Source organism: Phalacrocorax carbo, chromosome 3 (genome assembly GCF_963921805.1).
Source record: "Phalacrocorax carbo chromosome 3, bPhaCar2.1, whole genome shotgun sequence".
NCBI classification, from domain to species: domain Eukaryota; kingdom Metazoa; phylum Chordata; class Aves; order Suliformes; family Phalacrocoracidae; genus Phalacrocorax; species Phalacrocorax carbo.
In genome coordinates, this window is record NC_087515.1 from 5,550,279 (window position 1) to 6,075,097 (window position 524,819).

The following is a 524,819-nucleotide window of genomic DNA, read 5'->3' on the forward strand; positions in this document are numbered from 1 at the left end:
TGCCTAATGTCTTATGAAGTGCTGTCTTACAGCCAGTTGAAACAGGCCACTGTTGAAATAATGAAGACATAGTAACATGAGATAATGCCTCTGTGCATACTCCTAAATCTGTCCTGAGCAGTGAGGAAGATCCATCTTTCCTCATGCAAACTGTGGCTCACTCTGGTTAAGTAAGTGCTAAATATAGCAACGCACCTTTAGCTCTGCTGTCTCTGTCTAGCTCCTCGACCACAGTTGCTTTCACTGCATGCAACGTGGCAACCCAGGTGCTGACCTGCTTTGCACAGCGGTGAAGAAAAGGTGGGAGGCAGCACCCTTTTCTGCACAGGCCACTCCTGAGGAAGTCAAACACAGTTGCCGGCCTCGCTCACAAGTGTGGCACACGGCATCCCACTCAGGGCAGGGCAGTGCAAGAACCTTGTAAGCAGAGTGTCTCCCCAAGACAGGACGACAGGGGTCTGATCCCATCTGTGATGGGAAGCTTCTTGGAAACTGTCTAATACTGGGTTCATGAGCAAGCAGGTACATGTCATGTTTAAGGCACAGTGCACCTTCCCCCCTGTTCCTCAGCAAGCTGCCTCAGCTCTCCCACTGCCTCTTGGCAGCCCTGTAGTGCAAGGATGCAGCAGCAGCATCGCAGCAGTGTTGTAAGGCACTTCATACTGGAAGCAGTGCTGCTACAAGCAGGATGGGTGCTGAAGAAAAGCGGTGATCACTGGAGGGGGGTGGTGGCAGCAGTAAATCAAGTACTCCATCACAGACGATGGCCCTGAAGCAGGTTTCCAGGGGACTAGCAGCGGTCCTTTGGGAAGGAGTGTAGAGGAAGACAAAAGCCTTCTTGCAGAATGGCTTAGTGAACCCCAACATGGGAGACATTAATTTCTGCACTCTGTCCCTGGCTGTGTTGACCAGTCAGAGTCTTCAGTTTTCAGACCAAAAGGTAAAAACACGTTTGCCTTCCCCTGTAATCTGGAAGTGATGACCTAGCTGGGATTGCTTCTCTTTAAATATCACTGCTGTCTTACTTATCCCAGCCCAGGTCCCTGTGAAACTACGATCAGAGCTCCCGTCACCTCCAATCGGAACAGGATCAAGCCCAGGACGCAGATAACTTTTGAATCTCCAATGGCACCCAAAAGCAACTTTTTGTTGACATAGCATGGTATTCTTTAAAATGGCTACACGTATGTTTTCCCTGAAGTCAAACCCCAAGAGACCTGTGACCAACAGACATTACCCATGAGCTGCCTGTGCTCTGCTATTGGGTTCCAATGCACTGGCAGGGGAGGAGAGCTCTCTTTATGAAACTATTTAAAAGTAAAGAATACTATAAAAAGAAACTGCAGTCAGCTTTGCCCTCTGTAGAAACCAGAACTTCTGTTCCACCCCGTTCATAAATTGTATTACCAGCATTATTACTTATTATAATAATATTTTAATGTTTTCTTGGATTTACCTTCACAATTATTCTATGAGGAGTTGAAACATGTTCTCCCTACTTTACAAACGGAAATAGTAACAGAAGATAAGTAAGGGACACATCCAAGGTGACAGGAAACCTTTGACACAGCCAAGAACGGAACGCAGCTCTCCAGTGCCTTGCTCTGCTTCCCCCCTCTCCTAGGCTGCAGGGTCAGGACCCAGCAGGGGCTGTGCAAAGGGCAGTGCTGGGCAGAGAAGCTGCAGTAGCACAGCAAGCCACTGTGCTCTACCCAGCTACGTTTCCTGTGGGTCTCAGCAGCAGACTAGCTCTGGGCTGGTGGGTTGGTTGGTTTGGTTGTTGTTTTGGTTTTTTTTTGTTTTTGTTTTTGTTTTTGTTTTTTAAAGTTATATTTTTCTCAGTACCTAAAATAGTTTCTTGGGTAGTTCTATCATAGTGCAGCTGCATATGCCGACCTCCTGCAACTCTCTGCCAGCCTCACACCTGGATGCTCTGGACACTGGAAGATCAGCCAGCACTGAGGAACCTCAAGGTTGTGTAAAAACAACATCTGCTGCCTCTCTAACAGTGTCTAAATGTTACACCTGACTGACGGCAGCTTTCATTACTATAAGATCCCACCCAGAATGATTTGGAAAGTCAAAGAGCAGCAACAGAAGAAAGTTGTTCTAGAGGACAGGATCTACTGGTGAAAAATCTGACAAGACTATAAGAAAATCAAAGCGGGAAGAGAGAAATAAGAATGGGGAAAGAAGAGAATAAAGTGTACTGGGTGAGCCTGAAACAAGTTTACATAAGCCTTGATGGTGATACTCTTATTCATACTTAATGGTATGTTAGCACATGTGGGGTAAATTATTACTGACTCGAGGGCATCAAAATCAGATCCATCAGGCTCTAGAAGTGAGGAAGCTACTGTCTGGAAACATCCTCTAAAATTATCAAGTCAGTGAAACTGTTTTAGCATGGGGAAACAGGTCAATCTACTTTGAATTTGTTACACAGATGATGCTTTGAAATGGCCACAGCTGATGCTTTTGATATGCTTTAGAAGCAATGCTTGAATTGAGAAAGAAAAGGGACTGCACACTAAACGTATTCCAAAAGAGAGAGCACACCCAAATTTAGCTTCAGCTTTTCTTTTTCAGTCATCTGGCAGCAATGGGAAGCTATGGTGGGTACAATCATCTCATGTAGTGTAAGCTGTCCAAAAAAGAAAAAGAAAAGTTGAGAAAAAAGCTAGGCACTGTATTTTGTCTCTAACATATTCTGAGGCAAGGCAGCAGATGACACTGATATCTGGACATCTGCTATGTTGCACCTGATGGTTCATTCAGGTAAAAAAAAAGTTCAATGAACTCTCAAAAAAGCTGAGCCAAACCCTTTAGCAAGTCCAATTATGCACCTTTGAATTTCTGAGATGAACATTGACTCTTTTGCCAGGAGGGTGTAAGGAGTGGGGAAGGAAGTGAATATGTTACATTCTCTTAAATAAACCACACAACTGGCACTGTGGAAAGAGTAAGACATATTAAAAAAAAAAAAAAGTGGATGCCAGCTTATCAAAACTTGTCATTTCAGCATCTCTCAGCGTGAAGGAATGTATTTTCCTGCAAAAGAGATATATACTAGGACTACTAATTTATCCTTTTATTATGCTACCTTATGTAGGTTCATAAACTGCAGTCTACCCAGGATCTTTTAAAAAAAATGTATTAGTAGCAGTGAATGAGCATAGATGTGTTTGTGTTTGTATGCGTGTGTGTTGTCAACTGTTTGATTTGAAAATTTCAAGAGGAGAGATCAACTAATTAATACAGAACCATTTTCAAACTAGTGGAATTGGAGTTCCAAAGGACAGCTCAGATGAGAGGATGTTAAGAGACTTTCGCTGGAGTGCCTGTCACAGCAGAGGAGTGAGCACAAGGCCTCCTCTCCCACATCGCCGTTAAGGCATCATTCATCTATTCTCCCTGACCACACATGCAGGAGGCTGCCAACCCAGCCAGCAGCACTGTCAGCCCTCTGCTTCTCAAAGGAAGCCACAAAAGCGATGTCGAGACTGAAGTTGGCACCAGGAGAAAATCAGACAACCCCAGTCCGCCAGACAAGATAGCAGGACATGGGGAAGATTGGAAAGCATTGCTAAAACGGTTGGGAATGCTCAAAGTGAAGAAACCGGATAATTATTGAAATAAGACCTGATTGTCCTGTCACGCTGGTTTTACGATAGCAGAACTCTGCTGACTATGGAAGAGTTGCTTCTGATTCAGACTGAACTAAGCACTTCGTGAGCATCGTGATGAGCATCATGAGAAGGTCTGAGCTTGCTGTTGATCCTGGTACACCTCTGTGTATCTGAGTCATGAACTGGCGTGAGACTGGGGACGTGAGAATCCTTGAATCTTCCTCACCCACACTTCTGACTAGGCAAACCAAGCCTGTACTCAAGTACTCTGCCAGGGGATCGGTTAAGCTCTTTCTGAGAATACTTGTGATTGAAGTACACTTTATTCCCTGCAATGCCAAGGCCATGGCCAGTGAATTCTTTCATCTGGCTCTTCCCTCTTAGTGCCTCGCTTGTACCAACACCAGTGTTGGGCAAGCACTTGCAAGTGACCCAGCAGATCATACTTTCAGCTGAGGCACTTTTCAGCTCCATCTGTTCTCCCACCTGATTCATCATGTTAATGTCACCACAAAAGAGGCAGCAGCAGGCACAGGTGGTCAGTAAGGGTTAGGAGGGGGAACATGACCCCATGGCAGTACAAATGGTCGCACAAGTTTATATCAGCTTTTGAAAGAAGTTCTGTCGTTATAGTTTTACTCATGTCCTGGAGACACTGACAAATTCTGCCCTGTTTGGAAGGCTCACATTAAGGGCATTTCTTCTGCTGCCTCCAGCACACCTGCTTGTACTGAGCAGCAATAATATCTACTCTTACATATGGCCGTGCCATTTTAGTGGTGAAAGTGCCAATGAATGTCATGACAGTCTTTCAATTTCTCCCTCCTGGTTCTGGTTGATGGATCATAAATTCAAAGAACTAGTCAGCCAGAAAGTGCCACTGACAAACTCTATACCTACTGCAACAATCTGAACTGATTCTTGTATTTTAAAGAGGAATTTCCTCCAAGAATTTAATATGAACTATTCTAGTCCTCTGTCTCTCTATCAACACCATCACATTAAATAACACCTATAACAAATGCAGCTTCAGTGAAAATTAGCACACATTGAATGTGTCACATATAAAGACGACTGCAATTTTCATTCTGGCTTTAAAAAGCCAGAAATCCTACGGTTTGTTTGTTTTTGCTTTGCAGGCACATCCTGAGGCGAATAACTCAACCAAAGGATTTCCAAGAGCCATCTCTTATCTAGAGGACATGAAATGGAAGTGTTAATAGCACCAATATATAGGTGTCAGTGTCACTGCAATAATTGCACTACAAGTCAGAGGCTGACACCTTCATAAAAGAAAGTGTCAAAACAGTAGAAATCCAGGCTATGAGATTTTCTTCACTTACAAAAACAGGCCTCGAATGAGTATTCAAACGGTCAAGTGAAATTTGCTACTATATTTAGGATGACAATTAAAACTGACCTCTTTTCACTAAAAAAAATGCACGGAATTGTCATGTCAGCATCATCAGGAGAGGAACCAAAGGAGTAAGTGCAGTAGGCTTATCTACCCCAGGTGACAAGCACTCACGGTCCATGAGCCACCTGTTCCCATGGAGTTAAGGCTCTTTCTCACTATGGAACAAAGACATTTCCAATGTTTCAGGTGAAGAAACCTGGAGATCAGCACTTTTTGTAAAAAAAAAAAGTATCAGCAGTTGCAAAAGCAGAAACATTTGCAAATCTATGCAAAATGCAATCTTATCAAAATGGGATTTGTAACTCTAAAGAGTGGGTTTTTGGTTGTTTTTTTTTTCTTTCTTAATCTGCGTTGTTCTTATTTCCTCTGACAGAATTGACCAGAAGGCTTCAGACTTCAGGAATGCTCACCTGAACATCTGAAGATAAGTGAATGCAAATAAAAGAAAAACAAAAATGAAAATTTATTTGAAATGTTTTGATTTTGATAAAGCAGCAAAAGTCAACAGGTTTAGGATGAATATACTTCTATCTGCCCTCATTAAGTCTTTCACTAAGAACTTATAGTTTATTTTGTGTCACAACAAAGAAATTAATTACCCTCAACCTAGAATAAGTCAGTAGAAATTAGGATCTCAGCCCAATCTGAAGTCAAAGGACTATTGTTAGCAATATGGCTAAGTATGTGTGATTTTCTGATCTTCTCAAGGCAAAACAGACATGATGAACCATGGCAGATTATTCGTCTGATCATTTCCCCTAACCTTTGATGCAAGCATTGACTTCTGTCAATGGAAGTCCTTTGCTTTCAGCTCTTTGGTCTCTGCAAATCGGAATTGATAAATAATGGTAATTTCCTCCAATGTAGGGAAATAAATCATGGGGCAGATGGGATGATCAGACATGATCAAGAGATAAAAGTAGAAAAAAACCTGGACATGTTTTTACTCTCTGCAAACACAGCTGCTGAGAATAAAGAAGGGAGCTTTTCCTGCTCACTGGGGTGGCAAGCTGCAATGGCATCGCAACAACAGAGTACAAACCCAGGGAGCACTTTGTAGGGCCAAGATTTGTGTCTGCTCTGGCAACTATTATTCCCACAGACTTGCCAGTAGATGCCATCCTGAGGCAAGCAGCTTTTTTAGCAGTTGACAATACAGGCAGAGGGAGTAAGAAGGGGAGGTGAGCAACTTGCGAGAATAAGGAAAAAGAGGGAAATAAGTGGGGAAGGTGGGAGACAAGGGTTGAACGGAGACCCAGTTGCTGCTTGGAACAGTGAGTATAATGAAATCAGGGATCCTGGCCATCACTTCTAACATCCACATGGGCATGCCCCAGGCCTGTCTTCGTTTCTTCCCCCTTGCTCGCTGCCAGGTGAATAAGAGACCCTTTCTTCACTGCCTTTTGTTTCACTCTTGGTTCCTTGAGTTATGAAGGCCGAAGACAGATAACAGTTACAAACCCAAGCCCATCCTTAGTGTAAAAGCACTGACTTGAGGTGTGCCAGCATGAAGCTGGTTTTGCCTTCAGAGCACTTTTCAAAAACTCTTTGCATCCAGGCAACCACCTGCAGAGTCTGTTTGCGCTACAAAAACTCCAGTGCATTTGCAGAGCCCCTGAGTTAAGTCACTGACGCAAACCATTAGTGTGCTAGCCCATGTACGCCACCTCCCAGAAACACCAGCAAACGTATAAACTAAGTGTGTGAGGGGGGTTGCGTTCCTGGTCAGTTAGGTGATGACTTTTTTTCATATATGTCCCTGCTCGGGAAAACAGACACCCCTCACTCCATTACAGTGCACTGTACTTGAAGAGTGCCTATGAAAAATGTCTTTTATTTAAGAGTCTAGAGGACATTGGGCTCTTTCAAAAATTAAGGGAATCCTGTTGCAGGCTAATTCAGTCAGATTGGAACCCATAAGACATCAGCTTTCGTTCAAAACTCACCTGTGCAATTAAAGAAATCAGTGCCAAGAACTTTGATTAGTGCGGAAATGTGGGAGCAGCAGAAGCATAGTACATTTTGCAGGCAGCAAAGGCCATTTTGGCCTCTGCAGTGTGGAACAGATTGGAGCTTCATGTGAAGGTGACACCTTCAAAAGCAGCAAATGGAGAACTGCAAGTGTAACTCCTCACTCCCCAGACCCAGCTCTGTTACTGCACTGGTGAAGTAGGTTTGACTTCTGGTTGTATTTCTAAAATGAGAAGTTGCTCTTACATTTGAATATATATTAGAAAAGAAAGCTATGAATGGAAAAAACTCCCTAACGTGCCCCCACACTGAAAATGGCCATTACATTAGCTTCCAAGGATGTAATTAAGTTTCAGCTCAGTCTGTCTTATAGCCAAAAATTCAGTCCTGATGTTTATTTGAATTTAACCTTTTTTCCCAGCTCTGAATATTGCACTGTGTAATTCTGCAGATAAAAAAAAAATGCTGTAAGCACTAGGTTCGCTTGTTGCTTTCTGCATCTCAGCCAATGCACAATTTCAGCAGGATTTATTAGGTGTAAGTAAGTTAACCCTCTGTCCTCACTCCTGTACGACAGAGCGGAGCTCTTACTCCCACCAGTCACAGAGACACTGAACAACTTCTCCAAGATCAGAAGGATCACCTGAGGCCGAGGCAAGAGTTATCTTGTCTCTCCTGGATCTCATCCCAGTGTTTTAACCACAGAACTTTGTTACCCCAGTAAACAATCAGTGAGGCAGCAAAGTATGGAGGGAGGACACTAAGTCAGTCTCCCAGATGGTGCTGTACAGGTACCTCACAGCCAAAGGAGAACAACAGGGATGACTGAATGGGCTACAGATTCTTTTATCCAGTGTCACAGCCCCAGACCAATAAACTCAATGTATATTTAGTGCCTCATGCCTATATGTCGCTTTGCCCTCAATAAACCGGTAGCGTCAATCCAATACAAAGTAGATAAGTGGTCAAGATGCAGAAGTTACTATCACAACTGGTGCTCGCTGGCACTGCTGAATGACTGCTGAAGAGGCTGAGGCGTGTGGATAATGCAAAGTGTTAATCACAAACAACGTGCCAGGATGGAGTGTGGAAGCTTGCACCTATGCGGCCGGTGTCACAGCTTTCTGTGCATAAGTGAGAGATTATAGTATCACAGACTGAGAAGCACAAGCACAAAATTCACCCTAGCAGGAAAAGGAAAATTGAAGTATTAAAAGCAACAAACCGAACAAGGCAAAACAAAGCCAGTGAGTGACAAAGCTAGTGAATTTCCCAAGACAACTGCATGCAGTGGTAGCCAGGCACTAGCAATGCAAAAAAAGTATTCATTTCTTGAAAATAATTTGCAAGCAAACAAATGTTCTTTGACCTACAGAGTGCTACTGCCAAGATCTCTGCATACAATATATCCAACTGATTTGCACAAAGGTGAAGAGTCAGCATTTTGTCTTCCTCTAACTAGACTGTCCCAAACCTGAGCACAAATCTTGTGACCTCCAGCTTCAACAACTTTTCCCTCTGAGAAGCATGCTTTGGTTTCTCATGCCCATATTATTCTACAGTCTCTTCCCTTCCTTCTTTCTAAGCTATGGTCTTCTTCAAATCATGTAGAAGAGGCATCATCTATAGTAGAAAAATCTTTAGCTGTCTCATTCATTCCAAACCATTACTATCCAAATGGATAGTAATAGTTAAATCAGTATAGACCCATTGACCTCAGAAAAGTTATGACTCTCATACCAGTTGAAATGCAGTCCTGTGTTTTGAGACAGTATCAAATACAATTTCCAAATCAACATGGCATTTAACATTTCCTACCTCGGTTCAAATATTTGACCTACTCTGTTGTGGCTTGAAGGGTTGCAGAAGTTCAATGTTTATTGTGATTTTAACATAGCAATGCCCAAAGGCCTCTACTAGAATCAGGATCCTGTTCTCTGTAGTGCTTTTACATCTACAAGAAAAGGAAATGGGAAAAGCTTACAATCAAATTGAGTAGGCAACACCATCAGGCTTGTTCTAATGAGGGAACTGGGAAGCGTACCAACAATTCATGTTAAGTTTGAAACACCATTCCAGTTGGTAAAATGGAAAAGAGTAGGAAAATCTGCCAGCTCTTTTAAGGAATCATATGCGCTTACCCAAAAAGCAGAACTTGAGACTCCAACTCAACTTACTGAGCAGGAAACTCCTGTGTAAAAAAGATAAATTAAAATCTTCCCTCTCTCCAGCATTGTCCATTCAGTTTCTTACAAAGAATGCCCTAGCAAAATAATTGTAGCTGCGGATAGAAAGTGTTACTGGTGTAAAATACAAGGACCTTTTAAAAGGCAAGTATTTAGATGGGAAAGAGACACGGGAACTGTGCCTAAGATCTGCCAGCTGCCCCTGGAATGGCCAAGGTGCCCACTGATCTGCAGGCCAATACAACAGCAACAAATCCAACACTCCCTCTTTTTAAAGGTGTAGGCTAGCAGGTGCAGACAAGAATCAAGACATTTTTGCACAAAAAGGTAACTATTTTTCAGGTATTTTTCCCTGATCCTAGTAGCATCAAATACCTCTGTAGTCCATCCTCACCAGGCAATAAAGCAAGCAGCTAATTTTCCTCTACTCAATTTTGCATGTCTGTGTAGCTTGATTTATATACGGGGAAAACAACAAGACCATTAAGGATGAAAATAATTGAACACAAGGGCAACGAGGAGGAATGATGTAAACTCACCTGATAGAGCGATTTTTCTCTCCTTACAATCCTTACCTCTCGCATGAGATTTATGAGCTTGAGGAAATCATAAAACTAAGTGTGCAGAGACAGGCTATTGGAAGGAAGAGGACTAAGACTTAGATCTTTCTTTTAGCCTTTGCACCCAAAGGGCACAGAAAAAATGATCCTATGTGTTATTTTTATTTTTCAAAGGGATTTGCATTATTGCCTAATTCATCCTCATTACCAGCCTCAGAGAAAATACTAACGTTGTAATGTGGTTACAACAAAGGCTTTGGACAATTGGTTCCAACAGTTTCTCCATAACGGTAGATAAAACGACCACCTACTTATTTCCTGCAACAATTTAAAAACACTCTACCTATGGATGCAATATTTTATCCATGTGAGGGTTTCATAGGTTTGGGGTCTGAGCACTCTGTTCCATGGGCTGCTTAAAGGTGGATAAGTCATGTCTAAATCAATGAGATATCAGTTCACCAGGTCATTTAAGTATATGCCTAGCTTAAGTTATGCACCTGATTCAAACTGGGGCCTCCTGAAAGTGTTTTTCCACGTCATCTGAAGGCTAGAGAAAATTCAGCAGAAGGATTAGAAAAATTGTAGGAAAGTATTTCATAGCAGATGAACATTGCTACCTGACTCAGTTGCAGGGATATAGAGGGGTCCTGGGACATGAGCTGCAGGTTCACATCAGGTGAAATTCACCTCCCTTGACTAGATGATTGCGGTGTAGACTTTCACCTCAACTATCCTTCAGAGTCTCTCTGTAGTCAGTGGAGAAACAAGCTCTTGTAAGTGCAGCTGTGATCAGTCTCATCCTAAGACAGACGGTAGGACAGGGAAAATCAATCATGGCCTCTTTTTCTCCACTTCTTATGAAGGAGGTTATCCCAAGGGCAGGCATCTATACTGCAGTTGTCTAACATGAAGTGAGATTAGATCCCCTTCTTCTCCCCAGGAGGAAACTCCTATGCAAGGCCTGGAATCACATCTGTATTTTCCTTGAACTAGTTTCAGATCCTGCTTTTGCCTCGAGTCATCCATCTTACACAGGATCCATCCTGCTGATCCTATGCTGTTAAAGATCCCAAATGCAAGCCTGACATTGGCACTGTGTACTTGCCCACTCTTTCTTTTGTGACAGTGGTGCAACTAACTGCAGCAGCTGGAGACCAGATGTGTCCTCAGTGTTCAGCCAGGAATTCTGTGGCTGCAAGAAAACTTAATAAAATATTTAGAAGCAAAATGACAGTCAAAGCCAGTGAAGTGCAGCATCACTTCTATGGCTCTAGACTTTTCAGTACCATAAGCACAGTTCTGTCAATTAATAAATTAACAAATAAATGGCCAACTGATTCCTCTGTGTGAATTACTCCTCCTACTCAAATTCAAAGCATTTATAGAAGTGTCTATTGTATCTTGAGTACATCTTATCCTGGAAATTCAAATTGCTCAATTCAGTCAAACAGCATACCTTTCTTCTGAGATATGATTCATTTCCCAGGTGACGTAACACTTAGTCTAGAGCTGAATGGAAACTAGAACCCAGCCTTTGGGGGATTTAGTGCTACATACAAAATACGCATTTCTCAGCCTGGAAGCTAAAACTCTGGCTGTTCAAAGATTTCTACAGATTCTTAACAGTATAGAATCATAGAATCATAGAATTGTTTAGATTGCAAAAGACCTTTAAGATCACGAAGTCCAACCCTTAACCTGGTGCTGCCAAGTCCACCACTAAACCATGTCTCTAAGTGCCACATCCAGACATCTTTTAAATACCCCCAGGGATGGAGAGTCAACCACCTCTCTGGGCAGCCTGTGCCAATGCCTGACCACTCTTTCAGTAAAGAATTTTTTCCTAATATCCAGTCTAAACCTCCCCAACACAACTTGACGCCATTTCCTTTCATCCTATCGCTTGTTACTAGGGTGAAGACTCCGGCCCCCACCTCACTACAGCCCCTTTCAGGCAGCTGCAGAGAGCGATAGGGTCTCCCCTCAGCCTCCCCTTCTCCAGGCTAAACCCCCCCAGCCCCCTCAGCCGCCCCCCAGCACACTTGTGCTCCAGACCCTGCCCCAGCCCCGCTGCCCTTCTCTGGACACGCTCCAGCCCCTCCAGGCCCTTCTTATCCCGAGGGGCCCAAACCTGAGCCCAGCATTCGAGGTGGGGCCTCCCCAGGGCTGAGCACAGGGGCCCCATCCCTGCCCGGCTCCTGCTGGCCACACCAGTGCTGACACAAGCCCGGGGGCTGGTGGCCTCCTTGGCCACCTGGGCACTGCTGGCTCATGCCCAGCCGGCTGTCAGCCCCCACCCCCAGGGCCTTCTCCGCCGGGCACTTCCCAGCCCCTCTGCCCCAGGCCTGGAGCGTTGCCTGGGGTTGGTGTGACCCAAGCGCAGGACCAGGCACTTGGCCTTGTTAAACCTCATACAATTGGCCTTGGCCCATTGATCCAGCCTGTCCAGGTCCCTCTGCAGAGCCTTCCAACACTGAACCCTGGGAACCCCACTCGTGACCAGCCACCAACTGGATTTAACTCTGTTCACCACAACCCTCTGGACTCGGCCGTCCAGCCAGGTTTTACCCAAAGAAGAGCACACCTGTCCAAGCCATCAGCAGCCAGTTTCTCCAGGAGGATGCTGTGGGAAACTGTGTCAAAGGCTTTACTAAAGTCCAGGTAGACAACATCCACAGCCTTTCCCTCATCCATGAGGCACATCACCTTGTCATAGAAGGAGATCAGGTTAGTCAAGCAGGACCTGCCTTTCATGCTGACTGGGCCTGATCACTTGGTTATCCTGTACGTGCCGTGTGATGGCACTCTAGATGATCTGCTCCATAACCTTCCCTGGCACCAAGGTCAGGCTGACAGGCCTGTAGTTCCCAAGATCCTCCTTCTGGCCCTTCTTGCATATGGGCATCACAGCCGTCAGCCTCCAGTCAACTGGGACCTCCCCAGTTAGTCAGGACTGCTGATAAATGATGGAAAGCAGCTTGGTGAGCACTTCCACCAGTTCCTTGAGTACTCTTGGATGGATCACACCTGGCCCCATAGATTTGCGTGTGTTTAGGTGGTGTAGCAGGTTGCTAACCATTTCCCCTTGGGTTATGGGGGCTCCATTCTGCTCCCTGTCCCTGTCTTCCAGCTCAGGGGCTGGGTGCCTGGAGAACAACTGGTCTTACTATTAAAGACTGAGGCAAAGAAGGCATTAAGTACCTCAGCCTTTTCCTCATCCTTTGTCACTATGTTTTCTCCCATATCTAATAAAGGCTGGAGATTCTACTTAGCCCTCCTTTTGTTGTTAATGAATTCATAGAATTATTTTTTATTGTCTTTTATGGCAGTAGCCAGATTAAGTTCTAGCTGGGCTTTGGGCTTTCTAATTTTTTCTCTGCATAACCTCACAACACCTTTGTAGTCCTCCGAAGTTGCCTGCTCCTTCTTCCAAAGGTCATAAACTCTTCATTTTTTCCTGAGTTTCCTGCTGGGCATCTGTCTCCAGAGATGTCAATAGGATTGTGCACAGTGCCTGATGTTAATTGTGGGTACAAATCTTGTCAGATCAGGGCTTAGACACTCAGTCCTGCAAGGTTCTGGGCATTCTGGCCCCAATCTATCAATCAGAAGAATTATTCATGTCATCCACTCTTTTCACTGAAGTAATAAAGATCCAATAAATACTATAAAAAAATCTGTGATTTGAGGTATAGAATGATTTTCTGTGTAGTCAAACAGTAGCTTAGAGCTCATCCTTTAGATGGTAAGATTTTCCTTCTACAGAATTAAAACTGAATGGTATGAAACTCAGGTGAATAAATGAGATGAGTTGCTAGCAAAATGGACCATGTACGATGATATTTCTTTCCCAGAAGAAAGTACTCGGCATGGGGATTGCATCAGAAGTGTGTATTTCGAAAAGCACACTCTGGTATTCTTTCTGTATTCACTGAAATTACCATTTTATTCAGTACTCCGATAAGTGTTTTGTGCCACGGCTAAACCAAGTTTGTCAAAGTGAAGGCACGTATATTACAGACAGCTTAATTTTTCTCCTGCCTTGGCAGGTGTATCAACTTGCATCCTGCCAATTTTAGCATAACTCAGCAGCTTCATCATGTGTGAAGTACATGATAATACACAGGTGCACAACTATATGGATGCTGGTTGTGTTTTAAAAAACAGGAAGGTCAAATGCGGTCATGGGAATTTCCTTTAAGCCTATGTAAGGCATCAGCCATATGCAGTCTTCTGTGACAATTTTATGCTATATCAGATTTTTTCCCATGTGTAAAAAAGCCCACGGAGAACAGGAAACATCATGTTCTTTTTGTGCTGAGTGCGATGTTACTAGCAATTCGCTGAATTAAGGCTGATTTGTCAGTTGTGTCTAATTTGAACAGTTATTCCCATGTTCTAAATCTGGGGTTGGCACTTCCTGCAAACTCTAAGTATCCTCAGTTCCCCTCTGCATCCTTAGAACTATCAAGAGTGGGATTCACCAGCCCTTAAGGCATCTGTCAACACACATTTACAACTGAGCTGAGCTAAGCTAGGTCCTCTTCATAGGCTTTGGAGAGAAATCAATAGTTTTAGGGAATGAGTCATCTAATCAGTTTTGGACACATAAAAGGAAAACACTTCTTCTTTGGCTTTAAAGAGAAGTTAAGGTTACTAACTCAAGAGATACCTATTCAGAGTAGCTCTTTCCTAGCATCATTTATGAACTACCTCTATCACTCTCTCATGTCCCAGCACAAGTTGAGATTGATTCCCTGGAAGATGGAGTTTACTATCCAAAAGACACATGTAGAGTGATGTAGATTCAAAGACAATGAGCATCCAATTTATATGACCAATGGCAAGCAAGGCTATATTCAGCCAAGGTAACAAAGAACAGGCTAAAAAAGAAGTCAGAAAAGTCTTTCTTTTTACTGCCTCCTATTTCTCCTTCTCCTATTTTCAAGATCCCTCAACAGGACTTTCAGGCCCTGCTTCTTTACCTTCTGAGAAAGCTGAAGGTTGCATAAGGTTCAGATGTGCCTTTGCCAAATAATCCTCAGCCTCAGCAAGAAATGGCAGCCAGAAAATGGCACCGAGCTTGCAGAGCACAGAAATGTTCAGGTGACACCAGAGATCAAAGGCAGCACAGGAATGTGATAGTGTCTCTGCCTCCATCGCTAAGAGCAAGGCAAAATTATCTCCCCATGCGCATAGCTGACCTGCATTTAACAACTGTGCTCCTGAATGAAAGTGAGTTTCCAAACTGAATGTTCTTCTAGGCTTTTGCCAGTAGTTAACTTTTCAATTTCTCCTTTTTAACAAGGAGAATCTAAGAAATTTTATGCATAAGACCATTCTGGAAGAAATACTTAAAGGCAACAAAAGGTTTACTCTAGGATCCCAGTGTTGGTTGTGGAACTAATGAAACAGACACTGATTCTTTATATAAATATGCAATGATGCAACCGTCCCGCTAGGTCAAGTACCATCCAGAGCCAATGCCAAAGGCAATCAGGCCAGATACACTGTAAATGGATTTCACAGAAAGAAAAAGAAGAGGTAAGTCTTGAAAACAGTTAACCAACTAAACAGCCCAGATGCTGTGTGATGGAGACTGACCTCAGAAGATACTCGCTTCTCAAGCCACGGGGAGATCTGACAGGTAATGAGAAAAAAGAGGTCTACTAGGCAATAAAAGAGTTACTGCACATTTGATATTTCATTTAAAATATCTTCCAGCAATGACCTCTTTCCCCTTTCAATGAAGAAACCCATGGATAGACTGGCCCCAAAGAGCCAGATGCTGTGCAAAAAAATTCAGTTTCCTCTACCAAAAGATATGGATGCATTTCCCACTTGCATTTGAATTAATTTCCCTGGGTATTTACAGATGAAACACCAGGCACAGCAACTATTTTTGCAGTTTTTGTTTCCTAAGGTCATTCTTTAAAAGCCGTCTTTCTTTTCCTCCACATTTATCATCATTTGCCTGTGGGGAATCTGAGAGCAAGGCATGTACGTCTGTATATACTGTAAGTGTGGCTAGCCCTTCTGCTGTAGCGAGTGAGCAATAAGAAAAGGAAAATAAATAAATAAAAATAACCTGAAAACATCCTACTTATCAAGCCAGCAAGGACTTTCAGACAGGGACAAACACGCTACTTGTTTGCACAAATCCGTACCTGAAGGAGTGCTGCCAGCGTATTGTGGCTTTATTCCAGACTTACATCACCGTAAAATGAGAGTGAATTCTGATGCCCAAAAAAAGTTGCACAAAAGTGAAACAAGCCTGTAATGTGCTGAATTGATAGAGTACTGCACTTCAGAGGCATTGTACCACAGCATATCAATAGTAATCAGCCATCAGCAGGGAATATTCATCAGCTTAAAGCTTTTAAGGCCTTGAACTGGATGGCTCACTGGTGTACGTTGCCACAGCTCCATTTAGTTCAGTGAAATTGTACTGACTTGCGCCACTTTGCAGGTCTAGCCTCTTCTCTTTTTATTGCTGATTCTTAAATCAAGGTAGTGAAAGCAGCCAAATTGCTATGGGCAAGCAGGTTCTATATTCGTCACTGTTTTCTGGATACGGTTTTCAATAGCTTTTCAAACCTCCTAGCAGTTTGGTGGGCAAGGTTCAGTGTGTCATCCTCCTCAGAACAAGCTTCCTCTAGACATTGCGGTAATTTCCATTACATATTAGCACAAAGCTCTGGGTGTAGAGACGTGGCCCTTTATCATACCCCAGAGAAGGCAAACATGCGCAGGTACCAGCACTCAGTCTCCAAACCACTGTCTGCCAGGGTCTTTGGACACAGATCACTTCTGGATCAGACACCACAGCACATTAAACTATGCTGAATCCTGCCGTTACAGGACAAATTTTGCCCTCCCATACACCACAGTAACTAAACAGAATACAATGAGAAAGGCAGGCACCCCTCAGACAAGCATCTTTGCTCTCTCAGTTTAGCTCAATCCACAGCCTTCCCAACTACAAAAGGTACCTGAAAATTAACAACAGCCAAAGCGCTGGTCATTGAAAGTCAGGAGAAAGTAAAGACATAAAGATATTCCTCAGTATACATTAAAGCAGACATTACTGCTACAGATTACGTAAGGAACAAATCCCCCACCCCGAATTCTTCCCCAAGAGCAGCTTGCAAGCTACGGGAAGCCAGTGAAGCTTTTGACTGAGACCCAGAAATAGGTTTTTGATTTATGCCTGTCACTGAGAAAATCCGACGACTGATGATGGGTCTGCAGGTAACTCCTTCAGGGTTATATCAGGACTCAGTAGAGGCCCCAGGGGCTGGTGAGAGATATCTGGGGTTAAGAACAACAAGCTGCTTCCAGGGATGTCCCATTGCTGGGCCTGGCACCTTCAGGGCAACACCTGTTTATCACAGAATCGTGGAATGTCCTGAGTTGGATGGAACCCACAAGGATCACCAAGTCCAACTCCCATCCCTGCACAGGCCAACCCCAAATTCACACCATGTGTCTGAGGGCGTTGTCCAAGTGCTTCTTGAATAGCGTCAGGCTTGGTGCCGTGATGCCTCCCTGGGGAGCCTGTTCCAGGGCTCCACCACCCCTGGGGGAACAACCTTTTCCTAATATCCAACCTAAATGTGACCAGATGTAAAAGTACAGCTTTCGAGATTAATTTTGTAGCATGGCTCTCAGGTTGCCATTTCACCCATGAGGTGGCTTTGCATGAACACAGCTTTGGAAGCCCCTACCCTGGAATTATTTCCACTGGGACAGTGTGTTAGAGTAGTTATTCAGAGTCCACTGGAGTCACACAAGTCCTGCTTTGACATCAGCAGCCTGGTATTTTCATCGTAAGTGAAAACGTCAGGCAAGCTAAGGCAGCCTAGCGACAGAGTCATATCAATGCTGACTCAAGAGCAACCATGGGATTCCTGTTTCTGAGTCAGTGGTGGCTGGACATATTGCACTGGTAATGGGCTTCTTATCTGAGGATGAGCTGCCATCCTGTTGCAGCAGCCTAGTGACTCATCCTGAGAGTATCTCCACTACTATTTGTCTAGCAGGGAATGCTGATAGTGGGGGGAAAACGGCCTTGTTCCAAAGGAGTGAAGTAATGGTACGATAGTAATAATAATTTACTTCTGCAAAGTACCTCTTATTGTGAAGAATCACTCAACAGATTGTATATGTGTATATGTGGGGATCAATCAGTCCCCTCTGCAGGGGACATGGCAACCACTCTGCATCAGCAATGCTGCACAAAAGCATTTTAGAGGAGAAATGAAGAACAGCTTCTCCAAATGAGCATACAGAAAGAGGATACTGTGCAGGGAAAAAGACCCAAGACATATTTATTAATATTTATCTCTTCAAACACAAGGCTCTCTTATCCTCTGCTTTCTAATGTCAGGGCAGTGCCAGGGCAAGGCTTTGCGTGCACTTTAAAAAAACACCCAGGCGAAGAGAAAAATCCAAGGCAATACATGCATATTAGAGAGGTGGAAGCCCAGCAGCCTACCCACACTATTGCATTCAGTCTCACCCCTATGGGCCCCCTATTCTCTGCACCCACAGAACCCACCACAAAGCCTTGCCTTGAGAAAGCATGAAGGCATCATTTCCCCCCTGCTCAGAGGACCCAGTTAGATGGGATCAGCAATCGAAGGGGGAACCCCATGTGTGAAAATGTGCCCGTCACCCATGCAAGAGCAGCCACCACCCCTGCCTCACATGCTTCCCCCGCTGCTCAGCAGTGCTGGGTTTCACACAGCCATAAAGAGGTGTGTCTTCAGCTCACTGAGATGGGGCAGCTCCCCCGAATTTAGCGATTTTGTCTGAGGTTAGGCCAGCTGAGGATATCACCTCTCAGCTTGCGCCCACCACCAAGGGAGGAGCCCAGGCAGGCAAGAGCCTCCTCACCCCAAGCAGTGGCCGCGCAGCCTCTGCCCTGCCCAGCGCAGCCAGCAGCGCTGTTCAGCTGGGGCTGCGGGCACCTGGGTCCTCCTGCGCCCCCCCATAAGGTGCCCAGGCTCCTACACCCTTGCTAAACCATACTTCAGTTTTAGGGCTGCTGTGAAAAGGGGTGAGCCCACCTTTCTTCCCATGTCGCCAAACACCCTGCTTCCTCCTCTGTTCTGACATTAGTGGTCATCTGGCTGCAGGGTGATCAAGGGAAATGGCAGAGCCAGCTCAGAAAAATAAAATAAAATAAAATAAAATAAAATAAAATAAAATAAAATAAAATAAAATAAAATAAAATAAAATAAAATAAAATAAAATAAAATAAAATAAAATATAAAATAAAATAAAAGTTGTCAACACTCTCAGTTCCCTGACCAAACTCAGAGCACAGGAGTGCTTATGCTGACACAGCACAGCCTCCAGCACCTGCCCTAGTCCCACCCTCCCCTTTCAGCAGATGAGTGAATCCACAACCCTTGGTCCAATTCTTATTCACACCTGAGGCACCTGTGAGGATGCCATAAGTGGGTGCAAGTCGCCACTAGATAGTGTTAGAGTGCCTCAAAGGAGGGTTATTTCATATCTTCATGGCAAGCTGCTATTATCTTTCTTTTTTTCACAATAATCCTACAGGAAAGCACAGTAAGGTTCAAGTAACTGCGCTTATTAACTCTGTGCGAGGTGTTACGTGAACACTTTGCAGTGCTAGCAGTTTTCTCAACCACAGTAGGGCCAGGAAAAAAGTCACATACAATTGAAAAGAAAGTCGGCCTATTCCTGTCCATTACAAGTAGGCTTTAGTATAAGAATTACTGCAGTTAATGTACGTAAGCAACCGAGAACAAAGGAAATAATCCAGTAGGTTTTTCAAGACAATGCCAACCAAGCAAACAATAGACATACCCAGTGTGGGGATTCAAAGGCAACCAACAGTGACTTAACTGGTCTCCCATCAAAGTCTATGGGGGTTTTGCTATTTATTTCCAATATAGCTACTGTTTGCATAGGCTGGAACTTAAGAGTGGTGAGGAGGTCTCTCCTCCACCTTCAGTTTTACAGACCGCCTCTTCCTGTTCGTAACTGCGGAGTCCTTTTTTCATGTCAGCTCCAGAACTTTTTTTCTATAGAAAAGTCCTAAATATTCAACCCTATTGAATTTTCTCTTGGTGCGGTTTGGAAGCTGGAAGTGAAGCAGGAAAACTAGTATCAAAGATTCAGAAAAAAACCAGCAAACATTGCAGAGTCCCTCTGCAGCAAACCACATCTACCACCTGATACATGGTTTTTTGAGTGTTGCAAGAAATTTTAATCTGGGAAGATATGAGGTAGATTCAAGGAGTGTCTGCCTTGTTGGGCAGAAAGAGTAGGTAAGAGCCTAGACTGTGATGCTGTTGTAGTCCGGGAACCATTGAGATCAAAATCCTATCAGATTACTGGTGTAATTTAATTAAGTGCTCAGACATACACACACTCACATTTATGTATATGGGGCATCACATCCCCAAACCTCCCGTGAAAACATATTAGATATTTGTATTACAGTAATGGCTAAACACTGTCAGCGGTGGTATTTTTTAATTTGTTCCCTGCTGTTAGGAATGCCGTGTTAGATGGCACATGAGGCAATCCCCCCACTACAACTTAGGGCAAGGACAAGATGCCTTAGAAGGACAAAAAGAGCAAATGAACAACACCTGGGTATTGTATTTTGCCACCCCTCTGTTCGCACAGTGCAGCTCACCACCCGCCCGGCAGATATTTTTCATATGTTAGTTATTTAGAATATGTCAACAAACGTACTTTTATGTATAAATGTTAATTACGCCAATGTAAGGGAAATCAAGATGATACTAACGATCCTCTCTGCACCCCGCTTTGATTTTGTTTTCCTTTGATTCATTGAGTTGGCCTCACTGTGAGTTGCAGGGTGGCTGAAGTTTAAAAGCCCACATGATGGATCTCTCAGGCTGAACTACCCAGCAGCCTTTGTAGCAAAGGTCACATCTTAAGCCATTCCCTTGCTCATAATCACATCAGAGTCAATAAACATTTATATCTGAATACCAAATGTAGCAGTGCTGGTGGTTTAGATTAAGGAGGAAGGAATACAGGTCAGGCAAAGAGATGGCTCTACTGGTTTTCTCTGTCACGATATCTTTGAGCAATACGACTAGCATCTCTCACCACCTGTCCCACCACCTGAGAATGCCCCACCTACCTCTGGCGAATAGCCTGCCTGGATTCTCTTATAAAAAATATGATTACTCTTTCGGTACTTCTGCGGAACCTTGAACTGTGATCTGTTTTGGTCTTTCAAGGTGAGACCTGATCTTTTCAGTCATGAATTTGCAAAGCCAACAAAACAATTCAGACATGTTCATGAGGGTGTTTCCGATGTCACCAGGACAGATCATAAATTTTGCTGCTTCTGCCAAAAAACAGGAGATAAGCTCTAGGCTAAATTGCGAACTCAGCTTAGTCAGCTCAAGGCTGAGCCTGAATGCTTCTAACACCCCCGCGCATATGTTGAAGTACTCGTAGTTAGCCTCTGGCTTTAGAAATTGGCATTTAAGTAGATAGAGTTCGTGCTCCTCTGGGTCTCAAATAAATTTTACTGAGTGGAAAATAAAGTATGTAAATTATTAGTCCCAAGATTTGGGTAATTATAGAGGGCTAGTCAATTTAGATCAACAATTGCCACAACAGAGTGCTGCAGTATGCCTTCGGCATCTTGCTGGACCACTCGGCGCTTAACGACAGTGAGATTCAAGGTGTGCTGCCGAAGAGCCAGCCCTCCCGAGTGACGGCTGGAGCTTGTGAACTGCCTTCCATGATTTTTCTGCCAGTGCTGTGTGCAGGTTGCTTGAAATCTCACCTTTGTGGGAAATTGGGGAAAACGAGGGACTCGTGACTGACTGAGCATTCGCAGACTAAATTTTGTCTGAAGCAATGGCTTCTTTTAAGTGGTTTCAGATCATCTGGTCAGAGCAATCACTGGAGGGATGGGTACATGGTGCCAAAATAATAACAGTTTAGGAAACGTTTTCAGTATATTTCAGCAAATTTGGAATACCCTTCTGTGTGCCTCTCCTTTGAGCAACTGGTGATGTAGACAGTTTTAGAAGACAAAAGTAGAGAAAATAGAATAAGCTGAGTTTAAAATCCCAACATGATGCAGCATCTGTGTGTGAGCTGGGTGCACCAGGCCTAAAGCAAATGCTGTGAAGCCACAGCCAAATTCTTCACTGTCATGGACCTTGCAGAGATATTCACGCCAAGGAAAAAACTGCAAAAAATACTTTCCAGCTTTGTAACATCATACAGGATCCCTTTGGTGCTGGTAGAAATAAAAATAAAATGCAGAGTAGTAGTAACCCAGGCCAGTAGCAGTGATGGACGTTCACCTGAACTCCAGACATAGCTCACCTTAACCCCACATCTCTGCTATTAATTGCTGTTTACTCACATGAGAGTCTATTCACCCTGAAGCCTGGGAAGCTTTGGGAACAAGGACCAGTCCTTGCTCTCCCACGCTGGCAAAGACACCAATGACAGCCGAAGGTAGGTCTTCAGCTGCCTTGAAAATTCATACCTCCTGAGGATTTGCACCTGTCCCCTCCCATTACTGGTGTTTTTTTGTTTGTTATGCTCTTGAGAAAGTTTTACCCATCAGCACCATGCAGCTTGGTTAAGCAATTCTATCCCCATGAAGCAGATGCTTTGGACACCATGGAAATTCAATGGTTTATGCTATGTTAGTAACTGGGGGGAAAAGAAAGAGAAAGAGAGGGAAAGAAAGAGAAATTAGAGCTCCCTAATTGATTCACAAACCAAAAGAATCAAGAACACTTTGGATTATTTATTCAGTGTTAACGATTTATCCAGCCCTAATTACAGCCGCTAGAACATTTTCTTAGCTGCAATATTAATTATACTTCTTTCATGGCTGCTATTTATATGAGCAGAAGATGAAATATGCAATTAGGTGATCAGATGCTACAGCGGTATCACTGATAATTTTTTTCACAATACGTATCATTATCCTCTTAAAACAGTGCTAAAGGTTGGGCGTAATTGTTGCCCATCATTTACCACGGAGTACAGCGAGTTTCAGGAGAGCCCTGACAGAACCAGCGAGCAGGTCCAAGGCACCCCCTGTCCCACAAGCAAGCCCAGATCACCCAAAACAAAGGCACATGTGTGTAGAAAGGTTCCTCTGTTTGCAAAGGCTTGAGTATCAATTACAAACACAAAAAGAAACAGAGAAGCTACGGGAGAAGGCTGCCAAGAAACACCAGATCAGTCAGGACAACACTAGGCACATGGTCCTGAGAAAAAATAAAACAAAGAGAATTCTGCACCTTCGTGCTGAGCGGAAAGGGGCTCAACGCCACAGGCGAGGACACCGACCAGCTGGAATCCCCGAGCTGTCAGAAAAACAAGACTCTGGCTCAATAAAGAAGACATTAAAAGAAACCCTTGATTCCACCACCATTTTCTCCAGCTATGGAAATAATCTATCATGACACTTTATATTTAGCTGAACGCTGGTGTCAAAAAGGATAAAAACAGGAAGAGCGCTAATATCTTGGTCTTTTATACTGCTCTTCGTATGCTGCTTTTCATAGGAGGTAACACGTTATTTCCATTTTGTAGGTAGTAAAGCTGAAGCACAAAAGAAAATAAAAATATGCTGAAGCATTGCTGTACAACACAACAGAAGAAATAATATTTCCATTATAGAAGCTCCTACAAAATCTATTAAAGCAATAAATTCTTAAAATTACTTTTTATGGCATGTTAAATAAGAAAAAAAAAAAAACAAAACAGGAAGAAGGCAGATACAGCATATTTAATTCCTTAGAATCTTGGAGTAAATTATCCACATGAAAAGATCCACATTAAACTTTGACAGCACATATACTGGCATTACCTCTGCTTATTTTACATCTCATATGTTTTGTTCCCATAAAGATCTTCCCCTGAAAAGAACAGAGGAGACCTATGCCAGGGCTTCAGTTTTCATACTTGCAAGTTTGAGAAGCAGGGGTTTGCAAACTATTTTTTAACCCCATTCTTTCAGCAAAAGTCTATTTTGGTCAGTTTTGTGAGCCTGGCTTCTAAGGTTAGTTGACTGCTCTTTCTGTGTGGAAAATGAGAGCACTGCCACGGATTCAAGGATTTCCTTTTAGAAAGAGAAGTATAAATATAAGGGGATTATCACGTTTACTATTTAAAGTCCCGGCAGCCTGCAGGATTTATTTTTATGAGTCCTGTTAATTGTCACAGTTATAGGAAACAGTAACTTTAACTAACAGAAAGGAAGTTGGTTTGCTTGCATTTTGCTCTAACAGAGAGAACAAAGCCAAGCCAGACTTCTAGGTTTTGCAAGTGTGCGCAATTTTGAAGGCCTGAAAAGACAGCGTATGTTTGCAGAAAGTAAAACAATTTGGTCTGTGATTTACTGCTCTGGAGGGGCAGCTGTGAGGCTGGATCTCCAACCAGAGAGAGGGCACCCGGCGCTTGCCTGCTTGCAAGAAAGACTGTTTCATGGAGTAACCGCGAGCAGCCAGACTGCTGGTAGGAACATGCTGAGCCTACCACGCTCTGGCAGGACGCAATTATTACCCTAGTATTAGTTAAAAAACGTTTGGTGGCTAAATGTTTCTTTAAAGCTGCTCCAGAAGTGAAACTTCAAAGGGAATGCATTGATCTGGGCCAAGTTACCAGTAAGTGAAAGCTTAAATAAATAATTTCCACCGCTTTGTGTTTACATGAGCTGTTCCATCCCATTAATGCCAAATTGTTTTTGTGAGGCAAAGTTGTTTACATTTAACCTGAATATTTTGACTTTCTATTTTAAATACTAAAGCATTATGTTTAATAATTGATCTTAAACTATTGCAACACGACCAGAATGTGACGATTAAATATTTTCAAATGAATTTTAAGCAGGAATTTCCTTTTCAATACTTTTAAAACCTTGATTGCTATTCAGAATATCAATTTTCAGATACTTGGATTTCTATTTTCTAACCAGTTTTTGCTGGTCAAAGCGCTCCATGGTTTTAGTTTGACCTAATTTTCACTGTTTCTTTGTCCATTCAATAAATAATATCTCTTCCTGCAGCTCATTCAGAGTTCTTTGCTGGAAGTATATTTCTGTAGGGAGTTCTTTATTTATGGTCATGACACATTTTCTTCCAAAATTTAACTTATTGAAATCCTTTGGTTTCCTTAGCTGACCCGGGCTTGCCAGGGAGAAATATGTAGCTTAATATATTTGAGGCACTAAGAGCCCTCACGCAGCTGATGAAGCAGGAGCACTGGCTAAGGTTAATGGGGAGAAGCAATCCCCATAGAACATGCTCGGTGTGGTACCACGGAAATTGGAACGCTTTCGCTGAGCGAAGAAGACATTTTTCCTTGAACACTGCCTCCTTCAAAGCAAACTAAACTCCAGTCCCGCTCCTCAGAGCCGTGCACTGCTTTCTAAGGCTGAGACAGATGATGGATGGCCCACATTGTTTGAAGACAAAGCTGTTTATAAATATCGCAGCCTACAACAAAGGGCCTGATCTCACTTATACCAATTTTAGCCCAGCTTTACATTAACTTATGTGAAAGAAGATCTGTAACATATAAACTCTGGAGAGTAAAGTTTCTTCCAGAAATGTGATCTACTTCCTGTATTTAAAAGATATTTGTGCTCCCTCCCTAGCAGGCTGGAGTCTGCAGGGATAGTTTTTTTCATGAGGAAAGACTGATTTATGATGTTCTGTTCCTGTTGCTACGTAGTCGGTTCCCTCTGCATTTAGAAGGTCTTTACCTTTTTACCTTCACCAGCAGGACTTATCAGCAAATGCGTACAGAAAAAGGGGATCGCTGGGATGAGGCTGTCACCTGATGACATCTGGGCAGACAAGATGTTGTGCAAATTTCCGTATCTCATAACACAGACTGTGAACCATATCACTTAAAAGACCAGGTATATAGATAAAATATCCCCTACCCTTATTTTAATGAATGTAAGTAATTAAGATATCTTCCAAACTCCTTACCCTACACCCTTGCAGCCCATTGCCTGCTTGCCCTCCTTTCCTGCTTGCTGTGAAATACCCATAGATTCTCAAACACGTACCACTCAAGCTGATGGAGCCATATGTCTGAAAACCAGTGATGAAGGCAAGCTGGAAGATTAGAGAAATGCCACAGTAGGTCATCCAGAAGAATCAGCTCTGGAGGGGAAAGCAGAGTCCATTAATAACAGACTTGTTTCTTTCCACTTCAGAGCTCTCAAGGTGCAAAGCTTCAGATGTGCAAGACTCGACAGGCCTGTAGCACTTACAATTAGGGTGTGTAGACAGGGGCATTTGGCACCAATGAGACGGTTTGTGGAGAAAATTTCAGTCATGTGAAAGAGGGAGCATTAGACACTTTCACAGGCAGAAATCGGAGGGAGACGACAGGTGAACAAGGGCCAGGGCACTTGTAGCCAGGTCAGTGAGAAGCCCAGAGTTTAGGCAGTGGGAGTGGAGTGACTTGGTGATCAAATACCCAGAGAAGAAAGAGAAGAAATGCAGCTGTAAGGAACGTTGCAGGGGAGAGGCAGTGCAGTTGGAAGAGGGGTCAGAATTGCTGAGCCAAAATACAAGAATCCTCAGGATGCAGAGGAGAGTCAGTGAAGCCAAAGCTGAAAACCAGAAGCTCCACTGTGGCCAGATTTACCAAAGTAGGGAAATCTGGTGAATTTCAAGCCAAAGCAAGGGCTCAGCTCCTCCACGGGCGAGTCTCTGCGGGGCTGCCTACGGGATGTGAAGGGCCCATGGCCAGCTTGACTGCTGCACCCACTCCCAGGGAAGCAGCTCTGGTGCTCCACGAGAGGCAAGCGAGCAGGGACGATGTCCGATTAGCACAGGCCTGATGGGTCTGGTTTCTCCGGTCTGAAACTCTCTCTTGGTAAGTTAGTGTTCAACATTTGCTGATTAAAAAATTAAAAAAGAGGTGAAAGGTTCACACCTCAGACATAAGCAATATAATATTAATCAGCTTCCAACCTGAAATACATTGTAGGACTCACGATGCTTAGGAAAAACTCACCAATACAATCTCTGTAATTAAAAAGAAACGAGAACACTCATTCAAAACAAACAAACTCTTTGAAACTGAAATTGCTTTCTTATTTGTGAATTATTTTCCCCTTCAGCTCATGTTCTTTTTTCAGTCTTCCTTACTTCAGTGTGACAAGAACTTGAATTTTGGTGGGGTGGTTTTTTTCACTTTTATATTCTCGCCAGGGCTCAATTTTGACACCACCTTCCACAGTAAGTTCCTTTTGGCTTTGCTGGTCTACAAGAAGCAGTAAAGTTTATTTTACAAAGGAAATCTAGTTTGATCCTGATCTTTCCTTCATTAATATTATCAAAACATGGCTTCATCTAAGTCAGCTGTATAAAACCAGTGAAACAGAGTGGGAGGAAATAAAATCTCCACATTTCCACCACTGTTTGTTCAATAAACCCTGGAGAGACTGAGTAGCTATTTTCTCAATCATTTCTACTTTAGCAAAGAGTTCCTAGCCACCCTCCTAAAGCCTACCACTATATCTGTTTCCTTTTATAAACTACTCTATATTAAGGATTAAACCCCACCTCTTGAATTGTTTTGGAGCATAGACTTGACTCGTCGTATCTGCTCAAGAACGCTTACTTTAACACGTCTTGAACACGCTGGTAGAAATACGTCCTGTGTCAGGGAAAACAAATTGCAAAAGGCTAGCTATTGATTTTACCCTTGCAATGAGTTAACATAACATGCATGGTAACTGTATATACAAAAGGACTTCCTACAGAAATGTGGATTTATTTTACTACAGGAGGAAAATAAGTGAGCATATTACAGCAGTCAACGTGAGAAACATAGACTAACAGTGTGCTTGGCACTGGAGTCACACTGATGTAAAGCTGGCTCACTTCTGATTTACATTAGTGCAAACTCAAACCAGCTGTGACTTTTTGGTTAATGTGACAGTAAAGCTCACTAGTCACTGGTTTGAAATGTTTCCCCCAAGGCAACTGTGACAGTGATGACTTCAGGAAGGCTGTTATCATTATGGCTGTGCCACTTACTGTCCACAGAACAAAATAAGCTTCAGAAACCTGAAGTGTTCATTAAACGAGTGCAACGTGGAACTGGAAAAAATAACACTGTATGAAGAAAATAACATGGAATAAAAGGACTTGCACCTTTATACAACTCTTTTCTGCAAATAACGCAGGTGTAAGACAGTATAAAATCAGACCTCTCCATTAGTCTATGTAAATAACAGTTTTCTAAATCGCCTTTATACTTGTTTCTCACTGGTGAATCACTTCCTGTGTTCTTGCCACATACTCCTCAGTAACGATGACGTGAACTACTGCTGTAAATGACAGAAGAAAAAATATTTCCTTTCTTTTGACAGAGAAGTTGAAGTCCTCATGGAAAAGGAAGAGCTCTGACCATTCAGCACCTGCAGCTATGGTAACCTGCCAGCATGATCATCTACTAAAGTACAGAACTGTGGTAAACTTCCTTTGCAGTCTTCCCAAATCAAATAGATTTTCAGCATAGAACAACAGGTACCTAAAACTCTGCAAAGTGAGGTGAGATTGCAGTGATGAGCAAAATCAGAGCTGTATGTCACACGCAATCACGCACCCTGGCCAGTCTTCCGGAAGACAAGCAGACATTTCATCTCTCAAGAGGGCAAAAGTAATGAAAGGACTTAATCCATTTGTTCTGTTCTCAAAAGCAGGGTCCAATTCTAGCATAATATCACAAGAAGCATCTGTTTCATGTTGGCAATCAATCATTCATCAGCATTTAAGCCACCATAAATTCATCAACCTGGAACGCACCTGAGGGAAATCTTAGGACTGGAAGAGCAGGAATGTTGCCAGTCCAGACGAAGACACAATGACAGCTCTAGGTAGGGAAGGTCCAGAGCCCCAGTGTCGGGCCCCCTCCTTTTAAACATGTGCTGCCAGCCCTCATCTAAATCACAGATGCACTAAGGCCACGCACATCCATACCGTGCAAAAATCTAAGACCCCTTGCCTGACCAATATATCCAAGGAGAAAATGACCTCCTCAGGGCCCATCCAGCCTGAACGACTCTATGACCGCATGGCATCAGTTTTTGCCACTTCCCAATGCTACCTATTGCAGCGGGTTAAGCAAACCTGAGAACAAGGTGCAGCCCACTGCCCACGGGCAACGCAAGGCAGCTCTGGCAGGGCGAGCGTCTGTCGCTGCCCACCAACCCCAGAGGCCTCTAACCAGAGCAGCCAGCACTGCCCTCAGCACCAGGGTGTGGTAGGCTGGCTTAACTTGAGCCTTTACTTCTGCTGATATGAGGAAGACGTCCATACGCTGGAGAGGAAAAGCAGCAAAGACACTGGCATCGCAGCACTTGCTGTCTTTAATAAGCACTGAGGAAAGCAGGATGGCTGGGCTGTTGCTGCCTCTGTGAAAACTAGGTTTAATGTCAGGTATCTAAAGCAGCCTATATATTACCTTACTGGGGATAACATCAGGTACTGCCACCTGGCACTGCTGGCCTTAACTCACAGCGATCAGACTGATTACTTTACTTACTCCAGGAATGTACCACCACTCCTGCTCCAATATATGTCCTACGATACCTCCCTTTACAGTGACAGTTCCCATGAATGCATTGCTAAAATGAAACTGTATGTGTGCGTACCAACAACCAAGGAGGTAATGATGTAAATTCATTAAAAATACTTAGGTTACCCAAATTTCTGGTTTCTTACAATCGCAAACTGAGCTAGGAGTGACTCTCACCTTCCTCTGCTTCACCTTCTCCATCCAGCAACCACCAGAGCAGCCTGGCCCACAAGCACCACCCAAGCACACTTAAGGGTGCAGCACGGTGCTGAACTGGAAGTCTCTCCCAGCAGATTATACATTGACACATTGGTGAATGCTTTTAGAGACATCCTACTTATCATCTCCGCTCATCACAATTAATTTTTATAGGAAGCCAAATATGGTGTTACAGAACAAAAGTCGTGAAAGGTCTTGTTTTACTTCTTCCTCTGCCCCAGAAAACCTAATGTTTCCCCATATATTTATCATTCTCAAGCATTTGGTGCGCTCAGCACATTTGATTTAGAATTCATATGTATAAAAATTCACTGAAATCCCATTTGCATTTACTCTATTTTAATACAGAAAAAGATTACTGATATTATGCAGGATGGCAAATCTTAAAAAGAGCATTCCACGGCTGCTACATTGCCATTTGTTTGGCTCAGGCAGCGAGCTTTGGATTATTTCTATTGGGGTGAGATGTAAAGTATATGGGACATCTAGCACCATTGGAGACCTCCTAGGATATCCAAGCCACATCTGACACAGGAATGCTGGGAGGTCATTGCCTGCTGGAGAGGGAGGTAGGAGCATCTCAAATAATGCTAGATGCCTGCAAATTGCTGAATTGTTTCCCAACTCTTGTTTCTTCCTGTGAAGAAAAGCAGGCAGTTTCCTAGCTTAAACAGTCTCTGCCAACTATCCCAGGAGACTCTATCCAACCCCTCTCTCCCTCTGCTTCATTTTAAAGTCAATTTTTCGCTAGGGACAGATGAACTTTTCCTTAGGTGCTAAGTTCATTTGTGTGTTCAAAATCCTGGAAATCCCTCAGTCCATATACTTTAGCTCTGAGCTGCCACTGAGGGCTTCACCTTCAGAAGCAAATTAAAAATCGTAACAACCTCAGACAGATAACTCATTATAAATGTACCTTCTTAGATTTATGGATGCATGTGCAAGAGCTCGGATGGGTCTTGGATGCCTCTGTGTAAAACAGGCCAGGCCATTTAGAAATCAGACATTTGCATTTATGGGTGTCCCAGTATATTGAGTAGTAGCCTCATATATCCAGCTAGCTTTACAATAAAAAGCAAAGCTCTGTTGAAGCTGAAGGCAAATGTTTTACTTTAATAAGGTAATAAGTTCCTGGACCTGAATCTCACTCATTCAGAGTTATTAACATTTCTCAGGCTAAGGGTATGTCATTAAGAGTATAACAATGTCAATGAAACAACGCATAACAAGTAACAAACCCATTTCAGTGAAGCATTTATAATGACGGATTGTTACCCATTTTAAAATACTTGTCATACTTCCTTATGTCTGGAGTTAGGAGATGTCTTCACAGGCTCCTTGACTGATTTAACAAAACACAGACCTTCACCTCTGTGATAGCTGCCTTGAGTCTCTGCACAGATAGGGGAGCGAATGGGCACTTGCAGGGCACAACGCTCACATCCCGATATGGGTGCCTGGAAAGGGCAAACGAACTGAGCCATAAAAGGGCCTATTTCTTCCCTGAACAATAACAGTTGCGCAGGGTGATCGGCTCAGCTGGCGGACGCTGGAGACTTTCACGTTCAGCAAGAAGGGTCCCATGGGGAGTGCCTGTCGCTTTCATTTCGGTAATGGCCCCAGGCGCTGTGACAGATTGAATGGGAAGGTATGCAACCAGAAGGCCAAAGGCTTGGCCTAGATTATCTGAGACACGTTAAAGAAGCACATTCCACTTTTTGCACACATTTTCTTCTTTTTGAAAAGCAAAAACTGAGCATTACTGTTTTTTAATGTGGGTCCTTCCCCATTACCCTCAACAAGGCCGAGAAGGACAGCTGAGGGTGAGCAGTAACACTGAAATACAGGAGGGCATGATCTGCTTTCTCTATCCAGTAGGCAAGGCTGGGATGTTTGTAAACAGAAAAACAACTTTGATTTATGCTGTTCAGGAAAAATGTCTTTGTCTTTATAACTGGAAATGCAGCTCTTCGTAAAGTCAAAATTTCTGTGGGTAAAAGTAATTTTTCACTTTTTCATTAGGACACAGAAGTGAAATGCCTTTGAATCATGTCAGCCTGAACAGAAACCTCTCAGATGAATTTGTGGTGTGTCAGTTCAGCGCTAAGCTGCGTCCACATGAATTGCTGCAGTGCTACACACGAGACTTCAGCACAACATAAGCTTTCCCAGTAGGACAGTTTCTCATGCTGCCCCTTCGGCTGAAACATTACACCTAGACGGGCAGTGCATGACTGTGCTGTGGCCAAACAGGTTCAGTCCAATCAAGGCACTCAACCTGGAGAGAAAAATCGAAAGCAGAGGTGCTGGAAGGACAAGTCCCAAAAGACTCAGAATCTCAGTCTTCTGGAGTCATTAAAGGTGAAAAAAAAAAAGAAAAAAGAAAAAAGGAAGATTAAAAGAAGCATTTCATTTCAGTTAAACAAGCACTATAAGTAAATGTGAGACTGCAAAGTTTGCGACTTCCCCAACCTGTCTCAACTTTTCATTCCAAGTCATGAGGAAGAAAAATTAAAAGTGTCAGACTTTTCCACAGGATGGAAATCCTGGTCTTATTCCATCTACAGGAATGACCTCAGGTTTTCTTCATTTATGACGGATGTGGGCAGGAAGTGAAAAAACAGGATTTTTCTCTCTCAACGTTAGTATTTCAATTTATCAATGATTCAGGAAGAACAGTCTCTACTGATATACACTCAGAGGCAGCTTTTTCAAAACAAAAATAGCCAGCTTTTTTTTTTTTTTAGAAAAATTATACTTAGCAGAAAATAAAAGATAGAAATCCTGCAGTATGTATAGCTAGGGGCTATAATTATAGTTCATCTCTTTTCAAGATAAATTAAATCCATGATTAACAATGCTTTTCCTAAGAACCAAAATGGTATTTAGACCATCCTATGCCTCAAACCTCTTTCTTATCTTGTTACATTTCTAAAGATGAGATTCTTTCACATGTGAAAGATTCCTTGAAGGACAGGTGTTTATAATGGGAGTGACAATGAGAAGTTGATGATTTTCACGTTAATTTAACAAATAATGTGAAATCATTTAACAGTAACTGCCTTTAATTATAAGACAAGAACATAATTTTCCTCTGCTTTTGAAACAGAACGAGCAGAGCTGTTTAGACTGATGCTTCAGGCAATCTCACACATTCGCTGATCACCTTAACATTTTGTATACGGGTGGTATGCACATTTACTTGCACTACATGCCCAAGGGTCAAAGTTGGTGTAGGCTGCATGATTAGAGTTATCAAATATTTATGCGGATGTATAACTCTGCTGGATATGCTTTAAGTGCTCCAATGCAAGAAATAAAATATGTGTGTGGAGGAAAACAATCTGTACAATACAAAGGCTATCCACGCGCAAGAGTTGCTAGGAACTTCGTTCAAATAGTACTACCCACCTTCTGCTTTTTTCATCCCAGGCTGCCTGAAAAATGGTGTTACTGAATAAAATGAAACTAGCAGATCCTAGATTTCTGCCTCACTCAATTCACTCCTTTCTAAATATCTATATTCTTAAGTGTGATGGCAATACTTTTCTTCTACTTCCTACTGTTGTAACTTGATACAGTGATGGCACATATGGAGATAAACTATTTAAGAATGTGCTGCCTTGATCATAGGTAACTTCATATGTCTTGCCAAAAGGCAATGGGCTTCCCCCCCGCCCCCCGCCCTGGGATGCAGTCAGCCATAGCTAGTTTCAGATAATTTACGAAACAATTTTATAGTCTCAGGATCCCAAATTAAGGTGTAACGAGGTGGAGGAGATCTACGTGCTATCACAGCATCTCATGATAAGTAACCCGCAAAGGAGCGTTAGATAAAATGGTCAGATGTGTGCTTTATATGCCTTGTTTCTGGGACCTATCCCCAGCTCTGCATGTCAGGAAAAAAGCAATTGGCACACTACTTGTAAAAATGAGGGAGTTCCTGTGTTAGTGACTGAGGACTCCAGCTATCCCTGGGAGCGTGGAGCAGCTTATTCAATGGCAAGAATTATTGCCTGGCTAATGGACTCTCAAGGGGCACCTCATCATACAGTGACTTTCAGCCTGCGATCTGCAGACCTGGGGCATGCAAAGTGTCTTCCCAAGGTGATCAGGAGGAGAGGACAAGGAAAAGAAGACTATTAATGTAAGAAAGAGGCTTACATACCTCAGAACCTCTACTGGAGGATGTGTCTGGCCCACCAAACAAAATTAAAAAGCCCTCAGCCTGCTCTAAGTCAGTGTGTAGAACAGCTCGGTCTTATACAGGATTTCCCCCAACAGAGGTAGAAAACCCTGATATTTAATGACAGTTGTTTCTACCACATTCTCTGGAATAACATTGATCTCCTCTTTTAGACGGCATACCATTTGTTTTCCTGTTGTCTTGCTGCTGTCTTCATTTCAGAATTAACTGTGCAAATTAACTCTTTGTCACAAGAAGGGATGGATGTTTCATTTTGGTGTCTAGCTGTGAAGGTCAGATTTCTTATCTAAGTGAGAGTCCCAGATCCTTCTGACTTTGCACAGCTTAGTTTGTGATCGGTAGGTCAGTAGGCAGACTTCTTCATGACTACTGTCTTCCACAATCTCGATCATTACCCATACCCACTCTATTTTGTAAAATGCACAGTGACTAAACACTAGACTGTCTTTGAAAAACCCTCATACCCTCACCAACTGAATACATTTTCTGGGCTCTTTGCATACATGATTGAGTTCTGCCTGCCACCCATACTCCCCTTGAGTTTTCACTGACTTGTTTTTGCAGTCAATGCCCACCTAGCTGTCTGCAAGCAAAATGGACGTGCCAGGAAGCACAAACAAAAGTCTAAGGACACAGTCACTCTGGTAGTTACCACTCCTGAGGAGCTGTGCTTGAGGGGGCCCCCTGTACCCCACAGAGCAGGGTAGTTGGTGTGACCAGGTCAGAGGAGTAAAGCTCTGCTTGGGACTTCTCACAGCCACAGCTGGGTGGAGCAGGGGACTGGTAAGGGATAGAAACCTTTTTCCGCATCGCATCTATTTCCCTTCTCTCTCACAGAGAGCAGAATGGGACTTATTATCTCTGATAATTAACAAACCCAAGGGACCACCGCTGAACAAGCACCATGACCAGCTCTGGTGTAACCCGATTGTAATTGCTTCCGCTTGGGCCTGCACTGAAATTGGCTCCCGCGTATCATTATGGGACCAGTGCCTGAGAGGCAGAACTGAAAGCACTGCACTTATCTTTTGGAAGAATCAACACTTGACAAAGTATCCTGAAATGTGTTTCCCTGCCAGAAGTTATACAGCACCAGGTTGAACTGAAAATTCCTGTTGCTATGGTTGCCACTTGCTCTAAATCTCTTTACTACTCCTTGTTGAACAGCAGCAAAGGAGAATAAAAACATATACAACACTTGTAATTGCCTGGTGCATATTTTAACGTTTCTCTTTGGTGGCTGCTTTAAATTATGCAGTAATATTGCTGGCAGGTTTCTCCAGTCCCTCTTCCCTAAGAGGATACATTTTACAGTGCTGAAATTGGACACTGGGTGTAAGAATCACACATTTGAGTATTTTTTTTCAGCAGCAGATGTGTCGCATGTAATGTATTGCAACTCAAGCTGTACAAATTAAGTGGCATTTGCATTCATTAAGCATACATGAAATCTAATTCCATTAGGTCCAACAGCATTAAGGTCTGTCTGTTCCTGCTGATGTTACAGCTTAAGGACGTTATATCTTCTGGCTAGATTCTGTTTCAGAACCCAATAAAGCCAGGAATTACATCCTGGCTTGACGCCTTTGCAAATCCAGCTCAGCAAACATACAACATGAAAGCTGTAGATGTAAATTATTTATATTCATTATTGTCCAAAATATTAATTTACCAAAAAAGGTTTAACAGATTAAGCAAACTACAGGCACCGTGCCCGCAGCAGAACCAATTTAAAAGACAACAATGTGATTTGCTGAAGTCAAACCTCACTTCTAATCTTCCCGCTTTGTTACAGATACGATACAGAAGAACTGTTAATGTTTCATCAAGGCTCTTTAAAGAATCAAAAGCTTACAGCTACATTTCAGTCAGTTTCCCAGAAATGTTAATCTGCACAATCCCCCAGGAAAATCAGGGACACTTTACTTTTTGAATTTCAATGTTTTTAGCTGATGTAGAAATTAAGTAAAGAAAAGGAAGGCAAAATGTGAAAAAATTTGAATCGCAGCTTTTATAATTTATTCTGCTGAAAGGATAGTTCGGGTGCAGTATTACAACTACAAGCCCAAATGCAGCAAATAAACCAATGTGGACAAATCACTTTGGTGTGCATGCGTTTTCACAGAAGACGTCATGACCAAGAACACAAGTCCGCCCTCCTTACTACTCCAAAATCAAATCTATCAATTAAGCAGCATGAACTGAATTTTTACTGGCATTTTCTGTAAGATGAATCCAGGTGCCAGTGTAAGTTTTCATCCACAGTCCTTAATTTCCAACTATCAAATTAACAAGGGTTCATGAAGTAAAAGTGCTTATCTTCCAAAGTCTTTGATTTCTTCTCTGATTGTTAATGGCATCATCACGCTAGTCCTCCTGTTGGAAGTACCAGCAAAACGTATGTTTCTAATGAGCTGAACAACAAATCTATTTCCATGGAGATGCAAGAAACAGAAAGGATTTAATTAATTATGTATAAATGATGCCTTATTTTCCTATAAGTAACTTCCCAGTGGTCTGAGATGTTATTTTTCATCAATCAAAGTTCTCGGCGCTATCTACAACATAATTTCAATGGCATAAGTATCCATCACAGGCAAGAGAAGATTATTTTTGCTTTTTCAAGGACTCTTTATGCAAAAGCTTATCTTTGTTTCACTTTAAATGTGCTAAGTGTATATATTTTATTTATATATGTAAATGAAATATAAATGAAAATATAAAATTAAACTAAACTCATGGCAGCTTTACTTCCATTTCCAAAACATTCTGTCATCTCATAAAAAGGTCCCTCAAACTACCAAGATAGCCTTCGAAACTCTTCAGATCTAAGCTAAGTTACCCATAACTTTCTCCATAGCCAATGGAGAGAGATAAGAACTCTCAGAAAACAGTTAATCTCATCTTAAAATAGGTGGCTTAGATAAGAGAGCTGAGCCATTTTGGAGGTCACTGTTCCCTCTAGGAAAGCCCGCACTGGACAACTTAAATCACTTACTCTTAGAAAGCTCAACTTAACTGAGATCTCACTTGGTATGTACTTTAACTGGAATCCACTTTGAGAGCACAGTCTCAGCAGTATGTTTCCTATTAATTTATTGCAACATCGTGGGAAGAAGCTAAGAAGCTGTACATCTCTTTATTTATGAGTCAACATAAGCCATTTCATCTATAACAAAAAAGCACGCAAGGGATGACTTAGCAATAAATGGTCCGGGCTGCCTTGTATCCAACAGAGGAAAAGCCATAATGAAATGTCCCAGTCATATTTAGGAAGAAATTAAATAATTTTTTTTTTTTAAGAAGTTGATAAAAAGTGATACTTCATTTTCTGTTTTCTAGTTGTCATACTTTTGCATTGGCGTCTACCTGGAACTTGACAGACCACAAATATGTACCTATTTCTATGACACTTAAAGCTGGAGAAATACAGAAGCCTATGATCAGAGGCCCCGGTTGCTTTGCACTGCAGAAGTGATACAAAACACGCAGAAAATGCCCTTCAGGGGAAGCTGACTTTTCTCCTGTCTACAGCTTCTCTGCAGTGTCGATCTGCATCTGCTGATCCTAGCCTTTCCACCACAATAGTCTGCGCCGGACCTATGTAAAAACATTCACCTCGAGGCAGCACGGACCCTGGGCTGGGAAACATTTCGGGCCAGGGAGGTGGTGGAGGGGAGGGAGATTTTTCACGGTCCGACATAGGAAACTGCCCTTCATTACAGAGCGTACATACCTTCCTTCTTCCCTCTCAGGCCCAGCACAGAGCTCCTGTCTGTAACGAGAGAAGCATGTTTTATGTAAGTCACTTCCCAGCGGAGTCACTCATTATTAATGTAGGCAGATCTAAAGAGAGAAACCCATGGCATTTAGCAGCAAGAACCGTTAATGAAAATGTCATTAAAGAAGTCAATCTGCAAGCTATGAAATGGCCTCTCTACCTTTTTCTTTTTTTTTCCTGTCTTTCACACCTCTGCATCTCTGGGTACATTTCCCTCATCTCAATCTTTTTTGGCACCAAGTCACAGCTTTATCTGGAGGGAGGCAGGGAGACAATGGTTTCTGGCAAACTGGTTGAGACGAGGCACTGTTTTAACTATTTATTTGTGGAAACGTGTCAGAAATACATTAGGTAGGTATGGGACTAAATGGCAAGGCTGAGGAAGCAGAGACTCCAATGACTGGCTGTAGGTTAGGCAATTGCCGGCAGTGCTGATCTGGCAGGTGCAATGTAGCCCTTTCCTACACATTTGGTAGAGTTGATGACCAAGCATCTTCCTGCTTAGATCTTCCAAGTTCTTCATACCTGTCACTCATGTTGTTCACTGGAGTATCTTTCTGGCACATCTGTGTTTTGGGGATCTACTTAGCTGGTTCAAAAATCCTAATTCAACAATTCTGCTAGAATTTGCCCTATTCCTTCGGACCATTTATATCTCAGTATAATGAACTATATTAACTGGAAGCAACTCTCTGATAAACTGACTTAAACTGGCAATGAACATCCCTTTTTTCTCTATTTCCCTGTGACTTCCTGTTTCCGTCCTTGAATGTTGAGGGCTTTCCTTTGGAAAAAGTAGCTATTGGTATCAGGGAGAGGTCACCTGGTCTGGGTACACATGTGCTGGCTCACGTTATTAAGTTATAAGGGGATTAGAAACCTTTCTCCTTAATTCTGATGGCTTTCGGGATCTGTACTGTATGCATGTGTTTAAATTAAGCCCCCCAAAATTCACAGATAAAGCCATTGTCTTTTATTAAAACAGCTACTGTATTAATAAAAATACCCAAGATTTTAGGCACACAGAAGGTGATGAAAGCATGTGTCCAAAAGTCTGTCCGTTTTTTTCTAACAACTTTATTGGTCTATTAAAAAATACTACTACTCTACTCAGCAACCTTATCTTCTTTGTGACCTGACAGAATTATAGCTATAACAGCCTGAAGTCCATCATAGAAGGGTTAAGGTTGGAAGGGACCTCTGGACGTCACCTCACCCACCCCCCCTGCTCAAGCAGGACCACCTAGAGCCCGTTGTCCCAGACTGTGTCCAAATGCCTTTTGAGTATCTCCAAGGACGGAGACTCCACAACCTCCCTGGGCAACCTGTGCCAGTGCTTGGTCACCCTCACACTAAAAAAGTGTTTCCTGATGTTCAGACAAAACCTCCTGTTTAAATATACTGTTTGAACTGTACACCAGCCCTCATCTGTGCTCAGTACACACCATCTTAGCTTGTCAGTACTTTCCTTTTCCCATCAGCTTGGAAATGGGTTCAGGCTTTTACACTGCAGTGTAAAACCCACCGGTGGTAAAAGGGAAAATTACGGGTCTATTTTTTCTCAGCAAAAAGTGGCAATTCAACACATTGTGGCAAAAGAAGGCAAAAAAAAAGAAGCATCATTTCCCCATTCTGCAAAGAACAGAGGTGCTGAGAGACTGCCACCAGCAGAAGTCTGTCCCCCCTTCCCCTGTTACTGTACTTGGCAAGAGGAAGGAAAGAGTACCGAAAATGTTCACACCAGGCAGTAATAGACAGCCAGCGATGGGCGGGGAAAAGCAAAGAAAAGCTGTTTCCCTATGGAGCGTTGAGAAAGAAATGGAAGTCCAACAGACAGACAGAACGTAGCCAGCATTTCAGAAACTGCTCCTTTTGCCTTTGAAACTTGCACCCCAGTTTGGCAGCTGGCACCGGGGCGGGCCGCTAGCATGTCCTGGCTGCCGCAGGATGCCCGTGGGACAGCCGGCAGTGCTGTGCGATAGCCCGCAGTGATTTGCTGTGGATCATCCCTGTATCCAACTGCTATTCATTGTGCAGGACACATATAACGTTATGCCTTGGTGGATGTACTTCACTGTCATGCCTGATCAAAAGTGTTGCCTTGGAGTGATCTTAGCTTGAGAGAACCCTGAGCAGTTCTGTAAGTAAAAAGTCACCCCAAGCTGACACTTGAGAGGAACAACATTAAAGTCTACTCATCTCTCTTGTGTCCCTGGCTACTTCAGAAGCTTATAAACAAAGCCCTGCTCTGCTAGCTGGTAATCGGAGAGTAAAAGGACCCTTATGCCCTTGTTCATGATTTATCAGTGCTTCCTAAATAGAAAATGAACTAAAAATGCTGACGCTAGTCATGAACACCGGAGTTTTAAGGAAAGATAGTTAAGTAAAAGATTTATTTTAAGGATATTTAAGTTAAGATAAAAATATGTAAGCTAGCGAGCTCATTCTTTCTCAAACCCAGGGGGAAATCAACGGCATAGAGACAACACTTCGGGCCTGATCTCAAGGCACAAAACAGATTAGTAACACACAGAACAGTCATATACCCATGCACACATGCCGGCAGTCCCCCCGAGCAATGCAAGCTGCAGTCCCCCAAGCATTCTCCCTCATCTCCAGGGAAATGCCTCCTCTGTGCATGGAGGTGTGGAGCAGAGATGCTTGAGCTGGGGGAGCCTGGGCTGGCTCCAGAGCCAGCAGAAGCACAGCCAGTGCAGGGCAAGACAGCATCTGTGCTAAAGTGCCTGGCTGACGCAAGCCAGGTGCGCATCTCCCATAGGCAGGGCTGTGGTGCATCTCTGCACCACACTGCTACTGTTCAGCGCAGAGGCGGTCTCAGTGTGGAGGGAAGGAAATGCTCTCCCCTTGAATCCGAATCCACTGCACGCAAAGAGCAGACAGTCCTTTTGAAATATCCTTCAGTCAGTGCTTACAGCGTCATGCCAGGACCGTGCTTTCTTGCTCCTGGATCTAGTCTGCCTACAGCATCCTCACTATTCTCCCTAAACTGATTTTCTCCCCATTAGTACAGTACCCACAAACAAACAGATTAAATTCTTTTTCTGCTTTTGTCTTCTTCTTGCTAGGCTTTTTCATAAAAGTAAGGCTCAAGTGTTGTCCTGTAGCCCTCGTAAGCTCTGTGTCCTGCTGAAATCAGCAACATACATCCCAAATGATGGGCTGCAGTCAGCAGCCACGAATGGGTTAAGTGAGTCTCTTGGGTAAAATAAAAAATGCCACTTCTCTGTTAGTAGCTGAGATAGGACTTGTCTTGGGCAAAAGCACTTGGGATGGGACTGCCAGTGTTATTTATCTCAGTCTGACAAACAGCTGAAGGGAAGAATTTGTTAAAGATTCATCAACCTTTCTCATTTGTTTAAGAGCTGAGAAATCCCACGCAGCAGCCCTCTGAGCAGACCTCTTCTGAAAGCGGGGGAGAGTCCCCGGGTGAGAAAACAAGCAGGGCAGCTTGCTTAGGAGCAAGAAGAGTTACACTTTACAGATAATATCCATCAGAAAGAAGCAAAGCAGGCCACCTCTCCTTTCCCAACCAGGTCAGCAGGCACATCCCAGGTCTGGGCTACACCGGAGGTCACGACAGGCACTGGAATGGCCTCTCTACTTTTCCATTTAATGCATTTTTAATCTGCCTACGGGGATCCCAGTAACGCCACCAAATTTATCCTTTGTCGTCAGCCAGCCCCAAGCCCTTCTGTGGCACCAAGAACTTTAACAGATATCTTTTAATCTGTTCTACTAAAAATGAGAGAAAGTAGCTGTTTTCTCTCATTTTTCAACCACATGAAAGCGTAAATTTTTCATGCTTTGGAAATTCTCCTTCTTTTTACTGCAGAGTGCACCAGGGTCTCGTGTCCCAAAGTCCTCTGAAGAGCTAAGATATCAAAGATGCATATCAGAGACTACCAAGCCATGTAAAATGGACAACCCTGAAAAAAACTCAAATGTCTTTGGAAACCTACCAAAAGACTTTGCAATCCAAAATACAGTAACTCGTTTAATTTTTCTGAGCTGTTTGAAAGATCTAATGGTGCCAGACACTTAGAGATAGCTCACTAAGTTCTTCAATGGAATGTTTTTTTTTATCAGAAAGTAGCAAGTGGCTGAAACAAGTGTTTTGCAGGGAGACATAGCAGCATTGCCAGAACTTTTGTCAGGACATATTTCTCTTCTCTAGGGTGTGATTTATGGTCAAAACCCAAGAGAGGCTTAGAAACGACAATAGCCTAAAGCCCTGGGCTCTCACAGACCTGAACTTAGGACCCCTCTGTACTAGGCAGGTACTATAAATCACCAAGCTATTAACTACCTACCAAAGTCAGCCTCTCACTTTCACAGGTTGGCACTGCTCCATTTTGCATAAATAAATGAAGATTGTGAAGGAGATCCCTGATATTTCTGTGGTCAGAGCACTTTTCTGGAATGTGGGAGGCCAGCAAAGTTGAATCTTTTTCACCTAATGTGAATTGATTAATGAACTGTTGGCTATGCTAAGTGAGGATCTTGCTTTCTTTCTGAATTGTTTTCAAAAAAAATAGAAGAAACTTGGCTTCAGCCCTATACGAAACAGAAAAGGGTTTGTTGTTTTTTAAACCTCAAAGTGTACAACTAGAAAAATCATCTCTCACCCAGCTGTTAGAGATGACTCATCTCTGTAAGATGGCCGTAATTTTCTTTTGGGACACTCAATAGTTTCCAGGTGAGCAGCCGTGCAGCACATGGCATGGCCTGAACTGTAGGGGCTTCTAAAGCAATGCTGGATTCAATGAGGCTCCTTGGAGTTCGGGAGCAGAGATCCAGGCTTAACATAGACTTAGAGGGAAAGAGCTGGAGGAGCTGAGAAGCTGCATGGTTTACACTTCGCCTGTCTCTTTACCAGGGCTCTGCTGCTTCATGCTCAGAGGGGTTCAGGACTCATGAATGAGATTTTTGTTTTAAACCAGCCTGCTTCAGGTATGGGCAATGAAATGAAACATTTGTTGCAGAGTTTTGCACTTTGGGTGGATCTAGGTCCCATTTTAGCCTTAAATCAACCTTGGGATAAAACAGTTCATTCCAGTCTAGTGCCCCTGCTTTCACCTTACCACAGGTTAACTGGGGGCCATCATACAACCAGTTATTGTGTCATGTAACCAGCAATAAAACTACCTGTCTGGATCACTGCACACTTATACATCAACAATAGGACATGATTTAGGAGTCCTTAGTCCTGCTGCTTCAGATATGAAACTGCAGTGAAGCATAGCCATCATGTCAGAAGCTGCTCTTGGCTCCGGGGTTTGGGCAGTGGAGTTTACCCAGGAGATTTCAGCTTCACCTACACAAAACAGCTTTTTCTGAGTTGTGCCATTACAAATACAGTGTGCATATATACATATGTGCACATCCCAGCTAACTGAGGCGGGAACAACTGCCTGCAGCCTGGAATTTTTACCTTTGAGCACCCCAGGATGGCTCAAAGGACAGGCAAAAGAAGCGGGCTACCTCCTGCGGCCCTTGGGCAACAGGGTATTTGCACAGTCCAATTTGCTGTGTTTTCCCATGTGAGCAGAGCTAGAGGACTGTACAGCATTAAACTTCTCACAGCTTTTCCCAGAGTACCTGAAATCTCCTCCTTCTCCTCAAGCCCAGGCAAACCTTCCTCCCCAGGCCCTGAGCAAGGTACCTCTGAAATGGTCAGGTCTCAGGTCCCACCAGCTCCAGGAGGGAAACATATCACTTCTCTTACAGCTGCTCAGCAGGCATAAGAGCATATCATGCCTGGAAGTATATTGTCACTCTTGTCTCTTCACTCTTTCACCCCCATTTCCTCACGCAGCCACAGGAAAAAAAAAACCCAGTAACTTTATTAAAAGTACCTGCTTCACCTTTAGCAGGAGTATTTCTACTGAGAAAATATTCCCTTTGCAGGTTAAAAGTCAGCTGCACAATTCTTTAGGATAGGATAAAGCTGAGTCCCCAAGCAAAAATGTACCTGGGTGTCTAGGGATCTCCTGAAAACCTCCAGCTCATCAAAGCACTGAAATAGGTAGAGAGCTGAGAGAAAACATGATGAAAGCAGCTGCTGATCTACCTTTTCCAGCCCCAAGGAAGAGCATGTAGCTGCCCTAGCATTCCTCCAGCAATTACTTATCCTTTTCTGGAAGACTTCAGATGCTGAAGGCCCACCATCCCTTTGAAAAGCCAGTTAAAGTTGTTCTTCCCCTTTCACTCCTTCAAAACAACAGTTTTAGACTGGCTCTTACAAACATGAAATATGACTTTTCTTCTGAAAACTTCCTGTGAACATGCAATAACTCTGAAGACCTGGGAGTTGGGCAGAAATCCTCTGGGATGTAAATGGTGTTGCCTTCATTTCAGGTGTGCTGGCTGCCCTCTGAAACATACTGAGAGTAAACATGAAATAATACAACTATGCTTATCTGCACATACTATTCAGCTTGTGGCCATCGTCACAGCAGGTAATGCTCTCACATCCCATTTGAAGAAAGAGGTAAATATTTACCTTAAAATAAGAATATCAAGCACCTATAATTTTTCCATTGTGACAGACTATGTATTTGTGCATATGCGTATGGCAGACAGTGCTGGAAGATTTTAAACACTAAACTGTCGCATCCAGAGATTGGTAAATTAAATAATCATTCATTAGTTACCATAGAGATGCAGATGCAATCACACTGAACAAAGAAGGAGCGGGGTGGGGGAAGAAAACTGTACAAATGCTGACAGGAGCAAGGCCCTGCATTGATTTTTGTTAATATATTTTTATTTATTAAAATCCCTTGACTGCAAGACCTTGTTCCATATTCATTAGTGTTTCACCTGCCTGAAAAGGGAAATGGCAGATACTCTCATACAGCCTCAAAGAACCAAATCCTGAGCTGGAGCAAATTGGTATAGCTCGATTGACTTCGGCAGAGAGCAGCCAGCTTACAGCAGCTGGGGATCTGGCAAAAAAAAAAAAAAAAAGAGCATCTAATTCTCTTTAGCTTCTACAGCAACTGAATACTACTGCGTTCTCTGCTACTTTACAACTTCTTACAGCAATGCTCTCCAGTAAACAAGCACAGACAGGGAGGAGCTGGTTTTCCCAAAGCCAGCTGGCGGGTTTAGCCATATAACTGTCATTAATTTCAATGGCAGCCATATAGCTCAGTTTTCTAGTCAGCCTTGAGAATCTCATCAATAATCCCTTTGCTGCTGATAAGAAAAACAGCATGGGCTTAAGAGTAGTGCTCATCAGGCAGGGTTTAAGCAGAGCTGGATGTGCTGTCTCGCCCAGGCCCATCAGTCCTCCTGCTCACAGGTAGTGCTGCACCCAGCTGCGTCACCCAGACCCCTGCAGCACCCAGGCACTAAAGAGTCGCATCTGTCTGTAGGGGGCTAAATGAGAGAGTGAGAGAGGGGAAGGACTCTGCCCTCCTTTGGGTCACTGGCAAACATCCCCATGGTCAACTGCCTGATGATAATGCTAAGCGACTGGCCTGCTGAAAGGCCAATTAAAACTTCTTAATTTATTTATGCACATGTATTTGGATAGAAGAGAGTGTGCTGATAGATAGAAACTGTGCTGAGACTAATGCCAAGGTCTGGGCTAGAGGACAGGGTCTTCCCCAAACCAGGGCAAACTGCCTGAGCCCTGATCCCTGCCATAAGCCTCCTCATCGCAGCTGGTGGCAGCAGGCAGATGAGCGCCTGGCCGGCTACCCCGCACAGCAAACCAGCACCAAAGGGGCAGTTTGCACTGAAACACCAACACTAGCACCTGACATGGTTGCAGGTCTCTTTTTTTACTCCACCACCACTTATTTGCTGGTGATAAACTATGACAAAGGAATGGGGCAGACAACTGGGACAGTAACAGCCTGGATGCAGCAAACACAAGAAAGACACCAGCGCGTGTGAGTCAGACGTGGAGTGGCCTCAGAACAAATCACTGCCACAGCCCAAGTTTGTTGCTCTTTGGGCTTCCGACACGTGTCCAAAGCCAGCATAAATCTCCCAAAAGCTGTGACTAGAGTCAGCTTTTGGCTACTGGTTCTCAAAAAGTCCATGTAGAATGGGTGACCTATTGTGACCCTTTTTAGGAAGTTAAATATATCTCCCGTATATCAGCAATATTACATAGATGCTCCAAGAAAAATCATTAACATCGGAGAGGCAGAGGTGAAGGTAGGAAATGGGACAGCATTGTGCCCAGAGGTCTGCCTGCAGTCCATCTTCACAGCACCTGAATGTTTCTGTCCAAAATGACCATCAGTGATTACTACAGGAGTTACCACTACCCATTAGGGACAACATAGCACTTTGCATGAATGAAGCTGGGCCGCATTGCCCAGACTGCGAGATCAGGCACTCTCCAGAATGTACCAAGCAGGAAGCCAGGCTGAGATCCCTTCTCCCAGCTCCAGATCAGTGCTGTAGGAAAGAAAGGCCACAGAGGCATAAAGGAAGCCCCAAAATATCCAGTGGCTACTCCTACTGCAAGTAGCCCAGTCATCCCCCAGCAGGCGCCTGCAGGCCAGCCCCAAGCCAGAGATGCAGTGCGAGACTCTGTGCAATTCAGTGGAGGCTGCTGGAGCACGGCTGATGAAAGGATGCTATTTTCTGCAGTGTAGGCTAGGTGCTGGGAGCAAAGCAGCCTTGCAGCACTTCGGAGAGTGATTCCATCCCTTTTCTTACACAATTAGCTAAAGACATCTGCTCAGTAATGTCTTAAATCCCTCAGCAACACACATGTTTTGTTTAAAGGGCCAGTGTTCTCTGGTCCTTTAGATGTTTAGATCTTATTAAATCTACTTAGAAATCTTGGATACAGTAACTAATAGCCATCTTTACACAGAAACCTTCTTGATGATCATCCCACTGGAAATGACCAACCTGTTTTATCGGGAGGTAAAAGAACCGGTATTAAGCTTTCTCCTACTTCAGTGAAAAAAAAACCAAACCACCTCATTGCTATATTGTGAGCTGTGAGAGGAAAAAAGCTTATGTTTACAAATCATATTTTGTGTTACATTTTAGCTGATTGTAAAGACTCTCTATATACAGTCCAAGTCCTGTAAGCAGACTTCTGTGCAGAAAAGAACAGTCTGAGGTTGCTCGTCTGGGTTTTTTTATTACTATTACATGTGTAAGTGGCTAATAGTCTCAAAACAACCTCTTTGCATTCACAGCACTCTGAAAAGCACACAACCTTGAAAACATGGCTCGTCTCCTCTCTTGCTTCCACAGGTGCGAGCTGGGAGTAATGCTGCTGAATACAAGAGAAAAGAAGCATCTCCTGCGTGCTCCTGCGGCTGCTCTGCCCAAACTGCCCTGCGGACACCACCGCTCCCGGGGGATGTGGCCTTTTACCAGGACTCACACCTCCGGCAGAAAATCCTCCTCCCCCCGCAGCAATCAGGCGGCAGCAAATGAAACGGCTCCCCATTCCCCTTTGCAGCAAAGCAAGCGCCTCTCTGCAGCCAGGGTCCGTCCACAGGACTTTATGTTCTCCTCAGGCATCAGTAAAGCTTGGGCTGTGAACACTCTTCCCCGTATGAGACCAGTCCCACGCTCTTACCCTGTGAAGCCGTATAATGGAACCTCATATGGGGAGCACGTTGACATTGTTAAGGTTAATGATCTAACAACAGAAAGCACATTTACAGGCAAACGGATGATAATAATTGCTCGAGCGAACAATACGAGCAACATATTGCAAATTGGCCTTCGGTGTGCTTTAGCAGCGTTGTTGTTGTCATCCTATTTTCACAACGGGTAGTACGCTATCTCTGATCCTGGGGGGTGTGATACTTTCCACAGAGACTCTCTGTACATGACTGTTGACCACAGGTAAGACAAACATGCGCCCTGTAGCTTACTGTATACCCTCAGGCACCGTCGGGTGCCCCTCCTGCGGCTTTGTGGCATTCAGAGAAGGGGGTGATGCAGTTTCAGCATCGCGTGTGTCTTGCCTTTGGCTTCCCAGCCAAACAATCAACTACCGATTGCAGGTGTTTGGCAGCAAGAGGCCTTCAGTGTGAACCCAGTGAGGCATTAACTGCTTTAGCACCATGACTGCGGGGGCGTAGAAAAGGGACTAAATCAAGAGATTCCCCTCCCCATCCGAAACCCAAGGGGGGGCTGCTTCTTGATTTCTTTACTTGTTAGTCCTGTTTCTGGATCTTTTCAGTAGCGGTCACGACTTCTTAATGGTTTCATGTGATGAAAGCCTTTGACAAGAGCATGTGTCACAGAAAACACAGTGGTGAGCCATGGCTTTCATATATATGTTAACCAGCCTTTACAGCATTACAGGGCCCGGGTGACAAGAGTAATTCAGTTAAGTTGCAGCAAAGTACATGGTTTCTGTGCTATACATCAGAAGACGGAGGAGCGTGGGACTGAAAGGCGAACAGCCAGAGAGCAGCAGCTCCACGGCGTCCCACAGCACACAGTTAATATGGAAATGCCGCTGTGCGAAGCACGTGGGACACGCTCTGCTGGGGACAGCGCTGCTGGGACCGCTGCATCGGGAAAGCATGCTGTGAAGAAAAGCCTTTCCAGCCAGACAAGTGTTTATGCACAACTTAATGCTGAAGTGAGAATTCGGGACAGCTTGAAGCATTGAAGAATATCACGTTTCTGCTGCAGATAGCCAGATTTGCCCACAAGCAAAATTCACTCAGAGAGATACACAAAATGAATTTGCTTTTCCCTCTGATAATGTCGTCCCTTCACATATAAGAGGAATTTCTGGAAAATCTGCCTTTGAATGAAACTCATGCCTCTAAACGTCTTGGGAGCTTTTTTTGAAAATCTAACTTTAAAAGTCCTGGTTTCCACCAAAATAACAGTTATTTAGAAAATTACAATAGAGGCAGCATTTGCCCACATTTGCAGTCCCTAAGGAGAGCTACTGAATAAATGCAAGTATTCTGCTTTGCTGTTTTTTTTTTTTTAATTCAGTATATTCTACAGAGGCTTAAAAAGTATCATCTACTATAACACAGAATCTTGACATGAGCAGAACAGAATAATACGAAACCAAACATTTCTGAGGTTAACTCAGAGCCATTTATTGTATTTCTATTTCTAGGCTTCAATTAGAGTAACATAATTTGTAAAAAGCTGAACAGGTAATCAGATTGCAATCAACAAATCTTCTTAAAAAAAAGAGACAGAGAGAGAAAAGATTTAAACAACAAGCTTTACAGATAGGAGGATAAAAGTAAATTCACTTCTACAGCCCCATGGGAAAATCTAGATGTAATCAATTCAGGGTAAAATTTAATTAAAAGACAGAGCAATGGGATGGGGGACAAAATTCAGGTATATAGGAAATCTTTGAGAAATACTCCTCTGAGAACACAGTGCAATCATTGTTATTCTGCTCATACAGTTGAGTCGTATCAGTAACCAATCCATATACATGCATCATCCGACTTACGGGGAAAAAAATAGATTCACTTTCTCCCCTGCCCAAGTAACTCCCAGCTTAGAGGGGTTAAAAGACCATAACAACTGCTTCATAGCATTCCAAATATTCCTGTGCCTATCCCCAAAATAGTAACCGATCTATCAGTTCTCCTTTATCTAAATCTTAATTTCCCATTGGCCTGCCACATAATTTTGGCTGAAAATGAATTAGAAATTAAGCATAATAATAATAATAATAATAATTACGGGGGGGGAGGGGAGGGGAGATAAGGGACACTCAGATTTTCTTTAACTAAAAAACAGTATTGAGCTCCCCGAGAATGAAATTTATTCACTAGGCACATAATTCATTATTAAAGACAACCTTGTAACTCATAAGCAACATTAAGTTAGTGTACACTACAGATAGCAAATTATGTAAAACTGCATCAACTATCATATACTTATTATAATCAAAAGATTATACAGTTCCCTTAGAAAACACTTGGGAAATGCTAGCCACTGAAAGACGGTGTGAAGAAAAGACACGTAACAGAAATGGAAAAGCGTCTGATGTAGCTCAGCAAGTGTTCCACTCGTCTCTTCTCCCAAGTAACAAGCAATAGAACAAGAGGAAACGGCCCCAGGTAGCGCCAGGGGAGGTTTAGACTGGATATTAGGAAAAATTTCTTCACTGAAAGGGCTGTCAAGCATTGGCACAGGCTGCCCAGGGAAGTGGTTGAGTCACCATCCCTGGAGATATTTAGAAGACATCTGGATGTGTCGCTTAGGGACGTGGTTTAGTGGTGGACTTGGCAGTGTTAGCTTTACGGTTGGACTTGATGATCTTAAAGGTCTTTTGCAACCTAAATGATTCTATGATTTGATTTGAAAAGCATGCAAAAATCAAGCATAAAATGCCAAGGGATAAATTGATTAAATCCTTCATTGCAAACTGCAGATTATATACTGCATTTCATCTATTAGACTTTTTTTCTGCCCAGGCACTGCAGCGCACGATGGGCCAGATCCTCAGCCAGTGGCAGTTGTTACCAACCTGTGACTCAGGTCAGGTACCCACACACCAGAGGAGTGCTGAGAGCGGACCCAACAACACCACATAAACAGCTCAGCACCAAGGGTGTGCAAACAGAAACAAAAGGCACCTGGTAGGTGGGTCAGGTACCTTCAGCAACCTGGAAAGAGCACTCAGCACTTTTGCAGCCACACTACAAGTCCAGACAAAGGCCAAGGGAAAAAATTTACCGTTTCAAACTTCCACCTGAGTAGAGAATATTTTGTCAGGATAGTAAATAGGTATTTCGGTACTTGCAGTAGTGAGAATATGCAGGAAGATTTTCACAAGGTTGGTCAGTTCTGCCAACTGTGTGAGGCTGCTCATGGTGTGCTACTCCCTGGAGACTCTTCCAGTGCAGAAACAAGTACAGCCAGTGGTCCCAGGCTGCTCCGCGGTGAACTCTTGTGGTCACTGCCCAAAATATAAATAGCTCCTATCCATCACTACCACTCCCTGTAGGCTTCTAACTCCTCAGTGTATGACTTCCCATATCTTTCCCTGGTATATCTGTGCCTTTTCAGAGGCCTCCAGGTCACACTGTAGCACGCAGCTGCAGGAGGAGGGAATTTGTGGGTGAAAACTACCCCTGTCCACATAAGACCTATTTTCCAGATAAATATAGGGTTGTCTAAAGAGTAACCACCAAGATTTTCAGGTAAACTACAAACCAAAACAGGAACCCAACCCTAATTTCAAAACAGCTTTACTGCTGCACGCCTGTGACTCCTGCACACGTACTGGAGTTCTGCACCTGTATGTTTAGAACTGGCCTGTGCCCTCATGGTGCGAGGACAGGGAGCTCAGTGATGGGCTATAGGGAAACCTTGAGGCTAGGCAGTGAGAAAAACACTGTCAGGAGGAGGCAGTAAAAGTGAAAAACAAGGAGAAATGTATCTCCCTAAACTCCCAGTGAGTTTCATGCTGTCCCCCTAACACTAGGAGGCAAAATGTTTCAGGCAGAAATGTAGTTGTCCAAGTTGACGGTATCCCTTCAAAACTCTGTTCTGATGATAATCAAGAGCCTCCTGTTTGCATTGTCTTGGCAGTGGTTTCCAACTTTCAGAAGGAAAATGAGAGAATCTGCAGAAGAGAGATTAAAAAGCCTCTCATTGATAGATGCAAGGAAGACATTGTTCCGTTTTGTTTAAATGGCCTTTATAAAATGCTCATTGCCTATCAAGTGACAAATTAAGTATGGGTAGGGAAAACCAGCAGGCAGCGCTGCACTCAGTTTGACTGAGGGTGGGGAAATGTGCTGGCTTGTACCACCAAATGCAGAAAGTGCCCGATCCACGGGAAGCTGTCCCAAATGCAAGACAATTTTAAAATTAAATTTAAAATTTAAATTTCCACATGAAAGGATGACACTGGTAAGAACAAATCCTGTTCCTCTCTCAGTCCCACTTTCTCTGAGTAAATGTGCACGCTAAAGGGCTTTTACTTCAGCTGAAACAGTGTATCACATTAATGTGCTTTTTTAAACTTCTGTTCTAACTGCTAGGAAAGCAAAAGTGAAAAACAAGTTAAAAGCACTCAAAAAGAAATGAAAGGCAAAAACCCTAACAGCCAATAAGGGTTCTAATACAAAGCAGAAGAAATACATATATAATGTAGATGTATACGATATTTGCTGGATGCTAGCTGGAATTCTGGATATGCTGGGTGAGCCACAGTCAGGTTTTGCTTAAAATCACATTACGGTTCAGTGTGCCAGGGGTTAAACTGTGTGTTACAGAAACCTCCTAGGATTTTAGGCCTAAATAGCAAAAATTCATGACACCAGCTATTTGTAAGAAATTTCGCCAGCATGGCAAAAAGTTCAGCTGAATAAAAAGTCCAGGTGTATGCTCTGTGTGTGCTGGATAAGCACTGCGTATTGCCCAAACCGAGATGTGTTTTGAAAGTTCACTCCCAAAGACAACACTAGGGACGGTATTTTTTCCAACCTAAAAAATCCCTCTATTGATTTTCTTTCCTTTAAAGAAATCACATGCCTACCACATTTCAAATGAAACCCTCCATCCTGCAAAAGCACTTGTTTTTCTGCTGTTGCTTCTCCCTGGGTCTCTGTAGGGGTGCAGCTACACTCTTGAAATGTGTATACAGCAGGCCAGCATGCCGCTCACCCGGTGTGTACTTCAAGTCCCTGCAGGCAGGCAGGCTGGGCTTACTGCTAACAGCAACTGCAGAATAAGAGATTCAGAAGCGCTAATGGAAGCCCTGCTGAAGACACTGAAGAATTTTTCGGACACTATAAGAAGCAAGCTGTAAGCAGGTTTATAATTACACATCACGGTTCACACATTAAGCCCTACCTAAACTTCTGGCCTTCCTCTCCTTCTCTTCACCCCCAAATCCTCCTATTTGTTGTTTTCCTTTCTCTCTTTTCTTCTTCTACACAAACCGTGCTCTTGGCCTTTTGCGTAGGTTTACAAGATCTACTCCTGACCTACTTTTCTATTGTTACTCCTGCAGCTCTCATCAAGAAACTTGGCAGAACCAAAAGGCTTAGTAGCAAGGCAGCGAGGTCCTCTAATGAGCTACATCAGTGAGCAAACCTTCCCCAGCCTCACCCTGCCCTTGTTTCAGTTTCTTTGTCATTCAGGTCAGGAGCAAGCTCTCAAAGGAAGAAGCCTGATCTCCCTCATGGAGCAAAGCCTCCGGAACCAGGCTCTTGAATTTAACCAGAATAGCAGGCCATGAAGGACCCTAGGAGCAAACAAGGACATTTGGAACTTTTAGGGAAGAAACCAAACTCACTTGTCCTACTTGGAGACTTCCAGCTTTGAGCAGAAATGCCTGACTTGGCGTACCACTCTCAGAAGATGGTAACATGACAAAACCTAACAGTAAATGCAAAGATACAAATACAGCCAAGGACAAGAAAAAAGGACAACATGGTTAACTTGGGTATCACACTTGTCCAAAGAGGTAACAAAGAAAGTGACAGTGAAAATGCGTAGTTTTGAGTTTCCTCCTGCTCATTTACTTTTTGTGTCTGACAGAACTGTGTTGCGTTTCACTCTTTCATCTCTCAGCTGTTCTCCATCCCTGCAAGATAACCCATACACCAGGTGCCCATGTGCGCATACGGCTCTGCCGCGGCTCTGACCCCAGCACAGAAAGGCACCCCGTCAGTCAGCCGGCAAGGCTTGCAGCATGGTTTATATGTTTCACCCTTGCTGAAAAGGTCCTTTACAAAGCTCTGCTGACCTCTACCATTCCTAACTAATAAAGGGAAAAAAAAACCCTAAGAAACTGAAAGGAATTTTAACAGGAGAAGTCAGTGCATGCTCTTTTTTTACAGGGTGTTATAGTAGAAATGGAAACCTTTTGCAACTGAAAAAGCAGCTAGACATGGAGCATAACCAACACCAACACTTCTCACATTGGGGAAACTTCAGTTCCAGATCTGGAGCTTTACATTATCTCTAGCCTTCACACATCCTGTTACGGCACCAGGGCTCCAGACAGCGCAACCACTGGCACAATATAAAGGAAAGTTTTTGGTTTTCTGGGCAAAGTTGATGTTTCCGGCTTCCCTAGTATTCTTGCTAGGTTGCAACTATAAGTGCTGTTCAAGAAGAGAACCCCTTCATTACGTACAGTACAGCATCAAGCTTCAAGCAAGTGCAGAACATGTGAAAGTGGCCAGAATTACTGCTGTAGAAGCTCAAGTAGTTTTTCCACAGTATGAGCAGACTCACTGACACCATGAGCTGCACTTGGTCCCAGATCATACTAATATGTATCTCGACCCTGACACAAAGGGAGTACCTCTCAGGGACGCATAGATTTTTTTGGCCAGAAGGGTCTATTATGATAATTTAGCTTGGTTTCCTGAACAGCACTGGCAATGTCCATTCGTTTAGTAGCCCCTTTCAAGAATACCATCAGAGGAACCCATTAATTTTGTTTGTGACGGCAGTGATCATTTGCAGAATGCCACCTCTCGCCTGCTAACGGCTTCAAAACAGCAGACCCCCTTCTCTGGGGCCAAGAACAGCCTTTGGACGCCAGCAATAGTTAGGGAGCCACGTGTGAACCCGCGAATGATGGCTGAAACTCTCTGTACGTAGTTACTCATTCCCTGTGTGATCCAATGTGTTAGTGACAGAAAATCACAATCAGCTATTTTCTCTTAGCTGGCTTTAAGTACCCGCAAACTGTGATTTCCTGTTCTAGAAAGAACACATATTCATGCAGCTATGAAGCTGATAGCCTCACTTATTTAAGCTGATACTGTCTGCTTTTTGCCTGTGTGATTTCAGAGGAGTTTCCAACATACTTTACTACATCTATGCAAATACCTTGCCACAAATTATATTGATAATATATATCCTCCAGCTTGCAGATCAGATAAGATCTCAGCACATTGTTTAAAGATCTGCCTTTTATACAATCAGAGACTGTGCCAAACAGCAGTACATTACAAAGCAAAGCCTTTGTTTATAAAAGAAAAAAGTAACCCCCCACTGGAGATCATCTTGTGGTGTACACAGGAAATTATAGGAGTAAAATTAGACCACTATAGTTTAATAATTAAGGTTACACTCCCAGGACTGTCATTTTTCTTGAATGATATACTTTTTCCTGACCCCCTTAATCTTTTTCACAGGGATTTAAAATAGAGTATTTTACTTCATGTTGGATCAGTTGAGGGTGTAAACATGGTCACTGACAGACACAAGGTTCATCAGTGTGCCTCCGGGTATCAGCATCCATCCGCTGTCTGTGTTTGTTCACATGCTCAGGGTTGAACTAATCACCAGATTTGGAATGGGGAAGCGACCCTCTTCCAGATTAGCTCATCAGAGACTTCTGGGTTTTGTTTGTCTTCCTCTGCAACAGAGTGCATGGTCCGGAAGCATTTGCAAATGTCACCCAGCAAATCTCCTGCTAGCTAGGAGGACTTAGAAATGCCCTTGATCTCTCCTGTTCACCTCCTGTGGCACAATTTTTGTGGCATTTGGTCTTCTAGCACAGACTTGGAGTTTGTTGTGAGAAGCCTAGAAACAGAGCATCCCAGGGTGAGATGAGCTACCGTGCACAGGACTGTGCACATGCAGCATGCCTTTCTGCAATTTGAGAGGCACTGACTCGCTGACTCAGGTGATGCCCTTCAGTTCTCTATCTTTAGTTCACCTGTGTGGCCGATCCCTCACTCTGGGATGACTGCCATGGAGGGAGCTCTGCAGGTATTGGGGATGCATCTTGCCTACATATCTCCACATGTACATGACTGAGCTCTTGGCTCTAGGTTCATTTAGAGTGTGAGGAGTCAAAGAGGGGTTCATCATCTCTATTCGTCTCTATGTTCAGTCTGTATTTGGTCAGACGAGTTCCACCTGCAATAACGATACCATTTCAGGCTCCAGCTTTAACCCCCTGTGTCAACGTAAACAATGTGCTGGACCTTGCTTTACGCTCTCGTTGTGAAAAAGACTCTTAAAATTAGTGTAAGAAAAATAAAGCAACTGACTGCTCTGTTTGCCTGCCAACCTTACCAAAGATTGAAGTGTGGAGATCAAGGTCACTCCACTCAATCGTAGATATTTAACCAAGACAGCTAAACAAGCCTTGGCTCCTATACAATCAACAGACAAAAGGAGGCTCCTCAGAGAGGCAGTCAGTTAATCTGAAGACCTGACAGCTCTGGAATAGCCTCTCTCCCTCCCTGCAGCAGAGGGCAAATGTGACTAGGTTGACCCTGCTAAGCAGGATGAATGCAGGCCTTAGAGATGAACAAACTGGGAAGACATACAAATGAGAGGAGTAGAGACTGAAATGAAAGCTGCTGCAAATTCGACACCAGTTTTGTGCAGCATGTGTTTCTCACACACAGATTTGAGGTGCAGGGGTTGCATTTTCCCCACCCCTTGCTGAGAAGTGCGCACAGCCGTCCCCTCCTGGCGTGGGCTGCCTCACCACAGCCAGATACTCACACACCATTCCGGGCTGCGGCACCATGTTCTTGGTGCACTCAGGAGAATTAGCCTTTTTCCTGTTTAGGATCAGCCTACAAAAGCACAGCTGAGTTTTCAGAAAGTATTTTACCCCCTGCCTGCTTGCAATGATACAGATAGCTTCCAACAGAAGTGAGAAAGTATTGGGGCGAAGGAATCCTCCTCTGAGAATTTCCAGTGTTGAGGCCTTCATGAAAGATGTCATTAGAAAGAAATGAATGAATGCATTTGTCAGCCTCTGGGAGGTTTCAGAGTGGCTTCTATTTTTATCTCTTTCTATCCCTTGAAGGAACTGAGAACTAATATTTGCAATGCTTGACTGAGGATATTAATGTTTCAAAAAGCTGCCATTCCTTCCAGGGCAGGAAATAGAGTAACCTGTTTGGTTTTTTTTCACTGGTTTGTCTCTTGAAATGAAATTTCTTCAACTGTGTTTCCAGTAAGATGTGCCTGCAGGACCATCCAAACCTTCTCCTCCTGTCTATTTATCCAGTATCGAACCTTAACAAATCTGAACGATGTGTGACCAGCTAATACATGACCAAAATGCACTTCTTTTACTTTTCGTGCAGTATTTTTGCTATGCTATGAGCTATTGTCTAGTCTGGACTTAGAGGCAGCCCAAGACACCACAGGTTCACGTAAAATCATGATATGTGTTTACTGAAGATAAAATGCTGAGAGGAAGAAAAAGAAAAAAATGAAAAAGATGTTTTCAGAACAGAATAATCTTATGGCTAACTGTTATAGTGGTACCAAACTCTGTGAGTGTAATGATTTGCCTGCCTGGAGCAGAAATATTTCTACTTAGAGTTAGTAGAGTGGTAAATCATTAGTTCAGTTACCGGTATATTCATGCCTCGTACAAGCGCCTGCAAATATGAGAAGGCTTTTTGAAAAATCATCACCCGCTACTGCAAGACTAGATGAGACTTGTCTAAAAGACTGTTGATGTTGCATTTGATGAAGCCGAAGGGTCACTGCTGAGCACACACTATTACCTTGCCAGGGGCTAGGTCTATTGTCAGAGCAGCGTTTCTGGCCTCCATTGGCCTGAACAGCACACTATCAGCAGAGGAAATTGAGACTGGAGATGCCATCAAAATGAGATGACAAAGAGCTCACTGCGTAAGGTTATATTAAGGACCCTTCCCTTATGGATCAAAGTTTCATATATATTTTCATTCGTTACATTTCAAATCTCACTCTTCACGACATGAAACCATTACCAGCCTAGTCACATGCTCACTGTCTCAGGACGAAGTGTGGGGAAGAGGACGAGACACTGGAAGCTTTGAGTGCCCTGCCACAGAAACAGGGTAGGCTTGCATTTTTTCTGAACTCTTTCTTCATGATTATTTCCTCTGCAAAATTGAAATAAGCAATTTAAAGGCAAACTTGAATTAGCATATTGAGGACAGCTTATTATTTATGAGATGGAAATCAGGATCTTGGATGACTGAACTCATTAAAGACCATTTGGAATAGTTCCCATCTATTTCTTCCACGGTACCCACACAACAAATAATTCACACAGTAATTAATGCCACGTCTTCCCAAACAATACATGCTTCCGACAGGAACTGTTCAAATAGGAAATGCACGGAACTGCACTGAAATAGCAATAAGCTTAAAATACATACCAGCAAACCCAGGAAACCTTGTGTGAGGGCTTCAGGCGCTTTAGCTGAACTTACTGGGCCAAAGACATCCCTGAATTGGCTCAGAGAAGGTCAGTGGAGTTAGGCAAGGGGGGAGTTTGGCCAGCCAGGCCTCTGCACTGGCACAGTTCTTGTCTGACCTTGTGTCAGGGGCTTACAACAGACAGCGCCCTGTCTTTCTGCCCACGCAGACTACACGGTGTAGCACAAGAGAAACAAGCCTGTTTTCCTCCCTAGCTGTAGCCCACAGGGCTATTTGAACAGCAGTGGATTAAATACATTTCCAGCATTGCAACTACCTGTGAAAAGTTGCTACAGGCATAGCTATGCTCTGCAACAGAGCGCAGCCCTGGGATCCCCCGGATGCGGCCAGCCGAGGAACCGGCAGCAGGACAGCTGTGTCAGCAGAGTGCCGTGCCTGGACTAGCCCTCTCAAGAGCTGGAGAGATAATTAGCTCAGGCAGGCTGCCACATTTTCAGCGCCTAAGAGCACTGCATGGCAACACGGCAAGCTACGCAGATGCACCAGCCTCTCAGAGCGTCTCCCCTTGTGCTGCAGTGCCCACTCCTGAAACATAGGAAGGAGCTGGTCAAGTCTTGCAATAAGTAATTGCTCACTTCCAGCTGCTCTTCACTGCTTGTGAAGGGCCAGTAGACTTACCACTGGGCTGTGGTGCTGCATTTCAGGGGCAAGCAAAACAGTCCTGATGATAGCCACTCACCATCACGCCCTAGGGCAGGGGCCTGGGGGGCTGGCAGGGATGCTGTCTGCTCTGTGCATCCCAGAGATTTGTTCCCTTCCAGGGGTTACTTATCCACTCAGCATCTCTGCGAAACACTGGTCATGTCTTATGAGAGGAATTCAGGCACAGAGAAATTAGATCTTCCCAAGGAAACCTATGGCAAAAGAGAGCGTTGAAGCTAGATCTCCAGATTCCCACATTTATCATCCGAAAACATAGCTTATTCTTTCCTTCTAATCAATTAAGCAACCTAACAGGCAATGATTTTGCCATGTCCATACATTTAAGTTTCACATCACAGCTACCATCATGGTAAATAAGAGTCAGCAAGTTGCAGACATTAGCAGGACACCAGTGGGAAGTACTCCATACTTGCCGCCTGGCAGAGTACAAGTAAGGACAGAAACTTGAAGGGATGAAGTGTGCAGGAGGGACATTGCTGTTGAGATCCCTGGAACGAAGCTGTTAGCCGAGAAAAGGACCTCATCTTTGGAGTGGAAATCCAACTGCCAGGCAAGTCAGGGACAAATGTTCATTAGAGAGCCATTTCTCCCGCAGTCCACCTTACTGAACCATGAGATTGCCACGTCTCCTTGGAAAACAAGAAGGGACGTGAAAAATACAGGGTTAGTTGGTTTCTCATTTTGCAGCCTCCACAAGCAACTTCATTCCTCCTGTTCACTAAGCGGGGTGGAATATTTCTGCCCCCTTCCTACCATGCACAGGCACTTGAGTATCACTCAGCTTCATGTACGACCAGTGAGGAGGATCTGGTCCAGCTCTGCCACTCTGCATAACAACATCCCTGGCTCTTGTTGCTTTGCTCTCTCTAAAGAAGAGCTCTCAAAGCAATCAAATTGATTTTAATTTGTTTTTAAAGGGAAAAAGAGAAACGGCTTAGAGGTTGCAAATGTGCAGTGAACAAAACAGCTGTACTGTAAACCTCTGAAAAAACATACTTTACAATGGTAATTACAACAGATTAAACAATGAGTGTCATCAGTGCGATGGTACAACACAAACAGTACTAACTGTTTCCTACTCAAATATTTGCAGACGTCTCCAATTTTTTATTTTAATGAAATTTCATCTAACTATTGACTTGCCTTTAAGAACCACCCTGAGGCTCACAAGCGCTTTCACCATCAGAAGCTCTGTCAGATATCTGAACTAAAATTTGCCCACAATGGTTCCCAGCTTGAACCAGAGGAACGTAGCTTTTTAGGAGGTGGCGAGTCTGAAAAATCCCTGCCTACAGAGAGAATGCTAAACCCTGAGAGGGGCTGAGGACCTATCCTGCTCTACAGTTACAACAGGAATTGTAAGGACCCCCACACCTTGAAGAAAAGTTTTGGTACAGATTTTCTCCACTTCTCAAACATATGCACTCAGCTGGGCTGCTGTGTGATTAAGCTGTCCTCCTTGGACGGCTAAGCACCTGGAATCCTGTCGTCATTCACTACATATGTGCATGACAAGTATGGGCTGCACCCATGAAGCCAAAGAAAATAAATCTATCCCTTTGAGAACTTTCTGAAAGCTTCCCAGCTATTGGATGGGGAGTAACACAATTTAAACAATGATACATTAATTAATGCTAAATGACAGCATGCAAACCCATAGGGTTTCCATTAATACCGAATGAGCTCATGATGGTTTATATCAAATAACAAAAAAGACTGATGATAAAGCCTCCATGTGCTAATGACACCCAGTCATTTAAGGAAATTGGCTTTGCCTGTTGCTAGGCTCTATGCAAAGAATATTCAATGGGCTGAATCCTGAGGTTGACCTTTCACTATTGTTTTGTTTTAAGCAAAAATGTCTATTGGCTTTAATAAGAACTTTTTTTAAATAAAGGAAATCACCTCACATGTGACCCTTATGGATATGTCTTACTGTCATGCTCAATATAGTTGTCTAGGCTCCTGTATTTGTGACATCCTGCTTCCTGTTGGCTCTCACAGTGTGATTCTCTCTCAACTAATTGCTAGATTTTCCCATGTTTCCTTTAAGTGTCTGCTTGAACCAAGTTTCCCCAGATCCAAGAAAGACGATGAGGACTGCTCAGTACAGAAGGAGAAGTTGTGTTTTGCTGCAGTTCCATTAATCCTTGAAGGAATTTGGAATCAGAAGGCAGGCTGCCATGGGTTGTATTTCCATGCTGGCTGTGAAAGCCACGGATTCACACATATCTTAAAGGCCAACCATTCCCCCCCACCCCAAGGTAATGAGAAAACAATCCTGTGTGCCACCCCTGCTGACTTTGCAGAAGTAACACTGCCATAAGCCTTAACTGTCACCACTCTGAGAAAGCAAAACACTAAGGACACCAATGAAATCTTTAAAAAGAGAGGAAATAGACCGGTGTTTGCCAAATGGAGAAGGGCCACACGACTTGGCAAATAATGTTGATTTTAACACTCCCAAAGTCTGATAAACATAGTAGAGAATGAAAATAAACGTGAGAGCTATCATACTAAGTAAGAGGAGTTAACAAACATCTTTAGGGTAGCAACGCAGGGGAGATATTTTGGAGCTGTATGTCTCAATAGATTCTGTACCAGCTGCCCTGACCACCCAACTGATGGGGCACTTTGCGGACAGGAGGGCACACGCCGAGAAGTGGGGAGAAACCGCGGTATCCTTCATTTTGTTGGATATCAAAATGCCTGTGCCAATAATTCCATTGCAACTGTTCCCAGGCTGCTCCATACACCACTAGATCTGGGTCAGCACGAAACTGAGGATCATGAAGTAGAATCTGGACACAGGAAACAGCAAAGCTCCCGGCAAAACTCTGCACAATACAACGAAACATATGCAAAAAGGAATTTCTGAATAGATTTAACATTCTCATTTGAATTCATTCCTTTTCAAAACCTTTTCTAGATTCTTCAAGAGAGAAACCTAAATATATAGCAAAAACCTCAAATGCTTTGCTCATGCATTGTAAAATTTTTCATTTTTTCTGAACTGAAGAAGAGAGTTCATGAAAAACAAGTTATCGAAGGCTGCCATCCTTAATGCTGAATTTCTTCCTTTCTTTGACCTTTCACAAGTGGCTGACAACAGACAACTGAGAAAAGACTAAATAAGTCTTCTCTGGGTGGCATTTTAAGCTGGAGTATTTTAAGAACTACTATTACGTTGCAGCTGAATATTCCAGCAGACTGCCTGACCCCCTTCTGAGTCAGAGTGCCACCAGGCTACATATTTGCACAAATTCCAAGCATCGCCCTGCAGATTCTGCACAGAGAAGAGCAATTTTATATCCAAGTGAACAATGGCTCTTCACACCAGCATTTGATCTGTAAAAAATAGAATCTTTAGAACACCACCAGGACAGGTAGATTTAATTGTAGACCTAACAAAATCCATGTTTTCTGAAGATCTTTTTTTTAACAGTCATACTTCTCCATCCATAAACAGGGACACACCTGTATAGAGAGCTCTCTTTGTGTAGAGAGACCAATAAATCTGCAATTTTATAGAAATTAAGGGCAAAATAAGGCATTTCAGAACCTTCAAAAGAAAGATTTGAGCCAAAGTTGCTAAGTTGTTGCTAATGATACCAATTGCCTGGGTTGGCATTTTTGAGACAGAATGTTAGTACTTCAAACATACAAATAAGGTTAGTGAAAGACTTCCCTGAATCAGCAAAATTCCTCAGTCTTCCAGACTGTTAGAAAAAAAGAGAAGCACTGAATTTTAGTTCTAAGAAAGGAGGACTGAAGAGATTGCACTGAGAAGAACCAGAGCTATTTTAAAAAGATTACCGAATGTAACTAATGTAGATCTTAAAGAACCTGCTGTCTTCGGGGCAGTAGCAGGGAATGAAACTTGGCTCCATATCCCTGCCTCTCTGAGGCATGCCTGTTTTCTAAATCACTCCTGTGACATGCAATCTGAAGAAGTGTTATCACAAGTCTCCTTAAAATGGTGGTTGGTAGAAACTGGGGCTGTTGGAAAGAAAAAGGTCTTTTTTCCTAACTTGCAACTCAACAACAAAAATGCTGCTTTCTGTTTGTGTTGAAGAGAAATATGCTCTTGTGACCAGAGGATTGACTTAACAAAACTCACCAACAGCAACAAAATTAAAAATCAATGCCCCTTTCTATTTAAATAATTGTTTTGTCACTAACTCGCTGACTGATCTTACACAGCTTATTAACATCTATCATTTCCACAAGTATTCAGTAATTTTTATATTGTCTGTGCAGAATGAAATACAGGAATAGGGCTGATTTTCAGAGACATGAAACTGAAAATTCCACTTTCATATGAAACCGTCGGGAGGGCAGAGGCTCAGCATCTTAAAACAAGGCTTTGGTTCCTCTCTAATTTAGCAGTTACCACACACAAAGATGGGTCTCTTGCTTACAGAGGTTGGAAGTGTCAAAATTAAGAGGTTAGGAATCTTGGATTAAACATCATAGTCACAGTATTTGCATCTGTAAAATGGGCAAAATGCCTATCCATCGTCTTCCCAAGGGATCCCGAGAGCAACTATTTGATCACTGTTAAATATGACTGTTCCTTCCAGTATATCAGGGCATCTTTTGTCATTCTTCCTTTATGGAGAATGATAACTAAACTGTCAGGCCCTTGTGGGATGGGAATGGGCTGGAGGAAAAGGAAACACAAGGCAAGCAGATGACTGATGGCAGGAGATGAATGTGGCAGCAAAATGGACTGGCCGTTTGTTTTGTTTGCCACAATGCTAGTACAATGGCAACACCCGAACACCAGCAGCCTTGACAGCAGAGGACTTGTAGCTCTCAGCCTCATGTGCTTAAAATAGAGGCAGTGGAAAAACTGAGAACAATTTAATTATTTACTTCTTAAGCCTTGGTCACAATTCAGAGGTCAAACTCCTTAACTCTATTCTCAGACATAACAGCTAATGAAAGGTGTCCATTAAATAATCATGACCAAGGGACCTGACCAACAGTAAAGGGCTGGGTTCTTTAACCCTTTCCCGCTGCTTTCCGCCTTTCTAAAAAGTGATTGTGATTTGGCAGAAGGAGGAAAGGGGCAAAAAAAGGAGGGAATAAAATGAACAAGAAGGGATTGCTCTTTCTTTTAGTTACTTTCCTGGTGGTAAACGGTGAGGGCGTAATTTAACTTTGACCAAACACCATTGATTTAGGATAATTGTTTTAAAGTCAACTTACTAATTGAGCAAAACATTTTTCTCCCCAGCTCGGCAAGTATTTGCTGTGCCTGTGGCAAGGATACTCTGGTGTAAGGGAAGGGCGATCAGAGAGGGAAGGGCACCCTGTTTGCCAGGCAGGAGGCAAGGAGTGAAATTCTCCACACGGGTGCCCTCCGCAACTCCCAGTTTACCTGCAGGCAGGAGAGAAAACAGGGATTTATTGAGGCATGTCCAAGGCACTCAGGCATTACAGAGATGGAGACATTAAATATGAAGAGGTGACATTTACAGCTGATTAGAAAAACCTAATTATTGTAGAACCACAGATTTTAAAATCTCAGCTATGTATGGGCCCTCAACTGTGGAGAGACCCTTCAGCACGCAGCCCTTGGCACGGACCTCAATGTTTCTCTTGGGCTGGGAAGAGGCAGGAAGGAGTTTAACGTCCCTCGGGGCCTCCACCAGCGCTCCCGCTGCATGATGGAGCGCAGGGAGCCATCCCGCCCCTGCTCCTGCGGCTCTTGCTCGTGTTCCACAGGGGGGAAAACACCACCAGGGCCCGCCGGAGCGACTACAGCTCCCAGCGCGCTTTGCAAAGGCGCCTTGCTGGGGGCAACCGCGGTGGTCGGGGGGAACGGCTGGTCCCTTTCCGACGGTGAGCGGGGAGCAGCCGGAGCGGGCGGCGCTCCTCTCGCGAGAGCGGGCGGCCGCGCCTCGCACCCCCGCACCCCCGCCTCGCGCGACGCGGGGCGGCGGCCGCCATGGCGGCGGCGGCGGCGGGGGGCGCGGAGGGACTCTTCGCGCTGGAGCTGCTGGTGGAGGCGGTGCGGGTGGCGGTGGCGGCGCCGGGCCCCGCGCTGCGCCCGGCCGTGGCGCTGCGCCTCCTCGACTTCCCCACCCTCCTGCTGCACCCCGCCGCCGCCGGGCCGCCCCTGCGGCCGGGCCGGGCCTTCCCCTTCGGCCGCGGCAAGCGCTGCATCTTCCGCTGGCGCCGGGGCTCGCTCTGCGCCGCGCTCCGCCGCCGGCCGCTCCGCGCCCTGCTCCTGGGGCTGCCCGCCGGCCTCGCCCCGGGGACCCCCCGCCTTCTCGGCAGCTGCGGCGTCTCCCTGGCCTCCGTCGCCGCCGAGCTGCTGCAGCGGCCCGGGGCGCCTGCCTCCTGCGGCCGCCGCGGCCGCTTCCCGCTGCGGGACTCCGCGGGCCGCCCCGTCGGGGAGCTGCTCCTGGCCTACCGCCTCACCTGCCTGGAGGCCGGTGAGGAGCCGCGCCCCGCCAGCCCCGGCGCCGCCGCCTCCCCTGAGCGGGGGAGAGAGGACGAGGAAGGCGAGAAGGAGGAGGAGGGCGAGGAGCTAGAGGGCAACATCTTTTGCCCTCCCGTGCTGTATTACAGCCGCGAGCCTGCTGAGCCTCGTCTGCCGCCAGCAGCCATGCCTGCAGGGAAATGGGAGCACGTCGAGGCCTGGAGACCGCAGGAGCAAGACAAGGGCCAGAGCCCCCCACGTCCCAGTGCCGGGCCCTCACTGCTGCACCCCACCAGCCCTCAGCAGCTCCCCAGCACCCTGGGGCAGCTGCCACTCCTCAGTGCCTTGCTGGCAGAGCTGTCGGTGCTCACCCGCAGCGCTACCCCTGCTGCTGTCCATGACCATCTGGCCTGGCTCTACAAGGCCCCGGGGGGTGGTGGCATGGTCTCACGGCCCCCCAGCCCCAGCCGCTCCTCTGCCCCCAAGCCTGCAGAGGCGCCTGTGGGGCCAGGTGGGAGCAGTGGAGCTGCCAGCCCTCGAGTCAAGCAAGGCTGGAAAGAGGCCACCTCACCAGGGTCTTCTAGGGCTGGGAGAAGACCTAAGAAAGCTGTACCCCAGGGGGAGACAGGCTCTGAAAAGAACTGCAAAACTAAGGAAGACAGACCTCCCAGAAGGAAACTGTTGTACGGGCTGACAAATACACTGAGGCTACGGCTGCAGCAGACCAATCCTGATAAGCTGATCATTCATGAAAGGAGAGAGCAGTACAGAAAAAAGCAAATGGAGATGCTGAAGAAGAGAAGTCCATTATCCAAAAGAAAGCTGCTCAGAAGTGCTGGAGAACAGGATGTGGTTTCCTATAGGCACTGTAGCAAGGGCAACAGTTCAAAGCAGAATCAGTTCGATAAAACTGTTGGGACTTCATTACAAACCAGTGCTGTCACAGAGTGTGTTTCCATGACAGGAGATGTGTCCCCTGACCTGCCGAAACAGTTTATTCCAAGTCTCTTGAAGAATGATGAAATTGCAAGCAAGGAACGTCCATGCAAAGTAACTACAGTCCCCTTAAGGGAGGAAACTGTATTAATATCTGCTCACAACAAAAAGCATGTGAAGGCCCAAATCGCAGCAGCTTTCCCATCAGATGCTAATGCAAGGGGAAGCAATGAGGAAGCAATACACCTAACCCACCATAAAACCGCGGAGCATGATGATGCGTCTGTTGTAAGTGATCATAAACCCAGCCCCAGCGGGAGTGTTGAAAACAACTCTGAATTCATATACTCAGATGACTTCGTTGCTAGTCCTGAGAACACGGTTTATTCAGAAGATTTCACCAGTGCTGAGTGTATGGGCAGAGACTCAGAAGCTCTTGACAGCAGTCCTGAAGCTCTGTGGCTTGAAAGCCCAAAGCGAGGTTGGTCAGATACAGAGCCGGAATCCAGCAGGTCCAGAATTTCAAAGACAAGTCAAAGAGCTGAAAGTACGTCAGATCTTCTGCCAGTTCCTTCAGTTTCATCTCCAGTCCAGTCTTTGAAGATAAACCGTGACTTAAAAACCAGCAAGAGAACTAGTGGTGAATCTGTTGATTCACTTAGTGATGCCTCCATTGGAGCAAGGTTATTGGATGAAGAGCAGGAAGCCCAACAGATCAGTAAGGAAGAGAACAGGGGTGAACAGCATATTAAACAAGTATCTACACTGAGAAGCAAACAAAATAGCTCTGATGCCGATCTGAATACTGGAAAGGGGCAGACCTCTTCAGGAAAAAGCCACTCAGTAACTCAAGTTAGCTCTTACTTGTCATCTAACGTGTCTGATCTTGACCTTAGTATCCTGGAAAACAGTATGTCAGACAAAGAGGATGATTTTCTGGGAAGACTACGTGTTCCTAATCAATACAAAGACATCAGTGAACTTGCAATAAGCAAACTTCCAGGATACACAGTGTAATTTCAGGTTTTCACTGTGTGGAATAAGATACGATATTTAAACTTTACAAAGCCTGTTACATTTAGCTGCAATATATAAAAGTTAATTTAAGACTTTATCATGCACATTTAATACATTGGTGAATTTACTTACAAGGTTTTTAAAATAAACTATTTGAATCTCTAACGAATGGCTCTTAAGTGGTACCTACAGCGTGACTTCAGTGTCAGCATCTCAGTGCAAAAGTAAGCCAAACAGCACAAGAAACGTAACATTGTCAACAGCAGAAATGAAGACAGAAGCACCAAATGCAGTCAATACGCACAATACTTGTCTGGGGTAGAAGTAATAACACACTACAGAAACACCCAAGTACAAAATACATTCCTAAGTGAACATTAATTTTTCACCCCTCATGAAGATAGTTCCATGCTTCATTTTTATTACCAGTAGTTACTTAAAACCTGCAGTCACAGCCAGTAACAGTGCCGACTTTTATCAGCTAATCTGTATCATGATGTATTTGTTTCGCTGTTCTATCACTAAATACCAGACCAGAACTAGATGAGCCCTTTTAGAGTTTCTTAGTCTGAAGTTTCTCATTTAAGTCAGATTTTCACAATTTGTTATAAAATCAGAGTTACTGGTGACAGTAAATCTATATAATCTGGGAGAGCTTTGAGAGGTTGATGGAAGTTACTTGACCTTGAAGACTAAGGGTGTGCGAAGAGTAGGGAAGAGTGCAGTAGATTTTCAACACTTCACAACTCCCTGATTGAATTCCCTGACACTAGGGAAAGTGGAGGGTCAGCACCCACGGTCCAGAAACTCGGAACAAACGAGCATATTGCATCGTGATTTAAGGATTAGAGATAATGAAGAATTTGCCACGTCCCCTTTTCTGTTCCGTTGGTTGAACTACTGTCCGATGTTTGCTTGGGATTTCTGGTTTGGTTTTTATGATTTCCAGTTTGATCACTGAACTTAGCATTTTTTCTTTTGTTTAACTACTGAGGTTTTTTAGAGTCCATATCCCCGCTGCAAATTTCAGAGACATTCTTTGACTTGAATCTGAAGAGAGCTCAGAATTCCTGCCTTAGTTTTTAGGTCTCTCTTGTTCCCCCTTTCCACTCTCTTTGAGCGGTTCATCTCTTTTGCCAGCTTTATGTTCCTATCTCATCATTTAAGACATTCATCCTCAGGGTTCATTGACAGACTTACCAACTCCCTTTTTAATTTACAGTCTGACTTCTTTCCCTGACTTTTTAATTTCTCACTGTAGTTCTCCATGTACTTAATGCAAGAGCCTGTGCTTACAAACATCTTGGAGGGATTTTTTTTATTTCCGTCCTACTATGTGTTCATTTTGTAGGCATGACAGTACCTCTTCTATTTAAAGTACTAACATCTGTGAGGATTATTCAAGTATCTGGTGTTGACTTCTGAGAACACCACTACTACTATTTTTAATCTGAAGGTAAGTGGTTGAAATTACCCATTTATCAAAGGAATCTCTGGCCAAAGCAACTCTTAAATGTTTTATAGGGTGCCTCCGTTTCATCAACTTGAATTTCAGACCAAAATATTTTTTTTCTTTTTTCTTCTAATGCCGTGGACTTCTTTGCTACACATGGATTCAGACTGTTATTTATACATGGCAGTAATTCTGATTTTATTGACGGAATAAGATCTTGGGCCAGTTCTCATGGGTAGAACTGCATTAAAATACAATGCTGCCCAACTATTTTTACTGTGAGGCTATTTAAATGAGTTGCTAACACTAAGAGTCCACGATTTGAAGATCATTACTTAAGAAAAGTTTATTTTTAAAATAAAAGTTTATTTTCAACCCCAAACAGGTTAAACTCAAGTGCAAATTCCCAGTCCTTTTTCTATCCCCTGTCCCATCTTCACTTCTCAATTTCCAGAAGCAAATAGGGTAGGAACAATATTTCTTCTGTTTAACAATGAAACTAATCTCTTTTCAGCTAATTTTATTTGGGATAGTATTTCCAATGTTTATTGTGTAATAGCATTTATAATCTTATCAGGAGAATGATGATAATGACAGACAATGCATACTAGGAAGACAATGGGAGACACTACCCAAGAACAGAACGGTAGCATCATGCTTACATGTTTTAGTTTGGTTTTGTCATTTCAAATATAGACTAAGGTAGTTATTGCATGGAGAACTTAAGAGATAGTTTCTACCCTCTGGGATAACAATCTTTTTAGATGTTATCTATGTTGTTGTGAGAGTAAATAAATTTTTACTTAATATTCCAAGGGCAGCTCCCAGACAACAAATGGGAAAGAATTTCGTGGAACTGATTTATCATTGAAAACTCATAAACCAATATATTGGCAAGATGTACCTGCTAGTGACAAGAAGACTATGTCAACCCAACAGAGCAAAACAGAGGTATTTACTGTCAGTATAAAATATGAAAAAAAAAAAGCAACAAATTCCCTTTGGTACAAATCCTATAATACTCTACACTGAACTACATTATACTAGCTAGCCAATTTTGTCATTATAACTTGCATACTTTACTCCTGTGATCGAGTTGTTAACGTCAGAGGTTTAGTGAGAGATTTCTCACTTTAATAAAAGTATTACGCCAATTTTTCATAAAAGCATCATTTCTAAATTGTAAGGGCTAAATTGCATGGATTGTGTTTGTGCAGGGGACATGGCAATACGCTGGGAGAAGCAAATAATAGTAGCATGTCCCCTGCAGTTCTTGAACAGCCTTCCCAAAAGTGGCATAGGTATTTCAGAATATGTGCCTGTTTTTCAGATACCCCATAAGCATCGCAAGTAGAACTGTAGTGGCAGAGCTGGGGTGTCCTAGTGAAATAGCAGAGGTGTCAGTACTCTCTCTGGTAGCTCTGCACTACTTTTCTGATTCAGTCCTAAAAAAGCCAATGCACTGGAAAACTACTTTCCCAGAAAGATCACAACTAAAACTGTTCCCTAAGGACTGCTTCACACACTAGAAAAAGAGCTAAATGAAGAATCAAATCTTGTCCCACTACACATGAAAACCCTGATTTGAAAACTCAGCTTTTTGGGCAGGAATAGCTGATTTTTCCACATGCATTCAATCCATGGTTCTTCGTCAGAGTTCTTGGAGAGATTATTAATTAGGCATTACAATGTGGGCCCTTATCCATGAGGAGACTGATATAAAACCAAAAGGGTTTCTTACAGTCAGTCCCCCACCCATCTGCTTGTAAGAGTTTTCAGTTGTTACTGAAGGTAGAGCAATCCCCATAAACACGGGGTCTCTGTTACAGGTGTGTTACATGCTTGACAGAGGGAACAGCTAATCACTATGCAAAGTGTTCCAATCTAAAATATTTACTAAAAGCTCCCTATTTCCTAATTTCCTGTAGCCCTCAGAGATTTCATATATAATCATATTTTGACTGAACTTGCTGTAGTTGTCATCTTGATCTCATTGACTCATTAACTCTAAGAACTTCCTTGCTCCACGCTATTAAGCAGTAACTACAGTTACTTCAAGTTTTACACTGTTGTTAGTTACACTTTAAATGTTACTACAGTGAAATTAAAATGTGGGAAGTAATTACCTAAATTTATTATAGATCCTCACTAAATAAAGCCAGCTAGCTTCTTACTTTTGACTTGTTACTTTAGCAACTGATCTTTGATTTAAATTTGTATGATATTCTAGAAAGAAAGTAGACGGGTGTTCAAAACCATAGTTTTATTGCTTAAGATAAGGGTAGTTAAATCAGCTCAAATAAAATAGAACTTAATGTTTCACCACAAGTCCCAAACCAAGAAATAAACTCTTAGATATACACATTAATTATTTTCAGAATTTATGACCCTAAAACAAGTTTGCTATGACTGTCTTTTAAACGGTTATCTCTGCATTTATTACAATTATACAAATTATACAAATTATACAAATATAAATTACCATTTATTACAATAAATTTAGATAGCCAGCACTGTGTAACTGATGGTGCGATGGGAAGCGCAGGACACCAGATACTGACAGTCTGGCTCACCTCTTCTACTGTAACATTTTCCTGCTGTTAGGTAATTCTGATCAGTCTTATTACTTAGTCAGTGGCTGGGAACTTTTTTAAGTAGTCCCAGCCTGGCATATCTCCTCCATTTTTTATTCCTCAGCTCTCAGCCCTCTGATTAGATGACACAGATTCTTTTCTGTTTATGATTTCTCTGATGATAATTCCTACCACCTATTTTACAATTTGTAATCCCTTCATCATTTTGGAAGTCCTTCTCCTCAGTTTTCTGAAATTACGCCCAGCCTTGGTAACTGTGCGATTGAATTTTTTGACTGAGTTACTCATTCTTAGTACTTTCATTTTTCTAGGTCCCATTATTTTTATGATGCCTGCTATTGTAATCATCTTGTTTCTCTTTGTGTAAGTGCAGCTCAGAGTTAAATGCTAGTCATTATTTGGAAATCTTTGGGCCTTTGCTTTCCTTTTCTCAGCGTTTGACACCAGCATCTACTTTACTGCTTGCTCAGCTTTTGATTGGCTACAAAGAAGTCAAATCATTGAATCTTACATTTACATCCTTAAAAGGTTTTGTTGACTTTTACATGCAGGATATTCACCAGCTCCTGTGAAATGTAACACTGCTCATTCAGAACTGCAGAATGACCATCCAGGACTGTGAACATTGGCCCGTGGTTACCAGACATCAGGTTTCTCTACCTCTCCCAAACCCTGCCTGCAATCCTTTTCTGAGGTTTTGATTTCCAAAGTAACCTTCCTTTTTAGATGATTGAGGCCATCTCTGTGAGAACTGATGCTGGCTTTAATTTAGCATGCATTTAGAGCTAATGGCAATTGCATGTGCTATAGCTAATGTTTGCTACCAGCTAGCTGCTTGCATTTTCCATCCTCCCTTTTAGTCAGTATACTGTTTAATTTTAATTTCAGGTTTTTTTCACATTCAGATTCTTCCCCCATTTTAAATTCCTTGTATGTATGCAGTTGTGTTATGCTGAAGTCACTCAGACGAGCTGCAGCTTCACTGCCTTTTTCGTTTGACATTGACATTCACCTGTATTAAACCATTTTTGTTTTGGTTTGGCTTTTACGATTTCGCTTGTCTAAATTTTATATGACAATTGTAATGTAAACCTCTCCTGACTTTATGGAATTGCTTGCATTTTCCCAGGAGGGTAGCCAGTGTTCTCTATTGGTTTCTAGAGGATGAATCTGAATGTCTCATGCTGGAGAAAACAGTATTAATCTTCAGTTCTACAGAGACCTCTGCAAGTGATTCACTTTCCAGTTGTTTAAAATAGCATGGCTTGGTAGAGGAAATGTTTAAATAACATCTGAGATACACATTACTCCTAACTAAATTAACATTTAAAGATTGATTCAGTTACCATTAAAATAAAAATGTAACAACAGACCAAAACCTAAAAGGTTAAGTAAAAAAAATTCAGATGTCTCTTATATATATTTATTCTAATCATAGACATTTTTCAAACGTTTTGGGTGATAGCCTAGTAGATTTCCTTCATACATTGCAGTATCTGAGATGATCAGGTAAGAATTTGGTGCTCTACATATCCATTAACAGAAGGTACCAGGTTTTCAAAAGAAGGTATTTACATGGTCAAATCCCCTGAAATTCCATGGGAATTAGTCACCTCAAAAAAAAAGGTCGCAGCATGGAAACCCATGCAGAGGGCTTTAACAGTATTATCTCTGTGAATCCAAAAATGTTTTTGAAAGAAGGTAAGTCATGTTTCAAGAAATATTTTCAGAGCCATTTGGAAAGTTCGATGGTATCATGATTGAAAGAAACTCCCTTGGTGTCAAGGAAATTCCAGCGCTTTTTCTCTTGTCTTTAACTGTTGGCACATTCAGTATTTTTCCTGTCCCTTATGCTTACGTACTAAAAGTACATAACCTTTGACTCTCCCCTAAATTTCAATGCCACCATGCAGTCCTGCCTGTTATTCCCCACAGTATCTCCAGACCCTTATTTCAGGGACACCCCACCGCCAAATCCCAGTTGCTCCTTTCGCCTTGATGCCTTGCCTGTTCCAGCTTCTCCTCACCACATACTTCATGCCCATACTTTCATTCAAAAAAATCCCCAAACACCTCTCAGGCACCTTCACTGGCTTGTTCTTATCTTTGGTACCAAACTGAAGCTCTGCCCATTGTCTGCTGGGTTCTGCATGGCTTATCCCCTTCCTGCTTCCATGCTCCTTAGTCTCCTACTCTTTCCCATTTCTATGTAACTCTAACTTCTTCCATTCTCAAAAAAAAATTTAAAAAAAATCTGGAAATTGCTGTACGTCTGTGTTTCCTTACTTCATCTCAGTCCTCCTCTTTCTGCTAGTGGGTACCTGTATTGCTTAGAGTTCTTGTCCACAGGAACCTGCCAGACACGGAATTTAGGACAGAAACTACTAGATTATGGTCTGACCTCTACATTGCTCTCCGTAACATTTCATCTGCTCACTCATGGCTGCTGGTGTCAACACTGGGATACGACTGTGCTAATGATACAAAAATTAATGGCATATGTAGTGAAGGAAACTCTTCAGGAAACATAGTCAAACCTTGCTAACCTGAATACAATATAAGGGGAGCTCTGTTATACCATGGGATGCGGTTTCAATTTTCTTATTCATAACTAACAAGACTTAGCAAACGAACTACTGCATGTAAGAAAGTCTGGTTTCTGATTCATAGCCATAATTCATAGCCCTTGTTGTGCTCTTCTGAAACACAATTAACAGCCTTTTGCTTGTTGCAGGTCTCTCATCTCCTACTGCTCCTGTGATGCTGCTTTACAGCCCTCCAAGGATTGTGCAGTTTTCTTTGTAAAGTGGAATAGATGCATAGGGTTTTTTCAAAACAAGCATCTAACCAGTTGTTCAGGGTCCTTCAACAGAAAGGCAAAGACCCCAGAAACCAAGGTACTTCAGTACATTCCCTATATACCCATTTTAATAACAAAATAATGGAGCAGATTCACGGTTATCAAAACCTTTTATCAACAGGAAATTTGGTTCATTTTCAGTGACAGCAGCAGATTCACTAACCTACTGCTTCCATGATATTCATCACTGTTACAACACCACTTTTCAATTGCATCCTTTTTCCAGATTTTTAGCTGTTGATTAAATTCTGTCAAATTGCACACATGAGTGTGAATTTAGTTCAAGCTGATACAGTCAAGGGCTGCATCAAGGAAAGCACTAATAGCAGTAGAGTCCTAACTGAAATTTGCTTTCTTTTTTTCTGAAACCTTGTATCAGTACAGGAGTCAGCCAAAGAAGTGTCCCTTGTCTCTGCCGGCATCACATTTATATGTCCAGAACAGTGAGTCACGGACAATCTTAGAGAAGTTCGATGAAAAGTTGGGGGCTAAGTTCCAGATGTTCCTCTGAAACTATTTGCTTCTTTTGAAGCCTTAAAATGGAAGTGAAATTCTGCTTCCCCAGCCTCTATGAGATTTCTAACAAACCAAAGGGAAGCCAAAACCTAATTTTCTGGAAAGTGCCCCTGACTTCTTAAACACACACCAAACCTAGGCACAGGAAAGCTATTCAAGGAATGTTTACAGAAACCATTTGAGAAATATTTTGATATATTTTCCCATTCCACTTAACATCCCAAAGAATCTGAGAACAGCTTCCTTCACTGTATTTATTACTTCTGCTTCTGATCTCACTAGGAAGAACTGAGAAGATATGCATTTTGTTTTGGTTTGAGTTTAGCAATAGTGTAGATCCCAGCAGTCCTGCTTTTACTGGAGCCATCTCACACAGGTCTGCCAACAGTTCCGCAACCGGAGTAAATACCAAAGTTATGGATCAGACGTACAGCTTAAAGCAGAATAAAGCTGTACTGATGCAATACTAACAACAGGAGTTTGCTCCCTGCACTCCAGGTCAAAGAAAGTATGTCTTTCTGGGACACTCTCACAGGCGTTGCATTTTGACCTGTGGGACATTAAATTGAAGACAGACAAGAATGGGAAGGAGGGAGTAAGTTTAGGGACAGGTCCCTCTTGGAGGAACCCTAGCTTATTTCCACCTCCCCTGGCTAACTTAAGCATTGCAACTGGTCTCTCAATTACCTTTGTGATGCACCAGGAAGAGTTTGCCTTTTAAGACACTCTGGATAAAAATTACGTATATATCAGAAATGACATCTTGGGTTGGACTCTTTAAGATGAGTAATAGCCCATCCCTGCACAAAACATCACAAACTGCTGATCTTTTCTCTTTATTTTCAGTTTGGGAATTGTTCTGGACAACTTGGTTAAAAACACATCCACACAGAAACACACACACCACCGAACACCCTTTGCCACTCCAATTAAAGACAACACACTAAAGCAAAAGCAACGGAAGCAGCAAAGAGGAAAGCCCTGCCACTTGAAGTTTAGAAATTGCTATAAAGCCACCAGTGGTGACAGGGATTACTTGTTCTCTCTTTTTTCATCATCTTCCTGACAGCTGTTGGGGAACATCAACAAGACTTTTAGGCACATCTGGAGGGTAAGTGCAAAAATGTCTCTTGATGCAGATGAGTTGCTCAAATGCATCACCTAGGAAACCTCCCATCCCCAGTCCTGCAACTGGTCCGGAAATCCCTCAGGCACCATATTATGTATTATTACACTCTTTTTTCCAAAAGCTGTCTTTGTGATTGACCTCAGTTCCTATGTCTAAGTAGGCACCTGGTTCTGCCATTCAGTATTGCGCTTGTTACTCACAAAAAGACCTAAATAGTTATGTCCATTTCTGCGAGAAAGATCCCTCTTGCCATTTACTCAGAGCAGGCCAGATTCCTGCTCTTCCAAGAATCCTCTGTAGCAGCTGTACCTCCTACTGCTTCATTATGCCATACAGTTGCAGAACAAGCTACAAGGGAAAGGCCAGGCTACCAGTTCTTCATGTGCATGGCCAAAAGGGAAAAAACCTCCAAGGACACAGGCAGGCAGGGAAGCAGCGTCCAACCCATGCTTGCAGATTTAATGGCTTCCAATCCTGAAGGCATTTGCCTCAGGTTGTTACTTACATTGCACATACTGATATGCTGAGAGAGTGTGACTTGAATTACCTCCCTGATTGGATCACAGCTTTTACAATCTCAGAAATTCTGATTTTCTAATAGGTACCTGCTAGTTTATTGTGGTTAAAAAGCTGCCAGGGTCTTATTGATGATTTAGAAAACAAAACAACAAAACCCCCCCAACTTTAAGAATTCCCTGTGGAAATTTGTTACTTTACGCTATTTAGTAAATACTGAAGCAATTATTTTTACGTTATTTAAACAATAAGATATGCATATTAAAATTTTGCAAAGTACATGTAGCAATCGTCCCGCTAAGAGCACAGACAACGTCTGCTGCTATCCAGCACAGAATATGTGGGCATAACAGTTAAGGACCATCTGGTGACCTGGCACTTGCTCATACAGGAATGAAATTTCAATTAAGTTTTATTATCAGAAAGTGTAAGTGACAGCTCCCACTTGAAACCCCAGAGCCTGTAAACTGTCCAAATAAAGAGAAGGATGTCACCCAGCTAATGGGTTGGATCACACTGCTTGATTACATACTTTGTAAGTGATGTGCTCCCGTCCCATGTTCTTGGGCACAAATTGCTCATGTGGTTGGATTTTTAAGAAGAACTGGCCATATGGCAGGTAAATTGGGAACTACACTACAGTTTACTGAGAACAGGGCAGTACAATAGATGAGTCAATCATTCCCCAGGTTTGACAAGCCAGGATTGCATCTTGTGCAAGATAAAAAGAAAAGCCCAACTGAAAAACTATTCTAACAATAAGGCTAGCACTGCAACTGTGTTTGTGTTTACCTGGAACTGTGAAAAGAACCTCAGAAGTGGGATAAAACTTCTCTCCTACCCCAACGTTCAACTTACTATCAGACAGTGATTCAGGTGGTGCGCTTCAGGGTCCCAGAAGAAAACCAGCCCATCAACAAATTTCAAAAGAGAGAGATTATTAATGGGGTAGCAAGGGCAGACTCACAGTCTTTTAGCTATGAAATATATTCCCATACCAGATGAAAAAGCCCTAGATTTCCTGTCCTCTCTCAGCCATTGATAACTATTATTGCTATCATTGTTTTCTTTAATATTTAGTATATAACACTAAGAGTCTGTCCAAAAAATATCAGTCACCTCACCCAAAAATGCTTCATCTTTTCTACATTACAGCTGAATTATAGTTCTAGTTCCATTAAAGAAATCGACTCTGCAGCTACTGAACCGTGAAAGTTATTACAGATCTCAATTTTGTAGTCAAGAAACCAATTTGTGATACAATCACAGCACCTGGAGAAGGTCTGTTCTGCTTCAACCAATCCCCAGTTGTCTAACCCAGAATCAAAATTTACAAATAAGAAAATTAAATCCAGATTGTGATCCACTGTACTTGGAGTTCATTCAGGAACAATTCCATAGACCCCCACTGCTGAAGACAGTTATAGTCTCAATCTCTGGTGAATTTCTCCAGTGCACATTTCACAAATATTCAGATACACTTGACTTTGCAACATTAACCATTAACCTTAAAGTATCCATCAGATTCAGAAGGAAAGTAAAGGATTTCTAGACATTAATTTTAAAGTTTCAGCAATTTTCCTCTTTTAGCAAAGGTGACTGCACAGACAGAAATCACTGCCGTTCTCCACACAACCAAAACAACACAGCCTTTAGATTATTAAGCTTCGTTGCACAAGTATAATATTGGTTATTGTTTTTATTTGTGCTTTTTGGGCACTTCATATTAAGCGTATTAGGTAATTTTTCACTCATGAAGTTATTTCTCACAGGCCCTATGTTTAGTAAGGCAGCAAGCTTTGTTCAAACAGAAACTATTCTCAGTGTTGAAAAACCCAACCATAAATTGACTCTACTCCCAAATTCAAGCAAACATCAGTAGCGCAATCCTGTTTGTAGAGTAAGTTCTGCTTGAAAACTAAATGGCCAAAGTGCTCCCAAGGGCAGCATTTGGTATTTCAGCCAGTGGAATCATCTGGGGAGACTCCTGTAAATTTAATGAATTCCCCAGTAGTCAATCCATCATAGTCAGTAATATGCTGGCAATACCGCTACTGATAAGGTTGCCAATACGTTATAAGCCCTCATTTATTGCCTTAAATTTTAACTCAATAAATTCTGCATGTGAACTCTTCTCAGGTGGTGATACTTTGTGCTAATGCAATCATAGGTGAGCCGTTTGGGAGCATAACAAGACTGAACTCAGTACACTTCGCAGGACGTCACTGGGAGGGCAAGATATTTCATGCCCCAGCTTCTGTTCTTTATCTCTTACCTCCCTAATACTTGTGCCTCTAAACTAGAACATAATTAGATCTACCCCTTCTGGGCTTCATTTTATGGATTAGAGAAAAGCACAGGGGAGAGGTCTGAGTGAAAACTCAGGCTCCCTATGTATTCAGCTAGCTTTTAGACATGAATATGGAAGTGCTGAATTAAGCAGCGACACACAGAACTACAGACAATAGCACTTGAAGGACTCAAGACTTCATCTAACCCATCCCCTTGCCCTTAGGCAAAAATAAACTTGTAACTACATCATTCCTGACAGATTTTTGTCTAGCTCATTTTTTAAAAATGCCAGTAAGAAAGATTATGCATCTTCCCCAGGCAACATGTTGCAGTGCTTAATTATCCTGAATGTTAGAAGTTTTTCCCAGTGTCAAACCTCATGTGTCCCCTGATACAATAATTTAAGTCCATTATTTCCCATCTTATACACTACAGACAAAGAGAACCAATTATTCCCTTCCTCACTAAGGAAGCCTGTGTGCTTAAGACTTGCCTTTCCTCTTGGCTTTTCTCTGGACTAAGCAACCACAGCTCTTTCAGCCTTCCCTCGCAGGCCACTGGTCATTCTTGTTGCTTTCCAATTACAGCCGTACACATCTTCCTTGGGATACAGCACCCTGAGCTATACAGTCAGACCAGCGGAAGTTTCCCTAGGACCTAGTAGATAGAAAGAACTACCTCACACACCTTTCAGTCTCTCTGTTTACTATTATCTGCAAATGTAATACATATCCTTCCTCTTCCATCAGTTAGCTGTTAATGAAAATATTGAGTATACCCAGAGTCATAACGGACCCTTAAGATGCCTCACGACTACTTATTCCACTTTGGCAGTGACTCATGGAGAACGATGCACTGAGAACACAAAACTAACCACATGAGAAATTTCAAACCCAGAGCATGTTCCCCAGCTTATCTGCAGGAATGTCAGAGCATCCTAATGTCAGGACTTTTGACATCTATTGATTCTCCCCTATCCAAACAGCCTGTTACATGGTTGTAGAAAAAAATAGATTAGTCTGATATAATTTTCTCTTGACAAACCCATGCTGGCTATTACTCATTTCCTTGTAAACTTCCAAGCACTTACAGGATGTTTATGTGATTATTTGTTACAGCATTTTTCCTCTTGGATTTCAAATGGAAAACAGTCAGGCAACATGCAGGTAATCAGTAGTAAGGACAGTCTGTCCAGAAAAACAGATTATGAGTAAGGGAACACAACATACCTCAGTAGCTTATGCCTATAACCAACCAAAACGCTAACAAATCAAAGTTGAAGAGCCAAAAAAAAAAAAGGCTTTCAAGTGAGACTAAAGAAATCCTGTATATTCCCTCCTCATCTTTCCTCACTGTTAAGGTAGACCCACCAGAACACACAGAAACTTAATAATGTTAGCATTAAACCATAGCAGTATGATCAGACTCATTTACATCCCAGAACAACTTTGCCTTAACAGGATGACTTAACTGTTACAAAACTACACTAACAAGACAAGCAGTTCAAGATGCTCTAAGGAGAAGCAACTCTTTACATGAGTCAGAACAGAAGCTGTATTTCCACTAAGTAGAAACTGCATTTCTATGTAGGCTGGAAATTACTTACAGTACAGATTTCTCACCATCAGTGCTTAGGAAGAAGTTTCCTTCCAGGTGTAATCGGAAGAGGATTGTCACCATCTGTGAAGCATGAGGCACTGGCTCTTGCTGGTGACAAGAGAACTCAAATCAGAAGGAAATTCAGATGCTTATGGGGACATAGTACTTGGGCTATGTCAAAAATAATAAACTAAGCAGGGCCAGAGCGCAGACCTACGCCCTGGTAAATGAACCACCATGCTGTTTTAACAGCCTGCACATCACCAGCTGAGCTTTAGTTGCACCCAGCAGACCCGTTCCACATGCGCAGGCTTGGTTTGGGGAACAGCGTGGGCTGGGGGCAGTTCCCAGGAAACACACCAGACAAGACTGCCCTGGTCTAGAAGAAAAAGTGTGTGATGATATTGAAATGATCATGACTCTGCCACTTGATGATGGGCTGGAAGATAGATCTTGGCCTCCTGTATTTACTACTCTACATGTAGCCTTGGAGACCATCCTGGAAAAAGAAAAGGTTTCCCAGAGTGGTGTAAAGAACCTTACTGAGAATCTGTGACAAGCTCAGAGCATGTCTCTACCCAGTCCCTCAGTGCCATCCCAATGTTGTATTTTTGGCTTAACCTGGAAAGCAGCTTGCTCTCTGGCTCACCACATCAAGAGGCCAGGCTAGGCATCCAGTGGTTCATATGGAGAGGGAAGGGAAAGGACCCAAATCCCTGCAAGCCTTGCCCCTGGATCCTAGTGCATGCCTGGTAGAGGAGCATAGCTGCCTTTTTTCCCCATCCAAGAACAGCATATCCCTCTTCAGCTTATGGCAGATCCCAGACTGCAGTCCAGGAGAGATAGGTATAAGCCCCTTTTCCCTAAGTGTTGTGGTTTAACCCCAGGCAGCAGCTAAGCCCCACACAGCCAATTGCTCACTCCCCCGGTAGGATGGGGGAGAGAATCAGAAGGGTAAAAGTGAGAAAACTCATGGGCTGAGATAAGAATAATTTAATAGGTAAAGCAAAGGCCATGTGCGCAAGCAAAGCAAACCAAGGAATTCATTCACGCCTTCCCGTGGGCAGGCAGGTGCTCAGCCAGCTCAGCCCCAGGAAAGCAGGGCTCCATCACGGGTGATGGTTATTTGGGAAGACAAATGCCATCACTCAGAACGTGTGTGTCTCCCCCCCTTCCTTCTTCTTCCCCAGCTTTACATGCTGAGTATGACGCCGTATGGTGTGGGACATCCCTGGGGTCAGCAGGGGTCAGCTGTCCCAGCTGTGTCCCCTCCCAACCCCTTGTGCCCCCCAGCCGCTTGCTGGTGGGGTGGGGGGAGAGGCAGGAAAGGCCTTGGCTCTGTGTAAGCCCTGCTCAGCAGTAACTAAAGCATCCCTGGGTTATCAACACTGTTTTCAGCACAAATCCAAAACACAGCCACATACAAGCTACCACGAAGAAAATGAACTCTATCCCAGCCAAAACCAGCACACTCAGGAAGAGCAAAATGTCGAAGTGATCTTTTCCCCTGAATGACAGGGCCCCTCCAAATCCAGGCCTTCATGGTAGAGAGTCTTGAAGGTAGTTGGAAGGGCAGGTATATTGCAGATCTTCAGATAAACTTCAAAAATAAAGCAGAAGCTAAAGCCAAAATGTGCTTTCCTGCCTCCATGTCCCACTGTCTCCAATCTTTACCTCCTCCCTTGGACCTGAGATCTCCAGAACTTCTCTTCACTCAACCCAGTAGAACCAATTTACTTAATCATTGCTTTAAACCTCCCTCCACTATTTCCTTCCACTTCTGTATCACTTGATTACATTTCACCTTCCTACCAACATTTAAGCATTCTCTTTTCAAATTTGTACAAGCTCCTTCTGAATTTTCACAGCTGGGCCAGATTATATTTCCCCCAAATAAAAAGCTGCAGCATCCTTTCCTCCCCTAATTTTCAATACTGTTTGGATTGAAGCCTGCACCAAGTCACACACTTCACACAAAAGGCAGAAGCTTTGCAAAACTTTTTGAGTTTTCCATTAATTCATTTTGACCATTCAGTCAGCACTTTCAAACCTGGAAAATCTTTTTGAAAGAAAATGTATTTTCCATTTATTGTTATCTGACAAACTACTGTGTATTGAGTACCAGAATGAATAAAGCTGAGTGACAGACAAGTTGATCAAAGTTAAGCTTCATGATTCAGCAAACACCAGTGGAATCTATAAAATCTAAAAGAAGATTCTTTGGAGTGCAAGGAGAGAGTATTTCAAGAAATATTTTTTAAATAATCCCAAATTTAAACAATAATATTGTTAAGAAGAGCATATGGCATATCACAGATGGATGAACATTTGCATGAGATAGATCAGTAAAGGAAGAGAGAAACAGAGCTGGTGAATAGCTTTAAAAGTTATGAACATTAAAACCAGCGGCAGAATTTGCAAACCCAGAACAGAGCTACAGCATGCCCTCCTTCATTGCTTATGCGAGACGCCAGGTTTAGTGTGCTTAATAAATCATTCTGAACCTTGTATTCATACTGATATTTTGAAAAGATCTATCAACAGATACTTCTTTAACTTCTATATTTAGAATTAATTTTACTTTAACCAGTCAAACTGTATCCTCTAAATGCACAATTAAACATGTAACTATCAGAGTAGGAACTGCTATTCTTGATTTTAAATTTGCCCCACAACTGCATTAGTCCATTCCTATTTCACAAGGGAAGAAGATGGTACCACCCATAAGTGTACTTTGCAAGTTCTGATTCGGTTTGATTTCACTGTTCATGGATAATCATTAGATGTGATGCAAGAGCTTAATATGCTTTTTCTTAGCGCTTTCCCTATAGAAAGCTATACCACAGCTACGGGGGTAGCACAGAGTATGTTTGTGTGTTGTGCTCTTTTTTTGCATGATATGAAATTAACTTTTGACTCTAAACTTGGTTTCTGCTCTCGAAAGGATTAAAAGAGCCAAATATGGAGTGCATTTACTTGGGTGGTTTGGGATTTCAGTTACAATTGCTTTAAGCATGGATATAGGGTTTTTCATACAGTTCCTGATACATTATTCAGCCTTGAATATATTATCAAAAAGGTGAATTCGTAGCTTGTAAACAAAAGAGAAAAATTTCTTTACTAAGTCAGATTTCCCAAGAGCTTGGACCGGAGCCTTCTTGGCAACGGCAAGAGCTTTGCATTCTGTGTTACTCTCCCTTAGGCAAAAGAGATGAGTTGTGTGCTTTTACAGTGTAGAGATATATTCATTTGATGTCAGTTTTTAGCTGGAACCTATCAGATTTAACAATGGAGGCGACTTTGAATTCCAGGAGCAAATCCTTACTTAGGGCAAGCAAGAAGGGAGAGAGGTGCAGATCTCAGCGTAACAGATTGGCAACAACATGGAGAATCTGTCATCTTACTAAATACATTTAATAAGCATATTTTTTGAGTCAGCTATTCTTAGATTAATTTTCTTTGGACGCACCACATTTTAAGGTGTCAGCCCTCAGAGCATAACAATTCAAGAGTAAGAAGTTCTAAATTATGGAACAGATCTCCCTTCAACAGAGAGCAAACTGGAGAATTTATCACAGAGCCAGAGCACAATAAAGCCCTGTCTTTCAAAGGTAAGCTGAAAAGACCTTTCTGTTGGGAACTAGCCATTTAGTTAGATAATAATATGCCAAGTTTTAAAAGCCGTTTTATCTAGGACTTTACAGAGTGGCTGTAGTGGGTATAACTAAAGGTCCAGTACAAAAGTATAAGAAAAGGACTCATGTACAGTAGCCCTTCCTCACTATACTCCCAGCCTTTGCCAGATGCATTGTCCCAGCGATGCATGCTTGACAACATGCTGGTGATCCCTGCAGCGCTAAAATAATCATTTCAGCCAGCTGCATCCCAGACACCCTTACTCTATCCTTTTATCCTGTGGGAAAGCACACATGGGGCTCTTCCAGATCCTTCTGACTTCCATTACTTTCCACAGGCCTGTGGTAGAAGCATAGCCCTTCTTCCAGAGGAGAGATGGGAAAAGCAAAGGGTGATTCATGACACACACCTTAGTTACAATTTTAGAAATCACATCAGGCTAACTAGATTTGTAGCACTGGAGATACTTTTAGGCTGACCTGATGGTCAAGATGCCCCGTATCAACTAAGAAGGATTATAAATTTAAATCAGGTTCTTTTATGTGATAGTTATTGTTCTTAGCACTCTACACATACCATTAGTCAGTCTTTATTTCCAGTGCCACTGCAGTGAACTCTGGGGCTGGAGACCACCATACGGAGGAATTCTGGATGAACACAAAGATAGGTTGGGAGCCTGCAAGTAGCATCTCTTTCTGCACTTTCGGCTGATCAAAATTGCACCTTGTTGGTCTCTGGGGTGCCAAAAGCACTGGGCACAGAGCTACTGTTATTTTATAAAAGACTGATGCTTTTCTTAGGTCCCTGCACTGGCACTGGCAATGAGCTACAAGGCCAAAAGGACAGTTGTTCTCCACAAGCTCCGCCAAACAAGAGGAGCTCTTTTATATGGATGAGCCAAGCAAATGAAGAGCTGGTGTTGCTGACAGCATGCTGGAAGAGCTCTAGTTTTAGAATGGCTGCTGGTAACAGGAAGGCTCCCTGATCAGGTATCTCCATCCCTAGGATCCCACAATGCCCCAACCTACTGTGAAGTTGTGAAAAGCTGTGGAACGCTGCAAGACTAACTGAAGGGGAAAACAGATCACTAGGCCTTTAAAATGTCTTCACTTTTCTCTGTCATTTAGCACTGGTTGTACAAATAGGCAGAATATATAGTTTTACCAGGCTCTTTCAGCCCCCTTGAGAGTCCTTCAGGCATAAAAGGGAAGACGTTTATTTTTCCCTTAGATACTTCAGACTTCAGAAACAATACAGGTTATTCATCAGTGTCAAGTTTTGAGCTTCTTCCTCTTCACAATAGATTTTCAAATAATAAACATTTATTGACCTAGAAATTCTGACTTTTTGTAGGCTTTTTCACTCATGGCAACAAAATTAAATACTGCAATTTCATCTGGATATTCTCCACCCTCAAATACCCATCCTCCTTTAAAAATGCTATGGGTAACAGCAGTAATAATACAAAAGTAGTCCCCAAAATAATCCAAACCTTGTGTAACCTGCAACAAATCAAGGCAGAGGAGTTATTGTGGGAAAGGAATTAGACCATGAGGGGCCAAGAACAGGGTGATGGCATAAACTTCCCTTGGGTAAATGCCCCACACAGTTACTGGGTCACAAGGGTTTCATTCTTGTTGATAAATTGTATCCAGAAAAACACAGCTTCATGGAGAATGTAGTCATCCAGGTGAGCAGAGAAGGCAGAAACTAGACACTTTAACAACTTCTTTTCAAACCCAACCCAGCTGAGTAGCCGTGAGAGATCAGCTCCAGCCTAACTCCCTTAAGTCTCCTCCAGTTCCCTCAGTACATAGAAATAAATAGCCTAAGACCTACAGAAACATCCACTAACCCTCCACTCCAGTGGCCCACCGCTTTGCCTTCACTTAAAGCAGTGACTTCTTCCCTGGGCTCTGACTGTCACCACAGGGACAAGCCAGGACATGGGCCTAGCTCAACAGGGCCACAGCGGGCTGGAGACCAGCACTGCAGCAACATCACTAGAGTAGGGACTGATAGCCCCAAGGGCTGAAATAGGCCCTGGGCAGGGTGGTCCCGGGTAGGGCTTACCAGGGCCATTAAAGCTTGTGGGTGCCTCTAGGGCCATGACACTCTTCCAAATACCTTTATCCAGTACAATATAAATCTTACCACTGCAGATGCAGCAAGTGCTGTATTCAGACCCAGACTTTGGTGTATATCTTCCAAAGACCCACTGCCTTTCAAGATGAGATTGCCTAAGGGGTCTCAGGGCTGTATCCCCATCCACACAGCTCTCCCCACCACGAGATACCCTCAGCCATGTGATGGGGAGAAGCTGCAGATCCTTCTGCCCCATCCAAACCCAGCTGTGGCTGCAATCACTCCTGGCCTTTCCTTGCCCTCTCCGGAGAGCACCACCGGTGCACAAGTCCCCCTTCACTCCTCCCCTGTAGCCCAGGCTGGGGTTTGATATGGCACACCAACCACAGGCACTGCTCAGAGACACGTCTGCAATGTAAATGTACAACAGTGCTGACCCTTGTAATACCTGTCTGCAGATCAACCCTCTCTTCTTCATCACAACAGCATTTGGCATACTTTATTAAGCACTTATTTTTTCCATAGCTTCCCACAAACCCAAGCAGGGGAACAGCAGTGACAGTAGCCATTTGCCATCTAATGGCACCGGGGGGTTTCCTGCAAATACAGTTCACCTAAATGCCATCTGCTCTCCCACACGGTCAGGAATGTTTTTCTTGGGTAAGGAGTTATCCTGGATCTAGTTTATGTAACCCTCTGAGGCATGTTAAGCCCAAAGCCTAATTGTTTCTGAGATGAAGACATACTGTTTGGACAGTCAGGGTCTAAAATTATGTGTTCTTAAATCTAGTTGTGGTTAATTACCAAAAAAGAAGTAAAAAAATTTCTTTTCTCCTGCCTTCGCCTCTCTCTGAACTCCCCCAGTTTGTTTGTGCTAGCTCTCTTGTTTATAGCCAATGTGCGTCTCACACTGGCTTGTCCCAAGATGCATTAATAATTTCAAAGCACTCTGTTCTCCTGTGTATTCCTCACCCTTGCTAGAAGAGCGTTATTAATCACCTAACAATCCCATACGTCTCCAAACTGAAGAGCCTGTCACCCCCTCCAGAAGCATCTTCCCAAAGCCTCACGACTGAGCCTGCCTGCTCTCCCTGCACCCTCCTCCGCTGACCCCAGAGTGTGTACAAATTGTGCTGACTTTTAAAAAGAAATGACTGCAGGTGCCTAGCTCTTTGTTTATTCTGGCAAGGCTGAAAATAGCAACCGCTAACAAATATTTTGCCCTTCACAAGGCTTCTCACAGAGATGCAGCTGTTATCTCATCTAGTAAAAGTGCCAGCCCTAAGGGGAAAACACTTAATTAGGTTAGGATAAGCTTCAAAAAGGTGACTATCTAAAATTAATACCCATAATGCTGTGTAGGCTCAGATCCTTAAACCAAATCCTCACTTGTGCGGTGGGGAACAATTATTTCAAGCTTTTTGTTTCCCATACTTGTCTCTCATGGATTGATGGCTCTGTTTAATTATCAAAAGCAGCATGTAAGAGGAAAAAGTATGGCTCTGTCGAGGTGGACAGACCCCCAGGACATAATGTTAAGCTTCTGGGGAATACATCACCCTCTGGATTCCTGCACTTACAAACCTGCCAAGGCAAAGGCATGCACGGAGAGTCCACTGCAGGTTTTACAGTGAGACCAACATGTTATGAGGAACTTTGGGATTTTTGTTTGCACCCTGTGAAAATCCACACAACAAATGGTGGAACCTCAGACACCTTTTCCCTGGTAAACTTTAGCACCCTAACATGAGACGCTTCCTGTAATCAGGGATACAGTAGTTAGTGCTAAATTTACAAGGAACAATTATTAATACACATTCCAAAATATATTGGGCTTTGGACAAATAGCCTCCAAAGTGAGATAAGAAATGTTATATTCTGAGCCTCTACCATCCTTACCAAAAGGAAAAGTTGTTCAAGCACATTGCCATTTTCATTAAATAGCAATTAAAATAATACTAATACAGAACACAGTTTGTTTTGCAAATTAACCCACATACGAGAGCCTCACCAAGGAATTTCTATCTCCCAGTCCACTGAAACAGTGTCTACAGGAAAAGCTCCAACAGAGGGACTAAGCAAGAGGTCATACCAGAACTTTTATAATGGCTTAGTCTGAAAGATCACGAAGTTCCAGGTACAATCCATTAATCCATTTTGCAACACCCCATCATCCCTTTTTCTAGATATTCAGTAAGAGAGACATAAATCATGGGCCTTCTGGCTTCTTTTTTTCTGGTCTGAAGGCTTGAAAGCTTGCCTCAAAAGTTTATGAGGACAACCAGGGCGGTCTGTCAAGACTCTTTCCCTGCTCATGTATATGAAACTATTTTTAAAATTATGGGGTACTACAGTCTGGTTAAGAGGCAAAAGGGATTAAGCCTGATTTAAAACACTTGAGGCTAAACAATGTTTGATATTTAAACAGAAATACCTTCCTGGGATTTCATATGGGGCATGTCAGTTATATCTGTAGTTTCACATAAGCACATAGGCACACACTCAATAACTTACTGCAGCTAAAAATAAATAAGCCAAGTCCTTGCATCAGTCCTTGAAAAAGCAGATGTAAAGACTATATAACCAAGAAGTTCTGGGTTGGTAAGATATTATTTTTAAGTTTTGACTATTAATGCATAGGCAGAGAGAAGGTTAGAGAGCCAAGAACCTGCATCAAATAAGAAAAGACACCTCAACCATTCAGCTCTCAGTTCTGACTGTCATCCTGTTTTCCTTGCAGACTTCTGTTTCTCAGGCAAATGCTTATTGTAATAAAGATAGAAATATTCCCTTGCCACTGCCTCACGCAGAGTAAGGAAATAAAAGAAATTGCCTTCTTTTCTCTGGATAGATTCCAGCCTCTGTACGTTTTGATAGTTAAAACAACAATAAACATTCAGATCCATCAATAAAATGAATCATTAAAATCCCACAGCTCCTCCTCTCTCACTGGGAGAAGAAAATCAGCCTGAAAATAGGTATTGTTATGGAAGATCTCAGGGTAAGTATAGCAGCTTCTCATCCAGAGAACTTTTTTTGTACATGCCCTGGGCCATGGCTCTGCTTTTTCCACAGAAAGCATGCAATAGAAAATGCGTGGACAAGCAGTCAGGTTCTAGGGCCAGGTATTACAGAAGGGTAATGTGCATCACAACTATCCCTTTTGTAACACTACAGCTCAGTCATCAACAAGGAGGGCTGGAAGAAGCTGTGGCTCAGAGCTCCCTCAGGCCAAAAGCAACACCCGTGGGTTGCTCTACAAACTTAGCTTATGCTGGATGATAGCTCATGGACAGGAGCTGTCTAGCCCAGTTTCTATTGCTGTTGCAGATACCAACCCACAGGTGTTTCAGTGGCTCCAGCTTATTCTCTTTATTTCATTTCACAATGCTGTGATTTATGCCTGGATGGTGCCCAGAGTTCCCACTTGTAAGGCAGCACAAAATAACACGCAAGGGCTGTTTCAGGGGTACTGACTGGGCTGGCTGCCAGGCACATTGAACCTACCCTAACAGTTCTGTTTAAGAGCAACAGCAAAGCTCCAAGCACGGTCCATGCTGCACACACAAGGGGAAATAACCCCACTGCTTCATGAAACTCATTCAGCTGCAAAGGCTTCTGTGCCCAAGGACAGACAGGTGCTGATGTTGTAACTCCTCAGAGAGCTAGGCAGGACACATCTGTTTCAGTTTTCAAGGATATACCTTGAAGAAGTCACCATGTCACAGAATTTGAGAAATTCAATAACAAATAGTAAGTCACAAACACTTATATTTACTTCTGCCAAGGGGGCGGGGTGGAAAATAAGGAAAGGCAGAGCCTTAAAATGTTATGCAAAAAAGTAATCACTGCTAGATCTTGTCTGTAAAATATACATCACTGAGGTCAACTGACAGCCTCAATCACAAACCTTACTGAGCCATTTCCCAAAGCCATATCAAGTTTCAGACTTCACAGTGAGACCAGCTGAACTTTGCCTGATTTCCAGTTTTTTGGCACAGCTATTGGATAGCTTTAGTGATCAGATGCCAAAAATTTATTCTTTCAAGATAAAAGGTAACATGGATCATAATCACTCACGTTGTGAAAGTACAGAAGTGGCTGGAGTTATACTGGGAAGCAGCCTGACCCACCATCTTCCGGCCTTAAATTAATTACATGAGGAAATTTACTATTTTTACAGGTCATTAAATACCAGTGTAATTGCTGCACTGTTTCATTTCTAGAACATGAATTCTAATTAATAGCATTGCAGTAAGTTAATTTAATATGGTAATAGCTTCAGAATAGCTTAATTGTTGTCATTATAGAGCACCTGCAGATGTTCAGCCAATCAGCTCATTCATTATCTGACCATTCTCATGTATCCATACATAGAGAAAACTTTGCATGCGGGAAGGGTAATGAAATGCTTCCAGCTTTTCTACTGGAAAAAGCTTTGCCTTTTCTAAGGGCAAAAGGTCTAAGGGGAAGGAGGTGATTGTAGCTATATAGGAGAAGTCTTTTGACATCACTGACGTTTTAGGAAATGGCACTATCTCTCAGTGTTGGTAACCAGACTGTGCTGTCCTGAACTGCCTTCCACCTGCATGGCTATTGTAATTGTTTAAATTCAGCCTCATGTTGCAAATGCCCACAAGCTCTGTCTAAGTCAACACTGGGCCATTTCTACATCATTTCAAGTAAATTCTCATGTGGGCATGATTGGGAATAGCCAAATGGCACTATTCTTGCTCCACTTCACAGTGCTAATCTAGATGAAAAAACCCACATTGTTTCTAGAGACCTAAAAGAAGGGGGAAAATCGACAAATATACTTTATAATTTCAATCCCTCTCACCAAGAAACCCTTTTTTTTAAGGTGTTACAGCAGTGTCAGAGTATTTGAACTGCAATTTTGGCCTGCAATTTTTTCCAGTCTTTGCCTTCCTAAAGACTGGTGTTTTCTTTATGACTTGTATACCTCCAAGTGTACCCTTGGAGCTTAAAAAAGACAATAAAAATAAAGGATGTAAGTTTCATGGAAGAAAAATACTATTTCCAACATGAAGGTAAGGAAACAGAGGCAAACAGAGTGAAGTAACTTTCCACAGTCACTTTAGTTAAGAAATAACATATGTAACAACCTGGAATCAAAGCAAAATTGAGGTGGGTCTGGAGCTCATCTCGTCCAACACCCCACTCCCTGCAGGGACACCTTCAAAGTGATAGCAGGTTGCTTAGGGCCTTGTCCAGTCAAACTGTGTATACCTCCAAGGACGGAGACCCTCCACCCTCCTGGGCAATATGTCTCCATGCTGCATCCCTCTGGCTGAGACATTTTTGTCCCCTGCTGAGCTGGTGTTTGTCTTGCTGCAGTGTGCGACCGATACCACTGCACGCCTGTCACTGTGCGCCTCTGGGAAGAGCCTGGCTCACTCTCCCTAGCCTTCCTAGCTGGAGGCAGCAATCTGATCTCCCTGGGTTTTCTCCAGGCTGAACAGTCCAAGTCCCTCCATCTCACCATGCACTGAAATTGCTTCCATTCAGAAGCGAGTGTGCTTTTATTCTTGGCTAGAGCTATACAGATTTGCCTGTCCTTGTTTCCACGTCAGGGCTGGTAGCTTTTCAGGACTGGCATGCAAGAATCTGCTTTGCTTTCCTAAATTAGAGACTCTGTGTGCTGGTAGGAAGCCAGCAGGAGATGCTTCCTCTTCAGTGGGTAAGACAGTGCCAATCAGCCTACAAGTAGTACTGGGCCTCTGTGTGAACGAGTGGCTCCTGGCAACTGTAGGTCCTGAGGCTCCTCTCGTTCCCAAATACTGTCCTACCCAAAATGCTTCAGGCCCCAACTCTTTCTCTGCTTGGAAATCTGCCTGCAGTTAGTGCTGCATGAGCTGTCTCAGTCATAATGACTCAAATAGATGTAACCTTACTTCCAAAGCATGCTGCAGTTATGTAAAGCATGAAAGGACTGTTCATCTCTTTATGAAAGGCAATGGGAGTTCTTTATAATTTATTCAGGTTCTTACTCTGCAAGTTAAAAATTACAGCCTTTATAGAGGCTCTACCCTGACAGCCTTTAAAAAAGAAAGAGGACAGGTGACCTTTGTGGCATGCACTGTAAGTTTCTGTAGTACAGGAAACATTATAGCATCATTTTGGGGAGAGAAGAGACAAATTTCTGGCAAAGGAGCAAGAATGAGTAGAAGAAGCTGAATTTCCCTTGAAACCTTCTCCCTTCAGTAGCAGACATCTGATTTTGCTCTTAGATTTGTTCAAATACAGTAAAGTAACAGCAGAATTCTGCAAAGGATAGACCCTTAATTCACAGCTAGGTAAATGTGCCCTTTATTCTGCTTCAGTACAGATCATCCTTATCTATATATTTGACATCCAGGTTCACTAAGTCCAGGGATCATTGTGCAGCAGAACTATAAAAGAACATTCATTTTGATTTAGTTTTGTAATTAATCTGAGGTCCCTGGATCTAATTCAAGGCCATCTCAGTCTCTAAGCTTTTAGAAGAGTTGTTCCTATTTTATACCAGCATGTGTTAAAGAAAATATTGGCCTCTTTTCCTGGAGCTGGACTTGTGCAATGCTTACATGTAAAAACAATCCCATTGAGACCCCCATAGCTGCTTTGATTGCAAAAAGCTACATGTTCCTATCTACTACACAGCAAGGAAAGGAGCAAAGGGCTCTGCGAACTGGAAGAAGGGACAAGACAAAAGCACAGATGACGTGGGAGAGAGCTTTGCCCCATATTCCTGGTGAGTTTGCAGAATCTCTTCCACATTAACATTGAAAAGTTTGATATCTGCAAGGTTCAAAGGAGCCAGCGAGCAGTCCATGGAAAGGGCATAACTCTTAGTGACCAGCACATTTTTCAGGCAAAGTTAATGCTGCTTGCAGCAATGTTAGCAGCACCTCAGTGCAGCTCCAATTGCCCATTGCAGCACACAGCAGCAGCAAAGCAGCTCTGGCAGGAGGGATTTTTAGGGGTAGGGCTACCATTTCTTGGGGTAGTGAGCAACAGCGAACTAGCACTGCTGCCATGATGGAAATACTGCCCCACTAAGTCTAGCTAGAACAGTTCCCTCAAGCGAAGGAGAGCCTGTGCCAGGCTACATGGCTGTGGGGAGGTGAAGGTGAAGTCTCCTGAGCAGCCACAGTGCACACTGCATACCCCAACCTTTCACTTCTTGCTGCAGGGAAATCTCAGATTTGCAGTGTGCACAGGCTATTTGCAGAAGGCTCTCCCTATGTCTCGTGCTATCACAAACCTCTTCCCTGCCCAGGAAGGTGCTTTGGGTTTATGTCAGTTTGCAGAACATTTCAGATAGTTTCTCCTTTCCACCAAAGGTAGAGAGGTAGGAGGCATTTCACCAAGATGAGCAGGAATTAGCACAGAAGCAGAGAAATGACTCCTCACATGGTCATGGGTGCTAAAGTCTGACCAGCTCTTGGCTGACAACTAGGAAAAAATGAGAGATGTGCTTTCTTTATCCTCTTTTGCTCTCAGGAAAGATCTTGAAAGATCTAACTTCAGTGAGACTGGGAAATTGAAGAAAAGAGACACGAGAGGTAGAAAAAAGATGACCCCAAACTGACTGTTCACTCTCTCTTCTGTGATTCATTCCAACTCACCCACCTGACCTGCAGACAACCCCTTCCAAGGGGGGGAAAGAATCCTTTTAAGGGACATTTTTCTCTGAATAGAGAATGCACAGTCATCTACAGTCTCCTCCCTCACTGTGTGAGAGACTGCAGTCCAGAGTGGAAACAGGAGGCCTGTCATGGCATGTTAGCATACAAACAAGAAAAGCAGTAAGAACAAAATGGTGAAGCTTTGTGTGAAAGAAATCAGACACTTGGACACTTTTGCGCCAACACACAGCAGTGACAGTCCTCTGCAATCGCCCTGTTTGACACCAGTCCTTAGGTGTGGTACGTCCTGTGTACATTCACTGCTAGCCATGGAAGGTGCCAGGCTGACAGCCAGACAGACGTATCTCCACTGCAGTGGCCTTTGGGGAGGTGGCTGGAGCTGGAAGGAAACGCATGGAAGTGGAACTGCTTCTCCTTTTATGCCACAAAAAAACCAAAACAGGAGGTGTTTCCCTTCCTCTCCCTTTCCTGGATCTGGGAGGAGAGAAAGGTAAATAAAAACCGGTTCAAAAGGATAACAAATTTTCAGCTCCAGTGAATTACCACTATGATAAATGTCACTTTTTAATTAATGATGCATCTCAGAGAAACTACTAAGTGTGCAAATTACTTTCTGTAAGCACACATTAGTGCATGCTAGAAAGTAGAGAATAATGTAACCAGTCTTCCTTAAATTTAGAAGTTTTGTATATAGAAAACCTTGCAATACTCTGAGCGTACACATGCAAGCTATAACGTTTATGGTACCATAATGTACTTTGTTCCATCTTAATGCAGTTCTGTAACAGTCAGCAAAGAGTCTATTCAGACATCTTCCCAGTTACAAATTTTCCAAAGGAAATTCGTTTTCCAGGGTAATTTAAAAAATATATTCTATTCCAAGCTGTTAGAGGACTTTTTTCTTTGAACTGATTTCACTCTCTGTTCTCCAGCAGGCAGCCCACTTGCAAAGAGTATTTCCAAGACTCGTTATTCACATGTAAGACCCCAGCAGCACTGCAGAACCCACCACTGAGGATGTGTGATACTGAATCCGTTCCCCAGCAGACTGACCCAACATCCATAAATGTGTCATTAAAAGCTAGCTCTTTCCATCCCCCATCTAGCAGTCTGCACATAGAGGGAACATTAATCTTGAAAATCTCCATTTTATTCTCTGGGAATATTTGAGCAATTCCAATTTGCAGCAACACTTAAGTAACTATGGGAAGATGTGAACATAGCTGAAGAAATCGCTCAAGTGCTAAGACTATTTTTTTCTCATCCTGCAGCCAATTCCCAGACCCTTTTAGCTGATGAAAAAACAGTTGTCCCTTGGGATTTTGAATTACACCACATGCCACAGATTCAGCTAAAAATGCCTTAGCTGCTGGACTACAATATCATATAAAGCACATGCCAATTCCCTGAACTGCTGCTCAACCCCTAGACAGGCCATTTCTTTTTCTGACCATCATAACTGACTGTGGGTAGCGAGTGATTCAAGTGGAGAGTAGCAAACACTGCATCATGGCAGCAAGAAAAGCTAAATCTGTTCATCCCATGGCTGAATTTGTGCCTTTCTGCTATCAGCCAAGGGTGACAGATGAAACATTGTGTTAACCTGATGTAATTAAAAGATAGACCTGAGGGGAGACAGTACAAGCGACAGCTGTCAAAACATAGTTCAGGCACAATATTTAAGCATCTCTTATCAGTGTTTACTCATTCAAAGGTTGTACTAATAGAGAAGAGCTTGTGTACAGCTGCACATGCATGTCTGTACTTGGGACGACAAGCAGCCCTCACAGGCTTCTCAGGGAGCTGTGCAACACTTTGGTGCTGGTTTTTAACACACCAGCTCAGTACTTCGTATCTAAGCCTACCTCTAGACAGTTACACATCACAGAAGTGGACACCAGAGATACCTTGTTTGGTGGTCCTGTTTCTCCATCCCAATGATTCCCAATGGGCATAACTCAGCAGAAATTGTCCCTTTGGGTATCTTCAGCTTAGGCAATTTCAGGCTTGACAGTGCTGCCTTTGTAGTTAAATACAAGTACTACAGCTGAAGAGTTTGGCTAGATTTTACTCTCTGTAGCAGGGATGGTCAGGGAAGCTGCTGCCCTGTCTTACAATGGTAGCTTGGCTGATTTCTTGGCAGCCTTCAATTGGCAGGATTCACCCAGTTTCTTCAAGCACAGTTTCTTGAGGAGTACCCCAGGATTCAATCCAAATTGAAAATGAGTCTTCCACACTTCAATCTGAAGAGGCAAATTCTAGTTTCTGAGCCATTTGCCTGGGTCTAGTCACAGGGAACGCTTCCAGGTACCCTATACAGCCTGGTACAGGGAAGCTATACGTGATCCACTTGCAAACTGCACGTAGCTCAGCAACCATGGGTATGCCGTTCCTGTTACAGTACTGCTCTGTCACAGAAATGCCAAAGGTCATCCTTAGATGGATGAAGCTAAATGTCATACTAAGCTATATAAATAGATTAAAAGAAATTTATAAAACTTCTACTCCATGAAGTGCTGGTAAAGGCACAGTCTGGATTACTGCATCCAGTTTTGGTAGCCTTCAAGGAAGAGACTTGGGGAAAGCGTGCAGCAGGGTATGATCAAAGGGGTGGGAGAGATTTAATCTGGAAAAGATTCCCCCCTGCCTTAGAGGGGAAACTGTAAGCTTCATGTACACAAAATGCTACTGCAAAGCAAGGAACTGACTTCCCAATGCCTGTTGCAATATGACAGAATTAATGGCTTCGATTGCACAAGGGAGATGCAAATTTGACATTAGAAAAGCTTTCTAGTGGGAAGGTTAGCTTAGCACTCAAAGACTGCCTGGGGAGGTTGTGGAGTCTCCCTCAGTGGAGGTTTTTAAGAAGAGATTAGACAATGATCTGGTCAGAAGAGTTAGGGGGACTGGATTCAAGGAGCTCTCATAGTCTCTTCCAATCCTATTTTTACAGTCCTAGAAAAGACTTTTTTTGGTTTGGTTTAGCTGCAGCTGTCTGTTTCAGACTCCTGCTGGCAGGGATGACATTCGAGAAAAGTGATGGGTAAAACACCTCGAGGTGGATGTTTCTACATTCGGTTTGCATACTACCGTAATCACTGAAACTCCCCAAACTTTAATGCATTAACCCAACAAAACAGTGCTTTTTTGTTTCAAAACCTGTGACTCTGTAGTGGAAGAGGGGATGGATGTTGTTAGGCAAAATGTTAGGCTCTTAATCCTGGAAGTTCCTAAGTGGTTTCCCTTTGATTCTGTGATCCCAATAAGGTTTAGACACACACACACACACACACACACACACACACACAAGTATGAAGGAATTCATGATATGCTTGTATAGCACGAAAAGTTCGTCTGAGCATACAGCACTCATGATTTTCTTCATGAAGATCTCAGTTCCATAAGCCTCGCTCATGCAGGCAATCCACTTAAAGCCAAAGGTACAGAACCCACGAAGGAAACAGCACATCTCATCAGAACAGGAGTCAGGACTATGAGATTTGAGAGGCCAAGGCACCACTTCATGCCAGTAAACTACTACTCATGCATGACATCCTTGTAACTACTGGCAGCTGGAAAAAGGAAGATGTTATCTGGAATGAAAATGAGATATTAGGCAAAATTTATTTTCCTGCTGCCAATGAAAACACCAACACAGGAGGCCAGATTTTAAAAGAGAACATGTGTCAATATGCGGATATGCATGTGTTATCTTTTAACACTGGGTGTTCCCCGCTGCTGTATGTAATTTAAAGATCTGTTGCCATCAATAACTCATGTATCCAGTCCTGCTTGCACTGCATTGTTACATCTTACTGTTCCTATTTTCAAGAACAGTTTAACATTTTGATACTTTTTTTTTTTTTTAAGGGAAGCTCCTGCTGTACTTTTTCCCTAATGTTTTATTTTCTTCTGAACTTTTGACCTAACTAACTATAAAAAGATTTTAGGTAATCATACTCAATGCAGGTATCAAGACAAAGTCTCATCTGAACCTTCCTCCTCATACCTTTCCCACATCTCTTCCCCTAGGCTTTACATTGGATTTCAGGATTTAAATTTTTGTACAAAACAATACAAAGCGAGTCACTTTTTGGAAGCTCTTCCTGCAGTGGTGTAGGAGTGTTAGTGGCAGTGTGATGTGCCTTCACAAAGCACGGACCAGGGGAATCTGTGCTCTACAATACCCGTTTGCCCATGCAGCGCACATTTCAGTACACACTACATGCTGAGCAAATGATCCTCTGGTCTTAAAGCATAATTCCCACTTATAGCTGTGGGCATTAAACGAAATTAGCAGGCGGCAATTTGAAGGCAAACAAGATATTCTTGATGACAGAATACATGGTTAAGCTGCAAAACATCTTAGGACAAGAATACATGTAAAATGTATACATGTTCAAACAGGGGCAAATTTATAATGAAAAATCTGTTAAGGGCTCTGGAACTAAGATACTGCCACTGTGTTAGGGACTCCTGAGCCAAAAATCCCTGGATCTTGGGAGAGTATTCTGGGAAGGCATGGTGTCATGGTTTTAGCTGGGATAAAGTTAATTTTCTTCACTCTAGCTGCTATAGTGCTGTGCTTTGAAATTAGCATGGAAAAAAAAAAAACCCCGTTGAGATAACACACAGATGTTTAGGCTGTTGCTGGGTAGCGCTTATACTAGTCAAGGACATGTCTAGCCTCCCATGCTCTGATGGGGGCACAAGAAGCTGGGAGGGGATGGGGCACAGCTAAGAGAGCGGATTCAAACTGACCAAAGGGATATTCCATATCATGTAACGTCATGCCCAGTGTGTTACCTGGGAGGGGCTGGCCGGGGGAGGGGGGAAGCAATCGCGGCTCGGGGACGGGCAGCGTCGGTCGGCGGGTGGTGAGCAGTTGTATCATTTGTGTTTCCGTGTTTTTTTTCTCCTGTTTTCCCTTTCCCTTCCTTTTCCCTTTTTATTATATTAACATTATTGTCATTATTATCATAATCATTTATCATTATCATTTTATTGTAATCATTAAACTGTGCTTATCTCAACCCACAAGTTCTTTTGCTTGTCCGATTCTCTTCCCCATCCCACAGGGGTGGGGGGGGAGTGAGCGAGCGGCTGCGTGGTGTTCAGTTGCCAGCTGAGGCTGAACCACGACAGTCAGGTACCAAGCACAGGACCTACTCTTTGCTGAGAGCACAGCCTCTCACGTCCTTGCAGCACAGAGCCACATCTTGCTCGGAGATGCCCATAGTGCAGCCAGCCAGCCTCAAGGGCTCCATCTGGCATGGAGGGTCCTGAAGCGGTAGGGACACCAGGATGCTGCATCGCAGGACAGGAGGTATCTTGGCAGTGGATGCTGCCCAGGAAAGGTACACAGCAGTCAAAGGCATGCTCCCAGCTGCAGCCTAGCACATGTCCCCACCTTATCATATAATCCAGTGTGACCATTCTGGACCCCTGTGGTCCAGAATCTGTGCCTCAGTTTCTCCTGAAATTAATGCAGACACAAATAATTAGTGATATCACCTTCCAGCGTGATATACTTTCAAAGAGACCCAGAAAACAAACAAAAAACCCTGGTCACAGCAACTGCCCTGTTGCTAACCCAAAGCTGAGGCTGTTGAAATCTGTGGTCCTGGGTATTTTGCCCTGGTTCTAGAAATGCTGTGATTCCTACTGATACCAACCATATCCCTTCACTCAATGTCATGCGCAGACCAAGCATGGTGGGTTGAAAGAACCAAGAGAAGAAAGTCTCCACTAAGGAAATCAGCAAACTATTGCTTCAGCAAGCTGCAACAGGTCTGCCTCACTCAATGCAACTCCAGACAGATGATGGGTCTCTCCAGACCTCTTTAAATAACACTGCAGGGAAATTTTTAGTCCTCTCAGTTAGGCAGCTGCCTACCCTACTGGTGCTTTCTTTTCTCCCCTGCCTTCTCCTCTCTTACAAAATGAGCACTGTGGAACAAAAAATGGAGCCAAAGCAAACATCAACTTAGACCAACAGTTTGACAGAGGGGAGTTGGAAGTGAGGCTCCCAAATTCACAAGCAAACACCTACCAGATTTTCAAAAGCACTGTTGGGATGACTGATGCCTCAGCCTGTAAACAAGGAAAGTCACGCACCATACGAGTTCCAAGCCCAGCCCTGAGATGAGGAACCTGGTCCCCATCGCTGGGCCTACTCTGTGTCACTTACTTGGGAGATCAGCAGCGGGCAGCCGCCTCAGCATCTGACGGCTCTTACTAAAGAATATATATGAGTTCCAAATTGTTACCTCCAGAGATGAAAGTCAGTGAGAACAGTTAATGTAAGACTCTGTTCCAAAGTCCATGACGTAAGTTGCTAGTCACTAGTCATATTATCCTGACACTAATTCTTACATTCTTATATTATTCTGATTCTTACACTGATGACTAGTCACTAGTTGTATTACTCTGGGGATACTGTGTCAGACTGTGTTCAAGCACAGAGCCCTGAGCCCTAGTCAAAGTACGCTATTTGGGAAAGCCAATTTGAATCCATTTTCTAAAGAACAAACTCCTATTTGTGCATATTTGCCAAAACAGACTTAAAATGAATTCCCAAGCCTTTGCAGACTTCACACAATTCATCAATTTCTCATGATCAGTCTGGGGAGGCGCAGAGGAAGGCTCATGGTACTTTCATGTTTTCTCATTAAAAAACACCCATTGTTACATTAATAAGACAAGAGCATCTCAGCAGGACATACAGCTATGTGACATTTCAAGGCTTTTGAAGAAAATGCACAGAAAGGAAGTGAACCCCAGCAGCTACAGCCAGCTAGAAAACAAGTAAATGAGCTTTTGGTGCAGAGAACAAAGAGGTAAGGAGCCAGGAATAGATAAAGAAAGTGGTGATATGACAGAAAAGGGAAGATCATTCTCCGTGGGAGCCTCAACAGACTTGAAAGAATGAAAGACTTCAGAGGTCAAACTGTCCTGATGTGTCCAGCTCACTTAGGCTAGGATAAAAGACACCAAAAAACCACTGTCCCACTCCTTCCAGTGTATCACACCCTGTACTGAGTCCCATTCTGAAAGGGCTGAACAAACTGGCTACTTTTACTGAGCATATTTATTACACGCTGTTTATTTTTTAAGTTTTCCCTGCGGGGTAGCCTGCAGAGTAGGACAAAGATACAGGGTACCTGTCTCATGATAGGACTCTAGGAACCAGTTCTCCTGGATTTAGTTACAAGCCAACACATCTCATATTTTTTTTGCAGACATGCCTCTCTATTTGGGCCCATCCATCTTCATGTGATTACCCTTCCTGTCTTTCAGACAATCTGAGACCATGCAAACCATGCCTTCATGGCTATCAGCAGTAATCCCCCCCTTTGATGCTACTGCCATGTTGATCAGCACTTCTCCACTGGGAGCAGAGCTAAGCCCCACCAGACTGAGGAAGTGCAAAGCATCCGCAAATACTGGCTACAAGTCTAAACACTGACCCCCCTGCTCTGGAGCATGAGCAGCTGCTGGGAGCAAAAGCAAATAAATGCATGCGTTTCAGAAATAATTACTAGTAGTGAAAATTGTTTTTAAAAAGGAGAGTTTTTTCCTAACTTCAAGATTGCCTTTCCATGAGAGCCATAGTTTGAGAGATACAAGTTTAGTGTGTACCTGGCCTACCGCATTCCCTACCACACTGAACCTGTTTCACCTTTATTAGAAGAGTATCTCCCTTTAGCGGGAGGAAAGCATAAGCCTTTTATGTACTCGCTTCAATAGTTTTCACTTATTCCTGTGTGCTTGACAGCCATCCTTCCAAGCAGCCTTCATCCTTTGTTAACATACTGAGTATATTAATCCCATCTTACAGTTTGCTGAACTCTCCCTCTATCCCTTCACTTTGACCAAGCAATCCAACTTCCACAGTCAAAAGTAGAGAAACATCTTAACATCTTATATTTTCCATCATATGTCCTCAGGCCTTTTAGATATATTTGCATATTTTTTGGCATATAACCTTTTGGGGGAGTTCCCATAAAACACACCATATTCTTGCTTTTTTAAAAACTGTGGGTTTGGGTTTTTTTCCACAGAGAAGGAATAAAATACTCTAACAGAGGTGCCACAAAGCATAACTAAATCTTCCAATTTATTGTACTGTTATGGAAATTTTCAGTCAGCAAGCCAGACCGCATCTGTTTTAGCTGCCTTAGAAATACTGAAGTTTATACATTTCCAAAACATTTTCCTCCTGATCTAAAAATATCCATATTTAGTCTCTGACAAAGGACAGGGTATTTTACTTTCATGACGTGGTCAAATGGCCTTCATTTTTAAAAAAAAAAGTTAAAAAAATGCTTCAGTTAATGTTAAAATGTTAAAAAATGCTTCAGTGCTATAATCTTATAAAACATACCTCAATAAACACACTTCAAGATGTGTGGATCATTTTTTTCATATGAAGGAAATCAGAAACTGAAGTTGCTTGAACCCACCATAAAAACAAAAAATAATTAAAGACACTGCATCTGTAAAAGGTAAAAATACAGAACTTCTAATTAAAAGATCTGTTTTTCCCCTTGAAGAAAATCCCTACATAATTTAGGGACTTTTGACCTTTTAGGGTTGTTTGATTTTCATAAAAATCGATCATTTTCATTTATCAAAATTTTTTCATGAGGAAAATAAGCAATTCCCTAACCAGTTCTTCAAAGCATCTTGGATTATCTATCCATATTTGTCACATACAAGAAAAGAATAAAAAATATCCCACAGGTGGCTTCTTCCAAATGACTCTAATATTAGTAGGCAGATGCAAATGATTAATATATGAGTTGATATTTATTGTCATTTCAAGGTGATTAGGAATGTGTGTGTGAAGTAATGGAACTTACTAGCCTTAAGGAACCGGTTGGCACACCCAGCCCAAAGCACAGCACTCACGTCCAAACCCCCAAGACAACTACTAGAAAAAAGTTCCATGAATGGGAGGCATTCTGAAATAGTATTCCTATATCAAAATTAAGTTGGAGGAAAATAAATACTGGCTTTTATTCCTGTATGACATTAAGAAACAGAGGGGATTTTTAATACTAAATGCTTCAGGTTGACTCTTTGGTATTAAATTGCAAATAAACTTTCAGTGAGAAGTCCCACAAATCCAGTATTATATTTGCAACAGAACTGCCGACAGTCGTCGGAGTAACAGTTTACAGTATGTTAGGCTGGTAGACCAGAACTACAGATAATAAAGTAAGCATAGTTCCAGCACAACTATAATCTGTAAAAAGAATTGTTTAGGTAATATCTGAGCTCGGTTTTTTTCAGGTGCACAATCAGAAAATTCTATTTCCTGAACCAACTCTTAAAGAAGTATCCACATTTTTCTTCCCCAAAGGTATGCTAATAAGAAGTTATTATTAGTAACATTCTTCTTAATTCTTATTAATAAGAATCGTATTATTAATAAGATTCTGATTTGCTGGTTTGTCATCAGAAACTGTCTATAGTTACCAAATGTGCCACTGGTTTTGATGAGTAATCAAACAAAAAAGTTCAGTGAATTATTTTCTTTCCATTAAAGAAATTAATTTCTTGGTGGTTTAAGGAAGGTGGCAGTCCATTCTTACTCAACGGGTACAATATGGACAGCCTCCACACCTCTGGTTAATGGCGATAACCCTGGGAAGTCCTTCTACTCCTAAGCAGAGAGACTGAATGAAGAAATTGCCAACGAGGGTGCCAGGCTGCGGAGGAACTTCTGGTATTTTGGACATTTGAGCTAACATTTCCGAATTGTTTCCCATCTAGCACTAAATGGCATTATTTGGGTAATAAATTGGAATCCAAACTACGCCTATTGTCCTTCCCGTGGTTTGAGCCGTTTTAACGTCCCCCTTCAGATACTGAAGCCATTGCGTCCTGCAAGAAACCACACCAAATACCCATTATTCAAATACCCTTGATTTATACGTGTGGCAATTTGAAATGGCTGCAGAACAAGTCCAGAGCAGAGATACAATGAAGCTGGTTAAAAACACTGTACAATACCACACAACCTGCTCTAGAGAGCAGCACCTCTGGGAGGAGCTCCATTACATTGATGCTACAAGCTGAAATAGGAGTATGGTGCTGTCTCAGAGAGATAGCCCATCAAACAGCAAGAAGAAAAATTGGGCCCAAAAATATACTGGTCTCAACCGCTGTGTGCTGAGAGTACTGCCTCCCACTAAACCGCACTCTTCTGAGGAATCTTTTACGGTTATTTCCCTATCTTTGTTCTTGGTTTTATTTTTTAACTGTTGACACATAGGAAGCTTGCCCTATCCACTGCCAGTTTCAAGAGCCATCGAGTTTACATTTTCAGTCAGGCTTTCTATGTGTATCTGTCTGCTCTCCACACATCTTTTCAAAACCTTGGACAATTTAAACAAGATTTGAGAGATGCCGATAAACAAAACAAAACAGGCCACTGGGTAAGGGAAGAAGACCACCAACAGCGTGATGACTGAGGGAAAGGAGGACGGACAATCTCACATATTAATGGACACTAAGGAAGACACATGGGAAAGTGAGACATTCCTAGTGCTCCAACCATGGGAAAGTCTTAACTGCTGCAACTGCAGTTGAATCACAAGAAACAAATCCAAGGGGCTCCTTGTGGAACCCGACCTCAGTTCATGGTTGCTGGATTGTCACTGTGCCAATGATAACACTTAGCAGGGGCTTCCACATAAACACTCCGCTGGGTTTCCTGATCTCTGCTTGAAGTGCGGAGACAACCTGCCAGTAGGACCAGCAGAAAGGGAGGACACAAGGTTATGCTGTTATCCCAGCCTCCCCGATTCTGTGCTCTTCCCCTCCCTCCTCCTCATGCTATTCCCTGGGAGTCTTTGGGAGGGTCTGTGCTGCCTAAGTTTTAAACTGTACAAAGTTCCTTTTCCTCCCAGGTGTGTCGTTCCACAGTTGCACTACTGCTTATGTAAATGGATGTGGAATATTTTTGAAGTAAATATTCATATTAAATACTAAATATTAAGTATCTGGTCAGTCAAACTCCTTGCAGGTGAAGATTTTAGTACATAGCAATGGGTGTTGCTGAAGCAGTTCTCTGCTGTCCTATTGAGCTCACCAGTCTGTCAAGGTGGCAAACCCCTGTTAATGAGGGGACCCAGAATGGAAAATTGGAGTGCCCCATCAAAGCAGAGGAACAGAGGAGCACCTCCACATCCTCTCAGTATGTGAGATGACATATCAAAACATCAGATGTGCCCTGTAGTCCCAAAATGAACAGAAATGCTTTTCTTCATTCTCAGAACCTCCATTAAAGGAAATTACTGCAATTGTTTCAATATAAACAAGCACTTCCACGGGCAGCAGAGCTAATCAAACCTATTTTACTATGAGCTGTGTGTTTTGTGGTTGGATTTGCTGATATTGAATAGGACGGCAGAGCTGCTTATATAATCATTTGCCATTAGGGCATTACACTCTTTTTCTCCTCTGTACTCCCTGGTGTCTAAACTGGCACAAATCTGTACTGCAGTTTTTTTTCCTTGTGGAGACACTAATAAGGGCTCTCTCTCCCCTCCTCCTTGGCTTCCTCCTGAAGCTTGTAGGATTATAAATGCCCTCCTGCCAATCTGCTTGAACCTACTGGTCCATCTCAAAAGTTGCTCACTTTGAGGCAGGCGGGCATGATCCCAAAAACCTTCTTGACTTAAAAAAAAAGCTGTAAGAAGACAAGACAGCTGTGTTCATTTTTGCAGCTTCGTTGAGACGTAGAAGATGCTTTTGCACCTCTTTGCACTGCACTAGGGGAGATGTAAAAAAATCCCACGGAGTTCCCTCCACTGAAATTTCTCCTGAATGAAGAGGAAGGGAGGAAGGATACGATAAAGGTACACAGCACCAGAAACAATTTCAAAATTCATTCTGAGAAGACAGCATGACACAGCATTCGTGTTCCCGGATGAGAAAATGCACTGTAGTTCTTTCTACAGCCACACCGTCAGTGGGATCTGTGGTTGTGTTTTGCGGCTGCTGAGATCGCAAGAAGCCAGAACTGGCAAACCAGCTCACAAAGTCAAAAAACAGAACACCCTTCCCCACCACCCCTGCCCCCAAACCGCTAGACTTTTATAGCAGGATTGAATTGTTATTTTTCAATTAACTGAACAGGACTTGCAATTTCTGTCATTTGTCTGACTTTTTTCCTTGCTATCTGCAGGCACCTATCTTTGCTTTTACTTAAACAGTTCCTTCCCCAGCTGAAGGAGTAGGAAAAATTTCTTTGTCGTCTACATTACCCTATTCTTCAAAAGCTTGCTAGCCTAATAAAAATCGAACCCTAAATAGCCAGTATTGAACTGATTGGCAGAAGGTCTCTATAGTACGATACACTAAATCATTATGTACTGTGTGACAGATGCCCCAGAATTGCGGAAAACTTCTGAAGTATTGTATGAACTTTCTGACAGCTGTATGTATAGCCAAGGACCTTTTGTCTACAGAGCTAGAAAAGCAAGTTAAAAATCCACTTCCTTCACAGACGTAAAACAGTGAGAACCACTTAATGTAAATCCTCTGTACCAAAATAGGGAAGATCTTTTGAAGTCTTTTGAAGTTTCACAGCCTTACCTCATAAGAAAAGTGTGGAAAATTTTGACTAGATTCATAGGCCTCTGTCGATAACACCTACTGGTCTGAGGACAGTCAGTCTCTATTAGCAGGAATGAACTCAGAACCAAGCAGAGCCGCCGGTGCGCACTGCCCTGTGGTGCTGGCCTTTGAAGAGCCCTGGTGAAAGGCAGGACACTTACTGTTAAGCTATAGATGCTTAAAAGAACAGGGGATTACTCCTAAACGTTTCTGTTCTGAAGAGCTAATGATTTGGTTTATGAGTCCTGACAGGTCATGAGCAATACTGTTGCTTTAACTTGGGGTTTCTATGACAAAATCAGACCTCTCAGGGCAGTCAGGGCTCATGCCCACAACGCACGCTGGGAGCAGAGGGCAGAGGTGCTGGCGAGGGAGCAGAGACCTCACATGCTCTGTACCCAGATGCAGTGCAAGCATGTCAGCAGTGCAAGATACCTTTCTGCACCTTAGAGCCTTGCTGCAATACATAGATTGTGCTGGTTCTCCCCTCCAGAGCTATAATCTGCACGTGGACAAGCACAGAGCAGATAATACCAACTCAGGTCATTTATAGCTTTGTCACCTCCATGCCATACTCCATTGAAATTGTAAAGATGCGTCCTCTGAGAATGGCAGATGGGCTCAGCCTGGGATTGCACAGTGCGGGGAGAACAGCAGGACTATCCAGCAAGGGAGACATCCTCCTTAGGTTGTAAATGGGTCCACTGGGAAGTCACAGATGCAGGTAACTTAGAGACTGCAACATATATCACTACACCCATGAAGGTGAGTGGATGATTTCCTCCTCTCCTGCATGATTGCTTCAGTCTTGAAATATGATTAAAATGTGAACTGAACACAACGCTGAATGGGACTGATGAAAAAGAAAGGCAAGAGTATCTCTGAGACCCTTTCTCTCTTTTTTTTACTGCACCACTCTTATGTGTGATTCTGGGAAGCCTGGGGAAGCTACCTTACACAGCTTTGAGAACTAATGCATTTCCCTGTGTAGGGGACTTTACCTCAAACAATTTCCCCCAAGCCAAACTGGCTGAAAAAACCACTGGTTTTACAACACTTAAACAAACAAAAACCTTGCTGTGATGAACCACCAGCAAGTTAGTCCAGAAGCCACAATATTAGAAGATTTATGCTACTATAGTCACTCATAAAAGTGGGAGAGATTACTCTGACAGGGAGTGGAGTGGTTAGCTAAAATTACAGCTAATAAAATAATTCCCTTCACAGATATTCTTCTGTGAGATGGAAGAGATGCAACTAAACCCGCTACAATAATGGATGCTTTGCTATGTTTAAATGACCAGTTCAGCCAAGGTCAGGTTCAGACTGCTTCTGGATCCTACCAGAACTGTTTCTGTGCACAGTGAATTGATGGGGGGTTTTCTTGTGGATGGCATTGCATCAGCACAGCAGGCAGGACTGAAGGAGATGTGCAGAAACTACAAGTAAAATAAAGGGGGAGTGTGGTGTATGGAGAAAACTGTAGGCACTATGAGACATATTCCCTCTTGCAAAATTAAACAGGATTTTGAATTTCCTGGAGCTCCCTCTCACACCATTGAGATATGAGACAGGTCACTCCTATCAAACGCAAGCCTACCTCTGGGAAGGTCACCACAGGATATATTGTACTTTCGCAGCAGTACAATCCCATGCAGGTAACAAAGGTATCATAGAGCAGAATGTGTCTCTCAGACATCCATCTCTTTTGGGATGAAAGGTGATTTCATTATTTCCATTGCAAATTATGTGTGCTGAAGTAACTGCAGCGCTTGCCTTCAGTTTGTTATAGCCAGGGTTGAAAGAAATATACCTTTACATGAAACAGAAGTGGATAGAAAGCTACAGTTACAGAAGATGGAGTTGAACCACCTCTCCTGAATTAGCAGCATCTCATCCTTCCGTAGTTGTACATACAGTTCAAGAAGTTTGGATGCAATTTCCCATTCTGTCACACCAAAAGCACCATGGCAGCATTCAGTGGAATTTACAGGACTCTCCACTAGGGCTAAGTGGTGTAACAGTGCAGGGAATTGCTCTCACATGGTCAAAAACATGCTGAAAAACAGTAGCAAGAACAGAGTGATCTGCCAGGTCTCCCTTGAGGACATAGGTGATCAGAATGAGCAGAGACCACGCTGAAAAAACTAGTGCTGCCTGAGAGAAAAACCACAATGAGGGAGAGCGCTTCCATTCCTGCCAACACACGTTCCAGCGATCTGCAATTTTAAAGGTGGTTTGTACTTTCAGTAAAACTGAACCTTGGAACTTTCTGCAGACCAGGACTCTACACCAACTACAAGTAAGTTTAAAACAGAAAACACTCATTTAGCCAGAGCAGACAGCCTCACCCAGCAATTTCCAAGTCACTTTAATAAGCTGCAGTTAAAACTAATTGTATGGAGAAGTGCACAATCAGATTTAAGGTCTTGGAAGTGATAGAAAATCCATCATTACTGCTATGTCCCAGGCGCTAATTACCATCCCATTAGAATATTTGGCACTCTATTTCCAATATGAGTAGGTCCAATTCCCCTATTAGAGCTCATTAAAACTGCCCTACTATAAATCTTCCTGTGTGTATTAAGAGTGATGAAGTCACCTCAAGTCACCTGAATGGATGAATTTGACAGCTTACCTTTTATTCTGGGAGACTTAACTGGTTTTCTGCACCACTGTTCTCTCGTCTCTCCCTTACTAAGTATATTAACACCAGCACAGGACAAGGAAGCCCTGAAACAGGCGCACTAATGCTGCATAATGGCAAAACGTGCTTCTCCATCCCTGCTCTGGATTCCCTCTGCTACACTGCCAAGGGCTGTGCTAGCTACACAGCCTCAGCGTAAAACCAGGAGCACATGTTCAGCCAATTACCCCTCAATCCCTGGCCCTTCCCCATCCTTTCTGAAGTTTCCTTTCTCAAAACACAGCCCCCACTGTGTAAATGGGATCTACATATTTTTGCTTCTGAAACATGCAGCCTTTCATTTGTCATGCATAAATGCACCTAGTTCATAATGTAATATCAGCTGCTCTTCTTAAATGACCTACCTTGCTCATTTTTTTCGTTCCACCAGTTTTCATCATCTGCAAACTTCCATGCAATGGTATGGTTGATTTTTATTTATGTTACAGACAAAAAGTAATCCTCTCAATGAAGCATTAATACTTTCTTAGCCTCAAATAACTCCAAGCAAGACTTGTGCCTTTCCTGTACAAAAGATGGCCAGCAACACAAAGGAAATCAGTGTTTCCATTGACACAGACACGCCACAGATCCACTAAGATATCAAACACAGTACAAAAGGCTGTTCCTCCATTCACCCCTTGTAACTTGTTGGAATTTTTTTTTTTTAAAGAAACAGCTCTAGCCTCACAGTTCTTCCTTTGACTGAGGACACTGGCAAAAGTGATATTTGATGGCTACAACCTGCAATAGGCACACAAAATTCATAGTTGATTTTAATTATAAGAAGGTTACGGTTTGGAGCTATGCATTGTCTGGTATTCACTAGGACCATAAGATATGTAGGAAAGAGGTAAGGGGAGAAAAATGGCTATCATTATCCTTGTTATGGTCTGTGTCCTGAAACAAATGTCTGTAAGTATACACTTTTCAAAATCACATGAACTTATAAAAAAGAGGATTGTTACTATTTCTGTGGCGGTCTTGTTGTTGGGTTTTGTTTGTTTATTTGTTTTAACGTACACTTAGCAAATCCTTGTGGCAGAAAGTTCTGCAAGAAAGTAAAAGTTGGTCTTCTAGAATCTCTGTATTCTTATGATAGGAAAATACAAACAGGTGTATAGAATTTATTGCGTGCCTGCCATTATTTTAAGTATATCTTGCCACCAGTTCCCTTTTTCAAAGTATGTTCCATGACATATGAAGAAGACTGGAGGAGAGGATTGAAATAGACTGATTATCCTTAACAAAGTTTCATTGCTTTGCATTCCCCTCAATTTGAATGTTTCAAGCAGATTATTTTTTCTAAAGTCTGTTTTTCTCCAGATAATTGTTTCCTTTGCCTGCCTCTTAAGTAATTCTTCTCCAGTGTCAAGGACAACACTCTCTTTTCTAGCAGTTCTAGACATTTTGTTAGCAACTCGGCCACTCTGTTCTCAGGTCCCTTCAGAATTGGACCAATACTGTAGTTCATGGTGACACATCGCTTTCCAGTTTTCCTGTGCACTCCAGTATGTGTTCTTGTTCAACGTATACATGCTCTGGTGCAAGTTCAATGCAGAACAAGAGGCAGCACAACAGTTCAGACATCCCCTCCTGCATGACCCTAAGTGCCCGTTGGGTCAGACTGGTAATGGCAAAGAGAGATGGAAGTTGGGATACAATCTTGTAGGTCCTCTGTCTGCCTAAATCTGCCCCTCCATCTCACAGGACAAAATATACAGAAGACAGGTTCTTCCAATTCTGCATGAATAAAAACAGGGAATAGAAGTGCATATTCTGCCATCCTGCCAGAACACAGTGATCCAAACTTTCTGCTCAGTTTTTCTCTGGAGGCCACATTCTGTTTCTTATTTTTGGCTTTAGTGAGGCTGTAAAGTGCATAGCCTATTACCAGGCATACGAGAAGGATGCAGTTTTTAATCTGACTCTGTGCAAAAGGAAGAAAAATTACATGAATGCAAGCATTTAAGTGTTTTTATAGACCAGAACCCCTGAAGACCTACCCCAGGAACAGAAACAAAGCTGAAAAGGAAATCTGACACCAAAAATGGTTTGCGTGGTTGTCTTCATTTCAGAGTTTATCACTGCAAAGACAGAGTAGTCAAAGAAACCAACTTTTCACACACCGCAATTATTCTGGGATTCCACATACATCCAGTGCACCATAAACTGTAATTGTGGAATAAATGATAAGTCATGGCTTTGTTGATTTCTAAGCACAGGAAGTTCTCTCCACCTGTACCTTCTCCCTTGCCTTGCTCCTGCTGTTGGCTGGGAGATGTAGCAGAGAAGCAACCAAACACAAGAAGCATCAGAGGAATAAGAAGTCAGAAGGCAGGGGCTCCTACAAGATAATCAGTGCATCATACCTGCTAGAGACTAAGATCAGAGTATTAAAAAAAAAAACCCAAAACCATAGTTTTGAAGTGGTAAGTAGTTCAGGAAAAGATATTTCGTGGAGATGGAAAACCATTTGGAACATCTTCCTCCCAGGGGTTTTATTGCATGTGTTTGGATTCAGCATCTTACTGAGAACCCTTCATGGTAAGAAGTCAATACCTACAACAAACAGTAAGATACATCTAAAACTTCAGATACAAAATTAAAGATTTCACTTTCCAGTAAGGGAAAACAGAGCAATCCAGTAAGTTTTTACAGTGCAAGGGGTGAAAGGCTGTTTACATGAAGTGGCATTGAGCTTATGCACTATTTTTAACCTCTTTAATTGTTTAAGTATGTGCAATACTTAAGGATTATCCTGACAAAACAGCAAAAGCCTCCATAACACCTACAGATTTATCTTTAATTCTTCTTGATGTTCATAAATCTAAATTGAATAATGAGCATTGTTCACCACTCTGTCATCTGTGCTGGATTCAGTCCAATTTATATGTCATTGTGAATTACTGACATACTGTAACACTAATTTTCTGTGTATGATAAACACAACATGTCATTTGCTGACTCATTCCCCAAAATCAATTAATCTTCTTAAATGCTGCCTGCTTTGAAGAAAAAGTGACAGGAAAGAGAATGTACGCCATGATGAGGTTATTCGAGTATTAATGCCACCATTATGAAAAAATGTGGTCAAAATATATTGTCTAATGCACACATCTGCATGAAAGTGGACATGCAGCTATGAAACTTGACAGGCTAGAGACATCATCACAAGGTTAAAAAATTCTAGAAATTCAGGGAAATCATCTAGAATCTGCATTGCTGGCTCAGTCCTGACCTGCAGGCCACAGACTCAATATACACTGAATGTCTTGGCTGAAATAAACCTTTTCATTAGAAAAGGAATTTTCCTAATACTGACTTCAATAACCAAGAAAGGTTTAAAGGAACTTCTTATCCCAAGAGGAAGAAGGAACTGAATTTAATGCCTCTTCAGTGAGGAGAGACAAATGGAAGAGTGGCCTACAGACAGGACTACGGGCCTTGCATGCAGTTTGTTCACTGTTTTGAGGATCAGCACCTCCATTGTTAACACTAGGAAGTGGGGTAGATGTAAGAGGATGCAAGATCTATAGGCTGAGGATTGCTAAGAATATGATGTAGGGAGAGCACCGATGTTGTTTCCATTTTATTTCACTCGATTGTATGATATGACTATTTGTGTTCTTTCCCTTCAACATTCATTTTCCACTGCAGTAAAACCCTCCAGCATTCTGAACTGTAATACTCCTAAGTAGATGACTATATTCAGCAAATTATGAAAGTTTTCTCCCACTGACAAGATAATCCTCACCAAATCAAATTGTCCTTATGCATTCCACTAGCCAACTTACATGTCGCATTTAAGTCAGACTTCTTAAGGGGAACAGAAACCTTTCAATCTATCAACATTTCCATCATGCATCACCATAGCAAAGCAATTTGAGCCACACACTGCAAACGAGAGTTAAATGAATTTAGGAATTTACTTAAACTGGTGAAGAATGTTTTTTTAACTGTAAACAGACATCTGTTTTGATACTGACAACCACCCATTAGCCCTGGTGTTTGCCAACATAGTGCAGCAGATGTTATTTTCTTCTTGTATATTTTCATAAGATGCGGTCATTGTTTAAGCTACATTCTAACAAGGACTCAGAATTAAATGGAGCTAGTTAAATTAAAAATGGAATGTTACTCTCCAATGTGAATTAATCACAATGACACATTGAAGTGAGAAGAAATAATTCATGTTCTGCAAATAGCTGCAAAATGGTTGTAATGTTAACATTTGGCTGATCTTTTTGCACAAGTGGAAATAAGAATATACTGGAAAAGCTTGTTATTATGTCTCTGAGCATTCTTTTATAACATAGATGTGTATATAAATAATGTATATTTGACAGAAGCACATATATACATGCACATATAAGCACAGTCAGGTATTTAAATTCTGGATTTTTGTCCAAGCCAATGTATTTAGTGGGAAAGGACAAAATAACTTGAATAAACAGGAAATCTCTATCTTCTCTCAGTCTCTCTGAACTGAAATGCAGCCCAGTGTGTTAAAGAAACCTCCCAAACTTCCCATTTCTCTTCTGATACAAAAAATTATGAGATGTAATGAAGAAAGCTGTCCTCACACCATTTCAGTTTAACAGCAAAGGATGGTAAACCCATGTAAGGTATCTCCCTAGATTTGAGTGGTTCGTATATATATCTGGTAACAATCTGAAGTGTTGGATGCTCATTTGGACTGAATTTTAAACCCCTGAAGGCTCATCCATCACTAGCTTACAGTCTGCAGGAACAAGAACACTATTTACTCTATATTTTGTTTTACTTATCTTTCTTTTTTTTCCGGCTTTACTACTTGTGAAAGGTCCAAAATTACTGTAACTGAGAATAGACTGGATAAAAAGACGCTCTCTTTATCACCATAAAAACTGCCCTACCCTGTCCTCTCAATAAAACTTAAGTCTAAAACTTAAAACCAGCTGCCAGATTCTAACTACCAAGTCTTTCATCATAGTGCATTTAATAGAAACTTTATGGCCCAGTTTGAAACTCCCTGTTCAGCATTCAAAGAACACAGAATATGGAAAGAATTCTACAGCTAAGGACAAGACAAAGCTTGTAGGTCAATGTAGCTTCTTTTATTAGACTGACAGGTATAGCTTTTTGAAAACCTTGAATAAGCTTTTGGACATGCAATCCCTTCTTGGGGTATGAAATACATAACAGAAGTAGCCTACTTAAGAACTATATAACAACAGAGAAAACAGAGAACTTTGACAGTTATGACAAAACACACCAAGACCATTGAAGACACTAAATTTTGCTATTCGAAACTGAGACTACACAAGATAAAGGCAGCAGCCAAGTTAAACATGACATCTCTTTCCTAAGAGATCATAGAGACACTCCTATTAGCCCTACAGTTAAAAAGCACATCACTAAAAGCCAGTTCATGTCCCAGGCTGTGCGACGATGCTATTCTGTTACCATCTGTAAAACTGTTGTATCAACTTTCTACCTGTTCCATCAGAGCAGGCTCACACCAATTACATTAATCTGTGTAAATCACTTATAGGACATCAAAGCAAAGAACTATAAAGTACAAAGGATTGTATAATGAATAACACTTGAAAGAAAAGCAGAAAGAATATGCTAAGCCCAAAATATCCACAATTATCCATCAGGTTTTGCCTCCAGCTAGAGTTCTGAACAAAACTTTGGAAGAGAACAGTGGAAGCAGAAATCATGGATGACGTAACAGGAATGGACCTGAAGACCATCTAATTTATTGAGATCAGTGGGTCTTGCTGAAACTACAAGATCTGAGCAAGTGCAGGTGAGTAGGGGAGAGAGCACAATTCTGGCCTAAAAAGCCCCTTCCCTCCCAAGGTCAGCAAGCATATCAGGCTATTTGGAGGATGCAGGGGCTCACACTTGCAAGGACAGGGGCAGCAACAAGCCTGCTGTCTCTCACACTGACAAGATGTAACTGCAATCACCCAGAGCTTCCAGCCCTTGAGGCAGGCAGCTTGAGTCTGAGGTAAAGCCCATCTTTTGTTTTGAATCCAGTTACCAGGAAGGAATGAGTTTCCAGCAGCTCTAGTTATGAGGCAGGAAGCAGCAAAAAAATAGCAATAAAAATAAAATAGAAAAAGAAGAGGGCAATAGGAGTCAAGAGACAATGCAACAAGTTAGTAGAAGGACAACATGCAGGATATATATGTATGTGTCTCTGTGCCTGTGCAGTACTAGCGCTTCCCATAAGACTTAGCTGTATGCCAGAACTTGGCTTACTGTTGGTCATGATAATGTGAGACATCAGTGACTGGTATTCTCAGAGGACATCTAGTATCACTGTCCACCAGGCACGATGCCTAAATATAATTCCATCCCTTGAGGAATTATATGCCAAACTTAAGAAGTAAAGTACTTTAAAGAGTAGTAAATTCTTTGCATGCAGCTTTGATTGATACAGGTTTTATAACAGCTAATAGCACCTACTGTAAAGGCTCTGGGACCAGCTTGTGCTGAATAACGGTTAGCTGCAGAAGCCATGATTCTCAGCTTATTCTCTTTAAATAAAACCCCAAAATATTAGGTTTAAAGAAGAGCAGGAAAAGCAGTGAAGAACTAGCACTACCAGCAAGGAAAGAGTGTCAGAAGTATATTTAAGACTCTCCAAGCAGCATTCAGGTTTTTATAACAGTCTTGATAATGATCTTACACTTACAGAGCATCTTTCATCCAGAAGGATTAATTTCTGGGCTGTAAGCATACCATGGGAATAACTGTCCTCCCTTCTGCCAACTTACACAGTGAAATGCTGTTTACACCTCTGGAGGAAAATGTGCTATGCGAATTGCTACATCGCAGCAAAAATGGATTAGGACAGGCAGTGCCAAGTGCTACAACAGTCAAATACAAAACATAGTAGGGAATTTGAAAGAAACAGAACAAACCCATGTTCTGGTAAGGACACTGAGATTAACAGAGAAACTTCCAAAATGTATCAAGGTATTAGTCATTGAACTTTTGCTTCTAAATCTCCATTGGATCTTTTGATCTCACTTAGATTCTCCCAATGTATACGCATGCAGGCTGTTCTCTAAAACATTAGCAACCAGCCAGCTGAGCCTGACAGAGCCATTTCCAAAACTTAAAAAGTTATGTTACATATAATATGTGGTAATTACTGGCTTTTTAATTGTACCCAATGTAAAACAAGAAGGATTTTAAATCAAATAACATGAACAAAAAGCATTTATAGAACAAGATTTGTATTTTAAATGCATTAGGATAATTCTTACTAGGTCCAACTACCCTCTTTAATTTGTTTCTTAGTCCACCATCCTTACTTACATAAGCTGTTTTCTCTCATAAAGGTGGAAAAGGACTGCCTGTCGGGGTGATGGGAGCAAACTCAGGACTCCTGCAAAAGAAGAAAGATAACATGAAAGTGGTATTGACTGCATATTGTAATTAAGGCTGGGGTAAATTTGCACTTGTCAGGGTGCAGTGAGGCTTTGTCGGAATGGATATATGCTGAGGCCAGGGCCCTGACAGAGGCAGACTGAACCCCTCACTTTGTCACAGGGCAACCAGTTTCATGGTTGGATAAGGAGGAGGTAAAAAGCCCAAACCCAGTCTGAGCTCCTTTCACTCAGTGTCCAAGAGGGGAAAGTGTTCCACTTTTACTCAACAAGGGAGAAGCAAAGCCATAACAAAGCTTTTCTGGCCTTGGGTCCAAGCAACCCAAGGCTATATCCTTCCAACCAACCAACCAACCAACCTACCTACCTATAAACGCCCTGCCCTCAGGTTAGGAACTCAGCACAAGAGCACAGAAAGAACCGTTCTTGCTATTCTTTCAGCACAACACTAGTCTACAGTAGAGTCCAGGTAAATAATATAACCATTGATGTTTTCATTTAAGAGCATGGGTCAGGAGACTTAGAACTCAGGGAAAAGAACATCTTCCTGAGCCTTAACTGTTCCCCCTGCTCCCACATTTTCTTCCTTTCATGGTTTCCCAAATTAAAAAAGGACTTTTGTCACATCATCTCCCATTAATCTAATGTCTAAAGTCTAAATAAAAACGAGTCTAAACATTAGCTTAACAGTGTACCCTGGCAGCCAAGAGGGCCAGCTGAGTCCTGGGGTGCATCAAGCACTGCATTGCAGCCGGGCGAGGGAGGGGATTGCCCTGCTCTGCTCTGTGCTGGTATGGCCTCACCACGTGTGCTGTGTGCAGGTTTGGGTGCCACAGTACATTAAGGGTATAAAGTTACTGGAGAGTGTCCAGAGGAGGGCCAGAAAAGGTTCTTTCCCCAGAACGTGGTGGAGCACTGGAACAGGCTCCCCAGGGAGGCATCACGGCACCAAGCCTGACGCTATTCAAGAAGCACTTGGACAACGCCCTCAGACACATGGTGTGAATTTGGGGTTGTCCTGTGCAGGGACAGGAGTTGGACTCGATGATCCTTGTGGGTTCCGTCCAACTCAGGACATTCTATGATTCTATGAAGTCAGAGCAGTCAGGTCTCCTTTTGACACAGGTGTTACTTTCAAAATGTACTTTCCAACAATTAAACTTAATTCCAGGTTAACACAGATTTAGATTTCTCCCCCTATGGAATGGGAATGGGGGAAAGTTTCCTAGTGCAAAAGCAGGTATTTCAAATGAAATCGGATGGAAGGAGCTTTCCAGCACCCCTAGGAACAGGCCATGATATTGCTGGTCCATGGCCCTGTGATGACAACTGATGGTGGCAAGACTGAATATATACCTAAGTGCTTGCAGGGTGATGGCCAATCTCTGACACAAGGTCATAAGGCAGGGATGCATCCTTTATTAAATGTTAAATGTATTGCCTTGGTATGATATTTCTACCCTCTTGGTGTTGATCCACTTGCTTTGCTCATAAAGGATTTTCACTTGAAAAACACCTAAACTACAAATGGATCCAAATATCAGTCATGCAGACACAGCACGTATTACGAACAAGTAAATAACAAGCTTTTCTTCTGGGAAGCAAACAAATCTTCAGTTCCTGGCAAGGAGGCAAACCACTGTTCCTAGCAACCAAGACTTCAGAACAACAATCTAAACTGATGAATCAGAATTTGTAATAACGGAAACAGAATTATACACAGCCCTCTACAAGGATTTATAGGAGAAATTAAACATAACTACATTACCAGTAAAATGACAAATGCAGCTAAGCCAGAAAACACATGATAAAAAATAGTAACTAAAGCAAATGGTAACCATGAAGATGGTTTTATAATTTAAAAAATGAATTTCATCCATCTGATTGCTCAAATGACTTTTTTTTTTCCCCAGTAATATTGAGCTGAATTGGGTATTCAGCAATTTCAATACCATTAACTGCTAATGCTGAAATAGGGTTTTGTTTTTCACATCAGGCAAGAAATGACTGACAGCCATGCCAGAGTTTGTATAGATTTTAGCACAGGAGAGACTGTTTGTTTACCCTCTGTGACTTTCCTCATTGTGCTGGGCAAAACCACAGGTGGCACTAAGACAAATTTATTTAGTAGGTGGAATTTCTTTCCTTTGTTCTTTTCTTGATAGAAAAAGAAGGAATAGAAAAGTAATTACCAGTGACTGAATTTTCTTGGGAAATGTGTTTGTTCTTATAACAAGAGGAGGGATACAGGATCTCCCTTAAACTAAGGAGAGGGGGAAGGTGTAACAAGAGAAATGTATGGGCATTTCTCCGATATTGACACAAATGTAAGCACACATATTATCAAATTAGTAGAACAGCATCCAGTTTCTTTAATTAAACAAAGATATAACAAGATTCACTGGTTGAAAACCAAAGCTAGAAAAATCTGAACAGGAAGAAAAATGCAAATTTTAAGTGAAGGTGATTAACTACTGGAATATTTTATTGAAATGTGTTGGTAGATTCCTCAGCACCCCACTTGGATAGCTTTCTAAAAAGATAAGCCCTCAAACAACCATGATGGATCAGGCTTCACACAGAATAAGTGGGTAATATTTCATGACATCTGTTTTAACACAGATACGAGTAGATGTGCATAATGGCCTCTGCTGACCCTGAATGATCAAAAGCTTTAACCCAAGTGGAATATACAAAAGAACAAGAAAACAATTTATGGATCTTTCTGCCAACTTCATTTATGCTGATTAGTATCTTACTAGATAATAATAATAAAATCTAACTGAAATCATTTCAAGATATCACTAGTGAGAGTAAGGTTGGAAAAATTGGAAACTTCCTGTTTTATGGAAATTAGATTTTGTAGTTATGCTGTCTCTATACTTCTTCAGACTTAATAACTTTTGAAACTAATAACTAATTTAAAAAACAAATAGGACACTAAGTGTCTAAGAAATTAAATTCTTGAAGCCAAGGGGCCAGGTGTATAATTTGCTTTTCCTTATTGCCAGCAAGAATCAACCTATTCACATACCCATGTCTGGAGACTTACTACAAGAAAGTAGTGCCTGGCCCTGGCAAGAAACCGGTCATATTCCACAGATCTCCTGAATTTTGCTGGAGCACATGGAAATAGATAATCTGAATGATAAAGTCCATTTGGGTTTCCAAAAGGCCTTTGAAAAGGCCACTTGCCTACAGTTTTTGAAGAGCCAAACTGCCATGGAATAATCTTATTATGGATAAATAATTGCATAAAATACAAGAAAGAAAACGTAGGGGTAAATGGGCATTTTTCACAGTGACAAAGTTTATCACCACATGTCCATCTAGATCGGCACTAGGGGCTATTTTTTTCACCTTCATCACAAATTATATAGAGAAAAGTGGACAGTAAAGTGACAAGGCTTGCTGCTGATGCTAAATTATTCATGATGTAAGAAAACAAAAGCTGAATGGCAAGAGTTACAGAAGTACTTCACTATACAGAATGGCTAGCAATAAAATGACAGATGTGGGGGAAAACAATCCACTTCATTGTAAATATGCAGAGTCACAGCAAACTAGACTTGGTATAGTTTTGCAAGCAAACCTGAATGACAGACAGTGAAGAATTGTACTACCTGCAGTCCAGTGGGGCAGGACATTGGATCCTTTTGCCCATCCCAGCAAGAGGTGGGATAAACTGAAATGCTTTGTGAGGGCAGGAAAAAAGCTTGTCTGCTCACCTCATCTGTTTGGTGCTGAGTAAAGGCTTGTCTCCATGCACACAAAGGAGCACAGAGGCACGGTGGCAGGCAGGGGAACCCAAATAACCTCATCAGAAGCATCTGCCTCAGCTTCTCTAGAGCCATCACACCCCTCAAGGTGAGTCTGTGGAAAACCTCTCCAGAACACCTTCTAGACAGAGGGAGATTACTGCCTGCAGAGGTATGGGACTCACTCTGGGATGTAAGGGAAGAGCATTCTGGGATTGTACCAGACTTATGGGGTGTTCAGGGGATGAAACAATGGTGGGGAAAAGGTGGGATCAATGTGATTTGGGAGGAACAAGCATGCAAAAACAGAGGGATAAAAGGGGCTGGTTGTATGTAAATAGGTTGCTAGTCATCACTCTTATCCGTCCATGCCCTGCACCTGATCACCTGTGTCTGTCCCATCTTCTTACTAAGCTCCATTTTCAAGTATTTTCTTGGGTGAGGGGACCCTCTATTCTGTGTGCCATTGTGTGTCTAAGGTCTAAGTATCAGCAACTGGAGCCAGACCACAGGTCACAGGAGCAACTGGAGAGACTGGAGGGAGCGAGGGGTCTAAGAGCCAGCAATTGGAGGAGGTACTGTAAGTCATAAGGGCCACCATGTCAAGGGTGCAAGCAATAGGAAAGACTGGAGCATATGGGAGTCTAACTGCCAGCAACTGAACTGGGGCCATGTAGTGGTCACAGTGACCTGTGTGCCTGGCGTGCCAGCAACCTGAGAGATCAGAGTGCATGCATGTTTTTTGAGTGCACATGTCAGTGCGTGATCGTTAACTGAAGCTGGATTATCATGCAAGTAGGACAAAGAGACTTGGGAACGGGTTATCAAAACAGCCACAAGTCTGGGTCAGATACTGGAAAGACAAGAGGGACTGAAAGTTGGCTACTGGAGGAATTCGGTAGTCCAAGCCAGCTCCTGGAGAGACTGTGAAATCTGGGGGTCAGCTGAGAGACTCGTTTGCATTTATGTGTCTGTGCACAATGCAACTGGAGACAAAGAGGATCTGGGGCCAGCTACTGGATAGACTGAATGTCTACAGCCAGTTCCTGGAGGATCCATAACATGTCTGTCCATGCACACATGAGTGTGTGTGTGTGTGTGTGTGTGTGTGTACACAAGTAACAGCAAGTAACAGCAAGCCTCAGGGGCTTGTACACCCAGCTGCCAGCAACTGGGGAGAGTAGGAAATCCAGGAGCCAGCTATTAGATAGACTCAGTGTCTAAGGCCAGCTTCTGGATGGATCCATATTGAACGTATGTGTGTATATACACATAAGTATCTATATTTTCTATTAAAGGGCTTTCACCCTGATCAGCCAGAGAGGGGAACAGGATTAATCCATTGCTACTGTTTATGCTGTGTTTTCTGTTGGTGTTGATCTGCATCACCAATCATTTGTGTATGTATATATGTACACTGTGTGTGTGTGGGGTGTCTATTGGGAACACGTGCCGTGCTCAGCCTCATTTCTGGTTGAACGGGGGAACATGGAGCAGGAGCAGCCTTTTGTCCCTCAAGCTACCACATTCAGCAACCCCTAACAGCCTACACGGTCACTCCATATTTGCCGCCTTCTGCGTGGATGCCAAAGAGACATGAAGGCCTCCCTGGAACATCTTTAACTTGTCCACCTGTATACTGCAGGGCTTACCACTGCATCCCTTAAGCAGAAGAGCAGTTAATCAAAAGAAGAGCATCTCTGAGGAAAATAAATCTGATAACTACATTCTTCTAAATACATGTATATATACAGCTTGTTGAACTGGCTTAGCTTTTCTTTGTATTCTCTTAACTATTCATGCCTGTTAACTTTGGATATTTTTTTTTACTGCATTTAAGGAGATTAGGCCCCAGTGGGAGATAAATTGCTTCACTTCCCTGGGATTTTTGTATTCACTTCATCCTATGGTTTCTCTGATTGAACTGTCTTACAGGAATTACTGCTTGATGCTCCTGTTCCAGTATAGCAGCTTGTACTAAGCACTCTGCCAACTGTCACTCAAAGTAGTATAGAAATTCACTTATGTTCCTGCCTATGTACACCAACAATCACAAGAATGACATTTTCTTGACAAAATTGTTACACCTTAAAAAACAGCAATTGAAAAATTTAGCAATACGATCAAATTTATTCTCTATTGCCATGAAGTTCTTCCTCAATTGCGGTTATTCCATTGACATCTAGCACACAGAATTCAGTTGAAATTTGAGGTTTACAGGTGAGTATCTGTGTCTAAAATAACAGATTAACATAGTAAAACTATTTTTATCATCCCATAACAAACCAAGATGGATTTTTTAGAGTGAATACTTCTCACTATTTCTACTAAAAAATATAAGAATACCATACAAAATGTCATGCAGTTGCAAGGACACTATTTTGTTTTTGAAGAAGTAGGAGGTGGGAGTGTACTGAAAAGAGCAAAAAAGCAAGTTGTTTCATTGAGAATGGAAACAATGAAACCTGGTTTCCTATGGATTTATGCTATGGATTGAGCTCTATGTGGCTTCTCTCCTGCCTGATAAGGATTCTGTTTATGCTGCATAATTCCTCTTTAATTAAAGACCATTAAAAGGGTCTTCCTCTTATATCCAGACATGCGTGTTTAAAAAATGTGTAGCAACTGATTAGACGTTTTACTTTTTCCTCCCTGCCAAACTGGCTGCAATTGCCCAGGAGGTTCAACGTGCTATGCTGGTAGAGACAGAGGACTACATTCTTTGAAGGTTGGTTGGTCTCTGTTTACAACAGTAAATTAAATTTCACAAATATTTTCCAACTTCCATAGAGAGAGTATTTGTAACATTTGATATAATTTATTTCTCATCTCTCTATTTTCAGGAAATACTTTCCAGAATTTCTTCTGTTCTGGGGAACACAACCATTGATGGAACACAAAGGATTTCTACTGCATGAACCATACACAAAAGATCCATAGATAAATCACTGATAGAGGGAGTACCGCAGTTTTCATCTAGAGGAGGCCCTGCATGTAGCTAATGGCTTCTCTCTCTGGGAAGTTTAAGATTAAAGACTGGTAGGCTGTAGATGCTCAATTCTCAGACACCTGCTGACGCCATGATTACTCCACAGGCAAAACAAAGTCAAGTCAGAAATACCATCACTAATATCATTAGATGGCCAGTGGGATACAGCTAGGCCCACTATCTGTGAGCAGGAGCATTCTCTGCCAGTGAGAACAAGGACAAAATAAGGAACTTTCTAAAACTAAATCGCTTAAAAAACAAAGTGTACTTCCCTATCCTGACATAAACAAAATGCTATACAAACTTGAGGTACCATAAATAAAACAGACAAGTTCTACTGGAGAGCAAGAAAAGGGTTTCAACCTAACCATTCTCTCTCCTATGAGGGGCAAAAAACCCCAAACCTAACACCAGATACACCAAGGGCTAAAACTGAAGTAATGTGCTGAGCCTTCCCTGAGGCAGAGTGCTGAAATCTAAACTACTGCCCACTTGAGGGTGCCGGTCAGAGATGGTAGATTACACTCTAATTCCTTCCATTTTATACTCTAGGGAATACCATAAATATCATAAATGACCTCTTTTCTTAGCCACTGGTCTGGAAACTTGCAATTAATTAATTTTACCCCATTCAGCATAAAGGTCTAGGACTTTATCCAAGGTTTTTTTTTAGTGAACATCCAGCAATAAATGCAGGCTTCCCCAGGATTAGCTAACAGTTTGTAACAATGAATGGCAGGTCCTTCCAAGGTCTCCATAGGTCACTCAGAATCACAACCTGCCCCTGGTATTCCAGAGCGGGGTCTTTTCCAGGCACTGGATTTTTGTAAATATTTATTTCCTGACCTTGCCCAACAAGCATGAGCTGAATTTAACTGACCCTCACCTAGCAAAAACAGTCTAGGTAGTTGGACAGGAAAATATTTTAAGCTGGCAACCTTTTAGGAATAAATGACTACTAATTAAGCTACCCATATTGGAAGAGGAAAATCTGGGGTTTTCTCTCCTGATCCTAAAAGGAGTAAAACTCCTGTTGTCTGTTTTCTTTTAGAGTGACCTACACTGCTAGGGTATGTGCTGTTTCTACTTATTGCAGCTAACCATCTTCAGCCAAGAATGCAAAAATCTCATGCTCAGGAGAGCACACAGGCTGACTCCAAAGACTACTGGTTACAGCATATAGCTACAGAGAAGACAACTTGCATGCTGCAGCTCATGCTTCTTGAACAACCTGCAGGTTCTATGCAGTCACTAGATTATAGATTAAATATATCAAAGGAAACAAACCTAAAAGGTAAATCTCTGAGGAAATATACATAAAACTTGCAATTCATTTAGCAAACATAAGATCCTCTTAACAGCAAAACTCTACAAAAGCACAACTGGCACAATTATGTCTTAGTTTTGGTGCATTTAAATTACTTCAACCTAGACAGATCATCCAGGAGAGAACATTTTATGGTACAAATTACAACGGGGATCAAAGTGGAATGCTAACTAATTTAAGCCTTCATGCTGCAACTGCTTTACTAATACATTTGTTTGCAAGACCAAGGTCTTAGTCACACAGTGAAATAACTGTCAGAGTCCTGCATCTGAAAACAGCATGAAACCGGTAGGCTATGGTACCAGAAATCAAGGGTTCTGTCAAACAGTAGTCATAGCCCTAAAATTCTCCACATGCACTTCTGAAAATGAAAAGTTGATTTATAAAACCTAGCAAAACTCCATGTCAAACAAAACAACATGGTGTGGGTCTCTTTATGTGGCCTGCCTGGGCGACCAGCCAAGAGACTGAAATAGTTTAATATTATATAGAAAACCTACCTGTAAAATCAATCACAGTAAGCTCTGCGCAGGAAGTTCAGGGCAAGGGTGAAGTAACTAGTTATAAAGTGTTGTTCTTGTGTTAATAGTCTAGTAAATATGCAGTTCTTCTCTGTGGTTCTTTCTTTAGATTAAAGATGCCTGACAAACACCCACAGGAAGCCGTTAAGTTAACATCACAATTTCATTGCTCCTGAAAAAAAAACAAAACAAAGTACTGGAATGTAAACTATGAAAATGCAGTTTTCGTTTTAGATGACATGGAAAGCTGTCTTTGTTACCTCTCTACCCTCCTACCCTCCAGGAGTGCTGCCAAAGCTGCCAAGTTTTTTAATTATTTAAGCATGAAACATGTTCCACACTGCTCATGTGAAATGAGGGGAAAAAGTCACTATGCAGTGTGATAAATTAAAAAAATATATATAAATTAACTAAATGTAGTCATCGGTGAAAACAAAGAATAGGCACACAAGAATTCAGAGTTATGATCTTGTCCTGGTTTCAGCTGGGATAGAGTTAAATTTCTTCGTAGTAGCTAGTATGAGACTATGTTTTGGATTTTTGCTGGAAACAGCGGTGATAATGTGGAGATGTTTTAGTTGTTGCTAAGTAGCACTTACACTGGTCAAGGACTTTTTCGGCTCCCCATGCTCTGCCAGGGGCACAAGAAGCTGCGAGGGGACACAGCCAGGGCAGCTGACCCCAACTGACCCCAGGGATGTCCCACACCATATGACATCATTCTCAGTATATAAAGCTGGGGAAGAAGGAGGGCTCCCCAGATTTTACATAAAACAGAAGCGTTCTGATCATATGCAATATATCCAGTGAAATGACCGTATGTAATATATCCAGTGACTGTACAATGCTTCTGAGGGTGGAACCTAGATCTTCTCTCCTCTACGTTAACATCTTAACTGTACTCTGTCTGGCCCAATCAGCTTGAATTTGTGCCATGCCTCAGCCATAACAGGAAAAGCCTGTGAATTTAGTTATAAAGGTACTTTCCTGGTAAATAGACAATATGGATTTCAGCTCCCTTAAACTGAGGCTGCAGCTGAAGAGGATACATGTTTCCTACCACCTGACTAAATGGCAGCCTATTACATAAAGCAGAAGTTTTTCACCTGCAATTACAGAGCAGCTATAAAAGGTTCTGGTTTATAAATGCCATCTAAAGAGAAATACTCCTCTACCACCCTGAAACATTGCTCCAGATTTAGGGATAGGGAGTGTTCCTAAGCATCTTCCCCACATTTCCTACTGGCAAGCTACACTAGTTCTGATCACTTCTGCAAGACAACTTCCTTACCCTCCATACTGTCTTGGGATCCTAGGCACCAGCTCTGGAGCTGCATGCCACCGGAGGGACCAAACACATTATTTCTTAACTCCACCTTTTAACATCTCTTTGTTGCAATTTCTCCTTCTGAAAGTGGTGATCATAATCTCTACCTCACAGGAGTGCAGACCCTTAACTGGAGTGTAACTGGAGACTGAAAGAGAGGTTTGCTTTCCTCAGAAGCCAGAAGCACAGTGGTACAAGGAATTCTTATTATGCAGTGAAACAGCTGACTGTGTCCCTCACACTTTCAGATGACCCACTGTTGTAGAACAGGCCCTGCTCCTAGCTGACCTGAAAGAACCGCATATTTAAAGATGCAGAGTCACTAAATAGAGGGCTGCTCTTCATCCTGCCAAGACTAGAAAACAATACAAGGAAGAGTGGCCATGTGTGATGTACACATCAGAAACATTTTGTTCAATTTATGGAAATACCTGTCCATTGTAATGTACACTCTACCTGCTGATCTACACATTTCATCTGTCTGAAAAGGATACTCATTATCTTTGTGAAAATGATGAATAACCTTTAAATCCTTGGGAAATTACTGCAAATGAAAGCCAGACAAAGATGTGCTGAACCTGAAGAGCACCATTCTAGCTGAAGCAAGCAATAACCAGGACGTATCCCTGTCATAGCTCAGTATTTCTGGGTAAACATTTTGGTGCTTACGGCCAGGTGGGGATCCATACGCCTCGGTGGCAGGGCATCGCCTCAGCCTGTGCACGACAGCCCTCTGCACGAAAATCCTTTCCCCTGCTCTCTTACAGCTTTCCAACACCCTACTCTAAATAAGGAGGTCACAGGCATAAGGCGCGTTGGGATGCAGACAGATGTCTGTCAGCATCTTTGTTAAACCTGCCAAAGCTTTTCATTTGTGACCCAATTCGTGCAGATTTGTAACAACCCCCTAGCTGTATATTAACTCCCCAGTTACATTTGCTGTCTGCATCGAGGTATCAGACAACCCGCTTGTCTTTTAATTGGCTGTTTGCCGCATCCCGGAGCATGTTGTTTACTGAAACGGGTAAAAAGCTCTAGGGAAAGCTTTCTTAACATATTCAGAAATTAAACGGGTCAAGCTGACTGGAAAAAGAAAATGCTGACCCACATTTAGGAAATAATGTCTTTTTTCCCCTCTCCCCTAACCTTAAATAGCGTCCATCTTCTGGGGAATACCAGGGCAGCGGCCCGGCCCTGGGCCGCGCCTCCGGGGCCGCCACAGGGCGGGGAGGGCCCGTCCCTCGGCTCCCGCCGCGGCTCCCGCCCTCGGGGCGGGCAGACCCCGGCCCGCCGCCGGGCACCCCCGGCCCGCCACGGCTTATGGAGCAATCCCTGCCCGGGGGCTGCCACGGGAGAGGCCGGGCTCCCCTCAGCAGCTGCCAAGGCTGGCGCGCCAACCCCCGCCAGGGACCGGCCGATGAAAATGGCGCGTCGCCGCTGTGATTCAAGGCCACCAGAACCTCCATGTCAGGCGCCTCCCGGGGCGCTGCTATGAGGGGCGGGGGGGGGGCGGGGCGGCAGAGCTCACGCCGCTTTACCGCGGCTCCCTGCGAAGCGAAGCACCGCGCCGAAGTCAGCACAACCCCAGGCCCAGCCGGCGGAGGCGGTGCGGGGCCGGGCCAGGGGCGGAGCGAGGGGGCGATGCGCCGCGGCGCTCCTCCCGCCAGCGGGGCCGCGTCGGGTGGGGGAGAAGGCGGAGCGCGGCCTGCGGCCCCTCGCCATGTCCAAGCACGTTTTTCTCACGGGACCCCCAGGTAACGGGGGCAGGATGAGCCCAGGGAGCGGGGCGAGGGGAGGCGGCGCGTCCGCTGGGGCCGCCTCGGGCCCTGGCCTGGCCTGGCCTTAAGGGGCCGCGCTGAGGGCCAGGGGAAGGCACCGGCTGGCGGGCCCCAGCACCGGCCCAGGGCGTGAGGGAGCCCCGGGAGCGCCTCCTGCTGCAGCCGGGCCCGGCAGCTGCCTGCGGGGTAACCCCGGCTGCCGGACGGCGGCTGCTCCCCGACCCGGGTGTCGCCTGTCGAGGTCGGAGCTGCTGCGTTCATTAATTTGTTCCTAATGGAAGTCCGGTTTAGGTCTCCGTCCAGTCCCATCTCACGTATGCTTCCAGACGCTGCTGCTCTGTTCCTGGCTCCTGCCCTGCAGTTCAATGTTGGGGAGGAAAGAACCTCGTGGACAACTAATCCTGCTTCAGCTAAACTGCAGCCATTAATAATTTCTGAGTACTCATCTTTCCTGTAACTTAACTGTAGCGATTTAGCACTTCCAGCCTAAGTAATGTTCGGTTATAGGTAATAATTGGTATCCCAGATGGGCAGGCCTTGGTTGAAGTGGTGGAGTAGTTTATCATGGAAGGGGAATCTGATTATCGTGGACGTAGAGTGGTTTAGAGTATGAGGGTCGAACTATAAGGCTGTTAAATAAACCGGTTATGATTGCTAATCTTTCTTATGTGGTCTGGAAGTAAAGCAGTGGACCTAATTCTCGTTATTGTGAACCTTTTGCAGATACATGTCTTGTTCGGAATGAATTTAAAATGCTATTGCTAGGCTGAGATAGCAATACCTTCCATTGACTTCATTCTGTCTTTCGATCCACTGAATAAAGGCAGCCCTTTGGGGGAGGCAGAGGTTAGGCCTGCTTAGGCCTTGTCTCTGTTTATTTAACTGATATTGAGTGTACTGTTTTGATTAGCTAAATGTATACCTTTAAGCTTTCTTAAACTTAGTTTGAGTCATTTGAGCTTTCTGGCAATTCACTGAATGAAGGTAACCAAATTAGAGATAGCAAATCTGCTTAGCCAAATTAGTATAAATTCACTTGTAGAGATGGTAGATATTGATGGTGCCACACTTGTCATTTTACTGTTCTTCAAATGCCCGGAATCCCTTTGGCTTCAATTTTGAAAAGTTTGCTTAATAGTTTGACCAGGTGCCCTTGAAGCCACAGAGTATTTTGCCATTGATTTTTCACAGAATCACAGGTTGGAAGGGACCTCAGGGATCATCTAGTCTAACCTTTCTATTGTCCAGCCTTTCCTTGACTGTTAAGAAAGTAGTTCCTAAATCTTCTTAAAATCTGAGGGAAGAATTTGTTATGTGCACATTGAAAATATTTCTGTTGGCATCTTTAGGCGCCTCACATTCGGTCTATATTCCTTGTCTCCAGGAATTTAAAGGTTTGTTCTGCAGGATATCTTCTATCTTCTGATTTTTTTTACCACAATGATTAAAAATGAAGTGATAACACTAAATTTTGTGAGAGGCAATAAAGTTGAGTTTAAAAGGAGATTGTCAAGGGATGTACTTGTACAATGGCAAAGGAGAAGAAATAGCTCCTTTGTGGGAACTAAGAGGATGTCTGGGACACGGCCAACATTCACATTGTAGAAAGTACATCAGACACTGCTAGGAGACATCAGGTGGCGAGGTTTTCAAGGATCTGTCTTAGGGTAAGAAAATGGATTATAGGACCACAGGATAATTCATGTGAGAAGGGACTTCAGGAGCTATAAAGGTGGGTCAGCTATGAGGCCAGACCAGGTCGGTCAAGGCTTTATCTAGTCAGGTCTTGAGAACCTCAGAGGATGTCAAGACTGTATAGGCTCTCTGGGCAACCTGTTCCAGGGCTTGCTTGTCCTCATGGTAAAAAAGCTTTTCCCTGTACTTAGTCAAAACCTCTTTTGCTCCAATTACCATAAGAAGCATTTTTCTATTGGTGGAGATACTTTTTGCCAGGTACAACCTGATATCTCAGGGGCATGGCGTGCTTCTAATTTCTAGGATATCAATAGAAGTAGTGTGCCAGTTAGGCTCATGGTACTAGCAGCCAGTTTTGACCTTATGATCTAACGGGGACAAACTCAGCTCTGTTCTTAAACAGTAGTGAACAGCAGTGGTAGAAAGGGAGATTCATCAGTCTTCCAGCTAGCTTGGGTATCAGTTGTGTAACAGTATGGCTCTCGTGTATTCACCTGCCTTGGGGCAAGCTTTGTGGCCTGCCTGTGCATTGTCTAAGCTATCAAGTTCACTGGTAGCCTGGGATGTTTTTACCATTCTGTTGTGATTTCACTGTAGACATACTTCTTAAAGGCTAATGAAACATTACAGTGTCAGTACAAGATGAACTTTAAAAGTTGTTTCTGTTCTTTATTTTCCTACCATTTATAAAAAAAAAATATTTGCAAACTTAAAAAGTAATCAGTGTTCCTGCTGAACTGAATCATTACTGTGGTGTTTGCAAATGGGCTTTTAGTGAAGAAGAAGATTAATCCTGTGTGCTTTTTGTTCCCTCTTTATTTTTAGGGGTTGGAAAGACTACTTTGATCCAGAAAGTCACTCAAGCTCTAAAATCCTCAGGCATTCCCATTGATGGATTTTACACAGAGGAAGTTAGAGAAGGTGGCAGGAGAACAGGATTTGATGTTGTCACATTGTCTGGAAAACGAGGACCTTTATCTAGAGTCAGGTACTGAGGTCTTAATAACTGTGGGTGGCTTATTGTTTCATGCTTTGCTCCAGTCTGTCAGCATGTTAAATGCTCCTCCAGAAGGTAATTTCCAGCATACGTATGGCTTTCGTGGTCAGGTTCTTTGTTCAGTTCTTGTGTCCTGGCTGATACCTGTATTGTGTATGTGGACAGTGCGTCTATTGCATAGTGAAATATTGAAAATGTGGGAGGGAAAGGTGTTCTCTCTTGTTGCCTATTTTACACTAGATAGAGAGGAAGCGCTGCTGAGCTTTTTATTGTGAGGCCGAGTCTCTTTGGGATACAGTAAGTAGCTTATTGCAGGCAGGGAGGAAGATTTTTTTCTTTCCACCAGCTAATTTGTGGAGTCAGAAGTGGGAAACTGCATATAACATTATTTTAAAGAGCAACTGGCTGGCCCAGAAAAACCCACACGTGAATTTTTAAGAGGAGGGTTTCAGAGCCCCACTAAGAGGGAGGCCTCTGAAGTACAGAGGGGCTGACAGTCTTTCCTGATTCACTAGGCTTAGCTTTTCACGCTTTGTGCCAAACTTAGTCTAGGTCCAGGTGTGATGTTAGCACCTCATTCAGACATAGTTGATCTAAACAATTTGTACACTGCTAATAAAGGAGGTTTACCTAGGATAGTGTGATGCAGCACATGCAAACTGAGTATTTTTCCAAGATTGTTCAAGAGTTTTGCAGCCCCTACTGAAATTTGGGCTACCGCTGCAATGCTGTTGGTAGTGTCACATAACCAAATTCAAAGATCTGAACTGCAGGCATGTATTTTGATTTCAGTGTAAATATACCTGCTGGCTTTTAGATCCCATTGTCCTTCTATACACTGTTCAAATTTGAGCTTACGTAGTTGTGAAGATAGCTTACGGTATATTTATTACCTGAAAGCATGCTATCTGCAATATGACTTAATGGATGGTTTACAGAGTCTCTTTCCTTTTCTTAGAAGAATTAAGGGAATTTGACTTATTAGGATAACTTCTCATAAATCTACTTGAAATGACTGCAGTGAATTCTCACTAAACTAATTTCTTAAAAGAAGTTGTGTATTTCTTTTTCAAATTCAGCTCTGATTCTTCTACTTCAAGACGTGAATATCGGGTTGGACAGTATGTTGTAGACCTTGTTTCATTTGAGCAGTTGGTTCTACCTATGCTGAGAAATGTGAGTATTCTATGAAACCTGCTGAAAAATGGATGCTTTGTGATAATCAGTGTTATTGGAAGGCCCTTCTAGAGCACTAGTTTTTTATATTAATAAATGGCCTGTTTCTTGGGTATTGCTGATCCTGATTGACTTCAGGATCCGGCAGCTGGAGGGGCAAATCTGGCTTGTTCTCTTGTGCTTATTACGGTGTTGGAGAGATAGCTATCCCCTCTCACTCTTGATCTGACATCATCCTGTGAGCAGGACCTCCTTGGCTTGAGAAGTAGCCGATAGGAAGCTTCTTCCTATGCCACTGTCTGGCATATTGGAAAGCAAAATGTGTGAGTGGCTTACCACACAGAACTGGGTGGGGTCAGTGGGCCCAAGAAAAAGGCTTTTGCTGCTGCTCTTCTCCTTGACAACCTTTTCTCCTTTTCCTCTTGCTCTGATTCCTATCTTTTTCCAGTAGAAGCATTTGTTTCTTGAATCCAGTGGTTATTTTTGATTACCACTGTATAAGTACCTGCAGACTGGTAGGTTTTAACTGATAATAGCAGCCTGGTATTTTGGGATTTAGCCTGCGGCACAAGGAGTCCTCTGACTGTGACAAGACTTTCCAGAGAGTCTTTTTCCTATTCTTTTCCTAACGTTCTGTTACTGCCTTTTTCCTTCTCCTTCTTCTGTCTCAGTCCAACCTTTCCCCTCTCCAAAATTAAACAAGAACTGATCGGATTTTGGCAATAACATTTCACAAACAGTGTGCAGCAGCTGCTGAACTGTGCTACTAAAAAAATCCTATTGTGATTTTTCTACGCTGCCAAGCTCAAGGGGCCAAGGAAGAAGGGACTTCTTAACTTAGAAAGAACAAAAAAACCAAAGAGGTGCAAGGAGCAAAAATGGGATTGAGGATCTGATTCTTGTTTTTCTCAAATAACTTTAAAGGCTGAGGGTAGGAAAGCAAGGACATTGGGGGCAAGGGAGAAAGGAAATATGAATAAAATGGGACAATTTTTAAATGTTTAATTTCACTGTAACTTGATTTACTATGTTAGTAAATCGAAAGATAGTTTAATAAAAAAGGCTGTACTCAGAATGCTTTTACTGCTGCATTAATGTGAAGTCCAGGAGAGATCTTGCTAGAAGGGTGTTAGCAGTGTTGAATTTTTCTGGTTGGTATATAGCTTTCTGCAAGTACAGAGAATGAAGAGAAGAAGCAAAGGGGCCGGCAGGGTCGGACAGTGCCTGACCCTGTTCTCACTGAAAGCGCTGTTAATCAGTTTTGTGGGAATGTGGTCATGCATGTAGGTGGCACAAAAGGGAGAGGAGGAGAGTGAGGAAGATCGTAGAACTGAAAAAGAAGAGGCAAATGAAGAATGAGGACAGAAGAGTCATGGGTATAGTCTGGTTTGATCAGATAACAGCACAGAGTGGGCATGTTCCCATTTAGCCTTGAGGACTTCAGCTTCAGTTCTTAAGGCTTACATCTCATTCAGTGCAGTGAGAACAGGAGTAGGTCCTACCATGGATGATCTCTCTGGTTCTAGAAGCTTTACCAGGCAGGACTAAGGATTTTTTCAAAGCAGAATGCTGTTTCTCAGTGCGTGACCTCATGACTAGTATTGGCATTTTTAACTCACTGATCTATGAAAGGATTTTAGGTAAAACAGCTACTCAGCAGGGATTTAGCTTGAAAAGATTTTAGGAAGCATGTTATACAGTTCTTCCACTTTCCCAGAAGCAAATACTTTGCCTTCACAAGGGAACACATTTCAATTGTTCTCCTTTTTTTTTTTTTTTTTTTTTGTTCTGTATAATATGGCTGGTATTGGTATATATTCATGCCTCTACAGTGATGTTTTGACTTGAGTTGATTTACTCTTCACCTCTATAAATATTGGAGTACAGTTCTCAGTTACTTTTACCAAGAGAGAATAGGCAGTGCGCTTCCTTTTCTGTTGAATAGTTCCTCTGCTTTCCGAGTTGTCTTTCCCTCAGTGGCAATCGCCCTTGTTCTGTCCTAGACTCCCCTGCTGCTCACGCCACTGTGCAGCATGGTACTGTTGGCATGGTATTCACTGCATGAAAAAAGGAAACAAACGTCAAATGTGGTTAATCATTCGTATGGTGCTTATCCTACGACCCAGGGGGATGGCTGGGACTATAGAGTAAGCTGTATCTTGACAAAGAAATGGAAAATGAGTGCTCTGATGTGAGAGAGGCTTGGAAACGGCTTGGTTGTTATCCAGACAGCTTTGAAGAAATCTACTTCTGAGGGAATCGCTGGTTTTGACCCAGCTACAAAAGGAGAAACTTCCAAATCTAGATATAATGCAAGTCTGTATTTCAATACTTGTGTGCATATTGATCTATTTTAAATGCATAATTTGATGATAGAGTGAAGTTTTGGAAAATTGGTGCCCCTCAGATTGATTGAGAGCTGTCAGTAGGGAAAGTGCAGTTCTTAATTGTCAAATAGCGTGTATGGGACCACTGTGAGAATTCTGCTTTGAAGGAAAACCAATATGGGTATTTCCTGTTGTAGTTGGTATTTATGCTGTACATATATTTTCATCTTTCCAAAACTCTGTGCTGAAACAGAAACGATTGATTTATAAGTGTGTCAGTTACCAGCAGCAGCTTTGACTCTTCCACTTTCCCCAATATTACAATTGAATTGGTTTCTTTTGGAGGTATTTCTTTTATTAGCATAGAAACTATTTCGGTTGTTTGGTCTAAGTTCTGCGTTGTTTACAGTCTCTTGATGCACTTTTCCACAGGCAAACCATGGTGGTGATGCAGAGAAAAAACTTTGTGTCATAGATGAGGTCGGTAAAATGGAACTCTTCAGCCAGGCTTTTATTCAAGCTGTTCGTCAAACGCTGGCTGGCTCAGGGACGGTGGTGCTTGGAACTATTCCCGTACCTAAGGGAAAGCCACTGGCTCTTGTTGAAGAAATAAGAAGTAGGAAAGATGTTAAAGTGTTCAATGTGAGTAATATTTAATATCCTTAAAAAGCCTTCTGTTCTAGGTTGCTGGTTTGTATTTGGCTCTGTTTAAAAACTAATTGTTACTACCAATTGATAGCTGTGGGTAGCTTGGATGAAATAAGCTTTTTAGTTCCCATTTTATTCTTAATGGGCAGGTGTTCACCTTATTAAAAAAAACATCACATGGTACTTACTGTAGCAGTCTCACACAGCTGGCTTTGCTTGTGAGGGGCTGTAGAAGTAATGATACATTTGTTTTAAAAGGTTTTCTTGCTGTAGTGTTATTGCCGTACAAGTATTCATTATTCCTAAGAGTTAAAGCTTTTAAAGTACAGTCAGATTTTTATTTCTTTTTTCCAGACTGGCTTGCAGAAATATTACCAGTAATCATATTCAAGAGAAAAAAACAAATTTTAAGGCAGCAGGGGAATTTGTAGAAAACAATTTCTAGAAGGAAGACACTTGTAAACGAAGCGTACTTTTTCTGGAGTCAGTGAACCAATTTTGGAATTCATTATGTTATTTTTACAGACATAATTTTCAGAATATTAGGGCCTCAAAGTGCATTTCTGATCAGCTACAGGGAGGTTCTCGAAAATTTACCGCAACAAAACATAGCCTGTTCACAGGAATACATGCTTGAGGTTTCCTTAACATCTGTAATTGTCCTGGATGCTTCACAAAAACAAGCTAAATGCAGGCCCCACTCCTTTGATTTATTTTTCTGCTCAGTGTGTACTATTCATAGTAGAGAATAAAGGTATATATACAAAACTGAACTGGCATCTCTGTAATTATAAATTCAGTAAGTGGGACTTAAACACATCCTGGCTTACTAACAGGGGTACCATGTTGTAGAGCAGTATACTGTTGCAGCCTGTTCTTTATCAGATGCACACAGCACAGTGAGAATGCTTACTTTGTTTTCATCCAAGTGAATTAGGAAGGAGAAAACACTCTCTCAACAACTTTATACTGAATGATCTTAATTACTGCAGAGCAAGCAAAGCCTCCAGCTTCTTTTTTCCCCTTCAAAGTGAGATTAATAAAACTGCAGTGCTTGGAAAAGTTCCTCAGCTTTCTTTTGCTTGGTGGTACCATCACCATCTTCAATTTCTGTTTTTTAAATTAAATGCCTGTTTAGTTAAGTGCTAAAGCAAACTTAGGCACACAGACGAGAGAAGATTCCTCTCATCACGTAGGAATCTTTTCCTATGAAAGGAATCTGTCCTTTCATAGATAAAACCCAGGTTTCCGACTGACATGCTGATGTGTGTTAGTTGTCAGGCTACTGAACAGGGATGCACGTGGATGTGAATTTTATATGACTTGCTTTACAGTGGTAGGGCTGGGGAAGAAGAAATGGAGAATGCCTCACTGAAAGTAACAGTCGTTCAGTACTTGGGCTGCATTTGGTCCTCTCAGGGTAGGAAACGGAGTGCTAGAAAACAGCATTTGGCTTTTCAGGGAAGCTTTTTGAGGCTTCTGCTGTTTCTTTTTAGCAGGTGAAGGCATGTGCCACTCAGCCCTGGGTATCAGTCTGCCAATACAACTTTCCCTTAAGTACTGGCTACAACCAGCAAGTGTCTTCCTGTAAATTTCAATGGAGCAATGTTTCCTCTAGCTAAAAAAAAAACCAACAAACTTCACTCAAAGAATAAGCCATCCTGTTTATGCTGCTGAGATTAGGACATGCAGGTTTCTTTGAACAGAGCTCTCTGGTGAATCCGTTAGCCAAAAGCATGGGTGTGAAATGTCTGACAGACTCTGGTAGTTCCCAGGTGGCAGAGACCTGCTACGCTGAAGTCTTGTGCAGGAGAGCATCTGACTTGCTTGCTCCAGTGACACAGTACATGCTCCTTCCCAGCTAGTTAAGATGTGTGCATGAGCAGGAGCAGAACCTGCCCATGGGGCGTCAGTGGTGTTACTAGCTGAAGTAAATACTGGATCACCAGCTCTGTTCTTCAGGGGCTGTGGCATGGGGAGAACCTGGAGTGCCCAAATAGCTCATGGTAGGTAATTTCTTACTAACTTTTATGGTGCCTGGAAGTGTGCAGAAGTAGGTGGCTACCTTCCAAAAACGTTCTGCCTGCTCTGCCACTTAATATGGAGTTAGGCTGCATTCAAGTAATTCGGTAGAGTTTTCTCATCCTTTTCTTAGTGTCACAAGGACAGTTCTGATGTTTGGCACGAAGCACATAGAGACAACTCTTCGGGGTTTTACAGTCCCTTCTGTCTTGAAAGCATATTCAGTTGGTGTAAATGGGCTCAGATGCCCTAAAAGCAGTTGAGGATTTTCTCCCAAATGTTTAATTTATTATGTTCAGAGCACTTAACGATAGGAGCTCTGATATTTAACACATTTCTTTCCATTGTTGCCCAATTCCATTTTGCTGGGAACTGAACTTTCCCGTGAAAACTACAGAGGCTCTTTTTGCACTGCCCGGGTCTGTGTAGTTCTGCAGACATGGTGTCATAAATAGCATCAGATTATCATTAGCAGCTGGCACATACTGATTTTCTTCCATTTTCCCATCTATTAATTTTGCTTCCATGAAACTCATTAGTGAAGTTTGGTTGCATATGCCTTTTAAGAAAGAAAATAAATAGCTAAATGGATCAGAAGAAAAGGTTCCCTTTGAACACACTGTACAAGAGGAGTTTCCTTGACAGTGCTTTAACAGTTCGGCGAAGAAAGCTTTGTCCTCTGCTCTTGCCTGCTTTGAGTCTAGGAGGTAGTTTCCTCCAAATTACTGAAATGCTTAGTATAAGCAGCATCTACAGTTATTTTCAACTCCCTGTCTAAAAATCTACCCATCTGTTTGTAGATTCAGTACAGATACTGGGAGATTTGTTTTCTCTGGGAAAGCTGCCTGCACAGAATGTCTCCAGATCTTAAGAGGAGACTTATATCTCTCAAGCAGCCTTTGTAAAACACTTGTGAAAATTTCCCAGCACTTGGCACTTTCTCTCTGCTGCTCTCACTGGACCTCTGGCATGTAGGTATGGCAAAGGGACAGATAAAATGTAGTATTGTTTTTTTGTTGGCTGCGAGACAGTGAGAAGAGCTATTAAATGTTCAGGACGTCCTTTGAAAGTCAGGATGTCAGAACGCTTGCTGGGAGATTTAGAGTTTGGCTGATCTATGCTCTGTGCCTTGTTTACCTTGAGGTCTCTCAATAGCCTTGCTGAAGAGCAGTTCCATTCTTTGTTGTCTTGCTTTTTTTGTTATTGTGGGGTTTTCTGTTTATCTTATTATTGGCTTGGAATGATACTCAATAAAAAGAGCAACATTTTCAGGCAGGTCTTCCCTTCGTTCCCACCCCCTTGTTTTTTTAATGTCACTTTTTCATCATTCCCATGTTGATCTGCTCTCTTGATTTCAAGTGGCATAAGTGAGATCACCATCTCTAGGTTCTATGGAGTTGGTGTCCAGCATTTGGATAGGATGTCTGTGACTGTAAATAGCAGTAGGCTCCTAGGGCCAAATTCTCCAGGTAGGGCTGTCACCTATTTAAAAACAAACAAACAAACAAACAAAAACCCAGCAAAACAACAAATCCATAAAACAAACCCCAAACTTTCTCCTGTTCAGTAACAGCTGTAGTACTGGAGGGGATGCAAACCCATGTGCTCAGATCTTAAATGAAGCTACAGGGAATGCAGTGAAGCCTTGCTGGTAGAGAGTTTTAAAGTTTTATGCCATGCATAGTGTGGTGTCTCTCCTTCCTTCACAAACAGCATTTCTCAAACTTTGTTAAATATTTGAACGCACTTACTTTTTACTTGCTTACTTACTTACAAAAGCTCATCTGCCTTTGTCTGATTTCTTTCTGCCCTCCCTGTAGGGATCTGAACAGTGGGGAAAATTTCTTAGGCTTTTTAAAATTAGGCTTTTGCTGGCATTCCACAAGTGCTTGTTAACCCTTTCACTACCCCAGCCATATCCCCAGGATTTGGTTGATTTGAATGCAGGACCCGGTCTATCAAAAAGGGGTGATTTACACCCCACCCCACCCCCAGACACCCCCACACCCACCCCTGCCCGCTCTGTGCTCTGTTGTTGCTGCACCTGGGAGCTAAGCTGACTAGCAAGTGCTAGCATTTCCTTGGCAGTTGACGGTTAACTGCACGTGCTGCAGTGCAGATGGGCCTGGCAGAAGATGGCACACTGGGGTATATGGATTTTCACATGTACTGGTCTTACAGTTCACATTTCCATGGACTGCTCAGCCAAAGGCGTATCTCAGTGTGCTACAAAAGCCCCCCCCCCCCCCCCCCCCAACTTTCTCAGGTAGTCTTTATTTCTTTTTCAAGGTGTTTCTATCCTGCAATGCTAAGGTTTCTGAGAATACAGAGTCATGCTGCTAAGCCTGTTCTAATTTTTTTCATTGCAGATGTTTTTGACTAGGTCTGTCATCCTAAGAAATACAACCCTTTCAAGTACTGAAGGCATAAGAGCTACACTTTATAGTAGGAAAATTATATTTGGCAATTAAAACGGATTTCTAGTAATGACAAAAGTACGTGCTGGTTCTTCAAGTGATTCTTGTTAGTTATTCAAGCCCTGAATAATACTGCAAAATACCATGGGTAATTAAATAAAAAAGATCACTGAATATTCAATTACATATGCAGGTTTGTGGGTTTAGCTTATTGTGTTCTCAGTGGCAGAAGGTGGCAGGTGTTTAACACTCAACATTCCTCCACTGAGAAAGAAATAAATTTGAATTTCTGCTTTGTTTGTTTTTGAAGTAAACACTGATATAGAGGTTATTCACCAAATTACATCGGTTTTAATTTCTCTTTCTCTAGGTTAGTAAGGAAAACAGAAACAGCATTTTGCAAGACATCTTGGCAGCTGTGGAATCCTGCAGAAGATGAAGAGCTTTTCTTGCCTGTAAACTCTAAAGCTTTTACTTTAACAAAACATTACAACATTTTGCAGATGTTTTTGAGTCTGTCCTTCCTGCTTTAGTCCCTGGAGGCTTTACGGGAGCCTTCAGGGTAAGCAAGGTAAAGCTGGTAATACTCTAAAATGTGAAAAACGAGATAGGAGGATTCTTGTTTATTCAGTTCACAAGCCGATCCATTCAAAATATTGAACAGATGTGTAGTTAACATCAAGTTCTAATCTGGGTATTTGGAAGTTAGGTGGTCTGACTCTGATCCTAGTTACACCACGTAAAAGCATTTAACTGTCAAATCTGTTTGAGATCTCAGTCTTGCAGAGTGTGGTGTGGACTCCTCTACCTAGAGAGCAACTCAGTATCTGGAACTGAGCCCTGGTGTAACAGACAGAGCCCTGCCCAAAATGTAGGTGTGCCCTGCCTGGGTTGTGTAGAAATATCTTTGCTGTCGGTGACCCAGCTGGGTGTGTCCAGGGGTGATTCAACATGGGTGCTGACGATTTATAAGGCAGAGGGATTAAGCAGGTGCTCTCTCCCTACCCCCAGACATCCCTCTCTCCAGCTGCAGTATAAGAAGGGTTATCTAGAATTTCAAGGAAATTTCCTGTAGCCCCAGCTGACATTTACAGAATTCCAGTTCAGGAGCAAAAATAACCAATTCTACCCTCTCATAAGTGGCCCAGACAGTAGTTTATAAGATGGCTGCATTTTGGGTTTATTTTCAAGTTTCTAATGGCAATCCTGCCTCGTACCCCCTTAAAAAAAAATGTATATATAAAAATCTTCAAGTCCAATGAAGTTCAGTCAAATCTTGACTTGTGTTCTTCATGCAGACTTTATTAAGTCAGGATCGACTTAATGCTGCATTTGTCTATCTGGGTTTTACAACCGTTTATGTTTATTGATACTTTTTGTTTGGTTGTGTTTTTTTCCTTACTCAATTCTGTACATGCCTAATGCTTAATGGTGAAATAAAAGTGTGGGAGAGTATTAGACAGTGTGTTTCCCTATGAGATGTACAAACGTGTTCAGGGGAAGTGCTACCACTTAATCAGTTTTGCATGTTGTGAAAACAGAATTCCCTCCCAGATGCACCCTTGTTAATTGTACAATTTATAAGTCATCTCTGGCTGTAAAAAGTTGTTAAGAATACGGTCATTTCCTAACTTTTCTGTTCAACAACTGTTAAAATGATCAAGCTATTTAACAGCATTTTCAAGTATCATTGTAGTTATTTATTTCTGAAAAACTGGCACCCAAAGCTGTAGGGGGCTGGATGGGGACAGGCATTCCTACAGGTGCCCTGGGAGCATGGAGGGAATGTCCTTTCTCTTTTCTATATTCAGAACGAGGGTCTGGTACAACCATTGCCGCTCCCCAGATGGCAGGAGGTACATGCCCTGTAAAAGGATGCCATGGCCTTGTTCCCTGACCGCCCCGTTACACTGTCATTCTGCCCAAGTCCATTGGGATGGCAGTATTGTCTTCAGCATATTTGGGGAAAAAGATAATTCCTCTCAGGTTCCCTCTCCTTCGGGAATGCACAGCTCCCGGCTGCTTTTTGCAAAATAAGGCTGTGCCCTGAAGGCATCACTAATCCCTTAATTACTTCAGGCATCTTACTCAGACAAGACACCTTGTTAGAGGTGAAGGACTTGGGACCCAAGTAAACTTCTCAGGGCTACGTGCCATAGACTTCTGAACAGAAGCCACTCTACACTTAAGTGTTGGATAGCCTACTGTTTCAATGTTAAGTCTCTTAAGCTATAAAATACGCTGCAAAAGAATGGTTCTTTCAATGATTAAATAATTACCCAAAGTCTAGCAAGGTTTTAGTGGGACCGCAGTTGAGTCTTAAATGAGGGCTGACCTTCAAAGCTGAACAAAATGGAGGTATTTGAGACCTCTGTAGAGGCTGGGGAGGGGAGTTCTTTCAGGAGTCACGGCAGAATTTAGTTTTCCAAATTCCAGTTCAGCTGGTATTGTTGGGAGTTCATGGCTTAAAGTTTGTTCCTCATAAAAGTAGATATATTACCCTGCATATAGTGCCATGATGCCTACTGCAGTCCCATCATTTAATAGACTGGAAAAAAAGAGAATCAAAACAAGAAGTTTGGAGAACTTCTGACCAGCGCACTTATAGCCATTTTTCTTATGGTGCAAGGAAGACCTTTTGTAGTGAGGGTAGTTAGTCACTGGGAAAACTCCCCATATGGAGGTGGATTTTTTTGCTTCACTGGAACTGTGAAGTACCAGCCCTTTTGAAATCAAAGGGTATTTTTGCTACTGACATCAGTGGCTCTTGGTTTCTGCTACTTGTCTCAAGATTGGTGAGAGTCTTTAATTTCTTGTTCTTCTTTAAAGCCCATCTTCTCTCTGAGCTAGAGTGCTTTCCAAGAGAAATAAAGAGAAATGTTGTGGTCTGTGTTCAGCAGAAAATCCTAGATGACCTTAACAGTCACGTGCGGCCTTTAACGCTGAGACAGTCCTGAAGAAATGATTCGCCGTTTCAAATATACAGCGAGTGGGTGAGAAAGTAATATTTCCAACTGAACTTAGTTTTTATGATACCCTGTGTTTACTTTAGAGGTAAAAATTTATTGTCTGGTCTTGCACTACTAAAATATTTGGAAGGCCTTGAGAGCACTGTAACAGCAAACAGAGCATTCACAATTCCCCTGATGGGCCAATTTTACTAATAGCACACATTTGGTGAAAATAACCTCTGATGTACCAGCAAGATTCCAGATGACAACATTAGTGCACCTGCAGGTTTTAATTGGTGCAAAAAAAGGGGAGAATATGAGGTACCAATTACTCTCTTGAAGCCCGAGAATCAAGGACGTTTTTGGCAAGGAGGCTTGTAATTCCAACATAAAATTGTGCACAGCGTGGAATAAACAGGGTCTGCATTATTTATCATGCATTAGACAATTTTTGACTTACAAAACCCTGAGAAGGCTGAATGGGAGAGGTGAATCTTTAACACTGGACCTACTGCAAAGTTAATTATAAGTAATATGTCTGTGTTGCAGATTTAAGGATGTGAAACACTGTAATTAAATACCAGCTCCCAATCCAGGGAGTAATCTAAATATGGCAATAATTGGGTAGTTAAAAAATACACATTGATGAGAAGATTATTATTACATGCTGGAGAATTTCACTGGTAATTCTAATCTTCTAAAATGAACTGCACAAAATTCAGCTAATCTTTTAAGTTAAATTTCCCAGCAAGAGAAGAGCAGTCAGTTGGTGGGTTGGAGCCAAATGCAGATGACATTTCTTGCTTTATTCTAATAAAAAGCTTTAAAAGAGAGCTGCGAATGACATCACAGAGACCCCTAAGAACTTAATAGTTTCAGAATGTCATTTGTAGATATTGAGAGTATCTGGCCATCTTGTTGAGGGAAAAAGACTCGCAGTGGTAGCTCTTTTTTGTTAACATTTGTCTTAAATACAAAGAATGCCAAGATTTTCTGTCTGTGCGAATGAGGCGAGACTCTTCAACGAGAACTCCAGTTCCTCACACAGAAGTAGTTTCTATAACACTTCAAAATGGGGGGAACAGCAGGACCTCCGGCATTTGTATTTTTCGATGAATGGAAACAAACTTCGGACATTGTGCCCGTCCCTGTTTCCCACGTGCTTGCTGTGGTGGGAGACGGCCGGGCTGAAGGCCAGACTCGGGGCTTGCCAGCATACCTGGTGGATGTGAGCAGTTCAGCAGCCTGTGGTTGGCTTTGGTAAAATCTTACTGAAAGTCTTTTGACCAGATCTCTGGGCTGTGTTTTACCCTTAGGAGTGTAGCACCAGGCTTTTACTGTGTGATGTAAACAAGAGCCTATTGGTGAAAGGAGAGTTTAGGAACACAAAATGGGAGGCGGGGGGGTAAGTACCCATATTTAATGCAAGGGCTGAAGTACTATGTTTGTGCTTGTTTTACCATAAACTCATTATCCTCCTTCCCACAGCCTGCTGTAATGTATGTGCTCCTCTCTGCTCTCTGGCTGTGAGGGCCCCGCTGAGCCAGTGTGGATAGTCGCTCCCAATGTTTCTTTTCAGCAGTGGTGATGTTATCTGGGGTTAAGCCTGGAAAAGGCAGGTAGGGCCTCCATCTCTTCGCTCCTGAAATTTCTATGAAAGGACTGCATGTACCAACCGCTCTTGTGGATTGAGCGCTTGATTTCCTCAAAGGGGGCATTCATCTTGCTAGCGAGACGGGTGTCACTGCTTTCAGGTTGTAGAGACAAGAAGGTTCTGGGCTGGCGGGAAGCATCAGGCAGGTTTCTGCCGTCAGCCCCTGCAGCTCTGGAAAAATTCAGACAACGCACCTGAATCTTCAAAACTGACACAAGATGGAACTGCATATAAAAGGTACTGATGTGTTGGTGGCGGCCAGCCTTCCTGCATCACAGCTGTGGCAAGAGATCAGATATGTAAGATAAGCAAACTGTTCAGCCTGGGTGACTTCAGGGCCACATTTTAACAACAGCGTCAGGCCTTGTGAAACCTATCATCGGTGCCGCAGCTGACTTAAAAGCAGCGAAAGCTGCTTTTGCTTTTCCTTCAGAGCCTAAAACTGCCCAACAAGTGGGGTTCCTGAGGTGTCTCAGGTACCTCCATCATGCAACTCTGAAGCACCTCATGTGTGAGGTTAAGTATCAAGCCGCTTAGTATGGCTTAAAGCCTTTGCGTATCTGTAGGCACTGGTGCTGAGAATAGCTTTCCTATGGACTCAGGTGCCTTTTGGTGCTACGCAGAGCTGTTCAGAGCAGCTTACTGTTGCAACTGGGCCTTGTGTAAGGGTTAGGTACCTATTTGTTAGCTTTGTGCGCCTCAGAACCTTAAATGCATCTTTCATCATGTACAGCATAATCTGGTCTATCTCTCCCTCATGCAAACATTGGAGAGGTCTAAGATGTGTTTAATCAATACAATGTCATATGTAGTTCCAGGTTTTATTTCTAACCATCATGTCTGATTATTCTGTACGACTGGCCCATATTTAAAAACACTGCATATAACAGGGGTTTTATTAGTAACAGCAGACTATCTCCAAAATTATGGAGAAATGGAATGTGAGTTTGTGCTGTCATCTCACAGTTTATTTCTTTGTCTTTTGTTACTGTTAATGGTCACACTTGGGTATTTTTTCAACTCGCTATGCGTCAGTAACAACGTTAAGGCAAAATAAAAACTGTGTAAGACATGGCTATGATAAGGAACTAACTTTTTAAGCTTACCTTGACTGCTGCTCTGCCCTGCTTGTGCACTGTGCTGCAACAAAGGAGTTAGGACATGCCGTTTCTGGCAGCCACCCTGCGCAGCAGGAGGCTGGGCTTCGCAGCACACTGCTGTCCCCTAGGAGTTGTGCTCCGGGGCTGGTGGCTTGAACGAAGTCAGGAACTGTGAGGCAGCTGCTTTACCTTAGGGTGCAGTACCAGAGGCCATGGAGATGGTAGAGTCTCTTACAGAAGATGTGGTGCTGGGGAAGGTGGTGTTGCCGGGCCTCGGTCTGCACTGAGCAGATAGAGCAGCTTCCCACTGGAAGGATTTTTGCAGCTGTTTCCCAGTATGGCTTGGTGTGCTTGAGTTGGATGCGTAAAATACTTTAGGTTGATTGGGACTACTGGAGTTAGTTACCTATTTTTGATGAAAATTAATTCAAACTTAAGTTAAAGATGTGAAAATTGGAGGTCTAAACGAGGCTAACTGAATATGGGAGTTTTTAGTGCTTTCCATGGGTGCCTGTTTGCTGTGCCTCCAACGCAAGGCAGGGTTTAGGAAGACAAAGCAGTGATGGTTTATCTTAGTAGACTGCCATGCAAAAGCCCTCAAGGCAGAAACGGGGCTGGCAGTAAGAGCCCTCCACCTACCTGTATAACCTCCATCCTTCATTTGTAATGAAGCACCTCATGAGCAGGGTGGTGGGAGGAGAGGTAGGATCTGCCAGAAAGAGTCAGAAGGGAGCAGCTGAATTCAATTTCCTGTTGCACAGCACACCTGGATGCTGGAGGAGACACGTAGGGCCTACGCTGCACTGATGACCATGTGTCTCGGGGGCTGTACATGAATATACTCTGCTTTTTCCCTTGCAAACATGAGCAGAATTTTGCCTGGGTTGTGCTGAGCTTTATAAATAATTCATCAAGATCTGAGGTGAAAGAAAAACACTCTCAAGTTTATATGGCAGAAAGCAAGAGAAAACAATTGGAAATAAAAAGAACACCAAAAACTGCTGCCACACAAAATATACTTGGATCATTTTATTTTCAGTAGGTGTTATTTCGTTCTACTTCTTATATTCTTAAGTGTGGCACAGTAGGAAGCTCAGAATGCAACTGTGTATTGCCTAACAGTAATGAGACTTAGCTACAGCATCTCTTGTTAAATCTTTCTTGTTAATTGGGACAAGACAGCCTGGCTGCACGTCATCGAGTTGAGACTTGGAAACAATCTATGGTAGTTACAGTAAAGAGGAACAGCAAGACACCGATAGCTGCAATTTTTTTTTTTTTTTAATTAAAAAAAAAAGAATGAGAACACGCATGTGTGTGTTTGGAGGCTGTAGTAGAGGAAGGATTTGTTGTAGCCTTTTGGCTTCCAAAGTAGTCATGCATTCCTGTAAATCAGTGTTTCTCAAACTTTGTGACAGCACGGCCTCCCTTTTTGCATCGTCTGTCTTTATGCATCTATTAAATTGGCAGAAGCTCAGTTTCTCTGGGGGAGGGAAATCAGAACGCTCTGTAATTACTGGCCTACAAGTGTTTATGGACACTGAGCTGTGTCCAGCAATTAAAGGCATTTAGCTGTTGCCTTCCTCATACAAACACTTCCAGACAATAATTACAGCCTGCTTTGCACTTTCCTGTCCTTGAGGAGTGTTCCCCTGGGCCCTTTTGCATCTCCCCAGGGGGCTGTTGCCTGGAGTTTGAGAGACGCTGCTGTAACCCAAACAGGAGCACGAGATAATACCTAAGAGCAGGTGTTTATGCAAAGCTGCTTTCTTTGCAAATACAGTGCACCATATGCTTTGAAGGCTTTCCATGCACTGGATACTTTCTTTTCTCACACTTGACTTCTGTTAATCTGTGTAGCATGGCTTGTTCACACAATATTTCAGTACGGCTGCATGCAGTATATCAGTCTGTGATGCTATGTTGCTATTCAGAATTGCCACCTGCGTAACATGTTAAAGAAAAATAAAAGAGATTTCCTGTTGAAAAAAAAAAACCACAACAGATTCAGGTCTAATGTTACAGTACATGTTGGACTGTCCCTTTATGTATTCATTGCTTCAGTTCAAAGTTGCCTTTTGCTATATGTTATATATCAAATGCCAGTTAGTTTGCATGCAATCAGATGTTTAGTTATGGCAGGAAAGAGATGTCTTGTGTGCTTTTCACTGAGTTGTATTAATATTTCCTACTGTATTAATTCGTGATTCCAACCGTTCCAGGGGAAGGAACATTAAACAGGTTGTATTCATTGTCTAGAATTTACAAGAACCTGAGATGAAGCGGCACTGTGTATTTTTTAGGACATCTTCCAACCCTATCTATGAGAAGGCCTTTAGCTGAAGAACATCTGCCCCATAGTATTCTTGTGTAGAAGTTAGAAAAATAAACATTTGGAGGTTGCTTGTTACATGTGAAGGAACCTAAACCCACGTGCAGCTCCCTGACCCAACTCTGCCTTTGTTTAATTCTAAGAAGCTCGTGGCCCTTGCGCTAGGAATACTCCTTACTGCTCCTCAGACAGGCTTTGCTGAGAAGCGGTGTCATCCAGGGCCATATCTTCCTGGCTGGCCCTTCTGCACTCCAGGTTCCGACTCATGAATATGGCATGGGCCGGACCTGCCTCGCGCAGCGGTCTCGGTTCTGTAGCATCAGTTGCTTCGCAGGTCTCAGTGAGCTGCTGGCAAAGAAAGAAAGAAAGAAAAAGTCAAACTAGTTTAGGAAATCTCTAACACTTTATTACTTTTTGAAGTGACAGGTGAAAAAAGCTAAAAATTGATTTAGGACTGTCATTCTGTGAAACTGTATAGGATTCTTAACATGTATTATTCACAAGGGACTTACGAAGAGGCACTTGTCACACTTTGTGTAATGCATTAATTTGGAAAGAAAAGCAGCCCAGGAGCTAGAGGTTGAGTACCACAGATGTATATGTGTAGAGAGCTCTAAAATAATTTGGATTGAAAAGGACTTCTGGAGGTCATCCAGTCCAAACCGCTGCTCCAAGCCAGGCTGACTTCTAAGAAATTAAATCAGGTTGCTCTGGGGCTTGCTTTATATACCACCTTTTAAATCCAACTTACAAAGAAACCTTTTCATCAAAACTGGAATGCAATTATCAGTGTGAAAATGTTATGCACAGTGTCACCCCACTGTACAGAGTCCATTAGTATAAAAGCTTTCCAGAACTGTGCTAAGTTTTAAATAAAACGCTTCCTCCTTACCACTTTCAATCACATAGGCACCTGGACTCTGAGCAGTTACTTTCGCCAGGACTCGCCTCATCTAAATTTAACCATGTAGTCTTAGTGTATCATCTAGACTCTCAGTGGCTGGCAGAGAGATCCGAGCATCCCAGGGGAAGATTTCTTCCCGGCAGCTGTAAGGATGACGTAGATTGTCCTCGCCACTGAGTACAGAGGCCACACCAACAATTTACTGAGAGTTCATGCCCAAATTTGAGATGGCTTCAAAGGTAGACAAAGTGAGTCCTACCATTAGTACTCGGTATTGCAGACTGGCTGAGTTCTTTCAAATTAGGCTATAAACTCCTGAGAGTTGGAATTATGCCTTGTCATTTGCTATGTTGAGCTGTACGTGTAGAAATATTATTAATGCTCATTAGAGTAATAGAGTAGGATTGGACCCAGATGAGTAACGTTCAGTCAACTTCTGTTGAAGTTCATGGCAAAACTCCAGGGAACTACACCATACATGGTATTTTTGGGCTGAGAGCAAAATACACACAGACTAAGGACCTTTTTTTTTCACTTGAGGTTTGGAGAATTCTTTGAAAATTAGGAAAGTTATACACAGTTCAGAACGGCAGTAGCAGAAGAGTGTTTTGAACTTTCCATATCCACAATCTTCCCCTGTTGCCAATTTGGTTTCCACTTTGGCCAAATGTGAAAGTCTGTCTTAATTATGTTGTCACTCAACCTCTAGTTGCAGTCGCCCTTTATCTCGCGTCCATCTTCCCGCATTACTGCTCTGTAGGCAAAAGTTACAAAATTCAGGAAAGCAATTGATGGCAACCAAAGTTAAATAAATATACCTAAGTAGACAATACAACAATAACCCTACTATGTGCATGGAATGTCGTGGCTGAACCACGACACCAGGGAAGATGGGAGTAGAACTGGCAGCCTACCGGGAAGAGGGCTGGAAGTTCTCTGTGTGTACTCTTTTGCTGTTAGAAAATGCTGAATGACAGGGCATGTAGGTTTCCTTTGGGAAATACTTCCTACAGTCTTCCTTTGACTAAGCCTTTCAGCAGCAAGGTTTTCAGGTCCTGGATTGAATTTCTGGTCAGAGGGAGGGACAGAACAAGTGCACTGTTCAGTGGGAACCATTTCTCTTTGTACCAATAATTAAGACCTGCGTAAGCAAGTGAGGAGGGAGCTATTCAGCCTGCTTATGATGGTACTCATCACCTGGACTGCAGAAAATGGAGACCTAAGTCCCTGGTCTGAGGGAAAGGAAGGAGGACTTGGCCCCAGTTTGCAATTTCAGGTGTGTGTTGAACAGCCAACCTGTCCATTACCTACAAATACATCACTCTGCTATATGTGCTACCATTGAACAGCGTCATTTTCATTGTGGAGCAGCAAAATCGAAAACAGATACCAAAATCCTGATGTTTTCTAAAAGACTATTTTCTGACCAGTGAGAAGGAAGAAACCAAACGGCTGTGTGGTGAGGACAGTCCAAGAACCTGACAGGAGAGCAGTACAGCAGCTCACGCTTAGTACTGCTGCTCCGGCTTCAGCCTTACCCGAGTTGCTTGACTTGCTGCTCTAGCAGAAGGACCCATGGCAATATTCATACTGCTGGATGACTGGGTGTCACTGGTGTTGCCTCCGTCTGCAGCCGAGAGCCCAGAAATCACCAAAGCACTTGAAAAACTTCTCTTGCCAAACAGCAGGCTGAGAGTTGAGCTGGTGGAAGAGGCCAGGCTGGACCTGAGCATTGCTGCAGCCCGGTCCTGCACAGTCAGCTGGCCTGCAACAGGAGCAGCAGGGGACTGGGAAAACACAGACGTTGCCGAGTTGTGGAGTGACAGCTGACTACTAGAAAGCCTTTGGGCAATTTCGTGGGCAGATGTAGATGTTTGGATGAAAGGCTGGCGGCTTTCTACAATTGGTCCAGAGCAACTTGAAGCAGGGGGCCTTTGGTTTAAAGCAGTGTGTGCCTGGACGGACTGACTCCTGGGTTTTCTCCTGCCTTTTAAAAAAAAAAATTAATATATTAAAGTCAGTGGCATCCTGATGAACTCCATGCTATTGACAGTGTTCCATGTGTACATAGGACTTTTGGCGTATTGCTACTGGTTTTATCAGCATAAGAATCCCAAGAAACACAGATACTCTGCCATGTCGATTTTAACCTTCCCAGTGGAAGACTGAGCGTAGTGTTGCTGTAACTCCACTCCCCTTTGACAACCACAGTAAAGTGGGGGATGTTGAATATCTGCTTTAAATGGCGTTGTACAATTAAATGCAAAAAAATAAAACAACAACAAAAAAACCTGTGAGCTAAAACAATGGCCCATTGAAAAGAATTACTCCTGCATATGGGGAAAGAGAATGTCAGCCTTTCACAGATCATAGAATCACAGAATTGTTAAGGTTGGAAAAGACCCTTAAGATCATCAAGTCCATAACACGGCTTTTAACACCAATATTAAACTCCATCTGAGTTCCAAGAGTGATATTTACAGTATATCACAGACTGAAAAGATATTAACACCTCTAGTTAGGGTAGGCTATTGGAGACCCACGTAAGGCTCTTGCCCCATTCTCTGAAGCATCTTGATGCAGCCACTCACTGCTGGGTACAGAGAACAGATTAGACAAGCTATTCCGACTTGCCCGGGCAACTTCTGTCTTCCTATACATATACACCCCCATTTTTAACATTTATATCAACACCTTATGTCATTCCAACAAATAATTTCTGTATTTCTTATGCTTGCATATTTAAATAGGCATAAAATAAACCAACTTACTGGCCAGTGAACCCACCAGATACCTGCTTGCACCCAGGCACTGTGCAGATGGCACGCGCCGCAGGCCCCAAGAGCGTTTACTGTTTCTGCAGACGGGCTCTAACCCAGGCTTGTGCAGCCAATACCCAGTCACGTGAGTACCTGCTTGGCTTTTTGGCTTTCCAGGGAACTCCAAACGTTAACGCAAGCTGGCATTTCAGTTTCCTAGCTATAGCTGTGGAGTAGAGAGTTGGTGCCAGAAAATCTGTTGAGAGCCATCAACGCAGAAACTAGTTTTGGTGGCAGGCATTTCCAGGTTGTTGGTAATTATTTTTGCTTTGGTTTTTCCCAATACCCAGACTTGGAGGGGAGGGAAGCACTGAAACTCCTCCAAATACTGAAATTTTGCTAGCGTGAAGGAGTATAGATCTCACGCTATCTTCTAGAAACATGACTGTTTGCTGCATTCATGAGGGTTCCAGTAATGCAGAATTTCATAGCCGAACTGTTTACATTACACGTAGCTGAAACACACTGTTTTACATTCACAGGCCCAATTTCCAGAGGCTGGTATCATTAGCCCCATTTTTCAGAAGCTGAAGCAATGAGAATTTAGGTAACCTGGCACAGAGTCAGGTGGCAGAGCTGGGCCACATCCTGGCTGCAGCTCTTTAGCTGGACTAAAACCTAGTTGGCTTGGCAAGCCCTGGACACTTTCACAGCCCACTTACAACTTATCTTTAGTTCTACTTTTATACTCTAAACAATAAAAAAAAAAAAACTCCTAAGATGGCATGCAAGTAATAACGGCCCCAAAATCTCTGCTCGAGCGCAGCGCGACAGATGCCCGTGGCTCCCATCTGCCAGGTTGCCAGCATCCTCCGCGCTTCAGCCGCCATCGGTAGGGAGGGCAGGCGCTGCGGTGGGGGTCGGGCCTGCTGCCGCACTGGCAGCCGTGCGCACGTCTGGCTTCCGCAGGGACCCAGGTTCTTCAGACTCCGGGGTTTTGTTTAAGTGCTTTGGTTTCTACATCTGATGGTTATTTTAATATGTTACCTGTTTTAAATAAAAAGGACGGACTGGAATTAAGAACAGGGGCTGTGGTGTGTTAGTTTGTGCGGGGGCTAACGTGGCCAAACATCTGTTTGTGATTTAAACTGCCAAGCTGACCCCTGTCCAAAAGTATTCTGTATTCATCCCAAATGCAGTGGTTACGGCATTGGACAGGAGACCACCCGCGTCTACACATAAATAACTCTGCCCTTGAAAACACTTAGGAAACAAAGGCCGTTCTATAACCTGCATCACAAAATAAGGACACTTTGGGGGAGAACCCCACACGTTTCCAATGCTCCCGATTTTGGTCGCACTTTTATATACAGCTTTCATTGCATTCTGCAGACTCAGTGGCACCAGGCTGCAAAATGAAGTATGAAATATGAAAACCTTAAATGCACTTGATTCATAGATTGTGAGTCTAGAAGGGATTGCTGTGATCATCTAGTCTGCTGTGCTATATAGCATGGGCCACAGAACTTCCTGGAATTAATTCCTGTACGGTATTACTAATTACTATGATTATTTTTAAGAAATGCATCCAATATCTCCAGTCATGGAGAATCCATCTTAGCCTTTAGTCACTTGCTTCACTGTTTATTTACTCTCACTGTTAAAAACGTGCACTTGCTTCCAAATCTGAATTTGTTTAGCTTTGTTATATCCAAGTCTGCTCGAATCAACTGTCTTTGGTCACCTTTTGTTGCCCAGGTAAGTACTTACAGACTATTGTCAAAGCATCTTTTACAATATAAATTATTTGAAGGCTCTTAATCTTTCACTACAGGATGTATTTCCCAGATCTTTGATCATCTTTTGGCTCTTCTCTGAACTCCTTCCAAATTAAGGATGTCCTTCTTAAATTAGGGCACTAGGACTGTGCGTGGTACGCCAACAGCGTCCTGAACCAAAGTCAGGTTGACAGACACGCATTGCCCAGGTCACCCTATTCATCCTGCTTTAGCAACAACAGGCATAGCACAAGTTCTTTCCCAGTCCCCTGGTATTGCCTTAGTGTCCCAATACTTCCTGAAGATCAAACAGAGCTTGCTTTTTAACCAGCTCTCTTGGATGAGAGTCATTTGGACTTGCTCAATTAAGCGTATAGCTTTGATAGCCACCCTTTCATGTTCTTTGTAGCTGTTGGGATGGAGGGAACTACTTCATGATCAGATCACAGAAGTAGATCATCTGCATTTTTCCCAATACAAACCAGACATTTCTTTTCTCCTTCCTACATTATTGGCAACTCTGCCTTTCTACATAGTGATGGACTGAGACCGCTGTTAGGATTTCTTTTCCTTCTAATACTCTCTAAAAATAATCAGCCACCAACCCACTTTCATCTTTTTGTCCCTAATGGTGCTAGCCAGAAACTTCTCCTTGTTTCATTTGCTTTCTCTTATCAACGGTCTCTCAGGACTGAATACTAATTTGCATTTGCTATTTTCCACTTCCTTGCACTTGTGCATGTCTTCATTTTACCTCAAAGTCAGGTTGCTTTTCTTAACTAAGTGTGACCTTCTCTCTTGACTGTGGTTTTCTGGGCACCCAGTATGTTCTTTTAAACAACTCACAATTAACTTTCATTCTTGTATGGCATGCTCAGGATCATTATTTTACAATTAAGTTTGCCATTCCGATTACTGCAGTGTCAAGGTATGGGTATGCACATGGGGATTCCTCTAACGCTACACTCAATTAAAAGCAGCAGTTATTTTATTCTTACAATGCGATTTATATTCAGGGAAAGATTTCCTCCAGTCTTATTATCTTTAATGATAGGTCAAAATGATCTAACGGGAAACAAACAAGTGTCATACCCCTCTAGTTCTCTGTTAGCTGACAGAATGATTGGCAACATTTAATTTTCTTCTGGTAACTGCTGGATAGACATAAGAAGTTGCTTCCTATTTGTTTGCTGTCCACACGCGCCGATAAACAGCCAAACCAATCCCTCAAATAAATTGTCATGCTGCTTCCAAGATAATTAAGATTTTTGCATAGTTTCACTTCTGCTATTCCCAGCCAACAATAAGCGCAGGTTCACTGTGGTACGGGCTCCCTGCATCGCACGTGTAGGCTCCCTCCCATCTGCATTTCTTATTCTGGCATTGTTAGTGGCACCTCCTAGTCCAAAAGTTAAACATAAAGGAGTTTGACAGTGGAAACTCTGGTGAATCACACTTTTCTTACATCCTCCCAGTAAATACCTGCAGCAATACCAGGAAGCCATCTCCTACCTGTGCTTGGTCATTAGGAAAGACAAAGCACTCTCTTTCTAAAATTAAGTTTTCCACTGGGTATGAGCATGCCCCAAAAGCATCTGCCTACGCAGCCCCTCAGGAGAAGACTATAGAAAAAGCCAAGTAAGTTGTGCAAATACCTGCACGCTGGTGGACCTCTTGAGATGAAGCTTGCAACTGAGGGGTTCCATCCCTGGTGGGCTGTGAGCTACTGCTCTGGCTTGAATTGCCTGTGGAGTTGCTGCTAGACGCAGGGCCCCCTCCACTATCCACCTCTTCAACGTTACCTCTCTCGTGGTGAGCTGCATGGCAGTCCTTCCGCATTCTGTTTGTGGGAACGCACGCATGGTCAGCCACTTATTATGCACGAAAATTTGTGCCGCCAATGTTAGGTGCCCTCAAAATACATAATTGTACTCTGTCATCCCGCTGCAGGTCGTTTGACATTTTATGAGATGACAAAGATGATGTGTTAAGCTTACTTGGAACAAAATTGTATGCGACAAACCAAATCTTCCCTTGTCTGTGTTAAGTGGCTTTGGAGCCCTGCGAGACCGTAGGACTCTCTAATGTTACAGTGGTCTCTAAAGATCACCTTTTGCATGAGGTAACCAAGTAGCAAAGAGGGGGAATGGACTGGAAGGGGCTCAGAGGGAATGAGCTGAATGGTCGGAAACTAGCATTTTAACCCACTGGATTTAATCTTGGCTTTTTAGCATAGGTCTTAGCAGGCAAGCTGGCTCCCATGGTCCCTCCGTGGTCCCCTGCCTCTCCTCAGCCACAGTGGCGATAGGGCAGGTAGAGGGAGCGAGACAAGAGCGAGTTGTTGCTGTATGAAAAGCACATGTAGGAATGAGAGCTGGAACGTGTCAGATACTGATCGTGCATACCATGGGGACGTCAGGCAGTTTTGGTGGATAGTAAGTACATTTTTAGGTGTGTTTTGGTCAAGAGCAATGACTTGGGCATGATCATCTATACTGCCCTAGCTTTGGAGCATAACCCACCACAACATTTACTCGTGTTCTGACATGTCATTGAGTTACAGAAAAGATACCCTTATTTACAAGGCATAAACAGTAAAATTCCCTGGAATAAGGGAAATGTCTGTAGTGATAAGTGATTTGATAATTAATCTTGTTGAACACGTAGAAAGCTTTGCTTAAAAGCCATGAATGAGTTAACAAATTTGCTTTCTGCTATATCTGTATCCTTTGTTATATTCTGAGTTATTTGCAATTAATTTTTACTCATAGATAACAGTACAGAATTACTCTCTTTTAACAGAAAATACGGTGGAACTGAGGCTTCAGGGTCTGTACCTGCAGAGCCAAAATATAACACCTACCTTAACCATTTGGATCTGAACCACTTTTTAATGTTGTCCAAACTGAGAGGTCCTCCCCAAATGTTCCTCAGTTGGCTGTGTGTCCCAAGGTACGAGGTGGTTAAAGGCGAAACGTACATTGGATATCCCAGTGGCTGATCGCACGAAGAATTAATTAAGTTCCGCAAGACCTGTTTATTGTTCTGGATGCTTCCTCTCTCCGGGTTACGATTGCGTAAGAAAATCAGTTCCTGCTGCTGCCCAGCCCACAGCCCTCTGACGCACTCCTTGTTGACCTACAGGTAGGTTAAAGACACGGATCATGTGAAAATGTTTGCTACTTAAGGTGCAGAACTACACGATCTAGGTAGAACGGCAGTAGCTGTGTGTGCAAACACCTCATGTCTTTGCCCCAACAGGTTTTATGAACTTTTGCAGCTACTCCTTGACAAAGCCTGGAATGTTACTTCAGATACACAAACATCTGGGTGCAAAATGGAAGTTGACCGAAGAGAGCTCTTTTAGCCTCCGATCCCTACTCCAGGAACTGCTATCAACCTCTCCTTTTGGCCACCATTACTCAGAAATAATATTAGTAACCACAGCCCTAAATTACTGCAGTATTAGAAAGGTGGTATGTGTACCTTGATAACCTTGAAGGTCAAGTAGCTTTTGTGGAGCATGATAACTTTATATTCATCTGCTCCTTCATCTACCACGTGTCTCAGGGTTAGCAGCTCCTCTCTGTTGGAGAGTACAGCGCTGCGCCAGGCTGGGTCCCCTTCGTGACAAATCACCACCTTTTCTTCAAACGATTGGATGGCTTCGTACAAAACTGCTGGGTCCTCATACTCATCTGGGCAGGTGAACTGGTCCTGGCAGTACAGCAAAAAGCATTGAAAAGGTCAGGTGTATTTATGAAAACACAAAAAGTATTGACAATAAACAAAATCCTGGTTTTCAAACAGTTGCTGACCCAAGTGACTTGCCATTTGATACAGCATGTCTTTGGGGAGGTAGAACAGCAGTATAGAAAGGTACAATTTTTTGTTTTATTGTAACCTGTTCTGATCTCATGTCTCCACTGGACAACGACACTCGGAGAATACCAGCTTATCCGCTGTCTTTTTATAAAGTGGGAAACCATAGGAGGGTAAGCCGGAGGGAGACTGGAATCACCTGGGGCGTTCCACGATTCTTGTGGAAATCCTTCTTTTTACTCATGAAAAAAACAAGGACAAACGCACAGACTGGGAATCCATCAGCAGATATCACAGTATTGTGTTACTACTTCAGCTGTCACGCAGCGACGTGGCAGCAATAACATTCATAAAGTTATTGTGTGAAATTCTCAGATATTAACTCACAGCGGTTCCACTTCAGTTACATTCAGAGCAATTATAAATATCGTGCATGATGAAAGCATATGATGCTAAATCATAACATGCCAGAGCAAAACCAAAATCAACTCCAAGATATACGGGGGTCGACCTGAAGAATTTGGAGCAACTTCAATGGAGGCGTGCCAGGTTTTTACAACTGAAAACAGAATAGGATCATGAACAAACAGCCGTGACGCTAACCCTTCAAACCACTCTCCCTCAGCTCTGTCGTTTAACGTATGGAAGCGTTACATGTGCATTGCCATTCACAAAAGGACTGATAAATTAGCAGTGAAATTAATCTAACTGATGTGTTTCTTTTCAATCTAGAAACCATCCTAATAGTATCCACTCAAGGAAAACATGACATGGTGGTCAAGTTTTCTTTTGATGAAAAATGCAGGGTCAAGCTCTGCAATATGAATGGTTCCAAATGGGCAGCTAGGGGGTACAGCAAAGATCAAGTGAATGCGAAATAAATAAATGCCAAGCTTTTCCAGTTTGGTTAAGGAAGTTTCTCAGACTAAGGCAACAAGTACTCCATTTCCCTCTCATTTTCTTTTCACCTTTGGACAGTTTCTAAGGTTTCCTGTGTTTCCCTAAGAAAACAGATGCACTAGTAAAAGTTAAAAATAAAAATTAAAAAAAGACCCTACCTGGTGTAGCTTCAGAGACATTCGGATTGCCGGGGCAACAACCTTATGCAATAAATCCATGTCAGCAAAGACCCACTCGTCTTTTGCTGCTATCCGAAAGTCTCCTTTGAACAGCGCGTGGAGCCCGTAAAGAAAAGAGTCCAAGCTGTAAGAGAAAGGCAGCAGTCACTGCCAGGAGTCATTCCCGTCTCACCAAGCCGGGCCCCTGCCAGCCGCCGGCCACGTGCTGAGCTGCCCAGTGACCGGCAGCCCTCCGGCGCCGGGCGAGCTCCTGCGGTGGGTATAAAGCTGGGGTTGCATCGCATATTTCTAATGAGAAACCGTTCCTCAGGGTAGGGGGTTTTCCTTCTGCTTGCACTGTAACAACTGGCCTTGAAACGAGCGTGGGTCCTGGAACAAAGGATGTCGTAAGGATGGGTGCCCGGTCACGGGGTGCCTCAGGGTGCTGCTTCTCTGCCGCTGTGCCAACGAGACCCCGTCAAAGAGCACCAGCTGCTCTGCAGTCCCTGAAGATGCCCCCTCATTTGCAAGTTTATTGATTGGCCCTGTTACTTTTAGCCGTTCTCCTTGCAAGGTAAAAATTTTAAACAAAAAAAACAAACAAAAAAATAGCTGTAAAAAATATTTTCAGCAAATCTGAGACTTTTGTCATGAAACTCAAACTGAGACGTGAACATTAAACCAGATGGACTAAGAATACTAAGTTTCAGGAACTATTCAGCAAACGGGGTGAGAGCATCAATCAAATGACGGGCTTTTCATACTGAGACAATGAACAATTTTCTTCTAATATAAGAAACTAGGTGTAACCAGTTCTGCCTGACGTTGGCTGACGGTTTGCCTGGACCTGAGATTTAAGCAAGAGGTAAAAAGGTACAAAATCGAGGAGATGTTAGAAGACGGTCGCACGAGGGCTTTGTGGAGGGGAACAACCAGCCTTCTCTCCAGTCCGCACCCGGGAGCGTGAGCTGCCCGCGACACCACGGCCACTTGTATAATGTTTACATAGCAGGACTGCCGTCGTAAAGCTGCTCTGAAGAAGTGATCTCAAAATTGAGGAAAACAGAACCATCTGTTAAAAACAGGCATCCCTTGCAAACCCACGGGACATGGTTTCATCTACCTGCCAAGATTTTACTCACAACAGTTGATTTTTTTCAGACTGTAAAGACTCTGAGGAGAAGCTGCATTAAGATGTTAGCGGTTTTCATTACCACCCAGGCTTTCTCCAGAGAACGCATGATCTTTCTTAATTATTTTAGGAAAAGAAAAAAAAAAAATCTTTTAAATCTTTTTCTCTTCTCCGAGAGAGGGAGGAGAGAGGTGGGAGACTGCTTGGCCTATCCTCGGCTCAGATGCATTCTAATTTTGCCTTTGATGGGGAGCATGTTTTAGAAATTGAAATAGAAAGATATATATATTGATACCAGAAAAACAGCTGGATACAGATTTTCTCCGCAAAAGCACCATGTAATACAAACCAACTTAATCAGTGGGACCAAGGCCAGTCAGGAAGGCAGGGCTGCTGTCGCTGCTGGGAACACGAAGAGTACGGGGAAGCTCCTGTGAATTCTTAACTGGTTTGCATTTATTAGTACTAAGTTACGTATTAAAACATGCCTATGTGGGACAGGCACTTACACTCAGATCTCCAAAACGTTCAAGCACTGTCTTCAATGGGAGTTATTGTGTGTCTTCAAGGAGCGGGTCCTGATCCCCACTGACTTTCAATCAATCATCTCCATGGTTTAGAAAATTATAATATACCCAAATCCTGCTTAATAGCTAGGACAGCCCCAGAACAAAGCAGTTAGGGGGAAAAAATCATGGGTGCAGCCAGTGTCATGAAATATGTGACCACCATCTTCTTTGAAAAGGCTAGAAATCAGGAGGGGTCCTTTCACTCACCCACCCACTAGACAACATCCAGCATACGCAGCTGAATCCTTGCCTGGAAAAAACACATCTGTATCTAAATATTCTTCCCAGATGAAACTGAAAAAAACTACCCTGAACTGTGCACCTAACGATGATCTGTAGTATAGTTTTTCCCCACGTAACACCCCCTGTATTTGCTCTGAATAGTTGGCTGGGATGAAGGGAGGAGTAGGCAGGAGAGAGAACTGTTTTTTACATCATTAGAGGCTCTCAGAGCCAAATCTGAACACCAGAGCCACGAGTTTGCATTCACATCAAAGTGTCTTACAGGCATCAGCACATGCTAAAGAGGCTGCTGTGAACAGCAGTATCTGCTGAAAGCAAGGCCGGGACTAGGACAGCTATGCAAACCGCAGCTGAGCACCAGCAGTGGGAGCGAAGGGAAGCACGAACAGCTCTCACTGTGCTTAGTTAGGGAAGATTCATCCATTTCTCATCCCTCTGCCTAATAAGTTCAATAAGCGGCATTTTTAAGAACAAATATGACTTCTACAAGAAGCAAAGGCGTGGTGACAGTAGTGGTGAGAGGCTGAGTCTCCATTATTTTATACATCGTATTTTCCACCAGAGAGGTCTGGAGGAGATTGCTGTACTCAAAAAACCATGAATTCATGGACATCTTTTATTCTCCTGCCAATCGTAATGAGGCTTGTGGGTACATTCTGCCTATAATGTGACACTATCTTAAGCCATTACTTCTGTAACAGGCAGCCCTTAATCCACATAAAATAGAGCTGTTGTTATTCTTCCCATTGTTATGCTCTCTCCTGAAGACGCTAATGAGATTATAAGGAAGCTGTAATGCCAACAGCTTTGATATTAGGCCTGACTCGAGGTTGTTGCTGCTTTCTTGGCCCAGTTTTGACATACCTCAGTTAGCAATCTGCTGTAGTTACAGGCTCTTTCAAAATATTTTAAAAACTAGTTAAGGTAAATTCACATGCCAAAGAAACGACATTAATCAAGAAGAAACACAACTACTATTTCTGGCAACACTTCTAACCCTCTGAGCTAAGAACCTGAAAAACTGCTGTCACAACTGCGAGCTATTTTAGAACAAGACTAGTAGGTGTGTGGGAACCGTCGGCCCCTCAAATGTGCAGAAAGGGGGGGATTAAGTAGCGTCACAGATACCAGAGGGAGGGCAACAGAGCCAAAGCAAATACTCCTTTTCCTACTGCACTCCTTGCGTCGCTCCAACAGCTGAAACTAAAAGCATTTGATACAAGCCTGAAAGCAGTCCGGATGAAGACTAACGAGCTGATGAATATACTTGTGTGCATTCTGCATCCAAACCCCATCCTCTGTCTGCAGCTTATGGACCTTTCCCAATGCTAACTGTAGATTTATTTAAGGAATAGAGAAACATGCGTGCCTGTGAGCTGGTAATGACCCGAATGTCGTGGCTCACCCGAGTGAAATATCTTCAATGGTAGCCCGTCTCAATTTGATATTTTAGACGACAGTGGTTGTGAGCTAAGAGTCACACTCTTCTCCCCTGCGCTGAGCTCTGGCAGCCGCAGAGCTGTCTGCTGAGCGCTGCCGGAACTCCCGCTCGCCGTGCAGCGTCCCGTGCCCTCCGCCTCCTTCCCCTCAGATGCTGGGCAGTGCAACGCGGAGCCCAGGAGGGAAGGGGCGGCTGGGGCCAGCTGCTTCCCTGGGCTTCAGCGAGAGCAGCGGTTCCTCTTCCAGGCAGAGGCGTTCCTTGGAGTGACCCTCGGTCCACACCGAGTGATAACGCCCAGAGGGAGCTCGGGGGACCTGAGCATCCAGGCTTGGTAGTGTTGGAAGTATCTGATGAGAGGTGCTTTATTAAGAGCTTTTTATATTTTTTCCGAATTTGGAATGTATACTAAACAGTTATTTACTAGTAGGTCTAGTATAGGATAGGATTATTAAGTCATTTTTTACCAATACACACCTAAACATATCACTCATATTTGAATAAATGAATGGTAATGTCATGTCATTCTTCAAATTGCATTTTGTGCAGGATGCCTCCTAATGACAGTTTAAAAGAGCAAGTGATTTGCATAGCAATGTTCTGCCTCCTTAATGAATGCATTTATTGTGTAATCTAGTGTTAATGTTGGGTTTCTACTGACATTTACATGAACAGGTACACTGAATAATTATTTACATACATTATATAAGAGCATTTAAAATCTTGGTTTACACAGTGACATTTACTGATTAATAGATTAGACAAAATCACGTGTAAATGAGTGCAAACTGATAGTTTACATACACAATGTAAACCTGAATCTCAATTCTGTAGTGCACAGCTCAGTGTAACGTCGCCTTTGCAATGTTTCTGTGCAGCAGCTGGGTGACTGTCCCTCCTTGAAACACAGCAAGGGCTAGACTTAGTCCAGAGGAAGATTCCTCCTACCTGGACAGTTACCCCGAGAACAAAATGGGGACCACAGAGCACAGATTCTTGGCTGGTTTGCTCACGTTGGACGTATCTGAAACAATTCATAGAAATGAGCGGGAGGAGGAGAAGCCTACAACGCCTATCTGGCCGTTACATCTCAAACTCGTCACGAAACCTCTAGCAATATTGTACACAATCTGCTTCGCAGCCAGAATTAATCGAAAGTCCTGAGATGAAGTTCAAGGTCATTTCTCAGTGCCTACCAGAGTAAATAATCTCAGGTTTTGTAGTCCGTCACTCAAGCGTGACAGAGCACGTGTTAGGAACCCTGACCTAACACAGCGAGCCAGCTCCCGCCGGCCGTACATGCGGTACATCCCGCTCGTGCACACAGCTGACTCTGGGATCGCTTGTTCTGACACCATCTCTGCAGAAAACTAAGACTCTCTTCAGCACCAGTAGGCTCCAAAAGGTCCCCAAAATATCATGACACCTTTGCAAGGAAAAGGACTGTGAAGCATCACCTAAGGAATGATTCCTCCAGCTTCTGAGGACCTGAAGTACTTCTCCCCCATCTGACTGAACACAGACCTGCAACAGCCTGAGAGCGAGGGGACTAAATCACCCTCTGTAAGAGCTGCTGTGTCTCCATCAAACCAGAGAGAGGGGATGGAGACCTGCCTTCAGTGCCTAAAATTAATCCTCGGGACCATCTCCTTCTGGCTCAGCAGCCTTGCACATGTTGGACAAAGTCTCCTTCCCCCTGACGTGCCGTATAATTGTATTCCTATCGGAGTCCGGCTGGCTTACTGCTGCTTTGTGTTTGAGTAAGTTGTGAAGATCTGTCTGAAGCAGTAAACACGAAGTGGGGTAAGAACATCCCTCTGACCTGAAGTGAATGTATCAGGGCAATTTTTGTTGATGAAGGTCTTGATGCCAGAGGGTAGCGTACCCACCTTGTCCCTTAGTTAAGAATTTCTACTAAATTGTTTTTGTCAATTAAAATAAATGTATAAGTTCTTTAAGACAAGAATAAACATAATCACCAAGCTAAAGTCATGTTTTGTAGCTGTAGCAATTTATAACTTGCATTGTGCTACTCAGATTCCTTTCTTTTCTCCCCAGAAACCTTTCTGACAGTTGAAATGTATTAAAGGTAATTTAACCAGGTGGGTAAGTGACACAGTTTTTCACAGTGAAACTTTTCTAGGGAAAGCTTTTGTGAAGTGGCACTGAAAAAGATACTGACAGAAGCTTCCACTTAACCCCTTTTATGTCACAAAATACATTTAAAAAATACAATTATACAATACTGCCCTGGACCACTTTCTTAATAAAAAGAAAATCAGGACTTAAAGATACAGGATTATACAGAACAGATTCAGAAAAGCAGAGATAGAGCTGTGCAGTGCACGACTACTGCATTTTTCTGCCCTTCTTGGGGATAAAAGGTCTGTAGAAAAGTATTTGTGAGTATGGAGTGTCCACTCACCAAAACAGAGAAACTAATTTGGTTCATTGGTAATTTTCCAGATTTTAAAAAGACACGGTACAGCTGACTCCTGCAATTATCATTAAAATCTTTACTGAAGACTTTGGAAATAATTATTCTCAATATTCGTACTTTCTATGTCAAGCTTTGGAAAGTTTCCGATAATATTATCTCTTTCCATTAGCTACTGACCGTATAAGGCAATAAATATAGGTGACATTGGTATTGTGCCTGTACTAGTGCCAAAGCATTGTAATGAAGATTTTAAGATCCTGTGGAAAGTACATGCAATGTGACGACAGTTTTAGGAAGCTTTTATGATATTTTTAGATGCATTTCTAATACTGCTGTGACATACCTATTGCAGCCACAGATCAAACTCACTTTAATCTTTTCTCAGGGAAAAAGAACCCAAAAAAAATCACAAATGCACATCGACTTTTCCACCACGTCCCCAAACTCTAAAATTCGGATCATGAAAAAAATAGGGCAATTTTAGAAATCTCAGTGACTGCCTCAACATCGCACTAATTTGAGCGCATAGAAATGACGGGAGAGGAAACTCAACCCAGAGGAAAACTACTACAGGAAGGGAGTGTGCGAAGCCTCGTAGAAAAGAGATGACGAAACCCACTTTAGAAAGCAGAAAGAAGCAGCAACCAGGCGTGGGCCTGGAGCATTTTGGGTGACTGAAAGAGGACGACACAAAAACAGACGTTACAAATGACTCAACAGATAACAAAGCTTGAATAAATATTTGAAGCACTGTTCTGCCTTACAACAGCGAATGCATTCAAAATTGCACATGCTGTCTTTGTTTGCTTGTTAGTAAGACAAATCCTCTCTAAGCACCGTGTTGACAGAGGGCTAGCTAGCTTTATTCACAGTTTTGTGCCAATACGGCAAGGTCACTTAGAGACTGCATATTTACTGATCTTCCCTACTCTTATGAAACCCTCGTGAACGCAGGGAGCTCAATACATCTAATAAAAATCTAAAATTAGGAGAGAAGTTAGACTTTAATAAAGATTTTTTCATTAATAAAATGCCTTATCTATAAAATTCATTGCTCAGGCCGAACGCTTAGCACCGCATCAATGGTACTTCATAAAACCCAAGCAACTCAGAACTCCAAGGGAAAATGGAAGAATCCCTAAGGAAAATGCAAAGTGAAGTGCATATCCAGAAATAAACTTAACCAAGCATATTTTAAGTAACCAGACTTTCTAGGAAGAAGTGTTTTGAATGAATGAATGAGTAAGGTAGAATGAGAACAGACAAAGCCGTGGTCTCCAGAGATGTGAGGTTCTCCCTTCCTTGGTCACCAGAACGAAGTGGCCCCAGGAACGTGGAATACAACCCTAAGGAATAGAGCACTCTTACGGATTTAGTATCATTTAGCTAACTAGATGTCAAAGTACGTTGCCGTTTCTTCCCCTTCTGGAGGAAGCCAGCATTACAGTAGCCAGGCCAGGCACGGGTGAACACAAGCAATAACCATCGGTACCTATGCCTTCAGTGCAGAATTCTGCTTTGCCCTATGAAATAAAGACTGGTATTAGTTATTAAGCAAACTACCAAAGTAAAAGATGTCCAGGAAAGGCAGAAAACAATTTATTTTGTGGAGGAAAGATACTCTGCCTTGATCTAATCTTCTGCTGAGATTCCACACTAATTGAAAAAAGACAAACAAGTTTTTGCTTTAAAATGAGGAAAAAGGATTCCTAAAAATTACCTGATGGCCATATTGTGAGCTGCAGTTCCCAAAGCTCTTCGACCCAGTATGCACAAGGCAAAGGAAAGCGTCACTAGAGGAGAATCCTCATCGCTGTCCAGGTGCTACAAGGTTTGAAGAACAGCATGTTATTCCAGATGCAAATATCATGTTTAAAAGCACGGCAATACTATAAATTGGAACATTCATAAAATTTGCTTGTAGCTGGACCTATACACAAAAACACTCTTTGCAATTAAAAAGAACAAGGAGGAAGACATTGCCATCGGAGGCTTTCTGCAATGAGCAAGCTTATTTTGCCCACTGGCTAGAAACAGAACATTTCAATCTCAGGTGGTGAGATCCCAAGAGAGGGGAGCTTTGGTGGTGGTGGTTTTTTTTTTGTGGGGTTTTCTGTTGTTTTTTTTTTTTTCTTTTTTTCCAGATCCAACATTCTAAACCAGAGCAGAATCCTTATTGCTGAGAGACACTGCAACTGATGCCAGCCAAACCCCTTTTCATGGGACACAGTGCGTATGAAACTCCCCCCCCAGATTCCAGAGCAATCTAATTGGAAAAATTTGGGAGAACACACTTTTAGTGAATAACAATACCTTTCTAAATCTTATACCATTGACGACACTGACCTCACATTTTAACCAGCAGTCAAAAACACTTCATTGACATCTACTAGCTCAGGAGTTTCTTTACTGACTGTTTTGCATAGAGAAGCTTGCTATCAGGCGGGAGGAAAAACTGAAACAACTCCTCATGAATGTGAATCTTCAGGAGGATACGGACTAGTATTTCTGTCCATGCAAGGGGGGATTTCTTACAGCTTGCTTTGACTCTAAAACTGAAGCCAATTACAACGGAGAACGTAGCTCCTTCTATAAAATACACTGATTTTCAGGGCTATGTGTACAGTGAAGCTTTTTTTACATCTCATCTCCTACATGAACTTTACCTCTATATAGTTAGTGAATTACAAAAACAGAGGTAAAAGAAAAAGATGTAAAAAATATACAAGCGTGTGTGCGTGCACACTTGTGCAGGCACTTATTTGCCCTTTTAAGTCTAGCTCTGCTAAGCTTCAAGTCTATTGGGCTTCCCTAAATCTATTGTTCTGTTTGAAAGTCTCAGCCATGTAACGAGTGAAAAAGCATCATTTAACAGCGGCTTTCCCTGCCCTGTGCAGTTCTTTGTGTCGGAACCTGGGAGCTGAGACATGGAGATGGGAAAGAAGAGATGAAGTATTCCCAGGAGGAGGAGATGGTGGGGAAGTCTCAGACGAGAATTTGGTTAAAACAGTATCAATATAACGATGTGCAGAGGAACTGGTGGAATGGTATTCAGGGTTAGGGATGGGAGAAGGAAGCTAAGTGGAGAAGAATCATTAAGATTCAGCAATGTTATGCCAGCTAAGGTCAGTGGTAGCAAATGGGATGTGCACTCAGTGATCCTGAAGGAAAAATGCACAAATAACAGCGCATTGTGGCCAGGAAAGATACACTTCTCATTTTTTTTTGCCATGATCAGCAATAATCAGAACATTAAATCAAGGGAATATGCTTGTTTGAAAGTGTATTCTCCCTCTGGGCTACTTCAAGTGTTCCACGGAAATACAGTAGCGCATTTCTGACCAATGCTGGCCGACCACCAGCACTGTTAGTGGCTCAGAGCATGTGAGTGCGTAGCTGTAAACCTGCCGTGACCACCTAGAGCCGCGAGGTCATTTCACACGGTTTAGCGGCATGGTTCACATTTGAATTATGAGCTCCCAGAAGTGACCTGTGCTAGCAGTGAGTTTGTCACGTACTTCCCTACAATTTGAAGACTGTACCCAAACATAGGCGAGTGTTTGGAAAGGGCACCCAAACACTGGCAACACTGAAGGAAAGATAACATTCCCTGAACAGAGCTTGCTCCAGCATTTCTTCTGTGGACACTTACTATATCCATGGTTTTTAGAGATGATGAAATTAATGGTGTTGGAAGTGTGCACAATAAGAAATTGGTTCTGTATTCAAAGACTAACCCTCCTTAAAACTCAGTTTTTGTACGTGGGTAGCCTCTGAAATAACGTTTGTTCCATTCCACAAAACATATTTTCCTTTTACGTTAAATCCGACAGCTTAATTTAAATAAATTTTATTGTATTAAACCTGAGCTAGCAAAAGAGTAACGATGCATCACTTAACTCCCTTCCCAAGAATTAAAACTACCAAGCAAGCTTACCTCCACCCTTTTTCTAGCACAGAACTGAATCCAGTCCAGATAAACACTGCAGAAACTAGCTCTTGTTATTCCTTGGAGACACGGAACATAATCTTCATCTATGTTAATGTTAAACATTGCAAGGTCACGTTCAATATAATGCCACTTTGCGTAAGGCTGCAGTATCTTTTGGATGGATTCGTCTTTTATCCAGTCAAGGATTTTGGGAGAACTTGCCGTAAAGTATATTATACTCTGTTGACAAAATGTGCGAATGTTAGTCACTCTCTCTCTATTTTTCCTAGCTTTTATTGCTTCACAAAAGTATTCAAGTTAGAAAGACAATAATAATTCATATCTAAATAGCAGACAATGAAAAAGAAGTCATATTCTCAATACCCTTCTGCTTTATAGGAAAATTAATACCAACAATAGACTACGATAAGAATACAGAGTTCCAGCATTCAAACATGTTAATTACTGAGTATCAGTGGACTTCTAGAGTCTGTCACAGAGAAGGTGATAAAAGTTCAGGCATGTTTTGAAAAAACACTAGTAGGTGGTTCCATGCTCAAAACAGGACTCTTTCCTCTGTGGACCTCCTGTTTTCTGGGAGTTGAAGCTTTCTTAATTCTTTAAAGAACAGTTCCACCATGATTGAACCACAAAGGTGAGATTTGACAGATGTGTACAACACAAGTCTGAAAATCCCTGTTTTATTGCTGTTTTCTCTCCGCACTTAGTAGCATCGCTATTTTTGTTATTTGTTGATGAGGCCAGCAAAGAATAACGGATTATTTCTTATATGCCAACTGAAGAAGCTGATAACTGATGTGACTGAGTTTGCTTTTAAAGCACTGAAGAAGCAGCAGCGTTCAGCAGGAGCAAATGCAGATATACTCGAAAACAGCAAGACTTGTATATCATGTCTGTGCCTGGGTTTCTAAGTTTAAGTTCTCCTAAACCCCGTGTCTGGAGACAATACAACACCATACAATACAAGAAATCTATCTGAACCAAATTTAAAGCATATTTTCAAAAGAATATGAAACTTAAGACAAAGTTCCAGCGCTGCAAAGGGAAGTGGCATCAGCTAGAAAGTCCCATTATAATACTTTATGATTATAATTTTTGTTTAAATGTGAGATATTAATTTAGAATTGAATTCCAAAGCAAACAAGGGGCAAGTGAACATGTCTGAAGATGATGTAGTTTAACTTTACCCATGCAATGGAAATATTATTAAGCAAATAAATGTATAAAATGAAAATATGATGGATTAAAAAGGACAGAAGCACCACCAGCCTTTTAGAAATCCCAGATGCCCTTCACAGTTTATCTTTCAAATTGCCCAAAAATACACAAACAAGAGGAAAACTAAGCTCCAGAGGAAAAAGACAAGTCAGACAGATACAGACTAAGGACAGACCCTTAACTTCTTGGCATGTGGAAAACAACACGCTCCTTAAAAAAGATTCATGCAGAAACAACAGAGCTGAAAACACAGCACTCAGCGAATGCAGACTTCTTGAATACTAAAAGACGTTTAAATAAGAATATATTGAGAAGAGATGTAGGAGGCACAAGGGAAAAATATCACAGTAGTTGGGCAGGAAATTATTTCAAAATATATGCAGGAGGGCTACAGGAGCTGACCCACTTTATTTGTGGAGAATAAAAATCCTTTTATAAGAAGAAATACAGGCCTTTCTAGGCTGTCAATGAAATGGCAAATGAAATAAATACATTAGGAAGAAGACAGTGCAACTCATTGTTTAAAGACTAATATGGTAATTATTCTTGAAGGACAGGAGAACTGAAACAGCATACATTTTCTTCATTGATCTTCAAAATACAGTTTGGGGTTTTTTTTATGGTTCTCACCTGTTTACAAAGAAGCAGGTTGATCTGGGGAGAAAATCAGACATAGAAACAGCAAAAACTTCTGTCACCTAATTAAATTCCGCTCATAGTAGCCCTTCCTAGATGTTTTCTGCACAAGTGCATCCTCAGCTATATGGCAAGTCAGAAATAATATGGTAAATATTTACAATATCATAAGCTACAGAGAATAAACTAGAAGCACTCCAGATGCTCAGCGCAATGGAGGTGTCCTGACTACTGCATTAACTACAGCTCTTACAATTACTTTCCTACGCCATTAAAATGAAAGTGGCGGGGCTTTAAAATGGTCACAGTGAAATTGCACAGGGTCTTTACAGCTCAAGATCCCCCTGTAAGAAAGAGCTGGGGAAGGAATGAATTCTCATCTCTCTTTCTGATATTGTTTATCCAGAGGCAAGTACTAAACAAACAGGATGATAGCTGATCTGATACACAACGTAATCCTCTCACCTTCCGAGGCTGTAGTAAGGATTTTACCAAATCTTATCAAAGCTCCTGTTTATGGAAGAAACTAATAACTTGAAGAATAGGAGAAGAAAATCTCCATATCTTTCTTTTGGGAAGTGTCATTCTAAAGAAGAGACGTCCTGAGAGCGCTCTCCCTTCGCTGAAGGGAGCCCCAGCCCAGGCTAATATCGAAGCTGCCAACAAGTTATTATTATCTTCCATTCATCCTTCCCTTCTTAGGGAAGGAGATTAAAGGACTGACAGCTTTCTAAGAGTGAAGATCTGTACGTGCAGCGTTGTAGTACTGGCTCAACTAAATCCAGCCAAAAGAGATACCATTTTCACACCTTCAAAGCCACAGGAGGTGGGCATAACAAAATGTGGATGCAGAGGAGATGGGGCCACAGCATACCTCAGTAGCGTGGAAATCATTTAACCCACCTCCCTTTTACTCACCACCCCTGTATCATATGGGGCAAAACTTGTCTAAGGGATCTGTCAGCTGCTTCTTGGGTACGTCCAGAACCAGAAGCCCTAAACTACCTTTCAGTGAAGTTTTACTTCCCGTGTGATGAACCTCACACTTCTCACAAGTCCCCTACATACTAGTTGACTTGAAGGCATTAAAAAATTTCCAGTTTACAAAGCACAATTCTTCACTACTTTAAACGAATAAGCTGCCAATTTGATTGCAGTTTAGACCAGGAATTTTTCCAGTCTCATTCACCATCAAAGGCTGAGTCATAGAGCAGCTTGCATCAGTTTATGTTCAGGTTACCTTTTAAAGTAAGGCAGAACAACTGTAGCAACATACTCATTTCAGTTTAAAGAAAGGTTGCTTGTTTTTTTGTTGGGGTTTTTTTTTTTTTTTTTAGTTTATATACATTGCTTGAAACCAATTTAAATTATAACCACAAAACCCACATCTAAAATGAAAAAATCAGGCTCACATGCAGTTTTGTTTCTAATTAGTTAATGAAACAAAGCAGGCCGGTTACCAGGCCCTACTGCCTGTAAAATTATTTATGAAATCCCAGTCTGCATTTTACAAAGTAATCGACTGCATGATCAAAGCAGCTTTGTGAGGTGCTGATCTTGGTTTTACTGCATTGGCTCACTTCCCAAAAAAGGTGATTAATTTATTTACAACAGGTCTCTCTCTAAGGTTGACAGGATTTTTACAGTTGCAGAGATGTAAGTAGGAAGGAGATGGTGGGGATGGTTGGGAGCTTTAGTGAGTGGCTTTGTGACGGTCCCAATGGCACAAGAGGCAGCATTTGGTTCTTGTTTCTTCAGTAGAAGACAATAAAGCTTAATGATTTCTTAATTTGCTGGACTGGAAAGGCTTTGGCAGAGGATGAAGATGCCTTGCTGGACTACAAGGTTCAATTACTTTGACAAATCAGTATCTGTGTGGTCATTATGATCTTAATAGTGCAAATATAGACATGACATAAATGAATTGCTGTTTAATCAATGATATAACTTCAAATGTGTTGTGTGTATGTAAAACAGCACATAAGAAGGGGGTTTGCACCACTAAAAAACTACATTTGAGAAACAGCGCTTCAGAGGTTTCCCAAGAACTCCGTGCTTGTTGATTATTTTTTTTTTTGCCAGAAAAAACGGTGCAAAGGCCAAGTCCAGAAGAAATAACAAACTGCCAGTGAAGTTTTGCTTTGTAAGAATGCTTCCTCCAACTTTATCGCTAGAGGATGTTAACTCACCTTCGTGACTTCTGCTTAAGCACCCCAGCAATCTTCCATACTGACTGTAAGTACAAGTGGTCAGAATCAAATGTAGCGAAGGGAGATGTGAGTTAATTACCCCTAGCTAACAAGTGAGCCTGACTCCCGGTAGCACAAACGAATAAATTCAAAGCCAAAAACTTCAAATGCTATTTCTAGTACACAGCCAGCATTCATTCTTTTTGACAAACCTGCCTAGGAAGGTAGTCCACTTTACCAAAGGGTTTACCTTTATATAGTATCTGATAAGTATTCTCCGCAGATCGAACACTTGCAGCATCGTTGCAGCGTTGTTATCAATGATGCTGTATCCTTCCAGGATGTACTGGGTTCGTGTTATTTCCCATGTCAGCCATCGGAGGTTAAAGGCTGCATTACACGATAACAAATGAGGCAAGTGCCCGGGCTTACAACAGCAGCAGCCTTCATTGTCTTCATCTCCTTCTGTTATAGCTTCCACTTCTCTCTGCTGGCAATATGTCCCTTGGTGGTGAGAAAAAGAGAGTATGCTGCCAGTTACTGGGGGAGGAGGAAACACAGGCCTTCTTCCAAGCTGAAAAAAGTGATTGAAGGCTCTCCACACTTAGCAAAAATCTAATAGAAAGAGCTACGGCAACAAATTACATGTGCCAATTGATCCACGTGCAGCAGCAAATAAAGAGCTGTATATTATTTATTTACTATCACCTATAAAAGCCAAAAGGGCCCGATCTAACGTTCTAGGCATTTGGTTCTGAGCTGAGCTAAACTACAGACCACAGTTTCTGCCTTAATAAAAACTCACCAGGAAGCAACACTAAAAAGTCTCGCTCCATCAGGCACATTAAGCAAATTGATCCAAGTCTCAGTCTGCTTCTTCAAATAACTTACAGGATGCAAACAAAGATTTTACAGTGTGTCAGAGCACTTATAAAATCTGGTATTTAGCAAACTCTCTTGGAAAGCAGGTTCCAAAAATAACATCCAACTGGTTGTTCTCTCTCCCACTGGAGTAAAAGCTACTCCAGATCAAACATCTCTAATGAGCAGCACTAGTGGCAGTATATCATGAGGACAGAACAGCTTTCTAATTAGCCTATTACACAGGCTTTAGAGCAAAATAGAGCAAATCTTCCTGAAAAAGAGATGTTAACTCAAAAGGAAGTCATGAGGCAGATGCAGAAACAATAATATATCTGCTCTCCAAACTCTGAATTTCTGACCTGTGCTGTGCACACTAGAAGGTCAAGAGGAGCCCTCTGGGATTTGGGATCTATGAAAATGTGGTTTCTACACCATGTAGGGCACTACAAATCAAAACCAAGGTGGACACCCATGTAGTCCCCCCACTGTTCTCAAAATATATGAGGTACATGTTCCTGATGCATGGATCTTTTTAAAATTTACTCTCTGTGGGCTGTCACTGAACTTACTCTCCACTGAGTTCGTACATAAACCATCTTTTAAGGCCATCTCCTATGATGCAAGTTACGCATCTCGCATGGGCCTTGTGCCAAGTGGTTCACTATCACCCCACGAGAGCGCTGCCTCTGCCAGCTTCCGAAAGGAATCAATAGGAGAAGAAGGTGCTAGATACTGCGCTGCAGTTCAACAGCTATGCACCCCTGCCAGGGCCAACAGACCTGTTCCGTTGTGCCACTGTAAATGACAGAAGCTGTCTATGTTCATCATCTGAACATTGCACTGGGAAAGAATATAGTGTCAGCTCCAACCGCCTGCGGTTTGCCAGCACCCCGAAAGGGAGCCTGGAGCAAGGCAGCATCCCAAAGGCCTTTTAGTGGAGCATCATGTCAGTCCATGTGTCCTCGACTGACTATCCTGGCCCCATCAGTCAACAACCTGAGGACCTTTACTTTGTGCTAGTAGAAGTAGCACCCAGAACACTCCTCTCTCCACACCAAGAAAAGCCTTTCAAAAGACAACAAAATATGTTAAAGTATTCGTTATCACCTTCTCTTTTTTGCCTGTACACCTTCTAAAATGTATCCAGCAAGCAAAAACATACAAGAAAAAAAGATTAATAGAAAGATCTAAAGGAAAGGTGTGAGAAAAAATGGGATTGTAGACCTAAGAGGTAGTGGGGGGAAAGATCCAGTATATTCCAGAGTTCTCCGTTCAGTTTTCTGTAAGTGAAAACGTGCCCTGTGTACCCAGTGTGGCTCACACACTGATATCTAATCCTTCCTAGACTTCAGAGACATACAATATGACAAATTATTAAATGTCTTCAAGTAACCCAAATATAGACATCTTTCAAGACTGCCACAAGCTACAAAACATGACCTATCAAGCTGACATTTCCAGTGGGACTGGACATGAACTGGACTGCTCTGCTTTTTATTTCACAAATTTCTACATGAATTAACGCTTATTGCTCCACAGCACAAAAGCAGCCACTGCTCTGTGTCAGTGGATGCTTTTCTGAAGTCAAGTCAAAAGACATCACACTCAAACTGAAGCAGAGAAAGGCATATTCCTTTGTACATAGCTTGAAAAGGGTAAAATAACTGCTCTGTGCTGGTGCTGCTACTACTGCTGTTGTTTATTCTTGAAAGTTTAAAGGTCTGCCAGTATAAAACTGAATTTAAGAGAAGATACATCATCTTCCCAGGTGCCACTAAGCATTGCCAAATGTTTATAAGCAATGAAAAACAAGCCTAATAAACAACTTCCACTGATCCCCTTACAGCTAAGGGAATTACAGATGGCTTTGCTCAGTCTATGTAACTCTACTCTTAAATAACTTGTTTGTTTTGCTATGGAAATATCACATTTCATTCCTATGGAATGCTCCCTGTTTCTATGTGCTTTGCTTTCTCTATTATCTCTATTAATAAATAAAAAATATTTTTACTGGAGACACTGTAATTACTAGTTGTCTTAATCCATATATTTTGTAAAATATAGGGACTAAAGAGGCTGTCAAGGCAAATAATAGGTGAATTCAAGAGACCCTCAATGTCTGAGGGAAGCTGTCGTTGCATGCGTAACAAACAGAAGATGCCAGAACAATTTTTTGCATTCTCAGCTAATTTGATGGGTAAAAATGTCTCCAAGGCATCATTGCCAGGTAATGTTAATCAACTAAGGTTATACTTTATATATATAATCTTATTTTATATATATATATATAAAAATATAATCAACTAAAATTATACTGCAGTGGAGGCAATCAACGTTGAACTTGGGCAGCGAGAGCCATTCTAACTGGCATCATGTTACTACAAAAGCTCTGAGAACCAACCAAAGGAGCTCACATGGTCATTTTGCAGATTTATTCCAAAGAATAAAATCAGGGCTGTGCCCTGTCAACATCCGACAAACATGCACTTGCTTAACAAAAGGTGTTTGATGGACTCGGGTACCATCACCGTGGGGATCTGGTGTCTCGACTGCTTGCAGAGACTCTGGGGTACCCCTGTTAAGTTTAAAGGTATGACCTGAGCCATGGCCAGTGCTCTGACCAAACACCAGATCCCCGTTCCTACTGTCATGCTGCTGATTAGTATTTCTAAATGACATCTAGTAAAAGGACTCGAGTCTGCACAGACGAAATCCAGGCTTGAGGCTCAAGTACGCGTTGGTTCTCCCCAGTTCTTGCAGTCAGTTCTAGAAAGATTGCCAGTATTTTCCTCTCATCTTTAACTGAGCCTTGCTTTAATACATAACGTACCGGCTGGACTTCAATGCCCCAGATTTGCATATTACTGAGAAACTTCATTTTACCACTACCTACATCAATCCTTCTTGGTTCATTAGTCTAGACACTCGTACTGCAAAGGCTAAGACCGTGTGTTCAGCTTTATGCATTGAGCCAAAAGGGACAAGTCACAATAAATGAAGTTAAGTGTTTGTGTGCATCTTTTACAGAAGGGCGACCCTAAACTTTTGCATATGTTATACACTAATGATTAAAATGATGATTTTTATATTGTTTCTCAAAAAATTATCAAGTTCATGCAATTCAGAGAATTATTCATAGAACCAAAGAGCAGGGAGCAGAGCGCGCACTTCAGTTCTGCAATATAATTAAGTGTAGTACCATTAAATATTAAAACATAGGAAAATGTTTTCACTGGTAATTAGTCATTTTAAAATCTGAGGGAAAACATATTATTTTTTTTACATCTCTTTCTCCAGTAGAAAGAAAATAACCTCCCCCTCTTCATTTAAGCTTAGTCATTCACTGTGACCCTTGCTGGTACACAGGAGACTGATTCATTTGTACAATATCTAATACCGGATGGTTGCCAAAAATCCATCAATGCAAAAACGTGTGCCAGCTGAACAAAGCAAGGTCAATCTATGTGAGCTCAGGAGAAAACCAGGGTGAGAACTTCGAGCTCTTTCTATTTTCCTGACGCATCAGGATTTGAGGACTGACTTGAGCTCTGCCAGAGTGATCTGACCTAAATGGAAATAAGAAAATTGAAATTGAAGACTGTAATCTCACTTCAAGAGGACACATAAAATACACCTGAATCAATGACCACCCACCCTTCTAAAATTTAGTGCCGAAATCAAAGTGTGCTTTGAATTTAATTTGAAAACTCAGTGAATGAAAAGAAAAGCATTTTTCGGTTCTGAAGGGCCAGAAAGAAAATCCCGTAATACAACCACATACTTCTAGAAGCAGTTTTAATTTCCATAAAACGCTTCAGTTTAACAACACATCCAGAATGGGGACTAATTATTGTGGCTGAAGGTAGCGATAGCTTTAGCACTAAGGATTGCTGATATCTAATAAGCAAATAGGGTGCAAATGTACCTAGAAAGGGCTCATGCACTAACCCACCCCTCAGATGTAAATCACTCCCCTGCACTAGGCACTTCAAGCTTTAAACTATGTGGTCCCAACAACCAGTTTTGGACTAGGGGCTTTAACTAGGTGTTAAGTCTGAGAGAGGGAGCTGGATATGGAGATGGGAGCCATGAAGATGGACTGAAGGCCAGGGTAACTCCTTTTGTAGGCCACGCAGAGGTCTCTCCACCGATGACCCCACAGAAATGCCTGGCTGCTCATCATTTCTTTGGCAAAATCATACACACAAATATTTTACAAATAAAGGTATTACGGTGGAAGTATCCGACTCTGCTCCACCAAGCTCTGCTGTAAATCCAAGCATTCCCAAATTCTGTTGGGTAAGGCTCCTTCTCACCCAACACATTTCTCTTCTGCTCAGGATAGCAGCTTAATAAGCAGCAAGTTATCACCCAGAAGCAGCACAAAGAGTATAATTACAGCCATTGAAAGGCCATCCTCTCCCAAAACAAGCATCAGATTAGAGCTCTAGAAACACAGAAAAACAAATACTTCAAAAAGGAGTGAACTGAGCTCCCAAATGGAAACTCATGAACCCCAGAACTGGACACATTCTGAAAACCAGCAACTGTTTTTGCTCCTTCCTGCCCTTTTCCCTGTGGAACTGGGATTAAGAACAGTAATTTATAGGCTCTGATAGTCTCAGGTTCTTTCAAAGAAAAACCCCAGGATTTAAAAACCAATATCAATTCCTCAAACATCAAAGCTGTTAGTTATAAAACTGTGGTTTGGACTTCGGCTGCTTCAGGTGCTTGTGTGCCTGAGAAATAGCCTGGTTTTCAAACCAGATCAGTTGCCCCAATAACAGGCATCCCCTCTCCCCAGAAACCCTTCCTCTTCTTGGTCCACAGAGACACATTATGGAAGCCCAGGTGGAAGAAGGCATTCTCTGAGGATGTTGGTTGTTAAACTTGCAGCTACCAAATACCATGAAAACCTCTCATGTCACCTCTTTTGGAATGCAATGCAGGAGTCAGTATTTTGTTTCTGGCAGAGACATTTTCCCAATAAAAAGGTTGCAGTGCATCTAACAACATTTTTCTTCCTTCCACAAGTCCTCTCCAGTGCACCCATATATACATATATAATTGTGGAAGGGAGGAAAGGGAAAAAAGACATCAAATATTTATTTTAGTCTGCATTATAAAAACTGCTCTAAGCCTATTTGAAATTCATAGAGGTCTTTCACTGTCGGAGCATCGTACACTTAGAAAGGCTTGTACATCACAGATTTCCTGCATTCAACATAATGTATCCTCCTTCCTGTTTCATGCCATTCTTCCCAGTTAAATCACCAATATTAAAGAAATCCCTTTGCATCCTTTCTGTTCATGTCTCTAATATTTCCGACCATTGTGTCTCTCAGCCTTTGTCCTTTCCCACAAACAATGTATGTTTGGTTTTTAACCTTCTCTCCAAAGAGATGTATTAAAAATGGCTGCTATTCTCTGAACTCCTACTAATTTATCAGTACCTTTTGATGGTCTGGTGCATACACTGAACATACCTCAAGTGTAGTCTCAGGAAACACATGAAGGTGGGCACTTTTATTTCCCAACAGCAAGAAAGAATTTGTAACAGCAAAAAGTGAAAGTTGCAACCACTCTTTAAATAAAGAATGATTCTTGCTAGTGCTGCAGAGCCTTCAGACACAAAAAATCAAGCACCAATAAATATTCCTTATACTGGTAACGTACTTGCTACTGTAATAAAACTATATAGCATACACATACACTGCAGAAGTGAGTAACTGTCCCTTTTCTTTAGACATTATTACAGTGCCTAAAGCTTATACCCTAAACCGGCTGTGTTCGTACACCATTTTGCGTAGGAAGTAAGCTAGCTAACACAGAGAAAGCCCCAGGGGCGATCCCATCTTGCTGTCACAGCTGCCTTCCACTACGTACAATTACATCTGTGTCTGCTCTGTGCTTCTCTCCTTGATTCATCTAATGAAGTTCCAAGTGAAGCATGAATATTGCACGTGCAACATGCAGTAAGAAAAAATCACAGCAGAGATTTAGAAGTTAATTACACGATTGAAGAATACCACGCACGAGTTAGAAAACAGCTCCTCAAGGTTTCAGCATCACCATCCATAAGTAATTTCTGCACATGCAATCCCTAACTGGATAGTCTCCAGAAGACATTTTGTAGAGGCACAGACTAAAGAGGAAAATATTTTAGGTCTTCCTGGTTCTACAGGGAACACACGGGAGCTAACTACTTTGACATCCTTTCTCCTGGTTCCCTGATGGTGGGTTTTCCCGTCTCTTCCTTTCAAATGAAATGATACGCTATGCATTTCTGGCAGGCTGCTTTTAGCATACCGCTGTGGTCTAACACAGATGGGAGACTTAAGTTACCAAAGGGCCTGATTCCCCCACACCAACATGCAGCTACCTGAAAGTTTTCACCTACCCTGAGCTCATTACTCCTCTCTCTTCGTTTTCAGTAAATCTCCTCTCAATGCCGGGAGGTACTGAGGCCCTCCCCGCTTTACACACAGGATGAAAGACACGACAGAGGCACATCCCCTCTCTGTCCTTAGAACGGGCGAGTGAAGAACTAATTCAAACAAGGTACTTAATTTGAACAGGACTAAAGATAGATGAGAAGAATCCCAGCTTTGCTGACCCTCTTCTTCCAGTCTGCTCAGTCTGCATCTTCTTACCCTCCCTGCAGGGGTTTGGTTGGTTTTCTTTTTTACTTTTTTCCATTTAAAAGCTGAGCCAAATGCTTCTATAACATATAGTTAGAAAGGCATCTGGACTGGTCATTTATAATGCCAACTCTCAATTAGGCTGGACTGCGAACTGGGGAGGCAGTACCTCCCACCCCCAGTACACTTAAATTCAGACGACTCTGTGACCCCCTTCTCAGGGCACTACTGCGGCAGTATTGCCAGCACAGCTTTTCAGCTACCACAGTGAGAAACACCCATAGGAAAATCCAGAGCTCCACAATGCAAATATTGCTTTTGGTTTAATCATAAACAGAAAACAGTCACAGACACAGAGAGCACTGATGTCATTCACTCATTTCCAAAGCAAACATACTTCCTATTTAAGGAACAGCAGATTTTTAAGGCCCTCAATTAAAATTACTTGTTTGAAATTGAAGTCAAGCAGCCAAAGCTCAGAAATTACAGATTTCAAGTTTCTCCTCTAGCCCTTTTCTTCCTCCTTGTGGGAAACCTTTCTGTACAATGAGAGGAATCAGGGTCTTATGTGAAAAACAGTGCATGACCAGACAAGTAAAAATAGGAATGTAAGATGCCCAAAGCAGAGGAAACGAGCCTAGTGCTTATCAACTGCCTCTTGACTTCATAAACCACCAAGTTCTTCCAGGGCAGTTGTATACACTCTTCCTGCTTATGCAGAAAAAAATGCTACTGTATTCATTTGTACCTCACACCCACCAGCTGCAAGATTTGAAATAGTGAAGAACATGCCTAGTCCGTGCTGGGGATGGCTCTTGGTGCTGCCTGGGGGCAGCCCGGTGTACACTCCTGCCCCTGCAGGCAGTGATCCCGCTCAAGGGCGGGAGCAAAGAAAACCTTCTGAGGAAGAGTTTCAGCTCAGTCTCAGCTTTCATAGAGCTTCCCTGGGACAGCCCTTGGCCCATCCCCTTACACAGCTTTTGCCTTCAGGTCAGCCCCTCTGGCTCCTTTTACTCAGACCCAGTGCCCCAGTGTCTGGGCAGCCTTGCATAACCCCTACAGCCCCACCAGAGCAGTTGACACAGGGACAAAACCTGTTACAGGAAGGGCATGGTGCTGCAGCGTAGTTTATCCAAAGCACACCGGCCCTCATGGGTTACCTGGAGACACAAGCAGCTCTCTGGTGTCAGCACACCACCTCAGCAAGTCTCCACTGGGTACAAAACAGACTATCTGCCTGTACTTTGGAGTGCATGAAGCTTTTGCTATAGTCTGCATCAGGCAGATCTATCTTATCTGGCTTGTGCCTGGTTCCCCTCTAGGCTCCTCTGTTCCTCCTACTCCGTCCTTAAACAGGCTTGTAATTCATGTGGTTTCTCAGGCACCCATTCTGCATGGTCCAGTGGGGTTCAGCTCTCACACAGCATGTCAAATGACACGTGTTTGAGCTGTTCTTTCCTCAGGTATGTTCCTTTATTCAATCCTACATGGCTTCTCTGTTCCACGCCAAACAACTAACAACACTCATACATTCCTAGTTTCTCTTCCCATAACATCTTCTACCCGGAGGAAATATTCTGAAAGCTGGAGAAACCTTCCTTTGTCTGTGAGGACACAAACTATCTACACATTTTCTCTTATTTTTGGAATTGCATCATCCAGTGGGTTCAGAGAGGGGAACAGGGGGTCCATTTCCTTCCCATTTCCATTCTTTTCCTCTCCTTCTGGTATTGGGGAGTCTCTTCCCCCAGTGATACTCTGACGGGGGGAGGAACAGGGGACTTTGTACTGAAAACGAGATAATCTAGGTGAGATTCCCATTCCCCACTCTTCTCCTCCTCCAGTAACTTGTCCGTGCTTTCCCAGGTCCCAGTTTGCTGCTGCTCTCTTGGTCCAGGTCTTTAGAACACTCATGTCAGGATGCTGCTTTGCAGGCTGCCAGCCTCCTCCCGAGGAGCGTGAGGCAGACTGGGAAAGGGGATATTCATAATGAGAACCCAGCTGGCTCTAAATGGCCACCCATGAAACACACGAGAGGCTGCAGGGCTCAGCCCCAGCTGAATTTAAAGACCTGTTGCAGCCAGCAGACATGCTGGATCTATTCACAAAGCAAACCAGCTACAACACTAACACTGAATAGCATCAGGCAATCTGCATGGAAAGGTCGATGTTCAGACCCATTTAGTTACTTAAACTGTGGTTTTAGGGTATGCAGAGATGCCTTGACAGGTGGCACACTGCAATTTTTGAGCTTTGCTCTCACATCCAAATGCAAAATGGCACTCGCCCGGTAATGAATCATCCTGGCTCAAAGTCAAACAAAGTCTGCCCAAACCACTTTGCAACAAAACTATCCAGTTGTTCACCATTCAACTCCCAGTTCATTAAGCCTGCCTGCTAGGCCCCTGATCTTCTTATCCAGCTAGCATGTGGTTTGAAGATCCTCTTGTATTTTTTCATCTCTGTTTCCAAGATTTACTTTTCTAGAACCACCTGGGGATGGTGATGATGGAGAGGGACCCAGCAGTAGTGGCAACTGCATAAAGATAAAAACCACAAGACTCATGTAATTTAAGCACAAAAGTAAAATTTCCTTCTTCCGTCTGTTTCAGATCCTACAGTGAACTATTTTAACACAAAAGGATAATCAGCAAAGATATTTCCTGAAATTAGAATGCAAGTTAGGAGAAATGTACGTGGTCCTGCTTACTCAAAATCCCAACAAATTTGAACAAAATGTCAACACTGTCCAAGACATGTGTCATCTTTAACATACATAAATCCCTCCTGGAAGCCATTTTTCTTTTCAGATCTCCAGAAATGAATGAACTATTTCTTGACTTTACAGAGTTTCCGTAAAGAACTATAACTGTGCGCAACCTAAGAGGAACCAAAAACGACAGGCTGACTAAAACCATCTAAGGCAATTCTCTGAGATTTACCAGCTTGTGAAACCAGTGGTACTCTAAGAGATTTGAACTGCCACAATATTTAACTGTTCTTGCAGAACAACATAAATCTGCATTTGTCTGGCCTGAATCTGAAAGAAGAAATAGCAAACTCCAAATCTACCCTAAAAATATTTCCACCTGTGGTCTCTATAGGGTACTTAACCTCAGTACCTACCTCTGACACAGCAGCCCTGCTGCTTACCTTGGGGGCACCCAAGGAGAAGATAATATTCGCAAAGATGTCTTTGAAGTTGAAGAAAGCCACAGAACCACACATACATCATCATGAAAAACAAGAAATTATAAGGCTGGTAAACAAATTCTTTCTCTTCCTTTCCAGTTGTACTTTCCTACGATTTCCCTTTGTACTGAATAGGTATCTATTCAGATACTATAACACAGAGCTGTTGCAGGCATTTACTGTTTTCTACATAACTTTTCTTAAGATACAGGAGCATTCTCTTCATCCCCACCATACAGGAAGAAAAGTGAACATCAAGCATTTATCACAACCTGTTCAACATCCTACAGGGAGTCTGTCACAGAGTCAAGACTTGAGCCCACACATGTTATTTCCTAGTCTAATCCTCCCACACCTAAGTGCATTCAAGGAGCCAGTCTGTCTCCTATTTTCTCACACTCAACCTTGTTGAAAAGTCGGCTTGATTATACACTCCCCTATACGTTGCCCATTAGACGCTCAGCCCATGAGCTTGGGAAGCTGTTTATTCTGGGATTTCAAAATTCCCATCACCTGCAATTACAAAGTGGTATCTTTGAAAGGCTACAAACCCAAGCAACAAACCCAGGCAGCCAGCACGTGTAGCATGAGCAAAATTTAAAAAGCTGTTTAAAAGTTTTGTGGTTTTACTTTCATTTTCTTCCTTCTTCAAGGACAACAACAGACAAAAGGACAGGCGTGTGACACTATAAGCAACTGGCCTCACAAAAGCCACACCACCAAGGAAGGGGATGCAATTGCCATTCCTTAAAGAGGAGTGTTCTGACAGAGGAATATAATGACCAGGAAGAAAGTGAGTTCCCTTTGTGAAATGAAGTCAGCACTTCCTAAATAAGAGAACTATGAAGCCCTGATTGACTTGCTTCTCCTCCCCTGCTCTACTGTGATAGAGACCATCTCAGCACTGGCATCTTGCACAACCTCACACAGGATATTTTCCATGAGAGGAGTCTTATGATATTTGGGGTTTATTTCAAAGACAAGGTTTGGGAAGTTTAACATTTTTAAGGACAACTGTAGTTTTCATGGTTATGGAGGGAAAGAAATAATCACAGAATCATTAAGGTTGGAAAAGACCTCTAGGCTCATCAAGTCCAACCGTCAACCCAACACCCCCAGGTCTCCTAAACCCTGCCCTGAAGTGCCAGGTCTACACATCTTTTAAATACCTCCAGAGATGGTGACTCCCCCACCTCTCTGGGCAGCCTGTGCCAGTGCCTGACCACTCTTTCAGTAAAGAAATTTTTCCTAATATCCAATCTAAACCTCCCCTGACACAGCTTGAGGCCGTTTCCTCTCGTTCTGTCACTAGTAACTTGGGAGAAGAGACCAACCCCCACCTCACTACAACCTCCTTTCAGGCAGCTTCAGAGAGCGAGATGGTCTCCCCTCAGCCTCCTCTTCTCCAGGCTAAACCCTGCCAGCTCCCTCAGCCACCCCCCAGCACACTTGTGCTCCAGACCCTTTTCACCAGTTCGCTGCCCTTCTCTGGACACGCTCCAGCAACTCGATGTCCTTCTTGTACTGGGGGGGCCAAAAATCTGAAAACGTAACTAAGAATAACCTAAAAGATCTGTGAGTCAGGCAAATAACTCAACATGTTTTTTTATTGAAAGTCTTACGATATCACAGAACATGACTCCAAACATCTGGGTTTCAAAACATTGTAATTCAAATAACGATACAAAGAAGTACAGAGCTTTCAGACAGACAGACAAAAAGAGAGAGAGAAAGGTCCTTAAACCTTTGTCCTACTACAGATTTATGATAGATTAAAAAGCCAGACAGGCTTTGTTGCTGTTTTTGTTGTTATTTAAATCATCAGGGGTCCTTACCTCGAAATTCCAGCCCTCTGAGCTGAAAGGTGACAAGGCCATTTCCAATTTCGATCAAGTGCACAAAGGCATTTAAATAATCCGATGCCAGAATAAAACAGTCTCCTGTGCTGTAGTTTCCCCAGCGGCCCAGAATCAAATCTCCACAAAGAGACTCCTGCAGAGATCTTGTCAAATGCTCATAAAAAATGGAGTTGAGATTATTGTCATCATTTCCTACAACCAGAGCAGCACACATTTGTAAAGAAAAAAGTTTATAATACACTAAGCCATTCTGCATAAAATCCCATGTTCTTTTTTGTTCCTGCATAAAGCTTCTTCCTCTAGCCAGATAACGTCTTCCTGATACTTTATGCAACCTACATTTCCTAGGTGGCTTTTTACCCTTTCAGAGAATCAGGCCTGAAACTTTGGTTTAATATGAACAATATTGTAAATAGAACATCAGATTAGTGAAAACACATATTTCAGACTGAATCAAACCACCTCCATGTTTTACAACAGCAACGGTTTTTTGGCTCCACTGAAAGTCTCTGCAATGCTAAGTTAATGTCTACTTATTGTTCTTAACTTTAAGAAACCAGAAATCATGATTGTTTCAGTACATAAGCTTAATTTTGAATATTCCTTCTGAGCTTTTTAAAGAATTCAGTCACACAGCTTCCAGTAATTTGCTTGGAATTTTTTTTCTTTTAGGCCTCCAGGGATTTTTCAAGGCTATGTCTATGAAGTATGTGTTGGTACTTAAGATGAAGATACGTATTTTTAAAGAGTTCACTTAGTGTACTGAGAAAGAATGAAACAAGATTGATTCACCACTAGAATTGCTACCACTTGTTTAAAAATAGTAGCTGTCCAATTACACATTGCTTGGTGAAAAAACATGCCATCACAGTCTAAAAGTGTCATCTCATGAAGGTCTACAGCATTTAACTGGATTAAAAGTAGCACTTTACGATGGCAACCTGTGAAACGGAACAAACCTTTCACAGATGCTAACACAGTGCCACATAATCCAGTGTGGTGTTGTCTTGTGCTTGTACTCTTTTACATAATATATACTTCACATGAGAACTGCTTTTTTTTTTTTCTACAATGCACCAGCATCTCACCTTCAAAACTTTAAAATGCTGGTGCATGAACAGATATACCTGTGCAAACCACTGTCTTGTAGGTGTATTTGTATACATGAGAGTGTATGTGGATACATACATACATGTACACATGTATATTTATGGATGTTCACATTTAGGAGCAGATCTAATATGAAGGAAAAAACCACAGAGGATGACAGGTTATAGCTTCCCCTACAAATTGCTCCTCAACACAAGAGGAGGAGTGGGTGTGCTACTACGCTGCTTTTCCTCACCACGGCCATTATGCATCCTGCCCTGGTATGTACGTGTATGCAGGTGTGTATGCACGTACAGACATACTCGGCTACACATCTTCTAGAATATATTTGGTGAAAATCTAACGAAGTCCTAAAATGAATCTTTTAAGCACACACACAAAAAGAATGTTTTGCTTAAGTTATGGGGTTTAGTACATAATTAACTTATTAGCATATATAATAATGCTAAAGGTTATTGCTATCAGATAACAGAATGGCCTTGGGAAAAGTGTTAACTACATGCCTTGAAATTATAAATAATGAAAGAGCACTTTATATGCCTCAAACTGCTAATTCTTCTCTCGCCTTCTTCAATACCCTGGATTACATCCATTTCTGCTTGAAGATGTGTATTTGTTCATGTTATTGATGTAATGGATAAGGATGAAAAGGGGGGTAAAAATATAACAGCTATAATTATAAAGTAAATTTATACCTCCACACTACGAGCCCTTAACACCTCAGTGGCAAAACAGAATCAGCTGCAGAACACTAAAGCGGAAGAAACCCATGTATGAAACCCTGGCCTCTCTCACTGGGGCTGGGATTTGGCACAAACACTGGTATCAGCTTCCCCTGCAAAGGGCTCTGCCCCACCATGTGCTGAAGAGCATCCGCTGAGGTACCACACGCCCTCCACATCCACTGACTTACCAAAAAAATGCTCTCGCTTCCCAGACTCACAGGAACCACTCGGTGCAGCTCAGGAAGGTGTTTTACACTGCCATGGATCGGAGCTCATTTGAGGCACTGATAGCCGGAGGAGAAGCCCACCATCTTTCCTACTTCTTTCTTTTACCCCCTCCCGCAAATTTTCTGATTTTCCTTCCCCCCCCCCCCCCCCCCCCCAAAAAAAAGGTTTCTCTGCAGGGAAGAGGAGATACCTGTCAGCTCAAACTGCTCAGCAGTAGGGGCACTATTAACCTGCTGCTTTTTTCCAAAACCATGGCCTGCCCACAGCCAACCTTCGAGCCTAGCTAGAGTGTCTGCTGCGTACTCCATACAGACAGCGATGTTATGATTAACCAAGCAATTTGCGGCACAGCAGCTATCTGATCAGCTATGCATAACTGAAGAGCAAATTTACTTATCAAGTCACACGACTTAAACCAGCGCTCTGCTACATTTCAAATGCTCTGATTTGTTCACACAACATTTAAACCCTTTTCATCTCTTCAACTTTCCAGGCAAAGCCTCGACAGTGTAAATACATCACATTTTGCAAATCAAGCAAAACACCCAAACTCCGAGGCCATACCTGCATCCTTTTCGATCTGAATTGCCAGTCTGGTGTTGGAATGGTCCGATCTTTTGGTGCTGGAAATAAAGAAATGTTGTACAGCCAATTCTTTTTTTTTTTAAATAAGATTCTCCCAAAACCACAGTTTTACTTTCTTTTTAATGTATCTTCTTATTCTGTGTTTATATCATTATGCAGTTCACAATCTAAGCCATTCATTGGTTTACTCCAAGCAGGCGTATATAGTTATTTCAGTTCAGTATTGCTATTGATATTGTAGCTTATCAACACACAAAGCAGAAGCATGTGTGTCCCCTTCTCCTTCCCCAGTTCCCTTCTTGTGGGGCAGAGTCCATTCAGAGCTTGGCATCTGTAATAACACATAACACTATGTACTTAAATAACTGAACTGGCTCCAGAAGCACGCCAGGTGACACCAACCCAGTGAACAGAAAGAATATTAAATCAGTCGTTCTTCCCTTCTAAGCCTTAAGGGAAACAGCTGGACTCAAGGGGTTTTCTTTGTGTGAAAGTATTTCTGTGGGTGTATAACAGCTATGGAAAAACAACAACAAAAACACTGCTTCACTTAGTTTCATATTTATCTACACAGCAATGAGAGTCCCTGGTCATTCTTATCACCTGAAAAAGAGCAAATTACAAAGCCTTAGCCCACACAGGCAGCCCTGCCTCCCTCATGAATAAGACATTCCCTGCTCAGTATTTTCATTGTAGCAGTGGACTACACGTACCACAGGGAAAATGATCACAAAATAGAGAGCAACTAAAAGGTAGATTGGATTGAGCTTTTATTCCTCTCTGTAACAAAGACACTAACAAAGTCTGAAAATCAGAAACAAGTAAATCACTGTGGGCAAGCATGTACCCAAAAGAAGGGAGTGGTGGTTGTGGTGACTAAGGATATGCTACATCAGAAGTCCAAAGCATCGCCCAAGCAGCCATCTCCCAAGCCTTCAGCGTACAAGTGAAAGCCTGGCTGACAGAAATGCTATAGTAAACGTGAATTTCCCTGAAATACTGCTCTGGCAGAGGCGCTTTAGGATTTCAGGACACTTCATTAAGAATATATCCTAAAACTTTTGCCCTCAGTCGCTAGCCTTAGCAGGTCTATCCATCAAATACATAAATATTATCACTCCTTGGAAAATGGGGTTAAAGCAGAGAATGGTTAAAGACAAAGCCACTTGCCCCCAACAACAGTCAGCATAAGGTTACATGTGACAGTGGTTCAATACAGAAGTTACTTTAAAGGTTGGAAGTTTCTGAGTTGAAGCTATAAACTGATGCTGAAGCTAACTGGGAGAAGGATGCCACTGATGTCCCTAACCTTAGAAAGCCTTCTCATCCATCCTGTACAGCCCCCCCCCAAAAAGCTGTGGAAAACCGACCAACAGAAAAATTGCACACAGGCTTCCATGTAGTAGACAGAAGGAGAACAGAACTGCTTTATGTCCACTCCCTACCAGCAACTGATTTTTGCTTTAAAAAGGCATGTTCGTTACTTTGCAAGAGATACAGTTGGAGAGAACACAAGTCTTAATTAGAATTCTTTGTAATTAATATTAGTATGTTATCTACATTGATTAACATTATTTGATGTATTATTTATCTTCCTGCCTCTGGTTGGCTCAGCTTATTGTAACTACAATTTTCATTTCCTATGCAACAGAAAGTGGCAACGGGGCGGGGGAGGGCCTTCTAAGCAGTTCAGAACATAATGAATGATTTTGCTTCAAAAGGCGGTCAGAATTCTTCTACCCTGATATACATCCACCTGCAATTACACCATATGCAAGAGTAAGCATAAAGATAAGGTTATAGAATTCAATCAATTTTCTATTCTCAGCAGAGAAACGCTGCTGATTTCCAAATGCATATGTTTTAGGATTATGAGACTCCTTATTAACTTTCAGTCCCTCTGAAATCAGCGTGGCAGTATGAGGCACAAGTCACTACCATTCTTTACCCATATTTTTTACCAACCTACAAAGCATTTCTGTTCTTAAGGCACACTGAGATACAAATCAAGCAATACATCAGAAAATTCTGATCTATAATAAGTAGGAAACCTTTTGCCCAGCATGAAGCTCTGGCTCCATTTCTCCCCCCTTCCTTTCTTTTTTTTTTTTTTTTTTGAGGGAGAGAAAGAGTAGGGGAGGGAGAGAGAGAGAGATGAGTGAAACAATCAGGGAAAATCACAAGTGCTTCAGGACACTCCAAGATGGATAATGCAGCCTGACTGGGAAGAAGGGAAGAAAACAGAACAGTGTTCTCAAACAAAACAAAACCAGGCACCGTTGCGGCTTTATCCTCCATTCCAAGCACAGTAATGATCACTTAAGCAGCTATAACACGGGCCTCAGGACATGAGACAAGAAAAGATTTACCTTTTCAGACACTACCAGAAAAACTCAAATCTTTATACAGATATTTTGAAGCATAATTTTAATTTTTTTTTAAGACCAAAGGTAATATAGACAGTTTGTAAAGCAAACTTCTGTCCTGAAATTCGGTTTAGTTGAATAAATTCATTAAGGCAAACCATTTTGGACTTCCACAATTATTAGCAACCAAAGCTATGTTTGCACCTTCTTGAAGGCAATGGGAATTTGCATAGCATTAAACTGTAACACACTGTGCCTAACAATCAAACCAACGACGCCTTTACTCCTGGGCTTCTCGCTGTCAGCTAGGACCTCTCAAAGTGAGACTGCGTGATTTGGGCTTTCCTCCAGTGGCCTCTTGCTTTAAATTTGGTTGTTACCACTCATCCAAGGTGATAATTAGCTCAGTAATTAGATTTCTTCCTGAATTGCATTATTCTATGCAAACCAAGTGCAGGTCCTTCAGCACTTGCCCTAGAGTGCAAGTGATTGTGTTTGAACATCTTCAGCTAAGTCTTCAGCAATTTTAGAGTGAACACCCTGCTTAGTTCCTGAAATATTTATCTCATGCTCTCTTAATCCAGCATTTACACGGGCACTGAGATAATCCACTGGTTTACACAGCACTGTTCATGCCATTGTAACTATCGCTTCCCTTTGCAAAAAGATGAAGTCACTTCTTATACTTCCCTTGTCAAAAAATACTGCCTATTTTTTTTCAATCTGGAAAGACTTTCTTCTCCCACTTTACTCTCCTGATTTCCCTAGAAAGGTAGAAAAAAGACCAAGGGGCATTCAGGCAGCCTGGGGGACATACAGCGGATGGTAAGAATGGGGCAAACTGGGGAGGGGAGGGGGGGGAAATCATTGCTGTGTTTATTTCATGAAGATGAAAATAAAAATTGCAGTTGTTCTGTCTTGCTGTTGCTGGGTTTTGCCTCAAAACACAAATTCAGGATTTCTAGGATTCCTGCTGAGAAGGAGGGGATCTCTACTTTGAAACAGAACAAAACAAAGAAAAGCAGCTCCCCTATGGGGGGGATGCAAGAGATGCCTTTCTACGGCAGATCCAAAGTTCTTCTTTGTCTGTGTCCAATGAATTTTAATCCATCTTTCTATGACATCTAACAGGCAAGTCTAACCAGAGAAACTTTACTATGCTGCAGCCCTATGATTATGCATGGGAGTCTGGAAAAAAAATCCTCAGCATTTCCTTGTGAATGCCTCACACTGCTGGCACTATAAATGGATGGCTTAGCATTAAAAACACAGTGGTAGTAGCGACGGTGAGGGAGAGTAAGGAGACGGCAGAATAAGCAGGCATCCATGAATATTTGAAGGACACCAGAGGCAAAACTGACGGTACTAATTGGAAGTGTGAGGATGCCCAAGTAGTTTTAAATCAATTTCATCTAAAACGCGGAATGATTTCAGTGTGATTATAACAGCGCAGGCTGACAGCTCCTTCGTGCATAACCATGCCCAGGTTTTCTGGGCATGGAAGCTGCATGGAAGACATGCCTTAGGTTTAACTCATGTTAATAAAGAACGATCTCTTAGAAATGAAAACAACTTCTTCCTTCCTGATTGCTTGCTCTGATTTTTATTTTTCATGCTTTCTTCCTCCTCTCCTTGCCAGACTGCTCCCATGTTTCATCTAACAATAATAAAAAGTGGCTTTGATTGCACACTAGGAAATGGTGGGAGGGCTAAGGAATAAAAAGTTCCAGTTGTTAAAGACAGCACTGTTGAGGGATCATGTAAAACTTAGGAAGATCTCATTATCAGTAATGTTTCCCATTCTAAGTGTTTCTTTACTTTCTTAAAAAGATTTTAATAATTCATTCTGAGAGCTTCTCAGGTTTGGATTTTGGGTTTTTTTGGTTTGGGGTTTTTTTTGTGTGTGGTTTGTTTGGTTTGGGGTTTTGTTTGGGTTTTTGTTGCTGCTGCTGTTTGTTTGTTTGTTTTTTAAAGTAGGTGTAAAAATCAGAATTGCAGTCATTTGCTGAGGCACTACTGAGCATGTTTATTTGGCATATTCTGAAGCCTTTCCTGAAGATGAGGTTTCTGTGCTCCTGCAGCAACAGGGATGCAAATGGCAGGTGTGAATTTGAGATCAAAAGCTGAGTGCCCAAGCATGGGTTAAGCAGCCCACATAAGTGCTCTGACATTCAAAGGCTTAGCTGGGGAATTCACCTCTTATTTGTAAGCCAGGTCACTTAAACTTTGAAATATTCATTAATGCGTTACCAAAATGTCATCAATATCCCCGCTTTTGTCTTATTTGCCTACCTTGCTACTTAATTTCTTCCCCCTTGTCTGAGTACGCTTTTTCTTTTAAAAAGCATTTAGGCACTATCCTCAGAAATTTTATACCAAGCTTTATAAGTGGAAGGATTACGCCAACTGCACAGAGATGTTTGTGCTCACTCTTGTGTCAGTGAAAAAGGGCTGGGACCCCAACGTTCCTGTAAGGATGGGGCTTAGCGCAGGACCTGGCATCACAGCTATACCTCACTACCCACAATTCATAGGCATACTTTTAATTTAAAAGCAAATGTGTTAATTACACACAAAACCATGCATCTGAAACACTGCAGGTGAGTGTTGTTTTTCCAGTTTTCCCATCGTGAGCCAACACAAACATTATATGAAAGGTATTATTTTGTGCCCAGCTCTGGGCAAAGAGCTCCGCAGGACCAATTCACTTGGGCTCTGCACTGGCTGATGGGCACACGAGTGCAGTGGCAAAAGCCTGAGGACCTGGAGAGTAGAAAGGAGGTGTTGAGGAATGTCCTGGTAAAGTTTTCACCAGAAAAGAGAGCGAGATGAGACAGCAGAAAAAAAATCACCAAAATATTGGGAGCTGCTTCAGCAAACGAGGCCAAGATGTTTACCTCCTTACTCCACACTGAGAGATGCACATTGCTTAAACATCATAAAAGGAGGAAAGGACAGCACGGCATTTCAGAACTCATTCTTAATATTGTTAACTGCTGATAACAAAGTGCTCTTACGCTTTTCCAGTGTGCAATACTAAAATAACATATACTTAAGATATTTTAGTTGTCACTTTTAGACTTAAGGTGTCTGCTTAAAAATAAAATTGGGAGGTAGAGATGGCAAGAAATTACGAGAAAAAAGAAGAATAAGACAAAGACTGGTGAATGACATCTTACAAAGAAAGCCTACATCAGAAACTCTAGTTTAGTTCACTATAGGGTTTTCCATATAGATATTTCTCACCAAAAGATGACAGGAGGCAAAACCGAAGCTAACCAAACCATTCCAGTGCTGTAAACCTGTGAGGGCAGCATCAGTGATCCTACACTGAAGAACAAGAAAAATCTGACTGCTACTGCGCAGTTGTACAAAATTCCATCTTAAAAAGGCATAACTTTTACTATCTCTATTTTTTTCATTGTGAGGACTGCTGAGAGTGTTAATCATTTACAGCAGTCATTACGGTAGTCTCTACAGTACTCTTCAGACTGAAAGAACCTCCAACACTTGGTTGCACTAGATGATATTTTGAGAGGAAACACTGCTAGTCAAAGGATTTTTTAAAAAAAAAAAACCAACACAAAAAAATCCCTCTAGCATTCATGCAGTATTTGCCTAGTCCCAACTAGCCCAAAGCTTCAGAGACAATTCCCAGTGGCAACGGTGACATAATTCTGCGTTTTGCATTATCTCAGAGAGAAGCAAGAGACATTTTACATTTTGATCTTACCAGGCCTCAGGCAATCTGGGTCCAGTTCATACTCTCGTATATCAGGAGACAACCAGGACTTGAGCAAGGTGTAGCATGAATTATTCCCTGCTGGTATATGTACACAATTTACCCATCACCTCAGTTAGAACAGTTACCCTACTGAACATCTCCTCTGTGATCTCAACTTTTCCCATCTTCACATCTTGACAGAAGTTGCTTGAGTAAGCATCTTCTTGAATGGAAGGTTTGAGTTTAGCACTCCAAACCTCAGCTTGCCCCTTAATGTTTGATTCAGTTAAATCTAAACCAGAAGGTGATTAACATTATCCAAGTGAATGGGATGAGCGCTTGCTGAGAACGCTTATTCTTATGGAAATTCAGTCAATCCGTTTCAACAGGTTTCCAATACTCAACAAATTTCATTAGTTTACCTGTTCTCCTTAGATTTACATAATTTGGAAACCAAGCATTAGACGAACAGCTTATAAAATATTAGTGCCACTGTGTATCCACACAAGCCCTTAAAAATATTACATGCTTCCTGTTTCCGATTTATGAGTCCATTCTTATCTTTTCTCTTATGTCCTGCTGCTGCTTTCCTTTCCAAATATATTTAAAAGTCCTCTTTATCATGCTCATGATTTCTTTTCCTCTATAGGTCTGAGTTCCTGCTTATCAATATCTGTTGCATTATCCTCAGGTTTTTCACTGCACGCCTTTTGCTTTTTTGCCCATTCCTTTCCCTTTTCATTTATCCCACTTATGGTTTTGATCTCTGCTTGTGTTCCTGCCTGGCCTCAGCATGCATCCCCCTCTCTGATGCCTCCCTTCTGTCTTTATTCTGTCCTCTTAGAATGATTCAGTGAATTGGAGTTGTGAATGCATCTTTAACTCGGCAGGGAACTTCAGAGCACTGAATCAGAACGCACTCCCAATTAATTATCACACATATGGCTCCTATTCAATTAGCCTCAATTTGTTTTATTGCCTGCCACGGGCAAAATTTGAGAAAAGGAGATGTTACCAGTTAAAGAGATACTGCCAAACAGTTAAAATACAACTTTGAATTTTGTATAGCCTCCCTTGAGTGTGAAACTCTTGGCAACTCAGAAAGCCCTTATTTTAATACCTGGTCTATTTGATTAAAGGTGCCTGGTTTTCCTCACCCATCCTTTCCCAGACAGCCCTCACATTTTCCCAGTTCAGTGTGACTCCCCACATGGAGTCATCAAGCGATGAGGTGAGGGCTGGGTTGGAGAGGAGATGCGCATACCTCCATGCTACAGCAAGTGGCTGAAGGGGCACATATGCACACAGGGTCACTTACTCACAGTTCAAGATGCCAAGGGGAATGTAATTGCTAGTAGGGGTTCTTTGAGCCTGGGGCTTTACCTGAAGCAACACCTCCCACACCTGAATGCTGTGGCTTTGTCTCTCCTCAAAGCCCTACACACCTGCTGAAAGGGACTAAAACCTCCGAAACCCGGCAGGTGTTGCAGGTACGAGTCCATGGGCAGTGGTGGTGTGCAGTGTGAAATGTTCAGCAGATAGGCACTACAGCAGGGAGGAGACAGGGAATGGTCTTGAGAAGACAGTCAGACAAGTAAGTCTTACGAATGACATGTAACTTCAGAGGGCTCTTGAACAACTAAGGCCAAAGTACAGACAAAAATGTTCCTTGTTCTTCAAACGTTTTGGTTTGTCTGTTCTCTCCCCCAATGCCAGAACCACGGCCGCACATGCACCTGGAGAACAGGGCACAGCTTCCCAGAGACCAGTTTATACTCATTGTTTCAACAGAATAGCATTTTTTTACCCCCCCAAAAAAAATCTTTATTGGGAAATCTGCCAGTTATAGAACAGTAATGAAGGAAAAATAACAGCAACTTGCTAACGTTTCAGCTTTTGCATCACTGCCAGCCAGGGAGTGCCACTACAGTCAGCAGGAATGCTGTACGCAAGGGCACCCAAGCAAGGCCTAAGCGTCCCTCAGTACCAGTCTAGGCTGGATGCTCAAGCATCTAAGTCCCTTTGAAGCCTCCAGAAAGACTCTCACCAAATTCCACATGCTTTGTGAACGGCACCAGGCAGCCCTTCTGACTTGAAGACAACACACCAGAAATTCAGACTAAAAACCATTCATTCATTGGTCCTATTTGTTTTGACTTCCAAGCCCCAGGCACTAATAAGCATCCATTTTGGTTTTATCTACACACTGGTACTTATTTATACTATTTTGCTGAGTTCTAAATTAACTTAACACTCAATGAAAACCTGGAGGAGCCCTGAGGCCAACTCAGTGAGGACTTCTCTTAAAAGAGCCATGGTTATCCAAGGGGCTAGCATTGATAAAACTGAGCAACAGCTGATAACGAAGGAACTAGAACCTCAGTACACTCTAGAGTAAAGTGGTACAACTGGAATACCGTGCTTCTTTCTGGTCAGTTCATAAGAAACAGTACAGAAATAGAAGCAGCCAGAGAGAAACACACAAATTTGCAGAGAAAGAGAAGCAGTTCAGAAGAAACTAAAACGATTCAAATAAACAGTAAAACTCATGCTGCAATGTGGCTTTCATGCCAGGTGGCTGGAAGTATTCAGAAAAGTTTGAACCCTAAGTAAGGAGAACAGGCAGTGACCGTAGTCAGAACGTAACATTTCTGAAGTTATATTTGAGGAAATAAGGCAAATGCTGACTCATGTCGATTAGGGGTGGGAAAAAAAGGGTTCTCCTATGCTTAGGTTATGCTATAAATGTTGACTTCAGAGGTTAATGTACCTTTCTTTAAAGTATTCATTATAAATCAATGTCCAAGGCATTACTGAACTCTAAACAGCTGCTAGAGTTGTTCCTCTGTAAACATCACCACTATGGAGGTCTAAGAACATGTGAAAAATCAAACAACATAGCAATAAAGAATAAAAAAAGAAATCCAGCCCTAAAAAGAACTCGAAAGAGCTGAACATGCAGTTCCCAAACAAGGCCCATAGACATTTACAGTTAAATGACATTTTGTGTTCAAAGCAGGGGTTTTAGCAGCTGTAACAGAGGAACAGGCTTACAGGGAAACCAGATGCACTAGGGTGAGTTAAAAATAACCATTTGGAAGTGGAAGGCCTGTTATTTTATGGGAAGAAGGAAAGGAGAAGACAGGTACATTTCACAACTCCTTTTCCCACACACATGCATAATGTGGGGTCAACCAAATTGTGTCTGTGCTGTCACTTAACCTGTCCACGATGGGCAGGTTAAGTGAATCAGTAAGGAAATATAAAATGCCAGCTGCACTAAGTCTGAGGCAGGACAGGTTGTCCTCACCCTCCGTTCCCAGCTGTATTAACTTTACAGGTGGCTATTTTCCAGACCACAATGACTGGAACAATAACAGAGTGATACACTTTTTAAAAAGATGGAGAAAAGAAAGGCTTGCTCACATATTCTGAAACACAGAGTGGTACCCTGTAATGCCATTCTGAGATACCTGGCAATTTAATCACAGCCTCTTTAGGGACACCTAACCGATTCAGTTACACTACAAAGTAACTCACTTGAGATCCTTCAAAGCAAATGCAAGCTGTGCCTTACCCAAAAATAGGCACCGAACCAGACGATCAAGATAGAATAGAAGCAAGGAGCAGGAGAGAGATGAGCAGCTTTTAGGCCGCAAAATCTCCAGATTCCTGCTGGCAGTTTGCTCTTTGCGGGGACAGGTCACAGCTGCAGCAGAGAACAGGCTGCTCGACGTGATCCAGCAGTTAGACCCACTGAGGAATGAAAGTAAACTTCCTACACTGTTCTGTCCATTGCCTTATCCAAGATACAAAGCAAGATAAGAGGAAGGGAAGAGGGGAACAAGAATCAGGATGCAACGTGACAGAGTATTTAAGAAAAAAAGCAAAGCAGAGGAATGGAACAGCAGCGTTTGAACAAACACTTTATGCTTTAAAGTGACCATACATTAAACAAGATTTACTGCTGTTTCCTTTTCTCTCTCCAACATCTACAGCCTGATCATCCCAACAGCTGTGCAAATAAAGACTAAGACAGGACTCTTCAAACTGGGATGCAGGACACGGGCTAATGGCAGGACAAAGCCAGTGTTGCATCAAACTTTTGTTTTGTTTTGTTTTGTTTTTTAAGAAGTAAGAGAGAAAATTTCTCATAGTTGGGACTCCCATGAGGCAACCAGCTCACGAACAGCAGGCCAGCTTTCTGATTTTACAGCCCTCTCCTTTCAACAACGGCAGCAAAAGCTGTGAAAAGGGGGCTGCATGGGAAACCGTACTTTCTTACTTTCCTTATTGCCTAATATTTTCTTCTTGTTAGAGTCACCCTTCCCTTTCTCCCCCTGAAAGATCCCTGACCTCAGTGATGTATTGGTGTACTAGACTCTGAATGCAGTGAGTACCAAAGTGCACATATAAACAAACAGCATCTGCTGACTGCAGGGAAGAACACCCATGCTCTGCGCACACGCCGCAAGAGCACAAACAGGCACAGTATGATCCCAGAATTTTGAAGAGCTTGCTAGGAATTTCACAGTTTGCTTACTGTCAGAATGATATTTTTTTTTTAACCCACTTGAGTTCCTCCATCTCCTTGAAAAAACAAACAAACCATCATCTTAATTCTCTAAGACTTTCAGCTCCAGCTGACATCATCTAGAGTGGCAGATGCCCCCTCAGAAACCTGAGGAATCAAACTCCTCTTTAGCCAGCAGAAAAAGCAAGACTAAGAGAAATACTGGAAATGTAAGGTGTGTATGTGTGCACTCTGCAAAATCAGACAGATACAACTTTAAGGAACAGATGGAGCAGCTGCCCACTCGGGCTGCCGGCCTAACGGCCTAGCTCTATTAGTAAACGTGGTTCTGCCTACTTGGTGATCTCCAAAGCTTCAACTTTGGATTCACTTCACAGAAAATGAACCAGATGTTTTTCCCTTTCATCCTATTTCGCACTGTTGACTGACATAGGATGCAAAAATACTTTTTTTCTTCATTTCACTTAAGGAAAACTAAGTTTGCTTAACAGCAGTGAAGTGTGCTTATACTGATGAGCAGAAATGACATCCAAGAAAGCAACCTAATTTGTGACTTAGAAGAAAAACAAAACCATGATATTTTGATATCTAGACTGCTTGTCAAAAATGTTTTTGGTTAGTCCCATTAAGAGGCTAAAGTATAAAAAAATATAACCATGGAATTGGCTACCTCTGTAACTTCATATACATGTAAATGAGCTTTTGCATTGCTGATAGATGTGATAATTTAATGTAGTCATCAACACAGCAAGGAAGTGTTTGAAAATGAGAATGCAAAGGATCCAAAACAAAAAAAGCTAAATAAAGCACATTGAAGGTAGCTTTACCCTGGGCAAAAGTTCCTGTTGACAGGCAATGAGTACGGAAATAGCAAAAAATCTGCCAGAGCTTCCGCTTTGTACAAGTGCATCTCAGACTGCACTGCAGCAAACCTGTGACTTTCAGTGAAAACCTGAGCAGAAGTTAGCAAAAGTAACCGTCAGTGCACTCCAAAAAAAGGAAAACTATACACCAACTTCCCTATCTGTTTGTTCTGTTTTGTCTTCCAGCACCTGAGAATTCAGCGCACATCTGGCCGAAGAGCACTGCAGCCCAAAGACAGGTCGGTTCAGGAACCAGAGCAACTTTCCACTCCAGCTCAGGTTCCCAATCCTATTTAACTCCACAGCTCTGAAAGAAAGCAATCATGCAATCCCTTTGAATTTTTAGATGTTAAAGGGTCAAGATTTTAAGCAGTAAGGCTAGGCCCATCTAACCTCGCTAAATTATATTAAATATTTTGTAGAAAATTTCCTTATCCTAAATCCTGAGTCCCTGCAATGACTTGGGAGTTTTTCAGTCCAATGCTTACTCGCTCTGCTCAGTTCTTCATGTGAGCAATGAAATACTGAAATGGAAGTGAGACAAAGAGCTAGAGACAAAATTAATATAAATTTAGGAGTCAACATTACATGTCCATATTGTGGGATGCCACAGGCTCAGGCAAACATTTATTTTACTTTGATGACTATCTGAATCTTCTACAAGGCTGTTTTCTACTTCTGGAAGGTTTCTGAGGGGCAAGGTGCTGGTTTTTATATTTTAAGAGAGAAGATCATAAAAGATACACTGGATTTCTAACAAACCACAAATTTTTCACAAAGCCTAACTTAAGCATTCACATTGAAGACAAAGTTGTAGTTACTGCTTATTTTGAAAGGACAAGTAGTGGTGGTTTAAAGTATTAAAAGGGTTAGGTTTTTTGCACACAGGGTTTTACAGTTTATGGGTAAAATAATTAGTTTTGTTTTAAAAAATGATTAGCACCAACTGCTTTACTTCCCTTAGTGGGAGTCACAGATGGTCAGTACTGATGAAATCAAGACACCCTCACTTAAGCAATACCCATCAAGCACCATCTTTTGAGATGTCCTTTGAATACCTTCTGTTCATCTTGTCCCAAAAGCCTTTGACAAACCAAAAGCAAATGAAAATGGCCCCTCTATCTCCATCTACAATAACCTACAGATACTACGCTCACCTAGCTATATGGAAGTGATGTGCCTAAAGCTGAGTTTGATTCTCTAACCCAGACTTAGAAAGCCACATGCTTTCAAAATGTTCTGGTTGAAGTAAAATGCTGCAGATATTAAATTCTCCACTTCCTACCTAATATGGATCAAAGTTTCTGTCCATAAATGTAATGCCTTCTGTGGGATTTGTGGTAGCTTCCTGCCTTTCCACAACTCCCCCCAACTTCACTCCTACAAAATAACAAGCCTGTTGACCCAGAAAAAGCTGTGAGAGAAAGAATCTTGTTAAGATCTGGCCCCAGTGTACAAAACTCAGCTACCCCCCCCCAAAAAAGGTTTCCACAAATCTCAGAAGCAAACACAAAGCCTCTTTATATGACTTGGCATTGTTTAAGCAATTTCTTCATAGATAAGTACATACTCACTCACTGACACAAGTCAAATTGGAACAAAATTCAAACTCTTCAAACTAATCAGACCGTTTATTCTAAAAGATGGAAAAATCAATCACTGTAATTTCTAGTTTTGAATTCCTTTAGGTGCTCAGTGGCACCGATACAAGAAGCATGGTAGGTGTACAGCGCTTCTCACTGGTCCAACCAAGTCCTGATTTTGCCAATACAATTTGCACTTTGTGCCTCAAAACACTGTTCTGCAGCTGCAATAAGTTTCTCCGAGCCTGCTTACAGGTTAGTAGGTGGTGAAGAGTTCACGCACTGCCCAGAGCACAGGACTCAAAGGACACCCCTTTGTCACTGGATTCGGCCCCTAATGCTGCAGACGGCTCATTCATCCCTTGCAAAACCTACCTCCATCTAGAAAGGGAAGTGTTTCCCTGTCTCCAGTACTCTTGTTGGGAGCCCATTAGATCCCAGTTACCAAAGGCTTTCAAATCCTGCTTGGTAGAAGGAGCAGAAGCTCTTTATTCACTCTTTTCAATATTCTACGTTTACACCCTTGTCAAACTGAATGAATGGCAGCTAAAATCTGACAAAGCCAACAAATTTTTAAGTCAAACTCCAAGATCAGATGTAGCAGGTAATGACAGTGCACACTCATCATCACTTCACTTAACTATGAGAGTTACCTGCCACATCCCAAATAGTAACATTTAATCAGGCCAGAATAAAATATATTAACGCAGCCTGACTTCTAGTGTCAAAGGCTTCACAGATTTAGTTGCTAACACTAGCTAGCAAGGCAAAAAAGGCTGACAACTGGGAGTTTTATGGATTTTTTTTTGTTTGTTTCTCACAGCTTCATTACTTATGTCTGTACAACAAATGCAATGTGACACCTCATCTGTAACATACCGATAATTGTTTAAAGACATTTTCAGAAATAACCAAATAACCATGAAATAGTAAAACACCAGAATCAATATTCAAAGATTAACCTCTCGTGCCCTACAACAATTTAAGGATTACCGTCAGAAAGATAAATACCTCCAGAAACAAAACTAATGAGAGCAAAACCTTTACAACTAATAAGCATAGAAAATTTTTGAATAGTCTTACTTGTAGTTTTTCTCCCAGAACTTGATCGGTCTTGCATACGATGCGATAAAGATGACACTACCAAGAAATGGACTCAGCGGTGTAGAAAAGACTGAAGTGGCCAGAGTTTGAAAAAAAAGCATAGCAGAGTCTGAAAATTGCAAGTTAAGGTAACACAAATGATTTCTTCATACTTTTAAACCATCATCGAGGGAGCTCTTTGAACTATTTGTGTTTGCTTTTTTTTTGTTATTTATTTTAGCAAAGAGGTGGTAAGGAACAAAGGCATGCGGTGCCAAATGGCCAGTTACCAGCATGTAATCGGTGGCTCTTCAATGCTACGCAGTTGTAATGGAGGCGACGTGTCTGAACTGAGTACATTATTAGCAGGGTGACCCTGTCCAGCCTCTGCCCGAGGACATATCCTGAGCGTAGGCAGAGCAGTAAGTGCTGCTGTCCAGCTACCTCGGTGTACCTTCTATAACACAAAGTGTCCTTCCAGGGTTTGACACACAGAACTAAAAACACAGAAATCCCCAAGAACTCATTTCCTTGTGTCCAGTATTTCATTCTGTGCGTTTCTGCTTATTTTGGAATGACCTAGTATGTGGAGAAACAACTATGCCTCTATTAATCCAATTTGCTGGCTTAAAATCATGCTTTCGTGTTATTTTTACTGATAATTTAATATTCCATGCTGACTGAAAGGTAAAAAATATTCATCATTTCATACTTTTTGAAATATGTAACAAATCAGAAGGTGAGGACGGGGGAGTAGTAAATACCACACATAAACATCATAACAAATGCGTGAATCCATAGCTTACTTTAAATGTAAACTCATATTCCAGATTGCTGGAAAGCAAGTTAGGAGATGGACAAGGATACTGAAAAACATGCAAGCTGAAAGGAACATGATTAAAAACCCAAAGCAAATTAAATGCTAGGCTTTAATTCTTCATTAATTCATACCACATCCATGAAACCTCAGGAAAAAATGTTTCCAAACTGGCGTGGGACAATAGTTGTCCTTCCTTACACCGCTCTTGGAAGGAAGGTGCTAAATAAAGAAGTCATGGACTGAGGAGCGACTATCAGAATACAACACAGAAGTGCATCTCAAACTAAAATTCAGGTCAAACAATCCAATAACCAGAGTCTTCTAACTTAACCTCTTATAATAACATCCTGTATGTATGTCCCACAGACTTTGAGACCACAAAAAAACCCACATTTTAACACACGTGGTAAAGTTTTTCCATAAAAAGACTAGCTATGTGTGCTTTCAAAGCAATCTGCAAAACCTAAACCCAAATATTTGCCAAAAGATATCTCTCAAATCCCTCAAGCTTATTAAAAGAGAGTGGTCTGGAATAGTGTCTTTGTGCATTAGTGAGCTTACAAAGTGAGCTGCCCTCAAGAGTCTGAAGTTCAAAAAGCAACAGAGAGGACAGAGCAGAAAGCAAGTGCATCAAAAAAGTTAAACTGTCACCTTACACTGTAGTTGTAACCAGCGCTGGCTGTGAAAGCCGAACAAGTATTTACAAGTGTCAGATAAGGGAAGGAGGCATGGGAGCTGAAGAGACAAAAGGAGAACAAGGAGGACAGATAAGGACAGCAAATCAAGTTTTCTAAAGAGTTCTAATGTCATGATGGATTTAAAAATTGCCACCATCATGAGTTAAGACATTTAGGACTCCACGGTGAACTGTCTGTGTCTAAGACATAATCAGTAGCAACAGTTCTATGTTTGCTAAAAAGACATAATGCTCTACTAGATGTACGTTGGGAGACATTTCCTATTTGACTTGTGAAGAGTGGTTTTAATAAAGCATTTCATATATGTAAGTGTGACATGAGAGCAAGTAAAAGCACCCAACTCACACACAGAGTTGACGTGTACAGTAGGCAATTATCTGTCAACAGGATTTTTTATTTGATGTTACCTGATTAACTTTTATTAGGTAAATTTTTTATACCGATGCTTTAATCATGTTTAAGTAGAAAAATTTTTTAGAAGTGCCAAAACCTTACAGCATGCTTTCTTATTCTATGTCCCAAGCCAGTTTTCCTGTGTACTGTCTTTGTTAGGTTATACAGTGTAAAAGTGGAATCTGTTTCTTTGTGAATAATGGATTTTCTTTTTAATATAGCCAAAATAAAATTTTGAGAAGAACAAATAACTGAAACCCCTCCAACAGGAAATAATACATTCTCTTTTCAGGATTAATTCTTGTAATTCAAAAACTTGGTTAAATTCCGGTCAGTCTCAAAACAAGTAACCGAAAGACCGACATTTTCAAAGCCTTCCACCGCCTTAACACAAAACTATGCAGTAAGGCCAGAGCAAATCCTCTTGTTTCCTCAAACCCACATTTCTAATTGCTATTTCTATGGGCCAAAAAACATGCCGTCACTTCCAAGCACATGATCACTTAGAAGATGAGAGAACCGAACATCACAGCGCTTTGTTTTCTGATGTTAGAGCTGTAACCCTGAAACAGCCAAAGCAGAAACTCTCATAAACAGGATAATCTCAACTACAAATCCTTTCTTTCCAAATCTGTTAATTTATTATGTAAAATCTCCCTTGACTACAAACTACACTGACTTTCTCAGTGCACAGATAATTATAAACACATAACCTTTTCTTATTTAAGCACTGGCAGGTGAAGTTGCAGATCTCTCCTCAAGCCACAAGCCCATTCCCGTTCCTCATCTTTTGAGATTAGGAGGGACTTTGAGGGGTCACCTAGCCCATCTAGCAGTGACAAGGAAGGATCAGATAAACCCATATGACTCCCCACAGATGTTCATCTAAATTCCTGACTATCTCTGACGGTGGAGGCTCCACAACCTTCACCAGGCAAAGCTCCACGTGCATTGTCCTTCCTGCTCCACGTACCAGAATCAAATGCATTAAAGAGTGCAGAACTTCTCGTACCACCGAGCTCTACGGCAAAAGCTCACGCTCCCATTGGCAGAAGTGATTTAGGCAATTAAGAACAACAAATTATTAAACTCGGCAAAGACGTGGCAGGCCTATGCCTCTGCAAACTGCAACGTGCATCTTCAGTATGGTTTGCAGGGTTATGGTAACAACAAACAAAAATAACATGCAAAAAGGAAAAGTTATTGTTGGGGGAATAATGGCTTGGGCATTTAACCAGCATCTTAATTGCAACATTGCCTTAAAAGACAGATATGCATTTACAAAGGATATTATAAATATAAGTAGTACAAAACTAGTCTAGATTATTTTAGAAAGAACTGTGTAAGTAAACTAAATCCTGCTTAGTTAACTGATTTCCATTTTGCAAGCATAACTGGTACTTTTACCAAGAGTAAAGTTATCACTGCACAAAATATTCATGACCAAAGGGAAACCTGTTGAAATGTAATCTCAGTTCTTAAATGTTTTACTAACTTTATAGACACTTCTCCTGCAAATCATACCTACAACAGAGATGAAAATAATTTTTTGTTCTGGAATTGTGTAATTATTTGCTACAAATCACTCAAAGTGCTCAGACAGATCACAATTTTTATAATGCTTTCCTTTCATAAATAGACAATCTAAAGCTTTCCCTCAGGGAGTTATTCTGTTTGCAGTTCCCTCTGTCCAAGGCTCTCAGTTATACTTCCTACCTACAAACATAAGCATAGTTAATCAACGCTGCATATGATTCAATATATCACAGCAAAGAGCAGAGGGAAGAAATCACTCAAGGAGGGAAAAAACCACTGTGGTATGAAAGGGACAAAGACTTCAGTGCATACATTTAATAAACAGTACAAAGTAAACTCTTCAGTAGGTCTGAACTAAAACCACTTTGTCAACTCTCCTTCCACAACTTGGGTTGGGAGGGAAGGAGGAAAGGAAGAGTTAGTCTCTGAAAATGCTTTAGATGTCAGTAAAGTTAAATATTTTCAGTTAAAGTGTTTTATTTCATTTTTAAAAATCTTTTTCATGTATTAAATCAAGTTTCTAACTGACTTTGACTTTAAGCTGAAAAATGTTTGTTCCAAAAATCCAATATATTTTTTTTAACCCTACAGACATTTGGGGGTCATTGAACTCTGTGTTTTACTCTCCACATCCACAAAACCAACGTTCACAACCCTGGAAGAGGCACTGAAACACACTCTTTCCGAAGGACTGCTTTGGTGTTGATGAACATGTTACAAAACAGAGTGGAAATGTTGAAAAGGAGAACGCTTCTCAATGCTTTTCACAATGGAAAATGTACACTAAAACGTTAAAATCCAGCTCCTTCTGAAATGGAAAACAAAATCAGGACAGTTGCAAAAGAAATTGGCTCACTGAAATGAATTTTTATCTGAGATACCAACTAGAAGCAACTGAGAAAGTAACTAATATTTTAGGGCTCAGCCAGCCATATGCCCAGCACTTTACAAAACTAGCTTCTGCGTACATAAAAGTCCACCCACGTTGGAGCTAATACATCAGTCACAACGTTCCTTTCTGGATGCATCAAAAGGCAGTGCTGAGGACTGTGGAAGTAAGCGATCTGCAGAACGGAGCTCGGTGGGAAGCAAGCAGGCATAAACAGACCAGTTTGAGTCAGAGTTCAATTTCCCAGTTTCAGATGCCATGCAGCCCAGAGGGAGAGAAAAGCGGTATTTCTCAGGAGATGCTCTAAGCATTTTCATATTTTAAAATAAGCTGCCTAGGAATTTTGCACCTTGTTCAAACATTGTAAATAAATTACATACATGAAGAGGAATTTAAGAATACAGAAACACAACTTTATAAAGGATATGAGGTATCGCAAAGAGCTGAGCGAAAACGTGGAACGAGGATCCCCAGGCAATCTGCCAGGGAGCGATGTATGTCATGATGAACTGCAACTTCTGAAGTAGGTCCCACAGCTAGAAAAAAAAAAAAAAAAAAAAAAAAAAAGACGACACTTTTTAGAACTGTGCCCTGGAATGAATGTGAGATACGTTATACTGTAGTATTAGCTTTCACGGGCAGTAAGGCCTTACTTTAGTAACGCACAAATTATATTCTTCGTTTGAAATTCAAACCTGCAATGAGGTACGTTTTTAACCACCATACTGAGGTAGCTCCCAGATTACCTTTCTTCAAGAGTACGTCTGCTTACTTAGAAAGTGGGAGAACAGGTTCTGATACTTGCTGCATATATTACACCGCCAGTCAGACGGTTACAGGAGAAGCGACTCCAGGAGAAAGCGAAGAGAGGAAGCTCAATGTGCGACACGTGTGGCTCTGCACATGGAAATCAGGCTTATTTGTCAAGAACACAACATTTTCATTTGTTGAATCAATGGGAGAAGCCATCACTATGTAAGCATATGCTTGGCATTAACCATGAATTGTAGCTGCGTTTTCAAGATCAAACCATTCTACTACAAAAACATTGCATTAATATGAATTTTTACTGTTGTGCGGTACAAACTGACAAACACACTGAATTTACTTTTGCTTCCTGTAAAATATGCTTGGTGCTGTAACTAGCAGTTTCTGATTCAAGAATGATGTGTACTTATTCCCTAGCATAATTCCCCCTTCCCCGTCCCCCACCAGCTCTCTTGGCATCAGGCCAAAACAGATCTTGCATCTCATCTGCATCAGGCCATCAGATTCACATTGCAGAGTAGGTTCCTGAAAAACTGTGAGGAAAGATTTGGCCATTAACAGACATTAGTGCTCGACACACATGCAAGTTGACAGTGAAAAGGAGTACATGCAATATTTCATGCTCATATAGCAAATATGTGTTGGATTTCCTATAGTAAATTTTTTTAATTGGGTTAACGAAAAACAAGAGATTGCCAATATCCTGAAAGACATTGAGGCTACATCAATACTTGTGTATGAAATGCTTCCAGGGAATGTTCCCAGGCACTGGTATTGTATACGTTGTTAAATTGTTAGAAAGGTCCCTGGGAAGGTTGTGGTCTGGCCCAACTAGCGCTCTTCCAAGCAATCCCCAGGCATCCTTTCGAATCAAAACCCTCCGTGGTCCATTTCCAGGCGGCAGCAGTTCCATACCCCCACCCTGCATACAGACTGGGGGGGTTTATTAGCGCGGACACAAGCTTCCCCACGACAGCTGCCCTCAGGGACAGAGCATGGTCCCACGCACTCTTCGTTTACTAGTATGTTGGCAGTCAGAGAGGATGCACCTTTGCTGGCTAACTCATTTCATCTGTCCTTAAGTTCCCACCCCCAAAGTAACACTTGGAATCTGCATCCACATCACCAATGCACTTACAAGATGTTTTACTGAGCTTCTCTATGAATTGCTGCAAACAATTGCAAGTTAATTGGGAGGGAGGTAAGAATGGCTGATAATATTAATGTGGTTTGGTCTTTGTGCTACCAAACTATCGCAGAAGCAGCTGCTCCATCATGCTAACACCAGTTATAACTGATAAACCTTGGAGCTGAGATGCAAGCACTGCTTAACATGCTTTCCCTGCTTTGGCATGACTCAAATTAGGAGCAATATGCAAAATACAGATTATAATAATAATTTGCACAGGCATGTTATTTAAAAACAGCAAAGCCCTGAAAAAAGCAAGGTGTTATGATTTCTTCAAGGCACAGCCTGGTTACCCCTACTTTGTTTAAGTACGAGAAGTTCAGATCTTGTCAACTTTGTTTTCTCTCAAAAACACTACATGTGACTTGAAAACTACAACTTTAGATAAGACAGGCAAGTCAAACTGAACTGAAACTAGAACGGACTTTTATTTATTTGAACCCTGTTCAGCAGGCTGTGGGGCTGCTTGTTTTGCTTAATTTTTATTTATCTGAAATGTCTGAACGAACAGCTGGGAGAAAAATTATATCTGCTAAGAGATTTAAGTGAAGGGCTGAAAAAGCTAATGACTCACATCTGAAACCTCAAAATTCAAAACTGCAGCACAACCCAGCAAAGTTCTGCCTGTTACGGATTGAAATCACAAAGCCATAAATCACTCCAGCTGTGCTCAAAGCTCAGGGTTCATCAAAAGGTTTTCAAACCTAAAATAAAATTCAGGTTTTGCATTTGCTGGGAAACCAAGTCCAGGAGGAGGCGTGTCTGGCTTCTTGTTCCATTACAAGGTTTAAATCATTCTTTAATATTTACATATCCTTGCAAAACAGGCCATGGAGCCCAAGTTCCCTGTTGCTTCTAGCAAGTCCTCCTGCTTCCACATCCGCCACTGCTTTGACCTGCCGTTGTTGCTTTCAACACGTCTCTCAGCGAATGCTTTGACGAGACAGGACGGAGATGGAGCTCATTTCCATTTGCAAGAACACGAACGTAAGAGCGCTCCAGCGAGCCTCTCCTGGTTTTTGAGAGCCTTATGACACTGCACCTGAAGGCCTGGAAATGTGTGATTTTCAAGCTACTGCTTTCACTAAGAGTTGTCAAGTGCCTCTGTTACCTCCTAAATTACCGATTCCAGGGCACATTCTGCAAAACACTTTAGGGTGACCTGCCATTAGCATTTTACATATCTAGCTATACTTGCTAAAGGTCTAGACTTGCTAAAGGTGATGTCACCTGGCAACTCCAATACAGAGATTTAGGAAAGGGGGACTGGCTTTACATTTTCTCTTTTTTATTTTCCTAGAAAGATCTGAAAAAAAATATTGCTTCTTATCAGTTTTTACCCAATTTACTAAATACTTTCTATTATACCTGACCTAGGAACTCCAAGGATTCACAAAGCGCTATTGCTTTTCTCACAGGAAGAAACTGAAGCTGGTAAAAATTGCCTCAATAAATAGGAGGAAGCTGATCCTCAGAACAGTCATTTTCTTATTTCAACTACAACTACATTTGTGTCTTCAATAATCGTAAGACTAGCTTAACAGGGAAAACTTCAACATCTTTTTTAAATTGTCAGAAACAATTAGGATTAGAAAGGGTTAGGAAAGATAAATCCCATCTGGCGTTGAATCTGGCGAGGAAAGTGCAAGGCAACAGGCAGGACTTCTCCAGGTATACCAGCAGTGAAAGACAGACGGACAGGCTGCTGAAAGGGGCAGGGGACCTGCTGACAAAGGACATGGAGAAGGTCAATGTACTCATTGCCGCCTTTGCCTTGGTCTTTACACTGGTAAGACTTTGGGAATCGCAGGCCCCTGAGGCCCGTGGGAAAGCACAGAGGAATGAAGACACCCTAAGTAGTAAAGTGTTAATGAAGGGTGCATTTAAAGAAACTAGGCAAACACACTTCCATGGGACCTGATGGGACACCGCAGCCTTTCTGTGAGTCTGTGAAATATGCAATTTATCCTTAGTAAAGTTTTATTTGAATGAGGGTAATAGCTTGCTCCTGAGGGTACGAGGTGTATTTTTTAACAGTGCTAGATACAAAGGGGGAATTTACCAATCTAAAGTGGAAGTGTAAAAAGAAAAAAGAAGGGGAAAAAAAAAAAATCTGTTTTGAGTTTTAACCCTCTCTTTGTAACAATTTCCTTAAACATGTCTAAAAGATTAATTTTTCATTAAGGCTTTTCCATCCCAGTTTAGGATGATTAAGCCTTCTTAGATCTTCAACGTTTTCTACAGTTCACTAAGCAGAAAAATGATACATTATTTAAGGGACATAAAGTTCTAATATTCCTAGATATCATTACTCATGTGACAGTTTTGCACAGTAAACAGTTTTTAAGTCTTTGATAGAGAGTTTAAATTATCAGTATATCAGTGAATTTAAACCAGCACATTCCCACCACTGTCAAGCAAAAGTGCAGAACATGCATTTATCTTTCATATTTATTTTACGTGGAGACACACATTTTATCATCCTTAAGTCCTCCGAGTTCTGAAGCCTCTACAGACCTCTGGCACATAAGTTAGTATTCTATATATCTATAAACAAGGCAAAGGAAAAGACTTACCTTGTTAGGATTTCTTTTAAATCTGGTTATTCTTACTTAACCAAATTTAAGTAACATTGCAAACTAGAAGTTAATGGAAATTAGTTACCATCCATAAAAAAAGATTTGGGGAGTCTGAAACATCACTAAAATGTGATCTCCTTTCCTCAGTTTGGTAGGTTTCAATTAACTAGGCAGAGATTAACATCTGAATTTAAATGACACTGAATGTGAGCTGGAGACTATGCAATGCTTTCAGCTTTTGGCAGCACTTCTATCTGTTTAGCATCTGTTGGGATTCTGTGTGGGCAGACTCCTTGACAATACGGGGACTAAATAATGCATAAACATTAACATTTTCTTGCTAAGCTTGAGTTTTGCTGTGTTTTAGAAAAAGTATACGTACAAATTGGTTTTAAACAAAAATAACTGTCATACACATATGGCTATATGCTCTATGTGCAACACAGAACTGAGGGATTAAAAAAGTTAAACGCAGAAAGCAATTGTTTCCCGCTTTGAACAGGTATTTCTTTATATTCTTGTTTAGATCCTAAGAACTTGACACAGATTTGAAGTCAGACTCTCAGATGCTAGGAGGGTATTTAGATTTTCATGTTATGCTAATTCTGGTCAATTGGTAGCTCCAAGGCTTGGAAGTTAGTTCTAATACCAGCTGGTAATTTCTCTTTTTTTGGTATGTCAATAAAAAATTAAGATACATTAAGAGGGATAAGTTGTGAGTGTGTATGTGTTTATTGATATGAAATTAAAACTCAGGTGGAATAATTTTATTTTAGTTCATGGCTTTGCTTTGCAAATCATTGACTCTGTTTTTTATTTAATACCATTTAAAACAAACTTCACCTATGAAAACCTACAAAATAAGGTTTACTAGAAATAGTAAAGCTTTTTAATGCTTATGTCTTAAGTTATTGTGATGTTCTATTGGTGTATTTGAACAGCACTATGTTTGAATCTACAACAAATACTTTCCAGGCTATCTTTATTTGCAAGTGCTTACAGACATTTGAAGCTTTTATATTGTGGGATTTCAAGATCATTGTCTAATTCAACGTATAGAAGAGGATCAAAATAAAATCAGTCCAAGGCTCTGATATCAAACCTCAGAGGAGGAATACATTCCTGAAACGTGGTGTTCAGCACTTAACATCAACAGTGTACAAAACAGGCATGTTTTAAAGTTTGAGTACTGAGCCTCAGAAGCCTTACATTTGAAGTTAAATGCTAACCATCAGGCAGAAGTAAGCATGATGAGGATTATAACAATAAGATGATGGTAAAACTTAAGAGCCCTGGATCTGCTCGTGGCAGAGGCTGCTTCTTCAAACACTGTTAGCTGACAGAAAGAGCCCAGGGAAGGAGCCTGCGGTACTGCAAGAACCGTCTCCCGTATCTCCCAAGGTGGGCAAGAAGGACAAGATCAGAGCTACTCAGCTTAATTTGCAGAGGTCCAGACAAGCAAAATAAATCAGCTGGGAGCTGCACTCATCCAGCCCCTTCAGTGAAGCCTTCATAGGCATGGCTCCTGCCAAGGCTGTACCTGCTCAGAAATTTCCTTTACTAAAAGTGGACAAAATAAAAAAGGCACGGTGTAAGCTGTGTGCCAAAGCACCAGATACTCAAGATTTCGCTTTCAGTGCCTGCATCAACAGGTACAGAACACGTCTCTATCAGTATGAAAGTACATTAATATAGTCCTCTAGTGCACAGTGAGCCCTACCGAAGCCAGGGAGGTGGACATCTCCCTGCACCCTGAGTACATTTTACCATTCCAAAGGAAAAAGTACAAAAAAAGAAAGACAATGCAATTTGGGAATAGAGTCAGGAATGAAGTCTGACAAAGGGGTCAGTGGTGGAAGGCCAAATGAAAAATCAATTAAAACATTTCTCCAATACTAAAGGGAAACATGAACTGTACAGTGCACAAGAGAGTTAAGGAGTCTACAGAAAATACCACTGGGATTATCCTGTCAAATATCAGATGTAGCCTTGGGTATTATACTCAGCAGAGAGTGTCTTAACGGGGTTTATATGCCAGATATCAAAAGCTGAGGAAACAGCTGTGAGCCAAGAGGATGCAGCTGATTAAGACATTGGATTTCAGTATGCACGAATGGCAAGAAGTGGATTGAAATATGATTTAACGACTTAGTGCCAGAAGCTTTGAAGTGAAACATCAGATTTAGAGAAGGATGAAAAATCAGGAGGAGACAGGAAAAAGCGTGAGGCTTTTGACTTACAAGTAGCACCTAAATCAATGGTACATGCCAACTAACCAAGAGTTTTATTGCCACAAAGGCAATAAAAAGATCCAATAGGTTAATTACTTGACTTCAACAGAGCACCAAGAAGGTCAATGCACTTGGTAGCACTTTCTCATAAAATGAAGGAAATTAAGATGACATGCATAATTTTTTTCCTGTCCAAGGGATTGTGTTGTGGATGTTAAAAGTTAAGCCTGATCAGCACAGGTCTGGCAGGTTGTTACAAACTGGCTGTCTTAGCTGGAGTTACTTTGACATAAAGATCATCCTTCATAAATGTGTGACACTGGATACTATGGCAGACAGCAGCACACAAAGAGAAAAATTATTGTAAAAAATAAAAAAATGCAGATTCCTTATTAGCTGGAAAATGTATTCTAGGAAAGAAGAAAAAATACCAGAGAAGGAAATTGTATTCTTAAGTGAGCTCAGCAGGGGTAAGAGTACTTAGGCAAATGAATTCAGTGTTAATTAAGGTAAATTTAACAAGCTCTAGTTCTTTGATTATTTTGCCTTATGCATGAAGACAAATTCAGAACCCTCAGAGGACTTGACTGTAAGAAAATATAAGGTGATTCCATATTTTAGTATTGCTAATTAGTTCATCCACACACACAAATTAAGAGGCCATTAAACTGCCTGCAAGACACTGAAAGAGATAAGAAGTTGTAGTCCTATACATTAGAGGGTTACTGACACTGGGTCTTGTCACTCCCATCAGGATCTGCAAATGTAGTAAATGAGTGTGTAAACTAGGGGTGGCTCTTTCTTTAGGGCTTAAAGGGAGCTATACAGATTTGGCAAAACTGCATATTCCCAAGCTAGGTATCACTTCTCAGTCGAAAGAACTCCTGGTAAAAGAACCAGTTTACCACAGTTTGGCATACAGGAATCTCCAGCATGCTGCTGGTTGCTCCCAGTAGTGAACAGACTGCCAAAAAAAACCCCCAAAACCAAACCAAACCAAACAAACTCACCCATCCACCAGGTGTTTTTTCATAGTTGCCCAGAGCATACTACAGCCAGAAGCACCCACATTTGCACTACCAAGTTTGGTTTGGTTTTTTTTGCTGTCTTTGCTCCTTCAGCTCAACATCACACCACTTGAGGTTCCAAAAGCATTCACTATGACCCCTCTCCACTAGGAAGATTTAGAGCATGCCATAGTACTGGATGAAATGGAAAGTCATATCTTTAAGAGAACATCGAAAAAGAGCTGGGGGCAAGCCTTGCCCTGAACATCTATCTTTGTTAGCGCTCAGCCAGTTCCCAAACCAATATCCTCCCTGTTTGAATGATTTGCATTGGTTTCTACTTCACACTTAACAACAGCTGTTCGTTCTTGACTTGAACAGTTGTTATTCCAGACTGACATGACTTAACGATCCATATGCTCTCCCTTTCATGTATGTTGCGTACGATGGATTTTCCTCAGTTAAGTATTATGTCAGTAGACATCAGAAGGGTGGAAGAAATGTCCATCTTTTCATCATTCCCAAATAGTTTATTCTTTCCAAGCCCCCAAACTGGTTAATATTCCCAGATTTTTTACCCTATTACAGAAAAAGTCTTAGAGTTTTTTCCTACTCTTAGAAGTCTAGCAAGAGATCTCCTAAGTCCTGTTACGCATTCCATCTTTGTTGCGCCTATGAAGAATATATTCTCATTTATTTGTGGGCTTCCATTTTCATCAAATATCAACATTCTTATTAACCTTTGCACTGACACCATCCCCTAAAAATTCCAGGGAGAACAACTGGTGCATTTGAAAAGTTTACATGGAGCCTTGTAGACCAAGAAGACTGTCTTGATTATCTGGTTTGACCTCATGTAAAGCATTACACTTAAAATTTTTGAATAAGCAATCATATAATTTTAAAAGGCCTCTCAACTCTGATTTAAAGAATATAGACAACAGGAGTTTCGGACAGAAGAATCCCAGGCTGTAGCCAAGGAGACAAACTGGGCTGGCTACAAGTAAAGTCTTAGCATAAGAAAGATGGAGAAGCCCTGTTCTACTTGCACTGAAAGCTGCAATCGTTCTTAAAAATAAAAATGAAAGTCTTTCCTAAACGTTTATCTTGCTCCCATCCCATGGCAATTTGAAAGACAAAACAGCACACTCTGCATATGCCTAATCAACTTCTGGCATTAAGTTTTCACGTTCCACAACTTGTCAAAATGTAAACAGCTAATGATTTCTTAAAAAAGTGAATTAATCATATCGCGTTAAGAACTCCTATGATGTTAAAAAGACCCAAAAAATCCAGGTTGCTTAAACAAATCCTCAGGAATAGAACTGAATAGACTCTCTTGTTCTCTGTGTTACCCCATTGTGGGTGGTTTGGCTAATTGCAGAGATAAAAATCTGTGAGCAGGGGCTTGGACTTCCATGCCTCAACTTGTTCAGGGAGCGATATGCTCATTTGGAGCTTCTGATTTGACTAAATTACATTAAATCAACAGCACAATGGGGAAAATGAGGGAAGCACAATCAGTGAGGTATTCAGAAAAATTGTACCCAACATTATTAGCAAAGTTTTATTCAACATAATCTGCTTCAAGAGTCACTAGTGCCGTTGTGAATGTCTGTTGAATTTAGATGCCTTCTTCCTCAGTATCTGGCAGAAGAAAATAAATGCTTGCTACTGCTTTGAGAGCATGCAAATTTTTTTTTGTGGGGTAACCATGCTTAAAAATTGCCATCACTATGACTAAGGCACAGTGCTTCTAGTGTTCCCTAATTCAGATGGTGGTAAGTTGACACTTTCAATGAGTAAGCAGAAATGAGCCATGACTGTGTAATGGGGGCTACATAGCCAAAGGTGATGGTAACAGAAACTATTTCACTTTTTGTTTTGCTTTTTAAAAATAATTGCAAACATAAAAATGACTGTACTGCAGACAGACAGAATCTGTGAAGTCTCATAAAGCTTTTAGGATTAGAGGTGGATGCAGCTTGCTTAGGGCATATAGTATGGAATAGACACACATCTTTATCTTCAAGTGACCACATCCTTTTCTAAAATTCTACAATATTGAGCTAATAAAAGCTCAGACCTTAATTAGGGCAAAGAAAACTTATGCCCTTTATGATATGAAATTAATAGGACTTCAATTGCTATTATCTGCAATGCTATTTTTCAGATTGGCTTTAATGATCATTGTGTAACTCTGCATGTGCTTTTGTAATATAAATAATTCAACCATTTAATTTCAATTTTTATCATGGAACAAGGACAAGTCTACTTGATGAACTAATGAGCTGCAAAATTTCAGATATGAAGAAGATGGCAGATCAATGCTAAAATTACACTTTCAAGACATGTCTGTAGTACAATCCTTAGTAAAATAGCAGTAATTCTAGCAAACACCTCTGCTTAATGTGGTATGCGTCCTTCATTTTCTCATTCATATTGCCATCACTAGTCTTTCTACTGTAAACAGTAGCTTCAAACTATCCAAGCAACTCCCCAAAAAACAACATTGAAGAGCCTTTACACCTCTCTCTCAAAAACATGCAATAATCCACACGAGTAGTCTGTGATATGCTCACAAGGTCAACATTTTCAAAAGAATTATTGAATAGTGAGACTTTCAACTGGGGTGCTAACTTTCTGATCCTGTAAAGAGATGTTTGGAGAATTAGTTTTAGGACTAAATATGCCATTATGCAGACATGGGATGTCTACTGATGCACATCACTGACAACCTTCCCTGGAGGTAGGAGTGGACCTCGTACCCTAGGGAACACAGCATCGCAACAAATACAAAAATGCAAACCTGCCACAATGCTGCCAAGCTCTACATCACTTTCACTGCATATATTTCACTCCAAGGAAAGAAGCTTAAAAAACTACTCTAACCCTATTTTAGGATCACAGAGCACGGGGCGGGGGTTCTTTTTAAAAACAGGGCTTTGTATCTCTTCTGCTCCTTTTCTTCTGCCCTCTCTCCCCCACCCTTGCCTCCTCACCCCAGCAGAGAGAAAGCAGAACAGGTATGAAGGTTGAAGGCTTGAAGCAGATGAATCTCCTGCTGGAGTGTGGTCCAAGAGTTCAGAGAAAAGAAAGAACCCAAGGTCCCTCACAGAGCTGCTGTTCTTCCCTTCCCCTCCTCCCTTACAGCAGCAGAGAAATAAACCAGGGAAAGCATTTAACTTCTGCTTCACTCTTTGCCTGAATGACCAGCAATCCCCAACGTAACACTGATGAACTGGGCCTTTTCTTAGGAAGCCTGAAACTTCTGTGTCTTTCTCCCCTCAGAAATTCAGTGGTACTAGCTGGGTCATACTCTCACATGTAGTAGGAATATTTTAGGAAAAGAAACCAAGCAAACAAACCTGACAAAAAAACCCCAAACACCCAACAGACAAACAAACAAACAAAAAACCCCAACAAAATCAAACACCTCCTCAGGGTTGCCCCTGGATGAACCATATCATATATTATGGCAATCGGGGACCAACAAGTTTAAAAACAAAACAAAATACAAAAGAATTGGTAAAAGCTTTAGGCAAGTCTTTAATACCTTCTCTGTCTTATCAAGGTATCAGTTAAACCTGCTTGTTTCAGTGAAACAGCATAAATAGCAAATCAAGACAGGATTGGATCTGACTGATACAGGAACAACTTTTTTTTTAAAAATGTGAATTCAACTAGAGCATACTCCAAGAGTTAACAATGTAAGAGAGAGGAAGGAGCTCTGAGGTTAAGGTTAAGGGCAGCATCACAAGGATAACAGACTGAAAATAGGAAAAGAAAAATGTTAAGGCTGACATTAGGAAAACATTTATTATCATGAGGTTGATTAGATAATGGAATAATTTCCCAAAGGAAGTTGTTGAGTCAAACACTAGAGGCATTCAAAGGAAGCTTAGATAAAAACAGCAAGCGATTGATCTGGAGGGCAGCCCTGCACTAATGACCCAAGAGGCTCTTTCCAACTCATTGAGGATCCTCCTCTTGAAAACAACAATTCTGAACTTTCTATAGCAACATGTGAACAAAAAGTAAATGCAAAACATTTGCACAAAACTAGAGAAGACATTTAACTGGAACCTCGTTTTCAGCTTACAGATTTTTTTCGTCTATAGTACCAATAATCTGTGTTTATATATGCATTCATTACTTCTAGAAAATCCTACCACATACCGATCAGCACAGAGACACTGAGAAGATAAAGCCATGAAATATGTTTTCCAAAGAAATGACAGGAGCTATAAAACTTGCCTTATGAAACACGATGGACATCATGAAGAAATCCAGTAAGAAATTTTCTGAAATGTCTCTGTAGTCAAATCGGAAGAAGATTACAGTAAAACTCAGAGTAACAAACTGATTAATAGGATTACAGAATGAGGATCGGAGGAGTTTCATCCCAGCAACTGTTATCAGGATAATATCACAGCTGTAAGAAGGGCAGAAAGAAAAACCTAATCAAGTCAAAGCATTAAATTATGAAGCTCTTAAATACAAATAGCTGTAGCAGATGTAGATACACATAGCAATGTAAAATACATTTACCCATCTTATTGATTTCTGTTCTTTTAACGGTCACATTTATCTGACCCACATGCAACCTCATATTTTTCCCTTATCATTATCACACACTTGTAATCTTTAATAGAGACAGAACTCTGTACTAAAACCAGTAGTATTGACTATTCAAAACCAAGAATCTACAAAGGATATTTTTATATAGCTCTTAAAATAAAATTTCAGTTTCGGAAATATCTTGGCACTTCCATTAAGACATTACTGTAATTTGAAAAAAGTCTTGAACCCACTCCAGTTTTTTATTACTGGAAATTTTACTTGATGACAGAGTTTATAATTATTCTTCTAATTTCATCACACATAATGCCAAAATTCTGGCTAGAAACACTCTTGGATGAGAATTACTTGAAATTCTTACTATTATTCTTGATTGAAAGGTTGTCTATTCTATAGTCGTTACTTCATCAGATGAAAAGAAATTATGTGTTGGATCTGTGTGTTGTAAAACGCACACAGCCTGCATTTTACTCTCTCTTATTATATTCCTGAGAGTGAAACTGAGCTGGGAACTCTAAATAGGAAGTGACCACACAGAAAATCAAGGAGTTCAATCCTTAAAAATTGAAGTGCTTGCTGCTGTATCTCCAAGAAGAGAACGTTCATCTTTTAACTCTCCAGAAAACCACAGTTTTCTGTGTATGAAAAGAAAATACAGTTATATGGGAAGGAATGATGGAGGTAATGTGTTGACATCCCTTGAATTTAAAAATCATCTCCAGTCTCTGGATACATATCTGCACTTAGAGACTTGAGGTCGTTCACATTTTTAAGTTCTGTTTTTAAGATACTTTACCGAACTAGAAAGATGGACTTGCTTTGACAGCAATTTTGGTACTTGATAATACAGCCCATTGTGGGGGTTAGATCCTAGCAAGGTCTCAGACACATGAATTTTTAGATCACCTGGGTAGACAGGCACTCCCCTGATACGTGACACAGTACTGGGCTACAAACCGTGAACACTTGCATGGTTCTGCATTTTATCCAACAACCACTAAAAACCACAGAAACAGGGTCAGGAGTAGGAACTGGAACACATGATTCCCCACTCCTATAAGAATTTCCTTACCACCAAACCAGAAGGAATCAAGAACAAACCTCCCACGGCCTCCACTTCCCTGGTAAGTGCTTAACAGTTGGTCTCTTGTTAAATGAAATGGGCAACTTCTTCATCAAGGTTTTTAAAAGGAAGGAAATCAAAGCAGTATTTTGTGAAGTCAGTCCTGAACACATACTGGGGGTGCTGCAAAAACAGCTCTCCGCTCAGAACCTTTGGGTTTCTGGGTTGTAGTCAGGATAAGAGAAGAGACAAGTGATCTGTTCAGAAAGCTCTGGGCATATTCAGAAGTGTATCTCAAGCCTCCTAATGAACCATCAAGTGAAATTCAGGAGTATTTAGTGATATTAGATACCCTTAGGGTTTTCTGCCAGTTAAACAAGTATATTTGGATTGCAAATACTCTCCTGTTAATTGAGAGCCAGGTGCCTTCTCTTTAGTATATTAAGCACATTCACTTTTTGCGAGTTGCATTAGGGTTTTTGATGCTGGTGAAAATAGACGGGGACTTCAATGCATAATGGGTGACCCAAAGTAGGCCAGGTATTTGCAAAATGCATGGTAGGTTCTCCTCCACCTTGCTGCAAACCAGGAGAATACCTACTGCCATGACTGACACTTGACAGGTCAGAAAGCTCCAAACAGGTTTTCATCATTCTAGCAAGGCTAAGTCTGTATATTCCCAGGCTGATTTTATGTTATGTGGCATTTATTCATTACTGTGCATCTTCCATAATGCAGACGCAACTTTATTTGAGTGCAGGTCATTCTAAAGAATCACCAGGACATCTCTGTTGGAATGAAATGCCAAGCTGACTTTCTTATCTTGTTAAAGCTGTTCTTTTCAATTTGCCTCCCATTTCTGAATGGAAAGCCTAGCAACTAAGCTAAATAGATTCTGAAGTCACTAGAAGCCATGCCAGCGTGTCCTGTATGAACTGGTTGGATCTCACATTCTTCAGAAAGAAGAAAATTCTTGCAACATGGAGGAATTTTCACATGGAAAACTTACAGGTAATAGAGCAAAAAGGAAACTTTTTCCTCACTGGATCTGTTAACATGTGGAAAATGTCACAAAAAAATTGACATTTTATAAAATAATGCTCTCAGGGGTAACAGAAAACAATTTGCGTATTATCCCTCCTCTTTAAAGATATTGCCACACAAGATGCTTTTCCTGGTGCCTTAACTCCCAGCAGAGAGAAAGCGAGAGAGAGAGGAGGGGGGCTTATTTCTGAAGCCTCTGTGGCAGGTAACACGGGCAGGCTTTTCAGCTTGTCAGCATGGGTCCCATTAATAACCAGCACATCAGGGTCTGCAAAGCTCAAGTAAACACCTGACTGTGAAGGAGCTGTTCTGCCTCCTCAAGAAGCAAACTGCTTCAGTCCTTTAAATCACAAAACAAGATGAAGCTTCTTTAAAAAAAATACATTCAAATTGAGGAAAAACTCCGAAATCAAATCATGCAAACCATACCAATTCAGACACTTTGAGACACAGAGAGGGAGAGTGCTGCCTTCCCTTCTCTAACGTACGATGTGGCCTGATCCTTGGGCGGTAAATAACTAAGCAATGTTCCAACAACAAACAATGGGTATTTATGTATTAAAGCAGGGAAAGTACAACCCTCAGTAACAGTGTATATGGAAGGAGCAAGGAGAATCTAGGATCCCTCACAGGCTTATAGAGTTGAGGAGAAAGAGGCAGAACCTGAGGACAAACGTTTTGCATGGGGGATTTACATGGCAGCTGTAGGGGAAGTATATTAAAGGAGTGCCAGGGAAGAAGGCATACTGGGAGTGTTGTGGATAGACCTCATTTACAAGAAAAAGAAGAAAACATCGGTTTTAAATCCAAGGTGATCACACAGACACACGGGGGGGATGGGGAAGGAAAGGATTGACATGGTATTCCCCTACGGGCCAAACAGAGGCAGACAAATGTAATTACTTTCTTTAATCTCAGGATTTCTGGGGGACTGACTCATTACTCCTGAACACTTGAGGGAGGTGATACTTTAAAGTGCAATCTAGCTTGGAGGAATGACTATGTAAAAATAGCACCTTCCTAACCCTACACATTTGCTCTATGCATGTATTCAGTCACGTCTGCTAACTAGTGACAAATGACATTTTGATTACTTTTTAGTTCTCCCAGCCTTGCAGAAATGAATAGAGGGATGAGTGCGAACTCAGTTTCACCCTGGACAATACACCTAAACTCCTGACGCACCTTGGCCTTAGCATCTCCCAAGTGCCTGGGGGAACATGTCAGTGCGGGACTACACAGGCTATCTCTGAGTGACTGGTGAGAGTCTCTGGAGAAGCAGTTGTCTGGGAGGAATATGCAGAAAATTTGACTAATGCCCTAGTCCTAGTTTCAGCCCCTAAAAGCAGGGGCTGCCTTTTCCTTAGAGTTGTGTCATCCCTAAAGCTGTGCTGCTCTTCAAGAGAGAAGAATAATTAAAACAACATGCAATTTTGACATCAAAGTTCTTTAATATTTAAAGTTAAGAATCTAATTTGTTATTAATACTGAGGAACGCCCCCATCTCCAGCAGTTTTTCCTGCTACTGGTACCTTCCTTCCTGAACACAGGCTGTTCCTTTGTTTTTATCATCTGCATCACTGTCATTCTGATAAAAATTCTGCAGAAACTCTGGTCACTGGGGATACTGCAGTCACTAAGCCTGCTGAGTATCTGCAGTAGGCAAGTCACTGACCAAAATATTTACCATAAAAGGCTGTATGCAAGGATCGTACTGTGAGACCATGGATCAGCACCACCAGTTCTGCTTAATATCAGAGATATCAGACCTTGGGAAAACCTTGTATCCCTACCTTTCTCCAACCACTCTTAATGCGGGACTACCCACCATTCTACACTGTTGAATATTTTATTCAGTCTTGCCTTAGAAGACTTGTGTGGTGAAGCTTCTGATGACTCCTTTGGGAGACTATGCCGTAGTCTTAAAAATCCTCAGTTAGGAAATGTTTCCTGATATCCAGCCTAGATTTCTCATTTTCATCTGATTAATTCCAGTTACCCCACTGTGTTTATGCCCATCAAACACCTGCAGCCTGGTATAGCATGTCATGCTTTTAATCGACATTTAGACATTCCATATATATCTATATATAGCTCTTTAATTTTTTAATTTCTCTTTCTCTCACTGGAGTCTTGTCTTAGCACGTGCTAAGGTAGTTTTGCTTTTTTTCTTTCAGCAAAGCCAATGATTATTGTATACTGAACTAATAATGCATGGAAGCAAACTGTGACATGCAGACTTATTTAAGAAACAAATTTCATTTCTCAATATTCAGCCTAAACCCAAATATTCTACTAATCACATGCTTTGAGTTATCATCTACTTACTGTGTACCAAGCTTCTTGTATTTACTAATTGAGAAAGCATCAATGGTGAGGGCGTTCAGTATTATAGCTGGATACAAAATGTATTTCTCGAAGCACTGAAGCCACACATAGAGCCTTTCAAACCACATCAAATGAGCAGCGTCTGAAATAGAAATTCAGGTAACCGATCATTTCATCAAATTATCAGCATTTTTTGCACTGCACTACTGTAGAAGAAACGAGTTAGCTCACGTTAATAATCAACCACCTAATTTATGAAACAGCAGCACTCATAATTCTTTTGTAATAGAGAAATCATTTTGTTCTCTGAATTTAGGGAGTACCTGTTTTGCTGCTTATAACTGCACTCATGAGAAACATTCTGAAACAGTAAGAGATGGTACGTGCTAGATGATAGTTTCTACATAATCCAATAACTAGTCACTATATTAAATAGCACTTTTAGTAATGTAATGACTCTGGAGAGGTGCTCTCCAGCTCTGGCACTGACCTGGGCAATGACCTAGGGAACCTCATTTGACCTCTGTGCCTCTCCTTCCCCATCTTACAGTGGCAAAACACTGTTCATTAGACTACAAAGTATCATTGACCTCATTGATAATGAAATATCCTTTGGGATCTAAAGGCTAAAGAATTAACAGGAGCTAGGAACCATCACAGACGTTTCTCAAAACACTTAAACAGCTATTGTAAAAAGTATCTGCCAGGAGCACATCTCTCACCAGTACAGAATATCTTGCTTTGCAGTAGACTTTTCTAACAACATCACAGTGCTTAATACGAGTATTAAACAAGAACCAAATGCTGTGTGCAATTCAACTGCTACGAGAACTTAGGTGACCTGAGCGCAGAAACACTTGTGTATGGACAAAAATAACCTCTCTTCTCAACTGAGCTCAGCTAGACAAGGTTATTGGCAAAACAACGAACGCAAAAAGGCAGAACACAGTATTGACTCAGAAATAACAATGCCAGCTATTGAATGTCCAATATTCCTCCCTGCAGAAATGAAAATAATTATGTATACACATCCCACACACACCTTTTCAATGACAGGCAAAGAAGACATGCTGAATCAGCAGATTTGTATGTTCTACAGGCACAGTTGTATATTGTATAGGCTCAAAGAGAAAGATCTAAAACCAGTCCTTCCAAATTAGTGTTAAATCATGCTTTGCCAGTATCTTAAGCTAAGGCAATGCTCTTGCAAAATTCTGCCTTCAGAAAATATGATCAACTGCTGTTTCTTGTTATAGTGCAAAAATATTCCCTCCTCTTATTACCTAAAGGCCACCTCCTAAACATTCATACACACAGCAAAATGTCCATTCTGGGATCTGTTATTCTCCATTCCTCTCTCCTCCTCCCGAACTAAAAATTGCTCTCAGTACTCCCCTCAATAACTTCATCCAGCTGCCCAAAGCTGAGCTCTGTGTAAGAATTCAAGCTTGAATAAAGAGATGTGCATATCAAGTAGACCAAAAAGAAAGCAGCTGCAGGAGCAGAGAGAGATGTATGCAGACAATGCAGACAGAAAAAAGAGCTCACATTCAGAGGGGACCCAAGGAAAGCTGTGGTTGATTTGAAAATGGCATACATGAATCTGTGGGGTATAAAAGCAGTGGTGGGGAGGAAGGAGAAGAAAAAATAGTTGCTAGTGGTTCAGGGTTTCTTTCTCACTCGGTCCTGCAATACTTTCTACATATCTATTATACCATAAGCTCATACATCTTGACCTCAGCCTTTCTTCCTGCAGTCAGGCAAAACTGACTAGTAATAAATGAGTTATCTCATACAGGCATCATGAGAACTGGTCTGATAATTGCTATTCTGTGGAAGGCCTGAAAGTTTGAACCGCTCATCCAGAGCCTATGAAACAAAGCCAGGAATAAATTTCTGGAATTGTCATTACCAGCTGCTTGTCTAATTGCAAGCAATCATTCATCTCCACATAGCACTACACTTGTCAAAAATTTGGAAACTGAACGTGAAATTCTGTGCAGGAAAAGCTCCTCACAGGCATCTTGTTTTGTGTACTCCTCCTTTCATTGTCCATGCCTGACAACTACAGGATACTGTCCTTTTCCAAGCTTCCCTTGCTAGACCAACAAGGAACCTTTATGTTCTGCTCCTAAATTTTTCTTACAGGGTAAAAGAAAGAAGACAGCCTGTCAGACATATCTATCAAAGGGATTACACAACCTTTTCCTCAGCCTGTCTCATCTCAGAACATGATAAAGAGCCTCTGCAGCAGCCTAAGGGACTGAAATATATATATATATAAATATTTTTTTTACTCTTGCTTTCTAACACACCACACCAGATACATTGCAGTAATACTTAAGCCCCGAAGTGCAGAAATGGACCACATATAAAACGAGGACTGCAAAGCGAGGAAAAAAGCCTGTGCCCACAGCCGGTAGCATGGGAAATACAGCTGATCTCAAAGCAGAAGGAAACCGATCTGTGGAGATCGGTCTGGCAGATCTCTACCCTCAACCTTTTCAAAAGCTGAGTCATTGCAGTTAGGAAAACTGTTTTTTGACAAATGAAGACAGACTTAATCAGGACAAGGGAATGAAATCCTACAGTAGTCTTTTATGATAAAGTGATGTAACAAACAATAAAAACCTGGGTATTCATCAGAATCACTGATTATCAGGGAGAGGAAGCCTTGAACAATATTTTCAGCTGCGCATGATCCTTAATAAGATTTATATTTCTACTACATTTTCCTTGGCGTACTGCAGTAAAAGTTAAAAGGCAACCTTCAATCAAGTCTCTTGGGTACTTTTTTCACACCCAAGCCTTGTTTGGAAAGTAATCGTTTTGAAAGACATGAGTTTTTTTTTAAAAAAAAGATTTAAATCCTTAATGCATGATTTTGCAGAGAGTGATCTGAACTCTTTTGTTGTCTCGTTGAAGAACAGACTAAAGTCCCTCAGCAGACTGTGTTCTGACAACGCTGTCTTCAAACACCTCAGGAACATGTATTGAGAATGATTAAGGCACAGGATCCATCAAGAAATGACAAGCAAGCTTTTGGCTGGTAGCAAAGGCAAGATGAGAGCTGGGTGGAAAAAAAGAAAAGCTCTGCTTCTCATAGTACACTGTCTGCTTGCAGAAATAACTGTATCAGAACAGGAAACCAGACTTCGACATAGTAAAATATTTACTGATACATATATCAGGGCAATACCCGCTGAAGCTAGCAGACAGTAGCAAGAACAAATCTTCAAGAAAATTTCACGGTTCCTTTCAATTTTAATGTTTCTCTAAAAGTGTTATGATGGAAATGAGGACTCTAAGTTGCACTGCCCACACTGTCCAAATGATGTGTAGTTTTATGTCAGAAAGTAGGAAAAAATTCTGCCTCAATTTCATCATTTAAGTTTTTAAATTTTATAAAATGTCAATGTATTAAGCACGAACTATAACATATCAAGCGGCACAGCAAGTAACAGTATTGTAATATAAAAGCAAAAGGCAGATCAGACGATGGCTCACAAAAGGCCACTTAGGGCCAGTAAGATGATTAAGGGACAGGAGGGAGTGTTTGGCGTAGGACAAGCTGAGAGAGCCGGGATTGCTTCGCCTTGAGAAGAAAAGATTCAGGGGGCATCTAATAAATGCCTGACTGGGGACATTTTTGGGGTATAAATACCGGATGGGAAGGGTAAAAGTGATAGAGCCAGACTGTTCTCAGTAGTGCCCAGTGACAGGACAAAAGAAAATGGGCACAAACTGAAATTCCATTTCAACATAAGAGAAAAACCAACCGGGACAACCTTTCTTATTGTAAGGGTGACTGAATGCTAGAACAGATTGTCCAGAAGGTTGTGGAGTCTCCACGCTTGCAGATATTCAAACCTAGACACAGCCCTGATCGACCTGCCCTGAGCAGGGGCATTGGACTAAATCTCCAGAGGTGCCTGCCCAACCTCAGCCCTTCTGTGCAGTGCTCTCAGGAGACAAATTCTACACGTTCACAGATTTGCTGGTGATTGGGGTGGGAGCAGGGGGGAACAGAAATGATGGGCTATGCATGCTATTCAAAAGAGGGAAATGTAAAGCATAATTTACTCTCCCTGCTCTGTTCCTTCTGGATTTAAAAAAAAACCCAAAACAAACGACCCAAGACAAGCTGCAAGTCATTGCATCTATTGTTTAGAAAAGATATTATTACAAACCTCTCACTTCTCGTTGCTGGTGCTCTTTGCTTTTAAGTATGGGGTGGGAGATCCACAGCCAGGGGTGATGCTTGCGAAGCTGAGGAAGTACATAATGTGTTACAAATCCCACAGTCCATGCTAAAGCAAACAGGACAATGCTGAGAAATGGCTGGGCCAAAAGAGAAGAAACAAAGCATGGTTATAATTTGCAAACAACATTTTTATATAAATCCTTTTAAACAGTTTTTAAAAGTTCCTATAATTGTATTTTTGTGCAATTAATTTTTATTTCTATGTTCAATCTCTGACTCCACAGGTGGATGTCAATTTTGAAATATGTATTTTGCATACACAAGTAACCAACTTTTTCCTCCCTCACCAGGGGAAAAAAGCAAGTGATTCTTTCCCCCAGGTTCCACATCATAAAAGAGCTGTGGATACGGAGAGGTTTAAGGAAAAAGATGTCAGATATGTAACACTAATATTAGTACAGATACCCATAAACCAACTGCCTTGCACATAAAAAAATGTTATCATGACAAGTAAATACATTTTCACTAAGTTCTCTTCTCCCAGTCTCTATTCTTCCCAGTTAAAGCACCCTGTGGTTTTGCATAAAAGAGATAATACCTTGGGGAGGTGGAGGGGGGGAGTTAAAAAAAGACAGATACACACCCTTAACGACAGAAACACAGTACTGGCACTGACGGCGAATGACAGAACAGCAGCTGCTGTGCAGACAATGAGATCCGATTTCAAGATTTCTTTCTGTGAAAATAATTATTTTATAAAACATTAGCAAGCCAATACTATTTTAACCAAAGTAAACCCGTTGGCCTTGATGATCCTAGAAGTCTCTTCCAACCTTAGTAATTCTGTGATTCTATGAAATGGCTCTGTTCTCAATTACTTGCAGTCTGCACTGTGAAAAGGCTAATCAGCATTCCCTGATACAAAAGTATTTTCTCCACTCTGCTTCGGGAAATTACTTCTTCACACTCTAGGTTTGTCAAAGTAATCATATGTAAATTCATCATGCCTAATCTTAAATTATATTTTTAAACAACAGTTTTAAGATTGAAGAAATGAAAGCAGTACATTTCCATATGGAGTCTGATTCTGTTTAAGGAATATAACCTTTTTACATTATGACATTTTATTTTTGGGAATAAAAATTCTGGTTCCATTTCCGATTTGCAAGTGTCAACATATCTTCAGATTCCCTTTCTCTTGCATTACTGAAATGACTCATGCTTTTGTCTAATGTCTTCAGAGACACGAAGTTAATATATTTATTATGTTCTAAAGTGACACGTCCCATTCTCTGATTTTCTGTATTGGAAGCCAAATTTTGGCAATATTTTATGGATTTCAGACAAGACCTTTTTCTAGTGTCACTGAATGATGATGAGAGGACACGTCTGCCTTTACATAAAGATTTATAACTAGGGTAGGAGTAATTTTGTTTCTAAAGATTGGAAAATATCTCTGTCTTTCCAGCCCGTTTTTCTTGTGATTAAAATGTCATTCTCAGTAAACAAATAAACAAGATAGCTTCCGAGCTGTGCAATCTTCTGAATTGTACTTCGGAGGCCACCCAAGCACCTTTGTGAGTAAACGAAAATCTTGTCTTAGATTTATGAGCGGGGCATTTAAGTTCAGCACTCAGTACTACTGCTAAGTTATCAAATGCGTAATTATTTGTAGCTCTTGGTTTAGAAACTGACTTACGCTTCATTTCAAAGACATCTAGTAACACCACGTGAGATGCAACATGTTTGTTAGAATTAGAAACTCATCTGATTTCCTGGTGCTGCGATCTAGGCAGTTTTCATGTACCTCATCAGAGAAAAAGAAAGAAAACTAAAATAATGATGGGATAAGCAAACCTATGAATAAGGGAGATAAAAAGAAAGCAAACAGAACAAGTGAACAATAGAAGGGTTGTGAATTACAGGGGAAGCTGGTAGCAACCACTATATTTAGGCTGCCTATCACTCCCTGTTATGAAAGATGCTTCTTAGTAAAAGGTCACAAGGATCAGCACTTCCACTTACTGCAGCAGGCCTTTGAAATGCAGCAGGACCAAAAAGCCTTCAGGCTCAAGAAGTACTTTTGCTTTGTCCCAGGAAACTCTCATCCAGTTAGCTGAATTCTCAAGCTACCACCGCTGTCCTCTCCCCTTCCCAGGCTGCTCAGGAGCACACACCTCCGAAAGAACAGTGCTCCTTCCTCTCCAAGAGCTGTGCCCGATCCAGACCGCCCTGCACTCTGCGTGGACTATAGGTGGGAAGGTGTAGGAGCAGTGTTAGGTCTTCCTAACTCTTCCCAACCGTCTTTTTAAAACATAGCACTGCTGGCCTCGTTTGTCGTTTCTGGACTGTCGTATGCAACAGGAGAACCACAACATGAGGGACCTCACAGGAAAGGCCTTCTCTTCCCTGAACAAACCTTTGATCCCTGTCCCCATGGGTCCTCCCCATTCGGTTCAGGCCTTCTCTCACTAGCAAGTTGTGTATCCATCTCTAACTCAAGTGGTTTTGTATGTGGAACAGTACTGAAAAACCATGGTCAAAACCCTTATAAAGGTGGATAAGGGAATTATTACCAATGCAGATAATGGAAATAGATTTTTTTCCAACACTTCCAAGTTTTTTAAAAGATGTTGTATAAAAAAAATCTACAGAAAGCAGCAGTGTTCAGCTTGTGAAATTCAGCATCTGAGAAAGTTAAGCAGTGACACATTTATATGGCACTATTCAGCCCTTTTGTGAATACATATTACGAAAAGTCTTGATCAAGTATCATTTTCTGCACAGCTGAATCCAACTACTCAATAACCTAAAACAAGATTATAAGAACAATAAACACACTCCAATCATATTTTCAAGCTCTTCTGTAGAGCCAGAAAGGATTACTATTAAAATTACTTATTTCTCTCACAGTCAGGTGACTGAAGAAGCTGCCATTTCAAGAACTACATCACATATTAAAAATTCGGCTGTAAAATCAGCAGAAGTGATGATAATGGACATTTTGGGGAGAGGCGGCATCCTAACTTTCCATTCTGTGCCAGGTCACCAGAGAGAATCTCTTCAAAATATTACATTTAAAAGAGAATGTATTACACAGGTTATATTGCACAGGACTGGTACTTCCCACCTTTCCCATCTTTGAGTTTGCAAGTGTTCTTTTTAGAGTGCTCTCACTGCTTTTGACACATTAACAGTCCCATATAGGAAAAGGCCTATGTTTTTAAAGCAATGATTATTACTCAGGTATTTAAATCCAAATCTGACAATTGCATTCCAACTCTGGCAACACCTAAAGTGTTTAAAGTATCATATATGCCCAGGCTTGCTCTTTTGCCCTTGCTCAGCACTGCTTCAAAGCGTAAACGTACTGTTAAGCTGCTGACTTGCCCAGTGGTCCCCACAGGAGCTCCTTCTTGATGTGGCAGATGCTTTCAAACTTCTCACAACATTCAGCATTTTTACCTTCTAAAACAAGGCTGAGCAGTAGATACTTCTGTTTCATGTCATAGTGGTCAGGGCCGCCCAGGAACAGCTGACCCTGAGCAGTTGCCTCTGACTGAGGGGGATTCAGAGCCACCTTCCAGGAGAAAAACTCAGGCATCCACACCTACAGGCTGCTGCGGGTAGATCTGTGGCTTCCACCCTGCCTGCTGAAGGCACTTAGCTCTTGCAAAGCACGTGCCTACCTTAGACACAACTCTTCCTCGTCCTGCATTTAGACTCAACTGTCTAAAACAGGATTTTGGATTCCATTCCCGAGGCCGGGCACTTACAAATTGAATGTTGAATAGCCCTACGATGTGATACTTGAGTCCTTCATTGCAATTGGTCCAACGTGCAAAAGTTAAGCTCTGAGCACAGTTAAAATCTCTGCAGTGAGAGATAATCACTGTTATAGTTTGGGCTGAAAGCAGGTGTTCTTTTTTCTCCATTTTACACTCAAGGAAAAAGAGAAACCCCAAACCAACATCACTACATTTGATGCCTCAGAGATTTTACAAGCAGAATATACCATAGTGGTGGGTGCTGGTTTTTTTAATTATTATTTTCAATTATGCTTTTGGAGCTTTGTAGAAATCCTTTTACTAGCTATCTAAATGTTTGTACTGAAGGCCAGGAAGGAAGCTGAGTTTGAATGTAACACATTAGCACCCTCAGGCCACTGGTTAATGTAGTAATCAGCCATGTGGATGCCTATAGAAATTAATTATAATGGCAGGAAGCTCCATTCTCAAAGTTGAATGGTCAATTATCCATCACAGCTGCTTTATAATTCAGGCTTCCAAAGCTGGCAATTCTTACACAGTTATTTTAGCAAAGGAAAATAGTAAAGGTCATGTAACTAAACATTAGAGATATTGTATTTATTATTCCTAACATCAGTGCAAGCCACCACAGAATACAACACATTAATTTTCAGTACTAAACTTGTTTGCTTTCAGCTCCTTGAGGAGGTGATTTGGTTCTGTACACCTCAGGATTTCTGATTAAAACATGACTTAGTTAAAGAGCATGTTATGTAGACCATATGTCTGTATATAGACCTGGGCAAGGCTGGCTGTTGTTTTGCATCCTGCCATCTCTTGCCACTGACAGGGGTTAGGAATACTCTCCTTGCAAAGGAGCGCTCCAAGAGAAAAAAAACAAAACAAAACTTAACTACCACCACGAAATCTCCATCAAATACTTACATATTGTTTCACCCAGTTTCTGAGTTGTTTGAAGATCCCCTTGCAGAAGTTCTGGAAGCTATTTAAAATTGACTTTTAAGAGTCAGCTGGGTCCTACACCCTAAACAGGATTGCTGTTGCTGAAGCAAGTCAGCGGAGACTGTGCCTTGATTATGCTCCTCAGACTTGAGGCACATGCTTTCTATCCTGCCTCAGTCCTCCCCTAGTTGCTCTATTAGCACTGCACTGTGAGATAGCAGTGGGAGTCTCCTGGCAAACCAGTTCGTGTTTAATTGAGACAGAGGTACCAGATAACACAGGGGTTAGACAAAGAGACTGCATTAATCATAAATTGCCTTCTCTTTCTTCAAGAGATCTCCCAGTGTGGAAGAATTAGCACTGCTAATTGACATTGTAAGCAAACACATTTGCTTACAGTTTTTACACAGATTGAGGGAAGCCTGGACAGAGAAGAGGAAAAAAAAGAAGACAAAGAACTAACAAAACTCCAGCATCTCCGAAGGAAATCAGCCGCTGTCCAAAAGCAGCAGTGGCATGAAGTATCAAATGTACAAGGCAGAAAACTTCCAGTCCCCAAATCCAGGTACATCCTGGAAAGCAAAAGGTGCCAGGAACCCCACTTAATTAAATGCCAAAAACCACTGGCAAAGCACGGCAGGAATGAGACTTGCTGAAGAGATGAACTGAAGTCCTGTGTCTGGCCAGTCCCACCGCCATTCCCCCTGCGCTTCTGCATCTTCCGCCCCAGTGGCTCAAGGGCCCAAGCACAGTTGAACCACATGGTAACTGTGTTAGTATGAGACATCAGGTCCCTGCCCACGTTACTGACACAAAAATAGGTCAAGCATCTGCAGCATGACTCCATTTTGGAAATACAGCCAGGATTTTAGAAGCAAATTTGTTCATTCCTTTGTTTTTTGTTTTCAATATATTGAAGCCTTGCTCAAGATTTCCCTCTGCACTGTGAAATGAAACCAGTTAAGTGGGCAGCCACAGTAACTGCTTCAGTCCCCTGGCAAGGCTCCACCTGCAAAACAGATGAGATGAGACTCTGTACTGCTCTAAGACAGGCGCTATCAGCAAAAGATACAAGTGGGATATAAATACTGGGGAATGAGAAGCTTCCCGTTACATCTGCCATATAGTGCCCGTACAAAAGAATGGACTGACAATGAGCTGTGGCAATAACGTACCCACCAGAAATACCACAGAATGTAGCAAAACTTTAACATAAATAGTTTGGTTTTTACTCTGCTACTAGCAGGACATTGGTACTGCAGCACGACCCTGTTGCAGACAGTTTAGTTTGCAAGAAACTGTAGCTCAATATAAGCAACAAGAAATAGACACATCACTTACGTGTGCCTTATTAAAGTAAGCAGTTTAAAATAACATTATACATGGTAGAAAAAAAAACCACAATATAAGCAGCAGGCTAGCAAAGAAAAGTAGAAGACATTGGTAGAGTGGAATCAACTCCTGTGCTGAATGCAGGTTGTGTAACATCTTATAAAATGCCCAACGAATATGATAGAAGATGTGCAGGAGATATGCATCCCTTTGAAGGGACATCTGGAGGCCAGGCCAGCTACTGTACTAGCAATCTGTACCACTAGGCACTACGGACTCTCAGGTCATGTCTGAGGGTCAAAAAAAGGCAGTCTGTCTTCCAGGCACTCTCTGAACGCTCCTTGCTTCTGCAAGCATTCAGGAATTTAGGAGTAATTGCCTAGATTGCAAATGCTCAGATGCAGGCGTTAGGGATGTGGTCAGGAAGGGCTGTCTGACAGCTGGGAGGCAGGGCAGTTCTTGACTAAGAAAAGTCAAACACCCCTTAACACTTCTGGAAACTTGACAATCTTCCCACATGATCTCTTCGTAAGATCAACCTTCCCTGGGAAACAGTTAGCGAGGGTTTTTTTATATAAAAATACACAAAAAGGAAAATGGGTCACTTTGGATGTTTAAGCTGAAGTGGGAAATAAGCTGATGCAAACTTAGAGCTACATGCCAGACAGCAGGAAATAAACAGCCTGCCAAGCAAAGAAGAGAGGATGAGATGGCAATGCTTGGCACCAGGCATGCACCTCCCTCTCTCATACTAGTCAAGTTTCACACACTTCTTCCATCTCTAGGTACTGAGTCTGGTCTGTGCTCCATTTGGCTTGGCTGGAGTGGAGGGCACAAGTCAAGAGTACTTCCTGGCACAGAAGAAGGCATTCCTGAAAAGCAGGTCAGCTCCTAGCTCTAGAAAAAGAATGAATAAGGGCTGTTTTAAACACACTTAATTCTGTGGACCAAATCCTGTCCCCTTCCATTGTAGACAGAGAGTTTGGCAGGACTGCTCACCTTTCTGAATGCTTGTTGAACAATCCAGCCTACCTTGTACATACCAGGTTGCCAAGCTGTACTCTGTGCACAGAACCTGCATTAGCTCTCTGAGCACCAGGATGAGACGCCTCATTCCCCAAGCTCTAAGAGTGCATTTCCCATCAACTATATTAAGAAATCAATGTTGCCGAATCCTTCGAAGGAACCCTTCAGAAAGGAAAATTGCAATATCCCCCTTCTCCCTTCTGGCCTCACTGGAAAGAAGATCTAGAAGAACTTCTCTCAGTTTGCATCTGTAGATTTAAAGGAATAGGATAGAGATCCTCCCATTTTCTGTGCTTCTAGTAATTTGAATATTTAAAATACTAAATGAGAATATTTAAAAGGTTCCTCAGTGGGGAAAATTGAGGTGAGAGAACTTTGAACAGAAAGTAGTGAAAGAAAAGGTCTTACCACTGATTCTCTCATCTTTTCTGGGAGTGGATCGGCTGATGAATCTTCAAATTGTTGACGTAGAAAGTGAGGAACATATTTGCATTGGATAAGGGACCTGTTAAAAAAAAACCTAGTTAGGATACTTCTGAACATGTCTAACAGATATGAATATTTCTGGGGGCAGAGGAGGAACAACAGCCTCAGATTTCCTTCCTCATGTATGTAATAGCTATCTTATCTCTGTATACCTGGAGACTGACACAAACCAGCTCCACCTGTGATCAGGGTAGAACTTCTTTGTCAAAATGTTAAGGAGTCTCAGCAATCCAACCAATGTGACTCAGTAATTTAGAGGAATAAGGAGAGAGGGCACTGTTCCATTCATGCCCTTTATTCATGTTTCAGCTAAGCTGAAACCAGTATGGGAGTTGTTTAGATCCACATTAGAAAGGCCAAAGAAGCTATAGCTATATAAATTGTATATTAATGCTCAGTTCAAGATTTATGTGCTTCCTCCTCCTCCATTTTGAAGTTTATGCCACAGGCCATCCCTTAAATACTGTTTCCAATCTCCTTAACCTCCTTTAATTAAAATTCAGAGCTGTTTAAAAAAAATTCTTAAACCTCTTTTTTTTAAGGATTATACATTTGTATCAGGATTGCATAAACATTTGATATTGTACACATATTCTTAATCTTAAGATATTTAACAACCATTTCAGCTGCTGAAGATTTGATTAAGAATATTAAGAAATCAGTAGCTAGATTCAAAAAGTTGAAATGGATTTAATGGTTTAAGATTACTTCCTTAAAACAAGTTTTAAGGAAAGACAAGCTTCTGTTTTATTAAAGAAGTTAATGAGCTGGTGTGTCCTGCCTGGGGAGCGGGAGAGAAGAATACATTTAAATTACTTCAAAATTGAAAGAGCTCACACTTCCATGCTGATTTGCAATTTACTTGTGTATATTTTATTCCAAGGCTAAACAAGTCTCCCTAATACAGCACACAGCTTCACTTCCTTCCATACCCGAGTTCCATACTGTAAAGGTCAATGAACTACACATTACCTACACAAAGCTTGACCCAGGTCTAACTGATACCGGTGCCAGACACAGTACGCTTTAGATAAGTTAACGGCAATAGGTATAAGCAGTTCTTGTTGCTTTGCCACATCAGAACATAGTAATGTATAAATATTAGATTTCTTTAATCTTCTGGATGGTAAAGAAGGAATTTCTCAACTCTTCAAGTAAGATTTACTGGGATGCCAATTTTCTACTAGTGCCCTATAAGCTTTCCTTCCTCATCAGAATTCTCCTTTTCTCAGGATTCTCTCCTCAATAATCTTGAATGGCCTACAAAGCCCTCCACTTCCCCCAACCCCGCATAAGAGACTTGCATGTCCAACCAACTCTGCCTATTATATGCCTACTACAATCTTCACACACTTCACTCACCTCAAGACATGCACACCACACTTCATGAAACAAAGTAGGGAGCCTGTGGGTTTCCTCACAGGCCCGCTGCACTACTCTAGGATAAGACTGAGCTGTGTGAAGCAGAATCCCAAATGACATGGTGATGCCAGCTACACAAAACCCTTTGCTTGCTTAATCCCACAACCATATATGTAGAAGTCCAGCTGCTTGTGGACCACCACAGCCCCCATGGCAGACATATAGCACAGTTCCCACACAGGAAAACTCGTGTCTGCCGCCCCTGAGCTATGGAACTATAGGCCTCTCTCATGTCACCTCATCCTGCAGATCACAGTGTTGGGGAATTCTCCCTGGGATCTCCCTTGCTCTCAATGGCAGCTCTTACTACACACTACCTTTCCTCAGCTACCTTTAGCAGATGGTGTCAGAGCAGAAAAGGAAGGAGTTAATCTCAGAAAGGCATAGCATAGTGACAGTGACCTTCAGCAAGAGCTGGAATTGAGCCATCTACCCAGCATATCAAATGTCCTTTCTCCTTGCCACGGTGCTACCCAATGCATATTCTGCAACTCCAGTAGCCTTAGAGCCCCCTCAACTAAATCGCTATCCTCCAACATGGCAAGCACACAATTTCCCAGAGGGTGAAATCTGCTTCAGAGAATCTGGATAGCGCCGTTTAAAGAGCACCAGCCTTACTGGTAATCTGACTGGAGCACTTCATTTATTTACATGACTGATACCAACCAGGCAAACATGGCAAGGAATTTCCACCTCACCGCAGTACTTTTAGGAGACAGTCCCTGGAGTTCTGAAAGCCAGGCATCACTCTAGTTGTGTGCTGTACATAGTAATTGGTGAGTAACATTTGCAGGCAACTTACATCAGTACAGATGGGTCACTGCTTTGTCTGCTGAGGTGATAAGAAAGTGCAACTAGCAGACCACAGAAAGCAGAGAAGAGCGCTGGAATGTGTTGTGCATCCCAGGGTTCCTGAACAGGAGAACATAAAGCAGAGTATTTGTAAGTTAGGAATGCAGAACTTAATTTTCTTTTATTTTTTTTTTCATCTTTTTTTTCTTTTTTTTAAGTAGGCTAAGCTATACACACAGTGTTAAATGACAGCATCTAAATTTATACACCATCTACCAAGGACTGAAAATACTTTTTCACATCAAAGTCTATTACTGTGAAAAAGACTGAGATTAGAGGCATGTTTTGTGATGGTATTATGTAATTCCTCTATAATCAGCAATTAGCTAGGAAACCACATGAAAGGCAGGCTTCTTTTCCTCTTAAATGAAACACTAGAGGCAAATTCTCATTAAAATGAGATGCGAGTGAAATGAAGTGCACTATATTTGTCTAAACTCTAAATTGATATGTAGTTACTTGACCTGTGGCCAGATTGCATACAACAAACACCAATGTCACCTAAATCAGGCCGTGGGGTACAGTTCTGGCACCTCACTCTGAAATCTTTCTGCTGCTTTGTACGTTACATCCAGGCCCTGCCTGGATGATAACAGAGCGGAGGGGGAACACGCATACCACTGCGTGGGACTTCCCCGAGCAGGAAGAGACAATTTACACATTCACCAGCACACTCTGGGCATAACCAAGACAAGAAACTGTCTCTGGGTGACTTAAACAGCTGAATTTAGCTAGAAATAATAAGAGAAAGAACAGGAAGCTTAAGGAACACTTATCAAGACCAGCTTCATCTGTGGAGTCCTCAGATACAAATTAGGAACCCTACAGACATACTTGCAAGTCCGGGCTGTAAAAGAACATAAATTTTAGCTGTGAAGGACACAAACTTAGTGGATCAGATCCACAGCCATTTCACTTACTAGGCTTGTTTGACGCCTCCACAGAACTTCTACCTGATCACGTGAATGTGAGGTTACCAGATCCTGACATCGGAGCACTTTCTGGGAAGGTTTTGAGAGACAATGCTTGTAGGAACTGTGAAACTTCAAGCCCTGTTCAGCTAGTACGAACAAAGCATCTCCTGCAGCATGTCTTTTGCTTGAAAAACTTCACAACTTGTACAGGACCAATATTTTCACCACATAAAGTGGTTTTATTCATCTTTTTTTTGCCCAGTGATATGCATGATTTCTTAGCAAAACTGATTCACATTAAGAAATACTTAATTTCTGCACAGGACAAACTAATCTGCTGTTAAGAGAAAACCACCTGCAGCAATATCAGGTTTCTTTGGAATTTAATAATGAAATTCCCATTATCGTAAGAATTGGTACCACGAAAATTAATATTTTAATTCCAAGAATCACCTTTCCCTCATCACACTGCTGAACAACACAAAGATAAAAGAAAAGCGTCTAGTTCTATCAAACAATCCTACTTAAAACAGGCATTACAAACAAAAGAGAGTGTTACATGGTATTACTGAAAGAATTCAGCACCATTTGTTTGACAAGTTAAACTTTGCCATCCAATGCCACCCTTCATTTTGTTGTTCCCAGTTTGGGGGCCAAATATATTTTGGGTTAACTTTTCCCATGCTTAGTATCAGGTAAGAAGTTCATATTCTTCAAAATGCTTAAGAAAACTAACTGGAGTCAAAATGTTCTGAAAATGGCTGAATCACAGCCCATCGAAATATCCACGGCATTTCCAGGGCAACACGTCTGCATAGAGATCCACCCAGCAGCTTCTAGTGCACGACTGCCCCTTTGCCCTGAAACTTATTGCAAAAGTAAAATACTGTAAAGAGCCCGACAATATACCTGGGCATTGAAATGTATCAGTAACCAGTCTGAGAAATCATTCCACCCTGTGGCACATGCCTGATACCTCACATTAACGTCTCAGGAACTCTTTACTTCCATATTTTCTTTATATTACACAGAGCTGCTGCATTTGCCTGGCCTGTGCTCCAGTTCCAGGGTGTCATTGCCCCCTCAAAGCTCAGCTCTCAGGGAGTCAGGAAAGCAGGCAGGACAGGCACTGATATTTGCTGTGTGCCTAGAGAGCGAGATTTGCCAGAATAATGCTACACAATGTTGTACAAATGATGAGAATGAACAAAAGTGTCACTTCTCCAGCATCAGAGTGATGTACCCTGCTCCATTTTGTCATTCTCCTCCCCCACTAATGATGCCTGGTAGAGTTTTAAATTAAAAAGATGAAAAAAACCGATATAGCTGATAATTGGACAATGATTCTTCTCAGTGGGAAAACAAGAATGACAGGTTTTAGTCCTGGAAGCTAGTATTACCTGTCATACTAGACGGGGAGTCTGACTGCCTACTTTACCACACTTGGTTGACGTGACATGTAGAGCTTTCATATGCAGTTTTGTCTTTGATGCCGACACTCACGTAGTCGTTTTTAAAACAAGTGAAATGGACTTACAGGGTTAAGGATGAAAGTGATGAGATACAACAGACCCAGTGGTCAGGGTGGTGGCATTCCATTTCAACCACAGAATCGCCTAATCCCAAAATAACCCACTAAAAAGGAAGATAAAGGTGCCTTTGAACTTACAAGCCTTTTACAACTGGAAAAGATGGGGAGGCAAATATATTTTTCAAGAGTGGTGATAGTAGTTTTGTGTCCTACATTATTTATCCTTTTTGCTTCTTTCTTCCTTTATAAAAATGCATGTAGCAAACTCTTCCTGTTTCAAAGATATGCTAAAATAAGTTATACGTCCTACTCCAGAGACAAAAGGTGCTCTGAACACAGCAGAACTATTGTACTAAGTAGAAATTCTTGCTACCTTTTTTTTTTTTGTTCGGTTTCTTTTTTTGTTTGTTTGTTTTGCAGGATATTCGTCTCAACTTTGCAGATTGCTGCTGCATTAGCATCATTGAAGGTGCCTGCATACTGGCTGGCTTTTTAAATATGGAGACGAACTCCAGGTGTTCTTCACAAAGAACAGACATAATCTAATTTTCCACTCTCATGATTTCATCATTATTCAACTTTTTTTTTTTTTTTTTTTTGGGGGGGGGGAGGATGGGCGTGTCTTTCTCCTTACTTCCACTCCCCAGCTTTATCATAGATCTATGCTATTGCTCATGTCAAACACCATGCAGGACAGCTGTTGCCAGTCAGCCATTCCACATGTGTGATGGTGAAACGAAAGAAACACTATCATCCTATTTCTGAACATACAAAAACTTTCTGAATGAGCCTGTGAAAGGGAATCCTCCTGCTGCCCCCAAAGGTATGAGAAAATGGTAACGACGACTTGTTGTGTACAAGGTTAACTAGAAGCTTGACAATACTACCATGGATACTCGTTTTCGATGAACTAACAACCAGGAAATGTGAATCGTTCATGGCCCTCGAGTTACACTGGTTAGAGACAAATTCTAAGGAGAGATGCCCTCCAGCCTTATGTTCCCATCATCCACGGAGAACAAAACATTACTTTCCCAGAAGATCTCCCAAAACCCGACAAGCAATAAGCTGCTTGAATAGAGCTATCACTACCCATTCTGAACAATGCTGTCGCTGTTTCGTTCCACTCCCAGCTGTTATTCGTGACTGTATTTTCATTGCTGAAATTTAAAATCCACAAGGACGGGACTGATGCAGGGGTATGCATGTGGGTGCACACCACCTTACACAACAGGGTCCCCATCTGCGACTAGGATTCCTTGGCTAGAGAGTAACATGAGCAACAGCTTCAGGCAGGGGGGCAGGGATACTCGTGCCACATAATGGTGAGTTTTTCCTAAGCAAGAAGTGCAGTTTTTTTACATTCTTATACAGTGACATACTTCTGTAAGAGTAACCCTGGGCCATATCAGATTCTGCAGACACAATTTACTTTTTCTATCTGGACAATAAGTTCATATTATACATGCAGAAAACAAAGTGTAACTACAGAAGCTATTACTAAAGTGCAAGCCTGACTATGGCTGCAAACATCGCTCACTGAAGCACATAGTATCTGACAATTCTCTCCAAAATTAACACTCCTAACAGCTCTTGCTTGGACCTCAGGGGTCTCTAAATTGGAAAGTATATAAAGTTGATGAGCCTTGTCTTCAAAAATTCCAACAGGGCTGGAAGTATCTTATGCAGTAGAAACAAAGCTGTCTAATAATCTATACTTCTATTTTTGGTCACTTACACATCTGGGAATTCTGTCTATACACATGGGCCCATTCAGTGCTGTTTAGAAATTTATTTGGGCAGTCTTAGCAGATTGAGGGAGATGTATGCTTGCAATTCTTTCCTATTATAAAACCTGAAGGTAAATATTTCAAAATTATTAGTACACAGATGAAGCCTGTCATTGAAAACAGGAATCAAGAAGCATTGTTATTCCGATTAATGAGTTTAAAACTCATAAAACACAAACCAAACTACATCAATGTGAGCTGAGAATGGTTTAAAATACACACAGGATTTTTAGTAACTGTCCATTGAAGCAATAAATAAGTTACCAGAAAATGCTTTCTTTAGGTATAAGGTAACAGAAACTACCTAGCTTTCATTTAATAACAAAAAAAAAAAAAAAAAGGCACTTACACAGCATGTGTGAGCAGCTGTGCCACATAGGAACACATTCACATCAGTTAATTTTTCTGACCCAAGTCCAAAATCTGAATTTTTTTCCAGGCCGATTAAGATAAACCACAAGAAAGAAGCTGCATGACAAATAATTACCTGGTTCTGGATAAGTTTCAAATCCAAACCAGCTGATTGGAACAGAAGGCAGAAGAGAACGACTGACTGATTACTGATTCCAGAAACCTTTGGGGATGTGCTCTCCTGCCCCACAGCAAAACACAGATGTACTGGAATGCTAAAGACTGATATCAAGATGGCTAAATCCCAGACTGAATATTTGTGGAAAAAGTAGGAGGGCATATCTGAGGTTTGGTGTTTTTTTTTTTTAAGTATCTCCTAAATATTTGGGCACAGACCACAAGACAGATGGAGCAGGAGACAAAAATCAGCACATCAGGCAATTCTAGTTAAGTGAAAAAGATGGCACAGAAGTTTCAGTGTCTCCAATCTGATGGATGTAATATCTGAAAATAAAAAACACCTCCTCCAGGAAAACGAGATAACCCTTTCATGTATCAAAGCTTAAGGTAGCTATTAGAGCTGCCAATTTCTGTTGAAGATTACAGGACTGATGCTGAGATCAGAAATAAAGCCAGACTGAAGTGAACACAGATAATTTTAAGCTAAACTCAGTTACCCAATAGCTTCAAAAAAGTAGCAAGCTGAAAAATTGCTGCTATTAGATATAAAAATCCAAGGAATGACCAAAAGAGGTGATAAAACCGTGTTTAGGATTTAGAGCTTTTTAGTAAACAAAAGTAAATGAAAGTTCATTGAGGACCTGGAAAGAACTGAATAAGGAATGATGATATCATTAAACAGAGGCCTGGGAGATCAAGAACATCTCAACAGAAGCAGAAGAAACTCAGGTCTTTGCACTTCAGAAACTAAAACATTTATCTTCTCTCTTGTGTGAAATTAAGTTCACAGCGTTGTTGTATGTAAGGCTGGATAAGCAGCTGGTGTCACATCGCTCGTGACAGGGATGAGTCATGGGATAAGGTGTATGAAGAGATGCTTTACATCACCTGAAAGCTGCCACCAAACCACCTTGGCATCACTGGGATAACACGACTGTAAAAGAAATCTGTCCAGGTGACTTTGCATCATCATCATAAGGAATGACTTCTGTTCACCAGCTCTGTCAGACAGCGACTTGAAAACCTGCCCCACTCACAACACACTCCTTTGACTGACAACAGCAATGAGCAGTGTCTTGTCCATCAGTCCTCAAGGCCTCTAATACACCTCAAACATGGAGGCCTGGAATTCCAGCTATTTTGTATTTTGTGTTTTGCGGTTTTCTGGAAAAAATTATCTGTTATAATTTTAGATGCAATACTGTGCATTTCCTACTGTGAACTATTTTTGGTTTTCTTTATTCTTCCTTAATTTGCCAGCTTTAAACAAAAAGAAAACCGATCAGTCGAGCAGTAGCACCACCAGAGGAGGTCCCGACAAACTGCAGACCCACAGCTCCTCCACACAAACATCAAGCAAGGGCAAAGCTGCTGAGGATCACTCGGAGAAGCCGAGCCCATCACTTGGGGTGGGGACCCCTTCGCTTCTCAGTCGCCTCTGAACAACGCGTCCCTGTTCCTCCTCCAAGAGTCTGAGTCGCACAGCTCAAACACAGGCCTCCCCCATCACGCGGTGAGTTCGCACCCGGCCCTGTAACAGACTGTCCCTTATTTTAGTTGTGTGGAAAGCGCATGTTTGGTCACATAACACCCTGTGTCTGCCAGGTGAGCCATATGCAGCCAGTAAAAACCACAATCATATGCTTCTGATCAAGTCCTGTGCTGGGACATAAAAGCAGCCTGCCACATGATCCAACCTGCACATTCACTGTTAGCACAAAACTAGAGATCTGCCTGTCCCTCCTTGAGGTAATATGTGCTTTTTAGCCACGAGAGAGAAACATTTCTGGTCATGATGCTGCAAGGTCATTCAGAAAGAGTGGCAGGGCCAGATGAACTCATTATGCATGCCAAATTTTGTCTGCAGAGCATAGGATGAACTCTCAATCGAGAACACTGTATAATCATTTTCCTCAGGCAACTTATCTGAATAAAAATCAATGACAATTATAAAGTTAAACTAATGATGTGTCTATATCGCAGCTGCCTTTTCACAGAGACTCTCAGTTGGTTTTGTACAACATAATTCAACAGCAAAAACAGTCTGGACAAGCCACAGGATTTCAGCACAAGCCGATTTGTCTCAATTCTCAGAGCTTATATTCGTATGTTGAAAGTTAACTTGAGTCCTTACACTATTGTGTGGACATACCCCAACACAATTGCTCAATTCTTACTTCTTAATATTCCTAAAATTGGAGTTCTACAGCAAAGAATTTATTGCTGTGGATTTGCTATTCTAAAATAATTTCAAAATTTGACTGCAACTAAAACTATTGTACACATATAGTTTCTGTTCTAAAAACGAACAGAAAAAACTCACTTAAGAACACAGATCTATTATAAAATGAATATTGTTTATTTTAATAAACTTATTCAGGAATAATATCTTACCTTTTGGAATAATTAATGTGCACAGAGAAATGAGGCTAGACTATTTCACCCTGTAAGATAATAATTGGAACACAAAAACCAGTTAAGGAAGGAGAGGCTCAAGCCTGATGCCGCTGGAACGGGTCTTCAGCCTGGCCATTTGATGTGAGCAGTTTTTCGGTAAAGAGCACACAACAACTTGGAGAGCCATTCTCCTCTGCAATTTCTTTCAGGAAATAGAACTCTGCTAGTTACACCTGCTGAGCTATAAGATGTCCTGCCAATAAACAGAGTTTACATCTGAAGATGCTACATTTCAACCAAGAAATAAGCTTTACAACCCACAAATCCTGTGCCAGAGAGAGCCTATCATGTTTCCCTGCCCTGAATCTCTTTTATTGTGATGATTTTTTGACCTCCATAAATATTGAAAATTTTGCTCTCTTGTTTTTGCCAAAATGACTAAAAGTGGAAAGAAGTAAAATAAACATAAAAAAATAAAGAATAGCTGTGAAGTGCAAGTGTGGAGAGATGCTGTTTCTATCATAAAGAAAACCATGTACTTATCACCGCTATGCAAACACCTCAATGAAACAGACTACAGCATTTATTCAGTTTTGAGTTAAACTCTGCCATTTCCAGGCACCAAAAATCCAAACCTTCATTTGATTAGGATCAGAAGTTATTGCTCACTACATATCAAAATAGTTCTGGTTTCTTAGAGGGGTATTACACCACCTTTCACAGTGGTCCTGATTCAGGATCAGATTATTTTCTTACATTTAAGCCAATTCCTACTCCTCCACCAACCAAAGAGTAAGTCTGACAGAATAATTCTCTTGCAATGGTACTACAGACAACAGTCCAAAAGAAAAAAATCTGGACCTGACCAAAGAGAACAAGGAGGGTTAACACAGTGTTTATTTCATAGCTTCTAGAAGAAAATACGCACGACGTTTCAAGCACCCCAGCAGACTGAGAGTATAAGCTGAAGCGAGTGGAATCATCTTTACCTGCTTCAAATTAACCTCCTCAAAAGTGCCTTTGCAAGAACAGTGCCATAAAACTTAAAATTAACTATAATTTCTGTGTGAACAGAAAGTCTGCACTTAATATTGGTAATTTACAACAGATATCTTGTAAATCACAGCACTCTACAACTTCAGGGTAGCACTAAAAGCATATTTCTAAGCAGTCTGAAGTCTAATCCATGAGGAGATTGCTTATCTACAAAGCCACCTCCATGCTGCAATTTATGTATTATACTGAGAAAAGCATCTGTAGAATATTTTAAGAGGCTTTTCTTTAATACTGGTTACAAAACTACTTTCTGAAGTATCGATCACACAACTTCCCTACCCTCAACTAGTGAATCACCCTCTGCTACCATGGGGGGGGGGGGGGGGGAATAATTTCCCCTGATATTTGCTTGTTGAACAGTGGTTTACCTCAATTCCTTCCTTCCATATAGCTCTTTCCATTTTTCTCACTGTTTCTCCTCCCCCATTACAGATTTTTCACACTCTGTTCATCCTTACAGAAAGCCACCTTCTCCATCCCAGGTGCCAGCTTCCAAATCATTAATATAGCTGGAAAAACAGTAGCAGGAATACTAGCTACTTTAGAAAACTGCTTAGGAAGCAGTTAAACTTTCTAGCATCACACAGCTGGGTCAGGTCAAACCAGTATAACTGATATAATGGGCAAGCCTTGCTACAGGAGATTCCCTGGGAGTACACCACATGTTCAAAGACATTAAAAGTGTCTCAACACAGCGCTGCTCAGCAGCTGAGTTGCCATAATTTATTGTCTATGGACTTAAGCCATCCAGGGGCAAGAAAAAATGGTGGCTTAACACAATTTACCTTATTATTGAGAGTGGTTAAAAACACATGCACAGCCAGCTCTGATCATCTCCGAGACATCATTAAGGCATTGTAATTGACCTTTTTTGATTTAAGGCTCCTATTCAAAATTTTAAGTGGAAAATTGTTAAAAGCCATTACAGAAATGCTTATGATCCTTAAAGAATTCCCTTAAAGAAACATCTGATCCCCCCCCTCTCCTCTGTGTAAATCACCAGCCTGGGTGTTGACATGATACATCCTTGGCTGTTATAGAACCTCATATTAGGATCTCTGTGTATGCTATGCATGTGGAGCACCATAAAGCATCCTCTCACGTATGCCTGCAAGGTATCAAGAGCGGCTTGTAAGTCACGGCAAATCCTGACACATTCCTGCACAATCACTGACAGCATCTAGCCTGTAATGAAAAGACTGTCCCTTAAAGGATAAATTTTATCACAGATCTAAGATGAATTTCTGGTCTTGCTGTGGTCACTGGGAATTTTACAGCAGACTTGAAGGGAATGAAAATTTCATTGCTGTTTTTTAAATAAACAAAAAATGCAGAGGACATATACATCAAAAGCAAAAAAAAAAAGCTTTAGATTGAATATGGCTCTAAATGCAGCATCTGCCAAATAATCACAGAATCATTAAAGCTGGAAAAGACCTCTAGGATCATCAAGTCCAACCTCCCAAACCCTGCCCTGAAGTGTCAAGTCTACATGTTTTTTGAACACCTCCAGGGATGGCGACTCCCCCACCTCTCTGGGCAGCCTGTTTGAATCCCTGACAACCCTTTCAGTGAAGTAATAGTTCTTAATACCCAATCTAAACCTCTCCTGACACAACTTGAGGCCATTTCCTCTCCGCTCAATTTGGTGTCACCTGCAAAGTTACTGGGGATGCACTTGATCCCTTCATCCAGATCACTGATAAAGATATTAAACAAGACTGGCCCCAACACTGAGCCCAGGGGACCGTCGCTCGTGACCGGCCACCAACTGGATTTAGCCCTGTTCACCACAACTCTCTGGGCTCGGCCATCCGCCCACTTTTTTACCCAGCAAAGAGCGCACCCATCCAAGCCATGAGCCACCAGCTTCTCTAGGAGGATGCTGTGGGTGACGGTGTAAAAGGCTTTGCTAAAGTCCAGGCAGACAACATGCACAGCCTTTCCCTCATCCACCAGGTGCAGATCACCTGGTTATAGAAGGAGATCGGCTGGTCAGGCAGGAGCTGCCTTTCATGAATCCAACATTAAGCATCCCTGGGAAGGGTACCGAGAACAAGGCAGCCAGTCATTTTGCCAGCATATAGAGCTGTGGCACACCTGCACCCTAAGCACCATAGGCAACTTACTCTCCACATCTGAAGGTCACAATGGAGTAAGAGAAGGCACAGAGTAGGGCAACTAACTTAGCTACTCCTCAGCAAGCAGCTGCTTTACAATACAACACTAGAAAGGCTGGGACTCTTCAGTTTAAAAAGAATATGGCTGGGAGGGATATGACTGATGCCTATCAAACTGCAAAGGCAGTGGATATGGTGAATGCAGAACAGATCTTCCACAAATCCTGCAATTCTAGGTGTAGGGAAGACTTGGTGAAATTAGCAGATCAGTTTAAAATCAATGAAGGACAGCACTGCTTTGCACAGAGCACAGTGAACATCTGGAATTTGTTGGCACAAAGTGGTGGAGGCAGACAGGACCAGCACTTTCAGGAAGGGACTCCACAAATTCATAGACGAGTCCACAGGTAGCAAATGAAGTAAGCAGGGACACACTCTCCAGCACCCCTGATCCAACAACTGTGGATACTGGTGGAATAGTACAGAAAAGAGTGGCAGTCATCTGGTTTGCATTAAGTTCCTAAATTGCATTTCCCTGTGGGTGCGGGCACATTACTGGGTTAGAAGGTCCACTCGTCTGCCCAAGCTGGACACCTAAGTGCTTAGGCATACTGTTACGAAGCAGCAACAAAAGCATTTCTTTTTTTCCTTCAGAAATATGGACCTTACTATACATTTTGACCAAATTCAGCATGGCTTACACAGGTCCATAAGAGTTGCAGCTTTTTAAGTCAAGGCTGCTGTTAGTCTTTGTAGGGGAAATTCAATGGATCGTTTCAGATTTATACATATAAGAGGCAAACAGTCACAGGTATTAGACACACGTTTACTCCAGTATTTCTATGTCAGTTTTAATCAATTTCAGTGTAGCTAATAGGCAGAACCTGAAGCATGGCTTGTGAAGCTTACCTTGATAAACAACGACATCATAGCACCACACAATGCTGGTCTCCCTAGATTGTATAAATTTTGAGCTTGAAATTTTCAATTTTTGCAGTGTGGTTTTTCTGGCTTACCTTCACTGCACTGAAGCAGAAAGCATACAGGACAATCAGAACCACAAAGCTTCGGGAAATGCTGTATAGTGCAGATATGAACCCAGCAGCAGCTGAAATACAGACATTACATTAATTTCCTCCTAAATGAGAATGTGCAATCAAAAGAAACAGCTCTTGCATCACGAGAGGTATAGAGATTAAAATCAGATATCACAAAGCTGGTTGTTGAAAGAACACCTTCAGCGCCCCGAATAAGCTCACAAAAGTGTTTACAGCTAAGACGGAAAACCTGATGCCCCTGTAGTCCACGTGTTTTCCACTGACCTGAGGTCTCACTCTACTGCTTTTTGTACTGAACATTGTTTTGCCAAAATACGCCTCTTCATGTCGTTACCGAGAAGGAATGAGGTGATCTACAAAACTGGCAATTTTCTAGTCAAACTCCACGTGGAATTTTCCTCCTTCCCTTTGCTCCTGGGACACAGGCTCTGTTATTATCCAAAAGCATCCTAACTTGCTCCATCAACCATGATTTGCACCATATTAAGATACATGAATGAACTTAAAGGGAGAGAGAAGGATGCCAGCTGATCTCTTGCTATAAACCTCTTTGAGAGCTCCCAGAAGCAGGGTAGGAAAAGCTGTCAGACAGAATTAGGAGTTCAGTAGAGACCAAACAATAAGAGACACAGGGGCTGCAAAACCACGCTCTAATTAGGGTTCAACATACACTGGAATCATCATTATTGGTAGGATGAGGACTTTATCGAACATGTTATTTCCTCCAGGTCTCCTATGGTATTTATGAGACAAAAAGCAAAGAAAACCCGTATCATGTGTACTAGTTTTAACAACCTGCCAAAGGCTATGTCTACAGTAGCAAGCAGAACGATGCAGCAAGCGTGGGTCTGTGGAATGAGAAGTGCTCGCAGTGTCATATCCATGATATACATGTTTGAGATGCCTTACTGCAGACTGTCTCTAGTCTGGTCCCACAAACACTGCATGCTCGTTAGTGTTGGGAGTGCAAGAGGTGCATCCTTACGGTGCACCTTTATTTTAAACTTCATCCAAATGGAATCCAGTTTGCATACTCTGGCATCATTCCACGATGCAAAACAACATGTACTCAGTGGGAACAAGGAGGAAGTTTGTTTCTGATACAAACCAAGATGACAGTGTAAATGCATCCCTATCTTCTCTGTTACTTAAGCTATAATGAAAAACCAAAAACTACCACTGCCAACAAAAAAAATTATGCACCATCTCTCACATAATAAATAATAATAAAAAAATAATAACACACACATCCAATATCTTGTGAACATCCTTATTATGGAACAATGCAAACAGGGTTTTTAAATTATTTTTTTAAATGGAATTTTAACAGAATTTTTTCTGTTTTTCTTTTTCATAAATGTAGTGAACATTCACATTGGACATGCCAGGAAAGAGCTCTTTGATGTTAATGACATTCTGCATCCTACAGCACAACTGGTACACAACTTTTCAAAAGAAAAAAGAAATCTAGTTGAGGGGTCTTACCAGTATTCACCCCACTGTTATATGAATACCATTAGCTGTTTGAGCTTTAACATGCAACATGCTTTAACACATGCAATAATTCACTCTAATCTGAGGTTATAAGCCCAGAAAGGGATAGCTCAGGCTGCAACTGGCTACTTACCAGAACCGCCAAAAAGCAACATGTCTATTTGCTCCAAAAGATATATACAGAAGGTGTTGATTTGAGGGAAAAGACCAAGAAGAGAAATTGCAGGAAAGCAATATAAAAACACTAAAGGAAAAAAAAAAAAAAAGAGGTGTATGTTAGAACACAGTCATACATCACAATGTAGGGAGAACAGAAAAACATGCATCATACCAGAATAAGAAATTGTTGCAATAAATTCTGAAGGTTACGCAAGTGAGCACAGTAGCAGCAATGGTGACACTTCCCCTCTCATGTATTCAAAATAAACTATGCTATTTCACATGTAAGAAACTAAAGCTCAGAGGATAACTTTAAACTTTATTTTTCATAAAGGCAGTGGCATAATAAAATAGCATTACGTAGCCTCCTTACTGCTTCTCAAATACTTTCAAAGTTATATTTGTTCTATTTAAAGCACAGAAGTTTTAATTTGTGGACTTTGGAACTTCTTCCTTGGATCTGAGGTGGTTCAAGCACAGGTATAACAATTCAATATAAACAAACTGAAAATATTTTTATGGCTAAGATCCTAAGGATCTTGGCTATCACAGTATCCTGCCTCTGCCAGCAACCAACAGCAGACACTTAAAGCAGTATGTAAAAATGGGACAAGCCTATAGCGAAACTTCCCCAGAATACTTCCCCAGCTTCCCGCAGGATTCACCTTAAATTTGCAGTAGTGAAAGAACATTAAAAACAGTTTAAAAAATCAGTAGTAAAACCCAGTCTAACATCTTTACATAGTCTCTTTCTAAAGAGCAATGCTAATTTAAATGGCTGCCTTACAGTTAAGGAAAAGCAGGAGTCATAATTCAGGTAACCGTGCTGCTAGTCTTACATTCTGTTCATTTCCAGCCACTCCTCCCTCCCATCCATTTACTCCTAGTTCCACCCTAGAAAATGCTAAGCACAGTTGTCTAGCAAAGCATCTAAACACACACTTGACCCAAGTCTCCAATACTGACGACTTGCAAGGATACATGCACACGTTTAATCGTATTCTTACTGCTTTGTTGTACTAGTACCAGGATGTTCTGCATGGTAAAGAACAGAGGTGCATGTCAGCCACTATTCCTCATGAACAAGCACGCATTTGTAAGTTTACATGCTAGGAAGACTGCAGTTTCCTCCTACTCATTCTTGTAAAAAGCAAATTAAACAAAACCCTGGTACAACTTATCCCACTTCCCACCCCAGTCAAATTTTAAGAAGGTAACAATAGGATTTGTGTTCTCTGTTGAATCCTAATTTCACATTTTACTCCCAGCTCCTCTTACTAATGCATCTTGTGCTAAAATAAAACAATACACCACGGTTCATCTGACAGCTTTTATCTTCATTGTATTATACACCACTGCTATCTAATATTGCAAATCTTGCTGAGGAAGTCAAACACAGGAGAAAAAAATGACATTATCAAGCGTTAAACACAGACAGGGCTCACTTAAGTGCACTTGCATTCACAATGTGCCCTTCATCGTGACTTCCTGCCGCTGGCACAAATTATATATATGTAAGAATATGAGGAAATAGTGTCTTCTCAATCTTTTTACATGCACATGCCATTATTAATCTCCTCTTCCTTGACTACGCTGCTGCTCTTTTAGATATTCCACGAAGCCATACCAAGCCAAACAAGGACCACTTGAAGACAGACAACTGCACGACAGCAAACTGCCCAGCAGGCCATGTAGACTCGCCGTGGGATCAACTGTCCCAAAAACTCACTGCTGAAAACTTACAGGAGACCTTGTTCCTCAAGCAAAGGACTCGCAGAAATGCCAGATCTCATCTCAGACCAGACATACAGTTCAAACAACTGCCTTTGCTGTAGCAACCTTAGAAAAAGCTGAATAAGAGCAGAGGAAGGAAGGACAAGGCCAGAGCTGTTATACTGTCAGTACACCAAAATATATAGGGGTGAATGTAAACAAGGAGGGAGAAGTTGGTTGACTACAGCAATGTCCTCACTCCACCCTCTCTCTATTAATACCCTGAATAATCTTAACAACTTCTTTAGCTAAGGTAGCTTTGTTTCTCTCATCCTGCACAAAGTAGCATACCAGAGAGGAAAATAAACAGTTGTCACTTACAAAAGACTTGAATTTAGGAGCAGTAGTTTCCCTTGTGGGAAGCAGACAATAAAAGTAACTGATTAATCAGTTGGAATTGCATTACGAATTCCAGAGAGAATTTGTTTATGCATCACATGCCTCCATATAGAACCACACCTTTAGAGCTGGACCACTAGGAGATGCTTCTGCGAGCTGCTGGCATTTATCGCCACAGTTTGAAGGTTTCCTCTAAACAAGCAGCTACTAGATAAGTGTAGGAGGGAAACACAGATTTTGACTTTGGAAACTTGGGGTCCTTTGAGAAATACAGAATAACTCCTCCGTGGCAACGTCACTGCAAACATTTTAGAAGTTTAGAAAATTATTATTAAAAAAAAATTATATATCTGAGCACTAGCCCACTTGCTGTGTAATACTACATACATACTACATACATTTTCATGGGGGGAAAAAACCCCACGTTATTTCAGTGAGAAATAGTACCAGAGGGTAACATTCACAGAGGCTTTCTTCTCCTGACAGAAGCTCAGGCATTGCTGAAAGTAGCAGGCAGAGGACTTGGGATGACAAAATTTTACCACCCCCTGATACTTACTCTTCTGAGAAGTCTGCCAAATGATTTCACTCATCTGTCTAATGCTGAAATGGTTTCATCACAAAAACTATCATACAGTAAGTGCGTAACTACTTTTGTCACTAACCACACCTGTAGCACCTCGTGCCTGAGGCTGGCTGGCTGAGCGCTTCCTTGCACTACGTATGTTAATCCAGCAAAAAGGTCAACTGAAGTAAGGAATTCCAGACGAAAGCCATAGTTAGAATGAATTAAAGCCATGATCCCTCAACTAATATAAATTAGTAGCAGAACCACCATCAATTTAAAACAAAACAGAATCAGACCCTAAATAGATTGCCTGAAAAGAAATGAACCTGTGAAAAGCCACATTTTTCAAAGTAATTGGGTTACACATCTAACAAATTTCCACTGATTTTCTTTTGTAACCTTGTTTCAAGACTTTTATCATAGTATGCTATGCAGCGTTGCACTAGTTCGTTGGTAAGTCCTTTATGACTTCCAACACTTTAGCTTCTTACCATAGTAAACACCTGAAATAGAAAACTTCCTTTCCTTGGTACTTGTAGTATATAGTCACAAACCCCTTGATTTCCCGACATAGCAGCTCTGGATACTACAATAAATTATGAGTAAAATATAAATTAAAACGTAACCATCTGACGACAAACCAACAAAAAGATATCAGAAATACTTCACAAATGGGCAAACCCTCAAAACAAAAGCAATGCTCCATTGGTATTCGGTGGGGCCAACTTCCCTCACAAACCGATTCTATACGTTCGGTGCCTAAGGGAATCTGTACGCAAAGCACAGCACGATGCTGCAGGATGCCGACTGCCATGGCTTGGGGAAGTAGCTGCGCTGTGAACGCTTGCAAGGATTGATGGCAACCAGAAGCTGGGGCTCCCATAGAGACAAAGCAAGGAACTGCCAGAGCGTGGCACCAAACATCACTTGAACAAATACACCCACAGACGTGCCAGCTCCCAGAGCTGGCAAAATAAGAATGGGGACAAGCAGAGGGAAATGGTTTCTTCTCCCTGTCTTGTTAAACAGATGCCAACTGGGGAGATAAGCCTGTATTTCCTCTCTCCCCCACCCCCTCCAGGCTGTTTCAGGAACCAGCTCCACTGTCTCTTTTGAGACCAGCCAAAATTAGCACATTTATAACCACACTTTTTTTTTCTTATACTGGTTGCTATAGTTTTTCATTTATCTCTATCCCAAGAGTCATTTAAGATTCTTGTTGAATTATTTATCAGCATTTTTACTGTTCACCTTTGACAGGCAGAGAAAATAAGATGTAAGAAGAAACTTTAATGAGACCAAAGGAAAGTAATGAAAGAAGCTAATGAAAATGAGTGAGACGCAGGTCTTCATTATTCCCCTGTTTCTAGTGAGAAGGATTGGGAGTCAATGAACCCATATAAAGGACCAGAAGGCTTTCCTAAAAATAGTATGCCTTTCAGTCAGTAATAGCCTGACTTGAGTACAGCAAAAAGCAAGTACAACAGTTGCAGGTGAACGAAGACCTCAAAGGTCATACATATCACAAAGTTTTTATCTCTACTGCAGTAGGTTTTCCCGGTTCTAAATTCACAAACCAACAGGTCATCTTCGGTACGCTACAACACAGCTCTTGGGAAGTTTTCACAACTTCTACAGTAACCTTTAACTTTTCTCCTCCATACCTGACAGCGTTGCACTACATGACTGGAGTCCAGCTCAGCACTCGTATCTGTGACGTGACTAGGGCAGCATCACAGTTACAGACTGCGAGTGTGTAACCGGAAGAAGTTTCCTGACACAAAGGGGTATTTCCAGCTGTGGCTGCTCCAAATCAGTGCCAAAGGACCATCAGTCCCATTTTGGGGCAATACCTGAATGTCCTCAGCCACCTCAGGATGCATTCCAGAAGAAAACAGTTTGGAAGAGCTACTGCAGAGTGGTGCTCCACACTAACTCATCACATGGACAGCAAGATTACACTAAACCAAGAACCACCATGTTCTTCATGAGTGGACCAATGTCCACCTGAGGACTTGGCATGGATTAGCTTCCATTAAATTTCAAACTCAGCTTATTCTGCAGTAACTGCTCCACACAGACAAGCTCTTCCAAAGATTAACTGCATTTCACAGATGATGTCTTTTGCTAATAACATCAGTGACTGTTAGTTTTCTATAGAGACCTTTCTATGAGCCTCATTTCATTAAGAACTCCTTTTATGTGATGGAAGGTTGCCAGCTGCCCCCACCCCCGTCTTAAGGCATTCCAAATGTTTCTATCAATTTGACTTAAAGTTGCGCCTCCATAACATGCATTTGATTGCCAACATGGGAAAAAACAGACTTCCCCAGCTAACACTTAATTCATTTTTACAGTCCTAGCAAAAATATTGACTCACCTATTACATGGTCTCTGGCTGACTGGAGAGATCGAGGCGAAAAGAGCTTCAAGCCATACATTGTATAAACTGGAGGGTTTGTGTCTTTAGATCCAGCATCTAACAGCAAAATAAGGCCACACAATATACAAAAATATACAGGTCTGCTGTAGGTTATGATTTTATTGTGTCCCTGAAAAAAAAAAAAAAGAAGAAAAATGTATTTGAAGTTTGTATTCACACTCCTACTGCGTGCACGGCATTAAACTGGAGAGAGGGCCAGGAGTCAGACAAAATATTTTAATGAATTATACATACTAATGAATAATAAAAGTGTTACAAGGTATTTTGTCTTCTCCAAAGGAGACTCAAAAGGCACAAAAAGCAGTTAAGGCTACCTCCAGCAATCATTTATGCTTTTGAAAATCTAACCTTCTGGACCTTTCAAAACACACTAATTGCAGAAGTAATAATTTTCTGTGGAGAAAAAGCCTCAATGTGTCTGAAAAGAAAGGTCTATATTATTTTTATTTTAATGAGTGTCTACTTCAGGTAGCTTGGCTTTTTTTTTTAACTTCATGATATATAAAATTAGTTTTTAATTGCATCCTGGGAAGTAAAAAAAAATATTGTAAAGCACCTCCGAGGTGCAGTGTGAGGCAGGGAGATCGATTTTTTTGCACCAATACAATTCAATTTTCTTTGCTGGTTTGAACCACTTGACAGCAAAGCAGTGTCTCTCCTGGAGGGGGTGACACTCATCAGCAGTTTCTGGTCTCTCTCTCACACAGCACTTCACAATGATGATCCAAAGGAATTAATATGTGGAAGGATCCTTATCTTAGGTCTTTCATACACATCTCTTGCACAACTGATTCGCACTAATCCTACACAACATGGCTGTGGGCCAGGGAGAATAACAGATGCTTAAGAAAAATCTTAATAGTTCTCAAGATAGCAAGCTTAAGGGTAAATAAAACATTTTAGACACTGGTGAGTCAAAAGATTCCTTGACTGTGAAAAACCAGGGGCAAAGTGACAAGCCTTGCATAAGGCTACTGTGAAACTGTTCTTATTTGTAAAATGTAATTTGAGTGTAATAAAAGATCATTTCTTTTTGAGTCTACTTACTGATTTGAAACTAGCTGTATTTGTTTGGCTGCCAGTGAAGCTCGTATGTTAGCACTGCTATTAACTGGTCTGTACTTTCTTTTGGGATCAATCAGTTAACAAGGTGGCAGGCTGCAGGGAACCGGCAGGCTTATATTGCACCTCACAACCACAGAATATGAATCAGACTGACAAATTCTAGCTGTTTAATCAGAGTTACAATTTTACTGATGCTTTTTCTTTCTTAAATAGGACACATGTCCATGAAAAAAAAAAAAATCAAAGGAGAATTAGAAAGATAAAAATCTGACTTTAAAGGAAAAAAGATCACTGAAAATATTACTTTCTGGCTGGTTTTAAACTCAGTTCATTTTTCTTAAATAAGAGCTGTGCCTTAGGAAAAGAAACGAGTAAATACTGCATCTAAACAACTGCTTAGTGATTTATATCCTGATACGCACTCCAGACCAAAGTCTGTTTTATCATGATAGTATATTCTTGTCTTCTCTTGAATTAAGGAACCCAGGTTTTATCTTTGCGTGGTAATTATCTGAAGGCAGTTGGGTAAGATGGAGTTGATGACTAGAAGTCCAGAGGTTTAGCTCCACACACCTTTCACTTCCAAGTGGAACACTGACACGCTCAGTTAGGTTTAGTGTACATTGAACTCTTCTCAAGTAGTTCATGGTGTGCTGGGTGAAGAACTGGCTGAAGGGCAGAGCTCAAAGGGTTAGTGAATGGGGCTACATCTGGCTGGCGACCGGTCACCAGCCGCATCCCTCAGGGCTCGGTTCTATGGCCAGTTCTGTGCAATATATTTATGAACGATCTGGATGCAGGAGTTGAAGGCACCATTAGCAAGTTTGCTGATGATACCAAACTGGGAGGCGCTGCTGACTCTCTTGAGGGACAAGAGGCCTTGCAGAGGGATCTAGATAGATCGGAGCATTGGGCTAGGATTCACGGGATGAAAGTTAACAAGTCCAAATGCTGGATCCTGCGCCTGGGACAGAGTAATGCCAGGCACAAGCATAAACCGGGAGAGGAGTGGCTGGAGAGCAGCCCTGCAGAAAGGGGTCTGGGGGTGCTGGCCGACAGCAGGCTCAGCATGCGTCAGCCGTGTGCCCCGGCAGCCAAGGGGGCAAACCGCATCCTGGGGTGCATCAAACAGCGTCACCAGCCGGTCGAAAGAGGTGATGATCCGCTGTATTCAGCGTTGGTGCAGCCTCACCTGGAGTACTGCGTGCAGTTCTGGGCCCCACAATTTCAGAAGGATGTGAAGGTCCTTGAACACATCCAGAGGAGGGCAACACAGCTGGGGAAAGGGCTGGAAGGGATGTCCTATGAGGAGAGGGGCAGCTGAGGACTTTGGGCTTGTCTAGTTTGGAGAGGAGGAGGCCGGGGGTGACCTCATTGCTCTCTGCAGCTCCCTGAGGAGGGCACGTGGAGAGGGAGGTGCTGCGCTCTTCTCCCTGGGATCCAGTGACCGGACACCATGGGAATGGTTCAAAGCTGTACCCGGGGAGGTTTGGACTGGACATTAGGAAGCATTTCTTTACCAAGACGGTGGTCAAACACTGAGACTGGCTTCCTAGAGAGGTGGTCGATGCCCCAAGGTTGTCAGTGTTTAAGAGGCATTTGAACAATGCCTTTAACAACATGCTTTAACTTGGTCAGCCCAGAATTGGTCAGGCAGTTAGATTAGATGATTGTTGTAGGTCCCTTACAACTGAAATAGTCTATTCTAAATAAATCTCTTTTACCAGATCAACAGGAGCAAAGCAATGCAGCAGCGATGCACTCGAAGGACCCTGGCTGTGCCGCTGTCGCACTGCTTGGGATGCGCTCAAGCTGAACGAGCTTCCCAGAGCCCACAGACTCCAGTCCCCACATCTGGGGAACAGGCAACACAAGAAAGAGGAACGCTGGCAATGTTAGTGCTATATTTCACTGTCATTTACATCCTTTGCATGAGGGAGACTATTTGGGACAGAACTGGTTTGAGGCCAACCACAAAGACCTAGGAGAGGGAGGATCACTGGGATGGTGCATCACGTCCTGAAAGCCACTGCCAAGATTGTCACGCTTTTTGCAGTGGGGCACAAAACCCTCTTGTGCCTGCCAGTGATAGGCCAAGCTAGGCAGCCTTTCACCAAAACAGGCATGAGGCAGTGCAACTTATCAACGAGGTATTTTAGATATTAGGGGCTCATTTTGGTCTACTAGACAAGCTCATCAAATTTTGACATGGAAAACTAATTTCATCTTAGTGAAGCTACTCCACTCTGCATTCTCATTCAGAAAAATTTAAATCACGAAGCAGGATTCCTTTTATATTTTACATCTCATTTGTTGAACAATCATTTTTTATCTCCGCTGATAACAATTTCAGTGAAAACTCTTCCTTTCCCTAAGTCTGCCAAACGATGTCACTGACTTTTCCAGGTCCATGTTTCTCATGAATATGTTTCAGAAACATATTTGCATCCTACAAACACAGCACCGCTGCATCTCATATTTTGATAAAAATATTCAGATTTTCAATAAAGCTAGAATAATTTCACAAAAACTTCCATTTATTAAAAGAGCACTTTTTACTGCAAAGCTTTTTGATAGGGAAATTTCAGAAATATCTAATCAGGTTTTTTTTCCTGTTTGTGGATGCATATATACAAGAGGAAATAGACAGAAAGCTTTTACATAAAAAGAAAAGTGCATGTGCTCAGTTCTACAGAAAAGCTTACAGGGACAAATTAAAAATACTTTTAAGTGCCTTATGGGATTTACAAAACTGCCTGTGGTAACCCACTGAGTTAGCTGTCTGCTTTGGCAGGTAATGGGACCAAGACAATGAAGTTATGCGAGCGATTCTGTAAATCTTGTTAGGAGCATGACTGCAATCTTTCAAAGCTCAAATGCCTTTGTAAACCTGAGCTAGATCCTGAGCTACACAGGTGTCTTACAAGGGACTGGCAGACAAGTTCTCATGGTCCTTCCATGTAGCCATTTACTACAGACACAGCACTTACTGCCCAATTTGCTGCTGCCTCTAACCAGTATCAAGAAACTCTGCAGTCAAAGCCACTTGTCTAAAACCTTGAAATGCACGCGACAAGGATCTCTTGCATCTCCGAGTTTAATATCCTGCAGTCACTGGCACCTCCCTTATCTTCTGCTGTTAATAAACTGATACAACTCACACTTGGGATAGACTTTATTTTCTTCTCCCCACTACTCCAGTGAGGAGGCTGTTCCTGAATTTCACCATCCCTGAACCACATACTCCTGTGTGAACAGTAGCTAAAGGCCACCGGCTCCCAGCGGACCAGAACTGGAAAGGCTAAAGCACAGGCTGACAGGAGAATTAGGCTCTCATCTTGTAGCAGGCAGCAGTACTAAACCGGCAGCTATGATAAACGCCAGTAGCCAGCATTAGCTGTGGAATCTGGGACGTTTCAACTTAAACACGAAAGCTCATCAGAACAGAACTATTATCACAATTCAATAAAATTGATATAAATTAGTATAAAATTCAAAACATGAGCTGAGTTAGATAGGTTGTCTGTATACTGAAACTCACCCCTTAACACAATGACAGTATACAGGCAATACACGGTGTTCAACTCACGAGACCGTAGCTGTCACAGTGTGGTACAGGGCAAGATATAATCCCGTCTCCAGTAAAATTGTACCAGACTACCAGACTTTATAGGTTTTAGTCAGCAAGCTCTTCCTCAACACCGGGAAGTGAATACACTGGCACTCGGAAGGAGTTCAGAACAAAAGCTTCATGCATCCCTAGGTACTGTGTTTTCTGAATTCACTGGATGGTATTTTAAAGCAGAGTCTTTCAAAATGGTATAGGCTAGAGATGACAAAGTCACATCAAACAGTAACAAAGTCTGCGTGCGAGAGATAGGGAAGAAGTGTGGAACCTCCTTGGCAGGCATGGATAACATAAGGCATTAGCAGCTACTCATGGATCCAAGAATAGAAATTAATTCAGTGTGCAAATCTGTAGCTCGCAATGGTTTGTTTCACACTGAAAAAAATCTCATCTGCATTTTCATTCATAGACATGGTACTGATCATTCTTTAATCCCTCTGCTGTTCTGCATCCTCACATTAACATCAAGAGATGTTATTCTCTTTAATTTTAATGTAGTCACATGAATTATGAAACAGTACATGGAGTATCTTTTCTCCCCTTCTTATCTTATTTTTCGTGGTGCTTCCTAGCTCAAGCAAGCCTTTACAAATACCTATTGTGTGAAAAAGATATAATGTAGAAATGGCTAAACTTCTACTTTAACTTTATCTATAATGCCTCCCACCAATAAAACCCTTTGTGGAGAAACTCTCTAAATTTTATTTCCATTGGAGTTCATATGGTGCACCAAAAAGTTTGCAAGAAAATGTCCCTAGAAACCAAAGTTTTAGTAAAGCATATGGAAGGTTGAATACACCGATTGCTACTCTGCTCCACTACTGCACGACACACAGAGTACAACATGGTGAATAACACTTGTGACGGTATTGTGGGAGTCTGAAATGCAAACCTGGATTCTGCACAAAAAAAATGTTCCGTTTAGTCTTCATTAGCTACTTCGTCTTTAATACTATAAAAATATGGCTAGATACGTTTATAATGAAGTTTGGGTTAAGTTGTTTTCCACACACTTTAAACGTATGTGCACATTACTAATGTCTGAATGAGTACAAACTGTTTGATTACGGTTCACATTATTATGTCTAGACACATGCTAGTTGGACTGACAATATTATTTTAGTCCCCAAAAATCCAACTTCTTACGAGGTAGGAATATTTCTTTAATGTATTGAAAATATTATCCTACGATGTGTAAGTCGCTGTTTATTAACATTCCCTACTTTTTATGCAGACAGGTATTTCCTGTGAATTCATTATAACCAACAATACCATGAGTTCACCCCATAATAACAGGCATGGAAAAGCAACTAAGAGTCTTCTGAAATCCATCTCAGTGAAATCTCTAGCATACACTTGTAAATAACCACAGTTTCAAGTTCAGCCTGTATTTCTAGCCTCTGAACTGACAAAAATAATTGCTCCCTGCCAAAGGGCAATAATCCAGCAGACCTGCAGTTTTCAACATGCTGTTTTTGAACCCTGAGGGAAGAGAGGGACTCCTCAAAAAACATCCAGAGGGCTAAATAAAACATGTGAGCAACTAAGCAGCCAGTGTAAAATCAAGCAAGGCATCTTGTGACCACTGAAATGTCTTCCAAGATCCACAAATCACAAATGCTGAGACACTGTAACAGGAGGGTCAGGTTGCAGTTGTAGGATGATGCTCCTAAACCAGTCCTATAATGAGGCCAGACTTGGGTAAGGAACTGTTTCCTTGCAAGGTGGTTGCCATGGTCAGAGCTCAGCTTCTCAGGTATGCTCAAAATAGCAACCAGCAAAGATCCTTACAGCCTGTGTCTCCCACAGATTGGGCCATTTCTTCAGGACACAAGCACAGAAACTGTGACCATATTATAACAAAGGGAATCACCTCTGCCATTTGATGAGCTAATAAAACTACTGAGATATACATCTGCAATAGCAGATTAAAAAAAAACAAACAACAACAACAAAAAAACAACAACCCAAATCAAAACCGTCCCCTATCTCAAAAAAAAAAAAAGTAAAGCCACAGCTGACCAATGACTGTGGTGCTAATCTGGAACTTCTGCTGTTTTCCGCCACTGTTTCTAGAAAGAAAAAGCTTGTCTGATGCCACAGGATTGAACTGCAGCAAACCGTCCAGATGCATTTGGTTTTACTGCACATTTTAGCTTAAAAGAAAAGCACTTTTCTAATCACAGTGATTAACTCAAATAGCTTAAAATTAATTAAATGTAGTACAAAGTATCAAAATCACACACATCTTGCTCATTTCCATAAATCACCTAGAACAGCAAACTACTTATACCTGTATTTCACTGAACAGCCAACGGTTTCACAGTACACAAGTGATAATAAAGGAGAAAGAATTGTTATAATGGCCAACTTACATGTATTGGTGAAGCAGGATCAGGCTGGACACTCTAAAAACAAAACAGAAAACAAGTTTGCTTAGAGGATTTTGCCTTCGTGAAAGTTAGAAGAGAATTTAGCAATTGGATATGAACATGTGTCCTACCTTCAGAAGAGAATATTGGCAGCTGGCCATCACAAGACAGAACAACAGAACCCAAATGTCTTTGCAGAAGCCTTGATTCAGAGTCAGGAATCCAAGAAGTGAAACAAGAACTACTAGAAGGACAGCAAATACATTCTCCTTGATATCTTCTGTCCTATGTGATTAAAAGTATTAAGAGAAGTACAAATATTTATATATTCATTAGAGCAAAGCAGACCCATTTGCAGCTGGTATGAGCCATAAGTGCTGGCACTACCAGAATTTACAGAATCTGAGGTTTTGCGCCTGAAACTACCTTTCTATGTCCAACGGCACTTCATCCTCATGCCAAAGAGCTTACCCACTCTGATAGCTAAAATGTATAGGGAAAAGAAAAAGACATATGCACTGAAGTCCAGCACCCTCCAATCTCACTTCCCAGAGAGAATTCCACAGTGGAGTTGATTTGAATGTAGGCAAGTGTATGTTTATAAAAAACAAACAAACCCCAAATACTTTTAAATGAGGAAATAAGGCATTCATTTCATGAAAAATATACATCTGACAACAAAGAATTAGATGAAAGACCAAATTTGCATCTGATGTTTTATTCGTTTTATCTCTTCTATTGGAACATGGAAGCTGAGATAAAAAGCAATGTTGATATTCAGGCTATAACAAAAGACTTTATCAGCAGATGCTTTCCATGCAATCCAAATGTAGAGATAAGACACCACAGATAGGTCCAGAGCAGATACTTACTTAAGCTCCCAGACTATATAGCCTGATTTCTGCAGTACGTAAAACTGTCATCTGAAATTTCTGTTGTGGAGCCCGTATTAACATATACGGCATAGCACCCATCCAAAGGCAGAGGCAGGAGAGCCAGCAGCCACTAGGTGTGCAGGCTAGCTCGTCTGAAGCTCCTAGTAGTCCGGCAGATTACCACATGAGGTCAAATAGCAAAGGGCACCGCCTGAAGAGTCGATGCCAAATGAAACTGAGGGACTGGCAAAAGGAGAGATGCCAAGGCAAGGAATTTTCTCTAAACAAATAAAACTGAACTGGAACAGTGGGAGCAGATGAAAGATCCCCTTTCGAATATTCACTCTATAATATTATTTTTTTAAGATTGAAATACTTGGCTTACAATACCCTGGGACCCTTCCACTTCTGTATTTTTGCACAAAACACTGATTTCCTCATCAGAAAGCTCAGAACCATTGGATCCAACAGCTGAGAGTCAAATTAAAGACTATTCTACAGGCCTGGTGCTCACTTAAATCAATGTCTCTGCTTGAAGATGAATGGTAGTGAGAACCATCAAAACTAACTGTAAAAGCACACATTTTCTTCTCCTTAAATCAATCAAGCATCTATCTCCTCAACTAAGACACCAATAAAATGCTCAGTTTTTCCTTCTCTAATCATCTGCATTGCTCTACACATGTGGAGCCACACACTGTAACACTACATAGAGTTGCATTTTCACAAAGCTTACCTGTCCAACAATGCCAACAAGGTAAGCCGATCATACCAGACTTTAATCCATTTGCCAGGAAATATAATAAATCTGTAAAACTGCCTGTTCAGTTTCCGCTGTGCTGAAGAATATGAAGAATCCTCAGGGTCCTGGCTGGGTTGCTATAAAAACAAGCAAACAAACCAGAAGTACACAAAATACACTTTCACATTGATATACGGCTGCCAGCAAAACAGGTGTTTAAAAGGCCAAATTTACATGAGGTTTCAGATTTTCTTTTTCCTATAAGGGATAGAGGGAGAATTTATTTTCTTCATTTTAATTTAGAAACAAAGATATCACAGCAGCTTAATTACTGCAGGTGGACAGAAGCTATGTCAATGGTGGCTTTAAACATAAATATTAATTAAAAAATAATTATTTTTTAGTCCTAATCCACTTCTTGTCTAAAGTTTCTTTTTGAAGGTTTTTTTTCATGCATCTGCCTAATTAGAGCACAGAAGACAGCCACACATGATAGGACAAATCCTTGGTTTTAACCAAAGTATCAAGTAGGCTTCAAGGCCTAGATGCATGACTTATCAACTCTCCTTCCAGAACACAGCTTTGTTTATCTTTCCTGAGATGCTTAATACCACATCAGGTGTGCATCCTCAAGAACAGCAAGAGGAGGAAAAAGAAGCTGTGAACAAGCACAAACAGCATAAATATTACTAGTTAAAGAGTCTCCAATCTTACCATCACAATCCTTTCGAATACTGCTTTTGTCAGATTCTAAGGCCTTTTCTTCCTGCCTGTGTTTAAACTACAGCATTTCAGTTCTCCTCCTCCAACTCTACACCTGCACCCCTCACCAAAGCTTGTGGGGAGGGAGGGTTACCTACAGACTGTCAGCTGAAGCCTGCAAAGCTAGACAACAGGACAAAAAAAACCTCTGCAAAGTAATGGTTTCGTTCCAAAGTACACCAATAATTGATTTTAATGGGGGTAGAGGGGGACAGGGTGAGAAATAACCACTTATTTTTCTTTCAGGAAGAACGTGTCTGAGATTCCTAATCAGTGTAAAGCCTACTGGCTTTCAACCTCCTTCTAACCCCCCATTCTTAAAGATAATTAATCAACATTAGATAATATATCTATCTATTATGGAACTCTAGACCACATTTAAATTAGACTTATTTGTGTTGGATTAACTTTCCTAGCCAGAGAAGGGGATTTCTGTGTGAAATAACTGACCACCTTCTTGACTTGTAACTGTTAGAAGACCACAGATTTTCAAACAACCTGTCCACCTGCACAAAGGAATTGTTAGATTTTCTCTCAGATTTTTGGAATAATTTCTAATCTTCACTTTTCAGGAAAAGGAATTTCACATATAATTTACATGTGACTTAACGTATTGCTGCATGGCAGCTGGGAACCAACTCATTGATATTCTCAGTCTGCTAGCAAATGTGAGCTAAAACAGGCTAGCTTAAGCTTCAGAGAAAGAAATTCTAGTTTATGCATTTTATCTCAGGCCTCCAATGGACTAAAAGCGTACCGCCACACAGTGCCGGGTAGCACAGCGGCTATCAGCACAGGACAGTAACTCACTCGTGTTTCTGAGCATTCAGACATGCCAGGGGATGCTGGGCTGTTCGGCATTCTTTCGTTTATTAACAATTCTGAATAATTTAAAAGCTTTGAGACTGATTACAATCCTTTCACCACACTGATTTTAAAAATGTAAAAGTAGTTTAGATACTCCAAATCTTAATATTTCTATTACCACTTTAAAAAGTTGCTTAATTATGGAGTTGGGGCACCTTTAAAGAAAAAATATATTTTAAAATATTACAGTTGCTAATACTGGCACAGTTTTGTTTCTCTGGGGTCCCATTTCCCAACAAAAAGTAATGTGAAACTCAATCAACTGTAACCATTAACTTCACTCATCTAATCTAGATTGCTCACTATAACTAAATAAAAAATCAAAATCATGGCAGAGTCCATTAAAAACACGTGAGGATCTGATTATTCGGTCCTCAGAACAGCTTAACATGTATTTAACTGCGTGCGTAAGTGAACATTTTGGCTCCTGGGCAACTGTAACGTTTGGATGAAGTCCATTACGTGAGGTTTGCAGTACTTGGGCTGGAGTCAGATTTTGGAGCTGCATTTGGGAAAGCCAGTGACTTGCTCAGGGCTAGTCAGAAAGTCTAATTGTGCCTTCTATCAAAAAAGCGCTTGTAAGAATTCACTTCATAAATTTATATGGCATCAGAGACAGCCTGAAACCCTAGCTTCACTGAAATCAATGCCAAAACTTTTCCTGACTTACATAGGCTCAGAATTTCATGTTTAATAAAAAAAATTCAGAAACCAGGAAGTTCTGAAATTACTGCCTAGCCTTGTTACATATTTGCTATGCATTCTTGAGCAATACATCTTACTTCTTAATGGTGCACTTTTCCTGGAAGAGGGGGGGAAAAAAAAGGCATGATAATTGTTCTGTAATTTATAGGCAGGTTACAAGATTATAAATATGTGGAAAACATGAGCCTTTAGATGGAAGTCTCTGTCCAGATCTGAAATACACAATTCAGGACAATTTCCTGATTTTTAATTTAAAATAGTTCCTTTATACAAGTTGCTTCTAGCTCTAAGTTCCTGTGCAAAATCTAAAATGAAAGATAATTAACTGGCATTTTAAGGTTATTCATAAATACCAAACTAGAATTTGCCACAGAAGAAAAGAGAAGGTTAAAGTTATTATAAAAGGAATTGTAAAAACAGATTACAGCCTTAAGCTGTTGGTCACAAACCCCAAACACTGTAAAGTTCAAGTATGTCCACATATTACCATACAAACTGAACTCAAGGGCCTTTTTCTTTTACCAGCTGCACTGAGGAGGTGGCTTTGACATTCCACAACAGACATCCAGAAGTCTGGTTGCCCGACTCAGAAAAGTGAAACCAGAGAGGAGATTTTAGAATAATAATGAATCTGGAATAAACACTTCATACTATTAAAATCTGGTGGTGTGTCTAAAATCCTAACAGCTGTGTCTTCTTTCTTTCAAATGAAATAAGACCAAAGATACAAGCTCAGCTTTTTAGGTGATGGAGTCCTTAAGTACTCCCCTGGGACACCACTCAGTGTCAGTAGAAAGCAGCTGAATTGCATCCATCAACATAAAATACACCATCTCCCACATGAGCAATACCAGGCAAAGTAGTATAGAAAAAAAATCAACAAAAATGTCTCAGAACAAGCCTGCAGCGTTTGTTTATAGAGCAGTTTATCAAAATGCTAGAAACTGAGATATTACAATGTACCCGTGGGCTTTCGGAAAGGGTCCTTCGTGCCACCATCAGTAGGAGCTGCTGCTGAAGCGCACTCGCTGCTTGATCCCCAGAAGATGGTTCCTGGCTCTCCGAAGTGGTAGTACTAGAGGAGCTGAACTGTATTTCGCTGTGCACAGAGGGGAGAAAGGAAAGAGACTGTTTTAAGAAGCAGTATTTTCCTAGTATTTCTGAAACATTACTGGAGGAAGCCTGCTATTACGCTACCAATTGGCTCACAGGACATGGAGCCTTTTACCTCCATACCTGAAACCTAGCCCAGGCCCACAAAGCAGTTAACACCCAAATTTAGATGCACATGGTCTACTGCATCCACCACAGGGAAACAGATACTTCTATAACATCATTTTTCTGATCCTGAGATGAACACCTACAATGAATCACACTTCAGAAGTGCCTTTTCCTGTCCACTGACAATAATTCAGGTCAAGAGATGCATATCTACAGAGGAAAACTGCAGGGTAGCTGCTGCAGAGATCCTGGATTAGCTTTCAAAGCAGCTCACTTCAGCACCAAGCTAGTCTGGCTTCACCTGCACTGAATTCAGTGAGTACTAATTTACCCTACTGAGAATTCAGGCTACAAGAACTTCCTTCTGCCCTAGCAAGATGACAACTATACATGAGCTAATTCACATAAGGCTAGCTCAGATATCCCCCATACTGAGCGTAAACTCACCCGGGGAGAGCCCTCAGCAAGATGCTATTTTCTTCTCACCCCATGTTTACTGCTTTGTGCTGTAGAAACACCACACACTACCCGAGGAAATCTTCTGCGCTTACAGCAGCGATACCTGTCGGGCTGCAGTAATGGTGTGCTACCATGACATGACCGACTGGGTCTCAGCAAGAACTATATTGAAAAGAAATAATTGTCACTTGGGTAAAAGATCTGTTTTAAATATTTCATGCTTATTCTCTTCCAAATGGGGTTCATACATCTGGCGCCCTGCTCTGAGCTCATTACCCCCTGCCTCTGGATGCCTGCCTTGGGCTCTTATTACTATCATATCTGCATGAGGTGAAAGCACCTTGGTGCTCATGCAAAGTAGTCAATACCTATTTGTTCCTATTTTCCATAAAGACAAGCAAGAAGAAGCTAGAGTGATCCGCCTAGCATCAGCCAGAAAGCCTTTGGCAGGGCAAAGAATAAAACTCTCATCTTGCATACCCTATACTCATCCCCAAGCCACCTTATTAATTTTAGTTAAACTTCCTTGCCTTTGGGCACTAATTCCCAAAGCCTGTCATGTAACCCTTGTTAAGCTCAAAAAAAGGGCTTTAGAATTGTGGCTGACCTGCACATAACTGGCCATTAACTTAAGCTGAAGTGGCTAGAGCTGTGCTGGGGTAAGGTTCAATGTCTGGTTACTTTGAAGCAGGGCTGAAGAGTCACACCAACAGCTTGAAATACGTGCACTCTCTCCTTCTCCCCTCCAGGACTTGCTAGCTCTGCCTGGACCAACAGGAACACCAGCAGCCTTGGGATGCCACCAGAGGAGCCATCCTGTCCCTGGTCTCTGAGCCAGGCAGTTTAGTTTTTTTTCAAAGCCTTGATTGCTATCAGGCTTGGATCCCAGACCTGATATTCACCATCTGCCACTCCAGCAGAGCTATCAGCTGAGTAGAAATGAGAGCACCTCACGTTCCTGACTCTAATGTCTTCCCCTGCTCCTCCTGCTTAAAAGGCAGAAGCATGATCTCCACCGAGTCAGGACAGCTGGCATGTTCCCTTTGGACAGTACTAGGAAATGAGGACTTGGTCCAACACAAGCCACTTGATGTCCCGGCCACAAGGCAGCCCTCCATTACAGCGTATCTCCTTTGTGGGTCTTGTTTAGCACCTTGTCAGCAGTCAATAACAAAACAGTACAGAAGGGACGGGAACTGAGCCAAGATCCTGGATCTCAGCCGAAAGGTTTAGGCAGGAAAAAAAGGCAGGAAGCCCAGAGGCATGCCTCCCAGGAGGAAGATTCCCACAGATATGGGCTACAGATAGCCATGCCTTTTCCGTATTTTGAAGTGCCCTACTCAAGGGGAACCTTGTCCAGCTTGAGGGAAAGCAATGGATTTTTTTTTGTTCGTTTCCTCAGAATGAGCCGTCCTGTCCTTTTCTTTGTGGGTGCAACCCTGGGACTCCCTGTTCACAGCAGCAAAAAGGCAACCGTAGGCCAGGTTATGCAGGAACACTACCCTGGGAATTCCTGCCCAAAAGGTGACCCCACAAAACAGCAGGGGAAAAGAACAGTGGCCCTCCTAAATGGCAGAGCATGCCTTCCTAAATGAAGAGTTAATCTTCAATAACTTTCTGCATCTTTAGCTGTCTTTCTATAAAAGCCAAGTGGAGTCAAGAGGATTTCTAGATTGGATCACATCTTCTATCCCACATTTACCAAGAATGGAAATGGCAGAAGAACTAATAGATAGGCCAAGATATTCCCCTGGTACTCTGCTCTATCAGTTCTCAGAAATCAAAATTCTTTTACTCCTAAGACTTCTTCCAAGAATAAACTTAAGAGATCAAATCATCTCCCACCAGACTTGAAGATAACCGAAAAGCCAAGAAAGCCCATAGTCTGTTTTCTGTTTACAGAAGAAATTCATAGCTCCACCTATCAGCAACCAGCAGAAGAGTCTGCAAGCAGCTGGGACACTGACTGTGGGAAAGTGGTGTAAACTTCATAGGCCTGAAAGGGCAATTAGGGCAGAGAAGTTGGGAAGGCAGAGCTAGAAAAGCAACAATTCTAAAATCAGAAGCTGTCATCTGGCCTTCATCTGCTTCCTATGCCTTTTATTCATCAGCCTCCTCTCTCTGTATCTTCTTACTCTCCCCTCCTCTCCCAGCCCTTTCAGCTTCTGTTTGCTGCTTTTTTAGCTCCTTATCCCTATTTTCCACACAACCTCCTTCTGACATTCACTGATGCTGAATAGTTTGTACAGCTACTTAGAAGCTGTATGTCTTATCTGATGACATCGTTATCACACTGACAGCAAATACCAGTAAGAAATGTGATGGTAGTGTTTGTGTTTTTGTAAGCCTATAAACTAGGTTCCATAAATTTATTACCATATATAAATAGGAGCAAACACTCTCTAATCATAAAATCATTACAGCAGAGATGATCGCAGTGTAACATGGAATCCTGCTAAACAGAAAACATGTTCATTTGCAGAATCAAATTAATGTTATCAAGATCTACTACAGTAAACTACACTGCTAATGTAAGCAAAGGTATAATTGAACTAAATTTTGAATAATAAATTATTAACTAAAAATATCTTTGATAAACATACAGCCTATGCAGATCAAATACAAAAGCTACATAGCACCCTCTACTGATAACCGGTTACAAAAACAGGAAGTTTTTTCTACCTCATCATTCAGTTTTGTAAGAACACCGAGTAAACATAAGCTAGTTGAGCAATCATATAACACTGACAAAGTTTTAGTATAACCACATAGCACTGGAAAAATCTTCCTTCTCCCTTAATAGACTGTAACAGTTGCCTTTTACCACTGACAATTTGGCCCAAGCCATTCAAATATAACCCCGCCCAAGTCATCCCCTTTGCTAAGGATTAGCTAGCCTTGAGTCTGAACACCTCTCAAGGTAAGCTCATCATACCACAAAGAACTCCATGTTAATAAAGTTGTTTTACAGGTCTTGGCTAAATTTCATTTTAACCTTCAAAAAGGAGAAAGGACAAGGAACCTTGTAACCAACATCACAACAGCCACAACAACAAAGCACCTTCCTCTTGGTCCTCACGTGCTTAAAACCATGAAGAACCCACCAGACTGCTTCAGACAGCTGTCTGGGTCACTACAAAGTTCAACGGTATGTAATAAATATCCACAACATTAATAAATAATATAGCTGAAAGATATTTGTAATACTCACTAAAACACCTCTCTTAACTCAAAGCAGCTATGGCTGTGAAGTTTGAATAAGAGCCAGAGGGAACTCAGAGTTGGGAATCTCCCTTCTGCGCATCCAACGAGCAATCACTTCTGAGGTATTGGTCTGAGGTGCAGAGTACTTGCCAAAGTGAGACCCAAGTGATCCGGTTATACAAGAGCCAGCTAGTGCTAACAACATAGCAGGAACCCCAAATGCCCTTACTTTTGTGCCCTTTTGTGGTACGAACATAGGCGTCTGAACTGACATTGGAAGTACTGGATTGACAGCAGCCCATAGCTCATCAACGGCTCCTCAACTACTCAGTGTTGTTGCCAGCGTCTTCCCACCACCACCTCAGCAGCTTTGCTCCTTCTCACCTAAAATAGCCTCCTTGCCATTTCACGTCCCAATCACTTTTACACCTCATCACACGGGCCTCTTGCTACGTCTCTACTCATTGCTCATTAGATCTCCACTACAAAGCTGCCAGCACTAATCTGACCACAGTATTACATAATTCAGGACTGAGATTAAATCCACTAGTTGTGGATATTGCTTTTTTTTAAGCAGCAGATGCTTTACAGCACCCAATTGTGCAACCAAATAACAAGACCTAGAGTATATTAGAAAATTGAAATATGCAAAAATAATAACTGCATTAAAAATGGACAATTATGGGGCAACCCAATCATAGCAAACATGGAAAAAACATGAAGAGAAGGAGGCAATCTTCACTTTTTTTTTTTGTAAGAAATCAATAGTTTCAAAAAGAACACAATTAATTCAGAGTCCATATTTTAAATTTCTGTAGTGGTTACTTCTGAGGGGAGCTCAGACTAAAGATGAAATCTCTCTTAAATCTTGTTCACATTTTGCTACTCGCGCAACAGGATTTGGGAAGGATTTTTGGTACGTTTTAACTAGCAATGGTAACACCCCTGATGATAATAAGATAAATACCCAAATTCACAGAATGGCAAAGCTGGATGTACAGATCTACTGACGTAGTAGACAGAAAAGGATAGAGGATCACTGTTAAAGTCTTGCAATAGACTACAAAATGAGCAGTGGTACATACTGAAGTTCATTAAGCCAGATACTACGTATAGACAGAAGGGCCTTGTAAACACAACCAGTAGCGTTGTGGGCGACACGAAGGCAGTAGGTGATGAACGGCCGCCTTCGCAGGCACAAGAATGGGATCCGCTCCGTACGCGCTGCCTTCTCAGTACTCAGATTCTCTTCTGTAACAGGCGTGTAAATTGATACTTTGTAAGGCCACCACATTTCAGAGCAAAGACAAACGTACTAACAACTTTGAAAACAAACAGCATTTACTAGCTTATGAACTACTGAGGCTCCTAGCCCCGAGCGGGGCTTTGCTGCCATCATGTGGCAGCGCGGCCCCCCCAAGCTCCGAGCCCCGTTCTGTGGCAACACCCGCTTCCCCCCCTGTGTCCGCTGAGCGAAAGGGGGGCTAAAAAACCCTGCAAACACATGAAAGGATTTTGACTGGCCAAGCTAACGCAAGGGTTTCCTCCTTCCCTAGCAAGCCAGCAGGAAGACGCTACCGAGTTTGGAAGGAGTACTTTTCAGACAAATCAATGGCGTCATTATAATTCACACGTTACCGTTTCCAGCACGCACCACGCTCGTTCATGTGTCCAAGCAGCGCTACACACGGGCGACCAGCTCGTCTGGAATCACTGGATCCCAAAAGGAACTAGATAATATTTGTTGCATCCATTTGAAAACGTGCTTGGCTGCAGCACTGCACAACCTGCCAAGCAGCTTTAAGACATCTTTAAGACTCAGCAGCCTATTACTTGAGCAGTGGGTGCTCTTTGTTATTTGGGTCACCTTGCTGAGAAATATAAAGATGTTTTAGTGATACAGTATTTTGTAATTTTAAAATGGCGTTTTGAAACAGTAAAAATAAAAATTTAAAAATAATAATCTACTGGTAAGTCTACTTTCTCCTACGAGGGATAAACCCTCAAAGGTTCAGCGAATTTTCCAGCAGTGAACATACTAAAGTATTAATAGATTTATACAGGAGACATACAGCACCGCTAAGGCATTCAGATAGATACTTTCATGTAGCACAATGCACTCAAGCAGCTTATTCAGGGATGTGAACGTAAATCAAATAAGTTAACTCATTGATTTGAAGTTCTCTCTCTTGCCTAGGGCCAGAAACACTAGCACTCCACAACCGTACTGGTAGGTAACTTAAATTATTTTCTTAGTATTTCTCAGTCAGCATTTTGCTGCAGGTACTTCTTTTTAAGCAACTGGCCCTGCTGTTGCCAAAAAAAAAAAAAAAAAAAGGAGAAATTCTCAAAACAAGCAAAAAAATTTAAGCAAAAAATTTTTTTCTTAATGGAGTTCTGTATCTGTACTGCAAAGCATTTTAGACTCAAACTAAAATATAGCTTCTAAGAAGCCTGGTTTTAGTGTCAGAGCCTCACCTAAAAAAGTGAGGAGTCTTTTTAAATCTTTTTAAATCTTTTAAAAAATCAATACATGGGTATAATGATACCATCCTGCACAGAATTGGGAGTTTTAATATAGTTTTCTTCTCAGGAGTTTAACACAGGACAGAAGGAAATGGACTCAAGAATACAAGCAGTATTCTCGTAGACTGCATTCACTAAACCCCAGAGTATTCCTTGAAAGAAATATAAATGGCTAAAAGCTTCCACAGCTTGCACGGGGACAACTCCAGCTGACTTTAGAAGATCTAATACTTGATCTGAGAGACAGAATTGGCCTATCCTCAAAAAGCAGCTCTTCACTTTTTCTCTACTTAATAAAAAACCTCCACAAAAAAAAAAAATTTCCCTTGGAGCTACAAACATCTCTGTTTTTCAGGTAACACAGCGAGCATTCCCAAGTTGATATGGACATATAACCACATCAGGATTTTGTGTGTGGACTGCCTTCTGTATTTTTTGAAGAGTAGTAAACCATAGCACATACGTGTCTGCACAAACATGAAAGAAAGCTCCATGCTTTAAACAGAAAAGAAGAATGCAAGGATGCAGAGAAGAGTGCTCAGACACCCATAAATACCACTGGGTATCTAGCATGACCCTACACTGGCATGTTCTTCAGGGATGTTTAATGATCTGTTCTCATCTCAGATCTGAATACCCATGAACATGTCAGAGTTGGATAGCAATATACCTTTGCAAGACAGCATGGGAAAATGGGAAGCATAATCATTTCACAGATTATCATGTGAATACAGCCAGTTATTTAACAACTTTATACCTAACTATTAAATTTTGATATTGGATCTTGTGTTCAAGGTTTCTCCAAACACTATGCCTTTCATTACTAAGAACACAACTTTACACACAGTAAAAATTTAGAATACATTTTTGGTAGAAGCAATACTATTTTGATAATTCCTGTGTAGTTAAGTGTGTTACATTAGTGCCCTCAAGTTTACTGTAAGCTTACTTTTTCTGCCGTTCGCAACGAAAGCGAAGGAAGCAGATACAGGCTATACATTCAGGCAGTACATTATTTTAGCATTTGATACCTGAGAAAGAAACTGCGACAGTTTACATTAGTTGAACAGAGTTTTTCATAGATGTGAAACCTGGAAGGACAACATGCCTGTAGACCAACCTCTCATATTCAAATAATTTAGAAACACAGAGCAGTATTTCATACGCATGTTGAGGGCAACTATGTTAGTGAGAGCTATCAAATACTGACATGCGTTTCTTCAATATGTGTGTACACACATGCTGAAGGCGCTCAACTTTCAATACAAGAGCCCCAGTATGCAAAGAAAGCAAATTTAGAGAAGTATTTAAACATTTAAAGATATATTAGCCTTCTACAGCAAGGATGCACAGAATATATGATTGCTGTTAAATGTATATATTGGCACTGATATATACTTTATGGCCCTATTAGCCTCTGTAGTGGGGACAGATCATGCAACTCATGCAAAAGTCATTCATTCTATATAATTTCTGTAATTTTAGGGGCTTATGCTTTCACTGATATTTATGAGCCACTTTACATGTAATGCCTAGATATAAATGTGAGGTATCGTGTTCTTTTTGACTGCTTATCAAAACTGATTCAGTTACTTAATTACAAGAGAAATTCAAGGTAATTACAGAAATTCCTGGGAAACATCTGCTTTCTGTCACAGAGTGGCAGAGAGAAAGGTGTGTCAGGGTGACACCTCCTTATTTGTAAGACATTTATTAACCCAGACTTGTTTCTACTGACCCCAGAAACCAGCTACATACTTCTAACAATGCTTTAATGTATACATTCTTTCAGCTCAGATCTTTTTAAGGATGTGCTCTTGTCAGGGATTGTGGGTTTTACTTTGTATCGCTAATCTAATGGGAAGAATTTTAACTTGAAATTGTAATTGTTCTGTATAGGTAAGATGTAAATCTAGTGGCCATTTGGTAAGAAGTCAAACTAACCATGCAGAAAGGCAGCTCATGCTTATACCAGGCACCTGTTTTACACAAATGTGAACTTTCTCACCCTTATCTGCCTTCCCAGAAGCCAAGCACATACTCAAAACACACAGCATAGAAGCATTAAGGATTTATTGTAAGAGAGACAAAGGCTGATAAAGAACTGAATGCAATGGGGCAGAAGAATGGTTTTCAGTTTCTCACTCCAGAACAGATTCAAATGGTCCTTCTGTAACTACTTTCTAACATAATCATGAGCTGAGAATACAGTTTACACTTTGTCTTGTCAAAGCCTGTCACAAAGCAATTTATGGCTAGAGGTGAAGCTGGCAAGGTAATGGGCACATCAAATTTAGGGGCAATTAGCTCAGCAGGGAACCATTCCACAGGGACTGCTGGCAAGAGGTGTTGCTGGCAAGAAAACAGACAAAAGTGGGGTCAGGGTAATTACATGGACAATAATTAGGCAATTGATTAGCTACCTGCCAGCATTTAAATAACTTACCCAACTGAATAACAAGAATCACCTGCCAAAGTGAGGGCTGAGACAGTGAAGGAATTATCTTCTTTTGGTGATCATTACAACATAAAAACTTCCTTTAAATTTAACTCGGCTAACTTAAGTTTTTAAATATTTTATAAGCTGGACTGCTGGACCAGTGAGAGACAGTTTGGAGAGAAATAAATGTGGAGACAATCTGAAACAATTCTAATTCTCAGTAACCTTTGGCAGAATGAGGGGTTAATTTTAGAAATAATAGACTGTTTACGCTATATTTAAGAAGCTCTGAAAATTTCCAGGACAAGGACTGCAGGTACAGGCAATATCCTTCATTAGGACAGCTGCTATAGTTGAAAATGCAAACAATAAAACTAAAAAACAAGAACAAATTAAAAAAATCCAAAAGAAGAAAAAGTAGAATCTAGTAGAATATATATTAACACTGATAAACTGGGGAATACTCCAAAGGTCATCTCACAACACTGCAGAGCCAAAAAGAGGTGATGAACCGCTGATATTTGACAAGACAAAGTGTAATTCCATCAAAGAGCATTGCTTCGAAAGTCAAGGGCCTTTGAAGGAGGAAAGCACAGACTCGTCCAAACTTGGACATCTGCTTTCTCTGGCACACTGTAATCCATCGTTGTCCACCTAGCCTTTTATAAGCAAAGGAAGAGTAGGAAACACACAAAAGCAAAGAAAAAACCAAACAAAACCAAAAACCCATAACACAGCATCGCTTCTGTGACAGAGCGACATTGTTAAGATTTTGCATTATTTGCAAGGAATGGATTTCAGAAGCCATGCCAAGATGATAAGATAAAATGTTAGGCCATAGAAATGCTGCTTTAATTTCAGTTCCTAATAATCTGTCATGAAATACCACACTAGTTAAGACTTTACTACTGGACCAGACCATGGTAGGATTCAATAGGCAGAAATAGCAAGTTATAATTTGATTTTAAGATCGTTAAATATTAGTTAGTCTGCCTCAAGGCTTTCTTTAATGTCTTCTTTTGAGTAATATTTAAATACCTTCTCCAGTTTTGCATAACTTAGTTAAAAGGTATTTACCTATAGCCAATTCATAAGGCAATTCCATTGTTCTTGACAAACCAGGCAGCATTCATACCCTCCCCCGTCAAAATTCCTTCCCCCTTTACCAGCTGCACTGTTACCCAGCAGCACCACAGCTCCTACCATGCCAGCACCTCTGAGCTGCTGCTTCTCCCAACAACACCCCCAAAGCAAGAGGCCTCTTGCCATCACCTTGCCTGGGCCAATTTTCCTCCTCGTAGAGGAGCACGTCGGACTCGGTCCATGCACATCCACATAGTTACTCCACTGGCTCAACTCAGTTTGACATTTTCCCTTTGGGAGCAGCTTAATGTTAACACTATAAAGCAAGCACGACTGGTGAAAAGTGCTTTAAGAGCTTATACACACATACTGCAGACCTATCTACTGTTCTCTGTAAGCTTATTCTAGATTCTGAAATTTGGGGTCCCCAAGATCAAAACCCTATCCCTCCTATTCAAGGAAGATGCCGCGCCTTATGTCCAGGCATTAATTTTCTCCCGCCTCCTTTCACAACATAAAATCCAATTTGGCTGGCTCATTAACGGATTCAGATGCCAAGCCTAAAGTTGTTGTTTCTGCATCATCTCAAGTACTCATGAAGAACTACTGTCAGAGTCATTGTCTTCTCCTTAGTTAACTTTCTGATGGGCTGGGAGATAAGCCAAGGATGTCTCAGAGATGCCTTCCCTATCTCTTTTCTAATATCCTTTCATAACAGCAGCACCTCCTGTTGGTATGGACTACTCACACAATGAACATCTCCACCAAAGGAGGGCCCACCCTCAAGGGAATAATTTCTGTCAAGAGCTCTCCACAGACAGACATACAGAAGAGACTGTAACTGAAGCAATCATCATGCCTTATGCTTTATTTTATGATATTTGCCTTGTTCTTATTACTGAAGATGATCATTAGTTAATAACCGATTATTTGGCTTATCTATAACCATGGATAAGAAAATAACCTGACATAAGTGATGTGCAAGCCTGCAGGTGGGGATAGGAGGAAGCGGGAAGGAAAGATGCCTCATTCCTGAAATGTCTTTAAAGCAGAAAATAGAGGGGCAAATCCTCTATTTTCTATATGCTGTAAGTGTTCCATATTGTCTAAATACAAAATTACTTGGTAGTGAAAACCTAAGAAAAAACAAAACCCCTTTCCTTCCTGTGCTCTTCAATCTATGCACAGATGGTAGGAACTGCCCATTGAACAAACAGCTCTGGCTAATCTCTCTGGCCCAAACATATTACAAACTGCCCTTGCAAAAACCACCTTGAGCGTGCTTCATGCTTCCTTGTCCTGTTTCCTTGTTTTTCATGTGAACTTAAGCTTTGTACTTTCCTTCACGCTGCTCTGTTCTTGGAAAAGCTCTTGTGTTCTGTCTTCCCATTTACTCCCATGTAGAAACCAGTCCTTGCTGGTTTGTTCTGTTCCCTAGTCTGAACTGTCACTGTAGTCTAAGACTTCTGGCAAAGGTGCTGATCTTTAGAAATTAAATGCATGTAAATGGCTGCAGAGAATCTATGAACTTGCTTTTGTTAACAATGTATAGCAGACCCCTTAGAAATTATTCACCTCCCCAGAGGCCTGCGGACCACAAACTAAAAACCAGCACTTAACTATAGGACAGGAAGAAAGAGATGTCACATAAGCTTCTAGCGAAGACAGATTCAGGTGGTCTTATATGAGAAGGAAGATTGCTCTTCTTTTCATGAAAAGAGATTAACTGATAAATGTCATGGGACAGTAAACTATTTCTGAATTTAGGACAGATTCAAGTTCATAGTTATATGACGGGGGAGGAGGGGAGTATTCTGTGCAAGGCGAAATGAAGAGAGTTGCAAGAGTTAAATAGCCCCAAAGTAAAATGTTCGATTTCAGGTCAAAATTGAACTCTACCAGGTTGGGGTTTTTTATTTTGCTAAAGACAGACAGAACACTTCTATGTTAGATAAAAAAATAATTTGAGTTTTAAATCTTCACCCACTATTAAAAGCATTATTCTCATGTCTCTCACAGTAACATTCTGTCCAAAATGCTAATACTGTTCTTAACACGGTCCAAAGCTTTTCAAAAGTCTCCACTGAAAGCCAAGCACTTGAAGAACAATATTTACTATTAACAGTGACCCTTCTCAACCCCTCACTCAACTTTTCCAAATGCTGCATTAACAGTATGAAAAACAAGATTGTTTAATAAAAATACTTATGAAGAGTTAAAATTCTTTTTACAGATATGCAAACAACAGGTCACATAGGAGAGTGTGGAAACCACCGTAACGAATATGGGATTTATGGGGATCACTCCAAAAACACCTTTGAAAAAAGAAAATTGTTCAGACATCTTTTCAGGGTGGCAAACTATCCTGCAAGGTGAACGGCTCTGCTGCTAGAACCCACAGGAAGCAGGGTCACTGGCTGATACGGACACAGCGCTAAAAATCTACAAAGGTCCCAACAGGCATGGGAAACAAGCAAGAGAAGGTTGCGAGAATGGCTGGTAAGAGCCCACTTCGTTTTATTTACAATCTTATTTATAATCACCACACTTCACTTTCTGGGAATAGCCAAAGTCATGAAAGCACAGTGGAGAGTTCTGGTTTTCTTTTTCACTCTTCCTTATCGATATTGTTACAAAGCAGTCACTGTTTTAGCACAAAACAAACAAAGAAAATGCATGCTTTGAGGTCTCTAGAAGAGGTTAGCAAATTTATTCTCCAGTACTCCTCTTCACATGTATCCTTCACAACTACAATCAAGTTTCATAGCTTCTAGCAATGAAAACTTTTAATATTTTTAAAAATAAGGGCTTACTTACTGAGCGTTTGAAATACAATCGCAATTTGATAGCTGATGTCGAAAATTCCCTTCCTTCTGACAGCCAGCCTTTAAATAACAGGATCTAATTTCCCCTTTAGAAAATACAGAGGAAAAAAAATCAGTTGAGTGATAGAATCATTTGTTTTACAAAGTTTATAAAAAAATACAGGTCAGGCACATTTATAAATATAGTTTTCAGTCTGTGCGCCAGGCTTATTTTAGACTTCAGAAAGTAAATTAACATTTGAACATCTGAAAACCTGAGACAAGTCAAAACACAAAAGTTACAGTGAAAATTCAAAAGGTATGTAAAGTAAATGCGAAGCCCATCTATCAACACAAGCTCACTGTAAAATGTGAAGTCATCAGATTTTTTTCTTTCAGTTCACAAAGGTGAGGTCAGGAGGTACAAAGCAGGGGAAAATTCTGCTAGAAGTGTAGCCACTGCTACTCCCTCCCTCCTTGCATACGCAGCAAGAAGTGAAGGGTCACTGCTCATTGACCCAGAGGTCATGCCATCTGCCTGACCAGCAGCTGCTGCTCTCAGCCCCACAGCACACCAGGAGCTGCAGGGCTGCCAGCACGGCCACGAGGAATCGGCAGAAAACCAAAGCATCTCTGGCGTCATGAACGCAGCCACCACGAGCACTCATTGCACAATGGTTTTGAAGGCAGCTTTAAGGGAAACATGGCTTTTGGGACAGCTGCCTTTCAGAGGTATGGGCCAGTGCCCCTCACAGGGCACTACCCGGAGTTCAGACAAACCAACCACCAAGTGTATTTCAGCTTTAGCCGCTAGGAATAGCTGCAGAGCAGCGGCATACCAAGCACAGGCATGGGACAAGACTAGGTGGCTTGTTAATTCCCTTGACAGGGGGAGCAGACTGCAACTCCAAATGAGAGCAACCACCACACTATGAGAGGGAGTTCAGTCTGAGACAGCTGAAGAACAAAACAGTAAAATGGAGGAATGTTTTGCCCAACCAGGCCAGTGCTAAACTCCTCACCAGGCAGAAAGCACACAGGTTCTTCTGCAAAGACAGAAGTAAACTTCTGGCCCAGCCAGCATTTTTTGAGGATGATGTTTGGAAGATAATCTTCATGCACAGTGTAAGCCTCAGGTCTGTGATGGTCGCTGGTGGATTTTGAAGACTCTACTTATTGCTGACCTGACTTTAAATTACTAAGCCCTTTTCTTTCATGCATACAGAAAAACATGCAACTGATAGTAGACAAGAGAAATATCCTTGCAGGGCATCTGAAGTTTCTATAGAAATTTACTCACACACTGTAATTATCCCAACTACAGAAACTCACCATTTTCATCTATGAACACGTGCATTGCATCCACGGATAGCTCATCTTGCACAGATGCCTCAGGTCCACTTATTACTTGCAAGACAGAACTGTCTTGCTGAGAAGTTACTCGGTAGATTATCTGCCTTTGCCTGTTGCCCTGGTAACTTGACACAAAAATGTTTCAAAACTACTATGAGGAACTTTTTTCTTGTTCTCAATAAAACAAAAAGAAAGAGAGGTTAATTAAAAGTTTATGTCATTTCTACTCAGTGAAACAAAACAGCTTACATCATAACTTTGAAGTACAAAATTGTAAAGTAAACTGGCCTTACAGTGCTGCAAATTTGGCAGACTCTGGTAGCACCGGACTAGTACTAGCACGATCTTGGCTTTGTACATCTGATCTTTCCTGTTTAGGAAGTTGCTCACAGTGCTTTTCTGTTCCCACCATTTCTTCTTTTCTCTCCGTCATCTGGCTATCTGGAAAACAGGGCAGTGAAGTGGAGCCACTCTGCAGATGACTGTCAAGAGTTTTGTTCATTAACTACTGAACAAGAGCATCTAAAAGTGAAAAGCTAAAACACTGCAGTAATTACTGGTTTTATGGAAAACGTTAAAATTAGTTAATACAATCACAGAAACCTGGATGAGGAGGTACTCTGACTCGAGGAGGCTGTGTGAATGGGTTGTTTCAAGAACAGGCTGTGTGGAGCGAAGGACAAACAAGAGACAATTTCTGCTTTGCTTCTCTTATTGTTTCAGAGGGAAGCAATCTGTCCCTAACCTAGAATGTTTCCCTGGGGGGCCATAATTTATCCCCGAGATGTGTATACTGGCAGCTGAAAAGCAGCAATTCCCCTTTTACAAAAGGGAAAGCAGCAACTTCAAAGGAAATAGAACTCTTGGACCCAAAGCAGGTAGCTGCCTAATCCCTCTTCCCCACCGGCCACACACCTGACGCAGGACAAAGGCCCAACTGGCTAAATAATTCCACAGTAGGTTTTCCTGTGCTTCGAAAACACAGAACTATAGATTTTAAAATATACATGATGGACTTGTCAGATTTCTATTATTCTGAATACCAATTAAATTTTTATTACCTCTCTGCACATGTATGTCATTTACTGATACATGTGTACAACTTTCAAAGAACAGTCTCTTTTAGTTACTAACATTCATGTGAAGAATAGTGAAACATTTTGCAACTGTGCTTCAGTGTGTTAGGATTTTAAAGTGCAACTAAGACAGTAATTTCATCACCACCACGTGCAGTTGCACAATTAAATGCTTTAAATAAAAAAAAAAAGGAACGGTTTTGTGGTGCTTATTGGAGATGCTTCAGTGAGTCCTGTACCTTCTTGCACTAAGCAACATGTATTGAAATGTACTTACTGAGACTTCTTGCAATACCTGCTGTTTAAACACCTTCAGAATTTAATCAAGAGAAAACCACAGAAATTCCCCTCATAGAAATTCCATTTGTTAAACCATACTGCCTACCAATACAGCTACCATCCTAACCTGCAAGAGTTGCCAGTCAAGAAATAGTGGCATCATAGCTAAGATGGTCTAAGGACAAAACAGATTCAAGGCCCATAGAAAGACATAATATCTTTTATTACGCCAACTGATACAACTGAAAAAAGCAAACGAGCTTTTGGATATACAGACCTTTCAGATCATCTGTCTTGTTTTCCTCCAACCATATCAGCTGATCTAATAACACATTACGTCTACAAACCAACCTACCTTCAGAAGTTAAGACATCTCTACACCAGTTTCAACTCACAGGACACACCCCTCTAAAACCCTGAAGCCTCAGACACTCGCACACAGCCACTTTTCACTGCAGACATTTCACACTTACTTTGGGGCGGGGGGCAGGGGCAGATCCGGAAGCATAAGAACAACTTTAATTGTACCACCATGTCTTGTCCCAGCAGGTCTCATCCCTTAATGGGAAGCACAAGCAGCACCAAGCCTAAAGGGTCTCACTGGGGCCCCAGACACCCACCAGCCAGGGTACCAGGGGCGAGAGGGAACAGGCAGTAGAGATACAGACACCACGTAACTCTCGCTTGGAACAGCGGCAGTCCTTCGGCTTCCCCAAGGAGGAAAAAAAAGAATCTCACTACAACACTGTAAATGTTCCGAGTGTCCTGCTCTCTTTCTGTAGGACATGATGACCAAAGATCCTGGCTTCTTGTGCAATGAATACAATGAGCGTAAGTTTGGTTTAGGGAAATCGTTTGTATTTGTTGTGCATGGAGATAAAATTCAACAGGTCTTCCAGATCTACTTTCTTCTATTGGGGGGGGGGGGGGGGGGGGAAATGGGGAGGGGATCGAGGAAGGGATCACCCAACACTTTTTTCCTTTCCTAATTAAATAGTTAAACTCCATCTTCAGCAGAAACTGTGCCTTATTTAACTGTGGCATTTCTGAAGCATCCCCTTAATGATGTAACTCTATCTGAGGGAGGTGATGGAGCCACAGACACCTAATCAAAATCACCTTCCTAAAGGCTTGGACTGTTCAAGCTGTAAGAATAATTGATAGGGATCAGAAACTGTGGTTTTAATAATCTAATTGGTCCCATATTGCCCAAAACTAGCTCTAGGGCTGGAACAATTAAAAAGGTCTTTTTAATTTGATTATCTGGTGGTTTTAGAAAATGCCTCTCTCTTTTCCATTCCAAACCACAAGCCTTGCAGACTTCTTTTCCCCACAGTGGTAAAGAGTCATAATAATAAAAACATAAACATACGGCTTCTTTACAGGCTTTATATGCCAATCAGACAACACCCTGGTGATGAGCCCTTCCAGCACTGGAAAGGTGGGCCATGATGGGTGACTGGTTTTCATAATTATTACTCATTTTCTTCTGAGTGACTTACACTTTCAGTATTTAAACAGAGATAGAGGTGTCTAGACTAGGAGTGTTCTGACAGAGTATGTAATCAGCTCCACATCACCAAACGCTCGTTGCGTGGAAATTGTGCCGGCAAAGCTCAAGTTACTAGGATCAACCCTCTCCAAGAGCAAGAGAATACTAAAAAGCACAACATGGCAGTGTACCTGCACCTTCCCCGAGGTCTCCTACTGGAGCCATTTACCCTGAGCCACCAATCCACGTCTCTGGTGTACACAGGGCTGGGCTCACAGAAGCCCCAGGCTCAGACCCAGGTTCTGCAAGTAACTTCATAATTTATCTGGAAATTACATGTCACATGGCTCAGATATGCGAGGTGCAACTATCAGGATTCATGGCTAAGTCAGGCTTGGGGAAGGGTGATTCAAAGAGAGTCCTGTGCGAACAACCAAGTTCAGGTCTGTACACCATTTCTGTAACCTGGCTGAGCACTAGATACATCCTTCAGTTGTGCCGGAAAAATCCTTACCGGGATAAATATTTCTTAAATGTCCCATATGGGTATAAGATACTTCCTATAAACCTTTCTATCTGAACTAAAGATTTGTAACAGCATGGCAACATTACTTAAAAATGTAACATCCCAACACTGACAGATGAGTTCCTAATTTAAATGCAATTACACTTCCAAAATCTCCTTTGCCAAGTAACTTTTTCATTTGTGGAACAGATTTTAGGTATCCCAAGTCACCTTTGTAGACAAGCTTTTGGTCCACACTGGGAGGAGGCTGAAAACAGTTTTACAGTTGAAATGGAGCAGCCCTTGTACATATAGTAATCACAATAACTCATTGTCAGTGTATCTCAACTTTAAAGTTGCCTTATTAGGTAATTAGAATGAAATTTTATTGCTCTGTAACTTTTCTCCAAAATATTTTTACTATTTTGTGCCCTCTCTCCAGAGTCTCCCTGACATTCTTCCTCATCTTTTGCTTGTATATCCCTATCCCAATCTCCAGAATTCACTCCTGTAAGTTAAAATGCCACTGTTGTCATAATTTTAAATGCCATCTGTTCAAGGATAATTAAGCTAATTAAGCCTGAATCTCTTCTGTTCATTAATTGCTCTGCTACAAAATCTACTTCCTTCCACAACACTATGCTCCAAAATAAAAAGCTTTGCTTTAAAATATATCTGTTATCCGTTTGGCCGCAAAGATAATTGATTCAAATTGCTCTATGCTTTTGTTAGCACCAGCATGAAACAAAAGCTTTATGAGTTGTGAACTATCCCATACATATCTCTGAAGAATATATCCTAAGGACATTCCCAACCCTTTCTTCACTGACTGCTTTAGCAGAAGCATCTACCTTACGTACTTTATTGCCAACCCAAATGTGTCTATTATGCCACAAATACATTAAAAGAAAAATCTGGCGTTAAAGCTGGTCACTCACCAAACGACAGTGCCAAGGAACCCGACACAGTCCAAGAACTGCTATAAAAGTTTAACACGGGCACTGAAGAAGCGTGTGGGATTATCCGTTAATCAGGATTACTATGCTAACTCTGAAGCAATAGGAAAAACTAGTGATACTCACTGTACCTGCTACAGGACCGGGAGACAAGCACAGAACTGAGTTGCTCCTAACAACCTCCTAGGCCAGCAGCAGAGCTGGGAATAAAATCAAGGTTTCTGAGGTCTCAGGTAAGCGGTCTAATCATTATACCTAACAATTATGTCAGGACACAGACCTCTGAAATAACATCATGGTTTCTTTACAGGTGTCAGCCTTGTCATCAAACATACTATTACCCCTTTCATTTAAAGACTGAAATTTTAAAATCTCAACCCGTCAAGCCTTAAGCATTGAGTATCAGATTTAGAGAACTGAGTTCTGCACCTCATTTCCTCCCCATCCAGAGGGGCATCATATGACACATGGTCTCTCTCTGGCATGAGAGTCGGGGAAAGCTCACAGCTTCTCCGAAAACAGCTGGCACCTGGCAGGGCCATGTCTCCTAGGTGCCACCAACCTGCCTGCACACTCCCCTGCTGTCACCTCCCACCACAGCTGTCATTTGGGCTGGTGACTCAATGCACAAGATCCCTCTTCCCCATGATTATATGGCAGGCGATAGCCCTCTTCCTCACATGCAGGGCCAAAAACCGAGGAGTCTAAAAATATCCACAGGAGTATGTTTTATTTTTCTTATAGGAGAAGGGTAATTGCTTGGGATCCAGAAGAACTCACTCGAGGTTGTGGTTTGTGCACTGCCCAGAATGATGAGTACCTTTTCTAAAAAAAGCCTGCAAAACATCTAAATTCAGGCCACGCAGTCCTGGTTTAGATTCTCCTGTGCCGGTCCCCACCACTCCCATGGCAGGCTTTGCTCCCTGGGTGATAACATTGCCTGTCCTAGATCACAAGACAGCTGTGCCAAAGGGGACATACATGAGTTTTTGCCCTGCATAAGTCTGATGCACAAGTCCTCTTACTCAGTTCCAGATATGTCAGAGGGACCCAAAGCAGCCAATAAACCCATCTTTCCTTATGCTTCTCAAAGACTGAAGAAAATTTGCAGTTGCTCTTCAACAGGCTTTCATTACGTGGGTGGTGCAAGTTTGATTCAAGACTTAAAGGACACTGGCCTGAAAGTAATTTTTAGCCACAGTGTCAGTGGTACTTTCTCACGATCTAGAAGAGGTGGGGTGGCAACAGAACAGCTCTTAGCTTTTTTATGTCCTCTAACACAATAAATCTGGCATCCTTGGTAGCATAAAGCAAGGTTTTAATTTTCTTGTACTGCATTCTACAGCTGTCTACTGGCAAAGGCTTCCGTGGTCAGGACAATCTCTCTCCTGTTTCCACAGAACTCAAGTTCTGTGAGGGAGCACCCATAACAAAGACCCATCCATGACATTCACTCACTTGCAAGACTGTTCTGATAAGCACGTTTCCCTGCCTTCTCTAAATTATGCAAAACGTCAGTTTTCTTGGACACAGCACTGAATATCCAGCTTTCCAGGAATTTGCCAAGTTTCTCACGTTGCCTAATAAACACCTTTGTGGGGTGCATTTCATGCTCATTTGGGCCAGGCATCTAATATTAGCTTTTGCCAATTAGGCGGTTTGCAAGGTTAAAAGAACAAAAACCAAACACAACCAACCTCCTCCCTCAAAACAACGGGCGCATAGCTTGAGTTGCTCTGCATTCCCCCCACACACGCCTTTTTTCTTTTTTGAACAACCGCTTTAATGTGGGAATATTGTTTATTCAGATCTCTTCTAAGACGTTACTTTGTTAAAGCATATTTGTAATTGCAAGACTGTAAACAAATTAGAGGCTTTCTCATTCCTAAAATCCAGTCTTACTGTGGGGAACCTGCCAGTAATGACAGTAATTTATTTTAGCAAACAGCACATTCTGACTAGGCTAGAAAACAAAGCCTCCTCGCTCTTAAAAATAACTGCCTTTGAACTACCTCTCCCTAGCTTAAAGAGTTCAGATTTAATCTCCGTTTTCCCACAACGCTGGTCCGAGGTTCAGGAGACACCTCGCAGCGAAAGGAGCTGCAGCCGCCGCCCCCACTCGTGCAGGGCACCCCTCTTCCCAGTCCCGCTCCTTTCCCAGGGTGACACTTGCTGTGCCCACACCGCAAACGAGCGGGGCCGCTTAATTATACAGGCATGCAGCTCAACTTCACCAACTCACAAACATACGGACTTAAGAAAATAGGAAAGTTGGAAATTTCAGTTCAAGTTGCTTTAAGTAACTTCTTGGTTTGAGGGAAGACTTAGAATCCTCCTCTTTCCTCAGGATCCAGCAAGAATCTCGTTTGCCAGTTCTACAGCAGAATAACTACACACACATTAATAAAGCTCTGGTTTGTTGGGGGTTTTTGGTCACTGTGGAATCTAAGTCTGATTTATTCTGATCGCCCATTGCTTGCTTTTATGCAGCAATCTTTCCTATTCATATTACCTGAGGGCACAAGTCTGAAAGCCTTTTGCAGATTAGCTGCACTTTTTTATTTTTAAACTTACATCTGAAATTTTTCTCTCTTGTCTTTTCTAGCTAAGTCACATCACACAGAAGTCAAATTCTTCTGTAAATACTCCTTTTTATAGTTGAGGAATAGCAAAGATCTCAATCTGTTTGATTCGACCCTCCTTTTGTTGCATGTTGCTGCACAGGGAGGCAACCCTGCACCTGACCCCCTGCACCCCCAGGAGCTGGCGGGGCTCTCTGGGCTCAGCAGGGGATCAGCTGAGCAGGCTGCTCAGCACATGTCTTAGGAAACCAGGGAGCGTGGACTAGAGCCAGCCAGCCAGGCTGATAAACTCGATAGAGCAGGGCAGAAACTGCTCTGCAGAACAGTCTGAGAAGGCAGGAGAGATGGGTAAGATAGACCAGAAGAGAGTCACCAGGCCTAGGAGGAGCAACATTTTACCCGGGAATGGTGAGGAGGGTAAGTACAGGAGAAGTGAATGATATCTGTGGGAAGGCAACAGCTTTGCACAGAATACACTGAATCGTATAGGTTGGAACAGACCTTTAAGATCATCAAGTCCAGCTGCAAACCTAACGCTGCCAGTTCACCACTAAACCACGTCCCTACGCACCACATCCAAATATCTTTTAAATGCCTCCGGGGATGGCGACTCCCCCACCTCTCTGGGCACCCTGTGCCAGTGCCTGACCACTCTTTCAGTGAAGGTATTTTTCCTAATATCCAACCTAAACCTCCCCTGCCACTACTTGAGTCCACTTCCTCCTTTCATCCTACCACTTTTTACTTGGGAGACCAACCCCCACCTCGCTACAACCTCCTTTCAGGTAGTTGTAGAGAGCGATAAGGGCTCCCCTCAGCCTCCTCCAGGCTAAACACCCCCAGCTCCCTCAACCTCTCCTCAAAAGACCTGCTCTCCGGACCCTTCCCCAGCTCCGTTGCCCTTCTCTGGACATGCTCCAGCACCTCAATGTCCCTCTTGTAGTGAGGGGCCCAAAACTGAACCCAGGATTCGAGGTGGGGCCTCACCAGCGCTGAGCACAGGAGCCCCATCCCTGCCCTGCTCCTGCTGGCCACACCAGTGCTGACACAAGCCCAGGGGCTGGTGGCCTTCTTTAGGCAAGCTCAAGAGAGTGGAAAAGGCTAGAAAAGTAAGTGTGGATTGCTAGGACAAACAGAGGGAAAGACGAGAGAGAAGCAGCATGAAGAGGAAGGCAAATATGGAAGGGCATGGAGTAACTAAACTGAGAAGGAATGAACAGGGGAAGAGAAGGCACAGAAACATAAAGTGGAAGAAAAAAGAACACAAGTAAAAGATGGAATGAGATATGGGTCCAATGTAATTGGTAGGACAGATAAGAGGAAAGAGTTAGGAAAGGCAGAGTGAAAGGTAAACAGAATCTAAAGGTAGATGACACATCGAGAAAATAAAACTATCTACTTAGGTTTTTTTAAACATGATAAAAATATTAATTTCACATTTGTTTTTAAAAGAGCTGAAAAACTTTGAAATCTGCTGTGCATTTTTCATGTAATGGAAGGTTCTTGGGGGAACGAGCTGGGGGAGCAGAGGCTCCCTAGAGCCTGTCTACAGGCAGGGTGACCATTGTAAACCAGGAGCGGCAAGCTGTTCTGCTGAGCGCCATTAAGTTTCTTACTCTCCTGGTTTCGGCTGGGATAGAGTTAATTTTCTTCACAGTAGCTAGTATGGGGCAATGTTTTGGATTTGTGCTGACAACAGTGTTGGTAACACAGGGAGGTTTTAGTTGTTGCTAAGTAGTGCTTAGACTAGTCAAGGGCATTGTCAGCTCCCCATGCTCTGCTGGGTGCACAAGGAGCTGGGAGGGGACACAGCTGGGACAGCTGACCCCAACTGACCCCAGGATGTCCCACACCATACGGCATCATACTCAGCATGTAAAGCTGGGGAAGAAGAAGGAAGGGGGGGAAGTTTGGAGTGATGGTGTTTGTCTTCCCAAGTAACCGTCACCCGTGATGGAACCCTGCTCTCCTGGGGCTGAGCTGGCTGAGCACCTGCCTGCCCACGGGGAGGAGTGGATGAATTCCTTGGTTTGCTTTGCTTCTGCGCGCAGCTTTTGCTTTACCTGTTAAACTGTCTTTATATCAATCCATGAGTTTTCTCACTTTTACTCTTCTGATTCTCTCCCCCATCCCAGCAGGGGGGGAGCGAGCGAGGGGCTGCGTGGGGCTTGGTTGCTGACTGAGGCTAAGCCACAACACTTACCTTCCTTGCAAAATAGGTATTGAGACTGCATACTCTTAGGCTGTCTTATTCTAGGACCTAATGTAAACCAAACATTTTGGAGGAGGGGAAGATACAGGTTGTCTTATTTCATTTTGGCCCAGATCTTCTAAACCGATTGCACCGATCACTTGGCAAGTACCCTGAGATTGTACCTGCCTTCACTGCACCGTATCTTGCATTCTCACAGAACAGTCCTGCTAGTTTTGCCTAGAGAGCTGCTGAAGAAACCACAAACAGTATTCCTTCCTAACAGAATGTGGTCACAGAGTTAGGTGACAGCAATGAGAATGCTGATTAAAACCAGGTATTTCTGTATAAGAGCTATAAATTGGATTGCATATAGGATTCAAAGTTAGCTAACTGAGGTTGTTTTTGTTTTAAATAAAAGCCCTTTTGATTAAATGGGAACTTGCATGGCAAGATACCATTTTTCATTAAAACACTGGGGGCTTTCATTGAAAACGACCACCAAACTTTCCTCCTTAAAACCCAAATATTTTAGTTGTAAGCAACTAAAAATCAGAACTCTTACCTATTGAGAACAAATACTTTTTTCTTTTTTTTAATTATAAACCAACCCACAACTGTGCAGGAAGTGTAGGAATATGTGCGTGTGTGCACACACACGTTAGCTAAAAGTTGAACCACCACCAGTGACAATTCCAGCTTTCCACATACAGGCACACACAGACAATTCTTCAGCACGCACCTGGTACGATGGGCAAGGGCAGGTGTAATGCTACAGCTATACACATTTTTGTAAGATATTTTTGGTATTCTAACGATCCAGGCCTGCCACATGAATGCTATTCTAGTACAGAACACTAGATACATATCAGACACCTACTGAGATTAGCATTAGGTTTTACAAAGGAAAGTCTTTAAGAAAATAAAAATATTCAAAGAACTGCAGCTGACTATCACACTTTCACTAAATCACCTTGTCCCACCAAGCTTAGCCCTTCCCTGGCCCTATTAGCAAAACCAGTTCTCCTCTGGGAATTTGCCCTACTGGAGATCTCAGGCTAAGTTGCTATAAATAATGTAACTAGTCACAGTTTCCTTATTCCAAAAGAGTTGTAAACCATACATCATACCTCCAACAAGCCCATTTTCCTTTGTTGTCTCCATTTTGACAGTGGATTGATTAGATGCCTTCATCTTTGAGGTATTAATGGATTCCAGGAGGGAGACAAACTCTAGAAAGTTAGATTCATTGGGCACCTGTCCTTCTTTAGCTTCTAGATCTGATTTTGAAGTTGGTAAGGTCTTTTCTTTGTCAGATACCTCCATGAAATTCTTACTTAAAAGCACATCTGTCCCGCTGTCAACACTCAGCACCCGCATGTGCCTCTTCTCATGAGCAGTTCTACACGACTGCGGGTCTAGGTTCTGCACGTCTTCCTTAGAAGTTAAATTCACGGTCTGCATATTTTCAGAAGCATTCTCCCGATCTGGATCTGAACAAGTGTTCATTTCTAAAGGAGTATTTGCTGGGTTGCTGTGTTCCTTCACTGCATCGCCCGATTCATAGCCAGAGCACTGGTTGGACGACAGCTCTGCCTGTAAGATTTCTGGAGTTCTTTCGCTTTCACTAGCTTCTGGACAAGCCTTACCTTTACTGTCATCAGACAAGTCAAAAGTGATGACGGGGATTCTGAGCTGTTCATTAGTCTGCTGACTTGGCCAACCTGCTGTAACTATGCCAGACTCGAGGGCTGAGCTTGTTCTCTCAGTTCCCAGAGCCTTCGGGTGAACAGAGCCCGCTAGGTCACTGAGGGTAGTGTTTGGTGTAGTACTCATTGTGATGACAATTTTAATGGGCTCACACAGCTGGTCTCCAGGAAGAGAGTTGTCCACAACTGCAACAGCAGTCTCACTGTCCGAGCAATCAAGGTCCTCATGGGTATTACCAGCATTGCAAGAACTTTCCATGTGCTCAGGATCTTTGGTTGCAATGGCATTGCACTGTGGGCAGTTACTGGCGAAGCCTGTCTGTGGTGATCCATCTGGCAATTTCTCTCTTTTGTAGCTTTTAGGATTACTCAAATGGTCTGAAATAACTGAATTTTCACTGTCCCATGGCTCTGAAGAAACTCCAGTCCTTAAAATATCACCTTGTGATGAAGAAATATTGGAGAAGTTTTTAGCGACATCTCTGTCCAGAAGAATATCTTGGGACCCATGCTCTCCATATGGCTGTCTGTTCCCTCCTCTTTCATTTATTGCATTACCAGAAAGTGTTTCCGCAGCAGCTAGTTTTGTCACTGTTGCTGATGTGGGGGCACCTGAAGCAGAGGCTGTAGAAACAGGTAATATATCTGCTTTGATACAGGGTGAGGTAGATGAAACTGGTGGTACAGCCTGGTCTTCTAACACCATAACACCTAATAAAAAACATAAGGAAGTTAGGTCTCACAAATATGAACACTGTGCATTACAGAAGTATGATCGTTAGCTAGCAAAATCTGATCCAGAGCAGAGCAAAGGAAGCACAGATGATGTAGCAGTTTAGAACAGTTCCTAAGCAAGGATCTTCTTTGTCAGCTGCATGTGAAATACTATGAAAGCAAGCTGAAATCATTCCAGGTCAAGAGAGGTGTAGCAGCATGTCTATTTAATTTAAATAGTCAAAATAGCTCAAGAAACAGCTAATATCAAAACTAAAACGTTTTACAGAATTATCCCCACTTAGAAAGACATGAAAGAAAGAATAAGCCAGTGTGGCAGAAGTTTGTTAGATCACTTTGTGCAATTCCTACATGGTCCCATAGGATATGGCAGTCAACAGAAAGATAAACTGAAATATACCAAGACATCTCAAGCACTGGAACTGTAGACAAAGCAAGGTGTGCTGGAGCATATGCTACTGAGCTAAAGGTCAACAATGGCAACAGGAGTCTACAGTCAGAAGACATTTAAGGGCTTTAAGATGGGATCTGAGTGCTGGCTTCCTTGTTTAATGCTTTCCAGAAGCACAGAGCTTCCCAAGAATGTGGGTAGAAGGCTCTTTCAGCTCCACGTGTCAAAATGGAGAGAGCTACTTGCATTCTCACCAACGGGCTGCATCCCAAACAGCTTGGCTGACAGCTGAGAAAGCTTAGTCTGTTAGAATTCCCTTGAGATTTTGTTCTCTCGGGCTTTTCCATGCAGCTCCTAACATGAGGCACAACAGAACCTGCCATGGGGTCCTCTATGCCTTTTTTTTTTTGTGGCAAGCAATGATTAAACAAAGGTTTAAAGGCTTTATAAATCCCTTTAAGATACCTCTGAGATCTTCAATAGTTTCCCGTGTTGGCAGCTCCTAAAAATAAAAAGAAACACAAAATTAGCATGGGTGTCCATTAAATTCTGTTGGGAAACACATCTATCAATGCAATAGCTATCTAATCAAAGGCTAATTACAGCATTGATAAGTTGCTTAACATCACTGAAATTTGGACATGTACCTTGCACAAAATGTAAGGGGTAGGTGAGGGAGATGGTATTAGAACAGTAGAACAGTCATGCTCCAAGTTGCATCATTGCAATTGTGTGTGGTGTTTGGGGAGGAGAAAAAAAATCTAAGATTTTTTTTAAAAAAAAAAACCTACCATTTTGCAGTGCCTAATCCAGATTTTTTTAATCATTAAGAAATAGAATGTGTTCATCTGTTCCACATTTCCAAAGTACTAAAACAAAAAGTTTGGTCTCCAGTACTTGGTAACAATTTCTCAATGGAAAACCAGGGGACAGAGCCACTAAGTTATCATAGAAGCTTTGGAGGTCATTTAGTCCAAATCCCCTCCACCATACACACACACTCAAAGCCGGTACAGTTAGAGCAGGTTGCTCAGGGCCATCTCCAGCAGAGCTTTGAATATCTCCAAAGATGGAGATTTCACAACCTCTACTGACAACCTCTTCCAGTATTTGACCACCCTCTTGGTAGGGGACAGGGAAAACCAACCAAGAAAACACAAAACCCCCCCAAAAACATACAAAAACCTTTTAATCCAATTGATCTAACTGTAGTTTTCCATGGCTGCAAATTGCAGCCACTGTCGCTAATCCTGTCACCAGGCATCTCTGAGAAGGGTGTGCTCAGTCTTCTCTATATCTTTCCACAGGAAGCTGAAGACAGCAGTGAGCTCTTCTAGTCTTATGAGAGATTTTAGCCTTACAAAGGCTAAAACGACCCATCTCCATCCTCATACATCATGTACCTCAATCCCCTCGGTGGCCTCTGCTGGATTCTCATCAGCAGGTCAGTGTCTGTGGGAACTCACTGGGGAGCTCAAAACTAAACACAGTACTCCAGAGGAATACTTCAAGAGTCCGAATTCAACAACTTAAGTGCATAACTAGAAAAAAGTTACTGGGAAAAATGAACGTGGCTCTCTTCTGGCTGACAGGCACCAAAAACAAGAGAAAATAATAATAATCTGAAATTTCATGGTGGTCTCCTGGCAGTAAGAACAGGACACTAGGTCTGACAAGACCCAACCTACGTATTTCAAGTGGGAGACATGGACAAGATCCCAAGAAGAAATAGGTTTGCAGAATGGGCAAATACCAGAATACTGGGGACTAGGACAGAAACAAGGTGGAAAATATTTTACCTCATAAAATAAAACTATTAATGTCTGTGAATCATACAGATGCTACAAAAAGGTAAAAACACTCCAGGAAATGAGGAAATAGTTCTGATTCAGACCAGGATTTGAACAGTTTGCAGTAAAGAGGGACATGGGGTAGGGGTAGAGGATATGCAGACAGAATGAAGTATCAAATAGCTACTTATTCAGAGATCACTAACCATCCTCTGCACTGACTGAGGCAGGAGTCCTGTAGAAAAGATAGCATGGGATCACATAATTAAAGATTTTATCACAGTATACATGGGGAGTAGCTGAAGATTACACAGACAGCATTCATTCTGTTTCTGAATTTTTGGACACCGAACTCTTCAACCTTCTCATGGGTGTTTCCTATTTTTCTTTAATAATAACAACACTTACATATATTTCCTGCATCATTTCACATGCTACTGATATAGAAAGCATGGCCAATGGCATGGACTGCATATACATGTATCTTTAACCTCATGTAGAGATCCCCTAGATTTAAATAATGTTTTTATGCTTTCTTTAAATATTCAAGAAATGCTTATAAAACGAGCCTAACACATAAGTCTAATTACACAAAAAACAATTATTAATGCTCCGCAGCGGGTCCCTTCTGAGGCAATGAGAGGCTGCTCTGATTGCGTTAGCCTCTCCCTTCTCTCAAAGCAACCATGAAAACTAGTTGCTCTTGATTTACAAAGGCCATTTGGTATCTGTAGAGCAGACAGACCCCTCCTAAGAAGTGCAGAATTATGCATCCTAGCTGCAGCTTTGCAAACCCAAACCTTTAGGACAAGGCTGACCAACAGCAGCGGAATACTTAGTAGATCCACGGAACAATCCTTCCTCCTCAGGACAGACCTACGCTTCAAGTGATCAGTACCTGGCAATGCGAAACTCTGCGTGGTAAGCTGTGGAGTGCACAAAGTGAAGACGTTACTACAGAAAGCCGCATACTAACCATTGCTCCAGGTGAGTTCTGCGAGTGCAGAGCCTGTACCCTTGAACTGTCATGAATTGTTTGGGTAGAGTCATTTTGGTTGGTCTCACCGATGACACCGTTATCCCTAGTGTTATTGCTGAAAAGGAAGCAAACGAAAAATAAAGCAATGCTTCTCACCACAGAGAATTGCAGTGAGTTCTGGGAAGAAGCTGAGGAATAACAACAGAATAGGAAAAAACAGCAGAGCACAATGAAGTGACAGCACATTTTTGCCCCTCCAATACTAAAAGCACAGGGCTGAAAAAAACTGTAACCCCGTTTGGCACCTCCTCCCTCTCCAAAACAACTTGCTAAAATTAGATAAATAAAAATCCCTCAGTATAAAATTATTATGGTGTCTTAGAAAGTAGAGCCTTGCTATGAGAAATACAATGCCACCTCTTCAAACTCCCTATGTGTATATAATGTCATTTAGTCTGCCTGACAGGCACACGGATTTATTGGCACAAAAGGCTGTTTGGGGCTTCTCGTTAGACATACAGTCAAACGGTACTCCTTTCACAATTTTTGGTTTTTATGTCCTTTGAGTGTACCCTCGTGTACCTACTGCTTACCTAACTGCCTGTTTATTTACAAACTTCCCATCAAACAGCTATTTGAAATGCAATACATAATGTGTATTAGTATAATCATTAGATCACAAAATAAAGGTGCTCCTCTGGTTTTAGCCAAGGCAAACATATATCCATTACTGATTTCATATGTTATAGGCAACTTGTTGATTGCTTCCTTTGTGAATGCATTCAACTACCCACTAACTCTTTTGACACATATATTCTACTAGCTTTTCCATGGATATAAGCAACTATTTTTGGACAAGGTTCTCTTTCTTGGGTATAATACAACAAAAATTCTGTTGGAACAGCAAAGCTCAACTCTACAGTGAAATGTCAAAAAGCGTGTGTTTGAACTTCTGTTTGTGAGGTGGGTTTTTTTCCCCAACAAACTTATTTTTAAAAACCTACAACTGTACATAAGCTATAAAATTATTTACCTGGGGGTCTCAGTCACCTTTCCAAAATTTTTTTTTTTTTTTGTGGTTAGTTGGCTTCAAAAACTTGATCAACCAACCTGCCAACTACCAGGGCCTGTTTAAAAACTTCTGTCAACCACCTAGTCCAATACTAAGTTCTTTATTTTCTGACCAAGTACTAAATAATGGACTTTTGTGCTTAGGACCTCCTAGGAGGAACAGTTATGCGATTCAACACACAAATTTTAAGTGATTCTACCTCTACTTCTCAGCCAAAATAAAGACAGGATAACAGAAGCTTGTGTTCATATCATTAGCCGGTGAACAGGAAAACACTGAGGTTCTGTTTAAATTTCAACCAGCCTAGAACAACTGATGAGCCTCTTAAATTACTGTATCAGACACCTGTAAATAGGAAATAGCTTTGTGAGCTGGCAAGAACTAAAGAGGAATGGAGCCTGAAAGGCATCACCCAATCTAAAATAAAAACCTTTTATCATTAGTGACACATAAGAAGCATTTCTCAGAAGAGTCTCGATGCAGGCAGACCTTGACACTCCCAGCAATGTCACCACCAGGAGCGTAGCACAGACCTGCACACGTAAAGACACAGAAGAGCAGTAGCACAGAGGTACAGAAACAATTGCGATGCTACTTTGCTTGCACAGAGTTAGCAATAGGGACTGCAAATGCACCACAAAAATACCCAAATTAGGTTTTTTATACAGAACTCACTGTTGAAGCTTGGCTGGTAGCTGTAACAAACCTCCTCAGTTTAAGCTTTGTCTGGACATTTCTGTGCTGCCTTCACTACTAGATGTGCCTTGTTTCAGCATTTTTCACATCTGTCCTAAAACTTAGGAACACTGGAAGCTGCTTGCCAGCTTCATTTGTATGACTCAAGCTTGAAAAACCAGCAAGAGAGCTCTCCGTTTGCTCTGAAAAGTTTACAGTGGAATATTCTACATGTACACAAATCTGGAAAAAGTCAGTACTACTCTTTAGCCCAATACTATTTTTACCTTTAATACCATCTCAACCTGGAAGCAGCCTTAGTGACTTTGAGCGTTTATTTGCAGCAAAGACATTGTACTTGGCTTCTCTACTGAGAAGCTGCAAATACCTTCCAGATGCCCCTGAGAAACAAAAGCAGTTCTAGCCTTTCCTCATGAATAGGACCACAGAAGCATCATAGGCAGTCACAATAAAACACAAGGGGGAAAAGCAACTTATGCATCTAGGTTTGATCTAACAGAGAAGTTACTACAGAAACACAAAAGCAACACGTTCTCAGGCTTCCAAAGCTCTGATATTAAAGCATTTTCTTTGCCAACAGTTGCAGACCAGTTCCCCTCCTCTTCCCAGCAGGAAGATGAAAGAGCAAGCATTTAAGTCTTCCCCAGAAAACTTCTCCCAGGTTTTCCCCAGGATCTTTTAGCACCTCCCAGACAGGTCTCTTCCCACTGCCTTCATCATACCCAGCTGCTGCCCCACCCTCGGAATCAGGCACAGCTCTGCCTGCTTCACCACAAGCAGCATGCTGAAGCCACTGACAATAAAAGCACTAAGCAGGTTTTTTAAACTGTCACTCCTCACACAACTGTAAGGAGTTTTCCTACAGTCAACAGATATTTCTGCTATGCAGGACCACGGTGCAAACTCAGCCGTTTTACAGACTGTACCAGCAATACGCAATGAAAACCATACCTACGATTTGAGGGCTGAACTGTGTTTCCTTTTGTGACCTCTGTATCTTTGCATTGCCTTCCATTTTTTCTTGAGATCTTTTGTTGAGTTACTTCGCCTTTATCAAACATAAGGTGCAGACGGTAACTGATCACCTTTATTACTGTGAAGAACACTGTCACCAAGCTGCAGTACACAAAAACTGTAACTGCATTGGCTGGAAAAGCCTACAGAAAGAAAAAATAAAGATATAATCATAACAGTTTATGTTGAGAATATGCTAGTAAAATTTTTAAAGTAATTTTCTAACTCTTTATTCCTTATGCTCTATTATTTGTACCTCTACTGAGTTTTGCAACCACAAGTAATGTATCTTGATACAGTACACTTGGGTTCTGCTCACAAAAAAAGTCTAAGGATTTGTTCAAATTTCAAACCATTTTACAAGATTTACTTTTTTTTATATATATATTATTTTCTTAACAAAAATCAGTAAAATCTCACAATTGACAAACACTGTAAATCCTCTTTAAATACTGCATTCCCAGGATATCGCAGCTGCAGCCTTTCCTAAATTACGAACCTATGACAATACAGACACAAAATGAAACATTAGTTACCTACAAACAGGAAACCCCTTTTGAAAAATTCTGTCATCTTACCCTGCTTCTCAGTTACGATTTAACAGTACAACGCTGTAGTTTGATCTCCTTTTTCCAACACTTCACAACATGTTCCCAAGTCTCTTTACCACTGACGAATTCTAAATAATTAATCAGGACTAGTCAAAACAAATTAATAAAATGCGTTTGGAGAGGCGGCCTCTTTGAATTCTTTTTCTAAAATTCATAATTGTTAATTTGCAGCTGTCTGTGATCTGTTTGCTGATCTGTGATGAGCACCACATTTCTTAGTCATTAAAATTAATTACAGTTCGACTATAGTCTGTAAAGTTCTTTCACAGACATGACATACTAACAACATTTTTATATGTAAATACTTCCTTACAGTAAAGGGCAAATCACAGCAATGGACAGTTGCCATAATTGAAGGGCCAAAGCCTTTAACATTATAGTCACGGAACGCCCTTACGTATTGTTGTCACGCAGTTGCAGTCTCACAATGAGTTTAATCTCTTCAGGTTTTTGTTTTTTAAACAGAGCATCACTATATTCCTGCACACTTGTAGCAAGGAGAGAGAAAGAGAAGAAAAAGGAAGATTTTCAATGCTCAGGACTTGCTAAAAGCCTACTGAAGTTAATTTTTAAGAATAGTCTTTACTTCAGGCCTAAATCTATCATTTTAAGTATCAGCATTGCAGGTCAAGGAGCATTTGGATGGAAAAGATTAATTTTTTTTTCAGATTCGTAGATGAACCGCACTGACCACACAGGTGAAGGGAAGGGAACAAGGAACACTTCATCTCTGAAACAAGTCACCGTGTTTATCTTGATGTTGAATCATTTCTGTGTTATTTCAAGCAAGCAGGTTGCTATTCTGCTGCTGCTGCTTCTGGCTTAGTGAGACTTCATACCTTCAAGATGTTCACGCGAAAGTTTTCAGGCACATCCTTTTTTATGACTATTCTGATTCATATACAAAGAATCTATTGCACAAAAGTAGAGAAGCTATTTAGCATCTAGGTACTACCAATGATCTCTCATAAGATAGACGTTACTTTCTACAAGTTGAGGCTTCATCTGTTACGAGTACTTTGTGGTACTGTGTATATACTGACACTAAGCATACCCTTCAGTTACGTAGCGAATCCAAGCCAGAAAGAGGATCAGTTTGCAAAGCCATGCTCTCAGGTTATAAGGTTTGGTGGATAAGGTTGAAGAATTTGTGGTTTTATGACTAATGTATTTGCAAAACACAAGTTAAAAATGGCTTGATTTCACAAAGAACGATAGCCAATTATCTGTAATGATCTGTTTAAAAGAGAGATTTGTTCACTTTCCAAGGAATCTCTTCAATTATACACTAAAAAGCACAGGCCGACCACTCATTATTAAACAACAGCTCAGAATGAGCCAGTTGAAAAGAAGTGCTCTACAGGTGACTTACATAAAGCTTAATAAATATCATATAAATAATGTCAAGAGGACACAACAAAAACAGACTTCCAGCAGTGCAGTCTATGCACACACAGAGCACACTACAAGAGAGAAGCAAAGGAAGCTCCTAGATTTCTAAGTGGAAAAGAGGGCCAGCTTTAGCAAATGCCGAGCGTTGCATGTCCTCATCCCTGCCTTGTGACCAGACCTACGGCAGCTGCGCCCTGAGCCGGCCTGTGGTCTCCCTGCCCATCTGCCCAAGATCACAGTACTTCCCCCCCACTTATGTGCCCTGCATGCTCACAATCCCAAGCCTGCCTATGTAGAATAAGGCCAGTGCATCCTTAATATTCTTAATCTTGGGGCAAGCTAAGTAGTACAAGCAGCATCTTGCTCCCTGCCCACAGGAGGACTTAGAAGAAAGATGAAGCTGAGAACAGAAAGTCCTTGATTTTCTGAATCAGGCCTTTGCACAAGGGTACAAGTGTCATATGACTGCAGTTGGTGTTCCCAGGTACCGGTAGGTGAAAGCTATCAAAACTTCTTGAGCTAAGGAGGAATTAAGTTATAGACCACTGAGGAATTATATGACAGATTCACTTTTGATATGCTATAGTTATAATTAGCCTGGTCTCCTATGGAAACGAGGTTTTATAATCACACCATGTGCCTGCGTATTCATCATCTCTCTCCATCCCCTCTGCTGAATAACTTCCTAATTCTTTGGCTACTTTCAACTAACTTTGAGAGAATACACCCCACTGGGACAAGGTCACAGCAGAACACCTCCTGCATTAATGAGAGGAACCCACACAGCTCTCTGACCTTTTGAATGCTGCCCCAGTGACAGGAAAAGCTTCAATTGAGCTGACATCTTATTAGAAGCTAGAAGAAACAAACCATCCACAAATACAAATTCATAAGAAAGCAAGCTTCATGGCATCCCACAGGTTTCTGTGGAAGCTGTAGCTCTAGCTGTCTTTGCTCTTGCTCGAACAAAAACTCTACCATAATGCACTTTTTGTTTTCCAGTAGCTTCTGTTGTTATACCCCACACCAGAACAGCGTGGGGTCACAGGCAGAAATGCAGGCTCGCATGCTCCAAACGTAGCCTGACTTACTAGTGCAAATGCAACAGAGTTGACCTGCCCACACAGGGAGGGCCTTTGCTTGGGGCTTCTGCTGGCCCTGAGATCACTCCCAGAGAAATGGATGGATTCTTCTTCACATGTCTACTAACGTTATTTGAGTGGCACAAAGGCAAAGGTGACTGAGGTATAGGCTTCCTAACACAAAGGTACGTGACCTTTGAACAAAATACCACACCTTGTAAACTGGACTGACTCATTAAAGTTGATTAGACCCAAATATATCCTACCTGATGCTTGAGCACCTCAGCATCTGAAGCAAGACTGTGCTACACCTGGGCCAGAGGTGTGCTAGAGACACAAGTGAGGGAACTACCAAATAAATACACAGTCAGCCACTACCATCAGGCTTGCAGAGGTACAAGTAGGAGGTATGTTTTGTAGGTATGGTTTGGAGCCAAAGATAAATATTTGTATAACAGTATTATAATAATATACTTTAGTGGAATTAATAACTAAGATACGTTCATCACACAGTATAAAACACGGGGAAACAGGTAGCAAATAAAACCCCAGGAGTGTACACTCGGTTCTAAGTGTGCATCCTACCACCCAATACATACAGTAAGTACAGGGTAGCTTACCTCTCTTTTGTGGAGGTATATGTATCCTTACTTTTACAGCGAGATAAAGCAGGGTAAAGTGTGGCCAAATGGGATTGGAAGCAGCTGACACACCACAAGTTTTATTACAGTTTACCTCTGAGTAATTTATGTGCCCACACCCCTATACTGCCATGTTGGACTTCTCCTATCACGGCATGATTTGAAGATTTGTAAGAAGTAGCAACCCTGAAAGTTCAAGGGCTTCCTGTCCAACAAAAGGCAGAAGAAACACCCACTAAGCCATTCTGGGTACTCAGCGAAACGTGGATGCACGTCCTCTTGTGTCTTGTAGAATAAGCTATAATACAAGCATTTCCAAAGTTGCATCTCTCTGTCCCTGGTGTTTCACTGGGGCTGAGTTCAGCCCAGTGGCTTTGTATACCAAATACCACTATTTCCATGCACAAAACACCTGGAAAACCTGGACCGTTTGGTGGAAAAAGATAACTTTAACTCTTAATCTACTATGAGAGTTGACATGGCAAAGTTAGAAGATATCCCATCACAGCTTTGAAAGCTGATTTTAACAACAACAATGCTCCAAATAATATCCAATGTACACTTTTAATCGCATATTTACTACTACAAAGGATAAATGAGAAAGAAAAGGAAGAGATGGAAACACAGGTCTGCATTTTCAGGGGTGGGGAAGCTAATAATGGAACCATTAGTACCAAAGCCATGCTGACAAAGCTAGAGAACGAAATCCTCGATCCACGCGACAGAAACAACTTGATGCTGTAAAGCTTCCCGACGCTACTGTCAGCACGTCTCTGCTGAGCCAGTGTGAAAAATCTAACAACAGCCGGGTGAGCTTTGCCATTTCATTCAAATCAAACTTGCAGAGAAACTTTCTGACTTTGACAAAAGTGTGATTAAGACTAACCCAAGCAAAGGAAAGTTTTAAAAAGTAGTACTCCGATTTGACTTTGCCATTTCAGGAAATGTCAGTGACTGCTTTGGTTGAATCCAAAACTATCAGTGTCAAGTGTGTAACATAAATATGACCCCAAATATTACTGAATATAATAACATAAATAAAATTCCCCAAAGAAAACCTTTAGTTAAAGAGCAGGTTCAAGTTTCTAAGTGGCAAGAATATGTCTTGCACAAAGTTTAAAAAGCCCAACCAGTTAAAAGCAAGAAAACAAATACTTGAGAACGTCATTACTCTCAAGGAGACAGCATAATAAATGAATTATCCTTATCAATGCATTCCCATAGCAATACATTAGCTCAAGAATACAAGTCCTGCGTTTAACCAGATGATTCATCAGAAAGTCAGCCATTCTGCAGAAAAAGCAAGTCCTTCTAGACAGGCAAAGACAAAGCCCGAGAGAGTGAGTTCAGTAGATAAGTTAGGATTTCTCCCCTTCCTTTTTAAATTATGTTTTTTACCTTAGCTCTGACCTACAGTCTTTGTATCCAGTGTCCTTTTGTGCAACTCTGCACGCGTTCTTCCATGATATTAGTACAGAAGTTTCCCACAAGGAAATACATATTCTTTCAGATACATACTTGCATCAACTGGAAAAAAGTTAACCTTCACTTTTTTTTTCCTCTTTTTAATCTCACGTACCACTTTGACAGTCACTCCTACAAGGCAAGACTCTTGCTGGTTCGCATAGGTAACAGACACTATCAATCAGAAGAAAGCATACTGTTATCTTGGTTCGTTAAACTCCATGAGCCACGCTTACAAGAATTTACTGCAATCCATGCCACAAAACACAGTACACCAACTGATCTTTAAAAATACCAGATTTGCTTTTCACTGGGATTGCAGAGGGGTTTGTGAATGCTCTTTGCTCTTGAAAATCGGACCAGTATCTGACACGTAGGGTGAAGAGACCTATTTAGAAATTTTATCCAACAACAACAACAAAAAGTTCCACAGAACTCAGTTAAGAATTTAGTTGAGTCACCGTGGGAACCAAAGGGATGGAAGTTGTTTCTAATGGAAGCAGTATTAAGCTACAATCACTGAAGAACACACCAATGAATAGATGCAATGATCCAGCAAGCTACACTTCTAAGCTTTTCTCACACAGTAGGAACACACACAAAAACAGAGCAAAAGTTTCAAGTTTTCAAGGAAAATAATTTCAAAGTCTGTCCAACGAATCCTATTATTAAAATTATCTATTTGCAACGTGTAAACTCCAGCACAAAGGGAGCTGCATGTCACGAAAAGCCACGTGACTCACCCGTGACATTCAGCCAGGCATATTAATAACGTGATATTTGGATTTTTCCATTTATCTACCCTTCTCAGCAGGTAAGACTACAGCAGACTGGGGGGGGGGGGAGAAACAAAGGTCTCCAGAAGAGATGTTTTTGGGAGCACGCGTCCCCACGGCCGCTCGCGTTCGCAGAGGCCGGCGTCGCACCCCTCCGCGAGCGGCCCTACGCGGCGGCTGCGGCAGGGCCCAGGGCTGCGGCCCCGGCCCCGCGCACCGAACCTTCGGGCACCAAATCCTCACGCAAAACCCAATACGCCTATTTTACTTGTTTTTTTAATCATCACACCTACCCCGCCCGGAGGTCAGTTTATTCCCCGGAGGCGCTCACGCCCTCGCCGCGGCTGCCTCCAGGCTGGGGGCCGCGGCCGTGTCCGTGTGTCCGTCCGTCCTCCTCCCCCCCCCCCCCCCCCCGCGCCGGGTCTCACCAGGTGCAGGGCCATGGGCAGCGTCAGCAGGAACAGCCACAGATAGAGGTGGCAGCTGTTGGTGAAGGCGCCCTGCTCCGGGTCGTGGTACCAGCCCCCGGTCAGCGCCGCCCACACGCCCTGCCCCACCAGCCGCGCCGCCGGCGACACCATGGCCGCCCCCCGCCGCCGCCGCCACCGCCTCCCCTCAGCCGCCCGCCGCCGCCGCCGCCATGCCGGGCGCCCGCGGATTCTCCCATGGTGCCCCGCGACGCCGAGCATCCCGCCCGCCCGCCCCACCACACCCCGGGCGCCGCCGCTGCGGGCCGCCGCCCCCTCCCCGCCCCGAGCCCGGGCACAGCGCCCCGCTCGTCCCCGGTGCGGTGCGGTGCGGTGCGGGAGGCGCTGCCCCGCCGCCGGTAGCGAGCGGCGGCACCGGGAGGCCGCGGGGCGGAGAGGGGCCGGGCCCGAGCCGCGGCGGGGGCGGGGGGCGGCAGGTCTGGCGCTGAGGCGTCCGTCACCGCCGCGTCCCGCCCTGGGCGGCCGCGGGGTTGGGTCACAGGTGTAAAAAATGGGCGGCAAAGGGGCGGCGGCGGCCGGCCGGGCTGGTCCCCCCCCATCGGCACAGCCCCCCGCCGCCCGGTTTTCGTTGCCGGTTATTCATTGCGCCTGATACATGATGGGTTTCTGGGCTTTGAGCTCTGCCCGACTCCAGCGTTGACTTTTTGTGTTGTTTTGAGCTGCATTTTGGGCAGGCAGGTGGGAAAACTTCCATTGTAAAAATTTGCTTTTTTTCAAGAATGAGTAGACATTCTTGGTAATCAGCAAAATCAGTAAAATAAATTTTGTTTTAGGGTAAAACACAGTCTGCCTTGCATGAAAGAACTTCATGGTGACCGACCTCAGATTAGCAGGGCCAAGGGGTAGGTGGGGGGTGGGGGAAGCACAGGTGTGTGAAGCAGGGGGGAGCGGAGCTGAAATGGAGGACGGAGTGGAAGCTCGAGCAGGGGAGGCCAAAGGAGCGAGGGATGGGGCATAAGGACACGGGGCACATCCCTATGGGACACCCCTGAGGGAAGGGGTGTGAGGCTGGGTCGTGACCGCTAAGGCTGATCGTACATGGCACTCCCTCCCTCTCGCCCGCGGCCACCAGACACAGCTGTGGAGTTCAGCTCTCTGCCTCTCGTCAACCCCTTCTAGGGACCTTTCCACGCGTACAGACTTCTATTGCAGGCAGTTTTGTGAAGGGTGTGCGCATGAAACGGAGGCAGCCAAGCGGCTTGCACGTTACTTCACCAAATTTACCCTGCTTTCATTGTTCCTGACCGTGGCTATAGTTTTGTGGACTAAACACACCGTTCCGGTGTGCTTGGTATGGATTTTTTTAGCCGACGATAAGAGACCAAAGATGCTATCAACCAACCGTATTTGTGAGCTAGCGCACCACATCTCAGCTCGCCTCCTGATGTCGCAGGTGACGTGGCCACGCTGGGTGCTTGCGTTGGCTTGATGAGGAGGGATGACACAGCAGTACAAACAAGCGGCTGGCAGCCGGGGAGCGATGGCGCCGTTTCCTTCAGCGGCGCCGGCGTGCTCAGATGTCTGTGGATCTGTAGCCACGGGGCTCGAGGACTTGCTCGGTGTGTCCGTGGCAAGCAGTGAAGGACCTTGAGCGGTGTGGAGGAGGCACAGTCCCGGCAGTGCCTCGTGTGCCGCTCCTATAAACGCATGTTACCTGTTGAGTGGAATTTTTTTTGTTTTACCCTTTGCAGAGTCTTTTTGAAGATGACAAAGTCTGTTAACACAAATGTAATGACTGAATCAAGTGCAATAGCTGGCTATGAATAATATTTTTGATGGGTGATAACTAAAAATGTTAATTTTTCAGAAACTACGGAAGTTGTGTTCCATATGCATGCTGGCGAATAAGAACATTGGCCTGCCAGCTCCAAAAAAAAAAAAAGAGAGGCAATAAGCAAAGGTGGAAATGAAAAGCTTCTTCAAAACCTCTTCTCTTCTGTTTTTTGAGACCTCTAGCTCATGTAGGTTATTTGGAAGCCCCAGGTCATGCCGGCTTCACTGGGGTTGATATAACATTGGGTCTTATTAAAGTGACTTGTCCGCCCATCGCTCGAATCTTTCAGCTCGTCCTCACCTTTGGATAATGTTGACATTTTTGTATAATAGTACCTGCAGGAATGAAGGGATCCTGTGATTCCCAGCTCGGGGTATGTGTCCTGGACACAACGTAGATGCACAGTACCGTATCTCCAGCTGCAGGAGTGCCGCAGATGAAAGACGCAACCACTTTTCTCTCGAGAGAAGCCAACGACGGATGGAGCAGGAAGCTTCGCCTTCCTCCTCAAGGGCAGCTCCACTAGGTGGTGCCGTCAGGAAAGTCACAGGCGCCTTGCAGAGCCCTCTGCAACACCACTGCCATTATTCGAAGACCTAGGATCAGCAATTGCACGCCAAGATCCCGGAGCGCTAGGTGCTGCGGAAACACCGAACAACGAGTCACCCGAGCGTAGCAATTGCTAGTGGATAATGGTACTTCAGAGAGCGCAGATTTTTGAATAAAAGCTCTAAATAAATATTTAAGCTTTTCACTGTACAGCAACCAATACCTTGCCTGACCCAAAACATTCCACACTTAATTAGTTCCTGCAGATTCCTTTAGATAACAGATAAAGTTCGAGGTGGAATTTGTGTGGCAGAACGTTTGTATTACAACATACTTCATGGCTTTTATAATAAAGCAAATATGCAGGTAAGGAAAGGGCTTGTAATTATCTCTCTGAATAGCTGCAAGGCATTCTCTTATATTAAAGGAAATGGGAAAAGGCTCAATGGATATGCTGGTTCTGCATTCTTTCTTTTTGGTTAACAGGGTTCAATCACTTTCTGCAAAATTTTATTTGTGCCTTGCGTGTGCAACTATAGACGCAGTTTAGGCTGTGGGATAAGCAAGAACCTATGATTTTTGGAAACCGTAACTTTTTTTTTTTTAATTGCTGCCTTTACGTTGGAACCCTATTCCTGTGATACCCGGCTGCAAATTTTGTGTTTCCGTAGGGGCGCGCAGCGCTCTGGATGCGGGTTTCTGTGCGCCAAGCCGGGAGGCACTCGGCCCGCCGGGCTACGCTGCCTGGCGGTGCGGTCCGACACCCTCCCCGAGCCTTTTCTAGCCACCGCAGGGCTTCTGCCGCCAGCGGCCGCCTCCAGCACCGCGGGAGCCGTAGCAGTGACCAGCTCCGAGGAGGACAGCACACCTCCTCCCACCCCGAACCGCGCCTCCCGCAGGCCTGACGAGGAGCGGGTATGGCCCCAGCCCACGCGCTTCCCTCCGACTTGCAGCGAAACCGCTGCTCTACTTTAGAAAGTGACACGGTTTTTCCACCTAAAACCAGGAAAACCTTTATGCAGAAATAAGGCGCGCGCAGTATTTGCTATTTCCAGGTAACCTCCTCACGAACGGAGGGCGCGCTCGCACCCGCCCCGCACGCGCCCACCTGCCCGCCCGCTCCCGCCGCCTCCAGCGCCCGCCGCGCCCCACGTGACGGCCGGCGGCCAATCCCCTGGGGCGGGAGGGAGGGGCGCGCGGCACCGCCGCTCCCCGCCCCGCCTTCCCCGCGCGCGCTTGCGCCCTACCTGACGGAGCCCTGCGGCGGCGGTGACCGGGCCGGGCCGGCCCCGCCCCTTCCCCCGGCCCCGCCCCTTCCCCCTGCCTGGCGCCCCCGCCCCTCCCGCGGCTCCCGCTCGGCGGCGGCGGCGGCGGCGGCAGGTGAGGATGCGGCTGGGCGGGCGCCCCCGCGGCGGCGGCGCTGGCGGCCGCCGGGGCTGAGGTCGCTGCCATGGCTCTGCCGGGCGCTGGGGGGGCGGCCGCCGGCGGCGGCGGCGGGGGTCCGTGCCCGTTGTGGACGGCGCTGTACGACTACGAGGCGAGCGGCGAGGACGAGCTGAGCCTGCGGCGGGGGGACGTGGTGGAGGTGCTGTCGCAGGACGCGGCTGTCTCCGGCGACGACGGCTGGTGGGCGGGGAAGATCCGCCACCGCCTCGGCATCTTCCCCGCCAACTACGTGACCCGCCAGCCCCGCGGCGCGGCGGCGGCGGGGGACGGCGGCGGGCGGGGGGACCCCGCGGGGAGCCTGACGGAGATCGACTTCCAGCACCTGGAGCTGCAGGAGATCATCGGCGTGGGGGGCTTCGGGAAGGTGTACCGGGCCACCTGGCGGGGCCGCGAGGTGGCCGTGAAGGCGGCGCGGCAGGACCCCGACGAGGACATCACGGCCACGGCGGAGAGCGTGCGGCAGGAGGCCAAGCTCTTCTCCATGCTAAGGCACCCCAACATCATCGCCCTGCACGGGGTCTGCCTGCGGGAGCCCAACCTCTGCCTCGTCATGGAGTTCGCCCGCGGCGGTTCCCTCAACAGGGCCCTGGCCGCCGCCGCCGCCCCCGGCGCCGGGGCCGCCCGCGGGGGCCGCCGCATCCCCCCGCACATCCTGGTGAACTGGGCGGTGCAGATCGCCCGCGGCATGCTCTACCTGCACGACCAGGCCATCGTCCCCATCCTGCACCGGGACCTCAAGTCGAGCAACAGTGAGTCCCGACCGGGCCGGGCCGGGGGGTGAGGGGGGCCCTGCGGGCGGTGAGGCGGCAGTCGGGGGGTCCCCGGCTCCCCGCCGCGGCCGTGCTGCCGCGCGGCCCCGGCCCCTCGCCTGAGGGGGCCCGGCGTGGCGGCGCCGGCCGTTGTTGCCGTCGTTGCCGTGGCCGCGGCGCGGGGGCGGCGGGCGGTTCGCTCGGGAAACGGGCGGCCGGGCCTGGCCGGGCACGGTCCGGGAGCCGCGTTTCACCGGGAGCTGGGTGTCGCAACTTGGGCGGCCTCCGCCCGGAGCTGGCGGCAGGGTAGTCGCCGGCGCCGTGAGCTGTGAACTCGTGAGAAGGTGGGGAGAAGCGGGTTTACCTGCAACGCGCGCAGAGCAAAGTCCTGTCCTCTCGGACGGGAGCTCGTTTAGAAGCGAAGCGGGTAATTGCGTGTGCACCACCGCAATTGCAAGTCCACAGGGGTTCTTGTACTCCGGTACGTTGCGTAGTCCCCGATTTTAAAAGTTACAGTAAACCGTGCTCCTTGTAAAGGAAGGGTCTACAAACGGCATCGCTTAACGTTTTACTGCTGAACAATCGTATGTGTTTCTGTTTCTCATTGCGTGGGTCTAGCATTGCTAAAATCCACTCGCTCAGTGAACACAGAGAGAGAAAAGACAGTGGCTTAAAAACAGTAGAAGCTCTTGTGCAGTTGCCAGGTTTGCTTTCAGCCGTTGGCGTGGACAAAAGCACCTAAAAGAGCGAGGGAGTTGCTCAATTCATGCTTAAATGGATCCTTGGTCCGTCTGTCGATACAAGACTGTCTTAAGATTTTGGCAGTCGTGGTGGTGGAAGGCTGGTTTACCAGAATATAGGTGTTTGTGCCTCGCCGTGACAGTTGTGTTTTGAATTGGTGACCGGAACGTGGAAATCTGTGTGCTCCTATAAATGTCTGAAGCTGTCTCTCCTCCCTTTCCTTTTTGTTCTGAATTGGCCAAATGTGCAGCAATATGTTACTCTCTTTTTCCAGTTAGGAGTCCTTAAGTAGTCCAGTAGAAATAAAAAAGCTTCATTCAAGTTTGAAGCACTTTGTTTGAAAGGTCTTTGCAGTGTGTCTTGAAGGTCATCATGCATGGGTTGTTAAGACAAGGCTCAGTCATGGGACTGTTCCTGAGAATACTTTCACTATTTGCTTGATAAAGGACCTTAGCTCAGCTACGTTTGTGGTTCTATGTGTAGTGCAAGATGATGAACTCTGGGAGCGTACCTTTAGGGTCACGGCCAACACCTTAATTTCTAGCAAGTTGTCTGCAGGCAGCTGTGCCCTCTTAGTTTGCTGCTCTGTTCAGAGTGAGCTGCTGTTCCCTGAGTATTTAGTAGCTTTCCTTAGGCAAAGTGCTGCATGCTAGCCTCTGAAGGTGAGGCTGTGTCTGAAATGGATTCATAACCCTGGGCTGTGTAGCGTAGCACCCAGAGCTGAGTTGCTGACTGCTGTGAACTGTTTACCATTATCATCTTTGTGTATGTGGATAATGGTAGAGCTTTTTAAAAATATGTATATGTGCCTATTCACTGCTTTCATTACTAACTCCTGTTGCACATGCGCTTAACTGCAGCTACCCTTATTTCTTAATCTTAGTGAAGCTTGAAGACAGTATTGAATATGCAAAATAGAATTACATGTCTCGATCATCCAACTAAATAATAACTTAGAAGACAATGGTGCACTACTGGTACAATACACTATAGTAATTAAGTTCAACAACGTGAATTTAAAGTGACTGCAAATCACTACAGTATCCTGTGTTCTGTTAACTCATCTGTTCATTGAAGATTTCACTACATTCTTTTACTATAGGCTTTTCCAGTCTTGCACAGTGGGAGTGGAAACCTGCCGGGCTGGACTGATCGATAGTAACAGTTCAGTGGTGGCTATAGCTGCAGAGAGGGATCCGGCAGCATCCGTTCCTCAACTGCTCATCACTCTTTCCGTGGATGGCTAGCGGTGGTGGTTCAGTGCTCTCCATTGAGCAGTTCTAGGTAGTGTACTGATGCGTCGGTTTTGTGCCTAGTTATTTTTGTTGAGAAGGAATTTTTCTTCCTCGGACAGCAAATTGGAAAAATGACTTCGCTTAACATGGCATGGTAAGGAAGGCTCCCCAAACTATTTCCCTAGCAAATAGGCAGGAATTAATTTTTCCAGCCAGGGGAAGGGAGCCCCTTCTACCAGTATATTTGATCCAGAAAGGATATATGCCTGGGCTTGTGGTTGGCAGGCAATGGGCTAAGCAAAGGCAAGTATGTTATTTCTCTCAAGCAATTTTATGGAGTTGGGATCTATAAGACAACATATCTAGTGTGGTTTCGCTGATGCCAAATTGACATGACCGAAGAGAAGAGCCATGAGAGCAGCGGAGTTTTATTCACAGCAGTTACCATCTAGGTGTGTACAGACAAGTTACCTTGGGCTCCTTTTGGGAGGTGGGAAAAGGTTTTTGTTTCTGCCAAAGCAAGAAAATGGAAAAAAGAAAGATATGCAAATGTTTTCTATTTTGGGAAGAAAAGCTAATAAATTCGGTTGTGAGGGCTGAAGTAAAGGGCAACTCTCGAGTTTTTTTGGTAGCAGAGTTTCTTCAGTTCTGGAGTCTGTGTAAGATAAACTTGGTATTTAAAGGTTATTCAGAAGTAGATAAAACAAAGGTGTAAAGAACACTTTTAGCTTCAGATATGTGTAATAAAATGAAACACAGTAACCGTGGTCTCTAATGTGGGTTTGCAAATTGTGGGTGCTTTGGTAAAAATGTTGTGCAGGTGACATGGTGAGGAGTTTCTCTGAAAAAGAACATGGTTTATTTTGAGAATATCTTCCTTGTGAGCAGTTCTCGTGCTCATAGATAAACTTTATAGATGAAGGAGATAATCTAAAATTAAGGGTTATGAGGTGGACTTTATCTGTCTAAAATATGAAGAAAAAATTTGAAACAAAATTGGACATTTTCAAACCTTCATGGATGGTCAAGGAATTCTGAATTGAATGATACTTTGACTGAAAAGCAGATCTCCTAAAAATTGTGAAACTACTTGAACATTCTTAACTGTATCTCCTGAGTACAACCTTAGTCTTGATTAAGTGTGCCAGCTGATTATGAAAAAGTTCAGTTTGACTGAGAGTAATCATCTAGAAGGCTGGCCACTAATAGTTACATGTGTCTCTTTAGCACATCTCAGCTGTTTTGCTGACTTTTTGAAAGGGCAACGTTTTTTCTCTGGGGGAACCAATTGCTTTTTTCTGGGCAAGGACACCCCATTAGTTACGAGATCTGTGGTTGTTTAGGGGCTTGGTGCAGCCTTCCTGATTCTTTTCTTAGTATTCTGAAGCAAGCTAGTAATACGTCCAGATAGAGTAAGCAAGTTTTTTACTTTCTGAAGTCTAGTGTAGGAAAAGCAGAGGTTTATGTTTCTGGGATTGATTTTAGACTGTGCAGTATTTCTGCCTTAAAGAAAAAAAAAAAGGCACTTTATCTCTAGTGCAGCAGCTTTGTGTACTTGTAGAAAATGTTACCAAAAGTTCAGAATATCTTGCTTACGGCATAGACCCATCCATGAATACAAAGTAAAGTGTAAAGTTGACTCAGTGCAGATTATGTGTACTAACACAATACTGATAAAGTACTCTGTACTCATGTGTTGTAGATGGATATGCAAGTAGGGTTCAGTTTGCTATGGCTTTCACCAGCTCCTCTGACATCCCAGGATCCTTTGCAGCTCTCTGAAGTGTGTTAAGTTTATATTACTCTTTGAAATCGTCAAGGACAGTTTGAGTTTCAAGGATTGTTGAATAAGGCCATGGATGGGACAATGCTAATGAGAGCAATACTTGAAGTCTGAAGGAATCAAACATACAAGAGAACAGTGAAACTGCAATTGGACGATCCGCTTTAATGTGACATTCTTCAAACTAGTCCCATGAAAAACAGTCAGAAAATAGAAATAATTTGGTTTTAAAACCTCAAAAGGAGGTGTGATGTGGTTTGACAGAACTGTTGAATCAGTTGCTTTTGATGAGGGAAGGTGTCCTGGAGTTTGAGAAAAGCAAGAGCAAATTATCTCTGGTTCTTTGCTCTTACAGGTGATTTGCAGCAGAATTGCTCAAGTTATGCTGTTAAACACCTTTACAATAAGACAGATAGGTTTTCCAGAGCTCATAAAAACTACTTTCCCCTCTAACTTTGCCACTTAGCAACTTTAGGCTAGCAGTTCGGGGAGAGGAAGAGAAACAAACTAGAGTTAAGCCTATCTGGCACCTTCTGAACTGATTTTATTTATTTGGAAATCACTGGGGTTGCATAATTTGTTTCTTGGCCCTGTTTTGAAGAGGGAAGACTTGCAGCACTACTTGTGATGTGAGTAAGGATTGCTTAGATATTACTAAATGCTTGAAAATTCAGTATCTTCTAGTGTTCAGTTACCAAGAAAATGAAAAATGAAATATTACAGTTGTCATTGGTAGTTTTGAAGGAGAGAGATGGGTTTTTCAGCAGACCTGAGCTTCAACCTTTCTTTGTCTGGAAATAGAGGACATCTTGGAACTTCCACGGTAGTGAAACTTGGAGTTCTTTCTGTCAATAGCACTGTGCCAGTTACTGCTCCGCTGTTATTTTAACAAAACTAAAAAAAACCCTTTATTTTCTACCTGTATGTATTCTGCGTCTCCCTCTCCTCGATGCAGCACACTCATTCGTGGAACTTCTGCTCTCCTGTTCCCTTCCGCACCCCGAGCATCCCCGCTGGGCTAAGCCTGGCCGTCCCAGGGTACCCAGCTCCAGTACTGCGTAACTCCAGCCACCTCCTATAACAGGCTGCATATGCTGTAATTGGCTTGAAACCACTTGTGTATCGCCTGGCTAGCTGCTAGGCTCCTACTGGCTGGCCTCTCAGTGGTCTGGAGAGGAACGAACATTTCTTCTGGCAGAACTAACTGCAGTTCCCCTTCCGTAAGGCAGCTGACTTTCATGAAACCCATAGGAACCATATCTCAGAAGGTAGTATCACTTTGACTAATGTCAGTCAGATAAAATAGTGGGGCCAGAAGTAATTTAGCAGTTCAAAATTTGTATGCTGTAGCTTACCATGCTGTGTTCGTATAGGAAGCCATGGCACTGAACTGCTTTGCACTACTCTTAATTACTTAAATTACATAAAGCTAGAAACTGTTCTGGGTACACCAGCTTCCTATCCCGTCTCTGAGTGGCAGTAGCCCTGCCTTGTGCTTTGCTGTAAAGATAATGCCTCTGCATTACAACATAAGAACTGGTCATACATCCTGAAGCGTCTGGAAGTGTATAGCAGGAAGGAGCTCTAGTTTTAATAAGCTTGTCCACTTAATATTATTTAAAAAAACCCAAACAATAACAACAACCATAAAAACCCCAAACAAACCACCCAAAATCAAATTCAAGCCACCCTCATGTAAACTGTAATAGGATTGCAGAATTTCATCAATGGTCTATTAAATATTAACATGCTGTTAAATTCTTTAAGTTTTTCTTTTGAATATAGTTATGTCACTTGAAAATGTTCTACTTTGTTTTGTAAGACATTGCTCCCAGTAATTTGTTTCGTTATTTGATGTGTGCTCCGACTATGTAGATAGGGGGTTTTATTTTTTTGAGACCCTGAAAGCTGGTTGGATTCTGTGGGGGCAGCAAATGCTTAGCAGCCTTGAGCTATAGTGTACCTTTTTCCAGTTCATCAAAGGAAAAGTCTTGTGTTATGGGCATTTTATATTCACCTGATGTATTTACTTACTGGATATAAATATGTTGTATATTTTGTGTTCAGAAAGGGATGCTGGAATTCAAGAAAGAATGATTTTGAGTAACTGATTGCTGCGGTTGTCTCCATCTGCAGTAGAAATAACTGGTGCTGAAATGTCGTAGAGGCCAATTTCCAGCTGAAGGATTTTTCAGCATTTAAAATTAATATTCAGGAACTTAATGATTTTAATACAATATCTGTCAAATGAAAGTTTGTGAACTACTACTCTGTAATGCAGTATTTGTTTGTACAGTCTGTAAGCTTCCAGCGGAGGAGTAACATCCAGCAGTTACTTTATTCGTAGGTGAAGGCTTATTTGCAATAGCCATTTATTTCACCTCGATCTGCTATCTACCAAATATGCTACCGTTTCATGTTTTTATGTATCTCAAATCTGGACATTAATGGGGGGGAGCGGGGGGCAGAAACGCTCATTGATGTCAAATTCCCTCAAAGTTAACAAGGCTCAAGTATATTTACATAGAGCCCTTAAAGCTCAAAACATGATTCCAGGCTGAAACACTAGCTAAATGTAATACAATTAATTTAAAAGCCAGGAGCTTTTAATACCCCTATTTATAACTAATTTTTAAAACAGGCTTTCATTTTAATGTTTCCCCAACTATGTACATCTGGCAAGCGTAAAATTATTCCTTATTTGGTGTTGAGACTCTCCGCATCTTTGACAGGTAAGATTGTTAATTAAAGAATAATGTTACTTTGATCTTTTTCTGGCTCTTAGTTCTTCATGTCTTTCTCGTCTCCCTGTCTTTGTTCTCTCTCTCATTGTAAGACACCAAGTGATCTAGCTTACAGCTGTTGGAAGACTTCTCTTTTTTCCTGCTCCACACTGGACTCTTTCCTAGCAGGTTTCAGCAAGAGGCTCGTTTGCACCAAGGTTTCTGGTGACCTCTACATGTTCAACGTGGGGAGTCACGTTCTAGTCTGAATGTCACATTTGCTGACTGTCTTTTCTGAAAAAGTATTCTGGTTTGGAGTGGCGTTATAAATTGAAGTGTAGGGCTTTGGATTAGAGTGTTTGTAATATTTGTATATTAAAGACGACTTCGTTACTTGGCTTGTTTTTACTTTTTTTTAAACCTGGTGCCTTAAGGATATGCTCACATACCTACCTGCCTCTAAAAATTGCACTGAGAGCACAACCCATTTCCACAGAAGTCAATGGAAAAAACAGGTAGCTAAACACCTCCCATTAGCTGTTAAAATACTTATACAATTTTTCTTAATTCCCCTAAAGAGTGAGAAATAATTTTAACTGCTGACCATAACACTTGTGAAATGAGGTATTGTACTTAAATAAAAATAATGCAAAAGGGGGTTGGGATTTGGTCATTGATAGTGTTAGCCTAGTATAAAAATTTGAGATATAACCGAGTGTTCAGTTACATTTTTTTATCATACGATTATTTTCCCCCCCTATTGAGACTGCAGGCACAGTGCGTGCCTTTGGACCCTCTTACCAAATGTTAGAAGTCCTATCAAAGAGTTATGTTCTGCAACCTCAAAAGAATAGAGAAGTAACACATCATTGAACTGTATTTGGATGTTGAATGCTGTAATGCTGTTTTGTGGTTTCTTTGACCTTAGAAGAGAATGGCTTTTTGTTTGCAGCCTGTAAGTTTTCTTATCGCTAAATATAAACTTTCTTCTAAATATGCTTCAGTGTTTCAAGTTTTGAAATGTGATGGCCTTGTACAACGAAGATTTGCAAGAAGTGTTTGTGGCATGGGTGATTTCTGTCCTTGAATTTTTATTTCTGATATCTTAAAATTTAAAGCATTGAAATTCATACCAATGACCTTCAGTAATAATGCTTCTGAAAAGTGCAGTAATATTTTTTTGAGCTTTGGGTTTTTTTTGGTTTTGTGGGTTTTTTTGTTAGAAACAAAGTTATGACATTGAAGTCAACAAATATAGATGATATATATAGATAAAAATAGGAAAAATATATTAAATACCAAATGACTGTTTATAGTAGCAGTACCAAAATAACAACCAGTGTCATAAATTTACATTCCTGGATTGACAGTATAAAACTGTGTTCACCATTTTTACCTTGCTTGATCATGTTACTGAGAGCTTACCTCAGATCAGTAACTGAAAGTAAGTGGATGTTTAAATTTTGACCCACTTACTGCATCTTACAGTCAGGTACATCTTAAACTTACATCTTACTTAAACCACAGCTTAAAGTCAGTAAAAAGGGTTATATATGGTAAGATGGAGAAGTTACGTATTTGTATAATGTCACCACAGAAGTATTCGTCCTTCTTGGAGCTTCCTGCCAAGTTTAACCTTTTTTTTTTTTTTTTTTGATGGGGGAGGTGGGGGATGGTGGTGGTGCTGGTGTCACAGCTCCAGTTAAATCAGTCCTAGACATGCCAGTGTTGGCTGTATAATCACGCTTTGTTCTCTTCATAGTGACTAAAATCTGTGTTTTGGCAGGTGTGCTATTAACTTGGAGCTGATAAGCAGGACCTCCCTCTCAAAAATGCAGTAGTAACTGCTTCATTGCTGTGGTTCGTTATAGGACAAATTAACCCTTGGAACTGGTTATATTTTAGTTCTAAATGTTTAAGCAGTTTTGTGATTTCCTTTTCCATTAGGATTAGATGTCACTGTTCTTCCTCAAACTAATTGTATTTCCTCATGTGTTATGTAAAAAGTACAAAATTGTACTTTTTAACTCATTACTAAATATTACGCTAATTATTGAGTCAAAAGAGCAGGTTTTCCCTTCCATTTTCTCCTCCCAGGAGAAAGAGACCGCTGCCAAGTTTGCAGAGATCTCATTTAAAAATAGGCGTTTTGCCTTTGCTGTTAAAGTAGATTCAAGTTCTTTGAAATGCACAACCCTGAGGGGCTTCAGCTACTGAACAAACTGCGAGGATGGAATGCAGGACACCTTCTACTCCACAGAATATATTACAAAGTTTGATTTTTATTTTTTTCCCCTCCCAAGTTTTGTATTTTTAGAAAAAAATTGGGCTCAAAAATTCAGCCTGGTTTTGTTTTTTCTCCTTTGTTTTGGAACAGGTTGTTTGGCAAAAATTGTTTTAAAGCAGTAAGACTCTCTCAAATATTCCATGTAAAAGGAACAAGCAGCCTAAGTCAGAACTCTTTATGCAGTATAACCTATTAAAATTCCTCATAGAAATTATATTAAAGGAGTTTCATGTTAACTGATGAGGCTCTAAAGAACTCAATGACTAAACTGGACTAAGCATCTACAACCAAAGTTTGTTTGGATTCACAGCAGTAGGCATTTTTGACGGGATGGAGAAATTTTTTTGTCTTCGGTTTATTGAACTGGTTCTTTTCAATAATAAACTTCATCAAAGATTATTTTATAATGGAAAAAAGTAGCAAAGCTGGATTCTATCTTTACATCTCTGACTAAAACTGGAAGTAAAAGGGTTAGATCTATTAATTCTGAAATGTTGCTTGACTTCTCGCTACAGCAGGTGATGTGTGGCTTCATTTAGCAGCTAGCTTCGTCAGGAGGCTTCCCCACGCATCTAAAGGCAGAGGTTCTCCCCCCTCCCACGTGTCAGCAGAATCTACTCATCTCTGCCTGCACAGTCAGTAGGTCTGGGTTAAATCATCTGAGGGATCGAGCAGAAAACTACTCTAAGCTGTTTTATTTGCAGGCTTAATTTTCTGCTGAGCTGCCTGGCTAGTTGAGTCTCCCAAGGCTCGGGGGGGGTGTTGGGAAGCTGTGAGGATGAGGGGCTACAACTGGAGAGGAGTTTAATATAAGTATTTTAGTGACCGCAGGCTCTTATGGTTTTGGTTGTGGTATCAGCTTACACCCTTATACTTCAGTTTGGTTAGTATGTCACCTTTAAAGGTAGAATGTGTTTTTGTTTTTTTAGGTATGTATTTATGCATGTTAAACTTTTCTAAATTTCCTTTAATTTTGAAGTGATACCATTGTGCATTAAATATTCTAATTTCAGCACATCAAGTGCAACTTGATATAGATCACAAAAAATAAAGCAACGAGGAAGTACATAATTGCCGAGTGTAATATGTTACAATCAGGAAAAGTATGCCAACTATGTAAATCCCTGCATGTATTCAGAAGCCATGCACTCTCCTGATTAGCTTGAAATATCAAATTGCATCAAGTCATGCTCTATTTCCTTAAAAAAAACCCACTAAATAAATCAAAACCAAATTTGAATGAAATATTCTTGTGTTTTAAAATGTGATTTAACTAATGACAGATAAGTAAACTTGTTCGTTCTGAAGGAGGGTAACCTCTGCTAGCTCTTGCTCCTGGATGCCATTTTTGAGCTTATAAACCTCAGCTCCATTGCCCTGGTGATTTCTGTATGTTGCATGACATATATTGATTTACTTTGTTTTGAAGGGAATGGTCAGGTCTTGAATTTGGGGTAAGAGGGGTGATTAATATGTTTTCTGAAAGTTTCTGTCAGATGAAGTTGTACCTGATGCATTATATATTGGCTAAGACTCCTTTTGCAGTTTGAATATAGTAGCTTTAGTTTGCCTTGCATCTTGTTGTTTTTAGGAATAAGAAGCTCCTCAAAAAAAAAACACCAAAAAATCAGTATTCCATAAGAAAGGTGGTGTTCTTTAAGGGACAGCTACACAGTCACTTTGTTCTGTAGAGTTTGAAACTAGTAGAATATCTTAGTCAGGAATGACTGACTTCCCACCTAACTATTATTACTAGTTGTTGTTAGCATTTCTTTCTAATCTACCTGCATTTTGGTCACTGTTTTTATTGCATAGCTGCCTTTTAAAAACTAATACCACGCAAAGAAGAAAGAGCTTAAAAGACAGTAATTGCTGGTTCAAGTAAGTATGCAGTTCCAGGTAGGTGCCCCATAACTTAAGTGTTCTGAGTTTTAAAGCTAAGTTTCAGTGTTGACTGATTTCCATGTAATTGTAAAATTATGGAGGAATTGCTGTAATGAGGTAACTTTTCTTAAATGTAGTAGTTAAATAGGAGAACTAAGCTTAGTATTCTATTAAACAGAGAACTTGAGAATGTTTAGTGTACAATCTGCTTTTGATTTTTTGCTGATGCAATATCCAAATCCTGCATTTTCAGGATTTACGGTTTAAATGATGATTATTTGAAGGTCTAATTATAAATGCTTGTTACCTCTGGTACTTCCTCTTATGGCACAATAGAAATTCCTGCTTTGCATTACAGAACTATCTGAACAGCGAGTGAAGCACAAACGGCAGGCAGTAAAGTAACTTGCAGCATCTGCATCCTGTGCCAATAACTTGTTAAAACTGCGTCTTTCTCTCAAGTTTCCATTTGCCCAAAGTTGCTTTAATAACGGTTATTAAAGAAGTGAAGGGGAAGCAAAAAATGGTGATGCAAGCTGTGTTGAAGCTGTTGAAATATCTCATCCCTCTTTCTCTTTCTCCTTTTCTCTTTGTTTCCTCCAGATAGCCAGGTGACTCCCTGTCATTCTCATGTTTTGGCGGTTTTCTTGTGCCACATGTCCTGCTATGGGATGTGTTTTTCTTATGGGGTTGGTGTGTATTTGTCAATTCATGCTGTCAAGGACTTTGTGTCAAGTCTTGTCTTGTTTTGGCTTTCCAATAGGGAACATTTTGTTCAGGATTTTTTTTTAATATATGTTGGCTCCTGTGAGGTAGGATTCTTTTTCTTTTTAAGCCAGTTGTTTTTAGACAAATACTTTTAAGAATAAACTGTTGTTGAGTTGTTCTCAATTTAATGTGAAAGGAACATATAGATGTTAGAGGAGTACAGTATTCCTGTAATAAAAAGTAGAAAAATGCCTCCTGCATAGGTAATCAGTGTTTAAAGGGTGAAATTTGCTTGCTGATGGTGAGCTCTAAACTTAATCTAGTGAGATAATTGCAGTCTGACAGGTACTGGCTACAGAGATGAGGATAACAGTTGTTATCCTGAGAACTCACAGGAGAAGAGCAAGGTATTTAAGAAGCAGTACTGTATAGGCAAATGTACGTCTTTTGTATGTATTGAAGATGTCCTAATCAGATAATATTTTCACTGTGATAATTAACTTGCAGTTTAAAATCTGGGCATGGCTTCTATAAGCAGTGTTGAAACTTATATTTCTAATTAGAATCAGAACCAAACAACAACTGCAAATAATGGCAGTAGGCCTCTTAATATCGACAAGTTACTGTGTTTCGTTAGCTGAATATGCAGTGTTCAATAATGGGGGTTTTCTGCCTGTTGGTTCCCAGGTAGAGATACAGGGTTGCCCTGCTGGTTTTGTTGTGGGTTGATTTAGTGAATTAACAGGAACTAGGTTCACGACAAGCAACAGACTGGGTGCAGGGGGAACAGATGACAGTAGCAGCATTGTCTTGGGTAGTCTCTGTTTTCAGGCAGAGGTATGTAGTATAACATCTTTCTTTTCTTTCCTGTATTCTCTGAGAATGACTTTTATCAGTGGTGGTGAATGTAGTAGGCATGTAGGCAGTCTTGCCTATCATCATAGTAACTTACATTGCTATGCTATTAAATAGATTATATTTGCAAAAACTGTGATAGTCAGCTATTTGGCAAGCTGTAGATAAGGTAGCAAGAAGCAGTTGGTGGAAAATAACTTGAGAAAATAAGGTTGCTTAACATTTTATTTTTAGTAGTAACAAAATACAGAATATAAAGAGGGTATAGTAGAAGATTATAAAGAGGTTAGGAGGGATAGAAAGGACTTTAGTTATTCAGGATTTTTTTTAAGCTTAAGCATTAAAAGATCATTTGAATTCAGTACATCTAAACTAGCAAAAAGGTGTTCAATTCTTTGATTTGGCTTCTCTCAGAATATCTCATTTACTCGATTGGTTTAAAAGACTAGTAACTGAAATGGTTACCTGCAAGTGCTGGAATACAATATGACATAAAACTGATTTTAACTGCATAAAATGTTTGGATTTCAAGAAACTTGTCAGATGAAATATTGTATTAAATTAGGACTTTGAGACAGATAAAGATGGAGAAACACAATATGCAGGTATTTAGTAATAAAATGAAAGCTAAGACTGTAGGAAATAACCTGCATTAAGAGAGTAGCATTGAAGAGCTTCTGAGTGCTAGGTGGAGGTTTCACCAGTATGCTGCCAACTAAAAGGTCTGTCCAGGCTTTCCTCAGGCTTGATATAAATAGTGTTTATTAAGCTACATGAATTTTAAGAAATAGAAAGGAGAGAAGCTCAGGCAAGAATGTGAACCTTTAATTTAAAATTATGCTTTAAACAAAATGCTGGCAATTTAAATGAATACTTTCAGTTCCTCTCTAGACTTTCAGCTTAGTCCTGAAAGCAGTGGGGGTGTAGTTGTGGACCTAGCTGAACTTGGTACAGCAGGCATGCACCCCAGGAATCTGACCTGTCTAAATGTGCTCTGTTCTATGATCTCTGTACCGGTTACAGCCTATCCATCCATATCCTGCCTCTCACTTCATTCCCCCACCCCACGCCTCACCTCCCCAAATAAAATTTCAACCCAACTCACAAGAAAAGAGAATGGAGCAGAGAAGGCAGCTCTTATCTAAATCTGGCCAGACCTGGACTGCCACTTTGTGCATCTCTAACCTGAGCTGCTGCAGTTGATCTTTTACCATTTGCTCTCAGCAGCTCAAAGGAAGTGCTACTGCCAGAGGGGAGAGTTTGGAGATGGAGTGGTAGAAAGGGAATGGCTCAGTAGACTGGGAGCATTTGGGTGGGCTTTTACTGGGTCTTCAGCCTCCTTTTGAAACGTAAATTCTGTGCCTTTCCTAACTAAGAACAGCTTGTATAGGAACAGTAGTGGTTTGGCAGAGAGATGTTACTGCTTCTGCTTTACTTGGGGAACACAGACTGAAGCACTGGCTGGCTCAGCAGGTCCAGTTCCATTGTAGTCTTGGGCAACTCTGTGATAGATTTTAGTTTTTAGAAGTGTGCAGAACATCTTATCTGCCTACTGTTACACCATAAAATACTTGCAGTGTGCCATAAGATTAATAGAAAAAGACTCCAGCTCTAACTATGATAATGCAGAAAGAAATCAGGAAAGATTAACGGCATTGCTATTTCAAGAACCATTAGGTTAAACAGGAGCATATGTTGGATCTAGTGACTTTTTTTTGAGGAGTAAACTGCTTTATGCTGCAGAGGACAGCCAAAAGGGGAGTGGGAGGCAATATCGTGAAATCTGACTCTCTCCCCACCCTTGTAGCTCCGGATCTAGAACTGAGTTTAATCATGAACATGTCAGTAGGATGGATCAGCCAGGGCACCTAGGAGAATATTTTATCGATAAGAGCACCAGTGCTGTAGGTCTGCATCCTGTTTCTAGATGTCGCTAACTTCTGTTCTCATAACTGTTCTCAACATTTGTTTAGCCTAGCAAAAAGGAGAAGCTCTTCTGATTTATCTAAATAAAAGACATTACAGATTCCCAACAACTCCTGTTTCCTGCATCTACACCAGTTCCTGTTGTTAAACACACATGTGCAGTTCTAGTCATCTGGTATCTCATGTGAGGTTTTATGCTTTGTACAATTCTATTGATACTTCCCTGTTTCTACTAAAAGAAAGCCTTTTTAGTGCCTTTCAGAATTGCGTGAGCTAGTTGCATAACTATGTGTAGCTGCTGGTTTGGTTTTCCTTTTGTTAGCCAGAATAGCCAGCCTTCTTCCTTCACCTCTGCTTTGTAGCTGTAGGTTTTATGATGGATCCCTTCCAACCTTGTATATTTTCTGGTATGATGATATGGTCGTCTTCAGAGTAGGCAGTATCTTCTGACTTTACTGTCAGTTCTTGAAACACGCCTTGCATTTTTACTCTGATTGCAAATCGGCATGTGAAGCAAACATGCTTCCTAGTGATGATTCCTTTTTATACTGATAGCTTGTCTCTTAAGGTTTTCCTTCATACAACTGCTGTACAGAATTCTTTGATTAATTCTTATTCTGTCTGTATGATTAAACTTCCTAAAAGATACTCAATCTGCTCAAGTCTGCTACCTTATCCCTTTCTAAGAAACCATCTGTCGAGACAGAACGGGATTACTGTGACATGAGCTAGTTGTAATATAACTCTGCTATAATTTTGTTGCTTTTTCTATGCCTTGATTACTGTCCTTAATTAGTTTTCTTCAAAATTTAAGTTAAATTTATGTCTGTAGTTGAGTGAATACAATAGAGTTGTTTTGAATAGAGGTAATGTTTGCTTTTATTCTGTTACAGTGCTGTAACTTTACAGATTCATAAAAATGTTTGATAGTAGATTTACACTTTTTACAACAATAGTCCTTCTCTGAGCAGGGAGAGTTGACACCCTGAGGTCTGTTCCAACCTAAGTTATTTCATAATTCTATGAGCTACTTCCTTCAGTGAGCTAGGATGAGTAATACATGGATTTTCACATTTTTTTTTAGTTACATTAGACAATTTAAGAGTATAGGGTTTTTTTCATCTGTATGTTTAAATAGCTGTGTCTCTGTTAGGGGTGCTGTTAGAATCCTCATTTACACTTACTGCACTGTCAAAAGTGTCTTCAGTTTTTAGTACGTGCAAAATCATACCCACCAATTTCAATACCACTTCACCACAACGAATCTGTATTTTTTTAATTTTTCTCTCTGACTTAAGGATTTTTTTGGCTTTTATCTTCAACATATCGATTTATATTTCATGGAATTCTTAAAGTTAACGTGCAATAGCATCTCTCTGTTCCCCAGCTGTAAATGATTCTGGGCATGTGCTGTCTCTTATGTTCAAAGACTACCTGGTACATGGCACCCTATCCTCTGCAGCTATGATGTTAATAGATTTACTTTCTCCTTGATCTAATTGCAGAAAGGTCACAAAGAGTGTTCAAAATGGTGCGCCTGTTAGGAAACATATGTGGCCTTAAAATACTTAGTCAAATGTTTATTTCTGGCTGTAGCACATAGTGTTTTGAATAATGGTCCAAGGTGAAGTTTTATGCTAGGTTGCACAAAGAGGTCTTCTCATATCCAGCTTAGTCTCCTCTTAGATTTTGACTCATTCAGAAATAGTCACAGTCTCTGCTTTTGCTCACGTCAAAATAAATGATGTGGACATAGGACTTTCCTGCACTTTTGCATTTCTAATCTAATTCTGGGGTTTTTTTGGTAGCCTTGAATTTATTTTCCAATGGGCTTTGTACTTTTAAATATTTAGGCTGTGCTTATCAGAACGATAGCGCTAATGTACGTACGAACTTCACTCTTCGTGGAAAACAAAGTCTGAAAAATGTTAAAGCAAACCAGAAAGTGTTAAACTGGCTCTTACCCAACTTAATATTGCAGGTGTTCTGGAGTCTGAAAAGACAGTTTAGATGATCTGAAAAAGAAACAAGTGGGGGCTGAATGAACAGGGTAAGCAAAAGATTGTAAAAGTGACTCCTCACAGGTCAGCAGCCAGCAAGGGCCGGGACGCTGTGGAAGTGGCAGAAGGATGCTAGAGTAGAGGTTGCTAGGCTACTGCGCGGGAAGCTCTTAGGGAGCGCTACTCAGCTATGCCGAGCATTTTTACTACCCAGCTGCTAGGTAATCTGTGTATAGTATTGCTGTTTTCCTGGCTACTGTGCGGAAAGGGAAGTTTGAACTGCTAAGAAACGTTGTCCCTTTGTAGGATGAAACTTGGCCATATGCCAGTTATTACCTTTTGCAAGACTGACTGTTTTTGGTTTCGGTCACATTGACTGACAAGGAATGTCAGGAATTCTGCTGAACATGTTTGAAATGGAATAGCAAACAATAGGTCTTTTGATTCAAGTATAAAAGTATAAAAACTCTTGCATGAATTTAACTTGTTCTGGTGGTGCTACTGGTGAGCTCTTGGTTTGTCTATACCATTTTGGCCTTCGTTTCTTCTACTTTGTGTTAAGAAGCTTACTGAAAATGGAATGCAGGTTCTCTTTTTTTCATCTGGATTTGATGTCCTTGTTTTTAATATTTGTAAGACTATAATTAAACCGTACCAGTAGAAATGACTTCTTGCAATTGTAAATGCAAGGTCATCCATTTTTCCTCTGTAAAGGAAGGTAATTCTTCATCTGCTTTTTCTTATTAAGGGGTTCCATGTACTGTGTTTTGCTGTGTATACAGTTGGAAAATGCATGCGTTTATGATTCTTCTTATTTGTAATTTAACCTTTGATCTTTGTCCTGGGAGATCATTTTAACAGAAAGTTAAAGCTAACAGTTACTACCGCAGACAGTGATAGAGGCACTGAATATGGAATGAAAATTCTGGTGTGTTAATATCGATTCCTTTGCACCTGCTGTCTTTCTCCTTGTGTGCTCTAACACAATAAGCCAGTTCTCTTAACACTCTTTGGTGAAGGTGTATTGCAGTTCTGCCAACACTGTAGAGTTACAAACAAGTCAGACACTGAGTACACACTGTTAGATGCAACAGCAAAAAAAAAAAAAATTATTTCCTCTGTAACATCCTTGAAGGCGCAGTGGATATAACATGGATTTGATCCAAGTCCGGTGTCCTGTTGCCACCTGGGACTCCTGAGGCAAGCTAACTACCCTGGTGTATAGTCTTCCAACTTGTACTGATTTGTGTCCTGGGGATTTGTTGAACTTAAACCCACTTTTTTGATGTAAATGCTCTTTAGGAAGCTGTCTTCTGTGAATTTGTGTAGGTGCTTTTTCAATCTATGTAAAATGATTGTATTCACATACTATGCCAAGAATTCCAAAGTTCACCTACCTGTGTGTTGTGCGAATGACTGCCACGTGCTTGATCCTTATCTGCTAATTTTGCTCAATGATGTCCGTTTCTGCTGTTGAGAAACCATGAACAATTGTTACCTATAGCTTTCGTCATTCCAAAGGTGGTGTTATAGATTCTGTTCTCAAGCTGTTTCTTTTCCTGCTGGAAGACTCCTTGTCTATTAACTGTTCCTAGTAGCTGTGGATATGCTGTTTTGAGCACCCTGGTTGTGTCCTTCTCTGTGCCTCTCTCAGTTCTGTTACATACTTTTTGAGATCAGTAGGAGCCAGGATTGGGTGCAGTGTTAAGGATGGATTTTATACAGTGATGTAACGTGTCTTGCTTTGTTTTCTAAGTATTTTATAAGAATTCTTAACACTTGTTTTACTACTACTGCCATTTTTATGACTTCAGAACCTCATTCCAAGGTGAATACCCTTTTTACAGCCTGTCATCATCTGTGGGATGTTACGATTTCAGGCTTGCTTAAACTTATGTGCTTTACATCTCTTTACAGTGGATTTCTTGTGCTAGTTTAATATCTACTCGCACAGTTGCATACAGAACTCATGACACTGTGTAGGTATTTCTCACTCTGATAGCTTAGAATAGCTTAGAATTATCAAAAACCTTTTACATGTTTATAAAAACTGCAGTAATATTTTCACAACATTTAAAGTGTACAATTATCTGCAATACAAGTTGTATGTGAAATTAGTAACAGGACTCGATATTTTTATTTTATTCCCATTGCATTAATTTACAAACTCAATCTTTTGCAGTTTTGTTGCTAGAGAAGATGGAACATGATGACATTTGTAATAAAACTCTGAAGATTACAGACTTTGGTCTGGCTAGAGAGTGGCACAGAACAACCAAAATGAGTGCAGCAGGGACTTACGCATGGATGGCTCCAGAAGTTATCAAGTCCTCCATGTTTTCTAAAGGAAGTGATATTTGGAGGTAAGAAGTTTGTCTGCTGAAGACCACGTTCAGTAGAACTATGTCAAGGTTTTTGAATGAATTTTTATTTGGGTTTTTTGGTGGTTTCCTAGGTTATTGTCTCAGCATATGGCAGGTATAGCTGTTCTAAGAAATACTTTCATTTCCCAGCATCTAGTTCATTTGATCTACCTTTATTTATTAATGACTTACAAATTGGGGGAGGGAGAGGGAAAATAGCAGAAAAACTTTTTTTAAAGAAACGAAGATCTCCTTAAGAAAAGTCTTTTAAAATACCTGTTGGTTAAGATACTTAAATATTTTATCTGGAGTCTTAATAGAAACAGCCATATGCTCTTGATACATTAACATATCACTGATCTCGTATTGGTATGTTTACTCTACATTAGATGTCTGAAAAGTCTCATTCTGCATAAAGAAATGGGACCAGCCAGTTATTACTTTATATGTCTGATAAATAAAAATGAGCTACAAACCAGAACTTTGCCAAATGTTAACTTAAATTAGTGCTGGTTTTTAGGAATCTAGAATGTCAGCATGTGTAAAAGCGAACACCAGATCTAAGCTTTGATATTTCTAGAGATTTTGGTTCCAGTAGCTGGAGCAAGGAGAGTGTTTAGCACAAAATCGTTTTAACTCGCTCTCTAATTTTAAAGGTGGGGGACTCCGTGTGTTAAATTTGTGAATTTCTTGTTAGACATTATTATGGACCATATAAATAATATGGCTCTCAAGACTTGATGCTATTTTTGAATGTTGTAGTGTGGGATACCTGTATTGTAGAAAGGTAATTTAAACTTAACTTTTAATTTAGTTCTGTTTTGTGAGTGGGGCAAAGCAGTGGTTGCACAATAGGCTCTAAAAGCTGCTGTGCCTCCCCCTGAAAAGTCTACATTTCCTTTCTTTTTGAAATGTTTCTGAATGATCCAAAGTAGCTTTTTGGGGAAGGAGGAGAGGACTTTAATCTGTTTTCTCATGCCTTCTTATGCATGTTCTGTGTTGTATAATTCTTAAATAGGGTCCTATTTTGCTTAGATGCCTGATATTCTACAGCATGAAGTAATACTTTTGGTATTCTCAGGATGATTCTGTATCTGCACTACAGTTTTGTGACACCCATTTGTCTTGTATCTGGAACTGATTTTCAGCATTTTGTTTACATCAGTCTGAGTTGATGCCCAGCTGAGAAACATCTTTGGCTTCATTCTTTTTCCATTCTTTCTTCCTTTTTTCTTTAATTTTTTTTTCTTTTGCGGGGTGGAGGTTGGGTGTAGGCGTTTCCCTAATCAGCTGTATTCCATGCTTAATTACAGGTCCTGTCCAGTCTTGTTGCTGTGATTTTAGGTATCTGAGGGGTTATGCTTTGGTGCAATTATTTTATATTCTGCTGCAACATTAGTTTACATTTTTGGAACCTACAGTATTTCTCTTCTTCGCCTTCTCTCCTGCACGCCTCTCTTGTAAAAATGTAAGTATTTAGCTCAATGACGGACGTCTAACAGGAGAGGTTTTTAAGTAGAAAGGCTGTGTTGTATAGTATAGTTCAGGCCTTCTTGGCTTCTAAAAATTTCCTGCTTACTGCACCTTGATCTATTCTGTTGCTTATCTTTACTCTTTCTTTAAAAGAAAAGCAAATAAAGAATACCCTGCTTATGGGAGTGGGTTTTTTTGTTTTAAAAAACATTCAGGTTACAAATTTAAGTATGGGGGTCTGAAAAGAACACAGTGTATGTCAGGAAAGTTCTAAACTTCTGTTACACATACTGAGGACTGAGTGTCCAAAAGAAGTCTGCAGAACTCTTATTTAAAAAAAAAAAAATAATCAGCCAGTGCTTCGAAGTGTTGTGGGAGTGTTTTCATGCAGAGCCTTCCAGGCTGCGTGTTCTCAGGTGCCATCCTAGATAACAGAACTGGTACTTTCTAGGCCCTGCATGCATATCCTTTTGCATCCCAAGCCAGAGTTATAACTGCATTTGCATTTATTATTCTTTGGCATATGCTTCCAAATCCCCAAACAAGAATTGCAGTCTTTCAGCCCTACCCTTCATCGATCAACACGCATTTCTTAGTGGCATGTCAGTCTTGATATCATGTATGGAGCCTGAAGGTGCAAATATGCCCACAGATTTCCAAGCACCAGGGGTGTGCTTCAGCAGTGGTCTTTACAGTAACACGTGCCTTCCTTGTAAAAGCTCTTGGCAAAGCTAGGAAGCACTTACTGTACAGCAGAATTAGCAGCTGCTTTTGCCTGGCACACTCATATAATTTTGAAGTGATTCATGTAGCAATGCTTAGTAACCCCTGCCTTAGAAGATGGATTATAGAGTAAAATAAACTTTGAGAACTTTAATTACCTTGATTTTGATCAGCCTTTAAAATATGTAAAAACAGCAAGTTACTGCTGGAATGAGATCTAGTAAGGCTTAAATAAGATTTGGTGGCGGGAGAATAATTTTTAATTATGAATATTCTTAAAAGGACACCTTTTTGAAAATGTATTAGTTTTGTAGTTTAAAAATATATAATTCAAACATGTTATGCATGCATTTTTGGCCTTTTGCTGAAGATGGAAAAAGAGGTGGCTTTTGCTCTTTTGAAAAAAGCTATTCCTTAGAAGCTGTGACTGTATGCATAGGACAACTATACATGGGCTGGTGAAATTTCATGCAGTAGTTAATTTAACTACTTCTGCAGTTGAAAGAGTAACAAATAGTTGTTGTCTTAGATAGTGAGAGATTAGTACCTCCCCAAAACTCCAGCATGGCAGGACTAGAATGTCTTTAGGGTTCCTCCCCACAGTTTTGCTCCCACAGTGCTCGCTCTTGGTACTTGATATTAAGACTGCTTTCATTAAAAGGGATACTTCCAGGCTATTATTGTTTCGGTCTGTTTAAAATTTTACAATCGCCTTCTTGGCATTGTTGAAAACTACTTAAGATAAAAGCCTTGAATTTGAAATATAGTGTGACACAAATTTTTATAAAAGATAATTTCTTTTTAGTTATATTTATTGTCCTGCTTAACTTCAGAGTTCATGCTAAAATATAGATAGAATAGTCTGAACAAGGAATCCCTTTAATTAAGAACAGTCTACGTTTGCTGAGAGAGCATGACATTATTTTTACGTTTTCTCTAAGCACATAGACAGGCTGTAGTTCAGTAGAATTCCTCTGTCATGCGTAACGTGTATGTGCCACAAGAAGTGTTGTACTCATCATTGATGGATTAATTTCTATCAATTTCACTGATTTAAAACAAAATTGGAATTCATTACTTTATCCATCTTAGAGTATATAAGCAAGTGCAGAGGTTAGACTGGAAAAAACTGGGAGGAAGTTAAGAAGCCCAAGGCTTTTTTTTTCCCCTGTTTTTTAGGAATAGACCATATTCCTCAGCTTTTGATTGACTGCTAACACTGCAAATTCATTAGTGTTCTAGGATTTTATGATAAGCAAACCTTCTTAGATAAACAGAATATAGATAAACAAAACGCTGCTGGTATTCGAGCTGATATTGCATAGTTTGCTGTTTTTATTATTTAAGTGATGTTGTAAGGTCTTGTATAGAGTGATAGAAGAACTTAACTAGTGTGTGTTTTCCTCCCTGTCACATCTGCTGTAGTTGAGGTGGTATTTCTAGTACTAAGGGGTACATAGTAAGGGAAGGGGTACATAGCCCTTACCTCCTGGTGCTGTATGCATTTCTCCTCATGTAGGGGAGTTCAATCCAGTCCTGCAAAATTTGCAGGTAGTTTCTTCACATACCTGGAGAGAAAGGGCAAGAGCAATACTTTGTATTCTGGTTTTTTTCCCTTTGCCTGCTCACTTCACTACTCAAAAGCAGCAATAGGTTGTCCTTTGTCCTTGTTCTACAGGTAGTGGTTCCCTGGCAGGAAGAAAAGGGGGAAGAAAAAACACCACCAACCCTGTCATGAAGTCCATTTTAGGCTTCTGTTCTAAAAGGAGTAATTCCTGCTTTCACAAAAATGACTGTGAAAGTTAACCATTTCAGTGGTGGTGGAATAGGACTCTAGAGCAGCAGCAGCAAGCGTGCTGTCCCAGCTCTTTGTAGGGGCTTGGATCTCTTCAGCAAGCCGTAAGCTTGCCCATAAGCCATAAGCAGGCCTAAAGAAGGCAAAAGTAACATCCAGCTCTTCTAGAGTAGAAAGCATAGCAGAAATTCTTATGATTAACGTTGCTGCAATAGGAATTCCTATGATTCTTCATTTCTGTACATGATGCTGAGAAAAGATCTCTTCATGCCACCACCTTTCACTGGAGACAATGTTGGTTTGTTTGTGGATTTTTGTTTTGCTAGTGTGGAGAAATTAGGGGGGTGGGGTGGGGTGTGTGTAACCCTTTCTGAATCTTGTTGCATCTTCTGTGGGAGGTGAAAAGTTAACAGGCCTTTCACTAACACACAGGAGATTAGAAATTCAAACTTCCAAACAAAGCTGGGGCTTTTCTGGTATTTTTTAGTACTATTATTTTTTTAAAAAATTAGCATGTACATGTATGAAAATTGTTGTGAAATGATGGAAAGGGGAATGGCCTGAATGCTCTCTTCTGAGATTTTTGTTAGTGTTGGTTGGTTTTTGGTGGGGAGAAGGTTGGTTGTTTTCCTGTCATTCAGGTTTCTGATTATAAGTGAGATTTACATGATACTAGCATTTCAATAAAAGTGACTTCAGGCTACATTTTGAATAGGAGTGTGAGCTGGTCTTAGAGTTGCATCCAATTTGGTTAATCACTATTAGTGAAAAGGTGCAAGATGACTAAAGCAGAGCTGACTCTTAAAGATATTCACCTTTGACGTGAGAAATCCTTGTGAATTTCAGTGCATGGTTGGACAGATACTTGTTTGTTCTTGAGTAAACAATGTGTCAATATTGAGAAAATAACTTTTTAAAATTACCTTTTGTAGTTATGGAGTGTTGCTGTGGGAACTGCTTACAGGAGAAGTTCCTTACCGTGGCATTGATGGCCTTGCTGTGGCGTATGGAGTCGCTGTCAATAAGCTCACTTTGCCCATTCCATCCACCTGCCCTGAACCATTTGCAAAATTAATGAAAGGTATCTATGTTGTTTCTTCCTATGTATTTAAATAGTGATGTTTTGGGGGTATGTATCCTTGCCTGTAATAGTCATGGGGTTGCAAAATAAACACCTCATTTGATAATATGCTGTGTACAAAATATTTTTCTTTACACAGCAATCTGGTGTTAAAGACAGTTGGATGTGTTTCTGAGGAAGTCGTACAGTATTACTGTGTACCGCATAAGTTCTTCAGTAGTGACATTTTTTGCACTGGTTTTAGTGATTTCCTTTTACACTCAAATTGCATTAATTTTTATAAACTACAGGATGTACTACAGATCAATACAAGATCAAGATTAAGATTCCAAGGGGAAGAACTGCAAATGCCATGTTTTCCCTCATTGTTTCTTCCTGAGTGTCAAAATGTTTTGGAAATACTTTAGAGGGAAATAAACATCGCTTGCTAATGGCTATTTCCTTGTGTTTAATGAATTTCTTTACCTTTTTATACATATCCCTTCTGTCCTGTACTGCTAGTTTTGCTATTTCAAATGCTAAAGATAAAGATGAAGAAAAATCTATTATTAATACAGAAAAAGTCCTCTGAGTATACGTAGGTAGATGTCACTTCTGTAAATGGAAAAGGAACTATGGAATTCTTGCCGATAAAGGGAACACATTAGAACTTGAAGTACAGTAGCAATCTGAAATTCATGTAGTTCTTCAAAAAGTTCTATGTACTATTGAAAACTGATGGGATTTTGATAAATTCTAGAATGCTGGGAGCAGGACCCTCATATCCGACCATCGTTTGCCTTAATTCTTGAACAGCTTACTGCCATTGAAGGGGCAGTTATGACTGAAATGCCTCAAGAGTCTTTCCATTCCATGCAAGATGACTGGAAATTGGAAATTCAGCAGATATTCAATGAACTGAGGACCAAGGAAAAAGTAAGTTCATTTTTCCAATTGCATGACAGTGAAGGAAGGGTATGTGTGTACGCGCGTTTGTGATGCACAGTTTTGAACTTTTGAATTGCGGCTTACCACTGTAAACCTAGAAATCTGATTCAGTAGTGGAGATACACTTGAGAGGATGAACTACGTGGAAGAGAAGGTTTACTCTCATTAAAACATAATTAATTTAAGTTGCCTATTTGTGTTGGTGGGTGTACAATTCTTAAATTCCCTTAATATGTTTCTGGACATTATTTTAAGATAACTCTGACTGTCTTGCAGCAAAGCTATTGTAGAAAAAAGGTTTGAATACTGGTTTTCTCAAATTTCAGACAATGTTGCTTTTCCCCTTTCTTCCTTAACAAAAACAATAAACAGTTCTGTGTGCTGAAACTATAGAGGTGTTTCAGTTGAAGTGGAATGTTCAATTTGACAGGAAACATAATGTTACTGTAGTAAGTGGAGGTTATCATATGAATGGCTCATTTGGGAAGTGCAGGCATTTGAAAAAGAAACATCCATACCTGTGTCACCAAAGAAAACAGGTTGTAGATCTGTAAATACGGCACGTAGGACAAACTAGAGTTTGTTTATTCCATAGCTAATCTTTATAACCACTGCAAATTTTCAGTTGCTGCTGAACATTCTCCTCAGCCGTGGGAATTAAAAGCTTTTCATCCTGTTATGACTATTGTGTGCCTTTTTTTTCCAAAAATGGAATGGTGCTTTTATCATTGTTCTTCCTGAACAGACTGATAATGTTGATCTCTTTTGGTGTTTCAGTTTTTGAAATCTTCTTGCCAGATATTAATAAGATCGATTAGGTCAAACTTGTACTTTCTTGTACTTACTTGAATCAGCAAATCCAGTTTCTCTTGTTTATTATCCAGATTCCTGTCACTGATCTTCTTTCCATATTCTCATATCATGGTTGTGCTAGAGGAGCACTCACTGTTAAATCTCTTTGCGCTTTCCTTTAGTTACTTCAACTAGTTTTTAATCACCCTGAGGTTTATATTTTCCTTTAGACAACTTGATAATGGAATAGGCCAGGTGTCATCTTGAGTCCCTGTTAGAGATGCTTCCAGTAGAAACAGATTCCTTCTTTGCAGGTCTTTCCTGCAGTATAATTATTGCCCAGTATATATTTGTTGTAATTTTTTCATAAAGTGATAACAGATGAAGAAGACAAGAATTGAGATGCAGTGACTCATGAAGAAGCCTGTATAGAAGACGTAGTCACTTAACTTTGACAAAAGCAAAAACTAAACTTGTCTTCAAGTCACTGTCCCTCGCTTCTCTCTTTACTAGCCATGAGGTCACCTGCCACTGCATTTACTTGCCACAACCTGCCATAGGGCATAACTCTTCTGCTCCTCCAGCAACCACTCAACTAGCCATTTTTCCTTTTTTACTCTGGGAGCAATTGTTAACAGGCGCTCCCATTCAGGTTTTTGTTTATTTTTTTATTTTTCTGGAAGCATTAGTTCAATAAGACATTTTCTATTGCAGAAAAAGCTGACTAAATCAAGCTTAGGACTAAAGACAGCGCAAACCTTTGGGAGAAGAGTCATATTTTTGGTGTAAAAGTGAGTTAACTTAATTAGGGAGGGGAAAAGATGAAATTTACTTCTCATGTGCCAAAAGATGCATCATGTGCAGATGCATCTCCAAATGCATCTGCCCTAATCAGGTAAACCTGTTTAAGAATGAAAGCATATAAACTTAACTTAGACAAGGTTTTCATATGTGCAGGCTTATTTAATTTGGCACATTATCAATTTTACTGACAGATACTAGGGAGAAAGTAATGTCTATGAAGTATGATAATAATATTAATAATATAAAAATAATAAAACCCTGCATGGAGTCTCATGCCTTGTAAAAGAGGAACTTCTGTAGCTGGAGGAATTTCCTCAAGGGCTTGCTGTAAATGAGCAATGGTGACGCCCACTGCCTGCTCCAAGAGAAGATCACAATCTTCTTCTGACAAACGTTCTTGAGCAACTTAAATATAGAATTATTTCCTAGCTCCTTACAATGGGTGTTTTAATTGTAGAATTGCATAACTAATTGCAGTAAGTCTGTTCTTAATTAGTTTATTTGGAAAAGAGTAAATACTTAATCTCTCGGTGAGGAAACACTACTACTTTTCCTAGCCTGTCAACCTTTTCAATACAGGCCCTCAAATTTTGTCTAGCTACTGAGCTTCATGGAACCTGGGTTCAAGGACAACAAGGGATGGATAATTAACAGTGTCTCCTAATACATCTTTATTACAGCATTGATGCAGTAATAATTTTTTTTTCTACCTAAACTCTACAGTACCTCTATTCTAAATTTGAATTCATCTAGCTTCTACTTCCAACCCTTGTTTTAGGTTATGCAGTTTTGGCTGGATGAGAGGAGGAGGGAAGTGAGAATTTGCATCAATTTCTAAATTAATATATTTTAAAACAAACAAACAGAAACCTAAAGCAAAACAACAACAAAAAAACCTTGCTTGCTGGCATGAAGACAGGCTCCTTTGAATTTCCAAGAGGCAGAACTGCCTTTTGCAAAACTGTGTATGTTAAGAAGAGTGGATTTTAAAGAAAAAGAAATTAAATACTGTGGTGAAACAAGCTCACTCAAAATTAGCAAACCATGTGAAATTTGTCAATCGTTTCAATTACATTTAAAAACAATTATAATCTGTGTGTGTATGCTATAGTTGTAAAGATAAAAACAAGTATCCTTCTGAGGAAGAGACCCTTATCACTGAACGAGTTTGCTTCAGTGCTAACCTGTCTTTTGACATCCATAACCTTTTTGGCAAGAACAGAGAGGGTTTTTTCCACCCATTTGAAAACACCAAATTAGTATAGTTCAAGAACCATGTTGTTCAAGACAAAGTGGGAATTAAAGAGCAGAAAGTTTATCTTATTGCTTTCACTGTATGCGATAAGGAATTGTGGTGGTGTACATCATTGCCAGATACTGATGAGCAGAAATAGGCAGTCGGCTCCGAGGGGGGGTGGGGGGGGAAACCTCAAAACCAAAAGCAAAGCCTCACCAAAGCACCACACAATTTTAAGATTGTATAGTAACAAAATGAACGATTTTTAGATAGGAATAAGATTCTTAAATATCCAGCACTTTTAGCGTAGCTTAATTTCAAATACTGTTTTTCTCTTTTTGAATTGAATTTCAGTTTCTATCCAGGTAGAATTTACACAGTCATATGTAAAATGAAAAAATGATGTAGTGAGAAACATACAGTATCAATCATATTGTAGCTTCTCCTTTTCCTGTAGTCACTTTTATTAGGAGTACTGACTACAACACTTCTGGATAAGTCTGCTTCATGTTTAATATGCCCCATACTTTGAAGGGAGGTCTACTTAAATTTCAGATATATTTTCACAGATTTTGGAAGCTGAAGATTAAATAATTTTAAGATGGTTTACAGCGGTTTAGCCTTGGGAATTTATTTACCCTGAAAAATTAGCTAGCTTCCTCACTAAAGCTTTTCCTTCTCCAAAATAAAAAAGAATAAAGGGAAAAGAATAACTATTCTATGGGATTGATGGTTGGGAGAGTCTCTGTGGTGTAATTCAGTGGTTAGTACCTGTTTGATGTTATACAGATACCCGCTGGATTTTAATTAAGAAACAGCTGTCTTCTGACTTGCTTTATCCTATTGCACTAATCCTCCTTCAGTGTAATACTGATTGCTTTTCGAGATAGAAAAGAGCTACTTAAATACATGGCTGAAAAACAGGAAAGGTTACAAAATTTAAGATAAAGGCATTCATTTGTGTATTCATCAGGTCATTGACTTTACATTAGTGCATAGGAGCTATCTAAGAGCAACCCTTCTGGTATGAAAGAGCCTCTGAGGTGAAGTACGTTGCGCACATTTTCTGCTGGTCTGAAGGCGGATAATCTGTGATTGGATGTGTTGTTCCTATTCCCAGTTCTTACCTACCTTAAGTAAAGTAGCTCAAGTTAAATGGTTAAAAGGAAATCTGTATAATGCTTGATTGCATCCGGATACAGAATCTTGGCTTATGCAAAATGGAGTGTCAGAGAGTCGTATGTGCATGTTACATGTATATAGTGCACCATGAAAATAGATAAGAAAATACAACCTACTGTGCACTTTATATATCCTTTCATACAACCTTCACACTATTATGTAGTTTCACTTGCGTGAATCTTATCTTCAGGAGCTTCGATCACGAGAAGAGGAGTTGACCAGAGCAGCTCTTCAGCAGAAATCTCAAGAAGAATTACTTAAGCGCCGTGAGCAACAGTTAGCAGAACGTGAGATTGATGTACTGGAGCGAGAGCTGAATATCATGATATTCCAGTTGAATCAAGAGAAACCCAATGTAAAGAAGAGGAAGGGCAAATTTAAAAGAAGCCGGCTAAAGCTGAAAGATGGACACAGAATTAGTTTGCCTTCAGGTTGGCAATTTTTTTTTAAAGCTCACAATATACATTACAATTAAACATGCGGGCCTCGGTTCCATGGTTAATGTTTCCGGTATTGGCTACTATTTTAATTCATTGCCAGGTCCTTCTACCCTAATAATGCAAAAGGGTGTAGTAAGAATCTTGCCCTTCCCCTGGCAAGAAAACAACTTTCACATATCATATTCTTGTGGAGTAGTCCTCATTTCAGCTGAAAGAATCTTTCACCTGATTCAGCGAGAAGTCCGTTGTATCTGGAGGGAAAGGTTACTAGCGTGGGAGCCAAATTATTGAAGACTGGTTTGAAGTTCAGATAGAAAAGTACCCTTTTATCACATCCCAGAGCTTTCTAATGTGATTAAATATTAGTGCTTTTTGTCCTAAAATTGTGAATGCATAGTAGAAAAACAGCGCTTTGTGAAGGCTGGAGGTACAGATGAGGTAGGTCCAAATGGCACGCTTACTGCAGCCACAATATGCAACACAGCAATTACAATCTTCAGTGCCTTACTTCTTACAAGAAAGCACTGTAATAGCAACAGAAAATATTTCAGAAAAAAATGTGATATAGTTTGAATGTTAGAGCATTTAATTCCACATCAAAATGCCTCCTTTGCAAAGGAGACTGTTTAGAGAGTTGGGGGTTTTTTTAGTGTCAGGGACTGGTTTAGTGGTGCCTTTTTAATGTTGCCACGAGATGGCAGTACGGAAACTCGAGGTTACACCACGGGTTGGAAAGCCTTCAAAAGCGGTAGCAGCATCCTGGTATTGAAGGGCTGCCTTTCAGTGGCTTCCAGGCCAAGCCTGTCAGTTTATAACTAGTACAGTAAGTACTTAATGCCACGCTAACACAGGTCTGACTAAATCATAGCTGTCTCATGGCTGGAAAAGAGACAAGGAGGGCAGTACTAAAGTACTGTTTCAACACTAGTGAAATAAGCTTATTTTACCTTACTTTAAAAATAACAACAGTAAATAAAATAAAAATCACACTACGGCCTCCCAGACAAGCATGTTAGATTGGTCTATATTGGATCACAAGCTTAAACTAAATATTCAGCCCTTTGTTTCCAGTTCTGCTCATATTTAACTTGAAAAAGTGATTAAAATAGTTTCCCTCAGAATACCATTTAGCTCTTTGTCAAGAATCATCCAGGTGAACTTGTCCTTGAGACAGTTCTGTTGTAAGAATAGCATGCGTTCTAATTGCACTGATGATGGGGATTAGGGAGGGGCATATGGTCAGATTTTATTTCATAATTTTTTCCTACTTGCCAATATTTTTTGTTCTTCTTTTTTTAATACAATGCTGTAAATATTGTAATTCTGCAGTTTGGTGTCTTGTTTTTCTGACATGTTGATAGATGTGACCTCTTTGTTAATGCTACTTTTTATGATGTATATGAATTATGTATTAAAAAAAGGCAATTCTGATTGCCATGAATTGATTTGGGATGAAATATTGAGATTTTTCTTTTCCCCTGTGACAACCAACAAGATTGAAAAACAGTTTGTGATGTGGATGCGTCTCAGTTTGGGTCTGTTCAGACTTACCTGCTTTTGTTGGTGTTACTGCAAACCTATCATATAGTGCCTGTGAAGGTGTGAAATCTTGCCTCAATATTTAAATTGTTGCATTAAGAGTTAGAGTTTGTCAGTGTGTTTAGTGTGAACATCTCTTACGCTATCAAGTATAATTCTTTATATAGCTTTAATTGTTTCAAGAAGTACAGCAGTCTAATCTCCTGAAGATTTGATTATTTTTTTTTATTTAGAACATTAAAACTGATTTGTTTTACTCTTGTAGACTTCCAGCACAAAATAACAGTGCAGGCATCGCCCCATCTGGATAAGAGGAGGAGTTTAAACAGTAACAGCTCTAGTCCATCAAGTAGCCCCACAATAATTCCTCGTCTTCGAGCTATACAATGTAAGTCTCCACCATTTCTGTTTGCTCATTTGGTCAATAGAGACTGTTTGTTCCATATACTCATTGAAACAGTGTTGGATTCCAAGCACATTTCTGTCTGAGTTCCAGGTCCCTTAACTTGTTCTAACATTTGCAACTTGTTCTTTGATGGGAGGGATAATCTTGCTAAAATGCTAACTAATTTTCAGTAATTCAGAATGATTGTTAATGCTTTAAACCATATCTTTCCTTAACAATTCATTGTTTTATCCCAGTTTGCAAATGAGTTCCTGAAGAATCAAATTTTATAATGGCAAAAGGCAAACCATCACACTTAGAACTCATATAAGATGGAAAACCAGTTTTCTATTAGGTATTGGAGTTGATAAAGGAAATCAGTTATGGAGTATCAAAAAAAAGAAAAAAAGGGGATGGGAGGTAGAATAAGGGAGTCGTGAGATGGAAAAGCCAATGAATCAGCCAGCAGCCCAGCTTGCTTATGTCAAAAGGGAAGCAAGCTTTGAGCCACTGCAAAAGCAGAAGAAAATAAAGAAGAAAGCTTGCTTCAGGTTTTTTTGAAAACGAGAGAAAGAAACAGAAATAAAATTGTGGGTATGCATGTAGGCCTACATTATTCCATGTATGCTGATGACAGAAGGGAAGGTGTGTTCATGCTTACGTAGTGGAGGTGTACCCTGAATATGGAAGAAAACTGGTCATATTTATATTTGCTCATTCCTGCATTTATATTTGGAACCGACATATGTAGTGATAGAAAACGATTCCTACAGGATTCCCTGCTTGCATTTGTGCTGTCTGATCTATTGTGCAAAGCGGATTGTCTGATTGTCCATAGTCAATGTGGAATGCTTTGTGAGACAAAAAAAACCCCTCTAGTTTCTCTCTCTTTATGAAATCAGTGGAACCCGTTCCAGCTGATTGCTTATGGGTGGTGACTATCTTCTCTTGTAAGGGTAGTCACCTCTGAAGGAAATGACTTCAGAATCTGGCTTTATCAGATATAAACATAGAGGAGGGGAAATGAAAATGCATGGGGATTTTCTTTCTGCATACTGTTCTGTAGCTAGTTTAATTTTTTTGTTCTTTTTAAACCAAATTGAAACTTTGTTTAGAATTTGGATAGAAACCAGATCTCTCATCTCCTTTGGAATACCTCTGCCTTCTGACATTATTGTCATTATTAACGTCTGAAGGAGAAGTGGTGCCTTTTGTGGCAGTAACTTCATTTGTTTGAACTGTAACTGCTTCAGTTCCCTGGGCAAAGACTATTACTACTCATATGTTGTGGATAAAGGAGAGAGGTGGGCAAACCCTGCCTTACTTTTCTTAATGAAAAGTTGAGATGAAAGGAAAGTCACATCAAGTCTTTTTCAGAAGTTAGCTGACACAGTGTCTGTCTTGACAATGGTTTCCCAACCTCAAACCGTGTGGTGGGTGTTTTGGTTGGTTTTTTTTACTGCAGAAAGGTAAGAAAGGTTTTTCTTAGTAAAATGTCATAATTGCCTGTAAACAATACTGTTTCATTTTATCTTTGATTCTCTTTGCTCTCTGTGGAAATGCTTGGAAATGAAACAAGTGTCAGGTATTGGCATGATTCTGAAAACTTGAGTTTGGTTTGGGTTTTTTTTTCCCAAATGCATAGCCTTAGGTAAGCTATAGCAGTGCCACTCCTTGTGTGTGTGCTAAGTGCCACTGGGGATTTTTCTTTTATTTTTTTCTTTTATTTGAGCAGGCATTTGTATTTGTAGGACTAGAACGTACATGACAACATAAAGGCTCTCCTTTAAAAGTACTCTTCTGTTCATAAGTTTGGATCCCTAGGCTTTACCTAAAAGCTTATCAGATCTCTCAGGAGTATCTAGCTGAAACAGTTCAGCTTCCACACCCATCTGCACCTGTGCAAAATAAATTCTCTTTCCCACAATAATGTTTTATCTTGATTTAACTTCAAAGTGTCTTTGTTTCAAGAAGACTTGCTCAAATACAGGTCATTTGAACAGGCGTATCTAATAATTAGTTACTTGATTGCTTCACTTTGTCAAGAGCTAAACTAGCTTCCAAATCTAAAAGCTTTTAAGTTAAAATAAAAATATAGTTAATTGTAAATCTTGTTACTAAAACAAACTAGGAGGAAAACTAGTAATATATATTCTAGAGGTTCTGGAATGTGGTTGAAAATGGGAGTGTAAAGAAGGCAAGTAGACTGTTGTTCTACAGGGGAAGCTGTGCTGGCGTAAAGGTGTTCGGTGAGGCAGGAGGAGAGTGCTGTGCAGTGCAGGAGGGGCAGAACCATGGGCATGTAAATGCCACCTCATTTATGATGCTGTTATAACTGGCTAAGTTGTTTTTTCTCTTGGGTCTCTTGACCACAGCGATAAGCACGCTAAGTTGATAGCAAGTTTCTTTTCTAGATAGTCATATACAAAAAAATCTACTTGCCTGGGTCTGGTCCTAAAAAGAGGACCCTCTAAACCTTATAGTAAAAACCCTCTATCAAAAATGCTTAATGCCTTTATAGATCTGGACTTTATGACCCAAAGATAAAAATATAAGGGAAACAGTTCAGTTTCTAAAATCAGCTTGACTAAGATCTCTACTACATTCTCTTAATTTTTCCTCAGTGATTCCCAAAACAGATACACACACAACTAACGGCCGAAGAAACAGTGTATATGTGTACCAGCAAGATGTAGATATCACAAGTGAATATGAACTTCCCAGTGGGGTTATGAAAAAAGGCAAGATTTCATTATGTTCCGAAGGTGCTGGTTCTGTATAATTTAACGATTGAGACAGTGACAGACTAAGCATTTAATGAAGGTTTAGACACTTTAAAAGTATGACTTGTTTTGGTTGAGTGAGAAAGAAAATGTTAATCACTGTCACAATTGGAATATTCAGTTTCGTCTCATACCAGTTGTTCCACAGCATATATTTTCTTCACTGGAATTTAAGTGCTCAGTCTAACTCACTTGTCTGAATTACCTAAATGGAAGGTTCTCAGTTAAAGGAAGCATGGAAAATATGATTGGTTTGCTGCTTTATCTTTAATTTGGGTCTCTTGTCAGCTCATAAATTATTTTTTCTTGCTTGCTCATCTTTTTGGATCAGTGCAGTTTGTGTGGTGGTTTTTGTAAAAGAAAAAAAAATTCTTAAATTATGTCTACTCCTCGTTGTGTTACTGTGTCAAAATGGTTTTGCAGTGGCAAAAATCAGTTAGCTATTTTGCGTTTAGAAACACTATTTATGTGTGTGGGTTTTTTGTTTGTGTTCTTAAATCCAATCTCTAGTAACTTCAGATGAAAGCAACAGAACTTGGGGAAGGAGCACAACTTACCAACAAGAAGAGTTTGAAGATGTGAAGAGAAGTTTTAAAAAGAGAGGTTGTACATGGGGACCAAGTTCAGTTCAAACAAAGGATCGTGCAGATTGTAAGGACAAGTATGTCTACTACATTTTGTTTGCTGGTAATACTAAGTGTTCTTGGTAACTGAATCACTACCATTAGTGAGTGAGAGAAGTTCTGCAGTCTCTAGTTAGAGCTAAAACTTAGTCCTACCTTTTAATTAATTTAGGAATTACATTAATAATGAGTAGCTCCCACACACAGACTTGAGGATAAAATGCTTACTTATCTTAAGGTTTTAGTGACTCTTATCTGTTATCCTTTATCTCTGGTTTATGAGACTTGGAACATGCTGGGGTGCCAAGCTACTAATGCATACCAGGCACTCATGGCCTGTCTATCCTTCTTGCCCTTCCTCAGATTGACTTGAGGAACTGCAAGCATGGTCCCCCGTGGGCACGTCTGCTATGATTAAATAAGACTGATTTTGCATACGTGAAGCACGATTTACACCAGCAACGTCATTTACGCTGGCAAACACAGGGTGAAACGGTTCTAAAAATCAGTTGGACACCTTCACTTTCAGATTATTTTTAGTGATTGCTCAAAACTGGAGATTAGCAGCTCTTCTGAAGTAAGAGATCCTTTTCCTTGTCCCTTCTAGTATATATAATTATCTATAGTGCCTTTTTTGATATTTTTTTTTTTTCCCCTTGGTAAAGGCATCTGCTCATTTGCCTGTGACAGTAGTTGGTTTCAGACCATCTACTGAAACTGGTTTTATGATACTTTGGTTTAAAGTGACTATGTTTATTAAATTTCCAATATTCACATCATTTCTTCGACACAGTGAAACTTGTTCAGGTTTCACCAACTTTTGTTCTTCAATAGGTAGTCAAGGCCCATTTTTCATTGGCTTTCTTTTTAGGCCTGTAATTTTCATCTTATAAGGAATACCTGATAAAAGGCATGTATCAATTTATAATCATATGACTTTGTGCTATTATAGACAATTTTTTTACCTTTGCAATGCTTAACTGTTTTCAAGTTGTGTACTACCTGTTTCTAGTTTAAAAAAAAAAAAAGACATTTTAGTAATTTTCTGTCAGAGTGTATGTAAGCGTGGTATTGTCTGTAATGTCAAAATAACTATTGTTATTTCAGAATAAGACCCCTTTCAGATGGCAGCAACCCTTGGTCAACCCTTCTAATGAAAAATCAGAAGGGTGTCCCCTTAGCTTCGCTATTTGTGGACCAAGGTAAGAGCTGTTTTTGAAAAAGTGGAAGTTGCCATATAACGGCATTAAGTTTGCCTCCAGTGTCATAAATTGTCTTGCTTGAATTTCCCAAGGATTATGCAGATTATTAGAAGAGTAGTCATGTTACAAATCATCTTCCTGTGCAAAAAAAAAGTATCTATTGAAAAATGCAAATAACACCTTTATATTTCCAGCATTAGCAGCTAAAAAATATACATGGTGTGTGAGCAGTCCCACAGAGATCTCTTTTCCCCCCATGTTTCTGAGTTGCAGGCTGATCTGTATGAGGTCTGCAGTCACTGCTTTTTAGCATCTTTTAAAAAGAAATATCTAAATCAGTAATTGTCTTGTCATTTAAATGTTCATTAATGACTTTTATTGTTAGTGGGCTCTGCATAGTTGTTTAAAAAAGTGCACGGTTGCTTAAAAACCTGTACACCCTGATGTATTCCCAGATATTAGTTCTCTGTTTTTTTTTAAAATGAGACTTATTCTCTAAATTTTCAAGAAAAAATGCGTAGATTTCAAATCTTAAAGATGTTCAGGCAGCATCTTGGGATTTACAGGTAAATCACAAGCGAGAACGTACCTAATCCTCTTGGGATCAGGAACGTAACAGCTGTATGTTGCTTTTTATGTCCATTACTATAATGTGCTGTGGCTATACAATATTCATAATAGCTTTCAAACTTGAACACATATTCTATACTACAGATGCTCTTATTTAAGAAAATTAAGTTACAGTGTCAGGAAAAAAAGGGTGATATCCGTTGGTGTCCAAACCAGTGGCTAGATTTATGCCAGCTGGAAGAGGAAATGGTAAACTGCTTGGACACTTCCCTGCCCCATCCCCCCAGGAAAAAGGCATTTTCATCTTCATGTATACTGGTAGAGATAAAAATCAAGCCTTCAGAAATAGTAATTTTATAGATTCATTAGCTTACTACTAAACCTCTACATACGGATATAAACTATACAAGTTTACATATTTGCATTTCAAATATTACTGTGTTTATTCTGTAGCATTCTGTAGTTTATAGTAGAATAACAATTTGTCATTAGGTGTTAGATGTGTTGCGATCCGCTGTTGGGATGAACAGTTTGGCAGAGGTTAAATCCCCTTGCTTTCCAACCAGCCTCAGATAATTCTGGGAGGTTGGGGGCGGCTGGGCTTAACTTCTGATTAACTCCAATGTGTTACCGTGACTAGGTCCCTGTTACATTCTCGGAAACAGAATTAAGACTCAAAACAGAGTCAAGTGCCAACTCACTTTATTTGGCCAGAAATAGATACAGGAGAGAAAAGCAAAGAAAGAGAGAAGTAAAAAAAAAAAAGGTGAAAAAGGGAACAAAAGAGAGAGAGAGAGAGTGACTGCTGCGATAGCTGTCACCACAGATCTGCGGCAGTCTGTCTGGTCTGGGTGGGGAGTCCAGGCGTCTGATGCATCTTTGAAGCTGGTGGAGGTGGGGATGTTCCAGAACGCGCCCCCGTCATCTCTTCTGGTTTCCCCTTTTATAAGGCTGCTCTCTTGCATAGTCAGTAACTGTTCTGCATACCCCTGCCTCCCACTCAGTGGTGGGGCGCATGCCCAGTACTGTTGCTAGAAGGTGCTTGAAAGTTCTGGAGGGTCCAAGCCCCCCCCATACGTTGCCAGTCGGCCTTGGGCCCGGCCGTGTGCGCGGAGGACGAGTACTCCGAGATAACGGGGTGCACATTCCTGCTGGGTCAACCTTGGTGATTAAACCGTTCTGTCAGCTGCCGCAGTGATCAGGCTTTAGTAGTGAAACTTGCCTGCCAACAATGTTGAGACAAGTTTCTAGTCCCTGACAAGATGTCATATTTACTTCTTACTCCAGACCACCATGGCCTAATGAATTAATCAGAAAAATTTCTAGTAACTCACTGGATTTTGGAACACTGCTTATTTGAAAGTGCTGTAAAGAATGTGTTTCAGATCTTATCTGGCGGCTCGTGTATAGTAGATCCACACACAGAAGTATTTTCCATCTTATTTGAAAAGCACTACCAAAGTGTTGCAAATCCTCAAATATCACAGAAAATGCAAAGGCAATATCTGTTTTTCAGCTGTGTTGAGTGCATAAAGGTTGGGAGATACATTATGCCTCTCTTAAAATAAAGGTAAGTCTTTCAGATGTAGAAAATATAATTTGTTTACAGTTAACTTTTATACTCAGGAAAATATTCCTGAGCATATTCTGCAAGTTGCTTCTGATAGAGATTGCATTTGAGTTGCTAAAAAGATGAAATTGTAGCAAAATGGCACTTCCGCTATATTAAAGAGTATCAAGAGCATGAAGAGGTTTAGGCTTAGGATGTGTTTCTGAATCTTACAACATGAGTCTCTGAGCTTCTAACGGTACCTAAAGGGGGCGTACAGTATACCTCAAAATTAATACTTGTGCAAGTGAAAGGAAACGATGGTGTACACATGCAGACATGCAATAGCAAAATCGCTGAATTGCAATCTTAACGTGTACTGTAATGTTTTATAGGTGTGTGTACTGACAAGAAACTTCTCCCTGAAGGTTTGGACAGTAAAAGACCAAAGCCAATTAAGTTGCCAAATCAGGCCTATATTAATCTACCTCTTTGGAAAGATGATCAGGGAGAGAATACAGTAGAACATGAGAGCTTTGAAGACGGAACTTCTGCTAGTTCTACAAATAGTACTCCTCAAATGACACCTACAAACAGTCTGAGCAGGACGCTGCAGAAAAAGAAGACTGATTCAGTGCTGTATGGGTGTGCTGTCCTCCTTGCATCTGTTGCCCTGGGCTTAGATGTCAGAGAGCTGAACAAATTGCAGGGCCCAGATGAACTCTTGCCTAAAGATGAGAAGAAGAAGCGTGATGGAATATTTCAGCGTGCTTCAAAATTTCGCAGGAGTGCCAGCCCGGCAAGACTGCAGTCCAAGAAAGAGGAAGCAAGTATTCCATCCCTAAACCCAGCTGCAAATACTGTGAATCTTCTCTCTATGCCCTCCAGTTCCACAAAATGCCTACTTCAGTCTGACAGTGAAGAAGCATTCGCAAGCACTGTGCTTGGTGATTGTGGTCCACATAGTTCCGCTTATGACTTTTCATCCGAAACTTCTGAAAGTAAGAGAGAACAGAGGATACAGCTGACTCCTAACACAGTTTCTATACGATTAAAAAATCAGCCTTTTAATCTGTGTCTGAAACAAGAATCTGAAAACGTGCCAAATGATTCCTCGGCGAAGTTAAATATATTGGGTCACAGACGAACCTTATCAGATGGGAATAATTTTCAGACCACAGGTAGGTAATTATGAACTTAAAATGTAGGTGATTTTTAAGTATAGTAAACAGAAAATGTACAGAAACTAACCATTCACTAATGAGTTGCTGAGTTTTTTGTTACACTATTATGTGTTAGTTGAGCCACCATAACTGTCGGTAAGCCCTCCTGTGTCTGAACCCTGAGTAAACAACCTGCTCTTGGAGTATTATCCTGTTAGGAGTATGGGTATGGAGATTTAAGGGGAAGAGATGGTTTGTTTTAAGGCAATATCTATTTTTCTCGGCTAATGCAAAAACAGATGCCCCATGTCTTTTCATGTTGGTGAGAACCTGCTTTTTGTGAAACATAAAAGGTTAGTGTTATGGCTGAAATAAACTGAGACTGTCAGGTGCACGCATCACGTAGTTGTGGACTTCCTGAGGCTGAGAGTATTCTTGTTTAATATAGTTTCACAGACTGCCTAGGTCAGTGATTAAGCATCATCTTAGTACTGCACATTTATTAACTTCAAGAAAAACAAGTCTCGTAAGTTTTTATTTGCTTGTTTGACGTAGAAGTTGTATCGTATGTTCCATGAATCCTTAAGTTAAGCTGTAGATAAAAATCTAAATTGAAAAAATGGTCTTCAAGTCTAGTTTCCATATAAATGGATAACTTAATGATTAATGGGGTTTTGAAAAGAAGTTTTAAATTTCAGTACTGGTGTTCTATGATGGCTTAAATGTAATATTCTTCATGGTGTTTTATGCGCGCATGTAATTACTCATAATAACTGGACAAATCTGTGGGGCTTTAATATTCATCTGGTTACTGGGTGGTTAATGCTTTCTCTATATATCACTTTTGTAGCAGTAAAAACCAAACTGTTTTGCATCTACACTCTCTGCTAGAGGCCATAACTGTTGTTTGAGCACTGCTGGGTTCTCCCCTAAGAGGTTCCCACACAAATGTACAAGCCTCTTAATTTTTCTGGTGGAAAAAAAACCCCACTAGTGTTTCTGGCAACTCCGTTTTCCAAATGGCAAAGAAATCAAGAAGTTGCATGGTTTAAATTGTCTTTTTTGTTTGGCCTTTCCTTCCCCCTAGCTAATGGACTTGCTTCAACCAATGATGTCTCTGTGGTACCAGTTCTGTCCGTTACTGGAAGTCTGCACTCTCCGTCTGTCCAACAAGGAAGCAATCACTGTGGTGTTTCAACAGAAAAGCAAAGCACTGTCAATACTATCGCAAGGCCTCGACCTTCTTCTGTGAGAAGTAAAATTGATGCATGGCAGATTATTCCACGTATTGTTAAACCAAACTCTAAAGACACTGAATATTTAGAGGGCAATGTAGATCCAGATGTTAACTCCTCGCCGGATACGGAGGAAAGAACTAACTGCCACATGCCCTCATTACTTGATATTGATGTGGAAGGTCAAAACAGAGACTGTACTGTGCCTTTATGTAGAATGAAGAGCAAAACTTGTCGGCCGTCTATATATGAACTTGAGAGAGAGTTTCTGTCATGAGTGCCTTTCGTTTTAAAAATATTTCTTTTTAAAGGGGAACAAATATAAAATTCTTGTCCATCTAATGCTTTGTGCTGCTGTTTTCTGATGTACTGTGACAAATAGTACCAAAATTATTATAATGGGCAGCTAATGAAGAAAGTGCAGTAGGTGCCTTTTCAAATGTTTCTTGGAATACCAGCTAGTAACTCTAAAAGCACAATCCTGCAGAATAGCGTTCTAGGTGAGCTTTGTAAGCATATTTTGAATGACTAAAGTAACACGCCCACCTCCCTCTGCAGTTTTCTTTAGGTTTGAGGGTTTTTGCTAGAAATTTAAGTTTTGCACATTGTGGAAATGCATGACATACAGCGAGGCTGTGTTCCGTCAAGAAGAGTTTCGCCTGAGAAGTGGTTCTCTGCAGCTTGCCCCTGTGGCCTGTAGAATTAGGCAGGGTGGTGCAGGAGGCTCTGTTCACTCCTCATTAAGTAGCTGGTTACTTTTTGCATTTGATACTGAAATTGGTTAAGGACCAGAAGCTGAATTTGCAGTCTTTGCCCTTGGTTTTTGTGAGAACTTTCAACTGTGTGCATTAGTTTCACCAGAAAGTTACACTGCTTGTATGAACACATAGGTTTCAGCCACCTTATCGATTTGAGAGGGTAAACTCTAGTGTTGCGATTGGATTAAAGGTATTTGACATACTTTATAATGTGAAGCAACATTCCTTGTAGGTAAGGATACACTGGAATGTAAATATTTGTACTCCTAACCTTTTGAAGACTACCGTGTTTGCACTGAAAACAATATTCTTGGTCTGGAATTTTTTGTTTCTGGTGGAGGGGTTTGCCCCCTTGTTTTTTAAACTCTTCTGCACCTAGTATTGAGGAAAAATGATGGGGTTTTAGGATGATTGGTTTTAGTTTTAAGTGAGCCAATGGTGCGTTTTTACTGTGCTCAACTTTTAAAACTGCAATAATTGAATATTAAATCTTTCAGTATAATCTCTGCAGCTTTTCTTCCTAAAGTTACTACTGAGTGCCCAGCTATTCATATTTAGGAACTAAAGGACAGAAGCAGATATGCTTGACCAGTTTTCAGTGATGGAAAGATTCCAGATTATTCCAAGTAGTTAACTGAGGAGGGAGGAATGTTAACCTTGATAACACTGATAGTTAAATTTTTTTACAGTATAAGTGATTAAATAAAAGCAAATGTACAGTATACTTTCCCCAATGAAAGCGTTTCTAGAATTAAAGGAGCATCTCTCATATTCCAGTATTTGAAGTCCTAATTTTGAATATCATTTGACATTTAAATAGTCTTCATAAACAAAACTAGATAATGTTAGAATAAAACTACTCTGTTCCCATCAGAACACTGTTTTGTTGAGGCCTTTGTTTTAAATATTTTCTTCTCCTTTGCTCTGGGGTCTGGGAGTTCAGTTGTTACATAGAATGCACAATTGCTTAAAGCTTCAAAACCAAGGGATTAAAAAAAGTTTCTGTTCTAAGACTGGTATGCAGTTCAGTGGCTACCTTGAGGATGACAGGCGTACAGGATACACGAGGATACATACAAAATCATGAAGTTTTAATCACACAGAGCAGAACACAGAAAATGCAGCTTCCCAGCTCTCAAAGTAAAAATAGAAAAGGATTTCCTTAAATTATTGGTTTACCAAAAGTAAAGATGTAACCACTAGTTGTCTGTAAAACTAAATGCCTGTGTAGCAGATTACTAAGTTATTACATTTTGTTCAAACCTGTTTCTATTTCAGTATTCTTAGTTCTTTGTCACCATGATTCAAGTTGCATACTGTTCTTTGGGGTTTTTTTGAAACTTGAATTTCATCAGAACACTTTAATAGAGGAAGTCTATACCAGTTTTAATACAAAACGTTTTCATAAAGTCAATTAGGCAATACACATGGATCAAATTTAAGTATAGCTTGACAGCAGATTCCTCCTCAAGGCTTGATTAGAATTTTGGAGCATTATGATGTATATTTCAACTCTTTCTTGATCAATTATTCCTATGTAATAGAAAAAAGGAGTTGATTGTGTTACATGTTTCTGAAGAAAGTATCTCTGGCTTTCTACAGGAAAATCTCAGGTGCTCAAGTATTTTGACTTGTAAACTTCTGTTAAGTTCTGTTCTGTACTTTTAAGGTTTATGTAATTTTAAATGTTGAATTTTGCACCCTGTGTTTTGTAATCAATAGTATCAGCATAAAAAGAAGCCCTTTGTGAGCTCTATTGTTTTCACTGATCACTGACTTATCTCTCTTGTAATTAAACAGATTTCTATTCCTGTTCAGTGGATAATCCCCATAAGAGAGGGACATATGATATGACCAGCCCAGTACGTTGTAACTAATTTAGGAGTTCATATTCCACTCTTACTCTGAGACAGTTTAGGTAAGCCATCTCAAATATTTCTCTAACGCGATGCAGGGGTTTTTTAAGCTATAGTCTATAGTGCTTTATCATTATTGTTATGGTTTAAAATTATAGGCCAGTCTTCACTGAAATTAAAAAGAGAAAAAGAAAAAATTATTGCAATCGTGGTTTCACAGTCTGTATTTCACTTCTCACCAGAAAGAGAAACTTCCTATAAAGGTATGGTAATCTGGTATGCATTAAGTGATCTGTCTTGGTTAAAAGTATATTTATTTCAATGTAGGTTAATATCCTGACCAAATAATAAATTATGTTGATTGTTTTAGCACAAAACTGAAGGTGCTTACACTACAAAGATTGAGATAAACACTTGACATGCTGTTTTACAAAACCTGATGATTTAAATGTTTTTATTTAAAAAAATAAATGTATTGTAGCTGCTGTATTGCAAAGTGACCTGAATTTTCTTGAAAAAATATATTTTAATGCTTTCTTAACATGTACAAAGGAGTTCTCTGGTGAATAACCAGGAACTATTGACTATGGCCAGCCTGTTCTTGGAAAAATAGAATGTAATTGTTACTTTAAGATTAATTATCCAGCACAGTAATCTGAATGTTCCTGTAATTTGCTGCAATTGATGTGGGCAGAAACATATGGTATAAGCTTGTTCTTTCTTTCATGTGACCATAATCTGTCTTTTGATGCTTTTACAATGTTGGCTGGGTATCTTAGAGGAGGTAGAGCAGTGGATATAAATAAATTCTGCATCTGATTCAGATCAAGAATACAGGTAAGGAATAACATATTTCTCTTGTGGGGTTTTGGAGGGGGGAGGGTTTACTGGTGTTTTGGTTTGGGGGGCTTTGGTACTTTGGTTTTTTATTTGGTTGGGGGGTTTTTAGGCAAATGAAGCCTAAGTATCATGGTATTTTCTACCACCTTCTTTTGTGAACTTCCCTTTTTTCTTCCTCCATCACGCCATGGGCGCATTAGCCCATCTTTCAGAAGGAGAGGAGGAAGTATCCATTTGCAACAGGCAAGATACAGCAAAGTCTCCAGTGGCGCAGTGAAATTCAAAGCTGTAAGCCCAATCTTATCAAGACGTACCTGCATAGAGCTTTCAGTGAGGCTGGCTAGATAACAGATATTTACATGGCCTGTGACAGCCAGCATCGAGCCCACATTATAAACCAAGCTGCCCAAGCAGTGTATTTTATCCACAATGTTATAATGGTAATATTAAGGTCTGCATACAAGTGTGTGGTAATAGAAAAGATCCCATTCTCACTAGCTACCTCCCTTTTTAATGTAACTAGTCAGAACACTACAGTGCATGCATTATGAGCAGCTAATGAGATGCTTATCTAGTACATTTTTTGATGGAAGTTGAGGGTGTTTAACATTGCAGTATTAGGTATTCTAAATGTAGGCCAGAATCCTTGCAAATGTGTAATGGATTTCTCACTGAACATAAGTGAAAATGAGCAAACCAAATATGAGTTAGTCATCTCTCTACTGTTAGAAATCCAGTATCCTCTATGGTCTAACCAAATATGAGTTAGTCATCTCTATACTGTTAGAAATCCAGTATCCTCTATGGTCTAGCTAGTTTGATAAAATAATTTTTTAACCAAAATAAATGGGTTTTGTTCTAATAGGCTGGAGGATAGATCCAGAGAGCTATGCAGGTAAGATAGTTTTACTTCTCTATTTCACAGAATCACAGGGTCATGTGTGCTGGAAGAGACCTCTGGAGATGAAACAGTCCAATCCCCTCTGTTAGAGCAGGTTGCCCAAGGCCGTGTCCAGTTGAGTTTTGAGTGTCTCCACAAATGGAGGCTCCACAGCTTCTCTGGGCCATTTGTTCTGGTGTTTGACCACCCTCACAATAGAAACATTTTCTCATGTTCATATCAAATTTCCTGGTTTTTCTTAGTTTGTGCCCATTGCCTCTTGTCCTGTCCTTGGACACTGCTGAGGAGAGTCTGGCTTCTTCTTCGTTCCCCCTTATCAGATACTTATAAACAATAAGATCTTCCTGGAGCCTTTTCTTCCAGGCTAAAGAGTCCCATCTCTCTCAGCCTTTCCACATATGAAAGCTGCTGCAGCCCTTTAATTGTCTTTGTGGCCCTGCAGTGGATTTGTTCCAATAAGTCCATATCTATCTTGCACTGGGGAGCCCAGAACTGTACCCAGCACTCCAGGTGTGGCCTCACCAGTGCTGACTGGCAGAGAAGGATAACCTTCCTCAACCTGCTGGCAATGCTCCTGGTGCAGGATACCTTTGGCCTTCTTTGATGTAAGGACCCGTTGCTGGTGTATGTTGTCCACCAGGATCCTCAGGTCCTTTTCTGCAAAGCTGCTTCACGGATGGTTGGCCCCCAGTGTGTACTGGTGTATAGGGTTGTTCTTCCCCAAGAGCATTTCCACTTCATTAAATTCCTCTAAGCCCAATTTTCCAGCCTGTCCAGGTATCTCTGAATGGCAGTACAACTGTCTAGTGCATCAGCCACTCCTCACAGTTCTGTGTCATCTGCAAACTTGCTGAGAATACACCCTGTCCCAGCATCCAGGTCATTAATGGAGATGATAAACAGTATTGCCCCTAGTATCAATCCCTGGGGTACTCCGCTGGTGACATGGTGACATTTAAGCAAGTTGTATTTAATACCATCTCATATTTTATTCATGTCATGTAAAGTAGTTTTCCTGAGTGACTTAGGTTATTGCTATTCTTCAATTACTTTCAAAGGCACTTTTCCCCACTTCAAAAATAAAGGCATAATGAACATTCTCACATCTAGGCTTTAGTGAATTGCTTCCAGCACTTGAGATCTGGCATCAGGATGGCCAAGTTTGCTGCTTCTTAATGTAACAGCTCATATCTGTACAGTTTGCTTTAAAAGCGGAGTTATGAATTCAGCCTGGGTGACTGAACTAGTCAAACTTCAGTCAAACATCAGATTTGGTGTTACTCCTTTGAGTGATCATTAATACGGAGACTTGAGCTCTGTGCCACTGCTAAATAGACTTTTTAAAAACATTTGCATTGTATCTGAGAACATCGGCCTTCCCTCCCACCACGCCAAAGTATGCAGTTACAGGGACGGACAACTTGAATCTCTGGTGGCTGCTGAAGACACGTGTCAATACTCTGGTCTCCAAAGGGGAGAGGGAGAGGACACAACAATGAACTCAGCAGAAAGCTGTTAATGCTTCTCCAAAGAAAGGTGCCCAACACAGCCATGCCTACAGTAGCTGCTGAGTTCTTTGCATGCCAGAGAGTTTACATAAGTGCTGTGTTGCCCTTTCTCTCTGCCAAGAGTTTAGATATACCTAGCTAAGGTCTTTGATGTAGTAGTAGTCACTATGAATAGTCTAGCCATCTGAGGGCCTGCCAATTGGTATGAAAGCAGGTGGGAGTCTGCATATTTGGGGCCCAGGAGAAAACAGAAAGGACTATTCATTCCCCTCACTGTTTTGCAAATCACTTGAATATTTCAGAAGTTTCTAAACTCCCTTTTATGGCAGACAGGATTAGTCAATAATATTTTACAAAGCCTTTTTGCTCTCTGCTACTTTCCAGCCTGAAAGTGATGTTTGTTCCTTGTGTTAGATGCCACTTACTCTCCATTTGAGCTGTTTGGAGTGCTACAAGGGCATTGCCAGAGTGTGCAGAGATGCAGTTAGAAAAGCAAAAGTCCAACTCGAATTGAAACTGGCTGTAGACGTGAAAAATAACAAGAAAGGTTTCTTAAGGTATGTCAACCATTAGCAGAAAAAGAAGGAAAACATAGGCCCACTGTTAAATGGAAAAGGAGAGTCAATCACCAATGATGCTGAAAAGGCAGAGGTCTTCAACACCTTCTTCACCTCTGTCTTTACCAGCACTGTCAGGTCCCAGGCATTGGGAACGAAATTGCTGGTTGATCCAAACACCGACCCACCATCAGTGAAGGAAGAGTTAGTACATGAATTACTACAGGAGCTTGACCCCTACAAATCAATGGGCCCTGATGCCATCCACCCGAGGGTGTTGAGAGAGCTGGCTGACTTCATTGCAAGGCCACTCTCCGTAATCTTCGAGAATTCATAGAGAACAGGGGATGTCCCAGAGGACTGGAGGAAGGCAAATGTTACCCCTGTCTACAAGAAAGGCTCGAGGGGGAGCCGGGTAACTATAGGCTCATCAGCCTTACTTCAGTCCCTGGGAAAGTTATGGAATGAATCCTCCTGGGGGCCATCACAGGTCACTTGAAGCACGTGATTGGGAAAAGCCTACATGGCTTCACTAAAGGCAGATCGTGCTTGACAAACCTGGTGGCCTTCTATGACAAAGTGACTTGCCTGGTTGACACGGGGTGGGCAGTTGACATTGTCTACCTGGACTTCTCCAAGGCCTTTGATATGGTCCCCCACAGTCTCCTCCTGGAGAAATTGATGTGTTATGGCCTAGACAAGTGGTCTGTGCAGTGGGTGGGGAACTGGCTGACAGGCCGCACCCAAAGGGTGGTGATAGATAGCTCCTTTTCCAAGTGGCAACCTGTCACAAGTGGAGTCCCCCAGGGATCAATATTGGGCCCAGTGTTACTCAATATCTTTATAAGTGATCTGGATAATGGCATCAAGTGTAGCCTGATGAATTTTGCTGATGAGACCAAATTGAGTGGGGAAGCATTTATACAGTGCTTTTTATCAGAGGAGTACCTTCAGCAATATCTGTTGGAGCACATATAAGCCAGACCCCTCTATTTGGCCCACATAGAGCTAGAGAGGAGGAGTGTTGCCCATTTCTCTTCCTTCAAAATCCTGAAATTCTTAAAAGGTTCTAAAGTAAAAGGGTAAAAAATAGGAGTATAACTGATGGATTTTTCTGAATACCTGTGGAAGTCAGGATAGGATGAGGCGGGGTTACAGTTGGAAAGAAGCCTAAGTAGGAAAGTTTTATCTCAACTTTCTCCTTTTCTATATAGTCCAATCTAAGTTTGTATCGCTGCTAACAGTGAAAAACCCAGGAGATCCTGTATTCCACAAAAGCCTTCATTGTAAGATAAAGTACACTAAAAATAACAGTTCAGGACTGAGCGTGAGAAGCAATGAGGTTAATGAAATACGCATACTGTGTATGGACATCTGTAAATACCTAAATCTTGTAATGCAAGCCGATTAGCTTTTCTCCTTGGAAAGGATCTCGAAGGATCAAAACTGGAAAGTATTGGTTCACCATGGTGTAACAGACAGCAAAAGGTACAACGGAGACCAGTTGTATTACAGTTTACTTATCACCCCTATCACCCCTTTCCATTTGCAGTTACAGCGTGGTTGAACCTTGAATTCACATTGTAGATGATGTCAAAAGATGTCCTGCAGGTTTCTTCTGATGTTGTTCAGGGTGTGTGCACCACCATAGTTGCTACAGAGAGAGGCAGGAAAATGAGTTCTCTCCTTGCTCTCTGCTGTAGTGGATGTAGGCAAAGCATCACTCTCGACACAGATCTGTTCTTTCTCACAAGTGTAGCTGTGTTTCCTGGGTCTTTTTCCTCACCTGATTCTCTGAAGCCTGTTTCTGCCTCTTTCTGGAGGTACACCCAGAGTCTTGGTTCAGGGCTTCTTAGGATGGATTGATCCCATAGATCAATCAAGTTTCATCTAACAGCTCTGTTTCTGTGGCAGGAGGCACCACCAAGATGTTTGCTTATCTTCTCTTTTTAACAGTGACCCCCTGTTGTAAAAACACCTCAGTGTGCAGCAGGTCTCCTGTGTTTACAGACACGTGTAACCATCAGGAAGAAAAAAAAATAACTTTTGTGGTCTACTGTTCTTCACCACTGCTCATAATTCAGCGGCTGGTGCAATGAAGGGTTGTTTTCCACTGTTAGATGTGCTGGTGGGCTCAGAAAGGAGGTTTAAGGTAATTGTTCTGAGGAAAGCTAGAGTATGGTTTTAGCAGAGACAGCTATCCTGTTTCCCAAGGGCCTCATTTTGTCAAACCTGCTAGAGTAACCGGTGCCATCTCCTCACCGCTGTCCATTCACAGATAGGATGCTTGACATGTTGATGCTTGTTGGTTAAGGAATAAAAACTTGATCCTTTAGAATACACCGCAGAAGAATTTTATAGCTGTCCATTGCCAAGCATTGTTAAGCGGGTGTTTTTCCACTGTTTTGTAAACCCAGTTTTTTACAGCCCTGGCTTGGCTGGTGCTCCAAGAGCGTGGCTCCTCCGTAAACCAAGTACTTACTGCAATAAGAAACGAACAGATTGTTTCTGTCCTTATTGCTGACAGTCCCTTGGTTTATTGTATTCCACCTAATTTTTTTTTCGTTTGTTTACTAGGGTAAACCGTACAATTCATTCAACCTTTCCTCCTGAATACCTTCCTAGAAATCAGATCCCTCTCTGGGCTTTCTATTGCATTCACAGTTTGGGAGGGAGGCAAAGCTGTGTCCAGAAATCTCCAGCTGAGACCTTACTTGCATCATCTGTGGCAGTGCCAAAAGCCTTGTCGTGGTCAAAATACATCTGCTGCTTCTCCTGTTGCCAGAAGCCTCATTGTCCTGTCTTAAAAAGAAATTAGGTTAATTTGTCAAGTCTTGTCGAACACTTAGTAGCTGTTACTTGTCATCTTTGAGGTGCTTTCAAAAGGGTCCTGATTGTCTTTTCAAACGTTTGAAGGAAAATTGAAGGTGAGCCGGCTAGTTTGTAATGTACCACCTCCATACAAACAAACAAACAAACAAAAATCAAAACAGCAGCATCTGTTCTTTCCAGTCTTCTGCCATCCTGTGGTTCTTAGAAATGACTGCTCTCGGCATATCTGCTTCAGAACAAAATTCATCAAACCCAGCTAGCTAGTCATGGGTTTTTTTCCGCACTTACTAAGCTTTCTCTAGACTGCTTAGGTTGAAGTCTTACCTTTACTTGTTGGTCTTAATTGTGCTAGTCACTGTTTAACATCTGATAATTTTGCAAAAGATTGATGCAAATCAGATAATACTCCTGACTTCTTGGCATCAACTAATGAGGTGATGGCTTGCCTGCCTGCCGGGAATTGGATCACCACTTTACTTGTGGGTTTCTGTTTGTTTATTTGTTTTTATTACTCCTGTATTTATAATATGACCTATTTTGAGGTTTTCCTTCCAATTTCATCTCATTATGTCTCCATGGATTCTTGCTTGTACTTTTAAACTTCTTTTTCTACAGCCATTTGCCTTGTATTCGATATCAATAAAGCATTCACAGTTTACCCAAGTCAGTGGTCTCCTATAGCTGCTTCTTTCTCACATGGAAATAGTTTGAAGCCATGCCCTTGATCCAAAGTTTCTAACTTATTTTTCCCCTTACATTTTTCAGCCTTTACTCAAGTCCTTCAGGTACTGAAGTCTAGTTTTCTCAGCTTGGGGAAGGGAGATTGAGGAGTGTTGCCTTTTGAAAGAAGTTCACGGGTGTTTCAACACCTGTAGTTCTTCCTATATTTTGAACTACTGAGCAAGCATGTGAATCTTTGATAAATAAAGCAACATTTCCACCTACTTCCTATTTTTTAATAAGCTTTGTCTTCTGTGATTTGTTTTCTGCTCATGATACGTCCCATAGATTATGTTAATTGACTCATAATCTTGGTCGTTTTATTAAGACTTTCAGCTCTTCCTTATCCTTACTGTGGTTTTATACAACCATCTAAGACTAGTTTCATACACTCTTCTCTCTCCCTGCTTTACTGTGGCCATATTTATAAATACATGTGTCTCCTAATTTTTAGGTTGATGTCCAAGTTGACTTATTTTCCTGTGTGCCTTTGTCCACTGCCCCATTCAATCCTTATTTAAAATCTTCCTCACTAGGTTAAGAAATCAATGTGCTAGATGGAGTATTTGTCTAAGAGCTTGTCTAGGTAGGCTTGTTCCCAGAGGTGTTTGATATCAAAGAGTTAAAAACACTGTATCTAAGCGCTATCAGTTCAGTGACCTCTCCCATGCCACTTTCAACAATAATTAACAGTGCTGTTCCAAGGAAGATTTGAAAAATGTGCTGAGGTAATTGCACTGGATCAATGCAGCCAATTTAGTTTGCATTTGAGGCTATAAAATTCGAGTACTTCAGGAGCTCTACAAATTTTATAGGAGGTCCGCTGGACTTCAGCTTCTGAAAACTTTTACTGACCTTTGATTAAAATAAATGCTGTGTTTTTACTTTGTGACATATTTTGTCTTGAAAAGGTAACATTGAACAGAATCTTCTAAAAGAGCTTTACTTTTCTGTTGTTTTTTTGTTGGTTTCTTTTTTTTTCAGTGCAATGAGTTCAGCAGGAAACTTGTAGCTACAGCCAGTACAAACTGGAGGTTAGACCCTGGTTCCAGGACAAGCTTGGCATTTGATCTTGGGCAAGTCGCTTAACTTCTTTGGAGCTTACCCTGTAGCTCTGGTGTGTAAGATGAGCACAATGATTTCATCCTTTTCTGTAAAGCACTTGAGAGCTGTGAAGAAAGGCACCATGTTTCAGTGGTAAACAACTGCTGCGGCAGAGTTAAGGCATTAACTTCACACACAAAGAGGAGCTCTAACTCTTAGCCTGGGAACTGAATACACTGCAGCTGTACATACTTCTCTTTCAAAGCACAGGTTCCTTGCAAGTTAAACTTTAACTTTGGTAAGGAATAATTCCAATAACAGCTGGCTGCAATGATTTAACCAGTAATTGCCACATTAGGGAAATAATTACACAAAGTTTAGTGGTTTTTTTTTAAAAGATTCTAATGGTTGGTCAAATCTATTAAAACTTAGCACTGGTTTCCTGTTACATGCAACAAATACTGTTACATTGTTCTTCCACACCCTAAATTCATCAGGAGACTGGGTATTTTCCTTTGTCTGAAGAAAATTTCAACATATTCAATATCAACATATCAATATTTCAGTAACAGCTGCTTAATACTACTCTTAAAGCTGCGTTACCCGATTGCTTCCTATTTATGAGGGGGTAGCGAATATGCAAATATTCCCTAAAGGAGAATTACGTTACTGCTTATTGGCCCAAATGTCAGGATAAGGTTCCTCATGCTCCTCTTCGCAGTAACATTCTCTCTTGGAACTGCTCCATCTTCACCTTGGAGATAAGATGTAATAAATTAATGTGATACATAAGGATGAGGAAGGAGAAGAGTTACTCCATAAATTAGATTTAGGCATCTGAGTTTTATATAGAGTGTGGACTGGAAGAAGAGTGAGCTCTGAATGGGTCTCTGGAGGCTCAGTCAATGGTATAGAAAGCCTTGACTCATAAATGAGCTACAGAAATTGAATGCCTAAAGCTATACTGTAAATCTCATCTCCCTAAGATACAGATTGCGCAGTAGTGCATTGCAGAGCTAGTGGGAGAAAAGGTTCATCACTACCAGCATTCACCACCGCAGTATCTGCATGCTTCAAGGGTATGAATATGAGATATGAGAAGTCAATAAAGTTGAAAGAATGTGTGGTTTAAAGCCTCCAGCTTCAAATTCCAGAAGAAAGCAGTTGATGGAAGAACCGCACAGCAGCAGCACGTGATGCCAAGAGTCAGTTCTTTAAACAAGCCAAAAATGTAGTTCTCTGCCTGTGAAGCTAAGCACCTAGAAAAGCTGAGGAGGTGTTTTCTACAAAGGCTCTACTGATTAATAGTGACCTTTTTGTTATCTTTACTCCTGAGTGTGCAGCCTTCAGCGTTACTGTGGCTGTAGCCTGCCTGCCATGCGTGTACACAATTGGTGCGATGTTCGCAAGCAACCGGGGACCTGTAGGAAGTCACAGCCAGTCCCTTTTGTTTCAATGATGTATTGCTTTTAGTTTTAGAAGCAGAGCTGGTTGGGACTTTTCAATAATACCGTCTTGACAAAAGAAAAACAAAACTGTGAAAGCCAAAACTTTTTGTCAAACTGTGGTTTTGATAACTGGTTTATCCTTTGCCTATGTCTGGGATCCCAAAGATTTCTCATCACTGAGAAGTTCTAAGCCTCTTTATTAAGCTAGAAGTCCTAAAGGGACACCTTGTATTTACTTGAGCTTCATGTATCATAGAATCATAGAATCGTTAAGGTTGGAAAAGACCCTTAAGATCATCGAGTCCAACCGCTAACCTATCACTGCCAAGTCCACCACTAAACCATATCCTCAAGTACCACGTCTACCCTTCTTTTAAATACCTCCAGGGATGGAGACTCCACCACCTCCCTGGGCAGCCTCTGCCAATGTTTGACAACCCTTTTCGGTGAAGAACTTTTTCCTAATATCCAACCTAAACTTCCCTGGCGCAGCTTGAGGCCATTTCCTCTCATCCTATTGCTTATTACTAGGGAGAAGAGGCCAACCCCCGCCTCGCTTCAACCTCCTTTCAGGCAGCTGCAGAGAGCGATAAGGTCTCCCCTCAGCCTCCTCTTCTCCAGGCTAAACCCCCCCAGCTCCCTCAGCCGCCCCCCAGCACACTTGTGCTCCAGACCCTGCCCCAGCTCCGTTGCCCTTCTCTGGACACGCTCCAGCCCCTCAAGGGCCTTCTTGGAGTGAGGGGCCCAAAACTGAACCGAGGATTCGAGGTGGGGCCTCCCCAGTGCCGAGCACAGGGGCCCCATCCCTGCCCGGCTCCTGCTGGCCACACCAGTGCCGACACAAGCCCGGGGGCTGGTGGCCCCCTTGGCCATCTGGGCACTGCTGGCTCATGTTCAGGCGGCTGTCAGCCCCCACCCCCAGGGCCTTCTCCTCCAGGCAGCTCTCCAGCCACTCCTCCCCAGGCCTGGAGCGTTGCCTGGGGTTGGTGTGACCCAAGTGCAGGACCTGGCACTTGGCCTTGTTGAATCTCATACCGTTGGCTCCAGCCCAACGATCCAGCCTGTCCAGGTCCCTCTGTAGGGCCTTCCTGCCCTCCAGCAGATCAACACTTCCACCCAGCTTGGTGTCATCTGCAAACTTCCTGAGGGTGCACTCAACCCCCTCATCCAGATCATCAGTGAAGGTATTGAACAGGACCGGCCCCAGCACTGAGCCCTGGGGAACACCACTCGTGACTGGCCGCCAGCTGGATTTGACTCCACTCACCACCACTCTCTGGGCTCAGCCATCCAGCCAGTTTTTAACCCAGCGCAGAGTGCACTCGTCCAAGCCATGGGCCACCAGCTTCTCCAGGAGAATGCTGTGGGAGACAGTGTCAAAGGCCTTACTAAAGTCCAAGCAGACAACGTCCACAGCCTTCCCCTCATCCGCTAAGCGGGTCACCTTATCATAGAAGGAGACCAGGTTAGTGAGGCAGGACCTCCCTTTCATTAACCCATGCTGGCTGAGCCCGATCCCCTGGGTGTCCCGCATGTGCTGCATAAAGGCATTCAGCATGATCTGCTCCATGACCTTTCCCGGCACCGAGGTCAGGCTGACAGGCCTGTAGTTCCCTGGATCCTCCTTCTGACCCTTCTTGTAGAGGGGCGTCACATTCGCACTCTCGTGGTTCAACCTCAGTCGGAAACTAAACACCGCGCAGCTGCTTGCTGACTCCCCCCACGCCATGGGACGGGGGAGAGAACTGGAAGAGCAAAAGCACAAAAAAAACTTGTGGGTTGAGATAAGAACAGTTTAATAATTACAATAAAAATAATAATTCTAATAATAATAGTAATATTAATAATAATAGTAATAATAATAATAATAATAATAATAATAATATAAAATGGAAAAGAAAAAAAAAAAACAGAAACACAAGCAATACAACCGCTCACCACCCACCGACCGACGCTGCCTGTCCCTGAGCCCCAGTTGCTGCCTCCCTCCCCCGGCCAGCTCCCCCCAGGCAACACACTGGGCATGACGTTACATGATATGGAATATCCCTTTGGCCAGTTTGAATCCTCTCTCTTAGCTGTGCCCCCTCCCCTCCCGGCTTCTTGTGCCCCTGGCAGAGCACGGGAGGCTGGAAAAGTCCCTGACTAGCACAAGCTCTGCCCAGCAACAACTAAAACATCAGTGTGTTATCAACATTATTTTCATACTAAGTCCAGAGCACAGCACTGCACTCTGTCCCAGCTAGAACCATGACAATCACCTTGGGTTTCTTACATGAGAAGTGATTTTGCTATTTTGAAGTAAAGTTCATCACACAAATGCTTGAAGTGGATACATGTCGGAAGCGCTGAGCCTTTTCACACCACATAGAATAATTCCTAAGAGGCATCTTCTACTTCAAGAGAACATATTTTGGACAAGATGCTAAAAACCAATTTCTTAACCTCTTTTTCTTAAGGGTAGAAGCACAGCACTCAAATCCTGGCCAGACTCCAGCATACTTTTAATTCCCTACTGGTCACAAAAACAGATTCTACTCTTCTTACTCCGAACTACTGTAGAGAGCTGATAGCTGAGCCATTATATTGCAAGGTACCACTGATTGCATTTCAGCAATAACTGTTGTTGTTCCTCTGTGCCCTCAGCCTTGTACATTTGTCTTGGGATTTTAAAGAATGTTATAAATGGCTTTTGGAAGGTATCATGGAAGCCTAAGATTTTCTGGATCTAATCATGCTTCAGTTGCTCACTGTTTGGTATGCTAGATGTGCTCATTTTGACTGACAAGTATGCTAGTTTTCGTAAGACCTACTATAATCAACTTTCAGATGTAATTTGAATCATCATGTGATGAATGGATGAGAAATAGTGAATGAAATGTGATATCTTATAAACTCATGGGCTTAAAACCAGCTACCAGAGATTAAGTTTGCCCAGTGGCACTTTATGCAGTAGATTAACTTGCTGGGAGGCTAAAGAGGAAATCAACACTAATCTACTCTCCTTGGGGAACCCTGGAGACTGTCCAAATTACGACAACTGCGGTTGCTGGGATGTAGAAATGCTGGGGCTTTGCTGGGGGAGGGGGGAACCCACACCAAAAACCCCAGCCCCCCAGCATAGTTTCTATCTTGCACACCTGTGGGCAAAGCTGAATGGAAGATGCCTATACCTCAATGGAGAATAACCAATAAGGGCAGGCAGGCACTCTCTAAGATGTGGCAAGTATTTCTTAACAAATAAAACATTGACTGTAAAATGCAGATGAGAAAGATTGCCAACCTAAGTGTGTCTCCAAACTCTCTGGGTGGGCAAAACTGGAAGGTGTAACTTGCCCAGCGTCACCGGAACCACTGTCAGGACAGGGGCCAAAATCAGTCAGCTCTGTCCTTTTGAGTAAGACTAATTGAAAGAAATAGGTCTTTTGAAGAACTTAAAGCTGTAAAACTGCACGTGCTCTGCTTCTGCAAATTTAGCGCATGCATCTGCTTCCCTTAACTGAGAACTGAAATACCAAAATAAATCCTTTCCCTTCAACAGCTTTTTGCAATGGCTATTTAAAACACGGTCATCCTTTGGTACCCAAGGCAACAAATAGAGGTAAATGCTGTCTCCTTTTCCCCCTGCCCCATGCTGATAGTGGGTATAGCAACAGAGTGCAACTGTTCTCTATTCAAATATAAATATTCAACACCTGCTTGACCCTGCTAATTAGGAGGAAAACTGAGCTTTAACCCATTCAATTAGCAAACCCAGGTAGACTCCTTATTCCTCTAGTAATCATGGGGATGTGCACAGTGCCAAATTTCCCTGCTGCTCACAGTGATGAAGTTGGGAACAGCAACATCAGCTGAGGAAAGGGTTGTCTTTGCACTTGGAGAGGTAAGGGTCATCTTGCAGATTAGCTTCACTGTAGAGCATTGAACCTTATGCTCCAGGTAATTAACTATTTGAGCATTTAACTCTAAGGAAAGAATCCTGACAAGCAAGTTATCTATTAAGAATTGCAGACAATGATGTAGCAAAACCAAAAGCCATTAACAAATCAGAACTCCTTCTAGCGTCACTAATGGGCATGCAATGTGTATGCAGCAATGCAGCAGGATTATTAATTAACCTACCTTTGCAAGTGGGATAATTAAGGAAGCTAGGACTGCGTTACAGACACAGTACAACTAATTGAGTCAAAAATGGTTTTTCCATTTGTTATTCAAAGCTCACAGGGGTGTCTTCCAGCTCCTGCAGTATGGTATCATAGGATTACCTGGGGGTAATTATATCTCAGCTTCCTTGATGCTTCCTTCACTGCGGTCACAGCTGGCTGAACCAGTGCGTTTGTGGTTTGAGGGGAGGATGACTGTGAAATAGAAATTCTGCAGCACTAGTTCAGGGTTGAAGGCAAAATTTTGCACATATAGTGTAAATCAAAAATTGTTTTCACGTGCTGAATTACTCAGAAGCCGGCTTGACTGTTGTTAAGTTTCTTGCGCCCACTAGATGTCACCAACGTATGCTGTGACAATTAAAACAACTTCTAGCGTTGCTTACGACGCTTGGGTTAACTGGAAGACTTCTTAAAATTTGTGGAGGTACATGAAACCATGCACCATGAAACCATGGCAGGCAGAGGGCAGCTGCATGGAATAAAAGGGATTAGATTATGTTTGGGGTGAAGAAGTGACTCTTCTCTCCACATGCTTTGTAAACCCTTCCACCTCTTCACTAATTCTACTCCAGGACAGTCACCAATGAAGATAATGAAAAGTGTGGTTTCCTGCACGCTCCTGGTCATCCGGAATTGGATGGGGCAGCATGTGGACAGGTTTGGAAAGCATTCACGCGCTTCACCGTTACTGATTTTTGCCATTGCTACATACAGGATGGGGTAACGACGTTAGCTAGCTGCAGCAATGACAGGGAGCGAGCTTCAAAGTTTAAGCAGAGAAGCTTGCAGAGTACAGACTGGGTCTCCTGAAAGGCAAAGCTCTAGTCTTGGGCAAGTTGCTTTAGCCTTAGCTATATCCTCCAGAGATTAAGAATGGCTTGAAGAGATGCTGGGAGATTTAATTATCTCAATTTTCCAATTAATTTCCCTTTGATTTAAAGAGAACCAGGATTATGCTTAAGGGTACTAAAGGGCTTTTAAATATGGACAGGAATATTAAATCCTAAGTATTTTTATTTGAAGAACCAAAAAGAAAGAGGAAAATGGCAGAATTTCCCTCTTTCACATAAAATTCTTTTGGTGAAGACTTTCTCTCACTTTTTCTTCAGCAAAGGAGAAAGAGGTCATCTTGCTGAAGTGCCCGTCTGCAACGCAGGAGATGTGGGCTTACTTCAACTTCTTGCATATGACTTTGGGAGCAAGGTTCAAGGAGGAGACTTTAAATACAGTTGATAGGAGAAAAGAACTTAGCAAATGTTTGAGGAAACTGAGTGCTCAGACCACTTTCTTTCTCTCGATGCCTTTATCTCCTAGTTCAGATCAGGTCTGTCTCCTAACCTTTGGCTCCTCTTGGAGTAACTATACCTATTCATTACTAATTTTCCATTCTACCAGCAGAAAACTATCTAATGTTACTATTGTGTTGCAAACCTCATTCAGCTGTCCAGGCTGCCTATCAGCGCTCATTACGCCTTGCAGGCACACTGCACGTCCTGGCTCTTCTCAGAGAGGCATATTTTTCTGTCTCTTGGTTGTTGTTTTTCACTCCTTTGAGGGTTTCTGCAAGGCTTTCAGATGTGCTTCATTTTGTTGAGATATTCAAGAAGATGGATTCTTCTTCCATATTCTTATTTCTAGAAGGAAGAAGATGTAGGTACTGCTGTTAGACCCTGGGCCTAGCCTGTCTTACATTTTTTTCCTATGCTGAAGTTTTCACATGGTTTGACAGAGAAAACTGAGTTACTGGCCAGTATGGTAGAGCACATGGCTCATCTTTTGAGTTTTGCATACCACTGTGACCTTCATGTGTCCTTAGAAGCAGGTCAGGCTGTAGCGCCTCTGGCAGCACTTTTCTCTTGCCCGTAAACAGCAAGCTGGCGATTACAGAAAGCCACGGTAATTTGAATTGGTAACATGGGCTTGGTATACAATTCCACAGCCACCCAAGAGAATAAGCTTTAATAACTTTGTGCAACTATCTCATCTCTTGTTACCACTTCTGTAAGTACATTCGACATTGTTTCTGTGATTAGTTAATTCTCATACATGGAACTTGCATGCCTTGTGTCATTTTTCATACGGTTCTAAGAGCAGGTTGATCAGGTGCTCTTAGGAGCCCGCCTGCCATCAGCAGCTAATGTTGCAGTTTATACCGTGCTGATGAGCCGTACAATAACAGTTGGAAAAGGCCAGTTTTCTCAAGGTGTAATTCTACTCTATGGAAGATGTATTGTCTTTGCCAGTTTCTGCCAGAACTGGTCTCCGCTGCACATGCCTGTGTGCGGTAACACTCTATTTCAGTAATGATTCTGGGGGCATATATCACTCACACCCAAAGCTCATCATATTCTTGCACATACACTGTGCCTTATGTTGCCTTTTGAGGTGTTTGTAGAACACTTGCCCTGTCTTTTGGTGTAAAAGCATACAAGGATGATAGCTTTATTTTAAGCCTTTTAAAGCAGAGGCAGTGACTTCTGGGGAGGACGTTTCAGCTCCTTTTCTCTGTACAAGGACATGGAGATGAGCACGGGCTGACAAGGCCGGTATGAACCTTCCTCCAGAGTTCACTATGCCTGCATGCCTCTGTTTAGTTGTATTTTATTTCCAGTCTTTCTCCTAGGGATACTATTTATATGACCTCCAAGTTATCTCTCAAATTTCAGTTCTGCTCCTTGAGCCCTGTCGAATGCTTTCTGCAGGCTTTCATTCTGATCTGTTCTTGGCCTTTCAGGACGCTGTCAATAGATACTTTGCCCTGTATTCCTTCTGGAAGCCGTGATACTTTGTTCTAGGGGAAAAAAAGTACCAGGACCAGATTTTAAACTGCGGAGGAGTCTGTGACAGTAATTGCTCCCATATGGCATATTGGAAGCGCATACTGAACTCCCCTTGTCTAGGGGAATCAGAACCATCAAAAAAAGTTTAAAAACATTGAACTTCAATCATAACAATAATAATGCCTTGCTAGTTGGAAGTAACTGTATTTATCAAACATTTCAAGTCCTAGGTATTTACTTCAGTGACTTACTACTTCTGTCTGCTGCAGCTGGTAAATTCAGTTAGTTATTAAATGCAGTTAGTAAACTTTTTAAAAACTTTTGTAGAGTTAGTGACGAAGGATATCCATGGCAGCATGAATTACTGGGCAGTGGAAGCTCTAAAAATTTAATTTTCCATGCCCACTATACCTGCCATTAAAGATATCTGAGAATTCATTTTGTGTAGAGTTTTTGGTTGCTTTATTGTATGTATTCTTTAAATCAAATCCAGAACTAACCACCCTTACAAAAAAAAATAAAAATCTCATATTAGGTCTTTGTTTCACAGATGTAACAGGCTCTTCCTTTGAGTTGTGATTTTCTTGTTTGTTTGTTTGGGATTTTTTTCACAATTCAAAATCCAATCATTCCCATAGTAGGAATTGGATCCTTCATATCAGTTCTCAGTTTTTCTGATTTTTTCCTCTAAAATTCTATTTTTTTCAGACCCTGGGTTCATCTGGACGCAATTTGCTTCTCATGAAAGCGTTAATCTGAGTGTTTCAGCTCTTGCAGATAGGGTCCCCCCATAGAAGTCTGCCCAGCCACCTGCTCTACAGCACCAGTGCCCTTGCTGGGTGGGCCTCACTACGCATGGCTCCAAACATGTGCAATGTTTACATGTATATGTGTATACATGTGCAAAAATTACTAGTTTTCTTCCAGTGTTTTCCAAATGCTGGAGATATTCATACTCCCATATTTTCTACACTGTTTTCTTCCTTGTCAATTCCTAGCAGCTGGCTTTGTGAGGTGTCCTGAAGTTGTTTGTTCTGAGGTAACTCTGTTTTTCACTTTCCTTTCTCACAGGTGCTTCTCACTGAGTGTTTTCATTCTCTGCTGAAGGAGCCAACGGCTTAACAACCTTTCCCGTGGAAAAGCCTGTCCCTTTAGCCATCTGGTCTCACCATGAATCTCTGATGCATGGTTAAGGAATCGGTCACATCTGACTTAATTTAGTCACAAATACACAGCTGTAAAACAGTAAAAGGGCTTTTCTGTTACTGAACTTCCAGCAGTTTCCTTTTTTTTTGGAAGAGACTATTTCCAAAACTTGTTTCTGCCAGTGTCATGGTGCTGCTGGCATCATTTCTCTAAGCCGGCTGGCGACTGAGCCTGTTGTGGGGATGAGTCACTCCATCTCCTCTGTGAATCCCGCTCCTCCTGCAGCTCTGCTGGCGAGCAGTCGCTGCTGCCTACAAGGCAAGCCCACCCTGTCGCCCTCCCTGCAGCCCCCGTGCCTGCAGCCCAGGACCTTCAGCTCACCTCAGGGCTGTAGATACTGTTGTGGGAAGCAATGTGAGGAATGGCACGTGGCCTCTTCACTCTCGCGGTGGGCAGATGCTGTTGGCCCTCCCTGACCCAAGACTTACTAGTTTTGTGAAGTGGCTCGCTCATGAGTGTGAAAACAGTTCTTGTGTTGCTAAGTTAAAGCCAGTGGTGCTCAAAATAGTTATGAGTGCAGTGTGCGTGCATCAGAGGAAAATGGTTTAATAGGTTACAGAGGTGTACAATGGGGAGAATTAATTCAGGGGCATGTGACTAACTGCTTAACATGAAGACCATAAAAAATATAGCTTGTCTACAAGGCTTCTTTGTAAGTTACAGCACTTTCTGTGTTGTAATAGAGAAGTCTTTTGAGAAAGCTAATTAAAAATTTATCTGTAATGGTATTTTTTTGGAAGGACTTGGAAATGTTTGAGTGCTAAGATTATTGAAGATGTGCTGAAGAAGAAAGTAATATTATTTCAAGGAAGAGATTTCTTTTGGGCATTTGTTATGGACTCCTTTTTTGCAAACATAAAAGCCCTGCAGTCTGGTTTTCCTGAGCACCTTGTAATAGCTTCACATGGCATCACAGCACAACCTTATTTTGAGATATTAAAATGCACCTTTCCACAATTATTAAACAGAAAATAGTTGTTGTGTAACTCTGACATTGTTGTGCTGATGTAGCACTTTGGATTTTTAAACTCTGAAAAGTTTCTAATAAGGTTTCAGAGCTGCTGCAAATAAAGTGGTTTGTTTTTCATAAACCTCTTTTTTCCTTCCCTTTTCTGTCCTGTGCTACCTCCTCCCACTTCACTTAAAATATTCAGCATATGATTTAACATGTGCAAGCTAAGCATGCCGCAAATTAATGACTCCTCAACAAAATGTCCTTACAGAAGAATGGATGCAGAATGTGAGAATCGGTTCATCTTTAGCGCAGGGTTCCCCGAGGACATTGCCCAGCGTGCGTGGGAACAGCTGTACGAGGCGGTAAGGAATGAATGGCAGTGGCAGTGCCCGTGCGGGGGGCTGGGTGGGACCTGACGGGGGTGCCCAGGGCACCGCTTGGCTGGTGCTACACAAGTGGGTGTTACCTCTTACCTCCCTTGTGCTGTAAAGCCCCTGGTGGTATGATACTGATGTCTCGCAAAGGAGACGGTGGCATTTCTAAATGTCAGAATTACCATCTCCACTACAATCTCTACAGAGATGCTCTGTGAATACAGTGAGATACACAGAGCTGGTAGATGTCGGAGACATGCAGAGGAATAGTATCCTTTCCCCTATTTGCAAAGGCATGCACAGCCCCTGATAAGAACTCAGTGCCGGAGTGAGATAATTAGCCCCGGCAAAGGTGAAGGTTTGATGGAGCACTTGCTGGGGTTTGCAGAGTTGTCTGCCTCTCCCTGTCCCTGATAAAAACCAAAACATTTCTCAAGGAGAGCAGGCTAAAGGGAAAGGTTAGGGTGAGGAAAGTATGGAGTTACACAGTTAGCGAAGAGCAGCAGCACAGGCAAGGTAATTTCTAGAAGAGGGATTACCCTGTCTGCCCCTGACACTGCTTCTCAACCACCATGTTTAAAATCACCGACGGCCGGCGGGACCTGTACCCAACCAGAGATGCGCTAGCCTCTTTCCTGAGCCCAGCTCTGCTTTTGGTCTCCACAGTATCCTGGGAAGAGATTTTTAGAATCGAATCTTAAGTTACATAAACATGTACCCCTTTCTAATAATTTTAAACCTGAAGTCTGATATCATCACCAGGTTTTCCATAATTTTGTATGCTGGTTATAACAAAGCAGCCCTTCCTCGCTCTCCCTGGCCAATAAGAAGTTCAGGCAGCTCTACAGTCCACCTCCGCCGCTCGTTTTCCACATTTTCCAAAATGAAGAGCTATGCATCAGCTAAAGCAATGCTGCAGAAGCTGGAAGGTGCAGAGGCAAATGCAGCTGGATAACAGCAAAAGCACGGCTCTTTTTGGTATTTTTATGTGGCTGCAGAAAGGGCCACTGCGAGACGAACGAGCTGCCTCTGGCTTCCAGCCCTGGGCTGTGTGGCAGGAGCCACGGGGGGATGCCCACGCCGTGCAGCGGCTGCACGGCTGTCTTCTCCTGCAAGTGATGCTGAGGGGCTGAGAACTGGAGAGAAGCGTACTGTGAGCCACTAGCTACGACCAGTCCACGAGCAGTGTGCGGCTGGAGCGCCCTTAATGGGGACCTTCGGGAGGGCTGCTGGCAGCTAACGTGGGAAGACGTGGAAGGATCAGCTGTCTCCACAGATGTGATAGGGGAAAGAAATGACATGAAGGAAGAGTACTCATTACCCAAACGCTGACAAAGTGCTGAAATCTGAGAAATGCTGTTGGCTCGTCAAAGGAACAAAAGCAACACTGTGGTTTTTTTAAGTTTGTTTTTAACAAGAACCTTTGTTCAGATGAAACTGGTACTCCTACTTGCTGCTTTGCAATAGTATCCATGACTGTTCAAAAGCCTGTACTGCTGTCAGATGCACAGAATCTAAATGGTGGTGGTGCATTTTCACAACAGAGAATTGTTAGTTATTAATGGAATTAATTTGTTTAAGGACTCCTAGGGCTGGCAGCTGTCACTGTGATTGACATTTGATTGTCATCTCTTTGGGGAAAAATGCAGTTTATTCATCACGGAGGAACAGAGAAAATTATAGAATTGGATTTTCTTCAGGTGCAAATAAATAAAAAGATCAAGTTAAACTCCACGGCTGACAGGAACATTATAGAGACCCGTAGCACCTTCTGCCTCCTCTTCATCTCTGTGGCTGTCAGCGTGATGGGCAACATCTTATTTAAATGATCATGAGATTTGAATTATCTTTCCAGTGATTCTGTAATATATTTATTGCTATCTTCTAAAATGCTCACCTTTTGCTGTAGAATGATTTCAGACATTGTGCTTTTTGACTGACTACCTAATGGGTTAAAGAATCACCACTTTTTACTAACAGGCTTTAAAGGCAAAGATTCCCCAGCCAGCTTAGGCCTGCTGTCCTCAACAGACCCCTGTTCTTTCCCTGTGATAAAAGACCTTACACTAAACAAACCGGGAAATGTTCTTCCCAAGCTAGTGCTCTACAGGGGGAAGGCGAGTGTTATTAAACGGAACAGGCCGACCAGCCGATGCAAACATTGCGCTCAATGTATTGACGGGTTTATTTTGTTAAAATGGGAATCTTGCTGTCTGATGACATAACCTGTGCCTTCTGCCACCCAAAGCTAATCGAAATGAGGTCAAGAGACCAAATCAGAATCTTCCCTGCTCCAGGTAAAACTCTGACCCTGAAAAGGGTGCGAAGAATCAGCAAATATTTCACACTGGGTTTCATGGTGCATGACGAAGGTGGGTGTAAAAAACCACCTGTGGGTGTATTCCTATTGCAAAAAAACCCCCAAACTTTGGGCATATTTGATTGTTTTCTAAATCACCTGGTAATATTATTTCAGTGTGACAAAGCAGAAGAGCATTAAAGGACACCCCTTTATTTTAAGTAAGGTGATTTTAAGGACTCAGCCAGAGGTGAGAGGTATGACTAGAAATGCTGCAGTCAAGCTTGAGGAGCAGAGACTGACTCCTTCCCCTCCTTCAGCCCCCGGATAAAACAAACCTCTGGGCTCATGGGGCTATGTGACACTGAGTCTGCAGGAGCCCGTGCCGGTCACAGGAAAAGGCAGGCGGTGGCCTCGCGGCCAGCACTGGCGGCCGCGCCGACCCACCGTTGATAGACCAATGGGTGGGGAAACTGAAAATGGGACTGACAACAGGGTTGTCGTTTCAGGTAATGAGTGGCAGGGGGGAGCAGAGCTGCTCCCCTGTCCCCGACTTGTCCCTGGCTGTTTGCAGAGAAGGGAGAATAGATTTGGGTGCTCGGATGTCCAGATGCCTGCCCCGAGTGGGGAGCCCTGGACTCCAGCCTGCCCCCATTTCACCCCTAGCAAACCCAGCTGTACTCCTGCCTCACGAAACCTGCCGCAGAGCCCTGGCGCGGCCGCAGCGGCTGCCGGGGCCAGGGGCAGGCTCAGCCCTGTGCTGGTGGAGAACCATCTCACCCCCTTCGTGCCAAAGACACAGGCTTGCAAGACTGCGGTCCCCACCGCCATAGAGCTAATAAAGGTAACTTTTGCAAGACTTGGATTTCATCACTAGCTGGAGCTTGAAAGATCGTGCTGAATACAGTAGGAACTAATATGAGCATTAACTGTGGTGTAACTTTGTGGTCCCTGAAACAGGCTGATGCTGTTCTGTGCTTCCAGCTGAGCCAAACCATGGGAGAGCACCCCTAACACTGCAATTCTTCAGCTGCCAGGAAGATAATTTTTTTTGTTGTTGTTTTATTATTGCTATTCAGGGTAAATACGAATGCTTTCAAGCAGATTTCTTCGCAGCACAAATTTTCTTTCTAGTTAGTGTGAAGTAATCTAGCAACAGCAGGGCCCAGCTGAGGGGAAAGTGCTGCTAAGTGGTAATCAATTAGTCTAATTGAAACAAGGTTGGACTTAATAGCCCGTGGATCTGGTGGTGGTGGTGGTCAGGGCTGACACAGCTGATGGTTTTGTTGCTCAGGGTGTGTCTGCGTTCAGCTTGAGGGTCATGATATGCACGCCAGCCTTGCTGGGCTGTGGCTTGGGGTGCTTGTCGCTAGTACCCTGTAAGTCTTTGCATCTGTGTGCCTCAAGGGGTCTCTGATTTTTCTGTGCTTTACTGAAGCTGGTGCGATTTACTGAGATGCAGGAGTTTCAGTCTCCCATGCTTCCCAGGGAGGTATGAGGGCAGCTGGGTACCTGGTGTTCCCCTGCTGAGGTTTTTTTTGTGACTTTGCTTTTCTGCTGCTTGTTTTAGGCTCTCAAAGCCTGAATTTATTTCTCTGGGTACAGAAGTCCTCAAGGGGGTGTGTATGTTTGTATGTATTTATATGTGCACATGAAGCTATATATTGGTATGTGTAAACACACACCATGTCCACAGCTTTTTTTAATCACCTGAAGTTCTGAAAGGTCTTCTGCTACAACAGTGGTGTAATGGATGAAAACTACTGCATTTGCCTGTGAAGTATCAAGCAATGTGTTGTGAGCTGGATGTGCCATCAAAGGGTAAGGTAACTTATTTGACTTCTTCCCCCTTCCTGAGAGTAAATTACTTGCTGTTATAGAAATTGTTACTGCTTCTGGTTTGGTGTTTTGCCACTTTAGAAATGCTGTACATTCAAACATTAAGAAGGTGAAATTTCTAGAGAGAGAGGATGGTAGGATCCAGGGGGTGGAAGAGGAAGAGGGAAAGAAGCACCAGCAATTGCTGGCTGCCTTGCGGACATAGAGGGAGATGGTGTACTTCACCTGAAACGGGAGTGCTTAGATACCCTTGCGTGGGCCTCAGGCTGGTGCCTGGATCCACACGTGTTCTGTATTGAACCGTGCTGGCTTCAGCTGATCGCTGCTGGGGCCCCGCCGCACAGTCTGTGCGTGAGCACAATTGAAAAACACATGTTTACGCTCTCGGTTCTGTTCATTTCACCTTTCCTAGTTCCATACCTTGTGCTAGTGGCAGACATATAAGTCTTGACAAAAACACTGTTGTAGACAAAGCCTTTAAATCACATGTGCTTTCTGTGAGGTGGGGCTAGCAACCATCCAGTCCTTTTTGGGGTCATGTTTGTATGTTGCGTAGGAGAATGAATCTCAATAGGATTGCTTAGGTATTATTGCAATGCCAATATTGAATTATAATTACGTTAACAAGCACAAAAATGCAATAGATGCTCTTTCACTTGAAATTAGAGCTCAACAAATCTCCTCTCCTCAGCATGCGCGTCACGCAACTGCTATAGCAGTACCAATCTTTCTGTGGAGAGAAGAGGGAAAATGAATATTCAAAAATTGGTTTAGTTAAGCTGATGCTACTGTGGACTCTGTTCTTTCTCTCTGGCTTATTCTTTGAAATGCAAATTTTTAAATAGTGGAGAGATAAAGAGATGACAATCAAGCTTTTTCTCCAGGGTAGGAGGAACTTTACAAAAATAAATTTTTAAACCTCTGTTCTCTTGAAGAATTTATTTTCTTTTATGGAAACACTGATAATATTTGTGGGGGAAGGGTGTAGAGAAGTATGTGAGTATCTGGAAACAAAATAATTGAACTGGGATCAGAGTAACGCTTATTAGCTGTAGGAGAACATCTAGTCCTTCCCCCATCCCCTCCATGACTGCTCAAAGTTACTTTTCTTTTGAGAAACTCCAGCCAGCCACTCAGATACTTCACATTGTTGTCAGCCTAAACAGTCTTGAATTCAGTCTTTCCACTATTCCCTCCCTCCACGTTGCTAACCCTAGTAGGGTGACAACTCTCTAGTAAAAAGCGGTGGTTTCGCTCAGTGCCGTCTTTCCCTGCTGGGCCTGTCAGCAGCGGAGGGGGAGCCCAAACCCGGGCGCAGGGAGCCCTGCCGGGGTGGGTGGCTGGGGTGGCCGCGCAGAGCTGTGCTGCGCGTGGGGCAGCTGTGTTTGGGCGCTGCCCCGTACTCTACCCAGCGAGGGCTCACGCCCCAAAGGCGGCATGGGCAAGCGCTTGGGTGTTTGCTGGTGGAGTGACCACACATTGCCTCTCCTCTTCCACTGCTGTGCTTGCCCTCCCTGAGCCACTTGCTAGAGGATGGTGTGCATAGCTGATGAGCATGGGTCAGCATTTCTCCAATAATTTTGTCAGCCTCCTAAACGCATAGTTTCTTCATCTTAAACTAGATTCCCGCACACCGACTCTTCTGTTCCTGGCCACGCTGTGTTCACATGGTTTAACTGCCTTGCTCTTTGGTGTCCTGTGGTGAATAACCTTGCTCCATCAGAGGTGCTCAACTTTTAGCAGCTTCTCTCAGCTTGTTGGTTTCAAAATGACTTGTGGTCACTTCTAGGATGGCATTTAAGGAAAATGCCGACATGCATGATGTTTTTGTTTCTTTCTCTGATGAATACAAATCTTTATTTTAGCTAAAAGGGAAGGTGGTAGATGTCTGAAATGGAAAGAGACATTTGCTGAACTCTTTGACTTGTCTTTCATAATCCTGGGGCGCTTTACTAAGAAGAAATACATAAGAAAACTTGGTCTTTTGTCTCTTTCTGTCTGATTAGTTTACCCTTATCAGTGAATGTCATTTAAAACTGCATGACATAGTTCTTATCTATAAACTTGCACTAAAGAGGATGAAGTCTATTTTCTTGTCATCCCAGAGATGCCAGATGTCCATAAGACTTACATAAAACATAATAATTGCACTTATTAGTACTGAGCTAATGAGTATTAGAACTAATCCATCAACCTTCAGTAATATATTGCACAAAGGGACTCCAATTTGTCACAATCTGTCCTCCTGAAAGACAAAAAGATGTGCATATATAGCGAATAAGATCCAAAACAGTGGTTAAAAGGGTCCATTTTGTCATCATCCGGGCTAGCATTGCCTAGAGTATTGTGATAGAGAATAAAGATTCATTAGTCACTAATAATGTCTTGAAAATAGATTCTGTGTTTATGGGGGGGGCGGGGGAAATGGCCACGTTGGATGTGTGTGTGGATGTTGTGTTTGTAAGAGTTGCTACTGCTTCTAGGCATTGAGGAAAAAGTTTCCTTCCTACCCAAGGCCAGCCTGATGTAAAGCAAGATGTTTCTTAAAAAGATGTATTTCACAGTAGCTTCAGAGTGTGATAACGTTACTGGAAAACAAATATATAGGCTGTTGCATAGTCTTCTGTCAGTGAAAAGCAGAGAGCAGGAGTGTGAGGAGAGATGTGTGTATCTTCAGGTAGTTTGTCCGGCACTAGAGTGATGTTCTCTGAAGTGCTGCAGATCCAAGGGAATGTAATGAATGGTGTTAGCAACTCAGGAGAATAAGCTTCTGCAAACAAGACAGCCAAACTTCATTGCAGGAGAATACAAACGCAGGGGGCCTTAAATCTTTTCCACAAAAATGTATTAGTGAGGGGCAAGAAAGAAAAGCTAGGGAATTAAATGGCTCTTTTCTGATGTGCATTTAAGCCACAAGTCTTGTTTATCCAACGTGAGTTGAACCATATTTTTTTGCTAGAACATAAAGCAGAGCCATAATACTGGTGTTCCAGCATGGCCTTGTGGCCTTGGTCAGGTTATACCGCTTTTTCTCTAAAGCACAGCATTATAGAAACTAAAGGATTTGGAAGCACAAATGGAGACTTTGCTCTTGTGAAGAAATTTCTCTTTCCAAAATGTCCCTTTCTGCAGGGTCCAGAGGAAGCCCTAAAACAGATGGCTGGAGCATCCCTCCATCTGCTGGGTGTGCAGGCCCAGCAAGTGGGGGCAAAGTGTGGAGGTGACTTAGCTGCAAGTACCGTGTTGGCCTTAGCTGCAATCATCCATCCGCTCAGCCACCGAAAGGACACTTCTGCTTCTGGATTTGGCAGAGTCTGTGTCTGTCTCTCGCTCCCCAGAAGCAGGGGACTGAAGGCTTTGTGCCTGCCTGTCCTGTGGTTTCCTTCCCACCACTCCTACTGGCCAGAAGGATTTTCTGAAACACCACAAAACCACTGCAGAGTTTCCTCCTTCTCTTTGTGTTTCTGCTGTGTTTCTGACTTCTCCACCTTTCTTCCTGTAATGGAAAGGTCCAATTAGACATAAACATGGCCTAGGCATTGCACTGCAGAAATCAAACCAAGAGCATCTCCAGGACTTGTAGGCAAAAGCCAGCATAGAACTGGTAAACTGAGAATGATAGAAGGCAGAATTCTTGTTCTGTCTTTAAACCTGTGATTAAGGATTTCAGTCCAAAATCTCTTTGGGCAGTTACACAGAAATTTGCTTCAGTCAATCTATCGCCCAGGACTTCCAGGCATTCCCCAGCAGCCAGTTTGTACTCTGTGCCAGTTAGCATGCTGAAGTTGGTCCTGTTAGAGATGCAGCCTGCCACCGGCAGGACACGACGACTCTCCAAATCTGTTTAATAGTGATACAAAAAGAACCCAGGGTACGGGGTTCATCTGCCATTCATCACTCGTCTTAAACTTGTTTGATTGTCATATGTTTTATTGCCCATGCTGGGGGGCCTGTAGCGATCTAAGCTTCTTAAAGGTACTTTAAAAAAAAAAGGGGGGAAAATAATAACAGGAACCGCTGTTAGGAAATAGGTGTGAAGTCAACTATCGCTGCATAGAAGTGAAGAAGTGCAGGAGTGAAGCTTAAGCTAGGAGTGCGCGTTTCAGTCACTTTTCCATGCATGACAGGTTCTCACAGCTACGGCTGCTGTGTTGCTGCTCTCCTGCCTGTGGCTGCCAGGAAGACTCTGTTTGCGAAATTTGGGGTTTGCAGCAGCGAGGGCCGTGTCTTGCCCTCCTGAGCTGGTTATTGTAAGCATCATTTTGTATATAGGTAGGGGGAAATTTAAGGGATGGCTGAACTTTTAACTAATTTACTCATCTAGGATACTGGAGATCTGAGATGAGGTCTTTGTTTTGCATAGTCTTTTGTTACTCTGGGAGACTGAGCCTTGCAATACAGCTGCTCTACCAATGCCTGGTGTGTGTGGGCTCCCTTACAGAAGAAAACTCTACTGTTCTTTGCACAGTAACAATCCAGAAGAAAGACACTTCCTTTAAAAATTCATTTCTACCTTGACATGCAGAGAGCAAGGGGAAATATTTTTCCCCAGGGAGATAAGAATGTTAAGTCTCGAGCTCAACAGGGCTGTGTTCTGATGAGATTTAAATGCCATTATTATGCAGTACCACTGTGACTATACTAAAGTAGCTGCTACAAAGCTGTATTTAATGCACAATTATGTAAGGTATAACTAAAAATTTCAACCATTATGAAGTTCCTGCAAGACTTCTGCACTCTCCAAAGTATACACTGTTGTTAAAATATTAAACGACTATTATTCTGGGGTTTGTGGTGGTTTTTTGGTTGGTGTTTAAGAGGAGTTAGTCTCCTGTGAATTTCTACTTATTGCAGAAGAGAAAGAACCCAAAGGTTCTCGTCAGTGCTCTGCAATGCCATTGGTTTCCCTTCCAGACTTCAGGAGCCGTTCAAAAGCCTATGGGCATTTTAGCAGCTGTTGTACAATCCTGGAAGAAAAAGCCCCATAAGCCTTAGTTTGAGTATACAGTGAGCAGCATCTAGAAGCCAAGCAGTCTTTGTACTCGGGCTGGTAAGCCTGCAATCGTGTCCTGAACTATTTTGCATTTGGTACTATCATCCATTTGCCATGATTCTCTCCTGGTGTAAGATGGAGGGGCTGCTTCTGAGCTCTTCAAGCTCAGCTATGCAGAGAACTGAAGACTTGCTCAGGGTTTGACCCAGAATTCAGGTTCAACTTGGCGCTCGCCCGTGCTTTCAAGGTCTGCCTGGTGCTTTGGCCACAAAACCCGGACTCAAGAGAAAACTGTACTAGGAAGCTTATCATGTGAACGTGTTGAATTTCCCTGGATGTTTGGACAAATGTTCTGATTTCTAAAATTCTGTATCAAAACCAAAACTGTATAAATGTTCAAGTAGTCTTTAATAACATTGGAATAAAATTACTCCCTCTTTTTGTGAAAGTTTCCAAGATACTTACTTTTCAGTCTGTTTTTGGAATGAATGCTTTGAAGACCAAGGGGTTTCCTCAGGGAGCAGAAAGCGCCTTTTTCAGTTGGCTTTACAGAGAATGATCCTTTTGGAGTCTTAGAACCAGTTCCTCTTATTACAGATGCAGACATAAAAGCAAAATTGTTAGAGATGAATTCATCATTTCATGGTCCTCCAATACTTGAGGGAAATCTCTTCCATCCCTTCCAGCCAATTCTCAAAACTTACTAAAATTGAAGCTCTTTAAGTACAGTCTTCATATCTAAGTCTTCTGTTTGCTGATCTTCCCCCTCTGTGCTGCGGCCAGAGCAGTAGGGCTGGGGGAGGTGAAGGCACGCAATGTACTGAACCACTTTTAGGCTGCAGCTCTGGACTCTGCACCTTTTTTGATTTCTGGAAAGCTTTTTGCAGGTTTGTAAATGACAGGTTGTGAGCCAAAAGCACAAGCATACTTGGCTAACGTATCAGAGGGTCTTAAAAGCAGTGTTCTTGAAAAATGATTCACTGCACTCCTAGTACCTATCATAGCCCACATAGTAGTGCGCTATCATGACTTTCCCTTCTTAGGACCTATTAAAGAGAATCCCTTGGCTAATCCTTCAGCGATAATGAGCAGAATGATGGTAGTCATAGAAACGGCTGCTTGAATATCTGTGCTTTGCACAAACTCCAGACTATGGCTAATTATGCAAGTGTTGGAAAGCTGTTTCAGCCCTGTATGAACCACTGCCATTTTATTAGCTCTAAGCAAGTTTGCTGTTCAAAATGGTATAACTGCATCTGTTCTTCAGCTGGGCTTGTTGATGGTGAAATTAAGAGGGCTTTCTAAACACAGTGCTTGCCATCTATCGGTAAAGGGCCTCTCGAATAAATCTTATTAGAGGACAAAAAAGGAACTAGGGTGACCACAGAAATAGGTGCCTCATACATGTACCCACTGTATCTTAAACAGGTCCTGAATTCAATGCATCACGTTTAAGACCGCTTTTTCCAGCGTGGGCTCAGATCTGTTACTCAGACAGCTGACTAGCAAGTTAGGTGTCCTTGTAGGTTGAGGTTGGTGAATGTTGGTGAATGGACTGACTTTCATCATACCCACTAAATTATGGGAATGGGAGAGAATACCACTTGGGGTAAACTAACATGGTGATTGGGCACTTTTAATGAGCCCTTTGCCTACAAGGACTTCAGACTTCTTGGGCTCTTGCTAAGTTTGTTTAGTTTAAATTCTCTTGCGTAGCCCAGTAGAGCTGACAGTCTACTAAGTGCAGTTTTATACCAACCTCCCCATTCCAGCTCAAGGGAGAGATCGACAAACTGGAAGGAGCCCAGCAGAGTGTGGCTGAAGTGGTCAGGGCCATAGCACAGGCTGTACAGGGAGAGGCTGAGGGAAAGAAGTTCGGCCTGGAAAAGAGAAGTCAAGGAAGGGGCCTAATAGCCATCTGCCATTGCCTGATGGGGTATTGCACAGGAGATGCAGCCAGGGTCTTCTCAAGGGTGCAGAGCAAAAGGACAAGAAGCAACTGTCACAAACTGCAGAAGGGAAAATTTTGTTTGGAGGTAACCAATTCTGTTGTGATGAACTTCCTAAGCATTGGAACAAGTGTTCGGAGGGCTCTCTGTCCTGGGAGCTTTCAAAACTCAACCAAATTGAGCCAAACCACCTAGTCAAACTCTGAAGCTATCCTTCCTTTGAACAGGAGGTGGAACTACAAGATGTCAAAAGGACCAGCATTTATTTTTCTGGGAAATGAGGCAAGGATAAGAAACTACTTCAGGTCACACAAGAAACTTGTGTCCAAGTCATGAAAAGAGAACATGCATCCCCTAACTTCAAACCGTTGCTGTGCTGGGTAACCTGTATTGCTTTTCTGGCAAAACAGTATTTCCCTGATGAGCCTTACTTCAGAGCATTAATGATCTAATTTAACAAAAAACTTTTTGTCCCCTCTTTTAAAAATAAATGGGGGGGGAAGAAAAGAGTATTTAAACTCTGCTGCTTCAAGAGCAGTTTAAAAAAGTGGTGCTTCTGTGTGGCCCTGTGTTTTTTCCTATGGCTTCTGTTCTGGAGCTGTGCCCATGTTGAGTAGGAACCACCCTATGATCTACAAGGATCTTCCTTGTCTCCAGTGACATTTTTCTTCAGAAACAGTAATGGTTAAGGTGCATCTGCATTCATGGAAATTATATTTCAAAACAGAAGTAGTAAATATATTCAAATATTAATATTTTCTGTCATGATCCATATCTTGGTTACCCTGAAAGAGCCATCAGAGTTTTTATCAGCAGATAGGAAATATTTTCCCTGTGGTTCATGAGGTGGCTGGTGTTATCTCAACTATTGTTGCTGATTTCTAGTCTGAATGTGATTTTTCTAGCTGTCAGTACAAATTGCAAGAGTTTTGTGAGATTATTTTTTTGCTATATTAAAATATTTCATGAAATACAGCCTCACAAATCTGAGTTAGTAATTATGAATATTAAAATTTATGAAGACATCTGGTAATAAAGCTGCAACATCTCTAAGTCTTGGGTGGGGGGAAGAACCCAACAATACCCCACCTGCATTGACTTTATTGATAGATTTTATTATCAGGTTCCTGCAGATGTTTCTCATAAACTACATTTGCAGAATTCCCTTTTCACCTGTAATACAAAATATGCGTGTTTACCACTGCCCAACCCCTTTTGGCTGGCATAATAATTCTTACCCAGCCATCTGTGGTGTGCTGGTCGGCCTCGGGAAATAAAACACAGGTTTGCTTTCTCCACCTTGGCAGAGCCTTTGGCTGAACATGTTTGGCTGATATGGTACAGCGTACTATAAAATAAAATTTCAAAAAATCATAAATTCTACAGATTAAAATAAACTAAGGGAAGAAATAAGTAACTTGCTTATTTGCTATGGCTCTGTGATTAGGCTGCAATTCTTACAGCATTTGCTTGTGTGTATCTCAGTCCTGGAAAGGGAATGATAGCATGCACAGCCGTGAGCCTGTCGGCGAGGGAGGTGGAGGGGACTCGGCTCAGTGTGGGCACTGACTCTCGCTTCTGGAGGGCTGTGGGCTAGAAGAGCTGTTAAGATTTGCACTAGAGATGTCTGCAGAATAAACTTGGTTTTGTTGTTGACGACCATATCCCTATTCACAGCGGCCCAGCTCTGCTGGTGAAAATGCTCAGGTGATCCCTCTCTAATCACTTCAGTTTGAGACAGCCAAGGAGCGAGGAGGTCTGAGGTGAGCCTGTGGAAATATGTCCTTCTCTCGAACTACTTATACCTTACTCCAAATGCTTACCACCGTGCCTCTCCTCTGCTGCTAGAGATTACCATCCTCTTTGATCTCCTGGACTGGCTGATGTTGTGAACTTCCATCAGGCAAAATCAGCTGAGTTAGGCTAAACTTAGGCTCAGCTCCTCTGAGATGCTTAATTGCCTTGGATGTTTAACTGCCTCATTAGGCATTTGCTATCCATCAACCAGCTACCCAGTTGCTACCTAATCTTCTCCCGCTGAGCACTGGTAGAGTGACCTATGCTGTGGTTATCAGCAGTTTTAGCACTAGCACAATCTCTGAAGACCTTAGCTAGGGTTTTAAAACCACCATCCCACAAATTATGACACTGGTGTCCCCAGAGAAAATGAAAACAAAAGATGGTCAGCCAGACCCCGAGCTTCTCTTGGGAGGGTTCTAGGAAGGGTTATATCCAAACTACTGTGCTGACTAGGATGAGATGCTTCTGCTGTGTTCCCCCATGCAAGTGGATGCCCTAATCCAGTGTTCAGCAGTGACCTGCCTTTCCTCTGACTGCACAAACCAACTTCTGATTAGCACTCAAATGCCTTTCTCCGATAATAAGAGGAATCAAAGTCATGTTCAGGCTGTTGACTGTACCCTGATATCCCCAGTGAAGGAAAAAAACCAAAATTATGTTGCTGCCTTATCTGCGATATCTACCTGGAAGCACAATGTGAGACCTAAATCTACTGAAAGCCAAAATTTATTAGTGATCCAGCTCTATTGATGGAAGGACAAGAGAGGAATTCAGGTACTGAACTTAATTCCTTGAATCCTCATCCTCTCTTCTAAAACGTTTTGATAAGAAAGATAAGGTTGTGGAAAGGAACAAAACAGAGCCAAAATTTTTGAAGTCTTAACCCTCTGGTAACTTGTCTATTAGTTGATGCACAATTGACAAATGAGGTAACTTTTGAACTGCACTTCATTAGTTGTAGGAAATAACCTGAAACCTAGCAATTTATACCTTGCCCCTTTTAAGATACCATTTCCCAATGCTGGAAGGAAGACCTCTTTTTCCCCCCCAGGTTTTTCATTGTAAGCCTTTCATTGTCCTATGTGTGCCAACCTACCGATGAAATAATCCCCAATTACAATACACAGGAGTGCTTTGTAACTAAACTCACGGGCTGTTTTTTTTTTGTTTTGGTGGTTTTTTTGGGGGGAGGGGGGCAGTGTGTGTTTATTTTTAATCAGTTCTAGAGGTACAACACCAAACTCTGGTTTATTCACTTTCCTTATGCAAAAAAAAAAAAAAAAAAGCAGGATATTGGACTGGAGGAATCTTCTTTAAGAGTGGTCTCTTCCCTTCAGAAAGTTAACACTGCATAGTATCCAGAATATAGTATTTAGCACCTGCTGTTAATATCAACCTGTCTGATAATGTAGCAGCAGTCTTGCAACTTCCTAGTCATTCACATAGTGCCCAGTGACACGTGTCAGACAGTCTCTACTGGGGATTCATCTAAAAGGCAGAGCTTAGAGGAAATGATGAAACTCAAATCATGAGCCTTGTGCTAACTTTTGCTGAGGATTGTCTCCTTGCATAGCTAGGGAGTACTTATGATTGCAATATGTTTGTAAAAAAAAGAATGGCTAGCTGTTAGTAGCACTGTGTGTGTATATATATATTTTTTTAAATAAATTCCTTTTTTCACAGCTCAACAATGAGGACAGACCTTTGCAGCAAGAAGTTAGAAGTGTACAAGGTCTGAGATGGTTCAAACATCTCAGTGTTCTCTTTTCAGCTTGGCTTGATTGCAAGATTTACACAGGACTGTAGGACTTTGCTATTCTTAATGAGTTTTGGAAAAGCAGACTGTGTAAGAACAGCCTGGAAAGGTTAGGCAGCTGACATTTCGGAAGGCAGCAAATAACACAAGTTGATAATGTCAAGGAGCTGGTGCAAACAGTCTTTTGTGGGATACAGGTGGGTCCCAGATAAATGCTGCAATAACTGGCAACTTCGATTTAAAAATTATGTCTTGGGTAGCAGTATTATTTCCTGTTTGCCTGTGAGGCTTGCCAGAAATGTCAGACAGGGATGGCAATAATTTACATATGACATTTTTCTTCCTAGCTCTTTTCAGGGCTTGTAAATATCTTCCTGGAGGGCAGCCTGTGTTCCCTTCCTTCCTGTGTTTGTGAGCAGGAGCTACCCGCAGAATACAGGAGGGGTCTTTAGGCTCCTAACCTACCCTCCATGCTTGTGCTGACCCCACACAGATACCTGCCCTCGCTGTGAAATAAAGAAGGTGCAGTGCTATCCAAAATACACCATCTCATTGAACGCTTGTGCTACAGTGCAGAGCAGAGCACCCAACAGATATGGCTGAACATGGTCAACACCGGTACGTAAAGCTGGCTTGCAAAGGGAGCCCTGATATGGATCCAGTGCTACAAAAGTCTGACAGACACCACTTTCTTAAGCTATACCATAGGATTCTGTGTTCAGTAGGTGATTTTGGTCTTGGAAAGTGGTAGCTGAAAACTTGCAGCCTTTGATGTAACTGAAAAATGTTTGGGGATAATTCTGAGTGAGTAGTGAATTCCTGTCTGCCTACCCGTTGCACCCAAATGTATTTCCTAGCAGCTGCTAGAGACGAGGTGGGGCAGTCAAACATCGGAAGTGATGGATGGAAGGTGTGTGTTCATAAAAGGTGATCTCAGCACAATGGGGCAGAGTTACGCCCCCTCAGAGCCAGATATGGGTACCTTCTGAAGGCCTGTACCAAGGAGGCGATACTGCTGCACCTTCACAGGGCACCCATCGTGGTCTGTGTTTGGTTACAGACCTCCAAAGGTCTGCAGCCACTGAGTTCTGATGGCAAAAGTCCCGTGAGTTTCCATCAGAAAAGGCCCCCTCACTTTTAGATCCGAGGGAGGTTGATTTCCTCAGAGCTGCAAAGGATACTGGCCTTTCTAACATTTTGCTTTTGCCCCATGGAAAAAATGGCTATCAAGTTTTGAAGGTTATGACTCGGTAGTTGGACCCACCAGTTTTTGTAATTGACTTCAAATGCAATAGATAATAGAGATGACTTTTTATTATGTATGTCAGTACTTGTAATTGTGAAGCTCGACAGTTACTGTGTTCAAATCACTATGGCCACGTGCACTTCCATGGCGAAGACAAATTGCTGTGCTTGGATGTGTAAGACACCTCGTCAGTTAAGCTCGCTGTCTCACATGGATTGCGTGCATTTGCGACTGTCAGAAATGTGCATCTTTTTGTCTTAAAGAAACTATATAAATTTCTTTTTAGTATACTTATAAGCAACGTTCTGTCTGAGAGGTACACACCTATGTAGCTACCATAAAAACGCTGTTACGTGTTGCTGGGATATCAATGGTATTAACGAATTAGTGTGTTTCCTGGCACTTAGAGAGAGATTCTGGATTCATGAAAAAGATGGGCTTTTAGTATGAACTTCTAAAAGGAAGAGTTAAATTTTTGCTAGTGCCACATCATTGCCAGAAGATTAGTTTTGATGTAGATTGCTGCAATTATTGTGTTTATCGGGCTTTACAGACAAATGTGACCTTTTGAATATCAATTAAAATATAAATTAAAAATACAGTGGAAAGACACAAAGCTCTCCAAGTGTTGCTTTAACTAGATTATTCCTGTCCTTCTCAAGACACTCTTATAAAGAACATAAATCACTTTTGAATGGCATTTGGCTCCCATGGTATTGGCTATAGCTGGTGCAGGGGAAGAAGGATGAACAGCAGGACCCAAGATAACAGGATCAGGCATCACGTAACGGGCAGCGTTGTCTCATGATAGCATACAGCGTGAAGTGGGGAAAACACAAGTTCTTCTCATGACACCTGGAGATCTGTGTATTGGCGTAGGATCTTTATGCGTTTCATATGTTTGTTAGCTCCTTTGGAAAGCATTTCCTTGATTCTTGGTAGTGATGTGTGAAACCCTGACAAGATACCTTCACAGCAAGCAGATGGGCTAAGCAGGAAGCTCCAGATCAGGAGATGTTCCTTGGCTTGAAAAAATAGAGCCATAAGTCATCAAATAACATGCTAAAAGGACCTTTTTCTAGACTTGTCCTTCTTTTTCCTTTCTTGGTATTTGGTCAATCCCTTCCATCTAGGCATAAGATGGCATAAACTTGGATCCTGCAATCAGAGCTTCATTCAAAGCCTTACAGCATTGGCTTTTTGAGAGTTGTTAATGTTCCTGTGACACAGGCATACAGCATTTGAACCAATACTGGTCTGTTTATGCGTTTTGTGGGGTAACTTCTTGTTTTAATTTATGCGTGCAAGTGTCTGTTTAGGAGTATACAAAAGAAAACAGCTAAAGTAAATGAGAAGCCGCCTTTTTGGTAGGTGTTGCACATTGTGTGGACTGTGCCTCAAGCTCTGCTGGCTTGCACAGCTTGTCACCTGAAGCAGATCTGCCCCCTTGGCCAAATTTTGGTGTTAGAGCTCCAGTCTAGTGAGCTCCTGACAACTCTTTTTTCCCCACCTTTACTCACTGCTGGGTATCTTGTGATTTACTGTATGTTCTGGGGCAGGTCCTCAGCCCAGATACTCTGCTTCATCTGGGCCAAGGAACTGAGTTTCTCTGCTTTCAGGGAGTGTCCTCATGTTCTGTGGCCTTGCTGAGGAGTTAGGTTAGGCAAAAGATTTTAATTGCAGAACTGCATTGTTGGATGACGACTTAAATCATGGATACTGTCCTAATTTAGCATTATTGGTGATTTTCAAAACTGCTTTTGTCCTGGCATTACGAGATTTTAGGTACATAGGCAAGGTATATCAAGGTATATATATAGTGTAGGTAAATACCTGTTAATTTCCATTTGCTGAAGGTCAAGAACTTTTTCCCAGTGAGAGTCTGCCATGGAAGAATTATGTTACTGTTTTTGAAGGAGAAAAAACCCTCTTGCTCCTGCACATACAAGCAGATACTTTGCTGCTCTTAAAAGCAACCTTTTTTTGCTTATTATAGGCACTGATGACAAGCCATGGTGGTGACTCAGCTAGCACATCAGTTGAAATATGGCATAGTAATAAGCTAAATAGATTGTCAAACAAAAACATCTGATTTCTGTGACAGGGCAAAGGGGTTTTTTGGTTTGCTTGTTTGTTTTTTTTCTATCCTAAGTGCCTAGGATACTCAGCAATCATATCTAATGATGTAGTGAGGTGGGGGTTGGTCTCTTCTCCCAAGTTACCAGCAATAGAATGAGAGGAAATGGCTTCAAGCTGCATCAGGGGAGGTTTAGATTGGATATTAGGGAAAATTTCTTCACTGAAAGAGTGGTCAGGCATTGGCACAGGCTGCCCAGAGAGGTGGGGGTGTCACCATCCCTGGGGGTATTTAAAAGACACATGTAGACGTGGCACTTGAGGGAATGGTTTAGGAGACATGGTACTGTTGGGTTGACCGTTGGACTTGATGATCCTAGAGGTGTTTTACAACCTTAATGGTTCTATGATCTGTATCTGCTCTGGGGATGAAGACAAGTCGTTGGTCAGCCACCTAAATATGATGCTCTGCAATTCCTCACCAACACCCACTGCAACAGCTTTTCTTGAAGGTCAGCTTGTTTGTTTGGCCTCTCTGGATCCAAGGCTCTGCAAGGCCCTTGATGCTGTGCCACTTTTTGCAGGAGACCTACAGTGCTCTGATGGCTGAAGTTGCATAGCAGCCAGAGACAGGATTTTGACCTAGAATGGTGGCGAGCAACTATGTACAGTCTGGACCTATATATATCCATTATGGACAGACATGATTAAAGCTGTTCAGTTTCTTGTTACTAAAGAGTACTGAGCCTGTGTGAAGAAACTAGTCTTGTTACCCTTGATATCTGTATTTTTATCTGCAGCTGCCTGAATATGGTACATCCCAGCTAAACTTTAATACTATTCTGGAAGCACAGGGCTGTGCTTGGAAAGATAAGAAAATCTCTTACGTTTCCAGTCCTTGCTTTCTGCACAGCCAGCACCTAAACATAGAAGAGCCTCCATGACCCCTGTCTCTGCTGCTCTGAGTTTGGAAGGGCATGCAGCTAAACACGTAGGAGAGGAGTTAGATTTCTCCTTTATAGACCGCTGTGTCCATGGTGGTATGTTTTGTTGTCTTGCCTTAGATTGTGGGCCTCGTGCTGCACATGTCCTGGCTGGCTTGGAGCCCGTGTCCACCTTGGGAAGTACCTGACATAGCAATGAGATTGCTCTTCAGCGGTGAGACAGGAGGAGGGTGCAGGAAAAGTGCACATGTCCCGTCAGGCAGCGGTATTGGAGGCAGCAGGTAGTAGAGCTGGAGTGGTACATGGCAACTCATGCAGCACATCGTCCCCTGTGGCCAGCCCTGGGAGAGGCTGGGTGACGTGGGCAACGTTGACTTCTGTGTGATGGAACACTTGAGTTGTACCAAGCTGTCAGAAATGGCACGCATTTAATGTACGCTTGCTCGTGGCACCTCAGGACGTTCTGCTCCGTAGCAGCTGAGCTTGTGCTCTGGCATAGTCCCTCCCATGTTCTTCTGAGACCTTCTCCATTTCCTGGTGTTGGCGCAGGCAACTGGCCTCCCTTTTTCCCAGGAGGAGGTAACCTCATGCAGAGGTTCCCTGCTGATGTGGCCATCTCCTGCTCCTGGGTCTTCCTTACGTAGTTGTGGTGGCTGAGCTTTCCATTTAATGTCTCCTCCAGTCCTCCTCATTTTGTCTGATCTGCAGATTGATACCTTTATTCCTATGGGGTATGGGGGAGGTGTTGTTTGCTTCTTTTTCTTTTTTTCTTTTTTTTTTTTGTGGAGATGTTTCAAGGATCAGGTTAGTTCATCGGCTTATAACTCGGTTGAGGAGGTAGGAATCTAGATGTGCCTGTCACTACCTTTTTATCCAGATAACATACTTTTTTCCCCCCATATTTGTAGAGATTCTGCTGCTATAGCTGTGAAACTGTTTTCAGTCATAATATCTGAATAGTTCTCCATGAATTGCACGATGATAACATTGTACGTGCTGCCTCCTTCAGGAGTAGTTGAATCAGAACTTAAAGTTTGCAGGAACACAACCAGATGACATTTCAGTGCTTTGCCACACGGTATAATTTCACCATTAGAAATGACACAAGTGGAATTGACCATCTTCTAGCAGAAGACAACTGCACAGGCAGGACACTCTACACAACTGCTCCTCTTTATATTTATTGTAACCAGTTTGCATTAGCTATTTAGATTTGATTAAAAAGTTCATCAGTTCTGGAACAATTTGTGCTTCTGAGTCCTCCCTGATCATTGTGCAGGGACACCTTCAAGGGCCTTTAACGTGCCCCTGTTCAAAGAGAGCTCTTGCTTGGTGGTAGTTTTATTCTGGAGAATTACAGTGTTTATTGCAGAAGTTTCTGAAATTGTTAAAATCCCCTGTGGCCTGGGAACTGTCGGCTGCGCAGAGGACACAAGCGGTGTGGGAGCTGGCTGCCCTGGGACAGGGTGGGTCGGGGTGGGGAGCTGGCTGGGCTGCCCTGCTCTGCGTGGGAAGGTTTGGCAGGATGAGCACAAGGGCCAGAGACCATTTCGGTTCCACTGGACCAGCAGTTCCCTAAAGAAAAGTACTCTCTTCTAGTCAGCTTTAGTGCATATTACTTCTGCTCTATCAAGTAAAGTTTTGAATCAGGATGAGGGAATGCTAGATGTGCTCGAACTTCTCTTTTTACTAATAAAATTTGATGGTAGTTCTTTTTCTTTAATGTGGGGAAATGAAAACAATAGTTATCTCTTACGGTTTCCCTTCATGCAAAATTAATAACTTTTTTTCTCCCCCCATGATGTTTTTGAGTCTTCTATGACAAAAAAAATTGCAAGAGTTAAAAAAAAATCTAAATGCAGGAGCCAAAATTTTAAACAGTCCGTTGCCGTTTTTGGCATGTGTAACTTGGGACATTTGACATCCAGCTTTTCAGAGCAGCTCTTGTTAGTTTCCCCTGACGATGGCCAGCAACTCCAATCCAACCCTACCTGCCTTGCAGAAGAGGAACATGACACAAACATGAAATGAAATGTTTTGGTTCTATCAATCGCTTTGTCTATTTCAGCATCAACCTGAAAAAACAACCTATTAATTCCACAGTCCTGGGATTTGGTAACCTGCCAAATCCACACGGTGCAATTTAAGCCACTGTTCTGCATTGTAATCACTTAGGAGAGTCCTGGGGGAAGATGTAACCTCAACTGAGAAATGATGCTGCTCTTTTTCGTGCTCAGAGAGGTCACGTCTGCCTCCAAAGTCAAGCGTGTTGAAATGCTCCAGGTAGTGGACAGCATCAGCAGCCGATGCGGGGTTGTAGTGGGAACTCTTGGGTGAAGAGCATCGCAAGGTGTTTGTAAAGCAGTGATTTCTGGCCACCGAAAGATGCCTCTGTCTTCTGACTTTCGGCTCTCTTGGCTTAATCATCTGGGTCAAATTTGGGATGGCAGTGGGATTGGACTAAAGGTCAGTGCTCACTTCCCTACAGCATAGCTGACAGCACAAAACTGGACTCTATCCATGCAGGCTTCATAGTAAGCCCACTGTTACTCTTAGCGTGAGGTATCTGGGGAGGTCAGTGAGGGGCAAACCTACACTCTTTCCAACCCTGATATCACTTTGTACATCAAGAAAAATAGGATGCTTGTAGGGGGATGAACTGAGACAGCCTGCTACCGATCTGTAATGCCCTCACTATATGGCACCAGTATATACAGCAGGGAGTCAGTCCTGCTGACCCACTCTGTTCTCATTTGGCTCGGCATCCTTCCCAGCAGCTCCCTTCCTCTTTCCAATCCAGCTTGCTTTCTCCAGTATTATTTTCCCTTTCTTTTCTGTCCTAATAAATTGCCTTTAGTTCAACCCATGAGTTTTTGTGGGTTTGTGTTCATTTGGGTTTTTTTTTCCGCCTGTCCGCATCCTACTGGGGTGGAGTGAGCGAACAGCTGCGTGGTGTTTAGCCGCCTGCCGGTTTAATCCACAACAGTATTTAATATGAAGAAGCTAAAATAACTAACTGTTAAGCCTGCATAGACAGTGTCATGAATTTCAGTGAAACAGAAATATCTTTCCTGGTGAGCTACTGTATGTCTCTGTAGTGGTTGTCGCTCTGGGTTGCTAAGGAACTTTGGTTATCTATATTTCTGCCTTTAACATTTGCTTTTATCCTCACACTTCATATGGAGCATTTTCCCTCTGTATTGATGCTGACCTTTTTCTTCCCCCTCATTAGCAGAAGCAACAACCGTGTTACGTTTATCAGCTGTAAGCCTGTTTCTTCAGTGCTTGGGAACTAAAATACAGAACACTGTTAGTCCTGCTGACACTTAATGATATGGTCATTATGCACAGTAATACAATGGAGAAAAGTGGTTTCAGAGGGAAGGAAGCTCTGTTTTTGTTATTAGCAGTAGTGCAGGCACTTGGAAGAAATAACATTCTGAGGACAGATAAAATAATGTAATAAAAATTACTGAAATTATGGAAATCAGTCTCCAAAAGAGATGTCAAGAGGCCTGCTGCCCTGCTTTGAGATGCCATTAGCTTTACCTGTATAATCCCTGACAGATGTCCATAATTTTTACATCAATAGTGGTGTTTTTTAAAGAAGTTCAACTAAGTTCCTTCCTTTCCCAGCGGTCATGGAGCATAATTTATTGACTGTTGTCTCTCTTGATAAAAATCCCATTTTATATTTGGACACTGTTCTGTGCCCCTTTTGTTTTTCCTCTGGACATTAAACAAATCCAGCTCTTTCATCCTTTCCTTAAAAAACCCATATTTCTGAACCTTCGATCACTTCTGTTGCGCTACTCTGGGTTCTTCTATTTATCCCCACATTTCATTAAGTGTGCTTTCCCCAGGACTGGCCACTTTATTGTCTGTGCCCATCCAGCGCTGAGTTGAGGAATAATCACCTCCCTTACCTTGTAAATTTGTTTGTTGTTTGTTTTTTTTTTGTCTCACGTACCTGAAATGAATCTACCTTTTTCATCCATCATCATTTTTGTTGATGCCCATATTGCCTGGTATCGCTCCTGTGCCCATTCACCGTAACACTGCAGCCCAGAGGAGCCTCCCCCTTCCATTTGAGCACAGCTCACCACCTTTCCTTCCCTCTCTGGTGTGGTATTCTGCCCTTCTCAGAATAAGTTCCAGTTTGTTGGCTTGAGACTGAGCTTAATAAATAGGAGAAGGACTCTGAATTTTAATCCTGCCCTTAAGCAGAATTAAGCTTCGGTCTGCATTCTTTAGAAGCTTATTTGCTAGTCCATCGCTCAAGTCAGTAGCATATAATAGTTTTAACAGATCTGCACTTGGCCTTTCTCCTGTCTAACTTAAGGTGACCAATGCATAATTCTACAGGACCTTCTTATTTTTCATTTATTTACTATAACTTGATGGGAAGAGCAAGAATTATAACCATTGCCATGGGTCATTCCCATCCTCCAGAGCTCTTCAAACTGTTCACAGAGTATGTCTTCATAGTAACTCCTGGGTGAATGGCATCCAGCACCTCAGATAATCAGAGGATGGAACACGGGCCAGATGGAGAAAGACGTTTCATACCTATGAAACAATGCATAGGTATTCTGCTTTCTTGTGAAGACCGAAGCAATGAGGATATGATAAATTCAGCCTTTTCTGGGCATAATTCCTCCCTTTTGTAGGCTTACAATGTTATAGAATTTTGTTTCAGCTCTCTTTTGCTCCCTAATAGTGTCAGCTCCTCTTGTGGCTTACTCTTAATGATTTGTCCCCAGGTACCACCGCCTGTGTGAGTATTTTAGAGCTGTCATTAATATGTCTTGTATCTTATTTTCTGCTTAATTCTGTTTAACTTTAAAGGTCTCATTTAAAGAGCTCCTTGTGCAGCTAGATGGAGTGTGAGGTTATACTTTCCTCTTTATCGGTTAAGTTGATGTATCAGCTTTCCTGAGGGTGAATAAATAAGAGCAGAACAACCAACCTCTTCTGTGAAGATTGCCAGTTTGGCACCTACTTTCCCTCAAGCAGCTTTTCCAATCCAGTTCGCCACAGATCTTTCCTATTAGTCACAGTCAAATCCAGAACAGTTGCCATTCAGGGAACTTGCTGACACTCACAGCAGACAGCCTCTGATTTTTGGAGAGGACTTGTCAGCCTGCAAACTGTCAAACAACCTTCTCTCTTTCCTTCCTCCTTCCAGTCACTAGCCACAGCAGTAGCCCTTTATAGAAAACCTCTCCATAGGAAGGGATGCAAAAATCTCTCCTACTTTAGCAAAAAGCAGTGATGTTTTACTCCCTAACTTCTGTTTTGTTTATACTAATTCAGAAAAGAAAAAGTGGTAAAAACTAGGAGGAATATTTGGGACTAAAGCTGTCTGAAGAGAAGAACTTGTTCTGATGTACCAGGAGGCAAAAAAAATAATTAATTCATGCAAGGTGCTCCTTCCTTGAGCAGTTGCAGACGACTGCCCTTTGGAATGGACAGATAGAGCAGCACAAGAGAATGCCAGGTTCATTGAGCAGTAAGGTGTATGTCTTCTGTCTGTCATCAATCACACAGGGATGCTGAAATCCCTCAGAAGAGACTTCAGATCATCTGTGCTTCACCAGGTGGGAGCTGGACACAATGCTTGGAGGTCCTGCAGCAGAGCTGGGAGCTGAACCTGTTGCTGATCTTACAACTCTCTTGGTCCTAACTCTGCCTTAAGAAGCCTGGGAGCTTTGGCATAGTATGTTTGCTCCTGAATCATTCACAAATCTATCGGCCCAGACACCTGAAGCACTGGAGCCTGCAGGATCTATAGCCTTTGAGGAGCACTAAAGCACCAGCGGTATGAGCAGAGGTCAGAGTCACTTTTTAAAGCTTCTGCTTTGCCATGAAAAATAGACTGAGCCACTCGAGCTGTCAAAATGTATTTTGGAAACATGTTATCAGTGCTAACCTGCCTCTTCCTGGAATTAGTTCTTCTAGTCCCTGTAGAGTATTTTCAGAAAACACGTTCCTAGGGCTTGCAATGTTTGATACTATTTAAGGGGCTCGTGGGAAACCTCTTTCCTCAGAGACAGCAAGGAGAACCTGAAAGGATGTATCGAAGTGGGACAGTAGCATCTATTTCAAGTAATGTGGCCGGAACACAGCTCAGATGTATAGCATTTTATTCCTTTTAAACTGCTATGTCTTTCTTGCTCAGCAGAAATCATGATTCATTGTGCGTCTTTTAGCTCAAACCATGCTTTCTGAGTTGGACAGGGGAGAGATGGATTTACAGTTTGAAATCCAATTCCCATTGAAATCTGTGGAAATTTTGATTGACTTCAAAAGGGGCAGGGTTTGGTATGAGGCTGAAAGTAGAGATCCTCCTAAACATTTGCAAGTGATGTGATCTGAATATGCCTGTGTCCATCTGAGATGCACAGCAGCAGTCAGATGCCCACTGAGAATTTCTGGAGCATGAGACAACCTCCTGGGTGGAGGGGAAGAGCCACGGTCCTGCTGCAGGCTCCGTCTCATCCTGGGCACAGCATGGGTTTTTCTATTACACTGGGCTTTGGGGAGAGGAGGAGCCTCTCGTTGGCATGATTTCTTGATTCGGGTCAGCCTAAGGCGATTTGGCTCTGTCACTTCAGTGTCAATCTTCACACCCTCTTCTCCCAGCTATCTGGTTACTGCCACAGAGTTGCTCAGGGTTGCAGCTGCTGTGCATCTCTGCTACCTCTGGCACCTGTGTTGTAGCTGTACCATTGCCCTGTACTAGCTGGGTTAGAGCCGTCTGCTTGGTCCCCTCGTCAGGAAGACCCTGCCTCTAATTTGCTACCAGACATAGGTTAGCTGAATTTTTAAAAAAAGGGCATTTTCAAGATATCTTTCATCGAAGTTGTTATCATGGTACATTACAGTATTTCCTTCAATGATGTAAGAGCTCTTTTCTAAACAAGACAAATAGTTCCTACAGGTTTTAACCTCACAGTGTGGTGTTCTTCTGCCCTCCCCCCCAAGTGTCCTTGTACTTTACACTTAAAACTAGCTTCTCCAAATGTATCTATAGCTTTCTCCAAATGTATCTATAGCTTTCTCCAAATGTATCTATAGCTTTCTCCAAATGTATCTACAATAAATAAACATCCAGACATGCTTTCTCGCCTCAGAAAGTGGAAGTTTCTGGGAAGTTGGATAAACCAATGAGAAACTGAAATCACAGCAGGATGGAAACAGATTTAGTTTAAACTCCAGGAGCTTCTGTATCTGATAGAAGCTGAATGCAAAGTGAATCATTGTGACTCAGTAAATAGGATAATGGTCTCCCCCTCTGGGATTTCTATTCCTGCCTGAGCAAATAGAAGCCTTGCTAAGCCTGCAGACAAGTGAAACCCAGCCTGCTCAAGCCTGCCCTGCAGGAGGGCTGTACCCAAACCTTTTTACCTGCTGCTGTGTACGGTAAGTCTAACCTGATCTAATATAATCATAGAATTGTTAAGGTTGGAAAAGACCCTTAAGATCATCGAGTCCAACCGCTAACCTATCACTGCCACGTCCACCACTAAACCATATCCTCAAGCACCACGTCTACCCTTCTTTTAAATACCTCCATGGATGGAGACTCAACCACCTCCCTGGGCAGCCTCTTCCAATGCTTGACAACCCTTTTGCTGAAGAATTTTTTCCTAATATCCAACCTAAACTTCCCTAGCGCAGCTTGAGGCCGTTTCCTCTCGTCCTATCGCTTGTTACTAGGGAGAAGAGACCGACCCCCGCCTCGCTTCAACCTCCTTTCAGGCAGCTGCAGAGAGCGATAAGGTCTCCCCTCATCCCCCTCCTCTCCAGGCTAAACCCCCCCAGCTCCCTCAGCCGCCCCCCAGCACACTTGTGCTCCAGACCCTGCCCCAGCCCCGCTGCCCTTCTCTGGACACGCTCCAGCCCCTCAAGGCCCTTCTTGTCCCGAGGGGCCCAAACCTGAGCCCAGCATTCGAGGTGGGGCCTCCCCAGTGCCGAGCACAGGGGCCCCATCCCTGCCCGGCTCCTGCTGGCCACACCAGTGCTGACACAAGCCCGGGGGCTGGTGGCCTCCTTGGCCACCTGGGCACTGCTGGCTCATGCCCAGCCGGCTGTCAGCCCCCACCCCCAGGGCCTTCTCCGCCGGGCACTTCCCAGCCCCTCTGCCCCAGGCCTGGGGCGTTGCCTGGGGTTGGTGTGACCCAAGGGCAGGACCTGGCACTTGGCCGTGTTGAACCTCATACCGTTGGCTCCGGCCCATCGATTCAGCCTGTCCAGGTCCCTCTGTAGGGCCTTCCTGCCCTCCAGCAGATCAACACTTCCACCCAGCTTGGTGTCATCTGCAAACTTACTGAGGGTGCACTCAATCCCCTCATCCAGATCATCAGTGAAGATATTGAACAGGACCGGCCCCAACACTGAGCCCTGGGGAACACCACTTGTGACCCAGATTGACGTGGATGGGTTGTACCTATACTGCGCGTCTACCCTAGGCACAGCATTCTTTGTCTCTTACACAGACGGAGTCTGAAACCCCTGCTCCTCTAGTAGCAGGAACACCACATGTTACGTGCGTGTAGTAGGGATCCTACATCCTTGAGGTTCCCTTAGCACAGACAAGTGTAGTTACTCCTGGTGAAAACCGCAGAAAACAGCAGCCTGCTTCTGCACAACTTTGACCTGTGTTTAGTTTTTTAAAGTAAGTAGAATCACAGATTCAGAAGAGAAGGAAGAGAGAGGAGTTGGCAAGACAGAGGGAATAGCTTAAGAGACTGAGAGGCAGAGAGAGCACTCGTGCAATGGGGAGAAACCAAAAAGCCATTTCAGACAGCCAAAGCTGAAGAAAATGCCCACAACATGTACGGCCCTGCAGATATTAGAGCATGGGTTTGTTCACCTGGAGCAGTGGTGACAAGTCTGCATGGACTGATAGTGCTGCTCCAGCTCTCTTGAGTTGCCTCAAAATGATGAGACTGCTCCAGAAACAACCAGATTTGTGTAGTGCTGTGTCTCGTGTGCACTCCTGTTCTGTTTGTTGTAGGAAGATGCATCTCCATTTGCCCTGCAAAAGGAGGGTTATGTTAGTCATTTACACCTAAGAAGTGTCCCCTTTCCCTTGCTTTCCCTGGCGAGTCAGATATGTAGATAAAGCAGCACCTGTGGGGGGTGAGAAGCCTACCATCAAGTGGGCTTGAAACCCATATCAAGTGGGGTTTTTTCTGTTTTATTTTCTGATTGCTGTTTGGCAAAGTCCTGCTTGCTGGTCTCTGCCCTCTGGATGTCACTGTTGTGCTCATTTACATTCCTCCTCTTCTCAGGCCTGGCTCACTTTGCCCTAAGTATGTGATTAAAAAAAGCTTGTAAGAAGTTAGTTTCCCTTCTTCATTGGCCTCTCAGGGCCTCTTGGCTGGAAAATGGGAGAAAGTATCTACCCAGACCATATTGTGCAAATCATTTTAAAGGGCGATTGCCCTCTAAGGATCAGCTAAAACATACCAAAGGCAAGCACAGCACCATCTGCTCCAGTCAGAACATCCTTGGGTTGTCAGAGCCAGAGTCATCTTGCAAATGCTTCCCAGAGGCTCCCTGCTCTGGGTCCTCTCTGCACGGCTCCTCATTCCTCATAGGCGAAGAGGTGATGTTGTGAGGTAGAACAGCAGTTACGATGTCTTTGGGTGGCTTTAATCCCCGCCCGCAGAAGTGCCTGAGTTGCACAGTGGCAGGGTCATGTGCAGTCTTGGTTTTTGGCACTGCAGCTGTGGGCAGTAGAAATCTCACCTTGATGCAAGTCTCTAAAAAGTGGGTAGGAAAAGAGGTCAAAATCCTGCTCCTCCAAGAGGGTTAAGCTCACCACAGCAGAGCCCTCCACATTTTGCTTTTATGTTGAAAAAACTGAGCCACAAGGACAGGTATGATATTGCAGAGGGGGAACCCAATTAAAGATCAGACAAAGTGGGAGACAGTGCTGGTTGATACTCCTACGGGGTGAAAAACAGAGGGAGATTTACTGTCTAGAAAATTGTGATCAGTCAAGGAAGCAGAAGATGTATTTGCAATCTATGATTCAAAGGCAAGGCCTGTCAGGGAAGGTGCCTCATTTGATTCCTTTTCTCTTTCTCTCTTCATAATGCACTTAAACTACTGAAATATATTCCTTGACCAGACTTCCTGCACTTAAGGAGGAGGCTGTGTTTTGAAGAGCCTTTATTTTGGTTACTTCTTTTCTACTTGTGACTCGCTATTTTATCAATAGCCTGTAGTTAGTTTCTTTAACATTTTTTCTTACTGATCTGAATTGTAAGACCTCTCTCTCACTGCTGAGCATTATAGGACTTATGCTCAGAGGAAGAGGCATCAAGCCCTGCCTCTGGTCTTTGTTATGTACAAATGGGCAAGCCATATTGGGGTGGAGTGGGGAAGCAGGATAGCAAAAAAGTTTTGGGAAAAATAGAAGATTCTCTCAGGATGTGCATGTTCTCACCACTTCTTTCTGTTGTTGCTTTTAAGTGTATGAAGTGCAGTGATGTGAAAAGAACCTAGGATCAAGTGCTCTTAAATTTCACTTTATAGGAAAGCTGGCTCTTCGCCTAGGCAGCTGCGTTGGGTGGCAGCCTTCAAGAGTTGTCAGCCTGCATCTCGGACCCTGAGGGGAGAGATGCCAAAGAGCTGTCCCAAGCTCCGTAGGCTCCTGTCAGGGCAGATGTTCATCGTCTGGTGGCTCCACAGGGGCTGTAAGGGACAGTTGTCATGATGCCATAAATAGCAGGAACCGGTAACTTTTTTCCACGGTTCCCCTTTGGCCTTGTCCTGGCTCTGGGTCTCCTTTCACCATAGGATCACACCATGATTTTGATTCTGGTGGTGGGAGAAGCCTGGGAGACAGGTGGGGGCAGCTGCTTATGGCAGCTGGATAAAGGTTGCCTTGCAGGGAGAAGAAACAAGGAGGCTCAGTCAGCCTCGGACCCAAAGGTCATTCTAGAGCTGCCGCCTGCCCAAGGGCACAGTCTCAGCAGTGGCAGCGTGGAAATAGTGCCATGTCCCCGAGTAGACCCTGCTGGTCTCTCCAGGTGTAGTCTTTCCAGCTGACTCTCAAAATATGCTCCTGGAATTCAAGGCACCTTATGAATACAGAAAAAAGGTAGTTGGCAAAGTATGTCAGATAATAAGCCAAGGCTACATAAGGACCATTATAATTTAGAGTAGACACCTATGAATAAATCCATTGTGTTCTTACATTGTCCCATGTGCAGAGACAATTACCATTGTAAGGACTCTGTGCGAGGTGGTATTTATTTGTTCTCTCTTGATTATTTAACGTACCTGCAATTATCTTGGAATTACAGTATTTCTGCTGTGCTTGTATGAAGTAACATTTCCATTGCTCTCTAGTGTACCCTTGTGTTGCCTTTTTGCCAGTAAACTGGTCTTTAAACTTCTGCATTCTTCAGAGCTTATATCTCCAGTTTCTCCTGCTCTGCTCCGTTGTCCTTGACCCGTTGCCTCATTTTTCTAAATATATTTGAAACATTTTCATTTTCCATTCTCCAAATCCTTGTTGTTAGGCTTAAAGGAAGTATCAGCCGACGAGCTCTCTCACCAGCTAACTACACAATCAATAAATGTATGAGATAGTCTTTGTGCATTGTTTTTTCCAGTGCGGTCCTTTTACATTGAGGTCAACAGGTCTCTTTTTATTGGCATCCTCCTCTTCTGGTTTTGCTGTCTCGCTTGACTCAATGTCAGTGTGACATTGAGTGTGACATTATTCTTTTGTCCATTCAGGGGGATATGCAAACAGATTATTTAAAGCCTCAAAATAAGACAGGCAACAGAAGAACAACATATTGCACGTAAAGGCCGGAGAGGTAATTCTCCCCATGTGCAAATACATATTCATGGTGTGCAGGGGGTGGGATCTTACAGTTTCGCTGACTGTAGTTGCACGCAGAAATAATGGTGGATTACATAAAATGATTCTGTGATGATTTTTCAGTTTGTATCCAAGTGGGTTCTCAATAAAAGTTTTCTGAGCCCTGGAACTTGGCTTTTCTTTGTCCAGCTTCTAACATTGGTAGCTCCTAAATGGATTAGAATGGATTAGAAATCCTTTAAAGGTCGGGGAAATTATCTTTTTTTTTTTTTTTTTTTTAAATGGCTAGCTAGTGCTGATACAATTATTAATTAACCTGTATCATATTGTGGTCATTAGCCACAATGATCAATGATTTCCTCAGAGGCAGTTGTTCTATTAAAAACACATTAGTAATAAATGACCTTTTCTGAGGTTCCTTCTGTAGGATGTACCTAGCAGCTCTGAGAAGTACCGTTTTAATAACAAATGTGAGTTGTTACAGCTCAAGCCTGAGACCACCATTTTATTCTCATGGGGATCCCAGGGCTGGTGACAGACTGCTGCTGCTGAGTTTGAGAGTGTACCTTGAGCTCTGCGCTCTGCTGCAGGACCACCACCCGTTCACAAGCAAATCCTCCCATGATGAGGACTGATTGCCACATTCCATCCCGGTGAATGTTGTCCCTGAAGTCCAACTGTAACCCAAGCAGGAAATGAAGATCCTACAGTCAGGTAGCCAATGTGCAAGACGGGAGGAAAACAATCCTTCCTGTACCCAAAAGGCTGTGCTTCTCATCTGGCCCTCCAGAAATAATAATGTGATACTGGGGTTTTGACTAGCACGAAATGCCACTGTCTGCAGCATCATTCAGCACTTTCCTTCCCTCCTGTAAGTAATAACTTATTCTTGACAGACTCTGCCCACCAAAGGAAAAAAAGAAGCTACGTGGCTGGATGATACATAGGTTTTAAAAGCGTCGACAACTTTGCCATTCTTCAGTTTTGCTCTCATAGGCAGCTCATTGTACAATTATTTCCAAACTCTTATTAGCTTAAGAAAAAGAAGAAAAGAAAAAGAAGGTCTGGGAGACTTTTGCTGGAAATATTTTCAAATATTTGATGGTTCCATAAAAGGCCCCAACAGGGAGGAGAGTGAAAATGTTGAGATAAGTGAACCTCCAGTGCAGATATTTTCAAAATATCTTCTGCAGTATAGGATTATCTTCATCCTCTCACGCCTGGGACTTCAACACAATGGAAAATTGATGTCTTTAAAGTATTTCTTGCCTAAGAGAAATCCCAAACAAAAAAGTATAAATATTTTGATCTGCTGGTACATATATGGAGAGCAGGACAGTGAGAAGGATAATTGTGCTTTGAGATACTTAATGGCTTCTTAATCCTAATATAGCAGCAGGAGATATGGTTCACTATGACTAGTCAGCTCTTAGAACTAAAAATTAGTGAGTAGCACACAGAAAGCTAGTGGTCAAGGATGGTGCTTTGCTAAGCTCAGCTTCGTACAAATAGCAAAGCAGGGAGAAATGCATCGTGGTTGCCCTATGATTGAAGTGTTTCCTTCAGCAGGGAAGTGCCTACGTGATGAGGTCACTGGCTTAAGAATGTGGGGGAGATCTTGTACGTAACTTTCACAATATTACAGTCATTACATTTTGTTGCTCTCCCTTGGAGCACTAAATACATTATACCAACCCATACCTATAGAAAAACACCTTGGACGTGTATTTTTTCTCCAGCAATCTGTAGTGAGACTGTGCCATACAATTCAGAAAAGTAATTTTTCTAGAGGCATGACTGGCAGAAAGATGCTGCCTTGATCCATTTGTGTCTGCGTCCATTTAATTCCTGTTCTAGTTATTTGGAAAAACGAAGCATATTCTGTAAGACTCTGAATCTAACTTTCTAACTAATAGTTGACTGGTCCCACCTGGGGGAGTATGACAAAGAAATGCAGATTTTTTTTTTGGCAGAGCTCACCTCTGTTGCATTACAATGCCCATGACGTGTGGGAAAAGATGGGATTGTGCCTTAAAATCCCAAGTTGGGTTATTTACTGGGAAAAAAGGGAAGAGTTTTAACTAAGATAACAATATATGGGGACAAAGGGACAAGAGCTCTTAGACAGCAAGCTTCCTATTTGTATATTCACCCACTAAAAGGCACTCTAGTACAGTTGTTGCAATGCAAAATTTTGTTCGTTCATTCCAACAGTTACTGAAGAAGCAATTGGTTACAGGTAAACCTGAAAAAAACCCAAATCTTCACAGATGAGGGTTTCTTTATTCATTGCTAAATCTTTCATAATTAATGGAGTTTCATTTAGTTGAACCAGTCACCCAGGACAGTGGGAGCCATCGTTCCTGCTGTGTTCTCAGCCTCTGGGAAGCACAAAGCGGAGAGGAGAAACCCCATGCTGGCTAATGCTGAGGCCAGTTCAGCACTGTAGATGAGAATGCTTAACTATACAAATATTTGCGAGCAGAGCAGCCTCTGTAAGGAGCAAGGAAAATCTATTTAACAGCTGAACTGGAAAAACCCATGGGCAGTCAGTCAGGATAGGTAATCAGAAGCAGGGACTTTGTGGCCAGGTCCAAATGAGGAAAAAGGAGAAGTAATTCCCTCACCCAATTAAACCTTGGGACATACTTGTCCAGAAACAAGCGCCACTGCACTAGGTTTTGTAAAGTGTCACACTTTTCTCTTGAAATAAGAATGATTTGTCTTTCAGGGGGAGAGGAGAAGGATATTACATGTCATCCACTGCTTGGCAATTAATGTGGAGCAGCTGATACTTTTGTAAAGTCTGGTCTGGACATTCATCCTAAATGTTCCAAGCTACAAATATTAACCATGGATTAATTTAGTCTGAAAGAAACATCTGGAGGTCATCTGGTCTAACTGCCTGCTCAGAGCAAGGCTTTGTCATTAGAACCGGTTGCTCAGGGTCTTGTCCAGTCAAATTCCGATTATCTCCAAGGATGGAGATCCCACTGTCCCTACAATGATTCAGTTTCAAGCACGAAGCTCGGAAGGGTGAGGGTGGAAAACACAGACAAATAAAAGGGAGTAAGATAAATGCGTGCACTAAGAAAAGGACAGGACCAAACTATGATTGATGTGCTAGAGAGAAGGAGGGGATAGAAAGCTCTTTCTCTGCCCCGTGACAGCATAGCAGTCAGACTCTGTCTTGGATCACTAAGAAGTATATGAGGTGCATGGAAATGCTTGTCAAACACTTAGAAGATAGCTGGGAAGAAGAGAGGAACAGACTTTTCTCTGGTTCAGTATGGATGTAGCAGGTGAGCGTGAGAAGAGTATGTTGATCATTGGGAAAAAGCTTTCTAAGAGTAAAGGCCGTGAGACTGGAGTTCTGTGTCAGTGTGGGCTCTCCATCACTGAAAATTTCAAACAAAATGCCAATCTGTCCGGAATGCCTTATGCACAGTTAATCTGACCTTGCAGTAAGGTGATAGACAAAGTGATTTCACCTTTCAGCTCCATTTTCCCTGAGTCTGTGATGGAAGAACAAGAACATTGAATCTCTCATAAGGTCGTCTTGAAAGCTGTGGATGTAAATGCAAATGTGAAAGCTGGGTACTTTAAACCAAGCCCTACAGGCCTGATCGACATTTGTCACCTTTACTAATTTAAGAGTGGAGAAAGCGCCATTTACGTATTTAGGAATGGTTGATGTACCAAAAAAGAATACATTTGGAAATGAAGTTCCCTTAACAAAGGGTCTACTCAATGATAAAACATAATTTTTGAGGGTTAGAAAGCTCTGACCATTGCCCTATCCTTGCTTTGAAAAACTTTATCTCTTTGATCTTATTTAAAAAGCTAATATTTGTCAGTGAATGAGGAAACATCCTGGCTCTGCATAGTAGCAACTGAACTAAAGGACTAGTAAAACAACATGGAACATCATTATTTAAATTAACGCACCAAATCCTGCCTTTCTAGCAAGTTAAGGCTTTTTTTTTTTTGGTCTCTGTGAATACAGGCAATGATGTTATCTGCACACAGATCGCAAAACAACCCTGGCAGTAATTAGCGCCTTTGGCAGTCCCAAGAGAGAGACCGATGACGGAATGGGCATGTAGACCGAATTATGTGCTGGAATTTCCATACAGATGCATCTGATGCAGCTGCAGTCTCTTGTTACCAGAGGATTCAGCATACAGCATTCTGCAGAAACGGGATTGAGAGAGTTCATAATTACGCCGTGAGTTCCCTTGAGATCTACCCAAATGCTCAGGACCTTAACAATTCTTTTTCTTAAACTAACATTGTGATTAAAACAAATCTGCTGCCATCATAGTATTATGCAAGTGTCAGCAATGACTCTGGAGAAAAGCAGAAGTGCAAATTGTAGTCCAGAGTCTTAATCCGGTAATTAATGAAGCAGGTTCTTGAAAACCATGGCATTCACTGCAGGTAGAAAAGTTCACTTGAGTACACCCACTGGCTGAAAAAGGATTAAAAAGCACATTGATATATGTGAAAGTGAATAAATGTGAAAATGAAATTTGTACCCTGTGCTCAAGATGGCATTTTAGTAGAGAGAAATCCATAGCAAAACCTGTGCATTGCTCAGCACTGTTTCTGTCCCGCATCTTCACTTATGTATCAATAGTCATCCACAGGTTCAAGTATTCACATAGCAGCATAACTCAGACTTTTTTACATTACCATATTTCTAGGAAATAATACGTGACTTTGGGAGATCACTACTTTAACCTGCGGTTACAAAAAAATGAACAAAACCAAGCATTTACTTTTTACTTAGAAAGCAACGTAAGGTGTGCATTCTGTTTTATAAGTGATGTTTCTGAAGATTAGAAGGGTGTTGATGAGTGTACGAGTGAATGAAATACATTAGTCTTGACATAAAACTTATTAATTCGGAGGTAGGATTGTCTTAATGATTTTTTGTATTGGTTAGTTTTGCACTAAACCCCCCTTCTTTTTTTTATTGAAGCGCTTACAGTGAAGATGTACTAGAATATCACTGAGTATTAGGAAATTCATTGCACCTACCCAGGCTGGATACTGCAGTGTCACACTTCTCTCTCTACCATACTCTTGGTCCCAGGAATATTATTTCTGGACGGTGCTATAAATATACAGGGCATGCTGTATTTCTTATATTTGAAAAATAAGAGGCAGGGAACTGCTAATTGTAACAACATTTATAATATTTACGATGAGTAACAAGAGGAGGTGTTCTATTATGGAAGTGGACTTTGCGGTGGTGCCCTGCAAGAGACACCACACTAAATATGTTTCTGTTGGTTTGCCTGATCTTTGCCACTTTTCTTTATCATTCAGGATAAAAACTTTCCCATGAGTAGAGGGTTCCTTATTTTGTGAAGTTTGACAAATTTCACTCATATATAGAAAGCTCGAAGAAGCATGTTAGCCCAGCTGTTGGTTTTTTTTAAAGTAAATCATGGTGTTATGTATGTTTGAAGACTGCTGTAGTTTTCTTCTGAGAGACAAGCTTGTTTTAAGTGATTGACCTCAAAGTCTTTCTTTGTAAATTCATGTGGATCTGCAAACTCTCTTCCACGGGCATTTCCAGAGAATGTGGAAGATCTCTGCCACGCAGTTCTTCAACCATTTCTGCAACTTCGCTGCTAGCAGTTTCCTAAGGGGATTTAATTGGTTTGTTTATTTTGAATTAATCCTATTTTTCTAGCATCCCTTGTACCTCCAGCAACCTTCAGATTTTATCTACCTTTGCAGTTTTCCTTCTGCTGGCAGCAGTAATCTTTTTATAATCTATTCCAGACTGCAGAGAATTCCAGTGAAACCTCTTCACTGTCCCTCAGCACACTTGTTAGAAAGGCAGGGTGACTCACATGCTGAAGTTTTAAGCAATGTTGGAGGAAGGAGAGGACTGGATGGTTCAGAGAATTGGCAAGGTTATAATGACAACTGAGTCAGTTTTGAGTCTGTGGAGAAGGAATGGAACCGCTGTGGGCTGCTGACTATTTTGCTGGGCAATGTGAGATCCAACCCCTGCCTTTGCTGAGTATCTTTCATCTGAGAATTTCAAAATACTGCACAGGTATTCAGCCACAGGGAACAGAAGGAAAGGAGCAGAGCTAAGAGGAAAATATACAGACAAGACCTCTGTAACAGACTGAAATCAAGGACCATGATAGAGTATTGTTGAAAACTTCTGTGTCAAGCCTGCAACAAATTTGCTTGCGTTTCTTGATCTTACACTGCTGACTAATTAGGCTTTAATGTGTTCAATGCGCTCTGAATGGGGTATTAAATGCACTGAAGAATATATTTCAGCACTTAAAACCAATGGAAATAATCCTGTTAAGGTGATTTGGCCAGGTCCCTGGGTGGCATGCGTAATGCTGGCAGAAAGTCCGGTATGCTGAATTACATTTCCTGCATACACAGGCATGGCAATATTTTTTTGTAAACCTAATGTGTACCAAAATGAGCAAGGCATCACCTAGAAAAACACCCTACTTGCTTGCTCCATAGTATTACTATTTTTTCCTAATTGAAATCCCATCTACTAAACTATATTAATAAATTGGATCGAGCTTAGCCACACTCCTAAGGGGAAAAACATTTAGATAATATTCACCAGACACTTATTTATTTAGCTAAGTGTCTCCATTTTATTGGCTTATATCCACGTGCCATCTAATGTTCAGGGTATTAGTAATTTCTTTTGCTGTTTAAATTTGATTAATTCATGCTATTTAAAATTTCTGTAATCAAATAGAATACCTGTAACTCAAAACTCTCAGGCTGCAGAAAATGCTTATTACGTTCTCCAGGCTTTTTGAAGCTGAATGAGGAACATTTGTCCTAACCAATTAAGCGCTTAGGAATTTAAAGATAATAATTATATTTTCTAAGAGAGAAATAAAATCAGTTCTACCTATCTTTTCTTATTTAACATAAATCTATATATACAGATCTGTAGAGATCCTCTATATAGAAGGTCCTTCTAAGCAGAAGAAACTGCACTCCCCGCTCCCCAACCCACTGAGGACAGTGCAGTATACAAAGCAGAAAGGACATCTTCAATAGACATGACGCCAAGCAGATTATTACTAAGCTAATGGAGATTCTTCCACGAAATGCTGGCAAGAAATGAGCCTATTTATCTTCAGTAACACACCTAGCTTAACCTTCTTTTCCCATTTCCCGGTCCCATTACTGCTTTGACGGTGCTTTCTCCACCCCAACACCTTTCTGGTCATCTGGTCTCAGTCATGCTCCTTTCACTGGCACATGAAAGTGCTCCAAAACATTGTTGGTAGCTCAGTGAGAGACCTTGGTTTGGTTCAGTGGTGCTAGGTGTTCAGCCATCCTTGCAGGTAAACATATTTTACCCCTTTAAATCTGGACTGGGATGTGGCTAAGATTTATTATCCTATACAAAGCATGGATTTTATGGAACCTGGCAGCATTTTTCATTTCAGTCAACTTACCAGAGGACATTATTTTCTCTCAAGAAAGGTTCCCACTGCTGGTGACCAGCATTTGAAATTCACTAACTTTGCTGTACGTTTTCAGTGGTTTTTCACAATGGTTTAATCTCATTATAAAGTCAGGGCCAAAATTCCCTGGTCAGCATTAAGCACCAAACCCTGCAGTTCAGGTCATAGAAGCTGTCAACGTTCCCCGTTCTTGCAAGTGGGAGGGAGAGAATTTTAATAGTCCTCATAGCTTTTTCTCTTCTGTTCAGTTCATGCTATCATAAAACTTCTTAGAAGTGTTCCACCATTTCACTACATTGTGAGAATTGTGCTTTTGGAAATGTTTTCAGTCATCTTTCCAACCGTTCTTCAAAGCAGACTGCAGATAAATTGTTCCCCTTAGCTTTTGTTACACCTTTCTTGTACCTCTCTGAGAAATTAGAAATGTTTTCTTGCTGCTGTTTGTTCGGAGATCTCCTTGGCTCCTGTCTTGTTTACTTAATAAAACCTTTCTTGTTCTTTGCCCTATTTTTAGTTTAGTTTAGTTAGTTCTATTTTTAGCTGTCGTTTATAAAACAGGGTCAGCCTCTTTATTTTTACAATCATTTTGAGACATACGTTGTCTGGTTGTATTTAAAAATTAAATAGCTGTTCTTCTGGCCATTTAGATTTTACTTCCACCGCTGTCATCATCTGTCATTTTTATTACATTCATTTATATTGTGGGAGGCTTCCTTTCAGCATCCAAATCTGCTTTTGAACTATCTTTTCCCTTCAGAGTGATGCACTCTTTGAAGCTAATGGCACTGCACAGGAGCATCTGATGTTTAATGTAACACAACCATGTTTCCTTCCTTTCCTTCTTCATTAATGTTTCAAATGTGGTAATTTTAATTTAACTCTATGCCAAGATTCTGAGGGGAGGAGGAAGAGGAGTTCCTTCTACACTGATCTGTTCCTTGAAATCTTTTAAATGCAACGTACCTAAGCCTTGAATAGCAAGCGTGGCATCATCATGGATCAGAGTTTTAGCGACGGATTGCGTAAAGTTCCTTAATGGAAAAAGGGTAAACTTTCTACATCATATTTCCCCTTATTTGCCCCTTATCTCTGGCACTGTCTGCATCATGAATGTTCCCACCTGTTGCGTTGGATGTGACATTACAGCCATACAAACATACCAGCGGGTTAGTGTGAATTTCTTGGCCATATTGTTTAGGCCATGTACTGCAGTTCTTCTTTTTTTAAATGAGTCCCTTGTGGGTGACAGTAATTGCAGCAACTTCATAGCCTTTCAAGGTACAGTTCGTAACAGTTAGGTTAGAATTATACATTATTTTACATTGACTGGTAATTGTTCTAAATTCTGTCTGATGTTCTTTGAAACAAGAAGGGACATGAATAAAACATTTCCTCTAGCTCTGTGTAATACCTAAATAGTTTTTATCTTTCAGCAGATTTCACTATTTCTGTATAAAAAATAGAAGCTAAAGAGGTTGTCGAGGTCTTAGTTGCTGTAAGCTCTACTGTACAGAAGATGTCAGGACACCTTTTGGTTTAATCTCAAGGCAAAAATTGGGAAAATATAAAGTGCTAAAAAATGGTAGAAAAGATTAGATTATAATACATAGCATTAACTGAGAAAATGTCTTTGAATATCACTAGTAATCATCCTCCATTAAATTCTGTTTCTCAAACTGTATGGTATATTTTCTGAGGTATTTCTTCCAACTCAAGTGTATACGAATAACGTTTTGTGTTATTTCTTCCTCCATATTTGTTCTATTTAATCATTTACCCAACAACCAGGCATTACCAATCATTTAAATCATTTAGCCCTACCAACCTTCCCGCAACAGCTTTCAAAGAATGAAGAAGTCACAGTCACAAACTTCCTCAGGTGAACTTTAACTAATGTGTGGCAGGTACCGATGAAGCTACCCTCATAAATGTAAATATCATGTTCCTATACCAGCAAACAGACTATTATTTTAGACTGTGTAAGCACCACTGGGCCTCATGCTTTGCCCATGAGTGCCAGAAGTTTCTATATGTTTATCTGAAATTGTAAGGAAAAGGTATTGGAGAACAGCATATGCTCACATAAAGAAAGTGTATTTTAAAACATGAGCACAGAGAATTAGAGTTACAATTCAGAAGGCGCCCATGGCCCCAGTGAAAACTTCTCACTGATAGAAAGTCTTCTTTTTCTTTGTTTTCTTCCTTTCTTTTAAGTCTCCTTCTTTTCAAGGTCTTGATATGCTTACTGGTTAGCAATAAAAGCTTGGCATTAGCTAAAGTAAATTCTATTCTTTCAAAGTGTTTGCCCAGAAAGCAATAGATTGTGCTGCTGCGAACTTCTGGTCCCCTGAGCTGCACCAATGGTAGACAGATGCAGCCAGGCCTGAATCAGGGCATTGTTTGAGTTTTCAGTGTTTGAGATGAAGGCGAAGAGGAACAGGCACCCTCACAAATATCAAATCGCTACTGCTTTCAACAACACAGTTTTGTGCCTTTGAGTAAGATGGTGTTGCTCAAGACAGTTGTCTCCTAATGTGTCTCTTACAACTGGATCATCAAGGCGCTGCTGAACTGTGCTACAATTCTGCCTGAAACTGAAAGATGAGAGGAGAAAGCTTCAGGGGCATGAGGGTGAGAGGTTTCAGGAATACTTGGAAATAAGAAGAGTTGATGACAGTAATCTCAGGGCCTTTATTTAGTTAGTTCACAAAGAAAAGTAAAAGCCCAGCAATTTGGGTTCCCTTGAAACTAGTTGGCAGTGGAGGAAATAAGTAAGAAAAGTATAACCTTATGTATTTTATACCTGCACTTTCAAACTCCTCTTTGGTTTACAGCTCCATAGGCACACAGCTATCCACCCGACCCCTCTGATAAATGCAGTAAGGTTTGTTTTCTACTCAGCTGAAAGATGAAGCTCTGAAATGCAACCCTGTGTGGGGTGACCCAGGGTGGCAGCGAGAGCCTGCCGCCATTGTAGGACCTTGGTTTGGGCAAGGGCGGGGTGTTAGAGACAAGGGGGGGTTGCGCTGGGCCTTTCCAGAGCACCCCTTGAAAGCCAGGCTGTGCCAGGCTGCGTGGCTGTGTGAGCCTGTTTTCTGCCATCAGCATCCAGTCTGGGATTGGTTTGTTTGCCACGGCTGGGAAAGGGTGGAAGTAACGATGTCAGACCTTCTGGTTGGGCTTTCAGAGGAAGTTCCCTCCTGTGTCACCTACTCATGTCAAGTGACAAATCCACCAAGCTGGTCTCAGGCAGACTCACTGCTCTTCACTGTGGCAAGGATCTTATTAAAGCAAGCTAAGTGTTTCCTTGGCTCATAAAGGTTTGATCTTAAATGCGCTGAACCTTGTGGTACCAAATGGCACCTCTTCCTTCCGTGACTAACTCGGCAGGCGTAAGGCGGCACGAACCAGCCCCTTCGACATCTGCCTGAGTGACACCGCTCTGAGGCAACACCAGCTAGCTTTCTTCAAGCTGATCCTTCCAGTGCTCCAAGTTTTCTGAAGAAAAGGGGTTTCAGACCCTCCCCTAGAGTCCGCCAAGTCCCATGTCTTCCATAGACCTTAAACCTCCCGCTTGACTGGATGTGAAGGAGCCGAGAGAGCCTTCTGCTGAGATTTCACTGTCAGCACTGGGCTCCACAGAGAGTGGTGATACTCGCCCTCTTTTTGGAGGGAGAGGGTGGAGGGAGAGACCAGTTCACGATGGCTGCTGTCCCCATACCCCAGGCTTGCTCTCTGGCAAGCTGGTAAGTGGGAGGTGGTGGTGTATGCACTACCCTGAGCTCTTCCAGCAGCTGCTCACGAGAGTTGAGATGTGGTGGGGTCAGACATCCCACCTGATTTCAGCACCAACAAAGAGCCAGGGCTTCTCCTTGTCACCAAAGGTTTGACGAGAGAGTCTGTTTCATGTCTCCTGCTACAGTCCCCTCAGCACGAACCCCTTTGCCTCTGACGAAAAAAGACATTTTTCTGAGTGAGGCAGCAGCTCCAGGCCTCCGGTTCCTGCTGAGCTTGCTGTTCAAGGGACTCTTCAGTGCTGCTCCTCTGGAGTTCAAAATAATACTCAGAGCTGTATAAGAAAATGCCTTTTTATGAGAAGAAGCCTTTTTTCTTCAAGACTCAATCCATGTTGAAAACATTCAATTAATTTCTTGTTTCTTAGGCAATTTATTTAACTGCAACAAAAAGCTTTAATATTGGATGATTAATTACAGGACTTAGAAGTATAACCAGAGCTCATTCAGCCTTCACTCTTGAATGTCCTTCAGCACAAGGTGCATCAATCATTTTAATCCTGGAGCTGCCTGTGCTACTCTGAATTTATTTTTCTGTTTGGCTCTCCTCTTCAAAATTATTTAGATGGGAATAAAGATGAAAACTGAGTGGATAGCAAGAGTCACCTACTGTAGTCCAGGGATTCTCTTCAATGCAAGTTTTCTCACTGCAAGGTCTTTTCTGGCAAAAAATCTGTTGATTGTGACCTTGATGCCTGATCTGTGCTAGAGGAATACACTTCTTTCTGTATCTATATCATGCTTTCTGGACCATTTGGGACTTTTTTTTGTATACTCTGTACCACACCGTGCACCTTGGATTCCCTCTCAGAGGGGAGACCTTTTTGAGACCTTCAGAAGTTTCATTTCAGTTTGAAAATACACAAGAATTTTGCATTTTAAAATGAAAATATAAATTGATTGTAGAGGTTTGAATGAAGTCTCAGGGGAACGCCCTCCTTTGATGCTGAGATTCAAAAAGAGGTCACTTCCATGTGGTCTCACAAGCATATCAATTCCTAAAGGCTGATTTCTTATTTCTGAAGGGCTTGAGTTCCCAAGCATGTGTACGTGTATTCTAAACCCACAATTTCAGACTAGCAGATGCAAAGAGGCAAGCAGGGATTATTACAGCTTCAAGACATGAGAAAGAGGGTGCAGGGGTAAAGAAGGATAGAGATGCTCTCAGTTAAAGTGAATGCAAATAATATGTGCTGATTTTCTAGTGGGAGTTGAACACGTAGTGCCAGGCGCTGCCAGGAACCCAAGAGGGGATGGGATGGAACCAGCCTGCTCTCCTCATCACTGTCCCTGGTCCACACCTGCATCCAGACAGGAAGGGATGCTACCATGGGATAGCACGGGGCTGGGGAGGGGGACAGGTGTGTAACAAGAATTGTGGTATTGCTAAGTCTGTCCTTTGAGACTCTTGGTGCCAACATGGGAAAATCTCAGTGACTCAGACTCCTACAGCCACCACTAAACTTCCCGTGTGCTCAGAAACCTGATCAACGGTTTCAGAAGTCTTGTCACCAGGGATAGGACACAGGACACTGCACGTCTGCTCTCCCATTTTGGAGCAAGAGAGACAGGAAATTAATTCCAAAAGTAGAGCTGAAGTTAGTGTCTCTCCAGTCAGAGTTTATTCTTCTCACCTTATTTGCCCTAGATCTCCACTCCCCAACACATACATGGAAATAAGGGGGAAAATATGCAATCAGTGTGCCCATTGAATATTTTCCATTAAAGCAGTTCCATTAGAAACATATTGGTTCATTGAGCTGCCCAGCCTTTTTGTTCAAAACCTCTCAGGCTCCTGATGATTCATGACCAGGGATGTTTATATTTGCACTTCAAAGGCATGAAGGAGAAGCAGATCCACTGTATAGAGCAACCTTCAACCCATACTGTGGCGCTAGGACATAACTTTGCTGACTTGCAACGGTTCACACATACAAGATGGCAAATGCCAGACAACTAAGATTTTTTTTTTAATGGATTAAGGGCTAGGAAGGGATAGGTGAAGGCACATAAAAGAAAAGGGAAAGCCAAAGAGGACAGATGATCAAGAGAGACTCTGCTTTCTCCTTCCCCCCATTCATTTTCCCACCACCTGTGCCACATGTGGCTCAGTGGAGATGATCTGTGCTTGCATCCTGACGATGCTGGGCCAATTAGACACACGCTTCTGCAATTACAAATGTATCACCAAAGAAAGTCTTGGCCAAGCACAAACGTAAGTTTAAAATGGCAGCGTCCCATTGCCTGCTTCTAATGTTGTGGAGGTTTAAACAGACCTGCTCTCTCGCTGCTCGCTCCTTGCACATGCCCTCGTGCAGGAAAACTCTCTTGAGTTTTGGCCCCCAGCTGGTTCCCAGCCAGGGCACATGCAGGCTTGTATGGCAGAGAGGCTCCAAAGGTCACCAGCTGTCTCTAATAAATTAACACATTAATTCAGTAAATCCCAATCAAAGCTACACAGGAGATGTCTCTTGACTTTACATTATTTGATTGTATTTAATATTCTGTTAATTTGCCAGATGCTTTCTTCAGAGTTTTACCATTGCTTCTGCTGCAGTAAAAATCAACACTGCTCCTGGACATGATTGCCTTTTTCAGTGCTGTCCTGTGGAAAACTATCTCACATCATTTAACAGTTTAATTTGCTGAATACCTTCAAACAAATTCATTTAACAAGCACTTACTGGCACTAAATATATATATTAAAAAGCTTTCAAATAAAAACATCTGAGAGAAAGGCCAGGCAAATTGATGCACTAAGACCTAGGAGTGAATAAGCAATAAGGGTTTGGAAGTTGGAAAGACGGGTGAGGTCTTAGTAGAGAAAAACAGGAAGGTCAGGGAAAGAGAGAGAAGGAGGTTCGGCTGGGAAGCTTTGGATTTCTCTCCCCTGATCCTGGGCTGCTGTCATTTGAGTTATGTGGCTCCAGACCACATGATTTCTTTCTTACTTGCTTGGGGCCTTAGCCAAGGGCTGGTTTGACCAATATGTAATTCATCGTGCAGCCTGGATACCCTGCAGCCTTTTAATCTTATCTCCCCTTCAGTTTTTCATATCCGTTTTAGCATCAGCTACTCTTGTACAATTGTAACTGCACCGAAGCAGGAGCTCTTTGGACTACTGTGGAAATCCACAAAACCATCAAAAAATCTTATTCAAACATAGAAAGGACCAATTTATGTCCAGTGAGATCTGACACTGGACTTCAATAATACTGTAATAGAGTATGCATCCCCAGCTTCTGTCCTCCACTTCCCCTTTCTGTTCCTTCATTTTTACTGTCCTCCATCCACCCCTCAAGTACATTTTCTCTTTGATTAATTTCTCAGTCTCTTTATTTCTGGTTCGCCCTTTTCCACATGTAAGAACCCTTCCTTTTACTGTTTCTCTTATGCCTTACACTGTCTTTCATTTTCCCCCCACCATTTCTCTGCCTTTTGCTCTGTTCGCTGACATCTTTTTCTTTCCTTCCCTCCCTCCGTCCTTCCCGCACCACTCCTGGGGCTCAGCGGTGGCCATTGGTGACTCTACAGTAGATCCACAAGTGGCTTGCAGCCTTGCAGGGAGGGGACCTGCCCCTGTGCTTCCCCCAGCTCAGCCTGAGGGCAGAAAACTCTCCTGTTCCCATCTCCCCCTATTGCTTCTCCATGGGGAAAGCTGAGCAGATGCTGGCCTAGGTGCCCCTGGGGCCACCCTCGAGCCTGAGAACACTTATCTTGAAGAAACCTCCATTGCTCTGTCCTTGGATGTAGGGCACAGCATATAGGGCACAGCAGTAACTTGCTGAATGTGAAGCTGCAACTAGGGCACGCGGGCAACCAGAGCTCACGCCGATACTTAGACCTCTAGTGAATTGATTTCAGTGCAGAAGGGTGCTGTGGGATGTGGCGTCAGTTCACGGGTACTGTTGTGTCTCTGGGGAGAGGATCTGTACTGGGAGGGCTGATTTAAAACTTTTCTTCTCCTGCAGTCAAGATCAAATATCTTGTAACAGGGAACATTTCTTGCCTAAGGGGCTTGACTGTGTCCTGCTAATAACAATATTCCCTGAATAGATTTTAACATATTTTTTTCTTGTTAATTTAAAATTGGTATTTGAAAGTTTCCTTTAAATGCGTTTAGACATTTCCCTGGATGATCAATTATCTCAATTCATGTAACATTCTCATGCGTAAGCATTCCCTACGATGGCAATAAATGAAATTCAGTAATAAACTCTCATAAATTTATTAAGATCCCACAGCCACAGATCACCATTGTCAGTTCATATAATGCTTCCCTAGTTACTTAAGAGCTATATTACATGCCATTACATTTATAATCCCACTTAATATTAGTCCACTTAACAACCTCTCAAACATTTGGAACTGAATTTACAGTCTCTCATCAGTGCCTCTCTGAGGTTTATTGCAACATTTCCTCTCTAAATGTTTTTGTGGTCTGAGAAAGGATTATTGTCATTGAAATGTCATAAGCTCCACTCAGCAACTCACTTATTTCTCCCTTCTTTAGGCCTCTCTACTTTTTCCTCTCAGCTCACACCCCCCTTATTTCTTCTGTATTCCACTCTAAGCTCACCCCTCTCTAAGCAGACAACAGCCTTAGGTCCTGGTTGTAAATCTCCAATGCAAATAGCCCTAGATCCTGCACGCTGCTTGCAGCAGCAGGAAACAATAACTTCTGGGAATGTCATTGCCTTAGTAGTATTAGCTGCTGTTATCCTGTTATCTTGTAGAATAAACTTTACATCCCTGCTTTCCACTGACTATTCCTAAAAATTCACAGCAGTCTGAATCTGTGCCACCAAATCCTTCCTCTTTTATGAGAGCATTTCCCCCTGTTTATTCTCAACATCTCTCCCTGACTAACGACCCCACGTTCAGGTGGGTCAGGCATGTTGACAGACCAGGGCACGAGTTTCCAGACTGACTGAAATATATGACCAGTTCTCATCTAGTGTTGCTGGCTAAGTAAAGTTCAGGTAGGCTTTGCTATTAGAAAAGACTCTGGAGCGTACAAACCACAGTGAACTGGAACTACTGGTTTGTGCTGTCACCCTCGGACTTAGATCAGAGGCCTTCTGAATTTGCCAGGTGAGGTGTGACACGGGTTTTACCTTTTTGTCACGCTTTCTGCAGCCAGCTTATGCAGGAAGCGTCTGACAAAGTTCCCTGTCTGAACAATTTCCTGGGCAAGTACATAGCTTCTCAGGTTTATGATGATTTTTCTCTCTGTAATGCAGTATATCAGTATTACATTGTAACAGCAGCAGTCCATTAACATTACAACATTATGCTTCTGCAAAGATTTTTGTAGAAAATCCTAATGAACCTTGTGTTTGCCAAGAGCCTGAATGCAGATTGAGGATCTGCTTGCCGGGGGCCAAGAAAGATGGATCAAGGTAACTGCCTGTGTTCTTCCACTCATCCTGCCCCCAGCTTTTCCCCTGGTGACACCGCACTGGGCTGCAGGGGTACAGGCTTCCCACCTTTCATAGACCTTGCCGCTGGGTCAGCCCCATGGCCAAGCAGGGCTCAGCCTCTCCTGGGCTGCTGCCATCCGAGACCTGACTTATCACGTAGCTGACTTTGTTATGAAATAAGGCTTTACTGATGAAACCCTCCAGCTTTCATGGAAATGCAGGAGCACATTGTACGTGACGTACGGATTGGGAAAGAACAACTGCCTGGCAGACTCGGGGAGAATGCGAGCACTGCTGTGTGATCGATACCAGCCTGAGCTTTCTGCAGCTCTGCTCAGCAAGGGGCAGCCAGAAAGCCTCAAAAATCACCAGCATAAAGCCTTTTCCACTAACACTATTAAGATCAAAACATGGCTTTCTACTCCTATAGCTGTGTAGGGTTTTAATTAGGGATTTGTGGCTGGGGGGATTTTTTCTCCCTCACTTGATGCCATAGGCTCCAAGATAGGTTTTTTTTTTCATATTCCTTGACAAAATGAAATGGTGATTTGACAAGACACAACAAAAGGGAAAGAACATCTTTTTCAGCAGGAGAAAACCAACCCAATGATTAATCTCTGCCAGCGGCACGGTTGCTCAGGTGCAGACAGAGACAGCCGCCTCCGGGTGCTGGTACGTGGCCATCCAGCACACGGCTGCCACGATTTAAGCTGGTGTTGCCCCTCCACCCCACGGCTGTAGGCAACTGCCCTTCTGCTGGCGGTTACTGCCTGCTACAGGGGAACAGGCAAAGGGGAACTAAAGGCATTTGCCTTTTGGTTTCTCCCCTACAAAATCCCGCTGTTTAGCTAAAAACTACAGTAAAGGAGCGCTCATTTAAGACTTCAAGGAGGTTTGGGGATATACCTTGCTCTCCCAGCCCTGCTGCGAGGGCAATACTCTCTGGCAGAGGGGGCAAACGTGCAGTTGAGGCTGGGATCATGCCAAGCCCTCTACAGCCTGCTGCACAGAGCGGTCCTGCGGCCTCGCCTGCTGGGTTCGCTCCTGCAGAAATACTTCTGTTCCCGTCTGGCTTGGGCCAGCTCCACGAGCAGCAAGCTGGGCTGGAGCTTCTCCCGGGAAGCAAACGGCAGAAGGTGGGCAGAGGCAGTGCAGCCTGGCTCTCTGATTCCCTTTTTTTATTTTTGGGGGGTGAGGGGTAATCTGGATTGTCACGCAGAAGGTTGTATCACCTGCAACCTATCTATTGATAGGATTACACTGGATGGAAAGGTAAACCCTTTCTGTATAGCTAAGCTGTAACATTAGCAATTTTGCCATTTCCTGACATCCCCTTGCACGCTTTCCTCACATAGGTTTAAATTAGGTGGAAGATGATATAATTGTGATCTCTTCGTTTTGTCTTTGTGGATTCTACAGAAGGGATTATTTTCTCTTTTGCACTTCTTTTTTTGGCCTTGCTATTATTATGCTGAGGCTTCGAACATCTGAGTTACCTGGAAATTCGTATTTCCCCAGAAGAACCATTTGGCTCGTCTGCTGATAGCAAAGAGTGCAAGTTGGCACACTTACAAAAGAGAAAGCTTATTTTACCAGCAGCAACTGTGTCTTTCGTTCAACCTGGAACAGCAGACAGGAAACCAAGAAGCAATTCCAGGAAAATTACTATTTGAAATCAGCTTTGAAAGAACTGTGATGGAAAGCAACTATATTATTTCTTTGAGTTTTTCTGGTGCCATTTCCCCCTTTTTTCTTTTTAAAGAGAATACTAGAATGAAACCAACCTTCATTCAGGAGAAAAATATATTGATTCAGTTTCATGTCTTTCAGCTTATTCTTCTCTCTGAATTGTGAGCTCCTAAAAAGGCACTTCCTTTCACTTCGGTGAGATGATGTGTCCCATATTTGAAGCTTGTGCCATTCTGGTTCCTCAGTGATTTCCATGGCTTAGAAGAGTTTGGTTTTTCTTAAAGCATTATATCTGAAATAGGCTTTTTTTTTTTTTTTTCTAGAGAGATTCTTTCATTCCTTTAACAAAAATATTTTATTTTAATGTGAGATCATCTTCTTGATTCTCTCACAACTTTATTTCTACCGAATGGAGGACTCTGCCCTCTGGGTACGCTTCTCAGGAGAGAAGAAGTCGCAGGCAGCAGAAGGTACAAAGCAGTAACACTGGTTAAACAGCCCGTTTCCTCCCATCTGGGAGATTTGAGAAGAAAGCAAATGTGTACATGGGCTGAATGCTGTCCCTTTGTATGTGTGTATGTACCTTTTCCAGTTTATAATATGCCAAAATTTGTTGGAGCAGAAAACCATACAAGAGATTGAAAAGTGAGGACTGAGACAGTAACAGCAGCGCACTTAATATCTAGGTGGTGTTATTCTCCACTAAGAGATCAATTCTGTAGTTTGCCTTTACGTCTTTTATTATAATAAAAGTCCTGAGAAGCCTGAGCAGGGATGTGCTGCTCCACATGACGGTGCTGGCTGAGGCCACAGAGCCCATCCTGCTCGTGGCAGGAGGATGGGGTTGTGGTGACCCGCGTGTAGTGGTGGATGCTTGAATGCGTGTCCTAGTGCAGCAGCTTTGCTGAGCAGAAGTAGGCCAGGCCCCAAATGGACTGTCCCAGGGCCATGGATGGAGCACCCTGGGACCCAGCTCAGGGTAACTGCACTGCTGGGGGTGGGATGGACTCACCTGATTGCTCCTCACTCTCTCAGGGAGCTCAGCATCTCTCACAGCTCTTCTATTACTGTATTGTTCATGATACCAATGCCTGAAATAATCCTATTGCAGCATAGTGAAGACCATAATTAAAATATAAAAGCTTCTATACTGGGTGAGCCCAAAGCTCCACCCAGTATCCTGCCTCCAGCTGTGGTCAGCAACAGGTCCTTATGAAAGAGCATAAAAAGCAGGGCAAATGCAAAGCTGTACCTTCCCAGCTACTGATTTTTTTAGGGGCTTCCTGAGCCAGAGGTTGCATCCAGACAGTCACGTTCCCTCACCACTGGTGGATATTCACGGTTACATGAATTTGTCTGATGACTTTTTTAATGCATTTGTATGTTTGGCCTCTGCAACTTCCATGAGCAGTTAGTTTCACAGTTTAATTAGATGTTATGAGAAAAGGTATTTATTTCTCTTTGTTTTAAACCTGCTGCCTGATAATTGGGGTGCCTTCTAATTCTCATAGCGGGTGGAAGATTGAGTAATTGTTCCCTGTTTACCTCAGTTATCATTATAAACCTCTATTATCTTCCCTCTCAGCTGTCTCTTCTTTTCAGCTGAAGAGTCCGAGTCTAATTAGTCTGTCCTCATTTCAGCAAGGCTGAAATCCAGCTCAAAATAATTGCCAAGTGTGATCCTAGCACACTTGTCCAAATCATACCTACAAACCTTTGGAGGATATTGTGCTACTTATAAAACCAATGGACACCATTATAAGACGTGCTATGAACACAAAGGGCACGTACAGGCTACTCAGAGCAGAAGGATAAACCAATAAATATGTAACACTTTTTCACCTAACGTCACTTTTGATCAGCTATAACGTGTCACTGAATATTCTGGTAAAGATTGGGTGCTTTTGTGTACCCAGGAAACTCGCATCTGGCACAGAAATGCCTGAGAAGATGCCAAATAAAATATGCTTCGATTATAATTTCTGCGGAAGGGGAAAAATTAGGAGAGACAGACCTTTAATTGGCAAAGTTCAACAGAGGGAGTTCCGTGGTAGTCTGTTGTTTTCTGACATGGTTAAATCCAGCTGCCAAGGAATGGAGTGGGTGATCATACATCAAGAGCTAAGATGCTTTGAAAGGCATTTATAAGTACCTGAATATAATTGAAAGCTGTCAAGATTATATAAAATCATACTATTAAATGAACCACGGATAGCAGAATGAACAGCTTAGATATGCTTCATTTGAACTAGATGAATATCAAAATCCAACCTGGTTTTGGCTCCTTTCACAAGGAAGAATGTCCTGTCCTTTATTATATTCTTCTCCATGTTACAGTACATGTTCTTTGCAAACTAATCTTTTAATGTTGATATCCATTACAGTATGTAAAAAAGAGGCAGGCAAAACTTAGTGTATATATGTATATACACTTTAAAATCAATTTATGGTTTCATAAGCCAAACTAAGAATGAGATTGTGCTGAGTACAAATTGACTCTGCAGTCATGAAGCCCCAAATTTGCTGAAATGTTCTGTACAGATTTCAAATAAAGTGGACTTTTTTTAGATATCCCATGTAACCGTGGCACTGCAAGGCACTATACATTCAAAATAGTCTTATGTACAAAATTCTGCACGAAACCTGACTCGTGTCTGAACCTCTGTTCCACGTGACAGTAGTTGTCTCCCCCCTCCCATACACACAAATTGTGTTTTCCTTGCCGGGTGGCTGTTGGGGAGCCAGGAGTTCAGGTTCCTCCGGGCACTCGCAGGGCAGCGGCTCTTTGGCCTCCCAGGCTCCTCGTCCACCTCAGTGCTGGCGGTTCCCTTGCAGTTTGGAGAGACTCTGGAAATGCTAGGGGACTGTTTGGAACTGGAGGAAAACCAGATTTTGAAACTTCTAAATCTTCTGTGAAATAAAACTGTCTTTACTGAGCTCTAATTATGAGGCAGATTTCAACTGAGCCGAGCGTTTTATGATGTGCAGAAGTTTAATAACCTTTATAAACCAGAGATTTAAGTTCTGTGATAAGTCCCAGAGTTTCAAAAGACTTGTAGACTTAGAATATGAGTGCTGTCCGGGCTGCGTAAGGGGGATGGAGGGAAGTTCCTGGGTGGATATGTGGTATCTTAAAAATAAAGAAAATACAATCTGAACAGTCAGCTATGTAGAGAAAAACAACAGCCAAAGGTAGCCAAAATAAGCAAAAATTGAAAGTGTGCCATTTATAAACCCTGACGACTAATGAACGTTCAGATCTTGCAGCTTTACACGTGAAAAAATAGGATGTGAAAACGCAGACAGGGCCCTGAAGAGTGATGCTCTGCTGGCTTTGCCCTTGCTCCTCAAGGGCCTCCCATGCACAGGCAGACACGGGGCAGCAAAGGATGGAGTGGCCCACGTGCGAGTGCCTTGACTTTGTTCCCAGACATGCTTAGTCCTGGCCACCTGGAGCAAGTAGGCATCTTTGAGTTTCTCCACTCTGAAGACATCACTTGGTGGACTTAACCTTGGTGATTCTTGTTTAAAAAACAAAACTAAACTAAACTAAAACAAAAAAAACCAGGTCCCACTGCCTTGCCTTATTTCCCCTTCATTGTCTTGCACAAATCAAGTGCAGCTTCATCCAGCCGAGTGTGAATTATCTCCTAGCTAGTCAGCAGCCCTTGGAAAAATCTTGCTACAGCCAGCAGCTTTTAAACTGCTCTGTATTTTCCACATTACAAAAGTTATTTGGCCAGTGACTGTCACCTGCCTCCTCGTCCTTCTTCTGAATAAAAACCATAGCTATTAATACATTCAAGGAACCTGGATCCTTCCTAGAACTTTAAGAGATATCATGCTACTTGGTTACGGAAAATTGATTCTCAAATTCCAGAAACTGAAAGAAAACTCCCTAGTGCAGCAAAACCAATCATCCAAATGTTCATCCAGCAAAAACCTAAAAATTAATTCAGACTTTGGGATAAAGTCCCACATCACTGTTTTCTTCTTTGCTTTTCTAAAAGCAATGCAATGTCCTCATTTATCTTAAAGAAACTGTAGTAACCTTCCTGTTCTGCAACTGGGATATATTTAAAGGCGCACATCTGAGGAAATCTACGTCCTGGTATATAATTGGTGGTGGGCTTTTCAGTCACCTTTAGGATTCAGAAGGCTGGCGCAGAGGGCAGCAGTTCTCCAGGAGGCTAATCTGAGTAACGCACAGCTGAACGCAAAAGCTGCCTCCTGCAGGTAGCTGGAAACAAAAATCCTGAGGTTTCTGAAGTGTGGGGCTACTGATGAATGACACATGAATGCAGATAGAAACACGTTGCTCTTGAGCTTTCATCCGCTTGCTCCTTATAAATGCAAAATGGATTTGCAGTGCGGCTCAGGACAAATGAGTTTTGCGAACACTGGGTACAGGCGTAAGCAGGAAACAGATACTGACGGGGCAGGTATTTCTTAACTCCTTTCCTTTCTGCTCACCTGGGTATCAAGAAACAAATTGGGATACATCAGTGGCTCACCCCAAGCCTCACGGAAATATCTTCCATCTTGTACATGTGATGCTGTGTTATGGAGCTGGTCACCTGCTCCCTCGATCTCTATTTTGTTTTGTTTTTCATGTTTGGAGCATTACAGGTGTGTTGCACGGTATAACTACTGAGTAAAGAAATAAGGGAGGAAAGAATGAAAGCCAACACGTAGAAGTAGGAAATACATCTGTCAGGGAGCACAGCCTTAACCTCCAGCAGGTTGTGCTTGCATTGACATTTGTCAGCACAAAGTATATGTTCTTACATGCATCTGTGTGATTTCTGGTTGTTTTTATTTTGTGTCTGTACAAAGACATTGTTTTCCCTCCAGCAGTGTGTCCTGGGTACTTCTGATCCTCCCACAAGGAGCAGAATTAAGAGACAGTGGGGCTGTGTCAATATAGCGGCAGACATGCTGGGGTGTCAGGATTGTTATCAGCAACTGCTCATAATACAGCAGGGCAGCTCTCAGAAACACCCGCCGAGTGCCAGGCCCTGAGAAAGCTGCTTCTAATACAGCCTGAAGCAAGAAACAAGGTTTATTTCAGGCAGTCTGTGGCTCTTTTAATTACAGATGATTCTGTCATTCTGGAAATCAGATATCCTCTTTACTAAAAACACCCCTCAGCTGTTCACCTGGTATACACAAAGGTGTAGAAATGGTGACATGGAACACAAAGCGCTGGAACATATAGCTTTTATATAGTGGCCATTTTGTGTGTTAGCGGTCACGAACTTCTGTGCACTGAGAGGCAGGTTTTCCTTGCTGTGCTTAGTGCAGATCCAGCACAAGGAGAAAAACAGCATCTATTGACTCACTGATCTGGTGAATAATAGGGTTTTTTGGGGCAATATCCCCGAAGAGAAAAAGAAGAAAAGAATGTCAGTTACTGCATGCTAGAGGTGCAATGCGGAGACAGTAGATCCAGCAGACATTATTCTGTGTCTGTTTCTCATTTCTAACAGCTACGCATGTATTAGTAGTTTAAAATTCACGCTTTAATGAATTGCATTTGCAACATCTCACCTTTAACTCAATTACCCACTAATTAGACCTTCCATTAAAATGATACAAATCTCGGGAACTTGTGTAAATTAAAAAAAAGTAAAACAGATTTCACTTTCTATTTACATTATTTCAAACAAGTGTCACAGAATAACTCAGTCACTGGATAGAGTTAGTTTTATCTTAATATGAAATGCCAAAACCCGCTGTGATTTATCAACATACGTGACAGGGAAATCAGCCTCACATCCATTTTAAAGGCTCTGTGTAAAGATTCCCCGAGTCTGGTCATAGTCACCGTACACTAGAGCTCCTCCACAGCGTTTGCACCTCTGCTCCCACAGCAAGGGCTTTTCTGGATCACACTAAGTGGGCCAGTCCTCTTACCTATCGCTTAAATGAACTGAGGCATCACATCCACTGTGGCGGCACTGATGCTTCCCTTCCTCCTGGGATGCTGGGAGGCTAAAGATTCTCCAGGAGGAGGTAGGACTCCTCTACAGGCAGAGAGCATCTATACACAGCCCTAAACCAGGCAGGGCAGAAGCTTTGAGGACTGCAGCCTTTCTGCTGCCAGTGTTTGCAGCGGTGGCCAGTGCACACCGCATTGCAGGGAGGCACTGTGCGACTGCTCGGCCTCTCCTCCCCTGCCTTCCCACCCCAGTTCACGCCTCCCTCCATCCAGCTCAGCAGAGACCCTCTTCAGAGGAGGTCACTGGGGCTGGTCCACTTAAGTATGTGAAAGCAGAATTGAATCACCAGTTTTTCAAGGGACTTCCCTGTGAAAATGGCTTTGTTTTCATAAAGCTGCTGCTTGTGCTCAAAATGTGTAAGCTGAAGAAGAGCATTTCTCTGCAGCAAGCTCCGGCTAAGAATTTACTTTCTTCCTTTGCAGATCCCCCTGGATCTACTCCATTTCCTCCTGCTCATTGTGCAATTAAGAACTGAAATGGGAACGTGATCGTTCAAGCCAATACCGAGGCCTCTGTGGACGGGCACTTCATTTCTCTCATATCTGTTGTAATGGCAAGTCCCCACTTCTATTCCCCCGGTGCGCTGCTGTACTGCACTGCTGAGAAAGTCATTACCCTTCTCAGGGAATAGCGACGTGGCGTGCAGTTGTCAAAGGCCCGAAAAGACAAAAAGCTGTTACTTCTGAAACAAGAAAAAAAGAAATGGGAAAGCAATTTTTGGAAGCTGCGGCAGTTTTCTCAAGGACAGCTGTATATGGCGCTTACTGCATACAAATAGAAGCCAGCGATGATGACAAGAAAGCAACGAATAAACAAGTTGACAACAATGCCAACAAAAAAGTATTCTGCTGCCAAGAAAATACTTTATTTCTCATTAGCATAATTATTGCTTAGAGTTTCAACTCCAAATGCCATAAACAATTAAAAAGTTATGTTATGCTTAAATATTTTGTCTCTTTTTGGCAAGAAGGCAGGCTTAGGGAGAGCAGAGTATGAATGCCATTGTTGCCTTGTTCTATAAAGTTATCTCCCTCGTTTGAGGAATTACCCTCTTGCACTGACAGGCTGATGGCAGCTCCAAACCTAATAGAAGCCAACATGACCCCTCAAGTAGAGGGACTTGTGCCAAGTTGCAGCAGAAGCAGCTTTTAGATTTTTAAGATGCTGAAAACAGAACCAAGGATTTTCACCAAAGAGAATTTCATACTAAACTTTTCACTCTGGAGAAAAGGCTGGGAGAGGCACAGAGCTAAGGTCTGGTCAAGGAAAACTCCTTACACCATTTTTCATGGATATTGCTTCTTCTAGTTCTTTCCCCAAAGCCATACACACCACTGAGGGACCCAGATGGACTCTGAGCAGAAGTTTGGTGTCAGCTCAGAAGGAAGTGAAAACGTGAGCAGTTGGGACTCCTTCAAGCCAGAGAAAACAGGGAGGATGGCATTTCCCAGTCTTCCTCCCAGTCCTCCTCGAGGCACTGCTTCTAAGCATGTATAAAATTATCACATATCCCTCCGAAAGTAACCTCAGATTTAGGCAGTGAAAAATCTACATGAAGACAGTAATTTTTACCTAGTCGGATCCATTCTTTTAACTAGGAAAATATATACTGGTGTTTTGAGAAGCAATGACATTCTTGAGTCTTTCACTGAACAGCATATTTCTGCCTAAATATTGCACTTTCTGCTTTTAAGGATGGTCCACGTTGTTTCCAACATAAATTTAAGGGAGCTTTGCTGGTGGCTTCCCTGGGATTAAAGTCCTGAAGTCCAGTGAGTCATGTATAATGGATCTACCTTCTGAGAAGTCCCATCAATTAGAAACAAGGAAAGTGCTCTGGCAGCGACTCACCACCTGAAGGACCTTTCGGAGTCAGGTTCACCCTTGTTTTATCGCAGGGGGCTGCTGGGGCATTACCTTTGAAAATCAATTCTTAGGCATGAGAAATGCTTTCACCTTAAAGAGCTATGGACTATGGAAGGCATGGATTGCTGCAATGCTGCTGTGGCTTTTGTTGAGTCTGTTGATAGCTGGTGGCTATAATTAGCAGAGCCCTTTATGCAACTGTCATGTCCCTGAGAGAAATCAATGCTGCAGCATTGTTTTACCTTCCTTTCCATACCTAGGCTTCTGTAAATTGAAATGCAAACGCGGCCACAAATGGCAGGCTTTGAACCACATTTTATAGAGCTTCACTAATGTATTACAATGTTTCGGCTGTAGTACAAGATGGTGGGGAATAAAGATTTATGCTCATCTAATTGCCTGGGGAGACTTCAGGATGGGAAATCTTTAACAGGTTAGACAGATGTTTATCATGTATGACATGGTATCATTTATCCAGTTGGTTGGTCTAGAAGCCCTCCGGAGATGCCTATTTTCCTTATTTTGTAATGATTCTGTCCATGGGGGATGATCATGTTACCTACAAATAGTTTAGTAAACCAGAGGACCAATAAAGCTTAATTGGGCTCCTGTGCGGATTCCATTACATGTAATAAAGTGGTGGGTGCTTACAATTCTTTCAAAAAAAGCACGTACAGAAAATTCTCCCTCCACATAGTTTTCTGTTGCCGTAAATCTTAGAGGACCAGAATACCTTTGAGACCTCCAAAGATTTGATAGAAATTGGCTGTTCAGTACAATAGTTATTAGACAAGGGCTGATGCACCTACGTGCAAGCAGGCACAGGGAGTGATTGCCTGTGCCTTGTAACACCGTGAAATTAGCTTGAAATGCAAAGCTGATGCAGCAACCTTATCTGGCAATTTAACAAATGACCACTTTGCAGGGGAAACAGAAAGATGTACATAAGGTTTTAATTATACTGATTAGAGAGTGGCTTTTTCAGTGCATTGAAGCCATGATTTTGTGATAATCAGGCAACGCAAAGCTATCAGAAGCTCTTCTAAACATTTTGTCATTTATTTTGTGTCACTGGATTAGGGTAAAGGAGCCTGAGTGTACCAGTGTATCTGATCCTTTATAGTAGGCATCACTGGTAAAAGTATCTAAGGATTGTAATATGCACTGGGGGTTATTAAGTGGGATTAAAATAAGGCATGGATTAGTAGCATGAATTTTATGTGTAATTTTATTTTTCTATGCTTCAACATCACCTACACGTGAAGGCAGGAGGAGGACAGCAGGTGACAAACTCGTGCATGAGTCCAGTGCTTATCATTTTGACTTACAGACAGTAGAAGTCTTGGGGTTGTATTTGGCCTTCTGTGTAACAATGCAAGAGTGTACCCACTGTGACATCTCCTGTCAGGAAAGCACAGGAGAATGTACCAAGGAATGTTAGTCACCTGTGGTTTTTCCTAAATCTCTCGCTCTCCACAGTGAAAAGTAAAAGGGGGAAGTTGAGTGGGGAAGTGATCTGAATCTCAAAGGTTGTTGCAATCATTGAAAAGCGGGTCTGATCCTTGAAGACATGGAAGAGGGATCACATCAGGGAAGGCATCCTCATTAGGGCAGACAGTGATGCATTTCACATCCTATGGAGGAAGAAACCATGCCTCTTTTCCCACATCTTCTGCTGACGCAAGAGGGGAAGCCAGTAAAGTCACAGGAATCGCAGTGAGACCGGGTCAGAGGAGATAATGGGACACTGTGTGGATCTAAAGAAGTACAAGGTATTAAATCAAAACTGACCAAGAGATTCCAGTTTGTCTTTCTGCTGTGGTCCTTTCTTTTCCCGGCTGGTGCACTGCTTGCCTTCTCAGTGTGCACATGTATAGTTTCATGCAAATTTTTCTACAGGGTGTATGAACAGGAAAGGTGTAGATGACCAGCCAGTATTCATGGCAGAATTAGATGGAAATATTTTGCTCAGCTATCTTTCATTTGCCTGCAGAATGTCTTCCCTTCTAACTAAAGGCCAAAATGCTGCCTGTAAAATAACAAGTGGGATGTACATGGGACTGCAAACAGACTAAGATAAAATCTGCCACTCATGGCTGCCACAGATTTTTTCCAGTGAGGCTAAAGCTGTTAAAACTGCCACTGAAGCTTCTCCTGCCTTCCTGTGCACACACGCATTAAGAAGAATCAACCAGGGGAAGCCACTTGATGCTCCTAGCCTGATTCCAGCTGATTTAATGGGTAGGGTGGAGGCCAGTGGGAGCAGGCCCTGGAAGTAGAAGTTAATAAAGATTATTTGCCCATCCAGTGGCTTGGGGTCTTCCCTTGCCCCGTCTTACCTACTGACAGCTTTTTCTCATCTCTGAGATGGAAGGTAATGAGGCTGTATGCCTGTTTCCAGCCTGAACTGGGAGCTTGAGATCTCCACCCTTGCTCCAGTTCAAAATGGTGAGGGAAACATGCTGCCTGCATGCTGCCCATCCCTCTGCCCTTTTCTGGGATGTTTCTGTGGAGCTGGAAAGATGGACACAGCACGCTGCTGGGAACGGCAGCACACAGCCAGCTCTGTCCCAGCTGGGCTGCTTAGGAGCGGCAAGGCAGTGAAGAAAACACTTTCTTCTGTTTTTTTGGTACGTTTGTTTTTAATTAGCAGTCTATAGGAAAAAAAGTATGCAAAATATTTTTTCCCCTGTTTTCTTCAACTCCCTGGTGCCACCCATTGATAGTGCATGGTGTACTAATGCTGGACACGGCCCATAGTAGCTGGGGTAGGTAGCATTTTAGTATTTCATACATGGTCTTCTTGTCAGAGCTGTTGTCTCTCTTTTCGCACCAGTACACCAGGGCTTTCCTTATGTGATGACTGGAATGCTCCCTCCAGGCCACCCTGTATGCAGTCACCTTGCGCTGCTTTCAGAGCCCAGGGAGAGGATACAAATGATCAAGGGTGTGTAAACCTTCAGCACTGAGTGAAGAAGGCAAGGCTGGTATGCAATGGAAGGGTGAAAGGTCTCTGGATATCTTGTTGTCGTGCCCTCCCACCAGCTGTTTCAGCAGATTGATCCTAATTCAGGAGCTTTTTGAGGTATACCAACTCTACAGTTCTCTGCTGGTTCCTGTTAACAAATCAGATTCTTGCCAGGGATCATCTCTTATCCCTGGATTAAGGCACAAGGATGAAATCAAGAGGGAATCACTTTTGATTTCACAGTCTTTAGATGCATGAAAGATGTGTTCTTAGCTCTGGAGTCAGGAAAACTGTATCTGTGCTGATATGTGTTATGTTTGCTTCATCCAGCTGCTGAAGAAAAGAGGCTTCACTCCCTTTGAAGTTTACCCTTCTGAGCTTAGTGCTGGTACAAGCAGCTGAAGTGGCAGCTTTGCCCTTTGAAGATGTCTCGTTTCTGTCTCAGAGTTTCCTTCTTTTTTTTGCTTTGGAAGCTGATGGAGTTAAGGGAATACAGAGCCAGCATGAAGTCAATATCAATAAGGCTCTAACGTCCTGGTAATAAGAACACTGTAATAACCTGACTGGGGCAGTGGCATCGTCATCAGTAGGTTTCATCTAATCCATCCCTGATGGAAAACACTTTATTTCCCCTGGTGTCTCCATGGAGTGTTGTGGTGTGAAACGAAGGGGGAGTTTTATGGTATCACCTGTATCGAGGCACTAGTTCAGGTGCTCAGGTGAATGGGTTGGCTCCCCTCAGACACTCCTGGATCTTCATTTATACTGTTGTCTTCTGGAGGTGACTCCCTTAGCATGACTACAGAGGGATGAGTCTCGTAACTTAGCACTGTCATTAGGTACACAAAGCCAGATGTTGCAAACACCCTACAGCACCCTGTAAGATCCATTCAGACTCCACAGTTCCTCTAGCTCCTTTGATATATGTATTACTGGAGCCATTACATCATATATTTTACATTTTCCAATTACTCTTTCTGTGTTCTTAATCAACAATTAATTTTACAGCATCATTCTGACTTCTTGATTATTCAAACTTCTTTTCTTTATTTAATACACTATAGACAGATGTAAAAAAAATTTCATCCTCTCACAGCCATTCTGAGTCATCATTAATTTCATGCATTTCTCATTTTTAATCGCCCTGTTATCTCTCTAGCTCCATTCCCACTCCAATATATCAGAGAAAAAAAATACCCTAACCAACCTTCTGGTTTCTCCTAGCCCCTTTGGCTAACGATAACTCATTCTGGGGTTTTAATTGGATTTTTAATTAAGGCTGCTACAGCCCTATTGGCTCCAAGCCTTTCATCACGCACAATATTTTTTAGCATGCAATGCAGTGCACACTGGTCGGCAGGGACAGCCTCTCACAGAGGCTGTAGGGACAGAGCAGAGCACGTAACACCATCTGCTTTAAGAACCTGGGCAGGAAATAAGGAGATGTTAGTTAATTTCTTAACTGTCTCACACCTTTGGATTTGATTTAGTCACCTCATCGCTGTCTCAGTTCTCTGCCTGTAAAATATCCTCTCTTATCAGCTAGTTGCGTGATTTACCAAAATCCTTGTGCCTCAGTTTAATCACCCAACCGATAACCATCGGGCTCTTTGCCACATGCCCTCACACAGGCACCAAAAAGCCCTCTCCTGCCCCAGCCCAAGCACTTCTGGCAGTTGCAGGATGCCAGGATGGCTTCCTTCTCTCACATGCATGCCACAAACCCACATCAGCTGCCTACCCGTATCTGAAACCCTCATCCACTGCACAGAGCCTGAGAACAGATGGTGCGATGCGGCTGCCTGTCTGCACCCAAACCTTCCCCTTCCTCTACACGTGTTTGCACATCCTTTGCATGACCCAGGACGGGGGTACGTGTTCTCTCCTGCAAACAGAGAGAAAACCTGTCTTGTCCTTGCTGAATGTCGCAGTTGTACCACCTTAAGCAGAGCAGTCATACATCAGTAATGCCTGGCTAGCCTAGAAGACACCTATTATAGGTGGGGTCGGTGATTCACTATATATGACTCACCTTTCTGGCCCTGTGTTAACATAAAGTCCAGATTTGTGTTAATAGGAATTGTGTTTAAAGAGTTGTAAGTGAACACCCTTGACACTGCAGTCCTTAAAAATGGCATTATTTCACTTCTAAGAGTGCAGAGATTTTAGCTTTCATATCCTAGCTAAATTCTAACATGAGTATTTACTTTCTGCATCTCAGAATGGTTTCTGTCATTGTTACTGGCAGCTACAGTTTCACTCCCTACCCTAAATGCTATTGGGTTGCTCATATATGGTATATAGTGGCACATAGAAAGGAGATATTAGGTATTTCTATATTCAGAAAACATTTTGAGAAGAAAGGCCAGTGTGTAATGTTCAAATATAAGAATATTTCTTATCGGTAATTTATATAGTCCTCCAAATGTTCTGGGAGGTTTCAGTGTTTATAAAATGCTCTGAGTTTCTCTGATGAAATGTGAGCTATAAGAACAGTCACGGCTTTTAATCACAAATGAACCTGAGGTGTCATAATTACTCTGGCTCCAGATCCAACAGATTTCACAATGTATTAGAAAAACATAACCAGCTATATGACTGCAGGGTAATTAGTTCGGTAAAAGCAAGATGGACTTCTTGTAAAACAAGCTAATGTACTTAATTTATTTCAGCTTCTTCAGGAAAATCTATTCAGGAATAAATGCATTACCGAAGTTTCTCACTGGCAGCCAGGAGCTTCTGACAACTACTGAGCCAGGAGCTGACTCAAGCATAGTATTCAGGGCGCTGGTATCAGATGAGCCTTTCCCATAATAAAGACCCCGGCCAGGCTCTGAGGAACAACTGGTCACAAATTGGAGCCCACAGGTTCCCCCTGCCTGATGGGATCAATCCCAATGATGAAAAATGGAGCAGCTGCACAGGAAAATTCCAGGAATAATTAAAAAAATTACTACCGTTTCAAAGTTAGTTCCCAGAGAAAACCTACCTGCTCTGATATGGCACCCAGCAAGGTTTATTCCTGTAAGTCTAGCTCTCTGAAGGCATTTATCCAACAAAAGTGTCAGGAATTTGGTAAGTCCCAAACACCAGTTTTTCAGTGGCTGTTGTTACCCCCTGGAGCCATTCATATTTACAGGCATTCCCGTGAATAAAGGGACATTTTCCTCCATGCAAGACATAATCACAGGCTAATGTTATATAAATAACTGTAACATCAGTTCTTTCTCTGTCCCTTAAATGCATACAGCATCAGATAGAAAGAGTTTCAAAGCCCAAACAGACTTTCTTCCAGGTAGCAGAATGCCAGGATACAAAACCTAAGTGAGATTTATCCACTCATCGCAGCTAGTTTTTCTCAGATTGCATAGACAGCAGGCATTTTATCACACCTTACACAACCAAGCTTTGTAAGAACTTACTCAGGCTACCACCAAGCTCTTCACATTCCTCACTGACAATCACTACAGAAGTACAACCCTGAAGCTTTCCTTACCAAGGATAACAGGGAAAAAAAAAAAAGAAAAGAAAATTAGTGGATGCTCTGGAAAGGATGAGGAATGCATAATTAGCGACAAGCTGCACTCCTAACAGAAGCGAAGTTTAGCTCTGTGCTGAACCATGAACAAGGCTGAGCGACTATAAAGCAACAGATGTTTATAGGGTTTTGGCTCATCAGACTCGGTGCTGCAGAGCAGAAACGTATGAGTAGAGCTGGTTTCACACAGGGACTTAACATCTTCTAACAGGGCAGCTGCAGGTCTTACCAGCTCAGGAACAAAGCCCTCTAAAAATCACTACATTGCTTCCACACCCAAGCTTGACACCTACATACCTGCTGAACAGCAGGAACCACAAATCAGCAGGAATCACAAATCAATCCTTGTGATGCTGTCCAGGATGGCAAATCCAGCTGACGTACAATGAGCTTTAGTTCTGGTTGTAAAGAATATTTCTGCCCTGGGAGCTGCTGGGACAGATAAATGACAGTCATATTTGTAAGTAAAATTTTTGGCTGCTGTAGCTCTGGGAGGTTTAGTGATATTTCTTAGAACTTCACCAGGCCACTTTTAGAAGCCTTTAATGTGTAATTATTTGTAGTTCACTGTTAGTGATTCATTAATGTCATTAATTTCATTACCAATCCTTGAGTTTCACAACAGTCACACTTACTGGTACATGTGTACTGAATTTTTTCAGCTGTCTCCTTTCTACTTTTTAGTGAGGACTTTGCATTCTAAGTGCTTTTTCTTTTTTTCTTTGCATGCCTTTTTTCTTTGAAAGAGCATTTTAAAAGAACTCTTCAATACAACATTTATTAGAAAATGATAACCCTTGCAGTCTTTTGAAGCACCCTGTGGAGTTTAAAGGAGAATTGCATCTTCTGTAGAATGTTACGGGAAGTCTCAAGAGTATGGCCAAGGGATATTCATAGCAGTTCAGGGGTTTCAACAGTAATTTTTAGTAGAACCTTTTGAATGTGCTTATAATTCTCTTGGAACTTTAACAAGGCCTCTTGGGAAAATCTTAGCTCACTCTATTTGTTGATAGATTTGTTGTACTCCGTTTCCTTAAAGATTACGGTCTGAAGGCTAGATAGTTACAGGTCCAAGGCCCTTCCCTTTACATTATTTGGGCAATATTAATGGGCCTTAGGATGAGCACATAGGCAAAAAATGGAAATTAGGGACTATCAATTTGTGTTTGAGGAGACACAAATGAGGTGTCTGAAAAGACATGCAGACGAGACTTTCAAAGTCAAGGGACGGAACCACTTCTTTGGTTTCAGTGGGTGTTGATCGAGGCTGTTTCCGGAAAGAGAAGTTTCTTTTCAATTTTTCCACCTTAGACTAATCTCTGTAAACCTCTCTTGGCTGCTTCCTGTCCTTTGCATTTTCTTTGTTCATCTCTTTTTAAATAACCAGACAGACACACTATTATAGTTCAATTTGTTCTTCAGTATTGATTTTTTAGGCTGACATATGATTTGCTCCCATGGCTGTTTGCAGTGACAGATCTTTGGAGCCAGACGTTCTTGATAAAAGAAATTGTGTTGTTTCATCCAGCCACCTTGTCTGGAAGCCAGGAGGGCCAGGCAGGCCAGGTCACCTGAGCTGCCTGCGCTGGAAATGGCTCTACTTACAGGACAATTTAGTCAAAGTCCACTGTATATGTCCTAATTAGATCTGAAATACCTGAACTCACCATTGTATGGCACAAAATGTGCTAAAATGGGAGATGCTGCCTTACCTACCTAATGTCAAAAATGACAATGTTCTTTTCTTCGTTATATGCCAGAGTTTGAAGTTAACAGTTTAATTAGGTTAACGTTTCAAGTACAGTCAGAATTAATTTGGGCTGAGGTGTGATTTTTACAGTCCATTCCTGGATAACAAGGGGAGCTATTTCTTCTGAAAATCAGAGGTTCTGAAGGTAAAATAGTTCCACTGCATTATATTTAAATTGGTTTAAACACAAATCCAGCAGTGGCTCAACACCTGAGAACAAGCAGTACATGGTGGAGCAGGGGGTGCAGCTCTGCTTTTCTCGGGGATGGAGGCACCCACATCTAAAATGCAGGTGGGATAAGCCATCTACATTGGTCCTGTTTACTCTGATCAATGCTGGCTAATGATCTGACCTCGTGCATCTCTAGTCCCCACTCCCTCCACTCCCTGTCACTGCTCAGAGACCGATTTGGGGGCCATATCTGAGCTGGCCAAATGTTAAAAGTGGACTGGAAGATGAAGGGGAAAGGATCACGGAGGCTTCCCAGTGCTGTGGCTGCTACTATGGGAGCGCACATCACCAGGACACATGGTAGAGAGCCGAGGTGGCCTGGGGATACATCATCTCCCCCGTGTCCCTCCCCTCTCCCCGGCTCTCCACCCTGTTCACACACGACCTCCTGTAGGTGCACCCAGACGGCACTGAAGCACAGCAATGTCTTGAAAACTAGATGAAACATCAATATAATGTCAACAGTTTCTTTAAGAATCACTTTTTACTCTTCAGTTTCTTTTTCAAAGAAACAAGCCTCAGTTTGGAAGCGGCCATCACAAGTGGACAAGTGAAAAACCTAACCTTATAAGTAATGGCATTAATGTGGTATTACAGATAATGAAAAAACCCAACAACATCTGGTCAGCTACCATCTCTTCTGCAGAAGCACAGCCATATAAATATATTTCATTTCAATAACTTTTTTTCTTTATTTGTATAGCAAGATCACAGACAAAATATTACAATTGCTGAAATTCCACTACCATTTAAATGGCGTAAATAGCATTTCATATATATAAGCATCACTTGTAAAATATGAAATACAGACATTTATAGTAAAATTCTGTACCATCCTTAGCTACAGATGAATCGTTTTCCTCCCAAACTTACAGGATTCAACAATACATAGAGAATAGCAAATTGCTACTGGAATGAGAGGGAACTAGTCAACAACTGCATCAACAATTAGAGTATGCTTTATTGCTAATACAAAGATATAATCTCCTGAAAGCACGCCATGGGGTTGTAATTTTCATAAGAGGGAGGCTATACTCTGAAACGATATATTTCATAAAGACTTCAGTCTGCAGAAATGCTAAAATGCACTGAAAGAAGTGACATTTAAATCTAATTATAGGCAGATTTTCAAACTCAGCAGACAATGTAATTTCCCCTGCAGTCTAGTGAAGCTATATTTAAAATAGTTTTCTTGATTATTCTACTTTGATAACCAAACCCATTTCAATATAAAATAATCAGCTTTCTGCTTTAACATAAAGCAGAAGAAATATGTCTTAGGGAGTTCATTTGGGGAGCTGGAGGGGTGATCTCTTTCTGCTGCAAAGAATCACACCATTTGTCAACAACTTAAGATATTAAGGAAGTACCTTGGGAGCGAAATCACAAAAGTATATTGCACAGTTGTACATAAAAATCCGTGATATATATTTTTCATAAATATTTTATGCTTTAGGATAGTTACATCCAGCTTTTCTTTCAATCCGAACTTCCCAGAAGACAGGCAGGATTTATATGCTCCTGTGGTAATAGCACATTCTGTTCTCCCAAAATAATGCCTGTCTATCTATCACACAGTATGAATGGGAATGTCTAAGCAGACAAAAGTCTGTGGCTAAAAATTTCAGGTTGCCTACCTTCAAGTTTCTGAATTGGTCTTTAGGAAACTAACCACAAGCCACTTGGCTTCCCTAAGGTGCCATGCTGTTCCAGGTCCTTCTGCATAAGGCTCCTTCGGGTCTGTTGTCCCCTTTGCCTGGGGAAATACTCTTACACAGGCCACATGTTGCCATACGGGAGGAGGCAGCATGCCAGCAGCTGGGGCGTCCCTGGCGTATGTCGCACATTTCCACCACAGCCTGGACACCACGATAAATCACTAAGGCCAGCTCTCCCAGAAATGTTATGCTGGAAGGTAAGACCTGTGCACCAAAAACGTTCTACATCCATTAATAAATTTCACTGAAAACTTCAGCTATTTCTTAGTGGGGGACAACTGTAGGAGATGCTGCATCATTGCAAGGGACGGTGTCACACAGAAAGGGCCAGTGGTGACTGGCAATAGAGCATCTGGGACACGGATGAGTTTTGGACATGTCTGCATGTATACAAACATCCAGAAAGGCCTGCAAGGAGTCCTAATGGATAAAGAGTGTGGCCCAGAAAAGGAGCAAGGTAAGACCCTACCAGGGGACAAAACTTGCTGGCAGAGGCCAGCTTGGAAATTGGGCATTCCTTCCACACACTGTAGGAAAATACACTTTGCCTGTGCTTTGTACAGAGAGTTATTTACCAGCAGCAAATGCCCGATTCCATCATTGTTTGCTCCTCCAAGCAGGAGTAGGGCTCCAGCTACCAGCTGGTGACTCCTGTCACTGGGGATGAGAGGGTTAGGAGGGAGGCAAGTGCTTCATGAGATCGCAAAAAAAGTGCTGCTATGAACTGTACATGTATACTTCCTAATGCTCTCAGTAGGGCTTTGCTGGTGCTCTCAACTACGTCATTAAATGCCTGCTTGCGTCTCTTGGTGATTGGGGTTCAAAGTGTTCTTCTGTTTCTATGACTTCATTTTCCAGATATAAAATGAAGAAAACAGAACTTCCTCACTCAAAGGCTGTTGGGAGATTAAAAGCACCGAAACTTTCTTTTTAGTGCTAAAATCATTAAGCTCCTCAGTAATTATGGCATAATAATACCATGTAATAACTTAGATAAATTTGGTGGCTGAATAGATTTGATAATAGCATGAGGATATAATTATGTAATAACATACCAAGGAGAAAGTTCTCTGCAACCCTGCACCTAATTGCTATGGTTTTGTGTAGCAGGAATAACCATCATCATTTTCATCAGCAGTGTAACCCCTTCCAACCTCAGCCATTCTGTGGTTCTTGTCATTATTAGCTGACAAGTAGTACTCCTCTTCTAGGTGCCTTAAAAAGTTTAAGGGAACTCCATAAGATTCTTTCACTGGTTTTGCATAGGGGGGAATTGTCTTTACTGGTATTCTGACAGGAGGAATTGCAGCCTCTAGCTGCTGCATGTCTATTCTTATCTTCTCAGGCTTGTTTCCTTTGTGCAACTGGACTGAGAATCCTTTGAGGACTGAGGGGACTGTTGAGCACTAACCTCAATGATTAATATCAGTGAAGCTTTTTGTTTAATATATATAACCATGCATCATTCCTACAAAACTCTTGCTGAAACTTTCTTTTATTACAGTTTGATTCTTCTCTGGTTTGGCTCATCGGAACATATTGCGCCTTATGTTTCATTAGTTGTAATCAGAACAAATTAACTGAAGAAGAGTATTCAGCCCGTGAGCTGCTACTTCTATAAATAATACTTTCCCTTTCAATTCAAAAAAATTGATTTTGGATGTACTGAGTTTCGTCAGCAGATTCACTTCTGCTCACCAACATCGGTTTGCACCGCCACAAGTAAATTGTACTCTGCTGATACGGCTGTTTCAAAAAGAAGCTTTTCATGTGGTGTGGTAGCCGCACAGCATGTGAAAGTCTTTGTATTTTATAGTCAAGCTAAGGACAGTAAGATATTAACCGTAGTGAAATGGAAGACATCAGTACAATGTGAAAACAATATATTTGTCCCTGTTACCCACTCTTATTAAAAGTTATTCTACTACCCAGTAATATTAGGGATTTTTTCTTCCTCTTTCTTTCTCTGTGTGCTGCCTAGAAAAAGACTTCCCTTTACTTAGTAATAAGAGTAATTGTCCTTGTGGCAATATACCTTATTACTATGAATTATAACTTTAATATTAATTACTAATATTTTTTTTTTATGTTGATGATTTGATGTTGACTTGAACAGAAAACAGAGGTCCATCTAAAGCATGAAGCCTGTCAGGAAGATTGTTCCTAGCACTAGCTTGTATTAATTGTATTAATTGTAGTATTAATTAATTGATTGAATTAATAATCATATTAGTTGAATTAATGTCACCTCAAATCAATTGAATTGGAAAACACTTGCTAATGGTAAATCCTGCGGCCTAATTTAAGATTTAGTCGTTAGTCATTTGCACATAGGTAATGTTAGGACTTCATTAACAAAAGGAGAGCTTAAAAAAATATACATAGTATTATTTCCTTTCATTTTCCTGTTTCTGAAAATTCACTTTGTGGGTGTGTAGGAGATGAGTGCTTTACCTAGGAGTGAGAATGGGCACAGGTACCGTTAGTTTAAACAAAGAAGTGGGGGAGGTAGAGAAAATCATAATGAGCACGAAATCAGAATACATAGTTGGCCATGTTCAAAAGGGTTGCAAAGTTAGTTCCCAACCTCATCTTCTCAATGTATTTTGTAGCTCTGTCTTAAAATCAGGTGTGAGACACCAGAAGAGAAACAGTGGCACTGTGGGAAATGTTGCTTTGGTTTTTATTTTTCCCCCTGGAAACTGCTTTTTTTCCAGTCTTTTACTTTTATTCATGGCAAGGTTAAAGACTTGTTTGAAGGATGGCATGCTGGATTCTGGGAAAGAGATTTTAAGAGGAAGGAAGGAATGATCATCTTCTAGCATATGCTGTAATTGTTTCCCGTATGCATCTTCTGAGACAGACAGAATAGGATCAGGTCACTGATACTTGTTTTCCTATAACAGTAAGAAAAACAGATTTTGGGGGGGTGGGCTGGGGGTGGTGGTGTTTTTAATCACTTTATGCGTTTCTGAAAGTACAGTGGAAAAAAAAAAAAAAGCCTGTCAGGTTTTTAACTGAGGTTTTTCTGGATAGACTTACATTTTAAACCATTTCTTTAACAGACTGTAGGCCAGTTTTTATATTTATTTCTCAGCAAACACGCCCTCATGAACATCTGGTAAATGTTACATGAGAGTACAGTGTACTGACAAAAGTGGGTAAAACGATGATACTGTTGTATTCTATTAAAAATTAATCAACCCAATAGCATCAAATCCCCTCATATTAAAGTTTTCTTACTTCACAGAACTTTTTCTCTTGTCCTGTGATGTTCTTTCTATCCAAGCATATCTCTTCTGGGGAACATGTAGAATTTAGCCTTGCTGAAATTGTAATTTTGCTAAACCTTAAAATACCTCACATGACTCAAGATTTGCAAAGGTATCTTGGGTTGAGTGACAAAATGGTCCTTTTGTATTTCTGATAGGTTTGTTAGGTTGATTGAGAGTCAGTGGGTGAAAATAGGACTCAAATTCAATTTTGACTGATGAGCCAGATGACACAATTGAGGAAAAATAGGACACCGCAGCCTGTGTTCCCTCTAAGTGGATAAAAATAAAGGACTAAATTTTCAAAAGATTCAGGTCACTGAAGTAGGCTTTGGTATTCATTACAGCAGGTGCATGTGGCAATAGTACCCATGGGCTGTTCCAGACGTTGGTTCAGCAACGCAATGAATTGCACTTATTAATATTTAACTCTGCTGAGGCAGAAGGGTTGCCTGGAAAACAAACCTGTCCAAATAACACAGCTAGGTGGGAGTATCACAGATTAGACGGTTTTGATTGTACTTCCTCACCTGTGAACAGTAACCCCTGCTTACTTCATTGTAGTGAAGTGGGCCTTCAGCGATGTGGAATAAATGCCAGGGCTGAGGGTTTCTGGTATGGCGTGTTGTTTTGTGCTGCGCTCCCAGTGCCGAGGTGTTAGACCTCAGAGCTATCAGGACTGACCACTGGAAGAGATGGATACGCTCTGCAGGAATGACAAAGGAAGGGGGCTTGCTTCAATGCTCGCCCCCACCATGTGCTGGCTGTAAAGCGTGTGCCTAGGGAAGAGGGTTGCCTGGGCTCTCCAGCCCGCTGGGACAGTTGGAGGAAAGTACTGGAGCTCATGCCAGCCTACAGAAAAACATTAAGCTCCTTCAGGCTGCAGGAACCATTTAACACAGGAAATATCCAAGGTCAGACACAAGGCTTGCTTTTAGGTATAGCTGAGGATCTGGGTTAGAGTGTGTTCTATGTATTAAAGACCGGCAATGATCTGTAAGATAGGACTCTTATGAGAACATACATTCTCTAGGAGTCTATAGCCCTGAAAAGCCAAGTTGCTGTATATCCTAGCTACTAACTATGGCTTCAGCAGGAAAGACAGACCCTTTCCCAGAGCTGCAGCCCTACTCCTTCCAGGGTCCCTTACTTCTTGGGCTGCATCTAGGCAGCATCTGAAAGTCATCCTAAGAACCTGCCTTGCGGACCCTGTATGATCCGCACGCAGGCAGCCACATCCAGCACCAGACTTCCTTGGCTAAAGTAACTTGGTCTGGAGGCAATGTGTAGTTACCACAAGGTCTCGTAGGGGCCAGGATGGTCGCAGGCATCCAGAAGTCCACTGTTACAAATGACAACAGCTTCAAAAACATTTCCAGCCACCTGAGCCCAACCACCCAACACAGAGTCAAAGAACGCTCAGTGTCAGGACCAGGCTTCAGCACGCCGACTTGAGTGTGGGAAGAAGTCCAAGTGCGCACGCTGTTCAGTCTGAACTAGCTACCCGGGTCAGGAGCCCTCGGAGGGCAGTGCTGTGCTGTGTACACACGCTGGGACTCAGGAAAACAGAGTCAAATGGAGCTGAAGCTGAAAGTTGTTTTGGCAAGTTGATGTGACCTTTCCATGAATGGGGGAGAGGGTGTGTTACTTGTCAGTGAGAACGTCACCACTGCTGGGCCCAGGTTTACTTCTACACACCCCGCTGTAACACAGGTCCAGCTCAGCCAGCTGAGACAGCTCAGCATAAAATTGGTTATATGAGTACACAAACTAAGGCAACGCAGACTGAATTAAAACAAGCAAAAGGACCCACCAATAGTCCCCAATGGTAGCACTAAACTAAGAGATGGGGACTGGGCCTCAATTAACCGAAAACAGAAGAAATGGAACTGCTGAAAAAAGTAATTACAGGCAGGCCGTTTAGTGTGCCACCCTTTCTGGGGCTGTGTGTTTTGAAACACAGAGAAAGCTGGTAGGCTTTGCTGGCACCGTCACTGCCTGGGTGCCCTAGAACCAGCATAACGTCTCTGAGACAAAGCCAAGATCAGCCCAGGAGGTGATAAGATCAGGAGGGAGGCTTGGACACACACAGCTGTTTGACTCCACCTCGGCTACTGCATCCTTCTATTTCCCTCCATAACCATCTTTAACACCAGACTGCCAAGAAGGGGTAAGATGTACTAAAAATTCCACAGAGTAAAAGGAAGAGAAATAAAGTATTTTGTGAACCTTTATTTTCAGTATTAAGTATCTTAACTGGTTTTCCTCTTTTCAGCATCTTGAACAAGAGGTTAAAAGGACTGATTCTGCTGGCTGACTGCCACGGGACTTAGGAGGGCAAGGTCACTTTATTTAAAACACTGAATTTTATTTAATGTAATGCTCTAATAAGGTCATGTTGACATCCCGAATTCTCTGAGCTATTACATTCCTTCAGCATTAACACAATCCTACAAATCACGGGTAGTTACCTTTCTACCAAGATATGGCACAACTTAGAATATAATAGTGAAAAGCTTGAGGAAGCACACTATACATACAATTATATACAAACATACACGTATATATATATATGCATGTATTTATGTACATATATGCAGCTCTCATCCCCATTAGACCTATACCTCTAAGAATGACCATGTTCCTTTTTGGATAATGCCATTGGGTAAACCTGAAAGTGAGTATACATGAAATGACTTTTTCCATTACATAAAATGCTTATCTTATTAAAGCCATTATCTATCAGTTATTCCATTTGAACAATGAGATCATTGGCTAAATATGAGCACTTATTGCAACTCTAAGGAAAATTACATTTATGCTGAACATGGCGTGACTCACCCGAGAAAGAAATTGTGCCTGACCATGCATACAAGCTTTCTTCATTCTAAACACTACTACTACATGACGTAAACCTTCCCCTAAATATAGCCCCAAACCAGGCACATTCATTCTTTTGCTAACACAGATCAGTGGTCTTAACCTTTGTGGACAGTGTTGCACCATTAAGTTAATGGCATAAAATGATTTTTTTTTTTTTTTGAGGAAGCCACTAAATCTCAAGCCTCCTCCTCTCCCTCTCAAGTAGAATGCAGCCAGGCAGGATATTGGAAATGGCACGGACACAGACTTCGCTGACTCTTTTTCTTCTGCGGCAATATTTCTACTGTCACCAGCTTGCTTGGTGATAAATTTTAAAGACCTAAATACGTCTCTACTCTCCTATCACAGCTCCATCCTCCTGCCACATTCAGATGGGAATGAATCCCCTCTTCAAAGATTACTTTTTCCTATAAAGTCAGGCTGCGTTGTTTCAATTTTTATGATTCACGTTATTTGACCCAAATCTAGATTGTTCCCTTCAGCCAAAATACCATCTGAAACAGAACACACAGCAACCCATCTGACTGCTTCTCAGCTTAAAACTATGTTTGTGTTGGTACCTCTGAGGATGTCATTCTTATAACTCCACGTCCTGCCTGCTGGCGGGGCCGTGACATTCAATCACAGCCACCAAACGACCTTATAGGAATTTTTGCAAAAGCCCACAAACTGTGCGTTCAGAAACAATTGTTCATATATATTTTCTTCTACAACAGGAAATGTATTATGTTCCAGCCTTCATTTAACAGACACAGCAAATTATGAAGGAGTCTACTCCTTTGCAGTTTCATTAAAAAAAATATTCATGGGAACAGATAAATGTGGCAGAATCCTTAATACAAGTGAATTCAGAGAATCTTATATTTATGGCTATCTTTCTTCACGCACACATAATTTAGGACAGATCAGTCAGAATTTAGACTTGCTATAACCACTGAATTTATACTCATGCCAAATTTGAAGAAAACCCCTGAAGGACAGATCAGTTCCCTATTGCTATCAATATTCAGCTGCCAGGGTATCACAGCATTGATACTATTTCATGTTCTACGCATGTAACTGTTTACTGGCTCCCACACTGTCCTGGCTCGTCCCACTCTTCCCCACCGCCACCACCACCTCCTCTGTTCACTGTAGTGTGAGCTTACACTGTAGGTATGCCAGAGCTGAACTGGTTTGGCAGGCCAAGCATTGCCTAGTAAATGATTTTCTTTACCCTGCTTCTCAGGACTTAAGGTTCTTCGATGTAATTATATTTGTTTGAGAGGAAGGACCTTTTCTTCTAAGACTGATGTCAAAATGGAGGATTATGTGATTTTTTGCCATGAGACTAGCTCTTCTGAAAAAAAAAAAAAAAACAAACAAAAAAATCCTTTCAGTCAACTTGAAACTCTGTGTATTTGATGCACTTTCAGTTATTTGTTTTCAGTGATGAAAATACTTTATAGTCTTGATATTAGTAACAGTGCCAAACGTGGGTGTTTCCCTTTCCCCAGACTCATTTCCCTCAGGGTTTAGAGCTCAGTGATCGGAGCAGGAGAGCCCCAGCATTGAATCTCCTCTTTGCCATATGCTGTTCAGCATAGGCTAGTCTCTGGCCACTAGTGCATTCTTGGGACCGATTCTTGCTTTTCACCGAAGCTAGTATTTTTGTCTAATATCACTTACATTCACTGGACAAAAGACTCGAGTACAGTGGACTCCCTTTCTGGTCACTGTCTGCCACCAGGCTGTCACCTCCCTCCAGACTACCACCATCTCCTTGACTTCCAGTGTTTGGAGCATTTCAGCATTTCACTGGAAATGTGTCAGTAATAAAAGACTATTTTTTTTTCTAGTTAGCCAAAAAGTTCAGATAAAAATAGGCTGCCATTAACACGAAACCTCTTTATTTCAATTTCACCCCTCCTAACAGAAAGTGATTCATGCAGCTCTGAGAGGGCCTTACATTCCTTGTGGCTGAGAGAGGATTTTCTCAGCCTCTGGACAACACTAGAGAAGCTGCTAATCCAGTGATGCAGTAGGGGAGTTGTCATATCTCCCCAGGCAGCAGTTAGAGAGGCTACTATCGCCATCATTTTTTGCACCCTAGGACACAAACATGATTTCTGTCTCAGTTCTATGGATGAATAGCAGTGGATGTTGTCTATCCTGACTTCAGTAAGGCATTCGACACTGTCGCCCATAGCATCCTCACAGGCAACCTAAGAAAGTGTGTGTTGGATGAGTGGACAGTGAGGAGAGCAGAGAACTGGCTCAACAACAGAACTCAGAGGGTCGTGATCAATGGAGCAGAGTCTGGATGGAGGCCTGTCACTAGCGGTGTTCCCCAGGGGTCTGTGCTGGGTCCAGTCCTCCTGTTCAACGTATTCATCAGTGACCTGGACGAAGGGACAGAGTGTAACCTCACCAAGTTTGCTGATGATACCAAGCTGGGAGGAGTGGCTGATATACCAGAGGCTGTGCTGCCATCCAGTGAGACCTGGACAGGTGGGAGAGCTGAGCCAAGGGGAACCTCATGAAGTTCAACAAGAGCAAGTGCAAGGTCCTGCACCTGGGGAGGAACAAACCCATGCACCAGCACAGGCTGGGGGCTGAACTACTGGAAAGTGGCTCTGTTGAGAAGGACCTGGGAGTGCTGGTGGACAACAAGTTGACCACGAGCCAGCAACGTGCCCTTGGGGCCAAGAAGGCCAATGGTGTCCTGGGGTGCATTAAAAGGAGTGTGGCCAGCAGATCAAGAGAGGTTATCCTCCTCCTCTGCTCTGCCCTGGTGAGACCACATTTGGAGTGCTGTGTCCAGTTTTGGGCCCCGCAGTTTAAGGACTTGCTTGAGCAAGCCCAGCAGAGAGCTACCAAGATGATCAGGGGACTGGAGCGTCTCCCTTATGAGGAAGGGCTGAGAGACCTGGGTTTGTTCAGCCTGGAGACAAGAAGACTGAGGGGGGATTTCATCAATACCTACAAATATCTGAAGGGCGGGTGTCAGGATGATGGGACTGGACTCTTTTCAGTAGTGCCCAGTGACAGGACAAGGGGTGATGGGCACAAAAGTTGGAACTCAGGAAGTTCCACCTCAAAATGAGAAAAAACTGCTTTCCTGTCAGGGTGCCAGAGCAGGGGCACAGGCTGCCCAGGGAGGTTGTAAAGTTCCTTCCCTGGAGCCATTCAATACCTGCCTGGATGCGTTCCTGTGCCCCCTGCTCTGGGTGCGCCTGCTCAAGCAGGGGGTTGGACAAGATGATCTCCAGAGGTCCCTTCCAACCCCTTCCATTCTGTGTGACTCTGTGAATTACAGTGTCTGTCTTCTACCCTTGTAGACAGGCAGCTTGTACTTGCAGTTTCTGTAGCTTGAGTTTGGTACGATAGAGAGCACCAATATCTACCAATAGTGCGTTTCTTCTCCCTGCTAGCAGCTGGACTTCTCCAGCAGTAAGGAGCCCAGTCATCACTGAGCCCAGCTAGTGGATGAGTGATGTGATGAGGTACACCTTATTAACTGGATTCATGTTCTATTAAGCAGGATGATAACAGCAGAATGAAACTTCTGGAAAAAGACTTCCGTAACAGAGTTTCAGTCACTCCTTGCTGAAGCATGTTGTGACTTCCTGTTATACAGTACATAGCACTGAATTCAGTACACTGAATCTGTGACTAGCTTGATCCTTGATTAGCAAAACAATGTAAAAATGGACAGAGCATACTCTGGAATGAAACTGGAATGACATAATTGCATTCACCTATAATATTATCATTGTAAATACGATCACTTGAAGTCAGGAAACAGAACATTATGACAACTTTCTGCACATCTATCCCAATTAAATCTGTAATTAAATTATCAGGTATGTTAAGGGCTTTGAGTTAAAACATGAACAAAACCAATGGTGGCTAAAACTCAGACTGTCCAGATGTTTGCTTTGGAAGCAAGAACATGAACGCTTTGGTGACACAGCTGTGCTGCTCTGCCGTTGTTCCCCCCAGCCCATGCCTCTGAAAGCCTGTGGAGGGAACCCTGAGTTACAAGAGCAGTGCAAGTTTTTGTTCAGCAGAGAGTCCTCCTTTTCTCTCTAGCTCAGCAAGCCTTCAAGTGTGAGAGACTTCTAAAAATGGAGAATGAGTGATTCATAAAAATGGAAAACTGAAGGAGGCCAGTAAATAAAACCGTTCAGCTACCCAGCCATAGTTTCCTTTCACCACTGAAGAGGTGTGTTCTTAGGCAAATATTTTCTAACCTTTAAACAAATATTTAGCTTGAAGGTTGGGAAAATATTGTTTTGTAGCAAAGCCATGCCCACTCGCTATCACGAATGCAACTGTACCTACCAGATGTCGCCATAGATTAGATCACATTATGAAACCTATTGTATCTGGCAAACTAAGTACACTTGACCAAAATGGAGCCCAGTATGTCACACATATTGTTTTAAATGGCTTTTCTATTACAGATGGAGATACTCAGTCATTTGGAAATCGAGGGGACAAGTGATTAAGTAATTGGATGGAGTTAGCCAAGCATACCAAATTGGTCAATGAGGTTCCTTGACCTCTTGTTCTGTAACGATGCTTAAATGCATGCTGTCTTAGTGCAATGCAATAAAACATTTGTTTGGAATACTCCCTTCAAAAGCTTGTCTGCATTACATTCTTTCAGACAGTACCCATTACTAATTGCCATTGCTGTTGATGTAGATCACCTTTTTCCTACACATCACTGGTTTACAGCAAAGAAATAAATTTTAAATATACACTGATGCTGACGAAAGGTGCTGAAGTGGTGGCGTAGGGTCGTGACATCACTGCCTATGTCCATCCTTCTGCCAATTAACCTCTGGATATACAGTATAGATGTTTTTCAGTTGCTCATTTCAAACCCCTCCCCTAATTTAATTATGCTGCACTGCTGCCCAGTGCTACAAGTTATACATGTGAAGAAGGCTGTTTGGAACCATTTCTCTTGCAACAGTTCAGGAGTTCAGTCGTGGGAGAAAAGTTTATCTTCCTACCAAAACACCCAAGTGCCCACAGTGCCCCTTACCGATTGTCTGATCGAACGTGGTTGTAAAAGGTGCACCTGCACGCACATGACAGGCGCACATTTGTAGGTCAGAACACGTTTGCACTCCTGGCACAGCATCAAGAGTCTGCTCGCTGGGCCTGTCAGATATGTGCCTATCACATCCCCCGAGCGTGCTATTTACCATCATTCATGCAGCTGCTTTTTGCACGCATGAACACATTTACATTTTGATCATGCAACAAGACTGGGGGCGGAGGGGTAAGGCCCCGGAACAAGTCAGCTGTAGCTGGCAGTGGGGAATGGGCGGGCAACTGGTTGAGCAGTTCTGCCAGGCCAGATTCATCCCACAGCCCAGCATAGCTTTTGTATGGAACGGAACGTTGACACGTAGTTTTAAGTTTCTAGTGTGAAAATTGTTTTGTGCCTTTCATTTTTGTATTCTTTTCCCATTTTATTCCTTACAGCTTAGTGAGGTACCTCATGCCATAAGACGTGTTGCTGGATTTTATATATTCTGTCCAAACTAACTGACTGAGCCCCAGTAAGTTTCTAATTTACAAGCTATACTTGGTTTCTGTGACTGCAAGTTGCCATCAGCTGAGACATGAAGTGGCAGAGCCCTGCAGGATGTGACCGGTGAATCTCCTCTTTCTTCTTCACCAGATGCTGCCTTTAGTCACCTTAATGGACACCTAGGGAAGCTACAGGTTTCACTGCTCCTTTTCATGTGGTGGGGAACTTCTTTGCGGGTTAACTGTATGACTGCTGGTCCGAGTTTGAGACGGATGAAGAAAGAAGCCTGTGAAGTGAAACTTGAGAAGATCACTGGTTCGGACCACGCAGAGGGCTGGCTGGACAGAGCATTTGTATTTGTCACAGGCAGTGCTCCAAGCACTAGCCAGGTACTTTGTACTGTTAAAAAGTAAGTATCTCCAGGAGCGCTGCACAGAAGTCAAGACTCGTTTAGCTTGGATGGTGTTTCTGGAGGTTACTTGGTTCAACCTGCACCCCCACTGGGCCCGTTTTAGAGTTGTAGACCTGAGGGAGGATGTTAACACCTGCCATCAGGATTCCTCCTTGAGCACATCACATCCCCCAACCGATATTCAGCCTCCTGTTTCACACCGCTCCGTCTCTGGCAGCACCTTCTTCTGCTTTGCCCAGCACCTTTTGAAATATGAAAACAAAAAAATAACCCAAACAGTGGAGGGAATTGGTGTTGGGGGGGGTGGGGGTTCTCCCTGTGTGTGGGGGGGCGGGATAGCGAGGAACTCTCCAGAAGCTTTTGTGAGGAACGGCGGGCCGCAGCCACCCCGCCAGAGGGAATGGGGGCTCTCGGTCGGCTTCACTGAGCGTTACTCGGGCCCCTCGCGCTGCCGCCCGCTGCTCAGGGGTAAGAAGGCGAGTAACGGCCGCTTGGAGCGGCGGCGGCGGCGGCGGGGCCGGGGCGGGCCGGCGGCGGCAGGGCCCTCCCTCAGCCGCGCTACCTGCGCCGCGCCGCCACGTGAGCGCCACATCACCGCCGCTCCGCGCCTTCAAAGTCCGCGGCCGCAGCCAGGGCAGGCGGCGGCCGCGTTTTTCCCTCTTCCCTTCCCTTCTTCCCGCTTCGTCCCCGCTCCCCCTCGGCGGCCCGGCTGGGCAAGATGCTGCAGTCGCTGGCGGGCAGCTCCTGCGTGCGGTTGGTGGAGCAGCACCGCTCCGCTTGGTGCTTCGCCCTGCTGGTGCTGGGTTACCTGCTGTACCTGGTGTTCGGCGCCGTGGTCTTCTCCTCGGTGGAGCTGCCCTACGAGGACCTGCTGCGGCAGGAGCTGAGCAAGCTGAAGCAGCGCTTCCTGGAGGAGCACTCCTGCCTCTCGGAGCAGCAGCTGGAGCAGTTCCTGGTGCGGGTGCTGGAGGCCAGCAACTACGGCGTCTCGGTGCTCAGCAACACCTCGGGCAACTGGAACTGGGACTTCACCTCCTCCCTCTTCTTCGCCAGCACCGTTCTCTCCACCACGGGTAAGGGAGCTGCGGCCCACCCGCCGCCGGAGGCCTTCCGGGGAGGCCCGGACCCTGCGGGGGTTGGCGTGGGGCCGCCTTTCCCCGCGGCGTGGGGGCAGCCGGGCCTGCGGGCGGGGGGAGGCGGCCGGGCGCCCCCCACTCACGCCCAGGGCCGGCCGGCCCCGCACCAGCCCCCCGGCCCTGGGCGCGAGGGGAATATTTTACCTCAGATGCATCACCCCTTTCCCTTCCCCCCCGAAAACTTTGGTGCTTTTGAAAATCCGGCCAGGTGCCCATCTCTCCCTTTCAACTTTTAAATACTTTTAGGGGTGTCTCCTTTGCATTTCTTTCAGTCTAAACTGAGGGGGGGGAGACTGCTAATCTGGGTACGATAATGAAGTATAATTTCGCTTTCGTATTTTACCATCAATTTCGGTTTAATATTAGCGTTTCTTTTAGTCTTTTACACACATACTTGCTTCCAAATAGTAGTTTTAAGTGGTATTTTGAAAAGCTCGAGGAAACATTCCTTTGGCCGTATATTTTTTTATAAGCACTTATTTTTGCAGCACTTGTTTCACAGAAGATTGTAGCGGGCAGCCTTCTTGTAAGGGATGAGTGCGGGCGTTTGTGCTGGGAAGCTGGGCTATGGTCATTTAAATGTGGCTCACTGAAATAAATAACAAAGGCTTCTCGAATAAGAAAAGCTTTTTAAAAATTACCATAAAATTAGTCCAACTTAGAGGGCTTTGAGTCTTGGCAGTACACTGATACTACTATAAAAGATGCAATGCTTTCCCAAGCTCCCCCACCCCTGCCCAGGTGAGCACTCTTTCTATTATTGGAAATATAATCAGCTGATATCAATAATGATGTTTAATAATTTACTTGAACTTATTTTGGTGCTGCCTGATTTCAAACAGGCAGTGCTTGTCCTAAAAATAGTTGCAATTGAGTATACAGATCAGGTTGTCTGCTTGTTATGAGGAGTTGTTTTTTTGTTTTGTTTTTTAAAGTAAAATAGGGTTATGGGTGTCCCCGTAACACCTCACCCCTCATCTTAATAGAGTGACAGTTTGTAAGAAGAGAGTGACATGCTTGTGACAATTATGCTTGCAGTGACTAAACAAGCTTTAATCAATGTATAGGAATATTATTGGTGAGAAAAGCATGGAACTGTGGCGGTACTTCAGCACTTAATTATTTTTTTTTTCAGTAAAACTGTAAACCACTTTAAACTTAAGGTGCCAAGTTGACTTCGACGTGTGTTTCTATTTGAACTTAGGATGCTTGTTTCCATTCCTACCCAACTGCACTTTCTGGTACTATAAAATGTAAATTACTTTGTCCAAGAGCTATTTTTGTATTCAAATTACATTTTCTATACAATAATATCTTTTTTTTTGAAAGTGTGGGTTATTAAAAAAGGTCCTGCTTTTCTATTTGTTACCTGGTGTAGTGTAGTAACTTCTCAATTTTTTTGTTCAGACAAAAATCTAATCCACAAACCCTGCAGTTTATTATTTTAAAACTGGTAATATTGATTTCAGAGTTGAATCAATCAAAGAATGTTCTCAGGATGGTGGGGATGGGACTGAGTTGGTAACACTTTAGTACTGCCTGCTAAGACACAGCTACAAGATGTTTTTGGATTTGGTAGCGCAGTTCAGGCAGAGATATCTCTTCCCCACTGCACATCTGCTTAAGGGCCAGGCATAACCTGGTCCTGCATGTTTAGCTGATTTGATCATAGAGGCCCTACAAGGAAAGTATTGAAAACCCAAGGTACCATTGTCCAAATTGAAAACCTTTTGGAAAACTCCACTTAAATGGCATATGCTTAGAAAACACAGAAGTCTGAAATGCATGCGTTATCATTATTCCTGTGAACTTCAGAAACTGAAGTTCGTCTGGTCATTGCTGATGTAATAGACCAGGCATCAAATGCTGGTACTTCTATGTCCAGCAGTCCTTTGGGTTGGGCCCCTCTTAAGAAAATCCATCTGTTTTCTTGTCTCATGTAGTGGCCTTCAGCTTTACCTGTTTCCTATTTAATATAAGTAAGAACCTGTACAAGTAGAAAGTATAAATTCAGACCAATATACTGTGTCCAACACTCACTCAAATTCTTCCCAGCGCGTGCAGATTTTTGGTGAGGTGCATTTCTTCCTCTTCCTCCCCAGCTCCCACCCCCTGCCCAATTTACTCTGCACCTGTGCAAGAAACCTTTCAAGTCTTTTGAAATTATCATTAAAATGAAAGACAAGTGAGAAGCAGAACCTGCCTTCATCTCAAACAGCTGTTTGGAAGTGTTTGAACATTCAAAAAAAATGCTGTATTATGATCTGTACACCTGAAACATCCTCTCTTTGCTGAGCACAATAAGGACAAATGCAGAAAAGGGAACCCTGGCACTGGTGGTACCAGCTGAGAGTTGCTTCTGTGCTAGGAAATGTGAAATGAAATTGCAGGGAGTGTTGGGATGTTCCTTATGTTCAGCTGGCTGAATTTGTCATTCATCATGTAAATTAATGCACACCTACCCCTTGTACAGAGGACAAGGCTTCTTTCACAGCCTTTTAGTTTTCTATATAAGGAAAGTGTTTCATTTTAGCATCCCCAACTCCACTTCTTGTTCCCTCCCATCCTTATTATATTCTTTGGTGTCTTACTAGCTAGAGAAGATTATTGAAGAAAATGATAAAGCTAGTTAAGAATTTGGAAAAATTCTTAAATGGTGGGATTTTGCAAAATAAACACAGTAAGGTGAACTGTTGCTTGAAAGCAATTTATATTGCTGCACACATGGACTGTCACAGGACTGTCACAAGCTGCCTGAAGGACGGGCAAATAAAGGGCAGGTAAATGGACTGGGGGTGAGGCTTCAGCAGATTATAGCAGTGAGTGGCAGTGGGTTTCTCTTCTAACAACTTTATTCCTGCCTATGCAACTTAAGCAGTCATGCAGGATGCCATATGAGCAGTGTGCGAGAGGAAGCAATTTGGTCATTAATCATTGACAACATGAACACTAAATCTACAATTGTGTGCATTTAAATAGCATCTGTCTTGGAAACTCTGTAATTATGACCTTATGCACATCTATGGTCATTGCTTGTCTGGGTGCTAGATGTCATCGATGATCTTGCTGAAGCAGTTTTTTCTGTGGCAGGGCGATCCATATGACTATGTGTTTTATTTCTAACAATAAAAATGAAGTAATTTTTTGTGCTCGCTCTCCCGGATAGTGTGTTTTCACTGTTCTTGGCATGCTGTTAGGCTCTGCGATCTTATCCCATATGGGTGCAATATGGGAATACTGCACTACACAAATTGTAAGCAGGATGGAGTGAAAAAAAAAAAAAAGAAAAATAATTTATATTGGTTGTTTCACAAGATACAAAGTGTAAAGTGGCTTCCGTTTGTTGATGGAAAATGGATAGGGAAGAAGATGCCAGTTTAGGAACATAGGATGTGTATTTTCATATCTGTTTATGGAAGGGGTCCCCTCAGTGTAAAGACCATAAGTCTTATTCTGAGTGTCCAGCTTTGAGTACTTTTGCCTCCATCACAAACATGACTGTAGGTTTCATTTAACATCTGGATACCAGAGGGATGTTGAGAAAGAGCGTCTTTGGATCCTCCTCTGCTGTGATAGAGTTGGCAAGACAGACATTACAAGGAAGCTAGGATAGCCTTGCCCTGATCTAGGGATTTGTGGAGGAAGGGTGAGGAGAAGTTGCATCTTCTATGATGTCAGTGCACGTTTTCCATTTTTTGGTTAAGATGAGGCTGGACTGTCCTCTGAGCCACAGGAGTCGAGAAATAACAGAAGGGAGGAAAGGGCCGTTAGTATTCAACCGCTTCCGAAGCCTGTAATGTGGTTGTCTGCAGGGTGGTTAGTGCATAGCAGCACCTTCTCCAGAATTTAGCCTATACCATTTCAGTGTTGGTGCTGAGGATGGGTGTGTTATGCTGCGTTGCAAGGAATGACAGCCAAAATCCATGATGGACTGAATTCAGGTTTCTGCTTGCTGTGTTTTGACAAGAGTAAGGAACAGCTATGCAGTAGTTGTAGCTAAATGCTGATAGTGGATGTTACCTTGAAGCTGCTTGGCTGAAGGACTAGTAAAGAAACTATGGCTTCAGAAAAGTTTTGCCTTCAAGTTAAATAGCTTACATGAGTCTTACTGGAAAGCAGTATGAGGAGTTAATATTAATGCATATATCATTTGATTCATAAGGACGTTCTCTGTTAGGTCTGATTCTCACAAGCATTACTACTATTTGCAAGAGAAACTAAACTATGCATTAGCTACGAAAGAGAAGACTGGGAGATTGTGTTGGAATCAGTGGATGTACTGCAAAAGAAGGTGCAGTCCAAAGGAAGAGACCAGGGGAAGAGAAACCTGCTGGTCTCCATCGTTTTCTTCCCATTCTTCTGTCAAGAAGTGGCTTTACTCATTTTTCTTCCCTCTCGGGGAACAGACCCCACAGCCAGTGCATATTTACTGTGCAGTACGGATCTCAACAAATCCATGGAAGATTAGGGAGTGCCATGGAAGTATCATGATGTCTTTGTAATGCTCCATTGTAAAATTCATAGGCTCTTAAAATAGAGCCCTTGGGTGGAAGAGGTTACTTGGGTCTTTCATACCTTATGGAAGAATGTGTACTTAACTTAATTAGAAAGAGGATAGTTCACAGATGCTTTAGGCAGAGGAGAATTTTTTTGTCCCATACTTGAAATTAATGTAAAAATGCAAGTTTTATTTCAGAATATGTGGTCTGTGTCCCTGAGGATGCCTGTATTAGCTCATTAAAACACACCAAATAAATACATTCCATAATTCTTAGCAAATGTATGTCTAAAGACCTGTCATAAGATTCTCTGTTGCCTCTTGTATGAAAACGTACAAACTTTGTGATGGCTTAAACTCAGATCAGTCTCATTAGTAGTCACCTCTGACTCCAGCAGGAAACTGAAGTTTCATTGTGCTACTGCTCTGACTGTAGCACTCATGGGTCATTTAAATATGTGGGATAAATTGCACCTATTCATCGGGGTGGGTATGGCAAACTTTGGGAAGGAACTTTGTTTCTCTTTTAAGGGTTGTTTCTTAGCAACGACATCTATGGCAAAAGGTGATTTGCTGGGTATGATCTAGGAGACAAAGTGAGACTGTGCTGTGCTCTGCAACAGAGTGGTTTTTATACTGGAGTGCTTCTAAGAAAAGCAAAGGAAATTAAGAGGTAGGTTGAGAAGGATGCCAGAGGAGAAGGACTGCATTCAGTAGGCCAACTGTTGGGACGCTGACTTAAGATGTGAGAAAGCATGTCCTTTTCCCTGCTTTGCTTGGAGGGACTTGAACCCACACCCCAGGAAGGTGGTTGAATGCTACAGGGTGTTTTGGCACAGGGTAGTCACAGCTACTGTCCCTGAGGTTGTCCCTTCTAGATAGATCAGTAGACTGTCCTGGAATCAGGTGTTCCACCTCTCAGATTAAGTAGTATAAACACAAAGTGAAAGAGTCATTCTGTCTGCCTGTGTCTGCTTTCCTCTCAGGGGAAATTCCTTTATTTTATACAGAGTAGAACAGCTCCAGACTTGCTGCTGTCATACTCTAGTCTGGCCCCAGGGTTAAGATGCTGTCTCCTGGGATGTGGGAGGTTTCACTTGAATTCTGCTTAATGCCGTTCTCAGGACAAGGGTTTGAACTAAGGTTTTCTAGCTGTCTTCACGAGGAGACAAGACGACTACCATCTAAGGAGCAGGTCAGTGTACGTATAGATTAGTACTGAGAAAGTAGATTGGATGCTTCTGGTCTCTCTGCCTTACAATACAAAACCTTGGGAAAACTGAACGAAATAAAGTCAAATTTAAAACCAGAAAAAAGGGACTTAACAAGTTCAGAAAACCCAAAAGAAACCACAAAACAACCCCACAAAGAAATAAACAAAAAAACCCAAACCACAAACAAAGCCACCAAAAAAATCTTATATGAATATCTCCAAAATACCTGTATTTGTCAAAATTAATGATGATAAATTTTTTGGGAAGGATATTAGGCTCTGTGCTTCAGGACACAAGCCACTCTTTGGTTACCAGAGATGACAGAGCCAACAGGTCACGCTCTCTTATGTGTCCAGGACAAAGGGACGGAATTCTTGTTTTCCCTGCTGAAGTAGGCAGTAGTGGAGAGGAATCGGGGTCGTCCCTGCCTTGTGTTCCAGGCAGGGTGGCAGTGCCTGGTTTCTCATGTGAGTGTAGCAATCAGCTGTGCTGAACTCCTGCTTGTTCTTCCTGAAACAAAGGGTGGCAAGAGTGGCTCTAATCCAATGTTTATGCTTTACAGGCCAATGAGTAGTAAAAACCATCTCCTGGCAGAAACTGGAGAAGCCATGGAGTAGAATGACTGTTATTGTTTGGAACAGTGCTGGCTGCTGATGGATGGAGTGTCTCTCTTCCAAGCTCTGTCCTCATTTCTGCATCCCACTGTTCCACCTGCCTTGCTAAATTCCCAGTGATGAGGAGCCAGCCCAGCAGCTCTCCACAGGTGGAGGACTGCAACTGCTGCCTTGGTAGTCCTTCTATGTCAGGTCTAGGGTCAGTCTTCCTCTGCCAAAATAAAATTTTTTAAAAAATTTTAAAAATTACAAAACCAGTCCATTGAATTTAGTATGATACACAGAGTGTAACTGGGGTCAGGACTGAGCTGATGTGTTCTGCCCTGGGCTTATTAATGGATTCTTTTTTTTTTCTTTGAAATGTTAAATATGCTATTTCTCTGTTTTTTTCCTAATTTAGCTATGTTAAAATTATTTGCTGTTTGTCACAGACAGATTACATGGCCTCCTGTTACTCTATTATTATTTCTAATTATTACTCTGGCTTTATTTTGTTCAGTAATATTTATATCCTTATTGAAAGGAAGAGAGTAATATCTCAAGTTGCCTTTCATTAAAAAGTTTCAATCTGTAATCCGTTTGCAAAACTGCAGTCTTCATTGCTGTTCTAATGACAAGTCCAAATCAAATCCTAAGCTAAAAGTTATATACACTTTCAGAGCAGGACTTCTAAAACTTAATCAAATCCTGCAGTTCCTGACCATGGCAGAGTAGGATTTTCACTTCTATGTGAATATAATTTAAAATAAGTCATCTTCCGAATCTGTAGTGTTTCTTGTTTTCATTTATTTGTTGGCTGTTTTTTGTTCGTTCTTTATTTCACTTAGCCCACTGCATCGACGTGTTAAGAATCTGAGTTTTTTGGGTAGAACAACATAATAATCTACGGAGAAATGTCTGCTTTTGCCACTGCTCTAGGTTAATTATAAAGTAGGCCACAAGCTGCTAAACCATATGAAGACCAGGATATTTCTTGGCATGTGTGGAAGTGGGATTCTAGCAATTTGAGAGAAACTGGGATACCTACAAGAATTTTGATGCCTTCAGAATTAAAGAGGAGCAATAAAATCTTCTAAGGAAATGGCTGCCTAAATTCCTACTGCCTCACTGGAGACAATATGAATTTGAATGTACAGATATGAAGGTTATCATATCTGTACAAAATTCAACCAAAGTCCTAGAGTAGTTACTGACAGTGACCCAGAAGACCTTTGGAGAAATGTGTCAGTTCACTTTTTCACTTAAGAACCTAGCTGAAACCTTAAACAGATTGTGTTTCTTATGAGGTCACAAAAGTGGTGATGTCCTGGTTAAGACCAGGACTGAAAGGAATGAATGGAGCAAAGGTTTTCAAGTGGCTGTGCTTCAGAAAAGTATCGGAGTGGCTTTTGCAAGAACATATTTTTCCAGGGGAGAGGAAATCCATACACATTCATCTCTGAAAACGAGTATGAAAACTTCCTTGCAGGAAAAGCACATATGAATCCAAGCAGTGCATCAGCTGTCACCAGACCCAAAACATTTACTAACTGATGCTTCCTAGGTACTACCATAGTCTGTACTCTGGTTCGATGCCAGCAGCTTTAGCAGCTTCAGAAGGTATCACAGCATCTCTGAGGAACTGGGGGAACACAGATGCAGAAGCAGGGAGACAGTTTAGGCAGTATTCCCTGGCAGCAGCTGAGGGAGGAGGTTGGACTGGGAAACAGGTTTTGCCGGCAGAACAAGCCAACCCAGTAGTTTTCCAAGTACTGCTCTGCTTGTGTGTGCGAAAGTGAGGCTGAGCCCTGATGAAGTTGCGTACTATTTTCCAGTAGAAACTTTAACAGCAGTTTTCCATCTTTCTCATGAAAATTGTGAGATCAGCCTGTTGTTACACTAACAAGGAGTAGAGACTTTCTGCATCTGTTTACTGTCCTCTACTACAAAGTGAAAATTTCTGGAGTAACCCAGCAGGCTTAGACATTGCAACATGCAGTAGTAGTGCCAGAGTCCAGAGGCAAGCTGGAGTAGGTATCACAGCATCACAGAATGGTAGGAGTTGGAAAGGACCTCTGGAGATCATCTTGTCCAACTCCTCCTGTGTTTACAATATAGTTTGTAAAGTTTGTAAAGTTACTTCAGAGTTACCAAATGCAAAGCAAAGATGTTGATTTCACCTCCTCCCCCAATAGGCTGGGATCATACTACACATTGGTTTAAAGAAAGCTGTAGTGAAAAAAACCCCTTGTGTTCAGAAAGTAGCAACGTGTTCAGAGATCTGCTAAAAAAATTAATAGTTTGGATGTTTAACTCTTGGGGACTTCATTGTACAATCCTATGCATATCACTTCGTAAAAGGGGAAAAAGAGCCCTAAAAATTGCATGTTGTATTTAAGATTGATGTGAGAGGCCATGAACTCTGTATATTATTTAAGTAGCTATTTACCCAACTGCGTGCTGTACAAGAATGGCATAGAGCTTGCCCTTTGAAGCCTACAGCCCAAAGGAAATGAGGAAAACCCTAAAGCAAACCAGAGAACTTCCATCTCTTGTAGAGTTTTGGAAGCTCTAGGCTGTATAATTTACTAATGGGCAATTAAATTTTAAACGCTTCACAGCATGTCTTGTTACTTATTGTTATGGCTATATTTTTATTTAGTATTGGAATGCTGACTCAGCGGTATAGCAAAAATGACTGGGGCTCAAAGAGGTATCATTTTGTTACTGTCTGAAAGTCCTAGCTCCTGTAAGCTGTAAGTGATGCACAGAAATGAATACAAGATGCTGTAAATCATTTGAATGGTTAACAGTTGGTGATGAAGTGCTCTTATGTGAGAGTAAGAGATTATTTAATTTACCTATGGGTATTTGCATGTCTGTTGAGAAATCCAGGCCCCCAACCTGGCTCCTGGTCCACTGTTGCAACTCCAGTTGGGCAAGCAAAGAACCGCAAACAATACGTGATGTTGCATTACATGAATTAACAATTCACATCGATAAGAGTAAATCTAAGGGCAAACTCATGCCATAGTTCGTTATTGGAGTTATTGTGCGTTTACATTATGCCTATCTATGCTGCAAAGATAACTCTTTATCTTTCAGTCATATCTTTTAGTGTTTAGCTTTTAGGTAGTTGTACTGAATGAAGCCAGCTGAATGTTCAGGTCATGCTTTCTGGGGGTAGTTGCCACCTGACTGAATTTTGTATGCTGCTTCAAGGAAAATGCCATTTACATTAGAAGTTGTTATTAGTCATGAAACTCAACCAAAGCAAAAGTTAGAAACTCTCTCAACATCTCGAACAGAAGGTTGAGTACCAGGTTTTAGCCTTGTATTATACCATGTCCTTAGATGCCATGAGGGTGATGGCAATAATCTTTGACATTTCTGAACTACCGTTCATCAGTAGGTCCTGAAGCACGCGCATACCAGGAACTGCTTTACTGGTTAAAGCACTTCTGTTATGTTCTGCATCTTGTGAAATCAGAGTGATATTTTGGTATGTGTTTTGCAAAAGGATGAGCTAAGACAAAGAGGAAAAAAGTTGTGAAAAATCATGTAAGAGCCAGTAGAATGCTCAAGAATAGGAGCCTGCGATTTTTGTCTCGCAGTTTTCAGCTCCAGCTGATAGGCTGCATTCCCATACAGTAAGCTGATCTCCCATCCTGTGGATGTACTTCAACATACTTTCATTTTCTTGCATTGGATATTCTTTTTTCTCTTCCTTTAGTAATAGTAGTTCTGCTCAGTAATATTAGAGGAAATTGCAGCTACTTGAAGAGGGACTGACAGAAGCCATATCAAAGTGTGCAATGCACATCTCTGGATCTTTCATTCAGTGGAGACTCCAGAAATATTGCCACTCCCTTCTAAGAAATTTCAGTTGTGTACTCTGTGTAGAAAACAAACTAAGCATCAGTTAATAGAGCCCACATAACTTATCAAATGTGTGCGTACCTTTGTGGGAAGAAGGCAGTGTTTGCTCTGCTTTAGCATTGCTGGTTACCTCTCCTTATCTAGTAAAATGTTTGCTCAGGGTGATGTAACCCAAAATGGGCTGAGCCTACCTGTCAGTGGAAGGAAGATGTCATGGACTCCTGATTCCCACCCTATGGTCCATCATTATTCCCTGTGCTAGGTCTGTTGCCTACCAGACTACATCAGTAAGCCAAGTCAGTTTATCAGACTAGACGAAAGTATTTACTTCCTACTGTATTAGTTTGCTCTGAGATATTGCAGTCAGGTAAACTACAACCAGCGCAAGAGGGGGTGGACCCACAGAGAGAAAAGGATCTCCTTTCTCAGCGGTTAACTCTGTGATTAGGTTAGACATTTTGTGTAACAACTTGGTGAAAGCACAGAAAGAATCAAAAATGCACGGCCAGATTAACAACGGATTTAAGAAAGGAGCTGGCAACCTAAGAACATGTTTCCTGTAATGATAATGTATATGACAATTGCTGTCTGCCCCTTGAAAAGGAGCATTAATTTAAGCAGGATTAAAATGACAGCTAGCAAAGCTGAAAGAATTTAAGAGGGCTCCTCTTTGTTAATACAGATGCCACCAATAAAGTATTTCTACCCGGTATGTCTTGGGTATGTGCATCTCAAGGGGAACTTTATTTTTTCCCACTGGGTAACTAGTGTTATGTGATAAATTGCATCATCTTTGAAAGGAAGTAATACAGTCATACTGTTGTGTTTAGTTACTATAACTAGTTTACAAGTTCTGATCATTGACAATTTTGAGAAACTGGATGTATTCATCGGGCCAGACGCTTGCAAAGAAATTCCTCCCTTGAAAAGGTGTGTTAACTATCAATTTAGGCATTGCTGCCCATGTTCTTCAGGAAACATCCAATATCCCACCAAGAGACACTTCTCTAACAAACTGAAGAGGAGTTTGCCATTTTAAAATAAATTGCCATTAATCTTAACAGCCAATGTAGTGTTTGAAAACCACATAGCATTTAAGTTGCTCTGTCTCTACCTTTATGTTGCTGGCTAAATGTCCTGTACCTGTAGTTTGCCTTTCTAAATGCTACATCAGTATTTATCTCTAAATAACTTCTTCTAGATAAGCAAAAATCATCTATATTTCATCCTTTTATGAGCAGAAATAGTATGTGCAACTACAGTGCCATTCTTTTATTTTCCCTTTTCTTTATTTATTGGTAGGACATAGAGTTGTAATTATCCTGGGTACGCTGATTCCAGTGTAACTAATCAAATTTATGGTTCCCACAATTAGTGTTGGCTATGCGGGATGTCCTGAACACGTGAATGATTTAATAGGACTAGTGTATCTATAAAATTTGCTTATGGTTCAGTAGTTCTCACAACAGTTGAAGTATTTCCCCATTGGGCCTTGCAAATTAATGTTCTATTTTGAGCATGGAACTGTGAGTATGTTCAGCTAGGCTATATTCAGATGGCAGAGTACAATCAAGCATCATATTTAGGACTGTGATTTAGAGTTTAGAATAAGCCATCTCTTCTGAAAAAGTACCTCACTTTGGCCCATGTGTAAATATTGTCTCATAATTTCTCTCAATTATTATTTTTAAGTTTGAAACTAATATTCCAGGTGGAACAAGTTCCATGTAAAAGTAGAGACTGATGCACTTCAGTTCTGTGTGGTTTTGTTAGCTGTTCTAGTGACTTTTTGCTATTTGTGTTAAAGCAAAATAGAGGCAAATAATTTATGTGCTGGTGAATTCATGTTTCTGAGAAATAGCAAATTAAATCATATTTCTGTCTTCCATTTTATTTGTATGCAAATGCATTATGATGTCTGATTTACATAGGAAATACTGAAGTACCTTACAAAGATGGGTAAGGACTATGTGTCATCTGCCAATCAAGGGAGCTGATGCTAGTAATTACCCTGAGTTCCACATGTTAAATTGATAACAGGATTAGAAGTATAAATTCCTATTCCCCTGCTGTATCTAGGAGATAACTTACTTTCTTCCATGTGAGGTTGCATTTTAATGCAAAGAATGCTGCTTATAGATTTGCTTTTAACTGCACGGCATAAAATGGCCTAATGTTTTAGTGTTTTGTGATAATTCCTTACTGCCCACAATACCAGTTTCATTCACTGTTTTCATGCTCTCTTCTTTTGGATGGTGCAATAAAGCAATTTTTGTTTCAGAAGTGGAGGTGGGAAGCATGCTAATTTGCAGCTGGTTGTTTCTTTTTATTCCCAGATAGTAGAAAGAACAACTGTGTCTCATTTCAGTGCAAGAAATGGTAACTTAGCAAGACTGGATAGGTATTCTTCACTAATTGGATACGTGATTAAAGCACTGCAATAAGTGCTACTGCAGCACATTCAAAGCTTTTGACACATCCCAAGGTGCATTTGAGATAGTAACAGGTACAAATTATTAATTATTACAAACCTCTTCCCAGTCAGCTGCCCCAGGCTTCAAGCAGAATACCATACTGCACAGGTGCTGGGCTCAGCAGTGGCAGCTGGCACAGCCCTGTGGTGCACCATGCATAAACAAGGTCCTTCAAGTGGTGGAAGGCTGGAGTAATTCGTAGAATGTTAAAACCTGTTACAGGAAAATCAGAGGAGGTGGGGAAAGAGAAAGCTGCAGCATGAAATGAAACTATGGTTCCACACCTTTTCTGGAAAGAAGAAGCTCTGCCTTCTGCCGGTCTCTTCAGAAAGTGCATATCCTCTCAGTTTCACTGCTAGTTAGTTGCTAAATGTGTCTTAGCTGCTAAAATGAGTTTTTCTTTAGGTGCAGACTGCCTTATCTACAGCCAAAATCTGGAAGTATTACTGTTGGGTAAGGTGTTAGGACCTTTGTGCTGCAGTCAAGGTGAAAGTCACACCATGCTTTTTACCAGACTAACATGAGGAATGAGAAGTTCACTATTGTGGACAAGCTGCTGGCTAAGCTGAGTAGATATTGTCAACTTCCTGGTCCCTCTGCTAAAACACTGTCTGTGCTGTTGTTTTTTTTTTTCTACTTTGAATATTTAAGGATGTGAATCCCAGGAAGAACTGTAGAAAAGCTTGTACCCCTTTCCATACCTTGAAGTTGGTGTTGAAGTTCTTAAGGTTTTTAATGAACCTGTTTCTTTGATTGCATGCTAATCTTGGTAATCAGTGGCTTTAAAAATCTGTGATGGTGGGAATGCTGTCGCACGTGTGTTGCAAAATATAATAGCGCAAAAATGCTTAACAAAAACACCAGCACAAAACCTCATCTTGTTTTCTAAAGTTTCTGAGGGCTACAAGTAAAACTTCCCTAATAAAGCTCATTCATATTTCTCTTTTATAAAATGTAAGTTTCTGAGGTTTACAGAGTTTGTTCTGTCAGGAAACATAATAAAGTAGTCTGTTGGTGGGGCCCCTACTTTGATACAGATTTTTGACCAGCTGTTGCCTAGCAGGTAGGTAAACCAATAAAAGAACAATTAGAAATTCCCTGTTTGAATTCTCAGAGGACCCCTGAGGAAGTCTCACCTTGCTTTTAACCTATTGGTTGGGTTTTATTCAGCAGATTTCTGTCATTTTCAATTTTTTCTCCATTGAAAAATGAATCTGAGATAACAGGAAAAATAACTGTTGAAACAAGATGCAGGTTTCTTTACTTATGCTAAATCTTTCCTAGAGGCAGACCTAAAGATGGGATGTTCATGTTTTGGGTAGGTGTTTCTAGAAATGTGCTGTTATTGAGAGGTCTGTGGGAGGAAAAAATTGCAACACCACATGGATCCTGGTTTGATTGCAGTTTGACCCATATAGGGTCTTAAATACAGGATAACACTAAGAGGAACCAATTTCTAGTATAAAGACTTTGGTTGTTTTGTTGTGTGTGTTTTTTTTTTTAAGTGCTGTTAACTTTAAAACAACAACAAAAAGACCCCAGACAGCAAGCCCAGAAATGCATGCATATATCTTGACTATCATCTGTGATAGAAGCAAAGCTGAATGCTTTGGTACAGAGGTTTAGCAGACCTCTGTCAGCTGAATGCCTTCACATAGCATCTGCTCCTGCCTTGAGCACTGTGTGAAGCACATGGAAGGCATGAAGTCTTTAATGACCCATGGCTTCAAAAAACATGACTGAAGTTGTCAGGGCTCTGTGGAAGCACAGGTCCAGCCCACACAAACCTCATATCAGGCTGAAGATTTAGCATGTTGCAACAAAAAGGAGTTTCTCAATGGATGGTTTGATAGGAGCTGTGTAGCTTACAGCTAGGGCTTGAAAAATCTGCTCTCTCAGGATAAGTGGGAAAGCTTTGCCAGCTGAGTGCCTGGAGAACCCAAGCTCCTCCTGCAAAGAGCATGTTCTTTTCAAAGGTGTGTTTACTAGCCCTGGAATGGAGTATGTGCCTCACCTGGAGTCCTGCCACTCCTGTCTTGCACGTGGTAGGTCCCTTTTTGGTGGTGACCAATGTGTACTTTCATATAGACTGTGCTGGGAGGGTCCAACAGTTTGCTTGGGTCGATAATGTCTGCTTTACCCATATATAATGTATCCAGGCAGGATTAGCAAGATCTGGTGTTGGGCGGCGGCATGAAAGCAAGCTATAATTTTCTACTTGAAGTTATTATCTTTTGCGTTGTATTTCCCTCCCATACTTTTGTTGAGAAGAGATAGTACTGCGCCAAATGCTTTGTTATGGTTTAACCCGGCAGGCAGCTGAACACCACACAGCCGTTTGCTCACTCCTCCACAGTGGAATGGGGGAGAGAATTGGGGAGGGAGGGGAAGGTAAAACCTATAGGTTGAGATAAAGACAATTGTGCAGTGGATTCCATCTACTGTTGTGCTGCTCTAGTACAACACATCCTTCTGCTCCGCAGTATCTGTACTGAGCGCTTCCTTATAACCCCCCAACCCCCACCCACCATGGATTTTAACTGCTGGTATAGGAATGGCTTTATCATTAGCATTTCTGCTATACAGTTGTAATGTTTTTAAGCCCATTAAATAGTAACTATGGGCAAATACTGTCTAAAACAGCAGTCGCTGTAAACGGTCAAAATGTTACTGCTTGCTATTCAGTAATTTTACTGATTACTGCATTAGGTATGCCCATCACACTGTAGTGTCTGCATGTGGCATGCATTGTCTTGCATGGTGGTGTGTGAGGCACGGATGAACTTTCTGGTGAAAGGAAGCGTAGAATATCTGGGTCTGAATTAGAAAATACTAGCATTTGTTTGCTTGGCCTGGAGTTATCTCTAGTTTCCCTTTACTTCATGGAGCATCCTTATATGTTTTTGGGTGACCTGTGGTTCAGGTAGCCTCACAGACTGTTAACACTGTTCTTATTCTTATTGAGTCATGATGGCAATTCAGAAATGCTAAGTGAAAGTCTTACCTACCAAAAATCTGGAGCCTGTCAGAGAAGTGGAAACACTTCATGTATGGCAGACAGTGCTTTTAAGGTACTCTGGCATAGCCCTGCTGAACATGAGTGCAGGAGCTGATGCTAGAGAAGTGCTGTGAACTTCAATTTCAAATTGTGAAGGCAGCTGGAATCAGCTGGATTTCTTGGCCCTGCGGTATTGTTTTGGTTCAGATCAAGAGTGCACGGCGGGAAAAAATCTCCAGATCATTCCCACTTCTGGTTCACACTTGTGGAACTGTTTTGGAGTGTGCAGACTGGACTTCTTTTCAATTGAACAACCTGAAACAGGCATTCTTGGAGAAAAGAGTGAAGCACACCTCAGCTATTAATGGGCATCCAGTCTTTGCAAACAGAGTAGAGCAAACCTGAAGTAAACCCTGGATTCCCTAAATATAATGATGAATTTCGATCCATGTGACCAAGTATTTGCTCTACAGATCCACTGTAATACTAACATAAACAAGGTGACTGCAATTCTTCCCCCCCCCCCCCCATTTAGTTTTTTCTGTATCTATACTTTACATGCCAGTAGTCAAAATAACCGGTTCTGGGCAGGAATTGGCAAATACGTGATCCTTTAAGTAATATGATCAAATGTTGCTTTTTTTCCTTACATTTAGATGATATTTTTAGAATAAGATTTCAGCTCCTGTTGCAACCAAACCACTTTCATGTTTTAAAGGACTATTTTTGCTGACAAGTCAAACAATGCAAAAACATTTTCTTGATCATGACATCCTGTATTTTTTCCTGCTGCCTATGTGGGATGTGAAAAGTATAAAAAATGATGACATCTTAAAAATTAACCTCTATAATTGTATGATTTCAGGGGTCCCCCTGCACCGACAGTAGCTTTTCTCTTGCTGATTGAAATGACAACAGGGCATTTGTACTGCTTTGTTTTGTCTCTCAAATTTGACTGAAAAATGTTTTTATCGTGCATTTTTAATTAGTGTTTGTGGATGATGTGAGCAGGTAACTCAAAGGTGGAGCAAAGCAAAGCTATTTTTCATCATTCTTCAAGAACGTGTTTATCTAGTTTGAAAAGACATGTCTATATTTTAATCTCTACATGAGAGAAAATATTTATAATAATTCATATGAATGTATGTCAGAATTTGAACAAGGAAATAAAAGGGGATTTGTGCTTTGTTGTAATTTGTCCTGAATATTTAAGGTGACAACAGTTCCTCCTGCTGCAAAATTAATACAGAAAAAAGAAAAGGAATTGGAAAGATGTGCCCAGGCTACAATGTCAATATTCCCGCCTCCTATATCTCATGTTTATATATATATATAAAGGTGTACAGCAGCCTTAAAATAATACAGAGTACAGAAATATCTCCTCAAACAGACACCTTTCCAGCATCGGCAGCTGGATTGGAACAAAGGCAATGACCATCTTAAGACATTTCCTAGCTGGAAGGAAAAATAATATTCCTTGGAGATCATAGAAATGGGTTAATGATAAACATGAATAATGTAAGGATTCCTATGCTGTAATTTTGAAATTATAAAATATTTTTGGAACTTGGGAGTTCCCAGGACTGGTAAGCTGCTGAATGGGACAGCACGTATTGCTCTAGAAAATTATAAGTGGACTTATAACAAAAAAGATAGAATCATAGAATCATTAAGGTTGGAAAAGATCTCTAGGATCATAAAGTCCAACTGTCAACCCAACACTACCAGGGCTCCTAAACCCTGCTCTGAAGTGCCAGGTCTACATGTCTTTTAAATACCTCCAGGGATGGCGACTCAACCATCTCTCTGGGCAGCCTGTGCCAGTGCCTGACCACTCTTTCAGTTAAGACATTTTTCTTAATATCCAATCTAAACCTCCCCTGATGCAGCTTGAAGCCATTTCTTCTCATTCTATTGCTGGTAACTTGGGAGAAGAGACCAACACTGACCTCACTACAGCCCCTTTCAGGTAGTTGCAGAGAGCGATAAGGTCTCCCCTCAGCCTCCTCTTCTCCAGGCTAAACCCCCCCAGCTCCCTCAGCCACTCCTCATGAGACTTGTTCTCTAGACCCTTCACCAACTTTGCCCTTCTCTGGACACGCTCTAGCACCTCAATGTCCTGCTTGTACTGAGGGGCACAGGAGTTCTTGTTAGAAAAATTACAGTACCATTTGTTTATGTAGTTAAGAAAATAAATAGATAGGCAGTGTGTAGTTTTATTCTGGTCCCAATTGTTAAACTCATCTGAAAACTCATCTTTTTTTGTTGCATAATTAATGGCCGAGGGAGAGCCAGTAACATGCCCTGGCAGCAAAGAGGGCTGATGGTACCCTGGGCTGCACTAGGAGGAGTGTTGCCAGCAGGTCCGGGGAGGTGATCAACCCCTTCACTCAGCATTGGTGAGGCCATACCTGGAGTGCTGGGTCCAGTTCTGGGCTCCCCAGTATGAAAAAGATATGGAGCTACTGGAGAGAGTCCAGCAAAGGACCACTGAAGTGATGAAGGGACTGGAGCATCTCTCATATGAGGGGGGGGAGAGACTGGGACTGTTCAGTCTAGAGAAGAGAAGACTCAAGGGGGAGCTCATCAATGTATATAAATACCTGAATGGATAGGTTAAGTAGTGATGATGCAGCTGGCATATGGATGCTGTTGTGTCGCACACTGCCCAGTATCATCTCATTCTTTTCCACCTTTCTGTTCATGTTCACCAGCTGCCTTATATTTTATACTGAAGTTGTATGTTTTGCGGGCAAGGAAATATTGTTATTCTGTTTTGGTAGCACAACAGCTATACAATAACTGAAAAGAATATAAACAGTAGTGATACTTATTGTGGGCTCTATGAAATACTTTCATACGAGTTTTAGTTTAGCTTTAAATATTTATTATGTTGTAGATGCTTATTACATTTATTTAAAAATAATATGTACAGAAGTTGTTTTGTAATACTGACTTTTTAATGTATTTTTATAAGGGTAATTATTTACTTAGTCTATAGAAGTGATATTTTCCACCAGAAGTGCCACCAGTGTGTAGGTCCAGGTCAGTAGGAGCTTTTGCTGTCTCTTCATGTGGGACTGCCGGAGGAAGCAGGGAGATGGGATTGAGTTTATTGCAGAAAAGGGGATAACTCTTCAGAGGGCTACAACTATACTTGGTAGCAAATTGGAATCATTACTCCTCCTGCTCCTGGCATGAGATGTTGAGTTTGTCTATTTATTTATGGTTAACAGTCACCATGCTTTCTGAGTGTGGATGTGTTACATGTCAATATGTAGCTATATCCACTGTCAGACTGGTTATTTAGGCCGACCCAGATCATATTAGTCAGAACAGGAGCTGAACATCAGTGTTTTGCCAGCACTGACACAAATCCTTGGGCAGTTTAAACAATACTAAATATAAGACCATAAAGTAAGCTGTCTATCTCAATGTGTTCACATAAATAATGTGGAAGTAACCCTTGTCCTCATACAAATATTTTTCCCCAGTATCGTTCATCAGCGTCCCCTTTACCCAGCATCTGTGGGTGCAGTTTCTAGCTTGGTATCTTTGGTCAGGTGACGTATTGCTTCCTGTGCAGGAACAGATGTAGCAGACTTTATATGCTTTGCAACATATAAATGTTCTGACATACAGCTGTTTTGGTAGAAATTGCTTTTGAAACTGGCTTTGAACACAGAAGGCAATACATCCATGCCATTGGCTTGTGTCTTGGGTTCACATCTTGCTGACAGCCAGCCAAATTACTCGTACAACCCTATTGCCAAACTGACTATGTTCAAAGCATTTTCAGCCCTTCTTGGTGCAGCAGGTGACACTTGTGAGCTGATTTGATGAACTTGGTCCTTTCCAAGGCAACTCCAAAGCTAGCTAGCCAGGACACTGATTCTGATGAATTAGTAGTCTTTGGTTCTGATAACTAATGGCAGCAAAGGAGAGTCTCAGAGGAATTGAAACTGTTAGCAGATACATGCAAATCAGAGTGTTGGAATTTTTTTTAAGAAGTCCCTTGAAACTAGAAATTGGCAAAACAAAACAATTCTATTCTGAGAAGTTATTAGGTGAGAAATCATTATGGAGAAGATCTAATGCTCAGGGTAAATCTAATTGTTTAAATATGTTTTTACCACTTTTATTCTAGTGAGGTTTGAGGGATGTATTATTATTATTGAAAGGAGCTGGAATAGCACCATACTAAATCACCTCAGCTGGAGTTTTAAATCATCCTTACTGGTGCTGTGTGAGGATTAACCCAGTGAATGTTTTCTTTAGTGGCAAAACTGGTTTAAGAAGGTTCTGTCACACCTTTCATCACCTCCTTAATTATGCCAGTGTAACTCTTTGAGGGCTGCACTATAAGCTTTTATTAGTGAAATGATCTAGGTTTCAAACCAATTCTCACTTTCCCTCCTTTATCTCCCCCCCCCCCCCCCCCCCCCCCCCAATTACCTCAATTCAGGTTACAGCACCTCCCTCCTCCCAGTGGCACACAACCAGTTCCATTAGCTCAACTGAGGAGGTAGCAAAATGTAACATCCAAATGGATTTCCTCTGCTTAAAAATGCCGATCGTGGAGTTCTTCCCCCACCTTTTTGCCATATAGGGTAGCTTATTTCAGCCTGGAAATCAAAGTTCTCAGGTTTGTTTAACAAAACCATGTTGGTGAACTTTGAATTTTTACCACTTTTTAACATGGAACTCTGTTTTAATGTCTTGTTTTAATGGTATTGCTGTGTCTTAAACCTCTGAGTTCTGAAAAGTCTCTTTCAGCAGCGCAGTGCTACTGTTCTGCATATTTGTAGCTATAGACCAGTTTTTCATGTCTGTTTACAGTCCTTTACATTCTTTTTCTTCCTGGCAATACAGATAGAAAAGGCTTATGTGCAATGGTGTGCTAAAATGCTGGTTAACTACCTGCCTATCAGCCATCTTTAAAGCTGGTCCTTCCTAGTACATACCCTACAGAAGCAGAAAAAGGAAAATACCTTTTCTGAAAGTGATTCTGAGCAGATGCTCTGGCACATGTAGATATGCCGCATAATATAGCGTGTCTTTTTCTGTTTTCTTTTGTCCTGAATGGTAGGTGACCTTTTGCCTGCAAATTTATGGCCCTGTCAGCTGCTGTACTTTACAAAAACTCATCAGCTATTTCAGTCGTAATGTTGTTCATTTTAACTCGGTAGAGCAAGTTTCCGATCGCTTTGGTTGCTGCTATGCTCCTCCTTGCAACAGAAAAAGATACTTGAGACTTGTGATCTCTCTTACCACATGGACCTACTGTGACCTGACATTTCCTTTTTATCTTAGAAGATAATAGACCAGTTATGAAGAAGGATGTATTTCACTGTTAAACACAGTGGAAAATGTCAAAGGTTTATAAAAATAGCAGTGTAGAAATTATCATTGACCTTCATCATCATATTCCAGTGAGTCATGTTACGCTTGGGATGAATGAAAGATTTTTGCATATTTTTAATACATAGTACATGATTCACTTCATCTATTGGGGCATTTTGAGATTATGAGCAGACTTAAAGGGCTGACTTCTCTCCAGGGACACTGACTCAAACCAGCAAAGGGATAAGCACGCTTATTGTGTTGTGCTGATGCGTTGGGGTTGGGTGTGATGACTCTGCCACCTGAATGGGTGAGTTGGAGAGGGCACTGGGTGTGCTGAAGATAACCCCCTCTCTGCCCTGAGAAGCTCAGTGGTGCCACATAGGGCCGGTGGTGTTGCAACAGGTCACCTGGGGCTAGATCTGAGGGAGTAGTGGCTTGAGAAAACCAGTGGTAAGAAAGAGGGAGAAGAGCACCTGACAAGAAAACAGCACAAAATCATTGACTGTTTATTTCATGAAGGGAGAGGAGGGAGTTTTAATGCTGTGGATGGTGGTCACCATTCATGGGACCAGCCCACGAGAGCAATCGTGGAAAGAGCCAGTGCTGCAGCCTGCATACACACCTTCAGGCACCATCATCATAGCTTGGGAGAGGCTGTCTGGAGGAAACTTCCCATGGGTGTGGCGCCTCTGTTTGCCTGTTGTCAGATCCATTTACAACATTCAAACATCTGCCCTTTGGGGCAGCCTCTGGGGACTTCTGTGTGGAAGTCCAGGCTGAGTTATCACAACACAGAATTGCGGCACCTCTGTACTCTGGCACTAAATGCTCGATTCGGGGTCCTGAAAGACTTGTAAGGTGGCTACTCTTTCTTAACAGAGAGAAGACCAATTAATGAGCTAGAGGAGGGACTGAACTATGAAGAGGCAAAACAGTGATGGTACAGAACAAAACAGTATATGAGAAGGATGAAACTCCCAGTGCCAACAAGTGGCAGGCTAACACAGGATGGAAGAGTAGTGTTAAATGCTCGTATGCCATGCTGGGTTTGACATAGGTTGTTATCATTTGGACATTGTTGTAAGCTACCTAGAGACTCTGGAAAACAGAGTGCCATGGTATATAAAAATGGAGGGAGAAAATACATCTTAACTGGAATACAATGATCAATTCACTGAAAAGTACAGAAAAGTCATGACCAATCCTTTTTAGAAATATGCAAGAGCAAAAACCTAACTTGAAACACAGCAAATTGAAGATTAAATATTTTATTGAATGCATAAATGACCTGTATAACTCACTGCACCAAGGTCAATGTAAAAAGATTCAAGCATTTTAAATGATTTTTTAAAATAAGCACTCTTTGGATGCCATCATAGTCTACAAATTACATCAGAACAGATAAAGACATTTTGTATATTTATATAAACTTATAACAGCAGGAGTCTTCCAAGTCATAACATAGAAATGACTTTTAAGGAAAAAATCCCTATATGTGAACAAAACTGAAACTCAGCTGTCTATATCTTGTGGAGTTTTGCTCTTTGTATGACCAATCAAATATGGTCTCTCTCACAATACTGAGCTAGATGGAGTGCTGATCTTATTTAATTTGGCAAATCGTGCTGGTCCTGCACACGTTACTTTTCTGTGAGCTTTTTTTTGAAGGAATGGTACCTCTAAGCAATAAATAGACAATAAAAAGGATTATATGCGAGTAATATCCTTTTATCTCTGGTGTCACTTTGCTTCTGAGTTTGGGCAGGTTATCTGAGGGTTTGGTTTTTCAAAGGATAACAGTTATCAGATTTGCTACATGGGCAATTTAATTCTAGTCACCCATAGCAAGTCTCCTTGATAGAATAAAGAAATGTCTTCACAAGTCCCCTTTTTGTGAGCATCCTTTTCTCATAACGAAAAGAATATCTTAGGATTGCAGTTGTAATGCTTTTGAACATGGTAGTTTCCACTGAAAAAGACAAATCGGCATACGTTTTATTATCTATTATGTAGGTAGAACTTGCATGTGCTAGGCACTTTACAGAGGGGTTATAGAAGGGAATTTCCCTGAAGTTACAGTACAAAGAAGCTACAAGCAGGTGCAGGAGCAGAGATGGGAGGCAATAGAGCACAAGTGTCTGAAAGCAGCCATGGAGTATCTCCTGACGCGATCTGTAATTTCTTCTCTTTTAATGTATGGCTGTGTTGGGGATTTTAATGACTTTTGTACAGTGATGGCTAAGATTATAGGCGTTGTTAGGAAAAGTCACCTAAAAGCTGTTTCATACTGGGGAAAAAACATGGATCTTCTTCCTCCCCACTTACCATAGCCTCATAAATTGTGACAGGTTTAGCTCAAGCTTTTCAATATCATCATTCCCAAGCAGTGACTCTCTATCATAAGTAGAAACCAAACACTGATCGCTTGTCCGTTGCTTTTGGAAGATGTTATCCTCTTACTGCTGCTGGTTGAGTGGAGCATATATTCTCTCCTCAGTCTGAAACTGTCAACACTCTTTAGTATTATAGTTCCTGTAATTGTTAGCAGCTGAGGAGCAGATGCACAGTCACCTCAGCTATCCCTGAATTGATGTGACAACCACACCAGAAGGGCAGAGCACACCTGAGAAGGTAGCATCTGCTTCAGTCACCTCAACTAATTCTGTGAATTGGGAAAATTCCTGTAAGGGTTAACCAGGCAGGTTAGTCTGAGCACCCAGTTTAATATAACTTTGTTGCAAACTTCTCCTGTAGTGAAATTTTTCTCATTCTGCACTTTTCTCTGAGTCTGGGTGCATACAGTGTAGTACAGTGTGGAAGGATAATGTCTGTCCTTCAGAGGGAATTATGAGAGAAGTATTGGAGAGGTGACAACCCCTCCTCACCAAGAAATGAGCTGATTGCTGCCTGAGTCAGCACAGAGCTTGGAATTAAATCACCGTCAATGTTCTTGGCACGTAAGGAACAGACAAATGTGTCGGAGGTATTTTTTGTACATGATACAGATGTTTGGGTTCAAATTAATGAAAGCTTGGATTAATTGTACAGTGCAAACATTTGTTACATTTGGAAACATGGAGCTTGCAAGGGACTTTCTAGGTCTACAAGCTCACTTTCTGCTTGCCATGCACAATCCATAAAATTACCAAGCTTCATCGGGCTCCATTTTAAACATAGCTGGTTCTTTCCCCAGTGCTGAAAGTGGACGAGTGCTCCAAAAGTCGTCTTTGAGACTTAAAAATATTTTTCTAATTTCTAGACTAAATTTATTCATGCTACATCAAAGCTCTTTGTTTGTGTGGCAATATTATTATTCATCTAAAGCATTACTTCTCCCTTGGTAGTACTTGTATGCTGGTGCATTAACAGGGAGATACTATATCACTTTTCAGCCTCTGTTCAGCTGTGCCAAGGAAGCCAACCACTTTTATTTTCCTCTCATAAAATAGTCTCTATTCCCCTGATGGTTTCAGTAACCTTTCTGTGCTCTTCTTCCAGTGTGACTTCATTCTTAAAGCATGGATATACAGAATTAGTCCAGATGAGGCCTGATCTTTATCTTTCTTACATAAGACACCTCTAGTTGTGCTTTACTGAAGACATCTTGATGTGATGGAGCATTGCAGTTGCCTTCTCTGTGTTTGTGTCACATGGGTCAGTTCTAGACACCCTATGATCTACTCAAAACACATATCATCTTCTCTTCCAAACTTGGAGTTTATTGTCTGTCACAAAATACTTTCAGGAAAACAGAGCAAATGGGGCTGGTACTCATATGGGTGTGGGATGGGGAAAGGTAGAAGACAGAGCAGGAGAAAATGATTACTTTTTAAAGTAGGGGAATGTCACAAGGGTTGTTCCTTAGAGGCCTGTGCTGGGACTTGTGCTGTTCAACATACTCATAAATGACCTGGAAGAGGGAGGTAACAAAGCTTACTAGAGACAAAAAATTATTTAAGGCAGTAAGGAAGATGGAAGAGCTGCAGGGCAACCGGGCAATAAAATGGTACTTGAAAATGAATGCGGATAAACATTAAGTCGTGTACACAGCAAAAGCAGTCATAGTTTCACATATGAAGTGATGAGATCTGCACTGGTGGATCCCCAGATACCTCTGAGGAGCAAGATCCTGGGGTCCTAATATATGGGGCCATGAAAGTGTCAGCTCAGTGGTAGTCAGAAGTGTCAGTCAAATGTCCAGCGTTATCAGGGAGAGAATAGAGTGCAAGGTGAGAAACATTCTCTGCAACTTCATAAATCTGATTCAGCTGCGTCTGGTGTGTTCTGTGCAGTCTGGTTCTCTTATCTCAAAGCAGATAAAGGAAACAGAAGGTGAGCGAGAAAAAAAAACCCATTAATTATTACAATTTTCTGGGGTTCAAAAGGCTGAGCTTGGGTAAATTATTCACATCATCATTAAAATTCAAATACAGCTGAAGTTTCCTGTCGGGTTAGGTGACAGAAAAACCACACCTCATGCGTTTCTTCTCCAAGGCTTTGTACATTGTAGTGATAAGATGTTTTGCCTGTCTTTCATTGTCTATAAGTGTCTCTATGCATCTTAAATGAAAGGAACATTTCCTTTTCTTACTCTGCTCGAAAACTTAAAACGGCAATGCTTCGACTGTTCTTGTGTTCATATAAATCCTGGAGGGGCTTGCAGAGCAGCTGGGTTCACGGGAGCAGGCAGGGGGTTCCCAGGAGCCCTCGGGGAATGTCTGCCTGGTCTGGTGCTGCGCTGGGCAGACTGGGCAAGTGCAGGGTGAGTGCAGTTCAGAGGGCAGAGGGAGCATAACCCTGTATGCACTGGGCTCTGCCTGGGCGCCTCAAGATAGCTTGTTGTAGTAGCTCTGGAAAACGCCTCGTAGTACAGCACTAACGTAACCCAAATGAGCTGGCAGATCTGGGGCTGCAGAATTACTAGGGCCTGTTTGCCTTGCTTTGTTTGATATCAGTGGAAAGACTGCCCAAGCTAGATTTCAAGAGATTTCCTGCAATGAAAAAAAAAAAAAACAAACTAATTTTTTTGGTTGGCAAACAGAAAAAGCATTCCTGGTTTATGCTGGATTTACTGTTCTTTTCTGTGCCTCTGATTTACATGTAGAAGCCGGCTGTCTGGCAGCGTAGCTGCTTGCCCTGAGTACAAGTGTAATTGCACACATTTGTGGAATTGAGATTGCTGGCTGTGATCAGCCTGCACACCAGTAGATACACGCCTGCACTCTGAACAGATCACTATTGATACTTCTGGTGTGTAAATGACTAGACAAAAATCCAGCCACAGTGGTTAAATCGTAGGATTTTTTCTGTGAAAATGTTTGTTCTGCATTTAGATATCTTTGATGGAGTATCATCTGAACACCTTGCAGAAGCATGGAAGTATATAGTATGGGATACTGATTATAACATTTCTGTGTAATTTAAATGATTTTTCACAAAAGTTCATAGTGTGTTTTACTGCAAAGTAGATGTAGGAACATTTTTCTGAAGTATGGATTATTCCACTTGACAAGGTGTGTAAAAGAAGTTACATCACTTTGTAAAACTAAACAAAAAGATCAGCAGGAAAACCCAGATATAACCCAGAATAAAACACAGATTTCCTGGCATAGGTTTCCACTCCTGACTAGCCATTGCTTCCTTCTCCAAAATAAGCATTTATACAATTACATTCACAATTTTGAAATACTTTTTTTTAATTTTTACTTGCTTATTGCTAGTACATAGACTTTGTTTACCTGCTTAAAACAGACCTTTGACCAGCATTTGCCAAGAATAGCAGAATTCAGAATTAGCAATAGTGAAGCAGGTTTTTTTGCTCACACAATATAGCCAATATCAAACTGGTACATGAGCTCCCAGCTTTAACTCAACCTGTGTCTCCTCTGCTTTGTTCCAGGTTATGGACACACAGTGCCTTTATCTGATGGAGGAAAGGCCTTCTGCATCATCTACTCAGTCATCGGGATCCCATTTACGCTGCTTTTCCTGACAGCAGTGGTACAGCGCATCATTGTATATGTCACCAGGCGGCCTGTACTGTATTTCCACATCCGTTGGGGCTTCTCCAAGCAAGTTGTTGCAATCATCCATGCTCTGGTCCTTGGATTCATCACTGTGTCATTCTTCTTCTTAATCCCAGCAGCAATATTTTCTGTTCTGGAAGATAACTGGAATTATTTGGAATCTTTTTACTTCTGTTTCATTTCCCTGAGCACCATTGGCCTCGGAGACTATGTGCCAGGAGAAGGCTACAATCAAAAATTCCGGGAACTATATAAAATTGGAATTACATGTAAGTGTCAAACTAACCAGCTAAAACAAAGTCATTTTCTTAAAAGAAAAAAATAAAAATCATTCTGTGGATGGTGGTTGTTTTGTGAGCTGTCAGCTAGCAAACTGAGCATTGTAGGTAGGTGTGCAAAGAAGAAACCTTTAAAGAAGGTCAGTTTTATGATCCTTGTACCTAAGGTCATCTCTTGAAGTGAGATGACAGGTGGCCAGAAATGAATGGAGGAGCAACGGGAAATGAGGCAGAATAGCAAACTTTCTGACTCCAGTTGTGACAGAAGGTAGCTGAAGCTGGTACTGGTACATACCAGCTGTCAAAGAGAGACAAGCAGACTGAGATGATAGCAAAGCAGGACCGCGAATGTTAGATTTAATTTGTTTAATTGTGTTTGACGAAGAAGAGAGGCACAGTGATCAGTGATTTGATCGAAATAGAGCTAAGAAAATTATCTTTGTGTTGGCATTTTGAATGAATCTATGCTGAGGGAAGTATTCTCCAGTGGTAGTGTTTTGCAGCATCCCAGTTTCTGATACGATTCCAGTCCTGGCTCATCACACATACCAGTTAAAAGATTTGAATGGCCAAAACAAACCTTTCCTGTCAGGTCTGTTTCTTAGGCTGGTGTGCATTTGTCTGTGCTCCTGTGCGTGATCCAGCGATCTTAATATAGACAAAGTGTCCATTACCTTGGCTTTGTGTTTTACCTGAAGAAAGGCTGGACCTTGAATTTTCATTCCTTGAAGCAGGGCCTTGAACTAGCCAACAGAGTATTTTATTCCCCTGCCAGGCCTGTTGTCATTGCAGGAGATTTCCCTCTCTAGCCATCATGTTTATCTTATCAGCAGTAGCTTTTAATTATTCCCCTGCTGATTTGCAGAGCTGGTTTGGATGTAGTGAATGGGGAAAGTCGCACATAGTAAAGGCCTTGTAAAAATTCTAGCTGTTCTGAAAACTCAAAATCAGAAGAAAACATTATGGCTCAGATTATCCTTTTCCAAACTTTACAACGCTGAGAAAATAAATTGCAGGAAATGCTTAACGGAAAAACTAGCTTTTAGGCAAAGTTATGACCTTACAATATTGAATTTCAATAGTTTTTAGGGTCATACCTTTTAAATTATTCTTTTCCCTTTCATGTGAACAATTCAAGGAACCAAACAGGATGTATAAAATGTTTTCTCTTGCTGAACCTAAATTTTCTTCAAGAAAAGTTTTGGAGTTCTACATCAGAAAATGCTTAATGAGTGCTATGGGCTTTTTAAGAAGTTTTAGAACACGACTTGTGTTCTAAATCAAGTGGTGATCAGATGGACTGAGTTTCAGAGATAATTAGAAAATTCTTCATGCAGTTTTATAGATGCCTTTTAATTGGCATAGCTTTGTCGCTTCTTCCTTGTGTTAACACATGTCTCTCTTTTGATGTCATGAGGTAAAGCTTAAAAACAATTCATAAATTTTAGCCCTAGTGCTAATTTAGATCAGTACCTGGTACTGCAATATTGATTTAATGGTGCTCCTGGAAGGAAAAGGAGAGGATTATTGCCAGTGAATGATCTATAACTACAGGTGGAATATTTATGCCTTTAGGTAACAGAACAGTGACCATATGTAGATTATAATAATTAATCTGTGTTGCTTTTTCAGCACATTTAATGTTCAGCCTTTGTGTAAGCATGTTGTACTAATAATTATACACTTAGCTTCTGCTTGATTCATTCATTGAAATGATAAAATATTCAAGTAGTCATGCTCCTCGTTAAATTGTAATGATCAGTAGCAGGGATCTAATAAAACACTGAGATTAAGAAATGCTCATTTTAACACCTTTCTTCAAATTCTAGACACATGTTTGGAGAGGAAAAAAAAAAAAGAACACACTGGGCTGTTAATCATATTGAAGCACTGTTTCCAAAAGTGTCAGTCTGAGAGCTGACTGTTACTTTTAAAAATCAGAGTCAGTACACCAACGAAGTAATCAGTAATATCATTTAAGTAACACTGCCAAGTCTGGATAATATATGTATGTTAGTAAAACATCACAAATAGTCTACAAGGTGTCGTCATATATAGCACCTTTGTCAGGTTGTAATAACTGCAGTAATTTTACAGTAATTTTTCATTTTGATTTTATTGGTTTTGTACACATTTCTAGTTGTTTTGTTTTTCCACTCATTTCAGGGTAGCACCCTGAAATGTCTTCTTATTGTTTTAAGGGAAAATAATTAAAAGTTTTCATGAAATGTGATTTTTCCTGCTAAACTGGTACAAACAACAAATAATCATAATTAGCTGCCATGTATTTACTTCTATTTTTAACATGTGGGAATATTAAGGGGAAAACATCTTTTGAAGAGCACTTAATCATGAAGGTCATACGTAAGTGTGGGAGTGCGCACGTGGTAGATTTTAGTGTTCTGTTTCATTTAATGCCTTTACATATTTTTCTCTTGTACAGTTGTAACAGAATTAAAGCCACTGGTGTTACTTTTTTTTATTATATGGCATCTTGTTGATTGTAGAATGAAACAGGAAAAAGAGAATTTGACAGTCCAAAGTGGGTTACAGAGCTCTGAAACTGGGTCATAAAGAAAATTAACATACTAGTCAGAGATGATGGGGGTGGGAGAAGTTACAGGATTAAAACTGTTCCCCCCCACTTAACTTGCTAATAAATAAAACACTTTTTTTTTTTCTCCCCCATACCCAGGTTATCTGTTGCTGGGCCTTATCGCAATGTTGGTGGTTCTCGAGACTTTCTGTGAACTCCATGAGCTCAAAAAATTTAGGAAGTTGTTTTATGTGAAGAAGGATAAGGAAGAGGACCAAATGCATATAATGGAACATGACCAGCTCTCCTTCTCTTCCATCTCAGACCAAGCAGCCTCCATGAAGGACGATCAGAAGGCAAATGAGCCTTTTGTGACTTCCCAGTCTCCAACTTCCAATGACAGCTCTCTGAACAATTAATACAGGGGTATCCATACCGTTGTTTTGGTGCATTTATGCTACTTACCATAAGAAATAGAGCGCCTCATTTTTTTTTTTTCTGAAAATATACAAGCTGGAAGACTGTGTTACTTTTAACAAGGATTCATCACTTCTGACATAGAAAAGACTTCTGGGTAAAATGTGGGAGCCACCCTGGGAATAGGGGAAAAAAAATGCAGGATGTGGCTGGGAGCATTAGGCTGTTTTGCTTGAGGGTTAAGGAGTTAGGTGTACCATTTTCAGAGACGCCAGAGAGAAAGGCTTGCACAAGCAACTTCATCCAACATCTTTAGGAGAGTAGGCCTTCACTGACATCCAATTGCTTTAGTTGGATGCCCCATCTTGCAGCTGGCTGACGGCAAATTTTGGGATGTGTGCTTTAGATTGTCAGAAGTGTAGTCACAGATTTAATCCTCATAGATTTAATCTACACGCACCAAATATCTTAATCTGGAAAACATTTCCAGCGCAATATCTACAGATCCCCTGGAAGGGGAGGTATTTAGGTAATCCCGATATTACCCAGTAACTTGCAGGCGCAAATAATAATTTTAGGAAAGAAAAAGCAAGGCCCCGGTCCCTCCTTTGCCTGTGCCATTTACATTCAAATTTCCTACTTCCTTAAAAGGTCCCCTAATCACAAGAAAAATGTTGTCCTGAAGAGAGTGTGCCTTGAGTTTTCCGTGCTGTTTGTTTTTGTATGAAATACTTCTGTAAACTCTGAGAGATAGCAAGACCAATTCAAAGTGTTGGGTGAAATGGGGTTGTAGGGAAAGGAGACAGCTGCATTTCAGTCCTCTGTCTTCTGAAGTGGGCAGGAGTGGGTTTTTAGCTACGTGGAATGGAATGAAAAAGAGTTAGCATATGCCACAATTGGCATAGTCATGTGCTTATGGCATTCTCCTAGCAGATGGTTGAAATCTGTTCAGCAGAAGGACTTGGCGCTGTTTCTTCCACAGCCCAGCTCAGTGTGTGTTCTCTGCTGGGTTGATAGGTAAGCGGAGGAACAGAAATAGTGTTACCTTTGAACGTAGCCCCTTTTTCTTTTGCTTTCTAACTAGTAGTCAGAGCACTTTGGAGAAGAAGGGAATGCTTCAGGGCGAAACAATTTTTCAGTTTTTCATATGGCAAGAAAAAAGGAAAAATGTCACATTTGGTTCGGATGGAACCGAAATTTTTTCCCCTTGGGAAAAGTCACTTAAAAAGTCAAGAACTCGCTCAGCTTCTGAAGCTGGAACCTCTTTGGCTGTAACAGGAGAGGTGTTTTCATCCAGCTACCAGTCACTGTGCTGAATGCAGGGACCTTGGAGTAAATTTCAGTGAGCAGGAGATAAGACTTAAGTGGTTGTAGTACTCTCTCTTCTTGGCCTTAAGAATCTGCGATATGGGAATCTTGATGCTTTGCAATGAACAAAATACCTGGAGCACAAATAGCCATATTAGGACAGCTTCCCACATAGGAATATAGTGTAGAGGAGAGCCTTTTTCCCTGCAGTGAAAGCATGCCAGATTGCCTGTAATTTGGCTTTTAGTGTTTAGAGCTGAATAATATTTTACTGTAAAAGAAAAAAAACGCAGTGTGTCTAGATTTAGCGCACATGGGAAAAATACTTGAAAGTAGGTAACCCAAAATATACTGTGTTTGAGCTTAATTATAGCTAGCATCAAACAGATTTTCTATCTTTACTGGAAAACTTACTTTGTGGTTACATCAGCTGAAAGTCTTGAATTAAAATTTATATTTATAGAAAAACAGAGCTAAAGGTTTTGGTTGTTTTGGGTTTTATAGATTAGGTGAGAGCATACTGTGTTTGCATGTTCCCAGGAAAGTGGCTATTTTTATACTGCTTACATTAACACAGTTCTATTTATAATGAATGTTAACCAATATATATGTACATATATACATAAATATATTTATATACTGTACATATATCATAAATCACCAGAGTTTAACAGACTTAAGAATGGCATTTTAGATAATTTTTTCCCTAGACTTCTCTTTATACAGGGAATAATTGAAAACTATGGCATTAAAAAGACACTGATGTAAGAGTACTGTACTACAAGGAACATTTATACTGTTTTTTTCAATAGAGTTTTATTGATTGTTTCCAGTACCTTAAAATTGAAGACTTCTTTTAATTTCAGTGTAACATTAAGCTCTAAAGGATATGCACAGATGCTAAATGATATACAAAGTTAACTTTGCGTGTACACAACTGCAAAATGTAGACACGTGAAATGAAAGCACAGAATTCAAAGCAAAAGCGATAAACTAAGCAGTATATATACTGTGATGTAGGTGAGTATGTGTTATTTTAAACTTAAATAAAAAGTCTGGCTTTTGGCTGCCTGCACTATGAAGTGGGGAGTATTTTTCTTTAGTGGGGTGTGTGCGTGCACATACTATGCAAAAATCCTGTCTGCGTTTGTCAACATTGTGCATCCTTTAGCTATTAGCCTTCCTCAGCTCAAGGAGGGACCGTTAATGCTGGAGTGTGTTGCCTAACCTTGATACTAATCGTAGCTTAGTATTGTGTTGATATTCCTATAGAAGAAAAACATTCCAAAGCGTGTTTGTTTTTGTTTCAGATGTTGACTGATTATAGCAAATAAAAAATAGTGGCATAACATTTATCTTGTCTTTATAACCTAACTAGAATATTTGAGGAAATCTGAAAAACCGTCATTGCAGGTTATCAGTACCACTGGTAAGAATAATGGCCTTCATTTCCTACAGCTTTTACATCTTTATGTGAAGCTAACCCACAATATCAGAATAGTTGAAACTGGAATGCAGATTAAACGGAGAAAGGTTATCGAGCAAGAGCCTTAGTATAAAGTGCATATCTTTCCCAGAGGCAAACTGTGAAGCGGGTGCACAAAATCTTAATGGAGAGCATGGGTCGTAAAACAGCGGTGCTGAAACAAAAGTTGCAAGAGGGAGTTAGAAATGTGAGCAAATGACTTGTTTGCAGAAAAGTGCCTGGCTCCTATCCTCACTCTCCTGTCTTCAACTGATCCAGGCATATATCCCATTAATGGCTTTATTCCCATGCTACAGCCCACGTTTGCCATCTTCTCTTCATCTTTCAGTCATTAAATATAAATGTGTTTTAGTATTATTTCAAGGGAAAGAGCTGGCAGCCATTTGGTTGTGTTGGGAGGAAGAAAATGGAAGAGCCCACCTGAGTTTTGATCTTGGAGCTGAGCGACAGCCACGTTTGTCCCTTTGAGAACATCCTCTTCCCTGAGGGCTTCTTCCCAAGGTTAGCCAATCGGATCTAGTGCGGGCGAACACAAGACCTGCTGAAGGTTGAAATGAGTAATTTTTGAAGTAGGTGGCTTCAGAGACTTGGGTGGATTGCAGCTTTCATGCCAGCACTGCGGAAGCCGCCTGGCTGGGTGTTTGTCAGAGTAATTGCGCAAGAGCAGCAGTTCTGGATTTCGGTAAATGTTTGTCTCGCCCAGTATTTTGTCTTTGGCAATGGCCGAGAGCAGACACGTGTGAACTCCTGTAAGGAGAGGGCAGGCATGCAGCAACAGCTCCCCAGAATATTCTCCTAGCTCCCGTCGATGTGCGGCTCTGGATCTATGATAGCATCTAGGGGGTTTGGAAAGTCGGTGTCGGTACGCTGTGTAGGAGACGTGCCGCACTGATGTGCGCGCTCTCCGTTTTGGTCAGTGAGAGACTGTCCTGCACAGGATCAAATGAAGATTACCTCTTACCTTCCAACAAAGCAGTTTCAAGTTAAGCGCTTTGCAGTAAGAGGTGAGGTAGCACTAACACTGTGACTGCAGGGGATGGTCACTTGAAAAGGCAAGAAAAGCAGGGGAAGGCTTTTCATGTGCTGTTACTTGGATGTTGCTGTCCTCCGGGCAGATAGGTACATGCACAGAACCCCTTTGCTGATGCTAAATTTTGCAACTCCACGTTACCATTTGTTTTGTAAATAGTAGACAGAAATGTACTGAGATGAACTGTAAGTTGCTAGAAACATGACTGCCCTAACGCTATTCCATTATTATTCATTCTTCCAGGTTCTCTTTTCTACTGAAGCAAAAGCAAGTTACTATAGCTGGAAGTGGTGTTATTCCAGGTGTGCGCCAGTACAAAAGAACAGGGTTTCTGTTCTCTGCGGAGACTTCCACTGGTAACCATCGTTATCATCGTAGGTATCAAAAAGCTCCTAGATAGGCAAAAAAGTGTGTGTCTTTATGTGCTTGTTTCAAACAGAAGCAGTAATTTTTGAAGTCACTGTGGCTAGCTATACAAATTCACATGCTCACTCATGCATATTAGGCAATTGATGTGTGTCATTTTTAATGCCTATAGTGTTAGTCTCATCACCTTCTAAGTTACCGTCCTGCTTGCTTTTTACCATGGATTTCTTGTCCCAATTATCTTCAAAGGTCATCACGTTGCCACTGCTTATGAGTGCTGTGATGCGGAGTTACTTTGCTCGTGATGATGCCGGTTTGTCAGAGGCGTTGCCTCAGCTGGCAGCGAGACTACCTCACGTGTGGCTGTTGAGGCCAAATGACAGATTTAGGTGACAGGGAGGGACAGTGTGGCAGGGAGCAGGTGCACGGGCTGACAGCCAGTGTCAGGACAAAATCATCCCGGCAGACTGCTAAGTGACCGCATAGTTTTCACCAGGCTTCATTGCCTGTCGCTAGGAGTAAGAGGAGAATGCTTCCGGAGGAAGGACGTTGCCAAAAGTCATCTGAAAGGAAGTTCAAAGGAATTATGCTTTTTAACAATTTGTCTATAGGCTGTTGCTCTCTGTTACTTCAGTTGCACTGTACGTACCATGAATCTGGTTTGGCATTTCCCCAGTGCAGGGTCCCTGTGCTTCCTGAAGCAAGTCATACTGGTTATAACAAGCTTGTCTGTATTAAGGCCGCTAAGCGTTCAGACCCACGACCCGGAGTGTAAGTCAGCATCACTGCTGAAACTTTCCAGGGGCAAATGAGGCTCAGGGCACTGCTGGGCCCTCAGGCTGCCTCCCTTTTTAAAGTCCAGGCTGTCTGGAAAGAGAAAAGTGAAACCTTTACCTTAAAAAGTGAGAAACCTACTCTCCTGGGAGGCTCAAATCTCCCCAAACCCATTTTGTGCTATTCCCAGAGGTCTTGTAGCCTTGAGCATATAGTGTATATATATGCAAGTATCCAGACTAGCGCTCAGTTTCTCTGTGCCTAATTTTTTGAGACTGGTCAACCCACTCAACCTTCTGAATTTATCTTCCCCATTTATAAATGTAGCTCACAATATTCACTGACTGTCCCTAAGCGCTCACCAGTACCTTGCTGGGCCACTTCAGCAGGCAGCGAGGTGAGATTAAGACAACCAAAGGGGCTCATACATGATCCGCCCCAAGGAGGAGCGATGAGGGGACAGCTAGTCACTGGGAAAGCCCTGTCCCTGCCCACGAGTACACGTTAACTTCAGCTGCAGCCACCACCAGGTGTACCAGTGTATATCTAAAACTCGTTCCAAGGTCTGGCATATAAGGACTGAATGATTCACCCGGCTGCGCTCCCTGTACATCAGCCAAAGTTCATGCTGCTAGTAACGTAATGACTATAAAAACTAATAGCTCATCTAGAAGAATTAAATTGTTTTATTTTTCTTTTTAAGTGCATCATTGTTGTTCTTCTGGGTATTGTTTAGACTCTAATTTAATTCTGGCCTGCAATGCCACGTTATCCTGCAACTAACTGTAAAGCTTCTGTCTCAGGCACGTGTGGGCAAAAATTAATTGGCATGCTTGCATAAACAGAAGTCTGCAAACTCCAATATCAGTCTAAAAGGGAATTAGCAAATCCTAATTCTGCATTCCTGGGCTTGTTTCCTGATTATGGGTAAAGACCTGTTGAATTTGTTTAGCGATTGGGAGCTGTGATTTGAGGCATGCTTTCTGAACAGGCATGCAAAAAATATTGATGTCCAGTTAAAAAATACAATATCACCTTTGGGATTAAGTCCCTCAAATGTTTAGTTAGCTGCTTTTGCAGATTAATCCTATTTGCTTGGGGTAATAAGGCCTTATTTGAAATTTGTTACGAAAAAATTAAAATCCACGCTCCATTTAACTCTTAATTCCTACTGCTTGTACAGAGAAAAGAAAAATATCAATACGAAAGAAGAAGGTGACCTTAGTTCACACCCCACCTCCCAGGGAGCTTGACCTGGGACTGCTGAACCACGCTCAGAGCTGAGAATATCCCCCGGCTGTCTAGGCCCGTGCGGAGCATGGAGGCGGGTGCTCTTTGCCCCGGGAAGGCTTGCAAGCAATATCCCTGGCCTCGAGAAGACAGGGCTGCCTGGCAGAGCGGCAAGGCGAGAGCAGCCTCCTTGGGATGCAAGAGGAGAGTCCACAGCTGGTCGGAGGCTGAAGGTGAATAGCAAAAATGGCCAGTAACGGAAGGGATGCGGTGGGACTTGGAGCAGGTAGGGGCAGACAGCCTGCTCCAGCCCCTGGGGAAGGGCCTGCGCCTGCTGCAGCGTGAAGAAAGGAGTGAAATAATTTGATATCAGGATTGTCAGAGCGGAGGAGGGGTGTGTTGCTTTTTGAAGTTACTTAACTTTTAACCTTCCACACTGAGTTTTGGGAGGCTTTGAAGTGTACTGCAAAGAAACCGAGAGGTAGGAACTAGTGAATCTGTAAAAATTAGGTGGTGTTGAGAGAAATTATGCGTTTCTGTATTTTAAAGGCAGAAATTACCCTTGTGATGCTCTTCCCTGATCTGTTATAGAACCCAAGACATGTCAGCGGTAGCTGTATTGGGACAGGTCAGATTTCCAAGTCTGACAGAGACTCTGCCCCAGCTCTCATCCCCTGTCCCAGAAGCTAATTACCTTCTCTGTTAAAAATTTCCTGTTTCCTTTGTCTGGCTGCACAATTCCTAATGAATTGTTCCAAAAGCAGCATTTCTATAGGGCTTTTATGTTTTTGTCTGCTAGGTGACAGACCACATTACATTAGCTATCAGCTTGCCCTGCGAAGACGAGCATCCCTCAATGTCCCCTTTACTAGGTGAAGCAGGCTGAGCTCCTCTGGGCACTGAATGCAAACATCTTGTCAAAAGCTCGGCTCGTTCCTGGTTCAGTTTTTCAACATGCATTTTTCAGCGCTGGCACTGAAGCCAGGGTGCCACGTTCCTGCCAGTACTCAGGGTGGTACCTCTGCAGAGGGGCTGGGCTGTGGCTATGGAGCAGAAAGGTGAGATGGCATTAGCCACCATGCCCCTACCACCCTGCTTTTCATTCTCCCTGGGGACCCCCAGGTTTCCCTTCATCCCTCTCCTCACCTGGCCCCACAGGGCACAGCTGGTGCCACAGCTGGGGCGGCAGCGCGGGAGGCACTTGTCCCTACCCCTGCTAACGCTGGCGGAGATGCATGGGAGTAGGGGAGAGGCTGTGGCAGCACTGAGTCCTCTCAGCCCATGATAGTCCGAAGTGTCTGAAACAGAGACATTGATTTTAAACAAGATCTGCTGCACCTTGTAAGAGCCAGGAGCTCTGTAACCCCCTTCCAGCCCATCTGCCCAGCCTGCTGGGCAGGAGCTGTTTGTGTCTTGTGTTGATCATCAGGATGCAAGAGGTTGTCAGAGCTCAGAGAAACATGGGCTGACCCACCAGGAGGGAGGATTACACATTCACTTCAGGCAATCTCAGAGCACTAATTTTAGGGAATCGTGGTAATTTGCCAATCCTCGTGCCCTCCTGGCAGCACCTCGGGCATCAGCAAAGTGCTGAGCACACGTCTGATTCACTCCTTGGTAGGGAGTGAATCACCTTGCAGGGACGGCATTGCAGAGAGAGGGGAGATGTTTCTTTATTAACTTCAGGGTACAGATCAAAAAAATAAGCTGTTGGTTTCACTGGAGCTGCTGTAGGGCTGTACCAACCCTCAGTGATCGGCAGTGCCCTGTGATGTGCACTGGGGACGCTCGTGCTGCGACCCCTTAGTGAGGTCTGGCTTGGATTAAAATGCAGCTGAGGCTGCCATTTCCTTGTAGAGATGAGGCAAGAGCTCCAACTCCAGGATACCGAGGTGGGTAAGGCAATGTCCTCAGTCAGGCACTGAGGACCCACATCTAAACTATCCAAAAACCTGTGAGTATTTGCCAAGTTGCTGATTATTTTGATGGTGCAAGTATTGCTATCTCATCTTCTCACAAGGAGGGCTAGTAAGTTTTAAGGTTTTTTCTTCGCATGTTATGCACTGAAACGAAAACTAATCTCAGAATGTCAATAGTTTTTCCAATGGTTTTAGTCCTGAATGCCCTTAAATGTGAGTTTGGGGACTAAACAGAATTATGTATTGATCTGTATGCAGAGAGGAGACTGATACTGAATACTTCAACAAAAAATAGATCCACTGGGCGAATAGCTACCCAGGACTTTCTTCCCCAGCTGCAAAATCTAAGCCTGGGGGGAACTCCCAGAGACGATAGCCAGAGCAGAGAAGCAGGAATAAATGGAAAGCACAGAACCCCAGTTCAGCAAGACCTCAGGAATGTCATTTTGCTGCATCTCAGGAAACAAGAGGATGTGCATGCACCAAACTGACTGAGCAGGATAGTGAACACAGTCAGCCACAACCGTTTGCTTTGCTATTTTTCTACCTCTTTAGCATTGTTACACCTTGCAGTCATCCTGTAGTCCAGAGGCCACCACCCTTCTTGAATGCAATTCAAGCTTATTTCTAAATGATTTTTAGAGGCATTGCATCAGCAACATGATGGTGTCCTAACGCCATCGTGTTGGCAGCTCCATGAAGCGTTCCCTGAGGCCACATGGTCAATTCGGCATTTTAATAAACCCTTGGGTCTTGTGAGATGTGAGATATAAAATCAGTAGAAAATCCGTATGTTGAATAATACAAGGAATTAGCGCTCCAATTTCAGCCAGTAGTTTTGCACCTCTCTCGAAAGGAATCAAGTTTATCTTGTTTATTGATTTTATAAGTGCTATTGCTAATAGATCATGGCTCTATCATGCTTTAGGAGTGCAGCCGGATTCTGTCCCCTTCATACTTGTGCTACCATTTTGCTAGGGGTGAAAGTGTTGACCCACAGGGTTTATCCAAGAATGAGGAGTGTGTACGAGACCTGGGACTTTTCCCTCAATCCCAAGAGCCCAAATTCAGCTCCTTAATGACAAACTGGTCTCTGAAGGACTGTGAGGAAATGAGAACAGGCATAGAGCTGTAATGTGAATTTCTGTTCCTCTCGTGCTTATATTCAGTCTATATTCTCACCTCCACGCAGCGGCCATGGTACACGCTCCCATGGGAGCTTAGCAATTTTAAGGTAAATTTGGCCTATTTTGCATCCAAGCTTTAATGCGGGGCACAAGCCATAGCATTAAAAGCTCTTCTTTTGTATGATACTGTTTATCTGAAATCCCAGCCAAATGGATTACAGGAAAATATTTGTGACAGGCTGGGAGGTGCTGGATAAATATTTATCATCTAGAGGGACAAACTCAAATAGAGACTTTGGCTTCATATCGGCTGTAGGTGTGTATTAAAGCTATGGCAGAGTTGTATGTGTTTTTAACAAGCTTAAGTCTTACTCAGTTATCTGTCCTCTGAGAGTTGTTGCTGTCAGATGATTTAGCCTAAATACGTCCAGTGCATTTAATGGCTGGGCAAGACCAGTTCTGAATGAGATTTTGGGTATTCAGCACTCCCACTGAGGTAAAAAGGCTTCGTGCCCATTTACACTGCAGATTAGCAGCTAGGAAATATTTCTGGATAAAATATATGCACTTAAAATAACAGCTCCTTTGGTTATGTTTAAATGGGTTGTTACCTCTCAGGGTATCTATATGAAATGTTTTCTATTTGTTGTCACTTCATCGGTTTTGGTTCTCCTGTTCTAATAAAACAAGAAAGCCTGGATTGAGCGTTCAACTTGGGAAGGTTCCAGGCTGAAAGCCCCACTTTAGAAATACTCATGGTTTGTGTAGGTAAATTTCCCCTGAAATCAGAGGGTCTCTCCCGGATGTACTGATGTGTGGGAATGTTTGCAGGACTGGAATCAGTCCAGGTCCAAGGGAAAAGTCCATCAGTTGCAAGGACTTCTCAATTGCCGATGGCAAGGCCTTTCTTTATCATGCTCTTTTCTTCAGTTTCATGCTGTCAGCTGCCAAACATGAGTCTCCCACCACCACGTCCAATGCAACTTACGATTTCATGGAAAAGAGGAAGCAAAACGGTCACATAGTCTCAGCTGGCCAGGGCCACTCTGGGGCCGGGGGGCACACAAACTGTTCAGGTGCCTAAAAGTGGCACTAAAGATGCCACTGAGGCATCCACACACCCAGGCCAACACCCTGTCGCTGCCAGCAACGTCTCTGGTGCCCTAGAGAAGAGTAAAAACCAACATCAAAATGAACAGCATCAAGCAAGAAGGAGAAAACCTGTTCTGGAGCCTGGGGAGAACCAGGCAGCCGGCCTACCATGGGACTGAACATGCGTGACTGAGTCTCCTTTCAGCTGGAATGCTGAATAATGCTAAAGGAATTGAAACCCCATATCCTACACCATCGTTTCCAAAACCGAGAACCATCTCTGTGTTCACGTGATCTCTTCTGTAACCTAATCTGATTTATCTTGTAAGAGTCAGACACTGTCTTCCACCACCCCTGTTCAAAGGCTGCTCTGGCACTTTATTTCTTAAGGTTATGTATCTTCTTTTTTCCAACCCAAATTATTTCAGGGTCAGCGTACACCTGGTTGATCTTGTAGAATCTTTTATCTGAACGGAAATAATTCCTCTTTTTTCCTGTATTTATTGCTGAAATGCAATCCAACCCTCTCTGTCTTCTGTTTAAATAGCCTGTCTTGTGTACCTATGTTATCGACCCTTCAGGAACAGGGAGAGTCATCCCTTGTTTCCGAGTAGCCCTTTCTCCATTTCTCTGTTGAAAATCATCTCCCTGAAAGGCAGGTGATGAGAAGGCGAGGCTGTCGCGGTGCCTTAGCCAGCGCCAGGGCCTTCCCTGCCACTGCGGAAGACATTTCACCTGACGCCTCCTGGCTGCGCTGTCACGGCTTCCCCGGCTGTTGAGCGCAGCGTATCGTTTTGCAGTGCGCCCAGATCACCCTCCTCCCCAGCGCCCCTCGATAACTTCTCAGCACGTGGCAACAGACCTCCTTCTTTGACCCCCCCAGGTGAAGTATGCCACACGTTTTTTCCATCACATTTCATACTTTTATGAGCCCCAGGGCTACCTAATTCTTCCTACAAAATAATCCAGTTATCCGTTATAAACATAGGCTTTGTCTTGCACCATAGGCGTGAAGGGAAACGGGCTAATTTGCAATTTGAGATACCTCTATCTGCTGGTAACGCCCCTACCAGTTACTCTTCTGGCCTTTTCACCCAACTCCTTACGCTGTTCATAATTCATACGTCCCATCTTTGCAAACAAATCCTTTGAGTCACTGTACTAAATTATTCTGTAGAGGTGAGGCCAACCAATCAGTGCTATTGACTGAACAGCCTTTTTCGCAGCACTTCCCATCTGTATGCATTTGTACATAATAACAGCTATTTCTGTATTCACATTTTCTAATTTTTTTCAGTGAACGGGATGGTTTTTGTTATCTGCCTAACTGTACCCCTGCTCATTGATAAAAAGTAACAAAGGAGATGAAAAACACTTGCTGTGTGTGCTTGAATAGGAAAGGAAATGGCTTGATGGCTACAGAAACACTGGCTTTATGTATCAGGAGATACAGGATCTGACATGGTTTAACCTATTGGGTGTTCCTCCTTGTTATCCTGCCCTTTGTCTCGGTAAGAGGTGGCCACACAGAGCCTGCACCTGCCGCTCCCCAGGCGAGCAGTGCCTTTTGTTCGCACGACAACTTCCAGCAGATCCCCAAATGCAAATGCCAGTGCTCAGGAGTTAAATGAGACTCCCTGAATAAGAGAAGTATGGATGAGCGGATCTCACCTTCCCTTGCCTGTGAGAGGGGACGCTGTCCTGGGGCAGGGCTGGCTGGTGGCCACCTGCCTTACCATCGCTTGGCAGGCAGGACCGCAGATGGTCCGGAACTCAAACCTCCTTCCACGCTGGCCCATCTCCCTGCCATGGTCATTAACAAAAGCATTTATGCCAGTTTTCTGATAAAGGTCAAACATATGCTTTCTAATGGCTAACACCGATTCATTTTCCCCTGGTAATTTAAAGTTGCCATTTGCTGGCTTTCCAGGTCTGCCAGCTCACTGCAGAATTTGCTTCCCACAGAAGGCGGCTGCAGCTTCGTGTTCGTGCCGCTTTAATCATCTCCTCCTCGGGGTGGGGGTTGTTTGTTTGTTTGCTTGTTTAATCATCTCCTGCTCTGTTGTGCCGAGCTCTTTCTCAGTGCCTTGCACTCCCCCACTCTGTTCCAGTGCCTGCTGTTATTCTTGGCATCCGAATCAATGCTAACTGGTATATAATCAGCCTGTGTTTTACCGACCAACATTTGTTCCACTGTCAGCTTTCATTTCAGCTTCTGCTCTGATGCCAGTTACTGCTCTGTTTTCTGGTGTGGAGCTCTGATGGCTTCGCTGGGTGCCGTACACCACTCTTTGGGCCTCTTCTAATTATTTCCACGTCTGTATCAGTGCAGCTTGTTACTTGTTCTTCCTAATCTGGATACTTGGTTCACTTCTACTCTGTATCTGCATGTCCTGGCTTTTACCTACCCTCTTGTATTTGCAGATTCATGTGATTGTAATTCTGTGCAGAATATTTCTTAATTTTAACCCTAATATGATTAAATATTAAATAAATGGCTCCTGACAGGCACACACATACGTTATAAGATGCTGGTTTGAGTATTTTGGCATAGAGCTACTTCATTACATTCTGCCTTCGATAATCCAAATGCTAAAAACCTGTTTCACTCAATCCCCGCTTTTCCAATTTTGTGTTTTATTGATCACTAGAAGCACGTGTTGTGCTGAACGAGTAGAAATGTAGCTACCGAGGCATTTATCTGCATATTGTCCATGCTATGGTGGGACTAGATTCTGTAGATCAGGCTTTGATTTTTGTAAATAAGAGGCCACAATTAAACTAATCTTGAACGTGTCACAATTCCTCCTCTACCACTCCGAGCCCTGTGGGTCACCTTCTTAGACCACCTGCCTGTTTTCTAAAGAGAGGCCTACATGCAAAAGTCACCTTTGAAGATGTCCCTCGAGCCCCACAGGCAGCTCCACAAGGTGCAGGAGCTTTCTCCTCCTGCGAGGAGCAGCTGCTGATGCGGGGTGGCCATAGCGCAGCTCCACATGGGACCTACCCTGTCCCAGACGGGGACAAGAGGTGAAAGCCCTGAAGATCTAAGAAGATCCAGATGCCAAGGGTCTAGGAAGGCTTCTATGGACATCTCACACTTATTAAACATCTAAAAAAGTTCCTTAGTCCCTTCATGCCACTCACAGCAGGGGTTCTTAAAATTTTATCCCAAGTGCTGCTCCCTTTGGTGTTTGTCCCAACTCCCCAGACCATGGCCAAGCCCTGTGATGGTGACGGACGCTGATGGGTATGCGCATGGACGCTCCTCGGCATATTCATTCCTTCTGGCAGAGCAGGGTGCACCTGAGCAAATACTGTATTTCTCTGGGATAAAGTATAGCCTGGAGACCGCAAACTCCATGCACAAGTTTATTGCACCTAGAGAGATAGCAGTTATTAACAAAACCAACGGTGTCAAGCAGGGTGAAAAGGGTGCTTGGGCTGGCGGGGGGGGCTACGGTGGTGACTATGTTGGACCTGCGCTTAATGCTGCCAGAGAACTGGAGTAAGGCAGGCAGAGCAGGTGGGTCCGTGCATCGCCTGTTCTAGCCTCTAGCAGCCCTTCGTCTCTGGTGTCACATAGCCAACACGTTCCAGGCAAACTGGAGGATGTGGGGATTCATCATCCAGCATAAAAGAAAAGCCTGCTGGAAGGAGCTGAGCAACCAGGAAGAACAGTCGCACCGCAGAACCAGACTAGGAAACCTGAATATAAACTGGGTTTTTTTAAAGTTTCCTCAATTTAAGCAGCAATGAGCTAAAACACTAATAATCAAAGAAGAGGAATCACAATTCTTTCCTTTTAATGTTGTGAATAAGGGAGAGATACAAGAGTGAACTGAGGATTCTAAAAGAGATAAGATGTGGCAGTTCATTTAAAAATAATTAAAGATGACAGCATGGATCCCAAGATAAGGAAAACAAGGATACAAAAGGAATCATCAGCTCAGTAAGAATTTGGCAGATCTTTTGTGTGGCCTGATTTGTTTTCAAAATTAGGCAGTATTGTCTGTTGGGCAAATACCAATGGAGAATAAATATAGCTGGGTTTTTTTGTTGTTTGAGGTTTTTTTTTTTTCCCAACAAATAAAGTAGATATTGCCTTAAAGGGGGAGTTATTGTTCCTCAATGGACCAAACCCTGCCCCCAAATCACACTCGATGCTATCTTCAAGATGTCGTCATTTTCTTTGAGCTAGACATGTTTGCTATCTTTACTGGATTAAACATGCGTGAACACGCACAGAGTGAGCTGCTGAGCTCCTTAAAGAAAGAAGTGTATCCTCTGGAGTCCAGGCAGCTCTTCCTTTAACCAACGCCAGGCAGCTGGGGGAGGTAACAGCAATCAGGGGCTGGGCTGGGCTGGGCAAGGTCTGAAGTGCAGGTGTTTCTCCTCTGCAGAAGGTCAGGCTAGAAAAAAGGGATATTACAAAAATCTAAGCAATGTGGACAGGAAAAACACCTGGCAAAAGAAGGCCTGGCAGAATTAGCTATGGAGTGAGGACTTGCAGCAGAGAGTGATGGTGGCTTTTATCGGTGCTGGCGGGTGCAGGAGGTGTTAGCAGCCTTGCAGGCAGCCTATCTAGGTCAGTGCATCCATGCATGTGCAACGGCTCTGGCCTCGCTCCCAGCGAAAGGTAAGACCCAAGCGAGCGTCTCCTGCTGACTGCACCTTTCCCCAGCTGAGGGCCAGAGCTGTAGAGCATCCTGGACTGATCTGGGGTGCAGGGGCTGGTGGAGGGGTATAACTGCTGCTTGGGCTGGGCGCAGCCGTAGGGACTGAGGGTGGTGCTGGGGAGCAAGAAAAGAGCAAGAGAGAAATCAAAGGGCTGTGCTGGGGGCAAGTGTAACTCAGGAGATCAGTTTTCTTTTTAGGCTCTCATGAGTGCTCTTCGGAGACCTAGAGAAAAAGACTGAACTTCCCTGGGACTAGAGGATGAGTTTCCTATCTGAGGGGAAATAACAAAGCAAGGATAAACCCCTTGTTACAAAAATAGCCAAATATATTCCTTTGATCTAGCTGGTTTTAAACCTCATCCATATGTTTATTAGCCTCTTCTTATCTGAGCCACATGCCTTCTTGCAGCTGCATTTCCCTTATCACATAGCAGTGGAAAAGGCTCAAAACGCCTAAAACCCATGTCACTCTTTCAAATGCTTCATAAAATCCCAGCTGTCACCCATATCACTGCTGTAAGTCCTCCTTACTTTTCACTTGATTTCCCACTCCTTTCTCCTCTCAGTCTTTCCTTCACCCTTGCCCTCTCTCTCCCCTGACCACTGTCCCCTTCTGGGGACCCCCGTGGCTCTTGTTTCCTCTCTCCCTGCTCAGGAGGGGGTACAGGACCTGAGCACACCAGATAAGCATGAGCTGTGGGCAGGACCATCCTCTTGTTTCCTGGAGAAAGTGTCTGTCTCTCGGCCCAAGGTGCTTGGTCTGTGACAGCATCCTGGCTGAGGATGTCCTCTCAAGGGAAAGCACCAAGGCCAGCCTCTGGTGCTGCTCCTGGGGGTCCAACACAGGGCACAATGGCAAAGTCCACTTGGCACATGGGTTTGAGCCTTTTTGGAGGTGCCCTGTACAGGAGTGCGGTCTGGGGACCAGTAGTTGCAATTACAGGCCTCCGTTTGCCTGTAGCCTTTCCATCAAGTCGAATTTTTTTTTCTCTCCCATACTTTCTTCATGGGTGAATTAACAGAGTGATCCACTGGCCTAAGGGGAGACTGATCATTGCCTGCACCCCAGGAGTTCTCTGTATTGCTGCAGTTTCCTTTCTGGTCTGCTAAGTAGGGAAAGCATTTGACAGGGAATAACACGGAGAGGAGCATGCGGGTGTGGGAAGAGGATAAGGGCACAGGCACAAGACAAACTGACATAAGCCTGTGTACTGCTTTACTGAGGGGAAACAACCCCAGGAAGTGTCCGGTTTTGGCAAGTCCCTCAGCCTTCCCTGAGCAGGATAGTAATGAAGGAAAGCAAGCGGGACAGGGTACGGCCAGAACCTGAGGGGGTTGCTGGAGCATGGACATCGCCCTCGTGGCTGTGCTCAGCCAAGGGCTGCTACAGAGGCCAATGCGTCAGAAGAGTGTAAACAGGCTTAGACCAATAGTCTGCAATAACATGAACTACTTTTAAACACCTCTTCTTGCACTAAATCTGTATTTTATGTATTTATTTTCATTTTAATGAAGCTGGCTGTATCTTAGGAAGATTGATTAGGACCACTGTTGTTAAAGTGCCGTGCAGTCCATCTTCCATTGCCTTCTCCCCTGGCACCCTCTGGACGCCTCTGACAAGGGAAGCGGGGCCAGATGCACATGGTATGGTTATAAAAACAGATTAATTGTCCGGCTCTAGGCTGTGTTGATCAGCTGCAGGGATGTTTGACAGCTAACCTACAGAGCCCCAGTCATGAGTTGTTTTACATAGCAATGCCTTTTCACACCTTTTCCTTTCCCAAATAAATGACCTGCCTTTATTTAATCTTTTCCCATGGGCCCCAGCTTTGCCGATTTGGCCTCAGTGACAGCCAATAAACCAGCATCCCCTTATGTATTGAGGTTTCACCTAAAGGATGTTCCCAGTGCTCCTGTTTCACTCTCTGAAACACCTGGTAGTTTTTTTCCAGTTCCTGTTTGATTAGTGCAGTCCCAGGTGTGGCTGGCCAGCTGCTTTCCCTGTTCCATCCTTTGCAATGCTTGGCTCTCTTCCACATTGTTTTCCTATTAGTTCAGCCTTAGGGCTAGCCACCTGTAGGCAGACTTTAACAGCTGATAATTCTTTCTAAAGACTGCAGAGTATAAACCCTTTATGGCTGCATTCAGGTTTGTTACTTTCAAAAATTGTGCTTTCCATTCTCTGTTCTATCAAAAAGTAAGGCTGAATGAAAGAACACATCCAGGTCAGGGCAACACAGCTGGGGAAGGGCTGGAAGGGATGTCCTATGAGGAGAGGAGCGGCTGAGGACTTTGGGCTTGTCTAGTTTGGAGAGGAGGAGGCCAGGGGTGACCTCATTGCTCTCTGCAGCTCCCTGAGGAGGGCACGTGGAGAGGGAGGTGCTGAGCTCTTCTCCCTGGGATCCAGTGACAGGACACCACGGGAATGGTTCAAAGCTTTGCCAGGGGAGGTTTAGACTGGACATTAGGAAGCATTCCTTTACAGAGAGGGTGGTCAAACACTGGGACTGGCTTCCTAGAGAGGTGGTCGATGCCCCAGGGCTGTCAGTGTTTAAGAGGCATTTGGCCAATGCTCTTAACAACATGCTTTAACTTTTGGTGAGCCCTGAATTGGTTAGGACTAGATGATTGTTGTAGATCCCCACTGAAAAAGTCTATTCTAAAGGAAAAAAAGGCAAAGAAATACTGATCTGAATCCTCTGAATTCCATGTGTATAATGCCAGTCTCTCCCAAGCTGTTCAACTGGCATGAACAGTACACCTAGCTTCAAGGTTTCACATATTCATAATTTTTTTTTGGCTAAAAAATACTTGCCTTCAAACCCAGATCAGACTTCAGAATAAATATTTGGTGTTCATTGGAAAGACCTTACTTATTCCAGGCACTATCAGCTGTAAGTTTTCATCGTGTCAATGGTTGGGCTATTGGATTTTTGTGCCCTGTGTGGCCTCACTTGCTCTCTGTGCCCTGCGTTTGCTGTGGGACTATTTGTACCTCGCCTTGTAAGAGAGATCACTGGGGCTCTCAGGTGCTTTTTGCAGCGGAATCAAGCATTTTGATTTTTTATTTTGGAGGCAGTGAGAAACCATTCTCTCATGAGTTTCTGCCAGACTGTACCAACATGAAATGTTGATTTACTTTCTAATGTGTCTGGGCCCAAGTGTTGCACGAAGCGTTGGCAGAGCCGGGGTGAGGTCCTGCAGGAGCATCCGGCGGAGCAGGAGCCTTCAAACGCTGAGTATACGGGCAAGGGAAGCAGGAGAGATGAAGGGTGGGGCAGGATGAGGCACGAAGGGAAGAAAGACTAGAGACAGGGACCGTGCCAAAAGGGGCCACAAAGGAGGTGTGTGACACCTACAGAAGGTGCATTGATTTGACATTTTGTAACTGATAGGGAAAGACTTTCATTCTCTACAATTTACTGTTGCCAGTGACAGGTTCTGGAGGAAAAAATCCATAAATCTTGTTGCTTTTCTTAGTGGGAAGATGCAGTTTTGAGGGGGAAATCTCATAAAACCTGTGTTCTAAGCCTCTGTGGGAGGGAGCTCTCGGCAATGAAACACTGACATCAGGCAAGCGGCTGCCTCCACGCCCTGATCTCCCTACTGAATCACTGCTTTGAGACTGTGCCTGCTGTTAGGAACTAAGAGGGGCCTCATTTTAGACTTACCAGGCATAGCCACTTAGTAAATGTATTTGATCCTGTGAGCCATAAACAGAACCAGAAATAAAAAGCTTTGTCTGCATGCATGGGCCGTAACTAGTGAGCATCCAGTCACCTGGCTCCTTCCCTGGGTAGACATATTGCAAAGCCTGCTTGGATCTCCTTCACCCATCGCATTAGCCATACTGGTTTGTTTGTACAAAGGCCGACACACATAATTCTGTTGTGCTGACAACACCTTTAATTTATACCCACTATTTTCTGATGTAAGACTTACAAAAGCACTTAACACTCAAACACACAACTTTTAAACAGCTAGGAACTGGGCTGTGAAGCTAGGGGTTGGGCCTGGCTGATGTGGCACTGGGCCATGAGAGGGCTGGCACTCACTTGTGTAATGCAAAAACCGCAATCCTTTGTGCTACTAGTTTGCCTAGAACATCTGAATTAGTTCAAGTGTCACCATGTCGCCAACACACCTGTTGTTATGGAACTATATAATGATCAGATATTACACATTTGTATAAGTGCTCCAAAAGGGGAAACCCTACCTGTCTGAAGCTGACCATGCAATGAATGGTCAACATTTAAGTTTCTTTTGATCCTCCAGCTGTAAAAGAGAGTGAAAGTCCCCCAACATAAGATTGCTCTGATAGTAAATGTACACCTATTTATTATGTATTTCAGACATTATAGTGTGAGTGTGCAGAAAAGTGCACGTGAAGGGTCAATAGAACAGAAATACCATGTGGTTAGACAAGACAATGTAGGTGAGATAAAACTCTGAATAGCTGTATTAAGCGAGCTCCTGCTTAGTTCAGTGTCCAGATGGGTCCTGCAGAGAAAAGCAAAGCAAAAAGGATCCTGTAATCCAATATATTGTTTGAACAAATGGCCTCAGTTGCAGTGTCTCCTAGCATCCGAATAGTTCAGCCAGTATTAGAAGACCATTAGCGTCATAGGGTGTGTTTTATTATACTCATAATCCAAGAAAAGGGAAGAAGAAAAGAGATTTGTCACAAGCGTGTTTGTTAGAAATGCTCTACAAAGGTAAATGGCTGACATGCCAGAAGGTGGCCTGTCTTAAATTTATGGCGCTCTTCCTAGGACTGTAGGACTAACTAGTGTCTGCACTGCCATGCCGTGCAGTATGCTACATGTTGGGCATGATGGTTAAAAGGAAGGGTGAAAATGGCAGTGATACAGCTGAACAGCATTTTGGAAACCGCTTTTGGTGTGGGAAAGCATATCATTTGAATGACAGGACCTGATCAACAGAAGGGGTAGGGGAAGGGGCGAGGAAAACTTGGGTGTGGGACTGGTTTATCTGTTAATCGTTCACCTCCTCTGTACGGTCAGCATCACACAAAGCAGACTCTCTCTTACAATGGGTCATCATCTGCTGCCTACCGTCTGGGTGGAACTGGTAATGACTGGGGTTCTTCCTCCTCGTTTGATGGCTGAATGAAGCAAAAAAAAAAAAAGAAAAAACTACTTGAATCTGAAAGGAAAAGTTCAGGTTTGTGGGTTCCTGACAAGACTGGTCTGAAAAGTAACCCTGCTGTGAGGGGGAGTTCTTTTAATCACCTTTTTCTTTATTGAGTGTTATCACATATTAGGACAGTTATAAATTTGATCTTTTAAAATTAATTGGGTTTTTTTAAAATACACATTAAAAAGTAACAATTTCTGAAACAAAATAATGCTCTTAATCCCATTTATATTTTTTTTAATATGTTCGGTATTAGCCACTTAATTTGACCAAAGGTCCAAGGTTCTCCTGGAGCTTCTTTGAACACTGGGAGGGATATGGGAGATATCAAATAGCAGCTTCAGCCTCCATTCTTATGGTATAAGTCCAACTGACTCAAAAAATGAGTATGAGTGCCTCTTCCCTGGATACAGAGATTTCTTTTTCCATCTTTGCAATAGGAGCAAGGAAGCGCGTTCATTGGGCGTGGCCACACTCCTGAGGGCGGGTCGTGTCACCATTCTCATTTCTTCTTCCAGCTTTCCACTGCACCAATGTTAGCAGGTATCGCCCATGGCTCACCTGATCACTCTGGGCACTTTGCTGTTCCCTGCCCTTGTCCTCAAAAGGTGACACATGCAGTGGGTAGAGGCACCTTACCTGAATGCTTTTATTCTCCAGCAGGTCCTCAATACTAGTCCGGGACCAGTGCCTTCACACCTTGACTTTTCTCAATTAGCTGAGCATACCTGATGCCGTAACTCGCTGTCATGGTTCTAGCTGGGACAGAGCGCAGCGCTGTGCTTTGGGCTTAGTATGGAAATAGTGTTGATAACACACCGATGGTTTGGTTGTTGCTGGGCAGAGCTTGTGCTAGTCAGGGGCTTTTCCAGCCTCCCGTGCTCTGCCGGGGCACAAGGAGCCGGGAGGGGAGGGGGCACAGCCACGAGAGCTGATCCAAACTGGCCAAAGGGATATTCCATATCATGTAACATCATGCCCAGTGTGTTACCTGGGGGGAGCTGGCCGGGGCAGGGAGGCAGCAATCGGGGCTCGGGGACGGGCAGCGTCGGTCGGCGGGTGGTGAGCGGTTGCATCGTTTGTGTTTCCAGTTTTTTTCTTCCTTTTTTTTCCTTTTTCCATTTTATTATATTATCATTATTGTTATTATTATCATAATCATTATTATTAGAATTATTATTTTCATTGTAATTATTAAACTGTTCTTATCTCAACCCACAAGATTTTTTTGTGCTTTTGCTCGTCCGATTCTCTCCCCCGTCCCATGGGGTGGGGGAGTGAGTGAGCGGCTGCGCGGTGTTTAGTTGCCAAGTGAGGCTGAACCACAACAGTCCATTTTGGCGCCCAACATGGGGCACGAAGGGTTTGAGATAATAACAGCTGAACCATGACACTCGCTTCCCAGGCAGACACCTTTACTTATAGAAAAAAAAAAAGTGATGCTGTCCTCATCACTTTGGAGACAAGATGTGCATCCACCTTCACTTAGCCCAAATGTTGTACACATTTTCTTACATAAATTTTCTCTTCAAGTAATTGGTAGGCTGAAGTTTTCAGATGCTCTTAACCTGTTGCTCTTCACCAGTGAAGTATGTTCCGTTTTAGTTTAAACTTCAGAAGGATGATTCTTGCCAAAGTGATGGTTGTCTGCTCACTGCTTGCCCTAAAAATTACTGGAAGATCATCCGCTGGCCAGCTCTGTCCTGGTTCCATCATCACAGGCCCCCCATCCTTCCACTGCTCAGGTCATGTATCTTAGGGCTCCTTTTCAGTTTTAACAGGATTTTGCATTCAGCTGGACCTGCTAGCAGATATTTCCATCCTTTCGTCACAGCTAAGAGACTGTCACTCTCAGGGTGAGGATTTCTGGCGCACACAAACCCACCACCACCACCTGTTGCTTATAGACAGGCTGAGCAGCCTTCTTTTTCTTTTTCTGGAAGAGCATTGCTCATAGTCTGTGGAATATGGAAGTACTGTAAGGCAGTAGATTTGATGGAGACCAGTGGAAGTCATATATTATCTTTACTTGTTTTCTGCCTTACTTTATCATCATAGTTGAGGTGCATCTACTTAATAAGTGCACAAATGTTCTCTTACTGAGGAAAAAATAATGGAGGTGAAAACATACAGCTGATGTAAAAAGCTGGAAATAAATAACCAGAAACTGTTCTCATGCATATCTAGTGTATAAAAGTGGCATGTGAAAACAGGATTTATAAATCCCATTAGCTCTGGAAAGGAAGATCTTCTGGGATTGCAGTTTCCATTGCAAACTTCATTAGATATATATTGCATATACAAGTTTTCAAGTGACTCAAGTGAGAAAGTAGCCTGGGGTTCAAAAGCTGCAGACCACTTGTGGTTTTCAGAAGCCTAAATTAGCTGTTGAGTGCCTAATGAAGATTTTAAATAACAAACTCTGATAGCAAGTTGTTCTGTATAATATGTGGAAACTCTCTCATAAGTCTCCCCTCCACTGATATAGAAAATGAAATCCAGTAAAAATTGTATGCAGATATAAAGTCATAACATGCTGGGATATCATCTTCAGTTTGACCTAAATCTGGATCTATTAATGTGTTGAAATTTCTTTTTTCCTAATATATGCTCTCCAAGCTAAAAAGGAAAAAGAAAAAGGGCATCTAGTGAACCACTGACTGGTGAAAGGCACTTTGCACAGGGTGTGATGTTATCTGTGGTAATTACTGAAAAATTGAAAGGGGAGGCTTGGGGCACCCCCGGCTCAGTAATGGGACTTACTGCCAGGGAGTCTGCAAGGGTTCCCAAGGCAGGGGAAGGACCTAGATAAGCAGCTCCTTTATATGCAGCAAGGTTCTGCATTATAATGGGTAATTTAAAGTCCAAAGACACGTACCATAGGGCTGACCCTGCCAGTGGCAAAATACCTGTCAAGTCTCTAAACACGATTTTTCCAAACAACGTATTGCCACTGGCTTGGATTATTCTGTGTCTGCTAGATAAAATTATCTCTAAAAAAGGTCTGTACTGGAACGATTAATTCCTACAGCTACCTAAGAGTAAGGCATGATCACAGTACGGCTTCATGGAGGAGAAGAATGTGGTCCTGGATCAAATAAGAAGAGTTGAGGGGTAGTGCTCAAAAGGCAAACGTGTTTCAGGGAAACTGAGTGGGGAGGATTATGTCACAAAATATCTAGGTGGATAAAGATTTTAAAAATAATTCCTTTGGTATCTAAAAAGTGTAGTTATTTCAGATTTATGTTATGCCTACAAGTACCTGTCTAACATATATTAATATACCTATTAACGTACCTTAACATACATATTTTTTATAAGTGTATGAATATGTATGTCGTTGCTATTTTTTGCTTCCATTTCAAAGACATTTGCATAATGGAAGTATGAACAGAGGGAGTATTTAGTCAAGATATTAAACTGACAGGTACAGGTATGGACCTGTCTTGAATTCTGTAAACAATATTTAATTTCAAAAGGTCAATCAATATTAATGACAAAGAGAGGGATCGGAATTTAATTAATGTATTTGTATTTTGCCTCCGGAGCGAAAGGGAATCACGCAGTACGCTGCTCTGATGTGCGCTGTAGCACTATTCAAATACCTACTTGTGGCAATAAAGAATCTGCCCGGCACCGTGTCAAAGGATATATAAGCAGGGGACTATCACATGAGCAGAAAGAGTACGTGGTTTCTGTACAGGGTAGTCATACCACCTCTGCAGGAATGTAACGACCTGCTCTCGGGGTAATACTCTTTCTTAGCATGCTTTGTGCAAAAGGACTCAAGACAGATTTTTAAATGGGAGAAGGATGTAAAATTTAATCTATTCACTTACTGCAGTTGAAGGTTAAGAGGTGACTTGATCGTGGTCCACATGTATATGAGTAAGAGAAGGATTTGAACGTTTAGGGAGAAATGCACAAAAAAGGAAATCTTTGGTGCTTTAATGATAAACTATCACACCTCTGTATTCCCTGATCAGTTTGAATTCAGAGAACTTCTGCAACTTAGCCTGTAATCTACTGATACAGACGTGAAGCAATTCTGAAATCCTCTTCTTATCTCATGATTGTTCAAAGAAATATTAAGCTGTTAAACTAAAGACATCATGAATTAGGTAAACAGAAGCATCCAAGTATAAAAATGATTTATCTGAGCAGGTTAGAGTCTCTGAAGACCATGCTTTAATTCTTGGTCTTGTTCAAACACCATAAATCAGGTTCAGTTCTGGCCAAAGCTAGGCTGTCATCCCCCTGGCCGAAGTGTTTCCCTGTACTCTTAAAAGCTCTGTTTCAGGGATTTATGAGAAATATCTGTGGCAGGGGGAAATGCTGGTGTAGAAAAGGTGCAAGTAAATTTGTAAGCGCCATCAACAAGTAGGATTTTCAGAAATCTCTTTGGGTCACTAAGAACTCTTGTTTAAAGTCTGTTTCAGAGTTGCGTAGGAGAATGAACAACACACGGATGAAAATCTGTATTTTTTTATTGTCCTCTTCTGTGGTGACCTGTCAAGTCTTGCTCCGTGGAGAACCAATGTTTGCAGTGTGGAGCAAAGAAAGAAATTAGGGTAAAGTAAGAAAAGCATACTATTAGGAAACATTCTTTTTCAACACTCTGGTACTATTTTCTGTCCAATTCTTTAAATAAGTTCTTACAGGGCTGTGGAAGGAAGAAGTAGTGTTCACAGCTACACTCTGCTGTGCTGCGTGAAGAAACATTCTGGTAAACGAAGGATTATTCTCCATGATGGCAGTGAAATAATAGCAGGTTGTTCCGTGAGCAAACTGGATGACCGGTGATGGATTTGGCTGAGCCCCGGCTGCCCTGGCTGTGCAGCAGGAGCCACAACAATGTGGAGAAAGCAAGGAAGGGGAGGCATTGTAGGAAATACTCCCCTGGCGACTACTGAAACTATGACAGAGCAAGACAGGTAACTCAGCAGTGCTCTGAAAGAAAAGCAAGATTCTGCGAGTTAAGGAGGCCTCAAATGTTTATTTACTGCAAACACATACTTGCCCAGGACTGGGCTCCCTCTGCAGAGCGGGTCGGCAGAGACAGCTTGGAGGAGCCAGAGTAGGCTGGGTCCTTGTAAAATAATATCACCAGAGCAGTAATTAGCAAGAATCTGCAAGTGGAAGATTTTTCTCAGGAAAAGGGGGAGAAACTTGAAAGCAGTAATTAACTCAGTGAGGGAACGGATTTAAAGATCGGTCCATGTGGCCAGGCCTGCAGGCTGGCAGCTGAAGAGAAGACCCTAGAGACATGCTGGTAAATTCTGTAACATCTGGATGATGAAGTAATGCAAATGTGTTCTCCAACCGGTGTCTCATTTGTCTGGAAATGGGTTTATTTATATACATTTAATTCTAACCAACACCACCAGCTTCCTACAATTCACTCTCTTTTCAGCGATCGCGATGCAAAAATCCAAGCAACTTTAAAGCCTGTAGGAGTTAATACAGGTCTGCAAAATTGCCCCCCAAATGTACCAGTATAGATCCTAAACCTGACACATACTGCATCTCAGTCAGATGCAAGGAAAATAAATCCAAGCAACTCAAAAATTGCTGTAGGCTGTTTTCATTAAAGGTAAAGTGTACATCTCTTCTGTGGCCGAGTCTGGCAGAAAGTTCTCTTGAATATAGATTTTAAGGGTCATTTTTAGGTGTTTTAGGCTCAGATTTATCATTTTGGCAGGTCTACAGCAGTCAGCATGATTATTCGTGGCCAGGATCATTTCTCTACATACATAAATGTTTTCTGAAAGAATAGAGCAGATTATCAGCCTTTTCTCATGTGAAAGTGCTAGCTATTCCTTACACATTTCAGTCTGATACATATGATCCGATGCTAATTAAGCCCCTGCTATCTGTGCTTCTGTGAAAAGTGACTCCCTGGAGCTTCTTGCTGTCTTTCATTTGCAGTTATGTGAACTCAAAAGGAATTAACATTTTATCTTTCTTTCTTTTATGTCATACGATTTATATTCTTAACTTGCACAATGGTTATCTGCAGAATTGACATGATTGCTCTGAGAATTGCACCTAGCTTATGAAAGCTACAATTGATTTAAAAATGGTGACTATGCTTACTTGCTGTGATGTCGGAGCAGGCTTGAATACCATAAACTTTGTCTAAATTTGCTGGGCATCACTGTAGAATTATTTCATTCATGGGGAGCTATGGTTTTCATTTGCAAATTTTAATGGGTTTGTGACCACCCATGATATCAGCTTGGATCTCCTATTGAAACTAATGGGAGTTGCTTTGAGAGAATAATGGCTTACTAAGAGTACCTGTGTGCAAAATCTTTCATGCAGCTTGCAAAGACGGCTCTGAGTTGTATGAAGACCCACAGTGCACAAATAAATACTGTTCAGATAGGGTGTTTCTGTACAAATTGGCTCTAACCCCCGCCAGAGGCAGTCATGGTTGCCCACTGTATTTCAGATCTTCAGCTTCCTTTGTCCTATTCCCATCTCTAGCCTCAGCAGCTATAAACAGCTGTGAGAGAGTAAAATGTACTAATCTAAGCCCACCTGCGTATGTGACCCTTGAACAATTTTGCAGAAGAGCTTGGGCCACACACAGAGTAATTCAACATGATGCTGTGATGTCTTGTAGAAAACCCTAACACTCGGTGAAATTCAGCTGCCAGGAAGCCCTATGAAGTCGTCTCATCATGTTAGATCTTACATTTCAGGACCCCAAACTGGGGGCCAGGGAGTAATTAAAAACCTTAGTGACTGGGCCCACTGATATACTTGATCAAAACCCCTTGGTAAGCCCAGCTTTGCTGTATTTTCCCCCCATCAATGCCTGGCAAAATGACATCTCTGTACTTTAGCTTTGCCTCAGACTTAGTGTGTCTCTGGTAAATGTTGTGCTGCAGTTGTTGCCTGAGCTGCAAATACAGTGCTGTGCTGCTACAGGTGAGGTATTTCTCCTCTACCGAGTGCACTGATACTTTGATGCAGTGTTCAAACGTGCAGTGTTATGCTAGTTGCTGTCTTCTTGCTGGTTGTATGTCTTCTGGGATGGTTATTTTTTTTGGCCAGCACCTTTGTGAAGGTCAAAATTGCTTTTCTCATGCTCCCTGCAGAGCTTGCCATGGCACTGTTACAATAGCCATCTATGTGAGCGCTCTCTTTGCAGTGACTATGGGCCTTTGCTTGCCAGCTCAGATTAGCTACAAACTGTTAGCAATGGGTATTTTGTGTTACGTAGATCAAATTTCAGGTGTGCTTGTAATGTAATGGATGTATCTTGAAGGATCTGTCCCGTTTAGCCATAATGACAGCTGCACTGAACAGTCATGTATGTAAATTTGCCGCAGTAGGGCCCAAACGTTATATTGACGGGATCATATGAGAACAGGTACCTCCCTCCCTGCAATGTAGGTAAGTTGAGAGGTTGCTCCATAGAAAAGTGGGGTGGTCCAGGTAGGCAGGTGGTACCAGAACATCCAGAGAAGCAAAACTATTGATGCAATGAGAACTTTTGTGCCGGTGGGCGCTAAGGGACATGGTGCCAGCATTTGGTTGAGGAAACCTGGCTTAATCTCTGCTTGCCTTTCAGAACATTCACTAGGGAAAAAGACCGGTTTCAACATGGAAGGTCTCTTCTGACACCTGGGTGTAAAGGGCTTCTTATTCCCCACAGGCTGTCTTATCTCCTGCTGCCAGATGTAGCGCTCCGAGCAGACCAGACTCCGGTCTCAGCTCTGGGTGCCAGACAGCACCCTGACCAGCATTTTTAATCCCATTTGCTGCTTTAAAAATGCCAAAGAGACAGCACTGGGCATAGTCTTGAGTGGTTGGTAAGTTCAAGGAAAGCACTAAAAAAATGTCTGTTGTATATCATCTCAGGATCTACACAAGAAGGGAAAATATTTTTGAACGACACTCACATTAGAGTATGCTTTGCACTACTGTTTACATTTTAAGAGTCTGAAAGAGCTTCACTGTTGCTCTTCGGTTACACGGCAGCTCTTTTCTCCTAGGATTAGCAAACACACACTGAACAAATAACCAATGTACTGCACGAGCTTGAAGAAGTAACAACTTACATAGCACATAAGTCGCCTGGTGAACCTGCACCTTCCAAAACAAAAGCTTAGTGAAAGTTAGCCAAACGTCTGCAAAGATTTCCATTAGTATTATAGATATAATATTCTGCAAGGATTCTTGTTACTGTAGCTATAAGATAAATAATATATTTTTAAAAATGTTTATCAAATGAAAGCGTTTGCAATTGAGACTAACTTTAAAACCATACGAGATTTGCTAGCCGTTTTGAACATACTGAAGTGCAAGCAATGATGTAGGTTAGATTTCTGCTCTTCCCATGAACGAATATTACTAATACATCTTTCACGAGTCATAGGCTGCAATGTATGTGGGTTTTAAAATTCTGTCCTTTGCTAGCGCATTCTTCAACGGCACAGACTTTGGACAGCCAGCTTAGTTTCAACAGCAATAAATTAGTAAAGTTGTTGTGGCCTGAAACTGTTTGGTGATTTGAAACAGACAGGATTGCCCTGCTACAACAAAAACACTTTCTTTCATGAATTTATTGTGATTACTAGAAAAAGAATATTACCAGTACTGTCATCTTGGATTCTTAATATTTTTTATTACTTGTATTTAACAGTTCATTTTTTCTTTATATGAATTCTTTCCTCTGAATTAAATCAGAGTGACAATCACACTAACTACTTGGGTCCAAAGAAATATGTAAGGAACTGTGAGATCTAATCTGTCTGCTTAACCAGCTTTTTAGTCAGCTTTCCTATCTTCCTCTGTTCTCTTGGCCTTAAAACAAGATCATCACCTCCCATTTGCTTAAAAGACTCATTGGTCTTGGAAATGTGAAGGACTGCTCCCAGGAAAGCTAGAGAACGCACAGTCTCAAAAAGGCTTAGGAGAAAGCGGTACTGGGGAAAGCTACATGTGAAAACATAATCTTTTCTTTCTGATTCAGGTTAAGGCTAATCAAGAATAAGTGTGATGCTCTTCATCTAGATACCACTTTGACTTACAGGTTATACAAACCCACCTCACCCACCCTCCGCAATATGAGTTGAAGCCCACTCAAGCCAGTGGCGGTTGGAGCAGAGCTTGCACGGATCAGGGGATCGTGGAGGAAAAAGTAGTGTCTGGCACGAGTTTGCCAGGTGAGCAGTACCGATCTCGTAGCCTGAAAATCTGTGTGCAATTTGTAACTGCACGGCCCCCATACCTTCCCGCAAAGTACCATTTTACTAAAGACTATATTAAGGCGTCCATAGGCGACGTGACAGCATTACAGTTTCACAGTCTGTCACAAGGCCAAGGCTTCCTATATCTTGATGTTTGGCTTGCAAAAGTAATGCTATTTGAATGCATTTTTTCTAGCAGCACAGAGGCTACTGATGCTGGAAAATAGCTGAAAAAATGAATTATGGGCTACCCTTAAGGGTAGTTTTAATTTTACTGCTGGTCCCATGCTCAATTAGGAAGACACTAGGTGTTGTCTGGGCAAAACAAAATAGCTGGCAGCTACAGCAGCCCCTCCATACCGCTCACATCGGTGCCTTCAAAGTGGAAATTCGTATTTTTGTGACATTAGAGAGCTCCAATCCATAAGCACTGTGGTCTTCATGTTCGTAATATTAGCCCGCTGAAACACGTGGAAGGGCAATCCTAAGTACAGAGGGACCTCTGCACATTAGTACACACAGTATTTGTTCCTGTTTTAAGGGGTGCCTCGGTCAGCGTGACCGGCCTGGCTTTCTGAGAGCGCTCGGCGCTGTGGGCACTCACACCGTTTGCAGCTCAGCACTTGGGCAGGTCAGCCCCGGGTTACACCCAGCGCAGTTCATTGGCGCGTGCAAAGAGGAACACTGGGTGATCTGTGGCACTTCACAGCTGCCTGTGGCGGAGGCAGTGACAGAAAAATTGTGTCCTGGGCAGCATTAATCTGCCTGAACCATGAGCTCATCCTTTCTGACTCATCCGCTATATGCTTCCCGGCTCCTACAACAGGCATGTGAGTTAGTTTTAGTCCTTTCCCTCGCACAGCCTTGATTTACTCTGTGAGCACCTCCATCCTGTGGTCTGAAGGAGGAAGGCCCTGTGCAGAGCGCTGCCAGTGAACACATGCCACACAATAAAGCACATATATAAGTAGAACATGGTAAGGCTTCAAGGGCAATATTAATTCTCCCACCTTTTAATTTCCAAACACTTTCCTTTGCAACCATCTATTCTTATACACTCCCTGGTGTATAATCATTTTAAGTGCAATGTCTCACCTTCCCGTACTGAACAGTCACTGCCACATAAGTAGTCCAAAAATGAATTAAATTGCGCTTAATCAAAAAATGAAACCTGCACTGTCCGAGATATGCAAGTCAACTGCTTCATCGAGTCTGTTTCTTGCTTGGAGGATTTACTGTGTCTCCAGATTCCTGCTGCAGCTTCAGAGAGTACCATGAAAATGGCAGTAAAATGCATCCAGGTATAATATTCTGTGCTATCGGCAGATGATTGCAATTACAATTTTAAATATCTTTCTGTCTTTATAGAGAACACATTACACTCAAAATTAAGTATTATTTTTATACGATGAAAATCAATGAAAACATGTGAAGCAAGTATGGGCTTATACAGGCATGAAATAACTGAATGAGTCACACAAGACTCCTTTTGATAATGACATCTATTTTATTTTTTACTTCAGTCTGTCACAGCTCTTTAACTTCATCCTCCCTCAGATAATGCTATTTGAATAAAGGGTTGTTTTCATGAAAAGTCTTGTGACAAAGGAAGAGTTATAATAAAATGACACAGCAAACAGAAAGGCAGCATAGTCCTTTATTTTGCACGTGATGTTGGCAGTTCGAAACCATTGAGCCGGTCATATACTTTGGAACTGGCTTTTTTCATGGCTTAAAAAATCCCAGCATTTTGCTTTCTAATGCCTTAAAATAGACAGCATAGCTTAGCTTACTGTTGCCTCAGAGGCTGGTGAGAATTCACTAGATTGAGCCAAACTCAAAGCCAGATCCCAGCAGATTTCAGGAGGAAGTTGGTTGGGATGGTCACTACTTGGAGAGTAGCTGGGATGCCTTTCCAAAGCATTTGCTTGACCCAACGGTCAGCTAGGATAGTCTTGAGGGGAAAAACCATAACTTTTCACAAAGTTACAACTGGACCTATAGAAGAGAAGTGCTGAAAAGCAGGAGTCTCTTGGCTGAAGCGACCAGCATTTGGTCTAAGCAGAAGTGGGGACACTGCATAAAAAGATTCTTATTGCCCACATCAACTCGGATTCATCCCATAGAAATGTGTGGAGATACTTTAACAGGTATTATTCCCACTTTGTCTTGGTTTGCACACCTAATCACAGCCCATCCTTTTGGAGACCACTGGTTTTATTTCAGGAAGTAAGGAGAATTTGACAGGTAAGATGGCGTGTATATTAAACAGCGAGTATTAATACTCTTATGAACACTAGTAAAAGCAAGTACCAGTCTTCAAACAAAAAATTGACTATTTTCTCAGGAAGAATTTTGGTCTCTGCCTATTTCCCAGGACTTCATTGATCCTTAAGCTTTCTATCCATATCAGTATGAAACCAGTATTACACAGAGTCATTGTGAAGTTATCCCTTCACTTCTCCAACTTACTTTTATTATACAAAATAAAATATAGTTATAGTGATGTTTCTTACATATAGGCACTATAGAAGGTGTGTGTTATTTTTCTTTCTTTTAGGAGATGAGAAAATGTCCCCTGTATTCCAATTCGGTGAAAATGCTAAGAAGAAATGTAATTCTGCAGCCTATTTTATGGACACAAAAGTTGCTGGAGTGGGAAAATCCAAAGCCTTGGGACATACTGCTCAAACTGAACATAGAAACAGATGGACACTGTAGGCTTCAGTCTTCATAACAGTTTTCAATTTTATGTACCTGGGTTCAAATACCAGGCATATTCTTCCCTTTCCTTCTGAAGGGAAGAAAACCGTGTATTAGACTGGAATCTTGCACATTGCTAGCTTAGAAACAAGTAGTACATGGATGATTGGGCATATCTGGAAGTAATAATCTAAATCAGGGTAGAAATTATGTTTTCTGTGAGGTGATGTGTGATTGTCAGTCTTTGACCGTTATCCTGAAAACTCTAGAGGGAAAAATACTTAAACCCAGGACAAATTTAGTACAAACAAATAGTTTCAAGTTCACTTACACAGAGTTATTGCCATGGCTGCAAAACCACCCATGAAAAGATACTTGGCTCCATGTGTATGAGCCAGGACACTGACATCTGTCATATCCACAGGTGCTCCCATGCATAAAACTATTTTTTTTTCACCTTCCCAGGTTACAGGTGCCTGACATTCATTGTGACAGTTTTTGCTTGCCCAGATTGACAGTATTGTCAGAGCATAAGTGAAAGTATTTACAGCGTACAAAATGCAGAAAGTCATTGCACTTCTAGTGGCTCGTTTCACACGGTTGAGGATCTCTCTGTGTTCAGGCATTATTGCTTACTGTATGTGTTCAGAAACTACACCTTTCTGACTACTTTGTGTTTCGTTGCAAGTTTAATGCACTTGATTAGTAATAATGAAAAGGGGGCGTGTGCTCATATTCCATTAGGCCATTTAGTAATGCTTGTTCCTAGGTTTTATGCAACAGTTTGACCGTAATTTTTCTAAGTTGGTAAAATATGTGTGTTTATCTATGTATGTATCTGTTTAGGTGTATCAACCAACAGCTATGTGATACTGAAAACTGGAGATGGAGAAGAGCTCAATAGTGTTTTAGGGGGATCTAGGATATCAGAGGATTCTGCACCTTATTGGCAGACCTCCTAAACCCGCCTGGCGAGCCTCCTCAGCCTTTCCTCTATCTGTTTCAGATCCCTGCAGGAGCAGAAGATGGCATGACAGCCCCAGGGCCACCTGGAGAGAGGGCGTGAGGTCCCACAGCAGCGCGCAGCACATCTGCTAGAGCTCTGCTGCTCACCTTGCAGCATGCTGGATTTACCTCCTCCCAGGTAACGAGAAGAATCATGTTTTCCCTGGTGACTTCTGCACATCCTCTGTAATGTGTTTATGTGTCTCTCCTTGCCTCCCACTAGCGGACAAGCTTCTGTCCCCTGTGGCCAGCGTTGCACAAAATGAGCATGTGTAACAAGAAGTCTTGGCCTGGTCTTACAGCTTTGAGACGCGTGGGAACGCTGCTGGAGAAAGCAGCTGGCAAGGCAGAAAATAAAACCCTCAAGTCACAGAATAGCTGAGGCTGGAAGGCACCTCTGGAGATCATCTAGTTCAGTTTCTCTGTTCAACCTATGTCAGCTAGGTCATGGCCAGGACCATGTCCAGATTCAGTAAAATTTTTAAGATAAAGGTCGGAATAGTCTCCAACATCCTTTAGAATAGGTTTGTTTTGGGTTTTTTTTTTTGTTTTGTTTTGTTTTAATTTTATTTTCATGGTTATAAAAAACTTCAAAATGCTGCAGGTTTTAGGGAACTCATCCTACCAGTATTCTCAGTGCCAGTCCAGAGGACCCAAACATGTACCAGCACTCACCCTGCAAGGGCGCGGGATGCTACATAGATTGAACTCATACACCCTGGGTAGGTAAAATGCACTGATCTTTGATATTCATAGTCCAGGTACTGGCGGGACAACCCACCTAAAAGTAGGACCATTTAGTGTACCTTTGGCCCTAAATATCTCTTAAGACAGGGAGAAAAGGCATGAAGCTCATATTTAGAAAAATAAATCTTTATTCTTTTACAATACAATAAAATAAATTTAAAGAATTAACCCTTTGCTCCACAAAGTAATTTCAGCACAATGTAGAGACTGACTCTAAAATACATCGATCCTTTCTGAAAGCGTGGAGAACCCCTTGAAAACTGTCAGTGTGACGGAACGGCATTCTGTGATTTTCTGTTGTGGGAAATGCAAAATAATGTCAAAGTGTTTCTGGAAGTTCAAGCAGTTTGTATATCACGTTCATATAAAGACACATGCTCCTAAACCTCTGTACGAATGTACCTGCAAACAAGAAAAGTGACGGTCAAAACCTGCATCCTATGAAAAAGACACTTCATGGTATTCTGGAATGTATAAAATGGTTTAATTATTAACTGAAGTGATTGTTTTTTAGAAAAAACACCTTTTCTTTTTTTCTTGTCATGAGACATTGCCATACTCTACCAAATGAAAAAGACCAATCCCTCCCTGCATTCTAATAGGGGCATTTCAGAGATATGCCTCTCATACTTACTTTTTTTGGGGTGGGGAGGGCTGTTTTGAAGTGCTTGTTGGCATTATGGAATTGTAAAAATGTCCTATTTTAGTAATATTAGATATCAGACAAAATGATCTTTAATTTTTGTTGTTTTTTATGAGGGAAACAACAATGCATTTTCTGTGGTGCAGAAATAGGCTTTAAATTCCAAATGTTGTAAGACTCCATAGAATTAATCCAGAAGATAAACCGACAAATTCTTCTGAATACGTTGTTGTTACTATAGAAACATGCCTAAATCCAGAACTTCATTGTGAGGTAAAAAGGGCCAATTTGTTTCATTAATCATTTGTACTCTCCCATCACTACTTGGTCGATGGGGGCCCTGGTAACCGCAACACAGCGAGTCATAGAGGTAGAAAAACATCTCCTGCCTTCTCCAGAAAAAACAGACCGACAGAGATGGAAGTTGTTCTTCAGAGCTGGGCTTGAGGGGGCCTTTCCTTCAGCCACCAGGTTGAGTGTAACAGAAACTGACACCAAAACCAGCCTCACTCACCTTCCACCCAAAGAGAGCTACAACTTTGCAGTTATTGCTTCAAGATTAAAAACATCAGCCTGAACCTCCAGTGAACCTGCAATGCTGGCACAGCCCTGTCTTCTGCATCCTCAGTCCAAAAGGGGTATTTTTTATATTCAGTGCTCCTTTACCCAGTTGTTCATGAATTGGTGGGTTGCGCTGCTGCAGGAAGTCACTGGGGCAAGTGGGGCAGTATGAATTTTAAAAGTGGATGGACAATATTATTTCTAAAGTTTTCTCTGTTTAGGAACACAGGCAAAGATCTAGCTAAATCCCAGGCTTTGGAGAGTATGGCTGCTTCCCTCTGCCACTCTACCACTGCTCCCTTTTAGGTTTTAAGAGCTTTGAGCATATGCTTCCACCTTGCCCTTTGTCATTTTCCCAAGAGATGTCAAAGGCAATCCTCTACAAAGGCAAAACACCTCCAAAAGCCAGAGCTGGTCCATTATTTCCCTTAGGTACCTTTCTAGTGATTTTGTTTGAATACAACAGGGTATGAGTCAGGTTGTTGGCCAAACAGAGCACAAAAAAGCAGATGATGGATGTGCCCAGGGTGGCTCAGAGACCTGCAGTGTTTTTGCTTCTGTCTCCCTATGGCAGTTTCCAGAAGCAGGGTCGCACCAAGATGAACATCAGTTCATGCATTGGCACCCACGGCATCCCTTGCTGGGAGCAAAGGCTGGCTTGCTGAGGTGGCAGCTGTGCTCTCTGGCAAGTGCATTCACCTGGCTGGAGTTTGTTGGATTGAGAAGTCAGGGAGGAGCTAAGAGCACCCAAAACCACACCTGTTGAACTCCCCATTAAACTCTTTACATGCTCCCTGCAAACTAGCGCAGAAAATCTGTTGTGAGGGCAGGAAAGACTCTTTTGGCACAGCTCCTTGGGGCTGAGTTAGAAAGGACAAGGCGCTTGCGATGGCCGTTTCTAACCTGGGGATCTCCCAGCTTTTCCAAGCACCCAGGCCTATCACCCAGCACCCCCCACCACATTCATTACAAAAGATAAAAACACATCGACATGTGGCCTGGAAGACATCTGCACTGCACTCCATCCAGCCGTGTCCTCAGCCTGGCTGTGCAGGAGGCCAGGGCTGGCCACGGACCTGCTCGGGCGAGGCACATCGTCGCCCCCCGTGTCACCTGCGCATCAATGGAGAGCGTGCCCTTCCAGAGAGAGGCAAACCGAGCTGCACACTCCTCTCAGCACATCATGACGAAGGTAAAATTATGTAAAATTATGCAAAGCTGACATGATTTCAACCAGAGTTAAGCTCTCTTGGAATAACCTTTACAGGGTTTAATAAAGATTAAACCAGTAGACTGCCTGAGAAACTATTTTCTTAACTATAGAAGTTAATACAGAATGCCTCCTCTATTGGGCTGTTTCAAAAATACCAATTTTAAAATATGGTTGGAAGGATGATTTAAGTTCCCCATGGATATTCAGTAGACTTTCTAAGGGGATGTGCCAGGGAGAAAACCCATTAACTTTTTTACCAGACTCTAGGAATCTCCCATAAATTAACATTCAAACCAGAAAGTATGTGACTTTGCGTCTATTTCCTCTGAGAAGGAGCTTATTTCTAGCCCTTCCCACCTCTTAGTCCTAAAAGGTCTTTAGAAACTTACGGTCCTTTCTAGAAAAGATATTAAAAATTAGGTTTCTGCCAAAGTCATAATTAATAGTCAGGTAACCAGGCTCATATATTTGCCTCATTTTTCTGCATTTAGTAAAATTTTACCATATAAATATTCTAATATTTATAATTTTAAGATAAACATTTTAATGATAGCACAGAGATATATTGATTTTTATATAAATAAAAAAAAGAAAGTGCTACCAAGTTATAACATCTGAAATAATGAAGATGAAAACGGGAAAAAAAAGAATACATTAATTTTCTTCATGGGTGGTTTCTTGAAAATTACATTTCATGCAAAGTTAAATCTTGAGCCTTCTCATTTGAATTTTTTACACTTCTGGATTACAGGGCTCATTAATACTGATATTTTGCTGTTGTTCCCATGCACACAGCTATGTACTGTAGTCAGTGCTCCTCTCAGGCTTTTTGTTGACAAAGTAAATAAACTACCTCTTAAAGTCTTTCAGTGTGAGGAGTTTCCTCCTGCCCCTGAATCACTTCGCAACAGTTCTTTGCACTCATTTGATTTTGCAACGTTCTTTAAAAAAGTGGGAGCAGCGGAGCTGAATATTGACTTGCTATATCAGCCTCACCAGCCCGCAGAGAAGTTCTCCTGCCTTCTGCATGCTTTACCCCAGCAGTCACACCATCCCGCTTAGCAATGCAATTACAATAACAGCTCAAGTTTAGCATGTAGTAACGCACGTGGCGGTACAAGCACCATCTTCTTCCACTTGTAGGAGCCTGGAAAGGGTTAAAAGGAACCTGCTTCCTCCTCTTGCCCAAATTGTCAGTCAGGTAAAAGGGAGCTCTCAAGGTACGGGGCGTTGCTCTGGAGAGCCCCCAGCGAGAGGGGTGGAGAGAGGCTGCTTGCAGGGCACGGGGGGAAGGCTGTTGCCTGCGGGAGGTAGGAGAGCAGCATGGGAGAAGGGTGCAAAAGGAGAACGGTTCATATGAGCTCTGCATGTAGGAAATGAATGTAACAAAACTTGTTGCAGGATCTTATGGAAGGGGCAAGTGATCTTATTTTAAGCAAAACTGATCCTGCTCACCCATGTTCTCTCATAGATGTATGTATTGCTTATTTTTTCACACCCATGCACGATAAGCAGAGAGAGGGTTATACAAGTAACGTGTGGCCAGGAGTAACAGTGTGCAACATGGAGGACAAGGGATGCAGCCCATCCAGTCTTTCGTTGTTCTTGTCTCCCGCTTACGCTTGGGAGATGAATGGTCCTGGACCACAGCAAAGTACTTTCTGTTTGTTTGTTTTCAGTGCTATAAGGATACTGTTGTGCCTATCCCATATTGTGAGTTGGAGTCTTAAGGCTGGGAATTATAAAATCATCTCTACACAAGCCTCATACCAACAAAAAAAGAGGTCCAGAGCTTCAGCCGGGTGGCACAGAGATAGCAGAGTGAGTTAATTGCAGCTCTTGAGACGGGTGTTCTCTGGCAGCAGTTTGCCTGCCTAAACTTGCCTTTACTGAGGGCTAGTGATGAAGCTTGATCGGTGTAAATATTTTGGGATTGAGTTGTGGGGCTGCTAAACAGAACAGAGCTAAAGGCTGTAGCTTCCAGAGGTCCAGTTGCTGGCGTGAAATGCCCACGCACACTTGCTCTGGTATCTGCCAGTGCCTTGTGGTGTTAACCTGTGGTCTCTTATTTAGGGCTAGGTGGTGGGATGATGAGTTTCTGTGCCCCAGACAACCTGGGGGATATTAGAGCCCCAAAGAGCCCTTGTTTGTGGTTTCTGCAAGCGGCTAAGGGAACAGAGAGATGCCTGTGCTGGGTGGAGGCTCCTGGAGGAGGTGCAGTGTGACCACAGGTGGGAGGTTTCAGCGCCGAGTCCCTCCTCGGAAGCAGTGTAATCAGGAGAATTGTGTTTTGAGAAGCTGCCAGTTGATAATCTAGTGACAACTGGTGGGTATAAATTGATTAATTACTTAACTGGCTCCGTCAGCCTGCTCTTCCATATGATCTCTTCCTCTAGTTTGGTCTAGTCCGGAGTAACTCCTCACCCTTTCTCCTCTGACTTGCTGGTTGGCATGTTGTGGTTCAGTGTGGGGGGAGCTGTGCTTTCCTTGCCCCAGTTTGCTTATTTAAAAATATATGAAATAGACTTTGCTTCTCGGGTTTTTGAATGTTAGGAATACAACAGTGAAAGGTTGGATGCGAAAAGAAATTACTTGTGGCAATTATCAGTTATTAATCCTTGTTTTCAATGCAATCTCATTATTGCAAGGTTTCTGCGCTAGCTGTGACTGCCACTTAAAGATATTAAATTTTAAAATAATCAGAATAAACAATTTCTTAAACTGCATTTTAAAGAAATATTACATTATTTGTTTTCTAGATTTTAGGTCTTATCCAGAGATTTTAAAAAAAATAATCATTGAGTGAAGTCTTGTTTTCACCAAGGAAACTGTTTGTCAGAAAGACAATTGTGCTTCTGGCAGTCTCAGCCTGTGAAATTTGTAGAAAGTGTTTGCATGGCTCCCAGAGAGATTTAACTCATCTGTTGGCTCATGGCTTACGTTGCGTGAAGCGTTATAATTTGCTTTTTTTTTTCTTTTGTCTTTCATAGACCTGTAATAACGGTCAGGTTACAAAGAATTGTGCAGCTCTAGGAACAAAGGCGTCATTGATTCTCTCATGATGGAGAAGCAAATAGGATCAAGATAACTGACATCTTTCTTACTTCCCTCGCCTTCCCGCCTAATATTTTCTGAGTACTGTACAAATGGAGTTAAGCAAAGCATCTTCCCATTGGCTAGCTTGGAGAATGCCAACCACTCTTGCTAAGTTCGTTAGTACTCTATCATTTTGTGTTAGTCATACCAGAGGTAAAAAAGGAGATGTGAGTGCCAGTGAAGAATGTGTCTATAAACTCATTTAGACCAAGAGAAGACAATAAGCCCAAAACTGTGAGGGAACTAGAAAAGGAAGCTGTACCTGACTGGACTATGCAAGACCCACAGGTTCAGGCCCCTCTTCTATTTGTTACATCTCCCTTCCGCAGCAGGAAGCAATGGAGTGGAATTTTGAAATAGTGTGAATAAAAGAATTGGTCTGATGAGGTTCAAGGGAGGCAACCGCATGTACTCAGGCAGCAAGGAATAAATGTTCTTGCCTGAGTGTGGACTTCAGAGGAAACAAAGATCATGTCTGAGATGGGTGCTGCTGGTGGAGGGATGTGGGTAGGATACATGATGGATCATATGTTGAAGCTGAGTGTGTATTCAGGGCTTTGCCTTCATTCTCTATGTACCATTTCCACATTCCTTCACTTCTGTTAAGCTGTTTTGCAGGTCAGGTGTGGTTTTGAACAATCTGTCAAACCACAGGCAGCGTGTTCTTCTTTTGAAAGTTAGACCTGAGGTGACCAGAAGTTCATGGCCTTACGTTGCACAGTCTGTAGAGCCAGAACACCTGCGGATGAGGATTCAGGATGTGCAGAGTACCTTGGTCAGTCCCCAACGTTTTGGGGCAAAATGAAGACAAAGCCATCCTTGGCATTGCACTCAACTGATTTTCTGGAGAATAGGTTTTTATCTGCGCCCCCTCACAGCTCCCCCACCCCACCCACATTTACTAAGGTGCGTGCAAAATATTATGTATGGGGGGTGCACAACTCTATTGGAAGCTGTTGTCGGTGCAAGTAAACTGGCAGGCCCTCCCTCTCCTACCCAAAGGGGTAATAATGAACTACAGAACAGGGTACACGATAGAGATTTGGTTTGAGATATGCCTTTGAGATTTGCATCAAATGCTTCAGCAATGGTTTTAAGCTTGATTTAATTCCCTAAATGTGTTAGCAGCTAACAACCATCAAGTTTGTTTTCTAATGCAACTCATTTAATGCACAGTATAAAATACAGTAAGGATTGAATTACATTGGTATGCGATTATGCTTGCAAAAATGTATTGCAGTGAGCTTTTCAATTTATAGGCAGGAAATGAAGCTCTGCAATTATGGGACAACATAAAATCAGAGCAGTGAAATTAGAATTCAGTCCTTTCTTTTTCTAGGTCTACTGTCAGCAAACGTGACCTTGGCCCATCCTCACTTCCATGTAGCTCTGAAAGGATTTCTGGTGAGAATCCAGTGAGAAACTGGTAGTTTAGAGACTTCTGAAGAGTGCGTCACAGTGCAGAGCATGCAGGGGTATCCGGCTGCAGTGCTGGTGAGCAAGAGGGCAGTGCCCCACTGTGCCTCAGCTCCCTCATTCGAACGTAAGGTCTTTTAGGACATAAGCTCATCTTTCAATCACAGTAAAGCACCCGTCAACACAGATAGACCATTTTAAGTTAGTTTTGGAATCTGCCCTGTTCTGAGGTGCTGTTATGCTGCAAGATATACTTGTGAGAGGGGAAAGGACAAACTCCACAGCCCTCCCTGTCCCACACCAGCCATCATCTCAAGACTTCAAATTGTAAGCCACAGAGGCTGAATGTGTTGAACCTTTCATGCTGCTTAATAATTATGGAAGTGTGGTTTACAAATTACAATACTGATACCAAGAGGACACGATGATACCTGTTTCATATAACCCTTTTTAATGAAATAATTTATAGAAAGAATAAAGTTAAAAGAAAACCAAATTGATACTTAATGAGTAAGGCATTACTTCTTATTTTGGAGAAAACACCTTTAATAAGAATTGTACCTACAGTATAATGTGCTCTTCATAACAGTGATACTCTCTGAAGTATAGTTTCCTTTAAAGAATAATTGTTAGCTTTACATTTCCATGGAAGGTACTCTGGATTTATTGCGTCTGTATGAACACTTACTGTCAAAGGTTATGATCTTCAGAGTAGAAAGAGCTGTGTCTGAATACTCTCACTAGGAATTCTGCTTCAGCTGAAGCAATCTGCGGTTACCTTTGCGAACAGAGATTGGAAGACAGAGGAAACAAATGGAACAAGGTCTTTGCTGGTGAGGGCTGAGAGAGGCTGGAGCTCCAGCCTGCACAGGGCTGGAAAGAGGCTGCTGAAGGAAAGGCTGGGCTGCCAGAGGAACTATTCCCTGAAAATGTCTGCATCTGGACTACGGCCAGGGATCGTGTGCCAAAGCTCTGTTTGGGATACGCTGAGGAATACTGATAGTGTATCTAGGACAGGGCTTTCTCACAGAAAGTATGGAAATGCAGTTATCTGCTAGCAAAACCCCAACCCCCAAGTCTTCATTTTAATCCCTTATGAAGAGGTACTTTTACTGACCTCTTCCCTTAGAAGCTGATGCACTTTGGGCACGTTTCTCGCTCTCTGGAAGACATTTTACGTGACCACTGAATATTAACTGGTTTCTGTTACAGAACTGCAATATTTAATCATTAAGTGGATCAATGCCGATTCCTATTTTCAATTACATAATTTTTACATGAAAGTTCTTTGTACTTGTATAATTGTTTGCAGTAATGTGAGAATAGAGGGTATTTGTGGTCCAAACACTTAATCTTGATTAAGCTGGAAGAAGACACTTATCACATACATAATGCATAAATAAGCTATAAAAGCTTCTGCATCAGTGATCTCTAACAGGTACGTTCTGTGCTAGGCTGCTGTAGTGATATGGTCTACCTGGTTCAATAGGACGAATATATTAACAATTTTTAAACTGTCTTAACAAGAAATATCCTATTTTTTTTCTCTTCATGTTCATAGAACCTATAAATTGACGCTACTGGAATATGAATATTAATTGTGTTAAGAAGTAGGATATGTCTTTGTTGTAATACAGAATACTGAACATTGAAGTATAGAAGTTTAATGTAGAAAACAGAAATTGCATAATCTGTGTTAGTAGTGACAGAACTCTCCAGATGTTTTGAACTGTGTTGCAGACGAGAACAGACTGCAGGTCCCCCCTTCAGATGAAGAAAAGCTCTTGCTTACTGCAAAGTCATGCTTGTTTCCCCTTGGCATAAGGCGACTTGATATTCATGGAGGAAAAGTGGGACTGAGAGGGTGATGTATATCTCACTAACACTGGCAGTTTTCTGTTGGAGGCTTTACTCCTATCCAGAGTGAGGAGGAGAAGTAACATAAGGCTGGTAATAAGGCTTGCTTTGGCATGTGACCTGTGTGCTCAACGTTGACTGCAGATGCTCTAGGTTTCTGTGCTCACTGTTGGGGGAACCATTTGAGCTCTAACCCAACATATTTGAAACCGTCTGTTTGGCTTAACTACATTTGGAAACTAAGCATTGTTACTGTCCTTCAAGATGCAGTATAAAGTCAGTGAGATCTCTGCACTAGCAAATGCTGATCTGATGGACCTGTAAAATTAAAAGATCTGTCTTGTGGAACTATGAAAGCTTTCAAAAAAGCTCAGTAAAGGGAACCTTTCTAAGCAGTCTGCTTTTATTTTTCTGTGTACTGGTTTCTCCGGTTGCCCTCTCTTCCTAAGCATTAAGGAGAGCAGGAGGTAAAATTGCCAGACTTCCTTGATGCCACTTTAACATTTTTTTTCTCAGTCCTGAAGACAGATAATCTATAGAAAGTATTCTGAAAGCCCTGTAAAGCCTGCTGAATGAGTCAGAGCTGAATTATCTTCTCACCAATCTCTGAGGATAAGCCTGACTTCAAATCCCAGCAATTCTATCTATCTGTCACTGGGTATGCTTACTGGGGACTGCAACTCCCTCAGCCAGCTTGGGAGAGTGTCCAGAGAGTGATGATGGAGTACTGAGCTCTTCTGTTTCTGAACGATGAACTGCATAGGTGACTATTGCTGAATACAGTAGCTAATTTCCTGAAGTTGTCCTAAATAGGCAGTAGTAGATGTACACACACAAAAAAAGCAGCTGACTATATTTTCTGAACTTCCTATTTTGGGAAAAGACCTATTAGATATCTAGAAATACATTATTTCTGAAAGATTTGGGAAAACACCCCTTGTTGTAATTGATCGAGCTTTTCCAAGAACTACTTAAGACCCAACCAACCTCAAATAGTACCTCTTACATACCGGCAGTGTTATGATATTTGAGCTTCCAGTTAAGGCGAGGATAGTGAAAAGCTATGTGGTCCTGTCAGGAAAACTATCTTCATAAGTTGCGTCTTGGACATTCAAAAATTTTTTCTACTTAATGTCTCTGACATTTGTTGATATTTATAAATGACAGTGATAAAAAACCCTTACTTTGGGAGAGGTGACATTCTGGACTGTATCAATGCTCAAGAAAATGCTTTGAGGTGTTAATTGCCCCATTCATCTCAATAGGATTTTAGTGCTAAAGCCAAACAGCAACTGCCTTTAATTTC

At 42.1% G+C, this 524,819-nt stretch overlaps 5 protein-coding genes and 3 long non-coding RNA genes across 12 annotated transcripts; 5 read left to right on the top strand and 3 right to left on the bottom strand.

Annotated features, from left to right (window-relative positions):
- Positions 1-37,537: 37,537 nt before the first annotated feature.
- Positions 37,538-127,015, bottom strand: LOC135312430 (uncharacterized). 2 transcript variants are annotated; one of them, XR_010371948.1, is made up of 4 exons: positions 126,913-127,015; positions 124,419-124,611; positions 115,774-115,843; positions 37,538-37,578 (listed from the first exon to the last, which is right to left on the bottom strand). It is a non-coding gene; the product is annotated as an uncharacterized LOC135312430 (long non-coding RNA). The 2 variants fall into 2 exon arrangements; XR_010371947.1 differs by lacking the exon at positions 37,538-37,578 and adding an exon at positions 97,868-98,613.
- On the top strand, positions 64,159-66,989 carry MAP10 (microtubule associated protein 10). The gene has a single exon (XM_009502515.2). It carries the CDS (start codon positions 64,376-64,378, stop codon positions 66,803-66,805), a length of 2,430 nt encoding a protein of 809 aa, XP_009500810.2. The 5' UTR covers positions 64,159-64,375; the 3' UTR covers positions 66,806-66,989.
- Positions 127,016-127,174: 159 nt separating the features above from the next.
- Positions 127,175-140,284, top strand: NTPCR (nucleoside-triphosphatase, cancer-related). Of its 2 annotated transcripts, none has more exons than XM_064445703.1 (5): positions 127,175-127,232; positions 130,065-130,227; positions 131,316-131,412; positions 134,172-134,381; positions 139,197-140,284. In XM_064445703.1, exons 1-5 carry the CDS (start codon positions 127,184-127,186, stop codon positions 139,263-139,265), a joined length of 588 nt encoding a protein of 195 aa, XP_064301773.1. In that variant the 5' UTR covers positions 127,175-127,183; the 3' UTR covers positions 139,266-140,284. The 2 variants fall into 2 exon arrangements, with proteins under 2 accessions (XP_064301773.1, XP_064301774.1); XM_064445704.1 differs by lacking the exon at positions 127,175-127,232 and adding an exon at positions 127,376-127,520.
- A 4,213-nt stretch (positions 140,285-144,497) lies between these two features.
- Positions 144,498-303,811, bottom strand: PCNX2 (pecanex 2). Of its 2 annotated transcripts, XM_064445706.1 has the most exons (34): positions 303,659-303,811; positions 297,202-297,407; positions 294,480-294,597; positions 292,179-292,215; positions 290,009-291,298; positions 280,091-280,238; positions 279,777-279,922; positions 278,458-278,551; positions 265,671-265,806; positions 262,368-262,510; positions 260,888-261,041; positions 260,760-260,792; positions 253,629-253,800; positions 248,543-248,653; positions 246,874-246,965; positions 235,469-235,578; positions 233,167-233,263; positions 226,332-226,424; positions 225,675-225,825; positions 221,485-221,626; positions 216,726-216,903; positions 205,120-205,230; positions 200,359-200,486; positions 186,185-186,243; positions 183,534-183,749; positions 171,252-171,505; positions 166,944-167,177; positions 164,727-164,830; positions 157,185-157,329; positions 155,791-156,021; positions 155,168-155,442; positions 153,960-154,144; positions 149,306-149,754; positions 144,498-147,211 (listed from the first exon to the last, which is right to left on the bottom strand). In XM_064445706.1, exons 1-34 carry the CDS (start codon positions 303,809-303,811, stop codon positions 147,038-147,040), a joined length of 6,369 nt encoding a protein of 2,122 aa, XP_064301776.1. In that variant the 3' UTR covers positions 144,498-147,037. The 2 variants fall into 2 exon arrangements, with proteins under 2 accessions (XP_064301776.1, XP_064301775.1); XM_064445705.1 differs by lacking the exons at positions 144,498-147,211; positions 149,306-149,754; positions 153,960-154,144; ... (28 more) ...; positions 294,480-294,597; positions 297,202-297,407 and adding an exon at positions 301,112-301,135.
- Positions 303,812-307,357: 3,546 nt separating this feature from the next.
- Positions 307,358-351,347, top strand: MAP3K21 (mitogen-activated protein kinase kinase kinase 21). Of its 2 annotated transcripts, XM_064445707.1 has the most exons (11): positions 307,358-308,236; positions 326,561-326,741; positions 331,665-331,813; positions 332,553-332,728; positions 336,946-337,186; positions 339,000-339,122; positions 341,744-341,860; positions 342,413-342,563; positions 343,633-343,727; positions 346,242-347,027; positions 348,097-351,347. In XM_064445707.1, the coding sequence occupies exons 1-11, from the start codon at positions 307,492-307,494 to the stop codon at positions 348,519-348,521; spliced, it is 3,189 nt and encodes a 1,062-aa protein (XP_064301777.1). In that variant the 5' UTR covers positions 307,358-307,491; the 3' UTR covers positions 348,522-351,347. The 2 variants fall into 2 exon arrangements, with proteins under 2 accessions (XP_064301777.1, XP_064301778.1); XM_064445708.1 differs by lacking the exon at positions 341,744-341,860.
- A 96,618-nt stretch (positions 351,348-447,965) lies between these two features.
- LOC135312431 (uncharacterized) lies at positions 447,966-450,411 on the bottom strand. The gene is made up of 2 exons (XR_010371949.1): positions 450,324-450,411; positions 447,966-449,748 (listed from the first exon to the last, which is right to left on the bottom strand). It is a non-coding gene; the product is annotated as an uncharacterized LOC135312431 (long non-coding RNA).
- On the top strand, positions 450,055-483,560 carry KCNK1 (potassium two pore domain channel subfamily K member 1). The gene is made up of 3 exons (XM_064445709.1): positions 450,055-450,579; positions 477,544-477,939; positions 480,644-483,560. Exons 1-3 carry the CDS (start codon positions 450,225-450,227, stop codon positions 480,901-480,903), a joined length of 1,011 nt encoding a protein of 336 aa, XP_064301779.1. The 5' UTR covers positions 450,055-450,224; the 3' UTR covers positions 480,904-483,560.
- Positions 483,561-495,610: 12,050 nt separating this feature from the next.
- Positions 495,611-515,518, top strand: LOC135312809 (uncharacterized). The gene is made up of 3 exons (XR_010372427.1): positions 495,611-495,872; positions 510,116-510,248; positions 513,982-515,518. It is a non-coding gene; the product is annotated as an uncharacterized LOC135312809 (long non-coding RNA).
- Positions 515,519-524,819: the final 9,301 nt, after the last annotated feature.

Bases quoted from the DNA above. Each gene is read 5' to 3' on its own strand.
- PCNX2 (XM_064445706.1), bottom strand. From the start codon at position 303,811: ATGGTGTCGCCGGCGGCGCGGCTGGTGGGGCAGGGCGTGTGGGCGGCG. The intron at 291,299-292,178 runs GTATCTTAAAGG...GTTTTTTATTAG, and splicing joins AACTATTGAAGATCTCAGAG to GTGTTATGGTGTTAGAAGAC. The intron at 253,801-260,759 runs GTAAGTTGGCCA...TTTTTTTTTCAG, and splicing joins ATCCTGCTTCACCAATACAT to GGACACAATAAAATCATAAC.
- MAP3K21 (XM_064445707.1), top strand. From the start codon at position 307,492: ATGGCTCTGCCGGGCGCTGGGGGGGCGGCCGCCGGCGGCGGCGGCGGG. The intron at 337,187-338,999 runs GTTGGCAATTTT...TTACTCTTGTAG, and splicing joins CAGAATTAGTTTGCCTTCAG to ACTTCCAGCACAAAATAACA. The intron at 343,728-346,241 runs GTAAGAGCTGTT...AATGTTTTATAG, and splicing joins TTCGCTATTTGTGGACCAAG to GTGTGTGTACTGACAAGAAA.
- NTPCR (XM_064445703.1), top strand. From the start codon at position 127,184: ATGAAAATGGCGCGTCGCCGCTGTGATTCAAGGCCACCAGAACCTCCA. The intron at 127,233-130,064 runs GTCAGGCGCCTC...CTTTATTTTTAG, and splicing joins AAGGCCACCAGAACCTCCAT to GGGTTGGAAAGACTACTTTG. The intron at 130,228-131,315 runs GTACTGAGGTCT...TTTCAAATTCAG, and splicing joins GGACCTTTATCTAGAGTCAG to CTCTGATTCTTCTACTTCAA.
- KCNK1 (XM_064445709.1), top strand. From the start codon at position 450,225: ATGCTGCAGTCGCTGGCGGGCAGCTCCTGCGTGCGGTTGGTGGAGCAG. The intron at 450,580-477,543 runs GTAAGGGAGCTG...GCTTTGTTCCAG, and splicing joins CACCGTTCTCTCCACCACGG to GTTATGGACACACAGTGCCT. The intron at 477,940-480,643 runs GTAAGTGTCAAA...CCCCATACCCAG, and splicing joins ATATAAAATTGGAATTACAT to GTTATCTGTTGCTGGGCCTT.
- MAP10 (XM_009502515.2), top strand. From the start codon at position 64,376: ATGGCGGCGGCGGCGGCGGGGGGCGCGGAGGGACTCTTCGCGCTGGAG.